Source organism: Ambystoma mexicanum, chromosome 10 (genome assembly GCF_040938575.1).
Source record: "Ambystoma mexicanum isolate Mex_15411 chromosome 10, UKY_AmexF1_1, whole genome shotgun sequence".
Taxonomy (NCBI): Eukaryota; Metazoa; Chordata; class Amphibia; order Caudata; family Ambystomatidae; genus Ambystoma; species Ambystoma mexicanum.
The window spans coordinates 1,601,007,912-1,601,584,627 of NC_090932.1; the positions used below are offsets into that span (position 1 = coordinate 1,601,007,912).

General features: G+C 48.7%; 1 protein-coding gene across 13 annotated transcripts; it reads right to left on the reverse strand.

Annotated features, from left to right (window-relative positions):
* Positions 1–131,478: 131,478 nt before the first annotated feature.
* Positions 131,479–423,431, reverse strand: YDJC (YdjC chitooligosaccharide deacetylase homolog). Of its 13 annotated transcripts, none has more exons than XM_069619967.1 (8): positions 423,252–423,431; positions 404,708–404,806; positions 404,328–404,404; positions 297,732–297,910; positions 273,436–273,595; positions 246,039–246,138; positions 135,936–136,113; positions 131,479–132,192 (listed from the first exon to the last, which is right to left on the reverse strand). In XM_069619967.1, exons 4-8 carry the CDS (start codon positions 297,893–297,895, stop codon positions 131,829–131,831), a joined length of 966 nt encoding a protein of 321 aa, XP_069476068.1. In that variant the 5' UTR covers positions 297,896–297,910; positions 404,328–404,404; positions 404,708–404,806; positions 423,252–423,431; the 3' UTR covers positions 131,479–131,828. The 13 variants fall into 13 exon arrangements, 9 of the variants coding, with proteins under 9 accessions (XP_069476068.1, XP_069476072.1, XP_069476067.1 ...); XM_069619971.1 differs by lacking the exon at positions 423,252–423,431 and adding an exon at positions 423,084–423,242 and having other exon boundaries at positions 404,328–404,401; XM_069619966.1 differs by lacking the exon at positions 423,252–423,431 and adding an exon at positions 423,084–423,242.
* Positions 423,432–576,716: the final 153,285 nt, after the last annotated feature.

Below are 576,716 nucleotides of genomic sequence, written 5' to 3' on the forward strand. Positions count from 1 at the left end.
CAAACCTGGAAACAGTTACAGGGGCTCAGATAAAGCACTGATTGGACTATTGTGATGGAATGGAAAATGCATGTTAAATAGACAAGTAAATCCACAGGAATTGGTAATGTACTTACTGCAGGTATTGGAAATCAAAAACATACCCATAAATGAAATCTTTCCGATTTCCCACATGTGGAAACATACATGCACTCTCTGCAATCATGTAATTCTGGAAGAAGTCCTTAACAAACGCGTTCCCGCAGTGTGTATGCCTAACTGTGATTCCATTCCATTTCAACGTACAAAGAAGATGGGGAAAAAAAGTAACTACAACCTTACTGCCTTCACACACGGACAGGAATCATTTGGCACCAAAGGGTCACATCAATAGCCGTAATGTACCCCACAGGCAACACAACCAGTTCAGGTCACTGTGCTTCGTACATTAGAAAGCACGTACAATCTTTGAAGAAGTTGTAAATGAATTTGTTTCCTTTCATGAAGGAGAGCCCCAAAAAAGTCCTTCCCCAAAGGCACTACAGTGCGTAAGATGGCCCTGACAACCACGTATGCACAGCCATTGCACACAGAGTCTGCCAACACACACCGTTGATTTGCAACTCACTGCACATACAAATAATAGGTAGGGGCCGTAAATGTACTTTCATATATTGGCCCTCTTTACAACACTGGCGCTAAACCATGGCGCTATTAGCACCATGGTTGGTGCCGGTGTTGTTACGAGTCCGCCATGGTGAAATGGGGAAATACCGCCCCATTCCAAGGTTGGCAGGGCGGTATTTCCCCATGGCCCTTCCCCATTCCCATTTTAGCCCCATAGGGCTCAATGGGAATGGGGAAGGCGGCAATTACGGTACCGCAAATTGCAGTACCGTAATTGCCTGGGAGGTCCCTTTGCGGGTCCCTACTTTAACGGCTGGTCCAGACCAGCCGTTCAGGTCGGGTCCCACAAAGGGACCTCGTAGTAAGGCGCTAAGTGGTTAACGGCGCTGCAGCCTTTTACGGCACCATTAACCACTTAGCGCCAGGTCGTAATGAACCCCATTGTGTCAGATGTACATTCATTGCACCATGTATAAGGTACCAACATGTCTCCATGTACGTAAAAGGAAGTTCTATGTAACTGGAGTGCTTAGCATTGGAAATGCATGATGAAATGGTAACACGTTGCCACCTGATTTTGTTTTTGTAGCCGCATGGTGGCCGGAAAGGGAAACCTGTCATACTTCTCTATCAACACAGGAAAAGGTAATTGTAAAATAGGCTTCAGTCGTACACATAAATTGAAAAACAAAATCCATATACCAATGTCACAGTGTAGGCATGCATGGCTGCGTAACATTGCAGTGGATGTCGCCAAGGCCTACCGTCTTCGGTGCATGGGCTACGGCCTTTAGCCATGCACCCAAGAGCCTAGGCCTTGGCCACACCCACTGCTACATTATGCAGCCATGCATCCGAACATGTGGCCAGGTACCAGAACCCACAAATGTAATACAGCCACCGGCACCCCTACCCAATCCCTGCACCATAATACAGCCATGCATGCAAACATGTAGGTAGTTAGTAAAATCCACAAACATAACACAGGCTCCGGCACCTCTACCCACTTCCACTCACATAGTATTTTTGTACTGCCAACCAAACCACAAACTCTTCAGAACATTGCCCTTGCTCCCAGCACTGTATGAAGTACACAGACCCAACACATCATAGTACAGTGCACTACTCTGTAATCTGAGCAATGGGCACAACCCAACCACATAAAACATGCACTGGAACCCTATGCACTTCTATACACACAGTATTCCAACACATCACCCAGTGGACATACTGCAGAACTGTTGACTCCATCAAGTGCAGCCATGGACCCAAAACTGTAGGATGGAACCCATTCAACCAACAATATATACAATGCTGGCACACCACACATACAAGACAACAATGTGAAACCTACTTGCAACTAGTGGACAAGGCAGTTGTACGTAACTGGAGTACTTCACATCGGACATGCACAATGACATAGTAACACGTTGCCACCTGATTTTGTTTTTGTAGCCGCATGGTGGCAGGAAATAGAAACCTGCCATACCTCTCTAGCAACAGGGGAAGAGCTCATTGTAAAATAGGCTTCAGTGGAATGCATGAATTGCACCAAATGTAGAGCTTCTATGCAATTGAAAAAGAAAATCCATATAGCAGTATCAGAGTGTTCGCATGCATGGCTGCATAACGTTGCAGTGGGTGTGGCCAAAGCCTAGGCTCTTGGTTGCATGGCCTACGGCCTTTGACCATGCACCCAAGAGCCTAGGCCTTGGCCACACCCACCACAACATTATTCAGCCATGCATGCAAACATGTGGCCAAGTACCAGAACCCACAAACGTAATACAGCCACCAGCATTCCTACGGCTTACGGCCTTTGGCCATGCACTCAAGCACCTAGGCATTGGCCACACCCATGTCAATGTTATGCAGCCATGCATGTGAACATGTGGCCAGGTACCAGAACCCACAAATGTAATACAGCCACCAGCATTCCTACGGCTTACGGCCTTTGGCCATGCACTCAAGCACCTAGGCATTGGCCACACCCATGTCAATGTTATGCAGCCATGCATGTGAACATGTGGCCAGGTACCAGACCCACAAATGTAATACAGCCACCGGCCATACTACCCAACCCCTGCACCATAATACATCCACACATGCAAACATATAGGTACTTGGCAAAATCCACAAACATAACACAGCCTCCAGCACATCTACCCACTTCCACTCACATAGTATTTTTCTACTGCTAACCAAAACACAAAATGTGCACAACATTGCCGCTCCTCCCAGCAGTCTATTAAGTACACAGAACCAATACATCATAGTACAGTAATCAGTCATCTGCACAATGGCCACAATCTTCAGAACATTGCCCCTGCACCCACCAGTTTATTAAGTACACAGACTCAATACATCATAGTACAGTGCAGTACTCTGTATTCTACGCAATGGCCACAACCCAACTACATACAACATCCACTGGAACCCTATGCACTTCTATACACACTGTAGTCCAACACAACATCCAGTCGACACACTGCAGGACTGTTGACTCCATCATGTCCAGGCATGGACCAAAAACTGTTGGATGGAACAACTATCACCACACCCATTCAACCAACAATATGTACAATGCTGACACACCACACACAAGGCAACAATTTGAAACCTACTTCCAACTTGTGGACAAGGAAGTTGTACGTAATTGCTTTACTTTGCAGCGAAAATGCACAAGGACATGTCCAGCTATACATCGAAGGCACTAGTTGTTTACCACTCACAAGCCTAGTGCACCCTATACGAAAATGCTCATGTCATTTGCAATCCACTCCCTATCTGCAATTGAGCCTGCCAGCACTCACCACAAAAACAGGTAGCTTCACGACATATCGTGCGTACGGAAGGCTGCCCGAAGTCACCATGCAAGCTAGTCTGAGGAGGTACCCGCAAATTGGCGGAGTACGCACAGACACACTCCCCCATGCTTTCCATCCCCTCTTCCCACCACCATATGCCGGAACGCATGTTTTCCATCCCCTTTCGGCACCGCACTATCCTCGGCTACAGCATGGCGGCGTTACTCAAAAATATTATGCTCATCACGCTTCCTTCCAGCCAACCACCGGGCGTGTCCTATGTCGGCCGACATCACGCCACACTCCAGCCCAATCAGACTTTTGACCGCCGAACGAACAGAGAAATGGGACTGCAGATCCGAGCCAGATATCACACATTTTTTGAGATGTACATTTAAAAAAGTACAGTACTGATTATCCAAAACTTACAAATTCATGCTTTCGGGACCAAGCCACCGCTCCTGTCGCAAAGTTCTTGAAATTCTGTCCAACGGTTGGCCTGTACGTGTGCCTAAAGTTTTTGTCAATTCAGTCTATGGAGAAAAAATAATGTTTGGGACTCCACCTATAACTTAGCCCCCCCCCCCCCCAGACCAAACCTCACCAAATGACCCACAACAATTCAGAGCGGCCCATATACTTTTTCTGCAAAGTTTGGTGAGGATTCGTCCACGGGGAGCGAAATTATGAGCTGTCCAAAAAGTTCTATTCCTATGAGTTGAGCAACGTAACCATAACTACACGACTGCTACCGCAGGCCATGTAATAGATATTTACATATATATAGATAGATATAGTTTAACACTAGCTATTAAGTAACAGAGCACTGTACAAAACAGGGTGGTGAATACAGGAAGAGAGAACTTGGAGGAGAGCCATGGGATGGGAGAACAATTAATATGTTTAATCTCATTTGGCCATGTACCCAAACATGTACATCTCCAGAGATTCCCTTGTAACCTATATGCATAACACAAAGAGTAGCTTCCAATGTTAGACAACCAAATATAGAGAATGCATATAGATAAAAAAATCACATGAAGGTCTTATATATCACATTGCATCATTTTCCTGCTTGATTGGTTGAAGACCTGAGCATCTGCAGAAATTGCACAAAGAAAAACAAAAGAACTGTTAAAAACCTGACTGAACCTATACATCCCAAGCACCACATGGAGTTCGAATTGTGGGGACTAACAAAATCAAGTGACCAGTGTTAATCTTGATGGGTCCATAGGGGGTGAGAATCAATTTCATCGTACTCGCAGCCCTGTAACAACCAGACTGTGTCAAATATATCTGTAGAGACAAAAAACAAAAAGCTACTGGGATTAATACTATCCCTAGTTCTCACCAAAAACATAGAGTCCTGGACAAAGGCGTGAAAGACACTCCGTAAACACAGGAGTGTGTAAAAGGACTAACCTCGTAGGAATTTAACACTAGAGGGTTCCACCCAGTCATGTTGCCATCCAGCTGCCGATCAAATGTAACTGGCAGATGTAATCCCGTACTGAATGCTCAGTAGCAGGAAAGCCCAGTTTGTGGGAAAGAAGAATAAACCCTAAATATAGAACATATGAGAAAAAGACCAAAAGAAAAAGGAAAAAACATAATGTCAGTCGCGTCTCCATGTGAACAACATCACGTATTAATTCCGCTGGAATAATAGCAAGGCGGGCGCGGGCAATGTCTAAGATGTAACCACCGTGTAAATGAAACAAATGAAGGAGTCCTCAAAATGCCTAACATGCGGTTATCAAAAAGAGAAATAAATATAATTATCTGTTCAACCCATGGGTTGATGCACTCAACTTGGCAATATAGATATAGAGCATATAAAGTAAATTGGCCAAGAAGTATTTGCTGATAAAAATGTTCAGCTGGCTGTAAGGTTGCGACACAAACATATGGATCAATGTTAAAAAACTCTAACGCTCCATTGCCGGCGTTGAGAGATCTAGTGAACATGTATTTGTTGATGCCAGAAGAGAATAAAAGATATAGGGAGACCAAAGGCACACTTACCTAACATGGTTATGGACACCAACAAAGCGGAAAAAGATACAGCTTCTGCGTTCCCGTCTGCAACGCTGCCGAATTCGAATTGCAGCACGTAATACAGATGGAAGGAGAGATATACTTTCGTTCTGCCTGAGCAACGTGAAGAGACTCGTAGATATAAAAATAGGACTAATAACAAGTGGGAGCAAGTCATTAGATATGCCCATAAATTATATATTATGGTCTCCGATGGAGGTCAAAAAACAAAATGAAATTAAAACAAGGAATGGAAAGAATTCTATAAAGAATAAGGAAGAGAATAATGATAATAAGATTAGGAAATCTATGCAAGGAATATATAGTGGGGCCAGCCCCTGGGGAAAAACAGTCTAAAAGGGCCATCATACTGGCAGAAAAAATAAGAAAAAAGAAAAGAAAAAAAGAAGAAAATAAGACAGCTACTAATAAAAAGTAATACAATTAAGATTTATTTTGTTAATACTATGATGGTGAATGCATTTCAATATAAAGAGTAAATAAATCATCCAAAGAAATCTCAGTGCAAATTCACAGGCTTGTCACCACCCCAGTAGCTCCCACTTATTGGCCATTAGATACAAGTAACTCTTGCTAACGTAAAGTTTGGCGACCCCCTGCTCTAGAGGCTCAGACCCTGCAGCCAAATAAATGCCCAGTAGTGGTCCCCTGTCATTCAACCCCAGTAACAGGTTTGAAGAGGAAGTGCCAAGTATCAGCCACCCCCCTTTGAAGTGCCAGGAACGTTCACGCCAAAATATGTGACGTATGGAGAACAGTTAAACCAGCAGAGAGCCACAGCAAGGCTCTGCCTAGTGCCTATCGGAAGAACAGCACCTATTTAAGTACTGACACCTAAGCAAACCTGGACAGCAAGGTACCCACCGAGAAATCCATACCTACAGACACGACAAAGAGAAGTTTGTCAGAATGGAATACCCGAAGAAGATACTAAAAGAAGATGACTGGTGACATCAGGATAGAGCGGACTGACACAGGATATATGAGGACCCAAGAATGCTGATAAAGAGACAAAATGCCATGGATAAGTGACATCTTGGGCCTAAGGTGAAACAGGTGATTTTAAAATAAAGAAACTTATGCCATATGCACGATGAAGAAACCGCAAGAAGCAAAGAAATGATTCCGCTTGCTTATGCTTAATAGTTAAATAGATTGCGGCAAGCGCCAACTATACATATCTACCTCAAAAGCACTTTTAGATGAGCGCAAATCCACTGCGCACATGAGCAGAATTGAATAGAGGTTTCTAAAGGCCTCAAGAGAAGAAGGCCACAGCCACAAATCAAGAAGGACAGACGGAAAGAAACCCAGCTGAAGATAACCCTGCCAAGTCATTTCAGGCTGCAACAGGCTAGTAATGCCTATAGTTAAAGAGAAGAATAACAGAGTCTCCTGTTAAGCAAGGTCGAGATAAGCCGCAGATGGTAAACGACTGACAGAACTAAATCAAATACACAAAACTGCATGAAGAAGAAGCCGATTTCACGGTGTCCTAGTCACGTGGCAAGGCGGCAGGAAGGGATGAGACTTTCACACCTACGCATGGAGCCTCGTCGTACCCATACTCCTTAACTTTCTCAGAACAAGAAGCAGACTCAAGGCCAAAATACAAAGCAGTAATTGACACACGGCCACTGAGGTGATGAATGGTTATACCATAAATTGAGGGGAAGCTGGGGTGCAGGCTTACTCCCTGCACCTGGCTAATTATTCTGCATGCTGTTAAGCACAAGTGGAAAAGAATGTGTGGGATCAATGCCAACCCAATCATAGTGGACCATGTAATCTAGGATCCTATAGAAAGTAGAGCCAATGGGACGTCGTACTTTTAGTGACGTTTACAGTAGCTAGTTCGAAGGAAGGGCTTAGTTCCTTCCTGCTGCTGCTCATCTTAAAGGGCTGTTTGGAGACCCCCCCGTCCGGCTATGGTCCATCCAGTTCTGGTTGAAAACATTGTATACCCACACACCGGAGGGGATAAGATCAGATAAGTGGGTACTAAGCACAGTAAAGTAGGGGTATTCACAAAACTGTGTGATCAACAACCCAGAACAAGGACAATACCACACAAACATCTAAACGTCCTACGAGAGGAGATCCAGGTGCTCACCATAAGCGGAGCAACAGAAGTACCAAGAAAACCGGTAAACACAGGGCTTTACTTTGTTTATTTTCTGGTTCCCAAGAAAGACAAAACTATGAGGTCAGTGCTAGACTTAAGAACCACAAACAAATATGTAAAACCACAACAATTCAGGATGAGAACCCTTCAGAAAGAAGGTCATATCGCTTTTGAAAGAGGGGATTTACATGACACTAGATCTAAAAGATGCATACTTTCATATTCCAATGTTCCAAGTTAATCGAAAGTAGCTCAGATTGAAGATACTAAACAAACACTACCAATTCAAAGTCCTACCTTTTCAAATTGCATCGGCACCTCGTGTATTCACCATAGGGCTAGCTGTGGTTGTGGCAGAGCTAAGCCGCAAGACAATAGCAGTGCACATTTACCTGGATGATTGGTTAATAACGGGAAGGGCTGCACAGCAGTGTCTGGCAACCACCCAACGCACTGTGAACCTGCTCCACAGGCTAGGCTTGTCAATCAACGAAAAGAAGTCAAGCCTTAGCCGCAAGCAAGGAAAAGGTGTTGCTAGAGGCAGTATTAAACACCCAAACTGCAACAGAATATCCAACACCACAGAGTGCAGCCTTACAACTGCTCATTTCTCTGCACAGAGCAGGCCAGATGCTGACAGTCAAGGTATGAGGCTCCTGGGTATGATGTCATGCATATTCATTATACCACCTGCACGTCTCTGAATGCAAATAATAAAGAAGTGGCTGGCAGAGCAATTAACACAAAACACAGGCCAATGGGACGATCTAGCGGTAGTCTTGCAAACTGTGGTCAGAAGTCATCTTTTGTGGTCAGTAAGTAATATGAACATAGGGGGACCCTTCATTTCTCCACTGCCACAGGTCACAATAACAAATACATCTCTAGCAGATTGGGGAGCACTTTGCCGGCACCTCGCTGTTCAAGAGAAGTGGTCAACAAAACAAAAGACCTATCACATAAATTGGTTAGAACTATTGGCAAAAAAAGATGACACTACCTTCTTTCCTTGCTGTCCTAGAGAGGAAGAGCATCCTCAGACAGACAATACAACTGCAATGTTTTATATAGGCAACAGGGTGGAACACCTTCCAAACAGCTGGCCACCCTAGCGCAAAACATTTGGCACTAGTGCATACAAAGGAACTGTAAGGAACTCATGGTGGCAACAGTAAAGGTAGGCACACGTGATCACAGTTCAAGGGTGTTTATTAAACTGTAAATGCATGGTGGAAAAATGCCTAACAGAAATCTAAGATGGAAGCAAGCTACGACCATCAAATGAAAAATAAGGCAGTCCTTGTGGTGTCTTGTCAAACATTTTGGGCCTGTGCCCCCCTGAGCAAAATTTGGGTAGGCCGCGCCCCACAAAAATGTCAAATGGACAGTATGTACAAATGGCTATGAACTATTGCGCGCCGTCACCGCACCCTACTGCCAGTATAGTCCCTGGACTCCCCCACCTGCTCCCATCACAGTCGCTGGGCTCCCTCATTCCACTCCTACTCAGTCCCTGGGCCCTCTCCATCCCATCACAGACCCTGGGCTCTCCCCAACCTGTTCCCACCACCATCCCAGTGCTCCCGCCCATCCTACTTCCACCACAGTCCCTGGGCTCCCCCGACCACTTTCCCAACACAGTCTGAGGGCCAGTGGGAGCTGGTGAATTTTTTAAGTGGAGGGCCATAAATATTTCCCCAAAAAATGCCATAGCGACCTGAGCGCAGCGAGGGAGCCGAAAGCAACTCAAGTGGAGTTTGGAGGGTTTCCCCCATGAGTTTTTTTTAAAATAGTTTGCAATTGGCGCTGGGAGGGCCATGGGAGAAAGCATGGTATTTATGACTGGCCATCTATGCTAGATATCCAGTAGAAAAAAAAAGACCATCCCTGTCCCCTGGGCTCCACAGCACATCAGAAGGACAGCTGATTTTGGTAGGGGGATTGTACAACAAAGTCTCTCTCTCTCTCTCTCTCTCTCTCTCTCTCTCTCTCTCTCTCTCTCTCTCTCTCTCCTCTCTCTCCTCTCTCTCCTCTCTCTCTCTCTCTCTCTCTCTCTCGCTCTCTCTCTCTCTCGCTCTCTCTCTCTCTCAATATCTATTTGCAACTGTGGGCCACCTTTTCATTGGTGCCTGAGACAGTTTTATGCTCCAGTCCTACCATGTGAGCCGCCCCAGCCCATGTCCTCCAACCTTAAAAAAAACAACGTTTTTTACATTTCAAAAGAGCACTATATAAATAACAAAATACAATACATATATATGTACACATCCCCACAAATTTATTTTGTTGACGTAAATTCTAACAAAGTAATTCACTCCGCTTAAACAATGGTGATACATTCTGGATGAGAAACATAATTACAAAACAATAGAATTAGCAGATACATTAAATTCATCAAGACAGTTAATACACTAAAAAAGAAAAAAAAGAGAAGCAGAAGTAAACCCAAACATGAAGTAATATATACAGTAGGACAACAAAGTAGGTAAGCACCTTACACATCAGTGCCAAAAACAGGGCCCTATTCGTTTACATTCTCGAGGCCCATAAAGACATTTTATCTTGAGAGAACAGGTCCTCTGAGACCTCCCGGTTACCCTCACCTTCGCTTTTCTCTCCACCAGGTGTCATCTGTGGCTTGAATCTGAAAAGAGCTGAAAACACTTCTAAACCAACACAATGGGTACTCACATACAGGTGCATCCTGGAGCAACCCTCATTAAAGGGCAGTTCTTTGGTAGCTAGGTAAAAGAAAAACTGCAAGCCCAAGAGCCTGCCGCAATCTACAAATGGATATTATGGCAAACATGGTAAGTCATTTTGGAGCATGGTGTCATGGGAGGTAAAGTTATGTGCAGTGTATTAAGCTTAATGTAAAGATGCCATGCTGAAAGGCACATTTCAAACTGATGCATCATTTCAAGAACACCTTGCACCCACTTGATATTGCCCCTCCTATATCCCACAGCAAACAGCATGATTATTTTGATTATATTTAACATTGAGTGATATAGACCCTTAATTGCCGGGCTATTGTCCATTTCTATGTAAATTGGATGCAAATACTCTGTCTTAGCACTTAGTGACAACCCCTTCCATCCCAGAGATCCTATAAAGCCCTGGAGCAAAATTTGATTTCTTTTGACTTCAAGTCAGCAAAACATGTCTAGCCCCTTTTGCCCCTGCTGTGCAGAGCACAATCCAAGTAAGTTTTTTGGGGTTTATTATCTTTCCCTTTGCCTCATTTCTGCGGACAACACATACTCCATTCTGCACTGGCTATTCCTCTCCTCTCCCACTCTGCCTTCATCCCCAAAGCCTGCCCCATGAGTTCCCAGAATGGTGTTCCATAGAGTGACAGAACACCTCAAACCTAGGGCAGTGAGCAAAGGGCAAGGGTGGCTCCTGTTTGCCTGGCACCCAAACCCTGACTCCACCAATCCTCAAACAGTGTCACCAAGCTGCAGGTATGAGAGACCAATGTGTTTATTATTACATGCCTGCTTAAGCTTCATAGTATAGTCACATACATTGAACTGAAATAGAAACTGCATCCCCTGCACCTGCTCCTCTGTATTACTTACCAAACCTGTAGCATAGGTACATATATTGAACTGTGATCAATCGTGTTCTCCATTGTTTACACTTGCATCTACTACTTGTAACTTTTTTTCAAGTTCAGCAGCAAGCGCAGCTATTTTGCTGTGACAGAAATTGCTCCAAATTGCACCTAATTCTTTGTTTTTCCTACTTAGTCCATAGCATAGTTATATGTTATGTTAAGTGCATTTCTAAAGCGCGCGGTCACCCTAAGGTATCGTGCCGTGCAGCAGAAAGGGCCAGCGGTCACCTATATATCTATTGCCCTGCGAGAGAAAGAGCCTCCCTTTTACATCTGGGTCTTTGTGCCACCCGCTGATTCCATAGCACAGTTATATCAATTATGCTGGTACAGAAATTGCTCCCCCTTAAAACTGATTTTGTTACGAAAATGACATGGATTAAGAAAGTATCAGTTGCGCTGTGAGAGAAATGTTTTTTCTTTGTTTTACATTTCCTTCTGCTACTGAACCCAGTTTATTTACATAAACAGAAATGCTGAAAGAATATTCTTTCTTCGTTGTATTGGTTATATTCTGAGCCCATAGATAGCCTAGTTATGTTAAAGGTATTTGTACTGCGCACGGTCACCAACGGAATTGGTCCCCAGGTGCTCTGGCGGATCTGTAAACGAGAAGGTGGGATGGGTTAGTAAGGTGAAGAGGGAGCAGGATAGTGAGAGGAGTGGTGTACTGTTGGCAGTTTCAACTCGGTAGACACCGGTTGCTGAGCTTTGGTGCGAATATTGGATCTGTTACAATGGGATACACATTGCCTCCCATGTACCTCTATGGTACCTGCTGGCCCATCCCATAGCTACATCAACTGCAGTGGGATAGAAAGTGTTCTTCATAGTTTTGCAGCTGGCTCTGTTGCTCGTGATAGGTAATGTTCCGCAGCTTTGCTACATCAGTTTGCACCATACATTTTTTTACATTTCTCAGCTGGTTTAGCATGAGAATAAGGCAAGGCAGTGTGGCATTGCTTTTGTGCCCAGAGAGGTCCCTCACAGCAGCTGCACAGTTTATGTTATGTTATGTTACTTGGCAGTCAAATAGCGCCTTATATATCACTGGTATGACCTCAAAGCGCTGGTAGGTTGAACGCCCTCGGGAACTGCAGTTCAAGTCAGTAGAGAGAGAGAGTGTTGTATGGTGCGTGGGTGCAACGGATATGTGTGCAGCTGGTGTGGTTGTTGCATGATAGCTGCTTCTTAGCAGTAGGTGTGGTGCTGAGGAGATCAGTTGGAATGTGTTCAGTCTGGAGGGTGGACACCCAGACTGAGTTCTGCCTGCATTAGCCCTGGGGAGACGCCTAAGATAGCCAGAATGTGCTCAGCTAGCTGTGTTTTATTAGGATGATGATGTGTTCATGGGGTCATGTTAGTATGAGAACAGCTAGACCGAATTTATCATGGTATACCTGTGTTCTAGTTGAATGATGGTGTATAGGAGAGAGTAAGCGTAATAGTGTGATATGGTGCTTATCAGTAAAGCGCTTGCGTCCAGGCACGAGAGCAGGACAGGGGACGTACATAGCAGCATACGTATATAAAGCGACAGGATGGATAGGGGTAAACATGTGATACAGATAACACCGGGCTACAGGTACGTAGAATATATATAAAACACAGCAACGCTATTAGGCACACTTTCTAAGTTCAGACTTTAACACACTGACGCTATTAGGCACACTCTATGTTGTTGGTCGCACTTTCTAAATGGGTGAGTGGGGGAGATCTGCGCTGCCTTCTCCGACATTTACCTCAGACATCACTTGTGTAAAAGTTGTAACTGCAAGAACACAATGCCGCAACAATAATACCCCACTAATTTCAGAGGGGCAGCCTCTCCCTCTCCCCTCTTTATCTGGGCCAGAAGTATAGCTCAGGGGCAATGTGCTTGTCTTGGTAAAAAGACAACACTGAACATCATGGGCTCGATACAGGGTCCCGTGATTAGGGGCTGCACTACGGTGTGATATATAACCCAATTTAATGTTTTCCTTTCTTCTGTAGTGGAAATAGCTGTTAATGCGTGAGGCAATAACTCCCCAGGCTCCAGTACACAAACTGCTCACTCCTTATACATATACTAATCTGTGGCAGTCCCCCCTCTACCTTTGGAAGGACAGCACTTAAAATCTAGATGTAAATAGCATGGCTGTTTGGCCCTGGTGCCATCATTTAGCTGTGGCACACAGCTTTGTTATGAAAACCCCTAATGCTCTTACCTAACCAGGACCAGAGACTGCAAACCCCAAATTACATTGCTATTGGAATGTCCATCTAATTCCCACATCAGAAATCCCTTTCTGCCACTGACAACCTACCCTTCTGAACCATTCTGCAGCCGCTGGCCTCCCCCCTCCCTTTTTTAGGCCATGGTGCTGAACATTCTGAGGAATCCACACTCAGTTTATCCATTCTCCTCCTTGTTTTCATCATGAAAAACCCCTTGCTGGGTTGCAGCATCACTCTGATACCGACGTCCTGGTGTCGCTTCAAAACCAGGCGAGTTACGGCCATTGGGAGAGGAATTTTCATTTTGTACTTTAAGATTTTGGAGCTTGTGGGAGACAGCAGGGTAGACCTTTGGAAGAAAGTAGCAAGAATTCTAGCTCTTTTATTTATTCATTTATTTATTCATATTTTTAAAGCGCACAACAGCCCTGGGGCATTGTGGTGCTGTAACAGATAAAGACATCAAGCTGGTTACAGAGGAAGGCAAATGGTTACAAGGCAATTTGCATTACAAGAGCATAATGGATACATATACTGGTATTACAGACACATATCGTTCCGGTACGGTTGAGGGTCAGGGATGGTGAGGGCAAGGGTAAGGGTTAATTGAATAGTGTGGTTTTGAGAGATTTATGAAAGGAGTACAACGAGGGTTCTGCTCTGAGTGAGTTGGGGAGAGAATTCCAGAGCTCTTGCTTCGACCAATGCCTGACCACTGCCTTCCCTGCCCTTGATGGGCAAATGTCCCAGCAGGCCACTCACCTCAGCACCTGAGCATTCTGGAGTGAGGTATCCCTCAGCTTGCAAACCAACATACAAAATGAGTTGAAATGGTTGACTGTGGCCCTTACATTTCAAACAGCCCTTCCTCTGAACCAAACAGCCTTGCCTCCCAGAACCCTTAGCATATAGTTCATCATAATATTGCAGTTTGCAAGCTGCCATTTTCCCTCATCTGCCAATTCTCATAGGATTTCTATTGTTCCTCCTGGGAGAAAACATGTCTATTTGAGACAGCTAGAGGGCAGACGAGGGGATTGACAGGTGGCATTGTGACAAATGGGACTGGTCTGCAAGTGGCCAGTGGTAGGAGTACTGGGTTGCAGGCTGCTATGCCTTGTAAAGCTTACTCGCCCTCCTTTCCCCGACTAACCAACTACCTGCTAAATTCACCTAGCACATTACACAACACACAAACACCCCCTACAGATGGCCACCACAGTCCTAGCAATTAGTACATCAATACTAATCCGAAACGCGACTAAGATCACCTCGTTAACCATATCACGCTCTAACACATCAGCGGCTAACCAGAACAAAAGCGCTATAGTACATCAGATCTTGGGTTCTTCCCTATGGATGACAGCCTTCCAATTTCTCCGCCAAACCCATAGACGGCAGATTGGCACAAAGGAACCAGGTACTTCCGCCCTGCCACTGCCTCACCCACTAATGACCCCCTATGCAACCTGCTGAACCCATAAAATAGCATAGTTCCATTCATTGCACTGGGAAAAGAAAAGGTTTCCTCACTGCATCTGCTTTTCTGTTGCATGAGGAACCAGTAGCTTAGTTACACCGATTGCCCTGGGATAGAAATTGCGTCCCATCAGCTCTGGTCATTTCTGCGGGCTGCACCCGTTGCACTGTGATAGAAATGATGCGCATTTGCTACCTGTGCCGCCTGCTGAACACATAGCATAGATACATCAACTGCATTGGGATAGAACCTGCCTGTCTCTGCAGTTACTGCCTCAGCTCCTATCAGAGCTACAGCAGCTTTCACTGTGGCAGAAAAGTTTTTTTTTTTTATTGCAGCGGCCTCTGTGCTACCGCTGAGCCCTAGCATAGATTGTGATAGAAATTGTTCCTGGCTGCAGGTTTCTTTGTATCACCTGCTGAACTCCTAGCAATGTTACATCAATTGCAAAAGAAATTGTTCTTCACTGCTAGCATGCACATTTGCTACTTGTGTTAGCTGCTTAACCCGTTGCGCCTAGATACCTGCGGGTTATGCACGCCATATCAATGCAAAAATAAATAAAATAGCTTAGCTACACTTGATAGAATTTGCTCTTCATTGCTTCTGCTTCTTGGTGCCACCTGCTGAACACTTAGCATCACTACGTTAATGGCTCAATGTTTGAAATGGTCTCCCTTGCCTCTAGTATTTGTTTGCCTGCTGATAGCACAGCATAGGTGCATGCATAATTAATTGATTGAAATAGCTCATTATTGTATCTGCTTCCCCGCCATATCGAATTGCACCGTTGCAAATTGCCTCACTCACATCTACTGTTTACATGCAGGACACGTTAGCATTGCTAAATGGATTTTGTAAGGGTGCAGAAGGAGGAGACTGACACACAGGTGGCATGCGTGTTGGCATACACTTTTATTCAGGCAAAAATAAAGTGGAATCCTATCTGTGCCTAACTCTAAGAGGGGTTTACCTGCCTCTACTAAGAGACTATGGAATCAGTAAGAATGGCCATGTAAATAAAAAGAGTCCACCGTTGTGTCAAAATGCCTACTTCTGTCCCTCACACTTATAACTAATATCGGAAAGGTAGTGGATCTTCCTGGTCCAGAAGAATGACTCACTTCTTCTGGACAATGAGCCACAGTTCCCATCATAGGGGGGAACTTCGCCCGAGAGAATGACTCCCTTCCCCAGGTCTCAGTTCCTTTCTAAGGAAACCAACGCAAGTTCCTGCTTGTGATGCTGTAGGGTTCTCAGTTCCAGTTCAAAATGTAAAGCTCAAACTCAAACATCAGTCTTATTGTCTATAGTGTACTTTAGTATTGGGTGCCTGGAGAAGTATTTTAGTTCTCAATGTTCTCACAGTGCCAGCGTAATGGCTCCCTTACCCGGGCCTTTGGATAACACCAGGAGGGTATTGCTTCCTTCTCCTGATGTCGCTTGGCTTCACGGTTCACCATCTCAGGCTTTGGTATGCAGTTCATACTGCCAGTGGGAATGCCTCCCTTTCCCTGGCATCTTTGCCATTCATGCTTTCACAGTTCAACATTACCATGGGGCATGCCTCCCTTCCCCTGGTTTGGTTTGCACCTCAAAAGATCACAGTTCACATGAGCTCCCAGTCTTATGGGTGTGGGTCCCAAGCCCGGGAATTACTCTTGTCTTTTGCATTAGCCCTGGTTCACTATCCTGCCAGGGACTGTAACTATGAAGATGACTTGGGATACTCTTCATAGCAGAGGTCGAAGTGGGCGGGAGCGGTCGGGAGCGATGCTCCTATACTTTTCTTTTTATGGTTCACTGTTCCTATACTTTTATTTTAAAAAGAAACCGTTCTGGAATGGTTTCCTTTTAAAATAAAAGTGTAGGAAGAAGTTGAAGCTTGGAATTCAATGTGTGGACTGAACCTTCCCTTAAATAGCAGGTATTTTTATTTGGGGGTTTGGATTGTATGTGGGAGAGGGCGGGTGATGGGGTTTGTGGAGAGCCGGTGCCAGCCAGCAGGGAACATAGTTCCACTACTTCTTTTCGTACACTTCGACCACTGCTTCATAGGATGAGGGTCACAGACACGTGGGATTCTCTCCTCTTGGCGCTGCAGTTCCGTTTTTCTCGGGATTCTTAGCTTTTCCGGTAGTTACAAAGGAGAGGGCACTGGAAGTACAGTGCACAGAGTGAAGCCCTGACAGGCTGGTGTATTAACACAAAGAGGGCAAGACGCAACTGTATGCGGTTTTTGGGAATGCAGTGAGGATTCCCTATGCCAGAAGGTCTCAGACAACACAGTGACCAAGGAGTTACAGGGTAAGTATTGAAGACAGAAGGATAGATAGAAGAAACTCACTATCCCTGCCAAGTCCCAAGGGGAAAAGTATCCCTAGAGAGCGCTGATGGACCGCTTATCTAAAAGGGACAGGAAAAGAGGACAAAGAGAAATCATTTTTGAAAAAACATAACAATCAGAGAATTGTTATACTCCTGTCTGTCCCAGGTGGTCACTGGTATCCTACTGGATAGATATGGGCGAGTAAGTTTTTAAAAAGAGTCAACACCTAAGGCAAACACAGGACAACCTTCTACTTTGGGTACATAATGTTTTAATATCCCGTAGACCGGCTGAACAGTGTGAGGGTAGCTCCAAGTTAAGAACTAGTAGCTCGAACCACCGACGGGGTGCTATGAAAGAGATGTAACAGGCACTCCCTATCTGGGTGAGCTTTCTAGACGAAGACAAACAAATAACGACCCACAACACCCATCTAGAAGATGCTGAGTATTAGACAGAGTGTGGGAAAGTAAAAAAACATACAAAGATTGTTCACGGTGTGGGTAGGTTTGGTTTTGACCTCCACCATATCACAACCCCTGGTACCTTTAGGGTCTCTACCAACCCGAGGGGTTGAGGGGGTTGGTTTTGGGGTTCTCTGCCCTCTGTTTCAGGCTTCTCTGGTCATCCGGCGTGCTCCGGTGTCCCCGCAGCACTTGTAGTTTTTCAGCGGGCACGTCTTTGTCTGTCTGCGCATTCCTTCTGCTTGGCTTGCCTGGACGTTCGCTGCTCTGCTTCGCCGGATGGTCATTCCTTGTTGGACCAGGTAAGAGCCTCTCCGCCTGCCCTGTAAGCTTCCGTGTAGCTGCTTCATTTCTTGGCCGAGCATTCCCCATGCTCATGGTTCCTCCTGGGAAGGCCTCTCGTCTTCCTGGTTTCCCTCTTCCATTTTGAATGGGTTCTGTCTAATCAGGTTTTGTGAAAAACTAGACTGTTCATTCAAGCTCTCATGAGTGCTCTTTATGCTTCCGGGCTTCTTCGTCCAAGTACTGATCTTGAGGTCTTTCAGTGAGTCAATGGTCTCTCCCTTGTTTCAGTACTTAAGGGATACATGTCCCTTGAGGAGTCCACACTCTTCCTAGTCCCAGTACTTCCTATATTGATGGTATGCCAAAAATATATAGGAACACAGGGGAAGTTGTTGATGAGGGGTAGGAAGGTGTATTAGGTAGGCTGTGGTGATACCACGCTCTCCCCATGTCATTACTAATCCCATAGGGGTTTTATGACTCCTCAACTACCTGGCTAGACACAACAATATATCTTGCAAATGTGGATGAAGACAAATAGACTAAAGCTCAACCCCGCCAAAACTGAGCTCATGCTTTGCAGTGTAATCCTGTCAAAAACATTCTTAATTCGCTGTAGGGTTTATGCCCAGCACCCTTCTCAACAATAAGAATCCTTGGAACAGGAATGGATGTAATCTAGAACCACAAGTCAGAGTGATCATTAGAAGCTGTTCCCAGCAATTCTGCACACTATGATGCATGTTACCATTACTCTCATTCACGCACAGGACCATAACCAATATATAGCTTGTCCTAGCAAGACTGGGTTATGCAAACTGCCTTTATCTAGGTCCCCTGGATTAGCTCATGATAAGGTTACAAAGGGCACACAATACGCTGACGAGACTACCCCTTAGCATAAAAGGGTTCAAACACATCCCCCTATGCTCTTTGCATGCTGCGCTGGCACCCTGACAAAAAAAAAGGATTCACATTTGTCCTGGAAAAATTACCACTGACGATTCTGGTGAGTTGGTGAACAATTTATTAGTAAAAGCAAACAGGACAAAAAAAAACAAACAATGGCAGTATGAGACTTGGGCTCAAGTGAGAACCTCCTTCCTCTGTGCAGTATTCTCTTATACCCAAAGGAACACAGGCCTTTTAATGGAAGGGGTGGTCCAGACAGGGCAAGGAATCATACTGAAACACTGTTGCAAGCACTGAACAAAGCACTACTATACAAGCCTTTGATACCAGCCGCATTCTTTCATGTTAGACAATGTAATCAGGGAGGACTGCATATCATGATACATTTAGTGAAGATGAATATACTCCTCAAAGACTCACACACACACGTTCTGAGGCATGCAAGAACACTTACAGTATAAGGACTTTGTCTGCTAATGCTGCTTTTCCTAAGAAAGTGAGAGATTAAAACACGCTTACATATGCCAAAAGGGAAATGCGTCAGAAGCGAGAGATGTGAAGGCGAGCATAGCTACACACTCAGCAAAGAGCCTTCATCACAAAGACATGCGCTGTAAAGCCTGAAGCCTCACCTCGCACAAGCAGGAAGCCATTGTTTAAACATGGCGGTTTGCAGTATCTCCTCACTAAAATAATGCAATAATTCGCAAGGGGGTTACATAACATTGTCAATTCCAAACATTCCCACAAAGTCCCCTCCTATGAGACCTTCACTCCAGTCTCATTACATATATCTCTAGAAGAACAAACATCGCATGCCGGCATGTCATAGCAGATTATTTCTTCAGTAGCATGACAGTAAAGCAATTGGGCAGTTTGAGAGACTTCAGAACAGGTGCTGCATAGCTGATAATAGAAACACTTACAAACCAACAACAGACATGACAGACTTAGAATTATGACTAACGCTATGAGTAACATCTGACCAATAGATGTACCCAGGGGTCCCAATTGAACTTTCATCCGAGACCCAAAGGTCCAGGAAGGCTCTGGACTGGTGGGACCTCTACCCTGCTTCCCCCCTCTGACCCTTTCCAACCCTCCCCTACATCCTATCTCTGCAGGAGTCTGTCTTGATACATTCTGGTTTCACCATCAGCGCCTTTTGCCAATGCTTGGATTTGACTTTTATGGACTTCATTGACTCACGGTGCGTCACCCTCTCTCAATTCTCATGCTGGACTTCCTTTGCATCTTGTACTCACGGTGGCCCTGAATCATGCTGTTCCCATTTTTCATCTTGAATCCTGGCTTGTAATTGCTATTCACTCGCAATATTATGTGTTACTACTGCAATTGTATTCGCTCTCCCCTCTTGCTTCTCCACTTTTTCACTGCTCACTCTCTGTTTTCTTCTCCTCTCCCTTTCTCCCTTTTCCTATCTCCTGCCCTCTTCCTCTTACTTTATTCTATGCATTTACTCTATCAGAATTGTCCATGACCTAGTATGATAGCAACCATATGTGTCTCCTCCCCGTCCCCTACTTGTTTTCTGAAACCCCTCCAACCCCTCCAGCACTATATGAAATGTCATCAGGCCTAGTACGTTAGTCGCTTGTTTTGTTCCTCCCCTCCCTTTCTACACCCCTCTCCCTCACCTTTTGTTAATCTCTGGCTCTACCAGAAATGTCGTCAGGCATAGTACGGTAGTCGCTTGTCTGTTTCCATTTCCTTCCCACTCTCCCCCTTCCTTATCCATGTCTTAGCTCTTGCACTATCTGAAATGTCGCCAGGCCGAGTACAATAGTTAATTTCACATCCTTACTGTTCATGGCCTGTAAGAATGTCATTGTATTTTCCCTTGTTCCCTCCCTTGCCTTGAAGCGCTTAGAAACACATTGTGTATAGGTGCTATATAAATAAACTATCATATCATATATATATTGTGGCAAATGTAGGTGATGAGGTCAGTAATATTACTTGAGTAACTTGGTATTGAGGTACAGCACTGGCTTTTCACAGTTGCGCAGACACCTCCTTGTGAGGCCAGAACAATGTCTAGAGCTATACGATTCTGAAGCACCATGGTTCAGGAAGCACCATGGTTCAGATGGCTACTTGTTCTCATAATAGAGTCAACAATGACTCAGTGGCATTTGCAAAAGCTTCCACTAACCATGACAATTGGGTCAGACAGTCTCTATTTATCTTAGTCCCAAGGGCTGGTATAAGATATCCCACTCCTGCAACAAAGTTTTCCCAGGCAGTTCTTCTTCTGAAATGGGACTGATCAGAAAAAATAGGAGTCTGGTGCACTGCGGGCAGAATATGCCCCATATAGCAACTCCCTCCCCAATTAAAGGTTATCGAGGGATACACATTGTCCCCACAGATGAAAGATGTTTTGGAATACGTAGCGTACCCGGACTGGAAAAATTAAAAATTCTGATCAAAGGCGAAGGTAACATTATTAATTACTACCCTGGAATTGGTGGACAGATAATAATGACACTTGCTAGTTCCCATGAACAGAGGACCTGAGTTGGTGTAAAATCCAAAACACTCTGCAATATGGCCCCGAATTGTTCTTTGATTTCTCTGGGAACTTGTACGGAGCAGGATTCAAACTGGTATCCTCTTCGTTGTCTTGCATCAAAGAAAAACGCATTGCCCCTGACCTATCCTACCGTCTTCACTGAATAGGATTCTTCCTGGATGGCAGCTTTTGTGTGTTGGTGCCTGAATGATGAGAAGCAGAGTGGCTTTGATTATGTATTGGCCTCTGCGAGCGGGTTGGAAAGGTTCAGTTGCATAAGAAAGAGGGGTGCGGCACATACAGGGTTGAGTTGGTTTCGCTTGGCTTTCCCTCAGGAATGGCAGCACAGTGGTTGCATAATTATGGACATGCTTTATAAAGGGAAGCCACCGTTTACTGCGCTCCTTGGATACAGATCTCAATGCGGGCTGATTGCAACGTTACTGTGTCGCTGAGTTTGCTATATGTGTGGTGATATCTTTCAACTGTATTAAAGTGTTCATAGCATTTCTACCTGAATGAGCAATGCTGTGAGCTTCATGAACCAGATAGGGGAGGAGAACCTTGGGTGCCACCAGGCAGTCATCTGGAGTCTACTTCCAACGTACACTCTCATTGAGTCCAGGCTACCCTTTCAGCTTCTGTGGCTTGATCTTGGAGGATTGCCAGCCTAGAAAGGAAAGGTAGTGGGGACAGTGGAACTGCAACACAATTCATTAGGAGCCAGGGGACCATGTCAGGCCGCCGAACAAGCTGCACCATCTATTAATGCATTTCGTTGGGCTGTGAATGACTTTGAGGGATCATGTCCCTTGCAGTTTATGATAGCTACAGCTGCGGGGAGTAACAATGCATTCAATAAAGCTGATGCATATTTTACATATATTATTGGGGTACCCTTGGATATTAAATATCCATGCTGCTTTCAAAGGACACCGAAATTGAGGAACACCCCGTGGGTGTACCTGGAGTGGGAACAGATCATAGCCGATCTGTCTCGGGTCAGACCGCACACATGGGTGAGAGCCACGAATATAGCGACCTGTGCTGATTTTGCTATAGGTAATTATTATGGTTATAGAACAGAATGGAGGGTGGGAGTACATACAGAATACCCAAAAACCAATTTCCCATTATATGGGACACGGATATAAAACCTGTCAACAAAAGGAATCAGGTCAGGATTCAACAAAGGTAAATCAGATAGATCAACACGGGGTGCCAAAAGTGTCTCCACGACAACCTGACAGTCATGCAGCTCCTCATGCTGCGTGGTTGGTTGCAAAGAGGCAGGATTCAGAACTGGGAACTGATTCCAAGTTGCATTGGTGGCAGAAATAAGCTACTTTCCATATTGGATGTGTCTTCCCTTGTATTTGGGGTTGTTTTACTACAGATGTCCGCATGAGAAATGTACGAACATTTATGTATAACGTAAATTTCTCATGTGGTCATTTCCGTCGCTGACATTTATGCTGCAGTAAAACAACCACAATTCATTGCAACAGTGAAGTACTTAGCTGAGATGGGAATACATGACAAAATGGTAGCCGGATTGGGTACAAACGGAAACGCCAGTAACGCAGCAGCAGTAACTGTGCGCAAATCCTGAAAAAAATAATAAATCTGCCACAAAGGACTGGGGTGCTCCTCTCCTTCTTCCTCGTCCTCACCCCACCTGGCGCGGGGCAAACCCTCCCCTTCCCTGCAGAGGTTGTAAACTCTGTATCTGCAACGACATAAGTTTGGATTCAGAAGTTTATTTTTGTCTTTCAACCTTTTCATGGAAGTGTTGTGCAGCTCATAAAACATCTACCCAAAGCCTTTCCTTTCCATCATATTAGTACTGCTTTAATTCCTTGAGATACCTTAGGCTGCAAACCCATAAAAAACAGAGCCACCATTGCTTTGAGGCGCTTTAGGCACTGCATCAACAATCCCACAATACTGTTCAAAGCATTGTTTCAAACGCTCAAGATATTCCACAGGATTGTCTCCCTTGGCTTGCTTACATGCATTAATTTGAGACCAATCAGTCTTTCAAGGACACATTTCAGTGTTTGTTTGCACCAGTCTTTCAGTAAATGTTTTCCAATTCCTCGAGTGGCCGATTCTTCAGCTGTCAATTGGTGCACACTTTAAGCAAGGTAAAAGTATCTGTGGGCAGCACTGCCCGCAACAATTAATTCTAATCAACACAAGTGGGGTAATAGCAATCTATTATGACCTTAAGTTCCTCCTAGAATTTAATGGGTTCTTCTCGTATCTTTGGAAACCTCTGAACAATATTAAACAAATCAGTAGCACTCCGGGGGGCATGTACGGTAACTGAAGTATCACCTCCTCCCGGGAGTTGTCTAAGCGGTAATGCACCAGTACTGACATTGGCTGTCAAATTTGAGAATCCTTCAAACGTGCCTGAGGAAGGCGAAAAAAGTTTAGTCTGAACTTGTATTTCTGGGGTGAACAAGCCGACCATAGGGTTTATTGGGGTGAACTGATGATAGGTCAGCAGTTGTGTAGAGTCTGGGTTAGCCGGTTCTTGATCGGGTGTAACATTTAAAATGGCAGGGTTGTAAGTGTCCAGAATATCTTTGGGACTTTCCATTAATGGGGGCTCCCCTTGAATTACGGATATATTTGCGTATACCCTGCTTTGCGGGCTGGTACCTGCAGCTTGGAGTACTTGGTTTTCATGGATTTAACTTTCTCCTGGAACCTTTCTTGGGTATCTGTCAATGCCCAGGTCTTGGATTCAGTCTGTCTCTTTGTAGCTTCAGTATAACAATCTACATAACTGTCCAATTGCTGTTGGTGTACATGTGTGCCTTTCTTTTCTAGCATCTTGCGTAAATTCATCATTCTGTCTAAGTCAAATGTGCCTTCTAGGAGGAAGTGTTTAGGTGGCTTACAAAGTGTATATTCATGCCATTTGTCCGGGTACTTACATGCTTTGGGCAAATAGTGAGTAAACACGAAGTGTGCTGGACTTCCTTTAGGAGGAAGCAGCACTTGTCTAGACTGCCCTGAAACCCATTCTCAAGGGTGTAAAACAAGGTATGACTTATTACAGATCCAGGTCTGTTCCTATCTCCGTCTGCATTGGGACACTATTGTGTCCCATGGCTGGCGACGTGGGCATGGCTCATTAACTGCCTGAAACGCCACGTCTAATCAGAGGCTCAGGTATGACCACCCAGCCTCCGTTCCTCCCCCAGTGCAAACATTGCAGTGAGACTCGCAAGTGTTGCTCAGATTTCAGATGACTTCTGGTTCACAGCCTATATTCCCCATTACACCTCCTCAGAGATATTCTTCCCTTTCTCACTTTCCCCCAGAAACTCAACGTCTCCAGAGCCCGGATTCTATCTAGGCTGGACTACTGCAACAGCCTGCATCTCAGCCTGCCTTCCTCTACCACCCCGCCTTCTGCAACTAATCCAGAACAGGACTGCAAGACTTGTCGTGGGCCTCAAGCCCACGGATTGTATCTCTCCAGCCCTGAAATCTCTCCACTGGCTCCCGGCGGCTGCAAGGATCAAGTTCAAGACCCTCTGCATTGTCCACAAGGCTGTCTGGGGCCTGTAACCCTACAGCCCCCCGCCCTTGCACTTCCCATAGCTGCTCCCTCGGCTGCACTTACTCAGAGCAATCGCTGCCATGACTGCACTGCTCTTCTCCCTCGCCCTGGCACTTCTCCTCTCCCCCCTGCACTTGCACGATCTGAATGAGACAAGGCCTAGTGAGATTGTTTGTTTCATCTCCCCTTTGTCTCCCTACCTTGTCTTGTCACACCCAGAAACACTTGTGTACAGGCGCATTATAAATGACTCATCATATCATATTATACACTACCCACAATGAAGAGCGGTTTTCAGCTCTTTCAGAGACTTAGGTAGGTAAGGGTCAAAGACAAGACAAATAATCGGTAGAAACGAATCCTGTTGCAGCTCACGTTCTAGGATAGAGGAGAGTGTAAAATATAAAGCAAGGTCACAACTGAGTTGCACATTTAGGGTTTCAAGTGTCAATGTACGGGTTGAGACAAGACAATCATGGCGCTCTCAGCCAAAATATTTTCTTCACACTCATACATAACATATTTGCTCTTGTGCCTGATCCATACTACACTACCTTGACCGGCACAGTGGTTTCATGTTCTCTTAGGTCAGTAGGGAGCATGGATGCGCTGCTTTTATATTTTTTATTCTAATCTGCGGTGGCAAACCGCTTCTACTTTTTCTTACTGAAATAAACATTTCTATAGGCAGTGTACTTTCCCTCCTGGATCCTCAGATAATCAAAACAAATTTCAGACTTCATATTCAGATTTCAGAGACATTTACCGCAACCTGTTTCAAACAATACTTTACAAGACATAACAATACACTGACACAATTACCTGTGTTCACCAACCCATGATTTCCAGACAGCTCTTTCTTCCGCACCTGATCTGTCCGCCCTCCTCAAGTCTCCAGGCACGTCCGCCCTCCTCAAGTCTCCAGGCCAGCTCGCCCCTCAGATGAAATCATCACTCCATGACCTACGGGGATCACTGGGAAGTGCGCCCAGCAGGCGCACATGTAATTCAACAAAGGGGTGGTTCAGACACAGCAATGAATCATGCAGAAACACTGTTGCAAGCAGGGAACAAGCCCCACTATACAAATCTTTGAAACTTGATACCAACTGTGTTCTTTCATGTTTGACAGTGTTATCAGGGAGGACAGCAAATCCTGATACAATTAGTGAAGGTGAATATACTCATCAAAGACTCACACACGCTTTGAGGTAGGCGAGAACCCTTACAGTATGATGACTTCCGTCTGCTAAAGCCACTTTTCCGAAGAAAGCGGGAGCGTGAAACACGTTTACATATGCCACAAGGGAAACATGTCAGAAGCGAGAGAAGTGAAGGCAAGAATAGCTACACACTAGGCGAAGAGCCTTCATCACAAAGACATGCACAGTAAAGCCTGAAGCCTCACCCCACACAAGCAAGAAACAATTGTTTAAACATGGCGGTTTGCAGTATATCCTCATTATTATAATGCAGTAATGTACAAGGGGAGTACATACAATTTTCAATTTCAAACTTTCATGCGCACTTTAAAACCATGGGCTTTGCACACTGCACTTACCATGGACAGTGTCCAGCTTTCTTCATAAACATTTTTCAACACTACAAACCCATCTTACTCTCAGGTCAAGTAACACCACTGAAGTCATTGGGCCTCATTCCGAGTTCGGAGGTAACCACGCCGCTATTTGCGGCATGGCTACCTCCGAACTCGTCCAAACTCCGGCCTGGTGAATGGAGTAATTACCGGTCCATTCCGAGGTCGGAGGGACCGGTAATTCCCCATTCACCAGGACCATTCCCCATTCCCATTTGAGCCCCCATAGGGCTCAATGGGAAGGGGGAAGGCGGCAATAACGGTACCGTAAATTACGGTACCATTATTGACCCTGGAGTCCCTTTGCGGGTCCCATCCTTAACGCCTGCTAAAAGCAGGCGTTAAGGATGGGACCCGCAAAGGGAACTCGTAGTAGGGCGGTAAGGGTTTAACGGCACCAGTCTCGTTACCGGTGACCGTTAACCCTTACCACCCTACTCGGAATGAGGCCCATTGTCCCTAATTTCAAGAGGAAAAGACATGGAGGGTCTTTCTCACTATTGGCTACCAAACCTTGGAACTACCTACATAAAGATCTGCTCATGGGAGTAAACCACCAGACATTCAAGGAACAGCTAAATACAGGATTCTTCAAATGAAACTGGGAGTATTTTACTCCCTGTCTTTTAAAGTTGGGGGTAAAATTATTTTTTACCGAGTAAAACTGCAAGTCCCATTCCCAATGAGAGTATTTTTAAGCAAGTAAAACAAATTGGAAAACTTAAATGTGTTTGTAATAATTATTTCTTTTCATGTGGTTATTCATGCGCATTAATTAACAGGTAAATGTTAACTTCTGATCGGGCAGTATTAAAAGATGTTCTTCCTGTGGGACTACATACACTACTGGTTCAAACATATCATTGAGCCGTGTGAGTGAAAGCAAGGACACATGTCTCTAGGTGTCGGTTTCCTATTTATTCTTGTGAGTATTTTTACTCCCAATTTGTATTTTGTGGGGAGTATTTGCCTATTTTTAGGGAATAAAAGTGACTGATAAAGCCCTTATCTGTAGGGCTGTTTGACAGCTTCTATAAACCTCAGTCTCCCAAAGCTTAGAGGAGCAAATATTCCCATGTTCACCGAAATTTGGAAAAAGGTGTTGAGGCTGCTGAAAAAATACCGCACACACTCCTAAACAAAGTACCAATTTCACATTTCAACCTATGCATCGCTCCTTAATTATTCACAGCCAAAGCTACCTTTTGCACCATATCCACCGTAAAGTCTACTCAACCCATCAGGTCGAGCACACTATACACAGACTCATACCTTACCAGTTCTCTATTAATGCCACGATTGCACATCCCCCCTCTGAGCACACTCTCATTCACTTCACCCTCTCTGCTCTTCCTGTCCTCTCAGTACATATGGAGCTTGATCCCTTTAACCACCTGTAGCATCGAAGATCACCTAGCCTTTAGAAAGGCTCTCAAAACATGGCTTTTCCTATCAACAGCCTTATCTCCTGGAAGAATCTCGCTTGTGTCTTAAAGGGATACCTGAGGAGTCATCAACGGGGGACACATCACCCAGTCAAGCCTTACGACATGCTCGCCAAGAACGTCTCCAAACAGGTATCAGTCTCCCTTCTATGGAACGGCAAGCACGCATCCACAACAGAGTAGATCTGCATCTGCATGCACTCAGCACACTCACCGGCAAACCTATCAATAGACTCTACTCAATGGCACACTTCCCATAAACTCGCATTATCTTATCCTATAAAATACAGCCGAGACCCATTCAAGAATTCAGACCAGCTGTTTACATAATCTGACCCTTCTGGCTAGCCCACTCCTCTCACAACTTGCCACAGCTCCCATTCTTTCACAGGATAACTATGGGTAGCTGCCAGGGACCTATCCACCCTGACCAATATTAGTGCCAGCTAAAACTGCACACACACATTTTAGAAATCCTCCTTCACCTCTTATATCTCTGACAGCCGTCTTCCAAAGGGCGTTCAAACCCACAGTGCTTTGAGGCCATACCAATGGCAGTAGGGGCTATGCAGGTGACATATAACATAACATAACTGCCCTCATCTATCATTAAGTGTAAATTCAAGCCAGACTCCATGGTCTCTTACCTCAACCTTGTCAACATCTCACTCCAAGATCCCTCTGCCCTCCACTTGCAGACCCCATTGTGCTTCGCTTTACCACTTTAAACTCAGCACAGTTAACACCCTTCAATTATCCCTACCCTGCCTACACATTCATCTCCTCAACTATAGACCCCCCCAGCCATCCAGTGGCTGAGGACAACAATGCATTGCTGCTTTCGCCATTGACACAAAGACCAATCCCCCACTCTTCACTGCCTACACAGACTCTCTACTGACCCTCACCACCACTCTCAACAAAGCCAAATCTTCCTGTTAAAATAATCTTGTTTTGTCTCACCACTTGAACCCTAGCAAGCTATCCATGATCCTGCAAGCCATGCTTCTAACTCACATCCAAGAACTGCTGTATGTCTTCCTTTGCCTCCTACTTCTCCAATATAATCAACAAAATATGGGACACCTTGTCCATCATTCTCTCCTCCTCCCATCTTCCTCATACGCTCCTCCTCATCTCATTTTCCCTCAACTCCCCAATTAACTTTTTCTATCCTCTGTGACCCTGGCAACCCATCCTGTGCTACAGTTGACCCCTTTGTATTACATATTCAGGAACTTGTGCCAGTCACCTCCGCTCACCTCTCAGCCTTATTCAACCTCTCCCTCTCTCAACTGGTGTTTTCCCAGCCTGTTAAAAACGGCAACAGGGACACCCCTCTGAAAGGAAAGCGACCAACTGCTGACCACAACAACCCCTCATTCTACAAACCTATCTCTACTTCCCTAGCACTCTAAAATCCATGAGAGGGTTGTCTCCAATCGCATAGTCAACTACCTTGAGGTACACTTTCTTGCTGACCCATCCAATCTGGCGTTTGGTCCAAACACTTCACAACTGCAGTCATTGGCATCACCAGTTCTCTTTACTACTTCCTGCCACTCTCCCTTCGCCTCCGATCCCATCTTTCTAGAACTCTCAGCTGCCGTTCAGACTGTGGATCATCCCTCCATCATTCAAACTACATCCATGGCTACAAGAACACCATATTCGACCGGGCGTCCTCCTGATTCTGTAACCACTCCTTCTCCATCTGATGGGACTTCAGCACTTCCTCCAACACCCCTTCCCATGGGTTTTCCTCAAGGATGAGTACTAGGCCCGTTTATCGCCACACTATGTACCTTCTTCCTCAGCAGACATATTTCTTGCTATAGCTTATTACCTCTTTACTGATGATTCTCTGATATTCTTCTCCGTCACTCCTGCAATCTCTGTACAGCTAGCCAAATGTCTACCTGCCATCTACCAGTGGATGGCTCTGTGCTCCCTCATGCTAATCTCTTCAAAGACGGAAGCCCTCTTCCTCCCTCCAAAGCCAACCCCATTCTTCCCGCTCTCATCTATTTCTCCCTGACCACTTCACTCATGTCCCGCAACCTTGGGGTTCTCTTTCGAACACCATCATGGCCACTGCTGCCAGACTTGAGCTCCCAACTATTAGAACAATCCACCCACATCTCATGCACCACTCAACTAAAACACTTATCTCTTTATTATTTATTATTATTAATATTATGATCATGGTATTTATTGAGAGTGGACTTAGCTTCAAGAAGCAACAGAGTGCTTTACAGAGGTATTCACTAATACAGACACATAACAGAGCGCTTTACAGAGGTATACAACAATACAGAGGCATAATGGAACGCTTTATAGAGGTATACAACAATACAGAGGCATAACAGCGCTTTTCAGAGGTAACAACAGAACTGATATACAGCGGGTGTAGGATACAGAGGGGTACAGAGGAGGGATACAGCTGTACCGGGTGGCAGGGAGGGGAGGGGCGGACATCCTCTAGCCAGTGAGGTGGTGTAAGGGGCAACATGATGGCCTCTGTGTTGTGCTCAGTGAACTAGACTAATGTGTGAGCCTATTTCCTGGTCTACACCTCTACTCTTTTGCTCCCGTCAAAGTTCTAAACTTTGCCACATGCACCCTTTTCAACAAGCCCATATCCTCGTACTGATGGCATACTAGATGGCTCGCTATGCCAAACCGCTCTAAAAATGTCTGCTGCTAGGTTATAAATCAATACAAAAAAGAAGGTTGGTGAGGCGCGCACTCCCGGTCCTGGTCAATTAAACCTGTTGCAAAAAGTAAGTAGCTGGGTCACATCCCAAAACGGACAAATATTCACAGGGTTAGATCCCTTCTGCTGCAAAACAGGTACTCAGTATTAACAGGGTTAGATCCCTCGGCTGCAGTTCTGTGGTCTGTAGTTGTTCTCCTCCTAACGCTTTCTTATCTCAAATAATCATCAGGGAGGCTGTTAAGCAGGTGTGTCTTATTAGACTCAAAGGATTCTGGTAGCTGTAGTGAAAAACTTTTTTTCTGTTCAGGTGACCAGCAACCGACACCCCTCCAAAGCACAAGTCCTTCCCAAATTTGGGGGAGGGGAGAGAACCATCTATATGATTCTCCAAAGTGGGGCACAGTCACCCCGTGGCGCTGCCTCTGGAGCCCGGGACTCCCATAACATTCAGTACAAAAAAGAAGGTGGGTGAGGCGCGCACTCCCGTTCCTGGTCAATTAAACCTGTTCCAAAAAGTAAGTAGCTGGGTCACATCCCAAAACGGACAAATATTCACAGGGTTAGATCCCTTCTGCTGCAAATCAGGTACTCAGTATTAACAGGGTTAGATCCCTCGGCTGCAGTTCTGTGGTCTGTAGTTGTTCTCCTCCTAGCGCTTTCTTATCTCAAATAATCATCAAATTTGGGAAGGACTTGTGCTTTAGAGGGGTGTCGGTTGCTGGTCACCTGAACAGAAAAAAACCTTTTCACTACAGCTACCAGAATCCTTTGAGTCTAATTAGACACACCTGCTCAACAGCCTCCCTGATGATTATTTGAGATAAGAAAGCGGTAGGAGGAGAACAACTACAGATCACAGAACTGCAGCTGAGGGATCTAACCCTGTTAATACTGAGTACCTGATTTGCAGCTAGGGATCTAACCCTGTTAATACTGAGTACCTGATTTGCAGCAGAAGGGATCTAACCCTGTGAATATTTGTCCATTTTGGGATGTGACCCAGCTACTTATTTTTTGCAACAGGTTTAATTGACCAGGACCGGGAGTGCGCGCCTCACCCACCTTCTTTTTTGTACTCGTTTATAAATCAATCCATGAATTTCCCCCGCAAATAACTCACTGATTGCCTCGCACCATACTCATGCTCTCCACTCCCATCCTCTTCACAACCTATAAATCCTCTGCTCTCCACCCATGTACTGATTTCTGCTTGTCCTCCTTTTCCCTACTTCCTCCACTGAAATGCTCCCCCAGCCATCAAAGCCATCTCTTCAGTGGAACTCTTCAAAATGAGTCTCAACCTCTACCTGCTAGCAATAGAAGGAGACCCTCAACGTTTCCATCCAAAATAATTGCCCAACCTACCTTTTCTGCATTGTGACCTCAGACTACTCTATATAAGTTGTAACTACTGGCCGTGGCACCCATTGTAGAAAATGTTGGAATCTCCTCCAGTCCTTATGCCTGGTTTATGTTCTGATTCTTAACCCTTCATCTGATATACGTCATTCAATCCAACACTGCTCTTATGTAACAGCACTATAACCTAGGACTGCCTCTGCTCTCTGTAATTGCCTACATTAAAAGTCATACCTGTTTGGAATTAAGCCTATTATTAAATAAATACAAAGATGTGAAAAGACTGAGTTTTGTGCGGACACTGCTCATGACAGTGCCAAGGTGGGTAACCCTGTGGTACCTCCTTCATGGTCCAACGAGCAATTAGTACCGAGGGTCTTGAAGGAACTATTGAAGGAGTTTCTTTGGAGGGATCTGCTAGACCAGACACCATCAGACGCAATATAAAAGAGATTGAGACACAAAAGAGGCTGACAAAACATCCAAGCCTTCTGGAAGGTTCTGACAAACATGGGCACTGTGGCAAAGTGCACAAGTCTTTGAAAGAGTCAAAGAAGGATCATGTACCAGGTGGGTTGAGGTTCATCTGGTTAAAGGTAAATGGTGGCTGCAGCGTCTACCGCCTCCAATGCAATGAAGAGAAGAAAGGTTTCCTTTGTCTTCTGAAACTTTATCAAGACTGCAAAGCCCTCGCATCACATCACCAAAACAGCTGGCGGAGAGTGTTGTAGACCCCCCAGAGTGGTTGGTTATCAATACACAGTAAGAACTTTAGGACGCTGTTTTACTCCATTAGCCAAGTCTAACATTTCTGGATTATTGGAACCAACTGTTCTTAGTGTAGCTCTGTGTGAGACATAAGGCACCACTGGATTTAAACTCCAATTGCATTTCTCAGTTAATGAGGTGTTTTTCTCATACTGTTAAGTGCAGCACAACCTTCCGTGTCTTCATTATCGAGGGTTGCTATTGTTTTGCTAACCTCCTAGAGTCCTTCCACAATTATGAGTGTGGAATCTCATTTATATCAACACTTTCTTAGAGCAAGGGTCTTCATTCTTTGGCCTTCTAGATGTTTTGGACTACAACTCCCATCAGCATTAGCCAGCGGCGAATGCTGAGATCATGGGCATTGATGGGCAAAACACCCGCAGAGCCACAGGTTGCAGTCTTCTGTCCTAGAGCATGTCCTATGTGAGATTGAAATGTGAGAACACACCTCTGTCCCACTGGTGCAATGGGCAATAGTTTCCAGAGTAAACCTATTTTAGAAATATTTGAAGTTAATTGCATCGTTCCCCCACTGTCCACCCTGTTCTTTGCTGCATTGGCTAGGGTCCCTTCCCTTGCTGTCAATGCTTTTGAGGGGGCACACCCTCTGCTGAATACATCAGCTTGTTGTTATGATGGGGGGAGGGTGGGTGGGGAAAGAAATGTAGCAAAGGTTATTGAGGGAGATTGTGTCGTGTTGTCTTTTCAAAATTAGCGTTTAGTGGCCAGAATTCTATTGTGTCTGACTAACAATGAGAGAGGAAGTGGGACAGTTTTTCTGCAACAATTGCAAGTGAAAATGAGAATGCAGTACACAAACAACATTCACATATTGTGAATAAGAATCAAGGTTGAAGTATGCTAAAACAATTGGCATAAATCATGCAGTATAAGCAACCTATACAATATTAAAACTTTAAATCATGCACCAGTACAGTGGTCTTCAAACTGTATGGCTGGCCCCCTCTGTGGTGAAGGATGTCCAAGGGCCACACGGCTCTTTAAGAAGGGATTACAGTGACTGCTTTCAATGTGAAATATAAGAAGATGTGGCATATGGGTTGGCTTTGCAACTCTGTTTGAGGGCGGGGGGGGGGGAGAGCTTGACAACAATAGTTTTACTCAAGGGGGCTCACCATTAAAAAGTCTGAATATCCCTACACTATTAGCTGCAATCTTTAAAGGGTGGAAAAGGGGGTGGTGCAAACATGGGAACGTTTGATGCAGGGGAGACCAGAGTATAATTCTGGCACACAATAGCATTCATCTTTATGTTTCCTTATTGTACAATTATGAAACGTTGTTGCAGGTGAAGGCACATTTGTTGTCAGATCTTCCGTTAAAGAGAATCACTTCATGGGGGTTATCAAGTTCATCAAGTATCAGCCAGAGCTTAGCCTTCAGCCTATGTTTTCTTTTCCGCAGTCTCTTCATGAGGGTTATCAACTTCAGCAAGTCTCAGCCACCTCTTAGCCTTCAGCCTATGTTTTCCTTTCCGCAGTCTCTTCATGAGGGTTATCAACTTCAGCAAGTATCAGCCACCTCTTAGCCTTCAGCCTATGTTTTCCTTTCCGCAGTCTCTTCATGAGGGTTATCAACTTCAGCAAGTCTCAGCCACCTCTTAGCCTTCAGCCTATGTTTTCCTTTCCGCAGTCACGCTATTACTTCCTTGGCACACCTTGATGCCCGGAGGGGCCATCTTAGTTTTTCTTTGCTCATCATCTGTAGATTGTGATTGGAACGAAGAATGGCGGTTTTGCTGCTCAGGTTTGCAGTTTCTTCCATCACCAATCCAACCCCGATGACAAAATCTCATGATGTGAACTGGGTATGACTGAGGAACAGTGCATTGCCAGCAGTTTCCATTATCCTATACCACTACTGTAAACATCTTCACATGTGTCCAAAACACCCTATGCAAGTTATCCTGTTGCACACATCTGATTCTCAAAAGTGTTGTGCCTGCCTATCGACGTTACACAAATGTTCTCCCACTCTGAAAGGGCTCCACTTGCTCACTTGTATTTTGGGGGTTTCCAGACTTGGCATGTCTGCATGCCAACATGGATTTTCCCCAAACATATTTAAGAGAGCTCCACATTCAGCCTGTGCAAAAATAGCATGTTCCGTTCCTGCCACATCTCCCTGTGTTTGTTTTGAGTCCGGGGACTCCATCAGTACCCACACTGGGTTCTTGACCCCACCAATTCTTTCCCACCAGCTGGGCAGTTGTGAAACATCGGTTTTGGTAAGTTAAAGCCAACTTTTTATCATGCCACCATATTTCCTGTATCCCCAACACCAGTATCGTTTGATCACCCCATAGTAACACAGTAAGTCTTATTGCAGCTTTGATCAGTCTCTTTCAAACTTGTTTGCATGGTCAAGGCTCGTAACTTACTTAAGATGTGTTGGAGAGCCGTCATATTAAGGCCATTCACTGCCCCTTGGAGTGAATGGTCTCTTTTTCCATCCGTCCACTACAACACCCAAGTCTTAATGAACCTGGTCAACTTGTGCACGTACTGTTTGTCAGCTATGCAGAAAATGCACTCTGTGAAATGCTGTGGCTCCTGTTTCATTGGCAACTCTTCTAGGTGTGCCCGGAAGCAGTCTCTTGATTGGGGTAGTACCATAGGTTTTTCTTGCTTGACGTTGTAGCTTGACGCTGTGCCAAAGTGTTCCAGGGCATAGAACAGCTCTGGGATTTAGTTCTGCACTTCAATTGCAAGAGCTACAACATCATCCGCGTAGCACCATTTTATGTTTGGTGCCATTGCTCTGTAACTCCTTGATGCTTATATCTGACTTAATGACCTCAGTCGAATATTATACCTCCAGAACAAAGAGGAGTGGAGAAAGAGGCTACCTCTGGGGCATTGTGTGGCTTAATGAACACAGTTAGCATCATACATCCAAGGACGTTCCTGCACAGTGTCGTGAATGAGGAATTGCCAACAGACCCTGTCAAGAGCTTTTTCGGCATGAATTGATAATTCCGCGGTAGGTTCCTATTCATCCAGATGTAACACCTGCATACTGAAGAGAAGATGGGTGTTGATCACTTACCTTGCTTTTACAAAGCCTACCTGGCTGAGTTTGAAGAGTAGCTTCATTGCCTTACGCATTTGGTAGTATATATTTGTAGAGGTTTTCATCCACATTTTGGAACTGGCTGCAAGTTGTTGCGCACCATATTGGGCTTTACCCTCTTTAACTGCGATTCTTGCATTGGTGTTGCCACCTCCCCATTTGACGCTCTCGCTCTAAGGACATTATGCATAATCCTCAACGTTTCTGAAGTGTTCATAAAACTCTTCCTTGAAACAGCCAAGCCCTTCAAGCCCCTTCTGTATCACTTTCAGGGCTGCCTCGATTCCACTCTTCTTAATTAAATCCTCCAATTCTTCAGCGAGCCCTACATCAATTTCTGCCACGTTGAGGCTATGCAGATATTTCCTCAGATCTACCACCATGGCACCACGTACACATTTTCATATAACTGGTGACATCCGGAGCACATTCAGTATTCTTTTATCCACGGTTACTAGCGAGTTCAGATGTTTCTTAGGTCTTTGTTGCCAAGTTGTAATATGCCCACATTTTAGAGGATTTTTCTCAACTCTTCGAAAATACATGACTTAGGTCTTAAGAATACTTTTCTGCTTTGTGCAGGCACCATTCATTTGTTTCCTAACTGAGTCTTAGTGGGTTTTGCAACTGATCTCTGAATCGGTAGTGTTATTTTTATTTCAGTTTCTTACTTTTTCTTATATTTTTTGCATGCTAATGGTGTCTGAATTAATCCGTTCTCTGAAGTAAGCCATAATCATGGCCCACCGAGCACTTGCAGAGGACACCAATCCCTCATCTATTAGAAGGCACCACTCCATTGTCTGAGAATCTGCTGTTGAGCACATTTCATTGTCTGTGTAATTGTATTTATTGACCAGAGGGACCATTGGAGTAGTGCATGATGGGAGATGATCATATTGTCAGTGGTACAATCGTGAAGAACTGGAAAAATAATTAGTTTACCAGGAATGCATCAATGCCAGAGAAACATTTAAGTGGGGCTGAAAAGGAGTGTGCTCTTTTGGTAGGTCATTTAATCAGCATATGGCAGGCGCACCAAGGTTTACCATTCTATGTATTGCTGCTCTGATTTGCGACCAAGGTGTTTGGCCATTTACAAATCTTTGGGAATTGGGTAAAAAGGTGCATTCAGGACACCAGCTAGTGTTGTCGCTATGCAAATCAAGCAATTCCTTGAAAGGTCATGCAAGAAACCACTGCCATATGCAGTTGGGCACCTCAATCATCAATTGTGCCATTGCAATCCTACCCGCTGCGTCGCGTGCCTGCAATTTTTATTGATCGGAAATTTATTTTCACTTTATATGGTAGTTTGGAGGACATTTCGACCAGAAATGCTGTACATAGGCTTCCGTAGAGATAGCGGAGGCAGTCCCTGTGTAGGGTGCCGTTAGAAGGTATAATGATTGCATGGTTGAGATGAAGCCGGTTGGTGAAGGAGTGATGCAAAGGAACATGGACAGGGCACATTGACTAGGGAACAAACATAAATAGGATAAACATTTAGGCTACCGGTGCAATCCATGCACACATGCATACGCATCCCTTCTGGGATAGACAGGACGGGTGGTCACATTTTTAGGGAAGCTGTGGAAGTTGAGGATGCCTTGTCGCTGGTTAGTCAGTGAAGCTTGCACGTGGTCTGGAAGAGTTCCAATGACTGTATTGCTTTGATGCCATGGGGCGACATGTCCAGAGGGGAGGGGCTAGTAGTGAGAAGGAGCAGGAGGTGGCACAGGAAACATAATACAATGATTTAAAGACAAGGAGTAGAAAATATAAGATGGAGTGATTTTGCATCTTCATCAGCGTTGTGGTGGGCGAGGACCAAGGCAAAGTTGTAGAGGGTGTGTGTAGCAGAATTGAGTCGTTGAGGCCAATAAGAGTAGATGTGAAGACCTAGGACTAGGCTACAATAGTAGTCCTTTTTGCTGAGCTCCATGGTACCAATTGGAGTGTTTGCCAAGTGGTGAGTGAGGTGTGGGCAGATCTTCATGATGTTTGTAGAATTAATCCTGGCTATGGTGGCAGCAGCTGCTGTGAAATGGCTGAGTTTAAGGTTGCTTTTAAAGAGGGTATGAAGGCTGGGAGCTCTGGGTGATGAGTCAGAAGGACAGGGGTAAGGAGATTGGGGATAAAAGAGCAGGATCGACATTGGAAGCCGAGAGAAATAGAATGTCTGTCTCTGAGGATCAGCATAGAGCCATCCAATGGGGAATGGTGGGGAAGCAGCCGGTGAAGCCTAGAGCGTAGGGAAAGGAGAGTATGATCTGGGTACGGTCAGCAAAGCGGTGGTAGTGAAAGCCAAAGGATGGAATTAGTTTACCCAGGAAGGAATTGTAAAGGTGTAGAGGAGGCAATACCTGTACACAGGCCTTGTGAAATGCGGATTTGGCTCGAGTTTCCTTTCATATGTTCAGCTGCTTTATACTGCACTGGTTGCCAGAGTGTGCACCAATAATACACTACTGGCACTCTTCTCAGTGGAGAGGGGCACCCGGCACGGATGCTGCTTGTCACTTCTCCTGTTAGCTATTGCTATAGAGCCTATGGCAGATCTTATCAGGCATTGGCACTCTCGTAGGGAAGTCAGTATAGCAGGTACCCCGGATATTCTATCTCTGTATGCCGATGATGTGGTATTATATGTTAGAGATCCACAGACTAACCTGGGCCCAATTATGCATGATGTCAATAGGTTTGGAACACTCTCTGGGCTACATGTGAACTGCAGTAAGTCGGAGATCTTCCCCCTGACTGATGCAACATCCAAACCACTAGACCTACATAGCTTTGAATGGCCCACACAACACATACAGTATTTGCAGATAGAAGTATTTAGGCAGGCCGAGGCCCTCTACAACCATAACTGCGGTGGCTATACGCCCGACTGAAAGACTGAACTCCGGCACTGGGCACAGTTGCCATTGACCATCCCAAGCAGAATCTCTTTGCTCAAAATTGTTGTTCTTCCAAAGCTACTGCACTTCTTTCATAAAGTTATATATAGCCGGGCTCTCTATTTTTTAAGGGATCGGATGTAGAGATCATTAACTTTATGTGGCACTCGGGAGCGGTGTGTCTGAGGTGGGCTACCCTTACTAAACCGTACGAGAGAGGTGGGTTTGCAGCACCCGTTCTCAGACTGTACTGGCTGTTGGCACAAGCCCAGTATGCACGCTACTGGTTCACTGATGGCCGCACTTGTCCACATGTCAAAATTGAGAAACATTCCGTCGGGAGCTGCAACATCAGATCCCTGGTAATACCCTCTGGTTACAAGGACGGATGTTTGTTTGATCCGACGAGGGCGATGATCCTGGCGTGGAGCAAACCATGAAAATTGCTGGAGGTATCCAATCCATATCATCGAGATATTCCACTCTGGAACTGTACGCTCCTTTCTCCCACTTCTGACGCAGGTGTAGTCCAAAACTGGAGGGAGTGCGGATTCCAGGCTCTATGGGATATGTATGTAAATGGTATCTTTATTGACATAAGCGAAATCCCGGCTAACCCTCAGCACGAAACCACATTATAGTTGCAATATTACAGGCTGAGGAGGGCATTTCGGATGCAATGGCCTGCTGTCCCCGCAGAGCCTGACTCCAGTCATTTACTTTTGCATATTATGAACGCAGGAGGTTGCTGTAAGGTGGTGTCCACCTTATACAAGCTGGTACTCGGCCAACAACCCAAGATATCAGTTAAAAACCAAGACAAGTGGGCCATACACTTGAATGCTTAAATACCAGAGGATATATGGCGCGCAACGTGTAGGTTGACGCGTGAGGTCTCCCTGAACTCATGTTTCAGACTCCTGCAAATGAAGATACTCAGTAGGCATCATTACACGCCAGCTCGGCTGCGAATATTTACAAAGGAGTCATGGGGGCCGGGGGGAATGATGCAGATGTGGGGAGGATAACGCTAAATGCATACACATGCTGTGGTCCTGCCCCTAACGCAGCGGTTTGTGTGGTCTGATGTATGTGCCACGCTCATAGCTATTACTAGGATTAAGATTCAGGCCGCACCACTTGTGTGTTTGTTCAGGGTCTTCGATGAGAATGTCTGGGGCGCATACAAGCTTCTCAATGTATGTTTATTGCTTGCAAAATGATGTGTATTACACAGCTGGATTCATTCAAGACCTCCAGTTGGAGAACAGTGGCTGCAAACAATTATCTGGGAAACTAACTATGGTCTTCTGTGCAGCCTGTTACTACTCACCAAGAGGACATTTGGGGTCCTTTAGAACATACTTACTTCAATCACAATAGTTAGGATGTCATAAGAGAAGAGATGTCTAACCACCTCGTGTCCCTTAGAATAATGTCAAATGTTGCATTGTTGATGTCTTTTATTACTACATCCCGGAGAGATAATGACGCTCTGCAGGTGGTAATCAGATGTACTTTCATCTAGACTGTAATGCCAAGTGTGTGAATAAATAAAGTATTAAACAAAATGTAAAGGTGAAGAGGAGTGGGCCCAGGACCAATCCACGAGGAAAACCCACTAGAAGGGTTGTGATCGAGGAGGGGTTTGAGTTACAGAGGTATGAGGGGTGGTTACAGACATGGGATGCCACTTAGTTAAAGATGATGTCCTTGAAGCGAAGGGAAGAAAACGTTTGGGGGAGGGAAGGATGGTCCACATTGACAAAGGCAGCAGAGGAATTCAACAGAATAACGATGGATTGGTGGTGAGCATTGGTAAGGAAATTAGAGAGACGGGAGGAAATGGTTTCAGTAGAGTCTGTGATCTGGAATCCAGAGCGGCAGAGTTGGGGATCACATAGCGCATGGCGATGCAGTTCAAGACAACTCTTTCAAGGAGTTGGCAGGGATGGAGCAGAACATAAAAGGACATTTTGAAAGCTAGCAGCTGTGGGCCCAGTCATCGTGTAGGCTACCTGAGACGGGGGGCCCTTATCCCTCCTTGTCAATGGGTCCAGCACTTTAAGATTTATCATCACACCTCCGAACTCGAGGGTAGCGTTTTCTTGGTATGGCGGGGCTCTTCTCTGTCTGAGAACATTGAGGACTTTTCAATGGCTGCGTTAATTGAAACTTTTCAAACTCAAGTTATCCACAAGAGTCCTGGCCCTGATGCAGTGCCTATCGCCCTTCCCAACCACACCATCGATTCCAGGGCCCCAATTCTTATTATCATCATTCGGCACACAGTCAAAATGACATTGGCCTCTAATAGTTGCCCATTCCTCCAAAGGGGGATAAATGTACCCAAGTCCCATCATCCAATGTCTTCCCTCTATGACACCTCCAACATCTGATTTACCCAAGAGTATTAGACCGGGTGGTTTCCAACTAAATTCTCTAATTCAGAAAAGGTGTCTGTACCCTGGAACAATGATTAATGTCTGGGTCTGGCCCTTGTTCTCTGGCTTCCACAGCGAGGGGATCTGGCAGGGGTAGAGCAGGGGAAAAGGGGGGGTTCTGTGTTCCATGCATCAGGACATCCACGTTGTGGTACTGTTGAACCCAGACGGCAAGTGCCCCAATTCCTTTCTGGTGATCATGAGTGAGCAACACCAGTATGGATTGGCTCCTCTCCGGTTTAACCTTTGCCCCAATGTCCTTTTTTGAAGAACCTGTGGGGAAAGGGTTGGGCGTTACAACAGCCTTTGCACTCCAATCCCTAATCAACAGATATGCTACTTTTCTACCAGACCTAGCGCTGCTTATTAATTCTGCAACGTCTACGGGCTTGCCTATGGTTGTGTGTGCCAGAAGGATCTTTGCCAGCCCCTTCTTCAATAAAAAATAACTGTAGATGAGAGAAGTTCCTTTATGGAAAGTCCCAGAGATTTCTCCATGTGAATAAACTGGCGACAACATTGTTTGCATACGTATGTAATCCAGAAACATGGAACTGTGAGAGTATGGACTGTTTCCAGATAGGGGAATGTACGGGCCAGAGAAGGATGTGCCATGCTGCAGAACATTTGCCCCAGGCGGAATGTCCTCCTACCCTCGATGTGGACATGCCATCCCCAGAAGAGGAGGACTCACTGCCTATTGGTGATGCACTGCCACGCAGCGGGCAGGAAGAGTGCAGGGATGGACGTATGCTTCATCAAGAGCTGATGGAAATATTTCTTTGAGCATAGTGATATCCACATACTACGCACCTATAAATATAGTCACGTCATGAATTAAACACATGTACACAACGATCAATGGCCGAGCATTGCTTCAAGTGAACAATTATTTAATCTTGAAATGTGCAAACACCCTCCCCTATCTCTCGTCATCCCCAACACACCCTGGCCCCACCTGCCCTTCTCCTTCCCCTTCCCACAATGCCATCCCGAACACACCCTCCTCCTCTGCCCCTTCCCCAACAAACTACCTCCAACACCCAACACCCTCCTATCCAAATCACCATCCCCAACACACCCTCCCCCCTACCTCCCTTGTGCCTAAATACACATGTACAGTCACTTGCGTGGCCTCTTGCCCTTACCACTCTCCTTCAGCACCTTGGACCAGATTGGTGCAGACCAGTGCCTTCGGGTGCTGAGCAAAGGCCCCTCTTTGGGTGTGATGGATGTCGATTGGTCAGACTCTGGCCCCTGGATACATTGGAGTGTCAAGAGCATACTAACCTGCATAGCCTCAGGCAAAGGCCGGGATGCTCTATGTCATCTCTCTCCCCCTCTGTCCAACGACAGTCAGGACAGCAGATGTAACAGCTGCCTGTCATCAGTCCCAGTCCATGTCTCTCGCTATCCTCCGTGAGGTGCCCTGAACACAGTCACAGATGGCCTGAAAGTGTTGGACTTGAGTGTCCGCAAGGGTTTCCAGCCACACCCGGCGCTGCTCTATAGCATCCAGCCTCCTCCATATGCATCCTGTGATACATGGGGTATGGGTTGAGGGCTGGTGTGGGTTGATGGCTCTATGGAGGGCTATATGGAGGGCTGGGACTGAAGCAGGGTGAGCCGTACGACCTGCCATCTTGGTCACACTCTGACTCCTGGCTATGCTTTCCATGTAGCTGGGTGTCCCTCTCAGGTAAGGGGGTATCATCAGCCAGTTGGGTGGGTGGGTGCGTGCGTGCGTGCGCTGTGACTTCTGCGCGTCTTCCAGTAGCTGGCTTCCCTGTCAGGACCACAGTGGCTGGATGTTGGCGGGTGGTTGCAGGTGCCAGGGGTCTAACTGTGTCTCCATCGCTGCCATCAAGTGCTCTTTTGGTGCTGGCATTGGCATGTGTGGTGTTGCTGGGCTCTGGCGTCGACTGTGCCCACCTCTGCGACCTTCTCACTGATGCCTGACCAGATGGCTGCCTTTCATTGCACAGATGTTTTGTGGTGCCAGGAGCCATATTGCTCCTTGGCATGGGCCACCACCTCATCAGTGAGGATGTGTAGCTCTGCCCCACTAAACATTTGATTCCTCAGCCTTTGGTCTGGCAACTTCCCCTCGGATTGTTCCTGGGACATGATTTCTCTGTCCTGTGGGTCTGGATGGCTACAGGAAGTGATGGATTCAGATCAGAATGAGGTTTTCAAAATGGCCACCGCTGTACTTCTCATTCCGGGTATGACGCGATTGCTGCCGTTGATCGTACGGCCCTAGCAGTAATTCCACATGAATACGGATGGAATTACCGTCGTGGACTCAGTTTTGGCAGTAATTTCGCCAGACAGAATTACTGTTACCACCAATGATGAGTGCACGATCCCGCCAAGTTGTAATACAGCGGTACTGCTGTATTACCGCCCAATTTATAATGAGCCCCTTTCTCTAGAAGGAGGAGCAGAGAGTAAGGCCAAGGAGTAGGCATGGGCAGTAGTCGAATTAGTTGAGCATGACTGTGAAGATTAAAGTTGTTGTAGAGTAAGACATTATCTGAATGTAAATACGAGCAGTAGAGGCAGTGGTAGTGATGAATTGTAGTACCTGGAGGTGTCTATCAAAGGGTCCTTAAAAGGTTGAGAGCCTTGGGTGAGGAGGAAAGAAGGTCAGGGAGGAAGACGAAAGAGGTGGGAAGGGGAGGTTTGGTGCTGGAAGGCAGAAGACACGTGACTTCCATTTTCGAAGTGTTCACCTGAGGCAGTAGTGAGCTATCCAGTGAATGCAGTGAGACAGTTGGTAATCTGTTCGGAGATGACTGAGGTAAAGGAGGAAAAGGAAAAAGTGAATTGAGTGTTGTCAGCAAAGAAGTGATAGGGAAAGCCAAAGGAAGAGATACGCCTACCTAGAGCAGACGCCGAAGGAACTGATCTTGGTGAGACATTGATAGGGAGAGGGGAAAGGTCGCAGGTGTGTTCAGGGTGATTTTAAAGGAGTGACCTTCCAGGTCTGAGGCAATCATGGCTACAGTATATTTGCTAAATCCAAGGCCCTGCAGAGTGAGGAGGAGAAGGAGAGGGGAGTGGTCGACAGTGGCAAAACTGGCAGAGAAGTACAAAAGGATGAGTATTGAAGAGAGTTTGGAGTGGTGAGTATTTACTATGGTAGCCAGATTGTAAGTGACTCTCAAATGTTATTGTCCTCAAGGTACTCAGTGATCCAGTTGAAAACAACCTGATCATCAACCTTTGAATAATGGAGTTGGTGATATTTTGCTAGGGCGGTTGGGCAGAAGGATTCTTCACAAGGAGTCAGACCGTTTCCAATTTGAAGGAGGCAGGGAAGCATCCAGTGGGAAGAGAGCGATTAAAGAGCTTAGAGAGATGAGGTCCATTGGTTGGGATTATGTGTGTCACTGTTCGAGGAGTAAACCCGTCGATAGGAGCATAACATAGATTGGCACTACAAAGGAGTGTTGCTAATTTGGTAAGAGAGATATGGGAGGCGTATTCAAGAGTAGAAGAGGTGGTGGGAAAATTCAAGGGCTGGGAGAGATAGAGAGAACTTTGAGATGTAATGAATTTTAAAGATTTTAGAGGAAGGAGGAGGTAATGGATATGGGGGGGAGATGGAAATGTGCAAAGGGAGGAGATTGTAAAGTATGATGATCGGGAAGAGTCCAGTGCAGAACGGAGAATAGCTAGGGAATTTTTGTAGGCTACAAGGTCTAGGATCTGTGCCAGAATCATAGGTCATTGCCCATGTTTGTTTTGTGGGTATGGATCTCACTGGTGATCCAGAACTGGAGTAGAAGGTGCGAGTGTGTGGGTAGGGATAGTGTTGGTCTAAGTGAGTCGTAATTCCATAGTTCAAGTCAGAAAAAGTATAGCCCATGGAAAAAGCATGAATAGGGAAGAGAGGTCCTCTCATCATCAAGGTAAAGGGAAAGAGAGTCATCCTTGAATTTCCTTTTGGTCATTGAAAAGGATAGCGGCGGGGTAGAGAGACTGGGATGCTAAAGTGATCAAGGGATAAGGTTGAATTGAGAGGTCAGAGGAAGATAGCCAAGTAGAAGGAAAGGCAAGGTCAAGAGAGTTTCCACCAGAGTTGTTAGACTGGGCAATGGGGCAAGTAGAGGGATTGGTCACATGGGAAGGGGGTACATCAAAAAGTGGGTGGCTGCAGAGGGCGTGGAAAATTACTTTAAGGAGGGAAATTCCTCAAGTAGAAGGTTCATATCGGGTAAGAAGGAGCTGAAAGGACCAGGTGGTCAATAGAGAGCAGAACAGTTGCGGGAGAAGGAGGGAGGCGTTGAATGGTGGCATATTCAATAGAGAACGAGGTGCCATGTGGGCAGTGGTGATGACCCTATTGATAGGTCGGGAAGAGTGGGAGAAGGTAGCAGAGTCAGTGTGGAGGGCTGCTGGTATAGTACTCATGATGGGGGGCAGGTTTCTGTGATAGCAAGAAGTGGAAGTTGAGGGTGATTACAGTCAGTGATCAGGGATGTAGGAGGACTTCTTGGAGAGATTTCTTTTATACCAGATGCTAAGTGAAAGAGTGGTAGGAGATGAAGAGAGGAGCATGTGTTGTTTGGTAAAATAGATAAGATTGGACATTATGGGATAAGGGAAACATCTGGCTTGAGGAACGCAGGTACAGGGAGGGAAGAGGAAGCGGGAAGAGTAGGTTAGAAGTTAGAGTTGTGGCTGCGCTGAAGGCTACGACAGAAGGGCGGATGCGAAGAGTCGAGTACAAGGTGGAAAGTAGTGAAGTCAAGTGCATGACATAGGGTAAAGGAAGTAGGCAAGTGAAGACTGTGGATGAAGGATGCAGCCAAAGAGGGTCAGTGAGTGAGCAGTAAAGGAAAGGTGGAAGGGCTGGCTGGGAAGGAGTGAGTGAAGTTCTGAATTGAGCTACAATGGGGCTATAGGTGTTTAAAAGGCAGTTAACAAGCCCAAAAAAGGGATTTATCTTAGAGCTGTGAACAGAGAGTCACTGGGTCGTAGGATCCCTATGTGTGTAACAGGAAACAGTCGAAGGGTGAGCTCTGTGAAGTCCTGACTTGAGCAGGGGCTCTGGCCCTTGGTGGCTCTAACAGGCCTACACAGGGCGTTGGCCTTTTTTGCTGCTTTTGGCCCAAAGCTCTGGATGCCCAGGGGAGATTCTTAAATGAGCAAGGCTAGTAGGCTTTTACAGTTTAGATTGCTCTCTTGCCTTGATCTGCTTTTTCAGCATTGTTTCTTTAACGTTAGGATGAATATGCCTGTCAATTGATGCAGTGTTATACAACCACCCAATGTTATAAATAGACCGTATCTTCATTTGCATAAAGGCAATCAATAGTATTCTCAGTACTCTCGAAGTTTACAAGATTTTAACTGTGACTGAATTTGGTAGGATGGCCAGTGGACTTTCCTAGGTTTCCAACCATAGCAATATGTGAGCAAAGGCTATTTTGGTCTCATTATAAACCATTACCTACTCAAGATGTACCCTAAAGGTAGGTGCAATAGATGGTGGACCAAGAAGGCTTTGACAGAAACTGCTTTTAATAGTTTGGAATGGGAGGGTTCATGTGCCAAATATCAGCTCCATAATGTGCAATTGCTAGCAGCTTCGCTTTAGAGATTCTTATTGTGATCAATTGGTTGTATTTTAAGTAAGCTCTAAGGCTAACTATACTTGCTACTTCCTGGGTCACAGCAGTAGCTTGTTTTAAGGTTTTTCAAGGACATTCTACGGATTGAGCGTTTAGATATTAAAAAATAACGGGGTCAACATGCAACCCTGGAATAGACCACCTATTTATCTGAAAGAATTCTGTACAATGGTCTTTTCCTTCAGACCTAACCACAACTTCTGTTTGTGAATGGAGGACAATCAATAATGTTAGCAGTCCTAATGGTATCCCCACCTGTGCAAGTATAGCTTTCTACGGTCCACCAAACCAAATGCTGTTGATAAATCCCTGAAGCTTAAAGATGGGGTGTCAACCAGCACAGAGTCAGTAAGTAAAGACACGTAGGTGGCTTTTTTTAGAGTCATGTATTTAGAAATTATAGGTTACAAATTAAGAGATTGTTTTTTCGTCTCCTTTCCCTCCTTGAACCTCAATTGGGGATCTGCCATTTGGTGAAATAATGGAATTAGTATTGCGCCCCACCCGGCCGCTGGAAGTGTACAGTTGCTGCAAGTGAAAACCAATATCATGAGTAGAGGCCACTCTTATAACAGATCACATTTAAAACTTGCTGAGTCAATCTTTGAACAGAGTCAATTTCAATGTATAAATATTAAATGTGTACCTTGTCGAAAATTGAATCTATTTTTCCAAAACATCAGTGTTTTGCTGCTAACTTTATATTTAGTTAACACCATTGATTGATGTTAGCCGTCATGTACACATTTATTTGTGCTGTTTAGGAAACTAATTTAGTCTTCAATTTTGGGCCTTATGAAGTCAAATGTATTATGCTCTAAGAAGAATGGAAGCATGTATTACACAATGCCACGACTCTATAGGATAGATGTATATACGTGTGTGTTGTGTTTTTCAAATTTTCTTATGCAATTATGTCTGAATACCATCAATGCATTTGCTAAAAGATTGCTTAGACCTTGAAGAAGCACGTGTTGGGCAAAGTGCTTAGAAACATACACCACGTCCCAATAGATTTGAATATTTTATATTGTTGGACTGGTACGTACTTGAGCCACCCAATCAAACTGTATTCAAAGTTTGTAGAAGCAGTAGGGGGAGGAGGAGCTTCATGTATGCTATCCACTCAGATTTCTGAAATTTCAATTCAGAAAGACCAGGGATCTAGGGAAGGGATGGTTACTGTGACGAATCGCTCGATATCGTCGCTTCTACCCGGGAGAGGGACTCTTCTCATGGGGCCAGGGAGGTGAGGCCACTATCTGATAGTGGCCCTGGTGGAGGTACTCAGCGGGAGGATCCCATGGGGGGGCGCCCTCTGTGGTACAGGTGAGGACCGTCAAGGGAGAACGTGGTATGTATACCATTGTGCTGCCAGACATGATTTACCCAACCGTGCAAATAGGGCTAAAACATCCCCATCCTCTTTGTCTCCTCTTCTTCTACTAACTTCCTCATATATAGCAACTATGTATATCAAGCAGGTGATACTGTGACGAGGAAGAGTGAATATGGATGACTCCAAAGGTACTGCCAAGGGGAAAAGCAGGGTGATGAACCAATGTGAAAATACTAGCTATTGGAAGCTAGAATATCAATCCGCCACAAAAGCTAATGAGGGACTCTCCTCAAGGTCAGTCCTGCCCCAGAGCAGCTTCACGCTGCGGTGCGGGGGAGCGCAGAGAGAACGTGCTGCAGACCCTGTATGCCTGGTTTAGGAAGGCGGGGCCGAGAAAGCAGAGAAGAGCCACGACCTACCTAGTTGTTGGGGAACCCGATGTCCGGTGGCAGAAGGACATCCATTTGAGTGGTCCAGGTGAGACCCGATGGAAGGGGAGAATCCAGCGTGGTGGAGCCACCGAAAGCAGAAGGAAGACCGCGAGAGCCCAGGGGAAGCCACAGAAGCTTACTGGTGCTGCAGAGGACCTGAACCCTTGCAGACCAAGTGGAAAGGTACACAGAGGGGTACTGGCAAGGCACAGGGAGACCCCAGAAGCTGTGGTTCAGAGGAAGTGCAGAACCTTCTTCCTCATCCCAGTGGGACTGAAGAGAGAGACGAGTTGAGAATGCAGGGGGTGAGAGAGTACCCCAAAGAGATTCGAAGAGAGGTCTGGCAAGATAGTGAACCGGGCGCAGTTAAGAGACATTACAAAGTTGAAAGAGGTGTCTGGGACCCGTACCTTGACAAACCAAGAGACCTGTACATGCGAGATAACGCCTGGCAGGTTAATGAACCAGATTTAAGAAATATACCCTACAGAGCTGAGAAAGGGGTCTCGGACCCACACACAAGTCACGAGAAGTCCAAGGCAAGAGATCCTTTGGCACAAGTTATGAAAAGCCTGGGGGGGGGGAGAGCAGTGGTAGACTGGCCTATAGGGAACTCTGGAGATTTCCTGGTAGGCCTCTACACCCTGGGCCTCTTTTGTGTGGTAACCTATTTTATTTCCAAATGTGGAGGGGAAACGACTTCACAATCTTGTTTTGGAACTTGGAACTTTGATAAATCATCTGAGGAGGTCTGGAGAGGACAGACCTCCTCCCCGTCTGCGGGTAACAAACAATACAGCCTAGTGACGGCTAAGGGAAGAAGGAAATTCCCCCATCATTTCTGAACTGCCTAAAACATCCTGAAGGAGGGAGTCATCCTGTTCGCAGCAGAGTGTAGTTCAGTATTTTGTAATTTTGTTTATTTGTAAAGCGCAACCAGGCTCTCAGGCAACCGGGCACATCTTTGAGAGCAGTTACCATACATACAATGTATAAAATATTTACAACACAATACAGAGGATATATACACAGTTACGGTATATTCCAAGTCAGAGCCAGATCTTGGGTGTGGGGCTTCAAGCATTCTGTAAGAACAGCCAGGATTTAGTTTTGTTCTTAAAGCTTAGGAAAGAGGGCTCCGTTCTGATGGGAGTAGGCAAGGAGTTCTAGAGCTTAGCAGCTAGGACAGGAAAGCTCACCCCACCAGCTTTTTGGAGTTTGAATCTGGGCATGATAAGGCTGTGAATATGTGGAGTTCTGGTAGGTCCCATGGGAGTATGGAGTGTGAGCCGAGAGGCTAGGTAAGGTGGTGCTTTGTTATCCAGGCATTTGTGGGTCAATGCTAGGGTTTTCAAAGCGATTTTCTGTTTTACTGGGAGCCAGCGTAAATCAGAACGGATGTTAGAAATGTGAGATCTCCTGGGGGTGTTAAGGGCGGCCCTGATTGCATTGTTCTGGACTGTTTGCAATTTGTTGAGGTTAGACTGACTAGTCCCCAGGTAGAGGGCACTGCAGTAATCGATTTTGGACATGATAAGTGTTCTTGCCAGTATAATACAATTGAGCGGGTTGAGGAAAGGTCTGCAGGCGGTGATAAGTTTGCAGGTGTAGGCTGAGGCCGACCTAACTGCATTCGTTTGCCTGTTCAGCGAGAGGGTCGAGTCCAGGTAGATGCCTAAGGTTTTAGTGTCTCCCGATACCTTGATGTCATTGCCATCGATATTGAACGACTTAAAGGATTGGTCTAATTTGCTGAGACATTGAGTTGAGGCTAGTAATAATAGCTCCATCTTTTCATCATTGAGGCATAATTCATGTTGTGCCATCTAAGCCTGGATGACCAGATAGACATCATTCAGTGATTTGGAATTGGTTATGTGGTCACCAGTGGTGTCGTCCGCGTAGTTGGTGTAGGAGACACCCAGATATTCGAGCACATCGAAAAGGGTTTTAGTGAACACATTGTAGAGGGTGGGTGATACACAGGACCCTTGAAGGACGCTGCAGTGAATTGGTGCGGGGTCTGCAGATGCTAGCGGCGAGAAGACCCGCATGGATCTATTGCTTAAGAAGGAGTGGATCCATGCATTGGCAGAGTCCGAGAAGTGTGCTGCCGATTTGAGATGTTGGCACAGTATTTGGTGATTGACCAGATCAAATGCCGCAGAGAGGTCTAGGAGAAGGAGTAGCACTAGCTTCCCATTGTCTTTTAGAATCTCCAATTGGGTTTTTAGGTCGATTAAGGCGGTTTCTGTCCCGTGTTTGGGGCGGAAACCGGATTGTCTTAATCCAAGATGGTTATTAGATTCAAGATAGTCTTGGATCTGCAGATATGCTGCACGATCAAGGATCTTGAGCGAGAAGGGGACAGTGGTGATGGGTCTGAAATTGGTATGTATGTTAGGGTCAAGTGATGGCTTTATGAGTAAAGGGATTACCCAGGCACCCTTGAGGTTGTCAGGGACATATGCCGGTTTTGAAGGAGACATTTATGAAGGCCGTGATGAAAGGGGCTAATTCATGCAAGACTTCCTTGATGATGGGAGCAGGGCAGGGATCGCCTTGACAGTGGAGGGTTTGAGATTTTTCATAATTCCTTCTACCTCCTGAGTGGTAAGAGGGGAGAATGTGAACAGTTTACAGAGTGGGTTAGTTTGGGAGGTGTTAGGCGTGGGAGCGGTCAGGAGTTGATCCGACTGCAACAAGTTTTGTTTGTTTTTAATTTTGGATTGGAGGGTTTGCAATTTTGCCCTTAAGTGCCGACTGTATGTTTGAGCACCAGGTGCTATCTTTAGTGCAGGAGTCAGGGGTGCTGCAGGAGTCTCGAGTTCCTTGAGGAATTTGAATAATTCCTTCGTATTAGATTGTGCAGTTAGGATACGATTATTGTAAGAATCTTTTTTGGCCTGAAAGATGGCTTCTTTATAGTTGAGAGTAGCAAGGAAGAGACTGTCCTTGTGTGCATCAGACAGGTGACTTTTCCACCGTGCCTCCGCAGTACGTTTCTCTTTGCGCAACACTCTAAGCTGAGGTGTGAACCACGAATTGAGGTGCGCATGCTGTTTAGGACTCCTTAGTTTAAGAGGGGCGATAGAATTTATGGCTGAGAGCACTGTCTGGTTGTAGGTATCGGCCAGGGTGGTGGGGTCTGAGCAGAGGTTAGTGACGTTGTTAAGTGCAGGAAGGATAAGGGGGAGTAGCTTTTCGGCAGTGATGTTCTTTTTGTTTCTGGTGGGGATGGCAGGGACAATGGGAGGCTTGGGCAGGTGAGCTGCTTCAATGATGAAGGCGATGATGTGGTGATCTGACCAGGCGCAAGGAACATTAGAGAGCAGGCTAATGTTGCAATTGGTGTCGCTTAGCCAGTCTAGGGATCTCCCTTTAATGTGGGTAGGTTCATGTATATGATGGGAGAAGCCTAAGTCGGTTAAGGTGTTAGCGAGGTCCGTGGCCGTGAGGTCGTTGAGGTCTTGGTAACCTAGATTGAGATCTCCAAGGATAATTGTTTGAGAATTAGTTTTATCTTTATCGAGTACTAGGGATGTGATGTCGTCCACAAATGTTGTGGGAGGACCGGGTGGTCTGTATATTAGATGTAGAGTGGCTATTTGATTGGCCTATATGGGAAGTTTGACGGAGAGGAGCTCAGCCGATTCCAGGTTTGTACTTGGAAGGGTTCTAAGTCCAAGTGAATTGTTATGGATGAATGCAATTCCGCCACCTCTAGAGGTCCGGTCACATCGCAAGATGGAATAATCAGGGGGGATAGCCAAGGATAGTGCAGGGCCAGAGGCGGGGTGCAGCCAGGTTTCTGAGATGGCAAGGAGATTAAACTCCTGAGTCTTGATGAGATTAGCTATGTCCAGTGCGTGTGCTGCAAGGGATCTTGCATTGACTAGAGCAGCCTTGATCTGTGTGGCTTTACTTAGTGGGTCTGAGACTGTCTGGGAGTTAACAGGAGTACATGAAATGGGAGATTGGTGGGACGGGCTAGGCGTTAAGCGATTGGATGGGATAGAGGGTGTATAGGATGACCCATCCTGCCCAGGAAACGCGTTCCTAATCTTTTGTTTCTTAAATGTGTGGCGCAGGGTTGGTTGGGTGTGGGTTTTTGGTGAAATGGTCTTGCCATAAAGCAGGGTCATTTAAGTAGATGTTGGGCAGCTCAGCGATCGCGAGGGCAGTCGAAGGTCTGCATGTAGGTGTCATAGTTACAGGGTGCACACTGCTGAGTGCAGCTAGGCTGGTTAATGCTAGAAGTACTATATTAGTGTAAACCCCCAGCGTGCTGTGCGATGTCCTCAGTGAAGGGAGCAGTAGCCTTGGGGAGGGGTGTAGTAGCATGATACCAGTGTAGAGGTAAGGTGAGGCGATTATCAAATGTTAGTGGTTACTGGCTAGAATTAGGTTTCTTTTGAAGTGTAAGGGATGTAAATAGGTTTGGGACACAGGACAATTGACTATTTACTTTTGACGGACATTCTGACGTTCTCCTTAGTTTTGGTTGAGGCAGGAAACCCTCTTAGTTATAGTGAATGGTCATTTGTTTACTTTCTTATCAATAAAGGTTTGCACCAACAAACATGCCACCGTTGTGTCCCGTGTCTACTTCTGCACCCTTACATTACTGACTACTTCCTAAATTCCTAAACACTGTAGCCCCAGCTATGGCTGGATCTCGCAACTCAATTGCTTTCAATTTCAGAAAAACAATATATGTCCATATCTGTCTTTCTTTTCATTTGTGTTTATTTAAAAGTTCCTTCATAATTGTTTTCTGCTTTAATACAGACAAAGAACACGATATAATGAGGAAACACACCATGTGATCTAAACCTAGCAAAAGGACACGGTCCATTTTTTTGCTTTTTTCTATTTTTTGTATTTTTATGTTTATTGAAATATTTTAGAAGTACAATTAATAGATATAAATAGCTACAGTAACATTATATGAAAAAGGAACATTTCATAACAAGGAAGTGAAATAGAATATAGCTTTTCATTTGAAAATTCATCTTAAAGTGGAAATACGTGTGACAAGACGATAAACAGTCATGAATTTCTGATAATATGCATTGCTTACCCTTGACACCTGTCATTTCTCGTCATGCAGTGTAGGAAAGGTAGGCCTTGGTGTACTTTCGGTACCTACGCTAACCTTTTGACCTTTATTGATTGGGCAGGTGTTTCTATTGATCTAATGGAGATCTGCATGATAGAAAACTAGGATTAGCAGAAAGTAATGTGTGCTTCACCCTCATGGTATCTCCATAGTTGCCAACATGACCCATTCCAATCTGTAGGTGATTATCCAGTCCTGGTTTTTACTTTGCATTCTTGGACTTGTAGTCCACATTTTTTTTATATACTTATTTATTTATTTTTTTCCAAAAGAAACAAATTGATCCAACAGTATGTAGTCCACATTTTATAATGGGAAAAGTGGAACTGAAAGTCACAGAATGCAAAGCAAAAAAAAAAATCAACAAATATGAAATATTACAGCCAGCTCACGCTATACCTGTGAAGAGGGGATAGCATGGCAAAAGAAAATACCTCCAAGTCCAGTATTCTTATCTGAAGAGGTTGCACAATGAGGCTTGCCCTACAAGGGAGTCCTTGCTTGCATCCAAACCCAAGCAATAATGACTTGCAAACGTACTAGCATTGCATATATTCAGGTAAATGGGATATTTCTTAGGTGAGCAGTAAATGCAACTTTTTCCCTTTTGGAAGAACCCATGGGTTTAACAAGGAGCAATTAATTATTGTTCTGGAGCGGAAAAGCCTGTCTGTACTATACCGTCATTTCCAAGCAGTTGTTTCTGCTGTCTTTTGTTCTCTTGAGATAGTGCCAATAGCTCTGCCGATGTCAAGAGTCTGAGAAGATCTTTCAGTAGAGATGGATGGACTAGGAAAAAAGGATGGCAGTGAAATGGTTTGGTTGATGTGAAAGTCTGAGATGACTTTCGGTAAGAATTTAGGATCGAAGGCCCGGCCTATTTTGATGAAACACTATTTAGGGCTTGCGACAGCAGAGATCCTGGTTTTCACTCACCCTTCTAGCTAAATTAATTGCCGACCAAAAAGGCGCATTCAGAGACAGACAAGTAATAAGCGTTGTACAAAGGCTTAAAAAGGTTGGCCAATCAATTGGTTAATTCCCAGAGCGATTGGAGGTGGAGATGTAATTTCTTAACATATTTTAGATCATCTTTAATCACTAGAGAGTTAAATATACAGGCGGCAAGGCAATAGTCCACCTCCCTGGCAGGTAGTTGGGGCATGGCCTTTCTGGACGCACCAGAAGTATAATCTTTTCCACTTGTCAGTGTACAGTGTTCAGGTGGGTGGCTTCCTGCTCTGCATAGAATCCACAGGCAGGTTCACATACACCTATCATATGTGCCCAGGAGGCATGTGGTTAGGTTAAGTGATGGAAGAAAATAAACACACATGCACACCTAAACCGTATATAAAGGTCACCTTTTCACAAATTTAAGTCAAGTAGCGAGGTGCAGAGGAGAATACACAACCCTGACACTGGGTTGTGAGTTTGAAAGAAACAGAGACAAGAAGGTATCCACAAGCTGTAGAACCCTCGCGTCCCCTGCACACTCGGGGTTACTGTCCTTAGACAGACAATAGTTAGAGCTTTATCAGTATGAATGTTCACAACTAAGTAAGGATAAGAGTTTAAAGCACTTCAATTTGTAGGGGTAAACAGGCGTTACACCAATGCGTTAAAGGTAAATATTATTTTTTTCATATGGTTAGAAATCACCAATTCCACTAATTTTAAACAACTGATGTTCAATGATAATTTTAAAAAAATATTTTGCCAGTGCTACTAGCCTCGTAGCTCAGACACTTTTTGATTAGAAATAAAAGCATATATTTCTGTTTATACATGTTATCACCCTATTAACTTCATAATGTGAAAAACAGGTAACTAACATTCTCTATGAAGTTTGCTACAGTTATAGCATCACTCATCGAATTTCGGGAACTAATTTCCCTTCATCAGGAGTAAATACTTGTGATTTTTCATAATATACAGTAGTTCATAAAAGTTTCTTAGCTCCTTTACAATCTTTAGTTCTTCCTGGGTCTCTCTAGAAAAAGACAACATTAAAACAGTATCGTGTGAGTATCTTATTAGGTACATCTAATCAGATTATTCATATGGTCACCAAATAGAAAAGTTGCCTACCTCCCATTGGTGCCCCCAGGTTATTCAGAATGCTGCAATTTCAGCGGAGGTAATTATCCAATTCAGATGATATATATTTCAATCTATGTGATCAGCAGGGGTGTTGCTAGGTCTGGAAAAGACCCAGGGCTATGCTAATGTTAGAACTGTAGGGACTAGGGGCTAGCTAGCCTTTTGGTTCTAGCTCCTGAGATTCTATCCGGGGCTAAAAACAAAAGACCAGGGGCTATAGCCCCCCTTAGCCACTCCCTAGCAACGCCTCTGGTGATCAGTAACCTGTGGATGTAATGTAAATCTGCTTAGTGAATGCTGCAGTAAGTGAAGAGAGTAAATCAATGTCAGTTACTAGATTTCAAGGAATAATATTCGTTGGTGCAAGCTAAGAGTAGGAGATTGCCTACCTTAAGTAGAAAAAGCTTTGTTCAAACGTAAAATTCTAAACCAGGGATAAGGACGGGTGAGATGGGATGCCTTAGCGTCCTGTGCTATCCTAGTTGTCCAGTGGATAAATCAAGGATGTCATCGCTTAAGATACACAGTTTACCTGAGAGGTAAAAAGGAGAAAGGGAGGTTTTAATGGTCCAAAAGCGTACCGTAATAAGTTAAAGGATACCCCATTTAAAAACGGGGATGCGTAACCTTATAAGGGAAATCGACATCGGGTCAGTCTCTTACCTCAGTCTCTAACAAGCAGGTACAGCTTGGAACGTGTTCGCTATGCGCAGCATTCAGCAGTAAATGAGGATGTGCGTTCCATGTTTATCGGAGCACTGAAAAAGACGTCACTGAAAGGTTCAGTGATGTCAGGGTGTGAATGTACACATTACTGTTCAGCCTGGCCTGCCAGTCCTGCTTGCACAGAGCTCCCAGGCTGGCTCTTGTCATAACAAGTACTCACTGTGAAGGTACCACCATTGGTGTGGCTGAGCTGGTGATATTGGAATCATTGTCGTTCTCCATTGCTTCAACTTGATTACAATATGTGGAGGGGAGGAATTAGGGGAAAGGCATGCAGAAACTTGTGTGACCATGTCATGCCTGCGCCATGGGCGCATAGATTAGCGATCATTATGGACCTTATTTCTCAGTTTCCAGACTTTGGTACTTTTCTATTTTTTCCAACAAACTTCAATAACCATAATGCACTTGGCTATAACCATATATTCCTGGCTATTCCTATTGGTCATCATCGGAACTACAATCCCCAGAAGCTCTAGGGATTTGCTCTTCTTCCACCAGCTCAGGAACAGAGAGGGAGATGGCCGATTGTCTGCAGGTGTGCTTAGCCAGGTGCGACCAATTAGCCTGCCTCTGTGCTGGGCTGGGCAGTATAAAAGCTGCTGCCTGCAGGGGCTCAGTCTCTTGCATTAAGAGTCCTTCCAGCACCTTTTTGCTTCGAGCTACGTATTCTTTGTATGCAGTTCCTCTGCATTGCAGCCGATCACGCTCCGCTGCTACCTTCCGTCTTTGCCTTCCAGGATCCAGCCTTGCAGCCGATCACGCTCTGCTGCTACCTTCCGTCCTTGCCTTCCAGGCTCCAGCCAAGCAGCCGGTCACGCTCTGCTGCTACCTTCCGCCATTGCCTTCCAGGCTCCAGCCAAGCAGCCGATCACTCTCCGCTGCTACCTTCCGTCTTTGCCTTCCAGGCTCCTGCCTTGCAACCGATCACGCTCCGCTGCTACCTTCCGCCATTGCCTCCCAGGCTCCTGCCTTGCAGCCGATCACGCTCTGCTGCTACCTTCTGCCATTGCCTCCCAGGCTCCTGCCTTACAGCAGATTCACTCCATTGCCTTCAATCTACAGTCTTCATCCGCTAGGCTTCCAGTCTAGCAGCCTTCTACAGTCCTCCTGCACCCTTCTACAGTCAGAGACCCTACTCCTCTGGGCTCACTCCTTGCTGCCCGGCCCTTCTGGGCTCCTTGCCGTGCAGCCTGCTTCACTCCGCTGCCCTAAGCCCTATCCCTCAGGGCTTCCTTCCTTACAGCCCTGCTCCTTTTGGGCTGGTCCATTGCTTCCCTGCTTTTCTGAGCTTTCTACCTTGTACCCTATCGTCCTCTGTTATCCACATCAGTTTACCTTCATTATTTACTTTCAGATATTACAGTACCTGTTTCCTGACTGCTGCTCCCTTGCTTTGTTACTTATTTTCAACCTTCGGTTCTTTCTCCCCATCCAATCCTGTTATACGGCTTCCCTTCATTTCCTTCTGCTAGTTTGCTATTCAACTTCCTTTTCCCTGGATTTATCTGTTAGTGTCTTCTCTTGTACTGTTTGTAAACCCCTTGTACAGAGCTTGTCTGTTGGTTTCCGTCAGACAACCTCTGCCCCTTCCCTTGTCTAGTTTTTACGTTACAGACACCCATAGCTGTTGTTCCAAGCCATGAGCAAACAGTGTGGGCCTCTGTTATAGCAAACTGTGCAGAAGGTTAGAGTTTTCCTAAGGTTCGTGGAATACTCTTTTCCTATATCTGCATACACCCCAAGAGGGAATCTATCCTGTACCTTTCCCCTTACTACATTTGTCTGCTCTTCGCACTGCTTTCTTTCCGCTGTCTGTGAACTATTCTGTCCTCTTTACTTTGGCACAACCACCCAATCCTTCCTGGGTGTCCTGTGCCACTCTTAATAGTGTGCCATCCTTGACAGAATGCAAGAGCAAAAGATTTCTTGTTCTATAGGCAGAAAAGGCGCACACAGACCAAAGATGCTTTCCTTCCGGGTTAAGAAACCTTTGCAAAAATCCATAGGTTCCCTAAAGTCAGCAAACAAGAACATTAGTCTTAAAGACAGTCTCGTCGTAATTAACAAAGATTTACAAGCACAATACTACACTCACTGGCTTGCTGACCCTTCTTCCATGTATAATTATTACGACATTTGCGACTATGATCCGCAGTCCTTATCTGTTGAAGAGCTACAGCAAGATAATGAATTCGTACAGATCTTGTTAGGCCAAACAGTGAAAGACACTCCTGCATCTTCTGACACATATTCTAACACTGCTACAGCCAAGGATATAGCACTCATTGTGGGAGTCCCTAAACCAGAGTACGTTGTTGCTAGAGTGATATGTTGAAGATCTGCTTGGCAAGCTCCCCAGTCTACTGTAAACCCTCATTTGACAGGACATGGCATTAGGTATCCTGAGGTTAGACCACCTAGTCCTGGATACAAAAGACCAATACTGACCTTCGGTTGTCTTAATACTTCCCCAGTATCTACCAACCACAATAACCTTAAGGTCAGTATTCCTATTGGTACAACCGAATTTTCTGCTTCACCAGATCTGAAGCTTTAGATCAGCCTAGTGGTACATATCTGCTTCAATAACAACTCCTAAGCCTTAGAAGACAGACCAAAGATCTCTATGATGAATTTTGTTATTTACATAGTAAAAATTTAATGAAGGGACACAATATTCCAGACCTTCTGACACTATGTCCTACACCCGATATTCTGTCTTTAAAGATCAATATGTTAAGGCCCGAAATTGCCACGCAGATAAGGATACAGACTTATACCAAGCAGATGGAAGACCTAAATTTAGCATATACATTCCTTCTAAGGTTTGACACAGCTCTTTCACCTTCCAGCCACAGAAACACAGGTTTTTGTACACCAGACCACGGTTCTAATTCTGAACAATACCCAGAACCTGTCCGGAATACAGCCTTTCCATCAGTCAATACCCCAGAGCCACTTAGAGATCTGAGCACACCAGACTTTGAAGATCACCCTTCAGAACACCTATCCTATCCTGACCCCACATCTATCATACTGCCTGTTACTGTATCTGCTAACCCAATCTCTGATGCTCCTCCTTCTAAACCTGCTACTGTTGCAGCATCTCACATCACTCTTTCTGCAATAGAAGCACCCCCTTCCTTTCGGCTTGCACGGACAGAACCGGTTGCTAAGGCAGATAACAATTTTTCTTTTAGGACTACAGCTCCGGTTGTTCCTGCTGGTGCCTCTGAAGGACTAGAACTACCAGACTCTACTCAGTCAGTCTCAGGTGCGTCACTACCCGCTGGTCCTTCTACGTCACCCACACTCTCAGTTGCTACAGCATCGGTCATATCTACAGTCATTCATGATCTCCCTGCTGTGGTGTTTTCTGAACTTCCTACTAATCATGGAGAACCCGCCACTGTGACTCCTGAAATTTCTGCGGCTAATCTTGACTTTGCCTGGTCCGATGCCTTGGAAAACCTTCCTAAAGCAACCAACTCTGCTGAACCTCTAGCTCCACCTTCCAACACCTTACTGTTGCCTTTCAAAGCAAGATTTGCCATGGAGCCTGCAACAGTCTTTCACAGTTCCTCTGAAAAAACTGTTGGGTTTTGTACTTCTAAGACCTTGTCTTTTCTGAGTTCTACCTCAACGGTTCAGAACATTGATACTGTCTCCGTCCTTCAAGACTCCCACCTAACAACCTTAATCAGTTTTTGGTGCCTCATGATGTGCCTTTTTGGAATAAGACTCTTTCACGGTGTGACAGACATTCTTCTTGTTGGTCAACCTTCAGGGAGCCTGGAGAGGGGCATACTGTCATGCCTGCGCCATGGGCGCATACATTGGCGATCATTATGGACCTTATTTCTCATTTTCGAGACTTTGGTACTTTTCTATTTTTTCCTACAAACTTCAATAACCATAATGCACTTGGCTATAACCATCTATTCCTGGCTATTCCTATTGGTCATCATTGGAGCTACAATCCCCAGAAGCTCTAGGGATTTACTCTGCTTCCACCAGCTCAGGAACAGAGAGGGAGGTGGCCGATTTTCTGCAGGTGTGCTTAGCCAGGTGCGACCAATTAGCCTGCCTCTGTGCTGGGCGGGGCAGTAGAAAAGCTGCTGCCTGCAGGGGCTCAGTCTCTTGCATTAAGAGTCCTTCCAGCACCTTTTTGCTTCGAGCTACGTATTCTTTGTATGCGGTTCCTCTGCATTGCAGCCGATCACGCTCCGCTGCTACCTTCCGTCTTTGCCTTCCAGGATCCAGCCTTGCAGCTGATCACGCTCCGCTGCTACCTTCCGTCCTTGCCTTCCAGGCTCCAGCCAAGCAGCCGGTCACGCTCCGCTGCTACCTTCCGCCATTGCCTTCCACGCTCCAGCCAAGCAGCCGATCACTCTCCGCTGCTACCTTCCGTCTTTGCCTTCCAGGATCCAGCCTTGCAGCCGATCACGCTCCGCTGCTACCTTCCGTCCTTGCCTTCCAGGCTCCAGCCAAGCAGCCGATCACGCTGCGCTGCTACCTTCCGCCATTGCCTTCCAGGCTCCAGCCGATCACTCTCTGCTGCTACCTTCCGCCCTTGCCTTTCAGGCTCCTGCCTTGCAGCCGATCACGCTCCGCTGCTACCTTCCGCCATTGCCTCCCAGGCTCCTGCCTTGCAGCTGATCACGCTCCGCTGCTACCTTCGACCATTGCCTCCCAGGCTCCTGCCTTACAGCAGATTCCTCCATTGCCTTCAATCTACAGTCTTCGTCCGCTGGGCTTCCAGTCTAGCAGCCTTCTACAGTCCTCCTGCACCCTTCTACAGTCAGCAGCCCTACTCCTCTGGGCTCACTCCTTGCTGCCCGGTCCTTCTGGGCTCCTTGCCGTGCAGCCTGCTTCACTCCGCTGCCCTAAGCCCTATCCCCTGGGGCTTCCTTCCTTACAGCCCTGCTCCTTTTGGGCTGGTCCATTGCTTCCCTGCTTTTCTGAGCTTTCTACCTTGTACCCTATCGTCCTCTGTTATCCACATCAGTTTACCTTCATTATTTACTTTCAGATATTACAGTACCTCTGTTTCCTGACTGCTGCTCCCTTGCTTTCTTACTTATTTTTAACCTTCAGTTCTTTCTCCCCATCCAATCCTGTTATACGGCTTCCCTTCATTTCCTTCTGCTAGTTTGCTATTCAACTTCCTTTTCCCTGGATTTATCTGTTATTGTCTTCTCTTGTACTGTTTGTAAACCCATTGTACAGAGCTTGTCTGTTGGTTTCCGTCAGACAACCTCTGCCCCTTCCCTTGTCTAGTTTTTACGTTACAGACACCCATAGCTGTTGTTCCAAACCATGAGCAAACAGTGTGGGCCTCTGTTATAGCAAACCCTGCAGAAGGTTAGAGTTTTCCTAAGGTTCGTGGAATACTCTTTTCCTATATCTGCATACACCCCAAGAGGGAATCTATCCTGTACCTTTCCCCTTACTACACTTGTCTGCTCTTCGCTCTCCTTTCTTTCCGCTGTATGTGAACTATTCTGTCCTCTTTACTTTGGCACAACCACCCAATCCTTCCTGGGTGTCCTGTGCCACTCTTAATAGTGTGCCATCCTTGACAGACCAGTCGATCAAAGCAACCTGCCTCTTCCATCGTGTCCCCTTGATCCCAGATTTGAAGTCTTGGCATCTGGGATTTTCTGTACTTATCGCCCAGATCTCTCTCTGGAGTTGCTCGCAAGTAGACAAGTTCTGCAAGAGCATGTGTAGTCTCTCGGCATTATATGTTGATGGTGGCCACCTGAAATCTCTGCATCCTGGCATCTGCAAAGTCCTAATTCTCAAACCACATGCCAGCAGCCAGTGCCAGATAAGCAGAAAGGTTGCTGTGATAGAGGGGGAAAAGCCCTTTGGGCTGCATGCACTGCCCCCACTCCAGCATTTTCACATGAAATATTCACTCTTTGTCAGGCCAGATTCCCTAAGTCGTGTGCTGACATGCATGCGCTCCCTGCCTTGCAGTGGAAATGCATTCTTATACTTGCATGGTGGCATATATCAGACACAATCAGCATGCACAATGTCTTCCTACAGTGGCATGCTGTCATATGTTGGGTACATATTCCAACAAAAAGAGAGATAAAGGGTATAGGGCACCAGCCTACCCTAAACATAAAGGGGTTAACCCTTAATAAATTGCAACAATCGAGCTGGTGCTCATCATCACTAAATTCTCTGTGTGGATTAAATTCTCATGCCCTTATTTCTTTCCCGGTGAATGAGGAAAACAGAATCTGCTTAGACATAGATTTGTAAAAAAATATGTATATGCATATTTTATTGTTCATTTACAAACAAATATTAAAACACGCACCCTTTAGGTGCAGGATTAAAGTGCTTTTGTCATCTCCTATATTAGGAGTATAGATATTGCATTAACAATAATGTATGCACAACACTAGATCCCTTTCCATCGGTGATTCAGTTAATATGAATTTTAAATTTTGAACCGTTAGAGTGTCTTGTGCTTTATTGTTTTAACACTTCTTAATCATTCCTTGTCTCGCACATCTCACTCGAACACATTCCATTTGCTCTTTCTATCAGTCGCTATTGCCATCTCATTCTACACACACAACTAGTGCCCGACATGTTTCTTTCCGTTTTAGTGTTTATATGATTAATACTCGGAAATTCTTCAGGGGCTTTTTTAGTAAAGGGTTAGTGAATAGTGCATCACTATTTTGTCAATGTCATAACTTAAAAACAAACATTGATTACTACAACCAGAGTCATGCCCACTATTTATATTGGAGTCTTAGTGGTATCTTCTTCTTAAGGGTTTGTAGTGCCCTTGCCTTCCACCCGTTTTGATGATTGTTAGTCCACGGCTTTTTGGCCTACGTGGGCATGTGGTGAGAGTCGTTTCGCTCATGCGGACAGGTCCGTTTTCACCTTAGGGTGAGCTCCGTTTCTATAATTTTCCGAAAAGGTGTCTGAAGACACTGTTGCCTTCTACTGGGTTTTCTGTATGGTGCTAGTTCCATCCAGCTCAGTTTTGGGGTCTTTCGATTACTTCCCAATCTGGGTGTGCTATTCATGCGCGTTGTGTTGTTTCACTTGGAGCGATCTACGGCGCCGATATGAAGTCGGAGCCACAATGTTTTCCCCGTCTTCACTCGTTATGCGGTAACCACCACTCTTGCTAATTAAGCAGGTTTGTTGTCACCGCCGTGGTTAGATGTCAATTCCGCGTTCGAGTGTAGCTGTGGCGCTGTAGTTGGATACCCGTTCCGCGTTCGAGTATAACCGGAACGTCCGCGTTCTCTCTACCGTCAAGCACTTTCGGGTTCACGTCTCATACCAATATGGACACGTGCTCCTACTGTGGCATGCTGATATACATTGGGCACATACAGCATGCTAATGCTTTAAATTGATAATACTGACATATAATGAGCATAGCATGTTGTCATATGGTGGGCACAACCAGCATGGAAATCTATTCCTACTGTGGCATGTTGATATACATTGGGCACATCCAGCATGCCAATGCTTTACATTGATAATACTGGCATATAATGAGCACAGTATGTTGTCATATGGTGGGCACAACCAGCATGGAAATCTGTTTCTACTGTGGCGTGCTGATATACATTGGGAGCATCCAGCATGCCAATGCTTTACATTGATAATACTGACATATAATGAGCACAGCATGCTGTCACATGCTTGACACAACCAGCATGGTCACGTGTTCCTACTGTGGCGTGCTGATATACATTGGGCACATCCAGCATGCCCATGCTTTACACTGGTAATACTGACATATACTGAACATAGTCTGCTCAGCATGCATATGTATATTTTATTTTGCATGATGGCATATATTGGATACAGCCAACATGAACATGTTTTAAAGTTGCAATACTGGCGTTTATTGGCAAAGCCAGTGTGAAGCTGTTTTACAGTGGCAATACTAGCATAGATTCGGGCTATTCAGGCTATTCATTTAAACTTTTGAATGCATGCTGTTTTATGGTCCAGTAGCTTTGCATGTTGAGAAACGATTGAATTAAAAATGATATGAAAGATATGGTGCATAAAAGGAATCATTTTTCGGTGTACAGCAGACCTCCCGGAATCAAGATAGCATCATTCAATTGCACAGTAACAGCTAATCGCAGCCAGTACCGATTACTGATAAGAGAGAGACATAGCCTGCCTGGCCGAGCTGCTCCATGCTGAGAGAGACCAGACAGTGACACAAAAACACGTGTGGGGTACACATGTATTTTTTTTTATTTTTATAAATGGTCATGGTGATCATTTTAATAAACATTTCAAAGAGGTTTAGGCAGTGAGTCGGTGCTAGGAGGTTTGTGATTTTGTTTCTTCAGAGGCAACCAAAGCCACACATTTTCTGCTGGCCGTTTTAAAATGAGATACACAATGATGGTTGCTGCATTGGTTCTCAAGAGAATAAAGTCGCGGGGAGTGCCTGTTGTGGTAGCCAGGCAGCGGCTGGTGCTGCCTCCTCTGTCCTTGGTGCAGAGCCCCCTTCTGCAGGGATTAGGCCAGTGAATTCTAATCGCAGTTAGAACACCCTGTGGGGGTTCTTGTTATTTTTGGTAGAATTTGTGAATACTTGGTGAAGGTAACAATCAATTACATTAAAAAAAAAAAACACGTGATGTCACAAATGTTGTTTACAACAATGATTCATGGTCACGCCAATTGTCCATGTTTCATGCCATGGACACTTCCCTAGGGCAAAGTATTTATTAAAGGGCACTCTTAGCCTCAGTCACAATTTAACGCCTGTTTCAGGTCCGTCCATTCCAAGCAGGGGTGGACTGGCCTATAGGAAACTCTGGAGATTTCTCGGTAGCCCTCTGCACCCTGGACCTCTTGTGTGATAACCTGTTTTATTTCCATATTTTCTCATAGGAAAAGGGTTGTGCTTGCCGAAACCCTGTAATACGGGGCCACTTTGAAAATTATTTCCAGGGCCTCTTTTGGTTCCAAGTCCACTCCTCTAATTACGTCTGATCATAGTTCTGACAAGTCGTCAGTGGCTGTTTCAGTGGTCCAAGTCAACATTTCACTGTCACTAAAGTGCAGAGAATCTGGAAGTTTTGGTGTTTTGTGACGGCTCATATAGTTCCGGAAGTGGCTCAAGACCTTCCTTTTCTCCTCTGCTTCCTCTCTCTCCCCCCTGCTGACCACCTGTCTGCTGCACCGACTGCTTGCTTGGTACCCTCAGAGTCTTACTGGGTACCCGGTTCCTCCATTACCAGGCTCCTCCATGATCAGTGTCCCCTGCACTGCCTCTTGGCCTACCATGCACTTAGGGGCTGTAATTGTAACCCTACAGTCCCCTGCCTCCTTGCACTTACCCAGAGTCGCGCTGCCCTGGTTCCACTTACTCAGAGCAATGCTGCCCTAATTGCACTTCCCGCTTCCCTCTCCCTGACATTTCCCCTCTCCCTTCCCCTTGCACTTGCACTTTACGTCGCAGCACTTGCACGATCTAAATGACAAGTCCTAGTAAGATCGTTTGTCTTGTCCTCCGTCCCTCCATTGTCTTGTCGTGCCTATAAACACTTGTGTACAGGCGTGTTATAAATGACATATCACATAGTGAGACGATAAACTGCAAACACTTGCATCAAAGTCTTCTGTGGATGAGTATCAAATTGGAGAGAAAGAACATGTGGAACGTGATACCCCGGAGAGTGCTGGGGTTCTATCAGACAAGAATAAACCTTTCAATGCAGATTGATGATTCAAGAATGACGTCAGCAAACACCAGCCAGTACCACGCTTGTGGAAAGCATTCCAGTGCCTTTGATTTGATCCTTTTTTTTTTGATAGGTTATTTATAACACGCTTAATACCCAGAGGTTTCTAAGCGCGGACCGGGGTTTGAACCGGTGTTCCTCCGTGTCGTCTTGCTTCCAAAGCGAGCACGTTGCCCTTGAGCTATCCTCCCGAGACAGAGTGAAGAAGCCACTGCTGCTTCTGGGTTAAAGTGAATGGCAGCAGTATCGGGTGATATCGGTCTGTCTGTATGCTACCGTATGGCCTACACAACCCACCATAAAAAAATATCCTCAGGTCGAATCTGAGCACGCTGCAGACCATTCTGACCGCAATGGTTTCTCAGGATGCCTCATAATGTTTCCAATGCCAGTTACTTCAGGGATCGAAACTAAGGTTGGATAAGTGGGAGCTAAAAGCAGCTCGTGGGTATCCAGAATTGCCCAGTGACCAGGAGCTACCACTGGGGAACAAGGAGCTAGCACACCATGTTACGCAAATCTAACTTCCTCATAATATGCAAACATATCATTTTGTCCATTATTTGTGACCCTTTATGATTTAAATGTTGTAAAGATGTTTACTTATAGATTGCCCTAAATGCAGAGTTAAAGTCACATAGGATTTTTGTTCGGCATCAGTTGGCCAGGGGAGCCAAATGTAGCTCCTGGAAGCTGTTAGTGCCAAGCTAACCAGGCTCTTCTAGGCTGCAAGCAAGAGCTAAATAGCTCCCATCTCCCCTGAATTTCAAACCTTGTACTTTCTATGTTCAAATTGCTTCCTGGGATGTTAAAAAGGTACTTTCATCAACCGGGAAAATGAAAACAAAGGAAGGCCACACCACAAGAAATCTTCTGTCCACAGGAAATAGCATAATACATGATGCAACTGTCATGAAAGGTCTCAGTGACGCACATATCAGAGAGGGTTGCACCAATCATCATTGCAACAAAACAATTGCTCAAGTTCTGCTCTTAACTGGCAAACCCCAAATTGCACAACCACAGCATTGCTGCATCTCTGATGATGGCAATCAGAGACATGTACACAAACCCTGTGGTTAATTGCAGAGCTAGGGAGCAGTGTAAAGAAGAAACTGAATGACCCAGAAATACGCACACTGGTTACAGCCTCCCCAGTCACAATACATGAACCTCTCTCAATCACGACTGTTCTGAGTAGAGAGCTTTAAAGAAGCCCATTTGCTTTCTTGCTGCTGGGATTAAAGGTCCCAGCAAAACAGAACAGCCGACTTCTGTTGAGGGATACTTCCATGAGAACACTGTGCAGAAATGGTTTCTGATTCTAGAAGGCACACAATCCCGATGCAGAATCTTTGTCCTCTCATCACTAGGCATTGATTGAAATGAATGTGTTGGACAAGGGTATGATGAGACCGACGTTTTGATTGGTCAGCATAAAGGTGTGCAGACACGGGTTCAGAAAGCAGTGCCTTGTGCACTTAGTTTTTTATGCATGAATCGCCTGCTTGATTCAGTCTCTGGGCGTAGTTTGGAATGTACATGCGGCATTTGAATGCAGGTTTTACATTTAAGAAGCCTTGTATGATTTGGAGTATGTGTTTGGGCTGAGCTGTGTTTCCAAGTGTTCAAACACAAACGTGAAAAGGGGTTGTACAGTTAAAAAATCCAAGGTTCTGCCTGCAAAGCTACCCTTCGAACACTCATGCCCCTCTTGGAAACCCAAAATGCATTGGCAGAATGGCGGCAAATGCCATTCAGCTGTTCACGGACCTCAGCTTCATTCTAGCACAGGAATCTGAAACCTGCAGCTGTCCAGATATTTTGGACTATGACTCCCATCACCCCACATCATTGACCATTTATTTATTTCAGTGCACAAAGCCCTCAGGCATCCAGGCGCTAGTTACAGAAAGTGCATGGTGCTTAATATCCGGAAGGCAGGTGACGCAGCGCGAGGCTGGCAGGTCTAACCAGGTAGATTACATTGCATAGAGAAGGCAGCTGACGCAGCGCAAGGCTGCCAGGTCTAATCAGGTAGGTTATATTGCATAGAGTAGGCAGCTGACGCAGCGCAAGGCTGCCAGGTCTAATCAGGTAGGTTATATTGCATAGAGTAGGCAGGTGACACAGCGCAAGGCTGCCAGGTCTAACCAGGTAGATTACATTGCATAGAGAAGGCAGCTGACGCAGCGCAAGGCTGCCAGGTCTAATCAGGTAGGTTATATTGCATAGAGTAGGCAGGTGACACAGCGCAAGGCTGCCAGGTCTAACCAGGTAGATTACATTGCATAGAGAAGGCAGCTGACGCAGCGCAAGGCTGCCAGGTCTAATCAGGTAGGTTTATTGCATAGAGTAGGCAGGTGACACAGCGCAAGGCTGCCAGGTCTAACCAGGTAGATTACATTGCATAGAGAAGGCAGCTGACGCAGCGCAAGACTGCCAGGTCTAATCAGGTAGGTTATATTGCATAGAGTAGGCAGGTGACACAGCGCGAGGATGCCAGGTTTAACCAGGTAGATTACATTGCATAGAGAAGGCAGCTGACGCAGCGCAAGGCTGCCAGGTCTAATCAGGTAGGTTATATTGCATAGAGTAGGCAGGTGACACAGCGCGAGGATGCCAGGTCTAACCAGGTAGATTACATTGCATAGAGAAGGCAGCTGACGCAGCGCAAGGCTGCCAGGTCTAATCAGGTAGGTTATATTGCATAGAGTAGGCAGGTGACACAGCGCGAGGATGCCAGGTCTAACCAGGTAGATTACATTGCATAGAGAAGGCAGCTGACGCAGCGCAAGGCTGCCAGGTCTAATCAGGTAGGTTATATTGCATAGAGTAGGCAGGTGACACAGCGCGAGGATGCCAGGTCTAACCAGGTAGATTACATTGCATAGAGAAGGCAGCTGACGCAGCGCAAGGCTGCCAGGTCTAATCAGGTAGATTATATTGCATAGAGTAGGCAGGTGACACAGCGCGAGGATGCCAGGTCTAACCAGGTAGATTACATTGCATAGAGAAGGCAGCTGACGCAGCGCAAGGCTGCCAGGTTTAATCAGGTAGGTTATATTGCATAGAGTAGGCAGGTGACACAGCGCGAGGATGCCAGGTCTAATCAGGTAGATTACATTGCATAGAGAAGGCAGCTGACGCAGCGCAAGGCTGCCAGGTCTAATCAGGTAGGTTATATTGCATAGAGTAGGCAGGTGACACAGCGCAAGGCTGCCAGGTCTAACCAGGTAGATTACATTGCATAGAGAAGGCAGCTGACGCAGCGCAAGGCTGCCAGGTCTAATCAGGTAGGTTATATTACATAGAGTAGGCAGGTGACAGCGCGAGGATGCCAGGTCTAACCAGGTAGATTACATTGCATAGAGAAGGCAGCTGACGCAGCGCAAGACTGCCAGGTCTAATCAGGTAGATTACATTGCATAGAGTAAGCAGGGGATGCAGCTGCCAGGTCTAATCAGGTAGGTTATATTGCATAGAGTAGGCAGGTGACACAGCGCAAGGCTGCCAGGTCTAATCAGGTAGATTACATTGCATAGAGTAAGCAGGGGATGCAGCGCAAGGCTGCCAGGTCTAATCAGGTAGGTTATATTGCATAGAGTAGGCAGGTGACACAGCGCGAGGATGCCAGGTCTAATCAGGTAGATTACATTGCATAGAGAAGGCAGCTGACGCAGCGCAAGGCTGCCAGGTCTAATCAGGTAGGTTATATTGCATAGAGTAGGCAGGTGACACAGCGCGAGGATGCCAGGTCTAACCAGGTAGATTACATTGCATAGAGAAGGCAGCTGACGCAGCGCAAGGCTGCCAGGTCTAATCAGGTAGGTTATATTGCATAGAGTAGGCAGGTGACACAGCGCGAGGATGCCAGGTCTAACCAGGTAGATTACATTGCATAGAGAAGGCAGCTGATGCAGCGCAAGGCTGCCAGGTCTAATCAGGTAGGTTATATTGCATAGAGTAGGCAGGTGACACAGCGCGAGGATGCCAGGTCTAACCAGGTAGGCTACATTGCATAGAGAAGGCAGCTGACGCAGCGCAAGGCTGCCAGGTCTAATCAGGTAGGTTATATTGCATAGAGTAGGCAGGTGACACAGCGCGAGGATGCCAGGTCTAACCAGGTAGATTACATTGCATAGAGAAGGCAGCTGACGCAGCGCAAGGCTGCCAGGTCTAATCAGGTAGGTTATATTGCATAGAGTAGGCAGGTGATACAGCGCGAGGATGCCAGGTCTAACCAGGTAGATTACATTGCATAGAGAAGGCAGCTGACGCAGCGCAAGGCTGCCAGGTCTAATCAGGTAGGTTATATTGCATACAGTAGGCAGGTGACACAGCGCGAGGATGCCAGGTCTAACCAGGTAGATTACATTGCATAGAGAAGGCAGCTGACGCAGCACAAGGCTGCCAGGTCTAACCAGATAGGTTATATTGCATAGAGTAAGCAGGGGATGCAGCGCAAGGCTGCCAGGTCTAATCAGGTAGGTTATATTGCATAGAGTAGGCAGGTGACACAGCGCAAGGCTGCCAGGTCTAATCAGGTAGGTTATATTGCATAGAGTAGGCAGGTGACACAGCGCGAAGATGCCAGGTCTAACCAGGTAGGCTACATTGCATAGAGAAGGCAGCTGACGCAGCGCAAGGCTGCCAGGTCTAACCAGGTAGGTTATATTGCATAGAGTAGGCAGGTGACACAGCGCGAGGATGCCAGGTCTAACCAGGTAGATTACATTGCATAGAGAAGGCAGCTGACGCAGCGCAAGGCTGCCAGGTCTAACCAGGTAGGTTATATTGCATAGAGTAGGCAGGTGACACAGCGCGAGGATGCCAGGTCTAACCAGGTAGATTACATTGCATAGAGAAGGCAGCTGACGCAGCGCAAGGCTGCCAGGTCTAACCAGGTAGGTTATATTGCATAGAGTAAGCAGGGGATGCAGCGCAAGGCTGCCAGGTCTAATCAGGTAGGTTATATTGCATAGAGTAGGCAGGTGACACAGCGCAAGGCTGCCAGGTCTAATCAGGTAGGTTATATTGCATAGAGTAGGCAGGTGACACAGCGCGAAGATGCCAGGTCTAACCAGGTAGGCTACATTGCATAGAGTAGGCAGCTGATGCAGTGCAATCACACCCTGCTGTGCAGTTGGTTTTGGGGTGTTGTTGTGCACCTCCCTGATATTCTGAGGCCCCTTCCCCGTCTCGTGTTCACTTACTGATCTAACACGACTTTGCAAATGGAATGTGTCCCATAAAGAGGGGGGGGGGCACGCTGCAGCCGGATTCACCATCGGTGCCCTAGTGCTATCTACCAGACCCCACCGGGACTGTGATTGTTGATTGCCCGCATGACACGGATCTAATTTATCAGTACTCCGGTCCACTTAACCATTGAGTTCCGCAGAGGCTTCTGAAGAAGAGGATTGTCCTCGAAACGCGTCAAGCCACCCAAAGTGGAATCTCTGTGAATCATGATAATGTAGACAATGTACTGTTATTCTTCATTGCTTCTGCTTCAATTACCGTTTTTGAATAAATGGGAGATCTTTCGCCTTCATTTTTTAACACCATTACCAGTAATCTCGCCTGATCTCAATAAGGAATACTATAATCTAACGTGTTACTCCACAAAAGTCTTTGATAGAACACAAACGTTTGTCTTAAACAACTACGCCTTTGCTGCGTAGCCCCAGAGAGTGCAGGGGACGGGAGGACTCCAATCTTGGGTCCTCTTCCTTTGTCCTTCGATGCAGTGCAAGGCTGCCAGGTCTAATCAGGTGGGTTACATTGCATAGAGTAGGCAGGGGACGCAGCGGGAGGCTGCCAGATCAAATCAGGCAGGTTACATTGCATAGAGTAGGCAGGGGACGCAGCGGGAGGCTGCCAGATCAAATCAGGCAGGTTACATTGCAAAGATTAGGCAGGGGAGGCAGCGCAAGGCTGCCAGGTCTAATCAGGTAGGTTACATTGCATAGAGTAGTCAGGGCATGCAGCGCAAGGCTGCCAGGTCTAATCAGGTAGGTTACATTGCATAGAGTAGTCAGGGCATGCAGCGCAAGGCTGCCAGGTCTAATCAGGTAGGTTACATTGCATAGAGTAGGCAGGTGACACAGCGCAAGGCTGCCAGGTCTAATCAGGTAGGTTACATTGCATAGAGTAGGCAGGGGGTGCAGAACGAGGCTGCCATGTCAAATCAGGTAGGTTACATTGCATAGAGTAGACAGCTGACGCAGCGCAAAGATGCCAGGTCTAATCAGGTAGTTTACATTGCATAGAGTAAGCAGGGGATACAGCGCAAGGCTGCCAGGTCAAATCATGAGCAGTAGACTGAGGGTCAACATTGGTAGGTTTCAGCGAGTTTAACACTAGGCTAAAGAGTCTAGATCAGGTGAGACGTATCATAGTGGGTGGGTAGTGGAATGCTGTGGCGGGCTGTTGAGAGCTGTATCCCAAAACATCTGGAGGGCCACAGTTTGCAGACCCTTAGTGTACTCAACAGTTTCAAGTGGGCGGTAGAAATCAACCGCGACCCGTTCCCACGGGTGATCTGGGATCGGCAGTCACTCGGAGTGGCACAGGTGGTTCTACTTTTGTGGTGCATGGGCAAGATGGCGTTTTGAGAACATATTGAAAACGACGGATGTACAAGCAATAGATCCGGACTCCACATCAGTGGTTCTGCTTATAGAGGCCGTCATAAAAGAACCTGAGGAAAACCACAATCAAGAGTTGGGTTCTGCAGTTTCCGTTCTGTCTGCATCAACAGAGCATGTCTGGGAGGAAGCAGCCCAGCTGAGCTTGAGAGGGAACAGCAATATGTGCCATGCTAATGCCAAACCACTTCAAGAAAATCTGGGATAGTAATTCCCCAACAGGGACTGGGTCATCAACCACCACTGACCAAAAAAAGATGAATTCACAAAACTCTTTTGCGTCCGTTCTGAAGAGAATAATCGCAGAACTAAAATCCTGCTTTTCAAAAGATCCTTTGCTTGTCCTGGAAGGTCCTCTGATGCTCAATCGGATTCCCCTCCAAGTGCTCAATCGGATTCCCCTCCAAGTGCTCAATCGGATTCCCCACTCAGTGCTCAATCGGATTCCCCTCTCTGTGGTCAATCGGATTCCCTTCTCAGTGTTTGGAACGTGGGCACAATCTGGATAACCTGGACACTGTAGTTTAGCATGCACTTGTAACTAGAGTCAGAATGTATCCGATGTATTTAAGTAAACACAAGGTTTACACATTTTTTGGAGTCTTATGCTCCACTCTTTGAACCGTACCAGCTGTGTAAAATTGCTCGTTTCTTGCTAGTTCATAGTACAACCCGTGAAAGAATCTTGTGCACACTCAAATTATCTATGCATGGTAATGATGGAGTAAAGGGTGTCGGGTCTTGTTAGAGGTTATTAACCTCTCAGGAAATAATGAGGCACACCAGCGCTGCGGATTACAACGTTCTTTATTCTTTAACGTAATGGAAGTGAATCCACTTCCTGCTCCTTCCTACAGACCCCCTCCACTTGGTATGTCACGTCCTGTCGTGACTCGCCCCAGAGGTGACTGTGTTACAGAGACAGTCCCTGTAACAACACCACCAGACAAATGTCCTTACAAGGTATCTAACTGAAAACATTTAACTTAATTTAGCACTCTTCCACCAGTCTTGGATGTCTCTTGATGGCCCTTTGGGGTCGTCCTCTGGATGTGAGTCACCGTCAGTCTGATCATGGGGAATCAGCTGGCGCAGAACCTGTGGTTCGAGGGCAACCCACTCTTCATCCTGTGGGTCATAGAGTTCAGGGTCCGGGTCAGCCGGTGGTGGTCTCTCTTCTTCTCCCCTCAGGACATGCTTGAACAGCGAACTGTTCCTGGTCACCTCTCTCGATTCACTGGCTGCAGTTATCATTGCCCCGTTAACGGCGATTACTTGGAGTGGCTGTGGTGCATACAGTGTATGTTTTCTTATTCATGGTTTGTAGGACCCAGACTTCATCTCCTATTTGAAACTCCTTTTCCTGGGCTCTCCTCCTCCCATATGTCTGGACCCTGGCTTTCTCTTTCCGTTCGGCGTCCCGTCTGATGACCTCCTGGTCTGATTCAGGCCGCATTGCTGGGTTGTTGACGAGACTGGTTCTGACATGGTATTTCATCATGAGTTTGGCCGGGGTTTTGTTGGTGACCTCGTGCGCGGTGTTCCGATGCTTGGTGTGGGTCGGATCCTTCCACACTTGCTCTTTGCATGGTCTTTTTAATTGAGGCCATGAACCCTTCTGCCATCCCATTGGCTTGGGGCCAGCGTGGTGTCATCTTCTGGTGTTTGGGCCATTTGCGTAGCACATGGGATTTAAACTCATAGCCGCTGAATGGCGGACCATTGTCTGATTTAATTGTATTCAGGATCCCCCATTCACTGATGACCTTGTCAAATGTGGCGGCTATAATGGCAAACACCGTGGACCTTACCTTCTTTACAATGGGGAACCTGGAGTGTTCATTAATGAACAGTAGCAAGTACTCGACAGTTTCGAGTGGGCCGTAGAAATCAACCACGACCCGTTCCCAAGGGTGATCTGGGATCGGCAGTCACCCGGAGTGGCACTGGTGGTTATACTTTTGTGGTGCATGGGCAAGATGCGCAGTTCTTCACCCACCTGTCCACCGTATAGTCCATGAACGACATCCTCTGAGTAGGGCTGTTTTGTCTTGTACCGCCAATTCGGTGTGTATCTTTGTGCAAGCCTTTCAAGTTCGTCCCTACACGTGCCAGGGTGACTCTGGACTGCTCGGCGAAAGTCTTTCCACTTGTTATTCTTGGTCAGGGATATTGCTAGAGCCATGGAGGGATCTGCTGCCGAGGCTGCTGCAATGGTGTCGATAGATAAGGCCGGGGCAGCGCGTTGGTGGTTACATAGCTCACGTATTCGACATCTCCGGTCCTCGGAATGGGTTTTCCCGTCAGGTGCCTGGACAAGTAGTCAGCAGGGTTGTTCGCACCCCCAGGTCGATGGATTATTTCGAAGTCATATTCTTGTAGGCGAATGCCCCAGCATTCAATTCTAGGGGGCATTTTTATTCTTGGGTTCCCAATGAGGGACTGCAAGGCTTGATGGTCTGTGATAAGTGTGAATCGTTTTCCAATAATGAAATTGTGAAAATGCTCACAGGCTCATACTGCTGCCAGACTTTCCTTCTCCGCCTGGGAGTACGCTGACTCTGAAGGAGCCAGCGCCCGGCCAGCATAGGCAACCACGTGTTTTGGGTGAGTGTCGGGGCCACTGGTTTGTGCAAGGATTGCTCCCAGACCCACGGGGCTGGCGTCTACCACGATTTCGGTATGCCAGTCAGGGTCAAAGTAGGCAAGTTTCCAGGCCTCCGCAAGGGCTTGTTTAATGGTGTCAAATGCTCCTTGACATGTCTCTGTCCAAGCAAAGGGGACATCCTTTTGCAGCAGGTGTCGAAGGGGCTTGGTGATTGTGGCAAAATACCGGACGCAGTAGCCAGCCATCCCTAGGAATGATCTTACGTCGGCAGCCTGTTCCGGTCTCTGCAGGTGAAAAATGGTGGAGACCTTGTCCGGATCAGGGGTCATCCCGTCCGCCGAGAGGATGTGTCCAAAGAATTTGAGTTTGGACTTGCTGAACTGGCACTTCTCCAAGTTTAGGGTCAGTCCTGCATCTTGTATAGCTGTGCAGGCGGCTCGAAGTGCCTCATCATGTTCCTTCGGAGTCTTACCGAACATGAGGATGTCGTCGCTATAGTTTAGGGTTCCTTTTACAGGTTGGATGACTTGCCTGATGGTTTCATGAAAAATTTCAGCCGCTGACGATATCCCAAAGTTTAGTCGTTTAGAACGGAATAGTCCGTCATGGGATGCGAATGTGGTGATTGGTCTTGCGTCTGGATGGAGTTCAAGCTGATGGTATCCTTGATTTAGGTACAACGTTGAGAAGAGAATTGTCTTGTTCAATTGTACAATCATGATCTTGGGTCGTGGGTGGCGTTCCCTTTGAACGGCTGTATTTGCTACCCTCATGTCAACACATAACCGCAACCTCCCACCTTCCTTTGGGACGATCACGAGTGGGGAGACCCACGGGGTCGGACCAGTGGCTGGTTCTATGATGTCGTTCTGCAGGAGTTGATTTAGTTCTTTTGTTACAGCCTCTTGAATGTGGAACCCCACTCTGCGCGGGTGTTGTGGGACTAGGCAGACCGCTCGGTCGATATGTAGTTTGACTGGTGGGTCTTTCATTTGACCTAGTCCTTGACAGAGTTGTGGAAATTCAATCAGAATGTCCTCCTTTGTGATGACCCGGCCCGTGTGCGGCATGTGACTCATGTTGATCATGTCGCATTCCAGTACATTTATATTGATGAGACATAGGGAGGAAGCTGTTTTGTAGCTCAGGAGGCATCGTCCTTTTGTTGGGCTCCTTATTACGTGAATTACGTTGGTTGTCGACTTGCCCCTGTGAATCAGTTGCCTTTTGAACGACCCAACACTGTGTAGGGGGACATCAGCGCACCATTGGAAAATTCGAGATGATGTTTGCGTCAGTGGCAGTTGGTCTTGCAGTTGAAGACATTCTTTCTTCCCCATAATGTTTACTGTAGCTCCCGAGTCAATGAGGAAGCAAAACCGTTTGTCACAGATGTCTACAGGTATTCACGGTGCTTCAAGTGCCTCTTCCTCATCCATGATGAGGTTCACAAATTCACCTTGTGCATACAAGTCAAGATGGTCGCCTTCATATTCTTGAGAATTTGGAGATATGGCATGATAGCTTGGTCTTGGCGGGGGCGGATTGTCGTATTCGTCTCAGATGTGTGTGTGTGGCTCTTGTGGCTCATAGTCCTACATCTCATCTTCAGGATACAGTTCCTCAATTATATCTTCTCGGCCCTTGTTGGTAAGGCTGATTTGATGGAGTCCTTTGATACAAACTGAATTGTGGCAAGGAGGTTGGTCATGGGGTGGGAAAAGGTCTCCCTTCTCTTCAAACGTACTGGAAGTGGCCTTCTCTGCCACAATTTCCACACTTTTGGGTGAGTGCAGGGCATGATCCTGAGTGAGGGAAAGCCATTCCACATCTGTAACATTGTCTTTGCATTCGTGGGGTCGGGCGTAGTTGGAGGTGGTAGGCCTCTCGCTCTCCCTGGTGTGAGCTGTCTGGAATGCAGCTATCAGTTCATGTTTTTCCTGTTTGAGGGTCGTTGTGCTGGTCATCTTTGTGGCTTGCTTATCAACTCTTTCGAGGATCCTAGCCATTTCGCTCACTTCCTCAATGGTGAGGGGTTTCTTAAGAAGTTGTTTTTTCAGGGTCGGCGAGAGACAGCCTTCTATCACGCGTAGGCAGATGGCTTCCTCTAGGGAAAATGCGTGAAATTGACAGTGTGCCCCTTTAATTTGAAGTCTAGTGATATATTCGTCCACTGACTTGTCACTGCGTTGGTTAAACATATATCTTTCATAGTCCCTGGTCGGTTCTATGACTAGTCTTTTGTTCAGGGCGGTTATTAAAGTGGCGAAATCAGTGTGCTCTGCTGGTGGGATAGTTTTGATTAAGGTTTTTAGTTCAGCCCCAGCCTTATTAATGAACATGCTGCGTGGGCGTGGGGAGGTTTCTTCTCCTGCAGCCGCTATGAAATTGTTAAAAGTCTTCAAGCCATTCGACCCCTGTCGCAGTCGACCTGGACACTGGTGGGGGGGTTTGTTGGGCCTGCCCAGCTTGAGCCGGGGACTTGCTCATGGTGCGTGGGTCAATGAAGAAAAAGCAGGGACCTTGTCTAGCTCCTTATGCTTTTGTTGTCCTTTCTATCCCCTTTTTTTTCTAAATGCAGCCAGCCTGATATGCTTGATTTGTGGGGTTGCACTCTAGAATGGGCATAGTGTTCTTAGACTTTCCCTCACCCATGGTGCAGTGAACTCGGGTCACTGTGGGGGAGTGAGGACACCCACCTGGTGTGTTGGGCATTTCAGGTTGCTTTGTAGCTGGTGGCTTGAGCCTTATCTGGGCCCTCTGTGCAGGCAGGCGACTGGCCTGCTGAAGCTTGTGTCTGGGGGTACTGGCGTGTCTGCAGGTGCTGGGCGCGTCTGGGTGGGTCTTTGTAGCAGGGCATGGGCCACGAGCGCTAGTCAGGGTTTCCGGATTCAGAAGGGGTTGCTGAAGGCGTGTGTTTCAAAGGTGCCCAGTGGGATCACTGGCCTTGGAGATGCAGGAGCAGTTTCAGCACGAGTGCCCAGTGGGATCACTGGCGTGGGAGGATACACGCAGCAGGATTGCCTGCATGGGTAAGCGTGGCTGCTCTGCCCGGCGCTTCGTATCCGTGGGCTCACGGATGCGGATTGGAGGAGCTTGGAGTCAGGAGGACGCTGGTGAGCCGCGTCGAACCTCATCGCCAGTTGTTAGAGGTCATTAACCTCTCAGGAAATAATGAGGCACACCAGCGATGCGGATTACAACGTGCTTTATTCTTTAACGTAATGGAAGTGAATCCACTTCCTGCAGATCCCATCCTCTTGGTGCGTCACGTCCTGTCGTGACTTGCCCCAGAGGCGACTGTCGAGACAGTCCCTGTCTGACTTGCAGCCCAAAGAAACATGGATCATTAATTTACAGGTTTACATCGATCCACAAACAATTCTGTTTAAAGTTGTATTCATAAGAATGTTTTTCTGTAGTGAAACCGTAGACATATTTTCAGCTAGAAAAAAAAGGTTTGATAATAAATTGATTTGGGAAAAACATAAGTGCTGTATCACAATTGTATGTTGTTCTGCATTTGCACAGTCCCCAAGATGAGTGTTTTTCGTGTATATAAACACTGTTGATGTGTGCATATTGAACATAAGCGGAGGGGTTACCAGCCGGCTGCTAGTGGTTAGCTCATTGCCGGTCCATTCATACCCTAAACTAACCATATTCAATTTCAGGCCTGCCAGTATAAACATCGGATCGCCAGCAAAGCTAGCAATGAACAGGCAATGACATAATCAATAACAGACTGATGCTGTGGGTCCAGCCATCAGCATCCTGTGCAATAGCTGGGCACACCGAGCTGGAGTTCAGGCTCAGCACTTAAAGCCGGCCTCACAGGTGCGTGACCTACAACACCATCTTGGATCAGGTATAAGCTTTCGGGGAAGGTAACAAAACGTGATTCGCAACTGTAAAACGATGATGTATTTGTGTCACACTGACTGTCTGTCTCAACTTTATAATAAAGACGTTTAAAAAACAAAAGCCTGCATCACTCCCACCTTGAAAAAAGAGCAATGTGTCCCTCCCGCCCCCAAATACAGACTCATTGCAAACATACCCTTTGAAGCCAAAGTAGAAAGGGTAGTTCAGTCTCAATTCAACAAGGAAAACTACCACCACCTACACAATTACCAATCATGTTTTGGACTGACTAAAGTAACCAAAACATCATTGATCAACATCACAGACAACCCTAACCAGCTAACCTCATGATGCCCAAACCATCAGTGTAATAAAACACATCGGATCATGATAGCCTGATTTACTGCCTCCATCACAGCCGGCATATCAACATGTCTCCCCTCAATTGTGGCATATACTTCCTGAAAACCCATCTGGCATGATACAACTGGGCCAATCAGATCTTCCCCATCATTTGGGGGTCCCACAAAGATCAGCCATCTCAATGTGACTCTTCAGCCATATTGTAAACCCTCTAGCACCCTCATGAACTCGTTCACGATCCTGTTCCACTTCCAATGTTCACTGCTACATGGAGGATCTTTAACTCTTCATCCATCTGGAACCCAACAACCCCCTCAGTAACTCCACTCCAACATCGACAGCAGCCTTCAGCCTAATGCAAACAAAACCTAGGTCATAATATTTGGTCACTGCAACGACGCTCCCCTACCTTTTCCCAGGCTGATTGACATGGGCGTACAACCAATAAGGCTAGAAAGCTCAGAGTCCTCTGACCATGTGTTGTCCTTTGAACTTCAAATGAACACAAATTGGAACAACAAAAAAAGCAAATTACCAGCTGAACCTATTCAAAATCATCAAACCACTTTAGGATATTCCACAGCAATCAGATGTTGTGAAATTGCGGGCCCTCCCCCATTTGGACTACTGCAATAGCATTGTAGCAGGTCCCCCCCACCACACAGAAGTTCATTAGGGCTATCCAATGTTAGGCAGAAACCTGTGCAGTTCCCTCTGGGACCACTGCAAAAGATTTAAGACTACAGGTGTTTGGCAGTAAACCCACTTGGTAGCAGGCTGTACCACCCAGATTTACCTGGTAGCTGTGGCTGAGCAGTCTCAAGAAGAGTTAGGCAGTATACAGAGCATACATAATAGGTACAGAGGCACAGTAGTACAAGCAAACACTGACCAGAGCTAGGTGTAAAAGTATATAATTATTTATTTAAAAGACACACTCATAAATTACACTAGCACAGAAAAGGTAAGTAAGTCAAAACCCAGTCACTATTACTTATATGTACATCCCTAGTTATTTGTTGGACAAGTCTAAGTTAACACCACTTATTTCCAAACAGAGGTGAGCGCTTAACATTAGATGGCACTCCAACAAGTTAGTTAAAAAGGGAGGGAAAAGGCAAAAGTAATGAAAATAGCAAGGCAAAACACTTTTCAGAGATTCACAGTGAGTCTAGAAAGGCAGTCTATTGAGGAGCAAGGAAGTTCGGTTGCCAGGCCCACTCTAGGGAAAGCCAGGCGAAAAGATGCCCAAGATCACACAATGTCACTAGTCTTTACAGGTGAGTAGAAAAGGTTTTACCAAGTTTAGAAAAGTTTAGTTAGGGTGTCCCAGGCTTACCCAGGGTCGAGAGCCGAGGGCTAAATCTACCCCGTACAATCGGTGGCAAGGGAAGCCGGGCGGAACACAGTACCTTTAAAACGGAAAGGATCCTCCAGCGGTGGCAGTTGTTCCTGGTAGTGGGTGCAAGTCGCGGCGCCGTCCAGAGGAGGAGAAGATCTCGTCGTGGAGGAAAGCTGAAGGTCGTTGCACTACCAGGGAAGAAACCAGCCATGGAGTTTTTCCGGTTAAAAGGATGTTACCCTTCTTTCGCGGTTGAGGTAAAAAATGGTATCCCGGTTGCCGGGGTGCTTGGCACAGGCAAGGCGGCCACAAGATGCTTCAGGGCGGCAAAAAGAAGGCAGAAACTGGTTGTCCCCACCAGTCAAGGGAAGGAGACTCTCCAGGCGGGAGATCTCCTCTGTCGTTGGGAAAAGTGGTGAGAAGGTTCCGCAGGGCTCCACCGGTGGTGTCGTCTTGGCAGGTCGGCTCGGCTTCTCCCTTTTCGGCTTCTTAGGTCCTGTGGCGACTTCTGAAGAACCAGTCCCAAAAACCCTGCTTTTATGCAGCAAACCCCCATTCATACAGCCTAGCTGTCACTCAAACACGCTAAGTGGTGAGCGGGGCGGCTCACCACTTGGGCCAATCACACCAGAGTGCGACATGAGTTGGCAAGGCAACTCAGTCCAGGGTGCCTAAACCCCCTCCCACACCCCCTGTGGTACCCAGACAGAATGGCACCACTTTGGAGGGCTTCTGTGCAGAAGCCCGCCAAAAGTGGAACAAAGGCTCGACTCGGGTTCAGGGTTACTGAAGTGAACCTAGACGCCATTTTGGCGGCGAGTTCTGGCAAAAAATCCCAACCGGTGAATTTATATTAAATAAATAAACCGGCGGTATCTTTAACATTGCACCAAAAAGTGGTGCATTAAAATCAATGGGAAATCCCATTGGGAAATATTCCGGTGGAATATTTCCGTGGTATCCACTGCCACCAGCCAGAAACTCGGCGAGGGGGGACGGGACAGTACCCCCTTGACAACAGACCCAGGGGCAATCTAATTGCCCCTACCAGTACTTCCACAGTATGATGGTTTGTACTGGTTAAGTTCCTAAGTTAAGACTAGTAAAGTCAATGGTGACTTTACAGACCCAGGGAGACAGTAGTCAGTCCCAGGGTGTGGAGTCTATGTTTGGGGGTCTCTATGACACCCCTGTGTTACTGCACTGAGGGTGCTGTGTAACACACATTCAAAAACCAATGATAGCCTATGGGGAAAAATACTCCCTAGCCCATAAGCACATAGCAAGTCACAGAAACACTCAAGTCATGCCCAAGAGTGAGGGTAAAAGAGTCTCACTCTTGGCAGGAGAAAAAAATAAACCCCAAAAATCCAGCAAAGCTGCTGGGGGACTCACTAGGTTAGGACATTCAGCCTAATAAACACTCGCCCCCCCCCAGACTAAGAGACAGGAGGATTTAATCCACTCCTGGATGAATCTCATACCTCTAGTCGATGACATACATCCTAGAGAGTCAATCAGCATTTTGATGGTGACACCCTGACCTGGGTTCTATGGGTACATCAAAGGTTTTCCTTTGTAAGCTATATGACCTACAAACCGTTTGAGGAACATCAGTCTTTTTAAAACTATAGGGGATCTGGTTGACCAGTCCCTCAGAAGTTGGTACAACTTATGAACCTGCTTTAGGCTTTTTCAAGGGGTCCTTATAAAGGATACCCTTAGATCTAGAGGACCCTCCAAGGTTCCTCACCACCTCTCTGTGGGGAGCAGGTTGGGTCTTAGGCCTCTTGGGAGGAGGGGTTGGAGATAAGCAAGGTACATGCTTCTCCTTCCTCTTAGATCTAACCTGACCTACTTTAGGAGATTCCCTCTTAGTATCAGGATTTTGGTTGGGGTCTTCTATAGAAGGTCCAACAGTCTGAAGGTTTTTGGCCTTAGACTTTTCTTTTCTGGTTTTCCACCAGCACTGAGAATTACCAGTTCTCTCAGGTCCAGATAGGGGCCTAGTTGGTCTATCCACCTCTTCCTCAGAAGCAGGGGGAGTCAGAGACTCTGAAACTAGGGGAACAATGATGGAGCTTGGTTGGGGCTCCCATGTTCCGAGCATACTATCCTGCAATATGCCTGCGTTAGAGGTCAACTTACTAACACCAGGGCTTGTAGTGGGGTTCTCAGTAGAGGATCCCACAGGCTTAGAAGGGTCCTTCAAGGTAGCCTCTCTAGCCAATTTGGTTAAGTTCTGCTTCTCCATACTGGGAGGCCTGGGGGTATGTGACACTACTCCTAGAGTTCTTAGGTCATTCCCCAACAGGACTTTCCCAGGTACCTCAGTCTGAACACTGACAGGGATCCTCACTGTCATGTTGTTACACTGAATGAGGGCTGGTAGAATAGGAACCATTTGGACAGGGCCTCCAGACATCTTAGTGGGACCTTTGGGTGCTTTGGCCACATCCTCAGGTTGAAAGAAGCTTTCATCCACTACTGTTCTGCTGGCCCCAGTGTCTTTCCTGGCAGGAGTATCCTGACCATTGACAAGAACACTGTCCACATAGTACACTTTAGAGTTTGCAGGTAGGGAGTTATACACTACCCTATTCTGTGACTTAACCAGATCCATGGACTCTATAGACACAGTTGCTTGAAGTCCCAAGGGATCTTCAGCAAAGAGTTCAAAGTGAGCACTAGACATCTGTACTTCATCCTCAGGAGTGAAGGCCAAGGAGACTGTGCTGATCCTTGCAGGTTTACCCTTGGACCTGGGATCTCCTTTGATATGGTCAGTACCCTGACAGATATAGCATTGTCCAAATGCTCTCTGAAAGGGTGGCTGGTTCTGACCTCCTTCTGGTTTGGGCCCAGAAGGTACACTAGCCTGACTGGGTTTCCCATGTGGCTTACCCTGGTTATTTTGTGGTTTGGGGCCCTCTTTGGGATAGGAATTATTCGAATTCTCTTTGGAGTCTTTCTTAGGCTGTTTTCCCTCATCCTTCTTCTGAGTTACCCCAGAATCCTTGTGAGTAGCCCTGTTGGCAACCCACAAGTCAGCAGCCTTAGCTAGCTTTCTAGGATCTAATTCCTGCGAATCAGCCAAGTGCTGTCTGAGCTCAGGAGAGCAGGCATCATAAATTGACTCCATCATTACAAGATTTCTCATTCCTTCATAAGTGTTCACTTTGTAACCCTTAATCCATCCCTCTAAGTTTTTCAACCCTTCACACACCCAGGTAGCCCAAGGGGTACCATCATGCTTTTTGAGGCTTCTAAACCTCCTAAGATACTGGGAAGGGGTCTTCCCAAACCTAGCTATCAAAGCTAGTTTCACACATTCATACTCTTTCCTATCCTCCTCCGCCAACTCGATTACTGCATCAGTCGCAACAGGGGGGAGCCTAGAGAACAACCAGGTGAGTAACTCATTACCTGTGATGTTCTGGAGCCCATGATTATACTCAAACATAGACAACCAATCCAACACATCCAACTTAGGCTCATACATACCAATCAATTCTTTAGGCACCCGGGGTCTTTTAGGACTGGAACTTCTAGAGGAGCCAGAGAGAGAAGCATTCTCAACAGACAATTTCTTCATTTCTAGCTCATACTTGAGCTCCATTTCTCTTAGCCTTAGTTCTTTGTCAGTTTGAGCATTAAGTTTCTTGTACTCTAATTCAAGTTTCATTTTCTCCAGTTCATAGTACTGAGGACCAAATGTGGGACCTGACAAAGGCCCAGTAGGTACAGCTGGTAGAGCAGACAGAGGCCTAGAGGGAACATCTATAATAGTTTCATCTTCCTCTTCTGGTTCTGACCCAAGATCATCAATACTTTGTTCAATAACAATATCATTGCTGTTCTCTACATTTGCTGGAGGGGTAGGTTCCTCTGAACCATCATCCAGACTTTGGTTTTCTAACAACCTTTCTATTAGCTCCATTTTCTTTCCTTTAGTCATGAGATTCTTATGCTTACAGAGAAGTCTTAAACAATCAGCAGTTTTTGTAGCAAGGGACTCTTTACTATAACTTTCCATAGCAGACAGGTTAGAAAATGACTTTTTCTTTTTGTGCTTAAGCTTTGTGGTTAGTTGCACTAAGGTATCTCAAAAGTACACTAAAGTGTATGCTCAATACAAATCCCACCGCTGTACACCAGTGTTAGGCAGAAACCTGTGCAGTTCCCTCTGGGACCACTGTAAAAGATTTAAGACTACAGGTGTTTGGCAGTAAACCCACTTGGTAGCAGTCTGTACCACCCAGATTTACCTGGTAACTGTGGCTGAGCAGTCAGACTTCCCTCAAGAAGTGTTAGGCAGTATACAGAGCATACATAATAGGTACGGAGGCACAGTAGTACAAGCAAACACTGACCAGAGCTAGGTGTAAAAGTATATAATTATTTATTTAAAAGACACACTCATAAATTACACTAGCACAGAAAAGGTAAGTAAGTCAAAACACAGTCACTATTACTTATATGTACATCCCTAGTTATTTGTTGGACAAGTCTAAGTTAACACCACTTATTTCCAAACAGAGGTGAGCGCTTAACGTTAGATGCACTCCAACAAGTTAGTTAAAAAGGGAGGGAAAAGGCAAAAGTAATGAAAATAGCAAGGCAAAACACTTTTCAGAGATTCACAGTGAGTCTAGAAAGGCAGTCTATTGAGGAGCAAGGAAGTTCGGTTGCCAGGCCCACTCTAGGGAAAGCCAGGCGAAAAGATGCCCAAGATCACACAATGTCACAAGTCTTTACAGGTGAGTAGAAAAGGTTTTACCAAGTTTAGAAAAGTTTAGTTAGGGTGTCCCAGGCTTACCCAGGGTCGAGAGCCGAGGGCTAAATCTACCCTGTACAATCGGTGGCAAGGGAAGCCGGGCGGAACACGGTACCTTTAAAATGGAAAGGATCCTCCAGCGGTGGCAGTTGTTCCTGGTAGTGGGTGCAAGTCGTGGCGTCGTCCAGAGGAGGAGACGATCTCGTCGTGGAGGAAAGCTGAAGGTCGTTGCACTTCCAGGGAAGAAACCAGCCGTTGAGTTTTTCCGGTTAAAAGGATGTTACCCTTCTTTCGCGGTTGAGGTAAAAAATGGTATCCCGGTTGCCGGGGTGCTTGGCACAGGCAAGGCGGCCACGAGATGCTTCAGGGCGGCGAAAAGAAGGCAGAAACTGGTTGTCCCCACCAGTCAAGGGAAGGAGACTCTCCAGGCGGGAGATCTCCTCTGTCGTTGGGAAAAGTGGTGAGACGGTTCCGCAGGGCTCCACCGGTGGTGTCGTCTTGGCAGGTCGGCTCGGCTTCTCCCTCTTCGGCTTCTTAGGTCCTGTGGCGACTTCTGAAGAACCAGTCCCAAAAACCCTGCTTTTATGCAGCAAACCCCCATTCATACAGCCTAGCTGTCACTCAAACATGCTAAGTGATGAGCGGGGCGGCTCACCACTTGGGCCAATCACACCAGAGTGTGACATGAGTTGGCAAGGCAACTCAGTCCAGGGTGCCTAAACCCCCTCCCACACCCCCTGTGGTACCCAGACAGAATGGCACCACTTTGGAGGGCTTCTGTGCAGAAGCCCGCCAAAAGTGGAACAAAGGCTCGACTCGGGTTCAGGGTTACTGAAGTGAACCTAGACGCCATTTTGGCGGCGAGTTCTGGCAAAAAATCCCAACCGGTGAATTTATATTAAATAAATAAACCGGCAGTATCTTTAACATTGCACCAAAAAGTGGTGCATTAAAATCAATGGGAAATCCCATTCGGAAATATTCCGGTGGAATATTTCCGTGGTATCCACTGCCACCGGCCAGAAACTCGGCGAGGGGGGACGGGACAGTACCCCCTCGACAACAGACCCAGGGGCAATCTAATTGCCCCTACCAGTACTTCCACAGTATGATGGTTTGTACTGGTTAAGTTCCTAAGTTAAGACTAGTAAAGTCAATGCTGACTTTACAGACTCAGGGAGACAGTAGTCAGTCCCAGGGTGTGGAGTCTATGTTTGGGGGTCTCTATGACACCCCTGTGTTACTGCACTGAGGGTGCTGTGTAACACACATTCAAAAACCAATGATAGCCTATGGGGAAAAATACCCCCTAGCCCATAAGCACATAGCAAGTCACAGAAACACTCTCAAGTCATGCCCAAGAGTGAGGGTAAAAGAGTCTCACTCTTGGCAGGAGAAAAAAATAAACCCCAAAAATCCAGAAAAGCTGCTGGGGAACTCACTAGGTTAGGAAATTCAGCCTAAACAGAGAATTCTCCCTAACATCCAAATATTCCAGAATCATGATGCCCGACTGATCTGGGAGTTAAAAAGACCATACAGGCTTTAGAATCTCTCCATTGGCTCCGCATGGAACACAGGATCCCCTTTCAGATACTGTGCCTCAGCCACAAGACACTACACGGATGCATCCCAAAACTTCAAACGAAACTCTTCCAACTCTGAACCCCATCAAGAAATCTGACATCTTAATAAAAAGAAAAGACACCTATGATGCTTTGTAAGTTTCGAAATATCACAAACTGGAGAGAAAACAAAAAGGATCATTCAAGATCCCAATGCAGCAGCCCCCCAGACTATCTAAGAGCACCTAAGTCACGCAAGGGGTGCAGGAATGATCTGAAATCCCACCTCTTCCTCCAAGTAGGTATCGCAATAAGGCCAAGCCTGAAATTGTTGCCTAAAGAACACATTCAGAGCAGGTACTCTGAACTACCGTGCACAAACTTATCCACTTCCTGGACCACTCCTGCTCGCCTGGCCCCAAGTGACACTCCTAAATTGTTTTATGCATATATACAAAAAACAAACAATCCGTGACCCGCACAATGCAGGAAGACCGACCATACTCCAGGGATATCCAGAACAATAGAAAATTCAGCCATTCGCAATAAGAAGAAAATATTATATATATATATATATTTCTTTAAAAAACTAGTTAAGTTGCCAAAATGTATCACAACAAAACCCCTGACATTCTCAGCACATTTGGGAAGTCATGGCCGGCTTAATTCGGCATTTTACCATTGATATCCCCCATAATGGCATGTCCCCCATAATGCCATTTTGTATGTCATAGTGAATCCCTTCTCTTATAATAGGTATGTGCTCATGGGCTTTGCAACCGGAATGCTCCGAGTTAAGCCGATCATGACTTCCGAAATGCACTGAATTTCAGGGATAAAATATGTTGTAAAATATACAGTGGACTCAGCCGAATATTTTACAATATTACCAGGCACTAGCCGTGGCCTTTGGCCGTGCCCACTGTATATTTCACAACATTGCCAAGCCACTAGCCGTGGCCTTTGGCCGTGCCCACTGTATATTTCACAACATTGCCAAGCCACTAGCCGTGGCCTTTGGCCGTGCCCACTGTATATTTCACAACACTGCCAGCCTTCACCCGCGCCCAATCTATTGTTTAAAACACTACCAGGCCACTAGCCCTGGTCTGTTTCCATGGCTAGTGTTTTTCACCACCTAACTCACTGTACCTATAAAAATAAAACTTTGTTGTGTAAGTTTTTCCCCATAACCAAGAGTATAATAGCTATGTACTACAGATATCCGCAGTTATTTAGAACTGTTATATACCAGCGGATATTGGGAAAAACGATTAAACAAAAAAACGCTTCCCTGTCCTCCCTGGCACTCACAAGTGCCCTCCTCTCCCATCTGTGCCTGCTCCCCCGACTCTCCTGAAGGCCTCCTCGCCTCCTCATGCCTCTCCCATTCCCCCAACACTCGTTTCCATGTGACGCACTTTCATTCCCGCTCACATTTTCTTATGCAGCCGCGGTTATCCTTCCGAATGACCATAGCTACGGGAAACTGTTTGTGCTCTTAACTTTGTCCCTAGCCCTCTCCAATTCCCCAATGTCATTTTACAGCCTTTTTGTTTTCGGGTAGCCATGGGTATACCCGCAGTGATCTCTTGCATCAATCAAAACAAATGGCGTTTTTTCAGTTCTGAAAAGCCTGTCTGCTGCAAGACACCATGGGAGATATACCTATTTTTTGGGGGAAAAGGGGCACTTCTAAAACAACCATTTTACCTATTTGGGTGCCGTTAGGAATTGAACAAAATGACTGAGGGCCAAAAGGCTGAGGCCCAAAACTCCAACCCCTATTTCTTTGCAGATATATATGTGGGGTGAAAGTTAATACAAATGTAGATGGGTAAGGTTGGGGGTCTCCCCCCCACATATACATTTGCAAACAAATGGAGAATTTATTTTTTTCACACTTTTGCATTCAGTCATTTCACTCAGATCCTACCGTTAACATTGCTTGGAATACTAGAGAGTCACGAGAACATATTAAGTTCAATTAACAGGACTAGACCCAAATCTAACGATTAACAGGTAATCACAGCACGTATGGCTCATGCTTCGAATAAAACGGGGTTAAGGTCTCCATTGCGAAAGCATAGCACTGTATATTTAATACATCCACCATTTAGGCACCTACAAAATGAAATGAAAGGGAATCACGACTACAAATTCTCCCAAATAATAGTATATCAGGGCCAACATTTCTAGATAACGGACCATAATTCTCTCTCTAACTCAGACATTTATGGTATGCAACCCTGAAATGTTTTTAGATCACTAATGTACCAGAATAGTCACATTGGAGCCAATAAAAGCGGACATATCGAAACTTGCTCACTAAGACACTTATGAAGCCCAATAAGCTTCATTCATTTCTAAACTTCTATAGGATCTACCCAAGAACGGGGTCATTCAAATATAGGAAGAATCCACGTTGGGTGAGCCAGCTCACTAGGTAAGATTAACTTAAGGCTACGTGGAGTATCTTTTTCAATGTAGAAAAGATTTTACACCAAAGTAAGGTTCTAACACTCTCACTCTACCTCTTTCCCTCCCACCTTCCTTCCACCCTCCCACGCCTGTCATGAATGACTTATTAAATCGCTGAATGTGAAGAATTCTATGCCAAGAATCAATTGTATGAAACTGTATGCAACTGTATGAACATGTCATTTGATGCAGTTATGTTAGGTTATTTGGCTTTTATACAGCGCTGTATAAATAATTAGGATGATCGCAAAGCACTTGTGGGTTCAACGCCCTTGGGCCCATATTTCAGGTAAGTCAATAGAGAGTAGGGTAGGGTAGAATACAATGCTTGGGTGCACCCAATATGTGCGCAGCCAGTGTGATTTGTGTAATGGTGGCTGCATCCTAACACTAGGTGAGGTCGTAGTGAGCGATCAGTTGAATGTGTGCATTCAGGTGGTTGGTCTCCGAGAATGCATTCTGGCGGCATTAGGCCTGTGTAGGACGTTGTTCTGCTTAATTTATGCTTAGTTCAAAATGGCGCGGGCGCGATGCATTCTGGGAGCGCTCAGAGCCATGTTGGATATTTACTTCACTCCGCAGTGAAAGGCTGCACACATTTTGCTGAAGTGTTAGATTCACAGTGCTGAGACAAACATGCTTTTTCAAACTTGGTATGCAGTCAAGGCCATTCCTGCTGGGAAAGCCGAACGTTGTTATGACTTGCTACTGTTCTCCGTGGAGCATGTTTTTAGAACAGGGAGGCCCTGCGTTCCTTGGGGGAGCTCTCGATTAACCCAGCTGGCAACCGACGGCTGTTCCTCAACTGCGCAGGTGCAATTCCAGAAGGTTCGAGAATTAACTCCTTTCTTTGGAGTGCCTATATATGCGGAAACCCGGAGGGGTCAGGTGAGACTTCAGCCAGAGAAGGACGCTCCGTCTGGCCTTCTTGTGAGTTGTAGCACTCTCTTCCTGGATGCCCCCCCCGGAGGCCTCCAGCCGCTTCTGGACGAGATGAGGACAAGAATTACGCTCACGGTGATGTATTTCTTTTGACTTCTTTACTTCTTCTGCGATCTATGTCCATGTTAGTTTTAGGAGTTATTTCTATGTACTTGTAAATCTTTGAATAAATAGCCGTAAAGAGCTGATTATCTTCTAAGAAGTGCGCGGCTGTGAGTTATTGTGTCTGTCTGTTTTTGGGTTGAAGTATTTGCTCTATAATTGCATTGATGATTTATGGTAGTTCCGTGCACTTGTCAGAGGAGAGCAATACAGACGTTTATGTGTGCAGCTATGCCGATTTATTCGTGGGTTATAGCTGCATTCTAAAAGGTTGTTGCGGTGTTCATGGAGAGATTGTGCATATGTGTTGTGTTCGGCTAGGCTGAAATTGATCGAGGGGTATAGCTGCGCTCTATTGTTTGCTGGTGTAAAGTGGAGCGCGAGCATAAAAAGGTAGGCAAGGCGAGTGCCAGATGTACTTTTAGGAGCACCCTGTTCGTGGTTAATTTCTGGGTCTGGATGAACTGGCAGTGATCTCCCTCAAGTTTCGCAGCAACGGTATTCTGAGGTAGATTTACAGGTTGGACCTGAGTAATTTATGATTTGCACGGTCAGAGGGTCATTGTTCTTAAGGTTGGCGTTGTGTCAGGGAGCCTATTTTCCAGTTCCCTGGTTGTGGTTTATAGTGGGTTACAGGGTAGGTCTTGGCAGGATTCTGGATATAGGCCAGGATATATCTTGCAGCAAAATATCCCTACCAAGGCAGTGGTGCTTAATAACAGACTGGACAGAAGCATTGAGGGGCTGGTCGTTTTGGTGCCTTGGGAGGGTTTGTATTTTAGGTGTGTAGTCGGGCAAGGTAGGGATTTAACGGCTATTATCAACTTGGTGGCACGAGAGGCTGCTAGACCCGCCTACTAAAATCGGGAAGTAGAGAGTCGGAAGATGTATATCCTAGAGCCTGCATGACACCAAGGCTGCCAACTGAGGCCTCACAGTTCCAAAATTCGCCATAATGTCTCATTGGTCGCTTTCTGTGGTCCCTTCTCTCTGTATCACTTGTTAGCCGGCTGTAATTACATTCCAATTTAATGTCACAGAACTCATTATTCTAGAATTATGGTGAGTTTTCAGCGGTCTCAGACGGTCCTAATCATGGTTTACGGAAAAAGACAGGTTTTTAGAGCTTTACGGAAGGCCACGTAGTCTTGGGTGTGTCAAATGTGAGGAGGAGAGTTTTCCACAGAGTTGGACCCAAGGTTGAGTAGGTGGACCCTCCAATCCGGGTTGAATTGGAGGCTGGAATCACTAGTTAGAGGGCAGTGCTTAACCATATGGAGCGTGATGGGTGGTAGGGTGTAATGTTCTCTTCTAAGTATGCTGGCCCGGCCTTGAATAATGCACGATGGGTAATGCTTAGGATTTTGAAAATTGCCCTTCGTCCAACAGGGAGCCAGTGAAGGGTGCGGAGAGCGGGGGAGAAGTGATCTCTGTGTCCCAGTGCAACGAGGAGTCTGGCGGTAGCGTTTGGGCTCTTTGGAGTTCGTTAAGTTGGTATGCCAGTGTACCCAGATATAGGGCATCAGCATAGTCCAATCTCAACATAACGGTGGACATAATAGCGGCAAGTCTGTTGGGGTAGGTGAGGGAAGGGAAAATGCGTCTTAGGTGCTCGCGGTGGTAGTGACAGGATCCCGTCCACCCTCAGCTCCTCCTCGACCCCCACCCACAGACCTCCCCCTTCAAACCCTTTTCCTTCTCTCAAAGTAGCATATCTTGCCCTTTCGATAACCGTTGCTTCAACCCCCTCCAACCCTCCCTCAGTCTCCTCTTACAGCCAAATGCACAAAATACAGAAAGGGTGGCCGGGCCTCTTCCTCGAATCTCTATACCTCGCCATTTCTTCATTGCGTGGGGTGTAGGGATGTGGGGTAGGGGGGTGTTCTCAATGGATGCCCGGGGGGTTAGAGAAGGCAGGACGGGCTGAGGTTGTGGGAGGTGTGTAGGGTGCGGGTGGTACTTGGCGTGCCACAGTGCTACTCTGATCATAGAGTTAGAGGGGGGTATGGTGATTGGGAGAGTGCGAGGGGGGTCAGACTGTTTGGATGTTCGAATGCAGAGGTCAGAGATGGCAAATTGAAGTGGCATGCAGGGAGGGGGGATTTCTTGAATGAAGTACGGAGGACCTGAGCCCGGCGGGGTGCATTATTGTTTGCCAGGAGGGGTGGAGGTGGTGCAGAGGGGGCAGGGTTGTGGGGGCAGAAAGGCAGTCTTGGTTGTCGTGGTATCTCCGCCAGGTTGGGCAAGTCAGTCATGGTTGGAGTAGTGCAGCAGGTGAGAGATGTGGGGGTCAGCGAGTAGCTGCAGATACAGAGGGTTAGGACAGAAGGTTTCAGGGTCGATGGACCCAAGAGTAAGATAGCAGCAGATGTGTGAGAGTTAATGCAATAGCACCTGGATAGAGGGAGAAAGGGGCAAACGTGGGAGGTCAACAGTAAATGGAATAACAGTAAGTGCAGCAACAGTAAATGCAATCGCGGCACCTAGATTTGGGACACCTGTACAGAATGAAAAAGGCCTAGGTTTCACAGAGTGGCAGGCAGTAATTAAATAAACCTAGATTTGAGAGACCTAGCTAACGGGAGAAAGGCCTAGGTTTCACAGAGTGGCAGGCAGTAATTAAATAAACCTAGATTTGAGAGACCTAGCTAACGGGAGAAAGGCCTAGATTTCACAGAGTGGTGGGCAATAATTAGGCACACTTAGATTTGAGACACCTAGATAACGGAAGAAAGGCCAAGGTTTCAGAGAGTGGCTGGCAGTAATTAAGAACAGCTACATTTGAGACACCTGGATAATGGGAGAAAGGCCTATGTTTCACAAAGTGGCAGGCAGTAATTAAGTACACCTAGATTTTAGAATCCTGTATAGTGGGAGAGAGGCCTACAGCTCACGATACGATGTGCTTTTTAAATAGTTTGTCTTCACAGTGAATTTGCTAGTGTCGGTGATGGGTGTGAGTGGGTGCTGTTACCTCTTTCCAGTGATAGTGTTGTATGGTGGGTTGAATGCAAAGTGGTTATTGGTACCAGTTTGATTGTGCGAGAAATTGCACCTACCTTATCCATTGGTGCTGGTTGACGTCAGTCTGTTCTTCGATTGACGCATCTGGGTATTACAGCCGGTTTCTACAGCTTTTTTGCAGGGGGATTTATGCTGTTGCAACCAACTCATTGAGTGCGGCTGGAGCAGGGAGGTGTTAGCTGTTGTTAGAGGGAATGATAGGAGTTTAACACTGCACCCTGAGGGGCTGGAGTTAAGGCCTGGGATGAGCCGGAACTCACGCGCCGGGTAAATGCAGCAAAATGTACTTTCCAAGGCCCAAAATGGGTCGGATCAATCGGGCAAAGCGCTCACCTGCACCAGTTGTTGTGAGAAGGTGCCCCTATGTAAAAAAAGGAAATGTGACCTTATACATGTAGAAAGACCTCAAAGTACTTAACCCTTGCCTATAACTGGCACCTTTCAAAACTAGAGACTCAACTAATATGTTGTAAAAATCAAAAAGCCCAGGCAAAGGCGAAACAGTAGGATGCGCCTCCTAAAAGGAGGGCACAGGTACAAACTAAAAATGCAACACCATTAAACCTCAACTAGAAACAAAATAAGAACCCTGTGACATTTCTTTAACAATCTTAGATATCGCATTATCTATTAATGATCGCATGATCTGATCTAGTAACTTCCACATCGAACTACATATTTCGAATAACTAGTGAGTATCAGTCAACAGTAGGTTCAGCTGCCAGGCACCGAATTCATTAAAATACCAAATACTAATAAATGCATGGAAGGCGCACTACCCATTGCACACAAACTCTTTGCCAAAACACAAGTATTTCAATATGATTTAGGCCCTCACATGCCCACAATATAAGTGTACCCCACTAGTGCTTCCTGTGGCCCCATACGTGCCACCCAAAATAGGGTTCCTTGTAGTGACACTAGGCATCAGAAGCCCATGCCTGTGCCGTGAATCACACAGCAGGAGTCAGTTTGCCACATCAGCTACTCCCTTTCATCCTAGAGGTTTGCCACTTCTAGAGCTGTGTGCAACCCTCAGTTCCAGCTACATCCACCACTACTGCCAACCCGGTACTCACACAGTCAGCCACAGGCTTCAGCAACTTTTCCGCTGTTCCAGTGCCACAATCAGTCCGCCGTTCTGACCTGGTTAACACGCTGGAGCCTGTCACAGACACCCACCAATCCTGTCTTGCCTGTTGCGGTGTCACAAGCCACAGGTCTTATTCAAGGCCGAGTAATCTCAAGAACATTTTTCAAATATGTTACATGACAAAGACTGATTTGTCAGTTGTTGATAGATTGTTGCTATACCAGACATGGCACAACAAATCTTTGCAGTTCAGAATTGAGGTTTGGCAGACTTGCAAGAACGTGCATTTCCCCAGCTTGATGGCAATTTACACATTTCTTGGGCCATTTTTGCCGTATAGGCACTAGAGCGAGCAGAAAGTAGATTGAAATCGCATGTCAATGGCAGGAGAAGGAGCAGACTACATCGATGAAGGGTTGGAGACACTCTTGATGACAATCACACAACAGGTCACTAAGACGAACAACACAAACCTATCTACATCTGGGGAAAGATCCACCTGTTGGGAAGTCATTGTATCACAAGGGGTGGATGCACCCATAACGAAAATAAATGATCCAATTTCTAAACTGTAGGAGTCCCTCAAGAAGGACTCAACTGTCCCTGTGCCCACCGCGATCTCTAGGTTGCGCTGATGTGTAGTCTGTCTAACAGGCATAGTGGGAGAGGTAGTTCCTAAGGCTAAACTGAACTCTAAAAGGATTAGCCTATATATCGCTAGGTAATCTTAGACTCATTAAAAAGGTACAGTCAGGCTGGGATATTTGTAAATGTTATCCTCCCCCTTCCTGAGTGTGAACCACACTTTTTTTAAAAAAATTTGTTTTAGTTGAAATAAATCAACCTTTCAAATACACATACAAAATGCATATACATACAGAACTTTATATAATAAAATTTATGCTAACATTAAAGACATAAATTCAAAGAAACCGAAAAAAGAAACAGAGGATTGTTAATCTTAAATAAAATGAACCTAAAAGAGAGAAGCAAAAATTGTCAATTAAAAAAGTATACAGATATATTGAATAATATTGAATAATCAATTAATTATTTAGTTGATTGATTACTTAGGCTCTAAATTTAGACTTAAAAGAAAATGTACAGTAGCGATCTGTAATGGCAAATAACCTGAGCCCAGGATCAAAGACCAGGTCAAGTCTTGAGATGTGAGACATAAGTAATTACAATGTTGCGCAAAATGAATTTCACGCATAGGACGAAGAGCTCTACATTCCGTGATGAGGTGCATCATGGTTTCACGAGTGTCCATCGACGTGCAAAAATTCATCGAGATACTCAACAGTCTTCTTTTGACTTGTAACTCTCTAGTGACCCACAAATTAAATCGTAATTTTAAAATGTGATTCCGATATTTGGGTGATGGACAACGAATTAAATAAGATGGCAGTGTACGCATATTCTCATGTGGAAAACAAGCTTCATCAGCATCATGATATGCAAGACATGCAGTTCGAGTAGAAATCCAGTATGTATAATATATTTTTAGTTTGGCTTTATCTGGATTTTGCATTAATAGGTCTAATGATACTTCCGCCCGGATTAGCACACGATAGACATTCGTTAACCAGGATTTAATGAACAGCTGTTTTGATGAAAAGATATACAATGAAACATATTTTAGTAGAACTTGAGATGTTGTAGACAGCAGACATTTTCTAAAGAAGGAACATTGGCGCCAATTGAAAGATGCCTGTTTTGAAATTAGACCAAGCTCATACCTTATCCAGGCAACTGGGATGCAATTCGGAAGATGTAGTATTCGGCGCCAGTATTTTGCCCCCCATTTTGCCAATTGTAGAGACGGAATTTCTTGGTAAGTTTCCAGGCCATATAATAGAGCTGGAATAGTTTTTGCGGTCCAAAAATGCCAAACTGACAATACCGAGAATTTACCAAATTTGTACATTAGAATGGTGGCTTGCGATATAAATGATGTTAACCTTGTTTCCAGATGCATTAAATGTCCTGTTGGATGTTTTAAACTCTCATACACGATGCCCAGATAGTTGTAATAAGGCACCCTATTGATCGGGGTTTGGTTGAGTGACCACACATAAGAGAGCGGGCATCGCCTTTTTGGAGAGGAGACTACGATTTAGGTTTTAGTAAAATGTATTCTTAATTCGTTAGTCTGGGTGTAATTGAAAAGGGCGTTCAACAGTCGTTGTAACCCCACTTGAGTTTTAGAGATAAGTACCAAATCATCTGCATATAAGAGGTTTTGGATTGTATGGCCATTCAATTTCGGGGAGTCTGAAATCACGGTAGACAGATCATGTCTCACATCTTGTATAAAATAGTTAAAGATGGCGGAAGCCAACAGACAACCCTGTTTGAGGCCTCGTGATGTGTGGATCTGCTTTGACAACATGCCATCTAGAGTCAAGCGAACCTTAATTGATGTGTTGGAATGAAAGGCATATATTACATCCAGTAGGGTTGCAGGACAATGATCTCTCTGCAATTTCGCCAACAGAAGAACCCGGCTCACTGAATCAAATGCTGCATTGAGATCAATGAATGCATAAAATACTTGTTGTTTTTGCTGATGGCATTGCAATTTGATTGAATTCAAAGTGAATAAATTGATTGACGTACCCATGCCTGCGACAAAACCTGTTTGATGGGGGTCGTGTAAGTGTGATTGGAGGGTCCAGGCATTGAATTCAGCAAGGATAAGTTTGGCGAATACTTTCCCAGGAGCGTCAAGAAGGGCAATCGGTCGATAGTTGGCTGGAAGGCACCGATTGCCTTTCTTGAAGATCGGGTTTATGATAGATGTTTTCCAGGAACTAGGGATTATACGAGTAAGTAGGATTTTGTTGAAGATAAGCTATAAGATGTGCGACCATTCATTTGGATGTGCCTTGAACATAGAGTTAGGGAGCCCATCGGGACCTTGCGCTCTTGATGAACTGATTTGCATTATGGTTGAGCGAATTAATGTTTCAGACAGATGTAGTTGCCAGGGGGAATTGGTGGCTGGAGTATATCTGAGGTCATCAAAAGCTGGGTCAGCATATAGGGTGGAAAAATCCATGATCCACTCTGCTTCAGAAACTCCATTAATTTGTGCGTCAGCTTGTAAATTTGTCTTGTGATTATTTAGCAACTGCCACATTAATGCCGAGTTTTTATTTGACATGGCAGCTTGCATGGAGATGCTGTCACGCTGGAACTGGAACAATTTCCTACTCCTAAGCCAAATTTTATAGCGACATTTGGCTGTATTTAGGAGTTGATAGCACGATGGATCATTCTGGGAGAGTATTTGTTTCCTACGTTTTCTGTATTCAGCTTTCATATTCCTGATTTCAGGATAAAAGATATGTGGGTGGCAGGCACGATTGTGCCGCAAAATGGTCATATTTTGCATGAAGGGGTTTTAAGAGATCTGGATATTGCACCCCATTGGAACGCCACTCATTGTCTTCCAAAATGTTTGGTAGAGTCTGAATCTTTCTAACATTCCATCTGAGACGATTTCTTGCGGCGTTTACTGTTGCCACAACATGTTGAACTTGATTGCGCGGGACGTACTCAAAACATGTGATCTGTGCAACCAAAAGACAGTGATCACTATTTGGGTGGGGACTAATGGTGAGATGTTGAACGTTTTGAAACAATTTTGGGCTCATGTAAATATAATCGAGTGCTCGTGCTGGATCCACGAAGCCAGGTGTAGTTTGATTGAGCATCACCCATAACCGAACCGTTTAACCTATATAAATTACGGTCAAACATCATGTTTGTCCCTTTCTGTGCCGATCGAGAGTGATCGGATATATCGCGACAATCCAAATTGAGATCTCCTGCGACAATAATGTGAGTGACAGACTGTCTTGAAGTGATGAGGTCTAAAATCCCATTCAAGCCATCGTAAAATTAATCGTCGCCCATGATGGAATGTTGCGATAGATATTTACCAATGCCAGTTCTTGGGAATGTCCCAAGATAAGGACTAACAATCTGGGCACCTACTGAAGCCCAGGGTGTAATGGAATCCACTGGCTCTATGGACACACACTAATAGGCCTGAGGAAGGACGACCGCTACTCGGTATTGCTGGAAGAAGCAAGATTTCATAACCATCCCAAACCGGACATTTAATAAGCCACGTTTCTTGTAAGGCTACTAGGTGATGAAAGGTGGTGAATTTGGCAATGGAAGAGTGCAAATGGGAATGACCCCTGGTGTTCCAACGTAGAAAAAGAATCGAGTCTGTATCACCTACTATTGATGGTTACTGATGATTGAAAGCTTCGCTTTGTGCCCATCAGTCTGCCTCTGTCCTCCACAATAAATGTTAGATTTATGAATTAGATGTTGGGTTTTTGGAGGCGCTTTCTCGGGTTCCTCTGCTATGAGAAAACCCATATTGAACAATTGCATTCTACATTGCCAGATGGAATCTCGAACTAGACCCGAAGGGATCCACAATCTGACAATTGAACATGATAATTCTGAGATAAATTCAATTTGCTCTATGTCATTGGACGCCAGATTTTTTAGATCAGCAATATCTCTGAATATATTTAGAACACTTTGGTGATTCAGATCGTAACAAGGGAACTTGCACTCTCTGCATTTTAAAATAAGCTGAAAAAGTTTTCACATCGGGGATTTAAATGGGGTGAAACTGCCCGAGTGTTAGCTTTCTGTGGAGCCCAATGCAAGTATGGAACTTCATTATTTGTGTTAGCATAATTGTGGGGATCTACTTCCGTCTCCACATACTGTGTGGCAGTTGATTTCGGAATGAATTGAGCATCCGAAGCCACTGCAGCTGAGGCTAGGGAATTTTGTGCTTTTGCTAAACTGGCAGCCAAATATTCATCGATTTTTTGTTTGAAATTCTCCAACTGAGACATGGTTGGGGGAGCAGCCGTGAGATCTGGCAGATTCTGTTCCCTTTGTATACTGAGTTGTTTTGCAGAGACCACCGCGACCGGAGATTGCAATTTGTCACGATGGATACTCAGTGTAACTCGGTTAGAATTGTTATTTGATTGTCCATGGCCCACTGTTACAGGTATGTGATCTTTCATAAAAAAATCTCATATGTGCAGCATTTTGTAATTTTAAGGCCGCTAGTTGTTTATCCGCCTCAATATTACGATCTATGGATAAAACCAGCTGTGACAATGGAGATAAGGGAGCACAATCACGTGTACCATTTTCCTGTATGGGTATCCTTGAAGGCATAAACGAGGGCCCAATAGGTAACTTTGAAGGGACTGGATGAAATAAGTCTTGTGTAGAACTAACTTTTGTCTTGTCATCCAAGACTTTGGAAGCCATGGGAATTAATGGACAGGGAACGAGTAGAGCGCCTTAACAGGCCTCCGTCGATAGATGACTACTCGGGGGCACGCCAGCCAGGGCTGAAGATGGCACATTTAAGGCTGAAGGGACATTTGCTGGTCCTATGGGCATGCTTTCTTTCTATTTTAAGGCAGTTGATTTGCCCAAAGCCTTGAAGAAAGAATTCAAAGTCTTTTTAGTTTGCTTAAGGTTTACCATGTTCTTTGTTTTTTTTAATGCCAAAGGTTTTTGTTGTACCACCTTTGGATTTTGAACTTTCAGGGCATCTAGATGGCTAAGTCCTTGCCCACTTTTCCTTCTTCACTGCAACTCTAATGGTGGACGTGGCACTTCGGGCTCAGATGTTTGACAAACTTGGGCTGTAGGAGCAAACTCTTTCAGCGAAGTTTCAATGTGAGGTGATTGCTCGATTGGTCGGATGATATCAGTAATCAAAGGTAATGCGCAAACCTTCGAACTGGCTACCTCAGTAGCATTAAAGAAAGGAACCTTGGACGTCACTGATTTTCGAACGACCTCTCCCTCAAAAAGCCCGTTAGTCGTTCTGGGCCCATTGGGCGATGAATCATTTTTAGAGAGAGAGGAATTGTAATGGGCCAACAACCATTTCATTAAGTCGTCAAACTGCCTGGATTGATGCGACACTTGTGTCCAATGATTCAAACAATTTGCACAGACTCATGATGGTTGTATTAATGGCTGTCAATGCTGGTTGAGTCATGATTGTGTGTTGTAAAAACAGGTCTGATTCGGTTTTCTTGGATGTTCTTGGAGTAGGTAGGGCAAATGAATGTAACATGGAATGAGAAGACTTTGGTTCCAAATAAAACATGGAGATTTTGCTGCACTGAGAGTCAGCAGTTGAGTGAACAGTCATACTCCATGGGATGGGAGACTCAGTTTGACTGGCATGAATAGATAGGATAGTTTGATCCTGCAGTAATGGGGGAAAGGAAATCGGAGTAATGGCAATACGGGATGAGGAAAGACGCGGGCAATTGCATGTAGATGCCAACATTGTGATATCCGATAAAGGGCGCAGATTAGCTCTCACACAGAGTTTTTAATGAGGAAGGGATTTCCTGTATGTTAGAGTATTCCAATTTCTTAGTAATCCCTAAATGGGAAGTTGACATTGAAGATATGGGGACTATGGATTCGTCTATATTGTCATCAAAAGTGAATTTTGGTTTTGTAGGTAACACGGTACCTGTTAAAATGCAGGAGTGAGCAGAATAGAAATCTTGTGGTAAAGCCCCGGCCTCGTCATGAGTGGGTTCAATCAAGCGACTTGTTGATGTAGTATATAAATGTGGAATATGCGGCGGCATATTTGTCGTGAGCCGATACGCCATATATAGCTGGATTAGATGCTGAGATACTAAACACTGATAAATTAATTCTCCACCAGATTGCGAAGGTATCTGAATTTGAGGTAATTGAAGTGCACGAATTACAATTCTGGGTGCTAAAATACCCTTAGTTGGTGGCAGATGAGAAGTGTCAGCCTCCCGCTCCGCGCACAGCGAACAGCAAACAGTACTCGAGGTACTCGTTCGGTGCGCAGCGCGGGTGTGCAATGGCCGTAGTTGATAAGGAGGCGGGAGGAGGCGCGGCCAATGATGGGGAGGGCACTCTGATTGAAATCCTGAAAAGTAATAAAGAGGGACAAATAGGCACAGTGGTGTGTTAATCCTGATACGTCCACCAAACGCAACGTGCAGGAGGCACCGAACGTCCCTTGCTACGTCCTCTTTACTGTACACCCATTCAAGACACTTTATGCAGGAGGCACCACACTAGTAAACACAATTTCACCACCCTCCCCAGTCCAGGCACAGCGTGCCACAACAGTCATCTTTGGTGCTTCCTGTATTGGAAGTCAGGCAGGCAAGGTGTTGCCGCAAAAGACGTCCTCCAGGCAGGATTCGAGCAGATTAGCACGAGAAGCGGGAGAGATCCGGGCAGCAGGTCCAGACAGCAAACAGTACTCGAGGTACTCGTTTGGTGCGCCACACTCTTCATTTGAAAAAAAGCCACTGGGTTGTGCCCTCAATATACCACACCCCAATTGGCTTACGCAAATTAGCGCTGTATACAGCTTACTGGTAAAAGATATCTACAGGCTGGTTGGTTGACTGGTTTCGGTGAACAGGTAAATTACCTAATGTCATGTTCTTCAGGACCCAACACAGAGATCAAATCCACTAGGAGTACGAGAGGCTCCCAATATTAAGACAGTCAAGCCTTAGGGAGGGAATAGTTTCTTACCTGTAACTCCATTTCTCCAGCATTGGTATCTTTCATGGATTCACATGCTTAGAATATTCCCCGTCGTCAGACTGGGACCCCTCGGTACACATATATAGCCTTTTCCTATAGGAAAACTTTCGACACTTTTGTGTCCTATCTACGTCCTTTTAGGACCCGCCTACGCATGCTCCATAGGCCGTCCCAGTATAAGAGGCCCGCCCCCGCGGTTCCCCTTCAGATTTCGGCCCCTCCAAAGTAGGAAGGGTTAAACTTATCAAATACATTGCATTCCGGGGAGGTTTGGCGGGCGCATGTGAATCCATGAAAGATACCAATGCTGGAGAAATGGAGTTACAGGTAAGAAACTATTCCCTTCTCCAGCATTGGATCTTTCATGGATTCACATGCTTAGAATTGATTGTATAGCAGTAACACCTGAGACGGCGGTGAGAATGTAATGTAATATACCCTCACCATACTACACAATGCATATGTACAATAGGAATAAGTTAACTCATATAACCTTACCCACATAAAGTATACTGTCATCAAAAAGGTAGAAAACAGATTCTCCACAGCGTGGAGCTTACCTTACTGAAACAGATGGCGCAGGACAGCTCTTCCCATCTGCACCTCGTCCGCATGCTGCCTGGCAAGGCAGTAGCGGCGGGTAAACATGTGGGGCACTGACCATGCCGCAGCCTGGCGTATGTCCGTCAGCGGAATTCCTGCCCATAAAGCTGCTGAGGAGGACATTGATCTTGTAGAATGGGCTCTAGGATGTCCTTGCAGTGGCCTTCCGGCCCTGGAGTGACAAAACGCAAGCGTCGATGAGACCCATCGAGCCAATCCCTGTTTAGAGATTGCTTTTCCTCTCGTCGACGGACCATATGCGATGAACAGTTGTCGAGTAGACCTGAGTTCCTGCGTACGATGTAGGTAAAATTTCAGAGCCCTCTTAACGTCCAGGGTATGAAGAGCTTTTTCTGCTGTCGATGATGGTGTCGCGAAGAAAGTAGGGAGAACAATGGACGAGTGTTTGTGATACACTGTCGGAACTTTTGGGACGAACGTAGGATTAGTTGCCAGGACCACTTTGTCCTTAAAGAATCTTAGGTATGGCGGGTCTACGACCAGCGCTTGCAGTTCCGAGATTCTCCTAGCTGATGTGATAGCAATCAAGAATGCCAACTTCCATGATATGAATTTTATGTCGGACGTGGCCATAGGCTCAAAAGGCGGTTTCATTAAGCCTGCCAACACTGTGTTGAGACTCCAAGTTGGGGGGAAACGTTTTACCGGGGGAAAAATTCGAAATAAACCCCTCATGAAGTGTTTCACAAGTCTGTCGCTAAATAGAGGAGACGACTGCCTCTTCCTCGTGAACCTTGAGATGGCCGCTAGGTGCACCTTTATCGATGTGTAGAATTTGTTCCGGCGTCACCAACAACGGTTGTAGGCCTTGTTGTCCTCGACACCATTCACAGAACCTCCGCCACTTATAGGAGTAAGATTTATTTGTAGAAGGGGCTCGAGCCACCTGCAGAATTTTTTGACAATCCTCCGCAACGTTTAAAGCACCGAACTCCGAAAAGTCAGGAGCCAGGCTGTAAGGTTGAGACTGTCCAGGTCGTGATGCCACACCGTGCCTTTGTCCCGGGATAGTAGGTTCGGAACTCTCGGAAACGCTATGGGATGTTCCAGCGACAGGTGAAGCAGGTCGGAGAACCACGGTTGCCTCGGCCAGTATGGTGCCACTAGAATTACCCGGCAATTGTATCTGCGTATCCACTGTATTGTCCTCCGTATGAGGGGGAACGGGGGAAAAGCATAAAGGAACATGTCCGTCCATGGGAAGGAGAATGCCTCCCCCATGGAACCCTCTTGAGGCCATCTGCTTGCGAATTGCTCGCATTTCTTGTTGTCTTTGGTCACGAAGGCGTCCAGAGGGGGGTGACCCCATTTCTCGAACACTTTCATCAGGTGAACTGTGTCCATTTCCCACTCGTGTATTTGGGCCAGGCTTCTGCTGAGGGAGTCTGCTTGCGAGTTCCTCACTCCCGGGAGGTGGTGAGCCACGATGGAAATTTCGTGCTTTAATGCCCAATGCCAAGTTTTCTGGGCTTCTATGGAAAGAGTTCTTGATCGCGTCCCTCCTTGTTTCCTCAGATAAAACATGGCCGTTGTATTGTCGGTCAGTACTCGTACTCGCGAACTCTTGATGTGTGGTAGGAATGCCTTCAAGGCCCATCGTACTGCTCTGAGCTCCAACACGTTTATGTGTAGGAGTGACTCCGTTGGGGTCTAAAATTGGGACGCCATTTGCCGTTCGGCTTTTTTACGACAAAGTATCTTGAGTAGACTCCTTGACCTCTCTGTGATGTTGGAACTATCACGCCCTTTGCTAACATGAGTGTTACCTCTTGTTGCAGTATCTTCAGATGGGAATGAGCGGTGAACGCAGGTGGAATGTGCGGAGGGCTGTGTTTGAATTGTAGAGAGTGTCCGTTTCTTATAGTGTCCAGCACCCTTTGATCCGTCGTAATTCGTTCCCATTCGTCGACATATGCTGACACTCTTCCCCCCAGAACGGTGTGTTGTATGTCACTGCTGATCTTTATTTTGCTGGTCTCTCGACGACGACGGATAGGATGGTCTTTTCCTGGACGTCTCGAAGTTACGGCGTCGGTTTGCCGTTTGGGAAGCATGTCTGTATCCCTGGGAGGGGTAAGCTGATCTGCCAAAGGATCTGTCTCCAGACGCAGAGAATCTGCAATTACCTGAAGCCCCTCTAAAGGGACGAAAAGACTTGTAGCTTCGGCCACTCTGGAGGGCACCCAATGAACGTGCCGTGTCCGAGTCCTCTTTCATTCCCTTTAGGGCTTTGTCCACCTTCTCACCGAATAGAAGGTCTGCCTCAAAAGGCATATCTAAAACTTTGTATTGTACCTCTGGCCTGAAGTAGGTACACTTAAGCCATGACTGTTGTCGTAATACGACCCCATTATTGACTTGCTTGAAGCCTGACTCAGCGAAGTCCACCGCAATGTTTATTGCGTGATTTGAGGCTTCCTCATCCTCTCGGACAAGTAACATCGCTGCCTTCCTATGCTCTTCCGGAAGATGATCAAGCAACGGAGCTAGCTTGTGCCACATCTCCCTGTCGTATCTGGCTATAATCGCCAGAGAGTTTGCGGCCTTTACTGTGGTTGCTCCCACGGATAGCACCTTTTTGCCAAAGGCATCCTGGCGTCTCGCTTCGTTTTCAGGCGGAGTCGTGCACTTGTGCTGGGCCTTCGCCTTTCTCGTCGCTGCCGCCGACACCACCGAGTCCGGCGTTGGTTGGGAGGATAAACACTTGGGGGTAGACTCTGGAGCCTTAAACTTTTTCTCAAGGCGTCCTTTTACTGCCGGCTCTGAAAAAGGGCGACGCATTGTCTGCAACCCCTCCTTCCACACGTGGTCTAGTATTGGTATTGAGAACACGGACCTCCTTCTCTTACCCATGTGGTCGAACAAAAAACAATCCTTTTTCTGTTCTTCCTGGGACAAACCAAATTCTTTACACGCCTTCTCCATCATAGAATGGAATGATGCAATGTCGTCCGGAGGGGACGGGTGAGCTGGGCTTCTAGGGGTTTCCAACTCTACCTCTGACTCCCAGGTTGGATCCCTGGAGGGGGATAATGAGATATCCGACATGGCTCCCCCGTCAGACTCCGAATCTGGCAGCTCACCTTCCTCTTGTGCCAGAGCTGAGATTGGCATGCGTAGGTGCGTCGGTGGACGGGACGGGCCCGGCTCGTCGACGGGTGACTGTGGCAGGTTTGCCTGAGGTAGTCTCTGGTCCAACGACTGTAGCAAGGACTGAAGCGTGGACAGAATTTCCAGCGACAAAACAGATTGAGGATTGAGAAGAGGGGCAGATACCGGTACACCGGATCCCCTCGTCGACGACTTGTCGGCCACTCGTAGCCCTAGGTCTGCTGGGCCAGCTATTCTCTCGCTCTCATCCTCCGAGGACAGAGACACAGCCTGTTCTTGTAGCAAAGTATCCGGGGGGATCGGATCAAAAACTTCCAGCCTCCAGGCCTCCTGAAGAACCCCTGTCGACGAGGCCATCGTCGCCGCGGTCGGTTAGACGGTGGATGCCACCTGCGTCAGTGGCAGGATGGGGGCCGATGACTGGACCGCCGTCGATGACGGTGACTTAGCAGGTGGTTTAGGCGGTCCCGCCTTTTCCACGCTTGGCCTGCTTTTAGTCGACTCTCGACTCGTGGTCGATGATGATCGCCCGAGGAGGATTTTGGCCTTTCCTTTTCGTGCTTTTTTGATGACGATGATTTTTTTGACGAGGATTCTCTAGCTGAGTGACTCCCAGATGACTCTTTTTCCGTCGGACGAGATTTCTTCGCCGGTGGTTCCGACGAGGTAGCGCGGTGTGATGTTTTTGCTGATTGTGTGGAGCCTACCTCCGAAGGGGGGTATGCCCCCGCTCCATCATTCAGCCATGCCACCAGGCGTCGACTCCGGTCTTTGAGGGTTTTTTGAGAAAACCCTTTGCATATGTCGCAGTTATCCGCCGAATGATGAGGGTGGAGGCAATATATACAATCCATATGTCTGTCCCCCTCGTAAACTTTTTTCAAGCCGCACGTCGCACACGGACGGAACAGCGCTTTTCCTGACATGGAGGACATTTTCTCTAGCTCCAACTTCAGGTATACAACCTTGTACGAAGTAGTAAGACAACGCGAGGAGATCCCACTACTTTGGAGACGGTTGAAATCTGAAGGGGAACCGCGGGGGCGGGCCTCTTATACAGGGACGGCCTACGGAGCATGCGTAGGCAGGTCCTAAAAGGACGTAGATAGGACACAAAAGTGTCGAAAGTTTTCCTATAGGAAAAGGCTATATATGTGTACCGAGTGGTCCCAGTCTGACGACGGGGAATATTCTAAGCATGTGAATCCATGAAAGATCCAATGCTGGAGAACTTCCTTTACAACTTTCCCTATTAGACAGGCAGCGCTTAGGGATAGCAGTGGGCACAGGGACAGTTGAGTCCTTCTTGAGGGACTGCTACAGTTTAGAGATAGGATATTTTTTTTCACATTATAGATACTCCTGATGAAACAACCCAAAGCGCAGTCAACGTTTGTTCCTCAGTTCTAGACTGTAGTCGCAAAAGAGTTCGCAATCACAGCTGAAGAGATAAAAACAATCACTCACTTGAATTGCTTCTTACTTTAAAAGGCTCCACTTAGATGCAGCACCTGTGGTCACATGACACTGGCGAATGTGGATGTTGTTTGGTGATCTGCAAGTGACAAGAATGGCTTGGTCTTCCGCACAAGCAGAGTTATTATTTACATAAATTCAGGTCACTCACTTCCCAAAAGTGGGGTTTTAAAAAGACAGCAAAGCCTAGAAAAAGACCTGTGGTCGAAACACATGTCGGCTGTGCTATTCTTATGAAATATGGATTTACTTCCTATCAACACTGCATGCACAGTGTGGCTGTGTATCTGTCGAAATTGTTGTTCCTTCGACAGAAACCCTTGGGTGTCCCTGCATAGGCTCCAGATGGTCTGGGCAGGCAGGAAGTGGGAGAGGAATTTTTCACTCCCCTGCCCTTTGTCTGTCTGATTACCTCAATAGAACCAACTCCCATTGGGAGACTGGCTGTCGTGATTTGACAGCCTCTCGCCCCTTTCTGTAAACTGCTGAGGGAGATTTCAGAGGAGGGTGTGCTGAAACTGAATAAAGATGATGTTCCGGAGGGGAAAGGCAAGTCAACCACCTGAAACTGAAGTAACCGAAGAAGACGACGACCAGAGACACCTGCAGACCCTTTGTAACACCGTGATTTGACCACTGCTGTACTGACCGTTTTCTATGTGGCATAGGAACTCCTAAGAGGACGACTCCTTCCCTTTGACTGGTGGAAACAACCAGTCCTAAGACTAACTACAACCTGAGACATCTTGCAAGGTCTTGTGACTTTCCAGAGCTGCAGACCGGGAATACCAGGAGACCACCAACCCAATCATAGTGCATCAACTTGTCAAGGCCAAATCCGTCCAAGTCTTTGCTGAGCTGAAGTGAGGTGAAGTGAGGTGAAGTGAAGCTCCAGGTGAACCTCCAGAGACACAATCCGATATATCCAAGTCCCCTCACCAGAGTGAAGGACTCCAGTAATCGAAGGAGATGGGTCACGATTTGCCTGGTCTTTCTTGGCGCTGCAGAAAAGGCACCAAAACAGCACACTGACCAGCGAAGCTGATGAAATCCATGCCAGAGGTCCTCCCTCAAAACTACTGCTGATCCCGTCCATTGTCCTGCCTTTTGTCACCAGAACAAGGAATCCAGGGGTCAGGTCCAGTGCTGCCACATCGAGGAGAATCCAGACACAAAGATTTCTTCAAACCTAAGGTACTGTTGGGGGAAATTCTCCAAACATAAGGAAAAGGTATTGCTTACCTTGATTCAAGATGTCACTCCAGAGCATTGGAGTGCACGTAGAGGTGTCCACTCTTACCTGTGACCTAAGCTCCTGCTTGTATCCCTTTTGCGAGTCCTTTCACAGGGTCTCCACCATTGTGTTATTCTTCTAGTATCCTTACCTAGAGACTGAAAGCATCCCAAGGAACCTTTGCTGTACTGCTGCTTTGAAAAACTTTGAGCCCTCTCCGAACTGCATTTTAGCTAGGGTTGCGAATTGGACTTTAAATAACTCACACTGAAACTGCCTCTAGAACTTCACCTCTGCTACTGTTTGAATAACCAACTGTTTTCCTTCCAAAAAGACTATCTTATGTGGTTTTGCTAACTAAATACAATTACTGTATATCGTTGTGTGTGCAAGAGTGCACATTATTACTGATAATACTGTAGAACTATGATTAGTAGAAAAGCTGTAACAAATGTAACTGCACGCAACTACAAACTAAGCAGTGGCCTTTGAAAAGTATCTACAAGTGATCATGTGTTCTGGTTTAACGTGCCAAATATTTTTATTAAACATCTTGTGTAAATATAAATATATATTGTACATAAATGTATTGTGTAAGTGCGTCTTTGAATTGCGTTACTAACTGGGTTCATTGTGCTTACCTACAGCTCACATCTTCCTTTTATGATAAGCCTGACCGCTCTGCCACTCTACCAAGGTTCAGCGAGTAGTAAAGACTGATACTAAGAGTTGGGTATCTATAAACCATTGTATTTGTATTTTATTTGTATTTGTATTTTATTTATTTGTAACGCGCACCCACAGGCCCGGAGGCATCAGGGCGCAATTTGTAGTTGCAGAGATACAGAGATGCATAGATACAGGCAAAGCAGTGCAAGTGTTTACAGAGACATGACATTTCAGGATATGGACAAAAACAATGTATTCACAATAAAAAACAGTCAGAGGGTAAGAGCGGGTAAAGGCAGAGGCACTGTCTTAGGACTGGTTGAGGAGCCGGGATCTGGTGTTGGCTTTGAAAGTGTGAAAAGACTCTTCCGCTCTAATTGTAACAGGGAGGGAATTCCAAAGCTTGGACGCTAGGACCGGGAAGCTTGAACCCCCTGCTTTTTGCAGTTTGAATCTAGGGATGGCTAGGCAGTGGGGCTGGGCGGTTCTTAGTGGGCGGGTGGTCGAGTGTCGCGACAGTCGACTGCCGAGATAAATGGGAGCCTTGTTGGCCAGACATTTATGCGTGATGGCAAGTGCTTTGAGTGAGATTCTTTGCTTGACAGGTAGCCACTTTAACTCTGATCTGGTTTCAGAGATATGGTGGTTGCGAGGGATGTTTAAGGCGGCACGGATGGCATTGTTTTGGGTGGTTTGCAATTTATTTAGATTTTCTTGACTAGTGCCTAGGTAAAGGGCACTGCAGTAGTCAATTCTAGCCATGGTGAGGGTTCTCGCTAGTGTGACACTGTTGGATGTGGTGAGGAAGGGTCTGCAGGCAGCAATGAGTTTACATGTGTAAGCCGCTGCCGATCTGACCGCATTCGTTTGTCTAGTTAGTGATAGCGTGGCGTCAAGGTAGAACCCTAGTGTTTTCGTATCTTTAGAGACTCGTATGCTATTGCCATCAATAGTAAAAGATTGATATGCCGGGTCGAGTCTGCTCAGGCGCTGTGCAGTGCCCAGGATAAGGAGCTCTGTCTTATCATCATTTAGGCACAGTTGGTGTTGGGCCATCCAAGCTTGGATAACTAAGTAGATATCGTTGAGGGCCTTAGTGTCGACCAGATAATTACCAGTAATGGGGATGAGTATCTGGGTGTCATCCGCATAATTAGTGTAAGAGACACCCAGATAGTCAAGCACATCAAAGAGTGGTTTTGTGAAGATGTTATAGAGTGTAGGTGACACACAAGAGCCCTGAGGTACGCCGAAGTGAATTGGGGAGGGGTCGGCAGCAGCGGATGGGGCAAAGACTCTCATAGATCTGTTGCTCAGAAAGGATTTGATCCATGCTGCTGCCGAAGATGAGAAGTTAGCAGCCGTATGGAGGTGCTTGCAGAGGATCTGGTGATTAACCAGATCAAAAGCGGCCGACAGGTCAAGTAGTAATAACATTGCTAGCTTGCCCTGATCCTTTAGAATTTCGATTTGGGTTTTAAGGTCAATTAACGCAGTCTCCGTCCCGTGTCTGGGGCGGAAACCAGATTGACGAAGACCTAGCATGTTATTAGATTCCAAATAGCTTTGAATCTGAAGGTATGCAGCACGGTCAAGAATTTTAAGCAGAAATGGAACTGTAGTAATGGGTCGGAAATTAGTAGGGATGCTGGGGTCGAGGGAAGGTTTTTTGAGCAAAGGGATCACCCAAGCATCCTTCAGGTTATCTGGGACGATACCAGTTTTGAAAGACGAGTTAATGAAGGCAGTGGTAAATGGGGCCAGCTCGTGCGCCGAGTCCTTGATAATAGGGGCTGGGCATGGATCACCTTGGCAGTTAGAAGGTTTAATTCTGAGAATTATGTTTTCTACCTCGGCGATGGTGAGCGGTGAGAATGTAAATGGAGTGGTGTTAGTAGTGTCAGCAATGGGGACCTTGGCATGGGATAGAGCGCGGTTGTCACGCTTCAAATTGTCCTGTTTATCTTTAATTTTAGTTTGTAGTGAGGAAATTTTATTTAGTAATGCTGCTTGGATGTTGGTACACCATTTACTATCTTTCAGGCAGGTATCAGGGGGGGCAACTGGGGTTTCAAGCTCTTTTAAGATTTTGAACAATTCCTTAGTGTTCGAGTCAGCTTGCATAATGCGGTTGTTAAGGGATTCCTTCTTTGCAGTGATGATGGCGTCTTTGTAGGAAAGTGAGGCAAGAAGGAAACCATCTTTGTGCTCGTCAGAGGGATAGCTTTTCCAGCGATTTTCAGCGCATCGTTTCGCTTTACGGAGTGCTCTCAGCTGTGGGGTGAACCATGAGTTGAGGTGATCTTGAACTTTAGCCTTCCTAAGTTTGATAGGTGCAATAGAATCAATAGCTGTTAGCATAGTTTGGTTGTACGTGTCTGCTAAGGACATAGGGTCAGGGCAGGTGTTGATGGCTATGTCGAGAGCTGGGAGAAGCAACGGGAGGAGTTTCTCCTTAGATATATCTTTTTTGCTTCTAGTCGGGAGTGCTGGGGCTATGGGAGTTGGGAGGTGTGGGGAGGATTCGATGTTAAAGGTTATGACGTGGTGGTCAGTCCATAGACAAGGAGTGTTGCTGAGAACTTTAATATTGCAGTTAGAGCCAGCTAACCAATCAAGAGTTCTACCTTTGATATGAGTAGGTTCTTGGGTGTACAGGATAAGGCCAAGATCCGTTAGAATGTTCTCCAAGTCAGTTGCCACAGAATCCTTTAGGTCACCAAGTCCGAGGTTGAGGTCGCCTAGGAAAATAGTTTGTGATTTGTTTTTGGTATTGTCCAGAAGTAGGGTAGAGATTTCACTTGCAAAGGATGGTGCCGGCCCTGGGGGCCTGTAAATGAGGTGCAAGGTGGCCGTTTGATTAGGGGTGAGTGCTAGTTTGACTGACAGCAGCTCAGCTGAAGCTAGTTTGGCATCAGGTATCACTCTTAGGTCAAGCGCATTTTTATGGATGATGGCTACACCTCCACCTCTAGAGTGGGCAGTAGGGCGGTCGCAACGAATAATACCATAGTCGGGCGGTAGTGCTAGAGCTAGTAGGGGGCCAGAGGCAGCATGAAGCCAGGTTTCCGATATAGCTAGGAAATCGAGGTCAGACTTAGTGATGAGGTCAGCTATGTCAAGTGCATGTGCAGTGAGGGATCTGGCGTTAATAAGGGCGCGCTTAAACATGGGCAGTTTAACCTCGGTAATTGAGGAGTTGCAAGTGGTAATGATAGGTGGTGGCCCTGGCGGGGGTAGTAAGGTTTGCTTAGAGACGTTGTTCCGGGATTGACGTAGGCGGAATCTAGTGCCTAGTCTCTTATTTCTAAGAAGGACTGGGCAGGGTTGGTTAGGTGTAGGTTTCTTAGCAAAGTGTTCAAGCCATAATGCAGGGTCATTAAGGTATAGGCTAGTCTGTCCTCTAGCAGAATCTGGCGGGCTCGTTCTGAGCGGCATCATGGGCAGAGGGGGAGCAAGACAGAGAGAGGTGCTCAGGTTTAGGATGAGATGGTGAGGTGGTTAGCTGCATGACTTGGGAAAGTCGAAAAGTTAAAGTATAGTACAGTGGGAGGAGCGCGCTGATGTACATGATAATCGTTCTGGTTACCTGCGTGTAGAGGGAGAGGGCAAGTGTACTACAATCGCAAGTAGTGCTAGGGGTCACCTAGGTATGATTTAGTAGTGAAGGCGAGAAGGCACAGCAGTGAAAATACAGGTAGGGGCACCTAGATTCAATTTAACAGTGAGAAGCAAGAGGCACAGCAATCAGAATGCAGGTAGGGGCACCTAGATTCAGTGTTCAGGGCAGTGTTTACCACCTGGCTGAGATGCATAGAACACTGTCTAGGTTCGAAGTATGACAGTGATACTAAGATACATGAGGTACCATCTAAGTTCAAGTGAGGTAGGGGGGCTGAAGTACATAGAATGTCAACTAGACTCGAATATGGCTGTGAAATAAGGCGATGAGGCTAACAATGCATGGGGCAACATCTAAATGCAAGTAAGGCAAGGAGGCTAGAAATGCATGGAGCGCCAACTTAATGCAGATGGGCAATGAAGCTAACAATGCATGAAACATCATCTAAATGCAAATAAGGCAAAGAGACTAGAAATGCATGGAGCGCCAAATTAATGCAGATGGGCAATGAAGCTAACAATGCATGGAACATTATCTAAATGCAGATAGGGCAAATTAATCATGGGTGAGCATAAATTATAGTTTGCATATGCCAACACAAAGGGGGGACAGTAATCGCAGAGGTACAGCGGATCTGTGATTAGTATGGGCACACCAGGTAAGGTTTAACATGGGCACAGTAAGGAGGCTCTGGGCCGCAACTTTCCTAATACTGAAGTTGCGGTATGAAGGAGCTTATTAAAGGTAATGCCGGCTCGAGTTAAATATCCCTTGCGTAATGGGGTGGTGGAGCCTGGTAGTGCTAAGCAGGTATTGGGGTAGTATGCAGTGACGATAGAGGTTGAGTAGAGTTCGCAGTATGTTGCGGCGTCAGCGTGCACACTGAGGCATGACCAAAAATGCGGGTTTAACAATTACTTACTTACATTGGGATAGTTTAATAAATTCTACCCACAAAGTGGACGTTAGGAAAACTCCCCCTACATCGAACCCAAATCAGAAACTTACCTCTGCACCAGCAACCCATGGGCATCCACCACAGCGACCCGTTGTGAGAGTAGTGGTCTCCAAGTGCTTAGCTTTGCCTTTTGTTGTTTCCCTCTTTGAAGTGGTTCAAAGGGCCCGAGTGTAGGTCTCCCAGACCGCATGATGGGGTGTAAAGTCCTCCTCTTCAGATACTCTTGCCTTTAGTTGTGGAACCGAAATATAGGAATCTCGTGAGGGGTGCCACAAGACACCTGAAATAGGTTGTTTCCCCCCTCCTTTCCTGAAGAACGCTATAGTACCAATTTAAGATACCGACACTTGCGCCACACTTGCCTATTCTACACTGTGGGACAAATATTCCTATTGCTTAAAATTGTCCATAACTAAGAGACTTTCTCAGGGGCTAAGCTTCACCTTAACCAGTAACGCCCAAAGGATTTCCCAGCGATTGGGAGTCTCACTTCCTAGACACCTCTCCAACAATGTGCTTCGATCTCACACATTTTCCCCACTTAGAGTCTGGCCCCTTCAGATCAGTGTCCTCCCCTTGTTTGGGCCCAACCGGATTGCTTGAACCTTCCAGCAACCTCTATCCTCTTGCTCCTGTTCATTCCAACATCTTCCGAAATCTCCTACCACCACTTCTTGGTATTTGGCAACCTCCTTTTTCCTGCTGCTTCCTCCTAATCTTTACCAATGTCCTCGTTTCCTGCACCACCACCTGCTCACTTTCCTCTACCACCTTGATCAGATGCTCCTCCACAATTCTTGTTTCTACCTCCTTAGGATCCCCAATTTCTCCACATTCTTCTTTTGATCTCCACCAAAATCCTTCCCTATGTGCTCTACCATCACCTCCTGGTTACTAACTTCAATTCTTTCTCCCAGCTGCCTCTTCCCCGCCCTTCTATTCACCAAACATCTTCTTTGTCCCTAACCTATTCCTCCTTTCTAGCTCCATCACACCAATCATCTCCAAGTTCTTGCTTGTTGCTCCTTCTCCAAACACCCACTGACTGTGTCTGACGGACAGCCTATCTAGGCATGTAAGACCTTCCCTTGTGCAGAACTCTTGGCCAGGGCCTGCCCAACTGGTGAGAGATTGGAATTGGCTTTGATCTCAAAGTTCACCTGTTTTTGCTAATTGACTGAAGGTATCCCCATATATGTAATGGTTGTGTTCTGCAGGGAGCCACAGGAGTTGTGATGTATTACGTTACCGATGCTGGAATTCAGAAATGTTGGTAAGCATGGTGGTTTAATCTCTCCCGCCTCTCTTGCTGCTATGCCCACTAAGAGAGAGGTCCTTGCACTGACAGAACAGTCAGCAATCTTTCACAAACTGGCTATGCCGAGCGCACCAGAGATTCTCATGAACGGCCAGGGCCTGTGCAAGTCTGTGGAAGGTCAGACGCTCTGAAGCACCCCAGATGTTGGAGCGGACTCCAGTGCCAATTTGTATTTCTGCCAGTTCCAATGTTTCAAAAGAGAAAGTGATGCTATGGTGGTGTCTCAAGGGGGAGGGGGTGTCAGTCCTCGGGGATACCAGTCTGCTGAAAGGGTGTGGGCTGTTGACCGGTCTTGAGCCAGGGTGCATGTTGGATGGGCATCAGTATTCATTTGACTGCTCTTTGCCCTATGGCAGTTCCAAGTAGGGTTGACCAGGGGGATACCTCCCGTACTCCCCAGGCCCCTCATACTCTAGCTCGAGAAGGTGCCCAGCCCCCTTGGTCATCCCACTAGGAGTCCTCATAATCCGGTAGTGGATTATCACAATACATAGTTACTTAAATTTTAATGCGCATTTTTTGTGCTAAATACATCATGTTTTTGAGTAGAACTGTGTGGACATCTTTTGCTTGGTCCCGTTTCGAGTGATGTACACCCGGTATTAGAGTAAGCCTCGCTGCTCAGTCACGTTTTCCAGTAAGGGTGTGGGCTGTCTTTTAGTGGGCCTGCCGAGTTTCCAAAGGTTGGTCTCCCTAAATCCCACTTACTGTGGGTTTAGGAATGTTTACAGTAAGCCACTTACACTGAATAGCTTTCTGATTAGGCATGTACTTTCCAAGCTGGTTCTAGGAACCAATCGCTCACTAAAAGTGAATGCAAAAAGGGTTTCTACAAAAATAAAAGTGAACATAACACAACTGTACAACTACAAAAGCACAACATCTTAGTCAAACACCTGCATCCACGAGATCGAAGAATTGAGTTAGTTCCCAAAGGACCGTCAGCCAAAGATGATGGAGCATACACAGATCTCACCATCGCCCAAAGGTGATGGAGCACACACAGATCTCACCATCGCCCAAAGGTGATGGAGCATACACAGATCTCACCATAGCCCAAAATTGATGCCCAAAGGTGATGGAGCACACACAGATCTCACCATCGCCCAGAGGTAATGGAGCATACACAGATCTCACCATAGCCCAAAATTGATGCCCAAAGGTGATGGAGCACACACAGATCTCACCATCGCCCAGAGGTAATGGAGCATACACAGATCTCACCATCGCCCAGAGGTAATGGAGCATACACAGATCTCACCATCGCCCAGAGGTAATGGAGCATACACAGATCTCACCATCGCTCAGAGGTAATGGAGCACACACAGATCTCACCATCGCCCAGAGGTAATGGAGCACACACAGATCGCACCATCGCCCAGAGGTAATGGAGCACACACAGATCTCACCATCGCCCAGAGGTAATGGAGCATACACAGATCTCTCAGGCCATTCCTTCCTTCATAGTAAAAGCCAGGAATTCCATGTCAAGTTTGTAGGTATGTGTACACCAAATGCACTCTTAATCCAAACAAGCATGCACTATTGTTTTGTATGCACGTATAGTAAGAAAAGGATTCTTAGAATAGGTAACTATAAATAAACAATGATAATACAGTTTTTACTAAGCTAAGTTTGTGTAAACTTAGGGGACATTGCAACACAAAGGAATTACAATTTTAAATAAATAGCACTTTTATTGCAAAGGTCTGAATAAGTGTATATATTTAAGTCAAAATAGAGGTATATAATCAGAATAAATTACAAATGCATAATAATTGTAAATGTTGGCCTTTAAAATACACCACAAGAACTTATTTAGCATTCTCATTCCTTAAAGTACATGGGTGAAGGGTAAAAGAGGAACATTGTACGAATCAACTATTTGTTAGCTTGAGGTTCTTTATCTATTGTCCATAAAGCGTGTATTAACCTCGGTCACTATACACTTCCTACAAATGTATATTCTAAATACGTGTCCCTGTTGCTTAGTTAATTAAATACATTCCACCAATGTGTACATAGACAGTGGGCCTCATTACAAGTTTGCGGGTCCAGAAACAAAACTCACCGGCTCTCTTGTTTCGGGACCGACAAACTAGGAGTCTGCCTGCCAGGGCTGATGTGCCCGACAGGTCTGAACCTGCCGGGCGCAGCGGTCACGGTAGGCAGACCGTTCATGGAAGCAACGGTGCCAGCGCATCAGAGTCCCCACTCCCATACAGTCCTGTGGGACTTTATGGGAATGAGGTCTTACATTTTACCGGCGCCTAACTTCCCGGGCCACCAGACTTGTAATCTACCGGTGGCACGGAGAAGTCAGGCAGAAGTAACATTTTACGAGTCCGTCTGCAGCCCACCAGTAGCACCGGCAGGGTTACCCCAGGACTCGTAATGAGGTCCAAGTGTACTTTCTAATGACAATCAATTGTAAATCATAGAATGATAACGTAGGAATTCATTTAACTTGCATTATTTTAAGAACTCTCCAAATATAGGTGTTTAGAGACACATGGAATAGGTTTCTAAATGGGGAGCGCATGCTGCTTCCACTGCGCCCCTTCCCTTTCCCCTGCAATTAGCACATCATCATTGGTTGAACAACACACAGTGGGACATATTCACATCTTGTGCAAGTGTAGCATCACGCATTCAATAAAAAGTTGTGCTCGCAAACAGTCCTTCAGAATTTCAATATATCTAATACATTCGTGATTTTTTTGACACAAGATGTCAATTCCACAAAATCCCTGTGTATTCGAGTTACAACTGAAAACTGCAAATAAGTGAACTGGCCACATAAAATTCACCTGTAAACTGAACTATGTATTCCTGCATGGTAGTCCTCAGGTTTGTCACAGTTAAAAACCACACATTTGTGTATTATTTTTTGCTGCAAATGGCACTAGCAGGGGGTTATGGTACATAGAAAGTGGGGAGAGGTAGATGAGGGAGGTCTCACTCCTCATTTTGCAGTTAAGAAAGGTACAAACAAATATGCATTGTTTTTACCAGGTATCAAAAATATTGTAACATAGAACCTCCTGAACAGTGTGAATTACACAGTGGGTAAAGCACAACACAGGTTATAGCATTTGGCAGTCAGACCCTTGGTGGATCAGTACAACACACAAAAAGGCAGGAAAAAAAAACACCTCCCTCTTTCACAGTATCTGAGCTGTCGGTGCTGGGAAGGAAGCTCTACAGGCAAGACAGCAACAAATAAAATAGTGAGCAGGTAGCCATGTTCACTGCTCCAGAATAAATCATAATCCTAACCCCTTCCCTTCCACTCTTCAACTCAATCATATAAACGGTGAGAGTGGAAGAAACAACGAACACTACATACTGAACGATTTGATGCAGTGTTATGAGTTCTACGTTAAATTGTTTTCCGATTGGCTCATTATGAGCCACTGGCCACACAGCTGAAATCTCAACCAACAAAGAACAGGTGCCAGCCCAAGTCAGGAATGCGACGTTGATGCAATTGCAGGACGGATCACATTGGCTGCATGCAGGGGAGACCTGCAAGACTGGTTTATCAAGTGTATGCCTCAGCCAGTTTTCCCTAGGTTGTTCAGTCACTGTATCACACGTAATCTCTCAGTGCACCCCCACAAACGGAAAGCCTGTACAGGAATAGATGGTTTGAATTTCTAAAGGGCACACTTGCCTCAAAAGCAGCAAATCTGTTCAGAAGAACAATAAGGCAAATCTTCCTAACCAGATGAGTGCAATCATACATGTAAAAGAGCTTGCTTTAACCTCATTATTGGGGCTATTCTGAGGAGAACATTGAAAGGATATCAATTAAAGCCCCAAACGGTGATTCACTCTTGGCACAGACATCAATTTATTCTGGAAGGCCCACTGGAGTGAGCGATTAGGCATCAAACAGCAAACACTATCAAAAAAGGACCTCTTTCATGGAAAGCCCAGGGGAGCAACCAAATGGGCCAGAAGCTTGCTACAGCAATTTACACTGAGCCAATTAAATCGTCTCTCTCCGCTGTGTATAAACAAAGGTTTGTGTGCTGGTAGGTGAATGATGGAGGAGGGCAGTTAAGACTTGGGGGAATACATGGATAGATTCAATGCAACCCCTGAATTTGCAAATGAATAGACTCTGAATTCCCATCTACCAGCAGCAGTTGGGACCTTCATCTACAATTTGCTGGTTTCAGCAAAGTCTTGATGAACAAATGAGTTGATGGGACCTTCCCGACGCAATGACAAGTTGAGCTAGAGTAGGAGGTAGAAGAAAGATATACATGATTTTAGGCACAGGTGGTTTATGTACAGAATCTGACCAGTTCAACATCTAGCCCAGTGCAGGTTTAAAGGAATACCCAAAATAAAGAGCATCCTGACTTTACAATTGGAGTGTCCAAGAATATAGCCCCATCTAAACATACTAAAAATGTCAACTTTGCACAAAACTCATAGGACAGCATGCATTTTAAAATGTGTACAGTGAAAACACTGCCCAGTACATCACTAATAAAGCTATTCCATAATAGCAAGATGTATATTGTCAGCCTTACACCCAAGGGCAGATAGGGAAAGTAGAGCACCCAGTAGACTAAAGAAATATATTTTGTGCAACTAACACTAGAAATGAATGCCCTTAAAATGAAGAGGATGTCCAAGAATGTTCAACAGGTAAAATAGTTTGACAGACCTTGTCAAATAAGAATGAAGATGATGTGTCAGAGTGAGACAGAAATATTAGAACAGGTTGTTGGCAGGAGATCAGAAAGCAGATTACTGCAGAATAACATTCTGCCTTCAAGATTCAAATGCGAACTATTAGACTTTATTGTAGTTCCCAATAGGAGTTATAAAGTTTCAATTCAGATCATATCGCTGCAATCTTTCATCCCTTTCTAGCACTTCCCACTCAGTGGCAGCAAAGGAACTGCCAAAAGGTGGAACAGAACAGCTACAAAATCACCCCCAACTAAACTGACTGAGGATAATGAAAAACCAAAAAGAGGCCAGCCAATCGGTAGTTTGCTAAACGTATAGGATTAGGAACCAGGTATCAATCCAATGTTCCCAGGTTATAAGGGAAGGTTTACTCCCCATAGTGACAACTGTATTCTTCCTAGTCCCCTTGCCTCTATAAATTGTGGTCCCCTCCCCATAAGACAGAATGTGTGATAGTGGGCAGATACACAGCTTCAGACCATCTACTCCAATCGTACCCCAAGCGTCTTCCTTCAGTCTTTTTGCATCTGTCTAGGTCTGTGCCTGCCTGCTGGCTACATTTCAACAGGAGAGGGTGGGTGCGCAGGCATATGGAGGAAAGGGGATTATGGACTAGGAGTACAGTAGTCACTTGAGGGAGTAGCTTTCTTACGCCTACCTCCTGCACCATTTCATCCATATTTTGTCAGATTCTGAAGCATTTAAAACCCCAGGGAGGATGGTTCGAACTTAGCTGAACACGTTCCTAAGGACCGCTTTCACAAACTGGCCATTTGCACTCAAGCTGCAATCTAGATCGAAGTGCTTGCAAACAGTTAATGTAGCCCAAATGACTGCTTTTGCAAGAACATCTCATGAGACCGGTTCTTGAAAAGCCACCAATGATACCTTTGCCCACACCACATGGGCATGGAGGCCTTTAGGAGAGGGAGACTAAACTGTGTAGCATAGGATTATGCCAGAGATAATCCGTTTTTGCGACCGATGCTTTAGAGACCTGTTCACGTTGTCAGGCATCCGAAAGGACCTCAATTAATTAGTTCTGTGTAGATATAACTTCAGAACCCTTCATATTTCTAGAGAGGTGGCACCCTTTATGGATCCTTGGACAGATTATGAAAGACTACTGGAGAGTAAACACCCAATTTAATTAAAAGTCTGAAATGAGCTTGGGCACAAAAGGAGGATACGTCCGAAGGACCACTGCCTGCAGAACTCTGTACAGGGTTTTCATGCTGAAAAGGAGTAGCACTCACTAACGGGCTGGATAGATGTAAGAGCTCCATTCTACACGTTGTCAGTCGAATATGTGTTGTAGCCATAGATTTTAAAAGGTTTGTGGAAAATCTCTGCTGTAACCATGTTAGGTTTCTATTGCGGATGATGTGGTTTACTCGGGGGAAGAACGACACAGGTCATCTAAGCGACGCTGTGCTAATGGGATGAACATCAACAACAATTATAATCTATAGCGGACTGGTAAGGACTGCAGGATTCTATCTGAAGCCTCACAAAGACAAATGAGAAATTAGGGAACAAACATCTTCCAAATAACTAAAGTGGATTCTTTGCATTTCCCCAGGCACCAATAACAGACCTTGGTTAATGTTACCTATTAAGTCACCAGTCCTTTTTTCTGTTCCTCGTCTATGTTGCACTTTGTTCTTATTCCTCAAAGTGTTTCACACTTGTTCTCATCTTTGTGTTGCAAGCACACTTCTGGGGAATGCCTACGCCTTCTGTAAATGTTTTATTGCAAATCGAAATTGACAATGCTGTTCTTCAAATTAATAGAAATAAAATACTTGGAGGGCAATCCTTCCTTATTGCCTAGATGGCACACGGCTGCTGATAACTGGAGATGTCCTAAGGGTAGCTGCTCAGGGACCAGGCCACTACTGACATCAATTGAGGGGAGAGATGGAAGATCCTTGCCCACAGGCCAAAGACCTGAACATTTCTCTTAATCTAAGCAGAGAGGAATCTGTCGGCAAGCCGATGAAAAAGTGAGGCGGTCTATACAGGACTGCTATACTGAAAGACGCAGGAAAACCGAAGAATGTTGGAGATGTGATTTGATGAATTGTATTAATTATTATCTAGATCCATTCCAAGAACTGATGACATGTTTTTAAATTTCTGATATAGCATGAAATTATTTCTAGTAAATGTTTTTTCATGTCATCATTTGAATATCTTTTTCACATCTAAAACAAACACATTTTTGTGGATGTGTCTGTTGTATGTATGAGAATGTATGTAGATGGATGAATGAATGGTCCAATGCAGTAATGTGCCTGGTTATCTGCAATGTTTTAGATTTTGCGTTTCCTGCAACCTTTATGTAATTGTGAGTGTCAAGTAATTTATGATTCACTTCTTTTTGTACATGTTGTACCCCAAGGCTCCTGTCTCTCCCCCACCCTGTACAACATCTTCACACAACCCCTCTTCCTCATCCTCGACCTATGGGCATCTCATACACCAACTACGCCGACGACACCCAGATCCTCCTCACTCTCACAGGTAACTATGACACCGACTCCCTGACCCTCAACAACCTCTACAACACCATCCAAGCCTGGATGGCTGACAACGGACTATGCCTCAACTCTGACAAGACAGAACTCCTCCTGGTAGGTTCCCCTGACACGTTAAAAAACCTAGATGTCCAATTCAGCCACTTCACCATTGACTCCATTAAAATCCCGGTCTCCAATTCTGTCAAAACTCTGGGAGTCTACCTGGACTCCAGCCTATCCATGGATAGACAAGTCAACGCAATAGCATCCGCAGCTGCATATCATGCTAAACTTATCAATGCAATCAGGCCCTTTCTATCCAAAGAGAACTGCACCAACATAGCCAGAGCCATCACCGGCTCCAGGCTAGACTACTGCAATGTACTCTTTCTAGGAACCTCCAACAAAAACTTAGAGAGACTACAAGTAATACAGAACAATGCTCTCCGGGCAGCCCAAGGCATTGTTAAAAGAGAACACATCTCTGAAGCCAGAAAAATAGCCCACTGGCTCCCAATAAAGGAAAGGATCGTATTCAAAGCCCTAACACTGACACACACGTGCATTCACTTCACTGCTCCTGCTTACCTTTCTCAAAGGATCCACCCTGTCTCCACCACCAGGCCAACCAGATCCCCGTACACCAACATGCTCTCTGTGCCACTAGTAAAAAGAGTAAAAGCGGGTGGATCCAGCTTCCCCTACCTCGCGCCCACCCACTGGAATGCCCTACCTCCCACTATCCGTGGCGAGGACTCCCTCACCACCTTCCGCAAAACACTGAAAACTACCCTCTTCACATAAGGACCGACACATCAGCACGAATACCTATCATTTATGTTTGCAATATACGACCAAATGCAATATTTGTAACATCAGTATGATTTCTTGTACTATTCATAATCTGTCAACAATCGCTATCATGTGTACCATGTAACTAAGTTATTGCAAGTAACAGCGCCTCAATGCCCCTGGGCTGCTTGCGCGCTATATAAATTTAAATAAATAAAGGCTAATAGTTAATATTTTTGATACGCTATATTAAAATAGAGTCCTCTGAACATGTTTTCAATATCTTTTGGTCTATCCAGGGCTACCATAGACAATCTGGCTGGATTCCTTCAGAGATTATCTAAACTTTGGATTGGAGATGGGAAGATTGAGACCAGGCAGCTCCCAAAAAATTTCAGCTCTTATTTTCAAGTACACAAAGCCAATCGCCAGCCACAGGAGGCCATCAGACTGAGGTGCCTCTAAAATCGCCACGCTGGCATGTAATCTCCATAGCATAACAACGAGCAAGTGGAGGCGAAGTCCCTGTATCTGTGGGAAAGACCTGGGTATAAACCGTGTTCCAGCAAAAGCAGAATTTGTGTCCTTTGAGGCCATAATGTACTACTTCATTACATTCACTGACAAGCCAAGGTCAAAAAGATCGCATTTTTCCCTGTCCACTTGTTGCGAGTACGCCCTCACCAACCAGCTGTCCAGGTAAGGGCAGACATGGATTCCTTGCAGGTAAAGACCCCCTTCATCTGCAACCACCATTTGGGTAAAGCCCTGTGATGCAGAACTCGTCTAAATGGAAGCACCTTGAATTGAAAATGGAGGTTTCCCACCGGAAAATGCAGAAAGTGTCTGTGATTTGGTCAAATGGGAAGCATGCAGGTATGTCCTTCAGATCCGCAGCACTAATCAAGTCTTGCTGCGGAACGGCACACCGAATTTATGCTGGCATGATCATCTTTAACTTTTCTTTGAAGAGGTGCAGGTTGCCAAACCGAAAGAATAAGTATGGTGGACCGGCCAGCCTGCATAGACTGGCACAACTACAAGGCAGGAATAGTAGCCCAAGCCCAAGCACCTCGCTGGAAGAGGCACTGGCTCTATGTTCCCCAACCCCCATGTAAAGCACCTTTTAGACCTCTTCCGGCAGAGACTGAGAAACAATCATGAAGATGGATAGAAGAGGGTGGAGCAGGGAACAAGGAAGACTAAACCCGACTCGCCACTGAAATAACCAATGGGTCAGATGTTATTGTCCTCCAAGCTCCTACGTGAAGGGTCATCCATCCCCAAACGTACTATGTTGGACCCAACTATATATCACTTTCGTAAGTGGTCTGTGGTTGTAAAAGTGGAGCCTAAAGCAGAGGAGGACTGGGAAAAAAGAAAACATTGTGGCAGCGCGCAACTGTTTCTTTCTATGAAGGGTAAGGGTTCTACCAGTTTGCCCGGTCATACGCTCCTGGAAGACCCAAAATGGAGCTTGAACAGATGTCCTGTCAGAGACCGCCCAGGGTAAAATTTGACGATGGGGTTATGCTCAAAATCAAAAAGCATTTGGCTGTTAGAGTATTTACTGCCATTTATTAAGCTCTTCAATAGTTGACCTGTTAAAGAGGTCTGCCCCATCAAAGGGACAGTTGAGTACCTTTTCTTGAACCTCCTTCATGAACTTGGTGGCAGGAAGACACGCTTGGCTCCACACATCAGCCCCTAGGGCAACACTACTGGCAGATATATGGTGGGATGCCAATGTGATTGCCACCTGCGTAAAATCCTTGGCAACTGCCAGTCTGCTTTAAAATGGTCCAGCCTATCAAGAGGCAAAGATTCTTAAAATTCTGCGAGCGAACGCCAGTTTCTGCTTTGTGCCAGCCAGCAGATCCTCACCATTAATCTGTCTGAGCTGAAAGCTAGAGGTAGCAAAAATGTTCTTTCCCATCATCTCAAGGGCCTTCACCTGCCTGTGTTGGACTTGGGAAGCCAATGAGCTTGAGGGTTTAATACAGCCTGGCAGATATCATGACTGCGGAAGAGGGTTGGATGCATGTGGTAATGTCCCATCTGTTCCAACTATTGAATGTTAATTTTCTAATTAGTTGCCCGAAAAGAATTAAGCTTGGTCCCCATTTCCCTAGCCTCCACAAGTAAATCTATCTTAAGAGCTATACCTGATCTTTTGGATGCCCAACTCCATTTGAGGTGAATCCCCTCAGACTAGCTCTGAATCCAGTGTGACTGTTTGACAAAGTGGAAGAGGGATGTCCAGCTGTGAGAATATTTTAGCAGACATTATAGGGGTGTGGTAAGAACTTTGCAGGAAAGTTATTAACATTTTAAGAGTTTCATGTGATATATACAGCATTCTGCAATGAAACCGAATTGTGAGCAGTCGCGCAATGCTGCCACTGAGATTGAAATTCGTGTTTATAATATGGTGTCTTGTTTCTCTCGGGTATTTCTGATCCCAGTATCCTACTAAAATGAAACTGCTCTATTGTGTGTTGTGTATAGTGGGTGAGGAGGGTGTTGATGGCTCATTGTAATGACCCTATTCTGGGAAAGCCTCTGACCCAACCTTTTTACAGACTTCGTTCCCCATACCGTCCTATCTAGCATCAAGTGTTGGTAGTTGGGGGGTGGGTGTTCCATGTACGGATGTGTGACGCCCCATCAGCTTTACTTTTGGGACAGGACTGTAGTGTGGTGTTTGGGGGTGGGGTTTCTGGCTACAAAAATTTGTTTTTGAGGATCAAGAGGCACTAAGCAAGTTGTGCCCGATCATATGGAAGAGACAATCCATCCCCTACCTGGGAGTTCACATTACAGCAAACCCAAGAGACACGTATCAGGCAAACTTCCCCAGATTATTCCGAGAACTGGAAGGGGATCTGAAGCATTGGTCCACTCAGGAAATCTCACTACTGGGGCGGATCACAGCCGCCAAAATGAACCTGCTTCTGAGATTCCTCTGCACTTGCTGCAGTGGCCATCCCAAATCCAGCTCTCCAGGACCTGCAGAAGAAAATGCTAAAGTTCATATGGAGAAGCAAGAAAGCCAGAATACCCCATAAAACATTGGTAGGCAGCTGTAGACTAGGGGGCCTGGGGGTCCACGATCTCCGGGCCTACAGGGCGGCAGCAAAGCTAGCACACATCCGGGCCTGGCAGATAATCACAGACCGCCCTAGATGGGTGGAACTGGAGCAAGCTCAACTACCGCTCCCCCTGCGATTCCTCCCGCATATCCAGCCCCCCGTGAGAGAACATTGGAAATCACTCTTGCTAACAACTAAACACACGCTAAGCTCCAGGGACTGGGCTCTGAAACAAAAGATAATCCTAAGAGGACAAAGCCCACTCTCCCCAATCTTCCATAACCCAAACCTATCACTGGGGACAGACCCTCGCAACTTCCAGGACTGGATTGATGTCGGCCTCCATACCCTGGAACAACTATACGCCAGGAACACTCCTCGCACCTTTGAACAATGTAAGGCGCGTTCCAACTACAGAAAAGGGGCAGATTCACCTACTGCCAACTCCGGCACTGGTGCTCGCACCCCCAAACCCTCCAGGCTGCCATTCGCCCCCTTAGTCCCCTTGAACTGACGCTTAAGGACCTACCATCCCGGGGCAGGATCACAACCCTATACAGACGCTTCCTGGGGGACTTCCTAAGCGTAAGAACGCGATGCATGGCCCAATGGGAGGCCGACTTGGCCCACCCGATTGACGACCAGACCTGGGTGGACATCTGGACCCGTACCCACTCCTCATCCACTTGTGTAACCAATAAAGAATGTGCATACAAGCTCATGCTGCGATGGTACTAACCCCCCCCTTCGACTACACCACATGAACCCACAGGTTGACTTGTCCTGCTGGAGAGGATGCCCCCAGCCTGGCTCCTTCTTCCACATGTGATGGGCCTGCCCAAAGATCCAGAAATTCTGGGAACGTTGCCTGGCGACGATCGAACAAATTACCGGGACGACTCTCCCCTTAGAACCCAAAACGGTCCTTCTGTGGGTCCCAACCCCCGGGATATACCCCCGCTCCGGAAACAATGCGAAACTAGTAATGCAATGCCTCCTGGCAGGCAAAACTGTGCTAGCCCGCTTCTGGAAGTCCCCGGACGGCCCATGCATGGCCCACTGGTGGGGAAAACTATGGGACATCCTGATCGCGGAAAAAGTGACTGTGGCAAGGGCGGGAGTCTTGCACCGCTTCCAGAATGTATGGGCCCCAGTACTGGAATATGACCAACGATTTCCCGCCTTAACATTTAAACTGCTCAACACTCGATGGGCCCTAAAGGATCAAGAGCCCACCTGAGCGGCAAGGGCAACGGATGATCCTACGGAATGGGGGACCTGAGGGAAAGAACCTGGGGACTAGAGGGGGGAGAGAGGGGAGGGAGGACGAACATAAGCTAAAGGGAATTATTAAAAAGGAGTAAAATCCACAATGTTGTTTGTAAATTGTCCTGCCTTGGTTTAAAATAAACATTTTTTTAAAAAATGGGAATAAAAAAATGTGTTTTTGGTTTTTATGTGAAGCCTGACCCAGGCGCAGCATCACCTCCCCACCCAAAGTCCTGCCTCGGGATTCATCCCTTAGTCCTTTTCTACACATGGTCTGGAGGCATACTGTAGTGCAGAGATTCCTCCTGCCTTTTTAATCTTTCACTTGCTTTTTCTTTTTTTTAATTTTGCACCTTTTTTCTCCCCTCACGGCAAGGTTTTTCTGAATACGGTCTCTCTCTGCTTATGCCAGTGCTAAAGGGGTTTCCTCTGCCTGTGGCTTTGGGGTCTCCAACCTCACATGCTCTGGCTTGAGTGTTTGGGACCAAACCACCTTTGGGACTCCTGTCTCTACTGTGATTTTCTTTCATTTTGAACTCTTGTTGGAAGATTCTGTCGGTGGGAAGTATTTGATCATCTGGTGCCACGTTAGTTTCAAGATTCCATCCACAAGAACAAATGCAGAGTAGTAAGTGACTTACCTTTTCACTGCACCACGGCCTGTGGACCCTTTTCTGGGATGTGCTTTCTCTGGGATGGACTTCAGGAGTCCTTAAGACACCAGAGTATCACAAGAGGTACCCCTTCAGGGGACTAATCCGATCCTAGTAGCAACCCCCCAAGGTTCCTTGTCCAGGGGCAAATGGTACTGGGGGAACCAGGCTCATTGTCAAGGGGTTAATACAAGTTTCTGGAAGGTCCATGGTTCCTTGCACAGGGTCTAATGCTAGTGGGTGCCTTGAGGATCTCCAATGGCCTAACGTTGCACAGCTAATCGTTTCCTCCCGAAAAAAAGTCCTTCCCTTACTCGAAAGTAAATGGTCCTCAGGTGCTTTAAGGCAGTTTCGATGGAATTGCAATGGATAAAATGTAACAGCAAGCCATGCCTATCAAATAAAGATGCATAAGAGGCAGCACTCAATTTCTTGTCCTCATCTAAAAATTTAAACAAAACAGTAAATGTTTGCTGCAACAAAAATCCAAGTGGAATTGAAAGCCACATTTAAATCCCTATTGCTAGAAGTTTGCTTTAACGAAGACCATGGGGCAGAGGTTTTGGGGTCATTACAAAAAGAAACCAGACACTATTATAAACAAGAATTTCAATCTCGGTGGCAGCATAATGCGCCTGCTCACAATTCTCTTTCATTGCCAAATTCTGTTTATATCCCATGAAACTCTTAAGCTGTAACCTCACTTTCCTGCAAACTTCTCTTCACACCCTTATAATGACCACTCATATATTCTCACAGCTGGACATCCCTACACCTTTGCTTCCCCTTCCAGCTTGTCAACCAGTCACAATGGATTCAGAGCTAGTCTGGGGAGGGGGAGGTGGGATTAGCATGTAAATCAGATCACATAACTCCTGTGCTTCGTGCCCTACATTTGCTACCCGTTAAGCATCCTACTTACCTAAAGTGTTCTCCTTTTTGGTACCCCCCCGCCCCGTCTCAATTCCCCGATAGCTCCTCACTTCCAGTGTAAACCCAAAGGCAGACGCTCTTGCTTTGTCCTGACCCTCAACCCATGAGCGCGGCAGTGAGAATGTCATCCCTTCCAACAGCATCAAGAACATCGCCTTTCTTGTGCTTTGTTAGAATGCCAGATGGCCGAGCTTAGAGTGGCAGTGCACAGCAGAGTTTGCATGAAGTACTTCTGGATTGCAGGCGACTGGCAACGCCACACGACTGCCAGGCATGCACCCTCACTGACGTCAACGTGGAGTGGTCTTCGTGCAGACATGCATTCGGACGATTCTGCACCCTACAAACCAATACTCTAACAATCCCCCCTCCCCTAAAATGACATGAAATTCAGGAGGTAGGCTTAGTATGTTGAAACATTGCAGCCATCCCCCTCACAATCCCTCAACTCTTCACAAAAGCACAAATAAGCACTTCAGACCGGAAGCCCTGCTGCAAGGAATATGATGGAGTCAAGCTCTGTGACGCACCGACCACAACCACCACATCCACCGCCCTCTTGCCCTACAGCAGGCACCTGGAGAAGTCAAAGCAACCACATCAAGAACCTGGCTTCATATATTGCTTTGCGCAAAGGGGTGATTGCATCCCACTCTACTCTACCTTTCACCCTGTGAATCCCGCCAAGCCAGGGCACTGTAATGGGCAGGCACCTGCTTTAGGACAGCCAAGGTGAGCTCAAGAGAATGCGACAACGTTAAACGCCTTTACATCTAATACGAGGAGGGCCGCATACTGGAAATCACTGAAGATGACATTCTCTGGTGAACCGTTGGACGCTTCACTATTATTATCATTGCACATTGGTTATTAAAGAAAGGCTTCATCTAGGCGATAAGACACTCGAGGTAGCCACCAAAAGTAGCTGTGTGGCCATCTACCTGGTTATTCTGACTTCTGAAGCATTGTGTTCCTGGGACGTGGAGCATTCCAACCCAAAGGCACTCCTAGGAAGGATGCTTGGATGGCTGCCCAGCTGCACAACCAGAGCACGCAGGCATATTATGAGCACAGGTCTTTGAGGTAGGTTTTACTATGTCATTAATATGCCTTTGTAGTAGCAATGGTTTTCAGACAGTTTGGAAAGATCTATGGAGGCAGCAGCTCGCAATCCTGTTTTATTGACGTTACCCATGGCACCCATTTTCGATTATAAAAAAATAAATAAGACGCACAACTGCTCTGATACAATGCAGACTGTAAGGCAACATTCAAGAAGCAGCGGGCCATTTTTGATACTGTTGCTGGTAAAGGGCACCACTTGAAGGCTGTTAGAAAACTTACAACCTGACTGGGGTCTCTTGTAGCAGAATTTTTTAAAAAGCAGCCATCGGCTCCCGTGTTGTCCTTTAAGCCTGTGCGCTCTCTCTACAAAAGCATAGTTTATAGCTGCGCTGGAACAGGGCCACAGGACGGGTAGACCACAATCACTCCCATATGTATACATACATACATACACACACACACCCCACCCCACCCGACACCCCAACCCCTAACTCCACACATGCTTCATTACAGCCAAGGCCTCAAATATACACTCTTTAAAAACAATTACAAAATCTGAAAATTTTGAAACTGAGGAAAGGGGGGACCCATCAGCTCATCCCCCCCACCATTGTACACTTCATTCCCCACACCTCTAGCTGTGCTATGGGCCATTGACAATGTATACTTTTGGCCCCAAAACTGCTGTTAAAAGACATTTCCTTCAAAGGAGCTGCTCCCGACGGGGTAAATCGAGACACGCATCCTAATGTACTCTCCAAGGCCTCTTCTGGATACTAGTGTTGCTCACAGAGTCTGGGTGCAATACACCAAGCACAACCGCCGACCCGCAACACCCCGCTATAAATCCTTAAAGGCACATAGCTGCACATTCCTCTCTTTATAGTAGGAGAGAAGCTGTGGGTCGGTCAGGGTCTGAAGCTCATGCTGACGCTCCCATGACTGCGAGAAGTCGTCCGGTCCCTCACCGCAGCCCCCCTCGGGAGGCACACTGGGGTAGCCTGGATGTACCATGAGTTCAATAGCCACGGTTCCATTTGGCTGGTTGTGGCTGGGGTATAGGTTGCCATGAGGATCAGTGTTGCTTATTCCTGCGGGTCCATTGGCTGAACGAGCAGCAATCGAAGCATCGATAGCACATTGTATGTGGCTGACCGACATGTTCTTCCCCATCGTAGTCAGACCAATGTAAAGATCAGGCCACCTGTAAGAGAAGAGTAGCAGAGAGGTGAGATACAATGGGAAGCAAGTGTTAAACAAGACAACTCAGAGGTATCCCATATTTAAAGCAATCGTTGAACAATGCAAATGCACCACATAGCACCAAGCGTCGGAAAGGACTCCACTGATTTTAACTCGACTGTGTAAACGTGCAGCCAGTTTTTCAAAGCATAAGCCTTTTAGCTCACCTATGATACAATCTGCTAAAAAACACAAACTAGGAGTTGGAAAGCATCCTGATGAGTGCGCAAGGCTATTGAAGGAGGATCCAACGACGCTTAATGTTAGTTATATAGTCCTCGATTAATGTTATCTTTGTAAGTCCTCGGTTTTCATATATATATATTCCAAAGATGATGTCAATAAATCTCAGGTATTCTCTTAAATGGCTTTTCCATTCATCCTTTTGCAAAATATTCAGTTTCAAAATACAACATAATATGTCCTTTCTAAAATAGATGGTTTAACACAGAACAGGGCTGAAACACAGGGCTTCTCAGAGAATGAAGCCAGGAGAATTTAGAATTTGATTAAGACAACGGAGGGAGTAGTCAGGACAAAAGAAACACCTGGAGCGATCATCAGACAGAGAAATAAACCAAAAACGACATGCGTCGACATTGGTACACTATCATAGAGAATACTGAGAGGTTAGAGGACAGCTTTAGAACCTACTTTGTGCAACGAGAACCCATAGTTTATGAAAAAGGGGAGATTAATTCTAAACAAGTATTCACTTGATCTTATCCTTTTAACCAGTGAAGAGTTATATTTTCCTTACAAAAACCGGACAGTGAAATTAATCCATTGAAGGAAAGCTTATCACAGTTAATTAGTCATGAAGATCTTTAAAAAAAACTCTAGAAGATATCAATAACATCTTTGGGATTTGGAGAGGAACAACCCCAATTGTTTGAATATGTATATTCTATACATCCAATAATTAAAGTTACAACATGTCATAGCAATGAGAGAAATCAATTTTTGAATGTAGAAATGTACAAATGTTGAGATAAATTGGAGACAACTGTTTATTTAAAATTCTTAGAGATTGAAACAGTTTACTATTGGCAAACAGTTTTCACCCAGTAAATTACTACTTTCTAACTGGTTGAGTACCGTTTATTAATGGAGAACGCAATGAAGCTGCATAGAGGGGTTAAGATATAGCCATCCCTGATGTGATGTTGACCTATAGAGTGGTTAGGCAACATATTTCCCCAGAAGTTTAAGTTATTTGGTTGACACAGTGGGTGTGACTATTAAGGGAAGAATTGAACATTAGTTAGATAAGTTCACAAGATATGTGCGTCAGATTTTGATTGACAAAGGTCTGGGAGCCCCTCTACTGAGAACGAACACGGCCAAATAATCTGTTCTATGGGAAGGTACCCACTCAAGAGTCTGCAACCATGTTTTAGCTCATTGTACCTTTCGCAGAGGAGAAATTACCATTTGCAGATCAGTCTTTGTCCCACCCACAAAGGCAGTCCAGCCCAGAAATGCTAGACAATTCTCCTCTCAACAACAGTACCAAAAGCAACCCCAGACACGTTTTTCGGCCTAGTCGGGCCTCATCAGTGAGGTGAAGCTGTGCTTATCTAAGCACAGTGAGCAAGGGGTCCATGTCTGGATTACCCTGGGTAACTTAAGGTGTAACCCCAAGTTCCTTAAAAAAAAAAAAAATAACAAAAAGGTCTGGGAGCCCTTCTACCGAGAACGAACACGGCCAAATAACCTGTTCTATGGGAAGGTGCCCACTTGGAAGGGTCTACAACCAGTTTTTGATTGATCATGGATATTGCTTGATAAGGCTTCACTGGAGAATATTTGGGTGGGAAAGTAGGAGCGTTTTTAATAAGGTGACTGCAGCGTTTACGAATGATTTCACGCAAGTGATGTCATCACTTTACATAGGATGCTTGGTGGCCATTTTGAGATGGTATGCAAGACACGTGAGGAGTAGGTTTGGTTGTCTATTTAGCTCTACGCATACACATTTGTGTAAGCCTGTATGGTAAGGATGTAGGAAAGAGGGGAGCTAATGACAGCGGTGGTAGCTGGAGCATTAGTAGTTTTACTTTCTTACATTTGTATTTTTGTCTTAATTGCCTAGTGAATTGAAATGAAGTTTGAGATTGGATATCAATAATATTACTGTGGAAGTGACTAAACTCCAGATTAAGTTTTTGAAGAGGCTCCCCGAGGGGTAAGATTGTGTACACATAATAGTGCTGAGTGAATTTACTTAAAATTATAACACATGCTTATTTTTTTAGGAAGATACATTTTAGAACGGAAGGAGAATTTTTCAGGACATAACTTCATGATGTTAGTGATATGTATCATGAGTATTTGTTTTTATATTTAACGGATAAGAATAGTAATACAGTTTTTGTAGGATTTGTCGGGAAGACAGTACAGATACTACTGAAGAAGGGATCGCAATCTCGAAACACGTAGAGCGATTCCAAAGACAATCTTGGAATAGAATCTGGACACCTGCTGAAATCAAAGAGTTGGTAATGGGAATCTGAGAAACTGAATTCTCCAATTGTGTTTTTATTCGTTCAAATGGAGTTGTCATGAATTATATGGGAGTATTATTTTGTGACCTTATATAAAGAATTGTGGTTTATATGGATCTTGTAAAAAAGATAACATTGAGGAATAGTTTGTTGGCAGATTGTATTGAAAGTGTTCACAAACTTTATTATGTTACGGGTAACAAAAATTCAAGAAAACATTTAATATATTCTTTGAGAGATTAATAAGAATTGTAATTAGAATACAAGAATGTTTTAGAGAATTACTATACAAAATGAATCTGAAGGATTAATCACCCGCGAGGAGTGCGTCTGGGATCCTCTTTTTGTTCACAAGTGGAATTTGTTTGGCCATAGATTGTTGGTACTAATTAGGCCTAATTGGTACAACCCACACACACCTGAAATTTAGCTAATGTCTCTTTACATTATTCACTTAATTTTAGGAGTCCCTTTTGAAGTCAGTGTGGACCCCCTTCAGTGGTTCTTTTCATTTAATCATGTGCCCACGCTCCATTTGCATCCACGGAAGACACTGAAATTGGTGAAATTAAATGAACAGGTGTTGCAGGAAAAGGTATGATGAGGTTGGCAGGGACGTCATTTCACCAAAATGCCAGGGGTAGCGGAAGTGACATCACATGACCCTTGACCCCCCCTGGTGACATCACAGGAAGTGATGCCATTTGACCCCCACCCCAAAGTGATATCGCGGGATGCGATGGAATGCAACCTTTCACCCGTTGACAAAACAAGAAGTGCTATCACATAGCATTGTATACTACAAAATATGGTTACGATATCGCTATAATGTGATGTACATTTCATACAAGAATGGATCACCATATGTCTTTTTTATAGAGGTCGCAAGGGAGACCTCAGAGGTCGCAGTTGCGACCTCTGGTGACCCCTAAATGACGTCCCTGGAGGATGGCTTATAGCCCTTCGGTGCAGTCATTGTACCCTGTGTGATTGTGTCCGACCCATTTATGTATGTGGAATTAATAGCACACTGAAGAGTATTCTGGTTAACTTCCCTGTCCACACTCATTCTCCCCCCCCTGCTGTGTACTGTCACAGACTGGGCCCTGGGAAACTAGGGCATGTCTTGCCCCTCAGGCCACAGCCTGCCTACGCTACTGCATTATCTCATGCAGCGTGTATTGCTCCCTGCCCTTACCTTAGCCCGTGCCTCCGGAAGACCTCTACAGTGCTGAGGGAATCCTTTTCAACGCCCAGGTAGAAGTCCATGAGTGCCTCTGGGATCCATCTGCAGCCGTGCAGCCCTTGCTCAATAGGGACTCGCGTGTAGCGGATCCCATGCTCCTCCAGTACTTTGGCAAACACGTAGCGAATTTCTGAAAATCAAAAAGGAACACATTTTGAGAAAGATTTCTTCAGGACATGGGAAACTAAATGTAGGAAACAGCTGAATATTGTCCTAAACAGGAAAGCTAGATAAGGGTTATGAGGAGGCAAGTAAACACCCCTAAAACGTAAGATAATCCATTTATTTCATGTTCCTTCTGAGGTGTTCTGGATTGGTATAATGCCAACAAGATATGAAAAAGGTCCCAGATGACATGCAATACTCACCGTAATAGCATTTTTGATGATTGTATCTGATTAGATTCACATGCTCTGCATATAGTCCGACATCTAGTGATAATCGCAGAGTATTGAATCTTTCTTTCGAAGATCGAAAGGGGACGTCGACATGGGCGTGACTAACACTATCCCTAACGTGATGTATAGTGTACCCAAAATCCTGTCACTCGAAGCAGGTTGCAGGATGCTACAAACCATTTCACGTTATATGGACATGAGAAGCTACCTGTCTGGCTTTGTATTGGGAATGTAGGGGGAACCAGTAAAAATAATGCACTTCTCTGCTCATATTAAAACTGCTTAATCAAGCAGCCGCCGCCACTAAGTGCACGTGAAATCCCACGTGCATGCAAAGATGGCCACACGGTGATATTGAACTGGGTCGCCTAGCAACCACCATAGGCCAGTTGATTTGGCCAATCTACGCCCCACAGCCTATTTCCGGCCGTTACGCGCACCGGAAGGCACCAGCCGGATCTCCCAACGACGGATCTGAACTAAGGATCCTGTCTTGCCAAGTCGTGGACGCGCCACTCTGCACCTTCGAGTGGCGCGTCCACGACTTTGCTATCCCCTTTGATGAGCTCACGGGTCAAGTCACGAAGAATACCTGTTTGGGTCACTCACTTGTACATTATCCCATTACGCACATCAGTATCTCACGCCCGTTACCCTGGGAACAGAGACTTCCCAGCATAAACATCTACTGTTTGGCACTAAACTGTATAACCCGATCACCTGCAAGTTTCCAGCCTCATACTACCGCTACACCTACCTGCCTACAAGCATTGTGTTTATTTTGCACCAGCTACTAACTGACATCCTGTTCATGTATTTGCATGCTGCTAAGTCACATTTGCATTTACTCATGTGTATTTACTGCTTGGTGCTTGCTTTTCGTTAGGCCATTCTTGTTTTGGTTTCTTACCATCCCACCCTGTACGGCACCTATACCTGTATCCCTTACGCATGTGTAATAGCCTCTGTAAACACCATATGCAACTTGCCTCTAACGCTATTAACCATCGTTACACCAAGTGAACTCACCACGAGACATTTTATGAACTCAGCATTTTTTCCTATTTAGCGATAGAATGTGCTTAACTGTGTTTATCTGTTACAGTGGTATGTTTGCCAATTCCCTGTGACAAAAATATCCACCACACCAAGTGTACAATGTTGTATTAAATGCCTAGTTACGCTCGCCATTAGAGATTCTGACCGATGTCACCTCTCTTAGGCCTTTCCTGAGGCGCGCCTTTTCTCTAACATGTACTGGGTCTATCACTTCTGTGGGGCACTTCTCCTATCCTTGAGAACAACAGCATCCACTTCTTCCACCATTAACTCTCCACTCACACTTCCACACTCTGCCCACACACAACTTCTTATTCAAATTAGACACATCAGGCATAACAATAGTGATCGCACCGGTCACTTTCTATGTGATCATAACAACATCTCGCACCGCACAGAGCCCTCTCATAATTGGATGCTAAATCACATTATGCCTAGTAGCAACCCATATCTGAATGTGCCAGAGCTATGGCTTGAACACTTTGCACGCAAACCTACACCTAATCAACCATGCTCCATCACTCTTAGGAACTACAGACTCAGCTCCAGATTCTGTAAAAAAATTCCTCCTTTGTATGCATCTAATAGTAAAACCACAATACCTACCTTTACTTCCAACAATACTGACTTTACTAACACTTCTGTCAATAGCCTCCCAGCCACCCTTCACAAACAAACGCCCACAGAAAAAACGATTCTACTCAAAGGGGCCTTGATTAACGCCAGATCCCTCCCTGCACACGCTCTAGACATTGCCGACTTCATTGTCTCAGAGGACCTTGATTTCCTAGCAGTCACTGAAACTTGGCTGCATGCAGCCTCGGGACCTTCTTTAGCCTTGGCCATACCAGAAAACTATATGATTATCAGAAATGATAGAGAGACCAACCAATCAAAAGGGAGGATTAGCCTTCATTTTCAAAACGCTTTAGAACAGACTTATTCCTAATGATCAAATTCCCTCTGTAGAACTACTATCGGTGAAGTTAGCCTTATCGCCTACCCAAACTGCTACAATGCACCTCAAATATCGACCACCTGGACCCATCTCTTCCTTCTCTGAGGATATCCCGACCTTCTCTCTGTCAATACTAAAACAAACTCAAAAACGATACTATGCGGCGATCTCAATCTTGGTTTCCAAGACCCTAAGGACACAATAGCCCCGGACCTTGCTTCTGCTTTGACCGACCTAGGCTTCAACCATCATATTCACGAGCCCACACATATCAAAGGGAGAACCCTCGATTGCCTTGCTGAATCTAATTGTTGCATCAATTTGTTATCGGTCACTCCTTGCATCTGGACTGATCACCATAAGATAACGTTCACAGTCAAAGCATCCCCCCCTAAATCTGAAACCTAGTATGGCACACCCTACTCATACCCGCAGCAAGAAGGACATTACCAAAGAGAGACTGCTACCGCTCATCCTTCCCCTGCTTAATAAAGTCAGCATCTTGCTCTGACCCTACGGTCCTGGTAGATACATACAATCAAATCATACTAAAAGCCCTAAACTCTATAGCACCATTAAAACTGCGCACACCTAAACAAAGAGCGCACCTCAACTCATGGTCCACACCGCAGTTGAAAGACCTACGCAAAACTGAAAGAAAGGCAGAGTCAAACTGGAAAAGTCTTCCAACTGATGCAAACAAAATCACTCTGATCTCTGCGTCTGTGAATTAGAAGGAAGCAATTCTTACAGCAAGAAGGGATACTTACAACAAGCGGATCCTTCAAGCAGAATCAAACACAAAAGAGCTCTTCAAGATCCTCAAAGAACTTGAGTCTCCCATAACCCCCATAGACAAGTGCATCCCCAACACTGCATGGTGCACTAGCATACAAAAAGCTCTTATGGACAAAATAACCACCCGGAGGATCAAAATCAATAACAATAAATGCAGCTTACTTACAGATCCCCTTACTACAGTTCCTAATCTCAACCACGTGGCTAGCCAGAGTCCATGCAAACCCTTTAAAAGCCCCCCCCCTTACTACCTGGGAGGTGGAGAACATTATCAAAAAATGTAAACCTTCACTGCCAAGGTGACTCTTGCCCCGCTCCTATCATCAAGTAAGCTGCCCATGATTTAGTCCCCTTCATTACCTCCCTCATCAATGTTTCATTTGAAACAGGTGTGGTCCCAGATAACCTCAAGGATGCTTGAGTCATCCCACTCATCAAAAAACCGAGCCTAGACCCCAGCAACCCAGCAAACTACAGACCAATTACTACAGTGCCCTTCCTCTTAAAAATCCTAGACCGAGCAGCTTATCTAAAAATTCAAGCATACCTTGAATCTAACAAACTCTTTGGCCTCCGGCAATCAGGCTTCCGATCGAAACATGGCACTGAGACTGCACTCATTGACCTCACTACACAAATTCATGATATTAAAGACAAAGGCAAGCTAGCTTTACTACTACTACTAGACCTCTCGGCAGCGTTCGACCTGGTCGATCATCAAATACTCTGCCACCACCTAAAAACCTCTGCTCACTTTTCAGACAAGGCCACTGCTTGGATTAAATCTTTCATTGCTAACAGAACCATGCGTGTCTTCTCGCCATCTGCCTCTTCTGAGCCCTCTCCTGTCACTTGTGGGGTACCACAGGGATTATGTGTGTCCCCTACGCTATACAACGTGTTCACCAGACCTCCATTTGATATTCTCTATTATCTGGGTGTCACCTATACTAATTACGCGGATGACACCCAGATACTCATTCCAATCACCGGTGTTTACACAACTTAAAGGTGCTTAATGGGATCTATTCAGTCATCCAAGCCTGGATAGCACTTCATGGCTTAAGTCTTAATGACGATAAGACGGAGTTACTTATCCTAGGCTCTCCCCTCAGAATCCAAGTTGACTCTTCCTTCAAAGTCTTTGTGACCTTAATGGGGATCCTGTCAATAACAAATACCACCAAAACACTGGGATTCCACCTTGACTTCACTCCCTCACTGACTAAACAAATCATCTCTGTAGTCTCTGCATCAGCCTATACGTGCAAACTTATTACGCTCTGTATTTGGGGACCAGTAAAAAGAACATCAATAAGCTTCAAGTAACACAGAACAAGGCTATTAGAGCAGCCCTCAATCTCCCCAGAAAAATGCATATCTCCGATACCAGAAGGAATCTCCGTTGGCTCCCAGTGTCACTCAGAAACTCACACAAAACCCTCGATCTCACACATAAATGTCTGGCCAAACAAGCACCAGAGTACATGGTAAATCGCCTCACAGCACACACCACAACTAGACCACTAAGATCGGCACAAGCTCACTTACTGACTACTCCAAGATTCAAATTACAAAGTGCAGAAGGGGCTCGCTTCCCAGTTCTTGCATCTAAACTGTGGAATACACTCCCAAACCCGCTCAGAACTGAAGGCCGCTTCTCTTCATTTAAGAATGGAGCCAAATCTTGGCTAACGGAGCAAGATATGCCCACATCCTTCGTCCGCTTGTAAATATCATTTCACCTTATTGCCTCACTGATCAGACTTGTATAATGGGACTACGTTATAAATTATGTTTGTAGCTATCCCACTTTTATGCTAATACTCTGTACTGTACATTACAATTTGTGCAACTTTTGATTGTTAACTTGTACATTTTAACCTGTAAATATTTAAGGAAATGCGCCCAGATGCCCCTGGGCAGGGTGCGCTATATAAATAAACAAACAAATGTGCAGAAATTAGGAACGTAAAAGGAGGTCAACCACCGTGTAAAATATTTTTTTTTAAACGAACAAGGCCTTTTCTTTTTTAAATCATTCACTAAACATGGTAATTAAAAGACCACCGCTTCTGTCCTGAAGCAATAGGACAAAGGGCTGTTGATGCGGGTTGGAAGGGTGCTTGGGGTGACCCAGCCATGTTGTAAGTATTCCTTCATGCATGGATATATGTAAGTGCCAAGCAAGGGTCGCGGATGAATAAGCAGGAGAGGAGTTCCCTCGTGCGTCGAAATCTATAAGAAATTAAGTACAATTAAGCAGCGACCTTGTAATTATGGTTAAGTTGCACTTTCCAGGGTCAATCACTTTTTCAGATGTTATAACTTTGGTGCCGTTCAACCAATCAACACCAAAATCAATTTAGCCCAGAACGAAGTGGTTTTGTGAGGTTCTGTCACAGGAGGGTAAGGTTATAAAGGGGTGAGGTGGGTGGGGGGCGGGGAGGAGTCCCAAAACTTCTGTTGCCTGTACGAGTCCTTATAGGGCAAAATTTGCTGTCGCCAACAGCCCAAACCACTGGACGGATCTGCATCAAACTTTACAAGTAACAGCTATCTAGTCCGAAAGTGGGCTTTCATTTGTGAAAATGTTCCAGTAGCAGAAGTGTTGATGGGGGTTGGGAGGGTACTGTTCACTTACAAGCAGAGGTGGCGGAAGCATTAACCAGTGCCAGCATAGCTTCGGAGTTCAGGCCGCCATTACTAGAGGCCCAGAGGCTGGTCGCTCTGTGTATCGCTTAAACGCGCTGGCTGCAGAAGAGCAGTTGGACGTTCACAAAATCTGGACCCAGAGATGACCTTGCCTACAGTGATCAGGTGAAGGCCGTGGGTGTATTCTTTGGCTTAGTAATACATTGGTGACTAGGCCAGTTTCTAGGGGCAGGCAAACCAGGCCATGGGCCAGGGCACAGATGGAGGCGAGGGGCGCAGCAGGAAGCCTGTTAAATCTCCCAACTGACAAAACGGAGTACTTTGCATTTAACATCGTTGAGCACTACACGGACAGAGGCATGGGACAAAATCCATATCCATCTTCCTCCCGTGATGCAGCCAATGGCTGAATTCTCTTGCTCCGGGGTTTTCTTTAGAAGCCTTCCACCTCCTAAATCATCATCACCTTGTGAAAGGTATGCTTTAACGAGTTCATAATTTCTGCATAGCACTGGCATGCCAAAATTGAGGGTTAGGCATTTATGGTGGACTACTAAAAGGGCGGATTTATTTTGGGGAAGCTTAATCAAAAAGGGCAGAGATAGCTTGTAGGAGCAGGTGGATTGGGGGCAGGAATGGTGGGTTGGGGGACCATGGCAAGAAGGCATAATATGAGGGCAGACATGTGCATCAATGTATGGTCTTTTAGCAGGTGGCGAGGCTCTGCTCATGTTGCTTTAGGGCAATCTGGTGTGTTTATCCATTTGAAACAAAATACTACAACTCCCAGAATGCATTACTCAATTACACAAAAGCCCAGGACTGGAAACACGTCGTCGAGTGTCATGGAGTCACCTTTGCGAACTATGCTTTTTACTGCGAGGCATGAATAGTTTGAGTAAGAATGGAGAACAAAAAAAGCTATATTTGTACATATTGCTTGTTCTTTAAGTTTCAGCAAAGGGGTCAGGAGTTGGAAAAATGGAAGGGATGAAGGCTGAGGGGACTGCACTTAAGGGTATCACTACGTTTGCTTGGTGGCGTGTGGGGGTGTTTTTTATTACTGTGAAGAATCCCTGCACAAAGCTAGAAAACTATTATTGTAGCAACAATTAGGAACAAAGCCAATAGTTGTGTCATGGGTGTAGTGAAACGCTTTTCTTTATCGCTACGGTTGGGATGGAGGTCAAATGCTGATGTCCCTTTACGATTTTCCTAGCGCTACAATTGCATTTCCAAGTTATAATTTCCTAGGTTCTGCCAGGATACCTCTATTGAAAGGTCTTAGAGTTAGGAGCTCGCATCGTTGCCAGGCATTCACACGAACGTTGAGCTTTAGCCAGCAGGCAACTGCAACTAGCGCAATGTCCTAGGCACTTCAATATGTTGCCATTGCACTTGCACACTATATATAGTTCTAATTTAGGTATTTTGATAGCGCTTCCTGCAGAATGACCACTTCAGCTCTGCAATGATCCGTGCTACCCTTCTGCTGGTAGTCGTATAGCATTGCACCATTCCCAAAACCAGCCCTTTGCACACGAGCTATCCATCCGGCATGGCGCTGTTCATGGCCAGGGCCCGTCGCATTAGGTTGATTTGACATCACATGCCCAAGTACTCATGACGATATTTTTTTAAAGATATTCCCATTGCATACCATATACCAGGTGTTCCCTTTAAATGCTCGTGCTTTCACCCCATTTGGCAGGCACTGCTATTACTGGGTACGCAGATCATATGGCAACATGAGGGCTTCACCCCAGCCTCCCTACTTCTCTAATCTTACCCTACAGTGGTTACCCGGCATCCTCTATACAGTAACGTTACTTAATAGAAATGGGAAAAGCCCCCTTTCCACCGCCGCGCCCCAACTCTTTCCTTTATTTCACGCGAATCTTCCATCGAGTGCTTGGACCGGCGTCTGGGCGCTGCGCTCGCCCACTAAGAAGCGCTATGGGCTCATCTTCCATCGAGTGTTTGGAGCGGCGTCTGGGCGCTGCGCTCGCCCACTAAGAAGCGCTATGGGCTCATCTTCCATCGAGTGCTTGGAGCGGCGTCTGGGCGCTGCGCTCACCCACTAAGAAGCGCTATGGACTCATCTTCCATCGAGTGCTTGGAGCGGCGTCTGGGCGCTGCGCTCACCCACTAAGGAGCGCAATGGTCTCATCGCGCACTTTAATGTTGGAATAAGCGGACGTGTTTGAGGCAGCCGCATCTGGGGCAGCGCCCTTTATTTAGAGAACCAGCAAAAACGAGATGGAAAATGAATTCCCGTTTATAAATACTGTCGCATACGCTGTTTACCTAATCTTAAATACGCGCCAGTAACACGGCACATTGCAAACGATACATTATTTTGGAGACGGAGTGCAGAGTAGAGTAGCAGGGGGAGGGGCGAGGGGGGAGATAATCTAGTGTTTCTAGGAACTGCCCCGTCGCTGATATTACAGACTCCACGACCTACGGAGACTTGGGCAATACCCTCGGAGGGAGGTGTGCGTGAGGGGGGGGGGGCACTTTCCAAAGCTCCCAACCATACATTCGTAGAACAGCGCAGAGGGGGGGGGGGGGGGGGGGGGCTGCTGAGTACCTGTTATCAAAACGGGAATTGCCACCATATGCTCGGGTATGGAAATTAACATGTGAAATCAAGTAACCCAGAACTAACCTTGTATACGTCACTCCTCGCAGGTCCCGCGTTTGCTCAGGTCTTCGCAACATCATCTTATCTTCACCCCCCTCCCCCCGCCCCCATTATTATTACACCAGCACATTCTACTGTAAGTCTGTAAGACACGGATGGCAGGAAGGTCCCGGCTGCATAGAACTACGCGAATGCTTCTCATGGAAATAACCACAGTTCAATGTAACAGGGGCCGCCTGAAACCAACCCTCCTTTGAATGAAAAGGAGGACCGTGCGCTCCAACTATTCCCGAGTGAACCACAAGATGGCAGCAGTAGGCCAAGCATGTGCGCCCGTAACGCATGCCAAGTATTCCAGAAGTGAAGCCCGCAGCTTCACTCCCGTGGCCTTGCACCGGTCCTCACAGAGAAGTGAAGCCCGCAGCTTCACTCCCGTGGCCTTGCTTCACGCCCGTGGCCTTGCACCGGTCCTCACAGAGAAGTGAAGCCCGCAGCTTCACTCCCGTGGCCTTGCACCGGTCCTCACAGAGAAGTGAAGCCCGCAGCTTCACTCCCGTGGCCTTGCTTCACGCCCGTGGCCTTGCACCGGTCCTCACAGAGAAGTGAAGCCCGCAGCTTCACTCCCGTGGCCTTGCACCGGTCCTCACAGAGAAGTGAAGCCCGCAGCTTCACTCCCGTGGCCTTGCTTCACACCCGTGGCCTTGCACAGGTCCTCACAGAGAAGTGAAGCCCGCAGCTTCACTCCCGTGGCCTTGAACCGGTCCTCACAGAGAAGTGAAGCCCGCAGCTTCACTCCCGTGGACTTGCACCGGTCCTCACAGAGATTCACGTGGCCTTGCACCGGTCCTCACAGAGAAGTGAAGCCCGCAGCTTCACTCCCGTGGCCTTGCACCGGTCCTCACAGAGAAGTGAAGCCTGCAGCTTCACTCCCATGGCCTTGCACCGGTCCTCACAGAGAAGTGAAGCCCGCAGCTTCACTCCCGTGGCCTTGCACCAGTCCTCACAGAGATTCACGTGGCCTTGCACCGGTCATCACAGAGAAGTGAAGCCCGCAGCTTCACTCCCGTGGCCTTGCACCGGTCCTCACAGAGAAGTGAAGCCCGCAGCTTCACTCCCGTGGCCTTGCACCTGTCCTCACAGAGAAGTGAAGCCCGCAGCTTCACTCCCGTGGCCTTGCACCGGTCCTCACAGAGAAGTGAAGCCCGCAGCTTCACTCCCGTGGCCTTGCACCGGTCCTTACAGAGAAGTGAAGCCCGCAGCTTCACTCCCGTGGCCTTGCTTCACACCCGTGGCCTTGCACCGGTCCTCACAGAGAAGTGAAGCCCGCAGCTTCACTCCCGTGGCCTTGCACCGGTCCTCACAGAGAAGTGAAGCCCGCAGCTTCACTCCCGTGGCCTTGCACCGGTCCTCACAGAGAAGTGAAGCCCGCAGCTTCACTCCCGTGGCCTTGCACCGGTCCTCACAGAGAAGTGAAGCCCACAGCTTCACTCCCGTGGCCTTGCTTCACACCCGTGGCCTTGCACCGGTCCTCACAGAGAAGTGAAGCCCGCAGCTTCACTCCCCTGGCCTTGCACCAGTCCTCACAGAGAAGTGAAGCCCGCAGCTTCACTCCCGTGGCCTTGCTTCACACCCGTGGCCTTGCACCGGTCCTCACAGAGAAGTGAAGCCCGCAGCTTCACTCCCGTGGCCTTGCACCGGTCCTCACAGAGAAGTGAAGCCCGCAGCTTCACTCCCGTGGCCTTGCTTCACACCCGTGGCCTTGCACCGGTCCTCACAGAGAAGTGAAGCCCGCAGCTTCACTCCTGTGGCCTTGCACCAGTCCTCACAGAGATTCACGTGGCCTTGCACCGGTCCTCACAGAGAAGTGAAGCCCGCAGCTTCACTCCCGTGGCCTTGCACCTGTCCTCACAGAGAAGTGAAGCCCGCAGCTTCACTCCCGTGGCCTTGCACCGGTCCTCACAGAGAAGTGAAGCCCGCAGCTTCACTCCTGTGGCCTTGCACCGGTCCTTACAGAGAAGTGAAGCCCGCAGCTTCACTCCCGTGGCCTTGCTTCACACCCGTGGCCTTGCACCGGTCCTCACAGAGAAGTGAAGCCCGCAGCTTCACTCCCGTGGCCTTGCACCGGTCCTCACAGAGAAGTGAAGCCCGCAGCTTCACTCCCGTGGCCTTGCACCGGTCCTCACAGAGAAGTGAAGCCCGCAGCTTCACTCCCGTGGCCTTGCACCGGTCCTTACATAGAAGTGAAGCCCGCAGCTTCACTCCCGTGGCCTTGCACCGGTCCTTACATAGAAGTGAAGCCCGCAGCTTCACTCCCGTGGCCTTGCTTCACAGCCGTGACCTTGCACCGGTCCTCACAGAGAAGTGAAGCCCGCAGCTTCACTCCTGTGGCCTTGCACCGGTCCTCTCAGAGAAGTGAAGCCCGCAGCTTCACTCCTGTGGCCTTGCACCGGTCCTCTCAGAGAAGTGAAGCCCGCAGCTTCACTCCCGTGGCCTTGCACCTGTCCTCACAGAGAAGTGAAGCCCGCAGCTTCACTCCCGTGGCCTTGCACCTGTCCTCACAGAGAAGTGAAGCCCGCAGCTTCACTCCCGTGGCCTTGCACCGGTCCTCACAGAGAAGTGAAGCCCGCAGCTTCACTCCCGTGGCCTTGCTTCACACCCGTGGCCTTGCACCGGTCCTCACAGAGAAGTGAAGCCCGCAGCTTCACTCCCGTGGCCTTGCACCTGTCCTCACAGAGAAGTGAAGCCCGCAGCTTCACTCCCGTGGCCTTGCACCTGTCCTCACAGAGAAGTGAAGCCCGCAGCTTCACTCCCGTGGCCTTGCACCGGTCCTCACAGAGAAGTGAAGCCCGCAGCTTCACTCCCGTGGCCTTGCTTCACACCCGTGGCCTTGCACCGGTCCTCACAGAGAAGTGAAGCCCGCAGCTTCACTCCCGTGGCCTTGCACCGGTCCTCACAGAGAAGTGAAGACCGCAGCTTCACTCCCGTGGCCTTGCTTCACACCCGTGGCCTTGCACCGGTCCTCACAGAGAAGTGAAGCCCGCAGCTTCACTCCCGTGGCCTTGCACCGGTCCTCACAGAGAAGTGAAGCCTGCAGCTTCACTCCCGTGGCCTTGCACCTTTCCTCACAGAGAAGTGAAGCCCGCAGCTTCACTCCCGTGGCCTTGCACCAGTCCTCACAGAGAAGTGAAGCCCGCAGCTTCACTCCCGTGGCCTTGCACCGGTCCTTACAGAGAAGTGAAGCCCGCAGCTTCACTCCCGTGGCCTTGCTTCACACCCGTGGCCTTGCACCGGTCCTCACAGAGAAGTGAAGCCCGCAGCTTCACTCCCGTGGCCTTGCACCGGTCCTCACAGAGAAGTGAAGCCCGCAGCTTCACTCCCGTGGCCTTGCACCGGTCCTTACAGAGAAGTGAAGCCCGCAGCTTCACTCCCGTGGCCTTGCACCAGTCCTTACAGAGAAGTGAAGCTGCTTCACGCCCGTGGCCTTGCACCGGTCCTCACAGAGAAGTGAAGCCCGCAGCTTCACTCCCGTGGCCTTGCACCGGTCCTTACAGAGAAGTGAAGCCCGCAGCTTCACTCCCGTGGCCTTGCACCGGTCCTTACAGAGAAGTGAAGCCCGCAGCTTCACTCCCGTGGCCTTGCTTCACACCCGTGGCCTTGCACCGGTCCTCACAGAGAAGTGAAGCCCGCAGCTTCACTCCCGTGGCCTTGCACCGGTCCTCACAGAGAAGTGAAGCCCGCAGCTTCACTCCCGTGGCCTTGCACCGGTCCTCACAGAGAAGTGAAGCCCGCAGCTTCACTCCCGTGGCCTTGCACCGGTCCTCACAGAGAAGTGAAGCCCGCAGCTTCACTCCCGTGGCCTTGCACCGGTCCTCACAGAGAAGTGAAGCCCGCAGCTTCACTCCCGTGGCCTTGCTTCACACCCGTGGCCTTGCACTGGTCCTCACAGAGAAGTGAAGCCCGCAGCTTCACTCCCGTGGCCTTGCTCCTGTCCTCACAGAGAAGTGAAGCTCGCAGCTTCACTCCCGTGGCCTTGCACCGGTCCTCACAGAGAAGTGAAGCCCACAGCTTCACTCCCGTGGCCTTGCACCGGTCCTCACAGAGAAGTGAAGCCCGCAGCTTCACTCCCGTGGCATTGCACCGGTCCTCACAGAGAAGTGAAGCCCGCAGCTTCACTCCCGTGGCCTTGCACCAGTCCTTACAGAGAAGTGAAGCTGCTTCACGCCCGTGGCCTTGCACCGGTCCTCACAGAGAAGTGAAGCCCGCAGCTTCACTCCCGTGGCCTTGCACCGGTCCTTACAGAGAAGTGAAGCCCGCAGCTTCACTCCCGTGGCCTTGCACCGGTCCTTACAGAGAAGTGAAGCCCGCAGCTTCACTCCTGTGGCCTTGCTTCACACCCGTGGCCTTGCCCCGGTCCTCACAGAGAAGTGAGGCCCGCAGCTTCACTCCCGTGGCCTTGCACCGGTCCTTACAGAGAAGTGAAGCCCGCAGCTTCACTCCCGTGGCCTTGCACCGGTCCTTACATAGAAGTGAAGCCCGCAGCTTCACTCCCGTGGCCTTGCACCGGTCCTTACATAGAAGTGAAGCCCGCAGCTTCACTCCCGTGGCCTTGCTTCACAGCCGTGGCCTTGCACCGGTCCTCACAGAGAAGTGAAGCCCGCAGCTTCACTCCTGTGGCCTTGCACCGGTCCTCACAGAGAAGTGAAGCCCACAGCTTCACTCCCGTGGCCTTGCACCTGTCCTCACAGAGAAGTGAAGCCCGCAGCTTCACTCCCGTGGCCTTGCACCTGTCCTCACAGAGAAGTGAAGCCCGCAGCTTCACTCCTGTGGCCTTGCACCGGTCCTCACAGAGAAGTGAAGCCCGCAGCTTCACTCCCGTGGCCTTGCTTCACACCCGTGGCCTTGCACCGGTCCTCACAGAGAAGTGAAGCCCGCAGCTTAACTCCTGTGGCCTTGCACCGGTCCTCACAGAGAAGTGAAGCCCGCAGCTTCACTCCCGTGGCCTTGCTTCACACCCGTGGCCTTGCACCGGTCCTCACAGAGAAGTGAAGGCCGCAGCTTCACCCCTGTGGCCTTGCACCGGTCCTCACAGAGAAGTGAAGCCCGCAGCTTCACTCCCGTGGCCTTGCACCGGTCCTCACAGAGAAGTGAAGCCCGCAGCTTCACTCCCGTGGCCTTGCTTCACACCCGTGGCCTTGCACCGGTCCTCACAGAGAAGTGAAGCCCGCAGCTTCACTCCCGTGGCCTTGCACTAGTCCTCAGAGAGATTCACGTGGCCTTGCACCGGTCCTCACAGAGAAGTGAAGCCCGCAGCTTCACTCCCGTGGCCTTGCACCGGTCCTCACAGAGAAGTGAAGCCCGCAGCTTCACTCCCGTGGCCTTGCACCTGTCCTCACAGAGAAGTGAAGCCCGCAGCTTCACTCCCGTGGCCTTGCACCGGTCCTCACAGAGAAGTGAAGCCCGCAGCTTCACTCCCGTGGCCTTGCTTCACACCCGTGGCCTTGCACCGGTCCTCACAGAGAAGTGAAGCCCGCAGCTTCACTCCCGTGGCCTTGCACCTGTCCTCACAGAGAAGTGAAGCCCGCAGCTTCACTCCCGTGGCCTTGCACCTGTCCTCACAGAGAAGTGAAGCCCGCAGCTTCACTCCCGTGGCCTTGCACCGGTCCTCACAGAGAAGTGAAGCCCGCAGCTTCACTCCCGTGGCCTTGCTTCACACCCGTGGCCTTGCACCGGTCCTCACAGAGAAGTGAAGCCCGCAGCTTCACTCCCGTGGCCTTGCACCGGTCCTCACAGAGAAGTGAAGACCGCAGCTTCACTCCCGTGGCCTTGCTTCACACCCGTGGCCTTGCACCGGTCCTCACAGAGAAGTGAAGCCCGCAGCTTCACTCCCGTGGCCTTGCACCGGTCCTCACAGAGAAGTGAAGCCTGCAGCTTCACTCCCGTGGCCTTGCACCGGTCCTCACAGAGAAGTGAAGCCCGCAGCTTCACTCCCGTGGCCTTGCACCTTTCCTCACAGAGAAGTGAAGCCCGCAGCTTCACTCCCGTGGCCTTGCACCAGTCCTCACAGAGAAGTGAAGCCCGCAGCTTCACTCCCGTGGCCTTGCACCGGTCCTTACAGAGAAGTGAAGCCCGCAGCTTCACTCCCGTGGCCTTGCTTCACACCCGTGGCCTTGCACCGGTCCTCACAGAGAAGTGAAGCCCGCAGCTTCACTCCCGTGGCCTTGCACCGGTCCTCACAGAGAAGTGAAGCCCGCAGCTTCACTCCCGTGGCCTTGCACCGGTCCTTACAGAGAAGTGAAGCCCGCAGCTTCACTCCCGTGGCCTTGCACCAGTCCTTACAGAGAAGTGAAGCTGCTTCACGCCCGTGGCCTTGCACCGGTCCTCACAGAGAAGTGAAGCCCGCAGCTTCACTCCCGTGGCCTTGCACCGGTCCTTACAGAGAAGTGAAGCCCGCAGCTTCACTCCCGTGGCCTTGCACCGGTCCTTACAGAGAAGTGAAGCCCGCAGCGTCACTCCCGTGGCCTTGCTTCACACCCGTGGGCTTGCACCGGTCCTCACAGAGAAGTGAAGCCCGCCGCAGCTTCACTCCCGTGGCCTTGCACCGGTCCTCACAGAGAAGTGAAGCCCGCAGCTTCACTCCCGTGGCCTTGCACCGGTCCTTACAGAGAAGTGAAGCCCGCAGCTTCACTCCCGTGGCCTTGCTTCACACCCGTGGCCTTGCACCGGTCCTCACAGAGAAGTGAAGCCCGCAGCTTCACTCCCGTGGCCTTGCTTCACACCCGTGGCCTTGCACTGGTCCTCACAGAGAAGTGAAGCCCGCAGCTTCACTCCCGTGGCCTTGCTCCTGTCCTCACAGAGAAGTGAAGCTCGCAGCTTCACTCCCGTGGCCTTGCACCGGTCCTCACAGAGAAGTGAAGCCCACAGCTTCACTCCCGTGGCCTTGCACCGGTCCTCACAGAGAAGTGAAGCCCGCAGCTTCACTCCCGTGGCATTGCACCGGTCCTCACAGAGAAGTGAAGCCCGCAGCTTCACTCCCGTGGCCTTGCACCAGTCCTTACAGAGAAGTGAAGCTGCTTCACGCCCGTGGCCTTGCACCGGTCCTCACAGAGAAGTGAAGCCCGCAGCTTCACTCCCGTGGCCTTGCACCGGTCCTTACAGAGAAGTGAAGCCCGCAGCTTCACTCCCGTGGCCTTGCACCGGTCCTTACAGAGAAGTGAAGCCCGCAGCTTCACTCCTGTGGCCTTGCTTCACACCCGTGGCCTTGCCCCGGTCCTCACAGAGAAGTGAAGCCCGCAGCTTCACTCCCGTGGCCTTGCACCGGTCCTTACAGAGAAGTGAAGCCCGCAGCTTCACTCCCGTGGCCTTGCACCGGTCCTTACATAGAAGTGAAGCCCGCAGCTTCACTCCCGTGGCCTTGCTTCACAGCCGTGGCCTTGCACCGGTCCTCACAGAGAAGTGAAGCCCGCAGCTTCACTCCTGTGGCCTTGCACCGGTCCTCACAGAGAAGTGAAGCCCACAGCTTCACTCCCGTGGCCTTGCACCTGTCCTCACAGAGAAGTGAAGCCCGCAGCTTCACTCCCGTGGCCTTGCACCTGTCCTCACAGAGAAGTGAAGCCCGCAGCTTCACTCCTGTGGCCTTGCACCGGTCCTCACAGAGAAGTGAAGCCCGCAGCTTCACTCCCGTGGCCTTGCTTCACACCCGTGGCCTTGCACCGGTCCTCACAGAGAAGTGAAGCCCGCAGCTTAACTCCCGTGGCCTTGCACCGGTCCTCACAGAGAAGTGAAGCCCGCAGCTTCACTCCCGTGGCCTTGCTTCACACCCGTGGCCTTGCACCGGTCCTCACAGAGAAGTGAAGGCCGCAGCTTCACCCCCGTGGCCTTGCACCGGTCCTCACAGAGAAGTGAAGCCCGCAGCTTCACTCCCGTGGCCTTGCACCGGTCCTCACAGAGAAGTGAAGCCCGCAGCTTCACTCCCGTGGCCTTGCTTCACACCCGTGGCCTTGCACCGGTCCTCACAGAGAAGTGAAGCCCGCAGCTTCACTCCCGTGGCCTTGCACTAGTCCTCAGAGAGATTCACGTGGCCTTGCACCGGTCCTCACAGAGAAGTGAAGCCCGCAGCTTCACTCCCGTGGCCTTGCACCGGTCCTCACAGAGAAGTGAAGCCCACAGCTTCACTCCCGTGGCCTTGCACCTGTCCTCACAGAGAAGTGAAGCCCGCAGCTTCACTCCCGTGGCCTTGCACCGGTCCTTACAGAGAAGTGAAGCCTGCAGCTTCACTCCCGTGGCCTTGCTTCACACCCGTGGCCTTGCACTGGTCCTCACAGAGAAGTGAAGCCCGCAGCTTCACTCCCGTGGCCTTGCTTCACACCCGTGGCCTTGCACCGGTCCTCACAGAGAAGTGAAGCCCGCAGCTTCACTCCCGTGGCCTTGCTTCACACCCGTGGCCTTGCACTGGTCCTCACAGAGAAGTGAAGCCCGCAGCTTCACTCCCGTGGCCTTGCTCCTGTCCTCACAGAGAAGTGAAGCTCGCAGCTTCACTCCCGTGGCCTTGCACCGGTCCTCACAGAGAAGTGAAGCCCACAGCTTCACTCCCGTGGCCTTGCACCGGTCCTCACAGAGAAGTGAAGCCCGCAGCTTCACTCCCGTGGCATTGCACCGGTCCTCACAGAGAAGTGAAGCCCGCAGCTTCACTCCCGTGGCCTTGCACCAGTCCTTACAGAGAAGTGAAGCTGCTTCACGCCCGTGGCCTTGCACCGGTCCTCACAGAGAAGTGAAGCCCGCAGCTTCACTCCCGTGGCCTTGCACCGGTCCTTACAGAGAAGTGAAGCCCGCAGCTTCACTCCCGTGGCCTTGCACCGGTCCTTACAGAGAAGTGAAGCCCGCAGCTTCACTCCTGTGGCCTTGCTTCACACCCGTGGCCTTGCCCCGGTCCTCACAGAGAAGTGAAGCCCGCAGCTTCACTCCCGTGGCCTTGCACCGGTCCTTACAGAGAAGTGAAGCCCGCAGCTTCACTCCCGTGGCCTTGCACCGGTCCTTACATAGAAGTGAAGCCCGCAGCTTCACTCCCGTGGCCTTGCACCGGTCCTTACATAGAAGTGAAGCCCGCAGCTTCACTCCCGTGGCCTTGCTTCACAGCCGTGGCCTTGCACCGGTCCTCACAGAGAAGTGAAGCCCGCAGCTTCACTCCTGTGGCCTTGCACCGGTCCTCACAGAGAAGTGAAGCCCACAGCTTCACTCCCGTGGCCTTGCACCTGTCCTCACAGAGAAGTGAAGCCCGCAGCTTCACTCCCGTGGCCTTGCACCTGTCCTCACAGAGAAGTGAAGCCCGCAGCTTCACTCCCGTGGCCTTGCACCGGTCCTCACAGAGAAGTGAAGCCCGCAGCTTCACTCCCGTGGCCTTGCTTCACACCCGTGGCCTTGCACCGGTCCTCACAGAGAAGTGAAGCCCGCAGCTTAACTCCCGTGGCCTTGCACCGGTCCTCACAGAGAAGTGAAGCCCGCAGCTTCACTCCCGTGGCCTTGCACCGGTCCTCACAGAGAAGTGAAGGCCGCAGCTTCACCCCCGTGGCCTTGCACCGGTCCTCACAGAGAAGTGAAGCCTGCAGCTTCACTCCCGTGGCCTTGCACCGGTCCTCACAGAGAAGTGAAGCCCGCAGCTTCACTCCCGTGGCCTTGCTTCACACCCGTGGCCTTGCACCGGTCCTCACAGAGAAGTGAAGCCCGCAGCTTCACTCCCGTGGCCTTGCACTAGTCCTCAGAGAGATTCACGTGGCCTTGCACCGGTCCTCACAGAGAAGTGAAGCCCGCAGCTTCACTCCCGTGGCCTTGCACCGGTCCTCACAGAGAAGTGAAGCCCGCAGCTTCACTCCCGTGGCCTTGCACCTGTCCTCACAGAGAAGTGAAGCCCGCAGCTTCACTCCCGTGGCCTTGCACCGGTCCTTACAGAGAAGTGAAGCCCGCAGCTTCACTCCCGTGGCCTTGCTTCACACCCGTGGCCTTGCACTGGTCCTCACAGAGAAGTGAAGCCCGCAGCTTTACTCCCGTGGCCTTGCATCGGTCCTCACAGAGAAGTGAAGCCCGCAGCTTTACTCCCGTGGCCTTGCACCGGTCCTCACAGAGAAGTGAAGCCCGCAGCTTCACTCCCGTGGCCTTGCACCGGTCCTCACAGAGAAGTGAAGCCCGCAGCTTCACTCCCGTGGCCTTGCACCGGTCCTTACAGAGAAGTGAAGCCCGCAGCTTCACTCCCGTGGCCTTGCACCGGTCCTCACAGAGAAGTGAAGCCCGCAGCTTCACTCCCGTGGCCTTGCACCAGTCCTTACAGAGAAGTGAAGCTGCTTCACGCCCGTGGCCTTGCACCGGTCCTCACAGAGAAGTGAAGCCCGCAGCTTCACTCCCGTGGCCTTGCACCGGTCCTTACAGAGAAGTGAAGCCCGCAGCTTCACTCCCGTGGCCTTGCACCGGTCCTTACAGAGAAGTGAAGCCCGCAGCTTCACTCCCGTGGCCTTGCTTCACACCCGTGGCCTTGCCCCGGTCCTCACAGAGAAGTGAAGCCCGCAGCTTCACTCCCGTGGCCTTGCACCGGTCCTTACAGAGAAGTGAAGCCCGCAGGTTCACTCCCGTGGCCTTGCACCGGTCCTTACATAGAAGTGAAGCCCGCAGCTTCATTCCCCTGGCCTTGCACCGGTCCTTACATAGAAGTGAAGCCCGCAGCTTCACTCCCGTGGCCTTGCTTCACAGCCGTGGCCTTGCACCGGTCCTCACAGAGAAGTGAAGCCCGCAGCTTCACTCCTGTGGCCTTGCACCGGTCCTCACAGAGAAGTGAAGCCAGCTTCACTCCCGTGGCCTTGCACCTGTCCTCACAGAGAAGTGAAGCCCGCAGCTTCACTCCCGTGGCCTTGCACCTGTCCTCACAGAGAAGTGAAGCCCGCAGCTTCACTCCCGTGGCCTTGCACCGGTCCTCACAGAGAAGTGAAGCCCGCAGCTTCACTCCCGTGGCCTTGCTTCACACCCGTGGCCTTGCACCGGTCCTCACAGAGAAGTGAAGCCCGCAGCTTCACTCCCGTGGCCTTGCACCGGTCCTCACAGAGAAGTGAAGCTGCACTCCCGTGGCCTTGCACCGGTCCTCACAGAGAAGTGAAGCCCGCAGCTTCACTCCCGTGGCCTTGCACCGGTCCTCACAGAGAAGTGAAGCCCGCAGCTTCACTCCTGTGGCCTTGCACCAGTCCTCACAGAGATTCACGTGGCCTTGCACCGGTCCTTACAGAGAAGTGAAGCCCGCAGCTTCACTCCCGTGGCCTTGCACCGGTCCTTACATAGAAGTGAAGCCCGCAGCTTCACTCCCGTGGCCTTGCTTCACAGCCGTGGCCTTGCACCGGTCCTCACAGAGAAGTGAAGCCCGCAGCTTCACTCCTGTGGCCTTGCACCGGTCCTCACAGAGAAGTGAAGCCCACAGCTTCACTCCCGTGGCCTTGCACCTGTCCTCACAGAGAAGTGAAGCCCGCAGCTTCACTCCCGTGGCCTTGCACCTGTCCTCACAGAGAAGTGAAGCCCGCAGCTTCACTCCTGTGGCCTTGCACCGGTCCTCACAGAGAAGTGAAGCCCGCAGCTTCACTCCCGTGGCCTTGCTTCACACCCGTGGCCTTGCACCGGTCCTCACAGAGAAGTGAAGCCCGCAGCTTAACTCCCGTGGCCTTGCACCGGTCCTCACAGAGAAGTGAAGCCCGCAGCTTCACTCCCGTGGCCTTGCTTCACACCCGTGGCCTTGCACCGGTCCTCACAGAGAAGTGAAGGCCGCAGCTTCACCCCCGTGGCCTTGCACCGGTCCTCACAGAGAAGTGAAGCCCGCAGCTTCACTCCCGTGGCCTTGCACCGGTCCTCACAGAGAAGTGAAGCCCGCAGCTTCACTCCCGTGGCCTTGCTTCACACCCGTGGCCTTGCACCGGTCCTCACAGAGAAGTGAAGCCCGCAGCTTCACTCCCGTGGCCTTGCACTAGTCCTCAGAGAGATTCACGTGGCCTTGCACCGGTCCTCACAGAGAAGTGAAGCCCGCAGCTTCACTCCCGTGGCCTTGCACCGGTCCTCACAGAGAAGTGAAGCCCACAGCTTCACTCCCGTGGCCTTGCACCTGTCCTCACAGAGAAGTGAAGCCCGCAGCTTCACTCCCGTGGCCTTGCACCGGTCCTTACAGAGAAGTGAAGCCTGCAGCTTCACTCCCGTGGCCTTGCTTCACACCCGTGGCCTTGCACTGGTCCTCACAGAGAAGTGAAGCCCGCAGCTTCACTCCCGTGGCCTTGCTTCACACCCGTGGCCTTGCACCGGTCCTCACAGAGAAGTGAAGCCCGCAGCTTCACTCCCGTGGCCTTGCTTCACACCCGTGGCCTTGCACTGGTCCTCACAGAGAAGTGAAGCCCGCAGCTTCACTCCCGTGGCCTTGCTCCTGTCCTCACAGAGAAGTGAAGCTCGCAGCTTCACTCCCGTGGCCTTGCACCGGTCCTCACAGAGAAGTGAAGCCCACAGCTTCACTCCCGTGGCCTTGCACCGGTCCTCACAGAGAAGTGAAGCCCGCAGCTTCACTCCCGTGGCATTGCACCGGTCCTCACAGAGAAGTGAAGCCCGCAGCTTCACTCCCGTGGCCTTGCACCAGTCCTTACAGAGAAGTGAAGCTGCTTCACGCCCGTGGCCTTGCACCGGTCCTCACAGAGAAGTGAAGCCCGCAGCTTCACTCCCGTGGCCTTGCACCGGTCCTTACAGAGAAGTGAAGCCCGCAGCTTCACTCCCGTGGCCTTGCACCGGTCCTTACAGAGAAGTGAAGCCCGCAGCTTCACTCCTGTGGCCTTGCTTCACACCCGTGGCCTTGCCCCGGTCCTCACAGAGAAGTGAAGCCCGCAGCTTCACTCCCGTGGCCTTGCACCGGTCCTTACAGAGAAGTGAAGCCCGCAGCTTCACTCCCGTGGCCTTGCACCGGTCCTTACATAGAAGTGAAGCCCGCAGCTTCACTCCCGTGGCCTTGCACCGGTCCTTACATAGAAGTGAAGCCCGCAGCTTCACTCCCGTGGCCTTGCTTCACAGCCGTGGCCTTGCACCGGTCCTCACAGAGAAGTGAAGCCCGCAGCTTCACTCCTGTGGCCTTGCACCGGTCCTCACAGAGAAGTGAAGCCCACAGCTTCACTCCCGTGGCCTTGCACCTGTCCTCACAGAGAAGTGAAGCCCGCAGCTTCACTCCCGTGGCCTTGCACCTGTCCTCACAGAGAAGTGAAGCCCGCAGCTTCACTCCCGTGGCCTTGCACCGGTCCTCACAGAGAAGTGAAGCCCGCAGCTTCACTCCCGTGGCCTTGCTTCACACCCGTGGCCTTGCACCGGTCCTCACAGAGAAGTGAAGCCCGCAGCTTAACTCCCGTGGCCTTGCACCGGTCCTCACAGAGAAGTGAAGCCCGCAGCTTCACTCCCGTGGCCTTGCACCGGTCCTCACAGAGAAGTGAAGGCCGCAGCTTCACCCCCGTGGCCTTGCACCGGTCCTCACAGAGAAGTGAAGCCTGCAGCTTCACTCCCGTGGCCTTGCACCGGTCCTCACAGAGAAGTGAAGCCCGCAGCTTCACTCCCGTGGCCTTGCTTCACACCCGTGGCCTTGCACCGGTCCTCACAGAGAAGTGAAGCCCGCAGCTTCACTCCCGTGGCCTTGCACTAGTCCTCAGAGAGATTCACGTGGCCTTGCACCGGTCCTCACAGAGAAGTGAAGCCCGCAGCTTCACTCCCGTGGCCTTGCACCGGTCCTCACAGAGAAGTGAAGCCCGCAGCTTCACTCCCGTGGCCTTGCACCTGTCCTCACAGAGAAGTGAAGCCCGCAGCTTCACTCCCGTGGCCTTGCACCGGTCCTTACAGAGAAGTGAAGCCCGCAGCTTCACTCCCGTGGCCTTGCTTCACACCCGTGGCCTTGCACTGGTCCTCACAGAGAAGTGAAGCCCGCAGCTTTACTCCCGTGGCCTTGCATCGGTCCTCACAGAGAAGTGAAGCCCGCAGCTTTACTCCCGTGGCCTTGCACCGGTCCTCACAGAGAAGTGAAGCCCGCAGCTTCACTCCCGTGGCCTTGCACCGGTCCTCACAGAGAAGTGAAGCCCGCAGCTTCACTCCCGTGGCCTTGCACCGGTCCTTACAGAGAAGTGAAGCCCGCAGCTTCACTCCCGTGGCCTTGCACCGGTCCTCACAGAGAAGTGAAGCCCGCAGCTTCACTCCCGTGGCCTTGCACCAGTCCTTACAGAGAAGTGAAGCTGCTTCACGCCCGTGGCCTTGCACCGGTCCTCACAGAGAAGTGAAGCCCGCAGCTTCACTCCCGTGGCCTTGCACCGGTCCTTACAGAGAAGTGAAGCCCGCAGCTTCACTCCCGTGGCCTTGCACCGGTCCTTACAGAGAAGTGAAGCCCGCAGCTTCACTCCCGTGGCCTTGCTTCACACCCGTGGCCTTGCCCCGGTCCTCACAGAGAAGTGAAGCCCGCAGCTTCACTCCCGTGGCCTTGCACCGGTCCTTACAGAGAAGTGAAGCCCGCAGGTTCACTCCCGTGGCCTTGCACCGGTCCTTACATAGAAGTGAAGCCCGCAGCTTCATTCCCCTGGCCTTGCACCGGTCCTTACATAGAAGTGAAGCCCGCAGCTTCACTCCCGTGGCCTTGCTTCACAGCCGTGGCCTTGCACCGGTCCTCACAGAGAAGTGAAGCCCGCAGCTTCACTCCTGTGGCCTTGCACCGGTCCTCACAGAGAAGTGAAGCCAGCTTCACTCCCGTGGCCTTGCACCTGTCCTCACAGAGAAGTGAAGCCCGCAGCTTCACTCCCGTGGCCTTGCACCTGTCCTCACAGAGAAGTGAAGCCCGCAGCTTCACTCCCGTGGCCTTGCACCGGTCCTCACAGAGAAGTGAAGCCCGCAGCTTCACTCCCGTGGCCTTGCTTCACACCCGTGGCCTTGCACCGGTCCTCACAGAGAAGTGAAGCCCGCAGCTTCACTCCCGTGGCCTTGCACCGGTCCTCACAGAGAAGTGAAGCTGCACTCCCGTGGCCTTGCACCGGTCCTCACAGAGAAGTGAAGCCCGCAGCTTCACTCCCGTGGCTTTGCACCGGTCCTCACAGAGAAGTGAAGCCCGCAGCTTCACTCCTGTGGCCTTGCACCAGTCCTCACAGAGATTCACGTGGCCTTGCACCGGTCCTCACAGAGAAGTGAAGCCCGCAGCTTCACTCCCGTGGCCTTGCACCTGTCCTCACAGAGAAGTGAAGCCCGCAGCTTCACTCCCGTGGCCTTGCACCGGTCCTCACAGAGAAGTGAAGCCCGCAGCTTCACTCCTGTGGCCTTGCACCGGTCCTTACAGAGAAGTGAAGCCCGCAGCTTCACTCCCGTGGCCTTGCTTCACACCCGTGGCCTTGCACCGGTCCTCACAGAGAAGTGAAGCCCGCAGCTTCACTCCCGTGGCCTTGCACCGGTCCTCACAGAGAAGTGAAGCCCGCAGCTTCACTCCCGTGGCCTTGCACCGGTCCTCACAGAGAAGTGAAGCCCGCAGCTTCACTCCCGTGGCCTTGCACCGGTCCTTACATAGAAGTGAAGCCCGCAGCTTCACTCCCGTGGCCTTGCACCGGTCCTTACATAGAAGTGAAGCCCGCAGCTTCACTCCCGTGGCCTTGCTTCACAGCCGTGACCTTGCACCGGTCCTCACAGAGAAGTGAAGCCCGCAGCTTCACTCCTGTGGCCTTGCACCGGTCCTCTCAGAGAAGTGAAGCCCGCAGCTTCACTCCTGTGGCCTTGCACCGGTCCTCTCAGAGAAGTGAAGCCCGCAGCTTCACTCCCGTGGCCTTGCACCTGTCCTCACAGAGAAGTGAAGCCCGCAGCTTCACTCCCGTGGCCTTGCACCTGTCCTCACAGAGAAGTGAAGCCCGCAGCTTCACTCCCGTGGCCTTGCACCGGTCCTCACAGAGAAGTGAAGCCCGCAGCTTCACTCCCGTGGCCTTGCTTCACACCCGTGGCCTTGCACCAGTCCTCACAGAGAAGTGAAGCCCGCAGCTTCACTCCCGTGGCCTTGCACCTGTCCTCACAGAGAAGTGAAGCCCGCAGCTTCACTCCCGTGGCCTTGCACCTGTCCTCACAGAGAAGTGAAGCCCGCAGCTTCACTCCCGTGGCCTTGCACCGGTCCTCACAGAGAAGTGAAGCCCGCAGCTTCACTCCCGTGGCCTTGCTTCACACCCGTGGCCTTGCACCGGTCCTCACAGAGAAGTGAAGCCCGCAGCTTCACTCCCGTGGCCTTGCACCGGTCCTCACAGAGAAGTGAAGACCGCAGCTTCACTCCCGTGGCCTTGCTTCACACCCGTGGCCTTGCACCGGTCCTCACAGAGAAGTGAAGCCCGCAGCTTCACTCCCGTGGCCTTGCACCGGTCCTCACAGAGAAGTGAAGCCTGCAGCTTCACTCCCGTGGCCTTGCACCGGTCCTCACAGAGAAGTGAAGCCCGCAGCTTCACTCCCGTGGCCTTGCACCTTTCCTCACAGAGAAGTGAAGCCCGCAGCTTCACTCCCGTGGCCTTGCACCAGTCCTCACAGAGAAGTGAAGCCCGCAGCTTCACTCCCGTGGCCTTGCACCGGTCCTTACAGAGAAGTGAAGCCCGCAGCTTCACTCCCGTGGCCTTGCTTCACACCCGTGGCCTTGCACCGGTCCTCACAGAGAAGTGAAGCCCGCAGCTTCACTCCCGTGGCCTTGCACCGGTCCTCACAGAGAAGTGAAGCCCGCAGCTTCACTCCCGTGGCCTTGCACCGGTCCTTACAGAGAAGTGAAGCCCGCAGCTTCACTCCCGTGGCCTTGCACCAGTCCTTACAGAGAAGTGAAGCTGCTTCACGCCCGTGGCCTTGCACCGGTCCTCACAGAGAAGTGAAGCCCACAGCTTCACTCCCGTGGCCTTGCACCGGTCCTCACAGAGAAGTGAAGCCCGCAGCTTCACTCCCGTGGCCTTGCACCGGTCCTCACAGAGAAGTGAAGCCCGCAGCTTCACTCCCGTGGCCTTGCACCGGTCCTTACAGAGAAGTGAAGCCCGCAGCTTCACTCCCGTGGCCTTGCTTCACACCCGTGGCCTTGCACCGGTCCTCACAGAGAAGTGAAGCCCGCAGCTTCACTCCCGTGGCCTTGCTTCACACCCGTGGCCTTGCACTGGTCCTCACAGAGAAGTGAAGCCCGCAGCTTCACTCCCGTGGCCTTGCTCCTGTCCTCACAGAGAAGTGAAGCTCGCAGCTTCACTCCCGTGGCCTTGCACCGGTCCTCACAGAGAAGTGAAGCCCACAGCTTCACTCCCGTGGCCTTGCACCGGTCCTCACAGAGAAGTGAAGCCCGCAGCTTCACTCCCGTGGCATTGCACCGGTCCTCACAGAGAAGTGAAGCCCGCAGCTTCACTCCCGTGGCCTTGCACCAGTCCTTACAGAGAAGTGAAGCTGCTTCACGCCCGTGGCCTTGCACCGGTCCTCACAGAGAAGTGAAGCCCGCAGCTTCACTCCCGTGGCCTTGCACCGGTCCTTACAGAGAAGTGAAGCCCGCAGCTTCACTCCCGTGGCCTTGCACCGGTCCTTACAGAGAAGTGAAGCCCGCAGCTTCACTCCTGTGGCCTTGCTTCACACCCGTGGCCTTGCCCCGGTCCTCACAGAGAAGTGAAGCCCGCAGCTTAACTCCCGTGGCCTTGCACCGGTCCTTACAGAGAAGTGAAGCCCGCAGCTTCACTCCCGTGGCCTTGCACCGGTCCTTACATAGAAGTGAAGCCCGCAGCTTCACTCCCGTGGCCTTGCACCGGTCCTTACATAGAAGTGAAGCCCGCAGCTTCACTCCCGTGGCCTTGCTTCACAGCCGTGGCCTTGCACCGGTCCTCACAGAGAAGTGAAGCCCGCAGCTTCACTCCTGTGGCCTTGCACCGGTCCTCACAGAGAAGTGAAGCCCACAGCTTCACTCCCGTGGCCTTGCACCTGTCCTCACAGAGAAGTGAAGCCCGCAGCTTCACTCCCGTGGCCTTGCACCTGTCCTCACAGAGAAGTGAAGCCCGCAGCTTCACTCCTGTGGCCTTGCACCGGTCCTCACAGAGAAGTGAAGCCCGCAGCTTCACTCCCGTGGCCTTGCTTCACACCCGTGGCCTTGCACCGGTCCTCACAGAGAAGTGAAGCCCGCAGCTTAACTCCCGTGGCCTTGCACCGGTCCTCACAGAGAAGTGAAGCCCGCAGCTTCACTCCCGTGGCCTTGCTTCACACCCGTGGCCTTGCACCGGTCCTCACAGAGAAGTGAAGGCCGCAGCTTCACCCCTGTGGCCTTGCACCGGTCCTCACAGAGAAGTGAAGCCCGCAGCTTCACTCCCGTGGCCTTGCACCGGTCCTCACAGAGAAGTGAAGCCCGCAGCTTCACTCCCGTGGCCTTGCTTCACACCCGTGGCCTTGCACCGGTCCTCACAGAGAAGTGAAGCCCGCAGCTTCACTCCCGTGGCCTTGCACTAGTCCTCAGAGAGATTCACGTGGCCTTGCACCGGTCCTCACAGAGAAGTGAAGCCCGCAGCTTCACTCCCGTGGCCTTGCACCGGTCCTCACAGAGAAGTGAAGCCCGCAGCTTCACTCCCGTGGCCTTGCACCTGTCCTCACAGAGAAGTGAAGCCCGCAGCTTCACTCCCGTGGCCTTGCACCGGTCCTCACAGAGAAGTGAAGCCCGCAGCTTCACTCCCGTGGCCTTGCTTCACACCCGTGGCCTTGCACCGGTCCTCACAGAGAAGTGAAGCCCGCAGCTTCACTCCCGTGGCCTTGCACCTGTCCTCACAGAGAAGTGAAGCCCGCAGCTTCACTCCCGTGGCCTTGCACCTGTCCTCACAGAGAAGTGAAGCCCGCAGCTTCACTCCCGTGGCCTTGCACCGGTCCTCACAGAGAAGTGAAGCCCGCAGCTTCACTCCCGTGGCCTTGCTTCACACCCGTGGCCTTGCACCGGTCCTCACAGAGAAGTGAAGCCCGCAGCTTCACTCCCGTGGCCTTGCACCGGTCCTCACAGAGAAGTGAAGACCGCAGCTTCACTCCCGTGGCCTTGCTTCACACCCGTGGCCTTGCACCGGTCCTCACAGAGAAGTGAAGCCCGCAGCTTCACTCCCGTGGCCTTGCACCGGTCCTCACAGAGAAGTGAAGCCTGCAGCTTCACTCCCGTGGCCTTGCACCGGTCCTCACAGAGAAGTGAAGCCCGCAGCTTCACTCCCGTGGCCTTGCACCTTTCCTCACAGAGAAGTGAAGCCCGCAGCTTCACTCCCGTGGCCTTGCACCAGTCCTCACAGAGAAGTGAAGCCCGCAGCTTCACTCCCGTGGCCTTGCACCGGTCCTTACAGAGAAGTGAAGCCCGCAGCTTCACTCCCGTGGCCTTGCTTCACACCCGTGGCCTTGCACCGGTCCTCACAGAGAAGTGAAGCCCGCAGCTTCACTCCCGTGGCCTTGCACCGGTCCTCACAGAGAAGTGAAGCCCGCAGCTTCACTCCCGTGGCCTTGCACCGGTCCTTACAGAGAAGTGAAGCCCGCAGCTTCACTCCCGTGGCCTTGCACCAGTCCTTACAGAGAAGTGAAGCTGCTTCACGCCCGTGGCCTTGCACCGGTCCTCACAGAGAAGTGAAGCCCGCAGCTTCACTCCCGTGGCCTTGCACCGGTCCTTACAGAGAAGTGAAGCCCGCAGCTTCACTCCCGTGGCCTTGCACCGGTCCTTACAGAGAAGTGAAGCCCGCAGCGTCACTCCCGTGGCCTTGCTTCACACCCGTGGGCTTGCACCGGTCCTCACAGAGAAGTGAAGCCCGCCGCAGCTTCACTCCCGTGGCCTTGCACCGGTCCTCACAGAGAAGTGAAGCCCGCAGCTTCACTCCCGTGGCCTTGCACCGGTCCTTACAGAGAAGTGAAGCCCGCAGCTTCACTCCCGTGGCCTTGCTTCACACCCGTGGCCTTGCACCGGTCCTCACAGAGAAGTGAAGCCCGCAGCTTCACTCCCGTGGCCTTGCTTCACACCCGTGGCCTTGCACTGGTCCTCACAGAGAAGTGAAGCCCGCAGCTTCACTCCCGTGGCCTTGCACCGGTCCTCACAGAGAAGTGAAGCCCACAGCTTCACTCCCGTGGCCTTGCACCGGTCCTCACAGAGAAGTGAAGCCCGCAGCTTCACTCCCGTGGCATTGCACCGGTCCTCACAGAGAAGTGAAGCCCGCAGCTTCACTCCCGTGGCCTTGCACCAGTCCTTACAGAGAAGTGAAGCTGCTTCACGCCTGTGGCCTTGCACCGGTCCTCACAGAGAAGTGAAGCCCGCAGCTTCACTCCCGTGGCCTTGCACCGGTCCTTACAGAGAAGTGAAGCCCGCAGCTTCACTCCCGTGGCCTTGCACCGGTCCTTACAGAGAAGTGAAGCCCGCAGCTTCACTCCTGTGGCCTTGCTTCACACCCGTGGCCTTGCCCCGGTCCTCACAGAGAAGTGAAGCCCGCAGCTTCACTCCCGTGGCCTTGCACCGGTCCTTACAGAGAAGTGAAGCCCGCAGCTTCACTCCCGTGGCCTTGCACCGGTCCTTACATAGAAGTGAAGCCCGCAGCTTCACTCCCGTGGCCTTGCACCGGTCCTTACATAGAAGTGAAGCCCGCAGCTTCACTCCCGTGGCCTTGCTTCACAGCCGTGGCCTTGCACCGGTCCTCACAGAGAAGTGAAGCCCGCAGCTTCACTCCTGTGGCCTTGCACCGGTCCTCACAGAGAAGTGAAGCCCACAGCTTCACTCCCGTGGCCTTGCACCTGTCCTCACAGAGAAGTGAAGCCCGCAGCTTCACTCCCGTGGCCTTGCACCTGTCCTCACAGAGAAGTGAAGCCCGCAGCTTCACTCCTGTGGCCTTGCACCGGTCCTCACAGAGAAGTGAAGCCCGCAGCTTCACTCCCGTGGCCTTGCTTCACACCCGTGGCCTTGCACCGGTCCTCACAGAGAAGTGAAGCCCGCAGCTTAACTCCCGTGGCCTTGCACCGGTCCTCACAGAGAAGTGAAGCCCGCAGCTTCACTCCCGTGGCCTTGCTTCACACCCGTGGCCTTGCACCGGTCCTCACAGAGAAGTGAAGGCCGCAGCTTCACCCCCGTGGCCTTGCACCGGTCCTCACAGAGAAGTGAAGCCCGCAGCTTCACTCCCGTGGCCTTGCACCGGTCCTCACAGAGAAGTGAAGCCCGCAGCTTCACTCCCGTGGCCTTGCTTCACACCCGTGGCCTTGCACCGGTCCTCACAGAGAAGTGAAGCCCGCAGCTTCACTCCCGTGGCCTTGCACTAGTCCTCAGAGAGATTCACGTGGCCTTGCACCGGTCCTCACAGAGAAGTGAAGCCCGCAGCTTCACTCCCGTGGCCTTGCACCGGTCCTCACAGAGAAGTGAAGCCCACAGCTTCACTCCCGTGGCCTTGCACCTGTCCTCACAGAGAAGTGAAGCCCGCAGCTTCACTCCCGTGGCCTTGCACCGGTCCTTACAGAGAAGTGAAGCCTGCAGCTTCACTCCCGTGGCCTTGCTTCACACCCGTGGCCTTGCACTGGTCCTCACAGAGAAGTGAAGCCCGCAGCTTCACTCCCGTGGCCTTGCTTCACACCCGTGGCCTTGCACCGGTCCTCACAGAGAAGTGAAGCCCGCAGCTTCACTCCCGTGGCCTTGCTTCACACCCGTGGCCTTGCACTGGTCCTCACAGAGAAGTGAAGCCCGCAGCTTCACTCCCGTGGCCTTGCTCCTGTCCTCACAGAGAAGTGAAGCTCGCAGCTTCACTCCCGTGGCCTTGCACCGGTCCTCACAGAGAAGTGAAGCCCACAGCTTCACTCCCGTGGCCTTGCACCGGTCCTCACAGAGAAGTGAAGCCCGCAGCTTCACTCCCGTGGCATTGCACCGGTCCTCACAGAGAAGTGAAGCCCGCAGCTTCACTCCCGTGGCCTTGCACCAGTCCTTACAGAGAAGTGAAGCTGCTTCACGCCTGTGGCCTTGCACCGGTCCTCACAGAGAAGTGAAGCCCGCAGCTTCACTCCCGTGGCCTTGCACCGGTCCTTACAGAGAAGTGAAGCCCGCAGCTTCACTCCCGTGGCCTTGCACCGGTCCTTACAGAGAAGTGAAGCCCGCAGCTTCACTCCTGTGGCCTTGCTTCACACCCGTGGCCTTGCCCCGGTCCTCACAGAGAAGTGAAGCCCGCAGCTTCACTCCCGTGGCCTTGCACCGGTCCTCACAGAGAAGTGAAGCCCGCAGCTTCACTCCCGTGGCCTTGCACCGGTCCTTACATAGAAGTGAAGCCCGCAGCTTCACTCCCGTGGCCTTGCACCGGTCCTTACATAGAAGTGAAGCCCGCAGCTTCACTCCCGTGGCCTTGCTTCACAGCCGTGGCCTTGCACCGGTCCTCACAGAGAAGTGAAGCCCGCAGCTTCACTCCTGTGGCCTTGCACCGGTCCTCACAGAGAAGTGAAGCCCACAGCTTCACTCCCGTGGCCTTGCACCTGTCCTCACAGAGAAGTGAAGCCCGCAGCTTCACTCCCGTGGCCTTGCACCTGTCCTCACAGAGAAGTGAAGCCCGCAGCTTCACTCCCGTGGCCTTGCACCGGTCCTCACAGAGAAGTGAAGCCCGCAGCTTCACTCCCGTGGCCTTGCTTCACACCCGTGGCCTTGCACCGGTCCTCACAGAGAAGTGAAGCCCGCAGCTTAACTCCCGTGGCCTTGCACCGGTCCTCACAGAGAAGTGAAGCCCGCAGCTTCACTCCCGTGGCCTTGCACCGGTCCTCACAGAGAAGTGAAGCCTGCAGCTTCACTCCCGTGGCCTTGCACCGGTCCTCACAGAGAAGTGAAGCCTGCAGCTTCACTCCCGTGGCCTTGCACCGGTCCTCACAGAGAAGTGAAGCCCGCAGCTTCACTCCCGTGGCCTTGCTTCACACCCGTGGCCTTGCACCGGTCCTCACAGAGAAGTGAAGCCCGCAGCTTCACTCCCGTGGCCTTGCACTAGTCCTCAGAGAGATTCACGTGGCCTTGCACCGGTCCTCACAGAGAAGTGAAGCCCGCAGCTTCACTCCCGTGGCCTTGCACCGGTCCTCACAGAGAAGTGAAGCCCGCAGCTTCACTCCCGTGGCCTTGCACCTGTCCTCACAGAGAAGTGAAGCCCGCAGCTTCACTCCCGTGGCCTTGCACCGGTCCTTACAGAGAAGTGAAGCCCGCAGCTTCACTCCCGTGGCCTTGCTTCACACCCGTGGCCTTGCACTGGTCCTCACAGAGAAGTGAAGCCCGCAGCTTTACTCCCGTGGCCTTGCACTGGTCCTCACAGAGAAGTGAAGCCCGCAGCTTTACTCCCGTGGCCTTGCACCGGTCCTCACAGAGAAGTGAAGCCCGCAGCTTCACTCCCGTGGCCTTGCACCGGTCCTCACAGAGAAGTGAAGCCCGCAGCTTCACTCCCGTGGCCTTGCACCGGTCCTTACAGAGAAGTGAAGCCCGCAGCTTCACTCCCGTGGCCTTGCACCGGTCCTCACAGAGAAGTGAAGCCCGCAGCTTCACTCCCGTGGCCTTGCACCAGTCCTTACAGAGAAGTGAAGCTGCTTCACGCCCGTGGCCTTGCACCGGTCCTCACAGAGAAGTGAAGCCCGCAGCTTCACTCCCGTGGCCTTGCACCGGTCCTTACAGAGAAGTGAAGCCCGCAGCTTCACTCCCGTGGCCTTGCACCGGTCCTTACAGAGAAGTGAAGCCCGCAGCTTCACTCCCGTGGCCTTGCTTCACACCCGTGGCCTTGCCCCGGTCCTCACAGAGAAGTGAAGCCCGCAGCTTCACTCCCGTGGCCTTGCACCGGTCCTTACAGAGAAGTGAAGCCCGCAGGTTCACTCCCGTGGCCTTGCACCGGTCCTTACATAGAAGTGAAGCCCGCAGCTTCATTCCCCTGGCCTTGCACCGGTCCTTACATAGAAGTGAAGCCCGCAGCTTCACTCCCGTGGCCTTGCTTCACAGCCGTGGCCTTGCACCGGTCCTCACAGAGAAGTGAAGCCCGCAGCTTCACTCCTGTGGCCTTGCACCGGTCCTCACAGAGAAGTGAAGCCAGCTTCACTCCCGTGGCCTTGCACCTGTCCTCACAGAGAAGTGAAGCCCGCAGCTTCACTCCCGTGGCCTTGCACCTGTCCTCACAGAGAAGTGAAGCCCGCAGCTTCACTCCCGTGGCCTTGCACCGGTCCTCACAGAGAAGTGAAGCCCGCAGCTTCACTCCCGTGGCCTTGCTTCACACCCGTGGCCTTGCACCGGTCCTCACAGAGAAGTGAAGCCCGCAGCTTCACTCCCGTGGCCTTGCACCGGTCCTCACAGAGAAGTGAAGCTGCACTCCCGTGGCCTTGCACCGGTCCTCACAGAGAAGTGAAGCCCGCAGCTTCACTCCCGTGGCCTTGCACCTGTCCTCACAGAGAAGTGAAGCCCGCAGCTTCTATCCCGTGGCCTTGCACCGGTCCTCACAGAGAAGTGAAGCCCACAGCTTCACTCCCGTGGCCTTGCACCCGTCCTCACAGAGAAGTGAAGCCCGCAGCTTCACTCCTGTGGCCTTGCACCGGTCCTCACAAGAGAAGTGAAGCCCGCAGCTTCACTCCCGTGGCCTTGCACCTGTCCTTACAGAGAAGTGAAGCCCGCAGCTTCACTCCCGTGGCCTTTTGCTCATTTTCTTATGGGGAAACTGATCAGTCCATCAGACTATCAGTACTGGGAAAATGTTTCCCTTTTGTCCGTTTACTCTACCTGTTTTGGTAACTTCTCTAAGAGTGCACAATGCAGTGCAGTGGGGATACTTTTGGATCACCCTTGTCTTTTACACTTGGGAATTTTGTATTACTTTTCTATGTGCCTAAAGACAAGCTGGTGGCAGCAATTACATTTTTATCATTTTTGCATTATTTTTAGTGTGTATATTTGTGTTTACCGCATATGGCTACTAAACGTGGCTAGCCCTAAAATGGCCGTGCCACAAGATTTTTCACGTGTCCTTTGGCCATGTTGTTTCTTGGCCTTGTTCCTGCCATCTCAGGTCTGGAAATTCCTAATATGGCCATGCATTTGCACGGGAAAGTTACGCATTTTCACAGGCAATTGCATGCCATTTGTGTGTGGACCCAGGAAGTGGGTGGGGACCGTCTAGTCCCATTCCACAATTATGGGGCCAGAAAGTCTGGTGTGCATGCATGACCGAAACCCGTTGCTGGCTGAGAAAGTGGTGCCAATCCTTACCATGGGTGGGCTGGATTTTGCCATGAGCCTGGATTTGGGATAAGAAGAGGATGCCTGCAGCTATTCCAGGGATGTCAACTTGGGGTTCAACGACCTAAACGACCCTCAGGCAAGTAGAGTGGCTAACCTACTCTCTAAACTAGGCTTCTCACAAAGAGTGCTTCACCATACCCAGAACAAAGGCAGGATACTCGATTGGGTGGCAGACCACAATGGCAACGCCTCCATCCTATCGATTTCCCCCCAAATCTGGACAGACCACCACCTTATAACATTTGCTCTAGAAACCAATAGACCTGTGCCCACTCTCGCCAGCTAGCACCGCCCATCCCGACAAGGAATAAGAAAAACATCACCCCAAACAATTTACTCCCACTTATCCTTCCCACACTTAATTCACTACCAGACAACCTGGACCCTGAAACTCTAGTGAATGAGTACAACAAAATGATGTCCTCTGCACTGGACTCAATTGCACCACTTAAAATGAGACAAAGCAAACCCAAAGCCCACCTCAATTCATGGTACACCCCCCCACCTAAAAAGGCAATGTGAAGTTGCATGGAAACTACAACCCTCAGAAGAAAATAAGTATGTTAAGGGATATATCTATCCTCTATAAAAAAGGAAATACTGTTGGCTAAACGGGAAACCTACAACGCTAGAATAGCCCAAGCCAACTCTATCATGAAGGAACTCTTCATTATCTTAAAGGAAATAGAATCTCCCATCCCAGTGCCAGACAACTGTGTCAAAGACAAACTATGGTGCACCAATATTCAGCAAGCCCCAGCTAACTAAGTGACAACTCTCCAATCCAAAATTGCAAAGAAGAAATCCTCCCTTAGTCTGGATACCATGCCCAAAATAGCTATCACCCCTCCAAAAAACAACATTGACACTCCTCGTTTCAAGTTCTCTAAAGTATCCATTATTAAGACTGAAAAAAATTATACTGTCACTCAAACCATCAAATTGCCAGGGAGACCAATGCCCAGCCCAACCCATAAAGGACGGGAGACCTGGCTCCCTTCATCTTAAAACCTATCAACGCCTCATTCGCAACAGGGTCTATACCAAGTAACCTAAAAGAACCATGGGTACTCCCACTGCTTAAAAAACAGACCCTAGACCCAGCCATACCCACAAATTACCGCCTCATCACCACCGTGCCATTCCTCATAAAAATCATGAAGTGGCGTACTCACAAATACCGAAACACTAGATAGAGGTTGTCGGAGGCGGCTGCCAGTAAATCCTAGTCACTGGAGGCAGTGCAGCTTGACGATCCTTACTGTGCACTTGGTGGTATTCACCAGAACGCTGGGTCCTTTACTCTAACTCGCAACGAACGCTGAACGCCGAACGACGAGCATGCTAGTGGGAGCTAGCGGGAGCTGGGCGCCGCTGGAGCTCGTGTCTGGAGCGGCGCCTTCTAGGAGTTATTTATTGCGAAGTTGCCGGTGATATCAGCTGTGATCCCCCCCTCAGCCGAGTGACGTGGGGGGGGGGATCAGGAAACTTGGCACATTGAATACACTGGACACGAAGAGTCTCTGTGCCTTTTGGTGAGTCCTGGTCAGGTGTTGCTACTAAAAGTTGTTCAGAATGAAATTGGTCAGTGGTGAGCTGGAATACCAGGGGGTTTAACCATTGGCTTGTTGGGGGCAGCGCACAAGAAGTATTGTTTTCTCATGAAATTTTTGTACTTCAAGAGACCTGGATCACATTTGAGGTTGAATTTGATGGATATGTGACTTTCCAAGCAGAGGCTACTAAGGGGGGGGGAGTGTGGTCGCCCTAAGGGCGGCCTGTTAATAGGTATAAAGTCAACATATAGTCCAAGACTGGTAAATGACCGTTTGCCCGGTAGTAATGTGTTAGCTGTGGCTGTGACTATAAGGGAGAAAGACCTGTTAATTATTGATATTTACGATCCTCCGGGTACTTCGAAGACTGAGTCTATCCTCGGGCAACTGGATACCATATTAATGAATTGGGATGCCGATCATGAAAGTAACCCGATCATTTTATGTGGGGATCTGAATGCGAGATGTGTGGACTTAGAAGGTTGTGGTAAATATGACAATGTATCTGGTTTTAGCCAAATGCCACAAGCAACCTCCAATTCCAAAGGCAAGGCATGGGTTGATTACTTAAATGAATGGAGGTGTACAATCTTGAATGGTCGCATAACCGGTGATTATTCCCGGCCAATCTACCTGGCATACGGGCACAAAGAGTGCAGTATTGGACTACATGGTGGTTTCCGAAGGTGTCTTGGGTACTGTCACGGGTATTCACATTGCCCCCAACACTTATAGTGACCATACACCAGTTGTTTTGACCTTAAGTGGTGGTGGGGGAAAAAGCTTTGGGAATGTTTGTAGCGATGTGACTACAACAAATAAGGGAATCGGATATGCTGGTCCAAGACTAATATTGATAGAATGAGGTCCTTGATTTTCCCTGAGGGCTGTTGTGTGAAGAGTGAATTAAGGGAGAAATCCCCAGAGGAGATAGAGGCATGGATACAATCTCTCACTCAGTCCCTGTCCAAGTATACTCGGGTACCTAAAATGAAATGGAAAGCTGTTGAAAGGGGTAAGTTTGATATTAAGATTCGAGATCGTAAAAGGTTAATGAGACGAGAAATTCGAGCTTGTAGACTCACCTCTATTAACACCAGTAACCCGCTGGAGAGGCGGACTGTGATTAAACATATAAAGCGGCAGTATCGTATATGGCTCTACCATTACCGTAAGTTACAACAACGTGAAAAATGGGAGGGCTTCATTCAGACCTTAATGAGTAGAAATACTCGCCGCATTTGGCAATTATTAGGTGAGGCAGGAGGGGACCAGGGATTAAGAATAGTTAATCCTATTGGTGAGGAACAGTGGGTAGCACATATTAAGCTTAAGTTCTTTAATGCAAACATTCCCGCCTCTACCATGGTATTAAACACATCCCCTTGGACCTTGCCTTTAAGCCACAATGCAATAAAGCAGGTTATTTTAGCCCTCAAATCCTCCGAATCCCCTGGCCCGAATGGGCTGGCAAATGTGGTATTAAAACCTGATCCGGACAACTGGGCACACGTACTTCTAACACTCTTCGCACATATCTGTAGAACGGCTTTAATACCATCCTCATGGAAAAGGGCTGTGTTTATTCCAGTGTATAAAAAGGGAGATCGAGGTAATGCTGGCAATTACCGCCTTCTCTCCATGTTGGATGTAACTAGTAAAGTCTTCATGACGCTTGTCCTTAAGGAACTTCTTGGGTCACTAGTAATAACATCTTGAATTATGCTCAGACAGGGTTTAGACCTGGTTCCAGGACAGCCCACAATATCAGGGTTCTGGACCTATTGATCAACAATACCTTGAGCAATAAAAACGCTACCTTGTACATGCTTTTTGTTGATTTCTGTAGTGTATTTGACCAAGTTAAGAGGGAGACCCTGTGGGACAAATTAAGGAACTTGAAGTGCCCTGGTTGGATACTTCATGCTCTGATGAGCTTACATGGTGACAACAGTGCCAGAGTCAGGCTCAACAATAAGGGAGAAGCCACCGACCCCATTAGTATCAACATGGGAGTAAAACAGGGTTGTGTGGATGCACCTATGTGCTATAATTTGTGTATAGCCGACCTGTTACTACGGATGGCAGCTAAAGCAAATTGCCCCCCAACATTGAGGGAAACCCCTATTGTAGGGATGTTATATGCGGATGATTTAATATTGTTTGACCGAACACTGACTGGAGTAAGGAGCATGCTGGAGGAGCGGTCTCTTTATTCAGCGGGATTGGGATTTACCATTAATCTAAGGAAAACTAAGATAATGGTAATCGGTAAAAGTGGCCCTTGTCGGTCAGAAATTATTACAAGCCTAGGGAGTATAAGTATTGATCAATCCTATCCATACTTGGGACTTGAATTTGACACTCAACCCAACTATAATTTGATCATCTCGCAAAAAAAGAGACGGGCGAAGTCCTTACACTGCAGGCTTGTAAATTTGCCAAAGGAACAGCTGGGTTCAGTATTGCGTGGATTATTAGACTCTACCAACAATGCTTTGTCCCCGCTATCTTGTATGGCTTGGAGGCTTTAGCTATACAAGACATGAACTGGCTTAATATACTTGAGGGCCAGTATTGGCGAGCAGTCTTGGGTTTGGGCCCAGCTTGTTCTGTCCAGTATCTTAGGTTGGAATTGGGCTTGACATTCTTGAAAGACATGGCATTGCGAGCTCGTGGCGTGTTCTATTTGAAAGCTATTTCCTCCTCTTCCTGCAAATTGCTTAGTTTAGCCGGTACCAACTTTGATAACGAAAGGTCACCCCTAGGAATAAGCTATAAACAGTTAAATGAATCTCTCTTTACTGATATAGACTGGTCCCATGATAAGAAGCGGGTAATGCCTTTTATCCATAAAAAAAAATCTTTTATACAAAAAATTAATAGATGGGACTGGACCCAAAACTACATACATCTGTCAACTTTGAAGGGGTACGAAGCTGTATCTCATGTAATCCACAGATACAGAAAACCCCAACAATACTTGTTACTTTGCCCAGATCCGGAGGTACGACAATTTATGTTAAGATTGCGGACAAACCAGTTACAGGTATTAGCGGTTATTGGGCCATGATTATGTAGTCTACCGAAGGACAGGAGCTGTCGTATTTGTGAGAAGGGAGAACATTTAGAAATTACTAGGCATGTCCTGACTATGTGCCCTCTTTTGGGCTCACTGTATACCTGCATGCTAGGAAAGCTGGTAAACAACTATGAGACCATTAAGGGATACTCCTTTTGGGATTATTGTTTAAATTCCGATTCAATTAGGACTCAACTGGCACTATACAGAGTATGGGTTAAAGTCAAAAGTTTATTACCCAACCATCCGGTATCAGCAGAATCGTGCAGGGCGCCTTTGGAACCTTAGGAATCAGTCCTTATGTTCAAACTCAGAAGTTTGAAGTTGGATTATTATTATGATGATCATTAGGATCGATTCCCGGTACTTAGTTGTATGTACCCTTCTGTGCCAGGTATCCTGTGTGTAGAGTTGTATATGGTATGTTTGGGACTGTGTCATACTTACCTTTTATATTCTACTTTTGCAATGTATTGTATTAATTTAGTATTGCATTGTGTTTGTTTATGTATATATGTATATTTATTTTAAAAATGTATTTAATGTATTGATTGTAATACGTTTGTTTTAAGTCATTTTATGTACTTGTATATTTTGTGTAAAGTTCAAATTTGAACTATGTCACAATAAATGTATTATTAGAATACCGAAACACTTAGAAACTAACCACCTGCTAGGAGTACGGCAGTCTGGCTTCCGTCCTCAGCACGGGACTGAAACAGCCCCCTTAGACCTAAAGGCACAAATCGATGAGCTGAGGGATCAGGGGAAACCTGCCTTACTCCTCCTCATGGACCTATCAGCTGCATTCGACCTTGTAGACCACAAGGTCCTTTGTAGGAATGTGGACATGGCTGCGCACTTCTCTGAAGAAGCCACAGCATGGATCCAATCCTTCCTCAATAACAGGACCATGAGAGTCTTCTCCTCCTCAGCAGCAGTAGACTCCATCCCCATCACATGCGGCGTGCCCCAGGGATCTTGCGTTTCCCCCACACTCTACAACATCTTCACAAAGCCCCTTTTCGATGATCTGGACCTTCTTGGTATCACCTACACTAATTATGCAGATGATACTTAGATTCTCCTCCCACTTTCGGGGGATTACGCTGAGGATTTGGCATTGGTGAATAAAGTGCATCTCATCATCCAGGCATGGATGGCCACTCACGGACTATGCCTGAATGACGACAAAACTGAAATCATTATCCTTGGCACACCCTCTACCCTAAAAAAAACTGGGCCCCAACTATTCCTCTTTCAACATTGATAACAATCAAATCACCTCCGCTCACGCGGTCAAAACTCTGGGTTTCTATTTGGACTCTATTTTTCAACGAGCAGGTCAACGCGATGGCTTCTGCCACTGCTTACACCTGTAAACTGATAAGGGCAGGCAAACCCTTCCTATCCAACAATAGCTGCATCACACTTGCTAGAGCTCTCGTTTTATCGAAGTTGGACTATTGCAACTTGCTCTACATTGGGGCCAATAAGGAAGTTATCAAAAGAATTCAAATCTTGCAGAACAATGCGCTTAGAGCAGCATTAGGTATTCCCAGAAGAGCCCACATCACCGAATTCAGAAAAGCCAATAACTGGCTTTCAACTCATGAGAAAATCCAGCTAAAAGTAGCCTCACTTGTCTACAAATGCCTAAACAATGCCGCACTTCGATACCTTTCTACGAGATTCACGAAAATAAATCCTACAAGACTCACCAGGGCCTCAAACTCTAACAACATCTCAACACCTAGATTTAAACTATCCAGAGTTGGTGGCTGGAGCTTCCAGGTCAAAGCAGCTCAACTATGGAACTCCCTACCATCCACCTTGCAAACAGATCAACCATACCCCTCTTTCCGACACAACCTTACAAGGTGGATCAAAGACGTGGACAAATAATAGACTACTAACTGCCCTGACCTATTCCGCATGTCCTTCCACTGTTTGTATTTTTGCACACACCTACCTCTCAGCATTTACCGCCTGTCTGAGTAGGACTGTAAATACTTGTACCATTATTTTCTGCCTTGTATATATTTTTGTCTCCATATGTGCCTTGCGTTTCTGTAACTAAGCTGTAAGTTGTCATATGCAATGCGCCCGGTTACCCCTCGGTCTGGTGCGCAAATTAAGTAATAAAATAAACAAACAAACAAGCAGATCAGCGTTCGAGCCAAGTATCCTGTGTAGCCATTCAGACAAACTAATGACCTGTAGACGACTCCTGAAGAACACTGGCGCCCTTTCCTGCAATTTCTCAGGTGAAGCCCTGTTGGATTACCTGATCTGAGAAGGCCTCTGCAGTGACCAGTCTCCAAGTCTTCTCACACTCCTGAGCCCTCAGAATCATCCCACCCAGAGAAATGACCAGCTCTAAATTGGGCTACTGCACCAGAATTGTTGCCGTTCGGCGTTTTCGCCCAGAACGTTGGTGGCCGCCCATGTGCAGGGACTGTTGCTGGACCCAGCTTTCTACCGTCTAGTAGAGTATCCTGAAGAGGCCAAGCATCAGTGCCTGCTGCATTTCTTCTTTGGCTAGGGTTGCACTCGGCTCCTGGGTTTGACCAGAATCTTTCTTGGACCTGCAGCTCCTGGGCAGCTTCTACTGGATCCAACGGTGGAAAAACCTTCCTCCAGCGACTCCCAGTCAACCTGTCTAGTCAACTGAGAAAATCGTAGTAAGGGTGGCGAGTAATCGCAATATTTTACAGCCACCCCTGACCCCCTATAATAAACCTTAGAATAAAAAAATGTGTTTGTTCCATTCTCTAGCTTTTTAAGTGTTTGTTCTAAAAGATAGAAACGGCATCCTACCTGTAATAATCTTGAGAAGTCTTCTGGACCAATTTTCACCACCACAAGAACCTTTCCTACCTTTGTCCCCTCTCCTGAGAAAGAGTTTTGTGACCTTTGGGCAAAAAGGCCACATTCAACACAAGGATTGGAAAGTTAGGGCGTCATTCTTGTGAACTGGTTTTCCGTACTGCATCATTACCTACCTTCCTTTGAGGTGTTTTAAGTGAATTGTATGCATTTCTGCAGACCAAAGGAGACTGTATATATATTGTATATGTTTGATAACCGAGTGTTGTGCGATAATATTACCTGCTTGTTTTATTTTTCTAGTGTGTTTTGGGCCTCTAATAAATACAGTATTTTTGTACTTCTGTCTAAGCAGAATTATTGTGTGCTTCACTGTGTGGACTCGTGGTAGACCCCTGACCTCACTCACTCACTCCTGAAACTAAGCATTGACTACTCTCCACGCTTAACTGGATAGGATTTGGCTAACCTCTCAGAGATCACCATTATAAACTAGGCTGGCCTCCTGAAATCTATCCACCAGGTCCAATTTTATTAATCCATCTTAACATGACCCAACAGTGCCGGCCCTGTTTTTCGGTCTTATTGCCCAAGTTGACTGGAAGAGTTTAATGCTTGAACGCAGCGCTGGCCATTGGACCCGATTTTCCTGGATCAGAGATCCTGCAAAAAAAGGTCTCGCCGATCTTGTATCCAAGAAATCGATTTGTGCCCATTAAAGTAAAGTAATCGGTCTGCTTTGGATGCCAAAACCGGAATTCGAACTCTGTTCATCAAGACCAAAGTTAAGTGATTTACCCACTACTGGAACCTCTGGCTAGACATAGATCTCAACTCACCCACCTTGCAATCAGCAGACTCGGCCACCACCACCCTATACGCCCATTCACTTCAATGGGCTCTCACACTCCAAAGGGGGAAAAGAAAAAAAACAATCGGCTGTTTTCACCCGCCTTGTTAACACAAAAGGTTGGGAGCTATGGGTTAGAGCACTTGTGAATATTCCTATCAGGATTGCACTCCGCAGAAAAGATGTGCACCTTTTCTAATTTGAGCGCAACGGTATAGGAAACGATCTGCCTTTCTTTTAATTGTTTATGAATTAATCTCCTGAAATGTAAAGGTTTATTTATGGGGTGGCGGGGCTGAAGAAAATCACCAGAGTTTCACCCTCCCCTTAATTTACAACCCCCATCCCTCTCCATCTCTGCTTGTGGCTGGTGGGATCCCACAGTTAATTCCCATTTCCAGCACTGCTTGGACGGACAACAGGATTATGGTATTTAGCAAATGTTTTTAAAGAGAGCAGAACTAGACCCTTAGCAGCAGTCAAGGTGAAGTGGGTACAAGACCCAACCTTACCCTCACCCCTGGATGGGCAGGGGCAGCAACTCCTAAGAAGCAGTCCATCGACACAGCAGTGGGGAGTGCAGCGTTACACGCCTTGAATTCTTATCCGAGAGGTGAGCATTGTACTCCCTTATTGTTGGCCAAAAGAGTTTTTGGGCACTAAAAACATAGTTTAAAAATTGTTTTAATAAAAGGAAAAAAAAGTGTTCCTTGCTATCCAAAAGTGCGTTATAGCTAGCCATCCACTTGAAAAGAAAAAGAAAAATAATATTCGGCCAAGTCTCTGAATTCTTGCCACCGAAAGAAATAGCCAACCCTCTCATAAACGATTACCTGGGAGTACAAGTCCTTATGGAAATTAAAGTCAAGGTGTCCCAAATGAAGCCTCCTTAGAGAGTCTAATAAACTCTTCTTCCCATCACCCTTTTTTCCACTGTCACTCCCCCTCACCCAACACTCCATTCCCTCAGAAATCTAGGACCCTCAGATGGGGGCCATTTTGTGATGCTTGGAAGATGGAGCATGATGAGAAGATTTTGACTAAGTAGAGGTAGCATTTTTTTTGACTCTTTGGCAAAGGCTGTTCCATTCGTGTAGCTCTAGAAGGAATCGGGAGCAAGAGGACGTGTACACTGGCGCGGAGGATACAGAGGAGCAGTATGTTTGAGAAAAGGGTGCGCGTAGAAGAACATTTCTGCTAGGTAGGGGTGCAAAGCCATACAGGGATTTAAAGACTAGCAGTAAGAATTGGAAGAGGGGCCAGTAATTCACGAACAGCCACTCGGCAAGGTGTTGGAAGGTGGGATACTAGCAGGGAATATTATAGAGGCTGCGGCCAGTACAGTTGAGAACTTTGTTAAACAGGGATAAGGAGCAAAGAGGGAGGCCAGGGAGGATGCTGGCACAGTAATTAGGTGACCCTGATAACTAGGATCAGGACGCTGCACTGAATCCTGGCCGTCATCAATGAAGAGGTAAAGTAATGAAGGTTAAGGTTATTGTTAAAGAGGATCCTAAAGTTGTATGCTTTAGGGAAGAGAGACCGTTTATCAGGAGAGAAGGCGATTGGAGAAAGAGGAAGGATATTAGAAACATGGAGATTAACTCCTTTAAGACTTAAGTGATGTAAAACAAGGCAGCAAGTGCCATCCAGTGGTGGATTGCAGATAAAAGTCATATATGGGGGTGGAAAGGTCAGGATTGAAGGTAGGGAAGAGGATTAGCATGTCCTCATCACAGAGGAAGTTGGAGAATCCATAAGAAGAATGTAATTGACCAGGGGAAGCAAAAAGGGTGAATTACAGGGGTCCAAAGATAGAACATTGTGAAACATCAACGGGCAGGAGTCGGATCAGAGGTACCAGTCGTCCAAAAGATGAGAGCAGGACCAGTAAGACTGATAAGAGGCAAATCATTTGACTGAATGCTAATGTTGGCAAGGGTGAGATGGTAGGGGCAGGTTTCAACTGTAACAAAAGCAGATAAGGGCTCAAATAGTATAAGATGGAGGATAGTTTACAGTTGTTAGCTGAGGTTAGAAGGTTAGAAACATGAATATGCTCCGAGTCAGTAGAATGGTGGCTACTAAAAAGGGGGCGAGCATTCTACGTTTTGGCTGCAGCGACAGAAAATGAGTGGCCACCCGTCCAAAAAAGTCAGAATCGGGGCATAGCAAGAAAACAAGCATCACTTGAACGTAGAGAGCGGACAGGCACATATGGCTGGAACCTCTCCTGTAGATACTTTGCTCCTAGGCCATAATAGGCCAGTGGACAATGCACAAGCATTTAAAGATAAACCACTTTTGAACAGGTAGCCAGTGAAGTGCACCCAAAACAGGTAGAGTACCATAGGGAGTGTTAGTAGCAATATGAGCCGCAAGGTTTCGCAATAGCTGGAGACGAGGGAGAAGATAAAGAGGATGGACCAGAAAAAGCAATTTGCAATAATCTAAATGGCTGAAGATGAGAGATGAAACCACAAGGGGGCGGAGACTAGCAGGAAGGAAGGGCAGAACCTTTCGAAGGACCCTTAGATGAAAATGGCCATCTTTGCAGAAAGAGCTGACCTGGGATGCAGCCAGCAGTGACTTGGAGAACATGTACCCCAGGTTCCTCACCTGAGAAGCGGGTGAGGGGCACGGACCAAACTCCGGAGGCCACCAGGCGGGCGACAACAGTGAGGAGAAAGTTGTGGGGCTTGAACTGGGGCTAGGTGAGGGACCCACCACCAAGACCCCAGTCCTGTCCCCATTCAGATTAAGCCAATTGCTGCCCACTGCTGCCAAGCAACCCCTCAGTTGAGACGATGTGTCCAGCTGGGCAAGGACTAGCCGGATGATGATTTGAGTGTATTCGGCTTAGGAGTAGAAGTAAAACCTGTGGGAGTGGATGGGCAGCGAAAGATGCTGAATACAGATGTTAAATAGAGCTGGGGACAAGGCAGTGCCCTGAGGGACACCACAGGAAAGTGGGCTAGAGGAGGAAGAGAAAGAATCTTGGTCCTATCCTTCATAAAAAACGAAAACCAGGATAGTGCCTGTCCAGAGAGGCCGGCCAGGGAGAGGCAGTGCAGCAGCAACGTATAGTCCCCTGTTTCAAACGCTAGTGAAAGATCTAAAAGAATCAATGCACCAACACCCCCCCACAGGTCTACCAGACGGGCAGGTCATCCAAGACAGAAAGAGGTACACTTTCCGTGCCTCGGCTTGGTCGGGATCAGGATCCAGCAATCCACAGTGCTCAAGAAAAGATGTGTGAAGAGAGGTGACCAAGGAGTTTCATAGCGAAAGGGCGACAGGGCGGAGGTTAGCAAGGACAGAGGGGTCAAGAAAAGGTTTCTTTAAGAGAGTGATGAAACAGGACTGCTTTAGCTCAGAAAGGATGGAGCCCAAAGAACAAAACAGGTTAACCAAGATTAGAACACCCTAGCGGGTGTTTAGCAATGTTGATTGGTCAATCTGCAGGCTATACGAACTGGTACAGCCCGCAGATTGATTACAGCCCGCAAATCGGGTTGTAATTACTTAAGTTTTTCTGACGAAGCTGCCGGCACTGGTGTATATGAACACTTTCGCATACACCAATGCAAGCAGCTTCAACATTGTATTGTGGAACGTTGCAGCTACTTACTTTGGTGTGTATGAGTGTTTATATACATCCTGTTCTCCGCAGCATTTTTGTAAAACAACATGTTAGTTTACAAAAATGCTTCTGGGATTTCAGGACTGCGCTTGTTATGACAAAAACAGGTGCAATCCCTTAGGTGCACTGTCGTGCACTACGAGGACGACCAGGCCCACTTGAAAATACTGGTGGAGCCTGGGCGTCCTGATTTGGCGCAATGAATCCTGCTCTTTAGCACATTCACTGCGCCAAGTTCAGAATTGGGCCCTGAGGGTATTCTAATCGCTTTATAGATCTGCAGCGAGGGCCGTACCGAGCGTAATGGACCCTCATTCCTCATTAAATTAACTCTGTCTACAGAGCCCATAACGCCCAGTACGGCCTTCGCTGCAGGTCTATAAAGCTATATTATAAAAGGGAGCAAACAGCCTGGTAAAAATCAGAGAAAGGGTGGCCAATGGATAAAGCAGGAGCAGCAGAGGTGATTAGGGAGGACCAGACATCTGCTACCTGAGGGATTAAGGAGTCAGGATTTAATTAGTTTGGAGATGGTAGTGATAAGAGAGGGAAGGAGTAAGGAGGGCAGAGTACCACTGAAGTGGAGCATAGAGTGGTCTCAGCGGGAGGGGTCAACAGCGAGACCAAGCATGGAGAGTGGGAAAGACAAGGTCAAAAGAGTTGCCTTGGGAGTGAGTGGGACGATTGTGCAGTGAGGTGGTGATCAGAGAGCAGAGACTCTTGTTTGTGTTGGAAGGGAAGGAGGTCTTTTTAGGAGGTTAAGGTTGCCCACAAGAGCAAGGGGCATCTCGGTGGGAAGAGGCCAGGAGAACAGCCAGGGAAGAAGTTGCTGAGAGGGGTTGAGAGTTAAGGAGGATGGAGATGGGGCGAGTAGGACAACTTTGGTGGCAATTAATTCAAAGGAGAGTGGTACAAAATCAGAAGGAGGTGTGAGGGGTGACAGGGCCGGTCTTTGTGTCAGGCAGCCCAGGCAGCTGCCTGATGTCAGTCAGCCTCTAGGGGGCGCTGAACCAGCAGTCCACAGTGCCAGTGCTAGAATACACATGTAACACGTTTGTTTCCTAACATTATAAAAATTAATGTGCCTGTTCATTTTTATAATGTTACGAAACAAATGTGTTACACGTGTATTCTACCACTGGCACTGCTGCAAGCTTTGGCCTCGGCCAGGGCAGTTTCTAGTCCATTTGGTGCCCAGGGCGAAACACTAGGAATGCGCCCCCCCCGCACCAAATTCCATGTGCCACTCCCACCGCACCCCGTGCTCCACTCCCGTCGCACCCCGCGCCCTGCGCGCCATTCCCAAACTACACCGTTAAGGAACTCCTACCCAAAGTCAAACAGTCCGCCACACAAGGAATGAATTGCCATTTGCAACGGTGGGCCACTTTTTCACTGGTGCCCAAGACAATTTTATGCCCCAGTCCCACTCAGGCTGCAGATAATGAGGACTGGGCACACCAACCAAGAGACCATGAATATGGCACAGGATGCAGTATATACAACCAACAAAGAACACAAGATGCTGAAGGGGATTTGGAGGCAACCTAAGCCAAAATGGCAATGATAAGGAGACACCTGAACCCAATAAACAATCACTTTAACATTCTGTGAATGGGAATCAAGTGTATGCTTTGATACAGTAAAGACTTGACTGTTGTAAGGATACATGGGCCAGGATTATTTATTTATTCATGCAATGTTTGTCGAGTACCTGCATATTTATTTATTTATGCTATGTGTGTCGGATACAAGTATCCGACAAACATTGCATAAATAAATTATCCCTCGCCATTTACCCGACAAACATTGCATAAATAAATAAACCGGTTCGTAGCTTAAATTATATTTACTCAGCAACACTGGTCAAAACTATTATCCACATAGTGAAGTAACTCATCACCAGTGCCATGGAAGTGGTTTAAAGTGTAATTGATATATAATAATAATAATAATAATAATAATAATAATAATAATAATAATAATAATTAGGCTTTTATATAGCGCTACAAACCCTCAGGTATCTGAGCGCTGCTTATTATTACCCACGGTGTGTGGTGCTCATTTATCGACCTCGGAAGGATGAAAGGCTGAGTTTGGCCCCGCCGGGATTCGAACCTGCGTTAACAGGCTCTGCACGGGTGTCAAAGCGGGCGCTCTACTCGCTGTGCCACTTGACCGGCTATAGTTTGGAAAAGAAGCGGCATGAAAGAAACTGCGCTGTTTTAAACTATTATTTTGGCCTTTTTCTGGGCTTGCAGGGACGCATCATGGGCCCAAACGGGTCTGCGATTGTACCGTGTCGGGGCACACGGTGCGTCCCTGCAAGGCACGGCCACCCCTCACAGCCCACTGCACCTCCCCTCCCATCTCATTGCCAGCACGAAACCATTTAGTGACTAATGGGCCACCATTAGCAGTTTCCTGCCGGCATTGTGATGGAAGGGGCTGGTTTTAGCTGCAGGGGGGCCTAAAGTGTTTTTATTGGTGTGCTTATGCCCCCCCACCCCAAGTGGCGCGAAAGTGGTCAGAGGGAGCCTCTGACTTCTGTAATGTCACGCAGTACTTTTGAACTACGTGACATTACAGTCGGAAGGGGCAGTGCCAGCACCTGACCTGCGGAACTTTCCCCACGTCAATGCGCCGCCCCACACACTGGGAAATTCCATCCCTTCCAGAGGCTCCAGGGACCGGGGCAATTGCGCCCCCCGGGGCTATTGTGCCCCGGGCAGTTGCCCGCCTCGCCCGGGCCAAGAAACGGGCCTGGCCTCGGCCCTCAGGCAGGGCAAGGAAATTGGCAAATAAATTAGCAACATTTGTTGCTTTATTACCTTCCCCCAGCCCCAGGTAGGGGCGACTCTGCTGGCGCCAGCCAGGCCCATGGGCGCACGTGCGGTGTGCCCTCCTCCAGGCTATGGGCACGCACTGACACTGAAGTGTGGTTCGATTGGGGCTGGCTGGTGGTGGACTCTCCTCAGGAGATCAAAAGGCTGGTTCTTGGAAGACCTGGGCAGAGTGTCACCGTTAGCAGATCTTAGACAGTTGCACGTTCCAGCGAGGTTGGATTGGTCGGTCTGTTGGCCGGGCCAAAATCACTTCGAGGGTGGGGCCCTGGGGGCCGGTCCCACGTTTGGGCCAGTTTGGGGTCACTACGCCCCCCTAGTTCCCGCTCCCGAGCAGATTGTTCGTCGTTCCCTCTTTCCTGGGCATGCACTGCTGACTTTAATTTAGTGCACGAGTTTCATACGTTTCACTGTTCGCTCAGACTTGTCTTATTCTCTTCTTTGTCGTTGTGCTTCTTTTGTTTGGAATAGCAATCACGCTAGTCTAACGAGATAAAGAAACACCTACAAGAACGCGCCTTTTGAATGATGGTGTGAAGGATGGATGCAGGCGCCGGACCAAAAGCTTAGCGAAGTCTGCTCAGCAGCTGGCTTGGGAAAGCGACTCAGCAACTGCAGTCGAAACCGTCTCTGTGGACGGTTGGCCCGTCTTCCGTATAATGCAAATACCCAGACTTGCAGGATGCATGCTTCACTTTCTTTGTTCCATTGGGGGCGACATGCTGTAGCATCAATTCATGGCCTTTAAAATACCCTGCACAGTGCAGCTTCTGATCTCCTTTAACACAAACGCTGGGAAATGGCCATGACTAGCTAACGCCACATTAATCAAAGCCAGGTCTCTAAAAAATGGTTCAAGTGTTGGGGAATCACCTGCTCACACTTTGTCATGTGACCAACCAGTGCGCAAAAGATGTTTCAGAGCGTGGGGTTCTTGATGCCACCCATTTCTGCATTTGATACACGAGCAGCTAAACACACCCTGGGGAGGCATCGCCTTCATCATAGTCCATTTCTTTCCCATGCTCGGGACAATGTTCTTTACCATAATGGAGAATGTGAAAAAGCGCAGGGCTGTAAGGCTGGGGGGTGAGGGCGGAGGACAAAGCGCACTACATTTGGGGTACACTGGAGATGCTTCCCGCAGTACTCCAAGTCCCTTGAAATGAAATTTGTCTATACACTGCACAATGTGCAAGGGCCGCTGTTATTCAAGCAGCACGCGACTAGTAATTTGTAAAAAGTAAATTTAACGAGTTCCAAGAAAAGGTAATCTTCCACCCTTTAAGAATTTGATTGTTTTTGTTTTTATGTTGGGATGGGAGACATCGTTTTTCTTTGCGATTTTACTGTTTCATGGTGCTGTCGGGAGCTAAAATGAGTGATCACAAAGGAAACATTTAAGAATTTTGAGAGTTCATAAGCGAAAAAATACTCGAACTGCCATTTCTCTGCCGCGGTAATGCACTGCAGTATGTTTCAATGTAAAGTCCACATTGTAATGTCATAATTTTAGAAAGCCACCTCTCCAACATTTACATTGGGAGCTATGTTGAATTCTACATGCATGTCAACTCTCTGCATATGTTTAAAGTAGACTTTACCACTCACATGGAGTAGTGATATTGTTTACGTGTGTCCCTCCTAAATATATTTAACTTCTCGTGAAATATTTGATGCAATACATATTGCATAAATGCATGTATTTTAATGCTGAGATAGACGGGCTTGTGCAGCTATCGGTGGGTATGTTGCTGGTGCTTGTTCTTGGAGGTTTGAGTAACACTGTTCAAGACCAGTTCATCACCTTTTAAGAGTGGCTAAATGTTTGAGGTCATACGAATGACAGTGTAGATCTGAAATTGTCGATTCTCTGACCTGAGTCACAGCAGCAAACTGGTCATTGTTACTAAAAATGAAGAGCAAAAGCATACTAACATAACCAGGCCTGTTTGGGTTTGACCCTCTTATTGCTGTTTTCTGAGGTTCATGAAATTCAGCAGATGCCAGCATTGACAATTTTGTTAACTCATAGTCCCCACTCCCGCTGCTCAGCCCATGACACATGCATGAGATCACAGGTCGGGCCAGGGAGGTGCCAACGATGCTTCCCGCCTGGGGTGCAATCTGTTGTAAGACCGGCCCTGGGGGTGAGGGGTGAGCTTTGCTAATCATTAGGGTAACTGCACAGCCACATTTTGAAGGACGAGTAAGAGAAGATAGCAGAACCAGTATGGAGAGCAGTAGGGGTAGAGCTGAGGGGTGCAATGCAGGTTTCTGTGATACTAATGACTGCCAGAGAGGCAGTGAGAATGTATCAGTAAGGAAGGCTGATTAGTTGCAAATGAATAGAACATTCATAATCTCCAATGTCCGTACTAGAAGGTTGGCAAGGGGCCGGAGGCATGAGGAGGGTAGATGGTCAATTGAGAGGCACAAAAGGGATGGTGGTCCCAAGGATGGGAACCAGTCCGCCAAGTGCATTTAAAGGCTAGGAGCGGGCATGGTAAGTGAGCGGGGGCAGGAGGAAGAAGGGAAAAGCAAATGGATGTCACACTTCAGAGAGATTTTATTATGGAGCAGTGAATAAAGGCATTAGCTGAAAGGGAGAAGTTATAGCTGAGGCAGGGGAAGAGGAGTTCGGGCCACATATTCTGTGACTTCTTTGAAATAGAATAAAAGTTGGTCGTTTTCATACTCTGACTTCTGTCCAATTCCTACAATTATTCATCTTCAAATACCTCTGTACACTTCTCCAGAGAAGGTATCAATTGGTTTGAGGCATCGTTCATGGCCCAGGCAGAGTTCTGGAGTTGTTTAGCCTGTTCGAGCTCGCCCAAGACATAATGGATGCCCGAGCAATGAATAAGTGTCATCTTTAAAAGATACACGTAGGTAGATTTCTTTTGGGTTACATTTAATTCAACCTTTAACAACATACCAAAAAGATTCACATCAATTACATAATTAGTCAATAAATAAATAAAATACCATTTAAATGTACAAAAGAATCCTCCCAAAGCAAGTGAATCAAGAACTACTCAACAAAAATCAACATTCCAGTTCAATCATTGCTGAATCAATAAAAGACACGACTGCGTTTACAATCGAAGTGGTAGATCCTGACATACAGTGGTTGCACATCATTTCTAAGGTGACCTTATTTCTAAGTTTATAAAACGCTTTATCGCGTAGCTGTTAAGGCATCGCAGGCTAACGATACATGCTTAGTTTCCCTCACAGACTCGATTTTACAGGCTATGCAAAAAAGCTGCAGCCTCAGTAACCAGACTATATCTTAACAATGTATCCTTAGACCTCGTAAAGTTGAAACGAAATCGGAGCAAAGTGGATTGCACGACCTTGCTAGAGTAAATTGAGAGATAATGGGCAAAACACCCTTGCTTTATAATCTTCCTTGAGAGAATTTAAGACGGGGTGTGTATGCAATTCTGTTACCATATTGGCCCAGTCTGTTGAAAAAAGCCCTTCTTGACTTTATCTGGGTTGCCCTTGAGATCACTTTCTGTGCACCCCATTTCTGCCAATGACCGGCAGGGTAGCCCCCTAAGATCGGCGAGAGCTTGTTATCCTCCCAGCTCACATGCTGCGCCAAAATCCTACATCAGGGAATTTTGCTGATGGTGAGCGTATTTTCCTATAGAAGGTTAGATATTGCCAGAGCACTCTGGCCTTCAAGGAGGTAGTACCCAGTTCATAACGGATAATTGCGTGCGGCACAGAAGGTGGAAGACGAAGGACTGTTCTCCATATCAGGGCTTCCAGACATGTTAGGTAATCCATCAAGGCTGGTTTATATATCTCAATCCCTTAAAGTAACTTTGGGACAATCTTGCCCTCAAAAGTAACGCAAACAGGACAGGAGAGAAAAGTTGCTGGATTAGGAATCCACCCCTTCTAGTCGATTCGCTAGTAGAACTGCCTTAGTGGGCAGCCAAGAGCGAATAGAAGTAAGAGCGGGTTGAGTTGCTCAAAGTCCAGATATACAAAAGAATCAATCCTCTCCACCGGGTGAGGGGGGGCGTGGCTAGCATGCGAGCCGAGAGGACGCAAGTCCACAGGAGCTCCTGCAGCCGCCACAGAAATCCTGTAATATCCTGGTTCTGTGGCTGTGTGTCGGAACGAAACATACCCAGCTGCTTCTAAAGGCAAACACTACCGCGACAAGGAGTGAAAGAGGAGAATCGTGTCTCCTACCGGTTGTAATCAGGAGGCGGAAAGAGCGCTCCCTTGGCGTGAACATCCCTTCCAAGATGGCCGACGCTTGATGCCTGCTTACCCACCCACCCACCTGGTGAAACAGCCTCGGCTGTGAGGAGGACGCTGTCGGCAGCGGCCCGACTGCGGTTGAGGCACTGGCACCGCCCCCCCCGCGGCACCTTGGTGTGCGATCATATCCCATTAGGCGATGGACGCTGAGTGGGGAAAGCGCGCCCCGCCTGTGCACACTGGTACGTGACCTGAGGAGGTGCCTGTGGCGGCTCTGTCTCAGAGGACGGCGAGGGGCCACTGCAAACTGCATACAGAGGAGCTGTACTTGACAGCGCCCCCCTTTCTGGCGGTGGCGCAGAATACGGGTGCCTGGAGGGGTGTGCGCCGGTTGGGCGCATCCGAGAGGAGCCACATCGTGGGGACCGTGTGAAGATCCCTGTCCCCTGTGTCGCCACGAAACTGGCAGCAACAACGTGCTGAGAGAGCCACCAGAAAACGAAGACCTGCCTGGGGGCGAGTGCAGGGGAATGATGGGTGCGCACCCCTATACGGCACCGCTCATATTGTGTGTAAGGGCGGGGGCAGCATAGGCCCACAGGGACACCCGCTGACTCGCCGTGGCACGGATGGACCTTGGAGGAATCGGCAACAACCGGCCGCAGCAGCTTTGAACATCCTACCAGTGCTCGGACGGTGACAGGTACCCTCCCCTACTGGTTGATTGCCCTCCCTTCCTGCCGGAACAATAGAAATTATCACCTGGCCCACCACCCAACCTCCCATGAGGGACAACAGCACAGCCAACACAAGAAGTTGGGGCTTGATGGAGTGAGGGGATACCTGTAGACCATCGCCACACTGCTGCACGCACTCCCACCAACCCCGGGTGCCTACCTGCTCCTAAATATCGAAACCCACAGCGGTGCCAGGGGGAGGATCTGAAAACCTCCAACTTGACTGTCTTGCAGGACTCGCGACGCCCCAGCCACGGTAAGGACACACCGGAGAGTGACTGCCATCGGGCTCGCCCGTCCCCTGCAGACATCAACTGATAGCTTACACAACAGCGTCACCAAAGCCTTGGTGGAAATGAACACGCGCTGCACCTGCTAAGCTTGAGATGGCAACCGTTTAGGACCCCACTTGCATTTTGACAGCGGAGAGTCAGGATCAATCTACATGAATATTGGGGCGTAGGCGCGATATGGGGGAGGACGAGACCCTGCACACCACACTCTCAACCGGTGCTGCACTATATAGATGAGAGCAAGATAAAACGTGGGACGCTGGCTCCCCGCAAGCATACCCCCCCCGGCTTCGTATAACTCCCCACCAGCGGAACGGCCGACCAGTCTCCCCGCTCCGAAGATGGGCAAAGATAAACTGAAAAAGGCGACAACACAAAGTAAGATGGACCAGTTCACAGTAGCAAGTGCTCAGGCACCAGTGGGCCACACACCGCAACCAACCTCCCCCAGTGATGAGGACGCCCTCCCCTTGAGAGATGCGATGTCTGCCATTGCTAATTCCTGCTCCTCAATGGAGATGAAAATGGACAGCATAGCGGCGGACGTCTCCTTTCTCTTCCACGACCTACAGAAGCTCACTGCCCACACGGGGGAGGCGGAACAACGCATCTCGGAAACTGAAGATCAATCAACAGCTTTCACAAGCTCTGAACCAATTGAAGACACTGGAAACCCGGGTGGACGAGGGAGAAGGTAGATTGTGCCGTAACAACGTGCACATCCTTGGCCTTCTGGAAGGAGAGGAGGGACCAAGCATGGAGCTGTTCTTGGAACAATGGCTGGTTGGCATCTTTGCACCCCACTCCTTCTCTAAGTTCTTCTCAGTGGAGAGAGCTCACAGAATGCCGTCAGGCAGGCCTATACCAGGCGCACCACCCAGAACAGTAATAGCTAAATTACTTAACTACCGAGACAGGGATGCGCTCCTCCAGGTGGCTCGCTCCGAAGGGACAATCCCCCATAATGGCTCCAGGATCGAGACAGTCCTTTGAATCGCCGAAGAGACAACTAACCCGCATGAATGTGAAATACGGACTGATGTTTCGGGCCCAGCTCAAAATTTACCATAAAGGAACTACAGTTCACTTCACTGACCCAAATGAGGCTTGGACATGGGCGGAAACGCACATTGACGGGGACTGGACAGCAAGACCAACGGACCGAGGTGGGAGGTCACGGCCTAGACTGGCCCGCGCCCCCACTGGGAGACAGCCGGAAGCTCAGGAACCAGCGATCCTGGAACAGGTGGCAGACCCTGCCGAGTGAATGACGACGACCTAGCCAGCAGATAACGCAGCCGAGGATCGAAATGTTAGGGGCAACTGACACCCCTTGCAAACTTAAAGGACCACGGAATGATTAGAAGGTTGTCAGGGAATCCTCTCTTACTCCCTTCCCCCGCTTTTGTTTGTCGGCTGATCTAATCGGCTGTGATTGTTGGATGTTCGGGCGACAGATGCTTCAGGTTGGGTGGAGTATAGGGTGGGGGATGGGAAGTTTAGTTATTTGTGTTTTTGTTAAGAAATGGGTCCAGAAGTCAACTCATACATATCCAATAAGAGCACCACACACCATACCACAAACAGCACCACACCCACATGTGCAACATAACGCACTGCTAATTGTTCTCTGCCGCTTACTGTATGGCCTCCACTAACGCTGATGTCAGAGCCCTGCGGCTCCTGGCGTGGAATGTCAACGGGATGGGCGGAGGGATCAAGAGACAGCTCGTAACAGAGCTTTTGAACAGACACACACCAGATGTGGTTTTCCTAACCGAGACACACCACATGCAACCTGTTAGAACGCACCAATTACAGATTGGCAATACACGCTGGTTTCACCACTGGTTCCTGAGGAGTACTCATACTAATACACAAAAAGGTGCCCTTGACCCATGTGAGTGTTACACAGGATACTAGTGGTATATCTATTACATTACAGGGGCACTCTGGAACCAAACCATTGTAATGCTGGTGGTGTACTCGCCCCCAGCACTGATAACATTAATACAGGATATCACGCCGTAATCTCTGGGGACAAGTCAGACCTGTTGATAATTGGGGGTAGACTTCAATGAAGTAATGGATGTGGGGATGGACCGCTCACACTTACGAGGGATAAACACTGCCACCTGCACCAAATTTGCCATATTCACTACTGCACTGGGCTTGCGGGATGTGTGGCGTAACTTACATTCCGACATAAGAGAATACTCGTATCACTCTGGAGTGCATGCCTCACTATCGCGCTTGGATTACTTCTTTCTCCCAGCAATAGATGTCCACAGGGCCTCCATGGCAACCCTGCTGGTCCGCGGTATATCGGACCACTCCCCCCTGCTTATTGAGCTAAACACAACCAGACCGAGACCCCCTCCTTCGTGGCGCCTGAACAATTACTACCTGGGCTTCCCAGAACTCTTGGAAAAGGTACAGTTAGCGACAACAACATACTTTGAGCTAAATACGGGCTCGGTAGACGACCCGGGAGTGCTGTGGGAGGCTTACAAGCCGGTGCTGCGAGGTGAGATCATCTCATGGTCCGCTGCACACAAGAAAAAAAACACCAGCAGAAATTGGTTGAGGCCGAGCAACAGGTAACCCAGGCTGAGACGAACCACCTAACCTAGACCAGCCAGAAACACATTGCTCACTGGTGCTGGTGCAAAAACACCTACAAAATGTTGCACTAGACTGTGCTCAACAGGCCCACAGAACGATGAGAGCCAGAGTATATGAAACTGGTGATAAAGCGGGTAAAATGCTGGCATGCGGGAAGGGACCCGCTACTGACCGATCAAGACATAGCTAAAGGTTTTGCATCCTACCATGTAGATCTATATAAACCACCCGCGTCACCCATTGATAGCTCCATATCAAATTAAATTGCCCTCCCCGTCCCCAGTGCAGGCCAGCAAGCCCTGTTGGAAAGAGATATTACAGAAGAGGAACTGACAACAGCAATGTCGGAACTCCAGACAGGGAAAACACTGGGGCCGAATGGTTTCCCGATTGAGATGTGGCATAAAATAGGAACAAACGTGATTGCGCCCTACTTGCTGCGAATGTTCCAACAGTCTACGAAGTAGGGCTGCTTAGCAGCAGATCTGCGGAAAGCCACGATAATAGTGATTCCCAAGGCAGACAAGCACTCAGATCGCTGCAGCTCATACAGACCGATCTCCCTTATCAACAGCGAGACCAAGATACTGGCAAAGGTTCTCACCAACCGACTACAACAGGTTACAACAACACTAATACACCCTGACCAGTGCGGATTCATGCCACAGCGGCCCACCCGCATGAACATACACAGACTCCAAACATACGAGGTCCCCTAGCAGTGTTGGCAGTAGACTTTGAAAAAGCTTTTGATTCTGCATACTGGGAGGTAATCTGGGACGTAATGCGATATATGGGGTTTGGTCCCCATTACATTGGCTGGGTGCAACTCCTGTATGAATCCCCCGAGGCACAAATGAGAGTAAACGAGTGGCCCTCCAGACCCTTTATATTGGGAAAAAGGAACCAGGCAGGTGTGCCCCCCGACGGCCACAATCTTTGCACTAGCCATAGAACCATTGGCTGTATTGCTAAGAGCATCGCCAGCATGGAGCGGCTTCCGCTGGGCAGACGGACGGGAGGATAGAGTCTCCCTATATGCGGATGACCTGTTACTTTACCTGCAAGACCCGCACAACTCCTGCCCTATGGTAACAAGCCTGCTGAACAGATACAGAGCCTTTAGCGGACTGTGTGTAAACTGGTCCATATCAATATTATTCCCAGTAGGCAACACAAGGCTGTTGGGACTAGAAAACAGTCCATTCCGAATCGTAACGGGTCAGTTCAAACACCTCGACATACAAATCACTAATGACCTGAACGATTACATGGTTAACAATCTACACCCAATCACAGCAAGGTTCACAGAGAATGTCCGCCACTGAGTCTCTCTCTCTCCCACTGACTCTACTGGGTAGAGCGGCACTATTCAAGATATTGGCTCTTCCCGCTTCCTGTACATTTCACAAAACGCCCCGTTACACGTTCCGCCGAACGAATTTAAAAAGATTGATAGCGCACTTAGAAAACTTCTGTGGTGTGGGGGACGCTCACGCATCATGCTGAGTACCCTCCAACACTCCATATGGGAAGGGGGAATTGGACTTCCACGCCTACAGTCCTATTACTGGGCTAGCCAAATGGCTGTGGTCAATGATATATTACATGGATATGGAACGCTGCCACACATTAGAATAGAGAATATCTGGAGACATAACAGGCCTCAGATCGAGCACCTTTATAGGACAACACACCACTTAACTCCCCAGACCATGCTTTCACACACCTCCCTGATCTGGAAAGAAACACAAATACATAGGGTGGGATAAAAGAATCAGCCCAATACAGCAATTATGGGACAATGGGAACCTGCATAAAGTGAACAAACTCCCGAGATAAAGACATTTGGTGACATTATTGAAAGTGGCAAACTAGTGTCCTTTGAATCTCTAGAATCCTGCTTTCACCATGGGAAACAAGGCCATCACCTGTTTCTGCCTGTTGAGCAGTCCCACATCCCATCCGAGGAGCAGGATCTCCACCAAGTAGGTCCCGACCCTGCAGGAGCAGCGGGCCTACAGAGGAAAGCTTCCCTGAGCAGCCAACAATTAATGGTAAGCGCTGCCACCTTCACGCTATTTTTTGCAAAATTGCCATCCAAGGCCTTACATTATTGCACACGTGAGATCGACGAAGTTTAGCAAAGAAAATTCTGATATCTGCACAATTTTGTCTGAAAGAGCACTTATTGTGCCCTTCACCACCACCAAGGTACACAAGGTACCAAACACATTCTAAGATGGCCGACCGCTTCTTGCCTCCAGCCTCTATCTGCCTAACCAGGCCCCCAGCAGACACTGCTGTCCACCAATTGGCTACCTGGACTACTTCCACTCCCATTGGACGCCGGCAGGCGAAGCAGGCCCACTCCCTCCGAGGCCCAAGGGAAACAAGGCCATCGCCTGTTTCTGCCTGTTTATGCCGTTTCTGCTGTCTGCCAGACCTCCTGGCTCATGCGCCCTGGATCCTCTAAAGGTAACATTGCTACTCCATTTCAGTCGCCACATTCCTCTAGGTGACCACCTCTGATGCCCATGTGTCCTCAAGTTCATATGCCCCACACGTGTTATTGCCTGACCTTAGGCTGTATAATCTGCTGCATGGCATATATACTGCGCTTGATTGTCACCAGAACTAGCATTGTCCTGTTTGCTTGCTCCTACCCAGCTTCAAGCAATGCGCTCCACCTCCCCTACCACGATCATACAACACGGCCCCACTCATTTCTAAACGTACGCGCACTGCTCCCTTTACACTCCTCTCCAGTGGTCCAGTACTCATAAACCCATAAGCACCTCCCCGCAATCTGCCTGTACGATTACACGGCCCTTCGCTACGAACCACCACCGCCTAGAAAGGAACATTAATTCCCCTCTTGCCTTGCACCTACCAGCCAATTCAATACAACTTGCTCTTAGGTTGTAAATTACTAAGCAGCCTTTCTCCCATTACATTGTTGCTCTTACTGTCTGCTATTGTGATGATTATGTCTGTGTGAAAAAGTGTTTTAATAATTTGCTAATGCTAACCATTTCTAGCCTACTGCAGCAAAGTTGCATCTAGACTGTGTGATAAACTGCTCTAGTAACTTGACACTAACATTCTATTTTAGCCTACAATAGCATAGCCGCTTTTTATCTGTGTGAAAAATTGCTTCCATAACCTGCTACTGCTAACCATTTCTAGCCTACTGCAGCAAAGTCGCATCTAGACTGTGTGAAAAAATTGTTTTAGCAACGGTCACTGACATTCTATTTTAGCCCACACTAACTAAGTCGCTCTTAGATTGTGCGGAAAATTGCTTCAGTAGCTTGCCACTGCCAACTTATACTAGCCTACAGTAGTAAAATCGTTCTCTGACTGCACAAGAAATTGTTAACGCACATGTCAGCCTATGTCTTTAGTATCTGGTATCCGCTTTCACAGTTTGTTCTGATTGTCATGTCTAGCCTTATCCAGCATGCTCAGCTATGATCAGACTTGCCTGTCCTGAATAGGTCTAGCCCCACTTAGCCTTGACCAGCTTGGCCTTGCTTGCCGACCTGTCCTGGAAGACATTATCATACGCACCCTACCCTTCCACCACAAACTAACTACGCGCATGCAATGTGAGCAGGTGCCATACTACAGGACCCACTTATTGCATGGTAACTGTGTTCAACCCTCTCAACAAGTTACCCAATATCACCACCCCACGCATACACATAACCGCCCTAGTCTGACGCCCTTTATCACTCAAGCTCACTATACGCATATGCCCTCACGAACACACTATGCATCTGCCAACACTCTATACTCTTCTACAGAACCATCCTCTACTTGATCACCTTTCAAGACACTAACAAGTCCCAGTCCACGGCTCTATTTACGCATGTACACAAACCTCCTAAGCAGCCTGGCATGACCACTAAACCCGGTAGCCTCCAACAAAGAAACCTTAAACTACGTGCCAGACTCCCAAGAATTTATGATCCACTAACCAATGCCCACTTCACCACTAATCGCCCAATGTATGCTCAGCCCACACCTAACATCTCACCCCACAAAGATACCAATGGCCAACACCCACTTCAGCTTAACTGCCTACTCTTCAGAGGCCCTACACCTCCCCTCTGAACCGCCAACACAAAACCCAGCCATTATCTGCTCATCTCACTCAAACTGGCATAAAAGGTGTATTAATACAGCGGCTGGAAGCAGGTGAGTGAGCCCTGCTAGAGCCCCCTGGGCCCCAAAAATGGGCCAAAATGATCACCTTGGGCACGCTCCGTCGAGCCAGCAGCCCCTTTGTCCCCCGGTTTCCCTTCCCTGTGTCCGCTTCCTCTTTCTCCCTCCTCCCGCCTCCCAGCCCGCCCCCGCAACGTGATTGGTCCGTTGCTCCTCCACCACCGAAGGCCTACGGCCCGCGCTGCTCCGCGCCTCCACTATCCTTACAGCGGCTGGAAGCAGGTGAGTTAGCCCTGCTAGAGCCCCCTGGGCCCCAAAAATGGGCCAAAATGATCACCTTGGGCGCGCTCCATCGAGCCAGCAGCCCCTTTGTCCCCCGGTTTCCCTTCCCTGTGTCCGCTTCCTCTTTCTCCCTCCTCCCGCCTCCCAGCCCGCCCCCGCAACGTGATTGGTCCGTTGCTCCTCCACCACCGAAGGCCTACGGCCCGCGCTGCTCCGCGCCTCCACTATCCTTACAGCGGCTGGAAGCAGGTGAGTGAGCCCTGCTAGAGCCCCCTGGGCCCCAAAAATGGGCCAAATTGATCACCTTGGGCGCGCTCCGTCGAGCCAGCAGCCCCTTTGTCCCCCGGTTTCCCTTCCCTGTGTCCGCTTCCTCTTTCTCCCTCCTCCCGCCTCCCAGCCCGCCCCCGCAACGTGATTGGTCCGTTGCTCCTCCAGCACCGAAGGCCTACGGCCCGTGCTGCTCCGCGCCTCCACTATCCTTACAGCGGCTGGAAGCAGGTGAGTGAGCCCTGCTAGAGCCCCCTGGGCCCCAAAAATGGGCCAAAATGATCACCTTGGGCGCGCTCCGTCGAGCCAGCAGCCCCTTTGTCCCCCGGTTTCCCTTCCCTGTGTCCGCTTCCTCTTTCTCCCTCCTCCCGCCTCCCAGCCCGCCCCCGCAATGTGATTGGTCCCTTGCTCCTCCACCACCGAAGGCCTACGGCCCGCGCTGCTCCGCGCCTCCACTATCCTTACAGCGGCTGGAAGCAGGTGAGTGAGCCCTGCTAGAGCCCCCTGGGCCCCAAAAAATGGGCCAAAATGATCACCTTGGGCGCGCTCCGTCGAGCCAGCAGCCCCTTTGTCCCCCGGTTTCCCTTCCCTGTGTCCGCTTCCTCTTTCTCCCTCCTCCCGCCTCCCAGCCCGCCCCCACAACGTGATTGGTCCGTTGCTCCTCCACCACCGAAGGCCTACGGCCCGCGCTGCTCCGCGCCTCCACTATCCTTACAGCGGCTGGAAGCAGGTGAGTGAGCCCTGCTAGAGCCCCCTGGGCCCCAAAAATGGGCCAAAATGATCACCTTGGGCGCGCTCCGTCGAGCCAGCAGCCCCTTTGTCCCCCGGTTTCCCTTCCCTGTGTCCGCTTCCTCTTTCTCCCTCCTCACGCCTCCCAGCCCGCCCCCGCAACGTGATTGGTCCGTTGCTCCTCCACCACCGAAGGCCTACGGCCCGCGCTGCTCCGCGCCTCCACTATCCTTACAGCGGCTGGAAGCAGGTGAGTGAGCCCTGCTAGAGCCCCCTGGGCCCCAAAATGGGCCAAAATGATCACCTTGGGCGCGCTCCGTCGAGCCAGCAGCCCCTTTGTCCCCCGGTTTCCCTTCCCTGTGTCCGCTTCCTCTTTCTCCCTCCTCCCGCCTCCCAGCCCGCCCCCGCAACGTGATTGGTCCGTTGCTCCTCCACCACCGAAGGCCTACGGCCCGTGCTGCTCCGCACCTCCACTATCCTTACAGCGGCTGGAAGCAGGTGAGTGAGCCCTGCTAGAGCCCCCTGGGCCCCAAAAATGGGCCAAAATGATCACCTTGGGCGCGCTCCGTCGAGCCAGCAGCCCCTTTGTCCCCCGGTTTCCCTTCCCTGTGTCCGCTTCCTCTTTCTCCCTCCTCCCGCCTCCCAGCCCACCCCCTCTTCCCTATTGGTCCGACCACTGCCCATTACCGACCCTTCCGGGGCAGCCCTCTGCCCGGCAGCCCCCAGTGGCTAAGGGCCCCATGGCCAAGGGCGGCTCCAACAGAGGCGGCTCCAAGAAGTGTCAGCAGGTGTCCGCAGGGGAAGCCAATGAAGCCAGCAACTAACAGACACCACCAAAACCGTGAGTGTGGTATGGGTAGGGGAGTAGAGCAATCACTCTATGCCTCAATGCCATGCCACTCTATCTTACCTCCAAATAACATAGATTGCCATAATGTTAGCATGTCCACTCCTAGACGGAATTGTGAAAGTTAGCATACCCACACTTAGATAGAACTATGAAAGTTAGCATGTCCACTCCTAGACGGAATTGTGAAAGTTAGCATGTCCACTCCTAGACGGAATTGTGAAAGTTAGCATACCCACACTTAGATAGAACTATGAAAGTTAGCATGTCCACTCCTAGACGGAATTGTGAAAGTTAGCATGTCCACTCCTAGACGGAATTGTGAAAGTTAGCATGTCCACTCCTAGACGGAATTGTGAAAGTTAGCATGCCCACACTTAGATAGAACTATGAAAGTTAGCATGTCCACTCCTAGACGGAATTGTGAAAGTTAGCATGTCCACTCCTAGACGGAATTGTGAAAGTTAGCATGTCCACTCCTAGATCGAATTATGAAAGTTAGCAAGTCCACTCCTAGACGGAATTGTGAAAGTTAGCATGCCCACTCTTAGATAGAACTGTGAAAGTTAGCATGTCCACTCTAGAACTGTGAAAGTTAGCACGTCCACTCCTAGACGGAATTGTGAAAGTTAGCATGCCCACACTTAGATAGAACTGTGAAAGTTAGCAAGTCCACTCCTAGACGGAATTGTGAAAGTTAGCATGCCCACTCTTAGATAGAACTGTGAAAGTTAGCATGTCCACTCTAGAACTGTGAAAGTTAGCACGTCCACTCCTAGACGGAATTGTGAAAGTTAGCATGTCCACTCCTAGATCGAATTATGAAAGTTAGCAAGTCCACTCCTAGACGGAATTGTGAAAGTTAGCATGCCCACTCTTAGATAGAACTGTGAAAGTTAGCATGTCCACTCTAGAACTGTGAAAGTTAGCACGTCCACTCCTAGACGGAATTGTGAAAGTTAGCATGCCCACACTTAGATAGAACTGTGAAAGTTAGCATGTCCACTCCTAGATCGAATTATGAAAGTTAGCATGTCCACTCCTAGATCGAATTATGAAAGTTAGCAAGTCCACTCCAAGACGGAATTGTGAAAGTTAGCATGCCCACTCTTAGATAGAACTGTGAAAGTTAGCATGTCCACTCTAGAACTGTGAAAGTTAGCACGTCCACTCCTAGACGGAATTGTGAAAGTTAGCATGCCCACACTTAGATAGAACTGTGAAAGTTAGCATGTCCACTCCTAGACGGAATTGTGAAAGTTAGCATGTCCACTCCTAGATCGAATTATGAAAGTTAGCAAGTCCACTCCTAGACGGAATTGTGAAAGTTAGCATGCCCACTCTTAGATAGAACTGTGAAAGTTAGCATGTCCACTCTAGAACTGTGAAAGTTAGCACGTCCACTCCTAGACGGAATTGTGAAAGTTAGCATGCCCACTCTTAGATAGAACTGTGAAAGTTAGCATGTCCACTCTAGAACTGTGAAAGTTAGCATGTCCACTCCTAGACGGAATTGTGAAAGTTAGCATGTCCACTCTTAGACGGAACTGTGGAAATTAGCATGTCCACTCTAGAACTGTGAAAGTTAGCATGTCCACTCCTAGACCGAATTGTGAAAGTTAGCATGTCCACTCCTAGACGGAATTGTGAAAGTTAGCATGCCCACTCTTAGATAGAACTGTGAAAGTTAGCATGTCCACTCTAGAACTGTGAAAGTTAGCACGTCCACTCCTAGATGGAATTGTGAATGTTAGCATGCCCACACTTAGATAGAACTGTGAAAGTTAGCATGTCCACTCCTAGACGGAATTGTGAAAGTTAGCATGCCCACACTTAGATAGAACTGTGAAAGTTAGCATGTCCACTCCTCGACGGAATTGTGAAAGTTAGCATGTCCACTCCTAGATGGAATTATGAAAGTTAGCATGTCCACTCCTCGACGGAATTGTGAAAGTTAGCATGTCCACTCCTAGACGGAATTGTGAAAGTTAGCATGTCCACTCCTAGATGGAATTATGAAAGTTAGCATGTCCACTCCTCGACGGAATTGTGAAAGTTAGCATGTCCACTCCTAGACGGAATTGTGAAAGATAGCATGTCCACTCTAGAACTGTGAAAGTTAGCATGTCCACTCCTAGACGGAATTGTGAAAGTTAGCATGTCCACTCTTAGATGGAATTGTGAAAGTTAGCATGTGAAAGTTGCATTTAGAAAGTGTGCCCTACAGCCTCTCCGTCAAGCTTAGAAATGTGCCCAATAGCCTCTCTGGTAAATTGAATTTAGATGTGTGCCCAAGATCCTCTGTGAAAGATGCATTTAGAAGTGTGCCCAATAGCCACTCTGTGAAAATTGCATTTAGTAGTGTGCCCAATAGACACTCTGGAAAGCTGCATTTAGAAATGTACCCAATAGACACTCTGGAAAGTTCCATTAGAAGTGTGCCCAATAACCTCGCTGTGAATATAGTAGTGTTCCCATTAACCACTCTGTGAAAGTTGCTTTTAGAAGTGTGCCCAACAACCCCTCTGTGAAATTTAGAGGTGTACCCATTAGCCGCAATGAGAGTTACATTTAGAAGTGTGCCCAATAGCCTCTCTGGTAAATTGAATTTAGAAATGTTCCTAATAGCCTCGCTGGAAAACTGAATTTGGAATTATTCCCAATAACCTCGCTGGAAAATGGATTTTAATAGTGCGCCCAGTAGCCACTACGTGGAAAATTGAATTTAGATATGGGCCCAATATCCTCTGTGAAAGCTGCATTTAGAAGTGCTACCAATAGCATCTGTGAAAGTTGATTATAGAAGTGTATCCAATAGACACCCTGGAAAGTCGCAATTAGAAGTTTGCCCAATAGCCTCTCTGGAAAATTGAATTTAGAATTGTGCCCAGTAGACGCTCTGTGAAAATTTGCATCTAGAAGTGTACCCAATAGCCTCCGCGAGAGTTACACCTAGAAGTGTACCAAGTAGCCTCGCTGATAAACTGAATTTAGACATGTTCCCAATAGCCTCTGTATGGAAAATTGTACTTAGAAATTCGCCCGGTAGCCTCTCTGGGAAAGTTGATTTTAGAAGTTTGCACATTGAAAGAGCATATAACCATTCTTACCACACCCCACGCTTACTCTCTCCTTTACATCACCACTCAACTAGAACACAGAGATACTATGACACCATTCGGTATAACTGTTCTCATACGAACATCCACCGCTTACTCCACATCATTCTATGTAATCACTGCTGGTCTCACAACCCCAGCCAGGCGTCTTCCTCAGGCCTAACGCAGCCACATCCGTTCCGGATAAATCCTGCCAGAACGAACACATTCTCCTGATCTCTCAACCACCACACCTACCAATAAGAATCAGCTATTACACGTATACCGCACGAGCTGGACACATATCCGGTGCACACACGCACCTTTTGACTCTCCCTACTCTCTCTACTGATCTGAACTTCGGTTCCCAAGGGCGTTCAACCTACCAGCGCCTTCAGACCATACCAATGGTATATAAGGCGCTATATAAGTGCAAAATAACAATAACAATAATAAATGCCCGCTCTATGGAGGCCCACGCCACAGATATAGCAGACCTAATCCATAACTAAAACATTGACCTCCTGGCCATCACGGAATCCTGGCTTCACCCTGCAGCAGGTCCCGCAATTATGCTAGCTATTCCGGACAACTATAATTTTATAAGACTGGATAGTACCGGAGGTCTTGCTATAATTGTTAAGAGCAATCTAATGCTAAGACTCTCCACACCCCACAATACAAACTCCTGCGAATCGCTCACTGCCATATTTACCATCCCCAACACTCAAACCATTACCATTAACTTGGTATACCGTCCACGAGGCCCTCTGGGTTCCTTTGAGGAAGACCTCTCGAACATACTATCCGATAACCTTAAAAACTCATCACCGAGGGGCCTCATCTCCAACATTTATAAGATTTTGATTTGCTCTAGGGCGGGGGCACAATGGGCCTACATGCAGGAGTGGGAGAGGTCCTTGGAGTACGAGATCAGCAGAATAGACTGGGAGAAGCTGTGGAGGAGGATCCCTAAACTGGTCAAGGCCCCCTATCTACTAGAGGCATGGTATAAGATCACGTTCGGGTGGCATTATACTCCTGCCCGACTTCATAGGATTTATCCTACACTGTCTGGGCTCTGCTGGAGGGGCTGTGGGATGGGAGGTTCCGCGGAGCATATTTGGTGGAATTTCCCAAGACTTGCCTCGTTTTGGGGGGAAATATGGGAGGCTCAGGGGCAGGCCTTCGGGCTGGAAGACAAAAGGACTCCGGCACAAATCCTCTTGGGTGTCCGGGAGGGTCGGGTTGCAGGAGAACCTAGAGGAAGGGAAAAGGCCAAAGTTATAATGACTCTTGCTGCTATGTTGTTAATAGCCCAGAGGTGGAAGGGCCCGGAGGTCCCTACGATTCAAGACTGGTTCTGTAAAATGTGGGAGATAGTGGCCTTGGAATAGGCGACCTACGCCATGGACGATAAGATCCAGCGCTTTGCGGCAGACTGGGGGGAATTATTATATGTTCTCAAAGATGACTTTAAGGTGATGTGGTGCCCACAGCGATTGAGACTGTTGGATTTGCACTGACTGTAATCTCTTAGCCCGTTTGGAAGATGGATAAAGGGGTCATGCCTGTTGCCGGTGGGGAGGGGGGAGGTGGGTGAGTGGGGTAGGGAATGTTTACTTGTTATCCGGTGAAATCAATAAAACGAGTTTTCAAAAACAAAACTTTTCACAATGCCTCCACTTAGGAGACTTCAACCTCTGATTCAGTGACCCACTAGATCCTAACGCTTCACATATTAATAATTCCCTAGAGAAACTTGGATTTACCCAAAAGATAACAGAACCCACTCACACTAAAGGAAGGACCCTTGATTGGATTGCCGAACACAATTGCCCAACTATTATCACTTCTATATTGCCTCTGACATGGTCCGACCACTACATGATATCCTTCACGCTAGAGTTCACATCTCCTACAACTACTAGTAGCATAGCATCCGCCGTTCCTACCAGAAATAAAAGAAATATTACCCCTGAAAATCTCATCCCCCTGATCCTTCCTACACTGAATTCCATCCCAGACCAGACTGACCCATCCACCATGGTAGAAATGTACAACAAAGTGATGCTTGCAACTCTAGACGTCATTGCTCCATTGAAGATTAGAAAGAGCAAACCCTGCCAACATTTAAACACATGGTTCTCGCCTCACCTAAAAGCAATCAGACAAGAGAAACCTCTAAGAGAAAAAACGTGGAGATCAGACCCTTCAGACCTCAATAAGAATAACCTGAATAAACTAGCCGCTCGTTTCAAAAAAGAAATTATCTTATCTAAACAAACCTCCTACAACTCTCGAATCTCCCAAGCTAAATCTACTACCAAAGAACTGTTCGCCATCCTTAAAGAGGTAGAATCACCTATTCAAGCTCCCGACTCCTGTCTTAAGGATAAAAATTGGTGTACGAGCATTCAAAATGCCTTGGCCAACAAGATGATAATTCTCCAAGTGAAAATCAACAATAAAAAAGACACTCTTACTGCCTCCAAGATTGGTACCATTGCAACTATCTCCAAGACTGGTACGAACGTCATACCTCCACCTCAGACCACTCCAACTCCACCTATACAACTGACCCCCTGTTTCGAATTTCACAAAGTATCTATTAAAGAAGTCGAAAAAGTTATCCTTACCCTCAATCCGTCTAACTGCCATGGTGACCCATGTTCAGCCCAAATCATAAAGGATGCTGCCCGTGAACTTTCCCCCTTCATCACTAAACTCAAATGCCTCACTCTCATCAGGCACTATACCTAGCAACCTGAAACACTCCTGGGTCCTCCCCTTCTGAAAAAACAATCCCTCGACCCAGCCATCCCCACCAACTACCGCCCCGTAACCACAGTGCCATTCCTGCTTAAAAGTTTGGATGAAATAGCATACCTACAAATCCAGCATCACCTGGAACAAAACCACTTACTAGGAGTTCGACAGTCTGGCTTTAGACCTCAACACGGTACTGAGACTGCGCTCATAGACCTCAAGGCACAAATAGATGCACTGAGAGATGAAGATAAGACGGCACTCCTGCTACTCCTCGATCTCTCAGCCGCGTTTGACTTGGTAGACCACTCGATACTTTGCAACCACCTGGTCTCTGCAGCCCACTTCTCTCAGGAGGCAGTCGCCTGGATCCAGTCCTTTCTTGGCAATAGGACAATGCAGGTTTTCTCTCCTATAGCAGCCGCGGACCCGACACCCATATCGTGTTGTGTACCTTAGGGCTCCTGCGTTTCTTCTACTCTGTACAACATCTTCACAAAGCCCCTTTTCGATGATCTAGATGGTCTAGTTATCACCTACACGAACTACGCAGATGATTCCCGTTGACGGGAGATTATGACAAGGATTTGGCCTTTGTGAACAGAGTATACCTCATCATCCAGGCATGGATGGCATCTCACGGTCTATGCCTGAATGATGATAAAACAGAACTTCTCTTTCTAGGGACCCCATCTAACATCAAAAAATTAGGACCGCTCTACTCATCCCTCATAATTGACAACAACATTACTGTGGCCAAGATAATTAAAACCCTTGGATTCTACATAGATTCCACGCTTACCTTCGATAAAGTGGTAAATGCTCTGGCCTCAGCCACCTCCTACACCTGTAAGCTAATCAGAGCAGCCAAGCCCTTCCTTTCACCCAACAACTGCATCACTTTAGCGAGAGCCCTCATCCTATCCAAATTGGATTATTGCAATGCCCTCTATATAGGTAGCAACAAATACATCACGTCCAAAATTCATACCCTTCAAAACGATGCTTTAAGAGCTGCCCTAAGCCTCCCCAAAAATGCCCATATATCTGACCTCAGGAGATCAGGACAAGAGCCTCCTCAAAACTGCATCTTTGACACATAAATGTCTCAACCAATCAGCCCCACAATACCTCATAACTAGATTCACTAGACAAACAGCCTCTCGCCCCCTAAGAAAAATCAATTCCAACCTTCTACTAGTACCCAGATTTAAGCGTACTAAATCCGATGGGAGTAGATTCCCTGTTAAAGCAGCACAATACTGGAACTCCCTCTCCCTTGCCTTAAGGGAAGATCTACCCTACCTACAATTTAGATCCTGTCTCATTCACCGGCTAAAGGAACATGTCGTCTGACCTCTCCTCTCATGCAACCCCCTAATTTTTATTGTATATGTGATCTCAATGTTCTTATGAGACATGTGTCTCACACTTACTCTTTGTATATACCTACCTGCCTTGCCTGTCATTGATGCATACAGCACTGTAACCATAGCTGTATTTGTTATACTGTTTACTATGTAACCTAAGCTTAACAACCCTCTTTATGCCTTCGCACCCGTATACCTTTAGGTCTGGTCCGCAATATAAATAATAAAACAAACAAACCTCCCAATCACTGAACAATACCACTATACACAGATGCAACATGCAATACAAGCTCACCTCCCAGGACTAGAAAACATGGCTGAAAGCACCCCTCTTGAAAGGAACATAGTGCAGGCAAACATAGATACTAAAACCACATCCACTATGTATAGCGTAATAACCTCCTTTGCCACGGCTGAGTTAACCCGTTTGAAGTCCAAACGGGAGAGGGACGTCGGGGCTATACAATTGGAAGACTGGACGACTGCCCTCATGTTTCCCCGTGAGGTAGCCATTTCAGCCAGACTACGACTTACACAGTTCAAAATACTGCAGAGGATATACTATCCAAGAGTGGCATTGTTCCGATGGGGGAAAACTACGGACCCACACGGACTACGCTGTAAAGGGGAAGAGGGAACTTTCTTTCATATACTGTGGGAATGTGATTGTATTCAACAATACTGGCATTAATGCTGCAACGAGCTTTCACGAGTGCTGGGGAGAGCAATACACAGGGATCCAAAACTGATGTTACTTGAGGTGGAGGAGGAGGGAGAACTGTCCAGATACGAGAAACTGTTCTCATCAACAACCACTGCCTTAATCAAAAGGAACATTGCAAAACTGTGGGGCTCTGAAATGACTCCACAATATGAACAATGGATCACGGATGTGAACATTTGTATTGTAATGGAACGAAGAGTATACACGGCTAGGGGATGCCCCAGGAAAGCTGATAAGATCTGGAACAGATGGGAAGAGGCGCAGTAACCACCTTAAATTACACAAAGTAAGAGAAATGTGTGATGTGCAGACGAAACTCAGATAGTCATACTGCGAGAAGTATAGTGGACATCTTAAGACCCTAATTTCTTTTGTATGAGTGAGAGTTATTTGAATGGTCATGTTGGCCCATGTGTTACCTTGATTGATGCAATGCTTGATTTTTAAAAAGACAAAACAATATGTTGTATATAAAAAAAAAATCCTCTCCACCGTGTCCAATTGAACGTGCCACTTGAATAGAACCCGTTTACGCTTGGTTGAAAGTTGCATTACCTTTGTCTTTGCAGGGTTGACATGCAGTGAATTTGAATTCACAAAGGCAGAGAAGGTGTTCAAGATACGTTGGAGGCCTATCAAAAACCAAAAAGTCATCCGCATAACCAGTCCATAAAGTAGAGTAGACATTTTTGGATTTGCCATGGCAGCTGGCTGCAAATAATTATCTAAGTCTGTCATGTACAAGTTGCAGAGACAGGGGGCCAAAAACATTCCCCTGCCTCACACCTCTGTAGGATTTTATTGGGCATGACAACATGCCTTGCTGATCCAGGCTTACTTTTATAAAGGACTGGCTTTGAAGGGTAAATAACTGTCTCAAAAGGCCTATTGGAATGCCCCATCTCAGCTGCTTACACCACAGCAATGCCTGGTCCACTGTGTCAAACGCTGCCACAAGGTCAATTGAAGCAAGAAAAACCGGGTTGCTCCCGTTTTGCACTTCAGTAGCATACCGTTCAATTGAGTACCCATCCCCTTCCTGAAGCCTGTTGCAAGCCCAAGATTCCAGATGTTCAAAGAGGAGACAGGAGAAGATGTTTGAGTGTGTCAAGACTCGCAATCGGGCGATAGTGGCCTGGGTGTTTGTTCTTTTGTTCTCTCTCTCTCTCTCTCTCTTGCTCTCCCTCTCCCTGTCCCTCTCCCTCTCCCTTTTCTCCCCCATACCCCCAGTACCCAATTATTTCGATTAGTTTCGACTGAGGACTGAGATAAAGTTATCTCAGACTGGGCCCCCTGAGAGGCGTAATTCACCAAAGTAAAGGTGTCCGATTTTGGAGGTAATGCAGTAGTGTGTTTCAAAATGGTGAACACAGGCATCGCTGCCGTGTGGACCAGCCTACCCACGGTAAAATTACCTGTGGCATTAATTCAAGACGAAAAGGACCTAAGAGTCCCTTTGGACCAGGGCAGGAAGCATAGTTTCCGCATCCTGTTGCGGATGGGCAGCTCTAGATGAACGGAGCCAATTTCTGTGTGCGTTGTCCTCATCTTAGCGTTTCTACTCTGATCAGTTTGTGAGGGATCAGTTTTAATTTGTCTTAAAAGAAGTCTTGCTTCTCTTCTTTTATTAACCACATTACTATGTGTGTGGGCAGATGAACAAGGCTTCCTGGTGCCAGGTCTCGGGGCAATACGGGAAATTACACTTGCCACGAAACACTTGAAGGTCTCCACAGAGTACGACCACATGTCAAACATGGACATGGATGCGGTCCTTTCCAAGATTGTCCGGTTGACTTTAGCTAGCATGTGCGGTGTCCAGTGCAGGCCATTGCCATGGATATTGGGAGACACAGCCCTCCAACCAGGATCTATGACCGTGTGTTCTCAAGCGATCAACAAGGAATACAAAGACGCTACCAAGAGAGCAACCTCTAACAAAGGGAAGAGTTTAACCAGAGTCAGAAGGTCCCCAAAAGGATGACCACTGTCGCCCTGTCGGGCTGCCTGGTGACAGCCCTATAACTGCCAAAAGCCAACAATGACTTAAGCCATGTTCCCTTCAGATTAATAACTGTACATTTCCTGAATAAGCTAGATAGTGAAATGCTATTGAAAAGGTGAGTGCACCCTCTTGAGGCAAATGACGCCACTGAGAAGCAGTCCATCCATCCCGCTATACTGGCCTCCTTGCCGCTTTGGACATAAATGAGTGGTTCTTTATCTATTGCGTGGTAGGTTGATGTGTGCATTGTCAGTATATGAAAGCAAGTGCAGGCTGTGATAGTGCACCTGATTGATCGTCCCACACCTTGTTCAAGGTCAGACTGGAATGGAGAGAACTTGACCATGTTGAAATTAGAATAAACTGTTGGAGAATAGCCTAGTGGTCCACATCATTTGATTTCATTGTTAGATGACATTTGTTTGGCTCCGAAAAGATCTTTTGGAGTTGAAAGGAAGTTGTACAAGTTGTGTTTAACAAACAGAAAATGTCCATGACAGCATACCAAGCAACCAAACAAACTGGCAGGAGAGGGTCCAGGAGGCATTCATCACATGTCTACAAATCTGACAGTCCTCCAGAACACATGAGCCTCCTTCAGAAGAAAAACTCTGATGAGTAACAAGAGGGAAAACCCACAAGGAAGAGAAGGGGGCAGCCTCAGGAATGAACAGTCACGGCAACACACTCCTTAATATCGGGGGGGGGGGGAAAAGAGTCAATTCAAGGTGGCTTACTGGTAGAGGATAGACCTGAACGACACCCATCCCGTGCCCTGCCAAGGCTTCCCATCATGTTATCATATTTGGAGGGTGGAAAGTATGGGAGGGCAAGGGGCTCTGATTGGACCGATTACACAACAATCCTGATCACTCAGGGTCACTCTGGCTGGGGGTGGGGGGGGGTTTACTTATTAGCTCCTTATCCTACTTTCTCATGTAACATTTTTTTGTTACCTTCACTACTTTAAATGGCTGGTGGCAGAGGTTTAATATTTACTACCAGTGTGCATTTTTACCGCAGGCTGAACCCTCAGCTGCAGTATAGCACCCATGGGTGTCCATTTTGTCAAAATGGGCTGAGTCTTCTTTTTTCACCATTTTCTGTTTGTGAGGTCTTTCTTGGCTTTTACTCTCTGCGTTGACAGAATTGAGCCCTTTATGTTTTTTGCCTTTGGCGGGCTTCAGCCCTGAAGCCCACCCCTAGCTCCAGTGTGTCTGGAAGGGCAGGAAGTGAGGGAGGTTCCCGAATCTACCCCGTCCTTTGTCTCGAGGAGGGTCTGAACAAAACCAGTCCTGATTGGCTGTCTGTCCTGGAAGGACAGCCATCCTGCTGTACGATTGACAGCCTAAGCTGTGAATGAATGGGAAACTTGCTTAAAAGGAGAGGGTTTTGGGACTAGAGGCAGAGTCGACCACTGGAAGAAACATCCGAAGAAAAAAACATGAAGAGAAGCCCACTGCAACCTCCTGGACCTTGATTTGCCTGGTGAAGCCCTGCTGCTGTGCTGACCTCCTTTTTTCACCTTGACAGATAAGCTCCGGACGGAACGACTTCTCCCCTTGGGTTAGTGGGACCAACTAACCCTGAGACAAACTCCACTTAGGCATAATCCCCAACTTGCTGTGCCTCTCTGTTACTCCAGAAGCAGGGAATCCCGATCCAGAGTCCCCTCGCTAGAGTCCAGGATCGAAGGAGCAAGGAAAGACCAACCTGAGATATTCGATCTGCATCAGTGCAGTTTGCAAGGCGATGAAACCGCGAAGTGCCGCTGAATCGAAGCGAGCCTGTATCTGCTGAGGTCATTCTAGAGTACTGACGCAGGAGCCCTCGAGACAGCCTCTCTCTTGTCTCCACGACTCAGGCTCAGAACCCAGGGCCTGCTTGACTGTAGGAAGACGACATCCAGCAGGACCACTTTTCTTCCAACCAGAGGTACTTTTTGGGACTTGGGGTACTTACCTTCTCACCTTAAGTCGTGCTTTCTCACTTGAGATTTGCACTTGCTTAACTTTCTGAGTTTCAACTCCCCTTGCACAGGCTCAACAGCTTGTGTCGCATCAGTGATTCTATTTGCACTGAACTATCTAACTTTGTGAAAGACTTATCCAAGAAGTGCATCAGAATTATAAACTTTGTCCAATTAACGTTGTCTGTCCTGGATCCCTAAAGGCACCTTTCTGAATGCATTGACTTTGGCATTGCTTGTGCTTCATAGATTGTAATTTGTTGAACACTTACTGCTGGTAAAGGCTTACTTAGATTTCATTGGAGGATTCCAACTGTCTTACTCTTATAAGAAAGTAAGTTCTAACCTTTCTATTTTCCTTTAACCCTTCCTTCCTAAAACTCAGTCTAAAAAGTATTTTAGCGTTAAATATAAATGCAACACCATCTTTGTTATTGAAGTCACTTCAGGGTGTAGGAGAAATGTATTGGCATGACCAAAGAGTATTCACCAACTTTATAGACTGTTGAAAAGTTATTCCAAAGGTTGCTTGACTGTTACAAACAATTGCCTTTTAAAAGAATTCTCAACTACAACTTGATGTGTAAATAAATGACAATGCATTACTTACCGTAAAAGCATTTCTGATGGTTGTATCTGCTTAGATTCACATGCTGTGCATAGGTCCGACATCCAGTGGTCACTGCGGGGTATTGCATTTTGTTTTTCGTAGTCGAAAAGGGACGTCGACAAGGCGTGTCTGAAACACTATCCCTATAGTGACATGCGTTGTACCCACAATCCCTCACGCGTCGAGGTCCCTCTGTTTGTATTTTTCTGCCCTGAGGGAGCCTTCTAGACGTGAGTGAGTACAGAAAAGAGAGAGAGATATAAAGGAAGTCTATGTTCCTTCCATCCGAGCGGGGAGGAAGGGTGGGCGCATGTGAATCTAAGCAGATACAACCATCAGAAATGCTTTTACGGTAAGTAATGCATTGTCTTCTGATGTTTGTTAATCTGCTTAGAATCACATGCTGTGCATAGACTAGCGAGCAGTACCCGGAGTTGGCGGTGGGTTATGAGAAGGAACAGTAGAGAAAAGGTGTCGTAATACTGCCTGTCCCACCTGGGAGTCAGATCTAGAGTGTGCATCTAGACAGTAGTGTTTTGTAAAGATGTGCACAGAACTCCAGGTAGCCGCTTTGCAGATGGACTCAAGGGGAACATTTGCAATGAATGCTATGGATGCCCCCGTGCCTCGAGTAGATTGTGCTCTTGGCCTAAAGGGCAGTTCTCTCTTAGCAAGAGTATAGCAGAGAGTGATGCATTGAACAATCCATCTAGAAATAGTGGACTTTGAAATCGCATCTCCTTCTCTTCCTGCTGCCACCGAGACGAAGAACTGATTAGTCTTCCTCAGTGGTCTGGTTCTTTCCATGTAGAACATGACCGCTCTGCGTACATCTAGTGTGTGCAGAGTCCTTTCTCCCAAATTGGAAGGATTTTGAAAGAACGTTGGTAGTTCTATAGATTGGTTTACGTGGAATTTAGAAATACATTTCGGGGCAAACCTAGGGTGAGTGCGTAGAACCACCTTATCTCTGTGAACTGTAACGAAGGGGTCTAGAATAGAAAGAGCCTGAAGTTCACTTACTCTCCTGATGGAGGTGATAGCTATTAAAAAAGCAGTTTTAAGAGTGAGGTGTTTAAGAGATGCTTTGTGCATGGGTTCGAATGGAGAGCCCATGAGTCTGGTAAGTACCACATTAAGGTCCCATCTGGGAGCTGGGTCAGCTATCGGGGGGTGTATTCTTTTTACTCCCTCCATGAAGGCTTTTATAACAGGGATCCTCCACCACGACACCTTGAGTTGGGAAGTGGTGTATGCAGAAAGTGCCGCTAGGTGGACTTTAATGGAGTTAAACACTAGACCTGAATCCAAAAGGTGGGTCGGGTATAGGACAACATGTGTGGGAGAGCAGTCAATAGGGTTGATGCTTTTATTCCTGCACCAGATGACAAATCTTTTTCACTTGCTAGAATAGCAGTGGCGAGTGTTAGGTTTTCTGGCTTCCCTGAGGATGTCCATGCATTTTTGCGGGAGCTGTAGATGTCCGAACTCTATGATTTCAGGAGCCAAGCTGCTAAGTTCATGTTCTGGGGGCATGGATGCAGAGTCCTGCCCTTGTCCTGAGACAGCATGTTGTACGGGCAGGGGAGTCTCACTGGGGGAGATAGAGACATCTCCATCAAGTGAGCGAACCATGGTTGACGGGCCCACATTGGGGCCACTAGTATCATGGTTACTTGTTCCTGGTGCATCTTGTGCACCACCTTGTTGAGAAGGGGAGTCGGGGGGAAAAGCGTAAACAAATTTCCCTGACCATTGCATCGACAGACCGTTCCCCTTGGATTGGTTCTGGGGGTACCTGGAGGCGTAACTTGGGCATTGTGAGTTTTCCAGGGTTGCAAACAGGTCTATTTCTGGGAATCCCCATTGTGTGAAGACGTCGAAGACGATGTCTTCGTGCAGGCGCCATTCGTACTCTTCGGGCAGGGGGAAATCTCTGCTGAGTCTGTCTGCCAGCAGATTGAGTTCCCCGGGTACATGTAGTGATAGTAGGAACATGTCCTGTTTGAGAGCCCACTTCCATATATTTTGGGCCAGCTTGGACAGGCCTGGAGAGTGGGTGCCCCCCTGCTTGTTGATGTAGTACATGGCTGTGGTGCTGTCTGTAAGGACCATTACTGTTTTGCCTTGTAGGTGTTCCTGGAAGGCTCTTAGCGCCTTGAACACAGCTAGTAGCTCCAGTAGATTTATGTGTTTGGATGCTACGTTCGGAGTCCACACTCCGTGAGCAGTCTGATGGGATAGGTGCGCCCCCCATCCTGTGAGGGATGCGTCTGTGGTTAGAGTGGCTTCCGCCGTGGGTGTGGCAAAGGGTTTCCCTTTTTCCATGTTTTCCTTTGTCCACCACCGTAGCGAGAGAACCAAGGCTTGCGAGACCACCACTAGATCCTCCCATAGTCCGCTGGCCTGACACCACTGGCTGTTGAGCCACTCTTGCATTGGGCGCAGGCGCGCGTGAGGTACCAAATAAATACACGACGCCATCATTCCTAGCAAGCGCATTGCTTTGCGTACCATCACCTCTCGACCGGTCACATATTGAGGGATCTGAAACAGCATGTTTTGGACCCTCTCTTTGGAGGGGAAGACGAGGCCGTCCTTTGTTTGAATTAGAGCCCCTAGGAATTGCTTGATTTGACTGGGGTCTAGACTGGACTTCTTTTCGTTGATGGAGAAGCCCAACTGGAACAAAAGGTCTACCGTCTTTTGGGTATTGGAGAAGCATGTTTCGTAAGAGTCCCCTGTTATGAGCCAGTCGTCGAGGTAAGGGTAAACTGGGATGGACAACCTGCGCAGGTGGGCCGCTGCCACCGCCAGCACCTTCGTGAATACCCTTGGTGCTGATGCTATGCCGAAGGGTAGCACTTTGAACTGGTAGTGTTTGCCCTCTATCATGAACCTGAGGTATTTTCTGTGCGCTGGCAACATTAAAATATGAAAGTATGCATCTTTCATGTCCAATGTTGTCATGTAATCTCCCTGAGAAAGCAGTGGGATCACTTCCTGTAAGGTTACCATACGAAACTTTTGGGGTTTGATAAACTTGTTCGCTGGGCGCAGATCTAATACAGGGCGCATGGTTAGATCCTTTTTGGGTACAAGGAAGTACACTGAATAAATACCTTCCGTTACCTGAGATAGAGGCACGACCTCTATGGCTCCTTTTTCCAGCAGTTGTTGTACTTCTTGGAGAAGGATGGCAAGATGTTCCGGTGTCATGTGACGTCCCCTCGGGGGTCTGTAGGATGGGGAACTGTTGAATTCAATACAGTATCCGTGGGCTACGGTGGAAAGTACCCATCGGTCTGACGTTATCTCCTCCCATGCAGGAAGAAAGGATGTTATCCGGCCCCCGACCGGTGTTGCATGGGAGGGGACGCGAATCTTCGCGTCACTTGGAGTTGTTGGGGGCTTGGGAGACTCTGGGGGTGGATCCCCGACCTCTCCCTTTACCCCGGCGTTGGCCTCTTTGGCTGTACTGCCCACTATTGGTCTGGTAATTGGTGGCAGGGTATTGTTGATGCTGACTTTGTTGTTGTTGTTGGCGTTGGCCACGAAAAAAGCGTTTGTTGCCATAGCCGCGTCTGGTAGTGGGCTTAGAGATTTGGTCAAGAGTCTTGATAGTATCGAACTCTTTTTTAGCCATCTCTAGAGCTTCATCCACCGCTTTCCCGAAGAGGTTAGAGTCTTCCACAGGTTTATTTATTAAAGACGCCTGTGTCTCCGGTTTAAACCCTGAGTTGCGCAGCCATACATGGCGTTTTAGGAGTATTCCCTGCACCAGGGAACGTCCCGCTGTTTCTGCCGCGTCCAGAGAGTTTTTTACAATGCTCTGGTTCACCTGGGTTCCTTCGCCAATAGTTGAAAGTAGGCGTGTACGTAAAGGCTCCGGTGCTTCCTCGGCGTCCTTGCGCAGTTTGGCCCACTGCGCGTCTGCATAGCTAGCAAGCAAAGAATTGTTGTTCGCAATTCTTGCTGAGAAGGCAGCCGAGGAAGTTACTCTTTTTGCAAGGGCATATAGCCTTTTGCCCTCCTTGTCAGGGGGTGCCTCACTGGTGGAAAGTGGTATCCCTGCCCTCTTTCTAGTATTAGATACTACTAGGGAATCCGGAATGGAATGTCCCCTAATGTAGAGCGGGTCTGAGGGAGAAGGAGTGAAAAGTTTTTCAATTCTCGGATTGACCCCTCTGATCAATGCGGGAGTGGCCAGCAAAGGGATGATTCTTCTCTTCACTGAAGCTAGGAGGGGAATGGTCTGGCTGACCGGGGGTTCCTCTTTAATTACTCTTTCCACAAAGTCTAATTCTGGAGAGGGCTCCCCAGTGTCCAGTTCGAAATGTGCTGCTGCTCTGCGCAACAGTGCATTGAAAGTGGGCTGATCGTCAATTGGAGACGTGTTCCTAACCGGTGAATTGTCAGGAGGATTTAGGTTTAGGACATCAGTGTCGGAATATACTGATGGGGATTGCCAGGGGTGCGAAGGTCCTTCTTCTGTGTTTTCTCCGAAGCCTTCTTCTATAATGTCTGGCCTGTCTTCCAGACATTCCTCCTGGTTCTGTCCTTCTTCATCGTCCATGAAATCATCCTCCTCCTCCAAGTATTGTTCCTCCCCAGTGAGGTCGTATACATTATGGAAGTCTGTGGCTGTGTCCACCTGGGGATCGACTAGCCTCGGATTTTTGGCCCTGGGGTCCTCCTGAGGCCCTTCTCTAGTCCTCTTGGGAGTTTGAGAGGTCTGGGTATTCATAAACCCTTCCATCCTCTCCATACAGAGGTGGAGTCTTTCCATGGTTTCATGGGGTACCCCAGAGCGGTCTGGCGGGGGAAAAATAGAGTCATCTTGTTGGAAATGGCTCGACCTCTCCCAAAGCGTCGAGGAAAGTGTCCCGTCGCCCTCCGAAAAGCCTTCAGGTGTGCTGGGTGACCCCCCGACTGAAGGGGGTAGTCCCTGCCTTCCTTCGGGCTTTTTCGGCGTGTCTTTCGACTTGTGCGTAGCGCTCGACGTGAGTTTCGGCGTACGCTTTTGGGCGTCGGCTACAGCGATCCTCGCCAAGCTCTTGGCGACTTGTTTGTCGGCGACTCGTTTGTCGGCGGAAGCTAGCGTTTTTGACGCTACGGGTGTCGATCGCTCTACGGCGGTATGCGCCTTTTGTTGATGCGCGCCGGCCGATGGTTTGGGGGCGGCGCCCTTATTTGCCGAAAGCCCAGTCGCTGGTCGCGGCTGCGAGAGGGGCTTCGAACCTGAATGGTCCGAGGAGGCCGCCGGTGGAATCTGCGTCTCCTTGGGCGCCGAAGCTCTCTTCGTCTTAGACGAAGAAGAGGCGTGGGTTGTGTGCTTAAGTGTGTTTTTGTGTGCGTCAATGTCGCCGGGGTGTTCATCCCCATAAGCAGGGCGTGAGCCGAGCCCGTCGGGGCCGGGGACAGACGACGAAGCGCGCGAGCGCTCCTTAGAGGGGTTTTCGACTTCCGTAGCGGAGGTCGTGTTATCGCGTTCCTCGTCACTGTCGGTGGTAGCAGCGGCGGGTGAACCTTCGGCCTTCGACATCGCATAGGCCGCCCACCTTTTAACCCTACGGTCTTTTAGAGTTTTAGGCTTAAGAAGCCGACAAGCCGCGCAACCTTCCTCCTTGTGATCGAGGGGCAAGCAGCGGTTACACCGTGAATGCTTGTCCTTCCAAGTAAATTTGCCTTTGCAAAGCGGGCAAAATCTAAAGTGTGTCCTCTCCATAGCCGAGGTAATAAATCGTGATAACCACCCCAAGGGAAAGGAAGGGGAAAGGGAAAGGCATTCTCAGAAAAGAACCAGAGATGTCCCACGAACCCACTCTCCCTACTGTATATGGCCCGCGAGGCCAGGTCACGTGTTCGGCAACGCCGAAGGATCTCCTCCGCTCGACCCTCCGTCGAAGATCTTGCTCGGCGGAGAACAGCTTCACAACTGCGTCGAGGGAGGGAGTATGTGATTAATATTAATGAGAAACGACCAAAGGTCGAGGAGATGAAATTTGCAATGTCTCTCGAGGAGCTCCGCGTAAAGGCGACCAGTAGCTGGGCGGAAAAAAACAATCTGAGGGACCTCGACGCGTGAGGGATTGTGGGTACAACGCACGTCACTATAGGGATAGTGTTTCAGACACGCCTTGTCGACGTCCCTTTTCGACTACGAAAAACAAAATGCAATACTCCGCAGTGACCACTGGATGTCGGACCTATGCACAGCATGTGATTCTAAGCAGATTAACAAACATCAGAAATATATTTATAACTGACACCATGAGAGTGTAAGTGTTACTTGTAGTGACTGATTTCATTTGTACAGCTCTACAGCTCACATTTACCCCTCTTGAGATGGGCCTGGCTACTCAGTCACACAACCAACCTGTGTAGTACAGACCTATACCAAAGGTGGGTTACCCAATACCAAGCAGATACTGTTTGTGTAGCCTCACAGTGTGACTGCACCAATTCCTACCTAACACCCACCAGTCTCCAAGATCTGCTCCCATGACAGGCCTCCCTCTGTTACCCACAAGAGGCCCTTCAGGAGACTCCCATAAGCGAGACAGAGTTATTTACAAGCTCTGTGCAGGAACAGCCAAAGCCTCACACCCATAGAGATGCTGCCCAAATGAGTAAACATCTCTTGTGGTTTACAAACATTTTACTGTTACTGCGAGTATTGGAACAAATGAAAAGAGCAGAGTTCCCAGTTTGCCTTATTTGCTCAGAAGAGCTTCATCCTTGAATCAATAGAGACATTTCAAATATCAATTATGTGGTCATTCTCATGATCCCATCATGCTCTTTGCTTGCATGCAAAATGTCAGGACTCGGTCCCTCCCTATTGGCCAGACCCGGATCACTCAATCTTTGGCATCAGCCCCCCCCCTCCACTTGCTCAGCTGAACTTGATTTGGTTCCTTGAAGAGATGGTGCTGCTCGATCTGGGCTGGGGCCTTTGCCGTCAAGCCCCGCCAAATCTCTGTAGCAACCCCTCCTCTCTCACATAAGGAGGGATAGTGCGATTCCAAGAAGAAATGTTGTCCATTTCCAGCATTCGTCCCTCCCGCCCGAAATACAACTTCAGTGTTAATTATCAGCATTTGCTACCAATGTAATTTTCCATTTCATTAAATCCATGCCTTTGATGTAGCTCCCTTGACTGGATTCAAATTTGAAAGTATGGAGTAAAGAAATTACTGATTCAGAAAATCCACGCGCGCACGAAAAGGCAGAGGCTATCCCTTGCTCCCTCTCGCGGTGCCACTGGGTTTTTCCTTATAACCTAGTAATAGAATTAAACTGAAGCCAGCAGTGCTCCAGCAGGTTGCAGAAGGCCTCTGGGAGTTGAAGATCGCGTTGGCACAGCAGCACAGCCTCATGGGGAGCGGCACAGTGACAAATGCAGCACAAGTGCAGAGTTAGCTCTTTGTACAACTGCCATGTCTAGGGCTCCACTTCATTAGATTTACCCGTGATTTATAATGTTAGTTACCAGTGTCATTGTCTCCCAGCCAAGGTTTGTTCATGCGTGGGTCTGCAAAGGTGTAAAGGGAAAATAGGAGAAGGGAGTGAATAAAGAAGCTGTTTGCCTAGAGGGCAGGAATTTCATGACAATAGCAAGGAAGAGTATCTTTTCCAAGAAGGCTGTGAAGGCCAACAGCTCATCGGCAGACTCACTAGTCTCAGGGTATGCCCCCTTCATGTGGAAAACTACACACAAAAAATACCATTAAATCGCAGAAGCGGATTTATCCAAATTTCATGACTCCACTCCATTTGGACTGGTTGTATGAAACAAAAAACTGAGTGGCCCTGCCCAAACGACCAATGAAGTTAATGGAAACATGTATTGCCTAGACATTAATCTATTTACGCTTTCCTCCTCACTAAATCTTATCCTCTTCCTAAATTATGTGCATTTCAGAAGGAAGCCAAGCATGTGCTCTTTAAGGTCGGGCAGTTGTACAACCTGAGAGCAAATTTAGCACTTGTGGTGCGTTGAATTGTTGCTGTGCAGCTGAACTACAAGAGGGGTAGATGTTGGTACCAACGGGCCTGAACATTTATAGGGAGCACAGAGCGAGCTGCAGCAGGTGCAATATTAAAAGTTGGGAGACTGAGGAGTGATAGTCTTAGATTTCCCAAGGTTTAAATACCTTCTCTTGAATAAACTACTGTTTCCAAGAGCAGTGAAATGAAATGGACTTTACTTACATTTGTAACTTTTTACTTACCTTCAAGAAGTGCTTCAGCTCACCTAGACCTTTGCTAAAGTAACTGGCTCCCTGAAAGACTCTTCTAACCTCCGACTTTGTGCTTTAACTATCCCTCCAAAAAGTCACACATTCTATAACTTGTGAAGCTGGGAAAGGGTCGCTTTACTTTGCATGGGGAGGTCAAAAGTACTTACCTGCTTAAGAATATTTGTTAACTATTGTTTTATTCCTTAAACCTTTGCCGTTTGGCACCAAACCCAGTATTGCTCTAAATTTAACAGTGATATATTACTGTCCACAGTGTCCTAGTTGTTCAAGTCACCTGAGGGTGCAGGAAGTGTATGTGTGCCATCCCAAATGGGTATCTACTGATTTATTGAAACAGAGTGTGTATTTATGAAGTATGTTTTAAAGATTTACATATTTGCTCCCTTCTAAAGAAGGCTTATTCAACTGACTTAAATTCATAAATAACTGTTTAATCAAGAAACCTTGAGTGCAAGTGTTTATTAGGGTACTTGTCACTGTGAAACTTTACAACCCTACAGCTCACATTGACCCCTCTTGAGATAAGCCTGGCTGCTCAGTCAAGTGTTTATTAGGGTACTTGTCACTGTGAAACTTTACAACCCTACAGCTCACATTGACCCCTCTTGAGATAAGCCTGGCTGCTCAGTCACTCTAGCAACTTATGTATTACATGCTTTTACCAAAGATTGGGTTAGCTATTGCCAAGAGGACAAGGCTGGTGCAGTCTCGCACAGGGTACTGCATGCAATCTTGCCTCACAGGAAAGAAAAACTGCCTGTGGCAGCAAGCTATTACATACTCTGCCATCACTGGCATTTCCTCCTTTGAGGAAGACAAATACTGCATCCCTCCCAATGGAGCCCTCCCGTCCCCCCAGGATCCTTCTCCTCCCAAGTGATAATCCCAGCTAATACCTCCCCCAGAGTCAGGATCAGGTGCGGCTGCCTTCCCCTGGCCACTTGGGAGGAGACTTTTAGGTCGGGTCTTTGTGAGGTCTCTGCAGGATTCATCACAACAGTGTATGTGTAAGGCTATAGGAGCCTCCAAACGACGCCGATCAAAGTTGTTCCGGCAGGATCGGGGCTCGAAGCTGCAGGGGAGCAACCTGTGGCATACCGACACGAGAGACACAGCAAAGAATGGGAGAAATATGCTTCCAAAAACAGCCACCAGTTAAACAAATATTGAGGCATGCAGCAACAAAAGAGTGATGTGGCTGGGAGAGCTGTGCGGAGAGCCCGGGCCGGCGGGGGAACCCTGCCCCACGAAACAGGCAGTGGGCAGAACACCGCTCTATATCAGCAGCAGTAATGCAGGACTTGCGCGCAAAAGAGGTGAGCGCCTCCCCGCACAGGCACGAAGATCAGCCGGTGCTAGCCACAGAGGGGCAGGAGAAGGGTCCACACAAGACTCCCATCCAGTTGTCTCGAGGAAGTGGCCTCCATACTCCCTCAGGGTGTCCAGAAATCACAGCCAAAGAGATAAGGCACGGTGGAAGCAGGGCATATGGTGGACGACACCATACAACTATTGCGGTCATCCCAGTGAAGAAGGGAAAAGTGCACCCTTCAGGCAAGAGACAGCTGGCACCAGACCGGTAACATCTAGCCCAGAAGTAAGGGCAGCATGGGAGCTCAGGTACTAGCAACAGGGAAACCCGCAAGGAGGCCCCAAGAAAGACACTGCAGACCCGCTGGGGACCCACAGTACGGCAGGGAAGTTGCAAAGGGCCTTCAGCGCTGGCACAGCTTTTCCCCCTTGACAGGAGAGGAGTGGGGGGGGGAGCAAGGGAAGGTACAGAAGGGAATGCAAGGGACCGTCTGAAGGGAGAGCTGCCTGGAAGGTGCTGGACACTGAGCTGCCCTGCGGGGAAAGCGGTGAGTGCAGGGGCATGAAGATGACAAGAGATGGTGAAGGAGAAAGGGAAGAAAATTCCCGTCCAGGCGAGGATGGGCGTATTTACCCTGTCCCCAAAGGACCCCCTGTGTTGGAGAAGGAGGGAAAGATCCAGGAATCCATATCCTCGCTGGAGGACAAGGTGGATGCAGTGGCGAGCTTTTGAGGCATAATCTCCAAAAGATATCGGCGAGAGCAGGAGAGGCAGAACACAGGATATTGGAGGTGGAGGATGCGATGCAGCGGATGAACATCCAAGAATTGAAAAGCAGAGCAAAACTCCTGGAAGAGCTTGTGGAGTATGCGGAAGGGAGGGCACGACAACAATAAGGATGCTGGGGCTCCTGCAGAAAATACAAGGCCCTTCCATGGAGCTATACCTTGAAAGTTGGCTGGCAGACAGGATTGGGCCAATGGGGCTGTCTTTTCGGTAGAGAGCCCACATGGATTTCACAAGGGCAGTGCAAAAGACTAGACACTGGTTTGAAGAGGTCAAAAAGCATGGGACTGGTCCGAAAGTGAAGGATTCGGATGACGGAAGCATATACGGGAGACGGACAGAAAGTTGCATGGCTGAACGAGGAAGCGTCTGGGGCTCGAGATGGGTAACGAGGAAACACAACTTTTGGTAAAATGGATAAGATTATGGTAGTCCGAGAATGACTTGGATATAAACAGTCAGAGCTGGCGAGTAGTGACAAGCACACCTCCCTGATCGCCCATCTGTGGGCTGGATGATCACGGTTTGATGTTTGTTAAAGGCTACAGATGCTTCAGGTAGGGAGGTGGGGGCCGGGGGGCGTGACGAGGGGAAGGAGATGTTGAGCAACTGTTTAGGTTTGTTCAGCCTTTTCTCATTGCAACCGTACGGGAAGGGGTGGTGGGGGTGGGGGAGAGGGAGCGCGCACACACACCAGGCAAAGCGGGTAGGGGCTTCGCCCAAGGATGAGAACATAGTATGCATTGCAGGAATGGCCGACATGTATAATCCAAGAAACAGGTCCTTCAGTTACAGATCATGGAATGTCAACGGGCTCCTGTATAAGATTAAGCAAAGCCCGATAGCTAAATTCCAGGCATCCCACCAGGCAGATATAGTGTTATTGCAAGAGACTCACATGCTTTGGATTGCATACAACTTCCTGGGGACAGCTAGATACTCAGTGGTGGAGCATGCCACGCTCACCAGGGTATCAAGGGGGGGGGGGCAATTTTGATCAAGAAATCACTACGACTGGAGGTTCAACACGTGGAAAGAGACCAGGGTAGGAGAAAAATTCTCTTGAGGGGAACCTTCTGGGGAGAAACACTATGCATTATTAAGGTTTATGCCCCTCCGTTGCCCAAGCATGGGGGGGCATCACATTGGTGGGTTGGGGATTTTAACGATACATCACGGCCAACGATAGATAGGGCACCATATTGGGGTAGCAGGACACACCCTCCAACGCAGCTTCGCTCTTTATAGAGGCCATGGGTCTGAGGGACATCTGGGAAGAGAGAGAGATGCACCCTGGGGAAAGGGGCTTAGTCTTCAATGCGCACTCATCCTTTTCAAGGATTGATCATATATTTCTCCCGCGCACCACGGCGGGTAGGGTGACCATGGCCACATTTCTACCCAGAGCCCTGCGCACCAGCTCTCCAGCATCTACTAAGTGGCCTGATGGTCCCCTGCGCTCTCTATGGCTTTGTTGCAGTTACTACGTCCATGTAACGTCGCAGTCCTTTTTATTGAGGCATTTAGGGTACAACTTCATGCTCCTGATTTTTTTAGCTCTCCCCGGTCATGCTCTCAGCTTCCTCAAATCGCAATAACGCAGGTTCCCATGGCGCCAAGAAGTAATCCTTTGTGTTGTAACAATATGACAATAGCACATTTTAGAGGGGCTCATTGTTTTGGGCAGGGTGGCACAGTCACCCGCGCAGCGAGGGCACGGGCAGTGTCTATTGTTTTGCAGGCAGTCAAAGGATCACTCTGTAGCAGCACACCAATAGTTAACTGAAAAAAAAAAATATATATATATATATATATATATATATATATATATATGAAATAAATAATTCAGACATGCTGCCAGAAGGAATGGAGCAACCAGGCGCAGGGGCGCGGTTCAGGCTGCGCACATTTTGTTTGTAAGAGCTGCCAAACACCTATAGATTTGCATTTACATGCTGGCGGGGCCCCAGAGCTTTTGCCCCGCCAGCATAATTATTGTGTAAACAATAACGTAAGGTTAATCAGACTTTTTAATTTTCTCGTGTGTGTGACTGTTAGTCGCACAGATACGATCTATTGGCTGTTGAACAGCCAGTAACTTTTAAAGGCTTCAGGGGGAGGCAGCCTGTTTTGAGCTGCATATCAGCGTTAGGCGGGGTACAGTCAACTTGCCTTGACTGAAGAGCAGGTAGCCAGTCCAGCTGAACCATGTGTGCGTCAAGGAGCAGGCCCTACCCTTCAGGTAAGTTGGTAAACCTAATGTTACTTAGTGGGTGAACTAAAACCTTTGTTTGGTAGTTAACTCACTTAGTAACGTTAGTGAGACACAATGGAAAGCCGGGTTAAGGGGCCCTAAGGGCTATGAGGGAAGGGCATTGAAATGGGACTAGGGAATGTAATTCGGCAAAAGACGGGAATTGCTGTGGGGTCCTCACCCCACCCCTTTGCACTTCTCCCCTCGCCCGCCCTGCGCTTGCACGATCTGAATGACATACCTAGTAAGATAGTTTTTTTGTCCTCCCTTTGTCCCCCCACCCCCTTGTCGTGCCTAGAAACACTTGTGTGCAGGCACGTTATAAACACCATATCACATATTCCTGTGCTGCATTCTGTGTGAGCAGTCTGGGCTGTGTGTGGGCATTGTGCAATGAGCACAATGTTTTACTGAGGACAATCCTAAAAAGCAGAATGTTAACGAGTTGGGGTGGAAGTTTCCCCTTCAGTACAGCTATAGCTGCACGAAACAATATTGCTCTACGGTGCCTTTTTTTCCCCCCTTCTGAATGATCTGCTAGGCTTAGGGAGAGAGGCAGCTGGCATTCTCTCCTCTGTGCTTTTCCAGCTGGTCCATACGTTACCTGTGGGTTTAGTTTCCAACAGGTATGTGTCCATACAAGGGTTTTTGTCTGTCGGTGCAGGTCAGTGGGAGTTTGTTGTGCTGGGTGGTGAAACGGGCATCTGATTTGGGGAAGCGGGGCGAGAGGCTAAATGTTGTGCAGCGACAGTCTATCTGGATAGGTCTTCTCAATGGCAAGGCATTCGTGTTTGGACTATCAAGCGTGAAACCATCAAGAGTGTTCGCACATGGCTCACTGGACTAAATTAGTGTAACCAATCTAGAAATATTCTTACTGTGGCATTGGATTTTTTTCTGCCAAAGCTAAGAATGTGTTCTTACGTGGGGATATCTGCAAATATTGGAAGAAACAGCATGGACATATTTTCTTATAGGATCATTCCTGGGCAGGGCAAAGCAAACGTGACTTAGTTCTTGTATGAGAATACTAGTATATATTAGTGTAGCCACTTCAGACAGTTATGGGAAAAGTCACCATGAAAATGCTGTTGTGCACTTGTTGGTGACTTGCAACGATTTACATTTTCTTTTTTTTTCTTTTTTTTTTTAATGGGTACCTTAAAAAACTAATTGCGAACTGTGTGGCTTTTTGCCTAATTTTTTCACAGAAAGTCTGCTGTAAAAAGGCACCATTTTAAACACATTATTTTTAAAATGTTCTTGGTTTGTTCAGGCTCCCTCGCTGCGCTCAGTCAATTCCATGTATTTGTGAGAAACATTTACGACCCAACAATGCAAAAATTCCCCAGCCGTCACATGTTTTCATGACAGCTCTTCTATACCAAATATATGTCTGGTGCGATATCCGCTTGGCGCCACGAGTAGGGCTCTGAAGCAGCCGTACCATACTCTGTGCAGGAGAGTGCAGTGTCTCCTCAGCACTGGAGGTAGTTACTGGTGTAGCGGGCCCACAACACCAGGTCTGAGAGGGCCCTGACCCAATCCGGACCCATCAGGGTGAAGGATGGACTGGGGCTTGCAGCGCGCGAAGGAAGCGCTCAGTAGGGGTTGGAGCTGCCCATGACTTGTGGCACATGCCATGTTCAGAAGCCAACCCCTTCTCCACCAGCTTCCTCGCGGCTCATATGCAGGAACCAGAAAGCCCTCCCAGCTTCCTGGTTCCTGTTTGTAAGCAGCATGGAGTAGAGGGTGGCCTGGAGTAATGGACCGAAGCTGGAAAAACAGGTAGGAACTAGTTACTTACCTGTAACTATTGTTCTCCAGCATGGCTCTGGCATGGATTCACATGCTCATTAATATTCCCTGTCAGGCCGGGAATCCTCGGTAAAAGAAAAAACAGTTTCACTTTCAAACAGTCTTTCTCCTCTAGACCAATCACTGAGCTCTGGGTCATACTGCCCCTGGCCAATGACTGCCCTCCCCTAAGACCTCCCTCTGGCAGCCATCTTCAGATTTGGTAGCACGTAAAGTGGCAGTATGACCAAGAAGAGCTGCAGAGGGGCAGGAAGGAGGGGTTTGCATGTGAATCCATGTGTAAAGACCGGAGGGGGGTGTCTGTACTCCTGCTCTCTATATGGTAGAGGAGAGGTACAGAGGACCCCAGCCAAGATTCTCCATTACGGTAGCATTGGACGAGCAATAAAGGCCTAGCTTCTCAGGAGGTGATGCGGGCTGGTTCTTCTACAGCAAAGATCAGCTGGTGCACAATGGTCCTTCGTAGCTCGGGGAGAGGTCTCCTAGCCAGGTCCTCTCTTGGATCAGTTCTTGAAGACACAGCAGCTTTCAGATTACACGGATGGGAACAACGGTTCACCATCTTCTTCCGGCTCGGCTTCGAGAAAAAGCATCATATCAATTTCACCTTCTGAACGATTTCTAGCAGTGAGAGGCCCCCAGATATACTGTTGATCTCCCATTCACTCTGCTGAGTCACACTCAGGCAACCAATCACTCAGAAGGGAATTCAGGCAGTCAGTCAGCCAATCAGGCACAGAGTGCATTCAGGCCATTCTTCTCCATCCACTCACAACACAGAATGTGGATTTGGACAAGCACTCTGCCATTCAGCACTACCCACTGCATTCATACCAGTTTCGGGCAGGGCTGTCTCCATCATTGTGTCAAACACCAGATACTAGACACCCACAACACAGAAATATATTTGTCACACACCCCATTCACCCAGGTCCCACCCCCGGGCATACCCACCACATACGGTCATTGGGAAGGCTCCAGCCAGTCTGGTCGGCACTTCCCCACACTACCATATATGGAACTTCCACCCAACAGCCAGTCAGGGGGAAGGGACAGAGTCAGGGCTTCCCAGGACTTCGGGAAAGGTAACAGGCAATAGAAAGCAAGAGGCCAGATTGGCCATCTTGTTTCCGATCAGGAATCCACTGATTCCAATGACAGGGCCCGGGCATCTCAAAATGGAGGATGCTCAGGGCATCTGTCAATTCAGCATGGAGCGGCCACCAGCCCATACCCTGCTCTGTGGGCCACACACAGGGTGCCCACAAACATACACTAGGAGTACAGGGTCGTTCTCCCACCCATGGGTGCCATAAGGTTATACCAAGGGTCTGTTCACCAAACCAAATACAGGAAGAGCTGCACCGTCAGGAGTCCCACGTGATAAAAGAAAACATGATAAAAAGCAATAAAGGACAAGGATTCAGAGGCCCTGTCCCTCTGATGCATTTCCAGCATCACACCATGCCAGACTCATGCTGGAGAACAATAGTTACAGGTAAGTAACGTGTTCCTTCTCCAGCATGGGGTCTGGCATGGATTCACATGCTCATGAATAAAGAATACATAGCAGTACAACATTACACAACCACAGGAGGTTGCAAGGCTCAACAGAAGCAAATACTCTTACCTCCGGAACAGGCTCACCTTCAAGCGTACAGGTTGTGTAGCAATGCTTGGCCGACTCTGGACTCCTCTCGGGAATCCCTGCCGACACAGTAGAATCTTTTGAAGGTGTGTGTGGAGCTCCATGTAGCAGCCCCGCAGATGTCCAGCAGGGGCACCCCAGACAGGAATGCGTCGTCACAGCGATCGCTCTGGTGGAATGGACTCCGACGGCCGGGCAGCGGTCGGTTTGACAACCGGTGACAGTGTGTGATGCAGCCCGAGAGCCACCTGTAGATGGAAACCTTGGACAAGGCCTTCCCATGGTTCACAGGACTAAAGTTCACAAATAGTTGAGATGTCTTCTGGAAACTCTCTGTGCGTGCCACATAGAACTTGAGTGCACGCGCCACATCCAGCGAGTGCAAAGTCCTTTCAGACGGTGACAAAGGTTTTGGAAAAAACACAGGGAACGCCAAAGGCTTGTTGAGGTGGAATTCCAATGGAACCTTTGGCATGAAGGAGAGGTGCGTTCAAAGCAACACCCTTGTGTCGTGAAAAGTAAGGCTGTTTGCAGGAAAGGGCCTGGATCTCACCTAGCCACCTGGCAGAGGTGATGGCCACAAGAAATGCAGTCTTCCACGAAAGAAATGAGAGGGGCCTATGTATAGGCTTGAAGGGAGCCCCCATGAGACTTGTCAGCACCACGTTGAGTTCCCACACCGGGGCAGGGTCCTTCACTGGCGTGAACAATCAAAACAGTCCTTTGAGGAACTCCTTGACTAGACAGTGGGACCAAAGAGAAGATCGTCCTGGAGACCTGGTTTTGCGGGAGATAGCCAGCAGATGCACTTTGATAGAGGTGTGCACCAGCCCCGTCTTGGCCAAGGACAACAAGTTCTGAAGAATCTGCAGAGCCGAGACCCTCAGAGGGTTGACTTCTGCGTCCGGCACCACGTTGCTAAACGTTTCCACTTGTGCCCGTAGCACTGAAGAGTCGACAACTCTATGGCCCTGGCAAGGACCTCCCTGCAGTCTGCCGGCAGCTCGTACCCTCCTAACTCTAAGGCTGTAGGAGCCAAGCCTTCAGGTTCAGCGATCCTGGGTCCTGATGTAGGATTGCGCCTCCTTCTCTGGTGAGCAGATCCACAACCACAGGCAGCTTGACCGGGTGCGACGCGGACGGGCTGAGAAGATCGGGTACCAAATCTGCAATGGCCATGCCGGGCGGCTAGGATCATCCTGCATCAGCACTGTTTGAGTTGATTGATGACTTGCAGCAGAAGAGGCAACAGAGGTGGGGGGGGTGGAAAAAGCATACAGGAACAGGCCTTCCCACAGGAAGGAAAACTTGTCCCCCCGTGCTCCACAGCTGGTGGAACCTGCTGTCGTACCTTGATATCTGCACTGTGGCGGTCTTCAGTGCCAACAGCCGATGCACCTTGCCCAGGATGACCGCTATCCTCTCTTCCGAGGGGGCTGCCAGACAGGAGACTGTGTTGAACCTGGCACCAGGAAGAGCACATTTTGCGATGGTATCGTGCAGGATTTTGGATAGTTGACGGAGAACCACAGATCAGTCAGCAGCCGGACGGTCCGCTCCATGTGTAACGGCTACTTGTGTGTTTGTTTTATTATTTATAATGCGCAAATGTACCCAAGGGTATCAGGGCGCAGCATTTACAAGAATATGCAAAGCTTAGTTACAGATACAAATTGTACATAATGACTATGGGGATATATACAAGCAATTGGGCAATATATACAGGAGTACAAGTAGACGCACGTAGTTACAATGTGTGTTGATGGCATGAAGGGATAGCCTTGAGACTTCGCTATCTTGGTAGTCCTTCGATTTCAACCATGAGACTACCTTGGATCGGAAATTCAGGTATGGTATGTCTACTCTAAGGTTGGGCGGCAAGCAGTTCCACAGTTTTGCTGCTTTTACTGCGAAGCTCTTACCTCCTATGGTGGCAAGTTTGAAGTTTGGGACAGAGGGGCAGTCTTTGTATGCAGTTCTGAGGGGTCTCGTATAGGCTTGTCTATGGAATCTGTTAATCAGGTAGATCGGGGCGGCATTGTTGAGAGATTTGTAGGTAAGAGATGCCGTTTATAGTAGAATTTTATCTCTAGTGGAGAGTCAGTTGTTCTGTTGGCTAAAACCTGAGATGTGCTCTCTTCTGGAGATGCCTAGGGCTGCTCTCAGGGCGTTATTCTGGAGAGTTTGTAGCTTGCTGGTGGTGACCTTGGAGGTTCCTAGGTAAAGGGCATTACAATAATCAAGGCGGGATAGTATGAGGGCTCTAGCGAGTGTGAGGCAACTAGTGTCTGACAGAAATGGTTTGGCTGTGCGGATTAATTTGCACGTGTATGCAGATGAGGATGCCAGGGAGCTCAGTTGTCTTTTGAAGGAGAGGTTAGAATCCAAGTAGAATCCTAGTGTTTTGACCTCCTGCACCAACTTTGATGTTGTTCCCATCTATCAGTTTCTTTAAACTGGGCGTGGTACCCAGGATGATCTCCGTTTTCTCATCATTCAGGCATAGTCCGCGAGTGGCCATCCATGCCTGAATGATGATATACAACCTATTTAGCAAGACCAAATTCTTTCCATAATCTCCAGAAAGCGGAAGGAGGATCTGGGTATCATCTGCGTAATTAGTGTAGGTGAGACCAAGATGATCCAGATCATCGAAAAGGGGCTTGGTAAATATGTTGTACAGTGTGGGGGAGACGCAGGAGCCCTGTGGGACACCACAAGTGATGGGTATGGGGTCTGCTGCAGCAGTAGAAGAAAAGACCCTCATAGTTCTTCCGTTGAGGAATGAGGTAATCCAGGTAATGGCCTCAGGAGAGAAATGTGCTGCTGTGTGGAGGTGTGAGCATAAGACGGAATGGTCGACCAAATCGCAGGCTGCAGATAGGTCAAGGAGGAGGAGTAAGGCAGCTTGCCCCTTGTCCCCGAGTGTATCAATCTGGGCTTTCAGATTGATGAGTGCAGTTTCAGTCCCGTGTTGAGGACGGAACCCTGATTGTCTGGATCCTAAGAGGTGGTGTTCTTCCAGGTGCTTCTGTATTTGTACATAAGCAACCTTGTCTAGGATTTTTAGTAGGAAGGGAACAGTCGCTATAGGTCGGTAATTTGTGGGTATGGCTGGGTCAAGAGTGTTTTTTTTATAGTAATGGGAGTACCCAGGATTGTTTTAGATTGGTGGGGATGGAGCCAGTGGTGAAGGAGGCATTGATCAGTTTAGTGATGAAGGGTGAGATGTCGCGATCGGCGTCTTTGATAAGCTGTGCTGGGCATAGATCTCCCTGGCAATTGGATGGTTTCAAGGACAGGATAATTTTTTCTACGTCAAGAGTATTGACTTTAGAGAATTTGTAGCGGATGGGATCTGTGGCCGTGATCTTGTCTGGTGTTTTGGAAGGAAGAGTGTCTTTTAAGGTGGCTTTTTTGCTAGAGATTTTGCTTTGAAGGGTCACAATCTTATTTGCCAAGGCATTTTGAATATATGAGCACCAGTTTTTATCTTTGGTGCCGGTATCAGGGGGTTTCTACTTCTTTAAGTATTGAGAAGAGTTCTTTCATATTAGATTTAGCTTGGGATATGCGAGAGTCAAAAGGAGGTTCGTTTGGCCAGGTAGATTTCTTTTTTGTAAAGTGCGGCTAGTTTGGAAAGTTTGAATTTGTTTGCGGCTGAGGGGGATTTTTTCCAAGTGGCCTCACAGTTTCTTTTTTGCTGCCTTAGGTTTTTGAGGAATGGTGTGTACCATTTGTTGAGGTGCGTTTTAGGTTTACTAGGTCTGAGTTTGGGTGAGGCAATGAGGTCCAACGAGGTAGCCATGACCTGGTTGTATTCTTCGACCAGGATCTCTGTGTCCAGGTTATCGGGGAGTGTGTTGAGTGTGGGGAGTAGATTCGGGATGAGTCTTTCTGGTGTAATTTTCTTCTGGTTTCTGGTGAGAGTAGGAGGGGCCGTAGTGATGGGCAGGGGTAGGGGTCGGTCAGTAGACAACAGGAACGAGACCAGGTGGTGGTCGGTCCAAACTAGTGGTGAGATATTTGTGATGTTCGGTAGGCAGTTATGGTCGGCCACCCAGTCAAGTATTCTACCTTTCGAATGAGTGGGTGCCGTACTTCTTTGCGCAAAGCCTAGTTCAGTGAGAGTGTTAACTATAATGCTGGCTGTTTGATCTGCCGGGTCATTGGAGCCCATGTTAAAGTCTCCCAAGGTGAGAACCTGGGACGAGCTTTTGAGATTGCTGGATAGAATGGCGTTGAGGTCTTCATCAAAAGTGGGCATCAAAAGTGGGCAGGGGTAGGGGTCGGTCAGTAGACAACAGGAACGAGACCAGGTGGTGGTCGGTCCAAACTAGTGGTGAGATATTTGTGATGTTCGCTAGGCAGTTATGGTCGGCCACCCAGTCAAGTATTCTACCTTTCGAATGAGTGGGTGCCGTACTTCTTTGCGCAAAGCCTAGTTCAGTGAGAGTGTTAACTATAATGCTGGCTGTTTGATCTGCCGGGTCATTGGAGCCCATGTTAAAGTCTCCCAAGGTGAGAACCTGGAACGAGCTTTTGAGATTGCTGGATAGAATGGCGTTGAGGTCTTCATCAAAAGTGCCAATGGGGCCTGGCGGGCGGTAAATCAGGTGGATATTGAGGGTTTCGGTATTAGTGAGTGGGACTTTGACTGATAGTGTTTCGCATGAGAGGACATTGGTAGAAGTTGCTAGCCTCATGGTCAGACTGCATTTGTGTATAATGGCGACACCCCCTCCTCTGGAACTTCCTTGGGCTTGGCGCGGATGAGCCAGTCGTCGAGGTATGGGTACACATGTATCCTTTGTTGACGCTGATGGGCCGTCACTGGCACCAGGCACTTCGTGAACACCCTGGGCACCTACTTCAGTCCAAAGGGAAGGCCTTGAATTGGTAGTGCCTTCCCTGCACCACAAAGCGCAGGAACATCCAATGCTTCTAGTGAATTGAGACATGGAAGTATGAAGCCTTCAGACCCTGCAGCAACAAGAGGTCTCCTTTCTCCAGTTGGCTGAGCACTTGCTGCAACGTGACCATCCTGAATTATTGGGAGTGGAGGCATTTGTTGAGGCACCGCAGGTCTAGAATGGGCATCCAGCCCCTGGTTGTCTTCCTTACCAAGAGAGCCCTGGAGTCGCTTTGGAACCAGCTCCATCACCCCCCCTTTTTAGCCTGGCTCGTTCGTACTTCCTGGCGATGGTATCCGTGGACACTTCTGTGTCCGTGGGCGAGAGCGTCGAACAGACATCGGTCGGTAGAGATCTTTTCCCACTCGCTGACAAAGCCCACCAGCCGGCCTTCCACTGGGGTGCAAGCCAGATGTTCCAGCCAGCATCTTGCTTTGGGTCCTGTGTGCTGCCTTCAGAGCAAGGACGAAGTTCGCCACATCCGAAAGCCTTGGAACGGCCCCTGTAGGCCTCCTGGGACGTGGAACGGGAGGGCTGGTGGTATGAAGATGATCCCCCACCAAAACCCTTCGATGACCTGCCGGATTTCCCTCCTGAGGCACAACGAAAAGAAGGACAATGTTGCTGAAGCGTGCCAAGGGCATGGGCCATCTCCGTGCCGGTCTTGATGGCTTGCAACGAATCATTGATGGCCTTACCGAAGAGGTTGTCCCCAGCAAAGGGCATGTCCAGAACCCTCCACTGGATTTCCTGCCCAAAGTTGGTGGCTTTCAACCAGCCACGACGACTGAGGCAGACACCATTCCGCAATGTCCATGGCCACGGTGATAGCATGGTCCAATGCCACCTCGCCCTCCTGGAGGATCTCAAGCGCCTCAACCAGTTTGTCGTCTGGGAGAAATTCCAGCAGCGGGGCCATTTTATACCACAGCTTCCTGTCGTATCTGGCTAGGAGCCCAAGTGCATTCACTGCCTTGACTGTCGTCGCTGCTGAGTAGATCCATTTTCCTACCCACAGAGTCCAACTTCTTCCCCTCGCTGTCCGGGGGAACAGAAGCTGAAGATGAGGGTTTAGAAAGCTTCTTCCTTGCAGCCACCGAGACCACTGAATCCGGAGAGGGCTGCAACCGTAGGCACTTGGGTACGGACTCCGGCCCCAGTACTTCTTTTCCAGCCTGTGTCTCTTCGCCAGGGCTGAGGCTGGGTTTCTCATCAGCGCCAGGTCCTCATCCCAAACGTCGTCTAGGAGAGGCACCACCAGGACGGTCTTCCTCTTGGCCTCAGGTCGTTGGTAAAGGAAACCTTCCTTCTTGGTCTCTTCTGGCGTCAGCTGAAAGACCTCAGATGTGCGGGCCACCATGGCGAATGACCCCACGTCGTCCGGGGTATAGGCCCTCTGGGGCGGAGAAACGCCGCCATTGACGTCTGTAGTCACTGTGTCGGTCCCTGTATCCCTAGGGCGGAGGGCATGCGTGGCAGTTGATGGGGCAGCGTAGGGTGTCATTTTCTCTTCTTTGCCGGTGGCAGGCCCAAAGCAACCAGGGCCGTTGCTAGGGGTGCCGTCGGCATCCTCTTCTGGATCTCCAACACCAGTATGTGGATAGTTGAAAGGATGTCCATCGATATGTTCCTGGGAGGTGTTGGGGCGGGGGGGGGGCAGAGATGGGGCACGGGGTAGGCTTGCTGGGCCCAGCACCCACGTCGTCATCAGCATTCCCGCCTTCGGTGTTGTCCCCCCCTCAGCGTCTCTGCCGTCATCCTCCTCAGCGTTTTCCACATCCTCCGGGACCGTGTGAACAGCACCATGGCCTCCTCGTCCGAGGAAGAAATATCCGTGCCCTCAAGCACGGTTGAGGCATGGCAGCATGGCTCAATGCCAAGGCCTCTACCCTATGCGGTAAGCAGGGGCATGCCTCACCCAAGACCGGCTGGTCCGAGGAGCGGGATTCTAAGTTCTTTGAGGGCGCTCCATCCGTGGAGGTCCAAAACAAGGCCAAGCACTGCAAGTCTGTTTCCATTGGGGTCACCGCGCAAGCAGGTCCCACAACAGGCAGGGCGTGCTCATCTTCACTGTCTGCCTCCATCTCCAGTCATAGCTCCATCTCCTCCTCAAAGAGGAAATTGGCTAACCCAGGGAAGCTGCGGGGGGAAGTCGGAGAAGACCAAAGAACAGGGAAAGGTGTCCGACCTGCCCCTGAAGGTCCAGGTGGTCCAGGCGAAGTCATCCTTGATGGTGGAGCTGGTGGCAGCCCTCCTCTCAAAGGCAAAAGTGGCTGACCCGGTCCAGGGGACCCCGACGGCACCCAGAGTGGACCGAGGCTGGAGGCCTCGGCCAAACCGTTGGAGAAACCGTTCACGATGCAAAAAAGGGGGTCATGAGGGGGAGTGGAGAACCGTGCTCCAACAAAGACATGAAGAGGCGCCAGCAACACCCTCCTGGACCGCAATATGCCCGGTGAAGCCCTGCAACTGTGCCGACCCGTTTCTGTTTCGACTGGGAAGACCCACATGCAAAAACGTCCTTCCTTGGTTTGGTGAGACCAACTAGTCTTAAGACAAGCTTCATATTGGCGCAACCCTCGACTTGCTGTGACCTTGACCATCATGGAGTGCATTGTCTTCCGAAGTGTGAATCCAGCCAAACCTTTGTGGGCAACCAGAGGAGCCTACAGAATGAGGAAATCTTCATCCCGAGTCCCCTCACCAGAGTCTAGGACAGAGGCGTCAAGTAACTTCTAACCAGAGCTGTTTGTTATTCTTTGACATTGAGAAAAAAAAGGTACCGAAACCAGAAAGAGCTGCTGAACCAAGGAGAATCCATTGCTGCCGAGTCACTCTCTCGAGTGCTGCCGCAGGAGCTCGCCAGACATCCTCCCTTTCGTTACCACAACCAAGGACCAGGAACAAGGGTCTACTGTATTACACCCAGAAGGCATCCAGCTGGAACAAATTCTTCAGTTCACAGGTACTGTGGGGCTTCATGTACATCTACCTTTTGCTAATTGTGGTGCTTCCTACCTTGGGGAGTGCTATGTTATCCTATTCTGAGTTGACCGCAACTCACTTGCAATGGCCTGCCAGTGTGTGCTTCTTCAAGGTGAATCCTCTAGAGTTACTGTGATTTTCTATTTGAACTACCGACTTTGCTAAACCATTTTCTAAGAAGAGAGCATCAGAACCTTGAACTAGGCCATTGACTGTGGCTTTCCTAGCTCCCTAAAGCACCCCTTCTGAATCCATTGGCTTTGGCAGTGCTTGTTCCCTTAGAGGTTTTAATTGTTGAACACTGTTATTGCTGGGATAAAAGATTGCCTATATCGCTGTTTGTCTAAGTACAAAGTGTATTCTAATCCAGCTATAACGTTCCCTCCTTATAACACAATATTGCAATGGTGATCACAAATAAGTGTTATTACTGAGCTAAAATGACATCACTGTATGTGCTGGAAAATGTATAACATATGAAAGGTTATTTGCCTGCCTTACTGCTTCTGTTACAAATGTAATCCTAATTTTGGGATTAATGTTACTATTAGTTGCTGCTTTTTAAGGAATGCTTTAAATATCTTTGTGTAGATACACACACTTATATTATAAATATTTATTTATAAGTGTTTACTTGGATACCTGTATTCACGGATTTCATTGTACAGCTCTAAAGCTCACATTCCCCCTGGCTGCTCACTGTAAGGAAGACATGGTATCAATGTGATCACATTTCAAGGGTGTTTAATTCAACTGCAAAAGCGTAAGATAAACTCCTAATCTAAACCTACATCTAAGATCGAAGCAAGCTACGACCATCAAACAATAATAAGGCAATCCTAGTGGAATCTAGTCAAATAAAAAGGGACCTATACTAAAAAACCTATTGCCAATCCTTACCGCTATGCTACAAAACTGTGTGGGATGATGTTCACAAGAAAATAATGAGTTCACAAAATGATAAGTCAGGATGTTATGGCTGGGTTCTCTCTTCCACACGTTTTTAAAACGGGAGAAGGGGGGACTCTTGAGCACAGCACACTCCTGGGCTTCTCCAGCACAAGTTTACAGTTCCTTTACCTCAATATCAGGGACTTCTGTGCCCAAGTCTCTTTCATGCAAAGTCTCTTGCCCCAGAGGGCCTGGTCTATCAAACACAACAAAACAAGCTAGAGTCTTTCGAATGAGCACACACGTTGACACCGGACCACTCTATTGCTGGCACCACTTTCACTCACAAAAGACCTCCGTCTATTATCTTCTTTCTTCACATACAATGTTGCCACTGCAACCTTGAGCCTAACACAGTCCGGTCCACTATCAGTTTCTTCCGAGTCACCAACTGTGCTGAACTCTTTTGAAGTTTCCTTTGCCGCTGGAGTCAAGGATGGTACCACAATGGCAACGGCTTCTCCCCGCCCTGGCAATCAGTGCGGGAGCATTCCATGTACCGCTGACATCCGACACCACTCGCCAGCTGCGATTCCTGGTCTTAAGTTTTCTTTTTATGAGGTTTCACAGGTTTGGTTTTAAAAGGGCAAGATTTCCTCCTGGTCGTCCTTTCAGATTTCTCCTCCTTTCTCCTCACTTTAAACTGCTGTCCTGGAATGGCTGCTTCCTCGTGCGTTCGGCCTAGCTCAAACTGTGCTCTTGTGCTCCACCTTTTATTCCTGCGGGGAAGGGAAAGGGCAGTCAGGTTTGTGTAATCAGCAATTGTCCGACTCTTGCGTTGGGACATGTCAGGTAAACTGTGTTAGTCTGTTGTCTTTCTCGGTGTGAGAAAGTGTTTGTGTTGGAAAAGGGGGGGCAGAGCTTCTACATAACCTATGGGGTAGGATGGGGGAAAGGTGTTATAAGGAAGGGGATACTGTGTCTCACCATTCGGTGTCCCACTTCCACTCCCCGAAGACCCCCCCCCCCATCCAGGTGATCCTCCCGCACTGGTCTACCCTCAAGAACTGGATCCAATAGCGGTGGCCGTGTCCTAGCCACCTGCATGACATATCCTTGGGCACTAGCGGATGAGACACCTTCAGGTTTCTCAAATCAGTCACACTACCAACCTGTGTAGTACAGGCCTATATTAAAAGGTGGGTTAACTAATACCAAGAGATAAGTCTTGTGTAGTTCCACACCAGTTTGACTGCATCAATTCTTACCCAACTCTCTGGCACCCCTTAGACGTGTCCTTCATGCTGCAGCCACTCAAACGATTGTGCAAATTTGACCGCATCACCCTGACCCTCATTGAACTACACTGGCTTGTGATGCAAGCCCATACCATCATAAAATCATGCTGCACCATTCTACAAAGCTGTCACCCGGAAGTCCCCAAGAGGATCTACATGATTTGCTCGAGAATAGGTCTTCAAAGCCCATTTCATCACATTTTATTGCAAATCAATGCGGGGCGGGAGAGGGGCTTTCCCCCTACAGCCCCTCCCCTACCTTAATACGCCAATCCCCCCCCGCCTACATTGCGCCAAAATGTGTTAAACAAAATTCAATGTAATGGGCTTCGAAGAAATGATCCTACGATGTAATGGTGGAATACCCCCCAAGTTACCTCACGGAGAAACTCTGTATCTCTGGAGGCCTACAATCCACCAGAAGTAAAACAAGGGCAGTGGGGGCGTGGCTTTGAGCGCCACCGATGTGGCTGCTCCTCTGATGCCAGCCGTAAGAAGCCCGCTGTAACATCATAAAGTTGCGGCTTCCCGTGATCCTGCCGGGGCTCTAACAACACCCAGGGCCGTCGGAACTCCTGGGGCACTGAAGGGCCAAAGTTGAGAGCATAACGCTCTTCGTAGACCCAGCAATCCCGCCGGTTTCCTGCAGCCCCAGACGGCCCCGAAAATCCAAGATGGCGGGCGCCCTCACTTCTCGAATCCAGGGACAGCGTTGAGGGTCCCTGGGGTGACCCCAGCACTTAAGGACCCCCAAGACAGCCGCCCAGCTCCAGCGATCCCGATCCAGGGACCCGGAACCTCTGAGGAACACGCAGCGACTGCCTCGGACCGGCACCGAGGGGGAGGCGCCCACGCATCATCCTGCACAGCTCCTGCGGCAACCCGACCTCCGGCGTGGTGCTCGGTGGGGGCCGCGGTGCCCCCCTGGGCTGGGGAGACCCCGACAGTTCCTCCCAGCCGGGCCTGTGGCCCCCGCGGGGCACGGCTCCTTCTTGGAGCGAAGAACCAGCACCAGCTCCAATGCCTGCATGGGAGGCGGCGCGGGGCACGGCCCCTCTCTTGGAGGAAGATCCAGCCCCTGCATTGGAGGCAGCGCAGAGGGCACACATCCAGGTGGGTCCCGCTGGGGGGTGGGGGCCGAAGCACTCTCTGCCTGAGCCCCCGTGGGGATCTCAGACCTCTCCCCAGCGGTGGAGCAACGGGTGGAGGAACCGGCTCCTTCCAGCTCCCCCCCACTCCCCACCCACTCAGGTGGCCCTTGGAATCTTCCTCGAACTCTGCTGCAAGCCGTACCGCACTGGAAAGGGCCATACTGCACATAGCCTGCAGGCACAACTCCGGGGCGCCCCGGCCCATCTCCCTCCTGGCTCCTCTCCCCTGGCTAAAGGAGCAGAGGAACCACAGCTCTCCCTCTCCTCGCTGATCCACGCCAGTAGGTGCTAGCTCAACCCAAGGCCTGCACCTCCATCTCCGGGGGCGCCCAGGCCCACTCTCCCAGCCAGTGCCTCTTCCCCAAACAAAGAAGCGGAGGATCTGCCTTCCCTCCTTCCCCCACCGGATTTGGGGATCCCATTCCGCCATCACCACATTCTATGGTGCCTCCCTCTGGGCGGCAGTGGGGACCCTGCTGCACCCTCCTGGAAGACCAAACCCCTCCAACCAGCGCCTTTACTTTGGCAGAAACTCACAGCCACCCTGCGCCAAACGCAAACGGAGCCACCAGGCGGTTGCTCTAGCCCCTCAGGCCCTCCAGGCCATTAGCGGAGCTCTCAATCCCTAGCCCAGGCGGTTTGTGCACCAAGGCTAGAAACAGCACTTCCCTCGGACCCTCACTTCCTGGGGCGCCCAGGCCCACCTCCTCTCTCAAATTCCATCTCTGACTCCTGAGAGACCCTCGCTATCGGACTCCAGAACCAACACACCCCAGCTTAAAGCAGCACCTCCAAGTCAGAACACAAACTCGCCGCCCTAACATAGCCCTTACCCCACAAACTGGCACCATGTCCAAACAAACAAAAGCGAGCAAAAACGCGGACATATCTACCATACTAACACCCCCATACAGGGGAAAAAAACCTGACCCTGCCGGGCCCACCTCGCAAGACCATCAAAAGGAGGGCGATCCCCCAGCCACCAGAGGGGACTTACTAGCATTCATGGCAGACATTAAGGCCGAATTCAGGTCCTGCAAGACAGAACTCTCCACCAAACTAGAACAAACTGACAACAGAGTAACTGAGATGGAACAGAGGCTGGGGGAGATCGAAGACCACTCCCAGGACCAAGCAACCACGCTGGGCGACATCCAACAAACAGTCAGGGCCCTTCAGGATAAGTGCAAAATCCTGGAGTTCAAGCAAGAAGACTTGGAAAATAGGGCCCGCCGCAACAACGTCCGGATCCGAGGTATTCCTTCCTCAGTCCCAGACAAACAACTCGCGGAATACGTGGGGGACTTCTTCCAAGCCCTTCTCCCACAAATGGAAAAATCCCCATTATTGCTAGACCGCACCCACAGACTGCGCCCGCGTCGCGGGGTAGAATCGACCTCCCTCCAGATGTCATCACCAGGGTCCATTTTTTCTCCACAACAGAGGCCATCTCCGCCATCAGCCGCTCACAAGATGAGCTCACTTTTCAGGGCTCGCCTCTCCAGATCTACCAAGATCTCTCGCTCTTAACTCCCCAGAGGAGAAAAGCACTCCGACCCTTAGCCCTCTTCCTTCAAGAACGTCAGCTCCGGTATAGATGGCTTTTTCCAACAGCCCTGCAATTCTCATATAACGGTACCCTGCGGAGGATTAGCCATCTGGAGGATGCCAGCAAAATCATGCACCCATCCTCCCCCAAAGAGGCCACCTCGGCGGTCTTTGAAGCGACAGCGAACCGGGAATCCGCCCCCTCCCCACAGCCTAGACGGTCCTCATGGTCGAGAGCTTCCCAAAACAACAGGAGGAGGTAAATGGCACCCAGGCCACACCACATGAACCATTGCCGCACAGTCAAACTGGGCGCCCTGCCTTCCTTTACAACGATTCACTACTTCCGACACAGCCGAAGATTATTACTGCTCAACACGGCGGGCTTCACCCATGGCCCATGTCCATTCCAAGGTACGTTCCACCTCTATGTCCTTGGAAAACCAATTTAATCTAATGACTCAATTGGCCCAGTTGGCCAGGGGTTTGGCCGCACTCACAAAGCCGACCACCCCGCCAGTTAAAAAGTTGGCCTCTCGTTGGGGGCCCCTGTTAAAACCCCAAGAGCAGGACAACACACACTTAACCTTCACCTATGATGGTGACTAACTATCTCTCCTCCAGCCCCCTCCCGTCGGAACTCGACCCAACTGGGTCCGGGGCCCATGAGCATCAGACACTACAGTGCCTTTCACTAAATGTTAACGGGCTGAATTCCCCCTCTAAACGCAAATCGATCATACAAAAACTACACGATGAAGAAGCCGGGGTGGCAATGCTCCAAGAAACTCATCTCCTCCCAGGAGACTTTGGGCGCCTACGATCCCGTCTTTATCCACATCAATTCCTCGCCTCAGAAGGATCTAAGAAGGGGGCACGGCGATCCTCTTTAGGAAAGACCTAAATCCCCAGATCCTGGACTCAATAGCATGCCCAGAGGGACGCTTCGTGGCAGTTAAATGCCTCTTACTGGGAGAGCTATACACCTTTGTTTCAGTATACGCGCCCAACTCGGGACAAGCAAGCTTCTATGATTCTCTGGGCCCCTCCCTCTCGGGCTTCATGGAAGGCCAGACAATAATGGGGGGGGGGGGCTTCAATGGAATGCCGGACCCCACCAAAGATAAATCTCACCCCCCCTCCCCGGGAGATTTCACGCAAGCCCTTAGCCGCTTACGCCTATTCAGAACTCTGGAGGTGGTGGACTTGTAGCGGGTGCTCCACCCTACCGAGACGGACTTCTCCTTTTTCTCCCATGTCCATCGAACCTTCGAGGATTGACCTCCTAACCTCGCCCCAAACCCTCGCTTACACCAACGAAGTCTCCATCGGCCCAATAATCTTATCGGACCACACACCAATAATCATGGAGCTCCGAACCCAGGACCCCAGAGCCAACCCCACACGCAGATGGTCGCTCTACGACCCGATCCTCAATGACATGCTGGTTAGAGACAGGATCGCAACCACTATTAAAAATGTCCTTGAGGAAAACCCGGCCACAGACACTTTCCCTGCAAACAATTGGGATGCAATGAAAGCAGTGATCAGAGGAGCCCTGATAGCACAAGGGGTGGCATTCCACCGGAACCGCCGACAAACCCGGCAAGCCCTCGAAGAGGTACTACAAACAGCAGAGGATGCCCAAAAAAAGAAGGGGTGGTCTCCCAGGACTCAACGAGCCATCCGCACAGCCAGAAAGAAACTAGAGGCCCACTACGCCGAACATACTGCGCATCTAACGGCCAAGACTAGGCAATTCTACTATGCCAAGAACAACAAAGCTAACAAGTTATTATTAGTAGCCAAACTGGCCAAAACAAGACGAACCAACACCATCACAGGGCTCCGCGACCCACAAGGGAGGATGCATTACTCTGAGTCAGAGAAACAACGGTTGGCAAGGGACCACCTAACCCAAGTAATGACTGCACCTTCACGGGACCGATCCACACAGGAGGAATACCTACGGGTGGCATCCCTGCCACGCCTGCCCGCCGCAACGAGAGAGAGCCTAGAAGCACCGATCACGGACAAGGAGGTCGACAAAGCTATTAAAGCCCTCAAAACAGACGGCTTCTCCTCGAGATTTTACAAAGTATTCAAATCCCAACTGAAGCCCCCCATGGTGACACTCTTCAACTCATTCAAGGAAACAGGCTCGGTGACCCCCTTAATGCAGGAGTCTACAACAATCCTCCTCCCTAAACCAGGGAAAGACCCGAGAGACCCAGCCTCATACAAGCCAATTGCCCTGTTGAATACAGACGCTAACCTTTATTCCAAGATCTTGGCCAACCAGCTCTCGCACATCCTTCCGGCCTTAATCCACCCCGATCAAACAGGATTTAACCTGAACAGAGCGGCAGGGGACAGTATCAGGAAAACCCTGAACCTGGTAGACATCTCCCACCGAAACTCCCAGGGCCTTGCACTGATGGCCCTAGATGCTACCAAAGCATTCGACAGGGTAGACTGGTTATTCATGAAGCTCACCCTAGAGGCCTTTTGCTTTGGTCCAATCTTCCAATCTATGATAATGGCCAACTATAAATTCCCTAAGACCCTCCTAAGGATCAATGGCTCCTTATCAACCCCGAGTCCCATGACCTGTGGGACAAGGCAGGGCTGCCCACTATCACCCTTTCTCTTCGTGCTAACAATGGAGACTTTTGCCCAAAGAGTCAGACGGAACAAGCTCCTCAAGGGTCCCAAAGTAGGGCCATCCCAACACAAAATTGCATTATACGCCGACAACGTTCTTCTGACGCTCTCAGAACCCAACTCCTCAGCTAAACACACCCTGGCAGAAATAGCTAACTTCGGGATGGACACTGGCTTCGCCATCAACTTTTCTAAGTCAGTGGGCCAGGGCGTTGGCCTCCACCGGGAGGAACAAGAGGCACTAGCCAGGCTATGCCCGATCATATGGAAGAGACAAGCCATCCCCTACTTGGGAGTCCATTTACAGCAAACCCAAGAGACACATATCAGGCAAACTTCCCCAGATTATTCCGAGAACTGGAAGGAGACCTGAAGCGCTGGTCCACTCAGGAAATTTCATTAATGGGACGGATCACAGCCACCAAAATGAACCTGCTTCCGCGATTCCTCTACACTTGCTCCTCCCTCGCAGTGGCCATCCCAAAGCCGGCTATCCAGGATCTGCAGAAAAAAAATGCTGAAGTTCATATGGAGAGGCAAGAAAGCCAGAATCCCCCACAAAACTCTGCTTGGCAACTCGAAACTGGGGGGACTGGGGGTCCCCGATCTCCGGGCCTATAGGGCAGCAGCACAGCTGGCATACATCCATGCTTGGCAGATCATCACAGACTGCCCTAGATGGGTGGAACTGGAGCAAGTTCAACTACCACTCCCCCTGCGATTCCTCCCACATATCCAGCCCCCCCTGAGAGAACACTGGAAGACTCTCCTGCTAACTACCAAACACACGCTAAGCTCATGGGACTGGGCCCTGAAACAAAAAGGAATCCCAAGGGGACAAAGCCCACTCTCCCTAATCTTCCATAACCCAAACTTCTCCCCGGGGACGAACCCCCGAAACTTCCACAACTGGATCGACGGCGGCCTCGAGACCCTGGAACAGCTATACGCCGGGAACACACCCCGCACCTTTGAACAATGTAAGGCGGTGTTCCAACAACAGGAAAGTTACAGATTTACTTACTGCCAACTCCGGCACTGGTGCTCACACCCCCAGACCCTCCAAGCTGCCACTCGCCCCCTTAGTCCCCTTGAACTGACGCTGAAGGACCTACCATCACGGAGCAGGATCTCAACCCTGTACAGACGCTTCCTGGGGGACTTCCTAAGTGCAAGAACGCGATGCATAGCCCAATGGGAGGCCGACTTGGGTCACCCGATTGATGACCAGACCTTGGTGGACATCTGGACACGTACCCACTCCTCATCTACCTGTGTGACCAACAAAGAATGTGCATACAAGCCCATGCTGCGATGGTACTACCCCCCGCCCCCTTAGACTACACCACATGAACCCATGGGTGGGCCCTTCCTGCTGGTGAGGATGCCCCCAACCTGGCTCTTTTTTCCACATGTGGTGGTCTTGCCCAAAGATCCAGCAATTCTGGGAACAGTGCCTGGCGACTATCGAACAAATTACCGGGATGACACTCCCCCTGGAACCTGAAACGGTTCTTCTGGGGGTCCCGACCTCTGGGGTATACCCCCCCCTCTGGAAACAGAGCGAAACTAGTAAAGCAATGCCTCCTCGCCAGCAAAACTGTGCTAGCCCGCTTGTGGAAGTCCCCGGACGGCCCATGCATGGCCCACTGTTGGGAATAATTTGGGACATCCTGATCGCGGAAAAAGTGACCGCGGCTAGGGCGGGAGTCCTGCATCGCTTCCACAATGTCTGGGCCCCAGTGCTGGACTACGACCAGCGATTCCCCACCTTAACATTTAAACCGCTCAACAGTCGATGGGCCCTGAATGATCAAGAGCCCGCCTGAGTGGCGAGGGTGGCAGACGGTCACGCGGAATGGGGGAACAGAGGGAGGGAGGAAGAATATAAGCTAAAGGGAATTGTCAAAAAGGTGTAAAATCCTTATGCAATGTTTGCAAACTGTCCTGCCTTGGTTTAAAATAAACATATTTTAAAAAAAAAAAAAAAGAAGGGCAGTTCATCTCCACGGGTGCATGAAGAAAAGAAGCAGAAGATAGGCCTTCTCCATTTTGCCTCAAGACTCTAGAATCACCTCCCCATCACCATCAAACTCACCCCCACGCTTCTACAGTTCCGGAAGGAACTCAGGACCCACACACCGCCCGCCCCACCCCTTACCCAAGACTGGATGATCTGCCTCCTGCTGTTTGCTCCACAGATTGCTTGTAGATCCCTTGCTACCAAACGTCCCACCTTCCCCCGATAGCTCCCTTGTTTCTCTGCTTCCCTCACCATGTTCTCCCCCCTACGATTGTAAAGTGCTCAGTTGCCTTCCGAAACTAGTTCATGCTCAATAAATAAAATAATAACAATGTCAAAACTTTAGTCCCCTTTACTTGATTATGTGCCACATGTGTTCAAGAATTATTCTGCAATTAGATGGGATTGAGTGGTAAGTGAGGACCAGAGCATCAAAGACATGCCACATTGCCTGTAGGTCTGGGGGATGGCGAGGGAAGGCGGTAGAGGGCAGTACACAATATTAGAATACAATAATAGACCACTGAGCGGACCATCAGAGCTGACTGTTACAGAGAACAGGGTTCCCTGGAGTTCACTGCACAACAAGGGAAGGTATTCCACACCACAAAGAGGCAACTGATGTGTTACAATAGACTTCATCGTGGTATAAATTATCCCCCAAGTGCCTTTGACGATCTCTTAGGAGAACTTGCCACCACATGTGAATTTACAAAAAGGCAGCAACAGTGAAGTAGCATGGTTGCAAGGGGATTAAAAGGTTGCAATAAAGTATAAGCACATACTGCTGAGCTCTGCCATTGAAAGATTTAAGTAACAGGAAGGTTAATTCAGATTTCAAGATTCCAAACACAGTAAACAGGCTACCATTAAATTGGGTAGTTGCAACACCAATTACTTATTGCACTATGAATAGTCAAAAACAGACTAGCAAGCGCTATATGAAATCAAGATCTGACTGCTCACTTTAAAGGTGTGACCTATTGAAACAATAGATTCTCCAGTTAGGTGCTTGACATTACACAACAGACTAAGCACGGGTCAACATCTTTAGTTGAAAGCTACTAGTCTGGCCTAAAGCCACCTGCCCCATCAATTCTACACTTTCTCGCAAAGAGTCAACTATCGCTAGCCAATGGCTAGTGCTAGCCTCAATGTGTAGTTACCACGGATCATGGGGCAGCTGTGGGCAGCTCACCTACCTGGGAGGACATGGATGTGCTGGTGACCGTCCATGTGGTCTGGCAGGCGTCCAGTCAGCTGGCGGAACAGGTTCACCTGGGCGCAGAGTTCCTGTTTTATCTGTAGTTAGATGATAAAGATCAGAGTCTAAGAAAGCAAAGTACTAGAAACATGCAGCATGCCCAGAACATTATCCAAGGTCTAGCTAACACAGAGGAGGGCCTTGCAAAGTGAACAAAAGGCATGTGCAGCAGCTTGTCATTGAAATATGGATTGAAGTTTATTTTAGTGTGTGTAATTCTCATGATTGATACATTTTACCAACTTGATGCTGCGCTACTGTGCATAAACTGGTAAAAACAAATGGTTACTTTCGGATTACATTCAGTAATTCAAGGGTAGTAGACCCTACCAGTGGTACCGTGACGCTCAGCAACCAATCATCCAGTCATATCAACTGGGCAATATACCTTTATGATAACAATTCGCATTTATATAGCGCCACAAACCTCAGGCATCTGAGCGCTTCTTATTATTACCCATGGTGTGTGGTGTTATTTCGAACCTGCATCGACAGGCTCTGCATGGATGTCAAAGCGAGTGCTTTACTCACTGTGCTATACGATCTAGTGAAACACAGATACTAGGAACAGTATAAACCTATAACTCTGATTCAGGATAACACAAGTTATTCTAGGGGAGTTGGACCTTGGGGTGTAATATTCAATTAGTGTTGCTTTTCAGTTCATAGACTAAGGGAAGCAATAGGATAACACAGTTATACTCAAAGTAACTAAAACCTATACACTTTTTTTTACCGGAGCTACAAGCAACTTAAATGCAGGTATAAACCTAAGACTCTTTTTGTGTCTGTCTAAAACAGACCAGGGAAAGCAAAACCCAATGTTACACGTTATGAATGATTCAAAGTTAATCTAGGTAGGAAAAACCCTAATGCAGACTTATTCTGGACAGGTTAACAGCAAGTCAGGGGAAGCAAGCCCCATTTGGGGACACTCATACAATTATCCTAACAGGAATAATAAAGTGAAACCAACAGCATTACTTTTGAGAAGAGGCAATACGAAATCACAGATAAGTAATATACCATTACAGCTACTTTCTGTTAGAACGACGAAACAGTTTCTAAGGAAGTAAAGATGTTACATATACTTTTCAGAATAGTGCAACACACATTCAAGTTAAGTAAGAACTTTTGTAACTGTTCACTCACAGAATTACAGTTACCAACCAACTTCTTTTGCAAGTAAGTAACTTGTAAACATGTATTCTCTTTTCTAGGCAAGAGGCCCAATCCTTTAAAAGTCTTTCCCCTATGCTGAGTGTTCACAGTGGCAGGAGAGGGTGGGGGGGGCAGGGCTTTCACTAGGGTCTAGTGTCAAACAGGCAGTGTCAGGAAAGGTTCTTAAGTAGCAAAAGTCGGAGTTCCTATGGAAGACTGTTCAAACAGGTGAGTATTTTACTTTAGTGTTAGTTGAGGGCCCAGGGGTTTCACAGAAGACACCCTAGGAGGATTCCAGCAGGGAGCCTGGGTGAACTGGACGAGAGGCCTCCCAATCACAGAAAAAGAAAGAACTACACAGGAATCACAAGAGACTTAAGGTAAGTAACTGCTCAATACCCAAGCTAGCACAGAAGAAGATTTTGCAGCAGGAGGACTTCAGGATCTGCAGCCAAAAACCCGGTCAGTGGATTCCTTGTCGTAGTGACTGGAAACAGGACCTTGGAAGGGATTTTGCAGGAAGGATCTAGGCAAGGTTTTTCTCGTGGCTGGTTGCGGCCGTGTAGATTTGGCGCCTTTATCAGGAGCACAGAACAAGACCGAATATTGCTGGTTGGATTATTGTCGTTACAAAGGCCCAGGACTCTGGTGAGGGCATTTTTCAGACTTGATTTGTGTCTCTGGAGATCCAGCAGGATGTCCACGAAGTTTCAGCAAGATTTGGAAGACTGTGCACCTTACAATGGCCGGAGGTCCCATGGTATTGGGGTATTGCAGCCCTTCAAGGTCGCAGCACGGTGTGGGATGACTCAAAATGCAGGTCTTCTTGAGTCTAATGGGTCTTGCCAGGCTCTGGTCACGGTCATCGTTCCCCGAGTCCTCGGGTCGATTCGAAGAAAGGGCTGCAGCAGGCTTGGGTTATACAGCAGGCTCTCCGGTCTCTGGAAATCATCTCAGCCACTTTTCCTTCATCATCCTCTTTGGTTTTGGTTCCAGTGGTTGCCTGATCTTCAGCTTCCTGGTTTGGAGTATTTAACATGAATTACAGCAGAACTACTGCATTCTCTCCCTGCATTTTACAACAAGGGTGGTCTGGTTGTCCAATCAGGACAGCCAGCCACCCACTAGGATTTGTCTCCATTCAGGCAAGGAGGAAAGGGCTGTGGGGGTTTGGACTCTTCCCTTGCTTCCTGCCTTCAAAGACAGACTGGAGCCTGGGCGGGGAGTCCAGAGGACTCCCGCCAAAGATATAAGAAGATATAAATTGCACAAAGGAATTTCCCACCCTGATTGTCAAGGGAAGGAAGATTAAGAAACACTAAAATGGTGAAAAAACAAGACAGTGGCCATTTTGGTAAAGTGAGCGCACTTGGGTGCCTTTACTGCAGCTGTAACACAGCCCGCGGTAAGGCGCACCAAATTAGTAAGAGGAATCACTGCCACCAGCCATTGAAGGCAAGCTTGTCCCTGAATTGTTACAGTTTTAGTGTGAAAGGGGATAAATTAAATCTCCCCAGCGCTCCACATAAGGTGGGGTCTGCTGGTTTCACCAAATAAAATGCAAAAGGGATCCAAAGATCCTTTCAACCCTTGGGAACTGTAGTTCTCGCAAGGTTAGCCAGAGAAAGTTAAAAGGGGAGCCCCTAGGGCAACCCAGCAACAACAGGCACTTATTAAGTTGTCAATGAGGATAACTTTAAAAAGACACTATGGAGAGTCTAAAAAATGACACCCATAAAAAGAGTAAAAGATACCTTGAGTGTGGATAAAGGGGTACAACGTTCTTTCATCGCGGGACGTTTTTTCGAGTTTTTTTTTATACCTCATATTTTTTAATGAAAAAAACCCATTGAAATTGCTTTTGGGGGCGGGGGAGATATATATATATATATATAATACACGGCCACGGTAGTGGCCGTGTAGTTATGGTTAAGTTGCTGTTTCCATAGGAAGAGCACTTTTTGGGCCAAATTTTGCAAAAAAAAGTATATGGGCTACTCCGAATTGTTGTGCAAAATTTGGTGATGTTTGGTCCAGGGGAGGGATTCCAAAACGTCTTTTTTTCCCATAGACTGAATGGGGGAAAATATGGCGCACGGCTACAGGGCAAACCGCTGGACAGATTTGCACTAAATTTGTGCCAGTGGCAGCGGCTTGGGCGCAAAACCGTGCTTTTGTAAATTTTGTGACAATCCATTCAGTGCTTCCCTGAAAAACCAAGTATGTCTGTAAAAATTAGTGATATCTATGTACGCTCCGTGGACAGACTTCCCTATTCGCTCCGTGGACAAGATTGCAATTGGTTATTCCGTGGCGTGCTGGCCGCGACCATGTTGCGCTTTCACTGATTGGTTGTGGCACAGCGTGAAGTGCATCGTAATCTTTCCATACGACCGCCATGTTTACTTCGTTTTCTGTTCAACGCAAACATCGGCTCTAACAAACCTAACCGAAGAAAACACCAATGCACTTGTTGCACTTATGGAACTCTGTTTGGAAAGGTGAGCATTAAAGAGACGTGGTAGTAGAAAAACAAACATGGAAGAATTATTGATACCACTGTCATCCGGTACGGTGCTCCTTACTACTCATTGTACGAAATGAACTTACTGCGTTCATTGTACAACACATACACATCATTACTGCGGTCAGGCTGGCATCCTACTGTTTGAAATCTGAGACTGCCACCTGCACTATTTCGTACACACAGCCCTTCTGCACGTGCAGAAGATAAGCCGTTCTCATGAATAGCCGCTGATATGTTGTTGCAAAACTGCAAATGTATTTGCATTTAGAGTGAAGGCCACTGCATTTTCTGTTTTCAATATGCGCTCAGTACGGCTGCATATTTGTCGACACCCATAAGGGTCCCTTGTTTTTTAACTTTGACGTACAGGGAAAGAGTAGAAAGAATGTAGGGAGTAATAGTTTGAAAAACATATCACTTGATAAGGTTATGCTTCAAAAGCATGTGCTCCGACCATGCAAAATTAGTTCCCGGAGAGCCACTGATCTCCATACACTACTTTACGCCTGCAGCGCCGGCAATGGAGGCCGTCCAAATTATGTTAAGTGTTTTTCTGCCGACTACATACTACTTTGATGTTATTTCATCACTTTGCCCATATAAAAAAAAAGTTTCCCTAATGATTTACAAGATTAATGCTCAGGTGCTATTTTTTTGCCCATTATGGACATTGCACATTGTCACCGTTTGTACGATAACACTATTTTCCCAAATTATAATAATATTTCAATTTAAAAAAAATTTGTTTTGTAAAAAGTTTGGGTGGTGAAACACGTTTTGTTTGCCATTCCATCGCGCTGCTACCTCCAAACAATTTTATTATTAATAAGGACATTCCAGCTTTCAGTGCTGTTCCATTTTCTAACCCACATAAGGTCATTGTACATTGTCGCCTTCCATAGGTTCCCACTGCATTTCGTCCTATTGAATTAAATTTTGAATAAAAAAGTTATGTGTCACAACTTTGTTTATCCAAAGGTTGCGTATTCATGCATCTTTTTTTCCCATTTTCCCCGTCAGATATTTTCTTCCCTATTGTCATTGTCACGGATTACAGCTACCGAGTGACAGATTTTGCAATCGTCAACTCCAATTGCTTATCTTTGGAATTTTGAGCGTCATAATTCACTGGTATGATCGCGTCGGCCCTCTGTGTCCATACGCTTATGTCGTTCTAAGAAGTAACATTCCTTCCTTTCCGCTGGTGTAGATCAGAACGGTTGACGTCTTGCACATCAATGCGGGAGGAAAACGACTACTTTGGCAGCACCGCTTACTTTCTGTGTCTGAAAAAACAAAGTGGCTTTTCAAATTTTCATCGTCACCCAAAGAGACAACCTTTCCACTTGTATGGAAATGTGAATAGGGCGATCATTTTGCACAGGTCATTGTGCAACCAAACAACTTTACAAATTGCATAGGGCGATGATTTCGCTCAGTGTATTGTGAAATAAAACGTATGCACCAATTCTTACATGTTCGTGTGTTCTTTACAAATTTACTCTCTGTTTTTACAATATAGAATGCTAAGTTGAAGGACGTAATGTGTTGTTTTACAGTTGCTACATCACGACACGTCCATCCACATGGACGCATTTGTTTAAGCAGCCAAGGAGCATTATTGAGAAAGGTACTGCGCACCACTAACATTGGGTGCAGGAGGGTCAAGCCCACCTCATATGCTTTAGTGCCGTCCGCCCATTTTCTGTGACCATCAGGCCAATTTCTGTCACGCAGATGCCCTATGGCCAGAAATATTTGTGAAAAAATACATGGTTACCCCCTCCAAACAGATGTATCTGCACACCTTTCGACTTGTTCCACTTACGAAATTATATGTGGAAAGGTGAGTGGTAATGGTGTTGCTGCCAGTATTTCTGACGTCATTATGCTTCACATCAGAGTTTCTTTGGGACTTTATGTTAACTTAAGTACAGTACTACTTTGTGTTTTTTACACTCCTTTTTATAGAAAAAGAATGACTACATGTACAACACATGTCTGTAATGGTCATTGACAACGACCGAAAAGCTTCGTATTGTGCATGTGATTGTGTTCTCATTCTTAACAAGTGTCATCATGTACATAACAAATCAACGGTACAGCTTCCGTCTCTGAGGGGGAGCCTCTATGTATGGTTAATGGCCACAATGTCGGGGATGTGGCTACTGGTCTTTACTGGAAGGGACAAAACATGGCATTCAGGTCGTCATGTCCACCAGGCACTGTCTTTGTGCTAACGATCATGCTCATAACCACAAATTTGTCAAGGAACACAAATGTGGTGCTCCCATTAAGGGCACACCGTTTAATTTTTGCTTACTGCAGCCTGCAATGGAAAGCAAAGTAGGCTTTCCATCCTACACCCCTTTTCCCTTTCTATGGTGGCCATCTTGACAAAGGATTTCTTTTCTTCAGCTGGGAACGCCGGAGGCATTCTGGTTGAAGAGAAAAAAATCCTCTTTTTTGATATCACGCATTACTGCTGCAAAATCTTGATTGCTAATGGCATTCATTCTGCACTCTTTGGAAGGGAATGGGGTTTAATGATCTAGATACGTCGGTATGCACTCGTGGTTGTATTGTGTTCAACACTTGCATTGTGGAATTCTGCGCCAGAAAATTTGGGATTACAAGTTCCAGCCACAACACCCAATGTACTTTCCCACTATCAACCATTTACCCTCGTCATTGTGAAGTGTGTATGATTTTTCGAACACGCCCCCATGCGGTGCGCCAGCATAGGATAATGTACATTTCTTTGCAAGGTGGCCAGTTACTTCAAATATTCCTATACAGTACTATGCTTATGTGTTACTATTAGAAGTCTGATAAGTGTAGTACAAAATGTTTGTTAAAGTACTATTAGGACGCATTTACACTACTAAAAACGTATGGCATTCAGTTAAAAAAAACTTTGCTACAGGGATGTTATGATTACATTGCCCTCCCAAAAACCTGTAAAATTCACTACCAAAAAAAAAACTTTGTTGAGGGGAGGTTATGGTTAAGTTGCTGTACCAAATACCTGTGCACTTCAGTACAAAAAAATAAAAAATAAAACAAAAATGTTCGCCCTCCCCTTTATGCTTCACATTAAAAACGAAAAACCCCTGAAATTCGCCAGTTATGGCAGACTGAGGCCCCTTACTTACCAACACCACTGTGCACTGCTAACTTTAACACCCAGAACATGAAAGATGTCATCTCAAATGTCACTCATGACATCACTGACGGCATTACATGTTTAGCCCCTTTGTTTTTGTTCCCTGCCTTATACAATTATGTACATTCTGTAAAAAACTTTGTTAAAGGGATGTTATACTTCACAGTGACACCAAACAACACTGCACATTCCCCCATTATGTTAAGCTCAGCAACCATAACTCCTACCATCTACATGCATTGCTAAAACTAACACCCAGGACATCAAAACATGACATCACAAATATCATTGATGACATCAATAATGAGGTACGGCAACTTAACCATAACGTCCCCTCAACAATGTTTTTTTTATAGTGATATATATTATATATGGTGGGTGTTTGCGAATAGATACAAACTGAAATGGTCGGTTGGGGGGAATCCCCCCTTAAAAAAAGTCTATGGATTTTTTTGTTAAAAAATTCACAGTAAAAAACCCACGACAAAACATCCCGTGATGAAATGACATGGAACCGGATAAAGGTTCCCACTCACAGAGGTATAAGGAAAAATAATCCACCAGTAAAGCAAACAGTGCAGGGGTTGACACAGGTCAGGAACATTTACCATTACTATGAAAACCTTACCTAACAGGAGGTTGTAATGGTGTAGGACTTTTAGTGAAAGGCTACATGTAAGTGGCATGCGCAGAGCTCCTTTCAGAACATTAAGCAACCATCTATGTGCTTGGCTGAGGGATTTCCAGGTTTTAGGAATTGGTTTTGGAGAATAGATTTACTCCCCCCCCCCCCCCCAAGTCACGAAGGTGCAACCTATCCCACCTGAATGAAACCAGATGAATATCAAACGCTTTAATTACTGAACATCAAACTACCACAGCTGTGCTCTGCAATGGAGGAAAAAGAGACAGGAAAGGGGAGCAGCACTGCCTTTCACCACACAAGAGCAGTATTAGGTTCACTCTCCAATCAGTAAAACTTACATTAGCAAAGGCTTTGGTCTAGGCATGGGATAGGCATTTGCCAGTCAATCCACAATCCACTACATTGCCATAGTTAGAAATAAGTGCTAGTACTGAGCATATTATAGCATTGTCTGACACATGCCCATCTAATGCCTAGAAGAGTCAAAACAGTTGGCTTTGCCAGTGCTCGATTTTGACAGTAATGGACTGCAACAAACAGAGGCATGGGCACACATATTTCTTCTAGATCTAGTGCCTGTATTGTAGCGACTTTGGCTAGATCAGTCCATTCATAAAGATTGCCTCTCAAATGATATTAATGAAAAACTCAAAAAATGAGAATGGTAAATGTGCCGCGTTACGTTATGATAGGTTATTTAGACGCACTTAAAACCCAGAGGTTTCTAGTGCGGACCCGATGATCGAACCTGTGGGGCTCTGTCATCTTGCTACCAAGACGAGCACGTTGCCCGTGAGCTATCCTCCCGAGACAATTTAAACATGAAGTCATGTATTTAAGTTACATGACTTAAATATGAACTTCTACAGATAACTAGATCCTGAAACCCACCCCGATATCAAGCATTCTCGAATGAACCCGTAGCTCATTATGAAGAGCCCCTCTGCAGTTTTTGAAATTCATGCAAGTCTCAAATGACTAGAGCCAAAAGGTTGAGCTTCCATGCCCAGGTGCTAAACAAAAGAAATTCGCTGAGGGGGCACGGCTATGTACAGGGGTTATCGGACATGGGGTTACAATGTCCACCAAAAGCCCGTTTGATCTGCCAATCTACATCCTCTGGCAAAACCCACCCCAATGGGAGGTAATATTTTTAAATAAAGAAAACTGGTTCATACATGATGGTCAAGAAATAACATTTCAGTAAAACTTGGTCTACTGAAAAATGGCTGCCACCAGAGGAGAAAGGCAGTGATGCTCAAAAGGAGAAGGACTGAAGGAGCAGAAGCTGCCAAGAGTACGTGGGGGCCACTGTGCAGCAATACTAGAAGGGGAGGACCTTCCAAATACCCTGTGGAGCTGATGCTGAGGAGATCTCATTGGAAGGAAATTGGTTGTGTAGGGATAAATAAGCATAGTGTACCAAAGAGGGTGGGCTAATACGAGATCGTCTGCAAGGGAGGCACAAATGACCCCCAGTAGGAGGGACTTGATAGTACAGAGAGGCCCCCAGCCCTGTAGAAGCATAGAGGGAGGCAGACATGTCTGTGTCGCCTGTAATTGGGCATTGAAGACCATCCTCCCGAACCTAGATTCATTGAGGAAGCAGAAAATTAACAGCCACTGCCCGGACCATCACAGAGGAGCCCCCTGAAACAGGTCTGCTCAAGTCTACAGGACCCTGTCCACTATCATTCCCAGAGTAGGTAAGATCCGAGGGGGAAAGAGAATGGGATGTACAAATGCCACTGTAAAGATAAGGGGACAGAAGACTAGCAAAGAAGGGTGCGGCTGCACCCCATTCCAATGGGGCACAGGACCATTAATGGTCCCTGGATTGCGAGTGCCCTGACGGGGCCAAGTGCTCACACTGAAGGCCATTATAGGTTACTTCACACTGGACATACTGACAAGATGACTGCTACATGCGATAGGCATGGCCAAACGCTACCGGAGAAACAATAAGAAGCTAACTGCATCAACACCCACAAACAGCAGTAACCTAAAACCAGGCCCAAAAGAGAGCAAACCTTCCATGGCACAGATGACATAACTGGCTTCCTTACCAGGGAGGCCCTACCAGGCCATTGGCCCTATTGGAAACAGGAAATAAAAGGGAGACCTCATGCATGGATGAGGACTGGCCAAAGGGAAACAGCAGACAGATTTACCGAATGCGGAATAGGAGACCTTTCCTTCTAGAATGAATCTGACATGACGATTTGTTTTTCTTTTTTTTAACCGCAACTGAAATGTCTGTGATGGAAATGGCCGGATGAGAAATGTACGTTATACAAAATTGTTTGTACATTTCCCATGCGGACATCCGTGGTAACCCCAAATCCATACAAACACTAACCCCCGCCCACACCCACACCCTACTTACCTTTCATCGCGACACGATGTGTCCCTACAATGCTGATTCCCTTTCCTTCCGTGATCGTGAACCGGCACCGCAGGGTCCTTTTCTTTTTTGGTCGGGTCAGCTGCGGGGGTGTCCCCCACAACCCCTGCCTACTGTACTGTATAGTATAGTGAGCGGGATGTTGCAGGGGATACCCCCCCACAGCTTTTTTTTTTGTTTACCTACACCACCAAATAGATACTACAAAATGTCCTACGAACATTTAGTCTGTAGGACATTTAGTGGTATCTATTTTTGAACTTTTTTTTGGTATAGGTCAATTGGATTTAGTCATTTTGGCCGACATGGCGGCCCTGGTGGGGACCAAGGTGTAAGGATTTCCAGGACAGGTTGAGAAGTGCAAAGATATGGGTTGCGGAACTGTATGAGAATATGAAGAAAGCATAGAATAAACCAGGGCTCGAAATTAAGGTTCAATGGGCAGGAGCTAAAACCAGCTCATGGTTGTCAGGCATCACCCAGTAAGCAGGAGCTACGGCTAGGTAACAAGGAGCAAGCGCACAGCGCACCACAAATCTAACTTCGACATGAGATGCAGTTACATTTTGGCTATCATGTATGATCCATTAGGTTTACATGTGTCCTAGATGTGTTCTAGTTCTTCTTTATTAACATTTTCAAGCACTCAAAGTTAATGTCACATTTACATGTTTGTTAGGTACCACTTGGACTGGGGAGAAAAAAGTAATTCCTTGCAGCTGTTTCAAGGTACGCAGGCTCTCGTAGTGTAGAGGTAGGAACTAAATAGCTCCCAGTTATTGACAACTTTGTAAACACAAAAATGGTGCCAATTTTTCCAGAAGACACAGGAACCTTCCGTTAGGACAAAGTACACAGTAAAATGTTTCTCATTGGGCCATTCATTTATAATGCTGATTATGCTGGTTAAACCCTACACCCATTAAGAACATGAGGGTCAACCGTAGATCACTGCATGTCAATCTACCCTGAACATACTGACGGGGAAAGATCGGAAGGGAAATCTCCTGGTTGATGTTAAAGTCAGAGCAAATACAAGGTGCATACCTAGCACCCGTTTGTTCTTGTGGAATATGGTGAAATGATATGTGAGAGAATGGGGAGCATGATATCGAGACCCCCAAATAGGGTTAGGAGCCTCAACAGAGGGAAGCAGGTGCTTGGGGCCCTTAAAATGATGTTTCATCACTTCAGTTGAGGGGGGGAGAATGAGTCCCCTTCATTATAATCTTTCACTGCCAAGACTCAACAGAAACTAACAAGGTACAACATGCAAGTCAAGGGGTTGAACTAAGAATAAAGCAAAATGCATACCTTTGAATGAACTTTGAACATTATTGATCACTAAACTTATCAAGATCACCTTATCAGAATTGTTGGCTGTGCGCGAATTACTTCACACAAACTTTCAACTTTCAATATTTAGGGGTGGTTAGGAGTCTACTACCCAGTGGAAGTAACGCTGCCAGCCTAACAGATTTTAGGGGTTAAGCACACCCATCCTATGGTGATACCCTTTTCCATGGTTTACTTCTTTAAAAAGGGGAAGCTATTTAACAATCACAAAATACTTTTCAGAAACAGCACAAGTTAGTGGATACTTTTTGGATATGCTTCTTACACAATTCCTCCACCCGGATGAGATTTCATTCACAAGGACAGTAATGGCATTCATATATCATTAGTTATACTTTGCAGATTCTGAAGTTGCAGAAAGGAAAGGTCAAATGAAGGGGAAAAAGGTTAAACAGGTTCTCAGGTCATGTGAGTATATATATAAATCTTCCAATGAAGTCTAGACAAGCCTTTCCCGGCAATAACAGTCCAAAACAAGTTACCACCTTTTTTTTTTTTTAAACATATTTTTTATTATTTTGTAAGTGATACAAAAGGTAAACAATCCCTCAACTCCCCGTCCCCCCCCCCACCCCACCCCCCTCTTCCGGAAGCATTGTCATTGATCCAAAGCACTCGTGGCCAAATACTAATTGAAAAAGTCCGAAATTTTTATAGAGTGCGGGCACCACTGTGCCATGTAGTCTGACTGGAGATATTCTAGCACTCCACCCCATTCTTTTATGAAGGTGTCATGTGTTCCATGGAGATTATGTGTGATTTTTTCCATGGTCATTTGGGACCAGACCTTGTGTAGCCAGGTGAACAGCATCGGTGGGTCCCTGTTTTTCCATCCCTGTGCGATTGTTGCCCAGGCCGCAATGAGTAGGCTCATGAAACTTTTTCGCTGCGCCTTGGTGAGTGTGTTGACATCGTGATCTATGAATCCACAGAGCCAGGTTTTCTCTGAGTACCGGTCCGCTTCTGGGAAGATCTTCTTCAGTTCGGCTATGACTCCTGTCCAGAAGAGCTTAACCTTAGGGCAGTCCCACCAGATGTGTCTCCACGAGCCAGCATCTGTACAGCCTCTCCAGCAGCGGTTAGGTGTAAGTGGATACATACTATTTAGCCTCTCCGGGGTGTAGTGCCATTGCGTGACGATCTTGATCCACATTTCTTTGGTTTGAACTGCTCTGGTCAGTTTGTGGATATCGGACCACAACGACAACCACTGCTGTGCGGTGATGACGAACCCCAGCGTTTTTTCCCATCTTTTCATGTATGCCCACTTGATGTGCTCTCCCTGGGTATTCATGAACCTGTAGAGATTGGAGACTAGTTTTCTGTCACCTGAGTTGGTGAGGAGAAATTTTTCAAAAGCGGTAAGTTCTCTTGTCGCCGCTTGGGTAATCTCAGGCGTGTTCAGCCAGTGTCTAAGCTGCTCATACTTGTATCTGTCCGCATTTGTGAGGTTCCAAGTTGATTTGCAGTTGGCAAAAGATCTCAGCTCCCCGTCCACGAACATCTCCCCTATTTTCCTGCAACCGGCTTCCTCCCAGTTCCCATAAGCCCCTTGCTCGGTCCCAGGGGGGAACTGCCGGTTTCTACAGATTGGGGTGAACGGGGCCGTGGTCGTGGTAATGTTCCCTCTCCGTGTCTGCTCGTCCCATGCGTTCAGCGTGGTCTTCATGATCTCGCTGATGCGAAGATTCGGGTGCCTGTGTTGCTTAGGAGTCCATAATAAGTCTTCTAGTGGTATTCTGGCGACCGCCCTGTCCTGTGTTACCCATATCGTTCTTTGATTATCTCCTAGCCATTCTCTCAGGATCCTGAGCTGGGCAGCTTGGTAGTAGTTCTTAAAGTGTGGGAGCGCTAGGCCCCCTTCCCTGATGTTGGATGTGAGGTTTGTTCTGGATATTCTGGGGGGTTTTCTGCTCCAGATGAAGGACGAGACCGACTTGGCCAGGGCTCTGAAAAAGGAGTCTGGGACCCCAACCGGGAGGGATTGGAAGTAGTACAGTACTTTAGGGAGAATGTTCATTTTTATCGACTGAATCCTCCCCCACCAGGAAATATTTAGGGGGTTCCATCTCTCTAGATCTCTTTGAATCTTGGCTAGTAGTGGGGGATAGTTCTTGATATACAGAGTCTCTACCTTGTGAGTCAGTGTTATCCCCAAGTATTTTATGCCCTCTTCCGCGACCTTTATGTCTAAGTGGTCTGCCTCTCTACCCTGTGGTACGCTGCTCCCTGCCAATATTAGCATTTCTGATTTTCTTTTATTTATTCTTAAGCCAGAAATGCTCCCGAATAGCTCCAGCAGGTGGAACGCCGCAAGGGCCGAGCGGGTGGGGTCCTCTAGTGCCAAAAGCATGTCATCCGCATAGGCTATAACCTTGTGTTGTCTCCCCGCCATTTCAATCCCTTTAATTTGTTCTGTTTCCCTTATTTTAATAAGTAGGGGTTCTAGGAATAGCGCATACAAGAGTGGCGAAAGTGGGCAACCCTGTTTCGTTCCCCTGGATATTTCCACCCTCTCTGTTTTTTCTCCATTTACCGCTATCCTGGCTGAGGGGGAGGAGTAATTGGCTTTGATCATATTAATATATTGATTCCCAAATCCCATGTGCACCAGGGTTTTAAAGAGCATTGACCATTCTACACGGTCGAACGCCTTTTCTGCATCTAGAGAAAGTAGTACTGCTGGGGTGCGGGAGAATTTTATCTTCTCTATAAGGTGGACTAGTCTTCTGGTGTTGTCATGTGTCTGTCTTCCCGGAATGAAGCCCGATTGATCTGGGTTGATTAAGGAGGGGAGCAGTGGGGAGAGTCTGGCCGCCAGGATTTTGGTGTAAATTTTAGCGTCTAGGTTAATTAGGGCTATAGGTCTGTATGAGCCCGGGAGGGAGGGATCCTTCCCTTGTTTATAAAAAACCAGAATTTTTGCCTCGTTCATAGTTGGAGTGATATTCCCACTATCTTTGAAGGTGTTTAGAAGTCTAGTGAGGAATGGGGCGAGGATGTCTACATATTTTCTATAGAATGGGGCTGTGAAACCATCCGGGCCGGGTGCTTTGTTGAGCGGGAGGCTCATTATCGCCTTCTTCACTTCACTTTCGGTTATCTGGGCCTCTAGGTCTGCTCTGGTTTCTTCTGAAATTTTTTGAAAGGGGATCGATGCCAGAAAACTGTTTTGTTCAGCTTCATTTGGGTTCTCTGTGGAGTATAGGTTCTGATAGAATTCCCTGAATGTGTTCCCTATATCCTCGGAGCTCGTTAGCGTATCCCCATGTGCATTTTTGACTTTCTTGATGGTCGTTGCGTTCCGCTTCGACGAGAGCAGTCGGGCGAGAAGTCGGTCTGCCTTGTTGGCTTTGATGTAGTATTTCTGTTTGAGGTATAGGAGAGATCTCTGGGCTCGTTTGCTTCGGAGATGTTCGAGTTGACCCTCTGTGTGTTTGAGTGTCCGTTTTAGGTCTCTTGTGGGGTTTGACAACAATTCTTCCCGGATATCCGCCAGCTTCTTTTCCAGTTCTGATTCCCACTGCCGTGTTTGTTTATCCCTGGTCGCTTTGAGGGCTATTAGATGGCCTCTGATTACAGCTTTGGACGCCTCCCATACGGTGCTCAAGGGGACCTCCCCCGTGTCATTATATTCAAAGAATTCTTCCATTTTTTCCCTTATGGATTCTCCCATCACTGGGTCGGATAGTATTTCTTGTGGGAGTGTCCACCTCCAAATTCTCCTTTCGTTCCCCGGAGTCGACAGTTCTAGCCAGATAGGTGCATGGTCCGACAGTGAAATAGGGCCCAGCTCCATGTCCTGTATTTTACCCAGGACCCCCACTGACACCCAGAAGTAGTCTATTCTAGACATTGTATTATGGACGTGTGAAAAGTAGGTGTAACCCTTGGTTTGACCTTTATGTTCCCTCCATGCATCCCACAGGGCCATTCCTTCCATCTGTTTTCTCAGACGCTGAGAGGGGGCGCTCTGGTGGAGGGGTCCGCTCGCACTACGGTCTGATTGGGGGTGCCATGCCATATTTAGATCTCCACCTATTATCAATTCTCCCTTCGCGAACCCCTCCAGCCTCCCCATCGTGTTCCTCAGAAAGCCGTCTTGGCCCGAGTTGGGGGCGTAGATGGATGCCAGTGTCAGGGGGGTATTGTGTAGTTTGATATTGGCAAAGACATACCTTCCGTCCTTGTCTGAGGTTTTGTCAATCACCTTTACTTCTATATTTCCTTTCACAGCGATCAGGACTCCCGCCTTTTTATCGGCTGCGTTGGATTGCGCAATTATCTCGTATCCTCTCAGGCGAATTTTCCCCCTATCTTGAGCTTTAATGTGGGTCTCCTGGAATAATAGTACATCCGCCTTTTCTCTTCTTAACATGATCTCCACTTTTTTCCGCTTCACCGGGGAGTTCAGGCCCCTTACATTTAATGTTACTAGTCGAATCTTCCCCATTTCAAATAGTCTGATTGTACAAGTGTAGAGTTCGAGTTGTGTTTCCCCTTCTTGCCTCCGGAAGATCTACCCCCCCCCCCCTCAAACAATAAACAATTCCCCCAACCAAAAACTTTGTTCCAACTATACACCCGAGGAGGGCGCGGGTACCTAAGGTAGCTCTGGCGTTCCGCCTGTCGCTCCCCGCCCTCTGTAGGCTCGAGGTTAACTTGTTGGGGAGTCCTAAACCCCTCATCGTTCCTTGTCCTTTATGTGGGTTGTTCCAGCTCCGAGCCGGGCCAACTAAGACTGTCGTTTGCGACTTCCATCATTGGGGGCCGTTCTATGTGGTGTCTCCAGTTATTGGGCCCCGGGTCTTTGTTCTTTCATCTTTGCATCCGCTAATTTGTTTCGATAGTCCCGCCCCTGCCTCCTCCGCGCCTTTTTCTTTTCTGTCGGACCATTTCCCATCCCCCCGGCCTGTTGTGTGGTTCCCCCATTTTCCTGTCTTTTCTGGCCGAGGGTTCCCCTGGCTGGATGTTCAATATGGATAGCCCCTCTTCCATGGTGGTCACCCTCCTTTGTTTCCCTTCCCAGTCGAACAACAGACCGAAAGGGAATGTCCAATTATATTTTACCTCTCTTGCGACCAGTTCCCTCGTGAGAGGGGCCATCTCTCTTCTCTTTAGGAGTGTAGCGGCTGATAAGTCCTGAAACAGCTGAATGTCTGCCCCATTCATCCTAATTTGATCCAACTGCCGTGCTCTACGTAGAATAAGCTCTTTTTGTGGGTAGGAGGACAAAGCCGCCAGGACGTCCCGGGGTCTCTCTCCCGGTGCCCCCGTGCGTCTCGGGCCTACTCGATGTATGCGATCGATCCCCACTGTCTCCGGGTCCTGAGCTTCGATGATGTCCCCGAAGACCTCCTGAACAGCCTTCTTTAGGTCCCCGTCCAGGACCGATTCTGGCATATTTTTGATGCGAATATTCGATCTGCGGGACCTATTCTCGAGGTCTTCGCACTGTATTTGTAGATTATGGGTCAGGCGCACCAGGTGTTCTTGTGTTTCGGCGCGATGAAGGGCCTCTTCCTCTACGTTTTGCACTATCTTTTCTAGGGTGTCCGTCCTTTCCTCCAGGTTGACAATGTCATGTTGCACTCCTTGAATTGCCTGTTGCATATCCTGTTTAATAGCTGCAAACTGGTCTTGGACCGTTGACATTAATTTTTCTTGTAGTTCTTTAAACCAGGAGTGCATATCGTCTTTTGTCGGAGGTTGGGAGCCGGGGGCCAAGTCCCTCGTCTCGGTCGAGTTTGCGGCCTGTTGAGAAGAGTCCTCCTGTATCCTGCTCCTGGTCGACACTGGGGTGTCCCCTGCCCACATTTGTATCAGGTTGGAGTCTTGTTTGGGGGGCTGCTGTGTCTGTAGGGATCCCCCCCCCCTGCCCTTCGCTTTAGACATGTCTTCCTTTAGATGTTCTTGTATTGGAGTCCCCCCGGACGAGGCCGTCCTCTCCCTGTTTCTTTGGTCGATGAGATGCCTCTTGTTAGGTGGGCCTTGGCGCGTCCTGCTGATTCCGTGTCCCTTCTTGAGTTATCTATTGTTGTGGGGGGTAGCTTCGGGGGGCTACTAGAGGGGAAGGGGGGAGTTTAGTCCTCTTGGCTGTGGCGCCTGTTGTAAAAGCCCCACGTGTGTTGCAGAGTTGGGGCTCCAGTTAGCGCAGCCCTCGGAGATTGCGCCGCTCTCTGTTTACCCTGGGTGGGTCTGTCTGTGGTGCTCCGGTTTGTGGCCTCCTCCACTTATCCCTCAGCTGTGGGGTGGGGGGGGGCCTTCGTGTAGCTTCGCCACCAGTGGGGCAGGCCCTCCAAATTCACGGAGTCCAGGGGGGGCGCGGGGTGCACCAGGGGGGGGCGCCTCACCTTGTGGTCCACCGGACTGGGGACCGCCGCTGGAGTCCGACGTCCCGGGGCGGTGTGGGAGATCTGCGCAAGGCTCCGTCCCGCTCTTCCTGCGGTGATCGCTGCTGCCGAGGGTCGCCGAGCCCGTTCTTCGGAGCCGCCGGATGTCTGTCCGACCCCCGGGCGCCTCGACACTGGGGCTCCGTTCCGAGGGGCCTCCCCGATCCTCGCCTCCCTCTCCGACGGCCTCCGCCTCGCGTCCTCTGGGGGAGCCTGTGATGGTGATTCTCGGCGGTGCGCGGGCCGCTCCCTGTCCCGATGGGGGAGGGGGATCACCGTTCCTCGGCGCGGGCGGGGGCCGACGTGACCTCTCCCCGCGGCCCGTGGCAGGAGTCGTACCCAGAGCTGAATGTGCGGTACGGCCGCCCTCCGGTTCGCAGCTTCTAAGGTGCTGATGAGTGGCCCGGCGGGAGCGAGACTTACTCGCGTCTTCTCGCTCCGGCGGCCATCTTGGCATGACAAGTTACCACCTTTGAGGGACATAAATATCAAAGTCAATGGACTAGATGAGTCTGCAGGGAGCCAGGACAGCCAAAGTCAATTGGAACACAGTCTATGAAGCTGAAGCACTTCTTAGATAGTACAAGTCTTGCACAAAGTTAGAGAGTTTTGTAAAAATCACTTGTAGGTTGAAAAGCAGAGTTAGAACCAACTCTACAAAGTAAGCCAATGTACCACTCAACTAAGAAATGCACATCTGAAAAGACACTGAGGTAAGTACCCAAAGTCTAAACAGTATTTCTGTTTTGAAAAAGAGTGGTCCAGCTGGATTTTGTCCTGTTGCAGTGGTGCAGACCCTGGGTTCCTGAGCCTCAGTCATGGGGACAACAGGGAGGACGTCTGGAGGGCTGTTGCGGCAGAAATTTGGAGATCGTTGGCAGCTACTGGCTCTTTTTGGATCACCAGCACTTTGTGGTTTCATCGCTGGGTAAACACCACCACTGTGGATTTCGGATACCCTTTGGGCTTCCTTCACTCCTTGGGTCGTGCACTCTGGTGAAGAGACTTGAGCTCGGGTCGTCTTACTTCCAGAGGGGCCTTAGGAGACTCCTGGAGCTTCTGGCCAGATTTCATACGTTGCACTCGACTACGGATTTCTCGACTCCTGGCACTCGGTTCTTGCAGCAGCGAAGTACAGCCAGTCAGGGAAGGTGGTCTAGTGGAGTTAGTCTTGGGGTTAGTTGGTCCTATTAACTCAAGGGAAGAATTCGTCCCTTCCTGAGCTTCTCTTGTCGATTAGAAAAAGGAGTTTCAGCACAGCAGCAGGGCTTCACCAGGCTATTGAAAGGTCCAGGAGGATGCAGCCAACTTCATTCACGGTTTATTTGTGGGTGTTTCTACCGGTGATTGACTCGGGCACTAGTCCCAATACTCGCCTTTTGAGCAGGTTTCTCCAATTCATGCACAGCCTAGGCTGTCAATCACACAGCGGCATGGCTGCCCTGAAATGACAGCCAGCCAGTCAGTCGGGACTGGTTGCGTTCAAGCATTCCTAGAGACAAAGGACAGGGGAGTTTCATGAACCGCACTCACACCCTGCCTTTCCAGACACAGTGGAGCCAGAGATGGGCTTCCAGGCTGAAGCCTGCCAAAGGCAAAACGAAGAAAGGGCTCAGACCTGTCTCAACACGCAGAATAAAACCGAAGAAAGACCACACAAACAGAGAATGGGCAAAAAGGAAGACCAGGGCCGTTTTGACAAAATGGTCACCCATGAGTGCTATACTGCAGCGGAGATTCAGCTTGTGGTAGAAAAGCACAATGGTAGACAAATTAAACCACTGTCACCAGCCATTTAACGTAGTGAGGGCAACATAACAAATATTACATGATGAGAGTGTAAGATATGGGGCTACTAGGTAACCCCCCAGAACTCCACATAAGATGGTGTGTGCTGGACCTACGAAGAGAAAAGGTAAGTAAAGTCAATTTCACTTCACTGTTCTTGGAAACGGGAGTTCACACAAGAAAGGCATTTAAACCTTCAGAGAAATCTAAAGGAGTTCTCTGTGACACTGCACTGAAGGTGCTGTCTGTCACCATACAAAATGTAGATGCCTATGGAGTTTATCAGACTCCAAAAACATAGGAAACACAGAGTCCAAATCAGGTCAAAACACCTGAGGCAGTGCGAAAAAAGGCTCACTCTCTCCAGGGTGAGAATTAAGTACTAAAGTCCAACAAAAGAGCTGGGGATCTCTAAGGTTGAAGGGAATTAGCACAGAAATTAGAATCCTCCCCAACAACCACATCGGCACTTGTGTAATCATCTTGAATCATTCCAGAGGCAAGAAGGTATTGAACGAGGACAGGAACAGAAAGATGCCAGGCTCACGTGCTTGTTCTTCTGCACCGTGAACACCATGGCGGAATATCCTGTCCTCTTCGGGATGCTAGGGCCTCCTCCAGTAGCTGGATGTCCAGCAGCTTCTGAACCTTGGAAACTGAAGAGTGTTTTCAGTGGAGGCAGAGGAAGGCAATACCCCACCCCAGCTACTACAATGACTCACAAGTCCAAGGAAAGAGCCCTCCACCACATGGAATAAGAATCCCCACACCCACCAGAAAAGAAAGAGGGTGAAAAAGCCAGTGGTTTGGACTTTGGTTTGGAGGAAGAGGGAAAATGCCCTTGTAGGAAGTCCCAAGGAGAAGGGGCGGGTGGGTGCCTTATTGCTTTTGCCTATGCTGTGAGGGAGAGATGAGGGTTGGGACCGCCAGCTTGCTTAGCCCACCTCCCCTTATGACCATAGAAGCCCCTACATATGCAAGATCTACCAAACAAGGCTCTTTGGTCCCAGTGAAAAGGTCTTTTCTTTCTAAAACAAATAAAAGAGATTTAGAAATACCACAGAGCGAAATCCAACTGTCATGCCCCTGCCACACACGAGCAGGGGTCGACAGATACGGCCGAGCCAGGGAAGATGAATGTGACAGGCTTGAGACTAAGTGTTTCTTTGTGTTTATGATGAGGGGGAATGTTTGTAGTGCAGAGGGGCGGGGGAGAAGGTAAGTGTTTGTGTGTGGGTCAAGGAGGACCATTTGAGGCGTTTGAGGGGGCAGGTAAGCGAGTAAGTGTGCGTGTCTGTGTGCACCTTTGAGGGGAGGGTGGGTTTGTGTATGAAGGTTTATGGCATGAAAGCAAAAGCAGGTTTGGGGGTGGTGGAAACCCTGATCTAAAGGGTGAGGTTGGGCGGGGGAATCACTTTCAAGGGAGGTTGGCCTACAACACCCTCATCCCCCAAAACTGTATATTTTTGAATATTGAAGGCTGCACAAATTCATCCAGCAAAGACCTGCCTTTTTGGTGTGCTGCGTTCCAGATTTGAAAATATCACATACGACCGGCTCTTTGGCATGAGTAAAAAGGCATTTGTGCTCGTTTTGCCATCAACACAAAGGAATTGGCAGTTTGGGTCCTTGACGTATTTTGAAGTTGACCTGTAAAAGTAAGAAAAAAAAAAATTCTGTGCTTGTGCTCACAAAGGGAGATCCATGGAGATCCAAGGACCTCAGAGACACATTTGATTGCATGTACATGAGCCTGCCTCCTCTCATCCGCTCCTACAGCCAAACCCCTGGCTAATAAATAGGTGTGAGCACAAAAGAGATGGGTAGCCCCCATCACTGACAAGGGGGGAAAGAACTGGCACAAAATGCATGTCAAGCTGAACTCCACAACAAATAAATGAATATTAAACAGACTTCAAATGAACAGCTGGAGGAAAGCAAAATCAGAGCAAAACTAGAAACATATATTCAATATAACAAATTTCATTAATATCGGTGAATAAAAACCTTAAATCTGCAAATTCAACCCATAATTCATGTCGGGCTTTCATGATTGAGATAGAGCACAGATGGATAAAGTGTGTATGTACACCTCATGTGGACCCGAAATCTGGCCAACACTAGGTAACAGGAACCGAAGGGACAGAACTTCCTCCAAGTGAAGGGGGAATCACGTGGGGGAAGGCTGCCGCTCCCAATTCCGCCACAAGTTAAACTTCACAAACAGTTAAGGATAATATACAGTCAATTGTTCATGATCTCAGGCATAGCTAAACAGCATAAAGACTAAATATCATGTAAGAGTGGGGTGCAATTAGTCAACTACAAATTCTAGGGACAACAATGGTAAATGTGCAAGGTGTCAACCCAATAGAACTTTTTTGAAGATGGTAGTTTCGATGAAGTGATGCATATAACTGGGAACCAGCTGATGCCCGTCTTCTTCAGGACAAAGCCCTCTGATATATTCAGGGCCATAGAACTCATATAGAGCGTGGCCAATTCCACTCATTTGCGGCTCATTTCTAACGAACATCATTTTTAAATTTAGTAACACTAACTCGCAGCACGTTCCTGGCAGAAATTCAGTAAAATATATGGCGGTAGGGAGAACAATAAACACCATGTTCTCAACCTGTGTGTGGGACTTAGTCATGCTTCTAATGTCGAATCAAAACCACAGCGAACAGACCTAAATAAATTAGTCTGGGGAGACAAAACAAGGACAAGGGGTGAACTGGGGCAAAGCCCTCGAATTCAAATTGTGAGACAGTCAGCCAATCCACTAGCGGCGCGAGCCTAAAATAACCTGATTGAGGGCAATAAATGCAGTCTGAGGCTCACCTGTCTGAGTGGGCCGAGCAGCTCTCAATCTTTCAAAGAGGCAGTGTAATCCATAATGAACTTTATGGATGGAGAATTGTGCATTTCAAATTCAATTTCAAGGGACGCAACAAACGCCAGCACGTCGCGCCATTTATACAGGCTGCAGAAAGACAAAGTAAAGAATCCCAAAGAATGTGAATTAGGGAAAGACAGCCGTGATAAATGCAGTGAATGTTGACAATGTACGCTGGAGAGGTCCTGCACTCTTCTCATAACGCTGTGGGAATAAGAGCGTTTCTGCCGCAAACAATTTCAAAGAGAATGTAATGCGCAACATATGCACCCATCCTAAATGTTAGTCCGGAAACTTTAGTCCGGTAGGAAAACATGAGCAGACATGCCACTCCCCATACACATGAATGTTCCACTGTGCTGCGGGAATCGGAACAAAATGGATCCGGCATATCACTAAGAATGAAAAAACAGCATCCCTTGCCGTGATCTCAGCCAAGTAGTCAAAAAGGAAATAGAACTACGCTACTTAAAACTAACCGGCCCTGATTTTTCCCCGACCGTGGACACCGCTAGCTAAAAATCGGGGCCGACATGGTTTTCCTCAGATGTCCTTCCTCTTGTCCCCACCACGGCTGAGGCTCAGGAACAGCGAGATCTGCAGAAACTAGCTGCATCTTTTTGCTTCACATTAAGGTACTGTACCATCCAGTTGAGAGATCCTAACTCTTGCGGTGAAAGTTCGTGAAACTTTCCCAACTTGCGGACTTGTGACCCAGCAGAAAATTCTTTTTTGTCTAAACTACTTCTGAGAACTTTTACAAAGACTTCTCCATTTGTTACCAGAACTAATCGGTCTTTGGCCTGGCCTATTGAATTGAACAGACCCTCCTGGTAGACTGAACCTTTGCATTGCCTAGCAGAAGTGTTTTCTAATCCATTGTACAAACGTATGTCTTTCTATTGCCATAGAAAGTAATAGAAGTGCCATTTGGCTCCTTCTTCAGGGGAACGTAAACTGTCCCTACAACTTAGTTTGTTACAGTAGTGTACTGGTGTTTCATATTAAGTTGATTTCTAGTAGTGAATGTTTCCTAAATGATTGTGTAAATAAATGTATAAGTATTTTTTACCAAGAAACCTTGAGTGTAAGTGACTACTTGTACCACTGTGATTGTGATACTTCTGTGTAACTTCAACTACTGCTCACATTCCCTCTTGGGATAAGCCTGGCTGCTCAGCTCGCTACCAAAAAGTGTGTGCTACCGACTTTTACCAAAGGTTGGTTTTTGCTTACAGCTGAAGTCTTAATTGAGTGTGGTGTTCGTGGTGTTCCCAGAGGGAACTGCATGCAATTCTGCCTAACCGTGGAGCGTCTCACACATGGCCTCTGACTAGAATGGGAGAACAATGACCCAACGTTGCTGAGGCAACCGAAATGCTATATCCATGCTGGATGCAAAAACCTAAAACGGACTAGGACGTAATGGTCAAAGAAGAGCGAGCCACAAAACCTGAGCATATCCGCTATTTTTGATAAAAGCCATTTGTGAAGGAGGACGCCATGGTTCGCGAGAAGCCAGACAATGCTGCCAAGCACTGGCTCTTGCCGTGAGTCAATGTAGCAAGAAAGGGTTGGGACAAAACACTCCATAAAGCCAAACGGCTTATATAGATTAAACAAATAGGCAATATGCCAATCAATTGAAAAAAACTGTTAAAGCACCATAGGTCATAAGAAAACAGTGAGGGAAAAGGCGGGTGACAATACAATGCAAAGAGGTGTGATGTATTTACGCGAAGAATCACATCAGAAGCATGACAGCCATTCTTCCTGAAGATTGAGTACCATGTGGTAACTCTTTATACTATAAATCCACCATTGTGCGAGCTGCGATAACCTGTTAGCAGTGGAATAGGAATCTACGCCTTTAACAAATTCAAGCACTCACCATCCTAGTTCCTCGGAACTATGATTATTTTCAATGCAGTGGGAGACCAAAGGTAATGTATGGTTTTTGGTCCTAATCTTGGACTTGTGTTCCGCGATTCTGGACTTACCAGCCTAGATGTTTTATCTATTCATGATTTAGAGCATGGATAAATGATGACAAATCACATTCTTAGAATTGCAGGTCGTATGATCTTTAAGAGTCCAAAGTCTCTTATTGATGGTGACTGTGCTGCATGCTGTAGTGGGCTCAAATTGGCAACAATAGCCACATGGAAAGTGTCCACAAATCTTTTTCGAGCCCCAGAGGCCGGGAATGGTTTTAGGCCCGGCCCTTGTTTACCTCGTGCTCTATCAGCTTGAGATAACAAGTTTTTAAGTTTTTTGCCTTTTTTTAAAGCATAAATGGGAGGTTCCAAGGTGGAATTATTCAATTGCAACAATGGCCAGTGTTTACCAATGGCTTTTCTGATGGCATGATGGTTTGTGCTGAAAGTCATAGCACATATAAGCCGTGAATCGGGTACATTGTCCTTGGGATTCTTAGTCAGTAAAATTTACGTTGTTGGTTCCTGGCCCTCTTTCGGGAGGAAGTGGGGTGGATACCCTCTGTTGCGTAATCTACTCTGTATTAGGTCAGCTTGAAGAGAAAATCCTCCATGTCAGTGCAGTTCCATCTGGCTCTCCGGAATTGGCCATAAGGAATACTAACACGTAAAGACTGGACGAAAACTATCAAAGTGGAAAATGATGTTCCCGTCGTTTACCTTGCGATAAAGGTCTACGGCAATGTACCCCTCTTTAGCTTTGACTAGGAGATCTAGAAAAAGGTATTGACTGGTTATTGGCTGCCATAGTGAACCGTAAAAGGACATTCAAGGCATTAATCCATGTCAGAAATTCCTCATGGTTGCCTTTGGCTTTATCCCAAAAGATGATGAATATCGTCTATGTACCTTTTGTAGAATATGATGGATTACTTAAAGGGGTTGGAATCATCCAAGATGAACGTTTTTCCGAAGGACCACATGTACAGAGTTGCATAGTCCGGGGTAAAAGCCGCACACATGGCAGTGCCCTTAATTTGTAAGAAAAAAAAGATTCCTTAAAACAAAATTGTTCTTAGTTAGTGCCATTTCCAGGAGTTCGATGAGGAATTCACTGGGAATCAATTGTGGATCACACCTTGAATCTAAGAATGCTTTCATAATGGGATGGCACACCAACTGCGGGATGTTAGAATACAAAGATTCAACGTCCAGTGTAATAAGCAAGTTGGTAGCAGAATTGAATGGTAGACCTTCCAGATGTAAAATAGCATCCGTGCTATCAGCTAAATAAGTAGCCTTAGAGGCTGCCAATGGTTTGAGGAAAAAGTCCAAAAACTGGCCGATGGGCTCCAAAATAGATCCGCAGAGAGAAACAATGGGCCTGCCTGGCGGGTTACGGCTGTCCTTGTGCACCTTGGGGAGAATATATATGAGTGGGGTCCTTCTACCCTTGATGGTGAGGGACAGGAATTCGTTCTCACTTATTATGCCAATGTCACGGGCCTGTGTGGCTAATGCCAGAATTTCATTCCCGATACTGTCTGTGGGATCACCCCTAAGTTTAAGGTAAAAGGAAGAATTGTCTAGCTGTCTCATCACCTCTTTATCATAGTAGACCGAATCACAGACTACTACGCCTTCACCCTTATTGGCTTGTTTAATGATTATGGAACTATTTTCCTTTAGATTAGCGACAGTCCCATTCTTTCTTGGAAAAGTTGCAGGACCTTTTATGTTTAGATTCCATAGAAGATGAATAGATGGAATTAAAGTCCCTCAAGAGTGCCCGTTCAAAGGTGACCATCTCGTTCGAGATCATAGGTGTGATCGTCGCCGATTGCTAGAGGTCCTCGCTGACCTGTCTTGCCTCTCTGAGCCCCGAGTTGAATGTCTCCTCCTTGTCCTGGCAGGCATTTCTGGAATTTGGCTAGTTCCCGCCGCAGACTTTTGAATAGCCGTAGGCTAGGGCGACTGGTCTACCAGAGCTGCAAGTCAGAGTTTTGGTAGTCCTCACACCCACTCGAGGAGCTTGTCCTGCTTCCCCGAAACCAACTAGTCATGGACTTAGATTGGAGTGTAGTCGGAACTACCACTGAGAAGGGCTCAGCAAGGAAGGCCAGGAAAGAGAGCAAATACCTAAAAATCAAATATTAACAAATGAAATACATAGTACTCTTTAGCACAGGAACCAGTTACCTAGTCTTCCAGGTCTCGTTCACAGGTACCCGACAAAGCTGCTTTAAAGTTTAAGTATACACAAAGTCACTTAAACGGTTGGGAAAAAATACATATACCCACTAAAGGGAGTGGACATGGAATACTGTACATTTCAAGGAATGAGCAGCAGTCTCGCAGAGTGACTGGAAGCCCCCTGTTTGTGTAACCAAAGCATCTCAGAATGAAAGGAAAAGCAAGGAAGCTGCATTTCGTCTACCCACTTTACTAAGTTTGGTGGAGTCACACCCCTCCACTTGATGAGCGGTCCAGTGAACGCCAATAACCCAGTTTATGAAAATGCCACATTTTTGACGAACTGTAAATGGTTTAGTTTGACACCGGGTTGAGGTGGGGCAGTTAGAATGCACACACAAATATATGCTGCAGATCAGCCGGCTCAGCGATTTTAACATTCAGGTTTACCTGCAGGAACACCAGTTCCTATTTCTTGCAGGACAGCAATTCCTATTTCGTAAACAGAACTTTCTGGATGGAAAGCAGAGCAAAGACAGACACTTTGTATTAATTTCTAAAAATGATCAGAGAGCAGCCAAACATTTGTAGAAATGTCCAGTACTTGGCAGCCTGAGGTGACTGCGCCAGAGGAATGCCCAGCTATCAGGATAAGAAACATGCATGGAGATTCCCCTTTAGCAGTTGGATGGTCATCATGACCATGGTCTCGGGAGGATAGCTCAGGGGCAACGTGCTCACCGTGGAAGCTAGACGACACGGAGCAACACAGGTTCGATCCTCGGGTCCACGCTTAGAAACCTCTGGGTATTGGGTATTAAGCACGTTATAAATAACATATATCATAACAGGAATTTCAGTCCTACCTCTGACATCTCAAGACGTCCCTCTGCCAAAGCTTTCCTGATGCCCATCTTGCCGTGGAAGAACCCGTCTTCATTCAGCAGAGAGGATTTCCTCTGGAGAGCTTCACACACTGGGGACCCCTCCGACAGATTGGCATGGAGTCCGATTGGGATGTCATGTCTTCAATAAAAAAAGAAAAATGAAACATGGGTGTAAACAATGATGGAGAACAGAGGTGCCTCTACATAGGAGAATTATTTTATTAAATTACTTCTACCACGTGGTGAAGAGTAAGAATAGGAACTTAAGCCATGGACAGGAGGACATTACATCATGTTTAACAATGGGAGACTGAGGCCAATATGTTCATGGAGTAGTAAAAGGGCAGAATGCAGGGGAAATGGGAAGGGCAGTTAGTTTGGATAGATGGGTAGAGGGCGTTAGAGGGTTCCATCCATTGCTAAAAGGTTGTTGATAGAAGGTTGAGATGGAGCCTTGTTTTGACAATATGGATTTAAATAAGTCAATGTAATGGGTTTAGTAGGAAAAAGGCACAGGTGGAGCAGGCGACTGATCATTTGTGATGAGCCGAGGAGCAAAGAAGAAGAGTACAGCGAGATGCCTTCAGTCCGGTAATGTGAAGCAAGACTGATACCTTTATAAAACTATGGATGTTATGTTATTTTGCATTTATATTGCGCCTTATATACCATTGGTATGGTCTGAAGGCGCTGGTAGGTTGAACGCCCTTGGGAACCGAAGTTCAGATCAGTAGAGGGAGTAGGGAGAGTCAAAGGTGCGTGTTGGCACCAGGTATGTGTGCAGCTTGTGCGTGTAATAGCTGCTTCTTAGCGATAGGTGTGGTGATTGAGGGGTCAGGAATATGTTTTCGTTCTGGCAGGATTTATCCAGACCGGATGTGGCTGCGTTAGGCCTGAGGAGTACGCCTGGCTGGGGGTGTGAAACCAGCAGTGTTTACATAGAGTGATGTGGAGTATGTGGCGGTTGGTGGTATGGAACAGTTATACCGAATGGTGTCATAGTATCTCTGTGTTCTAGTTGAGTGGTGGTGTAAAGGAGGGAGTATGCATATGGTGGGTTATGTGGTCATTCGAACGTTTTCTGCATTCCAAACTATACTATGTACTTCACAACATCCGTTCTATGCACTCCTATCCACTCCATGCACCCAGTCTGTTCCCTACATTCCGGTCCGCTCCACGCACTCATGCTTTCCGATTCCAGTCCTTCCCGCGCGCTCCAGTCGGCCCCGCGTGCACGAGTCTGAACCACGCATGCTCTACGTCATCATCCGTTCTACGCAACTCGTCTGCTCTACGCAGAATATCCGTTTGTTCCAGGCACTCCTTTGCTCCTGGCACGGCACTCCTTCGCTCCAGGCACTTCATCGCATTATGCCCTTACACGCACTACGCGTTCATCCCCTCTGTGCGCCCATCCCCTTTAGGCACTCGTCCCTTCTATGTACCCTTATTTTCATATGCAGTCATTCGCTTATTTGCACTTGTCTGTTTTATATTTCTGCCGGCCTTACCCACTGGTCTGTTCTATGCAGTCCTTCATTCTACACATTCTTCCGGTCAGCTCATTCATCCCGCTCCGCTCATCAATCTGTTCCTCGCACTTTGCATGCATTCGGCATTCATCCGTTCTACCTGCTTATCCGTTCTATGCACTCACCCGGTCTGCGTAACTCATCCGCTCTAGGCATTTGTCGATTTTGACCCATCGCGTGTACTACACCTTCATCTGCTCTATGCATTCACCCACCCTACGCAATCATCTGCTCCCTGCACTCGCCCGTTCCCTGAACTCATCAGCTCCCAGCGCACATACGCTCTCCACCCTCATCCGATCTCCGCACTCACCCGCCCCCCGCATTCATCAGCTCTATGCATCTAACCATCCGTTCCCTGTGCTCATCTGCTCCCCGTGCTCATCCGCTCCCTGTGCTCATCCGCTCCCCGTGCTATTCTGCTCCCCGCGCTCATCAGCTTTATGCACTCATCACTTTCCACGCATTTAACAGCAATATCCTGTTCTACATATTCATCTCTACACTCATCCACTCTATACACTCATCCTGTTTGCACATTCATCTTCTCAGCGTTCTACACATTCTTCCGCAGTCACTCAGTCTACACACTCATCTGCTCTACGCACTTCTGCATTCTACGCACATCTCTGTACTTACGCACTTATTTCCTCTACACATTCATCCATTCTGCACATCCAGCCGCTCTACACACTCATCCGTTCGACATATTCGTCCGTTCTATACACTCCTCATATCTACACACGAATCTGATTTACACACTCATCTGCTCACCGCATTCATTCGTTTCACATGTTTCATCGGTTCTAACGATTCCATTCACTCCATTCATTCATCATGCATTATATCCGTTTCATTGATTTAAATCTGTTTTTGTACGATTTATTCTTATTATTCATTTTACTGCTTTGCTCTACTTTACTCGTTCTATTCCGTTTGTCTTTTCAGTTTATATTAGTGGTTATTAGATGTCAATTTCTCACATCTGGTCGTTTGTTAGATTGGTGTCATTGAGGTGCTTTTATTCTGTTTGGGTCATTTCGCGTATGGGTCGGTTCTAGGGGAAGAGCCAGGATTTCAGCAGTTTGCGGAAAGACATTAGATCCTCAGTAAGGCGGATGTGGGGTGGGAGTGCGTTCCACAGTGTGGGGGGCCAAGGCTGAGAATGATGATCCACCTAACCTGAGTTTGTCTTAGGGATGACTAGGAGGCCGGCTGAGCTTGATCTTAGAGTGTGTTGAGGGTGATAGGGTTTTAGCTTGTTTTGAAGATATTGAGGTCCGGTTTTATGCACTGCTCGATGGGAGATGCATAAGGTTTTGAAAGTCACCCTTCGGGCCACTGGAAGCCAGTCCAGAGTCTTAAAGGCCGGGGAGATGTGGTCTCTTGGGCCGAGCGCAAGTAGCAGTTTGGCTGCGGCGTTTTGTGCCCTTTGAAGTTTATTCAGTTGGTATGCGTGGAGCCCGAGGTAGAGTCGAGTCTTGATATAACAATTGATTGAACCGCGGAGAGTCTGCTGGGAAAGGAGAGATAGGGAAAGATGCGCCTAAGGGTTTTAAGGTGGTAGTGGCATGACTGAGACGTTGTTGACTTGGCGCGAGAGTGATGGGTCGGAGTCAAGCGTGCATCCAAGGTTTTTTACTGCGTTAGAGGGGGTCGGTGAGTTGCCCATGGCAGATGGCCAGGGTAGTGGGTGTGGAAGAAGTTCATGATTTCAGTTTTGGAGGGGTTTAACAAGAGGTGGCTTTGGGTCATCGAGAGCTCTATGCCAAGGAGGCAGGAGGTGAGGTCAGGTCGGGGGTCGGGAGTTGGGTTTTGAGTTCAGGAGTTTTAGAATTAGTTGAGTGTCATCAGCGTAGTTGTAACACAGGATGTTGTGTGGGCGAATTATTGGTGGGATGGTGATCAAGTAGAGATTGAACAGGAGGGCAGATAGGCATGCACCTTGTGGGACTCCCGTGTCCACTGGTCGAGCTTGGGAGGAATAGGTGGAGAGCATTGTTATTTGGTACCTATCTTTGAGGAATGAAGCTATCCATCTAAGAACGGTTCCACAAATTCCTAGGGAGTGGAGGCGGTCAAGGAGGATTGAGTGATTGATCATGTCGAAGGCGGCGGATAGGTCAAGAAGGATTAATGCGACACATCCCGCAGAGTCAGCTGTTATTTGAAGGTCATCCCAGATTGAGGTTGGGTGGTTTCGGTTCCATGACGGGCTCTGAAACCCGATTGTGCAGGGTCTAGGAGATTGTTGGCCTCGACAAAGGCATTTAGTTGGGAGTAGGCGGTTTGGTCAATGAGTTTGGCAAGGAACCTCGTGTTTGAGATGGGGCAGTAGTTTTTGGGCTCAAGGGGGTCGAGAGAAGGTTTTTTTAATAGAGGTTTGACATGAACCGTTTTGAATGCATCGGGAAAGATACCCGAGGAAAGGGAGTCATTTGAGGGCTGTGGCCAGGCAAGGGTGTAGGGGAGAACCGGATGGTTTGCGGGCAGATAGAAGTTTGAGAAATTAGTCTGGTGATATTGGACTAAAGGATTTGAACGTTGGTTGCGTAGTGGTCGCATGTGGTGGGTTGGCCGGGATGGGAGGAGGGTTGCCTGGTGGATGTAGGAGAGCCAGTTTGGTGGTTAGAGCATTTGTTCTTTCCAGAGCCGTTGTGTAAAAGTGGAGCGAGAGTGAGTCGCACAGTGATTGAGAGGGGGTCGGGACGGTCGTAGTGCATGCTGGTTTGGTGAATTCGGATATGATTTAGTGAAGTTCTTTGCTGGGGTTTTTGCAGTTTAGGATTCGGCAGTTGCAGTGGGCTTTTTTTGCTTTCTGGATTTCGGCCTTGTACTGATGAAGGTGTCGGGCCAAGTTGGTACCGTTCTCCTGAGATTTGTCTTTCTGCCATTTGCGTTCTAGGTATTTATATAGTTGTTTAGTGGTTTTAAGCTCAGGTGTGAACCATCTATGGAACAAGCAACGGCGGGCTGATGGTTTACAAGAGGGTGTGAGCAGCATTAGTGAGGAGTTGAGCCATGAGTCAAAGGCGTCGGGGGTTAGTTGTTTATTGAGTTGGCCGGTGGATGGTGGAGATTGGAGGAGTGCGTTGGCTAGGTCAGGAACGATTGTTAGTTTTTTCCAGCATTTGCGTAGCTTCGGAGGTTCGGATTCACGTACGGGAAGGGGGTCGGGTGAGAGAATGGCGAAGGAAACAATGAAATGATCGGACCAGATGATAGGGGTGGGGGGGTTTAGATGTATCTGGTTGTGGGAGCTAAAGATGGCATGAAGAGTGTGTCCTTTATAGTTAGTCGGGCCGTTTATGTGGGGTTGGAGGTTAATTGCGTCTAGACCATCAACCAGAGAGTGTGTCATAGGGTTGGTGGGGATTTCGAGCCATATGTTGAAGTCTCCAAGAAGGGTGAGGTTGGGATGGTTTAGTTGAAGGGTGGCAATAGAGTCGCAGAGGTTGTTTGAGAATTGTCTATCACAGCCAGGGGGTCTGTAGATCATTAGGAAGCTGTGTGAGACCGACGGGGAAAGGGATAGTTTAACGAGGAGTGATTCGCAGGCAGGAATGTAGGGTTGGTTGTCAGTGATTGAGGCGTGGAGGTGAGACTTGAAGACAAATGCTATTCCTCCACCTCTAGAGGGACGGTTAAGTGGGATGAGGGAGTAGTCAGGGGGAAGGCTTCATTGGCGATCGGAGCAAAGTCGTCAGAGAACCAAGTTTCGGTGATGAAAACCAGATCTGGTTTGTCAGAGGCGAGGAGGTCAAAGATGCAGTGTCTGTTTTCTGCTACAGATCGGGCATTAAATAGGATGCAGTTCACTTCGGTAGGTGAGGTTGGTGTCGGTGTTGGAGCGCAAGGGGAATGGGGGGGGGGAAGAGGGTGGAAACTGGAGTAGGGAAGAGAGAGGGGAAGGGTGGTTGATGATTGATGGAAAAAGTGAGCGAGCAGAAAGGTTGGCGGGTTTCGGGTGGGAGTAGGTGGGTGCGTGTGTTAAGATGATAGGGTTTGGACCGGGAAGTTTGAAGGTGGGGTGCGGGCGGTTAGGGGTTTCAGTTGTAGTTGGTGAGAAATCGAGGGAGAGGGGTTTCAGGAAAGGTGAAGCGAGGGGGGAAGGTGGTGAATGGGGGAAGAGGTGGTGGGTCGAGACAGGGGTGGCTAAGAGTGCTGAGAGATTGAGGGGGACCAGGTACGTTTCCTTTTTAGTGACTTCGTTGTGATTGGCGTGGGAGAGAGGGTTGGGGGGTCAGAGGGGGAGAGGGCTGAGGCTTCTATTCTTGCTAGTGCTAGGAGTGCTGTTTTTAGGGAGGGGAAAGGGTGTGGTCGGGAGAGGAAGATGGTGGGGGTTTGTGGTAAAGGTGGAGGGGGGATGGTTGAAGGGCGGGGTGTGCCTGGAATGACCGTGAGGGGAGCGGGCATGATCAATGTCGGCTGGTGGGTGATGTGGTTCGGGTGAGCAGTGGTCTTGGGGTGGTTGGCTCGCCATCATGCCGCCTCTCGCTTGTTGTTTGGATAGAGAAGGGTATGGGATGGGAGGGAGGGTGGGATGATTTGGGAAGGCGGGGCGGGCGGCGAGGCGGACAGGAGAGTGGAGGTGGTCCATGGTGGTTGTTTCCAGCAAACCCTGGTGGAGCGGGTGCACTCATGGTTAGCACGGGCTATTGGGGTAGTTTCAGGTGAAGCTTACACTTTATTGGACTTTATAAGCTCGACTATCACTGGGTGAGATTGGTCTTGGTTTCAGTGAATTCTGATTAGGAGGCCTATTTAGTTGGAACTATAGCACAGTTACGCTGATTGGTAGGCTCTCTTCTAGTAAGCTGGAATACAGGTAAGCTATTAGGGAGAAATTGAATGTAGTAACACCCCAGGTATGGTTTTAGGTCGACTTTTAAGTGCAGTTTAGGAGGGCTTTCTAATTTTAGTTCTAGATTCAATGGGTACACTATTAGGCACACTTCTAGATTCAAGCTAGGGGCACTATTGGACCCACTTCTAAATTTAGGTGTTGTACAGATAGGATATTGGGGGTGTTTCAGTATTCAGCTAATAACTCAATGATACTGGGCACACTATTGCACAGGGAGTGATGTTATGTAGACGGAGAGGATATTAGGCACGCTTCAGAGTTCAATTTGCGCTGAGAGGGTATTAGGGATAGTTCTGAGTTCAGCTAGGGCAACTATTAGTCATACTTCTAAATTCGGGCTAGGTGCGTTATTAGGTCCACTTCTAAATTAAGCTTTGCGGGTATTCAGAGCGGGTATTTAGGGATATGCTTTTAGGCACACTTCTAGGTTCGGTTTTACACAGAGATGATGTTGATCTATTAGATAGACTTCTAAATTCCGAATTCCGCTGTACACAGGGATGGTGTTGGACTGTTAGACTTCTAAATTCAACTGTACAACAGAGATGGTATTAGGCCTACTTCAGGTAGGTAATTAGACAGATCTTCTGAGTTAAACTTTTCACAGTTCTAGGGTCAGCTTTGCACGGGGGGTATTGGGTATATTTGGGTTCGGGTTTGCACAGGAAGGGTATTATGTGCAAGGTTTGCACAGAATGGGTATTAGGTGCACTTCTATTTCTAATTTACATAGAAATGAAGTTGGGCACACTTTTAAATTCAGCTTTAACAAAGAGGCTATTGGGGACACTTCTAAATTCAACTTTTCACAGAGGCTATTGGGCACACTTCTAGAGTCAGCTTTCGCAAAGAGGCTATTGGGCACGCTTCTAAATTCAACCTTTCACAGAGTCTATTGGGCACACTTATAAATTCAACTTTCACAGAGGCTTATTGGGCATACTTCTATGGTCAGTTTTCGCAAAGAGGCTGTTGGGCACACTTCTAAATTTTAATTTCCCAGAGAGGCTATTGGAAAACTTCTACATTCTACTTTCACATAGAGGCTATTGGGGGCACTTCTAAATTCAACTTTTCACAGAGAGCCTATTGGGCACACTTCTAAATTCTACTTTCACAGAGAGGCTATTGGGCACACTTCTAAATTCTACTTTCACAGAGAGGCTATTGGGGACCCTTCTAGGTTCAACTTTCACTTAGAGGCTATTGAGGACACTTCTAGGTTCAACTTTGACAAAGAGGCTATTGAGCACACTTCTAGGTTCAACTTTGACAAAGAAGCTATTGGGGACACTTCTGAATTCAACTTTTCACAGAGAGGCTATTGGGCACACTTTTGAATTCAACTTTTCACAGAGAGGCTATTGGGCACACTTCTAACTTCAGCTTTGGCGAAGAGGCTATTGGGGACACTTCTAAATGTAATGCTACTACAATATGAAGATTTTATAATGACTTAGTTACTGGGTTGAGTGGTAGGGTAGTATGGTGGGAAGTAATTGCTTCTGACCCTGCCCTTGCCACACTTACTTTTTGTCGGCTTCTTGCTTCTCCTGCCGATACCTGCAGATACAACCTGGAGCCGTCACTGAGGGAGCCGCCGTCCTTTGCCTTGGGTCCTTAGCCGATGGGCTGCCGGGCAGAGGGCTGCCCTGGAAGGACTGGTAATGAAACGGGGACCTTTTCATCTAGACCAATCGGAGCGAGGGAGGGCGGGCTGGAAGGCGGGAGGAGGGGTGCTCGGGAAATCAGGAAGTACTCGACACACGGGGCCTGGGAAACGCTGCTTTTGGGGGAGGCACGCAAGTTGGCACAAGAATGGGGTCGCTGGGGGCTTTTTCACTCACCTGCTCCGGACAGAAATGGAGTCAGGGGCAGCTTATGGGTCGCTAGACCTTAAACAACGCAAAAAAGATTCAGCCAATCGGAACGAGGTAGGGCGGGCTGGGAGGCGGGAGGAGGGGAGCTTGGGAAATCAGGAAGTGCTTGACACAAGGGGCCTGGGAAACGCTGTTTTTGGGGGAGACCCACAAGTTGGCACAAGAATGGGGTCGCTGGGGGCTTTTTCCACTCACCTGCTCCGGACAGAAATGGAGTCAGGGGCAGCTTACCGGTCGCTAGACCCTAAACAACAAAAAAAAGATTCAGCCAATCGGAACGTGACAGAATACCATTTTTGGAGGCTCTGCAGGCACATTTTTAGGTCCCCTAAACATTTTGCTCACCACCCCCCCTTTAGGTTTGTAGATGGATGACTTATTTTGGTGGGCAAAAGGGCTTCTACTGAAGTCTCTCTGCCACTACAACACATTTTTAGCAAACCATGTTTGCCCATAAAGCTCCAAACACAGGAGCACTTTAAGCACATCATTTCGGCCATGTGTGATTAGCTCATCCAAGACTGGTTTTGTGGAGTAGGCTGGTGGCAACAGTAATTTAGTTTTAGCTTCACCAGCGGTGCATGCCGATTTAACATATTGGTGGCCCAATGCACCTTAATGGTAGCCATTGTGGTTCCAAAGTGTAATTCAAGTCTTAACCTTTGCCATTTTGTTTCTTGTGCTTCCTTTGTTTAGGAAAATTAGGTGGCAGAAGATTTCTGCAGCGGTTCTTCGATCGTGCTTCACCATTAAATCACATTGGGGATGAATCCTGCTTGGGTGCATATCGTCCTGGGGATGCAAGAGTCTTAAACCTGGCCCTGTATATCTTCAAGGGGTCCCTTGGTGAGGTTTGCCACCATCTCTGCACTTGTGGGGAAGCTGGAACTACTTTTTCTTCCCCAGAACCATAGAACTGCCTACTGATTTTGTCCTGCAATCCTTGGGAACAAAAGAAGTATAGTAAACTCTTCCGCGAGTGTCTAAAAGTGTATGTCAAGTGGCACAGCGAGTAGAGTGCTCGCTTTGACATCCGGGCAGAGCTTGCTAACTGTTACGCTCACCTGGCTCCCACAGAGGCGTCGATCTGAGCTGGACAGCTGCGGTCTCCACCAATGTGACGCGTAGGGCCCAGATGACGGACTGAACTGGCCCACCTAGCTTTGTTTGCTTGGCCCGTAGAAATATTCTTCTGATGGTTTGAAAAGATGAGCTCTCCATCCTGCATTGAGCGCAGGGGCGCGTTGATAACCAGTTGCTTCACTGGTTCGAAGAAATCAGTGAGTTCCAGAACAATATTGACCCCGAAAAAAATATGTAGTTCGTAAGAGCTCACATGTCTGACTTTCATGTTGTCCGATTCCTTGCAGTTTACAGCTTGACCCCAGCGAAGAGTTCCTCGTGGTAGCTGACGAAGTTCAGGTAAGGATTTGGCTCATCCTACACAGTTCAATAAAATAAGGCCAGCATGTAAGCTGCTTGTTCCCTTATTCAGGTGTGGCGAGAAAATATGAAGCTCGGGGAATTATGCCTCCGGCGGTAAAATTAGGTAAGTCTATTGCGGTGAGAAGAGTTCCCCTTATTTGTCCCGTTGTCTCACCTTGTCGTCCTTTTGTTCCCCTTAAGGGCCGGGGTGCAGCGAGGATGCAATGGAGACTGCGCCGACCCGTGAAGAGGAATAGTACCCCCGGCGGTAATCAGGTAAGTCTATGGGGGTAATTACTATTGCCTCTGTTTATTTCCTTGGCACACCTTTGCTGTTCTCGTTTTCCAGAATGCCAGAATGCGGTGGGAACGTGCAGAAGGATGCGGTGGATTGTGAGGATGCTGCGAAGGCCGGCGAGTTCAGTGCGGCGCTGCAGCAGCCGAGGCTGCGCGCGTAAATGCTTCCTTCTTCCAGCTCGAAGGTGCGGTGGATCCGGAATTCAGGTAAGGATCGAAGGTTTGCTCTTATTCTAACCTTTCTCCTTCTGTTCTTCCCTTTTTCTAGGAGCTGCAGACTCGAGGCGGGCATGGCAGAAGACTAGATGCAGGCTTGCAGACACGGTGAGCGTTACGCTGCTGGATGCAGAATAACACAAAGCGTGTGCTGCTCTTCGGGCGTGGTTTAAATAGCCTCCAAAGTAGTCCCAGGTAAGTATTCTTCCCCAGCCCCACCCGAGTAAAAAAAATAGTCCCTAGGTAAAATAGTCCCTTCCAAGCCTCATTTGGCTTGGAGCTCTGCAGCATGGTCTGCATCAGGTAAGTTCTACTCTATGAGCCTGGCACCATAGGCGCCAGGACCACACCCAAACAGCCCCTAGCTCAAAACAACTTGATGCCTGCTTCCGGGGTTGCTGGACTTGGTCTGGTTTCCTGGGGGTAGGCATCATGACACTAACGCAGGTTCGAATCCCGGCAGGGCCAAACTCAGCCTTTCATTATTCCGAGGTTGATAAATGAGCACCACACACCGTGGGGTAATATTAAGCAGCGCTCAGATACCTGAGGGTTCGTAGCGCTATATAAATGCCAAATTATTATTATTATAAAAGTACGTGCCTGGACAGTGCAATTTTTTCTGGGTTTGCTCTATGTCTCCCTAGAATTTAGGAACAAAGATTAGAATTTTAGCTGGTGCTCCTGATTTTCTCTGCATGTCTGAAGTCCTGAATTAGATTTTTGTGCAACGAAATGCCTTGTTACACTGTTCTGTGGTTACCAGTGTGGTCTGCCTAAAAGAATGTAACTAGTGCTAGTGATTAGCACTACCGGTTTAATTTAACTGGCCCTCCAGAGTTAATCTGCCCTTTGGGAAGTCCTATCTTGCACTACTACTAATCCTAAAATGCTGTACTGTGTCTCACTTGGGGCTGCAATGACATCTCTGGCATTTTCCAGGTGTGTAAATAGTCCCTTGGCACTTGATGCAAGCCTAAACTCATATTTTCTCTTTGGTCTTGTGTTTTAAACTAACCCTCCCAACTTTGTAATATAGAGTGTACATTTTGATCATTCATGTCTGTAGGTGCTAGAGGGTTAGGAATACTCTACTATTACAACAGGGTTCAAAATTGATGGGAGCAGGGAGACATGTAGCTCCTGCTTGTAGACGAGAAGAGCCTGGTTAGCCTGACACCAACAGCTACTAGGTGCTACTTTTGGCTCCCCGGGCCCGGGCCAACTGATGCAAAACAAACACACCCATGTCCTGCTCCAGCAAGGTGAGTGCAGCTCCCATCCTTGACCCATTTGGCCCAATATTATTATTTTAAAGATCCATGAAAATGGAAACATGCTCCGCTGGCCCAACAATCCCCTCGAGTCTCTTCCGTTGCTCCCTCCACGTCCCACCTCCCTTCCCGCCCCCACCACCCGTGATTGGCTGAGGCCCACCTGTGTTTGGGTCTAGCGACCCATCAAAGCGTGCACACCACCATTTCCTGCTCCAGCAAGGTGAGTGCAGCGCCCATCCTCGACCCATTTGGCCCAATATTATTATTTTAAAGATCCATGAAAATGGAAACATGTTCCGCCGGCCCCTGAATCCCCTTAAAACTCTTCTGTTACTCCTTACACGTCCCGCTTGAATGCTAGCATGTGGCACTATTAGAATTGTAAACATTAGCCTGCGTCGCATCTAGATAAGATTGTGAAGGTCAGCAAGTGCTACACTTAGACAAAACTGTGAATGTTAGTATGCTAAAGGTCTGGTAACCCACTAACCAATATAAGCTCAAACTCTCTGCATACTTATGTCACTCAGAAAACTCACACAACATCTCTCGCACAACAAGCCGCATGCACTTCACAACACTGCAACAGCACATAAGCCAGACCAACAGCACATGCGTACTGACACCGAGCTGATACCCGCACCAAAGCACAGCACACTGTGTATACAGAGTTGAAGCTGCCAACAGAACACCACTCCTCTCACTATCCTACTCCCTCTTCACCGTACTAACCCATCCCACCTTATCGTTTACAGATACGCCAGTGCGCCTGGGGACCAATTCCGTTGGTGACGGTGCACGGTACAAATACCTTTAACATGTGAATTTAACAATTTATAAATATTAGGAAACCTCAATGCAACATTTAGAGCAAAGTTAGTTTTGCGGAATGCTATGTACTAGATCCTAGTCCCGCCATGGTAGCTCCTGGTCACTGGTTTTCAGTACATTTTTGATCATCGCTGATACAAATATTAATGTTGTGGCAACTGAGGTGCTCTTAATGACTTTTTGGATGCAAGGTCTCTAGAGTTCCCTAATCTCGCCTACCCTATCTTGACCTATGCCTACAGTGCCTATCACTGGGTAGTAGGCCTATAGGTTAGTATGTCTTCATTGGCATCTCCCGTTATTTATAAATACACTAGTTCCATCTTTTGATGTGTGTGCCTTTATAATAATTGTTCTTTTATGAACTTGCTAAATACCGGCAAGTTGTTGCTAAGCAGGGAATCAGGATTCAAACCTGTGTTGAGCTGCTTTGTCTTGCTTCCAAGACAAGTGGGTTACCCCCCGATCTATCTTTCCTCCCCTTAAGTACTGCTCATGTTAAGTCTCACTGCACTTGTTACCTTTAGAGGGGGTTGGGCTTCTCTTTTGGTAGGATTTGCTGTACTGGAATTAGGCAAGATGGTTGTATAAAAACCTCCTCAATGAGAAATAGTAGGAATTTAACAAGCTGTTTTGCAGGGAGGAATAGCCGGATTACCGAGATATTACCGAATTAGAAATGTTCGAAGGAGAAAAAAAACAAAAGTAATTTCAAAGAAAATTACTTTCAGTTTTCACTCCCCTGAACATTTCTACCAATCCTCTCCCCCACCCTCTTACTTACCTCTTGGCAGAACACCTCCTTGTGTGCCGCAGTGTCTTGTATCGCTCGGCAACGCCGGTTCCCTTCACTTGCGTGATTGGGAGCCAGCGCCGCAGGGTTCACTTCTTTTTTAAAATCTTTATTGAATAGGCTGTTCACTATAATGACATGAAATCAGGGATTTGTTCAACATTTGTGACTGTAGCAATTTTTTGGCCAGCTGATTTTTGAATAAATGTCCCAATCGTTTTTTTGTTTTGTTATTCTTAATAATGTATGGATTCCCGGATATCCAGCATTGTGGCAGTAGGCAGGTGGAAGTGAGCCGATCGGGGTAGGTTCTAAAGAGTGCATGTGCCAAAGTCTGGGACTTTGTTGAGGGAAGGAAAGAGTAGAGGGATAGAGCAAGAAGTAGGTTTGTGCAGTAATGAAGTTTACTAAGCACAAGAGCAGAAATGAAGGTTTTAGGTGAGTGAGGTTTTGATGTATTTTTCTAACTTTTAGGAGGTTGAGTCTTGTAGCGGTGGCAGTGGGTGTGAGGAATTGGTGGTGTTTTAGGTTTCTGTCAAAGAGAACCTCAAGTTTGTGAGCCCACAGTGAGGAGCTGAGGTGGTCGTGGGGGAGGGTTGCGAGATGATGGAAGGGAGAGTGGGGTTGGCAATGGAAGGCAGGGAGAATAACCAACACTTCTGGTAATGTTCTTTCTACTGGATGTTCCTCCCACGGATTCCTCATCTTTTATATATCAATATCCTGCTTTGCTGTCTGACATTTTTCGACAGCAAAGGGCACTGTGCGGCATTGAGTCAATGGCCCTAGCCTGTTACCATTCCCGAATCCGGACGGGACATCGATGGCAGTATAAATAGCACGCACTGCACCCATTGCGTCAGTTCCTAGATCCCCCCCCCCCTCTTTCTGCTCAGCCATCTTGAGCATAAGACGCATGGGCGTTAAAAGAGAAGTATATTTAAAACAGTTGCATACAGTAAGAGAGATAGGCTAGGAGGGCAATGAGGAATATACAGTAGAAAGAAAATTACCAGGCAAGTCATTTGTTCTCCTAATGGATTGTGTCCTCCCACAGATTCCTCATCTTAGATAGACTCCCATATCAGTTTTGTAGATGGAGGTGGGAGGAGTGGAATCATGTACTATGTTCTGATTGTTGATTGATATTGTGCAGAACAGCTCTTCCAAATTGAGCGTCCTGGTCAGACAGAGTGTCCAAGCAGTGAGGACCAAGTTGCGGCATTGCAAATGTCCTGCACTGAAACACCTCTTTGGAGAGCCAAAGTGTTTACCACTCCTCTGGTGAAATGGGCTCTCAGGGACATATTTTCCTGCAATGGAGTAGCACTCCGAAATGCATAGGGTGATCCAATGCGATAAAGTTGGTTTTGTCACGGCTTGGCCTAGCCTGCGAAAAGTATAACCAATAAATAGGTGGTCATATTGCCTGACATTTGCCACCCTAGAAATGTAGAAACTAAGAGCCCCATTTGGGTCCATCTTGTGTAACCTCCCTTCATCCTTAGAAGGGTGATGAGGTGGATAAAAAGTTGCTAACGTTATTTTCTGTGTTAGATGGAATTCAGACACTACCTTGGGAAGGAAGGAGACAGGGACGAGCCCTCAAAACTGCCTTCTCCTCAGAGAATAGTAAATGGTGGTTTGCATGACAAAGTTTTTAGCTCACTCACTCTGCGAGCAGAAGTGATGGCTACCAAAAAGGTAGTTTTCAAGGTTAATAACCTGAGAGAACAAGAATGGAGAGGTTCAAATGGAGCTCCCATTAAAAAAAGATGAGTCCAAAGACCTACTGCTACTAATGACGTTACCTCTAGATATATCAAAAGAAATATTTTAGTTATATCGTGCTCGTACATAAGTGTTTCAGAGTGCGAGAAGGTAATATGGGGAGCGTGAGTACCAAAACACAAGAAGGGACTCATAACGGAACTCGTACCAGTACTAAATGGGAAAGGAATTGAAATTAAGCCAATGCATCAGAAATGCGTTTTTGAGATGAAGAGAAACACTATAACCAGAGAGAGGTAAGAAAGATAGAACTGGGATCTTAATACACTGGGAAAGGGGATGGTAAACCCATATCCAGAGGACAAAATACCAAAGAGGAAAAAAAGATGTCGGAGGGTCTTTAGCCCTATAAATGGAGAGAGAACGAACTTGAACAAAACAAAAATAAACCCTAAGAGTAAAGAGAAAGTCCCTGAAGAAAACTACAAAACCTAAACCAGAGGATAACAAGAGACGATCTACATATGTTCTATTGGCGGGAATTGAATAATTAAGAAAACTCCAGTGACAAAACACAGGTATCAGGAGAAGGGAGTCATTCTCCTGACATTTGCTAGTTATAATAGTTGTAGGGCTGGTAAGTTGACCGTTAGGGAGAATTCTCATTTCTGTGTTAATTCCCTTATACCTTAGAGACCCACCCAACCCCCCCAGATCTTTTGCTGGACTTTGGATCTTTTAATTTCTATCCTGGGGTGAGTGAGACCTTGTTCTCACTCTCTCATGTAATTTTGATCTGATTTGCACTCCGTTTCTTTTGGTTGTGGAGTCTGACAAACTCCATAGGCATCACCTTTTGTATTGTGTCACACGGCACCTTCAGTGCAGTGTTACAGAGCAATCCTTTGGATTTCTCATAAGGGTTAAACACCTTCTCTTGGGTAAACTACTGTTCCCAAGAGTAGTAAAGTGACTTTACTTACCTGTTTTCCTGTGTAGTTCCAGTACACCCCATTTTATGGGGAAGTACTGGGGGGTTACTTAGTAGCCCCTTTTCCTACTTACTCATGTAGCATTTTTTATGTTACCCTCACTACATTTAATTGGCTGTTGGCAGTGGTTTAAATGCTCCTTCCATTGTGCCTCCGGCTCCACTGTGTCTGGCAGGCAGGAAGCAAGGGAGGTGCCCGAAACTCCCTGTACTTAGTCTCCTTGGTTACCTGAATGCACCCAGTGTCGATTGGCTGGCTGGCTGCCCTTTGAGGACAGCCACCCTGCTTTGTGAGCGACAGCCAGGCTGCAAATTAATGGGAGAAACCTGCATAAAAGGTGAGGTCTCTTGAACAGAAAGCAGAGTCGACCACTGGAAGAAACATCCGACTAAATAAGAGGTGTGCTGTACCCTCCTGGACTGTTGAACTGCCTGGTGAAGCCCTGCTGCAGTGCTGAATCTCCAACTTCGTATCAACTAGAGAAGCCCAGACTACTTCTTCCATTGGGTTGGTAGGACCAACTGACCCCAAGACGAACTTTGCTGGAACCCCTCGCCCTGCTGGCTGTACTGCCTTGCTGCTGCTGGAATCGAGTGCCAGGGGCCAGGAACACCAGAAACAAGTGCATCACCTTTAAGCCGGACCCAAGCTCCAGGAAGATCCTGAGGACCCTCCCGAAGCAGGACGACCCAAGACTGAGCAACCTCAACAGAGTGCTGGACCCCAGAAGCAAGGGGAGCCCATAAGGTGTCCAAGATCCACAGTGGTGCTATTGACCGGTAGCTGAAACCGCGAAGTGCCGCTGATTTGGAAAAAAGTCCATTGCCGCCACCCTTCGAATAGCAGTGCAGGAGTCCTCCAGACATCCTCCCTCTGGTCTCCATGACTGAGGCCCAGGAACCCAGGAACTGCAAGACTGCAACATGAACAGAAGCCAGCTGGATCCTCTTCTTCCAACCTAAGGTACTGTCTGGACTGAAGGGGTACTTCTCTCTTGCAGCTTGCTTGTTTTCACTTGAGACTTGCAGTAGCTGCCTTTTGCAGAGTTGCTTTCATCTTTGCCCTTCACAAGCCTAACAGCTTGTGGTCCAACAGTGAATATTTTGCTACAAACGCTATAAATAACACTGTTCAAGACTTTTGTGCTATCTGAAGAAGAGAGGGAGAGAGAGAGAGAGAAAGAGAGAAAGAGAGAAAGAGAAAGAGAAAGAGAGAAAGAGAGAAAGAGAGAAAGAGAGAGAGAGAGAGAGAGAGAGAGAGAGAGAGAGAGAGAGAGAGAGAAAGAGAGAGAAAGAGAGAGAAAGAGAGAGAAAGAGAGAGAAAGAGAGAGAAAGAGAGGAAGAGATTTTTATTGTTGCATATTGCCCTTTATAAAGAAGGCTCATTTAAAACCAATAATTATTTTGCTTCAAAACCTTGAGTAGAAGTGTTGTTTGAATACTTGCAATTGTGAATCTATGCTATTACCAAGAGGACAAGGCTGGTGTAGTCTTCCACAGGGTTACTACATACAATCTTGCCTAACACGGACAGTGGGCAGACTTTCTTTGGACATTCACTCTGACTGACAAGCACCATAGTAAAGTAGGCAGTGAACAACCCATAGCAATGGGGAAAGTTAGGCTCTCTTTTTAAACTATCTGGTAAAAATGACCTCTCAGCATACACATCTTAATCCTCCACACCTCTCAGAAACCATCTGTGAAGGCTCGGAGTTCTGATTCCTGGGTGAGCCTCCCTCTTGTGGGAGTAGGCCCTCTCTCTGAGGGAGATGGAATGGAGGGCAGATGGACATGTCTAGAAGGTCGGGGTACCATGTCCTCCTGGCCCAATCAAGAGCAATCCAGATCATGGTTTTCCCGAATGTCCTCAACCGCCTGATGACATGAGGAATGACGGGACTGCTGGGAACGCGTACAGGAGCAGAAATTCCCGGTGCATTATGAACACGTCCCCCAGAGCTCCTCTCAGAGGAAATTTCCTGGAGCAGAACAGGTCGTATTTCCTGTTGATAACAGACACAAACAGATCCACCCAAGGGGTTTCCCCAAAGGGCGAAGATCTGTAGAAGGACTTCCTGAGCCAACTCCCACTCGTGGGAGATTGTGCTCTGCTTGCTCATAGCGTCCAGCGTCTTATTCTCTTCTCCGGCTAGGTGAACAGCCGTAAGAGATCTGTTTTGTAAAGCCCAAAACCAGAGCTGCATTGCCTCCCTGCACAGGGATTCTGACCCTACACCTCCTCTTTTGAGGCAATGCATGGCCACAATGTTGTCTGTCATTATCAGGATGTTCTTCCCCTGTATGGAGGGCTTTAAGGCTGTCAGCCCCAGTCTGATCACCCTGAGCTCGAACAGGTTTAATGTGTAGTCTTGATTCTGATGGGACCAAAGTCCCCATCCAGTGAGTGAAGCATCTGTGACTACCAGTTATCTACAGCCAGGGTTGTCAAAAAGATTTCCCCATCATCACCATCTCTCCTACGACCCACAGCAGATCATGTGTGACCTTGCTTGGGACCTGAAGAAGGTCCGTCATCCTGCCTGACAAATGTGACCATTGGGATCTGAGGGCCCACCGGAGGGACCACCCTAGGCGGACCTCCGGCATCAAAAATGCAGGATACCATGTGTCCCAGCAACCTCAGAAAGTCTAATGCTGGTAGATAGTGGGGGTTCTGAAATGTTACATCTGCAAGATATGATTAGCCCTCAACTTGGGAGGCGAAACCTTCCCAGGGGAAGAGTCCAGGACTGCTCCAAGAATTACAGCTTTTGTGAAGGGGTCACCTGGAAATTCTTGAAGTTGAGGGAGAAGCCGAGTTTTTGTTGAGAAAGTGGCAGATGCTGTAGAGATGTTCCAAAGCCTGTTCAGGAGAACAAGCTCTGATAAGTCAATTGTCTAGGTAGGGAAAGATGTGAATCCCTCCCCTCCTTATCGCTGCCACGGCCGTCAGGAACCTGGTGAAGACCCTCGGGGCAGAGGCGAGCCTGTAAGGCAGTACTCAAAACTGATAGCGAGAACTGCTATTGGCGAACCTCTGGTTGTTTCTGTGCTTGGGATGTGAAGGCACATAAAAATAAGCATCCTGGAGATCGAGTGACACCATCCAATCCTAGAGCTGAAGGGCCTGGAGGATCTGTGAAAGAATGACCATCTTGAATCGGTCCTTCCTGAGGAACTTGTTGAAGCGTCTCGGGTTCAAGATGGGTCGCAGTCCTCAGTCTTTCTTGGGAACCAGAAAATAGATTGTTTACCAACAATGGTATTGTTCCGCTACAGGTACCCTGTCCACTGCACCTTCCTCCATCTTTGTTAAGTTGAGCAGTAGGCAGCATTTAGCAAATGGCAGAGAGATATTTAGAACCTGCAAGTGTAAAGGGGTAAAGTATTTCCCGTAGAAGGAACAAATCTGGTTCCCGAAGAGATTGTTCGCTTGGGGGACAATCTACGGTCCTTTGTAGAAATGGGAGACAGTACCCTTGGGCACTGTCTGTAGTGCACATGCATCTGAAGTAATTCTTGCAGATGCTGGGTCAACCTGCCTCCTACCGGGGTCCTGGGAGCAAAGTGCCCAGAACGCTGTGGGGCTGTGGCAGAGGGCAGCAAGGAGGTGGTTGCTTGAGCAGTTTTTCCTTCACGGCCTCAGGGGGCACTTGAGAACCTCCTTGGTCCTCTGTGGGTAGCCTGACCTCTTCCACTGTTGCCAAAAGAGGAGTAGTACAGAAAGGAGTACCCTCTCCAAGCCTGTGTAGACGGGTGTTGTTGCAGCTGACAAATGGCATCCCCTAAGGATTTTGCTGCAACGTTTGAAGCCTGTAACTTTTCTAGGCTTTCTGTCTTTAGTCCAAGAAGGTTGGACCCATCAAAGGGACCCATCAGATGTCTGGGCAAAGCCAGACATGCATAACCACACAAATCTCCACACAAATCTCCCGATCACTGCACTTGAGCCCATACAATCGGCCGATGCGGTCTAACACATGAAGGACTGTTTGAAGGGACTAGCAGGAAGCATCCTTCCCATCATTGATGTAATTATTAAAGCCATCTCTCATCTCCCATTTGGGAATATTTTCGGCCACCTGGGAAATGACATTCCAGAATGTATACGTGTATTTCACCAGAGCACAAGAAGCATTGGCTTAGAGCAGAGAATAGCTTTTTTGCCAGTGCGTCGTATTTCTTATTGTTCCTTTCCACGGGATAAGCTACGGCCTTAGAGGTGGAACTAGCAGCCTGCACCACCAAACTCTTTGGTGAAGGGTGCCTGGAAAGGAAGCAAGGGTCAACAGAAGGTCTGTACTTCTTTACAAACTCCTTGTTCACAGCAGGAGTGATGTCAGGTTTTTGCCAGTTTTCCGGAAAAGGGTTCTTTAGTGCTGCATGGAAGGGCAGCACAAGCTCCTTTAGGAGGACCCTTATCCAAAATGTCTGTACGGTCATCCTGGATAATGTCCTTAGCAGGACGTTCCCCAACCCAAATACTCAATCATCCTATTCTCATGACCGTTCTGTAGGCCGCATTAGAGAGAGTATGTGTGATGTGTCAAATTCAACCTCAGGAGAGGTATCCAGACCACTGGCTTCTTTCAGACAAGTGGCTAGGTCTTCAAGCTGGGAGTGGTCCAAGACCAATTCATCTGAAACATTGGGAGTGCCCAAACATTCATACTCGGAGGGTATGAAGTCATCTCCTTCAAAGATGGACGAAGAATCTGAATAAAATCGGTCTTTGATTTGGTTTTAAAACTTGAAGCCGTCTCCGATGTCTAAGGGACCTTTGACTCCTTCGAGGAGGAAGTCGCAGGTGCTTTCTGCTTCGATGAAGTCTCTGATCTACGAGACAACAGCCCGGAAGTCTTCAGACTGGGTCTTTTAGGATCGTGGGTCAAAGCCTTGCTGGATTTCCTGCTGGTATTTGAAGATGCAGCGAGTTGACCTGTTCCGAGAGCATGCCGTGCACGCAGAAAAACAGATCTGAGACAACGGGCGCAGTGCGTGCTATGTCATGTCCAGACGCAGGAACATTAATTTTCGAGGGACATCGACTTGATGCTGCACAGCGCCCGCTGCTGTCGAAAAATGTCAGAGACTACAAAGCAAAATATAGATATATCTAATATGAGGAATCCAAGGGAGGACCCAATCCATGAGAGAGAGGACTTCCATCTTTGAGTGTTGAGCAGGAGACAACATTGAGGAATTCAGTGGCAAATAGCAGTGAGATATTTAGAAACTTCAAGGTTAAAGAGGAAGGGAGAACAAGAATACCCAGAGTATCATCAGTGAACAGGTGATGGTTAAAGAAAATGGGAGAAATTAGTTTGCCGTGGAAGAAGGTACATATGCTGAAGAAAAGTGAGGCCAGGACTCATCACTGATGGACAAGCCTGGTGTGGGGTTGGTGGGGAGCAGGTGCTGGTATCCCAGAGGTAGAGAAGGACAAGTTAGAGGAATAGGAGGACCCCAAATCGAGTATGGTGTTCTTGAAGCAGAGGAGGAAAAGAGTTTGAAGGAGGGAAGGAAGATCCACAGTGTCAAATGCAGATGATAGCTCTAGAAGAATAACAATAGGAGGGAGAAGTGACAGTGTGGATAAGCACACTAATTGGAGCGTTTGGACAGGAATCCAGATTAGAGGGGAGATCAGCAGGCGGGTGTACCTCAAGGTAGTTGGCTATGCGGTTGATAACTCAAGAATTTCAGAGTGGAAGTGAAGGAGAAAGTCAAGTCTGTAGAATGTGGAGATGTTGGAGTCAACAGTTGTTTCTTTAGGAGGGGAATGACTGTGGCTGTTTTGTAACAGTCTGGGAAGATATAATTTGAGAGCGAGAAGGGGAGGAGAGCCAAAGTGACAGTTGCAGGTTCCTTCATTTTGGTGCAAACGGGTCAATTGGAGTGCAGAATGGGTTGACGGAGCAAACGATGGGTATACATTTAGTCGGGAAGATGAGGGAGAAGCAAGATAGAGAAAAGCATTGGGAAGATGGAAGGAGGGGAGAATGATTAAGGGGCGTTGACAATAGATAAGGGTGGACATGGCGTCTTGTATGTTGGCGATTTCAGTGGATAAGAGCCAGTCATCAGCTGAGAGAGGAGGAAATGATGTTGTTCTTTGTGGGGAGCATGGTCTGGAAGGTAATGGATAGTTTGCAATGGTGAAGAGGAAACTAGATACGTTTAATGGAAATATAAGAGAGTGTCAAAAGTTGTGTATCAGGGTCAGTAGAGAGTCTTTGTAGGCAGTTAAGTGACATGGGGAATCTGCCTTTCCGTCAACAGCGTAAACAGCAACACTTGTCCTCAGCAGTTGGATGGCAGCGGATCCCTGGATGTGGATGCATGCGAGAAGACGTGAACAAGCGCGCAAGTTGATGATCATTGATTGGGATAGACCTGGTTGAGTGAATTCTGTAAATGCAAATTCAATGGTTTGATCAAGTGGAAAAGTGAGAAATACAGAGATGTTGTCTTGGACGGGATAAGGGACAATGAAATCTGGCTTGAATTTACATTGGATGATAGATGGGGGTGTGATGGAGCATGAGGAGAGAGAGTAAAGTAAAAAAAGAGTGGTCAGAGGCGGATGGTCAATTGTGGGAGCAGAGGCTACCAGAGTGGAAGATAAAAAGAGGAGATCAGGAGAGTGGCCTGGGGCTTGGGGTGGAAGGTTATGCAGCTTAACTTGACTATTGAGCCGTAGAGTCAGGTTGGAGCGTATTCATATTGGAGAGGTTGAGGTCACCTATTATGACAGCAGGGACATCATCTGCCAGTTTCCATTATTAAGCTTTTAATGAGAAACACAGTGCAATTTAGATACAAGTTTTATTCTATGCCAGGTACTGACGGCAGGGGAAAAGCACCTGTTGTATGCCCCCATTCAATTGTTGGCAGGGACCAAACCTTAGCAGGCAACTGAGTGACATTACAACTGCCAAGGCTTGGTGGACCACTGTGGCCTGGAGCACATGTACTAACCAATGCTGCCTGCAGTTGTGCCCTAGTGTGAACCAGCAGCGCCGCTTGCGCCTAAAGAGACTTCACCAGAGAAATCTGAATGAGTGACTCAGCTCTGGCAAAACTGCAGAGTCCATGGCGGATGAAACTGTGTGAAACACTCAGGTCACAGGCCACATCTCATGCCAGCAGTGTCTCCCGTGCCAAAGAATGCCCACCGGGTAAAACCCACCGCCGTGCCCAGGGCACAGGAACAGTCACAACAGGGAGCAAAGAATTCCCTCACACATTCCACCCCGTTGGCAGCAAGCGCTCCTGAGATGCTAATGTGCTAAGGGCGCCAGGCCAAGGAACAGCATCTCAGAGGGCTGGCAAGCGAGAGAGCTTTCTGTGCCAGCACTAGTGAAGGTGGCAGCTCACCAGACAGAATAATTGCATAGTACATATTGTTATTGATTTAGCCATGCTCCGTAACCACAGCAAGAGGAGACGGCATATCGAGGAGATCACCGCCTAAAGCCAGTCGAGCAGGGTGCAAGAATTCTTCTCATGTAGGGAAGGACTAGGAAGCTGTGGGCGAAGCACTGCCCTTACAGTGCAGTGAAGCTCACCTTGAAGCGAGCAGCAATTAGAACCGTTCATTGTTATGGGGGTAGGGTGGGCAGGCCACGGAGGGTTGGAGGTCGAGCTCACCTTAAGATGGCACAGAACCATTGGAGAGAACCAGTGACAAGATTGGTATTGAAACGCTGGTTGTATACCAATTGACCTTTTCACAATTGACGTCGGGAGAATTGACCTAATTTAAAAAAAGGTCAATTAGGACATATATGCAGGGGGAACCGCAATCCCACACCCAATCTAAAAAATAAAAAACTTTTTTTTTTTTTAAAACAAAACGTAAAACCAACCTTATACATATATAAAATAAAGGTCAATTGTGCAGAAGGTCAATTAGAAGCACTATAATTAAGTCAATTAGGACAAAAGGGCAGTTGTAAAAGGTCAATTTGGGCAATACCAAAAAGCTAACCTTCGCGGATGGCACACTGCCAGATAAGCAATCCAATGAAGGTGGCATGGAGCAGCTATTAGCTCGCCACAAGGTGGTACAGGGTGGGGAGTAGTTCACTTTTAGGTGGCAAAGAATGGGGCATGAATTGGCTACAGAATGATTCTCGCAACTCAAGGACTAGCTTTTGGTGGGCGATTGTGTTCTTGTGGTGGATTACCTACCTTACAGTAGCACATGGTGGAGACTGGGTTGTGCTGAGGTGGGTGAATAGTCAGTAACCCACCCACTCACTATACAAATGGCACCGTGAGCCAAAGGCAGCCAACCCAAGTGTGACAAGAGGAGCCAATAACCCAACTGAGGCGACACGCTGCCTGGTGAACATTTTGCAACAAGGGGTTCGTTCACATTGTATCCTACAGAGCCCTGGCACAGTCAATAAATAATGACCCACCTTCGCGCCAGGAGCGCTGCATCAGAGGCTGCCTGGCCATTCACCAGAAGAGAGACATTGGACACGGCCCCAGCGAGGAAACAATCTACGATGCCCCGGTTCCTCCGCGGACAATAGCCGAAGTCGTCACCTGTTACTATCAATTTCACTTTGGCAGGGTGCATTGTGGGGAGTAGGGTCTGCAGAGAGAAATGGGATACACGAGTCAGGCAACAGTGGAGCCCACAACTACGTCAGGGCAGATTGCGAGAAGTGAAGGGAAAAAAAAGAACACTTTTAAAAAAGGATAAAGAAAGCGAAAACGAAAGGTTTATCAACTACATTCTTGCAAATATCACAATTATTCGGCAACAGTGATTACAACGAATAAAAAATAAAGAATGAATTTTTTACGAAAAAATACAGAGTTTATAAAAAATATATATATATGGGTGGTGGGGTAAGGGGTTAAATCTGGTGGGGAGGGGTTTTGGATGGGGTGTTAAACATGGGGAAATTGTGGGCTTGGGGACCACCACACCAACAAAAAAAGTATTGCATATTTTTGTTGTTTTGGGTGTAGTAAAAAATAATTATTTATTTATTCATTAAAATCACATCGAACCAATTATTCATGATCAGCTCTAATGTGTGTGCCCAAAAGTGGAACTCAGAGGTCTTGCTCACATCTCACCGAAGACGATGCGACCTGTGTGGACTGAAAAGAGAATGCACACAACCACCATTGTACCCAGTCAATTGGTCTAATAGGAAAACACCTCTTCCTGCAACGTGAAGAACCAAGTATTGTCCTGGCACAGTGGCGAGGAAGGCGTCAGTATCTTGGATGAACCAATGATTCTCCTAGCACAGTGGCAAGGAAGGCGTCAGTATCTTAGATGAACCAATGATTCTCCTAGCACAGTGGCAAGGAAGGCGTCAGTATCTTAGATGAACCAATGATTCTCCTAGCACAGTGGGAAGGAAGGTGAGTCAAGATCTTGGAAGAACCAATTATTGTCCTAGCACAGTGGGAAGCAGAGGCGTTGCTAGGGGTTAGGGGGGCTTAAGTGGGCTATAGCCCCGGGTCTTTTGGTTGTAGCCACGGACAGAAATTCGGGGGTACAACCAAAAGGCTAGCTAGCCCCGAGTCCTGACAGTGCTGACATTAGCATAGCCCCAGATCTTTTCCAAACCTAACAACACCCCTGGTGGCAATGAAGATGTAAATATGTTTAAATGAATGGGTCTTCAGAGCACATCAAACGGGGAAAAGTATTGCAGTGGAGCCCAGAAGCCAGAACCTCCCTAGCCACGTCCTAAACCTTGGGCAGAGTGTGTGGGTGACTTGCATCCCTCAACTACAAGCCCATGCCCTACTCTCACACTCCCAAGAAGAAACATCTATGAAGGGGTCCAGCAAGGATAGCGCACCCAAAGACTTGTGCAGACATCGGGCGCCTGGCAATCCACTCGCCAGAAACATTCCCATGTAGCATAACCTTGGTAGCCAAAGTGTCTAGTTGTATTGGTCCCAGACTGTCAGTCCTCAGAAAGAGGTTACTGCTTCATTTGAGCTATTAGTAGATAAATCAGCTTAGGGGGTTAGACAAGAAACTAGAGGCAAATTCAACCACAGAGGCACAATGTAAATCAATCCTACAACCTTTGATCAAGGTGGGTCCGTCACAAGAGGAACAGGGCATCTCAGGAGGATAGCTCAGCGGCAACGTGCTCGCCGTGGAAGCAAGATGACATGGAGCAACACAGGTTCGATCCCCGGGTCCGCGCTTAGAAACCTCTGGATATCCTAAATCATATGTGGGGTTTTGGGAGGAAATCCCTTGATACAGACTGGATTACGCCACGTATCGTGAACGAGGTGCTTCACCGACCCCAATCAGAAACAAGCCTTCCTGAGACCAAAGCGGGAGAAACAAGCACCTTAAAACTGGGCCAGCAGCTGCACTTGCAGAAGACCATGCTAACCCCAAGTAAGAAGGGCGGCACCTGCTCGACATTACACCATCCACATGATCCCATTGCACTGTTATAGTCATTAATAAGCACTTTTTCCCCGAACTAACGTGCTTCTCTAGGAAATAAGACAGCGCCGAGCACCATGGGTTTGATTCCCGTTTTTGGTCCTACACTTTGAAGGGTGCTATAAAAAAAATATTTTGTTTTACATTTTTAACTAAGCAGTTCATTGCAATCACACCACAGCCATCAGACAGCCAAGACACACCCAGCAGCTCTGCCGCTCACAGCCTGATCGGCTTGAACGTCTCATCACTGTGCATGTTACATCCCCATATCTACGCATGCGCACATGCTGAACCTCCTTAGCATGGGAAAGAGTGGCGCGCATGGACTCCTGTACCAACTCACCTAGAAGTTCAGCAGCACACAGGCAGAAGGTGCTTTCGAATCCGCAGACATCACAGTAGGATTTGCACCCAGCCTCCCCCCAGCTCCTGTTAAAGGATAGTTCCGGGACTTTTTTTTTTATTGTTCCTACGGTTCGGCCATGTGTTTTTAAGCATAAATCGGTAGATTGTAGAAAACTTTCCTATGGACCTTACCCGACTTTTCGTCCATTAACGCACTCGAAATCAGCTGCCATTTTCTGATAATCCTATCATTTCCCCCCCATCGCCCTGGCTCACCTGCTTTTGCGGCACTAAATCAAATCCCCCGCCCCTGAAACAGACTTGATCAAAACATTCATATTCCCCGCCTCTATCCGTGACGTGACTGAGCTGCGTAGGCAAACGCGCCCAGGCGTCTTCTACGCGACTCCTCACAGAACCAGGAAATCAACACAGATGAGCTCACACAACACAGCGCGCCACAATTGGGAATATGAAACTGTACTTTTAAATTAAACCGCAAGATTGTAAATTTGGTAAAGTACATTTATTTGACATCAAATGTTTTGAGAATATTCAGCGATTTGCATTTTTATTTGCTCACGTTCCAAAAAGTTTGTTTTGAGGCACGCGATGTTCCTTTGCTGTACACAGGGTCTTAGATCATCTCACAATACAGCGCCACAATTCGGAATATGAAACTGTGGTTTAAAAGCAAACGGCAACATTGTACATTTGGCAAAGTACATTTATTTGACATCAAATGTTTTGAGAATATTCAGCGATTTGCATTTTTATTTGCTCTCGATCCAAAATAGTTCGTCTTGAGGCAAGCGATGTTCGTGTGCAGTAAACAGGGTGTTGGTTTACGATAAAATAAGCTCTTCGGTCGCACTGATAATCGCATGGCTGTTCCAACAACGAGGCACTAGGCCACCACAACGGTCTGTATGTTGCATCTAGCCGTTAGTACCGCGTAAGGGCATACTTGTACTTGGCGATCGTCCCATAAAATGGTCAGGGTGGTAACGTTGTTCACGCGGAGAAGCAACTGGCGGTTAAAAAACCCATCCGCCGGTGTCTGGTACTCCCGACACATGCAATAATGGATGATGTACCTGTTTGAAAAACATAAAAAATGAAATTAGTCTCACCATCAGATCTTTATTAAAATTATTCATTTTATATATTAGGTCGGGAAATTATTTCAAAGCTAGGACAGTGCAACTGGGTATTATACGTCAAGGGGGGGCTGTAGGATACTGAGACAGTCCCCCAGTGCAGGGGTTGACAGGGAGGCAGTGCAGGTGGAGAGTGGAAGGGCCCAGGACCGAGGTCGCAGACAGTGGACCAGTTGTAGCAGGGGAGAGGGAGAGAGAAAGCAGAAGCAAAGAGGAAGGTTTTGAGGTGCTTCCGTAAAAGGAGATGGTTCTCCTCAAGATAGTGCGTGGTACAAAACAATATGCCACATAGAACGAACAAGTACAACTTAACCCGTCTTTAAAGCTACTGTATAGTAATTAAATTGTGGTATAAACTCATCTAAAGAGTTACTTACATTATATTTGCATTTTCCATTGTGTCTGTGCGTAGGGCAGCCCCGAAATACCACTCCTTCTATGCCGACGTTATTTCTTCTAATGAACGAACATGAAATGGCTTTCGTTTCTGAAATTATATTCATTATCGTTTCTTACGTTATTGCCCCACACCCCCAAAAATAAGTCTTTCGGGATGGTCCCGGCCTGTCAAGGTCAAATAACAATAGAACCTTATACTGGGTCTGGAGGTAGACATGGGAACAACAACCCATGCTCCATAGACCTCTTTGAAGTGTACATGGTCTTTGGCACCTCTTGGCCTTTATCGCTCCCTGACAGCTCCACTTGGCAGCGCAAGTACCCCGGTGCGAACTGCCTTTGATAGGGCGGGGGGGTGTGGATTAGGGCGCTGGTCGTGCAGACAAGACTCGTTTGCCGCAGGGCCTCACCAAGGAGAGGCCATCTAACTGCATGTAAGAGGCAGGCTGAAGGATCTAGTACATGGAAGGCAGGGGGGTGAGTTTATAAATACCTCAGCTTCCCAGGAGAATATATGGGTGCAGTTCACCCTGGAGACCCTGGATGCCTAGGCAGTTAGTCAGCAGCAGGCTGGCCTGTGGTGGCAAGGCGGCACGGGCCAGAGGGGGTCATCTCTGTACCCGGTGCCCAAAAGGATGATTTATTATGATCAACCATATTGATTATTTACCTATAACCATGTTTTGTATCAATAAAATCCAACGGCCTTCCTTTTATTGCCAACGCTTGAACAAAGTGGTGTGGTAAGTATTTTTGGGGGAGGAGGCAAGGCCGGGAGGCTTGATGCCAACCCGCAAAATAACATATGTATGTCTGCTGCATATGGGTTCAACGGTTATGTGGATTGAAGGTGGGCGGCCAGCGTGAGGGAGGATGCTGGCCGGAGACATGTGGTGTGACAAGACAAGGCACAGGAAGACTATTCAATGGAGACACACTAGATTCATTTAAAAAATCAAAACAACCATTGTTAAAATATATGTTGGGTTTTATTTTAGATCTTAATTTCAATTGAACATAAATAATAAACATTACACATTGTAAAGTTCCGGTTGCAGCACATCCAGGGAAAATCTGCGGTATTGTCCACTGTCGCTGGGGAAATGTTGTCTAATGGCAAGTACCGCACAGGCAGGTATTACTCTCCGAACGCGGTGTCCGAGCCTCCCGTGAAGCCACCAAGTGAAGCAACGATAGGCCACCAGCCTGTACCACCTGTGAAAATGAAAGATGCAAACTGTATTAAAATGACAAAACTTTCTTATCACTGTCGATTCAGGTAAAAAATGTCATTCTGCTTTGAAAAAAATTCTATCTAGAAAATGCACAATATGGAACCAATTTACATCCATTCGAATGATATGTAGATGTAATTTTATATGTGGGAGACGACCATGACATAGTAGTGGCATCACTGACATCACAACCAGAGTATACTTACTCGTTACTCGGATTACGCGGACGAACAGTGCCGAGAAGTTCGTGCATAAGCACCATCATCATCCTCAACACGGTCCGTGAGAGGCAGGCTTCCCTGAACTCTGGCAGCTCGGTGATGCATTGCGGACTTGGCTCGCCTTCCGAAATGTAGGCCAAGCACCCGGAATTTTCACGGCAGCAGCAGTTCTCCTCCTCAGTTGGCATTAGCTTGCACCGATTGCACGTGCACCAGGTGGAGACGCCGTCCATGCGACATGGTCCAGGCTCTTCATCCGTTGACTGGTCCTCCCAACTGCCGTCCGAATCCCCATCGTTTTCGCGTGCTTGCCTTTCCAGTAGTTCCTCCTCGGTGTACTCGGGCTGGTACATATACGGCATTATTGTAGCCATTGTGTGGTAAAGAAAGTAAAATAATTTACAGAGATGGTACAGGTGTTCACAAGGCCTAGAAGCGGCGAAGGTAGCGGACCAGAGCACAGAAACGAGTCACAGAATACTCAAAGTAACACAGAGAGAGGAATGGAATCGAAAAAATCTGCTGCTGTGTGTTGTGAAACGGTGTGTTTATACTTATTGAGGAAAGAGGCGTCCTGCCATTTCCATGGCGACACTTCATTAGCTGAGGCGCAGCGATTGTTGACACGAAACGTGCTTTGGCGTTGGGAAATGGGCGGTACGCGTCTGCTGATGTCAGGCTCAGGGGCGGGGGATTTGATTTAGTGCCGCAAAAGCAGGTGAGCCAGGGCGATGGGGGGAAAGGATAGGATTATCAGAAAATGGCGGCTGATTTCGAGTGCGTTAATGGACGAAAAGTCGGGTAAGGTCCATAGGAAAGTTTTCTACGATCTACCGATTTATGCTTAAAAACACATGGCCGAACCGTAGGAACAATAAAAAAAAAGTCCCGGAACTATCCTTTAATCACCCCACCTTTCCGCTAGAAGCCAACGCTTGCCAGGTCAAGGTACACATTATGCAGGCTGTAGGAGCATAAAACAAACTCATACCAAAGTCGGAGGGTCTGGATCTGGTGCTCTGCCCGACAGGGGAGGTGGGGCCAAGGGCCCTAGGGGGCTTGGAAACTGAAAGAACGTGCCTAGTCTCCGAGGGTCTCTCTGCGGTGGTGGTGTCCTTAATTCAGCGGGACCGGCCTCCTTTCACATTAAAAGGCCTACTAGTGTCACTGGGGGGCACTTTATGTCCTGGTGCCTGGCTCGGGACTGTTCCACTACCTTGGGTTCTGGGGCTCCAGTCCTGCAGTTTCTGTAGGCCGGCTTCAACATGGGTCTCCCTCGGTATCCACCCGGTGTGAGTGAGCTGGTCTTTTGGGGGTCCTGATGTGGGTGGATACTCTTTGGTGCGGAGGCTTCTCAGGAGTTTCACTTAGGACAGGCCTGTCTTTGCTTCTGGGTTGGCCATCTGGGATATCCCCTTGGTTCTGCTGGCTCTGCAGTCGTCTCCTTTTGAGCCATTGGAAGAGGGGAGTCTTAAGATCTGACCATTAAGACTGTTTTCCTGGTGGCTATCATCTCGGCACAGAGATTGGGTGGGATTGGCGCCCTCTCCTGGGTGGGATTGGTGCCCTCTCCCATGAGGCACCCTATTTGGTTGTCTCTCCTGAAGCCTTGTTCCTTAGGTGTCACCCTCCTCCCTTCCTAAGGTGGTTTCCAAATTTCACATCTCGCAGGAGATTGTCAGTCTTTCCTATTTTTCCCCTCTCCTCCCCCTCCCCGGAGGATGTCCGCTGGTCTACTCTGGATGTCAAACGGGCTGTTCTGGTTTATTTGGAACACAGTAGGATTATTGGTCCTCCTCCAGCCTGTTTGTCACGTTTGGTGGCGCTGCCCCTGGGAAGAAGGAGTCTGTTCCCACAATCAGTCGCTGGCTGCGGGGTGCCATCTCCTTGGCTTATTCTTCTGTGGGTTCTCCCGTCTGAAGTCCAGGGTAGGTTTGCAAGGGGGATGGCTTCCTCTTGGGTGAGGCACTTGGGGTTCATATTCAGGACATTTATGATATGATAGGTTATTTCCTAATACCCAGAGGTTTCCAAGCGCAGACCCGGGGATCCAACCGGTGTTGCTCCATGTCGTCTTTCTGCCAAGGCGAGCACGTTGCCCCCGAGCTATCCTCATCGCCCTGCCACTGGGTCTGACCCGGACACGTTTGTTCGCCACTACCGCTTCAACCTCCACCATAGGGAAGCTGCGGCTTTTGGGGCTGGGGTCTTGAGTGTGGCACTTCTGTGACTTGCTTTTGTTGGTAATGTCTTGGACTGTATGCTTCAATACATTGGTGTTGGTTGGGTTGCATATCCCAGTTGGTCTGTGATGTTTGTGATCTTGGCTCATTCTCTCTGGAGTAGGCCGTAATGCTTGGATTACTTACCGAAAATCTTCATTACTCCTAGTCCTACTCTTCCTCATGCCAGTATGAGTTTCCCGCCTCCCCCTCCCCGTTGTCGAATGGGCCTTTCGGGTAGTGTCATTTACTGTTGTGGCGTGGGGGGGGGTGGGCTATTATGCCCAGAGGCGGGGCTAAGGGGGGGGTGTTGCCAGGGGAAATAAAAATGGAAAAGGGGTTCCTGTGGGAGGTGGGCATCCACACGCATATCTGGTGCACCCACACACCCTACAACACGATCTCCATCTACTGACCAGAACTACGGTTCCTGAGGGCGTTCAAACTACCAGTGCTTTGAGGTCATACCAATGATATATAGAGCACTATATAAACGCCAAGTAACATAACATGTTTGAATACTGGGACGAGGAAGAGTAGGACTAAGAGTAAGTAATCCAAGCATTATGCAGGCGGCATGAGCAAATAGCAAACTCAAACCAAAACGTGGTGTCCTTATGGCTACACTGTTAATGTCAGAGTTAATGTGCTCGTGAGCACTGCAGGTTTTTACCAAGGAACGGAGATGAAAAGAAATATGCCCAGGGTAACACAGTTCTATCAACGCAGGGTAAGCCAAGATGAGACCTCAAGCCTCATGGTTTCTGAGTGGCCAACGTAATCACTAACTTTTTTAAATGTATTGTGCATTTCAGTAACATTTAAACTTTTTGTGCACAGTATTAAGACAATACAGAAGGTTCACAGTCAAATACAATATTAAATAAACATACAATTAATATTAATAAAATAATACATCGGTAATCAAAAGAATACACGTGTACACACCCAATCTTTCTGTGGAATAGGTCCATTGTGTCCTTCCACTCTCATTTGTTCACAAACAGGTAACTGCTCATCCCATAAGGTATTATACCAACTAGATTGTGTACCCCCGGGGCCATCAAGTAGCTCATGCAAAAGCAGACTTCTCATGATGTGTAACGTCGTTTCCAGCGGTACCAGGGCTCATTCCAAGCGGATGGCCTCAGCTGCAGACGGATCCCCAGTGCACATCGCCAGAGCCTTCCTTCCAAGGTCTTAGGCCTTTGGGTCTCGTGGTCCATACGAATCGATATGCACACCCACCACACAGGTCTCCCCTGCGCCCCGAAATGACTGCCCATCGCACAGGGAAATAACGGGATTTGAAGTCACAGTGCGCCGTGTTCAGGGGGTGTCTATTGCGCGAAACCATCGCCTTCTGCGGGAACTAAGTGCATTAAAGAGCCGTCAGGCTGTCGTGGTCCTCGGCCCTCCTGCAGTAACGAGTACAGAAGCCTTGGGCAACCAGCCGGCCAGTGTCGTGCGCTCGGACGTGGCACGGGCAACCCCTTGGCAGTCAGAGGATTACGCAACGCTGCCAGGCAGCGGATAGTCAGTCAGTTGGCGCAGAACTCGCCCTGCAGCTCTGCCAAGCCATGCCTGCCCTGGCAGGAGTCCCGGCCAAGGGTTCTCCGCGAAGTTCTGCAGGGCGCTTAGCAAAGCAGCAGTCTTGCCTGGCGGTGGTCCAATGCGGAGGATGACGCCCAGCAGGCGGGCCACCAGCCTTCTGGGCGCTCGGTAGCCACGGGGTGGGACGCCCACACTTGCGTTATTAGCTGGACCTGCAGGTGACTGGCCTGGTGTTGGACTCCGGACCACATGGCGCTGGTGCTCTGGACAGCTTGTAAGGAGGGAGGCTGGAGGTCGCACGGAGCATGACATGTGCCGACATAGAAGCGCAGCATGCAAACACACACGGGGGTGGACAAGCCCCCCATCTAGGAAAGGCATAGGGAGGAGCCCCGTCTGAACAGGGCACAACTTTTCGAAAGGCTATTTTTGGAAGCGCGCCCTTAGTTTTTACTGAAGCTAAAAATCGTAACGAAATGTCACGTCATTTCATACGGTATTCACACGTGTACTTTTCCCACATGAAGTATTGTGCACAGGGATCTGCTTCTGTAGCAGGTAATACATACCAAATCCGACCCAACCCAGAATGAGTGGCAGTAAAGCAGGCAAGAATGTTCTATGCATCCAAACAGCAATCCCCATCAAAAGGGGGTGTGCAGTGGGTAACTCTAGGACATACACCTCTCGGTATGGGGGTATGGGCGAGTCCCAGAGCCGTCCAGTAAGACAGACACCTGCACCCGGACCCGGCAGTGCAAGGCAATGCACAGGAGGTGCTCATCTTCAAACCTGTTCAGGTGATCCCTTTAATCACAGAGCGGCACACTTCTGGATGCCAGTCCCAGGCCTTTTGGTCGCTGGTCACCCAGAAGGATTTTGTGAAGGGGAAAGCTGGGTCTTCTATGGACTGCCAGGTGGTTATCTCAGCTTAGTTACATCTAGCACTGGGGAAAGCTGGGTCATCTACTGACCGCCAGGTGGTTATTTCTGCTTAGTTTCATCTAGCGCTGCTAGATGACTTCCTTAAAAGCAGCATGTATTATTGGAGTCTGTTGTGCAGGGGAAAGCTGGGTCTTCTATTGAGGGCCAAGTGGTTATTTCAGTTTAGTTACATCTAGCACTGGGGAAAGCTGGGTCATCTACTGACCGCCAGGTGGTTATCTCAGCTTAGTTACATCTAGTACCAGGGAAAGCAGGGTCATCTACTGACCACCAGGTGGTTATCTCAGCTCAGTTATATCTAGCACTGGGGAAAGCTGGGTCGTCTACTGACCGCCAGGTGGTTATCTCAGCTTAGTTACATCTAGCACTGGGGAAAGCTGGGTCATCTGCTGACCGCCCGGTGGTTATCTCAGTTTTGTTACATCTAGCACTGGGGAAACCTGGGTCATCTACTGACCACCCGGTGGTTATCTCAGCTTAGTTACATCTAGCACTGGGGAAAGCTGGGTCATCTACTGATGCCAGGTGGTTATCTCAGCTTAGTTACATCTAGCACTGGGGAAAGCTGGGTCATCTACTGACCACCAGGTGGTTATCTCAGCTCAGTTACATCTAGCACTGGGGAAAGCTGGGTCGTCTACTGACCGCCAGGTGGTTATCTCAGCTTAGTTACATCTAGCACTGGGGAAAGCTGGGTCATCTACTGACCGCCCGGTGGTTATCTCAGTTTTGTTACATCTAGCACTGGGGAAACCTGGGTCATCTACTGACCGCCCGGTGGTTATCTCAGCTTAGTTACATCTAGCACTGGGGAAAGCTGGGTCATCTACTGACGCCAGGTGGTTATCTCAGCTTAGTTACATCTAGCACTGGGGAAAGCTGGGTCATCTACTGACCACCAGGTGGTTATCTCAGCTCAGTTACATCTAGCACTGGGGAAAGCTGGGTCGTCTACTGACCGCCAGGTGGTTATCTCAGCTTAGTTACATCTAGCACTGGGGAAAGCTGGGTCATCTACTGACCGCCCGGTGGTTATCTCAGTTTTGTTACATCTAGCACTGGGGAAACCTGGGTCATCTACTGACCACCCGGTGGTTATCTCAGCTTAGTTACATCTAGCACTGGGGAAAGCTGGGTCATCTACTGACGCCAGGTGGTTATCTCAGCTTAGTTACATCTAGCACTGGGGAAAGCTGGGTCATCTAATGACCGCCAGGTGGTCATCTCAGCTTAGTTACATCTAGCACTGCTAGATTTTCGAACCTGCTTACTTTCTCAAAGGGTGAGTGGTTGACAAGAGCAATTACAAGCTGCCCAGCTTAAGCAGTGCTTAAAACAAATCCTTCCAGGTGAAGAAAGTCGATGCTGCGCCCAAGTCCTATGGTAGTAGTGCGCACGTTACACTCTCAGCCCAACGCGCTATGCCCTGGCAATGCCAAGGAGAGTGGAATAGACCCACCCCATAAGCTTGTAAATCAGTCAGAAAGGCCCACGCGCAACATAAGTTAATGCTGTTCGAATGACTATGTAGGTCTTAGGTTTGCAGACATTGTACTGTTAGGGCGAGTTGTTCGTGACCAATGAAGTGAGCAGAGACGCCACTTGCATTCATTAGAAGACTTTAAAGCTTGAATCGCTATCACAGACCATTCAAATTATCTGGCCATTCATAAATTCCGCTTTTATTTTATGCTAAATCGTCAGGAAACAACATCGGTGCCATTTGTCCCGCTCTACTTTTTCATCAGGGGCTTATTTATTTTTTAGAAATGACAAGACGAGGGCGATGTACCGACCAATTGGTGTATATCCTAAGTGAGAAATGACTATATGGTGTGCGGACTGGCTACAAACAATGCTCAGTGACCCAAGTAACATGTCTGAGGGTCACATGCTGTATTGTCCGGTCAAGGGGAGCTCCTTTCTACCACACCCAACGTTCAGGCCATACCCACCCCACCCCACCCCCTTCTTAGAGCCTTCCTTCCTTCTGCAACCCGCTTAAATCCCTTTTCAGAGGGCTCACCAAAATACCTCCCAACATTTGGGAACTAAAGTGGGACATTTTACTGGAGAAAGGGGCAGGTTCCCATTCGCGCATTGGCACGACCCGCTACTGGAGAGGGCGCATTGGCACGACCCGCCACTGGAGAGGGCCCATTGGCACGCTGCTCCTCCACGGGAGAGGGCCCCATTGGCACGCTGCTCCGCCACGGGAGAGGGCCCCATTGGCACGCTGCTCTGCCACTGGAGAGGGCCCCATTGGCACGCTGCTCCGCCACGAGAGAGGGCCCCATTGGCACGCTGCTCCGCCACGGGAGAGGGCCCCATTGGCACGCTGCTCCGCCACGGGAGAGGGCCCCATTGGCACGCTCCGCCACGCTGCTCCGCCACGGGAGAGGGCGCATTGGCACGCAGCTCCTCCATTGGAGACGGCCCATTGGCACGCTCCTCCACTGGAGAGGGCCCCATTGGCACGCTGCTCCTCTACGGGAGAGGGCCCATTGGCACGCTCCGCGACTGGAGAGGGCGCATTGGCACGCTGCTCCGCCACGGGAGAGGGCCCTGGGCACGCTCCGCTGCCACTGGAGAGGGCGCATTGGCACGCTGCTCCTCCACGGGAGAGGGCCCATTGGCACGCTCCGCGACTGGAGAGGGCGCATTGGCACGCTGCTCCGCAACGGGAGAGGGCCCTGGGCACGCTCCACTGCCACTGGAGAGGGCGCATTGGCACGCTGGTCCGCCACTGGAGAGGGCCCATTGGCACGCTGCTCTTCCACGGGAGAGGGCCCATTGGCACGCTGCTCCGCCACGGGAGAGGGCGCATTGGCACGCTCCGCAACTGGGGAGGGCGCATTGGCACGCTGCTCCGCCACGGGAGAGGGCGCATTGGCACGCTGCTCCTCCACGGGAGAGGGCGCACTGGCACGCTGCTCCGCCACGGGAGAGGGCGCATTGGCACGCTGCTCCTCCACTGGAGAGGGTGCATTGGCACTCTGCTCCGCCGCGGGAGAGGGCGCATTGGCACGCTGCTCCGCCACGGGAGAGGGCGCATTGGCACGCTGCTCCGCCACGGGAGAGGGCGCATTGGCACGCTGCTCCGCCACAGGAGAGGGCGCATTGGCACGCTGCTCCGCCACTGGAGAGGGCGCATTGGCACGCTGCTCCTCCACTGGAGAGGGCGCATTGGCACGCTGCTCCTCCACTGGAGAGGGCGCACTGGCACGCTGCTCCGCCACGGGAGAGGGCGCACTGGCACGCTGTTCCTCCACTGGAGAGGGCGCATTGGCACGCTCCGCCACTGGAGAGGGCGCATGGGCCCATTGGCACACTGCTCCGCGACTGGAGAGGGCGCATTGGCACGCTGCTCCTCCACTGGAGAGGGCGCATTGGCACTCTCCGCCACTGGAGAGGGCCCATTGGCACGCAGCTCCTCCATTGGAGACGGCCCATTGGCACGCTCCTCCACTGGAGAGGGCGCATTGGCACGCTGCTCCGCCACTGGAGAGGGCGCATTGGCACGCTGCTCTGCCACGGGAGAGGGCCCTGAGCACGCTGCGCTGCCACCGGAGAGGGCGCATTGGCACGCTGCTCCTCCACGCTGCTCTGCCACGGGAGAGGGCGCATTGGCACGCTCCGCCACTGGAGAGGCCCCATTGGCACGCTGCTCCTCCACGGGAGAGGGCCCATTGGCACGCTTCTCCGCCACGGGAGAGGGCGCATTGGCACGCTCCGCGACTGGTGAGGGCGCATTGGCACGCTGCTCCGCCACGGGAGAGGGCCCTGGGCACGCTCCGCTGCCACTGGAGAGGGCGCATTTGCACGCTGCTCCTCCACTGGAGAGGGCACCTTGGCACGCTGCTCCGCCACGGGAGAGGGCGCATTGGCATGCTGCTCCGCCACGGGAGAGGGTGCACTGGCACGCTGCTCCGCCACGGGAGAGGGCGCATTGGCACGCTGCTCCGCCACGGGAGAGGGCGCATTGGCACGCTGCTCCGCCACTGGAGAGGGCGCACTGGCACGCTGCTCCGCCACGGTAGAGGGCGCATTGGCACGCTGCTCCGCCACGGGAGAGGGCGCACTGGCACGCTGCTCCGCCACGGGAGAGGGCGCACTGGCACGCTGCTCCGCCACTGGAGAGGGCGCACTGGCACGCTGCTCCTCCACTGGAGAGGGCCCATTGGCACGCTGCTCCTCCACTGGAGAGGGCGCATTGGCACGCTCCGCCACTGGAGAGGGCGCATGGGCCCATTGGCACACTGCTCCGCGACTGGAGAGGGCGCATTGGCACGCTGCTCCTCCACTGGAGAGGGCGCATTGGCACACTGCTCCGCCACTGGAGAGGGCGCATTGGCACGCTGCTCCGCAACTGGAGAGGGCCCATTGGCACGCTGCTCCGCAACTGGAGAGGGCCCATTGGCACGCTGCTCCACTGGAGAGGGCGCATTGGCACGCTGCTCTGCCACGGGAGCGGGCGCATTGGCACGCTGCTCCGCCACTGGAGAGGGCGCATTGGCACGCTGCTCCGCCACTGGAGAGGGCGCATTGGCACGCTCCGCTGCCACTGGAGAGGGCGCATTGGCACGCTGCTCCGCCACGGGAGCGGGCGCATTGGCACGCTGCTCAGCCACTGGAGAAGGTGCATTGGCACGCTGCTCCGCCACGGGAGAGGGCCCTGGGCACGCTGCTCCTCCACGCTGCTCCGCCACGGGAGAGGGCGCATTGGCACGCTCCGCCACTGGAGAGGGCCCATTGGCACGCTGCTCCTCCACGGGAGAGGGCCCATTGGCACGCTGCTCCTCCATTGGAGACGGCCCATTGGCACGCTCCTCCACTGGAGAGGGCGCATTGGCACGCTGCTCCGCCACGGGAGCGGGCGCATTGGCACGCTGCTCAGCCACTGGAGAAGGTGCATTGGCACGCTGCTCCGCCACGGGAGAGGGCCCTGGGCACGCTGCTCCTCCACGCTGCTCCGCCACGGGAGAGGGCGCATTGGCACGCTCCGCCACTGGAGAGGGCCCATTGGCACGCTGCTCCTCCACGGGAGAGGGCCCATTGGCACGCTGCTCCACCACGGGAGAGGGCGCATTGGCACGCTGCTCCGCCACAGGAGAGGGCCCTGGGCACGCTCCGCTGCCACTGGAGAGGGCGCATTGGCACGCTGCTCCGCCACGGGAGAGGGCGCATTGGCACGCTGCTCCTCCACGCTGCTCCGCCACGGGAGAGGGCGCATTGGCACGCTGCTCTGCCACTGGAGAGGGCCCTGGGCACACTCCGCTGCCACTGGAGAGGGCGCATTGGCACGCTGCTCCGCCACGGGAGAGGGCCCTGGGCACGCTCCGCTGCCACTGGAGAGGGCGCATTGGCACGCTGCGCCTCCACTGGAGAGGGCGCATTGGCACGCTGCTCCGCCACTGGAGAGGGCCCTGGGCACGCTCCGCTGCCACTGGAGAGGGCGCATTGGAACGCTGCTCCGACACGGGAGAGGGCGCATTGGCACGCTGCTCCGCCACTGGAGAGGGCGCACTGGCACGCTGCTCCGCCACGGGAGAGGGCGCATTGGTACGCTGCTCCGCCACTGGAGAGGGCCCATTGGCACGCTGCTCCACACGGGAGAGGGCCCCATTGGCACGCTGCTCCGCCACTGGAGAGGGCGCACTGGCACGCTGCTCCGCCACGGGAGCGGGCGCATTGGCACGCTGCTCCGCCACTGGAGCGGGCGCACTGGCACGCTGCTCCGCCACTGGAGCGGGCGCACTGGCACGCTGCTCCGCCACGGGAGCGGGCGCACTGGCACGCTGCTCCGCCACTGGAGAGGTGGAAAGCAGATATAGGCTTCATTTGGGCTTTCCCGCCCAGGGTGAGCACTAAAAACACGGGCCGACATGCATTGGGTGTGGGAGGCTAGTGTGTGCCAGAAGGCTTTAATGCAGGGCCAGCGGCTGACGGAGCTCTGTCTGTATTTAGCAAGCACCCCACGCAGTGGCGCAGCAAAGCCTACATTTCAGGGGAAGAGGGGGGGTGAACCGGTGATGGGAGGGGGCACTTCAGAAATTCCCCTCTATTCAATCCCATAGGTTGTCCGGCGCGGGGGCCCAATTAAGCGCAATGTCAGTGAGAATAACCAGGTGATTGGAGTTAAAGATAACGTAACATTTATCAAAGCAACTAAATGTGTATCTAAAGCCCATCACATTAAAAAAAAAGCGACCACCATGGCACCAGACGGCAGTACAGTGTGCCACCACACCCTCGGCCTAGCATTACACAGAAGCCCGTGCACACACATTTACACAACATTCACTCACTCCATTCACTCGTGCCCCTATTCACCCATTCCCATTTCATCTGGCACCCCTTCACACACTCACTCACTACACAAAACATATACACACTCCTCGCACACATGCATATTGAGCCAACATACCCCAATGCTTCCCTCCCCGCGGGGAGGGGGCTGATGCGTGCATGTGATTTTTGTTAGGCCCAGAGGTGAGGGAAGCCATTCTTGAAACTAGGAGCTTTAAAGTTTTGCTGTGGTTGTGCAAATACACTTTTCTGCAGCAACGCTTCAAAGCCGCCAGTTTCAGGAAAGACTCCCCTCCCCCCCCAACCCCCCCAACCCCCCCAACTCTCTGCTTAACAAGAAGCAAGTGCACGCACCAGCAGCCCCCCTCCCCACGGATACGGTCCAACATATAACAATGTGATGTGTTCTTTCACATTCGAGGGGAGGGGCTGATGGGCACACTTGCTTTTGAGGTGGGGGTGCCTTGAATGCTGCACGTTTCAGGAGAGGCTTCCCCTCCCTCACTCGCTGCGTAACAAAAAGCAAGTGTGGAACCCCCGCCCCTCAACTCACATTCGGTTGGGGGAAGGGGGGGATCCCGATTAGCTGAATGGCGTTGGCCCACTGACCCCATGCATGCGTTAATCTCGCCACTGCTTCCACACGGCCCGGCAGGCACGTGCAGCCGCACACCTGGGAGCAGGTATTCAGGCCCCGCGGGCCCCATGAAGCGGCATTTAAACCAGTAAAACAATCAAAAAGTCGGGCTCAGGCGAAGGCGAACAGCTCTGGTCATTGGGCCGGATTTTTCTGGATTCGGCATAAGAGGTCTTTCTGGCTCCCGGAAATCCATGTGCACACTGGAGTGGACGGGTTTCAGCTTTTACTGTGGAAGATGGGGTTCCAACTACGATGGCAGGGGGCCAATGTCGAGAGACATAACCACAAGTCCCCTTCAGCGTCTAGGTAGGGTCACATAAGACTATATGTCTGCTGGGAATGTACTCTACAGAACAGACTGGAGTACAACGTTGTAGGTTTAAAAGGTGTGCACCTTTTATATTAAGATTGCGACATTATAGGAAACCCCTATTTATAATTGGGGTGCTGAGAAAAAAAAACGACTGCGCCCCCATTCCCCTCCCACAGCGCCCCGAGCCCTTACCCCTCCCACACTGCCTGAAAGGATAGGAACGAGCGAGCCGACGCCAGAGATTGAGAGAAAGGGCTCATGACCTGGAAGCGCGTCTGCACGCTGCTGGCTCACGCTGCTGCCGCTGCTGCGGTGGGCGCACAAGCACACCCGCCATCCACTTCCGCGCACCGTCCACCCGTCGTCGCCCTTTCGGCTTCCCCGGTCAGTGCTCCCGCATCTGAGTGGCAGATGCTACGCTTCAGCTCTGAGGATCCCAGCGGCACGCAGGGGCGGTCCGGCCCCCTCCCTTCCTTCCTTCCCTGCTCTCATCGCTCTGTTTGCATGAGTTACACAAGCTCTTTCCACTGCACCCACCGGCAGTCGCAGCTCATTGGCCACTGGCAGCAGGTGGGGCACGCCCCCCGCCTGCCACTCCTCTTTCTGAATGTGAACAGCTGACTCGCACTGTGTACAGGAACCACCCACACAGCACAAGCAGAGGCGCATCAGTGGCCCCGGACATGGGCTTTATAAGCCATCACCACAGCCTAAGCGAGACCCGTCCGAGTGAGGCATGCAAACAGCCAGAGCAAGAGGCTTGGGGACCCTAGCTATAGCGAATGCCTCATCCCAAAGAAGCCATCCCCCACAAACAGCCAAAGCAAGCGGCATAGGGAGCCTAGCCACAGCGAATGCCTCATCCCAAGGAAGCTATCCCCCACAAACAGCCAAAGCAAGAGGCATGGGGAGCCTAGCCACAGCGAATGCCTTCTCAGGAAGCCATCCCCCACAAACAGCCAAAGCAAGAGGCATGGGGAGCCTAGCCACAGCGAATGCCTCATCCCAGGGAAGCCATCCCACACAAACATCCAAAGCAAGCGGCATGGGGAGCCTAGCCGCAGCGAATGCCTCATCCCAAAGAAGCCATCCCCCAAAAACAGCCAAAGCAAGCGGCATGGGGAGCCTAGCCGCAGCGAATGCCTCATCCCAAAGAAGCCATCCCCCACAAACAGCCAAAGCAAGAGGCATGGGGAGCCTAGCCGCAGCGAATGCCTCATCCCAAAGAAGCCATCCCCCACAAACAGCCAAAGCAAGCGGCATGGGGAGCCTAGCCACAGCGAATGCCTCATCCCAAAGAAGCCATCCCCCACAAACAGCCAAAGAAAGCGGCATGGGGAGCCTAGCCACAGCGAATGCCTCATCCCAAAGAAGCCATCCCCCACAAACAGCCAAAGCAAGAGGCATAGGGAGCCTAGCCACAGCGAATGCCTCATCCCAAAGAAGCCATCCCCCACAAACAGCCAAAGCAAGCGGCATAGGGAGCTTAGCCACAGCGAATGCCTCATTCCAAAGAAGCCATCCCCCACAAACAGCCAAAGCAAGAGGCATGGGGAGCCTAGCCACAGCGAATGCCTCATCCCAAAGAAGCCATCCCCCCACAAACAGCCAAAGCAAGAGGCATGGGGAGCCTAGCCACAGCGAATGCCTCATCCCAAAGAAGCCATCCCCACAAACAGCCAAAGCAAGAGGCATGGGGAGCCTAGCCACAGCGAATGCCTCATTCCAAAGAAGCCATCCCACACAAACAGCCAAAGCAAGAGGCATGGGGACCCTAGCCACAGCGAATGCCTCATCCCAGGGAAGCCATCCCCCACAAACAGCCAAAGCAAGCGGCATGGGGAGCCTAGCCACCGCGAATGCCTCATCCCAAAGAAGCCATCCCCCACAAACAGCCAAAGCAAGAGGCATGGGGAGCCTAGCCACAGCGAATGCCTCATCCCAAAGAAGCCCTCCTCCACAAACAGCCAAAGCAAGAGGCATGGGGAGCCTAGCCACAGCGAATGCCTCATCCCAAAGAAGCCATCCCCCCACAAACAGCCAAAGCAAGAGGCATGGGGAGCCTAGCCACAGCGAATGTCTCATCCCAAAGAAGCCATCCCCCACAAACAGCCATAGGGAGCCTAGCCACAGCGAATGCCTCATCCCAAAGAAGCCATCCCCACAAACAGCCAAAGCAAGAGGCATGGGGAGCCTAGCCACAGCGAATGCCTCATTCCAAAGAAGCCATCCCCCACAAACAGCCAAAGCAAGAGGCATGGGGACCCTAGCCACAGCGAATGCCTCATCCCAGGGAAGCCATCCCACACAAACATCCAAAGCAAGCGGCATGGGGAGCCTAGCCACAGCGAATGCCTCATCCCAAAGAAGCCCCCCCCCCACAAACAGCCAAAGCAAGCAGCATAGGGTGCCTAGCCACAGCGAATGCCTCATCTCAAGGAAGCCATCCCACACAAACAGCCAAAGCAAGCACATAGGGAGCCTAGCCACAGCGAATGCCTCATCCCAAGGAAGCCCCCCCCACAAGCAGTCAGAGCAAATGGCATGGGGAGCCTAGCCATAGCGAATGCCTCATCCCAAAGAAGCCATCCCCCACAAACAGCCAAAGCAAGAGGCATGGGGAGCCTAGCCATAGCGAATGCCTCATCCCAAAGAAGCCATCCCCCACAAACAGCCAAAGCAAGCGGCATAGAGAGCCTAGCCATAGTGAATGCCTCATCCCAAAGAAGCCATCCCCCACAAACAGCCAAAGCAAGCGGCATAGAGAGCCTAGCCATAGCGAATGCCTCATCCCAAAGAAGCCATCCCCCACAAATAGCCAAAGCAAGCGGCATAGGGAGCCTAGCCACAGCGAATGCCTCATCCCAGGAAAGCCATCCCACACAAACAGCCAAAGCAAGTACATAGGGAGCCTAGCCACAGCGAATGCCTCATCCCAAAGAAGCCATCCCCCACAAACAGCCAAAGCAAGCGGCATAGGGAGCCTAGCCACAGCGAATGACTCCTCAGGAAGCCATGCCCCACAAACAGCCAGAGCAAATGGCATGGGGAGCCTAGCCATAACGAATGACTCCTCGGGCAGCCATCCCTCGCACATAGCCAGAGCGAATGCCTCATCCCAAGGAAGCCATCCCCCACAAACAGCCAGAGCAAGCGGCATAGGGAGCCTAGCCACAGCGAATGACTCCTCCTCAGGAAGCCATCCCTCACACATAGCCAGAGCGAATGCCTCATCCCAAGGAAGCCATCCCCCACAAACAGCCAGAGCAAGCGGCATAGGGAGCCTAGCCATAGCAAATGCCTCATCCCAAAGAAGCCATCCCCCACAAACAGCCAGGGCAACGTCACCCACAAGCAACTACAGCAAGCAGCATTGGGAGCCTAGCTATAGGGAATGCCTCATCCCAAGGAAGTCGTCCCCCACTAACAGCCAGAGCAAACATAGGGAGCCTAGCCATAGCGAATGCCTCATCCCAAGGAAGTCATCCCCCCACAAACAGCCAGATGAAGCGGCACAAGGAGCCTAGCCATAGGCAATGCCTCATCACAAGGACATCATCTCCCACAAACAGACAGAGCAAGCAGCACAGGGAGCCTTGCCAGAGCGAATGCCTCATCCCAAGGTAGCGAGCCCTCACAAACAGCCAGTGCAAGCGGCATAGGGAGCCTAGCCATAGGCAATGCCTCATCCCAAGGTAGCCAGCCCTCACAAACAGCCAGAGCAAGCAGCATAGGGAGCCTAGCCACAGCAAATGCTTCATCCTTCACAAGCAACTAGAACAAGTGTCATTGGGAGCCTAGCTATAGGGAATGCCACATCCCAAGGAAGTCATCCCCCCACAAACAACCAGATGAAGCGGCATAAGGAGCATAGCCATAGGCAATGCCTCATCCCAAGGAAGCCATCCTCCCCAAACAGCCATAGCAAGCAGCATAGGGAGCCTAGCCATAGCGAATGCCTCATCCAAAGGTAGCCAGCCCTCACAAATAGCCAGAGCAAGCAGCATAGGGAGCCTAGCCACAGCAAATGCTTCATCCTTCACAAGCAACTAGAACAAGTGTCATTGGGAGCCTAGCCATAGGGAATGCCACATCCCAAGGAAGTCATCCCCTCACAAACAACCAGATGAAGCGGCATAAGAAGCCTAGCCATAGCAAATACCTCATCCCAAGGAAGTCATCCCGCTCAAACAGCCATAGCAAGCGGCATAGGGAGCCTTGCCATAGCGACTGCCTCATCCAAAGGTAGCCAGCCCTCACAAACAGCCAGAGCAAGTGGCATAGGGAGCCTAGCCATAGCGAATGCCTCATACCAAGGAAGCCATACTCCGACAAAAAGCCAGAGCAAGCGACAGGGGGAGCCTAACCATTGCGGAAGCCCCATCCCGGGAAGCCATTCCCCCACAAACAGCCAGAGCAAGCGGCATAGGGAGCCTAACCATTGCGAAAGCCCCATCCCAAGGAAGCCATTCCCCCACAAACAGCCAGAGCAAGCGGCATAGGGAGCCTAGCCATAGAGAATGCATCATCCCAAAAAAGCCATCTCCACAGTCAGAGCAAGTGGCACAGGAAGTGTAGTGATAGCAAGAGCCTCATCCAGACAAAGCCACCCACACAAGCCCTAGAAGCATCATTAGGAGAGCAGCCATACCGAATGCCGCGTCCCACAAAAGCCATCCCCCACAAGCAGCATGGAAAGCACAGCCAAAGCAAATGTCTCATCCTAAGCAAGCCACTCCCAACATGCCCTGGAAGCGGCATAGAGAATCCAGCCATAGCAAAACATCAAGAGCAAGCCAACCCCCTCCCACACAAGCAACTAGAGCAAGCAGCATAGGAAGCTATAGCAAATGGCTCATCCCAAGCAAGCAACCTCCCGCTCCACAAGCCGTACACATTGTCAAAGCATGTGGTATAGGGAGTGCAGCCATTGCCAGAGAATGCTTCATGCTGAGCAAGCCTTCCCCCACAAGCAACTAGAGCAAGTAGCATGGGAAGATCAGCCACACAAAAGGTCCCCTCCGGAGCAAGCCACCCTCCCAAAACCCTGGATACAGCATAGGGAGTGCAGCCATAGCAAATTCCTCACCCTGAGCAAGTCACCTCCTACCCCCCACAAGCCCTGAAAGCAGGCAAAGCAAGTAGCATATGGAGTGCACCCACAGTGAAAGCTTCACCCTGAGCGATGCGCTGCATGCAAGCAGGCATAGCAAATGCCTTATCCCAAGGAAGCCAACCCACCGCTCCTCCTTAAACCCTCGCCACAACATGCACCGGGAAGGTAGCGGAAGCAGAAAGACATCCAGAGCAAACTAGTACAGGAGCATAACAGAATAACATGCTCCATGGCAGTGTTCGCCAGGAAACGGTGGGACTGGTTTTGTACCATTAGAAACTAGCTATAGAGGGGCTGGTACAAGAGGCTTGCCATCCCTAGACTAGTAGGGGGTTCAAAGCCGTTATTGTTGGGTAATTGTTGGTTAGATCATTTGGAGACAATTATTTTTTTATTTAATTTTATTCAGTTTATTACAAACTTTTAAAATGCATTTACTTTCCCCCTCCTAATCATTAAAATCACATTTCATCAAATGTCATTATTTGGAGACAATTGTTTTCGGGAGGATAGCTCAGAGGCAACGTGCTCGCCTTGGAAGCAAGACAACACGGAGCAACACAGGTTCGAACCCCGGGTCCGCGCTTAGAAACCTCTGGGTATTAAGTGCGTCATAAATAACCTATCATATCACATCATATATCATGTGAGATTGCACTTGTGAAGATTCATATGCTAATGAAGATTTAGTTGGGGGGGGGGGAGAAACTAGCTATAAATAAATGCTTTCCACTGTAACACCATAGTCTGTGTGGCAGGTAGTGTTGATGCCATGCCAACGAAGCACATACAATCTTCAATATCTGTTATTTATGGACGGATTTTACTTTCTCAGGTCTTAGTTGAAATAGATTTTCAGGCCTAAAACAGTGGCCCCAACACCGTTTAGTCTAAAGTCAAAAGTGTCCACCTACAGAGTAGATATATGCAATTATAGAGCTAGTGTTTATACGTTCAGTTCTTAATTGGTCTCCAATGATTCGTTTTTATTATCCCTTTCAGGCACAGTCATTTGACTGAAGTTTTGGAATGTGTAATACGGGTAGATCAATCACCGTCAGCCAAAAGCAAACACCTTCCAAAACACTTTGAAAATGCAACAGCAGCACAAATAAACCAATGTAATGCAATGCGACATCTGTCCCATTACAAGAAGCATGCCCACAAAGGTACATCTGATAAGACTAGAGGCCAGATACAAAAAACAACTGGCAGACATGAATGAAGATGCGGTGAGAGCTCAGAGAGCATAAAAGAGCTTTCTGTCCAAGATGCCAAAGTACTTTTAGGCAACTATAAGGAAAATGTCTGCTTCTTCTGCAATATACCTGAGCTCAAGATCAGAAGCCCATGCAGGACAAGCTCATGAACAGGACAAAGTGTAATGACTGAAGCTGGAGTCGTGCAAAATTAGCAATTAACAAGTGGAGCCAATCGAGGGAAGAGAGAGTTCCAGAGCTGATCCGTTTTCAAATTACTTGGATGTGAATTTAATTCTGCATAGAAAAAAAAAAAAATTACATTCATTTGAAAATATCACTGAAATTATGAAGAGTTTATCGCAATTCATGTCCATGATGCGGACCGCCGTCTCTTCCGGGCCACATGACTACCATTTTGGCCTGTGAAGTCTTTTTTCGCGCATCAAAAGACTGTGTATAGGCGCATTATAAATGCCATATCATATACTGGAAAAACTGCAAGCCCACAATGAAGAGGGTCAATGACCAGATCACTAATCACGGCCAACTATTCCAATCTCCCATCAGCAATGGGGGGCTGAGAAATAGCTTCCCGTCTCTTGGATACGCCATGCGTTTCAGACTCCATTCTGCAGATGAGAAGATGTTCGTTTTTGAAGAAAAGATGCAGTTCACCATTCAAATATTTAGCAAACAATCTTCTGCGTATAGATTTGTGAGTGTCGAGGAAACCATGAACATGCGATAACTGTACCAACTAGGCTGACTGTGAACATGATTTTGGCAAACAAGACATGGATCGTAATTAGGACCTTCTAAAGGACGCTATATACAATTAGCTTATCTCAACAGTCTTCCTATTTAATCATGTCACAAGTCGCACATTAATAGGTTTTGTTTCCGGTGGACATCCAATTGAGGGTAAGATTGAGTTTTCATAATTTCAATGCAGAGATTTTGGAGACCCTTAAAATGTTATCAGGACCATTTTTTTATGCGAGGACATCTCTTTCAAATGAGACTGTAGGAAAAATAAATAAAACTAAAATCGGTCCAGAAATGTGGGACGTAGTGAATGTTTTATGATCTTCGTTGTCAGCTAACTTGATGAAGGCATCAATCCCATATAAAATGCTCAAATCAATGACACTATTTCAATTATACATATATTGGTATTTTCTGATGACACAAGACCACTTCCACCATTTCCGAACTGAAGCCGCTACTAACTTACAAATGCTGCCCTAATAAACCCTGCCGCCAGCCTGAGCAAGTGCCATATTATGTGTAGCCACTGCGAGTGAAACATCCTGAGGGAGCCTCAAAGCCTGAGGGCGCAAGGCACAGAGAAAAACCACCCCAGTATGCAATTAAACTAGAGAAAGCATCGCATTGTAACTTACAATGCCCGTGTCTGTAAATAAGGAATAGGCTGAACACCCACGCAAGACGCACAGCGGGTGCAACTCAAGTGAGACCCACAGCCTGAATGATGCAGCAACCGCGAGCAAGCACGACAGGCACAAGGGTGGTACTCGAAGCCAGTGTGAAATTCCATCTAAGCTCCACTGCCTGAGCAAGAAGTGCTAGGCGCGTAGCTGCAGGGAACACTAGAGCTGGAGCAAACAGCAAAGCAACAGTGAGAGAGAGAGTCGCAGTGAATTGCAGAGAAAGGAAATGCCAGGCGGACGCGACATCAGGATGGCAAATGGCGGGCGCCGCCCTTAGAGGGGACACCCACCCAGCTGAGCAAGGAGTGGAAAGGAAAGCAAGGAGGAACAATAATACGGCCCCCCACCCATGGGGGAGGGGGCGATGGAGGGGAACAGGTCCGGGATGGGGGGGGGGGGCTATATAAGGCCCCTTGGCCTCTAGGTGCACCCTCTTGGTCCTGCTTCACCTCCCCAGCTCAGAGGAACCCGCCCACCCTTCCCACTGCTGAGGCATGGCCATGTTACTGTCTTGAAAGGTGTTGTTGTTTTCTCTTCCAGAGTGGCCCAGAGGATTTTACATGGTGATCCCAATAAAAGTGCCGACATCCCAAAGGGGACTGCGCAGCCAATAGCTTAGAAGTACAGCGCCCAGGAATACTAGACTCAAGGGAGGTCCTGGGAAAGGGGAGGGGCTAGGGGGCTTGGCAGACCTTCCAACTCCAATGCGGGGGGAGAGTAATGGGAGAACGGAAACTGGTGGAAAGGGAGGGGAAGTAGAGTGGGGACGGGCAGAATTTGGTTACAGGAAGGATTGGGTAAAGGCATGAAGGATTTGAGGATTGGATAAGGAGGGGGTAAGGAAGGGGTTGGGTAAGGAAAGCATTGGGGGAATGGGAAGCATCTGGCGGAATGGGAAGAGTGGGGGACGGAAAGGCATCTGGGGGGGAGTTAGGATTTTTAGCTCTTGAATGAATTAGGGGTTGGCATAGACTTGCTGGGGCATGGTGGTACTGGAAGAGCCGGGGGGGGGGTGAAGAATGAGGGGGCTGGGGGATGGAATCAACTAGCAATAGAAGGCGTTAGGGGGGCAGGCAGAGCATTTGGGGAACTAGGAGATGGGGCCTAGGAAGAACTTGCGGGGTTGGGGAATGTTTAGGCAATTTGGGAAATAGAAAGAACTGAGTAAGGAAAACCAGGGACGGCAATCATTTGGACAAAACCAAAAGGGGGGTGAAAGCTCTGGGGGAGGAAGAAGAAACTCTGGAATGACGGAAGGGGGATGGGTTGGATGGGGGAAGGGCTACTAAGTGGGGAAAGAAAGAAAAGGGGTAATAGAAAGAGAAGTAAGAAGCTTAGAATGTGAAGAAAGAAAGAAACTGAGCAATAGAATTATGGAATGTGAAGAAAGAACGAATGATTAGAAAGTTAGAATGGAACGGAAATTTTATGAAAAGAAGAAATGAAAATAACAAAATGAAAAAGTAAAGTAAATAAAAATGGCCATGGGTAGAGTGGGAATGAGTAGGGAGGGTGTCCGGTCAAATGTTCGAAAACGAAGGGTCGAATGACCTTTTGTTCGAACGTAAAAGGATCAAAAATGAGGTTCGACTTTTTTTTAATTTATTTATATATTTTTTTAGTTTAGAATGTAAAAAAAGTTTTTTATAAAAAAGAAAACAGAGGGCTGGGGGAACCCCCCCCCCTAAAAAAAAAAAAAATTCGAACCTTTTTTCGGTCCTTTGACTGTCGAGAAAAAGGCATTCGAGCCTTTTGTTTTCGAAACTTTGACTGTTAACCAGTAGGGATTGGTGTATAAACGGATCACCAGTGACATAACTCCTGGCTTGATGCTTCAATAAATCTTGTTGCAGCATTTGTGACTTCCACCTTTGAAAAATGGTCCTGCCTCTTTATTTCGGGGAATCCTCAAGAGGTCAAGGCCAGAGTCAACCCTATCAGAGCGCTTAACGTGTTTTTACCACGGCTATTTTAAATGTGGGCATTTTCCCCACGGCCGTTTAGCAGTTCTTTTATATAATGTGCTGTATGTTTGGGATAAAAGATGGGGGTGGGGGGAGGAAGAGAGAAAGGAGGGAAGGTGGCAGAGAGAGGTGGGTTAAATGGCAAACACGGCCTCAGTGAAAACACCCACGTTTAAAATAGCGGCAGTGAAAAGTCATGAAGCCTATCACAGGGTTCAAGCGTCCAGTGCTGGCTGTCCCCATGTCTGAGGCAAGCGCTACTCGTGAAAAAAGGACCTCTGAAAGGATTATGGCCAAGATAAACAAAAGGAGGAAAGCAAGAGCAAGGAGTGAGCTCAAAAAGGCGACTTTGGTGAACCAAAAATGCAATCTATGGTTCTAGCAAGACTTGGGGCGAAACAGTGCCAACTCCCAGAAGTAGAATTATAGGCACCTGCAAGTAAAACTAAGAAAAGCAAAAGGAAAAAGGCTAGTGGCAAGAGCACATTTTGTGCCACGACAGGCATTTTATACCTGCGCAACACATAGTTACCAGTACTTGTGTGATCCCATGTCTGCAGGAATTGTCACTACTGGCCACAGTCCATGCACTCCCTTGAGAAGCATTGCCCTGGCCGCTGTGCACCACTCATGGAGTCCAACCCCAGTAGATGACGCAAGAGCAAAGCGGCTGCCTTCAGCCACGACAGCTTTCCTCCTCAGCTAAGACCACCATCGAAGTCCTGTGAAACATTTCTTTACATAAAGTGTGCTTTTTTAATGGGTGGGCTGCTGATGTTGCTCTGCCACAAAACAGGAGGCTACACCACCCTTGTCGTCTTGGTATTAGGTAACCCACCTATTGGTATAGGTCTGTACTATACAAGTTGGTAGTGTGCCTGAGCAGCCAGACTTACCTCAAGAGGGGTAAATGTGAGCTGTAGCATCGAAATCCACAAATACAAGTATCCAAATAACACTTAAACTCAAGGTTTTCTAGTACAATAATTATTTAACGGTCAGTTTTAAATAAGCATTCTTTAAAAAGGGCAATGTACAATAATAAAAATACAGTTCAAAATACTTTCTCAGAATCAAGGTAAAGTAAGTAGATACTCTTTAGAAATGCTTCATACACACTTCCTACACCGTCAGGTGACTTCACTAACTAGGACAGTAATGGCATTTATGCATCACTTTTTCACTTTGTAAATTCTGAGGTTGGTCCAAAAAGGAAAGGTTATAGGAAGGAAAAAGGTTAACAGGTTCTCAGAGCATGTGAGCACTTTTTAAATCTCTCAAAGAAGTCTAGATAAAACCTTTCCCAGCAATATTAGTTACAACCCAATGTATCACCTGTGAGGGACAGTTAGAATCACAGTCAATGGACTAGAAGAGTCTGCAGGGAGCCAGGACACCCAAAGTCAATTGGAGCAAAGTCTATGGAGCTGAGGCACTTCTTGAGGTCCTGCTTCGGGAGGGTCTGCAGGAGACTCCTGGAGCTTTTGGCCATCTTACAGACGTTGCACTCAACTACAGATTTCTCTACCCCTGGCAATCGGTTCCAGCAGCAGCAAAGAAGTTCAGTCATTTGGGGAAGGTCTTCCAGCAAAGTTCGTCTCGGGTTTAGTTGGTCCCACTAACCCAAGGGAAGAAGTCGTTCTTTCCGGAGCTTCTCTAGTCGATTCGGAAAAAGAGTTTCCGCGCAGCAGCAGGGCTTCACCAGGCAGTTCAATGGTCCAGGAGGATGCATAAAGCTTCTCTTCACGATTGCTTCGTCGGATGTTTTGTCCAGTGCTCAACTCTGTCTTACGTCCAAGACGCCTTGCCTTTTATGCAGGATTCTCCCATTCATGCACAGCCTAGCTGTCACTCACACAGCAGGGTGGTGCATTCAGGTAACCAAGGACATGATAGGGGAGTTTCAGGCACTTCCCGCCCTGCCAGACACAATGGTGCCAGGGGCGGGTTTCAGTACTGAAGCCTGCCAAAGGCAAAATGAACAAAGGGCTTACACCTGGTTTGGCGGGCAGAGTAAAACCCAAGAAAGACCTCACAAACAAGAAAAGGAGAAAAAAAGCAGACCGAGGCAATTTTGACACAATGGTCACCCATGGGTGCTATACTGCATCTGAGGATTCAGCCTGCGGTAGAAAAGCACACTTGTAAGAAATTTAAACCACTGCCACCAGCCATTTAAAGTAGTGAGGGCAACATACAAAATGTTACATGAGTAAGTAGAAAAAAGGGGCTATTAAGTAACCCCCAGCACTCAAAATAAGATGGGGTCTGTAGGATCTACAGAGAGAAAAGGTAAGTAAAGTCAATTGCACTTTATTATTCTTGGGAACAGTAGTTCCCACAAGAAAAGGGATTTAAACCTTCAGAGAAATCTAAAGGATTTCTCTGCGACACTGCACTGAAGGTGCTGTGGGTCACCGAACAAAAATGAGATGCCTATGGAGTTTATCAGTCTCAAAACAAAGGAAACGTCCAAATCAGGTCAAAACACCCGAGAGAGTGAGAAAAAGGGCTCATTAAAACGAGGGACGATTAAAAAATCCTAAGTCCAGCAAAAGAGCTGTAGGTCTCTAAGGTTGAAGAGAATTAGCACAGAAATGAGAATTCTCCCTAACAGACAGCACCCAAGACATCCTGCCCCTATAGTAATATGCACTTGCTCTGTGGCCAGTGGGGCAGCCTAATATGTGGGTGCTCCTCAGTCAGAGTGAACAGCACAGTCCAAGAAAGTGTCACAGAGCGAGGCATGGGAGTGCTGCCAAAGCAAGTAACACATGCAAATGAAGATGCAGAGTGCAGCCAGAGCAAGGACAATCCGAGCGAAGGCCACAGTCTGTCTGCACCTATTTATTGAGAACAATCGGGCTCAACAAAAAACATAGTATCCTGGGGCCATCCCACAGCCCTACAAAAGATCTCGCACAATGGAAAATGAACCAGGTGATGTCGGGAGGGAGTACATGAACTGGGAACCACACAGACAGGAGACAAGAAAGGAATATCTATTGGAGGGCTGGGATTGTGGGTGATGTTGGGGTAGGAGATTGGTGGATTTACAATGATTGCATAAGGGTATGATATTAGGGGATTGGAGAGCGGAGATGTGCAAGGAGTCTTGAAGGAGATTGATCTTGAGGGCCGTCTTACATGTATGTAAATTGGAGGTTTTTCATTTCAGGTTGTAGGGACTTCCAGTGATGAGGTGCAAGGTGGGAGAAGATGCAGAATGAAGAGGATACACAGGGAGGTGACTAGAGATGCATAGAGAGGCTTCAAGCACGGACGTGGTGGGGAGAGCAGGGGGGGCTGTAGGGAATATGGGCTGCAAAACAGTGGAGGAAGAAGGGCCAAGAGGAGGTTTGAACAGTACAGATTAGAGATGAAAGTTTTAAGGGCATGATAGGTGAAAGGAGCATATCTTCCCAATAGTCAGCAGGTGTTAAGACGGATTTCTGAACTCTGACTTGGTGGGCAGAGGTTCAGAAGGCCAGCCTAGTTTCTTGGAACAGGGTAACCGTCTGGACAAGGTAGCTATGGCGGCTGTCAAGACTAGGACTCAGGAGGGTGACTGAAAGACCTCAATGAGCACACAGATCGAAGGACACTTACAAATCACTGCGAGTCAGATGTAGATACATTAAAAATACAAATACATTTATTTCAAGGCCTTTGAGTTTCAACACACAAATAAAATCACAGTAATACCTTTAAGTCAACACAATCCTATCTAAATACACATATACAAGACCAAGTGGGTTTAAAGGGTTAATGCACAAAATGGGTCCACAACCTTAAAGGGGAAGGAAACAGGCAGTGCAAATAGTGTTTAGTTCCTTCTGCATCCGACACACTACTAATTAAGAGGCAGTCCAATCCCTAAGAAGAGTGGAGCCTAATGCTCAAATGTACTTGCACTGCTGGCGAACGCGGTAGCTCGAATGGGCAAAACAGAGTCTCTTCAAGGGTCTGTAACAGCTCAGGAAGGTGGGTGAGGTGATGAAGAATAGATTCCCACTATTCGAGGAGGGCTGCCATTTGAGGGCAGAATCGCTTCCAAGAGTTGGGAATAGTTCGCTAGTTCGCACTAGCAGTGGAAAGGAGAGGGGCCCTCAGGGGCCACTCATGCGTAAAAATGGATGGATGCACTAGGGGCTACCGGTTAGGGTTGCGATTACTCACCAAGCCCCGGCACACTCCGGACCTACCTTCGACAGTCGAGTCCACTTCGGCTGCAGGTTCAAATACGGCAATCTCGCGGCTCTGAGCGACGAAGTTATAGCGTTGATTCCCCTATGGGACAGTGGCGATTTCTCCGCTCCTGGTCGATGGATCAGGCTAGTTCCGCTGTAGCAGGCTTCAGAGCAAAGAGGACCACAGCTGCAATGAACTTGCAAAGTTCGTCACCACGGCTGGGCGACACAGCAACCGCGTAAACTCTGGTTCGGGCACACAATTGGTAAGGGTGCACGCTATGGAAAAGCCACGGCTTATGGTACGGGGCTACATCAGGTGTACAGGTAAGCATGATGCAGACAGGCAAGATTGCAAGCATAGCGCAGGGCAGGAAAACGTCAATTCCGTAGTTACCGATAGGTTAAATGCAGCATAGCATGGGCTGAGAGATGTATATTAAATGCAGCGCAGGTCCGAATGGAAGGCACACCTCATGTTTACAGTACTTGCTGGACGGGGGAAGGTCAGAGGGAAAGGACAAGCAAGGGCAGTAATATAGGTGGGGGAAGTACTGGACCAGGAGATAAAATACTTCAGGCTTAGAGGAGCTTAGCATAGCACAGAGAAATGTCATCCTGTGGCAGATGGGCAAGAGAGAGAACTGCGAGGTGCGGTCAGGGATGAAGGCAGCAAAAGAGAAGTGTGTCATCCACAAAGAAGTGGGCGGAAACCCCAAAAGGGAAAGAGGAGATTACTGAGGGAGGGGGCACAGACGGTGAAGAGCATTGAGCCGAGATCAGAACCTTGGGGAACATCAACAAATGGTGGCATCCGCGGCTGCTACGTTGCATGAGATGGAGCCGGTCCATTCAGAGGTAATGGGAATTCTGGCTGAGTGTAGGGGCCCAGATAGCGATGTAAGAGAGAGGGGTGATCCACAATGTTAAATACCGCAGAGGGATCAAAGAGGAGAACATAGAAGAAGAGAGTTTGGAGGTGGCAGTAGTGAGAAAGGATGAGACAAGGGATTGTGCTGTTTGTAGCACACCATCTGCAAAACCCAGACAGAAGCGCGTTCTACAGTCCATTTGTTTCCAAGTAACTGGTTATCCTATTGAAGATGACAAACTTCAGGATTTTAGAGCAACAGGGGAGACGAGGGACCCGGCTAAATTAGCCTGACTATTTTTCACAGCCGAGGGCTTTTTGAGAAAGGGTAAAACAGTGGGAACCTTAAAGCAAACCGTGATGTCTCCAGTAGTGAGGCAAAGGTTAAGCATGCAGGGATAGGAGCAGGCTATAGTATGGGTGCATAGTCACTGATGGTTTTTGGAACGAAGTAGACCACTGGAGTGTTTGATGGGTTGGCTGTCTAGAGAATGAGATCTAGCTCAGCAGGTGAGGTTAGGGAGAAGGAGTGGGGTTAGGAAAGAGCAGAGCTGTGATACAGTGAGGTGAAGCACCAGGCAAAATGGAGGTGGTGGGGCAGTGAGGGTGTCAGGGGTCTTGGTGAGCTTGAAGGAGAAGCAGTGAAGCATAGCCATTCCCAAAGAGGAGGGGAGGGGGCTACATCAAGGACAGCCAGCAGAGCGTTGATGGTATAGAAGAGCTTGTGGGGGTGAGAGTGGAAGGAGGGAGCAAGGTAGGTTAATTTAAGTGCCCACACCCTTAAGACATAGGTAATAATTGAAAGTTGCAAGCTACGAGCCAGCTATAAAAAGCCACTCATCACCTCAATTTTACATATTCACAGAGCACACCATTTCTTATTGAGCAAGTCTATTACTAGCCAAGGGCTAGTGGCTGGTGCACATTTTGAGCCCGGATTTAAAGCATCCTTGTAGGTAGTAGAGGTTAGTTGGTATGAGGGGTATTTGTGGCAGCAGCACAGGGGTAGGTGTATGCTGGTCTTAAGCTGGTGAATCTCAGAGCTGTGGGCAAGGGCTAGAGAGGTGGGGATGGGGGTAGCATTACTGGCTGGGTAGTCATCAAATGGGGAGCGGAGAGCCGGGTTAAACTCATTAAAGGCCTGCTCTAGAGAGGAGGCCTGAGATATAGACAGAACTAGGGGGCAGACTCAGGTTTTAACATTCAATGGGAAGGAGGCAGGGATAGGGAGAGGAGGCACAGACACATTGAAGTGGAGCAGCTGTGGCTAGATGACAGAGGGGTGATAGTAAGGCTAGTTGTGGTAAGGGAGGAGGATAGAAAGAGGTCAATAGAGTTACCTTGAGTGCAAGAATGCAGTTGATGGAGGGAGGCTGGCAAGGGGTCAGACAGAAGAATGGGGTGGTTGTTGGTCAGAGAAAGATCTTCAGAAGGTTGAAACCTATCAGAGCAATAGAACATTGAATGGAAAAGAGCCAAGAAGGAGGTGGTTGTGGTCAAGAAATAAAGAATTAAGGGGCAAGTGGTGCTGTAGAGGAGGATAATGGGAAGGCTCAAGCAGTAGTTTAGCAGAGTGCTCAAAGGAGGGTGGGGGGGGGAGGGAGTCTGATGGGGCAGAGACCTGGGCCTGACTGACAATTACACCTGCCCCACCTTCTTTCTGCGACACCCTGTCAGATATAATTATGGGCCCTGATAATACATGGAGTGCCCCCCCCGAACCCTAATCAAAAAGTGCCAAACCAAGATTTATGTTCTATCTAGCCCTGACTGTGACTCGTATAGAACCAGTGAATCTCTCCCCCTTTACCAATGTTAAGCCAAGAACTAGGCTGGTATACAGAAAGAATATATTTGCATTAATTATTTTGGAAATGTTAATATTTACACTACTTCACATGACGCGCCACATTCTCTGTACCACCAAACCAAAAATAATTCAGCTTTTGGGGATAAACAGTAACAGTTTTTGCTTTCAGTCTCCAGTAAATACAATACAGGTCAAATTAATATTTCAACACTTTCATCACACACAAACATCCCTGAATGCCAAAAAGATGCAGCTCCTTAAACCATAACAAAATTATGTAACTACAACATAGACTTTACTATTGGCATTGGATGACATGCACAGCATTATTTATTTGAATCTCCCTGTGCACCTTCCAATGCTCACAATGTTATAGCACACATTTCAAAACAAACACTTTCATTAATGTTTGTAGAAAACCTTTTTATCTCTATCTGCAATGCAAAATCTCCCTTCTCTCAGGGAACACATTCCCACTCTCTCTAGAAAGTGAGCTTTTGTAATCGGGGACTTTATTCTGTTGAACTTTTGGGAAGACCCCTTTTCTGTCCCAGCACAAAAAGCCAGTTATTCAGTTAATTATATGGGACCCCTCTGCCTTAATGCAGGGCTCAGGGGAATCAGAAAGCAGTAGGGATTTTCGTTTGTATGCACCCCTTCTTTTAATGAGTTTTGGGGTTGGCAAAAACAATAGGAATACCCGATTACTTTAGACTATACTTTTTTTATTCACACTTGAAGCAATGTTGATTTCTAACTTCAACAAAATTACTCTGTATAATTGGCCTATATGGGAATTAATAAAATTGTTTAATGAAATTGCTATGGCCTACTACCCGCCCCCCACCTACAAATTAAGGGAAATGTATGGACTCACGCAGATACCCACAAGACCAGGTTTAGTTGGACAAGTTGGTTGAACAAGTTAACTTGCACTATCATCTCTGGGCTTGCGCATAGGAAAGGACAGCCAGGTCATATTACAGGAAGAGACCAGAAATCTGGTAAAAAATCCAACATCAATCATGGATATTCTCAAGTCTCTCTTCCTTCTCCTACCTCCTTTGGTCAAAGATCCCCTCCATTCTCTGTCCCTTTTTGTGGTTAGCAGTTCCACCCAGATGATTTCAGTCAATCCTTCTCATTAATTTCCCAGGCAGTTCTCCTCGAGTTCCCTTGTGCGTCGCCTTATGAATCTTTTACCACACCCTTAAAAAGGTCTAAATTATCATATGCCAGCTTATTGGTCATCAGTTTTGATTGGACAATATTTCCCATCCCAGCATAATATTGAAATGACTAAAATAGTCTGCCCATGTCGGTTCTTATAAAAAGTGAATCAGTTCAGCACAATGTTGCACGTTCAAATGTTTTTCCCCCGTGATTAATAAAAAAATTATAGCAATTATCAACATGCAATTATACAGACATCCAGTTTATTAAACTATCACCCCCATGAATCTGCTCTTTTTAAAAATATATTTTCTGGGAAGGCTGTAACTCTGTTCCCATGGTCGAATTATTAGGAGTTAAATCAACTGGTAGGCCTGTTCATTAGCTTTTTAATGATACTTGAACCCTTACTGAGCAACTTATGTTTCTTATGAAAATGAACAAAGTTTGATTCTTAATACAACTCTATGGTAAACTCTAACCATATATGCATATTCCGACTTAGATGTCACATTAGGTTTCATTTCCTCACTCAACATGAGCTCTGGACATCTGCTTCCTGTGTTTACTCTGCCGGCCTTAAAAAGCCCATCAACATTTTTGCATAGTCAAAGGCCAGGATTAATAGATGCTGAAGCAATCTTATCTTTCTGGCCAGACCGACCTCTAGCATCATGTGACAGTCTTTATTGCAGGCCATCCTTCCAGTAAGCCCAGAGAAGGACCGGACATTAGCTGGAATCTTAGGTTTCTTACAAAGTTCAACCCGTTACAAGCTGCCGGTATTTACCCAGATGTCATGACTCCACCCCAATAAAATCCTCGGTTCAGTACAAGTTGGCTCTGCAGAAACTACAAAGAGATTTTCAGATAACGGAGGAAGGCAGGGCTTGCCCTTTACACCTGATGGGGCAGGACACTTTTTGGGTGTTCTGAACATAAACCGATGATTTTAAATGTAGATTTCTTCACACATGAGGCCTTTTATATCTCACATCATGGCATCAAAGTGCAGTCTTCAATATGATACATATTTTATATGAATCAGGCGATGAAGATTAATTTTCCCATGTGTTCATTGTTCTTATGCTGCAAATGTACTCCTTTCCATGTTAACTGTTTATGTGCTTTCAGAGTTACCCTTTATTCTTAGCCCTCTGTGTCAGCAAGATTATACTTAAAACATGCCATCGCCTATAATGGAAAGTAGGCCTCTGGTTTTGAGCTTTGACAATTGCATGCAAGTACCATTTTGTACTGATCTTCAAAGTACACAGCATTCTGAGGTGTGCCAGCTGCAAGTGAAATGCTGCCATTTGTCTATCAGCCAACAATGTGCCTTTACAATTCGCTTTTGCAGCCTGGTTTCATTTTTCCATATTCCTTGCTTCAATTGCAGTAGTACCTACATTTGAATTCACTAGGCACATTGGCAGTGTTGACATTTTTTTTTTTTAAAACTTTGATTTTTATTAGCATTTTGTAAAACATAAAGACAGAAAACGGGGCCTAACTGAGGCACCCCTCCCCCCGCCTTTCATGACCCTCCCCCTCCCTCCCCCTCACCATGTCCAAACCAAACATAACAGCAGAAAAGAGACCAAACTTTCACATTTTTCCTAGGTCTTTGGAGCGCCGCAACATGTGACCCATTCAGTTACTGGCTAGAAGCCGACGTCGCCCCAGGTCATGGGGACCCCCCATTTGGGTATGGTCCTTCACAGCGGTGGTCGCGCCCCGGCCAACCGGGGGCACGATTTCGGGACTAGTGGACATCCCATCCCCATGTCTGCTGGACCCCATACCATTCAGCGAGGAATTAGCATGAGTCATTGTTCACCAATGCAGTCAGTTTGTCCATCAAGAACATGTTCTTAAGTTTTTTGGTCCAGTCGTCTTTGGAAGGTGTTTCCGGGCTCTTCCACCTCTGGGCCAGGGCCACTCTGCCTGCTCTCAACATAGTTTCCCACATCCTTGGGTACCAGTGTATTTCTGCTTCCTCCAGGGGGAGGCCCAGCAGCATGGTCAGCGGGTTGAGGGTTAGAGGGTCCTCCGTTACCTCCGCTATCCAATCTCTCACCGCTTCCCAATAGGTCTGTACCTTCGGACATAGCCACCACATATGACTTCTAGTCCCTAACTGGCCGCAGCCCCTCGGGCATTCAGGTGATACCCCTGTGAACATTTTCGAGAGTTTTACTGGGTCCCTGGGCCACCCCTGCAGGATTTTAAAGTTGTGTTCCATATCCAAGGTGAAAAGATTGCCATGAAACGATATCTTGAAAATGCGAGCCCAGGCGTCCTCTGATATCTCCTCCCCCGCCAGATCACTCCAAAAACCACGGAAACCTCGCTTAGCCTGGAGGTCATGGGTGTTTAGGACAGTGTACATACGGGAGACCGCTCCCTTTCTAGAGGTTGCTGAGTCAAGGAGTTTCTCGAAGGGAGTTTGTTGTCTCCGCAGGTTAGGGACCCACGCGGGGCCGTTGAGGATGCCCTTGAGACGGAGGTATTCGAAGATGGAGAGGGTCCCGCCTCCCAGTCCCTCCCAGAGGTCCTCATAACTCAAGAATTCTCCCTTCCTGAACAGCTGGCCCGCCCATTCCAGTCCCGCATCTGACCAACTCTGGGATTGTCTAAACCCTCTGCTGCCCAATTTCACGGGGGGGGGGGCCCCACAAGGAAGTCATGGGGGACGGCCATGAAGAAAGATGTGCTGTCCGGGGGCATTCCCTCCAAATGTCCCAGAAAACACCCAGGGTCGGGTGGGATAGAACTTGTTTCGGGATAGACCTGCGAGGAGCCCACAGGAGGTCACAGACTTTTAGAGGGTGGACATCCATGTCCTCTAGGTATGCGCAATATGTCCGTAAACCTTCCTTAATGTGTTCTAGAAGGACCCGTAGTTGCGCTGCGTGATAGTACAGTTGGAAATCTGGGAGACCAAAACCCCCCTCCTCCCTTGGAAGCGTCAAGGTGGCCCTACCAATCCGCGGGGTTTTCCCCTGCCAAATGAAGTCTCGGACCCCCTTGTGTAAGTCTATAAATGTTTGAGCGGGTACCCTGGTAGGGAGGGCTGTAAAAAGGTATAAAAGCCGAGGCAGTATGTTCATAGTGTTGACATTTTTAATGCTGGTTTTTCTGTCTGCCAGTGTGCCATCCCATGAAAGTAGGTCTTCTGCACATTTTGGGCCCAACATGGCCTTTCAGTTCATTTGATCCAGGAGCTGCCATTAAACCCCACATCCAAGGGAGAATGAAAGTACAGGGTCTGTGTGAGGGGCAGTGAGCATAGCAGTGTCAGGGAAGGGAGAACAATCAAGATTTCTGTGATATTCATAACATCCAGTTAGGGGTTGCAGGTGTCAACGTGGTCAGAGATGAAGGATGTTTTTCTGCAAATGGATCTGGCATGCTATATCGCAAGAGTAAGATTAGGAGTAAGCAAAGGACAGGGGAGACAAGGTAACATAGATGAGGTTGGGGATGCATGGTCAAAGTACAGGTTACAGAGTCATCATCAACTGGTCACCAAAGTGGGTGGGAAGCTGCTCAGCCCAAGCAAGGGCAGGGCATCGGAAGTGCAAGTAAGCCCCAAGCGGAGGGTGCATGCCAAGCAAGCACTAAATTAAGCTTGAGGCACTTGGAGAACAGCTTGAGCCTCAAAGTCCATAGACAAGGAATGCAGGAGGAAGGGAGGGCATCAAACCACATGGTGGCTAAAGACTGAGGAAGCATCCACAGCTAAATGAACAGAATAAATACAGGCTGAGGGGTGCAGACACGGCGTGCAGCAGCCAGAAGGAGTATTGCAGCCAGAATGAGAGCACAACAGTGATCAGCATTGGTAAGCCTGGCCCAAGCAAGCTTAATAACCGGAGCGAGAGCCAAGGTTTGAGAAAAGGCCACTACCCAGGTGATAGGCACAAAATGCAGTTAGACAAGTGCCACAATCAGAATAAGCACCAAGAACACAGCTTGAGAGGTACAAAGAATTCAGAATGTTATAACTGCAAGTAGCCTCTGCAGACTGAGCGAGAGGCACAGCCTGAGCAAATAAGAGACTGAACACCACAGCTAAAGATGCAACAAGAACCGATTGAACCGAGTAAGCACTTTACCTTGATCATGCAACACAGCCATAATAGACACCATAAGCCTGAAAGAGCACCACAAACCAAATAAGCGCTACAGCCTGAGTAAGTGCTAAATTAAGTTCCACACTTGGTAACCATATTTTTAGAGAAAACATTATCTCTTGGTCCAACCGCTGAAAATTCTATGCCTGTTTGCATCACCCCCCATTATGGGCCTTAAGATGTTCAGTGAGAGGTGGTTGGGTGTGCATCCTTCCTTCAGATGTATGTCTTTACCTTGCCTGTATTCACCTCACCATACATTCATTCATTCATTCATTCATTCATTCATCCATTTTACGTCTCCTGGCTTTCACTTTGTCATTACAGGGGGAGATGCTCTGTAAACAACCTTCTTGCCGTACCCCATATTTTACCCCCCTTTTACCCCAACCTAATCTTAAGCTAACTTTAACCACATCAATTGCCACCGTCACAATATGAAGGTATAGACAAAGTAAAGGCAGGAAGAAGTAAAGACATGACAAACTAAATGTCTGGTGAAGTGAATGTAGACAACGTATGTAGACAGTTTGTTGGCACGTAAAGGGGGATACCCCTCCCTTTACTCTTAAGCAGGTAGGAATCCTTGAGGGGTTTGAAGAGGCTCTGCAAAGTCCATTTGTGGGGGTCCAGGGTGGACGTCAGGCCTGAAGCAGGTATCTGCAGGGTAAGAGGATTTGGGAAATCTTTGGTAGTGTATGGGAGTGTTTGCATTTTGGGTTGCCGAGTGGCTCTGCAAGGGGAATAGGTGTGGGTGCTCAGGGTTGTGAACTTTACTGGGCTGTGGAAGGGCTCTCTATGAGTTTTGGAGTTGTTTGGGGTGGGGGGTATCGAAGGTCATCTGTGAGGGGACCTTATGGGCCTTGGGAAAGCATTTGCAGGGTGCAAGCGCCACTCTGGATTAAAAGTGTAGTGGGGGACAGTTCTGAGACCCTTTGGGTTATACAGATGCTTGTATTTGGTACTGTTAGAAAAGATTATTCTTGAAGCAACTTTTCCTCCATAGTCCATGGACTCCCAAACCTTTTGCATTTGTTTTAGTATTCGGACCTGACTTTTTACAGTAGGACACTGCCTTCAGTTGCTCTTTCACTCATAGTTAGGGGGAAACTGACACTCCTTCAGGCTGTCGGTACTGAGAAATGTTGTTGCTCTTAGTCTTTCGACTTTGTTGCCACTTGTCGGTAACATTTTATCATTGCGCAGTACCTTACAGTACAACTCAATGGGGCCTTTGTTTTTTATGGCCCTAAACACCCTCAAAGGAATTTCTGGTGATTGTACAACGTGCCTTCGGACAAACTGGCGGCAGTAGTAGGTTTTTCTTGTATTTGTGTAACTTTTTACCAAGCCGTACGGTGTTTAGCACGCGTGGCTCTCGACTGTGTCTTGTATAAATCATGGCCATGCCACTAGGTCTTTTGTTTGTCCCTTTGGACATGTTGTCCCTTTGCCTTCTCCCTGCCTTTCCAGGTCCAAGATTACCTTTTTTGGACAAGCATTTCCCCATGAAAGCTGCTTCTTTCGTGGGCCTCGATCGATCACACGTGTGGGTACACAGGAAGTGGGCTGTGACTAGTCCTAATCCACACTACTGGTGCCAGAGTGTACGGTGTGCATGTGAGCATGAGGACCCTAGTGGTCCCTGATTGGACCACTGCTGGAGTGCATGCCTAGAGAATATCCTGCCATTGGTGGGCTGGGTGCAAGTACTCACCTGACTGTGGATAAGAGGAACGGTTCTGCATTCATGCCAGCAGATCTGAAGAAGGAGCCAAGTATCCTGAGGAGCCTAGCAAAACACAGGACAATCCTGAGATGCACTTAACTAGGTCCATCAACCAAATCCATGGTGGCCCGGTGCAGCCCTGCTTTGCGCCTGATCTCAGAAAAACTGTGAAGGTGCTTTGAACCCTTTGAGTGGTGGGAAGAACAATTACTCACACCATCTCCTGGTAACACTTCAACTGTCCCTGGGCCATGCAGTGGGCTGTCAAGCTCAAACCTTGGTGCCGTGCAGGAGCATCGCGACCCGAGACTTTATGTATTCCCAGCTTGTCCAACAAAGCAACCTTCTGCCGAATTTCATTGACCCAGCACCTCTGGGGTGCGAGATATAAGGCTCCATCATACCGCGAGAGTTGGGTCCCCTTGCGTCACTGTGCTACAGTGAAGGTCTCTGAAGACGGGTTTTGCGAATTCCGTGCAGTGCTCCGAGACCTGCTGCATCAGTGTTTTCTTCTTTTCTTGCCTGAATCGAGAGTAGCAGCTCCTGTGTCATACTGGACCTGTAGCCGCAGTGCAGCGCCTCCTGGAAGCCGAACGGAGGGCGGGAACTTGCTAAGGGCTGTGAATAGTTAAGTCAGTTACTAGTGGCCCTTTGTTCATACAAACGCATTCATTTCTAGAGGGCTACATTTGGGTCCTCCTGTTGGCTTGCATAGTATTTGCCCCCTAGAGCCCTCCGAAAGTCAGAACAGCTTTGTTCATCATAGCAGATCCTCACCCGACTCTTGGAACCAGTTTCACCCCTTCAGAATTCTACCCCTAACTTTTTGCTGCTCTCTAAAAAGTACTTGTGAACTTTCAGCACAACTGTGCACTTTACGAGCGCATTGAACATTGAGCACAAAGCTCCACTGATCTTAGGGCTGGACTTATAAAGTTAGGGTTGCCATCTCTGAAGACTGTTATTCACCCTTTTCCTTTGCATGTATTGGTGGAGTTATTAACTTGCTCGCAGTGAGTGTACAAATGTTGCATAGTGCGATGCTTGTGTGGTATGTTACTAGTGCATTTCATTATTAATTGTGTTGTTATTGGGCCTCTAATAGTGTATTTTGGGATACTACTGTCACTGGCTGCTCATTTGAGAACCCCTGATCACCCGCACTGCTCCTGGTATTTAGCCTGGACTGCTCTCCGAGCTACCATGAATTGATCTGGCTATCTTCCCAGAGGTTTCACCTGCTCATCTAACAAGGGGTGCCTCCCGGACATCTGCACACCAGGCCAGTAATTTTACCGGCACCGTTGTTTCCGGACCGGCACGCTTGTAATGAGGGCCGATGTTGGATTTGTCTCAGGCCCCCGGTCCCCATCAACACGCCTCATAACCTGCATAGAGGCAGATCATCACATCCAAGCGGTGCCTTCGGGCAGTATTTTTTCATTGTCCCTCAAAGCAGGGACAGGTGAGGCGTGCAGCACCCATGCGCATCACCTGCCTCTTTGCGCGCTCTAGGGCTACGCCTTTTTCTCAACGTGGATGTCACCTGGCAGTCCTTCTCTCCTTTCTCCTGCAGGTGCATTTCACACAGAAAATATCTGGATTTTGAAGAGGGTCACGTGAATTACTACCTCTAATCTCTAGACAGTCTTTCATGAAGAGCCAGTCCAGGATTACTCGGATGTGGACCTGGCTCTTCGTTTCAAGAGTGCTCTGGGGAAATCATGGGATCCAACACTGCATCAGTCTCCAACAGATAAAAGAAAAACAGTACAGAAGAGGCTTACATCGACAGCCCTTGGCCAATGCACCTTCTGATGGAGTAATAGTTCCAAGAGCCGAACAATGGGGCAGATCAACAGCCCAGAGAGACACAACTTTCTACCCCATATCCTAGGTCAATACTGACTAGGTGTTTTGGATTGGCATCTATTTTTAAGGACAGCAGCAGATCCAGTGCGGTAATACTTTAAAGGGGACACAGACCCTTCGTATTTTCTTGACTTTACACAACCCTAGCTACTATTGAAGCCTAAGGGGTTGTTAGTTTGATTTATGTCCTGCATGGTTACATTATTGCTCGAACCCCATTTGTTTCTGGATCATTGCATTGCTTTCTTTGTGGTTTCATTTGCTCTTCTTCTGGCTTTTCTTCTCCGCTAATTCCTGTCATCATAGAACGTAATGTACCGTCTCACTAATTATTGTAAAGCGCTTCTGCTTGAAGTAAAATAAACAACTACTATGAGGGCAATCTCCCCCCCGCACCCTCAAGACCAAGACTGCCTTCATTCCAAGGCAAATTATACCAGGTCTTATAACCTCAGCAACAGAGCCCTCATTACAGATGCAACACACTCCTCGCATCAAAGGCCTCTCAAAGCATCTGCTGAGAAGAGGTCTACTTCAGAAAAGAAGAGGGGGGGCTCTCAGAGTGGCATGAAGGACCCTATGTGCAGGGTGATCTCCCTCAAAAAGAGATGCTTGGTCCTGCAGAGGTTCATCCCCACCACTCTTCGGAATGGTTTTCTACACCCAGAGTTGTGGGACTACATCTGTACAAGTCAATGGTCAGAGATTAGGTGCAAGTGTAACACTTGCGTTATTTGTGCGCTGACCCACTGGTATTGCCAACTCCACAAGGCCAGTGGGGGACCACTCCATGTTCTCCTCCCCCACAGTCCAGCTGCAATGGAAGTGGCGGTAGGCAACTTGCAAAACAGAGGTTATACCAAACTAACACAAGGGATGGACTACCACTCGAGTTCCTATACTCAATGTGGATGACACTACAAAAACAAGACATTAGGGTATACTATAGCCCCCAAAGGGCTCTCTATACAGCCAGTCCCTTTCAATAGTCAAATCCCGTTTACCTTCTTCAAAAATCTATCCATGACCCCCTAGGCTATCATTTTCTCCCTTTAAGAACCACTCAATGTCGTCCTCCTTTTCCACTGAGGAATTTGCCTCCCACTTCACAAAAAATATGGGACACCTTGTCCACCCTTCCATCTCTCCCACTGTCTCTCTTATTCTCCCCTCCCACTCACACTTTTCTCTCTCACATATCCCCCCCACTGAACCTTTGCCGGTATCAGGTATTAATATCGCCACATATATGGTCGCCGTAAATAATATCGCCGCGAAAATGTTGTGGCGATATTATTTGGGTGACCATATATGTGGCAATAGCGGCAAAAAAAGAAATTTTAAAAAAATAATAAAATTTGGGGGTTGCGGGGGTGTCCCCCGCATGTTCCATGCAATAATGTCGCCACAAGAAACGACAATTTTTCGGCGATATTTTTGTGGTGACATTATTACATGGAACCCCTTTGCCCATCCTTCCCTCTGAAAACCCATCATGTGCTACAACTGACCTCTTTGCACTACAAACTGTTAAGGAATGTGCAACTCTGCTGACCTTTCTGCCTTATTCAATCTCTCTTTCAAGTGGAATCTTCCCAGGTTACTACAAACAGCAACAGCCCAACCTCTCCTAAACAAACCAAGTGCGGACTCAAACACCTCATTGTACAAGCCTGTCTCTTTCCTTCCGTACCACTCTATAATTATGGAGATGGCTGCCTTGAACCAAAGTCATTTATTTCAGAGCCATGTTGGCCCCCTCCATCTGGATTCTGGTCCAAATATTCCGCTGACATTGTACTGATTCACACTATCAGTTCTCTTACTAGTGTCCACTGCTTTCCCCTGTTCTCCATTCTCATCCTATTGGGCTTTTTTTCTACCTTCTTCCGTCACTCCTCTTCACCATATACATCCCCATTGGGACACTCATTTCCTCCTTTAGCTTAACTATTGCCTCTTGGCTGGCGTGACTCATATTCTTCTCCTTCCTCTCCCATACTCCTGTAATTTCTCAGCGCGCAGCCGACTGCCTAACCACTTATGCTAATGGATGGCTCTACACTGCCTCATGACAAACTTTCTCCTGCCCTGCAACACCAACTCCAGGCTCGCCTCTCCCATCTTATGCCCTGACGCCCTCACCCGCTGCACCCATGGCTCGCAACCTTGATGTTCTCTTTGACAATGACCTGAAATACTACCAGGTCATCGGGCCACTGCCACCAAAGCCGGAGTCAACATCCTAAACAGAAGAACAATCCACCCACATCTTGTGCATCACTCAAACAAAACCCTTGTCAGTGCTCAAATTGCAATAACTACGAAAGCACACTTCTTGATCCATCCCCCTACTCTATAGCTCCCCTAAAAATACAAAAGTCCTCAAATTTGCAATCCGTATTCTTTTAAACCAACCAGATCCTCTCCAAGCCCCTCCACCACCACCTCTACCTACTGACACCATACTGAACGGCTATCCACGCAAAAATGTTCCCTTTAAATTCCTTCTACTTCGAGTCTATAAATGCATAGGAGTCTTTAACTCGCCACTCCTCGTCGCTTGACAATTTATCACTCCCCTGCTCTATGTGCCTCCTCTCTCCTTTTCCCTACTTGCCCCACTCTGCTGCAATGCCCAGCTAGCTGGCCATCAAAGTCATCTCTTCAGTGGAACCTGGAAGTAATGGAAACAGAAGAAACATCAGTCATTCCTGAAAAGCCCCCTCCCCAACCTTCCTATCTAAACTAACCATCCAACCCACCTCTCCTGCATTCTGACCTCAGCACTATGTGAATACAGGCCTCAGGTTCTCTGTTAACAATATTATGTCCTCTATTCCATATCACTAATATATGTTCCCACGCTTACCGATTCAAACACCCGGCATAGGATATTTAATCCAGCAACACTCATCTAAAGGCAACATTCCCAAGGGCTGCCTCTCCTCTCTGCTACAGCCCACCTCAGGGGCCTGCAAACTTTGGCACTTGATATGTTTGGACTGCAGCTCTCAGCAGCCTTTGCAAGCATAGTTAACGCTGCAGAATTTTGGGTGTTGAAGTCCAAAACATCTCGAGAGCCATAGGTTGCAGACCCGTAGACTACTTTGCAGGTCATTTCTATTTGAAATGACACCACGTTCTTTAATAAAGTACACATGCATTCACTGATCCAGCCTCTGCTTAGGTGCTCCTGGACTCTGACCTGCCACTGTTCTTGCTGACAGTTGATAGGCTGGTTTATAGCTTGATAGACATTTGGCAAGATAGGGTTTGGGGGAGGGATTAGGCGCTCTGTAGAAGATGTGCGCATCAATTTAAGGGGCTATAAGTGGATGATATATAATCTCTCCCAACGGCTTGAGTTCACTCCCTATACCCACTCCCTTATTTCTATTCTCCGTTCCCGTATTTTCTCCCTCTTAGGTTCTATACAATGGTGGCTGGGCCAGGGTGCATGGTAGGCAAGTGCAGGTTTTGCAATCTTCCTTACATTGGTGTATTGTATATTTGGGACAACCTAACAAAAAGATTCTAATACACATCACCAGAATGGTATGTGTTTGTGGTGTCAGTCTATTACTCAAGGGCATCCAAGGGAAGTTACATTACAGGAAATTGCTATGAGTAAGCCAAGATGCAATCATTTTGTGAAGGGCACTATATGAATGGTCACTTATTTATAGCGCAATTCCCCAAGTGAGGCTTTTATGGACTAGAGTACAATGTTAACTGAGTGGTTTTATGCCGCCAGTACCTTGTCTGAGAATTGGCATATTGTACCCCCAATCAGGGTATCCAGAAATAGCCTATGGAAGAAGAGAAAAGCGAGGGGTAGGGAGAAGGAGGAATAGGAAAGTGATGCACAAAACAAAACAATTGGGAAGTACCATGTGTTGGAGGTAAAGGGAATGTGGTTGTATATGTACGGGTGCAAAGGTATCAAACCAATCACGAAAGTAAGCAATCCCGTGGTCCCAAGAAACTTTCCAGTGATGGCCATTTATAGTTACTACCCTGCTAGAAGTACTAGAATTAGTGGATGGATGCTGGTGTGATGGCCTCGAGATGTGCACAGGAAGCCATTGAAGTGTGACAGCCAGAATTTCCAGGTAGCATTTTCTTTGTGGCACCTTCTACAAACCCTAGAGTTCTAAACTGGCACTGCCAGGACAACTGTCAGTAGTGATAGAGGCAAGGATTAGCTGTGTGAAGAAAAATAAATGGAGAAGATGAAAATACTGCTGAATCAGTTGTAAAGACTTCTAATATTGGCAGATAAGGACCAGTAAAACGAAAACATTTACCCAGAACACACACACTTATTGAGGTCATGATTTGGGTCCAGCCTACTAATTTGCAAATTGCTCTCACATGTTTGCACCTCTAGTTTGGGAAACATATATATGTTTCTGGCTTTCAAGAAAACGGTTTCATTGACTTAAATTACATAAACAACCACGAGAAGTATATAAATCCTTGTAGAAGAAAGTTAATTAAAAAGTGTATTATAATAATTATGCCCCCACCTTTTGAATGGAAGACTGTGGGAGGATTTAGCATCATTGGGAATTAAAAAGGGAGCACACTTCTTTCTCTATCATTAAATGCCCTACACACATCAAAGATTGCACACTACACTGGTTGGTGGACCTGAATTGCGACACCTACATTGAGGCTAACAACCCAGGCCCCTGGTCCTACCATAAAGTTATCTCGTTTACCATCCCTAAAGACAACCAAATCTGCAATATGCAGCAACTGGCGTCAGCCACACTATCAAGAAATGCCTGCAAAATCACGAATGCAAACATGCTCCCATTATTGCAACCCATACTGAACACCCAGCAATCCATCAATGACCCTAAATCTGTGGTAGAAATATACAACCATACACTCCTACTAGCCATCGATAAGATTGCCTTGTTAAGGACACGTAAACCCTAAACAAAGAGCCCACCTAAACTGATGATACACCCAAATCTCGAAGCCTTACGATCAATCAAGAAAGCTGCTGAGACTATGTGGAAATAAATCACTGTGAGACACCAACAAAGAACATTTCATATCCTCAGCTAAATCCTTCAAACAAGCTTTCCTCTTAGCCAAAGGTTCACCCTACAATGAGCAAATACAAAAGGCCAACTTAGGCCCAAGACAGCTCTTCACCATCCTGCGAGAGCTTGAATCGCCAAGACACTACATAGTGTTACAATATTCAAAAGACACTATTGGACAAAATCACCCTACTCCAAACTAAAATTGAGACAAAAAAAAGAAATATGTATCACTGACATATCACTGCCCTCCAGCCCTCCACCTCCACAACCCCGGAATCTTTTCAAATTCAACCCAGTCTCCACTGAAGAAGTCACGAAAATCATCAAAGGCCTCAAGCCATCCAGATGCCAAGGGGACATTTGCCCAGCAACCTTTATTAAAGACTCCTGCCGACTGCCCCCACACCCCCTTCTTTGCATCGCTTATCAACAAGTCCATTGCCTCTGGCAACATCTCCAACAACTTAAAGGATGTTTGGGTCCTTCCTCTACTAAAAAGGCCTACTCTAGACCCTAAGATCCCCACTAATTACCACCCCATTACACCAGTGCCCTTCCTCAAAGTACTGGGCAGAGCCGCGTACCTCCAAATACAAAATTATCTGAAACCAAACCTCCTGAGCTTACACCAATCAGGCTTCCGACCAGGTCATGGAACTGAATCAGCATTATTGGGCTTAAAAATCCGAATGGATGAAATCATAGACAATGGGAATCTGGCCATCCTACTCGTACTGGACCTCTCAGCAGCCTTTGATTTAGTGAACCACAAAATCCTTTGCAAACACCTCAACCTGGCAGCTTACTTCTCGGCCAAAGTCACTACCTGGATAGAATCCATCTTGTTCAACAGAACAAACAATGAGGGTCTCCTCCAATATTGCAGCCACCAAACTAAACAAAATATACCAAATCATTCAAGTTTCGATGGCGCAACACAGCCTTTTCTTAAATGATGAAAAAAAAGACATACTTCTTGTGGGAACTCAAACAAGACTAAATAAGCTAAAGGAGAGTTATGTATTATTTGTCGTAGACGGGAACACCAGCTTAGTCGTTGTTGGGTAAGAATTGATGCAGTCACATTGTGTGATACTACACAACACCTATCTGCTTGCTATTAGGTAACCCACCTTTTGGTATAGATCTGTACTACACAAGTTGGTAGTGGCAGCCAAGCCTATCTCAAGAAGGGTAAATGTGAGCTGTACAAATGAAATCCATAAATACAAGTATCCAAATAACACTTACACTCAGGGTTTCAGATACAAATAATTATTTAATTAACATCAATTTTCAAATAAGCATCTTTAAAAAAAAAGGCAATTCTTTGTAACAATGTAAATATACTTTAAAATGACTTTTCAGAATGAAAACAATTTAGTGGATAATCTTTGGCAACGTTTCTTACACGACTCCTACACTCTGAGGTGACTTCAATCACTAGGACAGTAATGGCATTTAAATTGCAGATTCCGAGGTTGCAGAAAGGAACAGAAAGAAAAACATTAAACAGTTTCTCAGCAGATGTGAGGACAACTAAATCTTCCAATGAAATCTAGATAAGCCTTTCCAATCAGTAACAGTTTACCCTAAACTTACACCTATGAGGGACAAACAATATCAAACTCAATGGACTATAAGGATCTTCAGGGAGCCAGGGCAGACAAAGTCAATTGGAACACATTCTATAGATCTGTTGCACTTCTTAGATCAAAGTCTTGCACAAAGTTAGAGTTTGTAGAAAAATCACTTGTAGGGTCACAAGCTGTTAAACCTGTGCAAAGGGAGTTGGAATCAACTCTAAAAAAGGTAAGCCACTGCAATTCCCAACTGAGAGAAGCACAGCTTAAAGACAAGGTAAGCACCCCAAGCCAAAACAGTACCTCTGGTTTGAAGAACAGTGGTCCAGCTGAATTATGTCTTGCTACAGCGGTGCAGACCCTGTGTTCCTGAGCCTCAGTGATGGGGACAAGAGGGAGGACGCCTAGAGGGCTCCTGCAGCGGTGCTTGGGAGGTCAGTCGATAGTGCAAAGTGCTGCTGAGCCGAAAGAGCCCCTATCAGCGCTTAGCAAACAGCACCGTTGCGGATCTCGGACACCAGTTGGACTTCCCGAGTCCCCTCACCAGAGTGCAGGACCCAAGGAGTGAAGGATCTGGTTGTCCTGCTTCTGGAGGGTCCATAGGAGACTCCTGGAGCTTCTAGCCGGATTCGTTACCGCTTCAGACGTTTCACTCGACTACGGATACACAGCCCCTAGCATTGGGCTTCCGAAGCAACGGGGAGGCACAGCAAGTCGGGGCTGATGGTCCAGTGGATTTCATCTCAGGGTTTGTTGGTCCCACTAACTCAAGGGGAGAAGCCATTCCATCCAGAGATTCTCTGTCAAGGTGAAAGGAGTTTGGCACAGCAGCAGGGCTTCACCGGGCAATTCAAAGGTCCAGGAGGATGCAGCAAGCTTTGTTCACGGTTGCTTGGTCGGGTGTTTCTCCTAGTGGTTGACTCTCCTGTAGTCCCAAAATCCTTGCCTTTTAAGCAGGGTTCTTCCATTCATGCAGAGCCTAGGCTGTCAATCACACAGCAGGGGGCCAGCCAATCAGGACTAATTGCATTCAGGCATTCCTAGAGACAAAGGACAGGTGAGTTTCGGGAACCTCCCTCACATCCTGCCCTTCCAGACATGCTGAAGCCTGCCAGAGGCAAGACAAACAAAAGGCTCAAGAAAGACCTCACAAACAGAAAATGGCAAAAAAAAGAAGACAGGGGCCATTTTGACAAAATGGTCACCCATGGGTGCTGTATTGCAGCTGAGGGTTCAGTCTGCGGTAGAAAAGCACAATGGTAGGAAACATTAAACCACTGCCATCAGCCATTTAAAGTAGTGAGGGTAAGAGGCTACTAGCTAACCCCCTCAGCACTTCACATAAGATGGTGTGTGCTGGACCTACAAAGAGAAAAGGTAAGTAAAGTCAATTTCACTTTACTTTTTTTGGAAACTGTAGTTCACACAAGAAAAGGTATTTAAACTTTATGAGAAATCTAAAGGAGTTCTCATGACACTGCACTGAAGGTGCTGGGTGTCACCATACAAAAAGGAGAGGCCAATGGAGTTTTCAGACTCCAAAAAACAGTGAAAACTCAAAATCCAAATGAGGTAAAAAACACATGAGAGTGAGAAAAAGGTCTCACTCACTTCCGGGTTAAAAGTAAAAAGTCCTAAATCCAGCAAAAGAGAGGGGAGTCTCTAAGGTGGGAGGAATTGAGCACTAAAATGAAAATTCTTCCCAAGAGTCGCCAAAGGGTCTACCTAGACTCCTCGCTCTCTCTAACCTAACAAGACCAGTGAATGCAATCACTTCTGTAGCAGCATACACAACCAAACTCATAAATGCCTGCAGACCATTCCTTACAACTGAAAGCTGTATCACAATAGCCAGAGCGCTGATCTTTTACAGGATAGACTACTGTAATGGCCTGTTTGCAGGCTCAGATGCTCTTAACATCCAAAACCCCCAGGTAATCCAAACAATGCCCTAAAAGCAGCCTTAAACATTCAGAAAAAAAGAACATGTCTCGACTGCTAGAAGACATGCCCACATGAGCTTCATGTTCAAATCTCTCTCACTAACGCATAAATGCCTGGCAAACACCGCCACGCCTTACCGATCAAGCAAATTCACCAAGCCAAAATCTACTAGCCCTAAACAAGCTGCCTACTCACACCTCCTCTCAGTCTGTAGATTGAAGAGAAAAAAAAACAAAACAAGGGAGCTGCAGCTTACAGCCAAACACTGGAACACACGCTCGCCTTATGATCCGACACTTTCCCTCTGGTGCTTTTTCAGGAGACTATTCACCAAGATCATTGATTTAAGGGCCTCACCCTGACCAGCCATGCATGCAAATCAGCTTCCTCTGTATATATACTCACGGTCGAGGTCTTGCAACTATGCAACCAGCAACCCAACCATAGGGCTATCTACATTACTGTGTTGTTCATCGTCCTGTCTACTATGTAACCAGCGCCCATGTGCCTATGGGTTTGGAGCGCTCTACAAATGTTAAATAAAATACCAAAAGGTGGCAACTGAGGAAATTGTGGATGGGGACACATGGAGTCCACAATGCAATAAAAAGTAATATTGTCTAAAAGTGACAGATAAATTGCTTCAACCGGAGTATAGCTGCAGATCCACCAACAAATTAATCAAAACTGATGCGGCCTTTGACTCCCTATCCCCTCACTCCACGCCCATCCAAGTGTACCATTAATAGCCTATCCTTTCAAAAGGTAACCATATTATTGTACAGCATTAATGGATTCCCTTGTTGCACAGTGCTCTTTTTGCTTCACTGGTAGGGTCACGCTATAGAAAACGCAGAACATAGGAGTATAAAAGTACCAGAATGAAAAGTAACGTGAGCCTAAGAAATCTCCTCTGGTTTTTGCAAACGTGCTTTCAAGATTAAAGATGTATAACAAGAGGGATTCCAAGATGGTCGGCTGTGGCGAGGAGACGCGCGTAGAGGTCTCTCCGCCGGGCCGCGTCAGAAAAGCACTACAGAGCAGCATTGAGAGTGCAGAGGTGGAGCGGCTCGACCACCCTACGGTCCCTGGAGGTGGTGATCGTGCCGCCGGGATTGAGAGAAGCGTCTGATGCAGGGCGGCACGGCTGAGCACGCAACTTGGAAGGGCGGAGACATCATAAGCTGCGGCACAGGCCCCAAGGCGGGACAGTAGTGCCTGGTGGGTGCAGCAGGAGACAGCGGGGAGGGGCTGGGTGGAGGCCGCCCCATGTGGAGTGCCCCCCGGAGGACGGGCGCCACATCGATTCCCAGCTTTGCCCGGCCCCCGGCGGCGAGCCTACCGGGGGCGAGCGGGGTGGTGAGCGCCCATCCAGCTGAGTTGAGGAGCTCTGTCTGGTGGGTGGGTGGGGGGGGGTTGCCATCCGGGGGATCCCGGCGAAAGGCAAGCGACCCGACGGAGGTGGAGCGAAACCTGCAGCCACACAGAGGTGCTGCTTCAGCGGGGCTGCAGAGAAGGCCAGCACAGTTGGAGAGAGAAGCCTGGAGGAGCGTGCAGGCAGGCACCCCGGAGAGATGTCCGCAGCGGCCCTGGCCGCCTCATACCTAGCTGAGGAGACAAGCTTGGAGGAGACAGGCTATGGGCGGGTAGCCCCTTCAGCAAGGTCCCAGACAGGGGGATCAGACAAATCACGCCTCCCACTACTCTGCGTCGGACCCCGGGTCTCCTAACCCGGGACTGAGGAGGTGAGACCACAGGCTACCGGCTAGGGCAGAAACAGCTTGCGAGCATAGAGCATTTGGAGGGCGGAGGCCCCAGTGGTGAATTGCCAGTAATGGGGTGCGGTCTGGAGACCCCACTGATTAAGTGTGGGTCTCTGTGGAGGAGGGGAAGGCCCGGCTGGTGGACGTGCCCAGAGCGGGAGGCGAAGACATAGAGCAAGTGGGGCCTGCCGCGGTTCCCCCGTGGTAGGGGCTTTTCAGAACTGGGCTGAAGACAGGAGAGAATAGCAGACTGCCCGGGCGAGCAGAGAATTGCGGGAGCATTCACACGAAAAGAGCCCACCAACAGGAGAGCCTTACTTTGGAGGTGGCCGTAGGAATAATCAGCAGGAACCCCAATGTCCAAGAACAAAGGGAAGGGGGGGGCCCTCGGGGCAACAGACTCTCTCTGCCAAACAGGATGCGAACTTAGTCCAGATGTGGTCAGCTGAAACTGCAAGTAACACCAAAGGGAGACTGCTGGTGGACGCTCCCGAGGCTCGGACCCAGCCCCCTCCCCCCCCCGCAGGGAGAGCATATCTCGGAGGAGGACATGCAGGTATGGTTCAAGGACCTGCAAGACAAATTCATGTCCATGGTACAGGATCAATTCGCTAACATGAGAGGATATGAAGCAAGCGGTCCAGGAACTCCGACTGGACGTTTCAAAGCTGGAGGAACGGACCGATACTTTGGAGAAGATTGTGCAGAATGTTTGTGTGTTTGTTTTATTCACTTTTTATGCGCACAAGACCCGTGGGTAACAGGGCGCAGCAATAAGAAGATACAAGGCTTACAATGTGGAAGATGAAGCGCAGCAGTACAGCGAAACGCAGGAACAACTGGTGCGCCTAACACATAATCTAGAGCTCCAGTGCGAGGACCTTGAAAATATGTCCCACAGATCGAATATTCGAATTAAGAAATGGTGGAGTCGGTGGAAGAGAAAGACTTAAAAAAAAAAGCGGTGCAAGAGGTTTTCAGGGACATTCTGGCAGAGAATGATGACGACATTGTTAAAATTGACAGAGTACATCGTGTGGGTCCCAAGAGGATGGGCACGCCGGGGGGAACGGCTCAGAGATGTGTTGGTGACGATGTCCTCATATCCACAGAAAGAGGAAATTCTGAGAAAAGCCATGGGAATGGACCACATAAAGATGAATGGGGTGGAAATTCAACTGGATCAGGATCTGGCTCAAGTGACCCTTCAGAAGAGGAGGGCGATGGCTCCTGTGGTTAGGGAGCTGGTGACGAGGAAGATGCGTTATAAATGGACCTTTCTGTTTGCGCTGTTATTTACCTGGGAGGAAAACCAAAAAGGGTGACCTCTTGTAACGAGGGGCTACAGGTGATGGGCATCCAGGAGGATGAAGGAGTCGAAAACCGCCAACGGCTCAGGGCGGAACCCCGCAGGAAACAATGGGAATGGAAAGAGGCACATCGGAAGAGGAAGTAGGTGGGGGGCGGGAGGCCTTGACGGCGGCAGGAGCTAGGCGGTTGCGGGGCATGCGGCCCCCTAGAAAGGACAGAGACATCAAGCGTTCCAATGATCTTAAGGAACGCGGCCCGGCGAGGGAATCACCGCCGGAATCATACGAGACAGAAGGTAATGTGGGGTTTAGGACTCCCCAGGGTGTTATTCCCGAGTATTCTGAGGGTCAGGTGCGACGGACTGTGCGTCCTAGCAACCATAGGTTCCTGGACCTTCCTCGGGCCAGTTATGGGGCTGTTGGGGGGAGTTGAGTTCAGGGGGGGGAAGGTGGGGGCGGGAGCTGCGGGGGGAGAGGGGGCTTGGAGGGCAACTGGTACGTGGAGATCAAAGGGGCATAGTGCATTGTGGGGGGGGACAGCCAATGGGGAAGCTGAGAATTTTAACGTATAATGTCTGAGGCCTAAATGCCCCCGTGAAGAGGAAGATAGTGGAAGATATGCTGAGAAGGGAGAGAGGGGACATCCTGTTGCTAGAGGAAACGCATATTAGACTCCAGGATAAAGCAAAGCTGTGTCTAAGGGGGTTCAAGCGGATAGTGCAATCCAATGCGGCAGACAAAAAAGTTGGGGTCTTGATCGCATTACACAATGGGATGAATATACAGCTTCACAATACCCAGGCGGACAAAGAGGGGCGCTTTGTATTTGCCAATGTCACAACAGAAGGGCGGAGATTCACGTTAGCTTTGGTTTATGCTCCAAATACGGGGCAAGATGGCTTTTTTTAGAGGGATGGTGGGGAAGTTGGAGGCCTTTGCAGAGAGGGGAGATAAACCTGGGGGGTGGGTGGGAGACTTGAATCTGGCGTGGTTTCCCGCAGTGGACAGGAGCACTGGGAGTCATCAAGGTCCAGGCGCTCCGTCAAAACGCCTCCACCAAAAAAATGAACCAACTCGCGCTGTGTGATGTATGGCGGGAAACGGGCATCACAGGGGTTTCACATATTACTCCCATGTACACAATTCAATGTCTAGGATTGATTACTTCTGGGTTACGGTGGGGCTACTGGGGGAGGTTCAAGGGATGGATGTAGGCCCCATTTCCCTATCTGATCACGCGCCGCTTTGGTTGGAAATAAAAACTCTGGAGAGGAGGCCAGGACTCTCGAGATGGAGGCTCCCCCAGGGAATTCTCCAGGATCCGGAGATAGGAAACTCCCTTAGGGAATTGATAGAGGAATACTGGGCATTGAATGATACGGGAGATGTTAGTAAGGGAACTGTGTGGGAAGCCTTTAAGGCTGTGGTGAGGGGGCACCTGATAGCCCTGAAGGTGTCTAAAGATAAGCAGCGGTACGCGTGGGAGAGGGAGATAGAATTGAAGATGGCAGACATTCGAGGGGAACTCTTAAGGAACCCCACCCTCCGTCTGAAAATAGCGTTAAGACACAGAGGGTCAACTAGATGTACTATGCCCAAAAAAAGCAGAGAGGAACCTTCTATATTTCCGTCACTATTACTACATGAAGGCGAATAAAGCCAATAATTTCTGGCTAGGCAGTTGAGAGCGAAGCAGCAGGACCTATCGATTAAAAGACTAAGGAATGCTCAGGGGGTGACGAAGTTCGGAAGGCAAGAGAACTCCGGGTAAATAAGGCTCTGGGCCTGGATGGGTTTACGGCGGCCTTCTGCAAGAAATATGCGGACATTCTATCGCCCTTTTAGCAAAATTATATAACACCTTCAATGAAATGGGGAATGTGACACAGTCGATGAATGAGGCCAAAGTTCTGGTCTTTCATAAAGCGGGAAAAGACCCATTGCTTCCGAGTTCATACCGCCCTATAGCCCTAATCAATTTAGACTCCAAAATCTACACAAAAATATTAGCGGCAAGGCTGACCCAGTTTCTCCCCAAACTGATGGGTGGGGAACAGTCGGGCTTTATCCCAGGTCATCAAACCCAGGATAACATTAGGCGAACAATTCATCTGGTAGAAAAGATAGGGATTAAGCAAACTCCGGCAGCCCTCTTGGCACTAGATGCCGAAAAAGCATTTGACCGGGTTGAATGGTCCATGCTGTTTAAGACACTTAGGGGTATGGGATTTGGTGAACAATTTGTGAAAATGATTAAAGCCAACTATAACACTCCCATAATTAGGATAGCTTTGAACGGGGAAGTCACGGACAGGGTGGAATTGTCTAGGAGCACCAAACAGGGATGCCAGCTATCGCCTCTTCTATATGCTGCTTTCCTAGAGCCACTGCTGATAAGGATCAGAGAACTACCCTTGATTGAAGGGATAGAGATGGCAGGCATGCAACATAGGGTGGTGGCGTACGCAGACAATATGGTAGTTACTTTGTCAGGCCGGGCTCAATCCCTCCCAGTGGTCTGTCAGGAACTTGAAAGGTTTGGGGCGCTTTCAGACCTAAAGTTAAACAGGAGTAAATTGGAGTATTAACTTTGGCAGGTGATGACGAAAGATGAAACAGGTGGCGATCACGTTAAACTTGAAAGTAGCGGCCACTGGGATAAAATATTTGGGCGTATCCCTTACGGGCAGGATGGAGGGCCTCTATGGGGAGAACTACACGGGTCTGTTGGCAAAAGTTAAGAGGGATTTGGAGCACTGTAACCCATTGGCAATTACCTGGTGGGAGCGCATGGTCTCGGTTAAGATGTCCGTCCTTCCAAAGTTGCTATAACATTTTCAGGCTCTCCGGATTAGAGTTCCCAACTCGTTTTCCAGAGCACTAACTAAGATAATCTCTTCCTTTGTTTGGAATAAGAAACCACCCAGGGTGCCTAGAGGAGTGCTATCAGCACAGCACCAGGATGGGGGTCTAGCACTCCCGGAGGTATTACCAGGCGGCACAACTGTGGGTCTTAAAGGAATGGATGGGAGGAGGGCAAAAAATACGGGCAGAACAAGATAGAGCGGTAGCAAGATCCCCATTAGAGGAGCTTTTATGTAAAGGAAAGCATGGTAGACACCCGAATTTAGGCATTAGTAAAGTCATGGGAGCTACTCTCGAGGCATGGGATGACCAAACGCGGAAGAGCGTCATGACAGAAGTGCCAGGCCCGTTTACTCCCATGTTTGGGAACCCGGATTTTCCCCCAGGGATGGAGCAAGGGGCGTTCAAGGAATGGGAGCATGCAGGGTGGACGAAAATAGGAGAAATGTATCAAGACCAAGAGGGGTCAAATAAATTAGTGTTGATGCTGTATAAATTTATAAATGTGCAGACGGAGGATATCAGATGGAAATACATGTTAAAATGGGAAGGGACACTGGGAGAATCCACCAGTAAACCTCAGTGGGGAGAGCTGTGGGGGAGTATCCCTAAATTGATCCGATCTCTCCAAACAAGGGAAATGTGGGTTAAGATTGTACTGCATGGCACTACACGCCCGAACGCTTAAAATCAGATGTATCCGCAATCAACCAAATTATGCTGGCGGGGCTGTGGGAGGGAGGGCAGCTGGAGGCATATTTGGTGGGACTGTAAAGGGATTCAGGCTTTTTGGACCAGAGTTAAGTTTGTGTTTCGAATAAGCATAAATTATGAAATTAAGGCAATCAGTTGAATAAAGGGCTTTTTTGCTACTCAGATGAATTGCCTTTAAAACACACATTTGGGTACTTACTGGACATATGCATGGGTTTATAAATGTTTTTTATGACCCAAACGTTTTCTGGTAGACTTGTAGAAAACATTAATTAGTTGAATGATTCATAAATGTAAATGTTCTGCTGATGAAAAAAGGAATAAAGGATATTTAAATCTTCAGTGGGAGGCCCTGCCAAACTTCCTGGCAAGTGGTGCATATTTACCCATCACAAGCTTCCTCTCATCACAAGTCTGGTGGCAAATGAAGACTGCAATGCTCGCATGAGGCCCTATGCCATTGCACAGACCACCCATTCCTGCGCTAGGTGTGGATGTGCTGTGCTCGGACTGTGGAAAGCTGTGGCAAGGCTTGCAGGGGGTGTCGAGGCTCTGTGTGGCTTACAGGGAGGGTGATCAGCATGGGAAACAATGCACAGGTGCTGATGGGCCATCTGCATTATCGAGGGTCCATGCATGGTTGGGGAGGATCTGTCAAATCTATAGAGAAGCTAAACTTGGGTGCTTTGAAATGGCTCTTTGGTGATGCTGGGGTGCAGCATAGGGCCTTTGCATGGGTGCTGTGGATTTCATGGGTCCCCCAGAAGTAACTATGGGGGCATCTGTATGGGTGCTGGGCAGTTTTCGTGGCTGTGGAGTGGCTTTGCTTAAGCTACGTAGAGGGTGTCCATGGATGCTCGGAGGGCTCTTCGTGGGGGGCTGAGCAGGGGCTTAGCATGGAGGACTGTGCGTAGGTGCACAGGGGCACTTCAGGTCATGATTACTCGATTGCAATGCAAGTCAAAAGGGAAAAAGCAAACCTGTCTTCCTAATGCAAAACTTCCCAATCAGTGGCAGAGCCAACTCCGGCTGGGGAGAAAGCCAACACCATACGTCCCAACCTTTTTCGTCTCCTAAAGACTAATTTTGGGTGGGTGAGAGAACATTGAAGTAAATGGACGTGTACAGCGGTGCATGGCGAGCGACACCCCACCAAAACACCTAGACTGTGCGAGTGGAAATCTATGGGCTAAAGCCCTCCCAAATTGCAGATGTTGCAGGCACAAGGCAGCACTATGCAATGATGCAAAATCCACGGCACAGATGGGAAAAAGGGGCTACAGCAACAGCCTGTCACATTTCTCACTTGTGAGATAATCATGAACCGGCAGCAGCATGCATGAGCACAGAAGCCTGGACTGCTCATTTGAAACTACCCCCCCACAATGAAGCCACCAGGCCTGGCTTCAGCGGCGGCAGCAAAAGCATCAGCGTCCCTTTTATTATTAAATGGCCCCTGCTCCCGAGAGCGGGACACATTTAATTTCAATAGGGTGCCTGCTGCGCCATCTCCCACCATGCCAGCTATGGGTAGACCTTGAAGAAAGAAAAAAAAAATGGTCCTCTCCCTCCCGAGCTGGTGTGGAGTGGGGGGGGGCTAATGGCACCCCTGGCAGTCACTCAGGCGGCCCTGTAAGCCACAAACTTCACTGCTCCGCTTTTATATTGTTCATACCTTCCAATGATTAGCATCCCTTTGTGGAAGTAAATATCCTCAAAATGGGGTGGTAGATGGTTTGGAACAAAGGTAGACATAACAGATGAGGAAGGGACAAAAGAAAGAAAGTGTCTAAGTGAAATCTCATCAGACCACCCGTTGGGTTGAAGCACCTGCTGCAGGGAACACATTAAATCTAAGGTCAGATACGGATACAGGTTTGATTGCTATGCCGGGACCCTTAGTTACCTTTGAAAGTGTGTCCCGATTGATTCCCAGCACTAGCAACTCATCAACACTGACCTCAGTCTTTCACTTTCGCTCCCTGGGTCATTTGGCAGCAGAGCGACAGCTTATGTTTGACAGGGGTCACCATGGCCCCATTTGCTACAAACTTGTAAAACCAAACCCCACGCCCAGAATCCCCTAAAAAAGGAAGGGGGTGGCCCAATATCTGCCCAGATTTAGAAGTTATTGAATTTTGGATGGCGAGGCTCTGCATAGCCAAGGGTTTGTGGAGAGGAGAAGTACAGTAGGTTGCGAGGGGCACTGTCCAGAGATCTACATGGGTAGGCAATGCATGGGTCCATCCTGAAAGAACGCTGCAAGGGTAAGTAATGGGAGTAAGGGGAGGCGTTATTCGCGCTCTGGTGGGTGACTGCAAGACACAGGGACGTTAGAGAGTTCCTGGTGAGGCGCAGCTCTTACCCCTCATGGTGTCAGAGGCATGCTCTCGGTACCTCGCAGCAGGATTGCCAGATCAATGGGCCTCTGGTGGAGATGCTGGCCTCCCGCCCTGGTTCTTCCCATGGGCAGACACCATCTGCCGGTCGCTCTCAGTACTGCATGCGTTTCCCACAGGCAGATGCAACCTACAGGCTATTGCTGGTACTAATAGCGTCACACAGCCGTTCTACAGGTACCATCTTATTTTCTTTGGCCATACCTCAGTCTGTATAGTATCTGTAACAACATCACAAGGACTACTAGACGCTATGAAGGACCTCGCTCCTCAGGCTGCTTGTTAAAATACTTTCCTAGGCTGAATTATATTTACAACAATGAAGGTGCCATAAACAAGCAATTATTGTAATTGCAAGTATTCAGCAAAATGGCATTTGAAGCAAGTTTATATTTACATACCGTGTTTTACATTGAAATATATATTCAGATATATGTTTATCAATCGTTTTGGGATTTTAAAAAACGTGAATTGCTAAAAGCAGATTTTAAATTTCTCTCCTTAAGCCAAGGTTAGTGGGTAAAGCACCACTTAAACATGGCTGCCGCTGGGGAGCGTGGCTAGGAGCCATGGAGGTCGGACTGGCTCTGTGAGAGCTCCCAGCCAACGCCACGCAGCTGAAGAAAACGTGCCAGTGAAAACGAATTTCTGCTGAAAATGTTCGATGATTGTGAGACCCGAAGTGGTAGGGCGTAGGGTGTCCGATGCTCACCGCCCCGGAATGCGAGGAACCCAGGATTTGAGGAGAGCCGCAGTGGAGCGGGGAGTTCGCCCCGGCAACAAAACAGCAGACGAGTCAACGGCTGAACCGGCAGGCAGGGACTGCCGCGCAGAGGCTTGAACAGCCCCAGAGGTGGACCTCCCCACTAAAAGGAATGATTGCCTGGTCCAGGCGGCGACAAAGCTCTGCCCCACTCTCCTCGTCGAAGGTACAGGAGACGGTGAGGGGAGCAGGCCGGGGTCCGGTTGGGCTCCCTGGGAGAGCTTACCCGGAGCGGCATCTGCCCAAGCTTCCATCCCGCCCGCTATGCCGAAGCGGGCGGGATTTATTGGAAGGGGCGGACTCTCTCCCGGGGGCGGGCGGAGGATCGGCCCGGGGAGGCAGCTGCCCCTGAGCTGAAGTCTGGCTGGGCGGACCCGAGCACGGCGAGGACCTGCATGACCGAGCCTAGACACCGGAGGACACCCTACGACACAGAAAGGCACGGACAGCGTTGTGTCACTGCATAGCCCGACCTGGACAGCAGTAACTGCCAGGGGATCTGGAGCGCTCCCGCACCATCGATAGCTGCCTACACCTGTCGAGCAGTGATCTGGGTCCCTGACAGCTGTACTCGGTGGCCGGGGGGAGCTACCATAGGAGAGCGCATCCTCTGCTGCCTGGGGGTCTCTAGCTAGCCGACTGAGTCGAAGTCTCTACCGCGCTGATCTGAATAATAGACGCACCACTGGGACCGCAGAGACGGAACCCCTCCCCCCCCAGGAAGCATGCGCCCGCTCAGGAAAGACGGTCATCTGGGTCTCTGAGCTGGAGGAAGCGACTGGAAGAGAGCAGAAAACCCTGGAACCTGGGCCGCAGCACGAATAGACTTGAAGCCGCCACGCCCAGGGGGCGAGGCGGCTTGCGGTGGGTCTCTCCGGACATCGGAGGAGGGCCCCTGCAAGCTGAGACCTGCTCCAGCCTCTACAGGAGGCCGCTGTCCCTGCTGCCTGTGGGGCCTCTAGCCAGCCGACGGAGTCCTAGTCTTTGTGCGGGGCCCTGCTGATCTGGCAGGTAGGCAGGCCCCCATTCTGAACACAAAGTGCCCTCACCTCCGGCGAAGTTAAGGCGGCACCTGCCGCTCCGGCAGCGGTGAACACACACCGGCAAAACATTGCGCTGCCTCTTGGAACCCCCCCCCCTTCGCCGGCCCTCTACACGGCATGAGTGGCACCCCGCTCGATGCAGACTTTGCCCCTCACGCTGCTCGCCGGAATCTCCACCTTGTGCCACAACTGCAACGCAGACCAAAGGAAACTCACTGCCCAGCAAGGGACCAGCTCAACAACACAGCGAGCAGCGGAAACTAATTTACCCGGAGGGACACGGGCTGGGGGGGGGGGGGGGGTCACTGCAGGAGCAGCTACACCGCAGCTCCCTGATTGCACAATCCATAGGCTGGAAGCAATAGACACGTGCTAATCCACGGCTCACCCATAATACAGAGCTGCTGCAGCAGTGGGGTATACCTGGAGAGGACATAAGGGATCGTCCAGCAACCTGTGCATAAACAGTGGGGGCCCAGAGCAACCGGCCCCCCTCTCCAGGCACGCAGACAGTAAGACAGTATCCCCGCCGGAGGCGGAGGCCCAACATCACCAGCGGAACCACAGCGCCACCCGCCGTACAGTACCACCCGGAACCCTGTCGCTGTGGTTCTCCCCCGCTGAGGGCACCGAAGGCAGAGTGGGACAATTCCTAAGGGGGACACCTAAGACTCACCGGGTACGCACCAGCAAGGCAGCCCCCTCCCTCAAGCACCATACACCCCTGAAAGAGACACCCTACGAGCAGCCACAGCTAAGCCCCAGGGCCAGGGGCTGAAACAGCACAAGACACAAGACGAGCCATCGGGAACTCCAACCTCGCGGCCGCTGGGTGCTCCCCGCCCGCAGGGGTCCTCTTATAAACAACGGTCAGACAGCTCTACAACCGCGAACCATAGAACACCCCTATCCGAGCCAGACCAAGACCAGTCACGACCCACTAAAGCAAAAGCAGACCCTCCCCCAAGGCACCTTAAGAGCACGCACCCTCCCCAACATGGCGAAGGCACCTAAAGCCACAAAACAGACAGACATCTCTACCCTGCTGGCGACCCCGAGCACAGATGAGCCTAAGAACGGGAGACCGACCTGAGGCGATAGCTGCAAACACACATGCGGAAGTGGACCCTGCCTCCATGGCACAGACCGTGACCAAATCGGATCTGCAAGAGCTGCTACAGGCCCTCACAAAAGAATACCAGAAAGGCACAGGAGAGGTCATAAAAAAGATCACAGTCTTGGACAAAAGGATGGGAGAAGTAGAGGCAAGAACCGAGGAGGTGGAGACGACCCTGTGCGAACACGGCCGTGAGAGCAGGGTAGGCTCGAACAGAATGACAGCACTTGAGGCCAGATGTGAAGCAATGGAGCTGAGGCAGGAAGATGCCGAAAACCGCTCTCGTCGGAACCACATCCGCCTGAGAGGAATCCCTAGGACAATCTCGAACGCAGACCTGACCCCCTATGTCAATAACCTGTTTAGCTTCATTCTGACCCTCCCGGATGAGGCCCCTCTGGAACTGGACAGATGCACCGAACAAGAGCCAGAGCAAATACAGCCACCCCGCCCGACGTCCTGACCAGAGTTAATTTCTATAAAAGTTAAGGAGGAAATTATGCAGGAAGCCGGGGATTCCCCTTGCATTCTCTTCCGGGACGCCTCCATCTCCCTATATCGGGACCTAGCCACCATAACACTTGCGAAGAGAAAAGCCCTACGACCCATTACGGATTGGCTCAGGGAAAAGAAGTCCACCCTACCACTGGGCATTCCCCACGGCCCTGGCCTTCACCTGGGTGGGAAAACCCCACCTAATCTGCACTCTACAAGAGGGGGTGATGCTCTTAAACCCGCCCCAGAAGACGACAACCACGGCCAGGACACATCCGCCCGGACAGCTCGGGCAGGGAACACTGATCCCTCCTGAACCCGAGTGGAAAGACGCCGCAGGCTCCACGGACCACCGCTCAAGAGCAAGCCGAATGGCTAGAACTGAGCGCACCTCCCGCTGAAGAGCCCAAGATATGAGGATCGAGTAGAAGCCCACGACAAGGACCACACCCCAAGCTAGTGCAGATCATACAACCCTGGGAACTGCAGGCTGGGGTCCTGGAACGTCGGAAGGCCGCTGTTTCACCAAACATCAGTTGACGCTCCCAGTTACTCGGCTGCGTTGGCCCAGCCGGATGCCCCGTTGGCTGAAGGCTGACTTTAAAGACTTGGACTGTCTGGGGAGCTGGGGGGGGGAGAGGGGAACGAGGACGGGGGATAATGATCAGAAACTTAGCAATCAACAGGGGAGTCGGCTTACCAGAGGAGTTTCAGCATGGACAATCTAAGGAACATATAAACAACTGAAAAAATATGAAACACCACCCCGAAGTATGGAGACCACTAAAGAACCAACCATGGTAACGTGGAATGTGCAGGGGCTAAATTCACTCAGAAAACAGAGGTCCATGAAACATAGACTGAACCACCTAGAAGCGGACATCGTGTGCCTTCAAGAAACACACCTCTTGCAATCGGATGGGAAGAGAGTAAACTTCCGACAATACCCTACGAAACTCTTTGCCCCGTCGGGCCCAAAAAAAAGGGGAGTGGCTATATTTCTCAGCCGGGCGGTACCGCTAATCCAAATCTCGGTCAAACGAGACCCGGCGGGGAGATACCTGCTGCTCAAGGGGCTCTTGATAGACCTCCCGATCACCATAGCTGCGATATACGCCCCGAACACCGGACACCGCTTTCTCAGCAACATCCTCCCCACGATCGTCTCCTTCACGGAAGGGCGCCTCCTAAACGGAGGAGACTTCAATCTCACCCCAGACCCTAACATGGACAAAACTCTTCCGCCCTCCAGGGAGGACTTTTCCTGGGCGCTGGGAATGGCAGAATTTCTGAGGGACACAGGCACCATTGACACCTGGAGAGTGGCTCACCAGGGAGAACGAGACTACACATTCTACTCCCATGTACACAGAGGATACTCAAGGATAGACCTTCTGCTGGCGACAAGCGCACTCTTCCCCTGCATCGAAGACATACAAATTGGCCAGAGTCATATCTGACCATGCCCCAGTCATAGCCCGCCTACAAGTCGAACGACTCCCAGAACCCCTGCAGAGATCCTGGAAGCTCCAAGACTACATCCTAGCAGATATAGCATCCAGAACCGAGCTCCAGGACTCCCACTCGAACTATTTTGCAAAGAACTTAGCTAAAGGCACCTCGGAAGCCATGGTCTGGGATGCAATGAAGCTAATCATCAGAGGTGTGGCAATCAACTGCACAGCAGCACATAATAAGATGCACCAACTCCAACTCTCCAAGCTGGAGGCGGAAGTGGGAGAAGTAGAAGCACGAGACAAAACACGCCCATCCATGAAGGTAGGCAAACAATTTAAAAAAGCGAAGGTAAAACTCGAAATGCATCTGGCAGATCGGACGGCCCGGGCCCTAGCCTACACAAAACAATATTACTATATAAACAGCAACAAGGCCAACCGTCTGCTGGTGCACAAGCTGAAGAAGCTACATTCCCGGAACAAGATACTAACGCTTCAAGACCAAGGGGGCAAGCCCTGCTGCACAGAAGCAGAGAAGCTGGAAATCATCACCGAGTACCAGTGGAACTAGTGATTAATACACCCCCTAAGGATCTTCGACTGAAAAAATATGAAATGCCAAAAATTAGCGACTCCTCCCTGAGTAGCTTTGTTCTTGATTCTAGAAACTTCATAATAACTAATGTAGCGAAACCAAGCAATCACGAGACAAGGGAGGCCTTAAAGAATAAAATCCAAGCTTGGCTTAATATAAAAGTGGTTCCCAATTGTGTTAGACCAGCTGACTTTAGGGTTCTACGACGAATTCATATTTATGATTGGTGTAGTGAGCGTAACACTGATTGTATTGTAGTGGGATGTGGATCAAGTAGTCTACAGTTGTTTCTACAGAGTCTCCATAATCTGAATCACCTACTATCAACATCAAAGATGAACATTGTCTTGAACTGATCGCTAAATTACTACCATATTGTATAGGTTATTTTCACTAATGATGTATCTACCTTGCTTGGATAGTTATAGCACCACTCCCATGTTATTTGTTATTTATGTTTTTATGTATTGTGTGTCTTGTTGCGCCATGACGCCTTCGGGTCTATTGTGCGCGGTATAAATTAAATAAAATAAATAAATAAATAAGGGGATCATGTCCGGTCCTGCCATGAGCAAGGAAGCACAACCCCAATGCCTGCGATCAGTCCGACAGGACCCCCTGCTCCCGCAGCTCGACGCCCTAGAACTCCCCATCAGCGCGGAAGAAGTAGCAGACAAAATCCGGTCTCTGAAAAACCCAGCCCCAGGCCCCGAAAGGCTGACCGCCCAATTCTACAAAAAGTTCTCCCACATCCTGACCCCTCACCTCGCTTTGCTGTACAATACCTTCCTAGACTCCGGCTCCGTCACCCCCTCAATGGAGTACTCCCTGACAGTACTGATATTGAAACCAGGGAGAAATATAGAGCTCTGCTCCTCGTACAGACCAATCACGCTACTGAACGACGACGCAAAAATCTTCTCCAAAATCCTGGCAAGCAGACTGGCGAAATTCCTCCCAGAATTGATCCACCCAGACCAGACAGGATTCACCCCAGGTCGCAGCACCTTCAACAACACCAGGCGCACCCTAAACATCATCGAATCCACAGGCAGGACAGGCGAACAGATGACAGTTCCGTCACTAGATGCGAATAAAGCATTCGACATGTTGGACTGGGGATACATAGAGGAATCCCTAAAACCCCTAGGCATCAGCCCAAGGTTCCGGAAATGGACCCTGGCCAACTACCAGCACCCAACCACGGCGCTGAGGATAAACGGAACCAAATCACCCAGAATCCATATTACCAGAGGCACACGACAGGGCTGTCCGCTATCTCTGCTCATTTTCGCACTGTCCTTGGAGCCGTTCGCCTGTACAATTCGCCAAAACCCCTTTATAAGCGGACTAACAGTGAGGTGGGAAGCATACAAAATAGCACTGTACGCAGATGACGTCGTACTAACCCTGACCAAGCCCAAGTCATCCCTGGAGGCGCTGTGGAGCAAACTGGCCAGCTTCGGAGCGGCCTCTGGGTTCTCTATTAAACTAAAAAATCCACGGCCCTTGAGATGAACACCCCAGAAGGCATGATAGAAACACTAGCTGCCAGCCACCCCACCCAGTGGGTCAGCTCACACTTTACCTACCTGGGGGTAAATATACCATGCAAAATGGAGAAAGTGTACAAGTTAAACTTCCCCCCCACTGTTCAAGGAGCTGCAGTCAGACCTATTAAGATGGCAAAAGCAAGAAGTGTCATGGATGGAAAGAATAACAGCAGTAAAAATGAACATGGTGCCAAGAGTGCTCTACCACTGCCAGGCCCTCCCAATCTCCATCCCTAGGAAGGACCTACAGAAGCGCCAAACAAATATCATGAAATTCATCTGGGAGGGAAAGAAGCCGCAAATAGCCAGAAAGGTGATGATGAGGAGCAAGGGATCAGGAGGCCTGGGGGCCCCAGAAATAGACACATACTGTCTGGCGGCCCAACTCTCACCGGCCTTCGCATGGAAACTAACAACCAACAGGCCTCGCTGGGCGAAACTAGAGGAGGGCTGGTGCCGAGGCCCCCCAGAAGCGATCCCGCGCATCATCAGACCCATTGACCCCCCCCAAAGAGGGGCCCCTAACCGTAACCAGGAACACAGTGGAAAGCTGGAGGAAGGCAGCCAGGCGATGGAACTATGGGAGCACAATAGGCCCCCTATCCCTGATCTGAGACAACCTGGACTTCACCCCCCGGAATGACGCCCAATAACTTCGGCTGCTGAAAAGCGGGAGGGTTGAAACATGTGGTAGACTTCTATGCGGAGGGATCCCCGCTAATGTTTGAAGAATGCAAGGGGAAATTTGGGGTGCCGGAAACAGAAAGATTTCGCTACTCGCAGATCCGACACTGGCTCTCGCACGAGCCCATGAAATCACAGGACTGTAGAGAACTAACAGTGCTGGAACAAACGCTCACAACACTTCCCCTCAGAGGGAAAATATCGGCCTTGTACAGACTACTGGACAGAGGAGACCCCAACAAAAAGGAGGCTTACATGGAAAAATGGGAAAGGGACATTGGCAGAGCAATTGAGATACACATCAGGACCAGAATAAAGAAGAGCTCGAAATGCGTCACCAATAAGGAAGGGGCGATCAAAACTTGCTACAGATGGTACTTAACCCCAGAGACCCTGAACAAGAGTAACCCATAAATCTCCCCACGGTGCTGGAGAGGATGCACAGACACAGGCACGCTGTTCCACTTGCTCTGGACCTGCCCAATGTCCACAGAGTACTGGAAGGAGATTCTGGACCTCATTAAGCAGATCACAGGCCTGACGATTCCGTGAGTCCCAGGAATAGTCCTGCTGGGCAGCACAGGGGATGGCCAAATCCCGCTGACCGGCAACTTGCCAAGCCTATGCACTCAACTTCTCACAGCGGCAAAGATAGCTGTAGCAAAACTATGGAAACATCCAGAGGGCCCTGCAGTGAACCTGTGGTGGGCCAAATGCTGGGACATCGCAGTTGCGGAAAAAATAACCGCCATCCGCCTGGGAAATAGGAACAAATTCTTCAACATCTGGGCCCCCTTCCTAGACTACGCGGAGCAGTTCCCCGGAATGGCAAGAAAATCACCGTCTCTCTGCTGGCTATCTAAATATGACTAATGTAATCCGAAACCAGACCCGAGGCCTACACTGAACTCACCCCCAGCCCCCCTCCCCCGAATGCTGTTAACTCAGAATCAGGAGCAGCGGGGTGCAAGGCGAACCCCCCGAGGCGCCCCACCTCAGACAATGAGTAGCCAGACCTCCCAGCGAAAGACAACCGTCCAAAACAGGACCCCCAAGACCTACAGCACCCCCGATTGCCACTATCCCCCTATTCCCATCTGGTTATGCTTTTGATTTGTTATGTTTCATCTCTGTACGAATCATCCAATAATTGAATTGATGCTCTTGATATGTTTGTTTACTATTAAAATCAAATAAAAAGATTGGTTGAAAAGAAAATGGCTGCCACTGTCATCCTTGAGGTGTATGCTTTAATAATGTAGAGGGCATTTTCAAAACGCAACGTTGCAACATTTATTCAGCCAGGCGTATATTCAGGCACCAGTAAACGGGGCATGACACGGAGTCTATTCTGTGGCGTTATTACTGTTAGCCATTTATGCAGTTGCATTTCTGAATATAATGGAGCCCGAACTATAAGGTCATGTGTTTAATTAACACATACCACAAAACCTCCAGTTGAACGACCGTCCACTCTGTCCTTCTTGCCTCACTCTGTGATTTCTTGTTTTTTCAATCATTTGATCATGCCCCAACTCCTCAAAGAATTTGCTGTAGAGGCCCTACATCACTCAACAGATGACACAGACGTTGCAACAAAGAAGAAAGACCCTGTGCTCGTTGGCACACCCCTATCTACTGTATGAAAATTGTAATATGGGTACATTTATCTTGTTCATTGCGTTTTGCCGGCAGCGCGTGCAGATGGTCCATGGTAACGGCTACGCCGCACACCGTAATGCGCAATCAGCATAGTGACAACACCCAAGTCAAAAAGGAAGATCTTCCTGGATTAATTCTGGAGACATGCGGTGACTCCATCCTAGAGTCATCCATGGCTAGTTCACGGAGATCATCGAAAACGATTCTGAAGTATGTGCATAGGCCAAAATATTTAAATGAGACTACAGTATCACAGAACTACTCCAGGATGAGTTCCGATTATTTCTAGTGTTCAGGATGGGTGGGGATTACTTCAGGATGACCCCCATGACAACTTCAGGATGGGTGGGGATTACTTCACGATGACCCCCATGACAACTTCAGGATGGGTGGGGATTACTTCACGATGACCCCCATGACAACTTCAGGATGGGTAGGGATTTCTCCAGGATGACCCCATGACAACTTTAGGATGGGTGGGGGGTTTCTCCAGGATGATCCCATGACAACGTTAGGATGGGTTTGGAATTGTGAATGATTATTGTAGACAACTTCAGGAGGAGTTATTTCATGATACTTACAAAAGATTCAGAAAAGGAGTTTTGATTACCCCCAGGATGTATCCTTTCTGTGTGAGACAGGGGGTATTAATATAGGGCGAGTCTAGTTAGACTTATGGATGGTGTACTGCAAAACCTCAAGGGAATTTGCAGCCGTCACTTTTCATCTTTGCCTTCTATGTTAGAGCACTCAAATGTCATTAAGTTTGCCGATTTAGTATACAAAACTACAAATCCACCCCACACTGTCACGGACCAACCTGTAAACTCCCTAATTTCAGTTCTCACCTTTAGCTAACATGGCATCACACCCAATAAATACCCACAATTACAAAGCTCTGCACTAAAATACACACTTTCAGTAACCTAAACAGAATCAGTTACCGGCATGACAGACCACCGACAGTCACTTCACAAATATCATTATGAGCAGCTAACAATTAGTTTGACCATTCACCACACCCAATAAAACACTCGCTGACCCTCCCAGAAATCATAGACAATAGCACAAAAACATGTACCATATACAAGTTGGCAACAACCTATCAGATGAACTATATTGTTCTACACACAAGAGCACTTGCATCTTCAGTTTCACATAGCAGAATGTGAGCTACAGTTACGTTGTTGATTAGTAGCAGGGGCTCACGTAGCAACCAAACTCGGTTGTTCCAATTCAATTGTTATTAAAGACCGCAATCTGAATAACTGAGCAGGTGTGTGGACCCCTGTAGGTGTCACTTCATTGTCTAAACAGGCATGACCGTCATACTGTAACAAGGACACACTGGTGAGAAGGCGAGGTGATAGAGTTCAGCTTGGCAAATTAGATCTGTCCGAAAAAGCCTTTGTAGCAGACAATTGACTGTTACTTGATAGTCCAATATTTTGTAATTGTTGCGGAGCTACATCTTTGGGAACTGCAACATTACATCGAGACATCTGCCCAATTACTGCTGTCTCTTTCAATTGTCCAGGTAAAGTAACAGAGGCGGGTTCTGAGACAGGAATGTGGGAGGAATGAAGAATACTAGCCATCCCTGCCAAAAGATATAGGTTTTCCAGCGTTTGTGACCATAACCGTGAACAGCCATTACTAAGTTTGGGAATAGTCGGTTTCCACCCATCAACTTTTACAATATAATTTGCGTTTTTTTCTTTTGTGTTTTTCACTGCATCTTCTTCGTGTAGTTCACACCACGCTTCCCATATGCTGCCTTTTCTCCTCCGCCTTCTCTTTTTGAAGCCTGAATTAGTCCCTCTGTATCACAGTAGATTTGAAATATTTAATCAAATGTTTTCTGTGTTTTAATACACCGTTTCTTGGCTGCGGGTATGAAAAAGGCAAATTAAAACTTCAAAATGTGACTATCAATACAAGAATACTTTTTGCTTGAGCTGTACACTGGGGTAAGTGACTCCCCTTAAGCGCAATCCTATCCATCCCCTTGGTTTCATTTCTGCTTATTCTTGCGCTGCTTGGCACTTTCCCTCCCTCCGCATGCAGCTACCCACAACTCAGTCTAGCTGCACACATACTCAGACCTGGACTATACTCCCTGAGGGTGTTAAACACATAGCGCTTTAAGATCATGCCAGTGGTAAAAGGCGCTCTACAAATGCCCAATAATAAATGAAATCACGTAGAACGTCTATACTTTTGAGAGTTACTCTAGAGGAAAGAGATGCTGTAAAAGAGTGGTGGGCATTGTGCAGCACTCATCTGTATGTGTGGAAAAAAAGGGAATGTTTACACATAGGGACGTCAGATGTACCCTTCTCCCCCAAACATCAAATAGATGGACAACAAAAAAAAAAAAGTTATACATTGCTTACCTGCTGACTGGACAAGCACTATTGCTTTAAAATCCTTTTCTTCACGTATTTCTCTTATACTTTCATCAAGTCCCTCTATCAGCCATTTACAATTAACTTCACCAGGAATTGCCAAAGGCTCAAATTCCCCCATCCTTTCAAACACAAAGAGAACTGTCAGAATGAAAGAAAAGCACATTAAAGAGTGCCATGATTTGAAGTATTGCCTACAAGAAGAATAGAAAATTGTACATTTAGTATGCTCCAAGTATCCATCCAAAACCATGAATTTATAGTACGCTTGCTATTTGTAAGAGGATTTAATCCCGCACTACAGCTAAGTCAATGCCTAGTCCAGAATACTGAATGAAAACCCTTATTGATATATCTTTATGTCCAGTTCATGCGTTCTGGATGACTACCCCTATATAACACCCCTCTCTTGGAATCCCCCTGACCCCACTGAGCCAAGAAGTAGTTCTGTTTTGCAAGTTAAAAGGTTTATTTGATAATTTAAACAATAGATAGATATATCACACTTTATAATAAATTAATAATTGAATATCACACTTAATCTGATATGATAAATATTAACAACGGAGAATCTGGCACTAACACGCTTCTCTATAATCAATAAGGAGTTGACATGAAATGGATAAGGTAGCACACAGGTGAATAGGAACAAAAGAAGAAGGTGGTACAGAATGCTTTATGTAAGCTCAGGTGGATGCAATATTCAATGAATGCAGTACAGAAAATACTCAATATGACTTCAACCAAACAATGTAATCACTTTTCTCTGGCTATTCACTCCCCCCCTCTTTATGCAATGCAAGGAAATGGAAGGAAAACACACAGTTCTCAGAAATGCAATCAAATGTGATTCAGTTCACCCCAGCAAGCTTAGACTACAGAAGTTTGAAAACACAGGCAAAATGCTTTGATATGTGCTGGCAATTCAGTGAAAAGTATGCTAAAATGCTTTTGATTCCCTCTAGAGGTTCAGGGTGAGTGGTATCTAGTTAATATTAGCTCAGGCTCACTCTTGCAATGATTCAGGAATGATTAGCAGGTTAAACGAATTTCTGGCAAATGGAAGGCAAGCAGCAGCTGTTTTTACACGTGGAGAAATTTGCAAATCGCGGTAAAATTCGCGGATGCGCCGAGCGCTATTACAGAGGAACCGCAAGGACTATCACTATCGTTTTGGGGTCCTAGGAAAGCCTAGGATCTCAGCTTCCAAATGAAAGTTACTGCAAGTCTCTAAGACAAACGGTCGCGGAGATATGAGCGATTTTGTGAAGGTCGTTTTTGGTTTTGCAACTTTTAAACGCAACACTTTTTCAGCTTTAAAAATGATGGCAGAATAACACAATTGCTAAGCTGCAGTTCTACTTAGATTAAAAATGGATTGAATTATATGATTTTAACTAAGAGATGTGTTCTGAGTTTTGCTGAGTACTCACAAGAGATTTTGAACCGGAAAGCGACTTGGTCACGGACTTCAGTCTGGTCAGGTCTTCCCGGGTTCCGCTCACAGCGCCTGGCCTCTGGAACTGCTCACAGCATCGGGGTCAGCACTCTGGATACAATGGCCTGGTCTCTGCTAGGCACCGGTTCTCTGGGTCGGGTCCTGCCTTCTCTTTGGATATTTCTGTCACCGGGTTCTTGCAAAAGTTCTTGGCAAAATTCAGACGGCGTCAGCCGGCTGTCTGAAGAGTTCAGTTGCAAAAAGATTTTTAGGCCTGTTGACAAATACTCTTGCTGGCAGTGGCCTTTTGGTTAAGGTTCTGTAGTCTCTGTTTATCTTGGAGTCCAAGTGTTGGCTCTTTGAAGTTTGATGGAGGTAGAGTATGGATTTTCCGGCAGAACTTCCAGCGGCAGATGGAATTGAAGGTCCCTATCTGTCCTGTCTGTCTGCTTTTATGTGTTTTGAGAGTGGGTGTGTATGCAGCATCACTAGACCCTACCCCTCTCCACTTGCCGTTGGTCAAGCTTCCATTTCTCACTTGATTGGCGAAGCTAAGTTGTGTCAGAGTGATGTCATTTTATGGCTTGCAGAGAGGACACTCCCCTGTCAGATTGCACACATTCTATATTTGATAACAAAAGACATATTTCACAGTTACACAGTTGCTTGAAATTACATATACATGGGGTGGCTGAATTTAGCCATGTCTCTGTCCAAATCTGCTCTTTCTAGGAGCTTGCATTCAAAAATGGCAACTTTTAGCACGTTTTGGTAGTGTTCCCCATATCAGATTGTTCTCCAAATTTGTACAATTGTACACAGCCTGTCCATACATATCTCAGTAAATTCCCATATCCGTAGCTTTCACACAGAGTCTGTGGTGCAAACAATAGCGGGGTTTTGCCCCAGGACATCACACCAGATCCCAAAACCTCTTAAAACATAGACAGAAAAATCACACCAATTATGGTATCAATTAAATTATTTTGACAAGTCCACATTGTGAGTTATTCATCTTTTTCTAAAACCAGATTCTGGCTACAGAGGTGTGTCTTCCCAGGTCACATGGTGGAAATACTGGTTTTCCCACTCCCCCCAAGCCAGCTTCTGTCTCCAGTTTCTCCCCCTCCCAGTTTCTGCCAAGAGTAAGCCACTTTTACGACCCCTGCAATATAAGATTTGCTTGGGTCCGGAAAGGCCCATTGTTCAAGAGGAAGCCATTTATGATCCTCTCAATAAACCCTCTGCCTGGGTGAAGGGAGTTGCATTGTTCAATCTCCTGCAGAGCACAGGTAATTCAATTATCAGATAGATGGTATATCCTTAGTGTGGCCAGCAAAAGGCAGATAGGCCTGGGAACACAGCTGTGACTCAAGTTTCACTCCTGATGGGGGTAGCTGTCAAGCAAAATCAAGTTCCTTAAGCCAGACTTTCAGCTAACTGTCATGTTTTTTTTTGTTGCTTTTTAAATTAACTTGCAATTTTACACATGCAGCTAGAATGCTGATTCTAAGTGCAAAACTATGACATTTCAACAGTTACAAAGGCATGTGACACCAAACATAGGTCACTCATTTAATCTAAACATTTCGATTTTAGTGTCTTTAAATCCAGTGCAACTTAAACTGCTGACTCCATAGCAGTTTTGTTATAAGCATTGTTTTGGGCTCTTCATTTCCCAGATTTTGTAAGCACACAAAACTCCATTCTGCCAAATGTCTGCTGGTGTTCAGTGAATATTTTGCACATGTTGCAATGTTTGAAAATAGGCATTTTGAGCCTGCCTTCAGAGAAACACAGGGTGGTTTTAAAACGCCGGCTTTTGGATAGTGGTGAGTACTGGTACTGCACCCATTTTTGGGATTTAAGAAATGAATTCCCCACAATTCTAGGTTGCATTTGGCAATCAGCATTGCCATTCCCAATGGTTTCAGACTACTGTGCGGGTAGTCCAATGGTGGTTTTAGGCAGTGCCCTTCTGTGCCCATAACATCGGCAAAAATGGGTGGCAGCCTATTCTTCATGCATTTCCCTGGGCATTTTCTGGGAAACTCTGGCCATCATGATGTTTTCCATATCAATACTGCACAGTTTTGAGGTAGGGCTCGAATGCATGGGTAAATACATCCCACAAGCCCCCCTCTTGCAATGGACATTCAGTTTCACTGATGGGACTCGCAAGATCTGGGATGTAGTTCTCATCTTCTTCCGGTAGATGGCACAGTTCAGCATCTTTTCCTCCATCCGGTCGGATCGATCGGTTCTCCTCGCCGGTCCTGATGGGAGTATTGGGCGGTACCCCGGGCCCGTTGCGTCTCTGCTCGCGGTCTCCGGATCGTCCTCCTTGGTCATTCTCCATGGTTTCATCTCTCCTAGGATGATAAAGCAAAAGCGGCAATACCTACTCATAGACGTTTTTCCACCACTGTTGAGATAGTGGGGCAGCATATGCATTTCATCATAACAAAACATTACATTCTTATTTTGGAAAAAAAAAACAGTATAACTAAGAGACAGTTTCATGCAAATCACAATATTTTAGAGACTAGATGTGGTATGTTTTATGGTTGGAACTGAATTAGTCTGAGACAGTACCCGCTAGGATTCCAGAGGATTCCTCCAGTTGTTGCAGAGCGTGCCTGGGATGGCAACATTTCAACTGGTTTATGTGGACCCACTTGTCTTCCCCCGCTGCCAAAGGACCTTTGGGGATGTGGATTTTGTAGGCCACAGGGGAGATCTTGTCGATGATCTCAAATGGTCCCTTCCCTGTAGGCAAAAATTTGCGCTGCTTGGCCTGGTTCCTTTGGAAGTTGTATAGATAGACCCGGTCTCCCACCTGATATTCCTTCCTGGAAATTTTCAGGTCATAATGGGTCTTCATGCTATCAGCTGATCTTTCTAGATTCCGCTGAGCATAAGCAAAAGCATGTTGGAGGTGTTTCCTTAAATTCTCCACATACTCATGAGTAGTGGAGGCATTTATCAGTGTCTGCTCTTGGGTCCTGTAGAGCAAATGCTGAGGAAGCACCATCTTGCGCCCAGTCATCAACTCAAATGGTGACATTTTGGTTGCAGATGAAGGGGTAGATCTGATAGCCATTAGGGCCAGAGGTAATCGGATATCCCAACTTGGCCCAGAATCTGCCACAAACTTCTTTAATATGCTCACAATGGTTCGGTTATACCTCTCTACTGCCCCAGAAGAAGCTGGTCTATAAGCAATATGCAGCTTTCTCTTGACCCCCAGTATCTCCCACATCTTTGTCATTACTTCACTGGTGAAGTGGCTACCTCTGTCTGACTCAATCCTTTGAGGTAGACCAAAACGGGAAAAGATGTGGTTAATCATCAAGGCAGCTGCAGTTTCTGCCTTGCAATTTGGGGCTGGGAGACATTCCACCCACTTGGTAAACAAGCATGTCACAGTCAACATGTACTTATTCCCCCTAGCCGAGCGAATCACAGGGCCTACAAAGTCGATTTGTAAATCTGACCATGGCAGTGTCATTCCCCTCTTTTGTAAAGGCGCGCGGTGCGTGAGGGATGATGGCTGAAATTGTGCACACACAAGACACCCCTTCAAGTATTGGTCGAGGTCCTGCCCCATGTGTGGCCAGTATGCAACCTCTCTTAAGATTTCCAATGTTGTGTGAAACCCCCTATGACCGGCGGTGGCCGCATCATGGGCGTGACTTAACATCAGGCTTCGGAATGAGGTAGGAACCACCCACTGATCGTGGCCAGCTTTGGATTTCCTTACCAACAAACCGTCTTGGATCCGGAACATTTTTGGACATTTCATCAACACTCTTAGGTCCTCTTTCCCAATGTAATCGATATCCGTCAGGGGAAAGTTCTCAGGATCCTCAAGGTGCTGGTAAAATTTACCGATTATTGGATCCCCCTTCTGAGCAGTAATCAAATCAGCATCAGGGGTCTCCTTACTCCATTGTGCAATTGAAAGGTCGTTGTGAGCATTTGTCTGGGACCTAGTGATGGCAGTGACCTGGATTTCCCCCAACAGGGACTCAATCTCAATTAGATCCCCTTGGATGGCCCCGGTTTTGGCCAGCTGATCAGCTAAGTCATTTCCAGTTTTGTCTGGTCCCTCTACTTTGGAATGACCCTTAATCTTCTTCCAATAGATGGTCATCCCATTCGATGTGACCAGATCATCAATGTTTTGGATCAACTTCCCATGTTTCAAGGGTTTGTTGTTAGCACATAACATGCCTCTGGTTTTCCAATTAACCAGGTGCTCCACGAACCCGTTCCGTACATAATCCGAATCTGTGATTATGACCAGTTTGTGGAGTTGATGCTGGACAGCAGTGAGGATGGCCTGATGCACAGCCATCAATTCTGCCACCTGACTACTTCGGGGACCAATTTTGTATCCAGCGGAGGGTTCTGGGGACTCATTCACCCATGCATTCCCTACGCCGGCCACCAATTCTTTCTCCCCGTTGTTGTCAACATGGTAAGAGCATCCATCCACATAGATAGTGGGCATTCCCTCACACTTGTCTTCTTCAAAGACTTTGTGGGGGGAATTAAGGTATGTCTCGATGTTGTCCTTTATTTTTAGACTTTCGTCCTCGAGACAGTTTTCTCTGGCACAATCATGCAAGTCAGCCAGACCTTGCGCGAGGGGACTCTTCTTGTTTTGGCCATATCGGACCTCCACAGGAAAGCCTTGCATTGACAGAATCCAGGAAGTAATTCGGGAATTACTCACATTTCCGGCCCGGATTCTGTCACTTTGGAGATATTGCAGAGGCTGGTGTGGAGTCTCCACTATGATGTGTTCCCCCTGGATAAACGGGCGGTAATTCTTCAATGCCCACACCGTTGCCAGGAGTGCCTTCTCACAATCGTTGAATTTCTCCTCCACAGAGGATAAAGTTTTGCTCGCATAGGAGATTACTTTATTGACCTGGTCATGCTTTTGGTATAATACTGCCGTCAAGCACGTATTAGAGAACCCCGTCTCCAGGAAGAACTCCTTGTTTCTGACAGGGTAAGCTAGGCAAGGCGCTTGTGAGAGGCTTCTCTTGAGTTGTTTTACTGCCTCGGCTTGTTCTGGACCCCATTCCCACTTGACCCCCCCTTCAGGAGATGAATCAGGGGTCTGGTGATCTCTGCGTAGCCCTCAATGAACTTCCTGCTGTAATTAGTCAGTCCAAGGAGGCTCCTTAGTTCTCGCAGAGTTGTGGGGTCTTTCAGTTTCTGAAGTGCTTCCACTTTCTTTTCCTGGGGACAGAGACCCTGAGGAGTAATCTCATGCCCCAAGAAATTGACACGGGTTCTACACCACTGTGCTTTCTGAAAGGAATGTTTTGATACGGCGGCCCTCAACTATGTCAGAACATAACGGATCTCCGCTATGTGTTCCTCCACAGTTGAGCTTTTGATGAGGACATCATCTACATAAGCCAGGTTACCCCTCGCACCCAGGTCGGGCATGGCCTTATGTAGGAAAATATTGAACTCATTACCGGAGTTGAGGTATCCGAAAGGAGTCCGGGTCCATGTGTACTGCTGGCCCCCAAAGGTAAAAGCCAGTTTGTATTGGTCCTCCCTACTGACAGGCACGGTCCAGTATCCATTGGTCAGGTCTATTGCAGTGAATACCTGTGACCCCTGGATCTGGGCCAGCCCTTGGTCAATGTAGGGCAGAGGCCATCGGGAAGTATGGACCCGTTTGTTTAGCTCCCTGAGGTCGGCGCAGAGTCTCCACTGGCCGTTTGGCTTCAATATTCCCAGCACCGGATTATTGAAGGTGCTGTGGACTGGACGGATTATTCCCCGGGACTCAAGGTTCTTAATTATTTCAGTAAGGGACTCCATTGATGCGAGAGGCAAGCGATATTGCTTCACAAACACAGGAGTCATGCCAGGGTCCGTGGGGATTGTGGTTGTGTGGATGTCGGTGCGACCACAGTCATATGAGTCTACCGCAAAGAGATCTTGGAAATCCAAGAAAACCTGTTTCAACTTTTGCTTTTGTTCCAGAGTCACACAGGCATCAGCTAGGTTGACTCTCTCTTCCACCATCTGCCTGAAGCCTGTAAAGACTTCTGGTTTGGCTATTTCAGCGGCCTCCTCCAGCTGGGTGGAGAAGTCCCTGGTCAGAGTGCTGATTTGGACCGGAGGCTTCAGGTGGGAAAGGCAGCCTTCATGAACCTGGAAAATCACCTCATCCCTCCTGAAGTCACACGTCACATCTTCCTTACCATACGGCCAGGAAGTGTACACCAGGAAGTTCCCCCCCATGCCGGGTAAAAATACTGTCAAGTTGCGTTGTCATCACTGTCACTGTCAAAACAGTCCTTGGGGATTGGTCCTGACAGTTCATTTCTAAGATCAATGGAGAAATGTCGGTCATCAACCGCCATTCCAATAATGGTGCCTGCGGCTAGAGTAATACTCTTTAAGTCGCTGTTATCCACCTCTATTGGAATGGTGTCATGTTCTATGTTGACTAATGGTGTTGGGTTTACCCCCAACCCTTGCTGTTGGAGAGAAGCATTTAGATGTATGTAAGCATCAGGGTTTTTCAACTCTTGTCCCCTTTTAACTTTCACTTCCAGGGAGAATTGTCGGGTCCTTTCTGGGATGGTGACTTCCTTTTTAGTCTGAATTTCAACTGCATAAGGTAGCAATTGAGCGGACCTAAATGTTTTTTCTGGATCATCAAAGCCCATGGGATTATCCGCTAATCGGGACCAAGCTTTGAAGTTTATTAGGTCCAAACTAATGGCGAAGCGATTGAGAATGTCACTGCCTAAGTAAAAGGCGGCAGGGACGTCTCGCACGACCCAACAATTATGGACTATGCTCTTGTTGCCAATGGAGATTTTGAGCATACACCTGCTTGGCAGGAGATGTTTGAAATTAGGTGCTTCCAGGTCCATTTCCCATTTGTCTATCAGTTTGAAGGTGGGAATGGCTGGATCCTTTGGGAGTTGGCGAAACATGGCTTCGCTGATGAAGCTCTTACCGTTGTTCACACACACTCGAGCGAGAACAGAGTCCTTCCCATCATTTAACTGAACAGGGATGAACAACTGCTCTCCAATTTGCTGAATATCAGCCAGGCTCTGAGCTGATTTCACATCTTTCTGGACTATAGGAGTGGGAGTTTCTGATTGTGGATTAGTATAGAATTTCAGAGTGTTTCCTTCCAGCGTGGAATACCACTTTAGACTGGAAGGAAGGTTGATTTTCAGAAATAGAGAGGACCCCCCATCACCAGTCTGTTGTCCTACTGCTATTACTGTCACGTCTGGAATCTGGTTGTTCTGGAAGTGAAATTCTACTTGGTCAGATTTTTGTTCAACCATGTGGCAGGTGCCGTTTAAACTAACATGGTTGACACTCTGTTTTAATTTTATTGGCCGGCTAGTCTGGGTCCAGAGGACCTTGTTTACGCAATCTATTAGGGGTGACAACCTTCTCAGGAGGTCATTCCCTAGTAAACAAGGGGTGCCCTCTGGGGTCACAACTATGACCGGGTGTTTCAACTTGTGTCGCCCGATCTTAATGTCCAAGTCTGCAGTCCCCTCAACGGGAATTTCCTTCCCGTCAAAGTTCTGCAGTTGTCCAGGAAGAGAGGTGAGAGGAATTTGGTAATTCTCTCCCCTTCCTGCATTCAGTTCGTCAAAGGCCCTTCTGGACAGAAGGGTAGCTTGAGATCCAGTGTCCACCAGTGCCGAGATTGTACCCTGCCCCTGTACTTGTACCGGGGCATAATATCTTCCCTCCTTCTCCTCAAGGGGGCACAGATAATGTACATTTTTGGACAACTGGTGGGCTAATTTTCTGGTTTTGGACATCGCGAGAGAAGAATTTTGGGCAGAATTCTGTGGAGAGCCTTGGGAATCTGAAAGAAAAAGTTGGCAACTGGAGATCAGAGCCACTGTGGGTTCCCCTGGTTCCGGTTCTGGGCCGCCCCCCCCTTTTTGGAGGCAGTCACCAGGATGGGTTTGAACCAGGGGGTTTTCTTGCTGTTGGTTCTGGGATGAGATGGTGGCCGGCGGTAGCTCAGTCTCCACATCTCCCCAGTCTGGATTTGCATCCCTAGGAACCCATTTTTCTTTGGGAGGAGTTCCCCCCTCTCTGAAGGAGAAGATCCTTTTCCCAGGATCCTCTGAGGATCCCTCTCCCTCAAATTGGAAGATCTGTAACTCCTCCTCAAACTGAGTCTGTTTGGGTCTTTTGTTTCTCCTACCCCCCCCTCTGCTCCTTAGGAGGCAGACTTTCAGGGGCAAGAGATTTTGTTTCCGGTTCCTGGGTTTCCAGGGGCTGTTTACAAGTGAGGAAGGAAGCTTCCTCCAAGGCTTTACACCCCCCTTCCCTTTGTGCCTCCTCCCTGGGAACCGGTGAGTTATCGGGGTGCTGCCCCCGTCATTGTTCTGGAGCACCAGGTCCAGAGTTGGGTGCGTTCTGCGCCGGCACGCCCATCTGAGGGTTCTGCTGAGCCCTCAGTATGTGACCCAGATCCCGCGCCATGTTTTGAACCTGGCGCTCTAACTGGGAAACCCGCTCAGGCTGATACGGGGCCCTGTTTTCTTCCCTGGGCTGATCCCGGGAAGGGTAGCTGTCCCTCCTTTGGTAATACCCCGGGTTGGGAAGATTTGGGTACCCCTCCACCCTTGGCCTCCCCTCTCCCGGATTCAGTGGTCTGGGCTCAGGGAATTGGGGAAAGAAGGATGGATGGTTTTGGGGCTGAAAGTCGGCTGGATACCTGGGGAAAAAGTTCTGCCCAGGGTTTGGTAAATTTCTGCCCTCCTGTGGGAAGTTTGGAGGGAAGTTCCCTGGGTTCGGTGCTCGGTTGGATCCCCCCCCTTGGGCTGGGGGAGTCCACACATAACCCAGGATTGGACTGTTACCTTTGTAGCGAGAACTTACATAGTCAGGAGAGCGAGGGACCCCATTGGGGCTGCCTCCCTGGCTCCCTGTCTGTGACTGGCCCGAGGACCTTCTGGGCCTAGCATTATTAGGTGCAGGTAGGTTTTTAGGCCCCCCCCCCCATCTCCAAATCCAAAACGGGGGTGACCTTTACCTCTGCCACCTTGGCAGCAGCAGGGGTGCTGTTGGCTTTGGGGTTTTTCTGGGCATTACTTTTGCTATCTACCGGTTTCTGCACCTCATAGATCCGGGTAGCCTGTTCAATGACCCAGTCTAAAGATCTTTTCTCGTGAAAATCCCTCACGAGCTGGGTCATGATATATTTGGGCAAGGCATGGAAAAACGTATTAATAAATTCTCTGCTATCCGTGCGCACCCTTCTTGTGGTCTGTGCAAAAGCACGCTTTAACTCCTGCACAAATTCTTGTGGGGCCTGATCCTCCCCACATTGCAAATTGTAGGCTGCCTTGCGAGCCTCTTGAGGATTTCTGTGAACAGAAAAATGTTTCAGGATGGCCGCCTTATAGGTGGACCATCTTAAATGATTTTGGTCCTCCAGCCCCGCAAAGAAACTGGAGTATTCCGGGGAGAAGGTCCACTTTACATATTGAATACAGCTTTGGCTGTCCTTCAAATGGAAAGTCTCCATCATTTGCTCAAACAGCTCTAAGTGCTCCCAAACAGAATACTTAGCGTTCTTATGGTAAGGCGTGATGACGCTCCTGATTGCCTTAATCTGTTTTAAGGGGTCCTTTAGCAAGGCCCTTTTTGCCTTATTGGCCTTTTTAGTTCGGGTAACCCTTGTCCATTCGTCCTCGGACTCAGAGGCACTGCTCCCGGAGGTTCCCGTCTGTTCTTCCAGGTTTTCCCGGATTCTGCGAGCCTGGGAATGGCTGGCAGAATGTGGGGACCTGGTCTCCTGTGTCCTGCGCAGTTCAGAGGAGTCTTCAGATTCCTCCTTGCTGCCAGGATTTGATGGGTACCCCCTCCACTGACCTAACTGGGCAGAGGTTTTCAGGATGCCCTTAATGGGCCTACTGAACTGTACTGTACTTGGGTGCCCATACCCGGATGCCCACCCCTCCATTCCTGGGTGGTACTGGCCTATGAGCCCCATGCTTCTGGCTGATAGTAATCTGCCATCCCTGTGGTCCTGTGCTCACGTGCGCCAGGGGACATGGGGGTGGCAGAGTCCAGGGACTGAGAGGTATGAGTGCCTCTGGTACTAGGGCTCCTGAGGTTATGCTCCGGAGTTTCCATTTCCCAGCGAACCTCATCTCTATCCGCCCCTGCTCCCTGTTGCAATGCAAGAGCCTGCATTTGTGCCTTCAGTTCCTCAGTTAAGGCCTTACTGGACTCTATCAGTCTCTCCTGCATCGCTACCTGTTGCTGGAGCCTCTCATTGTGCTGGCAGAGAGCCTCATTTTCCCTCTGTGCTTCCTGGTTGGTCCTGGAGAACTGGGCCAGTCTTTGCTGCAGGAGGGTTACCTCCTGAGCTGTGTCCCTATTGGCCTGCTCCTTTCTTGCTAGAGCATCCTCCACCCTCCTGGTGTGCTCTAACAAGTTCTGGTGTTCTTTTTGGAGGTCACCCAGTCCCTGGTGGGCCAGGTGATTTTCTTCCATTTTCCTTTTTAAGTGGCAGACTTCCTGGCCTAAAGTGTCTCTTTCCTGACTAAGAGCCTGCATCTGCGCCGCCAGGTCGTCCCTTTGCCTTTGGAAGGCGCCGGCTTTCTGGCGCTCCTGATCAAACTCTGCCTGGGTATCCAGGTCTTTCAGGATCAGTTTATTGCTCTCCTCTTTCTCTCGGTCTAGTTGGATTTGCAGGGTGGCTACCTGCTCTGTGCATGCCCTGTTGAAATTGATCTGTTGCTCCAGCTTTTTCTGGCTCCGCAGTAGGGAGTTCAAACTGTCTTGGTGCTCCTTCTGCAAGGCCAGAAATCTGGTATCCTGGTCTGTCTTTTCCTGTTGTAGGATGCCCATATCCTCTTTTATTTTAATGATATATTGCCTACTATCATTTTCTGACTCCTGGCTCCTCTGCAGCCTCTGCTCAGAAGAGGCCAGATCAGATTGGACCTTCTCTAACGCCATCTGTTGCCGATTTGCCAGATTTTGGCTTTCAGCACATCTATCCTGCATGTCTCCCATATATAGGTACAGGTATGCCGCTATCCTAACAATCTTGTCGTGTTCATCTTTGGCCTTAGGGGCCATGTATAGTTCACTCAGGGCCACATGTAATGGACCCTGATCTCTATATATATCTGACCCTGTTTCAGTGACCTGTTGCGTGATGGCCTGCAACCAGACTGTTTGGTCCTGGTGAGTCCACTCACCTCTCACAAATAACTTATGTAAGAAGTGCTCTCTGGCTATTTTCATGTCTACTAAGGTCGTCATTCTAGAGATTGGTCTCTGTCCTGACTTACAGAAGTTAGTATTTTATTTTTGCAGAACAGAGCTTTTCTTGGAGTGTCCCTTTAAGGAGTGCTTTACAGCGTAACACAGCGTGGTGATCCGACCGGATATGTGTATCTGGTCAGCTGGCACGCTGTATTAATCTGCACAAGTGGTAGATCTAACCCAAACGTCCGGCTACGAGCCCCCAATTTGTAAGAGGATTCAATCCCGCACTACAGCTAAGTCAATGCCTAGTCCAGAATACTGAATGAAAACCCTTATTGATATATCTTTATGTCCAGTTCATGCGTTCTGGATGACTACCCCTATATAACACCCCTCTCTTGGAATCCCCCTGACCCCACTGAGCCAAGAAGTAGTTCTGTTTTGCAAGTTAAAAGGTTTATTTGATAATTTAAACAATAGATAGATATATCACACTTTATAATAAATTAATAATTGAATATCACACTTAATCTGATATGATAAATATTAACAACGGAGAATCTGGCACTAACACACTTCTCTATAATCAATAAGGAGTTGACATGAAATGGATAAGGTAGCACACAGGTGAATAGGAACAAAAGAAGAAGGTGGTACAGAATGCTTTATGTAAGCTCAGGTGGATGCAATATTCAATGAATGCAGTACAGAAAATACTCAATAGGACTTCAACCAAACAATGTAATCACTTTTCTCTGGCTATTCACTCCCCCCCTCTTTATGCAATGCAAGGAAATGGAAGGAAAACACACAGTTCTCAGAAATGCAATCAAATGTGATTCAGTTCACCCCAGCAAGCTTAGACTACAGAAGTTTGAAAACACAGGCAAAATGCTTTGATATGTGCTGGCAATTCAGTGAAAAGTATGCTAAAATGCTTTTGATTCCCTCTAGAGGTTCAGGGTGAGTGGTATCTAGTTAATATTAGCTCAGGCTCACTCTTGCAATGATTCAGGAATGATTAGCAGGTTAAACGAATTTCTGGCAAATGGAAGGCAAGCAGCAGCTGTTTTTACACGTGGAGAAATTTGCAAATCGCGGTAAAATTTGCGGATGCGCCGAGCGCTATTACAGAGGAACCGCAAGGACTATCACTATCGTTTTGGGGTCCTAGGAAAGCCTAGGATCTCAGCTTCCAAATGAAAGTTACTGCAAGTCTCTAAGACAAACGGTCGCGGAGATATGAGCGATTTTGTGAAGGTCGTTTTTGGTTTTGCAACTTTTAAACGCAACACTTTTTCAGCTTTAAAAATGATGGCAGAATAACACAATTGCTAAGCTGCAGTTCTACTTAGATTAAAAATGGATTGAATTATATGATTTTAACTAAGAGATGTGTTCTGAGTTTTGCTGAGTACTCACAAGAGATTTTGAACCGGAAAGCGACTTGGTCACGGACTTCAGTCTGGTCAGGTCTTCCCGGGTTCCGCTCACAGCGCCTGGCCTCTGGAACTGCTCACAGCATCGGGGTCAGCACTCTGGATACAATGGCCTGGTCTCTGCTAGGCACCGGTTCTCTGGGTCGGGTCCTGCCTTCTCTTTGGATTTTTCTGTCACCGGGTTCTTGCAAAAGTTCTTGGCAAAATTCAGACGGCGTCAGCCGGCTGTCTGAAGAGTTCAGTTGCAAAAAGATTTTTAGGCCTGTTGACAAATACTCTTGCTGGCAGTGGCCTTTTGGTTAAGGTTCTGTAGTCTCTGTTTATCTTGGAGTCTAAGTGTTGGCTCTTTGAAGTTTGATGGAGGTAGAGTATGGATTTTCCGGCAGAGCTTCCAGCGGCAGATGGAATTGAAGGTCCCTATCTGTCCTGTCTGTCTGCTTTTATGTGTTTTGAGAGTGGGTGTGTATGCAGCATCACTAGACCCTACCCCTCTCCACTTGCCATTGGTCAAGCTTCCATTTCTCACTTGATTGGCGAAGCTAAGTTGTGTCAGAGTGATGTCATTTTATGGCTTGCAGAGAGGACACTCCCCTGTCAGATTGCACACATTCTATATTTGATAACAAAAGACATATTTCACAGTTGCTTGAAATTACATATACATGGGGTGGCTGAATTTAGCCATGTCTCTGTCCAAATCTGCTCTTTCTAGGAGCTTGCATTCAAAAATGGCAACTTTTAGCACGTTTTGGTAGTGTTCCCCATATCAGATTGTTCTCCAAATTTGTACAATTGTACACAGCCTGTCCATACATATCTCAGTAAATTCCCATATCCGTAGCTTTCACACAGAGTCTGTGGTGCAAACAATAGCGGGGTTTTGCCCCAGGACATCACACCGGATCCCAAAACCTCTTAAAACATAGACAGAAAAATCACACGAATTATGGTATCAATTAAATTATTTTGACAAGTCCACATTGTGAGTTATTCATCTTTTTCTAAAACCAGATTCTGGCTACAGAGGTGTGTCTTCCCAGGTCACATGGTGGAAATACTGGTTTTCCCACTCCCCCCAAGCCAGCTTCTGTCTCCAGTTTCTCCCCCTCCCAGTTTCTGCCAAGAGTAAGCCACTTTTACGACCCCTGCAATATAAGATTTGCTTGGGTCCGGAAAGGCCCATTGTTCAAGAGGAAGCCATTTATGATCCTCTCAATAAACCCTCTGCCTGGGTGAAGGGAGTTGCATTGTTCAATCTCCTGCAGAGCACAGGTAATTCAATTATCAGATAGATGGTATATCCTTAGTGTGGCCAGCAAAAGGCAGATAGGCCTGGGAACACAGCTGTGACTCAAGTTTCACTCCTGATGGGGGTAGCTGTCAAGCAAAATCAAGTTCCTTAAGCCAGACTTTCAGCTAACTGTCATGTTTTTTTTTGTTGCTTTTTAAATTAACTTGCAATTTTACACATGCAGCTAGAATGCTGATTCTAAGTGCAAAACTATGACATTTCAACAGTTACAAAGGCATGTGACACCAAACATAGGTCACTCATTTAATCTAAACATTTCGATTTTAGTGTCTTTAAATCCAGTGCAACTTAAACTGCTGACTCCATAGCAGTTTTGTTATAAGCATTGTTTTGGGCTCTTCATTTCCCAGATTTTGTAAGCACACAAAACTCCATTCTGCCAAATGTCTGCTGGTGTTCAGTGAATATTTTGCACATGTTGCAATGTTTGAAAATAGGCATTTTGAGCCTGCCTTCAGAGAAACACAGGGTGGTTTTAAAACGCCGGCTTTTGGATAGTGGCGAGTACTGGTACTGCACCCATTTTTGGGATTTAAGAAATGAATTCCCCACAATTCTAGGTTGCATTTGGCAATCAGCATTGCCATTCCCAATGGTTTCAGACTACTGTGCGGGTAGTCCAATGGTGGTTTTAGGCAGTGCCCTTCTGTGCCCATAACATCGGCAAAAATGGGTGGCAGCCTATTCTTCATGCATTTCCCTGGGCATTTTCTGGGAAACTCTGGCCATCATGATGTTTTCCATATCAATACTGCACAGTTTTGAGGTAGGGCTCGAATGCATGGGTAAATACATCCCACACTATGCATGTTCCTGTGTGAGGTGTCCTTATTTGTGAGTGAAGAATCCATTGGTGCTTGGTAACTTCCTTCAAGACTTTCACCCATTGTGGCTTCAACTAGTTGCGTATGCTCACTAATAAAATTAGTGGTGGGTGTTCTGGAGAGGCAATACGTTCTCATCTGCAGAGCTCTTGCACCTAAAATGCTGCAGTCATTTTGTGTGTGTCCTGTAAAAAGACAAGGACCTGTTTCAGTTTCTTAAATGTAAATATCAACCTTAGAGAGAGTCCCAGCTTATGGACAGCAACGTGTGCATGAAATTATAGGGACCGAAAAAAAGGAGGGTATGCCGGGACAGAACCCTTGACCAAAATGATCTTTACTGGGGGAGACAAAAAGTAAAAAAAAATACACCTTAGCAGGCAGGCCTTTGCCAATATGAGCCAGGCACTACCCTCCGGAAGCCCACCCCCATAAACATCAATACTGTGCCACACATTATGCACTACAGCTGAAATAGTGCTGCACTCATGAGCAGTGGAAAAATCTTGCAAAAAGTAAACCAAGCCATGGGTAAAGATTGCAGAGGCATAGTTTCTCACACATGCGCCAAAGCCTGATACACGTAAATAGGTGCACCCGAATCTCTAGTAATAAGCTATCAGAGGAAGGCATGGACCTATTCATGTGGAACGTTAATATTGATAATTTATTTCTATCGCGCTCGTACACAAGTGTTTGAGTGCACGACAAGGCAAGGGAGGGGAACAGGGGAGAACAAAACAGCGCTCTTACTAGGCCCAGTGACATTGAGAATACGCAAGTGCATGGGAGGGGAAAAGTGCATGGAAGGGGGAGAAGTGGAAAGTGCGAAGCAAAGGAGAAATAGATAAATAATAAATAAATAAAAAATAAAGGCAACAAATAGTGGCAGAGCAGCCAGCAATTTGCAAGTGCTAGGTTTAAGGCAGCAGACAGGGTAGGTCTGTATGGGTACAGATGGGTACAGATCTATGGGTACAGATACAGACCCCAGTGCAAGGGGTGGCCCGGAGGCAGCCAGGGGGGGGTGGCAGGGTGAGCAGGTACATGGGCCCGGAGGACAGAGGGTGACCAGGTGCACAGTGCCGAGAACATATCAGCAGGGGAGACGGGGAGCGAAGGCAGAAGAAAAGAGGAAGGTCTTGAGGTGCTCCTCAAGTTTTAGACTGGCAGGGAGGCTGTTCCACAGGGAGGCCTCAGCCGAAGACAGAGATCTACCCCAGCTTGTTTCTTCGAAAAATGACTGACCCTGAGGGATTTGGAGGTAGAGGAGCGAAGAGCTCGAGAGGGGAGGTATTGGCAGAGGGATAGCTGAAGGTATTTTGAACCCGGTCCCCAGAAAGCCTTGTGGACAATGAAGAGGGTTTTGAACGTAATCCTTGCATCCACTGGAAGCCAATGGAGAGATTTCAGAGCTGGAGAGATACGATCCCAGCCCTTGAGGCCAAGGACAAGTCTTGCAGTCCTGTTCTGGATTAGTAGCAGAGGGCGGAGAGTAGAGGCAGGTAGACTTAGAAAGAGGCTGTTACGATAGTCCAACCTAGAGAGAACCAGAGCTTGGGATACCATGAGCTTCTGAGGGAAGGAGAGGAAAGGCAGAGTACCTCAGAGGCGGTGCAGTAGGCAGTTTCACTTTTTAGAGACCTCAGATGTGGGCGGAGAAGGAAAGGGCGGAGTCAAAGATGACCCTGAGGTTCCTAGCCTCGCAGGTGGGGGTAGGAGGAGGGCCAAGGGAAGGCGACCAGAGAGTGAGGGGAAAGGATGGTGAAGGTCTGCCGATGAGGAGGATCTCTGTCTTGCTGGCATTCAGACAAAGATCATTGGCGGCACACCAATCTTGAATGGCAGTTAGGCAATCAGAGATGAGAGAGGGAGAGGAGGTGGCTGAGGGCAGCCTGAAAATGTGTTGAGTGTCATCAGCGTAGGACTGGAAATTTGAGCAGAAAATGGCAAAGCCAGGGCGAGTGGTTAGACCCTAGGGGAACACCACAGGTGGAGAGGAAGATAGATGATAGGAAGGACCCAAGTTGGACTTGGGAGGGTCAATCAGAGAGGAAAGAGGTCAGCCAGGCCAGAGCCTGATCAGTGATACCCAGGTTTTCACAGAGACGGTTGAGAAGGATGGTATGATTGACCGTGTCGAAGGCAGAAGAGAGATCGAGGAGGATGAGGACAGAGGGAATGTTAGAGTCAAGGTTGGAGAGCAGATCTTCACGGATGTTCAGGAGAGCAGTTTCCGTGCTTCTGGCAACTCTGAAGCCAGACTGGTGGTCATGGAGACAGCCAACAGAAATGTAATGAGGGCTATGCTGAGAGATGGCCAACTTTTCCAGGAGTTTGCCCAGAAAGGGAGTAATGGATATTGGGTGATATTTAGCTGGACAAGAAGGATCGGTTGTGAGTTTCATGAGAAGAGGATGCACAGGGGAGTGCTTCAGAGGGGAGGGGAAGGATCCTGAGGCAAAGGAGTGGTTGCAAAAATCGTCAAGGGCCGGGGCAAAGGTGTCAATATGGTCCTTGATGGTTTTAGAGGAACAGGGATGAACCTGTTTTGACAAGGCTGTCATAGATCGGACTTGTCTAGTGACCTTGTCAGGGGAGACAAGAGGAAAGGACGAGAAGGATGGTGGGGGGGTGGCTAAAGGAGGGTCAGCAAGCACAGATGGAGAGGGGGACAGGAGGGGTGGGGGTGCAAAGGGGGACAGGATGTCCTGGGTTTTTTAAATGACGTGAGAGGCAAGGGCATTGCAAAGGGCCTGGGAGGCAACAGGAGGGGTAGAGACTGCAGCAGGGTTGGCCAGCTCCTTGCAGATTTTAAAGAGTTCGGCCGAGTTGTTACATGCCACAGAAACACAAGCTTGAATGTGGGCTCTCTTCTTGGTGAAGACAGAGAGTCGTTATTGCCTTTGTAGCAGACGACAGGCTAGTTTGTAAGAGGATGAACAGGAAGCCCTCCATTTCCTCTCAGCCGCCCCACACTTGCGTTTAAGTGTAGCTGAACATTGTCGGGGCATTGGAGCAGTAACAGCATTAAAGCTAGAGAGGGGCAGCCAGTAGGTGCATTTATCACCCAATTGGCAAGGTTCTGAAAGCAATCAGACTGATAAGTAGAACAGTCATTGTGTGGAACTGGGAAAGAACCGCCCAACCCATGAAATGGGGGCCTCTGGATGCTGAACAGGTAGGGTGCCTTAAGGCAGTGGTCTTCAAACTGTGGGGCCCGAAGCATGCCTAAGGAGTGGGGGCACACAGCTCTTTAAAACAGCATCATGGTGACTGTTTTTAATAGGAAATGCGCATTTAACAGAAAATATAAGTATTTGGAGGGGGAAACTATAACTTTACTGAAAGGGGTGGGACACAGCATATACATGTTTGAAGACCACTGCCTTAAGGGAATAAAGTGACCTCCCACTTTCAAATAGCAAAGAAATTAACAGCACGCCTTTCACACCCAGGTCACAAAACTCCTGCTACCAAGCCAGTCCTGTTACACAAGGCTGCCGAAAAAACGGAAAAGCAAGAAAATAGCTCCAAGCTCCACAACATCGAACGAGAATGAACTGGCCCCATCATTAGAGGCAAAACAAAAAACAACCATCATAAAAAGCATCCACCCCAGATCATCATAAACAATGATCAAAAAATATATTTTCAAATTAATGATATAGTGATCACTAGACCTGCCAAGCATTCAATAAAAGTTAAACTTTACAGCGCAAGCTATCTTCAATTAACTGCTGAGGTGCAATGGTTGGAATTGAAGGGGCAATAAAAAACCTCCAGGAACCTCCTCAACCTATATAGAGAATGGGACATAGATCTAGAACATGCAGTAATCCCGAGCCCCTGAAATGTACATTTGTATATATTCCATCTTCATTCCCCCTTGAGGGTTCCTATGGCCCTGTGACAACTCCTCATGAAGCACTGCCAACCTCGTTCACGAACCTCCGGCCGATGAAACGAGGGTCAGCTGCTGCCTTCTCTTCCACCTTGCTCACCCAACACTGACTCTACCACCGATTCTGCCCTCAGCAACCTCTATCTGTCGATTACCAATACCCTTGCCCCAGTCAAGAGGATCCGCCTAAAACCTGCCTCCAAGCTTAACACCTGGTACGACTCCGAACATGTAGACCAAAAACATAAGTGCAGGGCTGCTGAACAGAAGTGGCACTCTACAGGCTCATCCTCCAACAAGCTGGCCTGCCGACTGACCCAGAGACGCTACAGACTCTCCATCCGTGCCAAAAAAAAAAAAAGCAGCCCACATTCAGGCACGAGTGTCCAACAACATGATTGCACTCTTCAGAATCTGCAGGGATCTTGCCAGCCTGTCCACAGCATCTTCTGCCCCCACCCCTTCCCAGGCCCTTTGCAATGCACTTGCCTCTCACTTCATTTCCAAACTCCAGGACATACTGAACAGCCTTCTCACTCACTCTTCTGACCCAACCCCGACCCCTCTCCCCCACCACTCACCCTCCTCCTTCACTCCTGTCTCCCCTGAAGAAGTCAGAGTTGTCAACTCCATGAAGGTCTAGAAACATCAAGGGCATCTCCTCTCTCGCCCCTGTTCTTTTTGATCTCTGCAACCATTCCTTTACTACTGGTTCTTTTCCATCCTCTCTAAAGTACTCCCTTGTGCCCATCCCCTTAAAGGTCCCTCTGCAGACCCTTCCTGCCGAGACAACTACCGTCCCATTTCAATCATCCCCTTCCTGGGGAAACTACTTGAGAAGATGGCGCTCCTCCAACTCACCTCCCATACCAAACTTGTTGGCGGTCTTCATGACCACCAGACTGGATTTCAAGCATCCAGAGGCATGGAAACTGCTCTTCTGAGCACCCGTGAAGAACTGCTTGCATCCCTTGACTCCAACTCCCCTGCAGTCCTCATCCTCCTTGATCTCTCTTCTGCATTTGACACAGTGAACCATTCCATCCTCATAAAAAGGCTCCATGATACCCTTGGTTTCTTGGAGCGAGCAATTGACAGGCTTATCTCCTTCCTAACTGACTGTTCCTCCAAAAACATTCTGGCCCCTTCTCCTCCCCCACTTCCTTCTCCACCTGTGGCGTCCCCCAGGGCTCCATTCCTTCAACTTGGCTCTTTAACATATACCTTTCTCTGCTGGCACGCTGCATTTCCTCCTTCTCCCCCAGCTTCCAGTACTATGCTGATGACAAACAACTCTTCTCAAACTTCCTATTGACGCCCTTGCACCTTCCTTCATCCCGACTGCCTCTCTGCCATCCAGGCCTGGCGTACTGCTAATGACCTCTGCCTCAATGCCAGCAAAACATAGATTTTCCCCATTGGGATCCCTGCACCCCACTTCTTCCCTTCACTCTGGCCTTCCTCCATGGGCTCCCCTCTGCCCCTTCGTCTGAAGCCAGGAATCTCTGGGCCATCTTCGATGACTCCCTTTCCTTCATCCCTCATATTCAGGACATCGTCAAGAAGTCCCACTTTCAGCTCTTCCTTCTCAAAGGAACTCTATCCTTCCTCACCTTCCCCAGATACTCAACGTTACCCGTGCTCTGGTTCTCTCCAGGCAAGATTATTTCAATAGCCTCCTCCTCAACCTTCTTTCGTCCATTCTGCAACACCTCCCACTAACCCAGAATAGGGCAGCAAGACTTATCCTTGGCCTTAAACCCAGGGACCGCACCTCTCCTGCCCTACAAAGCCTTCACTGGCTCCCGGTCTCAGCACAGATTAAATTCAAATCCCTCTGTATGATCCACAAGGCTATCTGGGGCAGGGGATCACTCAATCTTCAACGCTTCCTGACTAAATACTCCCCTTCTAGACTCCAGCGTTCTTCTGGCACCAACTCCCTGCGTGTGAAGGGGTTTGCTAAACAGAGAGCTGGTGGTCAATCACTTTCCTTGGCGGGGTCCCTCCTGTGGAATGGCCTCCCTCTCCGTCCGCCTCTGCATCTTGAGCAGGACCTCCTTAAATTTCTCAAGACCTTTCTCTTTACCTCCTCCTTCTCCTTTCTTTCCTGCTAATCATACAGTAGCCTGACTGATGTTCAGGGCCCTTATTTATCCTCTGTCCCTGACCCACTCTCCCTTACCCTCCCCCACATCTCTCATCCCAGCTGCTGTCTATTTATTGTACTTACTTAGGCTCACCCTCCCCTCGGGGGGTTGCACTTACTTTCTCTTAGCACTTCACCCCGAGCGCTTGTCCATGAGCACCCAAACACCTTTCCCTTAACCCCCTCCCCTCTGCACTTGCATGTTCTGAATACTCACAAGGCATAGTAGGTTTGTCTCCCCTCCCTGTTATTTTCATTATTTGTTTGTACTATTAATTCAATTATTTATCTTGTTTATGGTCTTTCTTCCTCTTTCCCCACCCTGTTGCCCTGTGGGTGCTTCGAAACAGTTGTTGCCAGTTCTTTAAGCGCCTAGCAAATAACCAATAAATAAAGAAATATAATCATCTAGCTATTTCCCCAAAGTGTTGAACATAAACGAAAATCAATGGAGGAGAGCACGAGTCATGGAGGAAATTAGAACAGTGTCCCATGCCCAGAGGCTAGCACTACTTCGCCCTACTGTGAACTAAAAGTTCAACGAAAAAAAAATCAACTGGGGTAAACAAGCTCTCTATATGTTCTTTAAAATAAAATGGCATAAAAACAATGCAACGGGTATAGCAACCGTAACTTCCAGCAGTGAAAAAATAAATTTTCAAAAGTATTACAATACGTCTTTGAATGCCAGACAGTTCGCCCTTATGAAGGTGTGGGACAGCTTTACAGAACCTCTTTAGGGGTACTATGACCTTGAACGTAACTTGAGAACAGAGTACCTGTCCTGTACATTTTTCACATTATACAAATCTCTAACGGATGCATATACTGTAAACAATCTTCCCCAGCTTGAACGAGTTGGCTGGTGTGAAAGCAAGGAAGTGAAAGCAATGATCAGGCCAGGGGCAATGTTAAGAAAAATAAATAGACGGGGGGCATCTGTCCACTGTTGGTTAGAGAAGCCTTTTTTTTTTAAACCTTCTTAATGAGAGATTGGATGGCTCTATCTGCAACCATTCTCTGTGCACAGAATCACAACAGCACATCTTATTTGTAGCTTTTGTAAAGTAAAGGCCAAAGTGCCCTGTGCCACCAGAAGCAGAAATCAAAGAACGTATTCATCAGGGCATTTCAACCATCCCCAGTCTGAGACTACACCTCGTGGTGTGTGCAGCACACCTCATACCACACAGCGGCTCAAACAGCCTGCCACACACTTCCAAACAAAACTGTGCCCCTTGGCACTTTGCTTCAAAATTAAGCAATATTGAAGATGTTGTGAAAGTAGCACACGCGTCCCACATCAACAATCCTCACACAAGGGAAATCTATGCCAGCTGGCATCTGTGCACCGGCATGCAGCTGTCTGGGCAACTTATTCAAAAATGACAATCATAGCGCCATTGTGCCCTTTATATACAATAGACACATTCTCACAGGGGCTAGGCGACACTGCAGTGTTCTTAAGCAGAGTGAGTCAAATCTTCAGTATCGCTGGGCCTGTGAGACTCTTTCCTTCACAGTAAAGCACTGGAATGATTTGCTTGTACCCACTGAAGGTGCAGTCATGTGTACGAGTTGTATATGTACTGTACCGTACAGGGCACCACAAGAACGTGGATAATGGACCACTTTAAAAAGTAAAAAAGCAACCAGAGATTTTGCAAAGGTTTGTTTAGCACATTAAGCTTCCCGCGTTCAAGCCTGCACATGCACTGTCCCCTAGGGCCCAGGGAGGGTCCAAGTGCTCTTCCAAACTAGCAATAAAAATGTATGTTAACATACCGGTGCCAGCAAGATTGCAATTAGGTTGTTTTTTTTTTATACAAAAAAAGGTACAAAACGTTTTCTTGATAAGATAGTCACTACAGCAGTGGTGGTGGTCTTCAAACCTTTTTGATCCAAGCCACCCCCTCCTCCCCCACGAAAAATGTACCTGCTTGGGTCCCCCTAAACACATGGACTCCAAAATGTTTATCAGTTGCAAACGGTTTTAACACAAGCTGGTATGGAATGGTGCCCCAAATGGCGGTCTGGGTGTCAAACACTAAATTCTTTCAAAATCACTGCTTGCAATAACTCAAATTAGATTATAGGACACATTTTTGTAAACACAGTATTCTGAATGTTTTTGCTACAATACAGAGGACTTTGACTAAAAGTAGTGTTGGGTATTTATCTCCTACAAAAGAAAACATACAATATTGCTGTCCTACAGTAACATTTGACATGCAACTGAGTAACAATTTGTTTCTTAAGTACAACAACTTAGAGATTATTTTCAATGCATTCACTTGCAAGTTGGACAGTGGCATATTGCAAAAATAGTGTGATGGGTGGCCCCGTCTTTCAGCAGCCATCCGGTCACTATTGGGTTCCAACCACAGGCCCACCTCCAGCTTTAACCAATATATATTGTTTTAAATATATATATTTTCTTTTTATACAGTTTATAGTAAACTTTTAAAAAGAGGAAAGAGAACAATATCAAATCACACTAAATCAATCACATACACACATTGCTAAGCTTAACTCTTCACATACATCATACCACTTATCCCTTAGAACTCAAAGTTACAACGAGCCTCCTCTTTTTCCAAGAGCAAGCCATTCATTTTGTCCAAAAAGTTCATTAAAGCATACAACACCTTTCCCTTTAAGTTTGAAAAACTCTCCCACCAAGCATCACCACATAGCAGTGGACTCTGAGTTATGAACATTCCTAGGTGTTTAGTTGTTAACATCCTAAGAGTTGGGCAGTATAGAGTCAAATGCTTTAAGGTTTCATTTCTGCTTTTACAGAACCGACATCTTCGATTCGGATCATCTTCTCTGTGTCTTAACCTTAAACTCTCTTTTGTGTCAAATAGATTAAGCCGAAATTACATGTATGTGGTTCTGTATTTCATGCTTGGAGATTTCTCCAAGTATTGCGGTAAGATGTTCCAGTTTTTACCTTCTTTAGCGGCATCTTGCATCAGCCTATATTCATTCCATGTGGTGACTGTGTTTGCCCAGTCTAGTTCCCACATCTTTTTTTTTAACTAAGTTTGGTTTGTTTTTCAATGTCTCACTGTCAGTATTTAAGTCTGCCAGATGTTTTTCACATAATGACATCCAATTGCTCGGAACAGAATCTTTACTGCCTCTTCCCAAATCTGCAAGGATATCAAACTGCGGTGCACGATTGTCCACAATGATCTTCCTGTGCATGGATAACATGTTCCACGCTACTCTTGCGTTGATTGACACCAGTACTAGTTCATATCGGAGGCAGGCTATCGGTAATCCTTTTCGGAGTTTTAAGACTCTGCTTTAGTACGTGTTCTCCAATTGTGACCATAGTGTAGAAGATGATCCTAAGGCGCAGTCCGTGCCATGTATTAAGTCAGGCACCACCTTTTGATTATAGTGTGTCACCATCGGTTTTAAAGAGAATTTCCCATATTTCATATTGATGATTGAGTCTTGACAAGCAAGTTGTTTGCATTTTTGCTTCAAGCTTTGTGTCCAGGGGCCCATCGTTGAGGCTACGGTTAACCCACATACCAAGATATTTTATTTTGTTCACACAATTCAGGGGTTCATTATTCAAATGCCACACAAACATTTTTTTGCTATTTTATTCCCAACAAGGTCTTGCAATATGAGAATTTCGGACTTAGCTGGATTTATTTTAAAGTTCATTGGTGGCAACATTTTTCCAAAGCGGTCAATGTCTGTTTTAGCCCAATTGGAGTCAAATCCAACAGTACTATGTCGTCTGCAAAGAGCAACCAGCCAATCTCGTGGCCATTGATTTTTGGAGAGATTGAGTTTACAACTCCCAGTGTTTCCCCAATGTCAGAGAAACAAACCGAATAAAGTCGCTGCAAGAGGACAACCTTGTTTTACTCTTCTCTGGGTCTTAATTGGTGCAGTCAAGGTTCCGGCGCAGTCAAGTCTTATCTTGATTTCTGTTTCAGAGTGGCAATCTCTAATGGCACAAAGCAAACTAGCTGGACATTGCCATTTGACTAATTTGGTCCACAGCATTTCTCGATTTACAATGTCGAAGCCGTGCGATAAGTCAATAAATGCCAAATAGCTTTTTCTTTGGCGAATCGCTTCCATCTTCAACTGGTTTATTATTGTGAGATTCAGACTGCAACCCACACCTGTCACAAATCCAGATTGCTGTGGGTCATATCTGGCCGACGATTTGATCCATTTTAGCAAGTGGGACTGGAGATGTGTCGCAAATGTTTTTCCTACCACATCGAGGAGCGCAATTGGGCGATAGTTCTTTGGTTCCACTTGTAGCCCTTTTTTAAATATTGGCACCACGATTGCGCTCCTCCAAGGGTCCGGTATCTTACAGTTTCGTAATATTGAGTCAAACAGCAAGAAACAGAATTCAGCCCAATGTCCTGGGTGCTGTTTGATAATCTAGTTTGTTAGCCCGTCGGTGCCCGGGGATCTCGAAGAGCTAATTCTCTTAATGTTTTGCACAATGTCGTCTTTTTCAATTTTAATCGCCAATTGGCTCACTTTGGGTAGATTTACATCTGATGTTTCTCCCTCTTTGAGAACATAGCTGTGTAATGTTCAGTCCATTGTTTTTCTGAGACCATGTTGCTGGTTAATGCCACTTGCGGCGCTGTCGTTTCATTTAACTAGTTCCAAAAAGCACTCTTATTTCTATTTGCAAGTGTAGACATCATTAACTCATCATCACGTTGTTGGAAGATGGTTTTATGATCAATTAGCCAATTATTATAGCTTTGCTTAGCTTTTCTAATGCTGACAACTCGATAGCATAGCGGCTCCTTCTTACAGTTTCTAATTAATTTGCATAGTTCTTTTTTATTTTGGGCCAATTCAGGATCCCATTCATGAAGTTTTTTGAAGTTGGTTTTGCCACTGGGCACAACTACTTCTCTGTACTGGTCTCGGAGCGTGCAATAGTTTACTCGTTCCTGATCGTGATTTTTTTTATATAGAGCTTACCAGGTTGTTTACTTTACCAGTATGTAACCCAAGTCTGTTGCAGGAGCAACGTTAATGCTCTGCTGCTCCGTTTTGCCCCGTAGATGTTTTTGATCTTTAGCTAAATGATGCTTGATCAAATTGTGGTCACTATGTTTCATTTGTGTGACTCAGACTTTTAATTTGCTTCGTAATGCGCTCAGATGCGAAGACGTAATCTATTGTGGATGCTTGTTGGTTTCTCTGCCGCGTCGGTTTATGGGGGACATCTCCTGTGGTGTTACCATTCAGCATGGCTAGATCCCAAACTTCCATTTCTTTAACCACATTTCAGCCGCTCGAGTGTTGACTTTGGATCTTTTTATATTTTCCTTGCTGACTTCAGCTTGCAGACAATCTATGTTTAGATCTCCGCAAATCAAGATATTGGCAGTTGGTTCGTTGTCCTTGATGTTATTTATGATATTCAAGATTAACTCAAAAAATTGCCAATAGATGTTTTTTAAGTGCAATTCTTTGCCAATGCTCTTAATTTGGCCAGATAGTTTAAGCAAAGCAGCCTGTAGGTATGCCGTGTAATTCTCGGTATGAATCACCTGTAATCCACTTTCTTTTTTAACCATTAAAAGTAACCCTGACATCGGGCGCCCTTTCTTGCCTTTTACTGAAGGATTAATAGCAATCTCGTACGCCTCCATTATAAGGGCTTCCATAAGCCATGTTTCCTGGAAACACAAAATGTCCATATTTTTCAGCTCATCTGGTTCAAAACCAATATTTAGTCTTTAGGGCTGCAAGTGCTGAGAATCCAATCTCGCAAAGGTACAAGGTGCTGAAAGGTAACAGCACATTGGCTGCACATTTGGATAAAGTTGGAAACTCTTCAGACACTTTTTGCCAAAATCCACCCAAAGAATCTTTTGAATTGGCTCTCCAGTAGGCAGTCACTTTGAAGCTTCATTAGTGTAACGCTCACCTGGTATCCACGGGGACGTCACTCAGCCTGTTCTGACCTCTTACGACCTCGAACCCTTCCCTGGAGTCTACTCGACTAGAGACTGGGCCTTGTTTTCTTGGAAAGTGTGCTCTCCGTCCTGCTTTCAGCACAGGGGCGCGTTGATTGATGCAGGCTCGTTGCTGCCTAGTTACTTCACTGGCAAGAGTCTGACAGGTAAGTATAATAAGGCTTTTGAACAGTTCTCTAACTTCGTTCCTTTCCTTCCTTAGATGATGGCCGGCGTCCGGAAATGGTGACGTGCTGCGCTGCTGAGATGAGTAGCGCTAAAGGTGAGAGAGAGCGCGATGCAACCCTTTCGTATTTGTATTGAACCGAGTTCTTTTTCTGTGTCTTTCAGGTGCTGCAACGTTTTCAGCGTGGATGCCGGTAATGAAGAAGAAATGCTAGATGTTTCCACGCTAACCTGGAGTGTCTTTTCCCTCTTGCAGATGGATGAGAAGTTCTGGAGACAGAGTTCCCTCAGAGCGGCTGGGATTCAGGTAAGCGTTTGAAGCTCGTACAGTCTTTAAAAATAAGCAAAGATTTGCTGAATGCTTACTAATGCCTTTTCTGTTCTTTTCCCTATTCCTTAGGAAGCGGCGTACCGGGATGGGAATGACACCGCCAAAGATGCCCGCAGAACAGAAGAAGCGAAGAATGATGGGCAGAAGCGCCGCAAGATAAGGCTGTTCCTAACGGTGTTCTTGTTCTTGCAGGAGTTAAGCGCAGAAGAAAGATGCAGGCCTACTGGAGACCGATCCGAACATGGTGAGTGTCACGCTGCAGGTGCAGAAAACACAAAGGATGTTTCTCAGCCTGGGCGTGGCTTAAATAGTCTCTGGGTATCCCAGGTGTCTCTGGGCTGAACCACACCCAAAAGACAAGACTGCACATGCAGTTCTGGGAACCAGAATATGTGGGGGCATCCATCTTGTCCCCATCAATGCACTACAAGTCGAATCCCCAATGTTATCTTATGGGAGTGAGTGAGTCTGGTGCCGCAAGCGCCAAGTGTGACTCCAAGTGGGTCTTTGGAGAGATGGAGAGGCCCTTGAGGGCCATGTAGGTAATCGTGGCCTGGCTCCAGCCTGACATCTTGGAGGGTTGGGGACACGAGGGGCAGGAATCATGACAGCACTTCCCCCCCCCCCCACACCCCCCAAGGCCCCTCTCAAGGTGGCTCTTCTGTCTGGTCCTTGTTTGTTTGGATAGTTTTGATGAAATCGTCTAAGCAAGCGAGGTGCATGGATGTACTCACAAGGCTCCCATGTACTGTCTTGTGGACCATACCTCTTCCAGTCTACTAAGTAGTATAATTTGGATCCGACGTACTTTGAATCCAGGATGTCCTTGACTTCGAATTCTGGCTCCCCAGCGACTACTACTGGCTGCGGTGGCATTGCTACCCGGGTCCCATGATGAACAGGTTCAAGGAGAAACACAGGATGAATCTGCATGTTTGACGGCAAAGCTAGTCTGACCGCCACAGGATTTATCATGGAGGTGGCGGTGAATGGACCCAGGTATCTTGGACGGAAAGTTCGGGTTCCTTTAATGGACACGTGTTTAGACGCCAGCCAGACTTGGTAGTTGGGGGCCTTTGCTCGGTGTTGATCAGCTCTTTTGGCGATTCTTAGCTTGAAGTAGGTGTTCAGATGCCCTTTTAAAGGTTTGAGAAATGGTTGTGTGCAAGGTTTTGACTGCTGGCATTTCCAGGGTTGTAGGAACGTCCAACTCACAAGTACGTGGGTGCCTGCCATACATGGTGTAAAAGGGTGTCTGCCCAGTGCTGGTGTGTAGGGAATTATTAGAAGCATATCCAGCTATCCATAATAGGTCGAACCAGCTTCCTTCAGCTTGGTGTAACATGCAACGCAGATACTGCTCGAGCGTCTGATTTGTCCTCTCAGTTTGACCATCAGTGCGTTCTTTGGCTACTATCAGCTCTCTCCTCAGGGTGTTGGTCTCCTGCCTGGCTGCATGTACTTCTGAACGTAGCTGCCCCAACATGTGGGCTAACTGGTCGGTTTCTGACGTTTCCATGACGCCCAGGTGGATTTTGATGTGAGGCTTTGTGTTCTGTAACGCTCGCCTGGTATCCACGGGGACGTCACTCAGCCTGTTCTGACCTCTTATGACCTCAAACCCTTCCCTGGAGTCTACTCGACTGGAGACTGGGCCTTGTTTTCTTGGAAAGTGTGCGCTCCGTCCTGCTATCAGTGCAGGGGCGCGTTGATTGATGCGGGCTCGTTGCTGCCTAGTTACTTCACTGGCAAGAGTCCGACAGGTAAGTATAATGAGTCTTTTGAACAGTTCTCTAACTTCGTTCCTTTCCTTCCTTAGATGATGGCCGGCGTCCGGGGATGGCGACGTGCTGCTGAGATGAGTAGCACTGAAGGTGAGAGAGCGCGATGCAACCTTTTTGTATTTGTATTGAACTGAGTTCTTTTTCTGTGTCTTTTAGGTGCCGCAACGCTTTCTGCGGGGATGCCGGTTATGAAGAAGAAATGCGGTGAGTAAGCACGGTATGCAGCGCCTCTAGATGTTTCCACGCTAACCTAGAATGCCTTTTCCCTCTTGCAGATGGATGAGAAGTTCCGGAGAAAGAGTTCCCTCAGAGCGGCTGGAATTCAGGTAAGCGTTTGAAGCTCATGCAGTCTTTAAAAATAAGCAAAGATTTGCTGAATGCTTACTAATGCCTTTTTTTCTGTTCTTTTCCCTTTCCCTTAGGAAGCAGCGTGCAAGGATGGGAATGACACCGCCGAAGATGCCCACAGAACAGAAGAAGCGATGAATGATGGGCAGAAGCGCCGCAAGGTAAGGCTGTTCCTAACAGTGTTCTTGTTCTTGCAGGAGCTGAGCGCAGAAGAAAGATGCAGGCCTACTGGAGACCGATCCGAACACGGTGAGTGTCACGCTGCAGGTGCAGAAAACACAAAGCATGTTTCTCATTCTGGGCGTGGCTTAAATAGTCTCTGGGTATCCCAGGTGTCTCTGGGCTGAACCACACCCAAAGGACTAGACTGCACATGCAGTTCTGGGAACCGAAATATGTGGGGGCATCCATCTTGTCCCCATCAATGCACTACAAATCCAATCCCCAATGTTATCCTATGGGAGTGAGTGAGTCTGGTGCCACAAGCGCCAAGTCTGACTCCAAGTGGGTCTTTGGAGGGATGGAGAAGCCCTTGAGGGCCATGTAGGTGATTGTGGCCTGGCTCCAGCCTGACATCTTTGAGGGCTGGGGACATGAGGGGCAGGAATCATGGCAATTAGTTTCTCCTGGAGGTATATTGGGCTGGTGGGCCCCTACGTCGGCTAGGAAAGGAGTCATTGACGTTACAATTGTTGTCTGGAAATTACTTTGAGGCTAGTTCCGAGATGGCATCCTATTAGTTGAGCAACACACGAAAGATCATACTCTGTCTCCTCAAGAGCATCTACTAATAATGGAAATGCATTGGTAATGACAACATCAACGCTTCTCCTCCAAAGCTTCAGCTTCTTCTTGAATGCAGATATTTTTGTATTCATAGCAAATCATGTGGTTTCTGTGCCTTGCAGGGCGAGGTTTAGAACATTTTGCTTTTCAAACATGTTGCCATGGTAAGCTAACAGTACAAGCCAGCGCGAATCACTCAGATGATCTTCTTTCATCTGGTCTAAACCCAGGTGAAAGTGTCTCACTTCGTTCCCAAGTTCATAAATACAATTTAAAACCTTTCCCCTGTAGAGCCACCTGACCTCCGTGTGAAACAAAGCATCATGTTCAGCTCCCATTTCTGCACATAATGTGGCAAACAGACGTTCTCTTGTGGGGTGCATCTTAATAAAATTTACAATATTTACAACAGAAGTCAGCACCTCCGAGTTCATTCCCCATATTGCGCACAGTCAAAACTTCCTGGTGTATCATGCATTGTGTCCACAATATATGTGGAGCTACTGTCAACACTTTTGCTTTTAACCCAGCTCTAGCGCAACACATTGAAGGAGCACCATCTGTGCAAACACCAACACACACCTCCCACTTTAGGCAGTGGGAACTTAGGAAGCTGTTAACAATGTCAAAGACTTCAGATGCAGTTGATCTACCCTGATATGGTTTACAAAATAAATCCTCCAATATTTATTTTCCATGGCAGTACCTCACGTAAGCAATCAAATGAGCTTCTTCTGAAATGTCAGTGGCCTTATCAAACGTAGGGCAAACTGTATCAAGATGAATATCAATTCCGTACTGATATCAGGGGACAGGTCAGTGATGCGGCAGGAAATTGTGGTGCCAGATATAGGGATACTTTTGCATTTTTCCGCTGCACCGTCACCAATCATTACAGCGCGAATTGTTGGCAGAATCACTTTCTCTAAAAGGCTTTTTGTTTTTGCCCAGATTCAGAGTATGTGGTAAGAAGCTTCCAAAGTATTTGCAGGTACAGAGGCCACATTTGGAACTGTGTCTTTTTGCTTTGTTATGCCTTGCAGCTGCTGTACAAAGATATATATCCCTTAGCTTTTTTGCTAAATCAGCATGTGTTGCTTCCAAATGCCGGCTTCATTTTGTTGGCTTCAGGCCGTCATTTGCTAATGTAGCGCAACAAACCACACACTGAGATCCGTGTGAACCCTAAGTCCAAATAAGAGACATCATATTTCCCTGTTTTTGCATTTCTTTTGGCTGTTTCTACCTCTCCTTCCGCTTTTCGGTGGAGATTCCTACCATCTTTGAGCACTAGGAAACTACCTGGTTCTGTGGCATTACCACATTATAAAGTCCAAACACAAAAACCACCAATTTGTTTCGCCCGTTTTTCTGTTGGCTTTAAAATGCAGAAATATCACACACCTCCCCACTCCTGCCCCACCCTCTCCTGCTCATTCCAATCTGGGGGATTTAACCCCACAGCCCCCATTCCCCCCCCCCACATCAACACACGCATCCTCCCCACACAGACATATACATTCCAAAACTCACCTCTGCCTCCTGCGACGACTCCGCAGGGACTCAAAGAGTCTGTCAGTCCCTGCGCGCACTTGTGTGCGGCAGGAGTTTGACAAGTATGGCAGTTCGATTTAGAAAAAATGCTGCGTACGGTCACGGAGTGGTCTTTCTAAATCGACCATTTTCCCTCCCATCGATACATGACTTTTCACTTGGTACCAATGATCCATCTAAAAAAGGAGCCTGAATCTGTGAAAACATAACAACCCTATGTCATGTTCGTTTTTTTTTTTAATTTGTTTTTTATTGACAATATACATATAAGGATGGGCCGGACAGTCGACCCAACCAGCAAAACAATCAAAATTAACCAGATTGTCAATGATATTTTCTCTTTTTTTTACAATAACTCCCTTCCCCATTTCCCTCCACCCACCCCACCCCCCGCAATAGATCAACATGCCAAGTTTTGAGGTGTTGCAAACTTATTGAAACTTAGGGGAGAACACTTGCATACCACATGATTGTTAGATCACGTTCGTTTTTAATAACCATTTCAGGTTTTCAAACATGTTTAACGCCTAAGAAGTTACAACAAAAAAAAACATTTAAAATGGCAAACACCACATGCAAAGATTCAAATTGCATGTGCAATGTTCAATTGCTCACATTGTTATTTGTTGTTATTACTCTGCATTTTGTTGTTCCATTGTACAGCGCCTTGCGGTAAAGCGCTCTATAAATAAATAGATCAATCAATCAAAAGGAACCATGTGAAAAGCTTCGGGGGGGAAGCCCCTCGCAAAAATGGGTCAGAAATACTGGTTGGAATATAAAAATTCATTAATTAATTAAAAAAACACACCACACTGATACCAGTCTCAGAAGACTCCTTGTTCAAATCGCAAAGTTTAAAGATCTAATTATTTTTGAGAAGTGTGGTCCTGGACTAGGTCACAGATTGGCGGTGAAAACCACACCTTGATGTACATTGCACAGGGCCGATTTAAACCTTCACCACTTCTGCTCAACCAAATAGGGAAAATAAATCCTTACCTGTCAGTGCTTCACTGGATTTTCCTTGCTGGGACACAGATGGTTAGAGTAATACACCATCAGTTGGAGCGATGCTGCTGCGATGAAAATAAACAGTAGTCAAGGACACAGGGGTCTACTTGAGACTTCAAATTAAGATTAGATAAGCAGGGGCTAAAACTAGCTCTTGGGTGTTAGGCCTCAGCTAGTAAGCAGGACCGAATGCTGGGAAACCAGGAGAGAGTACACAGTGCACTATACCGCCCCAAACTGGACATGAGAAAGGAACAGCCTCAAACATAGGTTTGAAATCCCAGATTGTGACACCTAACTATACCTTTAAAAATTGCCCCACCTTCACACACAGCAAAATAGTTGTTTAAAAAAAAAGGCATCCTTACCTACGGCAAGTCCTACTACAGATGTCAGGATTTTTGATGGTGCCACTGGTGCTGGGGACTTTGCTCTCCTGGATAGGAAGATAGAGTCAATTTGTGTTCCTGCAATTGAAAAAGTACAATAATTGTTTTTTTTTTAATTTTAGACCTACCAGATTGACCTTACCAATATTTGCGGACTACAGTTAACACCCATCGCACAGAAAAGGGACCTAGGGTGCAGAGCACGACCAGGAAATCTCCCAAGTTGCCTATAAGCCAGTCCACCGCAGCTGGCAGAGATGACAGAGAGCAGTCAGTGCACATACCTGAAAACATGACTTGTACTCCATCACAGAGACACAAGATGATACAGCATCAGCTTGTTATATTTTACCCCTTCTATTCCCTGTCTAAAAGAGTTGAGAAGGCAAGCATGCTGGCATTCCAATCATTCATCTACATATCTTACATACAATCTGACAAGGTAGTGCTTAATACACCTAGATAACTCGGAAACATTGAGTAATAACCATTTGGCTTTTACAGCAGTTTGGTGACAGCGCTGAAGTAGCAGCAGACTCTGCTGCACCAGATATAAGGACCCCTGGCTTCTCTGCAACATATGGTGCCTCATGCAGGCGAAGGCCTGGCACCCACAGCAGGAAGATATAGGAATTCCACTTTAAAATACTTCTATGGCAGTGGTGCACCCAAAGTACTGTTGGTAATGCAATGATTTTTAGTACATCAAGGGAGGCATAGACTTGCTCTATAGTAGATGGCTACTGTGGTAGACATTACATATGCAAAACTTGATAATCGAATGACTTTTTTCAATTACTTATGAAAAAAAAAAAGAAGTGCTATAAAATGTGTTTGGCCAGGGGATGGGTTGGGGTATAGTGGGGTATAGCCTCTATAGAGAAAATCAAAAGTTGGCACCCAGAACCCCAGTTTAATTTCCTAATAACTGCTGTCAGCACAACAGAGGCATTTATTTGTGATTAACCAGTTTGACAAACATAACATCTTTATAAATATAACCTGTAATAAAAACACAAAGCAAGAGGCACACAATTGTTGTGGTGCTCGACAAAAAATTAAAAAAAAATTAAAAAAAATAAAATGATATATATATACATACCACATACTTCAAAGAAAACTATTGAACACAAGTTCCAGCAGCGTTTTTTAGTTTGAAAATAACTTTTTTCCTATGAACGTGTAAAATGCACATTTGAATAACAATAATGTGCCCAGCATGTAAACGGCCTGCTTTCAACAGTGATGCCCCACCTCCCCACCCCAGTGATGTTCATGGCCCATTCATTCCCGTGGTGTCTCTTTCAGGACAGAAGAAAACAAGAAAACAAACGGGATGAGCAAGCAAAGCCAGGAAATGAGCAAGTGCCGGCTGGGGGAAAAGGAGCGCTGCGAAGATTAGGTCACCGAGCCCCCAGCTTCCCTCAGCGAAGCTGGGGGCTTGGTAAAGCCTGGTATGGGCTGAGGCAAGCTGGGTCCCGCGATCCGGCCACACATCTGATGCCGGATCTTGGTGCCCCGCAGAGCCGGCCCATGGATCAGAGGCCTGACAAGGCAGAGAGGCAACCAATGCAGGGGTGGGGGGCATAGTTGTACGATATCTGGCTCCCCCACTGCGCATTGCTGGAGCCCAGCAATCTGCCGTGCGGAGCCGGGTATCATGCAACACCGGCAATGCACGCTTCGGTCCCCGCTCGCCTCCCCTGTGGCTCCCAAAGTGGGAGCACAGAGGGAGAGGGGTGCAGGGGGGACCAGCATTGCAGTGATCCGGCACCCCTGCTCGCCTCCTCTCCCCATGCATTCACTTTGGTGGGTCCACATGGAGAAAGGGGAGCAAAGGAACTGGGAAAGGCCTGAACCGCTCGCTTCTCGGTACCCCCTCCAACTGTGGTGTGGGTGGAGGGGTGAGCCAAGAAGCAGCATCCCTTACCGGGCAAGAAGAGGCTGGCGGCACCAGCAGGAAGCAACAACGCAGCCTGGACGCACAATCCAACTGCAAGAAAGCGCATGTCCAGGTTGCGTTTATTTCCTGTTTCGTGGACAGCCCCCCCCCCCACATCATGTTGCACTGACTGAGCATGTGCATGGGGGACCAGTGGCTCACCATTCAGTTAAGTGAGGCCAACCCCTCCGCCCCCCAAAAAAAGTACTGTTACTCTTTTCTTGCCGTCCTGGATCACACGCCCACCCAGGCATGTGGCGGCACCCCACAGATTGAAGACTTCTGCCTACAGTATGGCTAGTTTTAAAGGCAAAAAAACTCAATTGTTGTCCTCCTGCTGGTAAGAGTACATAGGAGTCTGCATTTTCACTGTATACTAACATAGAATACATGAACATGCAGGCATCTAGTCGGTGAGATGACACAGGGAAATGAAGGAACTCTGTCCTATATAGACAAACAGCGGAAAAAATGCTGGGTTGGGGAGAAATCAAGGAAGACATCTTGTGATACAGACAGACTCTAGCCGGTACAGCTAAATGTACTGCCTGGCAGCACTGAGCAGTAAAGTTAGGCACATCTCTCTGCAATGTTCAAAACAGACCCCCTCACCCAGTAACGACAGTAAAGTTATAGAACTCATCCCAAGGGAACTTCATGCCGTAGTGATCCCACCACCCGCCATCGCGGCTGCTGCTCTTCTTCCAGAGCCCCAGGCTGCTGCTGCACTCGTCCCCCGCTACGGTTGCGGCATATATCACCCCCGACCGATTTAGGCGGTAGGCTACTGCTTTTTATGCTATCCTACTGCCTACAGATTTCATGTACAGATCTTACCACTATTTATAGAGTCTGCCAGGATGAGTGGCTGCTTTATGGGGCTCTGACCAGGCCTGGCTCCCTGTCAGCCTGGTCCTCAGACAGCCAGCAGAAATCAATTCTGTTTTTTCAGGGGATGGAGGGCGGACTAATTAATTTGATTAATGAGGCTCATGACTTGACGTGCAAGTGCATGATGCCGCACAGAATCCACGCCTCAGCTACCTGCCCGAACTTTGCTCTCTGTTTTTTTTTCTGCTATGAGTGCACTGCATCAATGTGCTTCCCGTCTGCAGCGTCATCCCCTTGTTTTCTGCTAGATCTCACTTTCCTGCTTGCATTTATTTGCAGTATAGTCTGGGGAAATTACAATCTTTGCTCATGGCAGTAACCGTACATGATTTTCAAAGAGTGTGGCAAACAACTGACCCTTCCCAGACAGTTTGTTCTGTGGGATACAATACTTCTGATCGTGATGCTAAGCTAGGTGTCAACTCAGAATCACATTAAGAATACATTTCATATCCAAAGTAGTTGGCACAATATTAATTCTAAAGTCCACCAAAGCTAGAAATTATAAGCATAGCCACTGCCCACTTATTTCATCTTGGATCAGTACCTTATTCATACCTTTCGACATAAGAAGCATGCAGAAATACCTTGGCAAGTGATTTTGCATTGCTGTTCAGATTATGAATGCTGGACTAGAAGTACCAGAATGCAACATGATAGGAGACTATGCCCCACTACCCGCGGCCAATCACTGCGAAGATCCTGTGGGACCATCACTACTGTGACGAGACCACACAGACCAAGAAGAACCCTAACCCACGACTATATACTGAACCCGAGAAGATGGAGTAATGAGGCTCAAGCCTCGGTATCCAAAAACAGATCTGATGGATTAAATCGAACAGCAAAACGAACGGCCGGATAGGAGACTAAATGTTGGGTATCATAATTTTACATCTGCATTTGACAACTAAAGAGCTCTTACACGGTCCTTAAGGTCGTGCTAGTTTAAAGCATTAATTGCAAACATGATCCATTCCTGTCTATAGGCGATTATCCAGTCCTGGCTTTTCTTTGAATTCTGGGACTTTTAATATGGGTTTTATAATGGGAAAACCGGAACTACAAGTCCTAGAATGCAAAAGAAATAACTAGGACAGGATAAGCACCTACAGATTTGAATGGATCATGTTGGAAACTGTTAAGGGCGTAGACATTCCCCAGAAGAGCCGGTCTGATAAATTCATGTGCTTGTAAGACACAATTTGATAGAGCATGCATTTAATTTTATATATAACATGCAGAACATGTGCATAACAAACAATCCTCATTATCATGTAGCCAGGTTGGAAACCTTTGTTAGGGAAGCAACCCTTACAACCAGTGTTTGTTGCAGCTGTTAATTAAACTGCTGCTCATTACCAAAAAGTTACTGTAGAAATAGATTATTGTTACTGGTATGTTTTAAGATGAAAATATAGTGTGGTAAAAGCTGGGCATAGTGCGCACACATTACTCACGAGTGTTATTACATGCTAGACTGTCCTTCGTTGGTGCAGTCAGTCTGAGCATGTTCTCTCATTGTGGCATAGCAGTTTCACTGTCTAAACCAATATGACGAGTGTTTGGGGTAACCAGGAAGAAGTGGGCTGAGGCTGTGATAATTAATTAAGCATACAACAAATTCCTTGATAGCTGCAGTCTATGGAAATGTAGGCCCCCCCTGCCCAGAGTGACAGTAAAGAAATTAAATGTGTTCCATGTACATGTGCTGGCATAAAGACATTATAATAAGACGAAATCAAGCTCTATGATCACAGTATTTATTCCAAGATCGATACTAAGGTTGCCGAGACGTGTTTCGTGCACATCAGTCTTTTTCAAGGCACAGTATCTGATCCGATATTATGGATGTTCTTGACTAATAGTTCACAATGAGTATTGGGCCTGTTACACCTTATTGATGTCTGGTCCTGTTGCAAGTCACGTAACTTCTGATATTGTATATGGGCTTGCTTGTCTTATTAATTAAGAGTCACCCAGTTTTCCACAGTTCAATTCGTTTTACCTTTAGTCATGTCGGGTCCGCTTGTGCATGGGTCCCAGCCTTGGAATTTTTCCATGCATTAACCTAATCACCTGATTTGAAAGCTGTGTGGCTTTTTACTCATTTTTTTTTATTGAAAGTGTGCTGTAAAATGCACCATTTCGACCCATTATTTTAAAACATTGAAAGAATTATAGAATACACCTACCAACCCGCCCCCCCAAACCTAACTCCCAATTCCTTGGTACAGGCTCACTCATTATGCTCAAGACTCCCGTATATATTTGTTTGAAACATTAACTTATTCTAGCTAAAAATATATGTATATCACAAGCAGCTATTGCTCATTTAGCCCATCTGATTTCCAATGATGTTATGTTATTTTGCATTTGTATAGCGCCTTATGTATCATTGGTATGATCTCAAAGCGCTGGTAGGTTGAACGCCCTCGGGAACCGCAGTTCAAGTCAGTTGAGAGAGAGTCGTAAAGTGCGTGGGCGCACCAGGTATGTGTGCAACTGGTGTGGTTGTTGCATGATAGCTGCTTCTTAGCGGTAGGTGTGGTGCTGAGGAGATCAGCTGAATGTGTTCAGTCGGAGGGTTAACATCCAGACTGAGTTATGGCTGCGTTAGGCCTGAGGAGACGCCTAAGCTAGGCGGTGTGTGCTAGCTAGATGTGTTGAATTAGGATGATGGGTGGTTTGATGAGTCATGTTAGTATGAAAACAGCTTTACCGAATGTGTCATAGTACTGCTGTGCTCTAGCTGAATGATGGTGTATAGGAGAGAATAAGTGTAGTAGTGTGATATTGTGGTAATCAGTAAAGTGTATGCGATCAGGCACAATCAATGATGTTGGGAATACCTTCTAAATTCAACTTTTAACACAGTGACGCTATTAGGGCACGCTTTCTAAGTTCAGCTTTAAAACAGTGACGTTATTAGGGCACACTTTCTAGATTCACCTATAAGATAATGACGCTATTAGGGCACACTCAATGATGTTGGGAATACCATCGTTATTCAGCTGTAACACAGTGACGCTATTAGGGAACGCTTTCCAAGTTCACCATTAACACAATGAAGCTATTCGGGCATGCTTTCTAAGTTCAACTTTAACACAGTGACGATCTTAGGGTACACTTATTAGATTCAACTTTAACACATTGACGCTAGTAGGGCACATGCTATATTGTCCAAGTGTGGCACATGCTATCATTCACAATTCTAACTAAGAGTGGGACATGCTGTCATTCATAATGCACCTACGTGAGGGATATGTTACCAGTCACAATTCTAACTAAGTGAGAGAGGTATGCTACCAACCATAATTCTATCTAGGAGAGGCACATGCCAATATTCACAATTCCATCTAAGTGTGATGCATACTATCATTCACAATTCAAGCTAAGAGTGGGACATGCTAACATTGTTACACCAGTCTCAATGTGAGGCTGGCTAATTATCACCATTTTCTCAGGAGTGGCAATAGTTAGTAATGCAAGTACGTTAGAATGTTATGCAGGACATTTACAGTCAAGCCTTGAATTAGGTTGGTGCTCGAATCTCTCTAGGTGTGCATGGTGTAAGTATTTGTTACTCTGCGTTATGGAAAGGTAAGGTAGAGTGGCAGGGGCTTTCTGGAGTAGAGTAATTGCTCTACACCCCACCTATTCCACACTTACAGTTTTGGTGGTGTCTGATCACTGCTGGCTTCCCTTGCTGACACCTGCAGACACTTTGTCGAGCCACTACTGTAGGAGCTGCCCTTTACTTTGGGCCCTTAGCCGCAGGGCCTGCCCTGTGAGGGTCAGTTATGATGTGGAACAGTAGCCAATCAGGGGGAGGCGGGAGGGAAGGGGAAACAGGAAGAGGGCGCGGGGTGGGAGCAGGCTGCGAGGGCCTGGTAGGGGCTTTTAGAGGACCTCTGGGCCAAGAAAATAACAAAACAGGCTCACCGAGTGGGTCTTGGACTCAACGAGCTCCGCTGCAAATGGACAAAACAATAGCTTACAAGTCTAGGATAGACCAAGCCCAACACTCATTTACTGTAATTTGTTATGGACCATTTGTAAAGTTATGTTATTTCCTGTGATGTCATGAGGTAAGAGGTCATGTGATGTAATTTCCTTTGATGTCATTAAGCTGATCATTATTTTTGAACCTTCAGGAATCCATCTGATTTTTGGACACAGAATGTTGGCAAATATGCCAAGCCCGCGCGAGTCTGTGCAGTAGTGCAGAAGAAGAAACAAACAGGTGGCAAAAAAGGGCTTAATTTCCAAATGGGAGAGTTCATTTCTGTTCAAACAGTGAAAGCCTTGTTGCGCAGATAAGGGTGAAGAAGCCGGAAAATACAGCAAAAAAGCCACTGCCATTTGGAAGTGGAAAACATGCAAGTACGCTTACGCAAACAATAAATATCGGTATCCAGTGATTGCATTGAATGCCAAAGCATTGAAAAAAAGCATTGAATGCATTTTTTTCATGGGTAAAGGTTTTATTTAAATTATAATGGGTTGTAAGGGGTAAAAAAACAGGGGTTGGTGGGAACCCCCATTGACATTTTTTTTTAAAAATGCATTCGATGATTTTTTTTAGTTGCTTTTTTTAGATGCTAAGGCATTCGATGCTATCACAAATAAACCTAAATATCCGCTAAACAACCCATCAGGTCATTACGAACCAATGAGACCGCGCTACAGTTTGGGAAATGTTGGCGGTAGACGTTTTGAAATTCAGGCATCCAGGGAATGGTACTCACTCCCGATGAATATATTAGTTTCTTCTTCTCTGATGAGCTTTAAGCAATCATTGAAAACCCTTCTTTTTAATGTTGTCTAACCCTTCCTTCCTTTATGAATCTGTCCCTCCTACCCTGCTCTATTTTGGTGCTCTGAGGCCAATGGGCGTTTAGCACAAAATTGAAATAAATAAATCTGACTTGCTGGCAGACTAATTTGGGAAAAAACATCTGCCCTGAAATTCCCTCTGTGTGCGGGGCACTGTCATAAATCACTTTGGCTAGGGGTCGAGGGGGGGGGGACCAGGGTTGGGTATAATACTTATCAGCAGTGCTTTAAGTGGGTCGGGGCCAGCCTGGAATGGGCCCCAGCAGTCTCCTAAAAGTGGATGTGAGCCAGGGCTCCCCCGGCCCACCCAAACATTGGCGGTACACATTATCCAGCCGCAGACGCAGCCGCGACATGAGATGCGTCCGCAAGTCCGACAAGCTGACAGAAGTGCCAGCAAGCGTCAGCATCGCTGTGACTGGCTGACACTTCTGTCAGTCACTGTGTTACTGTCCTTTTGTTTCACCCTCACCAGGCCACTGAGGGGTCTTTTACCCTCAGCGAACCTGGGGACGGCGTAACATATGTTGAGGTTTATAAAAGATAGCTTGGAAAGTATCCAATTCAAGCCATCTTTGAGAAAGCTTTGCCGACGGACAAAGACACCTTAGGCTTTGTCCATCGGTAAAGCTTTATATGGATTGGATCATGTACTTTTCAAGCCATCTTTTAGAAACATAGAAATGTTTTAAAAGGATGGCTTGAAAAGTATGCAAACCATAAGGTTATATATTTGTGTGCGTACCTTACTATGGGTTGTGTACATTTCAAGCCATCTTGAAGTACACAAAACATAGTAAGGCAGGCTAACAAATATATAAATGCAAGCACTTATATATTTATGTGCATACCTTGCTATGGTTTGTGTACTTTTCAAGCTCTGCTTGCATATGACACAAACCACAGTAAGGTACTGCATACAAATATAAAAATCTTACATGCATTTATGTATTTGTGTGCAGTACCTTACTGTGGTTTGTGTACTTTAAGGCCACGCCCATCCCACAAGCCACACCCCCAAATGAGCCCCGCCCCTCTCGATTTCTTACCCCACTTAAAGCCCTGATTACCAGCCAAGAAGACACACAAAGATTCGATGTTACTGCAATCAAAATAGGAAAAACCAACACACCGGCACCTAAATACACCTGACGCTTGGAAACACTTCCGAGATGTAGAAGCGCATTATAAATACCCAATAAAATAGCAATACCTGCACTTGCACAGCGTGGAACCTCCCAATAAAATAGCAATACCTGCACTTGCACAGCGTGGAACCTCCCAATAAAATAGCAATACCTGCACTTGCACAGCATGGAACCCTCCTTCCTCCATGATTCGCTCGATAAACGCGTAGACGTCCTACTACGTGAAAACGTCATATGACGTAAATATTAGAACGTTATGGGATTCTAAAGGCATTTCGGAAAGTGTCGGCAAACTTTTAAACCAACACACATGCTATGGGTCTCATAGGGACTTTAAATGTTTTTCAATTGATAATGACAGCAACATAAGATCTCCCTTAACGAAATGCTCATTTTTAGTTTCAGGTGAAGGCGTGCCATCCAGTTCCTATAGTGACGTATATATGTGCATTTCTTTTACCATCCATTGACTTACATCGTTTTCATCCCAATGTTGGTAAGAGGAGCGCATTTGCAACCTCTGCAAATGCACGTTGAAGTCCGAGGCTGCAGCTGAAGCTGTCACTCGTTGTATTGCACTCCACACAAGTTGAACTTAAACATTGTAGGTGCGTGACTTTGTTGTTGGGCTTGTAGACACAGTAGCTGCCCCGAAGCTCATTTGCGGTACAGTGCAGGCCCTGGAATGCTCGCAGACGCAGTAACTGCTGTGCAGCTGCTGCACAGCCCGTGGTCTGGTGTCAGTGACTGTATCTGCGCCGGCGGCTTGTGAGTGCAGACGTGTCCTGTCTCCAGTTCCTACTCTGAAAGTAATGCTTCCCCAGGGCTAATGGCTGCAGATCCGGTACTTCCTCTGGGGCTAATGACCCTTGTGTGGATAGCAACTGCAGGCACAGAGTCTGTTCTAGGTCTAATGGCTGCAGACACAGAAACAACTCCCTGATGAATAGCTGCAGACACAATACCTGCTGTGGGGCTAATGCTCTGATTACTTATCGGTAATCTTCATTACTCCTAGTCCTACTCTTCCTCGTCACAGTACTTACTTCATGAGGCACCTGCCTCCGACAAAGGACCTTCTTCTATTTCTTTAAATCTCTATAACTCCTCCCCCACATCCATGTCACCCAGTTTCATATTACCAAGCCGGAGCATGGGACCTTCCCTGGAGGGAGGGTGAGGAGGGTCGTCGGTACTGTGACGAGGAAGAGTAGGACTAGGAGTAATGAAGATTACCGGTAAGTAATCAGAGCATTACCTCCACGTCCACTCTTCCTCGTCCCAGTACTTACTTCATGAGGTATACCAAAGCAGCAACAGGGAAAAGGTCCCAATGAGACACAGAGCCAAAAACAGTGTAGCAAAACACACCCACAATAACTCTTAAATCACATCACCGCAGACAAAACTCCAACCACGAAGGAACCAACCCCCGAGTGGGAGAAACTCAACCCATAGCGGTTGATGAAAATGCCTAGACCAGCCAAGGCGGCAGCCATACAAATCTCTTGCAGAGAAAAACCCTCCTTGCATCGGCCCAGGAAGCTGCCAAACCCCTGGCAGACCGCCCCTGATTGTGCGCAGGCACAGGCAGGCCAGAAGCCACATAGGCCCTAGAGATCACAACCCGGAACCACCGGAAAATGGGAACCACAGATGCGTTATGCCCAGCCCCAGCCGGACCACAAGCAATCAGAAGACTATCAGATTGGTGGAAAAAGCAAACCAAGCCAAATACTCCAACGCGTCCCGCCGGACATCAATGTTAAGCCGAGCCACCTCCTCAGGCGTCTTGGATCATGAAAGAAGTCAGGGAGAACCAGACCCTGAGAGGTGTGAAAACCGAGAGACAACTGAAGGGAGAAACATCGGATCACACCCCGGCACCACCGAGTCTGGCAGCACCCTCAGGAAAGGAGCGTGACATAAGAGAGCCCCAATCTCCCCAAGCCTACGGGCAGAAGTGAGGGCAATAAGAAAAGCAGATTTCAGTGTAAGAAGTTTGATATCAATCTCGGAAATGTGCTCAAAAGGAGGCCCGTGAAGGAACCGTAATACAAGAGGGAGATCCCAAGAGGAAAGCCCTTTATCAGCACAAGGACGGGAAGAAGAAAAACCCTGGATCAATTTCCCCACCAACACCTCCCCATCCAAGTGACCGTCAGAGTCCCCCAAAAGTAATTTCATGGAGGCCCACTGAGAGCGAAGCCTGGAAAAACTGCCAGGCCCCTGTCAAAACCCCTCCTGGAGGAACCGAAGGATACCAGAGGCCAGAACGCAGGGGAGGGATCCCAGACCGCCCATACCAGTCTCGGAAATGGCCCCAGTGTCTGCCTAACACCTTCAGAGTGGAGGGTCTAAGAGCATCCATTTGGACCCAACTACAGGATCTGAGAACCCCTGAGATATCAACCTAGACTGAGCAATAGCCACACCGCCCATTGCATCTGGTGGAATTCCAACCGCAGATCCCCTTGAAGGGGACACGGCCACCTCGGAATCAGCCAAGGTTCCTAGGACCGAAGCTCCAACAGAGAGGGGAGCCAACTCCGGCGGGACCAGAACGGAGCTAACAACAACACAGTCACCCTGGACACTCTGATGCGCCAAACCACCCGGGGCAGAAGGGGAATAGGCAGAAAGGCATAAAGGAAAACCCCAAGGCCACTGTACAGAGAGGGCGTCCATCCCCCAATCCCCTCAGCCTGAAACCTAGAGCAGAAGAGGGGAACTTCTGCTGAGTCCGGGGATGCAAACAGGTCTAGAACCAGGGACCCTAATCTGACACAGGTCACCGCAAAGACCTGGGCCAACAGGACCAGTTCCGCAGAGGAGTGAAAACCGGCGTCTGAGAAGATCCGCTTGAACATTGTCCACCCTTCTGATACGTGAGGCCACCAGAGACACCAGATGAGAGTCCTCCCGGGTGCCTATCAGCGCTGCCAGAGCATTCAAGGAGTGGCCGGAAGCCCTTTTGCAGTTGACATATGCCAAGGCCGTCGTATTGTCCGATCGGACCAAAAACCGCCGACCGTCCAGCAACTCCTCAAAGTACACCAGAGCTTGGACAATGGCACAACTCTGGATGATCGCCGGCTCTCCCCAGATCTCACAACCCTTGAGCTGAGAGGACCCCCAATGTAGACCCTTTCTGCTGGTGTTGGTAGTAGGAGAGGCCACAGGAGGAAGGACCATGCACACCTCAGCCTGTAGACCTGAAACCCCCCGCCACCATAGCAGGGACACTCGCAGCGCTGGGGACACTGAAAACAAAACTACGAAAGCTGAGATGTCGGGAGCCAGTGGGAGAGAGTATAAGACACCAGGAGACGTAACCGAAGACGGGCTCAAGGAACTGGAAAACATGCAAGACGCCACGTGCCCCGTAACTTCAGCAACAGGCGAGACGAGATATACTGCCTTCTGAGAACCCAGCCCAGAACAGCCAGCAAGCGCCCCCCCTGCACAACATCCAGAGTACGCTCTCCCCAGACGTCCGGACAAGCAGTGCAGGGTCTTGAGACCCATAAGCAGGTGACACATCCTAGAAGGCATAGGGACCAGGAACACCCGCAAGTAGAAAACTTGACCCTGAACAGGGAGAGGAACGGGCAAGACGGTAACCCACAACAACCGTTCGGAGAGAACGGATCCCATGGCCAACTACTTGGAGCGTGAGCTGGGTACCAAAGTCCTAACCATGCAAACCTGGACAGGAGGAGACAGGAACGGCAACTGATACCCCCTCCAGAAGGAGCCCATTACCCAGGAAGCTTAACCCCACCGGTCCCATACACCTCCGAGAAGATAGAGACGAGGAGCCAGGGAAAACCGCCAGTCACTGCACTTGCACCAGAAGGAAATCACAGGACGTTGAAACAGGCCTGCGCCACAATATAACAGCATGCTTGTCAGCCCACAAAAAGATCTGACCTATCAAAAGGAAGATACTGGACAGCCCAGAAGTCCAGCAGACTATGGCCCCCTCAGCTGACAGAGGAGCCACCAGGCTGGCGTCAAAAGGGCAGAGTACTGTCACAAAGCGGGGCAAAGCAATCCATCCCGGATAGCCGACATCAAAGGCAACCCCCTACCTGAGGTATGCCTATACTGGAAAACCCACTGAAGTGACATCCCCCTCCACCGGCACCAGGGGCTCTGAGAACCCCTCTAGGCACAGACATGTGCCACCATGTGCCCTATCACTTCCCACAAGTCTGAGAGGAGGTGTGAAAGCAACACGTCGGCACCGGAGGACCTAGGCCCTAAAAGAAGAGACACTGGGAACCCCATGCATGGCTGTTACTTCCATGATGCATTTTCCATAATCCCATGCCGGACAAGGGAAAAGCAAATCAACTCCTTCGACTTTCCCTCGCGCAGTTTAGAGGAAGAGGACAGGACAAGGAGTCTGTGTCCATAGCTAGCACAGACCCAAACACACCACTAATACGCCACATGACTGAGAGGTGGCTTGAGCCCTGTATCCAGTAGCTGGTAGCCCCATGCTCTAGATCGTTCCAATGCGTCGGTCTAGGAAGGTTGAAGGACCGAGTCAGCACCGCTGATACTCGAACCCGAAGTGTAGACTATGCCAGGCCGGTACCCTTCCGGCCGCTTGCAGACGTGTCCAAATCTGCACGGTATTCACAGGCAGCACGCAAGGAATGCAGCCAACATCCGGTGCATCCTGGGCTGTGTGAGTCTGAGGAGCGGGTGATATGTGACATGCCTGTGACAGTCCAGAGCCCCCACACTTTCAAATACTCTGTCACAGACACCCCACGACAAGAAGCAGAGAGGCCTCACAACAAAAGGGAAGGCTTAGCCCATACTGCCAAGTGCTTGCCATCATTTCCAATAAAGATGTGTACACAAAGCACGAGGAAAACGGCCTTTCGAAGGAGTCAAGATGGCCATACCAGCAAGAGAGGGGAAAACATCAAGCACAGTCCTCCCCTCTCCTTACCTTCCCCCAGATAATTCAGCTAACATCCGGTGCATCCTGGGCCGTGTGTCTCTGAGGAGCGGGTGGTATGTGACATGCCTGTGACAGTACAGAGCCCCCACACTTTCAAATACTCTGTCACAGACACCCCACGACAAGAAGCAGAGAGGCCTCACAACGAAAGGGAAGGCTTAGCCCATACTGCCAAGTGCTTGCCATCATTTCCAATAAAGATGTGCACACAAAGCACGAGGAAAACGGCATGTTGAAGGAGTCAAGATGGCCATACCAGCAGGAGAGGGGAAAAATATCAAGCACAGTCCTCCCCTCTCCTTACCTTCCCCCAGATAATGCAGCTAACATCCGGTGCATCCAGGGCCGTGTGTCTCTGAGGAGCAGGTGGTATGTGACATGCCTGCGACAGAACAGAGCCCCCGCACTCCCAAAGACTCTCTGCCACTGTCACCCCACGACAAGAAGCAGAGAGGCCTCACAACAAAAAGGGAAGGCTAGCCCATACTGCCAAGTCGAATCAAGACGGCCAAAACAGGAGGAGAGGGGAAAAACATCAAGCCCAGTCCTCCCCTCTCCTTACCTTCCCGGGGCCGTGCAGGACCCGGGACACAATGCTCACGCTGCGGTCCGGAGCCCAGCAAAGAACCGAGCGAGGCAATCCAGCTCAACTGTGACCCCAAGCCCCGCAGGGGGCCCAGGAGCAGCGCCGCACCTGAGGGAGCCGAGGGCCCCGCCACACAGCCCCCCCCAGGGGGCCAGCAATCGGTGCTCCCTGGTGCCCCGCACCGGGAAGAAAAAGTCCAACCTGCCGGAGGCAGGACAAATTAAACTGAGTGACATGGATGTGGGGGAGGAGTTATAGAGATTTAAAGAAATAGAAGAAGGTCCTGTGTCGGAGGCAGGTGCCTCATGAAGTAAGTACTGGGACGAGGAAGAGTGGACATGGAGGTAATGACCCTTCTGTGGATAGCAACTGCAGACACAGAGTCTGTTCTAGGTCTAATGGCTGCAGACACAGAAACAACTCCCTGATGAATAGCAGCAGACACAATACCTGCTCTGGGGCTAATGACCCTTGTGTGGATAGCAACTGCAGGCACTGTGTCTGTTCTAGGTCTAATGGCTGCAGACACAGAAACAACTCCACGATGAATAGCAGCAGACACAATACCTGCTCTGGAGCTAATGACCCTTGTGTGGATAGCAACTGCAGGCACAGTGTCTGTTCTTAGTCTAATGGCTGCAGACACAGAAACAACTCCCTGATGAATAGCTGCAGACACAATACCTGCTGTGGGGCTAATGACCCTTCTGTGGATAGCAACTGCAGACACAGTGTCTGTTCTTAGACTAATGGCTGCAGACACAGAAACAACTCCCTGATGAATAGCTGCAGACACAATACCTGCTCTGGGGCTAATGACTTCCATACAGTAAGTACCTGTTCACCAGCTACTTCTGACAATACCTGCCCTGGGCTGAACAATTACAGACACAGTAACGGATCTGGAATACTGATTCCAGACACAGTACCTGCCCTGGAACGGTTCCATGTAATAAAGTTGCGGTGAAAATGACCGTTTAAAAAGGCTGTGGTGTGGGCCCTGCAATCCATGTAATGGATGCGCGGGACACACCCGCAACTCCTGCTCCCCTTGTGTGGTAAAATGGAAACACTTTTACTGGTTTACACCACAGCCTTTTTTCCCACGATTGTTTGTAAAAATGACAATTTTTCAGCCATCATATTACTAGATACACCCTGGAACTAATGACATTTGATACAGTACCTTGTAATCCATTACACATGACAGAATATCTGAATGATGGCATGCACAGTACGTACTCTGGGGCTAAAGATTTCAGTCACAATATCTGCTCTGTAGCTAATGGTATTTAACACAATATCTGCTCATTAGCATTAACTGTAGAAACAGTAAAAACCCCATGCACCCTTTCCTTCTCATGTGTCCTTTCCCATTCCTAATCCCCCTCTGACACTTTGAACCACACTCTCTGAATTGAACGTACAGCATAAAAAAGTGATCAGTAGATATAAACCATCGTGCCACGATTTTCAAATCATGTTTGGTGCAACTGATGGGATGCTCTTTCATTTCACTTGGGCCAAAAAGGTGGTGAACCATACACATTGACATTTAAATGTGTCCATCATAGTTGTGCACATTGAGGTGCTCTTTTCCCACCAAATGAACAACTGTGCAAAAGTGCACTTTTCAAAGCACAGGGAAAAAACACATTTTCCTGTGCCTATTTGGACAGGTGCACGGGAATATAAAATGTATGGGAAGGTCACTTCTGATCCTCTCATGTAATGAGTGATGAATGCAGTGTGTGAATAAGCAAGTGCATGTTGAGTCAAAAAATATGTGTGTGTGTGTGCTGGTCCAGGGAGCTAATTTTGGATGGTGTGGGCAGCACAATAACAAGGCACTTTTTATTTTTTAAAGTTTTATTAGCATTTTCAACAGTAAGAACACATGTAACCCACCTCCCCACCCTCGATCCCGACACATGCAACCAACAACGCACCCATTCCTTTTCCCTTCCACCCCCAAGTCCATAAGCTCTCTAGATGGCTCCTGGTCCCAAGTTTATGTGAGTGGTCAGCTCTCTCACCAGCCTTTTGTACAGCCTTTGCACCTTTTGTGAACCCCCCCACCCATAGTCCTCGGCTCCCCTTGAAACTTCAGCCATATATCCTCCCAGCTTCCTGTACCAAGTGGAACAAGTACTCACACCAGCCCCAGCAATCTGATTTTACTCGGGCACCATGCGGCCTGCAAGTCCCGCTACAGGTGATGCAGGACAATGTCCCAGTCTGAGAGAAACCTTTGGTGATCCCCTTGAATCGAATAGGTCACCGACTCCAGTGCCACAAAGATCCAGATTTTACTAACCCATTTCTGTTCTGTGGGGGCAGCTTATTGTTTCCATTTGTGTGCCACCACAAGCATTGCCACCACTATCAGGATGACATATGTATTTCTTTGAGCTTTCGAGGGTCGATTTTCCAGAATCCCACTCGTTCCCAGGATGACATCCCTATGTTGTTTGGCATCTGACTCCCAAAAATATCATTCATTGCTGCACGGATCATGTCCCAATAAGGCTGTATGACTGGGCATTCCCACCAGATGTGCTTCCACAATCCCAGTTCCCCACATCCCCTCCAGCAGAGCGCTGACGCAGTTGGGTAGAATTTATGTCGTTTTTCTGTGGTGAGATGCCATTGGACCATTATCTTAATCCACATTTCCTGAATGTGGATGGCCTGCGTGAGCTTGGGGATATCTGCCCATAACGGAGTCCGAAGTTCCCCCTCCAGTGGCTGTACCACTTCAGTTTCCCACTGCTCCATATAGTGCCATTTCTGGCTCATTGCCTCTTCTGCTATAATCCCATATAACGCTCCTACCAACTGCCTTTCCCTGTGTCCATTGTTACGAACCATTCAAAGGGCGTGAGATCCCTGGTGGCCACTGACCATACCGTTGGGTTTGTAAGCCCAGTGCCTCAGTTGAGAGTAGCGATACCTCTCCCCCTCATCTAGCCCAAAGTCCTGCTTGCGCTGTGCAAAGGATTTAATGTCCTGACCAGAGAACATTCCATGTAGTTTGTGGCACCCTTTTTCCTCCCACCCATTGAAGGCACTCCTTTACATATTGGGTGTGAAAGGGGGATTCCTAAACAGCGATGTCAGCAGGGAGGGGAAGGTGGTCAGCTTCACCCTCTGAACCAGCTCAACCCATGAGTCCCCCACTAGGGCCCCTATTCTGCTACGGTATATGTTTGCCGGTCTATCCCCCTTGGGTCGCCACAACACCTCGTCCAGCGGCGAGCCCACGACCACTTTGTTGAGTCAACACCATCCCTACCGGCAATCACCCCTGAACCAATCCCAGATCACTCTGATTTGAGCCGCAAGGAAATGGAGGCGGAAGTTTGGCGCTCACAGCCCTGCCTTGCTTCTGGGAGACATTAGCAACTGCATAGCTACCCTGGGTCTCTTGCGGTTCAAATAAATGATCCCACATGTTTTTGAAGGGTCCTGAAGAAACCTTGGGGAACCCCCACTGGCAGGGCCGTGAAATAGGAGGTTTGGCAAAATCACAATGTTAAGGGCATTTATCCTCCCCATCCAAGCTATTGATAAAGGCACCCATTGTTATGCTTGATACCGGATAGGAGCCACAATTCCTTTTACATACATTGCCAGTCTGTCGTAATACTGAGAGTCACCTACCTGTGTCTGCAGGCCACACTGCAGAAATGAGTGGTTCACCTGGTGACCCCCGGTGCTCCAGCGTGACGCTAGACCAGAGTGAGGCCCCCAGGGAAACCCTCTTGGGGGAGAAAACCCTGGGCTGAGTTGCTAGGGTGCGCCGATTCCGGTCTTCACCGATAATACCTGGAAGTCCGGAGATGGTTCCAAACTCTTATGCCAGGGCCTGCAGTGATCTTTAGTAGAGGAGCGGTTACAGTTGAGTGAGGGTTTATACAGACTCCTGGGAACCCCCTAAGGTATTGTGACGGAGTCCAAGAGCTTACCCTATTGAATAGATTGGGGCGTGACTTCAAAAGAGAAGGCAGCGTCCCTGTTGAGCGCTGGTCTGATTCTGAGAAAATAGAGGGAAAGGAAGGGAGAGTGGCCAGTCTGTAGGAAATAGGGGGAAAGGATAAGAAGTGACGAGAGGACCCCCGAGCCCAGGGACGTACCGTGGGAAGAAGGATTCTGTGCAGAACGATGCCAGCGAACTGAGGGCTGCTGGGAAACGTAGTTCCAAGAAACCTATGAAGCAGATGCCTTGCCGCCTGATGAAACAGATACTAGTCAGAAGGATAATACACTGTGTTACGAGTGATTGCGAGTGAGTGACCCGCTACGAGATAAGCACCGCCTACCTGGCGAATGACGGAAATGACCCGCTTGTGTCTGCAAGCGGAAGGCAGTATGAACAATGATGAGGTTACAAGCAATGGAAGGAGAAAACTGATGGGAGAGAGAAGGTAGCACAGGTTACAAGATGACTAATGAGGAACAGAAGGCGGGTGCAAAGGGAAATGAGGATTTGGGAACGGATTCGGGAATGCACAAACTTGCGCAGTGTAATGACCCTCTAAGGAGAGTAGCAACACGAAGCTGTACAGCCGTGGAGGCTGGAAATAGTATTTCCTGTAGCTGGGGCGTGGGCTGACCCGGAAGGATGGTAGAGCTGCAGATGGATGGACCGCTACTGCTTGAAACAGACGCCACTATGTTGGCGGAACACCCTGTACTCAGTGCTGCAAACCAGCGCCCAGGTTTCCAAGCCTGGAGGTGTCGGCGAATCGGACACCCCATCACACCCATTCTGCCAGCAGCCAGTGCAGCTTTTCCGCTAAAGGCGGGTAGTTAGTTCGGTAAACCCTGCCACCTCCCCAAAGAGAACAAGTTCCCGCGAGATCCTTGGACATGAGGTTTCTGGTTCTGTGATAAAGAGAAGCATGTCATCAGCAAACACTGCGACTATGCTCCTCACTTCCAAAGGGAATCCCCCTAATATCCGGGAAGGCCCTAATGCTGGGCAAGAGCGGCTCCAGGTGGATGGCGTATAAGAGGGGGCCACCCTGCTTAGTGCCTCGTGAGACGGTGATCCTCTGGGAAAGTTGCACATTGATTGCCAGGTGCAAGGAGGGGGGGTTCGGTAGTTAGCTCTTACCATTGTAAGGAATTTAGAACTGAATCCCATAATCTCCATGGTATGGAAGAGGAATGGCCATTCATCCCGGTCAAATGCCTTCTCGGCATCCAACGCTAGTATAAGTGCAGGGGTTCTAGATTTATTTACTTCTTCAATCAGATGACATACCCGCCGAGTGTTATCCAAGGTCTGCCTAAGCCTAGTAAGACTGGTCAGGATCAATCAGTTTGGGGAGGAGCTTATCCAGGCGTGATGCCAGAACCTTGGTTTAGATCTTTGTGTCTAGATTAATGTGGGCAATCGGCCAGTACGAACCACATAGAGTGACATCCTTACCTGGCTTTGAGAGCAGCACAACCTTGGCTTCTTCCATTGTCTGGGTGATACACTGCCCCCTTCACCCCCACAAGAGTTGAAGAGCTGGACTAAGCGTAGTATCAGTGCCTCTCTAAAGGTTTTCTAGAAACATGCTGGAAAGCCGTCCAGGCCGGGTTCTTTCCTGGTGGCAAGACAGCTACATCCACCCTTACTTCTTTGGGAGTAATGTCTCCCTCAAGTTCTTCTCATTCTGGAGGAGTAATCTTAGGGAAATGGCACCGGGACATGTATTCCCTTTATCCTCCTCAGGGGAATCTGGTGTACAGGATATTCTGTGAAGACTGAAATTATGTCAGGTAGAGCAGTCCTTTCTTGCCCCCTGCCTGACAGGTGATCTGCCTTATTGCCTTTGACATAATGCCTCTGTTACTGTCAGGACCCTGGCAAGTGTTGGGGTGGTGGCAGGGAAAAGGGTCCCTATGTGGGGTTATGGAGGGAGGAGGGGGCCTCTGTGGCGCCCAACAGGCTTCTCAAGACGTGTTCTCCACCCCTTTAGCAGGTCCTATGGCCAGGGGTGGAGAACAGCCAAAAGACTACATTTCCCAGCGACCCCGGCGGCAGGACACATGGGAACCGCGCCCACGCGAGAGCGCATGCGCGAGCCGCGCCCCACGAGCGCTGCTCGCAATACTGACCAGCAACCTGAGCAGACGTGCATCTGATGAGCTCCGGTCGGCAAGCATCAGCGGGGCACCTGCCCGCCTGAAAACACACCCCAGGCCCCGCGTCACAATCAAGAGATAAGTAGCGCATGGTCCTGCACGCAGCGGCTAACTGCATGGAAGAGATTTCTCGTAAAACTAACTCGAAAACCACGAAAACCAAATCGCGTACAAAACGAAACTAACTGGGCACAAATTATTAACCTTGCATGGGTAGTGCTTGCATAACTACCGCATGCACCTTGGGGGGCATTGCATGGTCCTGACTACTAAGACCCGTGTGGAAAGACTCGGGCCGCTCGATCTCAGAACAATTAACCCTCTAGGGTAGAGCTAGCGCACGCATCCGTTCTGACATTCCTTGTTTGTTTCTAGTGGAAGACGACTCCGCAGAACGGTGCGTGGATAGAAAAGACGGCAGTCGCCGCAGATCACCTGAAAACGAAGCTAAGTTCAAGTTTATGTTTTGTGTGCTTTTACTGACAGAGTGAGCCTAGTGAGTCACGTATAGCAGAATTGCCCTCACATGAAGCAATGTGGGGAATGCTATTTCTACATGCAGGAATGTGGGAATCTCGCATGCAATAATCTGGGAAATGTTTTGTAGTTGTTTGTGAATGACATTGGTATCCTCACAGGCTCTGCAGAAGCAGTTGGCCAAACTGGTTGGGGCTCCAGCACAAAGGCTCCCGAGTTCACTAGAGGTGGTAAGAGCATTGGAGTGACAGGTTACGACTCCATCGAATGGAAGCAGGAGCCAAGGAGCATGTTACCCTAATTCTCCCATTCCTATCCACAACTCCTTCCTCTACCTCTTTCCGGTGATCCTAAAAACCCTCAACCCATCCATTCCACGGACCCTAACCCTCTTTCCCCGAAGGGTCGCGGAAGCCTGCGATGGTGTAATCTCCAGGCCCCAAGACCTAACGGGAAGGGAGGCGTTTGTGCTGCCTCTGCGCCAGGAGAAGAAGACTGAAGGCTCTGACAGAATTGCGAGCCCACGTGCAAATCAGGCGCCCAGGCAGTACAACCATGGATGTGGTTACACTCCTTCAGGAACTGAAAGCGGAATTGACCGCAACCAGACAGGACTACCAGAATCTGGCGGGTCAGGTCCATACTTTGACAATCCAAATCCAGGCCCAAGCTACGCCACTGCCAACCCCTAGAGTGTCATCCCCTATCCCAATACAGGTGCAAGTGTCCACAGAACCACCCATACCCCTAGCAGCCCCAGAGAGGTACCATGGAGAACCTCAGAACTTTAATCAGTTTATAATGCAATGTCAACTGCATTTCTTAACCAAACCAGCAGTTTTTCGGACAGCCCAAGCGCGCACCGCGTTTGTAATTTCCTACCTTACGGGCGATGCGGCCTCATGGGCCACCCCCTTGGTCCGAAAGGACGACGGTTTGCTTTACGATTGGGAATTGTTCCTCGAAGAATTTGGCAAAATATTCAATCGTAGGGCTGCAACTTTAGTGAAGGATCGAGAACTGTTGACACTAAAACAAGGCAACAGAGAACTGGTTACTTATGTCACGGCCTTCAATCGACTGGCTATGGAAACCGATTGGCCCCAGGAAAAGAGGATGGCTTTATTCTATCAAGGGCTAAGGGAGGATTTAAAAGACCTAGTAGCACAGGTTGACCCACAACCAGAGACCTGTTCAACAATGATCGACTTAGCTCTTAGATTGGACCAAAGACAAAGTGAGCGGCAACAAGACCGGCGCAGGTGGGCGAACAAGCCTCTAGTTAGGCTCGATCAACAAAAGGCCCCAAAAACATCGGAAAGAGGAACTGACGAACCAATGCAGATCGGGACTGTGCGTGGGCCCCTGTCTAAAGAGGAGAAAGAGAAGAGGCGAAGAGAGAAACTGTGTCTATATTGTGGCAAGGCCGGGCACTTTGTGCGGGAATGTACGAACAAGCCTGTCAAGGGAAGTCCTTCGGGAAACGAGACCGCTCGCCCATGAGGGTGGCAAGGACGAGCAAAGTTGAAGACACCCCCGAAATCTTAGCGAATGTGCAACATAGCCAGGCAGGTCATGTTTTGATAACAGGTCACCTCAGGTGGGAAGAAAAGCAGACTTCAGTGTCATTAATGGTAGATTCTGGAGCCACAGGGAGTTTCGTGGATCGTCAGGTGGCCTTAAAACTGGGTATTCCGTTGTGTGACAAATCCCGTCCAGAAGAAGTCAAATCGGTGGATGGTTCGCAGTTGGTTTCAGGACCGATTACACAGCAAACGCTACCTTTGCGCTTGAGTTGTGGAGTAACACATCAGGAAACGATCCGCTTTGACGTAATAGCAGCTCCCCAGTTCGGGTTTATTTTGGGGTTAACTTGGCTGCGGCGGCACAACCCAACCATAGATTGGAGCACCGGGGTACTGGAATTTAATTCCACTCACTGTCGCGCGAACTGTGGAGCATCTGAGAAGGTAACTCATTGTGTAGGAGGAAGTTCAGAAACCGACCTGCCTATGGAATATGAAGCATATCGGGACGTCTTCAGCAAAGCCGCGGCCGAGACCCTACCCCCACACCGACCTTTTGACTGCCGAATCGATCTAATGGAAGGAGCAGTATTACCCTGCAGTCGAATATACGCACTTACGGAAGCAGAAGACAAACATCTGAAAGAATATATCGAAAAGAACTTGGCTAATGGGTTTATTAGACATTCCAAGTCTCCAGTTTCCTCACCCCTGTTTTTCGTGCCTAAGAAAACAGGGGATCTAAGAACGTGTATTGACTACAGGGCAATTAACAAGATAACCATCAAAAATCGTTACCCCCTGCCTTTGATACCTGTGTTACTAGATCAGGTACGCGGATCCACAATTTACACCAAGCTAGATCTCCGTGGGGCATATCACCTGGTACGGGTAAAACAAGGCGACGAGTGGAAAACAGCATTCCGCACGAAGTTTGGCCTGTATGAATATCAGGTAATGCCCTTCGGGCTCTGCAATGCACCAGCAGCGTTTCAACATTTTCTAGATGAAGTTTTGCATGATTACATCGACGTATTCGCAGCAGTGTACATCGACGATATACTAATCTACTCACGAGACCCAAAAGAACACCAGAGTCATGTTAAGGCCATTCTGCAAAGGCTACGGGAACATCATTTGTACGCCAAATTAGAAAAATGTGAATTCCATCAAAAAACAGTAGAATTCCTGGGGTTTATTTTGTCACCTCAAGGGGTCACCATGGATGAAAAGAAGGTGCAATCCATTCTAAACTGGCCCTCCCCTGGTTCAGTGAAAGACATTCAAACTGTCTTAGGATTTGCCAACTTCTATCGCCGTTTTATCGATGGCTTTGCTAAGAAGGTGCAGCCCATGACACGACTACTACGGAAAGGAGTTCCATTCCAGTGGGACGAGAAGGCAGAGGGAGGTTTTCAAGCTCTGAAGGCAGCATTCACCACTGCGCCAGTTCTGCGACATCCGGATCCAGCCAAGCCGTACATTGTGGAAACCGACGCTTCCAGTTATGCTGTTGGATCAATATTATCACAAAGAGATGAAGACGGTCAGTTGCATCCAGTTGCCTTTTACTCCCGGATGTTGTTGCCAGCTGAACAAAACTATGCCATAGCAGACAAGGAGCTACTGGCTATCAAAACAGCCTTCGACGAATGGCGCCATTACTTAATGGGGGCTCGACACACTGTCACGATATATACAGACCACCGAAACTTACAATTTTTGAAATCAGCCAAAGCATTGAGTCCAAGACAGCTTCGGTGGGCAACGCAATTTTCGGAATACGATTTTGTGGTGACATACCGTCCGGGTATAGAAAATCGGAAAGCTGACATACTGTCACGGTACCCTGAACCTAGTCCGGATTCCAGTCAATCAGAACTCGTGCCAAAGACAATTTTGGACCCAAGTCGTGTCATAGGTAGCATAGCTGTGGACACTATCTTTGAAGATATCAGAAAGGCTATGTCAGCACAGGAATTAGTGCGTTGGACAGCCGGAGACAAAAACAAAACCGTGAAAGACGGGCTACCTTTCTTTAAATCAGCGTTGTATCTCCCAACAGTACCTCTTCGTCAACAGGCCATGCGATGGTGCCATGACTCACCCTTCGTGGGACATCCAGGGAAGAAGAAGACTGTAGAATTACTTCTCCGGCATTTCTGGTGGCCAGGGTTAAATCAGGAAGTTCAACAACACATCGCCAAATGTGAAACCTGCTTGAGAAATAAGTCGGAGCATCAGAAACCGGCAGGGGTTTTACAACCACTCCCAACACCACCTACCCCATGGCATACCGTGTCTATGGATCTGATAGTGGAGCTACCACAAAGTCACGGCTACAATGCCATCTTGGTTGTAGTGGACTATCTCACCAAAATGGCACACTTCATTCCTTGCCAAGGAACCCCCTCGGCTAGCACAGTGGCAGACTTGTTTCTACAACATATAATCCGTTTACATGGCATACCCTATAATGTGATTTCGGATCGAGGACCACAGTTCACATCAAGGTTCTGGCAGGCCTTTTGCAAATCAGTGGGAATGGAAATAAGGCTCTCAACCAGCTATCACCCGGAGACAGATGGTCAAACTGAACGCTTGAACCAATCTTTAGAACAATACCTTCGTTGTTTAACACAAGGTTTAGAGAACAATTGGGCAAAGGTGATATGGCTGGCTGAACTGGCGTATAATAACGCATTTCACACATCAACGAAAACTTCGCCCTTCTATAGTATGTATGGGCATCATCCTCGCTTTCAGCCGGTGCCTCAGTACGAGTACCCAGAGGTACCAGCAGCGGTGACAAAGAAGAAGCAGCTAGAGGTAATCTGGCAGCAGGTACGAGAAAATTTGGATAAAGCCAAACAGGAATACAAACTACAGGCAGACAAGAAAAGGCGTCCCAGCCCGCAATACCGGATTGGGGACAGGGTTTGGCTGTCAACACGGAATCTTCGGTTACAGGGGTCGCCTAAGTTCAAACCTCGATTCATTGGCCCATTTAAAGTCACAGCTCTGATTGGACCAGTAGCAGCAAAACTGGACCTACCGGCAAACATGAAAGTGCACCCAGTATTTCACGTTGCTTTGCTCAAACCAGCTCCATCTTTCATTCCGCCCACGAAGCCTCCACCTGTCCTGATCGATGGGTACCCTGAATTCGAGGTCCAGGCTATCCTAGATTCACGAGTAAGGCGAGATGCACTGTGGTATTTGGTGGATTGGGTGGGATATGGCCCTGAGGATAGGTCCTGGGAACCAGCGTCTAATATTCATGCTCCTCGGCTCCTCCGCCAATTCCATCGACGAAATCCCTCTAAACCTGGGCCCACCGGAGGGAGGGGAGGTACTGTCAGGACCCTGGCAAGTGTTGGGGTGGTGGCAGGGAAAAGGGTCCCTATGTGGGGTTATGGAGGGAGGAGGGGGCCTCTGTGGCGCCCAACAGGCTTCTCAAGACGTGTTCTCCACCCCTTTAGCAGGTCCTATGGCCAGGGGTGGAGAACAGCCAAAAGACTACATTTCCCAGCGACCCCGGCGGCAGGACACATGGGAACCGCGCCCACGCGAGAGCGCATGCGCGAGCCGCGCCCCACGAGCGCTGTTCGCAATACTGACCAGCAACCTGAGCAGACGTGCATCTGATGAGCTCCGGTCGGCAAGCATCAGCGGGGCACCTGCCCGCCTGAAAACACACCCCAGGCCCCGCGTCACAATCAAGAGATAAGTAGCGCATGGTCCTGCACGCAGCGGCTAACTGCATGGAAGAGATTTCTCGTAAAACTAACTCGAAAACCACGAAAACCAAATCGCGTACAAAACGAAACTAACTGGGCACAAATTATTAACCTTGCATGGGTAGTGCTTGCATAACTACCGCATGCACCTTGGGGGGCATTGCATGGTCCTGACTACTAAGACCCGTGTGGAAAGACTCGGGCCGCTCGATCTCAGAACAATTAACCCTCTAGGGTAGAGCTAGCGCACGCATCCGTTCTGACATTCCTTGTTTGTTTCTAGTGGAAGACGACTCCGCAGAACGGTGCGTGGATAGAAAAGACGGCAGTCGCCGCAGATCACCTGAAAACGAAGCTAAGTTCAAGTTTATGTTTTGTGTGCTTTTACTGACAGAGTGAGCCTAGTGAGTCACGTATAGCAGAATTGCCCTCACATGAAGCAATGTGGGGAATGCTATTTCTACATGCAGGAATGTGGGAATCTCGCATGCAATAATCTGGGAAATGTTTTGTAGTTGTTTGTGAATGACATTGGTATCCTCACAGGCTCTGCAGAAGCAGTTGGCCAAACTGGTTGGGGCTCCAGCACAAAGGCTCCCGAGTTCACTAGAGGTGGTAAGAGCATTGGAGTGACAGGTTACGACTCCATCGAATGGAAGCAGGAGCCAAGGAGCATGTTACCCTAATTCTCCCATTCCTATCCACAACTCCTTCCTCTACCTCTTTCCGGTGATCCTAAAAACCCTCAACCCATCCATTCCACGGACCCTAACCCTCTTTCCCCGAAGGGTCGCGGAAGCCTGCGATGGTGTAATCTCCAGGCCCCAAGACCTAACGGGAAGGGAGGCGTTTGTGCTGCCTCTGCGCCAGGAGAAGAAGACTGAAGGCTCTGACAGTTACTGTTATATAACTCATACGGTGCAACTTGCCCACATGCCTCAGTGCGCAGCAAGACAGAGGAGATTCAGAGCCAGAGAGACATCAGGGAGAAGAGAAATTTAATCATTTGTATTAAAAAGAAACGTTTTAAAAGATCTTTTAAAGATTCCAAGATGGCCGCTGGGGTGACGAGCCACATCTAAGCCACGCTCTCCCTGGGCCGCCGAAATAAGCACATTTTTGCAGCAGAACATGTGCGGTCGGTGAGCGGATCGGCCCCCCCACGCCTCCCGAGGTCTCCGGTCCGGCAGTACGACCAGTGGGGCGCTGTGAACGCAGAGGAAGCGAGAGCAGCAGCGACCGCCCCTCCCCCATTGGGAGATCCCTGCCGCCGTGCCGGCAACTACACCGGAGCGGATCAGGCGGGCACGCCGCGTACAGAAGGCGAGGAAAAAGGAGTCGCAGTGACAGGGGCGAATCCCCCCCCCGGCGCTCCGCCAAGGCATCTCTGCCCAAAGGAATCGGATCGTAAGCGGCTAAGACCAAAGGCGGTGGAGCGGGCGTACCGGCCTCTCCTCCACCCCCCATCGAAGACGCCCGGTGCCTGGACACTCGGGGTGCTGGGCCCCCTGCACAGCGAATGGTGAAGAGAAGCATGAGAAGCCCAAGGAACGTGGGACCGCGAACGCCCACGCTCTCACCGAGGGAAGTGTGCACCTGGCGCTGAAGGTTGGTGGGCGGCTCCCGCATTGTGAGGGGACCAACGATTGCAGCGATATCGGAGAGACGAACGCCCGGCTTGAAATAGCCCCCTTGAGGTGAGCGGAGTGGAGCACCTGAGGGGAAACAGGGCCTGAATCAAGTGATCTCCCCCGGCTTCCCCTTATTTCACAACCGGAGCAATATATATCCCATAAGGAAGGGGCACAGAGACGGTAATCTGTAGCGGGGCAAGAGGAGGAGCCCACCGGCTGCAGTAAAGGTGCCCAAGGGGACACAACCAGAGGGCAGAGTGGACACCGCAATCGGGAGAAGGGAGAGCCCGCCAGAAAGACGTGACCTGCGCGGGGTGCCCCTGCTGCCTAGATAGGATACCTGGACCTGGAAGGGAAACTCATTCAAATAGGAAAGGGCCCACCCAAGTAGGCCCTAACCGCCACAGACTTTACGAACGGGTGCGACTCTGGGTGATCCAAGACGACAGCTCCAAGGGAACCCCAGGGGGCACATCCCTCAGCTCAGAGGGGTAAAACAGAGCCCACGCACACCCCAGGAAATCAAACGGAACATGTCAAGGGCAAAAAGCAAAAATAACGCTTCTCAACAGACCCCGCAGTCCTCAAGGCAAGACGCAAACATCCTACAAATGTGGTCAACGGACATTACGTCGCAAGCTAAAGGGAAGCCCCAGGACAACCAACAAGGCGAAGGCATGTCACAGACGAACCCCCATCATCCACCCTCTAGGGATGACATGCAATCATGGTTCCAGGATCTGCAAGAAAAATTCATGTCTTCAGTACAGGAGCAGTTCATGACGATGTAAAACGACATGAAACAGGCGGTTCAGGACCTCAGGTTCGACGTAGCTAAACTGGAGGAGAGAACAGACATATTGGAAAGAACAGTCCAGGGGGTAGAGGAGGAAACACAACAGGCTAGCGAAACTCAGGAACACTTGGTGAGACTCACCCATAACCTGGAGATACAATGTGAGGATTTGGAGAACCGCTCCAGACGATCTAACATTCGCATCAAAAACATGGCGGAAACAGTACTGGACAAAGACCTTTTGACAGCTGTGAAGGCGGTGTTCAGAGATATTCTAGATGCATCTGAGACAGATACAATCGGAGTGGATAGGGTCCACCGGGTCGGACCAAAAAGATCTGGCGCACCAGGGGAAAGTCCACGGGACGTTCTGGTGGTGCTCTCCTCGTACCCACAAAAAGAGCAGATACTGAGGAAGGCCAGAGTATTGGATCTCATCAGAATGAACAGACAAGAAATTCAACTCTACCAAGACCTGGCCCTGGTCACATTGCAAAAAAGAAGAGCGATGGCCCCACTGGTCAAGGCACTGGTGGCAAAAGAAATTCGATATAAGTGGACCTTCCCTTTTGGGCTGACCTTCACATGGGAGGGGAAACAGAGAAGAGCGACCACATGGGAAGAGGGCATCAACATAATGGGGCTCCAAGACGACAGCGAGGAAGCGGATAAAGAAACCTCTAGTAGGGAGCAAAGGAGGAAACCAAAAGGCTGGGAAACGATCATACAAAAAAGGCCAAACACAGGAAGAGAAGGCTGTAGGAAGCTGCCATAATCGGAGAAAGAGAAAAGGAACGCCATGGGCACCCTGGCGGCAGCCACACAAGGCACCAGTGAAGGGGGACGGTGAGAACAAGAACCGCTGCATGAGAGGCAGAAACGGCGGCCCGGGAGGGACCCATCGGCTAGGAATCCGGTAAGGACAGACAGTAATGTGGGGTTTAGGGTCCCCCACAAAAATTCCCCCCGAGAGGATGGAGGGCAGGGAGCTGTGGGCTCAACGCCTTGGCATCAGTAGGAACCCTCGCCCTGCTCGGGGGCTACTTGTTTGGTTTTTGGTTATTGGTTGGGGGGGTGAGTTCTGGGGGAAGGGAAATGGGGACAGGGACACAAAAACTAGAGCAGCGGCAAAGAAGGGGACAATGAACATGTGCCTTACTAAATGGGGAAGGTCCGCATTGTAACATTTAATATTAGGGGGATGAATCATCCCACGAAAAGGGTGAAGCTGAAGAAACTACTCAAAAGGGAAGGTGCGGACCTCCTGCTCCTCCAAGAAACTCATATCAGAGCAAAGGACAAACAGAAAACCCGTGTAAGGGGATATAAAATTTGGGCCCAGGCGAATACAACAGAAAAAAGATCGGGGGTCCTGATAGCAGTGAGGGATGGAAGGGACGCCATACTGGAGGACGCCATCACAGATAAGGAGGGAAGGTATGCGTTCGCCAACGTGGTGTTGGAAGGGCAGCGGATCACTCTAGCGTCAGTATACGCGCCCAATGTGGGGCAGGATGGCTTTCTGAGAGACACCCTGGGAAAACTAGAAACCTTCGCAAGGGCGGAGGTGATTTTGGGGGGAGACTTGAATATGGCATGGGACCTACAACTGGACAGAAGCACAGGGAGTGTACAACAAATGGACCAATTAGCCCTAAATGATGTGTGGAGGGAACTGAAGGGGGAGCAAAGAGGGTTTACATACTTTTCACATGTGCATAACTCCATGTCAAGAATTGACTACTTTTGGGCATCAGTGGGGCTCATGGGCAAGATCCAGGGATGGGGGCAATTGCACTATCAGACCATGCACCCCTGTGGCTCGATCTGAAACTTCCGGGGAAATCTAATGGTCTATGGAGGTGGAGGTTACCGGAGGACATAATCCAAGACCCGGTTACGGGGGAATTCATAAGGGAAATTATAGAAGAATACTTCACACAAAATGACACAGGGGAAGTATCTATGAGCACAGTCTGGGAGGCGTTTACAGCGGTAATTCTTGGGAAGATAATGGCACTGAAAATCACAAAGGAGAAACAGAGGTATATGTGGGAAAAGGAACTGGAAAGGTCCATAACAGAACTACAAGGGCAAATCGTGACACAACCCACTAGAGCACTAAAGAAGACGCTTAGACACACTCAGGGTCAACTAGTGTTGCTACGCACAAAAGGAGCGGAAAGGAGTCTGCTGTACCTAAGACAAAGATACTACATAAAAGCAAACAAGGCAGATAGGCTACTAGCGAGACAACTCCACGCAAAACAGAAAGACATTACGATAAAAAGCATCAGAGACACGAAAGGGGAACATCTCACGCGTACACAAGACATAGGGGAAGTGTTCAGAGAATACTACCAAAAACTTTACTCCACCGACCACCTGGAGGTAGACACACAGGACACATATCTGAAAACCCTCACCTTCCCGCAAATCTCAGAAGTAGACAGGCAGGCCTTAGAGGACCCTATTAAGGAAGAGGAAGTTAAAAAAGCAATAAATGATCTCCCATTAAATAAAGCTCCAGGTCCAGATGGCTACACGGCCCCATTTTCTAAGAAATATGCGGATCTGCTAATCCCGGTCCTAACCAGGCTCCTAAACTCATTTAAAGATTGTGGCAGGTCCTAGTATTTCACAAACCAGGGCAGGACCCTTCATACCCAGCTTCATACAGACCAATCTCCCTAATAAATATTGATGCCAAAATATACACTAAGATATTAGCAGCAAGACTTTCCCCTCTTCTCCCAAATCTAATACATCTAGATCAATCGGGCTTTATCCCAGGAAGACAAACCCACGACAACCTTAGAAGGATCATCCACTTGGTGGAAAAAATAGGCATAAAGCAAACCCCGGCTATTCTACTTGCAGTAGATGCAGAGAAAGCCTTCGACCGGGTTGAATGGTCCATGCTATTTAAGACCCTGCAATTCATGGGATTTGGGGAGCACTTTATTGCAAGAATAAAAGGGAACTATAACGCCCCAACTTGCAGAGTGGCCATCAATGGGGAGGTTACTGAAAAGGTATTTATATCCCGTGGAACAAAACAGGGATGTCCGCTCTCCCCATTATTATACGCTATCTTTCTAGAACCCCTACTAATGAAATTAAGAGATGCCACACATATTAAAGGGATAGACATGGCAGGCATTCAACACAAAGTAACCGCATATGCGGACGATATGTTGTTAGCACTAGAGGAGCCGGGCCGAACATTGGCGGCAGCGGTTTGGGAACTGGAAGACTTCGGGGTCCTCTCGGGTCTAAAAATTAATAGGAACAAATCGGAAATACTAATTCTGGTGGGAGACAGGGGGGGGATAGAAAGAGAAGCAAAAGCACTTAACCTCAAGATAGCTGCGGAAGGCTTTAAATACCTGGGAATAACACTAACACACAGGGTGGAGCAGCTCTATGGTAAAAACTACCCGCAGATTCTTACAAGGGTCCGTAGAGATTTGGAAAGATGGAATCCACTTTTGATCTCTTGGTGGGGCAGGATTCAAGCAGTAAAGATGACCATCCTCCCAAAGATACTATACTACATTCAAGACCTCCCGGTAGGGGTACCCAGATCATTTTTAAAAACACTGTCGAAGGTAATCACAACCTTTGTGTGGAAGGGGAAAACGCCAGGACTGGCCAGGGCAATCTTGACCACACCTACCAGGGAGGGTGGGCTGGCGCTACCTCACTTCCAGAAATATTACCAAGCTGCCCAGTTAAAAGTGCTACGGGAGTGGCTGGGCGACGATCCACAACCGATCTGGGCAGCACAAGACAGAGCAGTGGCAAGAACCCCGCTAGTGGAACTACTCTGGAAACAGAAACAACACAGACACCCCAACAAAGGGATTAGCGAAATAATGAAAACAACGATGGAGGCGTGGGACATCCAAACACGAAAGGGTGTAATGACCACCACGCTAGGCCCATTTACCCCCATATGTAGGAATCCGCAGTTTCCACCGGTGATGGAGCAGGGGGCATATGAAAGCTGGGAGGAGGCGGGAATAACGAAAATTGGGGAAATGTTTATCAACAATGAAATTAGATCATACAAATCCCGCCTCCCATGCTCTTCACTCTCCACACGGGATAAATATAGACATGAACAACTCAAACACTGGTTAAAATCCCCGGACATAGCGAAGGCAGCAACGAGAACCCTCACTCCGTTTGAGAAATACATTACAACCAACTCAGGGGCAAAGAAATGGGTATCGACTCTATATTCCTTCATAAATACACAGATGAGGAAATTAAGGTGTCGATTCATGGAATTAATGTGCGCCGAAAATTCCCGCGCAGAGGTGCCAAAACGTGCGAATCGCAGTAAAAGTGCGAAAATCGCAGTGCAAGTGCGAAAATCGCAGGGAAACCAGCGCACATCGATTCATGGAAGTCCGTGCGCGAGAAAAACATTGGATGTGCGCTGAAAAAGTGCGCCGCGCACACCAGCGCACAGGTCATCCAACAGCATGCGCCACGGCCACTGCGAAATCGCACATAGCGCGGCGCACATCACAAGAGTAGGCGGAACACGGGGCGTAACACTCGGAATGGGGAACAACTCGTGAAAATATGGGCGTCACGGGGGAAGTACAGGAGGCAAGTGCGTGGAACGCCCACACGCTTGCCTACAACCCGTATTCATGGAATCGAATAGGGCAAACCAGCGCGCGGTGAAAGACGTGCACAGGGCCAAACAAGTACGCCACAAGAAAGCAGGCGGTAGCGTCCCTGCACCTGAAATAAATGTGCACCAAAATGTGCGCTAACAAAAAGCACCCATATACAGCCATGATGAATGGTCCATACAGTGGCCCTCTAGGACAAATGAGGTGCAAAGGGGTACCGACAAACACTGACACCCGCTGTGTGAAAAATAGCGTGTGCGTGTGTTTCTGGGTGCGCGGGAAGTTCCACACACGATTGGCCTGGGTACGTGTACTTCGCGGTGCGCGGGAAGTTCCACACGCGATTAGCGTGGGTACGTGTACTTCGGGTGCGCATGAAGTTCCACACGCGATTAGCCTGGGTACGTGTGTTTCGGGGTGCGCGGGAAGTTCCACACGCGATTGGCCTGGGTACGTGTACTTCGGGGTGCGCGGGAAGTTCCACACGCGATTTGCCTGGGTACGTGTACTTCAGGGTGCGCGGGAAGTTCCACACGCGATTGGCCTGGGTACGTGTGTTTCGGGATGCGCGGGAAGTTCCACACGCGATTGGCCTGGGTACGTGTACTTCTGGGTGCTCGGGAAGTCCCACACGCGATTTCAGCAGGGTACGTGTATTCCGAGGTGCGCGGGAAGATTCACACGCGATTCCAGCAGGGTACGTGTATTTCGGTGGTGCCAGGGAATGCTACACGTGATTTGGCCGTGTGGGTCCTCCCAGGTGTTCCCTCTACACCCTCCACAGCCCTTGCAGGCAGCCCACACTACAGGGGACTACCCTAAACCCCTGCTCATGTCCCACAGGCAACCCATCCACCATGGCCATGCCCCCCAGCCAACCCACATGTCACCTTGCACTACTGATCACCAACACATGTCTCCCAGCACCCCCACCCCCCAGCACTGTGGGGCACCCTCCACCAGGCCCCCACTCATGTCCAACTCATGTGTCCCATCACCCCCAGCATCCAGGGGCACCCTCCACCAGGCCCCCACTCATGTCTCCCATCACCCCCACCCCCCAGCAGTGCAGGGCACCCTCCACCAGACATCCAACTTATGTCTCCCATCACCCCCACTCCCCAGCATCTAGGGGCACCCTCCACCAGGCCCCCACTCATGTCCCCCTGCACCCCCACCCCCCAGCATCCAGGGGCAACCTCCACCAGGCCCCCACTCATGTCTCCCACCACCCCCACCCCCCAGCAGTGCAGGGCACCCTCCACCAGGCCCCCACTCATGTCCCCCTGCACCCCCACCCCCAGCATCCAGGGGCACCCTCCACCAGGCCCCCACTCATGTCCAACTCATGTCTCCCATCACCCCCACCCCCCAGCATCTAGGGGCACCCTCCACCAGGCCCCCACTCATGTCTCCCATCACCCCCACCCCCCACCAGTCAGGGGCACCCTCCACCAGGCCCCCACTCATGTCTCCCATCACCCCCACTCCCCACCAGTCAGGGGCACCCTCCACAAGGCCCCCACTCATGTCTCCCATCACCCCCAACCCCCAGCAGTGCAGGGCACCCTCCACCAGGCCCCCACACATGTCCCCCTGCACCCCCACCCCCCAGCATCCAGGGGCACCCTCCACCACGCCCCCACTCATGTCTCCCATCACCCCCACCCCCCAGCATCCAGGGGCACCCTCCACCAGGCCCCCACTCATGTCTCCCATCACCCCCACCCCCCAGCAGTGCAGGGCACCCTCCACCAGGCCCCCACTCATGTCCAACTCATGTCTCCCATCACCCCCACCCCCCAGCATCTAGGGGCACCCTCCACCAGGCCCCCACTCATGTCTCCTTGCACCCCCACCCCCCACCAGTCAGGGGCACCCTCCACCAGGCCCCCACTCATGTCCCCCTGCACCCCCACCCCCCAGCATCCAGGGGCACCCTCCACCAGGCCCCCACTCATGTCTCCCACCACCCCCACCCCCCAGCAGTGCAGGGCACCCTCCAGCAGGCCCCCACTCATGTCCCCCTGCACCCCCACCCCCCAGCATCCAGGGGCACCCTCCACCAGGCACCCACTCATGTCTCCCATCACCCCCACCCCCCAGCAGTGCAGGGCACCCTCCACCAGGCCCCCACTCATGTCCAACTCATGTCTCTCATCACCCCCACCCCCCAGCATCTAGGGGCACCCTCCACCAGGCCCCCACCCATGTCTCCCATCACCCCCACCCCCCAGCAGTCAGGGGCACCCTCCATCAGGCCCCCACTCATGTCTCCCACCACCCCCACCCCCCAGCAGTGCAGGGCACCCTCCACCAGGCCTCCACTCATGTCCCCCTGCACCCCCAGCCCCCAGCAGTCAGGGGCACCCTCCACCAGGCCCCCACTCATGTCTCCCATCACCCCCACCCCCCAGCAGTGCAGGGCACCCTCCACCAGGCCCCCACTCATGTCCAACTCATGTCTCCCATCACCCCCACCCCCCAGCATCTAGGGGCACCCTCCACCAGGCCCCCACTCATGTCTCCCACCACCCCCACCCCCCAGCAGTGCAGGGCACCCTCCACCAGGCCCCCACTCATGTCCCCCTGCACCCCCACCCCCCAGCCTCCAGGGGCACCCTCCACCAGGCCCCCACTCATGTCTACCATCACCCCCACCCCCCAGCAGTGCAGGGCACCCTCCACCAGGCCCCCACTCATGTCCAACTCATGTCTCCCATCACCCCCACCATCTAGGGGCACCCTCCACCAGGCCCCCACTCATGTCTCCCATCACCCCCACCCCCCAGCAGTGCAGGGCACCCTCCACCAGGCCCCCACACATGTTCCCCTGCACCCCCACCCCCAAGCATCCAGGGGCACCCTCCACCAGGTCCCCACTCATGTCTCCCATCACCCCCACCCTCCAGCATCCAGGGGCACCCTCCACCAGGCCCCCACTCATGTCTCCCATCACCCCCAACCCCCAGCAGTGCAGGGCACCCTCCACCAGGCCCCCACCCATGTCCAACTCATGTCTCCCATCACCCCCACCCCCCAGCATCTAGGGGCACCCTCCACCAGGCCCCCACTCATGTCTCCCTGCACCCCCACCCCCCACCAGTCAGGGGCACCCTCCACCAGACCCCCACTCATGTCCCCCTGCACCCCCAGCATCCAGGGGAACCCTCCACCAGGCCCCCACTCATGTCTCCCTGCACCCCCACCCCCCACCAGTCAGGGGCACCCTCCACCAGACCTGCACTCATGTCCCCCTGCACCCCCACCCCTCAGCATCCAGGGGAACCCTCCACCAGGCCCCCACTCATGTCTCCCACCACCCCCACCCCCCAGCAGTGCAGGGCACCCTCCACCAGGCCCCCACTCATGTCCCCCTGCACCCGCACCCCCCAGCATCCAGGGGCACCCTCCACCAGGCCCCCACTCATGTCTCCCATCACCCCCACCCCCAGCAGTGCAGGGCACCCTCCACCAGGCCCCCACTCATGTCCAACTCATGGCTCCCATCACCCCTGCCCCCCAGCATCTAGGGGCACCCTCCACAAGGCCCCCACTCATGTCTCCCATCACCCCCACCCCCCAGCAGTGCAGGGCACCCTCCACCAGGCCCCCACACATGTCCAACTCATGTCTCCCATCACCCCACCCCCCAGCATCTAGGGGAACCCTCCACCAGGCCCCCACTCATGTCTCCCTGCACCCCCACCCCCCACCAGTCAGGGGCACCCTCCACCAGGCCCCCACTCATGTCCCCCTGCACCCCCACGCCCCAGCATCCAGGGGAACCCTCCACCAGGCCCCCACCCATGTCTCCCACCACTCCCACCCCCCAGCAGTGCAGGGCACCCTCCACCAGGCTCCCACTCATGTCCCCCTGCACCCCCACCCCCCAGCATCCAGGGGCAACCTCCACCAGGCCCCCACTCATGTCTCCCATCACCCCCACACCCAGCAGTGCAGGGCACCCTCCACCAGGCCCCCACTCATGTCCAACTCATGTCTCCCATCACCCCCACCCCCCAGCGTCTAGGGGCACCCTCCACCAGGCCCCCACTCATGTCTCCCTGCACCCCCACCCCCACCAGTCAGGGGCACCCTCCACCAGGCCCCCACTCATGTCCCCCTGCACCCCCACCCCCCAGCATCCAGGGGCACCCTCCACCAGGCCCCCACTCATGTCTCCCACCACCCCCACCCCCCAGCAGTGCAGGGCACCCTCCACCAGCCCCCCACTCATGTCCAACTCATGTCTCCCATCACCCCCACCCCCGAGCATCTAGGGGCACCCTCCACCAGGCCCCCACTCATGTCTCCCTGCACCCCCACCCCCCACCAGTCAGGGGCACCCTCCACCAGGCCCCCACTCATGTCTCCCTGCACCCCCACCCCCCAGCATCCAGGGGAACCCTTCACCAGGCCCCCACTCATGTCTCCCACCACCCCCACTCCCCAGCAGTGCAGGGCACCCTCCACCAGGCCCCCACTCATGTCCCCCTGCACCCCCACGCCCCAGCATCCAGGGGCACCCTCCACCAGGCCCCCACTCCCAGCAGTGCAGGGCACCCTCCACCAGGCCCCCACTCATGTCCAACTCATGTCTCCCATCACCCCCACCCCCCAGCATCTAGGGGCACCCTCCACCAGGCCCCCACTCATGTCTTCCATCACCCCCACCCCCCAGCAGTCAGGGGCACCCTCCACCAGGCCCCCACGCATGTCTCCCATCACCCCCACCCCCCAGCAGTGCAGGGCCCCCTCCACCAGGCCCCCACTCATGTCCAACTCATGTCTCCCATCACCCCCACCCCCCAGCATCTAGGGGCACCCTCCCCCAGGCCCCCACTCATGTCTCCCACCACCCCCCCAGCAGTGCAGAGCACCCTCCACCAGGCCCCCACTCATGTCCCCCTGGACCCCCACCCCCCAGCAGTGCAGGGCACCCTCCACCAGGCCCCCACTCATGTCCCCCTGCACCCCCACCCCCCAGCAGTCAGGGGCACCCTCCACCAGGCCCCCACTCATGTCTCCCACCACCCCCACCCCCACCATCTAGGGGCACCCTCCACCAGGCCCCCACTCATGTCTCCCATCACCCCCACCCCCCAGCAGTCAGGGGCACCCTCCACCAGGCCCCCACTCATGTCTCCCATCACCCCCACCCCCCAGCAGTGCAGGGCACCCTCCACCAGGCCCCCACTCACGTCCAACTCATGTCTCCCATCACCCCCACCCCTCAGTATCTAGGGGCACCCTCCACCAGGCCCCCACTCATGTCTCCCATCACCCCCACCCCCCAGCAGTCAGGGGCACCCTCCACCAGGCCCCCACTCATGTCTCCTATCACCCCCACCCCCCCAGCAGTGCAGGGCACCCTCCACCAGGCCCCAACTCATGTCCAACTCATGTCTTCCATCACCCCCACCCCCCAGCATCTAGGGGCACCCTCCACCAGGCCTCCACTCATGTCTCCCACCCCCCACCCCCCAGCAGTGCAGGGCACCCTCCACCAGGCCCCCACTCATGTCCCCCTGCACCCCCACCCCCCAACAGTGCAGGGCACCCTCCACCAGGCCCCCACTCATGTCCAACTCATGTCTCCCATCACCCCACCCCCCAGCATCTAGGGGAACCCTCCACCAGGCCCCCACTCATGTCTCCCTGCACCCCCACCCCCCACCAGTCAGGGGCACCCTCCACCAGGCCCCCACTCATGTCCCCCTGCACCCCCACCCCCCAGCATCCAGGGGAACCCTCCACCAGGCCCCCACCCATGTCTCCCACCACTCCCACCCCCCAGCAGTGCAGGGCACCCTCCACCAGGCTCCCACTCATGTCCCCCTGCACCCCCACCCCCCAGCATCCAGGGGCAACCTCCACCAGGCCCCCACTCATGTCTCCCATCACCCCCACACCCAGCAGTGCAGGGCACCCTCCACCAGGCCCCCACTCATGTCCAACTCATGTCTCCCATCACCCCCACCCCCCAGCGTCTAGGAGCACCCTCCACCAGGCCCCCACTCATGTCTCCCTGCACCCCCACCCCCACCAGTCAGGGGCACCCTCCACCAGGCCCCCACTCATGTCCCCCTGCACCCCCACCCCCCAGCATCCAGGGGCACCCTCCACCAGGCCCCCACTCATGTCTCCCACCACCCCCACCCCCCAGCAGTGCAGGGCACCCTCCACCAGCCCCCCACTCATGTCCAACTCATGTCTCCCATCACCCCCACCCCCGAGCATCTAGGGGCACCCTCCACCAGGCCCCCACTCATGTCCCCCTGCACCCCCACCCCCCAGCAGTCAGGGGCACCCTCCACCAGGCCCCCACGCATGTCTCCCATCACCCCCACCCCCCAGCAGTGCAGGGCCCCCTCCACCAGGCCCCCACTCATGTCCAACTCATGTCTCCCATCACCCCCACCCCCCAGCATCTAGGGGCACCCTCCACCAGGCCCCCACTCATGTCTCCCACCCCCCCCAGCAGTGCAGAGCACCCTCCACCAGGCCCCCACTCATGTCACCCTGGACCCCCACCACCCAGCAGTGCAGGGCACCCTCCACCAGGCCCCCACTCATGTCCCCCTGCACCCCCACCCCCCAGCAGTCAGGGGCACCCTCCACCAGGCCCCCACTCATGTCTCCCACCACCCCCACCCCCAGCATCTAGGGGCACCCTCCACCAGGCCCCCACTCATGTCTCCCATCACCCCCACCCCCCAGCAGTCAGGGGCACCCTCCACCAGGCCCCCACTCATGTCTCCCATCACCCCCACCCCCCAGCAGTGCAGGGCACCCTCCACCAGGCCCCCACTCACGTCCAACTCATGTCTCCCATCACCCCCACCCCTCAGTATCTAGGGGCACCCTCCACCAGGCCCCCACTCATGTCTCCCATCACCCCCACCCCCCAGCAGTCAGGGGCACCCTCCACCAGGCCCCCACTCATGTCTCCTATCACCCCCACCCCCCAGCAGTGCAGGGCACCCTCCACCAGGCCCCCACTCATGTCCAACTCATGTCTTCCATCACCCCCACCCCCCAGCATCTAGGGGCACCCTCCACCAGGCCTCCACTCATGTCTCCCACCCCCCACCCCCCACCCCCCCAGCAGTGCAGGGCACCCTCCACCAGGCCCCCACTCATGTCCCCCTGCACCCCCACCCCCCAGCAGTGCAGGGCACCCTCCACCAGGCCCCCACTCATGTCCCCCTGCACCCCCACCCCCCAGCAGTCAGGGGCACCCTCCACCAGGCCCCCACTCATGTCTCCCATCACCCCCACCCCCCAGCAGTGCAGGGCACCCTCCACGAGGCCCCCACTCATGTCCAACTCATGTCTCCCATCACCCCCACCCCCCAGCATCTAGGGGGACCCTCCACCCACTCATGTCCCCCTGCATCCCCACCCCCCAGCAGTGCAGGGCACCCTCCACCAGGCCCCCACTCATGTCCCCCTGCACCCCCACCCCCCAGCATCCAGGGGCACCCTCCACCAGGCCCCCACTCATGTCTCCCATCACCCCCACCCCCCAGCAGTCAGGGGCACCCTCCACCAGGCCCCCACTCATGTCCAACTCATGTCTCCCACCACCCCCACCCCCCAGCATCTAGGGGCACCCTCCACCAGGCCCCCACTCATGTCCCCCTGCACCCCCACCCCCCAGCAGTCAGGGGCACCCTCCACCAGGCCCCCACTCATGTCTCCCATCACCCCCACCCCCCAGCAGTGCAGGGCACCCTCCACCAGGCCCCCACTCATGTCCCCCTGCACCCCCACCCCCCAGCTCTCAGGGGCACCCTCCACCAGGCCCCCACTCATGTCTCCCATCACCCCCACCCCCCAGCAGTGCAGGGCACCCTCCACCCGGCCCCCACTCACGTCCAACTCATGTCTCCCATCACCCCCACCCCTCAGCTTCTAGGGGCACCCTCCACCAGGCCCCCACTCATGTCTCCCATCACCCCCACCCCCCAGCAGTCAGGGGCACCCTCCACCAGGCCCCCACTCATGTCTCCCACCACCCTCACCCCCCAGCAGTGCAGGGCACCCTCCACCAGGCCCCCACTCATGTCCCCCTGCACCCCCACCCCCAGCAGTCAGGGGCATCCTCCACCAGGCCCCCACTCATGTCTCATGTCCAACTCATGTCTCCCATCACCCCCACCCCCCAGCATCTAGGGGCACCCTCTACCAGGCCCCCACTCATGTCTCCCACCACCCCCACCCCCCAGCCGTGCGATTTGCCTGGGTACGTGTATTCCTGGGGTGCGCGGGTCGTCTCACATGCGACACCATCAGGGTACGTGTATTATGGGTCCGCGTGAACTTCCACACGCGATACCAGCAGGCTACGTGTATTACGGGGTTCGCGGGAAGTTCCACACGTGATTGCCCTGGGTACGTGTATTTCGGGGTGCGTGTGAAGTTTCACACGCGATTTTGCAGGGTACGTGTATTTCGGTGTGCGTGTGAAGTTCCACACGCGACTGGGCCTGTGAGAGTGGGGTACGTGTACTCCAGGGGTGGGCGGGAATATTTACTCGCGACTGGGCCTGGGAGAGCGTGTTACGTGTATTCCTGGGGTGGGCGGGAAGATTCACACAGTCGTCTACAACGCGCCGAAAAATAAATGGTTCAATCCTGAAACACATACGCCAGCATGAATCAGGCGTACGTCGACCCGCGCAGCATAAAAGTGCGCGCAAGCAACAAACAAGCTCAGACGCCAGGATGAATATACCGTTCCTAGCAGCAGTGGCCGTGGGTTACCAAAGGAGGAGGAGGAGGATAGTGAGGGCCCGAATTTTCACTCCCAGAACCAGCCTTTTTGGGATGCCTGATGACCAGGTGTATGGGAGGTACAGGTTTCCACCACACATAATTCTGGACCTGGTCGGGCGTGGCTACGAGGGCCATGTAGGAGGACGCGTTCTGGAGGAGCTCCCGAGATCCTGCAATGATCCGGGCAAAAAAGTGCGTGAAGCCAGGCCGTCGACCGCTGAAAATACACATGCCGGTGTGTGAATGATTGGGCTACGTGTGGTGAACTTCTGGATAGTGCAGGAGCGACGGCGACAGAGATCGGTGCGGAAGAGATAAGGAACACCGGAGACGAAAGACGACACAAAATGGCCGACCAGGGTCCAGAACAAAGGAGCAGGCCGCACGGTGACCCAGCGAGAGCAGTGCACTGAGTGCACATTTGTCACTTGAGCAAACTATAGGTCCCCTGGGTCATGTCGAGCAGAACGGTGAGGCCGAAGGCGAAACAGCCCACCCTAGACGACTTCACTAAGACGTCCCCGGGTCAAGACATTACGAAGAGCAGGGACAAGCTGGCTGCGAGCGGCATGGCGACTTCGGGCGCTAACCAAGAAATTCTGGCTGCGATTGCGGACCTAAGGGCGGCCTGGGAATCTAAGCTCGAACTAGCCGTCACTGAACTAAAAACGACATTGGACCTCAAGGTCGGAGAGGTGCAGGAGGACGTTAATCTACTCCGACAGGATGTCAGGGCCTTGGCGGAGCGCACGGAGTCCCTTGAGAAGGAAGTCGGCCCGAATACTGCGGATTGCGCCTCCCATAAAGCCGAACTGCACGCCCTGATACAAAGAGTGGGCAACCTGGAGAGCAGAGCGGAGGAGGCAGAAGGACGAGCCCGACGAAACAACATCCGCATCGTGGGCCTGCCGGAGGGATTGGAGGGCCACGATCCCACGGAATTCATTGAATCCATGTTATTGCAAGAGATACCCGGAGGAGCCCTATCCCAAGGATTTGCAGTGGAAAGGGCACACAGAACCCTAACAAGGAGGCTGCCACCGGGGAACCCGCCTAGGCCTGTGATCGCCAAAATTCTTAATTACCGTGACCGGGCGAGAATACTGGAACACTTTCGTAAGGGAGGAACGATCACACGAGGAGCGGCAAACATCACGGCTTGTCTGTGCAGCGTAGCCGCATGAACGTTGGGACAGTAAAACGGAGATTGAGAGAGGCGGGCCACAAATATATGTTACTTTATCCAGCAAAATTGAAAGTTATTCATAAACATAAAACTTTGTTTTTTGAAACCCCGGAGGATGCCATGGGATGGCTCGATGCGCAAGGATGTCCCCAGGAGTCAGAAGTTCGTACGGAGAAAGAGCTCGGAAGAGATAAGTGATGCATGAAGAAGGTGCCGCAAGATGGCGTGGCACGTGGGACTTGAATATAGTCGCTTGCGCAGCCTTCGGTAGAGAAGGTCAGACTATTGCACTATTTGTTATAAGCACTGTGGTTAATGTTGACTTAACGGGAGCCTTACGGAGCGATTCTCTCTACCCCACAACAGTTTTAGTTAAGTGGCCATTAGGGCGACTTCACCCTACTGAGCTCTGTGCATCGTTCGGTGCCTGCAGGGCTAGATGTGGGGGTGCCTGAGCTCCGAGAATGGAGCTGGGCAGCAGTTGGGGTATGTGATGTTGGGGAAGGGACGGGTGAGGGGAGGGGAGGGAAGTTTGGGTTTTGTTGTGTACATAGTTATGGGGAGTTTGAGCTGGTACGAGAAGCTACAAGTAAACAAGGAGGGCTGTATCTGTGTCACGTGGGCAAAGGGGAGTCGCTACATGGGAGGCAGGAAGACACTTGTGAGCCATGGGAGACCTTAAGATCGTAACATGGAATGTCAGGGGACTTAACAGCTACTTAAAAAGGAACAAAGTCATGATGTACCTAAAAAGACAGAGGATTGATATTGCGCTGTTGCAGGAAACACATCTGACCCAGCAAAAACTGGAACTGGTGGAGAGGCACTGTAGTGGGCTCTCCGTACTCTGCCTATGCTAGGGGAGTGCTTGTCTGGGTGGCACCGCACGTTCCGCTCCAACTCACACAAGAGGTGGTGGACACGGAGGGCAGGTTGGTCATATTGAAGGCCTTGATAGAGAATAGAGAGGTGTGCATTATAAACACATATGCCCCCAACCAAAACACTGCTACGTATTTTAGAACCATATGCACTCATCTGGGCGCGTGTGTGGAGGGAGCGGTTATTTGGGGAGGGGAGTTTAACTGTGTGCTCGACCCAAAAGCAGACAGATCTGATGGGAAGATTGATCGCCCACCCCGGCGGCCAGGGTATTACAGACATTACTCGAGGACTTTGGGCTGGCGGATGTTTGGAGACTGAAACACCCTAATGAAACACAATACTCTCACTACTCAGCTCCGCAGTACTTGCACACGAGGCTGGATTATTTTTTTGCCACGCCAGATGTGATGATAGAGACCACCCAAATAGGATATAGAGCGAGGGTCCTGTCGGACCACTCGCCCCTGGTACTGACCTGGCAGCACTGTCGACCCAGGGCACGGATACCGACGTGGCGCCTCCGGGCGGAGGCGCTCAGAGACCCTGTCTTCAGGGAGGACATCAGGGATGCGATCTCACAGTACTTTGAGGTGAACACAGGCAGCGTAGATTCAGCGTGTACACTCTGGGAGGCCTTTAAGGTTGTGTTGCGGGTGCTGCTATTGCTAAGTCAAAAGGCCTGCAGGGTGGGGTCCTAACAGAACTAGAGGAAGCGGAAAAGAAACTGGAGCGCGAAAGCGACAGGGCAGGAGGGGACGCAGAACTTGTACTCGAGTTGCAGCAGAGGTGCGCGGAGCTTTGGGAAAGGCTCTGCAACCTTAACTACAAAAAGTATGTCGAAAGGCAACATGCAGGTGGGGATAAAACTGGCCGCTTGTTGGCGTGGTTATATAAGAGCGAAACCCCCAGGCCCCGATTAGAACAATAACTAGGGAGGACGGGGAGGTGGTTGACACCCAGGAAGGAGTCAACGAGGCATTCCTGGACTATTATAAAACATTATATGAGGACAGAGGAGGGGACAATCAGGAGGAGATTAGAGAAACACTAGAAGACATGGAATTACCTAAGATTAGTGATGAAGAAAGGGAGGAACTAGACGCACCGATTACCCTGGAGGAATTAGAGGAGGTGGTAAAACAGCTGCCCACCTGCAAGACCCCGGGTACGGACGGATTCCCGGGTGAGTTTTACAAAACATATAAAGCAGAAGTACTCCCCCTATGCTAGAGATGTTTAATGAGTCTTTTGAGAAGGGTCGGCTACCGGATACGCTAAGAGAAGCACTAATCGTGCCGCTCCCCAAGCCCAACAGGCCAGGGCATTGCTGCGGCTCCTATAGGCCGTTGTCAATGCTGAACCAGGACAGTAAGATCTTGACGGCGGTCCTGGCTAATAGGCTACGGAGGGTCATAAGTAAACTGATACACCAGGATCAGACAGGCTATGTCCCCAATAGAAACATAACCCATAACCACAAGCGACTCCACCGGGTGATTGAAGAGGGGAACAGAAGCGATGGGGAAATGGCGGTGGTGTCCCTAGATGCAGTCAAGGCTTTTGATTCAGTGAGGTGGCCATGGTTGCTGGCGGCCCTGGAGGAATACGGGATGGGGCCGGGTTATGTCAGGTGGGCGAAATTGTTGTACAGTGAACCACTGGCCAGAGTGCGCACAGGATCGGTGATATCTGAGAGGTGGCAGCTCAGTAGAGGCACCAGACAAGGGTGCCCTTGGTCCCCGATGTTATATATTCTGGCTCTAGAGCCCCTGGCAATGTACCTCAGACAACAATATGACATGGTCGGTATTGAAGCAGGGGGAGAGAAACACCTAATATCCCTATATGCTGACGATTTGTTACTGTATTTGAAATACCCGGAGGAAAATCTTCAGTATATTCTAGAGGTCATGGAAAGGTATGCAGAACTGTCCGGCATAGCGGTGAACCCCCAAAAATCGAGCATGTTCCCATTGGGGAGCCACATAGGAGCCCCTCTGGAACGATTGCCAGTGTTGTCCGTACCTTGGGCGGCTGATTCTTTCCGCTAGCTCGGAATAGATGTGTATCATACTGTAGAGGGGGAACACTTGCATAACACCGAGGTGGCGGTGAGGAAAATCCGCACAAATATGAAATTTTGGGAGAAGCTGCCGCTGGCGATGATGGGGCGGGGGGCAATGCTCAAAATGGTGGTCCTGCCTAGGCTGTTACATTTCTTCAGTAATATACCATACCTGATACCCAGGAAGTTTTTTGTCAAACTGAACAGCATGTGTAGGGACTTCCTGTGGCACGGTACCCGCAATAGAGTGGCGCTATGGAAGCTACAGAACTTCCATGATAGAGGGGGCATTAAGCTGCCGAACTTTGAGGCCTATTATGTAGCCAGTCAGTTGCAATATGTAGCCAAATGGCTCTCTGATGAAGAAACTCCTGAATCTAGGCTGCTTGGGCAGGACTGCACCCCGTTTTACCTAAAAGAGATCATCTGGGTTCCTAGACTTGAAATGAATGAACGCCCGGGTATGTTGATGCTTGTGTGGAAGATGTGGCACAGAGTATGCCAACTGATGGAGAACCCGTGCCCGTGTTCCCCACAGGTGCCGCTGGTTGCCTTGGCTAGGGGAGACAACCAGCTCAGGATGATAATCAGGACCTATTGGGAATCGGTTGGGCTGGCCACATTGGGAGACATATGGCAAGAAGGGGCTATTAAAGATTTCGAAGACCTGGGAGAAGAGACAGGCTTGCATGGAGGCCAATATGTCACGTATCTTAGGCTAGTGCAGACTATTCGCAAAACCTGGCCGGAGACTGTACTGGCGGAAGAATCAGACACTCTAATGGGAACAATATATGACATATCGGAGGGAGGGCACGAGATCTCTAGACTATATGAGATGGTGATGACCCGGGTGGGGAAGGATTTGACTGATCTGAGGCTGGACTGGGAAGCGGAGGTGGGGGCACAGATGACCGATGGAATGTGGGAACGTGCCATAGGATACCACAAGAAAGTGTCCAGAAATGCTAGATTGCAGCAGATACAGTTATACATAACGCATAGAGCCTATATGACCCCAAAGAGAATATCTAAGTTTGCAAACGCAGGAAGACAAGCATGCCCAAAATGCAATGAGGAAGACGCTGATCGACACACATGTTCTGGTCTTGCCCAGTGATTGAAGCTTTTTGGGGGGAAGTGGCACGGAAACTAGCAGATAAAGGGGTCCCGCTCAACATAGATACGGCCTGGGCCTGCCTGTTGGGGGGGTTTCCCAGACCACGGAACACTAAACACCTTGGGAAACTGAGGGACCTGGCATATGTGCTTGCTAAAAGAAGGATAGCCATGGGCTGGAAGCAATGCCACAAGCCACGAGTAGAGGTATGGTGGCGGGACTTGCAAAAATGGGCAGAGGCTGAAACGGTGGTGTGGCAGGAGGCATGTAGCAATTGCGGGGAGGAAGATGTAGGTAACCTGATGGCTTGGAGAATGTTAATAACAGGCCTGTTTGGCACAGTAGTGGATCCTGCAGCTTCGGAAGGAAGCGATACCCAGCCACACGCAGCGGATACAGAACCGGAAATGCAAATAAGCTCTTGAGAAGGGGGGGATTTTGGGGAGCAGTAATGAGTGTTAATTGATATTCACGAGTTTATTGTAAATAATGCTGCAAGTTTGGTTTGTATTGTTTACTTTTCAAAATAAAATTAAAAAAAAAATATATATATAGAATACTGGACCTGGTCATTGAGTGGGAGGATGACCTCACATCACCCACCCTGTGCTCCCAAGCACTCAGCCCCCTGGAGAAGGTCCTTAATATACTGCACTTCTTGGCCACTGGATCATTTCAGCGGACAAGTGTCATAGTGGGTGGGGTGTCACAGGCCACGCAGTCACGCTGCCTACACCAGGTCTTGAACATCATCACTGCACGCCCATCAATCCGCAGGCACATATACCTGCCCAGGACACCTGCAGAAAGGCAGGCTGCCGCCCTGGATTTCTATGCTGTGGCACAATTCCCCAAAGTACTAGGTGCCAATGACTGCACCCATGTGGCACTACGTCCCCCCAGGGCATCTGAGCACATCTATAGGAACCGCAAGCACTGACATTCCATCAACGGGCAGGTAGTATGTAATGCCAAGGGAATCAGCACCTCAGTATATGCCAACTATCAAGGGTCCACCCACGACAGCCTCATTTACCAAATGTCTACCCTAAGCCGGGACCTAGAAGCTGGGCGGCATGGCGATACATGGCTGCTTGGTGAGTATGAATGCCACTGCACATGCATGCATGTCAGATGCAGAGTTATGTCACTACCCCACTAATGATACCCATCACCTCCTCACCAGGGGACAGTGCCTACCCTCTGAGCACCCACATGATGACGCCAATTCGGAACCCCATCACGCCTCCCGAGGTAAGATACAACACAGCCCATATTGCAACCCGAGGCATAGTGGAGCACACATTCGGAGTGCTCAAGTCACGCTTTCGCTCCCTTGACCGTTCTGGCGGGCAGCTCTTATATGCGCCCCCAGTAGTGTGCAGGATCATAGTATCAGCATGTGTCCTGAACACTGTTGCAACACGCCGGGGCCTGGCTGTGGACATGGTGGTGCGCCCACATGCACGCCCGCTGCGCATGGGAGGGGAAGGGCACGGGGTGAGGCAGCTCGTACGCAGCTGGTGGCTAATTACTTCACATAGAAATCACACCCCTGCGGAGTGCACACAGACCTGGCACATAGCATCTGATAAGCAATGATGACTCGACCTGACAATTATGACGAACAAAGGGACAGTCAACTGTCAGAACCATAGCAGCCTGAGATTGTTCATGTGGAAGTGTCAGAATGTGTGCATCCCTACCTACACAAACACCACCAATGCAGTATCATCAAAAAACACACTTCAATGCTGCAGAAATGAATACCCACTTGCAAAATACTACATGAGAACAGTGCCATGTCACCCAACCCCTCCCCGGCACGGCCACACAACACACCATGGCATGTCATGCAATGTGAGAGCAAACAAATTAATCCCCACAACATGCCCCACGTGTCACCAACTACAGTGTCCCTAATGGAAACTGGCCACACATGAAATGCTCACAGTAATGCAGGACCTACAACACACATTACCAAATACTTACCAAGAATAAAAATCATCTACACAACCTCCAACCTACCTTAAACATGACATTGCAGACTTAAAGATTTGGTAGCCTCACTACCTGATAATGCCAGCACTTCGAACACTTCCAAGTATACAGTGTTAGCGCCACGCAAGAGTGTAGGTGCAGTGCTTACAACATGGACTCCAGTTCTAAGGTAGACCGCCTTGTGAAGACATTAGAAATGGACCTGCAAATTAGGAGGATGAGATGGATGCAGAGGCACATATCAATACACCATGCAGTGTACAATACAAGAACAATATGCACTATGAATGTATACACAGTATTGACTACAGACTGCCCACACATCAAATGGGAGTGCAACGTCACCATGTACGTCAATGTCACTTGGGCACACCCTTTGCAAGCCCATGGAAACGGGAAGCAGGAGGGGTGTGTGTCACACAAACCCAAGCATCTGAACCAAATTCATGACAAGCCTGCATGTGCCCAGCCACAATACAGCGTATGCCCACAGGAGACACACAAGGCAACACACTGCCCAAAAAGACATTTTTTTAAAACAAATTTAAAAAAATCAAAAATGGCCATTAATGGGCCTGGGGGGGTGGGGGAGGCCACCCAGGAGGTCCGAGGACAGGGTGCACACCAAAACCCACCTGTGTGGATCTTGCGAAAAAAAACACCTCCATGGGCTCATGGCCTGCACGGCTACCCTATTGTGAGAGAATCACTGCTGTCGCTCTCCTCATCCTCTACAGCTCCATCAGGAGGTGGTGGCACTATGGGAGGAAGCCCACGCAAAGCCCTAGTCTGGTCCTCCATGGCAGCAAGCATGCAGGTGTGGAAGGTCTCGTTCTGGAGGATAATTGTGCGTAGGTCCCTGTAACGCTCACCTGATTCCCACGGAGGCGCTGATCCCGGCTGGGCTGCTATCGTTTCTTCAATTGAGAAGCGTAGAGCTCGGACAACTCTCAGGACTGGGCTTCCTCTTATTGAATGTCTGACTTGCAGGGTAAGTTTTCTGCAGGTGATAGAAAAAGGGTTAATCACCGTTTGATGGGATTCCTTCTCCCACCAATCACCAGTTTCTCCCACAGCCTAGCTTTCTACTTGTCTCGGCGAGCTCTCACCTTAGGCGTATAAATGCTGAGCTCTCCATCCTGCGTCTGGTGCAGGGGTGCGTGGATTCCAGTTACGTCACTGGATGAGTTCAGTGTTGAGGCTCAAGTCTTTTGCGGCCTTAGTTGTGGCACTGGTGCTGGGATGCCGAAGAGCGATGCCACCGTTACTGCACGAGCGGATGCCTGTAAGTATGCTGTAGTCTTTAGGCTTTAAAAGATGGGCACCTCAATAATGTCCCTTTTCCTTTGTTTCAGGCCTCGGGATGCTGTGGGCGTAGTTTTCCGTTGCCGCTGCATGTGCCGATGCACGTAAGTATAATGTTCGTTGGCCGCTTTTAATGGCACCTCTAATAATGTCCTTTTTCTAGTTTTCAGGTGCCGGGATGCTGCGGGCTTTATATCCGTTGCCACTGCACGTGCCGATGCACATAAGTATAATGATCGTTGGCCGCTTTTAATGGCACCTCTAATAATGTCCTTTTTCTAGTTTTCAGGTGCCGGGATGCTGCGGTTGATGCGGCCGCTTCTGCGCGTGCAAAAACTGGTAAGTTAAGATGAATGCGACTGCCTTCACCCGAACCCCTTTTTAATTATGTCCTTTGCCTTTCAGGTGCAGAGAAGCTGCCGAAGAGAAGGCCGCGGTTAGCTCCGTTGCAATCACGGATGGATCAGGTAAGCGGGCGCGGCTGCGAGCGAGTTGCACTTTTCTAACCTTATGTTTATTCTTTGCAGGTTTTGCCGGTGACTGGATTCCGGGATCTGGTAAGTATTGTTCTGTGTCTTTCTTCATCCACAGGTTGCTGCGCGGAAGCTGAAGATGACTCTGGACCTGGAATGCAGGAGCCGACTCGGTGAGCGTCCTGCTGCTGCTGCAGAATAACGCGAAGCACGTGTTTTCCATCGGGCGTGGTTTAAATAGCAGAGAAGTGCTTCCACTGTGTGTTCTTCCACCGGTTCCACCCAGGTAAGAAAAGAGTTCCTGAATGGAGGGAATAGTTCCTCCCAGCCCTGATGGCTGGGGACTTCAACCAGACTGGATTGTTCTTGTAACGCTCACCTGATTCCCGTAGAGGCGCCGGTCTTGACTGGGCGTATACCGTATCTTCAAAGGTGATGTGTAATACACGGCTGGCTCTTTGGGCTGGACCTCTGTGCACTGTATGTCTGGCTCGAAGGGTAAGATGCCTTAGGTAAGTGAACGCCGTGCTCTCCATCTGCCTCGAGGCAGGGTGCTGTAACCAGTTTCTTCACTGGATAAGGGGAGCAGGCCTCTTGACTTCAGAGGACTGCTGTCCGTCGTTTACTGCACGAACGGTAAGTTTCGAGTAATTCTAATGTCTTTAAAGTCTTTGGTAATGATGTCTCTTGTTTTGCAGGGTTCCAGCGATGGCGGATGGCGGGCTGAAGTGAGTTGAAGATGGAGCCCGTGTGATGAATAGAAGCGCCTGGAAGCACGTAAGTAAGCGCTTGTTGCCTGCTTCACGATGCACTCTAACTGTCTTTTTATTTTGCAGGTACAAGTTCGGGGCGGCTGCAGGGTGCCGGAATACCCACTGGGTTAGATGTGGAAAGGAGTAATGGCACGTGAGTATTAAAGTTCCCCAATGTCTTTAAACGCACCTTGTTTTGTCTTTCAGATGCGGGATGCAGCGCCGAAGGCCTCCGGAGCGTGCAAAGAGTTGGTAAGCTTTTGTCTTTCAGATGCCGGAATGCAGTGTGAAGACCTCCGGAGCGCACGAAGAGTAGGTAAGCCTTTGTCTTTCAGATGCCGGAATGCAGCGCGAGGCGTTGGTGACAGCCGATGGACCAGGTAAGTGAAGAGCTGTCACTGAAGACCGTAATGCTAACCTGTTCTTTCTTGTCTTTATAGGTGTTGCTGAAGACTGGATTCAGAATGGTAAGCCTTTTTCCTTAGGCCCAGGATCAGATGCAGAAGACACGATGAGCGTTCTGCTGCTGAGGATGCAGAATAACGCAAAGCAAGATTCATCCATCGGGTGTGGTTTAAATAGCCTCCTGTAGTGCTTAGGTGTCTCCTTCCACAGCCACGCCTAAGAAAAGAGTTCCTGCTTTCCAGAAGAGTTCCAGTGTTCTGAATCTAGGGAGTGGCTCCTGCCCCACCCAACAGGAAAAGTAGTTCCAAACAGAAGAGGATCAGAGACTCAACTGGCAGGCAAGTAAGCAGCATGGTCTGCTGCAGGTAAGTCCACCCAAGCATTATGAGCCCGGCGCTTCCAGCGCTGGGACTGGGCATATTTATGAGCCTGGTGCCACTGGCGCCAGGACTGGGTCCAAAAGGTCCCAATTGGGACTGGTTGGCACTCGGAACCTGGGTTATGGATCTGCTTCCAAGGGAGTTGGGAAAACCCTGACCTTTTGGAAGCAGAGATCATGACAGTTCTGGGTAAATATGCAGCATGGTCTGCCTCAGGTAAGTCCACCCAAGCATTATTACACTGTTTATCAATATGAGCCCGGCGCCTATGGCGCCGAGACTGAAACCCTTCATGAGCCTGGCGCCAAAGGCGCCAGGACACGGTCCAAAGGGCCCCTGTAGGGGTCTGCTGGGTCTGGAGTAGTGGAAGACGGGTCTGCTTCCGAGGGCGCTGGGCCAGTCCTGGCCCCTCGGGAGTAGCACCAATGACAGCACCCCCCCTCAAGGCCCCTCCCAAACTTGTCCTCCCCGGGGGTTTTGGTTTATCGGGAAAGGTTCGGTGAAATTTCTGGACTAGACGAGGAGCATGGACGTGGTCATAGGGTTCCCATGACCTTTCCTGAGGTCCGTAGCCTTTCCAGTCGATTAGGTAGAATAGCTTCGATCTGATGATTTTAGAGTCCAAAATGTCTTTTACTTCAAATTCGGGCTCCCATTCACTTGAATGGGCTCTGGAGGATTGGTCAATCTGGTTCCAGGTTGCATGGGTTTCAAAAGAGATACGTGAAATACAGGATGTATTCTCATATGGGTTGGCAATTCTAATTTAACGGCCACTGGATTAATTATGGCCGTAATTGGATATGGTCCCAGGTATTTGGGGTTGAAGGTGCGAGGCCCTTTAAGCGATAAATGTTTGGTGGACAGCCAGACTTGATCCCCAACCTGGTATTGAGGGGCATTGCTTCGGTGTTAATCTGCTCCTTTTTTGTACTTCTCTTTAGCTTGTTGTAGATGTGCAGTCACTTCCTTAAAAGCTTGGGTAATAACGGTGTGCAATTGATCCACGGCGGGTGTTCCAAGATCTTGAGGTGGATCAAGGTTGGAGGTTCGAGGATGAATCCCATACAAGATGTAGAAGGGACTCTTCCCGGTACCCGAATGAACTGAATTGTTGTAAGCATATTCAGCTATCCAAAGGATGTCCTTCCAGTTACTCTCCGACTGTTGTAGCATGCATCATAAATATTGCTCGAGAGTCTGGTTTGTTCTCTCGGTTTGCCCGTCGGTCTGGGGATGATGGCTGGTCGAAAGTCTTACATCGATTTGAGCTAATCGACAACAGCTACGCCAAAAGTGGGAAATAAACTGGCTCCCCCTATCTGAGATTAGTACTGACGGGAAGCCGTGTAGCCGGACGATGTTTTCAAGAAATACTTTGGCTAGGACTGATGCTGAAGGTAAGCCTTTTAGCGGAATGAAGTGGGCCATTTTAGAAAACAGGTCCACAATAACAAGAATGGTGTTGTACCCGGAACAGGAGGGTAAGTCTGTGATGAAGTCCATGGAAAGGGTATGCCAGGGACACGGTGGGATGTCTAATGGTTGCAGAAGACCAGCCGGCCTCTTCTTCTGATCCTTGTTTTGAGCGCACACACCGCAGGACACCACGAATTCCTTTATGTCTTTTCTCCACGAAGGCCACCAGAAGTGTCTCTTCACCTTTTCTGTGGTTTTGGCAATGCCAGGGTGACCCTCAATTAATGAATCATGATAGCAGGAGATTACCTGTCTTTGTAAATCGGCGTGTGGTAGGAACAATCGTCCTTGGAAATAAGGCAAGTCATTGCTTACGGTGAAATCTTTTCCTTTTTGTAACCAGTTCAGTAAGTCTGGTGAGGTTACAAGTTGTTTCGTTTTTTCTTCAATATCCTCAATGGATTGTGAAGAAATCAGACCCACAATCCTTTGTTCAGGAATTATTGGTACAGGTTCTGGATTGGCAACGTTATCTCCCATTCCAATTCGGGAAAGAGCATACGCTTTGCCGTTCTTGTTGCCGGGGCGATAAGTGATCACGAAGTCAAATTCAGCAAAGAATAGAGCCCAGCGAAGCTGTCTGGAGGATTGAGCCTTGGCGGTTTTCAGATACTGCAGATTTCGATGATCGGTGATCACTGTGACAGTGTGTCTGGCCCCGAGGAGATAATGCCGCCATGCCTTAAAGGCTGATTTAATCGCTAGAAGCTCTTTGTCTGTGATGGTGCAGTTGATCTCAGGCGCCGAGAACTTCCGAGATCAGAATGCCACAGGATGCAGTTGGTTAGTCTCTGGATCTCTTTGTGATAGGACTGCTCCCATTGCTAAGCTGGAGGCGTCGGTTTCAACGATGTAAGGGAGGTCCGGCCGTGGGTGTTTCAGTATTGGCGCCGAGGTGAATTTAGCCTTTAGCTCTTGGAAGGCTTGTTCTGCTTCTGCGGACCATTCAAAGCATTTATTTTTTCTTAAGAGGGCGGTGATGGGTTATACCACTCGTGAAAACTCTGGAATAAATCTACGGTAAAAATTGGCAAAGCCTAGCATGCTTTGAACGCCTTTCACGGAAGTAGGAGACGGCCATTTGAGGATAGCGTCTACTTTTCTCGAGTCCATGTGGACTCCTTTGGGTGTCAGAATAAATCCCAAAAATTCGACCTCAGTGACATGAAAAACAAATTTTTCGAGCTTGGCAAAACGTTTATGTTGGCGAAGTTTTTCAAGGACCGCCCTAACATGATTTCGATGGTCAGCTTCTGAAGATGAGTAGACAAGAATGTCATCTATGTAGACGACAACGCAGACATCAATGAGCTCTCTGAGGACATCATTCATAAAATATTGGAAGGCGGCCGGTGCATTGCATAGTCCAAAGGGCATCACTTGGTATTCAAATAGCCCATACTTAGTGCGAAAGGCCGTCTTCCATTCATCTCCTTCGTTGACCCGTACCAAGTGATAAGCTCCCCGGAGATCAAGCTTAGTATAAATACAGGCATTTTACCTGGTCAAGGAGTTCCGGGATCAGAGGTAAGGGGTACCGGTTTTTTACTGTTATCTGGTTCAGAGCACGATAATCTATACAGGTTCTGAGGTCACCTTCTTTTTTTGGTACGAAGAACAGAGCCGAGGATGCAGGGGACTTCGACGGACGGATAAAGCCATTGGCCCGGTACTGGTCTAAATACTGTCGCAGATGAAGGTTCTCAGGCTCGCTAAGGGCGTAAATCCTACTGCAAGGGGGAGTTGCACCGGGTAGCAAATCTATCTGACAATAGTATGATCTGTGGGGTGGCAAGGTGTTAGCCTGTTCCTTTTGAAAAACATCTTGGAACTCTCGATACTCTAGAGGTAATTGTGGACCGTCAGCAGTTACTGACGCTAGGCCAATGTTGGGTCGTGGATAACAAGTTGGTGTGCACTCTGGGAACTTTATTGCCTTTGCTCGCCAATCAATCTGAGGATTGTGTTTCTCCAACCAAGGAATCCCTAGAATTACTTGGAATTGAGGAGCCTTGATCACGTCGAACACAATTACCTCCTGATGCCCGTCTTGGCCTAGTATCGTCACTTCAGTAGTGGTATGGGTCACCGGTCCGGAGGCGATTTCCGTCCCATCCACCGTGGTAATGACGTCTTTAACCACCTTTGGACAAAGAGGTAAGTTCATCCTGGAAGCCAATTCGCGGTCCACATAATTTCCAACTGCTCCGCTATCAATGCATGCCTTAATTGCATGCAAACGATCCGGTTGCTCTGGGTTTACGAGGACCATTGGCATTATGAAGTGCGAGGTCAAAGAACTGGTTTTTACGCTCGGCAAGCGGACCTCTACACTTGTCGGGCGAGGTCGTTTCCCGGCTCAGGCTTTTCAGAACTCTTATCAGAAGCTCCCACTGTCTTCCTAGGTGGTTTCACCGGGCAATCTCGAAGAAAATGTCCTGAATTTCCACAATAGAGACATAGTTGCATTTGTCGTCTCCTGTCGCGTTCTTTCTGGGTTAGGGGACCCTTTACAACCCCAATTTGCATAGGTTTGACGGCTTCAACTCCTTTGGTGTGACTTTGAGGCTTAGGGAACACTTGTGTTTCAAACCTGGATCGATCCGCCTTTCTGTTTTGTAGTCTGTGATCCAATTGGACCACCAAATCAATGTACTCTGAACAATCCTGAGGAGGATTCACTACCTGAGCAAGGACGTCTTTGAGTTCGCCACGCAAACCCCTGTGAAAAAGCGTGATTCTTTTGTCCTCAGGCCATCTGGTTTCCACGATTAGCCTATTGAATGATGCAATGTAGGCCAAAAGATCTTGATTGCCCTGTCGTAGGGAAAGGAGTTCGTTGTCCAGGGCCTGCCCCTGGGAATGCCTTGCAAAAAGTCTTTCCATATTTGCCTGGAAGGTCGGGAAATCACGAAGGATCGGGTCATCCTGTGTAACCAGAGGGATCGACCAATCAGCGGCACTGCCGCTAAGATACGAAAGCACAAAGGCTACCTTAGTCTGGTCAGTCGGAAAGGCTGCAGGTCTACAAAGAAAGTGCAATCGGCATTGATTTATAAACACCGCAAACCTTTTAGGGTCACCAGAGAAGCGTTCAGGCGGTGCCAATGGCACATTTCCAGGTAGGTTGATTTGAACAGGATTGACTGACCCGCTGGGATATAGCTCCCTCCTGAATAAGGTAGCAGGGTTTGCCCCGCTTGTGTCTGTAATAACTGTCTGGCAAGATCATCAGTTCGTTCTTTTGATATTATCAATTCCCTCCTAAGGGCATTCGTTTCCTGGCGGGCAGCATGAACTTCAGCTCTTAATTCCCCTAATAACTGGGCCAGTTGGTCTGTGTCGGAAGTTTCCATAGCGCCTGGGTAGGAGGTTATTGGTGGTCTTCGCGTTCTGTAACGCTCACCTGATTCCCACGGAGGCGCTGATCCCGGCTGGGCTGCTATCGTTTCTTCAATTGAGAAGCGTAGAGCTCGGACGACTCTCAGGACTGGGCTTCCTCTTATCGAATGTCTGACTTGCACGGTAAGTTTTCTGCAGGTGGAAGAAAAAGGGTTAATCACCGTTTGATGGGATTCCTTCTCCCACCAATCGCCAGTTTCTCCCACAGCCTAGCTTTCTACTTGTCTCGGCGAGCTCTCACCTTAGGCGTATAAATGCTGAGCTCTCCATCCTGCGTCTGGTGCAGGGGTGCGTGGATTCCAGTTACGTCACTGGATGAGTTCAGTGTTGAGGCTCAAGTCTTTTGCGGCCTTAGTTGTGGCACTGGTGCTGGGATGCCGAAGAGCGATGCCGCCGTTACTGCACGAGCGGATGCCTGTAAGTATACTGTAGTCTTTAGGCTTTAAAAGATGGGCACCTCAATAATGTCCCTTTTCCTTTGTTTCAGGCCTCGGGATGCTATGGGCGTAGTTTTCCGTTGCCGCTGCACGTGCCGATGCACGTTAGTATAATGTTCGTTGGCCGCTTTTAATGGCACCTCTAATAATGTCCTTTTTCTAGTTTTCAGGTGCCGGGATGCTGCGGGCTTTATATCCGTTGCCACTGCACGTGCCGATGCACGTAAGTATAATGATCGTTGGCCGCTTTTAATGGCACCTCTAATAATGTCCTTTTTCTAGTTTTCAGGTGCCGGGATGCTGCGGTTGATGCGGCCGCTTCTGCACGTGCAAAAACTGGTAAGTTAAGATGAATGCGACTGCCTTCACCCGAACCCCTTTTTAATTATGTCCTTTGCCTGCAGGTGCAGAGAAGCTGCCGAAGAGAAGGCCGCGGTTAGCTCCGTTGCAATCACGTATGGATCAGGTAAGCGGGCGCGGCTGCGAGCGAGTTGCACTTTTCTAACATTATGTTTATTCTTTGCAGGTTTTGCCGGTGACTGGATTCCGGGATCTGGTAAGTATTGTTCTGTGTCTTTCTTCATCCACAGGTTGCTGCGCGGAAGCTGAAGATGACTCTGGACCTGGAATGCAGGAGCCGACTCGGTGAGCGTCCTGCTGCTGCTGCAGAATAACGTGAAGCACGTGTTTTCCATCGGGCGTGGTTTTAATAGCAGAGAAGTGCTTCCAAACTGTGTTCTTCCGCCGGTTCCACCCAGGTAAGAAAAGAGTTCCTGAATGGAGGGAATAGTTCCTCCCAGCCCTGATGGCAGGGGACTTCAACCAGACTGGATTGTTCTGGGTAAATATGCAGCATGGTCTGCCTCAGGTAAGTCCACCCAAGCATTATTACACTGTTTATCAATATGAGCCCGGCACCTATGGCGCCGGGACTGAAACCCTTCATGAGCCTGGCGCCAAAGGCGCCAGGACACGGTCCAAAGGGCCCCTGTAGGGGTCTGCTGGGTCCGGAGTAGTAGAAAACGGGTCTGCTTCCGAAGGCGCTGGGCCAGTCCTGGCCCCTCGGGAGTAGCGCCCATGACAGTCCCCATGCAACAACTCACGTGATGCCCGGACCTCCGCCCTAGTTGCCTGCATCTCAGCTGAGAGCGTACTTGTGAGACGCTCCAGCTGCTGTTCTGTCCTTCTGTTTGTTGAAGCCTCAAGCCCAACAAGAGTCGTCCTGAGGTGAAGGAGTTCCACCCTCAGGGCTTCCCTGTGGCCCTGGGACTCTATGGAAATGGCTTCCCGCAGAGTCGCCAGTGCCGCCCGCCTGTCCCTGTCGGACGCCAACATGTCCTCCCTGTGTGACTGGCAGATGGAGTCTGTTGCCTGCTGTAGTCGCTCCATCAGCCTTTCGGGGGAGACAATGGAAGTGGCCACCCTATCCATGGCCTGAGCCATCATCTCTGATGATGCTGCCTGTTGGGTTGCCATACCGTATATGGATTGCTCCCATGCGTATTGCCAGGTGGCGTACGGCCACCACGTCGGCGGGCACCACACCTGTCTAGGGCAAGGCGAACTGCGCCTTGCTGTGCCGGCACTGCCTGAGGCTGCAGGACTGCATTCCCCCCTCTGATCTGCTGGCCCAGGAACAGGATCAGATGTTGCGGAGTGTGACCCTGCATCCGTAACCACCAAAGGCGTACCTGCCAACACTGACATCCCCATTGAGGGTTCTAACCCTAGTGCAGGTGGGTCGGACAGAACAGAATCCCTTCCAGGAACACTCACCTGCGACAGCACATAGGTCTCATCATCCGAATCGACACCTGAATACAGCTCGGGGGAGGTGCAGCCAGAGACACCCCTTGAGAGCACGACCTGCAGCAGTTGTGGGTTCTCACCCACCACCACACCACGTCCCTCACTGGTGGTCGGTCGGGCCTGAGACCCCTCCTGGGTCTGCACCATCTCCACAACCCCAGCAGTATCAAGTGCGTCATCCCCTGCAAAGACATAAAAGAAAACAAATGGAAACAGGCATTAGCACTATGGCACACAATTAGGGCTGAGAAGCTACAGAAACAGTACTTGATTGACACATGTCCCATCCCATCGAAAGAAAGAGTAACTTGTTCTACTTTTTAGACCCAGAAGGCTTTTGCAGAGAAATGCACACTGCTTCCACAAAACCTGTGAGTACATAGATGGAAGACCAAGTTCATTATGTAAAATAGCAATAGGGACACTATTTGGCAAGTATAATATCTCTTTCCAATACAACGCCTCTAGCACATCCCAATAGTTCCTTTTTTTGGCATAAAACCTTCCGCCCCATATGCATTATTGGGATCACCTTCATTTTGTAAAACAATACTATGTTTTAAGGAGAATTTCCCATATTTATTAGCACCCGTGATTGCGAGATAAGGTGCAGAAGTTTATTCCTTACAGCAAGTCTCTCCACCTTCTTGTTTATCACCTCATTAATGGATACCCCCAGGTCTTTATAATGGGTTACACTTAGTATATGAGTATCTTGTCAGTTCCATGTATAACTCGAGCTCTTTCCAATAGTCTTGCTTCTAAATCTCATAATTTGGGATTTTGCAGTGTTAATTTCAAGTTTAGTTTGTACATACGTCCCCAACTGGACAAGCATTCGTTGGAGGCCTTGTGGTGTTTGTGATAGCAGTACAAGGTCATCTGCATAAAGCAGATACTGTATTTTCTGGTCTCGGCGGATCCCCCATACAATTACTGAAAACCTCACCCCAATCCAATATAAAAAAATTAAACACAAAGGCTGCTAAAGCACAACTTTGTTTTATACCACAATGTGTCTCAATATGGGGTGACAGCTTCCCATCCATGGTAATATGTACTCACATTGATGTATTTGTATGAAACAGAATTATTAGCGACGAGAGATTCGGGGCATTCATATTGCTTTAATTTCTTGACTAATAAGGTCCTATCTACAGAGTAGCATGTCCACTCCTAGACGGAATTGTGAAAGTTAGCATGCCCACACTTAGATAGAACTGTGAAAGTTAGCATGCCCACACTTAGATAGAACTATGAAAGTTAGCATGTCCACTCCTAGACGGAATTGTGAAAGTTAGCATGTCCACTCCTAGACGGAATTGTGAAAGTTAGCATGTCCACTCTTAGATAGAACTGTGAAAGTTAGCATGTCCACCTAGAACTGTGAACGTTAGCATGTCCACTCCTAGACGGAATTGTGGAAATTAGCATGTCCACTCTAGAACTGTGAAAGTTAGCATGTCCACTCCTAGACGGAATTGTGAAAGTTAGCATGTCCACTCCTAGACGGAATTGTGAAAGTTAGCATGTCCACTCTTAGATAGAACTGTGAAAGTTAGCATGTCCACCTAGAACTGTGAAAGTTAGCACGTCCACTCCTAGACGGAATTGTGAATGTTAGCATGCCCACACTTAGATAGAACTATGAAAGTTAGCATGTCCACTCCTAGACGGAATTGTGAAAGTTAGCATGCCCACACTTAGATAGAACTGTGAAAGTTAGCATGCTCACACTTAGATAGAACTATGAAAGTTAGCATGTCCACTCCTAGACGGAATTGTGAAAGTTAGCATGTCCACTCTTAGACGGAATTGTGAAAGTTAGCATGTCCACTCTTAGATAGAACTGTGAAAGTTAGCATGTCCACTCTAGAACTGTGAAAGTTAGCACGTCCACTCCTAGACGGAATTGTGAATGTTAGCATGCCCACACTTAGATAGAACTGTGAAAGTTAGCATGCCCACACTTAGATAGAACTATGAAAGTTAGCATGCCCACACTTAGATAGAACTGTGAAAGTTAGCATGCCCACACTTAGATAGAACTATGAAAGTTAGCATGTCCACTCCTAGACGGAATTGTGAAAGTTAGCATGTCCACTCTTAGACGGAATTGTGGAAATTAGCATGTCCACTCTAGAACTATGAAAGTTAGCATGTCCACTCCTAGACGGAATTGTGAAAGTTAGCATGTCCACTCTTAGACGGAATTGTGGAAATTAGCATGTCCACTCTAGAACTGTGAAAGTTAGCATGTCCACTCCTAGACGGAATTGTGAAAGTTAGCATGTCCACTCCTAGACGGAATTGTGAAAGTTAGCATGTCCACTCTTAGATAGAACTGTGAAAGTTAGCATGTCCACTCTAGAACTGTGAAAGTTAGCATGTCCACTCCTAGACGGAATTGTGAAAGTTAGCATGTCCACTCTTAGATGGAATTGTGAAAGTTAGCATGTGAAAGTTGCATTTAGAAAGTGTGCCCAACAGCCTCTCCGTCAAGCTTAGAAATGTGCCCAATAGCCTCTCTGGTAAATTGAATTTAGATGTGTGCCCAAGATCCTCTGTGAAAGATGCATTTAGAAGTGTGCCCAATAGCCACTCTGTGAAAATTGCATTTAGTACTGTGCCCAATAGACACTCTGGAAAGCTGCATTTAGAAATGTACCCAATAGACACTCTGGAAAGTTCCATTAGAAGTGTGCCCAATAACCTCGCTGTGAATATAGTAGTGTCCCCAATAACCACTCTTTGAAAGTTGCTTTTAGAAGTGTGCCCAACAACCCCTCTGTGAAATTTAGAGGTGTACCCATTAGCCGCAATGAGAGTTACATTTAGAGGTGTGCCCAATAGCCTCTCTGGTAAATTGAATTTAGAAATGTTCCTAATAGCCTTGCTGGAAAACTGAATTTGGAATTATTCCCAATAACCTCGCTGGAAAATGGATTTTAATAGTGCGCCCAGTAGCCACTCCGTGGAAAATTGAATTTAGATATGGGCCCAATATCCTCTGTGAAAGCTGCATTTAGAAGTGCTACCAATAGCATCTGTGAAAGTTGATTATAGAAGTGTATCCAATAGACACCCTGGAAAGTCGCAATTAGAAGTTTGCCCAATAGCCTCTCTGGAAAATTGAATTTAGAATTGTGCCCAGTAGACGCTCTGTGAAAATTTGCATCTAGAAGTGTACCCAATAGCCTCCGCGAGAGTTACACCTAGAAGTGTACCAAGTAGCCTCGCTGATAAACTGAATTTAGACATGTTCCCAATAGCCTCTGTATGGAAAATTGTACTTAGAAATTCGCCCGGTAGCCTCTCTGGGAAAGTTGATTTTAGAAGTTTGCACATTGAAAGAGCATATAACCATTCTTACCACACCCCACGCTTACTCTCTCCTTTACATCACCACTCAACTAGAACACAGAGATACTATGACACCATTCGGTATAACTGTTCTCATACGAACATCCACCGCTTACTCCACATCATTCTATGTAATCACTGCTGGTCTCACAACCCCAGCCAGGCGTCTTCCTCAGGCCTAACGCAGCCACATCCGTTCCGGATAAATCCTGCCAGAACGAACACATTCTCCTGATCTCTCAACCACCACACCTACCAATAAGAATCAGCTATTACACGTATACCGCACGAGCTGCACACATATCCGGTGCACACACGCACCTTTTGACTCTCCCTACTCTCTCTACTGATCTGAACTTCGGTTCCCAAGGGCGTTCAACCTACCAGCGCCTTCAGACCATACCAATGGTATATAAGGCGCTATATAAGTGCAAAATAACAATAACAATAACAACAATAACAATGACTAAAACCCTCCCATGCATGCACCGTCACTGCGTGTGAAGGGGAGGCAGATGGCACACATTGATGACACCAAGATGGAAGATGAACACATTTGCTGCATGCTTCCTAGCAGTGGCATCACACATTGGCCTGTGATTGGCAGGTCAAATACACATGCCATCACACAGATGGCATGTACCCTAGCCATAAAGTGAAGAGGGAGAGGAGGGCACCAATTGTTCATTCAGTCTAGCTTGCTCATGAAATTGATTTTTTCATTGAAATGGTCCAAATGTTTAACCTGGAGCTGCCAGTCCAAAATGGTCCTATAGCACAGGGACATGTCTAAACAAATCATATCCAGGAAACAAAGCCAGTCCACTGTACCATAGCCATGTCAGACATGTGACAATAGGACTGAGAAATGCCTAGTAAAAGTGGTGGTATGCAAACAATCTGCCTGAATAAACAGAGGAAAATAATCAACAATGTTGTGGCAAGATGACACTTCAAGGGCAACTGGCGTGGTGTTGGGCTAGATGTCTAATGTTGGCAGAAGGGATACTGCTATACCCAAATGCTGCTGCGCAGAATGTATTGGATGAGGCACATGGGTGACCCAAACCACTCAGGCACACACACCCTCACCTGGCACCCAAACAGAAGCCCTCACACACACACCATGCACATGGATGACACACACATGCATGTGCACTCACCGGACAATGCCTCATAATCTGCCAGTTCTCCCACGCCTTGGATCTGTTCCTCCGTGACATAGGTCCCAGCAACATGCTCATGTGGAGTGAGTTCTATGTCCTCTGCTGGAGACCCACCTCCAGTCACTAGAGTAGTGGCATGACTTGAGGCCAGCTTATTCTTTGCCCTGCGCTTCAGGTCATTCCAGCGCTTGTAGCATTCATTAGCTGTGCGCCTCACGATTCTAAGGGCACTTATGATGTCCACGATGGTCTGCCAGTGTGCCAGACGTTGTGCAGGTGTGGTCTTGGATCCTGCGACTATCACCATTTCACGGTCATGTGCGGACACATACTCTACAAGTGCATTCAGTTCGGCCTCATTGAAGCTGGGCTTCCTTGACGGGCCGGACTGTGTAGCCGTGTCTGGGGCATCAGCCTCTACTGGACGAGCACTCTTCCTCTTCCGCTTGGAAGGTGGTGGGGATCCCGAGTGTCCTACGCCGCTCTGGACACTAGGGGCAGGAGCCCCGGTGGACTCTGTACTAGGAGTGTGGGATTGCGCACTCAGCATGGGAGTTGGTGCAGGCATTAGCTCAAGTGTGATGGTGTCAGGGGGAATGTCAGCAGGATGGACTTGGACCGACACTGTCCTGGCTGGGTGTGTGAGAGGTGGGGTGGATGGAGCCGCAACTGCCCCTGCAGCCTCCCCAGCCTGCCTACGCGGGGCAGCAGATGACCTAGCTGACCCTAATCCACGTGGCCTGATGACACCAACGTGCACCGGCGCACGTGGCCTAGACCTGCTGACCTGGAAGTCAGCCATGGAGTCACCCTGTGCCAGGTCTGGTTCCACAGTGGGCTGGTCCAACAAGGGCTGAGCATGGATGGTGTCAGCCACGTTACCCTCAACCAGGGGGGGGGGGCATGGGTGTCCCTGACTGCTCCTCTACACATGGGGGGCTAGGGGCACCCTGCAAGTCACGGCCATGTCCCCTACCGGATCCACCACGGCCACCACTTGGGGCTCGGCCACCTTTGCCACCCTTACGGCTTGTTCCCCTCCCAGCCATGGCACTGATGTTATTGTGCGTATGGGAGTCGCTGTGAACTATTGTCCTGGGCAATTGGGGGTCAAAGGAGTTGGGTACCAGATGGTAATCATACCCTAGTGCTCTAGCAAGGCTGTATGTCACTCCTGGGGAAAGATGACGGGTCACGCAACGCACAGGCACCCCAAAAAAGGGAAGTAAGGTGCATGCAACCCCTCCTAGACCACGTGTGTGGAAAAATAAACCTGCACTACGCTGTGGCACCCAGAAACACAACAATGAACGTATGCGTGTCACACGCAGCCTAGAATGACCTCTGAAGGGGTATGCGACACACGGGGCAAGCACAGATGTTAAATACGTGCGCGACTCACCGTCTGCCAGGAACAAAAGCGTGAAAAACATGCGTGTGTGCGCGTTGGCAACACCCCCGCCAAAAGAAGAATTGTACGCTGTCTGAGGAGACAGGACAACAGTAGAAGGGAACGCTGTTTGAGGAAACAGGCCCAGGAAAAAGAAGAAAAGAGAAAAAGCTGTCAGAGGTAACAGGGAGTACGAACTTGAAACGCCGTGAAGTAAATCGTGTGTGAACCGACAAGAAGTACAGATTTCACCCACTCGCTCTCCACGAAAAGCACGTACAAGGAAATGACGTTCTACACGTACCTTTTATACACACGTCACAGACGCGCCTACGCGATGAGGCCATTTCCACCAATTACACGCTTTGACACTCGGACGTGTATCTTTTTTTTTTACACGCGCCATTCTCTACGGCCATGCGCGTGACATCATAGCTGCGCATGGGGGCCTTTGGGCCAATGAAATCGCGTATGCGTGCAGACGCGCTTACGCACAAAGGGCCTTTCCTCGAATTACACGCCGACGTGCATGATTTTCACGTGCCAAATCACTCCGTATCAAGCTGGCCATGTGTAAGCACGTGGAAGACCACACTCCTGCCCAGAAAGACGATTTACTGCCCCCCACAGCCCCGAGCACGCTCCCACCTGCCATCTGCTGCTGCCTGACTGCCTGACTGCCTGCTGCCCACGTGCCCGGCCATTTGCTGCCTGCACATCAGCCAGGGGTGCTGTTGCTGTGACCACCCGTGCTGGAACCGAAGACTCCCGACTGGGATTCCATCGCTCCACAGCCCAGCACCCAGGACCCAGTTGCCCACCCACTCCTGCCTCTGGGGTTGTCATGTCGGGCACTGCAACATCTGGCACCACTGACAACCCCCGGCCAGAGAGGCAGAGGGGCACCAGCTTCAGTGCCAGGGAAGTTGGTGTCCTGGTGGAGCAAGTCCTGGGGCAGTATGATGCCCTCTTCGGAAGTGTGCACACCGACAAGGAAGGACGGACTCGGATCTGGACGGACATCGTGACTGCCATCAACGTGGAGGGGGTGGCAGTCCGCGACTTCCAACATGTCAAGAAGCGCTGGGAGGACTTCAGGTCCCGGACCCTCAACAAGGCCCGGCGCCTCTTGAAGGCAGCGGATGCTAAGGGGCGCCAGGGCCACTTGTCGGAAGATCAGATAAGGGTCCTGGAACGCATATCCCCAGTGCTCCACGTCCAGGTCCTTGAGAGGCAGACTCGTCTGGAGTCGAGCGGTAAGTGTACAAGCATCATGATTGTAAGCTGTGCGTGTGGTGATGTGCCAGTAGTGTGCAGGTTGCACATCTGTTTGTATGGGGCCGAGTATGGGTGGGGTTGTACAGGGCCATGAGGCTAACACATGCTAGGGCTGTCATGTGTGAGACATGGATGGTGCTTGTGTGTGTGGGCTTGCATGCCAAATGCAGTTGTGTGGGCACACGTTTGGATGAATGTGTATGTAAGTAGGCATGTTTGTGATGTCACGCATGTATGTTGTTTTCAGCTGCATGTATCAGTACTGTGTACATGTGCATGTGTGTGTATTTGACAAGGGTGCAACAGTGATGCAACATGGATGCATGTGACAGCGGGATGTGGAAGCCTGATTGGCAGGTTGTGATCTCGTCGGGGAGTGAGGAGTCCGGTGCCGCGTCCCAGGCCGCAGTTGCTGGGGGGAGGTCCAAGAGGCGGAGGTCGGAGTTGGACTCCTCGGCAGCAGAAGGGGCAGCTGGGACACCACAGGGCCCAACGGGGGTAGAGGGCACGGAGTCATCCAGGTTGGTGGGGGGTTTGGTGGAAGAGGAGGCCATGCAAGCAACAGAGACGGGGTCTGGAGGTGGGGATTCCACTGGTGCTAGTGGTGCAGTGCAGGACCAGGGACAGGAGGCAGCACAGGTCGCCGCGTAGGTGCCTGTGTGCAATCCTGTCCCTGATCCTGTCACTGCATCATCTTGCACCAGCAGGGATGCCTACGTCCAGACCCGTTTTCAGGCAGGGGATGAGCTCATGACAACTGGCCTTCCTCTGCCTGCGGACGTGGCTATCCGGGTCTGGGTTGAGCCTGTCCTGACTGGTGTGGCGTTGCGTCAACGGGCCATGCGACGTGACCTGCAGTCTTTTCATGAGGAGACTGCACGTCATCTCGAATGGCTCGTTGACCGCGTCGGCCTACTGGGACAGGTCACCCAGGCCAGATTCCTCCATTTGATGGGGCTTGCTCAGACCCCCTCCTCAACTGAACCCCCTATGCGCCAATCATCCTCCGTGCCATCTTCCCACCCATTAGTCACCTGGGTGCCCTGTGGAGCTGCCTCTGACGGTGCGGCCAGGCTGGTGGAGGAGGCATCCCTGCCACAGTCGGGAGTCGGACGTCCAGCAGGGGTGGCCACATCAACGACTGCACCCCAGCCAGCGGAGGATGTGCAGGCAGCAGGAGGCAGTGCACGGGCAGAGGCACAGCAGCAGCAGCAACGTGGTGGGAGCCATGATGGCTCGGGGCCTTCGACATCGGAGGGGCATGCATCGGCCGGAGGGCAGGAGGACCCAGGACGGGAAGTGTCTTCCGTGTGGCAGCGGTTGGGCCACGCCATACATGCGGAGCGGCAGCGGGCGGAAGAGGCACGGCTCACGATGGTCAGGGCGGAGAACTCCATGCGGAGGGCCCTGAGGCGGGCCGAGTGCCTCGAGGCAATCCGCAGGGCGTTGGGGGTGAACATGTCGACGGCCCTGCGGACCCTCGGGGCCATGGAGGAGGACCGTCTCCAGGACATTGAGCAGGAGTTCGATGATGCCCTGGCCCGGAACATCCCGAAGTGAGCCGTCGGACTAGCCCGCTGCCCTTGTAAATAGTTCTGTAGTTAGTGTTAGGTTTCCTTTGGTTTTGCATTTTTTTTTTACCTTTTGGACAATGGGCCACATTTTTGTATTTAGTTTTTTTTTTTAGGTAGTGTTATTAGATAGGTTTCATTTCTTCTGTTGGGATCATGGACCCTGGATTGTTTATCTGTATATAGTTGACTTTTGGATTTTCAATTTTTTTTATTATTTACCCATGGAGCAATATTTTTCGATTTTAATTTTCCATTGGATTTACTTTTGTGGACTGTGACTTTGGACACCTTTCCTTTGGATTATGATTTGTGGTTTTGCATTATTTCACAGACATGCTGGTTTATTTTTTTGAAATTTCCATTATTGTTTGTTTATTTTTGATTCAATTTATGTTGCTTTCAATACATATTTTTTCTTCAAACTTCAATGTGTAGTATCATCTCATTGGTTTCATGCATATCATGATATGGGTTTTGACATTCACTGACACCCATTGGGTGTATGTGAGGGACATGTGTTAATTTCCAAACTTGCAATTGGGGTTCTATCATGTTATTGCCATTTCTAAGTGGGTGGATGCAATACTCGGGTGGGTGTTTGGCATTTGGAGGCTGACCATAAGGGCCAGGGATCTAGATTGTGATGACATGTTGGCTGGGGGACATGAGTGGGGGCCTGGTGGAGGGTGCCCCTGACTGCTGGGGGGTGGGGGTGATGGGAGACATGAGTGGGGGCCTGGTGGAGGGTACCCTGCACTGCTGAGGGGTGGGGGTGGTGGGAGACATGAGTTGGACATGAGTGGGGGCCTGGTGGAGGGTGCCCTGCACTGCTGGGGGGTGGGGGTGATGGGAGACATGAGTGGGGGCCTGGTGGAGGGTGCCCCTAGATGCTGGGGGGTGGGGGTGATGGGAGACATGAGTGGGGGCCTGGTGGAGGGTGCCCCTAGATGCTGGGGGGCGGGGGTGATGGGAGACATGAGTGGGGGCCTGGTGGAGGGTGCCCCTGCACTGCTGGGGGGTGGGGGTGGTGGGAGACATGAGTGGGGGCCAGGTGGAGGGTGCCCCTGGATGGTGGGGGTGGTGGGAGACATGAGTGGGGGCCTGGTGGAGGGTGCCCCTGGATGCTGGGGGTGGGGGTGCTGGGAGACATGAGTGGGGGCCTGGTGGAGGGTGCCCCTAGATGCTGGGGGGTGGGGGTGATGGGAGACATGAGTGGGGGCCTGGTGGAGGGTGCCCCTGGATGCTAGGGGTGGGGGTGCTGGGAGACATGAGTGGGGGCCTGGTGGAGGGTGCCTCTAGATGCTGGGGGGTGGGGGTGATGGGAGACATGAGCGGGGGCCTGGTGGAGGGTGCCCCTGCACTGCTGGGGGGGTGGGGGTGGTGGGAGACATGAGTTGGACATGAGTGGGGGCCTGGTGGAGGGTGCCCTGCACTGCTGGGGGGTGGGGGTGATGGGAGACATGAGTGGGGGCCTGGTGGAGGGTGCCCCTAGATGCTGGGGGGTGGGGGTGATGGGAGACATGAGCGGGGGCCTGGTGGAGGGTGCCCCTGCACTGCTGGGGGGTGCGGGGGGTGGGAGACATGAGTGGGGGCCTGGTGGAGGGTGCCCCTGGATGCTGGGGGGTGGGGGTGCTGGGAGACATGAGTGGGGGCCTGGTGGAGGGTGCCCCTAGATGCTGGGGGGTGGGGGTGATGGGAGACATGAGCGGGGGCCTGGTGGAGGGTGCCCCTGCACTGCTGGGGGATGGGGGTGGTGGGAGACATGAGTGGGGGCCTGGTGGAGGGTGCCCCTGGATGCTGTGGGGTGGGGGTGCTGGGAGACATTTGTGGGGGCCTGGTGGAGGGTGCCCTGCACTGCTGGGGGGGTGGGGGTGGTGGGAGACATGAGTTGGACATGAGTGGGGGCCTGGTGGAGGGTGCCCTGCACTGCTGGGGGGTGGGGGTGATGGGAGACATGAGTGGGGGCCTGGTGGAGGGTGCCCCTGCACTGCTGGGGGGTGGGAGTGGTGGGAGACATGAGTGGGGGCCTGGTGGAGGGTGCCCCTGGATGCTGGGGGGTGGGGGCGATGGGAGACATGAGTGGGGGCCTGGTGGAGGGTGCCCCTGGATGCTGGGGGGTGGGGGTGATGGGAGACATGAGTGGGGGCCTGGTGGAGGGTGCCCCTGCACTGCTGGGGGGTGGGGGTGGTGGGAGACATGAGTGGGGGCCTGGTGGAGGGTGCCCCTAGATGCTGGGGGGTGGGGTGATGGGAGACATGAGTGGGGGCCTGGTGGAGGGTGCCCCTGCACTGCTGGGGGGTGGGGGTGGTGGGAGACATGAGTGGGGGCCTGGTGGAGGGTGCCCCTAGATGCTGGGGGGTGGGGGTGATGGGAGACATGAGTGGGGGCCTGGCGGAGGGTGCCCCTGGATGCTGGGGGGTGGGGGTGATGGGAGACATGAGTGGGGGCCTGGTGGAGGGTGCCCCTAGATGCTGGGGGGTGGGGGTGATGGGAGACATGAGTTGGACATGAGTGGGGGCCTGGTGGAGGGTGCCCTGCACTGCTGGGGGGTGGGGGCGGTGGGAGACATGAGTGGGGGCCTGGTGGAGGGTGCCCTGCACTGCTGGGGGGTGGGGGTGGTGGGAAACATAAGTGGGGGCCTGGTGGAGGGTGCCCCTGGATGCTGGGAGGTGGGGGTGATGGGAGACATGAGTGGGGGCCTGGTGGAGGGTGCCCCTGCACTGCTGGGGGTGGGGGTGGTGGGAGACATGAGTGGGGGCATGGTGGAGGGTGCCCTGCACTGCTGGGGGGTGGGGGTGATGGGAGACATGAGTGGGGACCTGGTGGAGGGTGCCCCTGCACTGCTGGGGGGTGGGGGTGGTGGGAGACATGAGTGGGGGCCTGGTGGAGGGTGCCCTGCACTGCTGGGGGTGCTGGGAGACATGAGTTGGACATGAGTGGGGGCCTGGTGGAGGGTGACCCTGGATGCTGGGGGCTGGGGGTGCAGGGGGACATGCGTTGGTGGGCAGTAGTTCAAGGTGACATGTGGGTTGGCTGGGGGGCATGGGCATGGTGGATGGGCTGCCTGCGGGACATGTGCAGGGTAGGCCCCTGTGGTGTGGGCCGCCTGCAGTGGCCGTGGAGAGTGTAGAGGGTACACCTGGGAGGACCCACACGTGCAATTCACGTGTGGTGCTCCCGGCGCACCCCTGGAATACACGTACCATGATGGAATCGCGTGTGATACTTCCCGCGCACCCCTGGAATACACGTACCCTGCTGCTTTTGCATGTGATACTTCCCGCGCACCCCTGGAATACACGTACCCTGCTGCTTTTGCGTGTGATACTTCCTGCGCACCCCTGAAATGCATGTACCATGGCTGTTTTTGCGTGTGATACTTCCCGCGCAACCCTGGAATACACGTGCCTTGATGGAATCGCGTGTGTTACTTCCCACGCACCCCTGATGTAAACGTACACAGGACAATCGCGTGTGAAACTTCCCGAGAACCACTGAAATACACGTTCCCCGCTTGGCGTTTGCTGTTTGGCAGCCCTGTGAACTGGTCCAGGGTTAGCGCAGCCCTTTGCGATGATTTGGGAATTTTGAAGGCTTTTCCTTGCGCGAGGGCATTCTTGGGGGCGTAACTGGCGCTGCTGCAGGGTCGCTGTGCCACTCTGCCCCACGGCTGGTTTCAGAGGCTAAAATCCATGAATTCACTGTGCGATGAAAAGGATTTTTTCGCACGCGGCTGGCGCAGTGTATCGCACGGGGACACTGTGCGCCAGCCACGAGCGCCACTTTTGTGCGAATTTCTATGAATTACCCTGTAAGTGGTCATACATGATCAAATGGAGCAGAACTCTGGGGGAGGAACCGACAAGAAAACAGTGGGAGGACCTTTGGACTCTGCTCCCCAAAATGACCAGATCAGCACAAATAAGAGAAATGTGGATTACAATTGTGACACAGTGGCACTACACCCCAGAGAGGCTTCACACAATGTTCCCAAAAACATCAAACCTATGCTGGAGGGAATGCGGAGAGGTGGGGATGTGGAAACACACCTGGTGGGCCTGCAAAAGAATAGTGCTGTTTTGGGAAGAAGTTAAGGGAGAAATGGGTAAAATATTTCCAGATGTTGGACAACTGGGAGAGAGCGTTTGGTTGTGTGGAATAAGAGATGACACAGCAAGAAGATACAAAAAAGCACAATGGAGAAGCTTTATGGGACTTCTCATTGCGGCATGGACAACAACAGCCCAGAATTGGAAAAAGAAAGACACCCCTCTGATTTTTACGTGGCTTCAAAAAGTCTGGGCGCAGCTGGCAATGGAAAAAGTCACTCACACAATCCAAGAAACGAGGGACAGGTTTGCTAAGGAATGGGGAGGAGTCCTAGAGTATCTCCAGTCAGACTTTATGGAACAATGGTGCCCACACAACATCAAGGTCACGGACATTTTTAATGCATAATGTAATCCCCGAATCAAAAACGTGTGTCCCGGGGGGTGTGGTTTAGGTGCGAGTCTGGGGGGGGGCAGTTGTTACAATGTTTGATGAATGTTGATATTTGGAAAATAATAAAGACAATTTAAAAAAAAAAGATCTTTTAAATAAGGGGTTTTCAGAGCAGAGACGAAGAGAGATGGGAAGACGATTCCATAAGCACGAGGCAACAGAATCAAAACTGATGCCACCAAAACGCTTCAGCTTGTATTTGGGAGACTCAAGGCTACTTGTATTATTCGAGCGAAGTGGAACATGAATGCTTAATCCGTTCCTTTAGATAGACTGGTGCTTTATCGTTAAGGCATTTGTGAGTGAGAAGCAGAACCTTGTAGGTGAGGCGTTGTTTGATTGGAAGCCAATGCAGGGACATACATGCCTCAGTCACATGATTCCTTCTTGAGAGATCACATATAGCATTGGACCACGTTGTTTTGAGCAACTTGGAGCATATCCAAGTTGGATTTGGAAGTGCCTGCCAACAAGCTGTTACTATAGTGACGTTTAGAGTTGACCAGGGCAACAGCAAGGGAGGGAGTATTGGATTCAGATCAAAAGGGTTTTATTTGCCTGTTAAGGCATGTAGTATAGACACAGGATGCCTTCACCTGACTGGCATGTTTCTTCATATTATTTGAAGAGTCGAAGTAGACTCCCAGGGTCTTAACCCAAGGACTAGTGTTAATGGAGGAACCAGGGATATCAGAGGTAGAGCAATGAACGCTCTGCAGCTCTAGTCTGCAAAACATCTAATTGCCCCCTAATCAGCCGATATTCCCTTTGCAGTCTACTCCCTGTGTTATTTTCCATTTCAGCCATTATTTATTTAAGTTTAGCTCCCAATTCCTCCTGTAAGAGACCTAGTTGTTTGTCCCTCTGGCACTGTATCGCAATGAGCTTCCCCATCAATGGAGCCTTAAACGCGTCCCACACAACCTGGTTGCATACACAATCTGTTGCGGTAAGTGCAAAGTAATCCAAGAATTCAAGGCTGTGACTAGTGTAAGGGAGGCATGGTATCAAAAGTAAGACACTGACTCAAAAGGTAGTTTGTAAAACCTTTATTCAATTTTCGTGGTTTTTGAAAAAATCCTACTTTGCCCTATAACTAATATGGGAGTAATTTCTACCATCAAATAATAAAGAAAACACAGTCCTAGTCAGTCTCTATCAATAAAAATGGCCTATACTAACAACACCTAATGCCTGCCCTATCTCTAATACAAAAAGTGTGCAAAGCCAAACAAAGGCAAAGGAAAATCAGTGTTAGAATATAAAGAATCAAAGTGGCTGAGTCAGCTCTCCTCCCTACGTTGGACAGCACATAGTAAGGCAGTACACGTAGACAGGATTACACACTGTGGCTCAGATTCTCAAAACAAAGCAGTTCAAAACGTGGATCGAGGCCTGCCTGGCCTTCCCCGTTAAAGTCACTTTTTCAGCATTCCAAAAGTTCCTTACATTTAAACAAAAGGGTTCACAGTTCAACATACAAAAAAGGTGTGTGCCTCTCAAAGTAAATGTTCACGTAGGTCTCCCTCTGTCGGGCTCGGACCTCTGAAAGTATAAACAAAAGTAAACATACCTCTCCCTCTGTCTGGCTCGGACCTCTCAATCACAGCACTTTTAGGGGTTATTTTCCCCAAGCTTTATACACATTCGTTAGGGGTTCCCTTTCCCTGATTTATCACACTTCCGTTCTCCCTAAGTCGGGCTCAGACCTTTTCCTAATGTCTAAGACTTTCGAATGTGTGAGGCTTTTACTATAGACCTCCGCAGGACCACTTCAAACTTTCCTTCAACTTACACTCTTGTGTTATTTGCCCCAGCGTTTCTTGGTCTATGTAGTTCAATATCATAAACACAAGAGTTCAATGTTCACTTTCCACTTCTTTTTTGCCGGGGTCAATCTTGATCATCACGCTTTTTAAAGTTCATTCACTTTGTGGCTTTATAACAAAAATGTCACCTTTCGCAGAGACTTTCGAGTAGGCTACTTCTTTTCGCCCGACCACTCTGCTACTCTGTATCACCGGCTTCACAGTTATCAGTAATTGTAAAGTTCACCACAGGTCTGCCTTTCTTCACGTCTCATCCACACGCGTGCAGCCTTCAATTATAAGATATATTGTTGCCACTTCAATCTTTCCTTAGTACACACCCGTCTTTCATCTTGCTCACCCACTCACTGGCTGTGTGCATTACTTTCTTGTCTTTGCTGTTTTAATTCACAACTCAAGGTTAATGCCACAGACTTGGCTTTGCCTCCCCAACTCTGTCGATCACCCGGAAGGGTCGCAAGTGTGTCTCTGTGTTCCGCCTTTTATCCGTGTGGGGAGAGCTAATGGGTATCCAATGTATGTAATTAAAGTCAAGTGCCTGACTTTGCCTGACCCAGTTAGCGGGACATGTCCATTGAGATATGTAAGGGTTAGTCTTTTTGCTCTCAGTCGCCCTCTTCTTCTGGCCAGTGTTTGTGTAGAAAAGGGGGGGAGTTGGGACATCGGAGAATCCTATGAAATAGGAGGCGTCATGGATACGGGAAAGGGGGAATACCGTGTCTCACTATCGGTCACCTCACCTCACTCCCCAAAGACCCCTCACCCAGGTGATCCTCCCGCACTGGTCGAACCCCATAGTCTGGATCCAAAGGCGATGATCGTGCCCTGGCCACCTGAGAGAGAGATCCCTGGGGACTAGCAGGTGAGACACCGTTTGGTTTCCCACACTAGGGAACCTCCACCGCTATAGGCCTGGTTCGTTCAGCCCCATATTTACGGTAATTGTTTTGGGCACATGGTCTGACAGGGCGATCACTCCTAGCTCTATCCCCACGACCCTACCCAATAGTGACCTTGAAATCCAGAAGTAATCTATCCTTGAGAAGGATCTATGAACGTGGGAATAAAATGTGTAGATCCCCTATCAGTTCCCTCCAGCCATCTACCAACGCAAAGTGGGCCATTTGTTTGTTCAAGCAGGCAGATGGCGCCACCTGGTAGTAGAACACCCTTGCGGTCCTGTGTTTTCTTGGGTCGCACACAAGATTAAAGTCACCTACCAATATTATCTGCCCTTTGGCAAAAGTCTCCAATTTGCTCAGTGTCGCCCGCAAGCACCCATCTTGCCCCGTATTGGGGGGCGTAGATTGCTGTCACTGTATATGTCCCCCTCTCCCATTGGAAAGAGGCCACCAGATACCTACCCTCTGTGTCCCCCTCTGTAGCTATGACCTGGAAGCCTGGGATGTCCCGAATAGCGATTAACAACCTCCCATCTTCCCTGGCCTGTTGGATTGGACAGATGGCTGTACCCCTTGATTTTCAGCTTATGCCTGTCTCACCTCCGAACGTGCGTCTCCTGGAGGGCTACAATTCCCGACGTCCCCGCCCTACAAACTGTTCCATCATCCTTCTCTTAACCAGGGAATTAAGCCCCCTGGCGTTTAGGGAGGTCACCTGAAGCACTTCCCCTTTTCCCATGGTCGTTTTACCGTGCAGCTCGCTCTAATGATGAGTGGCTGCCGTTGGGATCTCCCCCCGTCTGGGCGACTCAACCAGCCTCCAGCTCCCCCCGACCCATCATCTCTGGAATTGAGCTCTTATAACAACCCAGAGTAAACCTGTGCGGGTCCCGCTAGACACATGTAGATAAACCAAGACGTGCTGTACCGCCCACCTCTCCCCGGTACCTTTCCCCTAACTACCTCCCCCAGGCAGGCTACAGCATTCCTTCCTGTAACCCCCTGTTTCCCTCAGTGTGGCACTACAGTGCCGATGGGCGTGTGGGCACCTTCCACTCCTGCCCCCTCGTTGGGTGGGGGAGCGGGTTAAACTGGGCCCCTTAGGCCTTGTTTATTTTAGCCCCTTGTCAAAAACATCCCACATTTACCTCTTGAGCGGTTCTCTCGCTGGTATTCTTGCCTTGGTGACCCTTCGTCCTTAATCTTCAGTACCCTTGTACCTTCGTCGCAGGTGGTGACCCGATGATGTTTCCCTTCCCATTCGAACAGAAGTCCAAAGGGAAAGGTCCATTTATAGTGTACGTCCGCTCGCATTAGGGCGCGCACCACCAGGCCCATCATCCTACGCTTCACCACAGTGGTCTGGGCTAGGTCCTGGAATAGCTGAAGTTCCTCCTCTTCTCTCTGATATCTTGTTACACCCTTCAGACCTCTTCTGACCACTTTTTCAGGGCGTAGGAACCCCCTCTCTCCAACGATTTGTTGGTCCGCCCTTGACTGTCAGGGGTGTGGGGGTCGGTGGAACTCCCCTATAACTGTGTGCAGGTGAGCCACTGTTTATCCTCCTCAGGTTTCAAATGACCCTCCTCCTGGCCTTGGTGCCACGATCACTCTGCCCTGAGCCAGACCAGTTGGCCTCTCCCTTATTCTTCCTTGCCCTCCACAGATGTAGAGGGACTCTTTAGCCCTTTAGCCCTCTATTTGGCCTCAGGATTGGCCAGGGCCCCACCGGTCACTGTCTCCTATGCATGGTTTGCCTCTCGCTCCCTTGACTCCCTTGCTGTGCTTCTGGAAGGGGGTGCGCTGTCATTTTGGATTTTGGAGCTGCATATAGTGCTCCAAAATGTACTTCAAATGGGCCTCCAGCCGCCCCGGCTATCACACCACAGGGCCTCCCCTGGTCTTCTCTGCAAAGTGCTGGCTTCAAAGCTTGGGCAGGGGCCTTCAAAGCTTGGGCAGGGGCCCTCCCGCCGCTCACCCCCCACTCCTCAACATCACTCTGCTCAAAGCTGGTGATCACTGCCTGCCGATCACTGCCTGCACTGGCCAGCCTCTGCCTGCTTGCACCGTTTCTTTGGTGCAGGGCGCACGCTGACCTATGATGGCTCTCCCCAAAGGGGTGGGGGGTCAAACCCCCCAGGGTCACTGCCTTCATGCCTCTTGACTTTCGCTGTGCAGCCCCTCTTGGACTTCTTGGCTGCTCCGGCTGCTATTCTCCGCTGCACAGATCTCAGCAGTGGGCTATGGATATGAGCCCTCAGGTTCCTTCTGATCTCCCCGATGAGATGCTGCTTCTCTGGCGCAGGGCGGCGCGGTCCCGCCTCGATCTTCCCACTGGTTTTCGCCAGCAGGGGAGGCCCAGCTACAGGAATCCAGCCCCGGTGGGCCTCCAATATCGCAGGCAGCTCCTTCTGACGCGCTCCTCTGCCATCTGACAGCGGCTGCTTTCCGCCACCCCGCCTTGAAGCCTCACTGGGTCCTTGGCCACCCCGGGTCTCTTCGAGTGGTTCTTCTTGCTCGTGGTCTGCAAACATGCCTCGGGTCGGCTGCACCGGCCGCAGGCACATTGCCTCCGCACCTCAGACACCGCAGAGACGAAGGCTGCACACCCACCTCTGCCTACGTCACCCAGAAATCCGGCTGCTGCACTCTATCACTGCAGCCTACATCGATAAATCCCTACCTGGGGAAGGCTCTTATAATCTATCTTTATTGTCTTTGGCCCCGGGGTGATGATAGCACCACGATCACGCTGCTCTCCCCTCGACGGCCATCTTGGAAGCCCAATCACTATACTTTTTAAAATCGGTATCCATCATAGATGCCAGTTTCTTTATTTTAGAAGGGATGATATGTGCTTTTATATGGCTGCACTGGCATTTTGGGGCACCCTGTCTAGCCATTCTTTGCTGTGGCATGACATTTTCTTTTTACTGGGATTCTATGACAAAGCAAGCATGATGAGTGTTATTATGTGTCTAGACTAGCATTTCGGGCAGCCAGTCAAGCCATTTCTTGCTCTGGCGTGGCTTTTTTCACTGGGCATCAATGGTAAAGCAAACAGCATAAGCATTGTTACGTATCTAGACTCGCCTGCATTGTGCAGCCAATTTGGACATGTTTTCTTGTCGTGACAAGATATTTTTAAAGGAAAAGCCATTGTGAGCATGTTTTCCTATAGTATCATTACTGGTCTTATGTTATGTTATGTTAAGTTGGTTTGTACTGTGCACCGCTACCATCCAGGAGTAGTCTCCAGGCATTCGCGTGGCTCTGCAAAAAAGGTGGGTGGTGGGCTAGTGTGGAAAAGGGTGAGAGGATAGGTTCAGAACCAGGAGGAACTGGCATCTATGAGTGTTGTTTTGCATGTGGCCATTTGTGGGCAGCCTTGCGCATTATAACTGTATGGGTAAGATTCCATGCCTCGGGTGTGTGGTAGTGTTTTGTGTTGGTGTTAGTGGTGTGTGGTTATGATGGGTTGGTCGTGTGCACTGGTTAGATAGTGTCCATAAGGGATTCAGAGTCACAAGTGGTCGTAGCTGTAAGGTAGTCCAGCATCTTGGTGTGTTGTGGAATTTTAGATTATATTGGGCTATGTGGGTAGTTCACTCTGGATGTCGGCATAGTGATGGTTCTCTGTATGTTTATGAGTGTGACTAGTCCAAGATCTGTTGTAGAGGCGTCAGTTATGTAGGAGGAGCAGGAAGGGAAGAGGATTAGTAAAGTCGGTCAGTTCATTGTGGTCTCTCTCTGGGGTGGCCCTTTGGATTCCCCATGACGTTATCTAGCCAGGTTCTTGTTTGTGGCTCTTTGGCCCCTCTCGTCTCCTCTCTAGTTGTTTGTGCTGTTGTTGTTGCCGGTGTCCCTTCTGTGTTAACACTGTCTGCTGAATATCCAGGTTTTGAGCAGTTTCCTGAAGGTGATGTGGTCTTCTGTGGTTCTAATTACCTTGGGCATGTTGTTCCAGGTGTTAGCAATTAGACATAAGAACGCTATACCGCCAAATTTCTTTTTTTCATAGTTTTTGCCTCTATTTGTAGGTCGTTGCTCAATCTTAGTTCCCTTCCTGGGCCATTGCGATGCTGGAAATGCATTGGAGGGACAGAGCCTCCCTGTCCTTGTCCTGTACTCCGTTTTCATGCGTGTTCTGTTTTGTTTTCTGCACAGGAGTCCATGTGGATCTCCTGGCAGTGCAGCCCTTCCTCTTTTTAGTCATGGTGAACAGATCCTTGGAATACCCTTATGGCACCCATGGGTGGGGTACAACCCTGTACCCCTAGTGTATGTTTTTAGGCACCAGTGTGTGGCCCACAGAGCAGGGTATGGGCTGGTGGCAGCTCCATGCTGAATTTTACAGGTGCTCTGAGTATCCTCTATTTTGGGATAACCAGGCCCTGCCATTGGAATCAGTTGATTCCTGATAGGAGACCAGATGGCCCCTGTGGCCTCTTGCTTTCTATTGCCCGTTACCTTGTTTTCCCAAAGTCCTTGGAACCCCTGACTCTGTACCTTCCCCTGACTGGCTCTTGCGTGGACGTTCCATATATGGTATTGTGGGGAAGTCCAGGCCAGACTGGCTGGAGCCTTCCCAGTGACTGTATGTTGTGGGTACAACCTTGAGGTGGGACTTGGGTGAGTGGAGCATGTGGCCAATATACATTTCATGTTATGGGTGTCTGGTTGGTGGTATATGACACAATGAATGAGACAGCCCTGCCCGAAACTGGTATGAATGCAGTGTGAAGTGCTTAATGGCTGGGTGCTTGTCCCAATCCACATTCATTGTTGTGAGTGTCTGGATGAAGAAAAATGGCCTGAATGCACTGTGGGCCCGATTGGCTGCCTGCCTGCTGAATGCCCTTCTGAATGATTGTCTGCCTGAGCTTGGCTCAGCAGTGTGAATGAGAGACAGAACAGTATATCTTGGGACCTCTCACTTACTGGAGTTGTTCAGAGGCTGAAGTCGAAACTTGATGCTTACCTTGAAGCCCACCTTGAAGAAGAAGGCTTTGCTGCTGCTTTCCTTCTACACAATCCGAAAGCTGTCGTTTCTCCAAGACCTGATCCGAGAGAGGACCTGGCTAAGAGACCTCTTCCCGAGCTACGAGGGAACATCGTGGGCCCGCTAACCTTCAGCAAGGCTCCCTGGAAGTCTGTCCTAGAAAGGTTGCCGACCGGAGATGGGGACCGCCGAGGAATCTGAAGTGAAGCGCCAGGATGTCGAGGCCTTCAACAACCGAGATTCGGAGGACCCATGTAACCTCGTCGACCGGAGCCGCAATGCTCCATTGCCTAAGACACTTTGACATCAAGGACTCCCTTGCTCATCACCGTCGACGCTTTGTCCCTACTGGAGAAAGTCAAGGTCGCCGACGAACCGAGGAGAATCTGCTGGTGGGTTTCCTGCCACCTGAAGTCCAGAAAGACACAGACGAAGATCCAAAGCCAGCCGTGATTGAGTCCCGATCGCTGACACCAACCGCAGACGACCCGATGCCCTTGGTGGGCCTACGTTCTTCATTGACTCTTTGCGGCAATGAACTCTCGTCATTGAGGTGCATCGCACGCCACATCCTTGCAGGATGTCCATGAGCGAATGCCGACGAGCACCGCAAGGACTGAAGCTGCTGCTTCGACAACATTGTTCTCCTTTTCTTCAAGGAATCTTGACGATCCGTGGCTCCTGCCTTATAGGGAGTTCACACAAGAAGGATCCGGCGACGACCCGTCGAAGAACTCTGCTAAACCAGGGTCATAGGCGTAGTAGAATCTTTTTAGAAGGACCCAAGACTATTTTAAACATGAATGGACTGGGCTTGTTGATACACTTTAATTACAGGTTGCCCAGGTGGGGGTGATCCTCACACAGAACTGTGTCTTGGGTAGGGACAACGTATTATGCCATTTGTTTAACCCAACTTGTCTTCCTTCCTATGTCTATGGGTGATTCACTTTACTAATTCATTTGTATGCCATTGGAAACTGCCAGCAGTTGGTGCATTTTAAAGGAGTCAAGAGTTAACCGTGGTACCACATAGACGTTGTACATATTTACCATATTAGTATTGCCAAAGCACAAAGTGTGTTATTGATTGTGTATATATATGTATTGTACCATATTTATATAAGGAACTGTGTTATCACTAACATAGTGTGTGGACATTCCTTTGTGTGTGCGTGGTGACTACACTGTATTTAAGAACTAGCCTGCATCACCTCCTGAGAGCTACGCCTTGATTGCTCGTCCATTGCTACCAATCAATAGAGAATCTTGGCTGGGTTGCTCTGTGCTTCTACTCTGCCATATAGAGGGCAGGAGGACAGATAACCCCCCTCCAGTCATTACAGTGTTACCGGTTAATCTTGTCTTGGAGGAATTTGCTCCATGCTTTAAATTTGATGCACTTTTTTACTGGTCACCAGTGTTGGCTTTTCAGTGCTGTAGTGATGTGGTCTCTTCTGTTTAGTCTTAGTAGGATACTGGCTACTGTATTTTGCATCCTTTGGGTTTTTTTGGTGAGTCTTTTTGGCATTTCTATGTAGGGGCTGTTTGCGTAGAGTGAGAAACCAGAAGGTGTCTCACCCACAAGTCCCCAGGGATCTGTATCCAGGTGGCCAGGACACGGCCATCACTTTTGGATCCAGTTCCTGGGAGTGGACCAGTGCAGGAGGATCACCTGGGTGAGGAGTCTTTGGGGAGTTGGATTGGGACACGGGATGGTGAGAAACAGTATTGCCTTCCCTGTAACACCTTTACCCCATCCTACCAGGTAGGATACTTACAAACTCAACACCCCCACCCCATTTCACAACACAAACACTTTCTCACAGACAACCTGCTATGAGAGAAGAGGGACTAACACCCAAGCCGTATACCTTACGTGTGCCAATACAATGGTCAGGCAGGGTTAGGCAATTACTGGCCACCACGCACAGTTGACGTCCATTACACTTCCCCACACAGATAAAAGGTGGAGCACGAGAGCACACTCTGAGCAAGGCAAAACACGCGGAAACAGCAGTTAGAAGATGGCAGTTTAACACGAGGAGAAAGACGGCGAAACCTAAGGGGATCACAAGGAGGGAAGTTGCCTTGACCTTTTCGACAAAGAACCGTTACTTTCATGAAGCCTCAAGAATAGAAAGCGTAAGACCAGGAAACCAGGCTGACAAATCTTGTATTGTGTGTCGAAGATACCCGTGGCCCTTCTGCGTTGATAATCAAGGCGGGAAGAATCGCCAGCTGCTGTGGTACTGTCCTTGGCTCCAACAACAAAGCAGTGTCAGTGAAATCAACACAGCCGGTGAGTTGGGGAGACTGATACAAGACCAATCTGTGTTGAAGCCAAGGTTGCAATCAGCAACATTGTATGGCGAGTGCTGGAACGAACATTGTATGAAACGCATGTGATAACCAACGCAAGTAAAGTTTAACTGCAGATGAGTGATTGAACCTTGAAACCAAGATATGCAATACCTTTGACAGAGTGGTCTGGCACTGCGTGTGTGCTCAATCGAAGGTCTCTGTAAGGTGTCCAGCTGAGTGTTGCAAAAAGTGAAAGAGTGGCAAATGATTGTGAATTGAAGTGGTCCTGCAACAGGTCAAGCCAAATCCTGTGCACAATCAAAAGTTTTCGATCTTGATACAGTGAAGAAAGTTGATGGCAAAGTAGATAAAGTTGGTCCGAGCCCCACGGAGGGCGATAAATTGAAGCTTTGTGTTAAAGCAAGTTGGTTTTACAATAGATACATTGGTCTGAGCCAGGCAGAGGGAGACTGATTGGGTGAACCGTGAATCACCCGAGAAATTGGATATGTGGAAATCCTAAGAAATGTGTGTATAGTTGAATCCTGAAAGTGTTAAAGTGGATCTGGGCCCGGCAACGAGGGATCTGAGGTGAATAGTGAATCACCTGAGAAAAGTGTGTATAGTTGAATCCTGAAAAGAAAGGAACTTTATTATATGTTTGGTATATCAGACCCTCTGAAAGAATAGACTTTGAACGGCAAAGATACTTTGACACAGAAGGCCATGATGTTGGAGTCTTGAACTGCACCCTTGTGCTAGAGAAGCAAGAGACTGTGCTAAACTCGAGTGTGCCGCCTTATCCTGTGCTGAAAACACGGGGAAGGGAAGCCAATGGCTTGAATATCCTGACATATCATTTCTTGAACACTTTTCCTTTGCATAACATTGTTTCCCACACTATTTGTATTTAGAGGGAAGGATTGGCAATAGGTTTATTAGTATAGGCCCTTTTATTTTGACAAGGCACCAATAGGACTGTGTTGTTCTTATTTGATGGTCGTAGCTTGCTCCCATCTTTAGATTTAGGATTAGATAGGCGTTTTTCAAACCCAATTGAAGTTCAATAAACACCCTTGACCTGTGGTCACTTGTGTCTGTCTTACTGTTGATACCATGCCTTCCTTACAGTAGGTTATCCTTGTGAGTATCAGGGATATGATTGTGAGGGTCATGTGGGGGAAGGAACGGTAGTGAGTAATCCTCTGAGTAGTTGTAGGAGGAAGAAGGATTTTTTTGGTTATTGCATTGAGTTGCGGTTCCAGTGATAGTCCATTGTCCATGAGTATTCCTACATTGGTAGTCTCTGGTTGCGTTCCCATGCTGATTGACCAGTCCAGTTGTGGGCTTCCTCTGTTGAATCCTGCAGATGAGAGCATTTTTTCCGTTTTTGCCAGGTTCTGTTTGTTTTTGTTCGTTATGATCCAGTTGTATATGTCTGTGTTAGGGAGAATTCTCTCTTTAGGCTGTATTTCCTAACCTAGTGAGTCCCCCAGCAGCTTTGCTGGATTTCTGGAGTTTGTTTTTTTCCTCCTGCCAAGAGTGAGACTCTTTTTCTCCCACTCTTGGACATGATTTATGGTGTTCCTTTGACTGTTAATGGGCCTCATTACGACCCTGGCGCTAAGTGAAAAACGATGGCGGTAAATGGTTACCGCCATCGTTTTCCGCCAGGTCCGATCATGACCCGTGACCGTTAACTACGATGCCATTAGCGGCATCGTAGTTAACGCTGCCGCTAACTGCGCCAAGGGTGCACGCACGCGACCGCCCACACCGTACTTAGCGCCATGGCGGAAAGGTACGCAAATGCCGACCCAAGCGGACCCAAGCGGACATGCACCTAACGCCATCACCCAGCCCGTTAAGTACCTTACCGCCATGGTGCTAATAACGCCATCGCGAACCAACCGTAAAGGGCCATGTTAAGTGAATGCAGCTGCCACAGGTGCACAGAAACGGTCTTCTCGGTAGGTCACTAAAACCGGACCTGCTTAACTGCAGTTGTGTCCGGCTACAGTGGGGAAACCGAAATATATTCCAGCGCTTCACCAATCTGTTGAGCTTTACTTATGGATCCGCACTTCCTGAGTCGTATCCTTGGACAAAAGATAAAAGTCACCCTAGAACTTGGCTCCTTTCAGGGAGTTTTGCAGCATATGGACCCCAACAAAGCCATCCTTTTATGCAAAGTTAAAGACTTGAAGTCCGGTCTGAATCTTCCCGGTGTCAGATTATTCTTTGGGCATGAAATTGTGAATGTTTTGAGTATCACTAAGATGGAGAAGTATCTCATCGTTGTGAATTACGGAAGATCTACATGAAGATAAATGTCTGCATGGAAGAATTTTAAAACTATTTCCATATTGCCTGTAACCAAGTGCTTTGTGCCTTGAGATATGTGAAGAAATGAAATGTTTAAATTGTATTACTAAATTGACTATCATGGTCAGATTGGAGACAAGTATTGCTTCTGTTCTATTAAGCTACGACGCGACTATACTTGTCTGTTTCCCATAACAATTTATTGGATTGAATAGGGGAAAACTTTTTTACCTCGCAGGAGATACTGAGTGTTCAGTCTTGCCTGGATGAGTGCCCTTGTTTTTCTGTTTTTTCTTTTTCTTTTTGGTTTTTTCTTTTTGAATATTTTTTCCTTTTTGTTTTTTCTAGTTAATTCAAACTACCATTATAATTTTCCCAGTGTATTTATTCCAATATGTTAGGAATACTATCAAGCTAATATGCACTTTAATAGGAAATGTGGAGTATTGATGGTATGTTTTTATGCTGCTTTTATTGTAATTTCAGCACTATGTAATATATTATTGAATGTGTGTCTATTAAAGATTGATGAAATTCTACTTTCCTTGACCTGATCTATCCCCCGACTTGACTCCTGTGCTTGTTGTAGTTTATCCCGGCGATTTGTTCTCCGGTTGCATACATGTGAACCCCTCTTCCCTCTTGGTACATATTATACAGGTGCACAGAAACAGCACAGGTGAAGGCAATACAGACTCAGGAAGTACAAAAAGAGCACACCCCACCCCTTCCCACACCCAGTCACACTCCACAATGATACCAATACGACTAGCAATGTTGGGGCTGGAGGACCTGATAGCAATGCATGTGCTACAACAGCAACAACAACAACAGGCAGCACAGAGGAGACGCAGGAGGAGAAGGAGGGCAAGGCAGGCCCAGCAAGCCCCACCAGCACAGCCAGTGCCACCACGCAGGCAGCCCCCAATCCCACGCATCAGAGCCAATCCATTCAACCTCACTGCTGAGCAGATCCACACCCTGTACCGTTTGGACCGGGACACCATCACCGCCATCGTAGACATGACACACAACGACATCGTCAGCATGATAGAAACTCCAACCGCCATCCCCCCCCCTACTGAAGGTAGTGTCTGTACTCCACTTCCTGGCCACAGGCACCTACCAGCACACAGTGGGGCACCTGCATGGCATTTCACAACCATTATTCTCACGAACACTCATCCAAGTGCTCGATGCCCTCCTCAAGCACACAGACGACCACATCTCATTACCACGGACTGGCCAGGAGATTGCAAACACCAAAGTGGGTTTCCATGCACTAGCCGGCATACTCGGTTGCATTGGTGCCATCGACTGCACCCATGTGGAATTGGTGGTTCCACGTGCCATGGAGGTACCGTACCGCAACCGGAAACAGTTCCACTCAATCAACGTGCGAATGGTCTGTGACTCCAACAAGATCATCACACATTGTTGTGCCCGATTCCCCGGATCAACCCATGATTCTATGGTCCTGAGGAACTCCACAATACCACGCTACATGGACCGACATGCAGGGCCAAGATCCTGGCTACTCGGTGAGTCCAATGTCATGGAAGTGGGCAGGTGAATGACGTACCGATGCATACTCCACCTGGCTGAAAGGGGGGGGATGCATACTCCACCTGGCTGAAAGGGGGGGGGATGCATACTCCACCTGGCTGAAAGGGGGGGGGGATGCATACCCCACCTGGCTGAAAGGGGGGGATGCATACACCACCTGGCTGAAAGGGGGGATGCATACCCCACCTGGCTGAAAGGGGGGGGGGATGCATACTCCACCTGGCTGAAAGGGGGGGATGCATACTCCACCTGGCTGAAAGGGGGGGGATGCATACCCCACCTGGCTGAAAGGGGGGGGGATGCATACTCCACCTGGCTGAAAGGGGGGGGGATGCATACCCCACCTGGCTGAAAGGGGGGGATGCATACTCCACCTGGCTGAAAGGGGGGGATGCATACTCCACCTGGCTGAAAGGGGGGGGGATGCATACCCCACCTGGCTGAAAGGGGGGTATGCATACTCCACCTGGCTGAAAGGGGGGGGTGATGCATACTCCACCTGGCTGAAAGGGGGGGGGATGCATACGCCACCTGGCTGTGAGTAACACAGAGAACGGAGACAGAGGATGGGCACTCACAATGCACACAACCCCTCTGCATACATTGGGTGATGGCATGCAAAACAGGCCATGGGAGCCATGAGCATATACTGGTTGCATTGTGTGAATCAATTAGTGCATGTAGAAGTGAGCCAAAGTAACAGTTGGATGCAAGCCATGGTGGAACATCATGTTCTTGATCAGACAACATGACTGACACATACATTCTCGTCTACATACAGGTGATGCAGGCTATCCCCTGAAGAGGAGGCTCCTTACACCAGTCCGGAACCCACAGAACCAGCACGAGGAGGACTTCAACCGTGCACATACACGTACTCGTGTGGTCATAGAGCAGACATTCGGCCTATTGAAGGCACGGTTCCGAAGCCTCAGCAGGTCTGGTGGGGCACTCCTGTATGGCCATGAGAAGGTGGCAAAGATCGTCATGGCATTTGTCATGCTACACAATATGTGCGTCAGACGGAATGTGCCCCTGCCCCCTGACGCAGAAGTGCAACCACCTGACGATGAGGATGAGGAGGGTGCAGATGGGGCGGCACCCCATGGAGGAGGCGATGCACAGGAGGGGCGTGCAATGCGCTAAAGTATCATCGACCACTGCTTCTAGCACACACGGCTGGTGTGTATCACATGGTGACTGCACTTGGGGCACTGTGTGGCTCTGGGACATGCACACTGTGGACTGTACAACAATAAAGCACACATATGCAATGAAAATGTCCACACAATTCTTTTTCGGAAAGAAAAAAGTGTATTCAAACTATGAAACGTCGTGACACACCCCCTCCCACCTCCCCCCTGCACACCCCAACACACCCCCCCACCTCCCCCCTGCACACCCCAACACACACCCCCACCTCCCCCCTGCACACCCCAACACACCCCCCCACCTCCCCCCTGCACACCCCAACACACACCCCCACCTCCCCCTGCACACCCCAACACACCCCCCCACCACCCCTCTGCACACCCCAACACACCCCCCCACCTGCCCCCTGCACACCCCAACACACCCCCCCACCTCCCCCCTGCACACACCAACACACCCCATGTAGGTGTCAACAGATGCCTGTGACAGTGGCCACAGGCTGTTACAAGCCCCCTCTCCCGGTCCCCGGGGCACCCCTGGCTGTGGAGCGCAGGTTACGCCCGGAACGTCGCACAGGGCTGCTCTGTGCAGAACTGGCAGTGGAGGATGTCCCTGCCTGCCCCCGTGCATGCACGTCCTGTAGGGTGTGGGTGTGCTCAGTGAGCGCACGACGCAAGCCGGCAAGTTCAGCACAGATGTCCCTGGACATGGCCTGCATGGCATCCCTCAGGGTGGCAGTGCTCTGCGCTACTTCGGCCCTTAGGGTCTCCGTGGCCTGTTCAATGGTTGCCCTAGCCCCCACACATTCCGCGGCATGCTCAGTCAGCATCGTGGACAGTTGTTGCTGCCGTTCTGTGATGTCCTCGAGGGACTGCTGCCCCTGCTGGCCCATGGCCAGTGCTGGTGGCGTGATGGAGGGGCTGCTCCCCTCCTGTGGAGTGAGGACTGGGCATGGGGTGGAAGGCCACTCCTCTACCTCTGTGTGCCCCTGTGTGTGATCCTCATGGGGGCTGGCGTCTGAGAAACAGGGGGAATGTAGTAGGTCAGTGGGGCTTCTGACCTCGTGCTCCATGTCTGAGTCTGAACATGCAGCTATTGCAGCTGTCTCACCGATGTTGCTGCTGGCCGCTGACCCGGTGCCTTCTGTGGCAGGCAATGTCGGTAGAGGTGGAGCAGCTGCTGCTGGCCTGCTGCCTACAGGGGTGCTTGCCGGTGGGACGTCCGGTATGCTCACAGTGGGTCCTGCTTGTTGTGGGGTCTGCCTCACTGCAGCTGAGGTTGAGGGTGCGGGGACGGTATTGATGGCCTTCTTGGCTCTCTTCGTCGCAGGGGTGTCCTGGTCCTCGGGGTGTGAATCTGTGCCTGTGGTGGAGCAAAGGAGGGAGGGCGTTATTGATGGGTCTGCGGACTTTGGAATGACAATGATTGACATTATTCTGGTCAGTAGATGAGGCAGATTTCAGGCAGGGCCATGCAGGTTGTCTCCTTTTAGTGTGGAATGTGGATGCAGGTATGCGGGTGCCAGCAGTGTATACAGGGTGGTGCTCGCATGTGGCTATGGGCAGTGTTGAAATGTGTTGCATTTACACTGTAGGGCAACCTTGTGCTACACATGAATGGACTGCAGTGACTATGGCATGTCTTGTTTGAGGCACCTACCTTCATCGCCTGATGTCGGAGCTCCCCTTTCCATCCCTCCGACGCCTTCAATGGATTCCATGCCAATCGTGGTTGCACAGATCTCCTCCCACGGTTGGAGTTTTAGTGGGGATTCCGACCCTCCACCGGTACCCAGGGCAAGGTTGCGGTTTGCAGAGATGACGGCTCTGACCCGTATGCGTAGGTCATCCCAGCGCTTCCTGCACTGCTGTGGGGTGCGGGGTACGGTCCCCACCGCGCTGACGCGCTCGGCCACCAGGGCCCAGATGGCCTTCTTCTTCGCTATCGCTGTCCTGGTCATTTCCGGGGAGAATACGACACCTGCGTTGTCTTGCAGGGTCTCCGCAAGCATGCAGAGTTCCTCCCGGCTGAATCTCTCCTGGCGCTGGCGGTCACATGCCTTCTTTACAACTTTAGGCATTTTCGGGTACTTGGATGGGTGGGTGATTGGTTGGGACAGGTGTCAGGGTTGGATCTGGTGTTGTTCGGTAGGATGGCAATGGATTGTGTTTTTAAAGATGGCCGACGTGCTGTTTCCCGTTCCGGCGCGATGACGCTATTTCCGGTTCAGCTTTTTACGGCCACCGCAAATTACGGCCACCGCAAATTACGGTGACCGCTAATTACGGTGGCCGCTAATTACGGTGGTGGAAGTGCACCTTGCTCGCTTTACGATGCCGGTAGGGGCCTTTTCCGCCATGGCGTTAATTACATTACCGCCATGGCGTAATGCTCGTGCGCGATGGGTCGTAATGTGGTGCTCTTTACGCCATCGGCCCACGGCATAAACGCTCATTACGCCATGGCGGTAATGACGGGAGATTACCGCCTGGGTCGTAATGAGGCCCAATGTGTTTAATGGGCTATGGGGTCCTTTACTCCATAGGGTCTCATGTGTTTTTATTATGTGTGTTACACAGCACCCTCCGTGCAGTAACACAGGGGTGTCATAGTGACCCCCCACCATAGACTCCATACCCTGGGACTGACTACTGTCTCCCAGGGCATGTAAAGTCACCATTGGCTTTACTAGTCCCAAATTATTAACAGAAACCAGTACAAACCATCATATTGTGGACGTACTGGTCGGGCAATTCGATTGCCCCGGGGTCTGTTAGCCGAGGGGGCACGTCTCCGTCCACCCTGATCGAGTTTTGGCTGGTGGCAGTGGAAACTATTTTTATATTCGACCGCAAATATTTTCCTATGGGATTTTCCCATTGTTCGAGGCTACCAACTTTAACTATTTAATTCTCATAGCCTCGAACATACCGCCGGTTTATTTATTTAATATTAATTCGCCGGTTGGTATTTTTTGCCAGCACTCGATTCTAAAATGGCGTCTGTGTTCTGTTCTGTGACTCCAACCCAAGTCGAGTCCTTTGTTCCACTTCTTGGCGGGCTTCTCCACAGAAGCCTCCAAAAGTGGTGCCACTCTGTCTGGGTACCACAGGGGGTGTGGGAGGGGATTTAGGCACCCTGGACTGAGTTACCTTGGTAACTCAAGTCGCACTCTTGTATGATTGGCCCAAGTGGTGAGCCGGCCGGCTCACCACTTAGCATGTTTGATTGAGAGCTAGGCTGAGTGAATGGGGGTATGCTGCATAAAAGCAGGGCTTTGGGGACTGGAACTTCAGAAGTCACCACAGGACCTGAGAATCCGACGAGGGAGAAGCTGAGCCGACCTACCACGACGACACCACCGGTGGAGCCCTGCGGAACCGACTCACCACTTCCCGACGACAGAGAAGATCTCCCGGCTGGAGAGGCTTCTTCCCCTTACTGGTGGGCACAACCAGTTTTTACCTCCTTCTTTGCACCCCAGACCGGTTTGTGGTCAAACTGCATGTGCCAAGCACCCCGGCGGCCGGATAGCCACTCACCACTGAACCGCGAATCAACGGACCTCTCCTTGTACCTAAGAAACTCTGCGGCTGGTTTCTTCCCTGGCAGTGCAACGGACTCCAGTCTTCCTCCACGACGAGATCCTCTCTTCCCCCCGGACGAAGCACCGACTTGCATCCACTGCCAGGAACAACTGCCCCCGCTGGTGTGTTCTCACCACTTTAAGGTACCGTGTCCGCCAGACCTCCCTTTCTAAAGATTGCTCCTTAACCTTCTGGACTGGGCTGGCCGCCTTGACCCTCTAACTGGTCCCTTTCTTTGGTCCAACTCCTTTTTGAATCGTTACAAAACTTTTGTGCATTGCAACCGTGTGACCTTGGACACATTTCGTTTGATCCTCTTAAAGTGGATCTGGCCTATTGAACTCTAACTTCATGGTTTTACTTTGCCTTCCTCTCTTGTTATGTTCTTGTAAAAGTGTTGGGATCTGTTTCGACTTGTTCTCTGCTTTTCTCTCCCTTTTAAAAACGAACTATTAGAGTGCCATCTACGTTAAGCGCTCACCGCTGTCTGAAAATAAGTGGGGCTTTACTTAAGACTTGTCTAATATTCTTTTAAGGGAGTGTATATCTTTTAGTGACCGTGTTTTTGAATTGCTTACTATTAGTGCCTATGTGTTTTTCTAGATGTGGTTTTTAAATAAATAATTATATCTCTTTTACACCAAGCCCTGGTCAGTGTTTACGTGTTCTATTGTGTTCTCTTGACCTATTGTGAATACTCTGTATACTGCCTAACTCTTCTTGAGGGAAGTCTGACTGCTCAGCCACAGCTACCAAGTGAATCTGTGTGGTACAGACTGCTACCAAGTGGGTTTACTGCCAAACACCTGTAGTCTTAAACCTTTTGCAGTGGTCCCAGAGGGAACTGCACAGGTTACTGCCTAACACTGGTGTACAGCGGTGGGATTTGTATTGAGTATACACTTTAGAGTGCTTGTTGAACACTTTAGGACAACTAACCACAGAGCTTAGCACTAAAAAGCTGATTTTCTAACTATGTCAGCTATGGAGAGAGTTATACTCTAGAATCATTGTCTGCCAAAACTGCTGATTGCTTAAAAGTATTGTGTAGACATAAGAATCTCTCTGAGAAGGGCAAGAAAATTGAACTTATAGAAAGATTTTTAGAAAACCAAAGTCTGGGTAGTACAGAGGAATCTACCTCCCCAGCAAATGTAGAAAACAGTGATGGTATTGATCTGAATCAAAGTCTTGATAATGAGTCAGAAGAGGAAAGTGAACCTAATGAAGGTAGCCACTCTGAGCATCTGTCTGCCTTCCCTGATGCTTGAATTAGAGTACAAACGTTTTATTGCTCAATCTGAAAGAAACCAAGAGCTAGAGTTCAGAAGAATGAATGCCCAGGCTGAGCAGAAGCAAGCTGAATTAAGACTCAGGGAAATAGAGCTTAATCATGAACTAGAAATAAAAAAGTTGTCTGTGGAAAATGCTTCTCTCTCCTCTGTTTCTTCTAGGAGTTCCAGTCCCAAAAGACCCCGGATGCCTAAGGAATTAGTGGGTATGTATGAACCTAGATTGGATGTGTTGGATTGGTTGAAAATGTTTGAGTATAATCATGGGCTCCAGGACATCACAGGGAATGAGTTACTTCCCTGGTTGTTCTCTAGGCTTCCCCCTGTTGCAACTGATGTGGTAATGGAGTTGGGGGAGGTGGATAAGAAGGATTATGAATGTGTGAAACTAGCTTTGATAGCTAGATTTGGGAAGACCCCTTCCCAGTACCTTAAGAGGTTTAGGACCCTCAAAATGCATGATGGTACCCCTTGGGCTACCTGGGTGAGTGAAAGTTTGAAAAACTTATAGGGATGGATTAAGGGTTACAGGGTTAACACTTATGAAGGAATGAAGAATCTTGTAATGTTGGAGTCAATTTATGATGCCTGCTCTCCTGAGCTCAGACAGCACTTGGCTGATTCAAAGGAATTAGATTGCAGGAAGTTAGCTAAGGCTGCTGACTTGTGGGTTGCCAACAGGGCCACTCACAAGGGTTCTGGGGCTACTCAGAAAAAGGATGAGGGAAAACAGCCGAAAAAGGACTCCAAAGAGAATTCTAATAATTCCAATTCCAAAGAGGGCCCAAACAAAACCAAAAGGGTAAGCCACCAGGGAAACCAAATCAGGCTAGTGTACCTCCTGGTGCCAAACCAGAAGGAGGTCAGAACAAGCCACCATTCCAGAAAGCATTTGGTAAATGCTTTGTTTGTGGCTCTACTGACCATGTGAAAGGAGATCCCAGATGTAAGGGTAAACCTTCAGGGGTCCAGCTTGTCTCCTTAGCCTTCGCTCCAGAGGAGGAAGTCCAAATGGCAAGTGGAAACTTTCTATTACTGGCTGACAAACCCATTGGAGTCTCAGCTAGTGTTTCTTTAGTGTCTCTGGGTCTGTGGGAACAACAGAACTTAGATGTCTATAATTCTATCCCAGATATTACTAAAGAGTATTATAAGGACAGTGTCTAGGTGAATGGTCAGGAGACTCCTGCCATTAGGGACGTGGTGGACAAATCGTTTTTTCAGGCTGAGGACGTTGCTAAGGCACCCAAACGCCTCACCAAGTTAGCTGGAGGGCCTGTGCAGATGCTTCCCCAATTACCAGTTCTCATCCAGTGTAATGACATGACTGTGAAGATACCTGTCAGCATACAAAGTGAGGTGCCAGGAAGGGTTCTGCTGGGTAATGACTTGAAAACTCTTGGAGTAGTGTCACACACCCCCAGACCTCCTAGTAAAAGGTTACAGGAGCTCACCAGACCTGCAAGGGAGAGAACCATGAGAGGTACTCCCAGGGAGATGATGAAGAAAGAGATCACTCTGCTCCACTGGAGATGTCAGCTGCTGTCTCTAAGAAACTAGAAGAAAAAGGGAAACCTAAAACTTCTAAAAAGAACCTCACAGCCAGCACTCCATTGCAGCCAACAAGGACTTCCCCTAGGTTGTCCAAAGTTACACCAGTAACTCCACCTCCAGCTGAGGCTGAGAGGGAGGTACAACCCTGTGTGGTTGAACTAGACTCTGAAGAAGAGCTAGTGGAAGGCCAGGAACTCATAGGAGATCTGGATCCTGTTGACCATCCTGAGCTGCAGTCTTTACTGGCAGAAGGTGGACCCAACAGGGCAGACTTCAGTAAGGGACAGAGAGAATATCCAACTCTGGAAGGTCTTCGCCACCAGGCAGATGCTCAGGCTGAAGGGCAAGAGCCTGGAAAATATAGGTTACACTGGGAACATGGCCTCTTCTACAGTGAACCAACCGAGTCTGCACCTGGGTACAACAAATGACTTGTAGTACCCCAAGAAAACAGACCACAGTTCTTGCAGTTAGCCCATGAGATTCCTTTGGCTGGTCACTTAAGTTTCAAGAAGACTAAGGAAAGGCTCTCACTCTACTTTTATTGGCCAAAGATGAGGGCTGACGTAGATAAATACTACAGGAGGTGCCACACCTGCCAGACTTCTGGTAAGGTTGGCTCCAAGAACGTGGCACCTTTAGTGCCTCTCGCTGTAGTGGGAGTCCCATTTGAGAGAGTAGGGATTGACATTGTTGGTCCCCTTGATCCTGCAACTTCCTCAGGCAACAGGTTTATACTTGTTGTAGTAGACCATGCTACTAGATACCCTGAGGCAATTCCTATGAGGACTGTTACAGCTCCGGCTGTGGCTAAGGCCCTCCTTGGTATTTTTACCAGGGTTGGGTTTCCTAAGGATATAATCTCTAGCAGGGGGTCAAATTTTATGTCCCACTACATGAAAGCCATGTGGAAAACCTGCAGAGTTACTTACAAGTTCTCAACCGCATACCACCCTCAGACAAATGGACTGGTTGAAAGGTTCAACAGAACCATGAAGAGCATGATAGGTGCTTTAGAGGACCCCCTTAAAAGAAAGTGGGACCTTCTACTGCCATGCCTTCTCTTTGCTTATAGAGAAGTCCCTCAGGAGGGAGTAGGTTATTCTCCCTTTGAACTTCTCTATGGTCATCCGGTCAGAGGTCCATTGGCCCTGAACAAGGAGGGGTTGGAGAGTGCTCCTTCCCCCAAGCCAGTCAGAGTGACTGACTACGTGATAGGTCTCCGAAGGAGAATGTCACAAATGATGGCAGAAGCAAGTGATAACTTGAAAGCTTGACAAGCATTGGTCAAGCACTGGCATGACCAAAAGGCTAACATGGTTGAGTTTCTCGTTATGATTCCAACAAGGCAGAGGGCCTTGCAAGACAAATGGATGGGACCCTTCAAAGTTGTGGGTAAACTTGGAGAGGTCAACTATCTGGTGGACTTGGGCAACCCCAAGGAGGCTCCAACAGTCTTCCACACCAACAGACTAAAAGCGTATGTCTCCAGACCTAATGTAGGAGCTTTGCTTCTAGCATCATCAGAGGAAGAAGAAGAGAGTGAAGCTCTTCCTGATCTCCTCAGAGGCTTACCTTTAGACGAAAAGATTGAAGGAGTAAATCTCTCTTCAAATCTGACACCTGAGCAACAGGAAAAGTGCAAATCTATGTTAAATCAGTTTGCCTCTCTGTTCTCACTTTCACCAGGCTTGACCCCTTGGGGACAGCATGACATACTCACTGGTGACTGTCTGCCAGTCAAAAGCAGAGGATATCGAATGTCAGAAAATGTAAGAACACACATCAAAGGTAAGGTCAACAAGATGCTTGATCTCGGGGTAATAGAGCCCTCTACTAGTCCATGGTCTAGCCCAGTTGTGTTAGTACCAAAGGCAGGATCTAAAGAACTTAGATTCCGTGTGGATTACATAGCTCTTAATGCAGTCACTAAGACTGATGCCCACCCTTTGCCAAGGACAGATGAGTTGGTGGATAGACCTGGCGCAGCCAAGTTCCTCAGCACATCTGACTTGACGTCAGGCTATTGGCAAATAGCCCTGACAGACCATGCCAAGGAGAAAACTGCATTTTCTACCCCAGTTGGCTTATACCAGTTTAAGGTTATGCCTTATGGATTGAAAAATGCACCTGCTATGTTTCAAAGGATGGTAAACCAGATTCTGAATGGGATGGAGGACTTCTGCATGGCATACTTGGATGACATAGCAGTGTTCAGCAATTCCTGGGAAGAACATGTGGACCACCTGAGATATGTTTTGCAGGCTCTTGGAAAGGTCAATCTGACCATAAAGGCAAGTAAATGCCAGATTGGACAGAGTAAAGTGGTCTACCTTGGACATGAGGTAGGAGGTGGAGAAATAAGGCCTTTGCCCAGTGAGATTGAAGCTGTGCAAAATTGGACAACACCTACTACTCAGACCCAGCTGAGAGCCTTCTTAGGTCTCACTGGCTATTACAGGAATTTCATTGAGAACTTTGGGTCCATAGCTTCTCCACTAAATGTCATCTCCTCTCCTAAATTCCCTAAAAAGGTTAGGTGGAATGAGGAATGCAATCAGGCCTTTCAAACCCTGAAAAAGGCTCTTTGCCAAGCCCCAGTACTCAAAGCTCCTGACTATCACCAAACTTTCATTGTGCAAACAGATGCTTCAAATGTAGGAATAGGTGCAGTCCTCAGTCAACTGGATGGGAAAGGTAGGGAGCACCCCATTTGCTTCATCAGTAGAAAACTGAAGGATCCTGAAACAAGGTGGGCAACCATTGAACGAGAGTGTTTTGCTATTGTGTGGGCTCTGAAGAAGTTTAGACCATACTTTTATGGTTCTACTTTTGTCATTCAGACTGACCACCAACCCTTGAGATGGTTAATGCAAATGAAAGGGGAAAACCCAAAACTATTGAGATGGTCAATCTGCCTGCAAGGGTTTGATTTCACCATTGAGCACAGGTCAGGGTGTCACCACCAAAATGCTGATGGTCTCTCTAGGATGTATGTCATCGACTAGAGGTATGAGATTCATCCAGGAGTGGATTAAATGATATGATATGATATGATATGGCATTTGTAACGCGCCTATACACAAGTGTTTCAATCCTCCTGTCCCTTAGTCTGGTGGCGGGGGGCGAGTGTTAGGGAGAGTTCTCTCTTTAGGCTGAATTTCCTAACCTAGTGAGTCCCCCAGCAGCTTTGCTGGATTTCTGGAGTTTGTTTTTTTCCTCCTGCCAAGAGTGAGACTCTTTTACTCCCACTTTTGGACATGATTTATGGTGTTCCTTTGACTGTTAATGTGTTTTATGGGCTATGGGGTCCTTTACTCCATAGGGTCTCATGTGTTTTTATTATGTGTGTTACACAGCACCCTCCGTGCAGTAACACAGGGGTGTCATAGTGACCCCCCACCATAGACTCCATACCCTGGGACTGACTACTGTCTCCCAGGGCATGTAAAGTCACCATTGGCTTTACTAGTCCCAAATTATTAACAGAAACCAGTACAAACCATCATATTGTGGACGTACTGGTCGGGGCAATTCGATTGCCCCGGGGTCTGTTAGTCGAGGGGGCACGTCTCCGTCCCCCCTGATCGAGTTTTGGCTGGTGGCAGTGGAAACTATTTTTTCTATTCGACCGTGAATATTTTTCTATGGGATTTTCCCATTGTTCGAGGCTACCAACTTTAATTATTTAATTCTCATAGCCTCGAACATACCGCCTGTTTATTTATTTAATATTAATTCGCCGGTTGGTATTTTTTGCCAGGACTCGATTCTAAAATGGCGTCTGTGTTCTCTTCTGTGACTCCAACCCAAGTCGAGCCCTTTGTTCCACTTTTTGGCGGGCTTCTCCACAGAAGCCTCCAAAAGTGGTGCCACTCTGTCTGGGTACCACAGGGTGTGTGGGAGGGGGTTTAGGTACCCTGGACTGAGTTACCTTGGTAACTCAAGTCGCACTCTTGTGTGATTGGCCCAAGTGTTGAGCCGGCCGGCTCACCACTTAGCATGTTTGATTGAGAGCTAGGCTGAGTGAATGGGGGTATGCTGCATAAAAGCAGGGCTTTGGGGACTGGAACTTCAGAAGTCACCACAGGACCTGAGAATCCGACGTGGGAGAAGCTGAGCCGACCTACCACGACGACACCACCGGTGGAGCCCTGCGGAACCGACTCATCACTTACCGACGACAGAGAAGATCTCCCGGCTGGAGAGGCTTCTGCCCCTGACTGGTGGGCACAACCAGTTTTTACCTTCCTTCTTCGCACCCCAGACCGGTTTGTGGTCGAACTGCCTGTGCCAAGCACCCCGGCGGCCGGATAGCCACTCACCACTGAACCGCGAATCAACGGACTGCTCCTTGTACCTGAGAAACTCCGCGGCTGGTTTCTTCCCTGGCAGTGCAACGGACTCCTGTCTTCCTCCACGACGAGATCCTCTCTTCCCCCGGATGAAGCACCGACTTGCATCCGCTGCCAGGAACAACTGCCCCCGCTGGAGTGTTCTCACCACTTTAAGGTACCGTGTCCGCCAGGCCTCCCTTTCTAAAGATTGCTACAGGGTAATAATAACTCCTTAACTTTCTGGACTGGGCTGGCCGCCTTGACCCTCTAACCGGTCTCTTTCTTTAGTCCAACTCCTTTTTGAACCGTTACAAGACTTTTGTGCATTGCAACCGTGTGACCTTGGACATATTTCGTTTGATCCTCTTAAAGTGGATCTGGCCTATTGAACTCTAACTTCACGGTTTTACTTTGCCTTCCTCTCTTGTTACGTTCTTGTAAAAGTGTTGGGATCTGTTTCGACTTGTTCTCTGCTTTTCTCTCCCTTTTAAAAAGGAACTATTAGAGTGCCATCTACGTTAAGCGCTCACCGCTGTCTGAAAATAAGTGGGCCTTTACTTAAGATTTGTCTAATATTCTTTTAAGGGAGTGTATATCTTTTAGTGACCGTGTTTTTGAATTGCTTACTATTAGTGCCTGTGTGTTTTTATAGATGTGGTTTTTAAATAAATAATTATATCTCTTTTACACCAAGCCCTGGTCAGTGTTTACTTGTTCTATTGTGTTCTCTTGACCTATTGTGAATACTCTGTATACTGCCTAACTCTTCTTGAGGGAAGTCTGACTGCTCAGCCACAGCTACCAAGTGAATCTGTGTGGTACAGACTGCTACCAAGTGGGTTTACTGCCAAACACCTGTAGTCTTCAATCTTTTGCAGTGGTTCCAGAGGGAACTGCACAGGTTTCTGCCTAACAGTCTGTGGGGCAGTTGTTCAGGTTATTTTGTTCCTGTGTTCTGTTTGTTTTCACAATCAGTTCGGTCGTCTGCATAGTTGTAGGTGATAAGTCTGTGGGATCGAATGATTTTCATCAGTGGGCACATGGAGATGTTGAAAAGTAGTGGGGAGAGGCTGGAACCCTGTGGGACTCCGGAGGATATATTTTTGGTGTTTGAGGTGAAAGGTGGTAGGTAGGTTCTTTCGGTTCGGTTTGTTAGGAATGAGGTAAGCGAATTTAGTGCGTATTCCTGTATGCCACATTCCAACAATCTTTTTATTAGTGTTTTCCGTGTCTGATTGTGTCAAAATCTGCTAATATGTCCAATAGAAGGAGGGCCGATTGGGTGTCATCGTCTGTGTTTATTTTCAGGTTGTCCCATATCAATAGAAGTTCTGATTCTGTTCCTCTTATCGGTCTGCAGCCAACTTGTAATTGGCTGAGTATTCTGTTTGTTTCGACGTGTTTAAGATGGATTTTGTATAGGTGGTTCTCCAGGATCTTTGCTGGGTAGGGTAGGTTGGATATCAGTCTGTAGTTGCTTGGGTATTCTGCGATTTCTGACCTTTTTTTATCAGTGTTTTGATGTATGCTGATTTGAAGGAGGACGGTCTGTTGCTCTTTTGAGTCATAGATTCATTAGGTTTCGGAAGCGTGTTGCTGGTGTTCTGTGGTTGATGATTCCTTTGAAGATGTTGTGAGGGCTGGGGTCCCTTAGAGATCCTTCAAGGTTGGTGTCCTTGATCATTGTGGCAAAGGTTTCCTCTGTGATTGGTTCTAGGCAGATGAGTTTTGCTGTAATCTGTGTTTCGTCTGGTGTCTGTGGTCCAGTGTTCGCGGTTGTATTTGCCCCGGCTAGGTTGATGGCCTCCTGTATTGTGTCTATTTTTGCTCTCAGACGGTTGGTGACTTTGTCACAAAGTATTTGTGTAGAGGTGATGGAACTTTTGCAGGAAAAGTTTTTTTAAAAATATCTTTGATGATTTTGAAGAGTTATTTCTGTGGATTGATTGCCGATTCTTTTCTCGTGGCGTACTAGAGTTTTTTTTGTTGCTTTGAGGACTGTTGCTTTGTTTCAGTTAGAGTTGTCTTTGGTATTTTATTTTGTCTTGTCTGGTGTATTGTTCTCTCCATTTTGTTTCCATTTTGCGGTTGTTTTTTGGAAGTTATTTCAGTTCTTCTGTGAACCATTTTGCTGCCAGTTCTTTTGGTGTTGCGTTGAATGTTTTAGCTGTGCTAATTGGTCAGGGGCTTTGGTGATCCAATTATTGGGTGTGTCTTCTGTTGTATCTATGTTTGTATCGGTGGGATCACTTTTGTTTGGGACGGTTGTGTCTAGAAGGTTTGTTAGGGCCTCTAGGCCCAAGTTCTTCCAGTTTCTTTTCTTGCTGGTGTGAAAGACATCCTCCTCGGCCGGTAGGCGGGTTTGGGGTGTGATGTAGAATGGTATCAAGTAGTGGTCACTTGTATTGCCTGCCAAAACATGCGCGGACAGATATATATCTTTTTATCACCAGTACACTGAAGGGCAAACCTTGGACACAGGTAGACAATGCAATGATTCACCCCTACACACGCAGTTAGAATATAAGTTAGCTGGGGGCGCTGTTGAGCAGCCAGACAAGATGGCCATCTAAACAGCAAGCTCCGTTCCCACTATTAATTCTGTAATAAATCATCCATTGCTGAATGCAGATAGGCGAATCCGAAGGACTGGAAAAACGCAGCAAGCTGTTGAGCATCTGCCCTCCAAAAATCTTTAAAAACCATGACCCGCAACAGTAAATCCAGCACTGGTAAGCAGAGCCGGGCCGCCGCCGTAGGAACGTGCACACAGCCCAGCCATGGGAGGAGCCTGCAGCCGGCTAAGAATATTGCTTGGCCGGAGGAAGTACACGCTGGAGACCGAGGCCATCCCAACTACAGACAGGTCCCTCACATCAGCGTGTGAGCTGGAGTCAGGGCGATCCCTACGACACCTGCAGTGGTGGTATTATACTCTAACCACCACTCGGGCGGAGCCGACTCCCACCGAGTCACCTGTGTGATGCCACCAACGGACGTCACCATCGCCTGACAACACCTCCCTGAGAGGAATACGCCTTCGGGGTTGACGATCCCACCAGGCTGTGAATGCGGTGGAAGACGAACTCCTGCAAACACCCACAACGGAAGACATCATCCCACGTGGCAGTGGCTATTGTGGGCACCGCGGCTGGGCGTGACCACACCGCCACACGAGACACCTCCAGATCGAGAAGTCCCACTAGAAGGAAGCACGACAGCATCGAGAAAACACTGTGAATAGGCGGTAAGTCAGAGCGCCCGCCGATACCTGCGGCTTAAAATCTGCAGTCCCAACTTAAAAATCTACTCAACATACACCAGCTAAGAGCCCGCAGTGTGCGGACTCTATTACAGGCTGCAGCCGGGTGCTCCAAGTGATTTCCGCCGTACTAATTCACAGCCTACAACCTCATAACGATCGCCCTGTGAGTTCAGCCTGGCGGAAGACTGCCTATTCCCCCGCTCAGGGCCTAATGCTCACTGCAGCAACACAATAACCAAAATCCTGTGAACAGAGCCCACTGCTACTGGGACTCTTGCCCGGCAAGTGTATAAACAAGCAATTGCACCACGAGACTGCCATTGCTGCCCACAATGGGGGCAACAACTGAAACTTACTGCATCAGGCAAGCCCTCGCCTACACCCCTCATGGTCCTACCACATAGCGAGCATTGCGGAAGTCGGGCTCCGGAATGAACAGCAACAACTCTCACTGAGGTGAATACTACATGCACAATGGCCAAGTGTGCATATAGCACAATGTAGGACCCCCCAAAACGAGATGCCCGGCTGGGAGGATAGCTCAGGAGCAACGTGCTCGCCTTGGAAGCAAGACGACACAGAGCAACACAGGTTTGATCCGCATGTCTGCGCTTAGAAACCTCTGGGTATTAAGCGCGTTATAAATATTATATCATGTATAAGACACAACAATGACTAGCAACAGGCGGGGGACCTGCGCCCTACATAGCTCCGATAGACATACACACTTGCATCAAAGGAAGGTGACAGATCAGGGCGCCCACTGACACCCGTGGCGTAAATCCATAGCCTCACTATTAATACACCCAACAAACGTCTCTGGCCCCGCACTGTCACTTGGTCGGATCAGACCTACGGCTTGAAGAGGGCGCGCCCAGGAGTCTCCAACAAGCACATCCTAGCTCCGAAACCCTACAAGGGGAATAAAGAACGCCTTTTGTGAGACTTGTGGCGGGGGCAATACGGGTACTCTAGCTCAAAAGCCCCAGGCCCACTGCAACAGCACAGTCGGTCAACATACTGTGAAGGGAGACCACTGCCCTCGAGGATCCGGACTCCACAGGTATATAAGCAAGATACTGACATGAGACCCCAGATGCATACCAGAACAGGGTGACGCCACCGAAATATCCTACAACACGTGAGTCCTTATCCATAGTCCGTGCGACCTGAAAGGCCCAAACGAGATAAACAAGGACAGATCCTGCAGCTGTGACAAAGAATCTCCGTACTGGAAAATGCAGAATAAACATAATCGTGCTAGAACCCACACCAAAGACTGACAGAGGTCAACCCGATGGGCCTTACATAAAGCCCGGCTAATCCTACAGTGCACACAATACAGGTCGCACTGCATTCAGTTACAAATACATCTAGACAACAACAAACATAATCAACAGACACTTGTGGGGGAAAGAAATTGAACAACCCTGTTATAACCACACGAAGGGAGACCAACACCATGACGAAAGGTGCGAATAAGAAAAAGGGCCCCATGGACTCGTTCACGGGCCCTAGATCTTCCACACCTGAAACCCCCCGCCTATAAACACTCCAAAACCACAGGAGGGAGAAGACATGTCATGTGACGATCATCTGCTTCAAAAGATGGAAAAATGGCTTCATGGCCATCAACGTCAAATTAGACCATATTGTATGCACAATTGGATCCCTCAAAGCGAAGATTGAGAAAGAGAGTGGACGTATCACTGAACCATGAATCAGTACGAACGAAGACACATTGACTCGCCACGATCGTGAATTAGCTACTGTTCAAACAGAACTAAAGAAGATGATGAACAAATGCAAGGACCTCAAATCGCGATCAAGGCGCAATAGTATCCGCATAGGAGGAATCCCTGAGTCAGCATGTAAGGGTCCTATGGAACTATATATTGAGACCTCTTGAAAACAATATTCGACCCCTCCAAATTATCCTCGCTGTTCCTGGTTGCACGGGCACACTGGACACTTGCTCCTCCCCTACGCCCGGGTGTCCCCCCCCAAGGACCATAATCACGAGATTATTCAACTACAGGGACAGAGACACAATCCTTCGGCTATCCAGAGAAACAGGAACGCTACGCTTCGAATTAAACAATATACATGTCTACCCAGACTTTGCAGCCGGTGTGCAAGCACAAAGGAGAGCATACGATTCAGTTAAGCGCCTCCTTCGGGCTCGGAAAGTACCGTACTCCTTAATGTTCCCTGCCAAACTAAGGATTCAACACGGTGGCAGGGCCCACTTCTTCGACAACCCTACACAAGTATTATCCTATGTTGAAGCATCAATACCTGCTCCCCACGACAACCAAATTTAGAACCAAACAGACCACGGAACGACAAAGCGGATCACAAAGACGATAATGATTGAAAGTGACAAACAAGGGCAACATGTAACCAGCTAGATCCTCAACATCCCACAATTCTGGCGACATCCAGAAATGAGACTTTGGGGAACGTTGAGCTGGACAGGCGGTAAAGGCTGTCAACAGGGCACCCCGAGGTATATCACACGTTCATGGTTGATACATCAAGTTGGGTCAGATGGTGTGGGAGGGGAGTGGAGGGGTAACGGGGGAAGTGCGCCCCAGGGTAACTCCATATCTTCCAGAAAATTACATCATCAAGTTTGGAGAGATGATGAGGGAAGGGGGGGAAGTGAGGGAGAGCATGGGGTACACAGGTGTTAAATGTTCAAACACTCTGGAGCTCTAGCAGCCTGGAAACTAGGAAGAGAAAAATTGGAAAACATAGTGGAAATTGGCAAACAAGGCAGGTTAAATGTAACCCGGACAAGAGTATGCTAGTAATAGATCCTATGTTTGAAAAATGCTGTAATGTTACGGAATGGTTGATTGCCTAAAATTGATCTCATGTATCGTAAGGGCCTAAATAACCCGATAAAACTAAGAAAGATACTTAGAACGTCACACACCAAATATAGTAATGCTGCAAGAGACACATGCATTGGAAATGACACATAGACAGATGGCACAGAGATGGGGTACGAATAGATTCTACACGAACTACTCATCACACGCGAGAGTGGTGATTACACTTATACATAAAAACATTGATTTTAGGGCCAGCTCAATTCACACAGACCCTGAGGGCAGATATGTGATTGTTTCTGGCACTATTAATAATGTGGCGATCACCCTAGTTAACATATATGGCCCCAACACCGATGACCCGGATTACTATGCAAAAGTAGCAACGCTATTGGGCCAAACCCCTGATACCTTAATATTGTGGGGTGGGGACTTTAACATGACCCTTGACCTCTCCAGCGATAGATCAAGCACCAGACAGAGAAACCTGACCAATGCTGCCCTTACTATAAAACAGTTCATGGTTCAATAGAACCTGATTGACATATGGAGAACAGAACACCCCAATACAGCAGAGTATACATATTATTCCTCACTGAATGACACCCACTCCAGGATTGATATATGGCTAATTTCAGAACCATGGACGGAAAATACGTGCAAGGCCACAATATCACCACGCATGTTATCAGACCACTCACCAGTGGTACTGAAAGTAAGACAATGGCCCGGAACTAGGCCCAAAACACTGTGGAGGATGGCACCATCGGCACTACTAGACTCCTCACTAGTTGAAACACCTAGAGTAGATATTGAAGCATTCTTTAAGGAAAATGAGGGTCAGTGGGGAGCTTCTCCACAATATGGGAAACATTCAAGGTTTAGTTTAGGGCATAATGATGATGTCAAAATCCACAAGAAAACAAATGAATACACGTGAATACACTTGAGGGCGATTTGAGAGATCTTGAAAACGAGTATGGTAAAACACAAGACAGAGCATTGCTAGGACTCATTAGGGGCAATAGACAAAAGTTGTGTGACCTGGCGGAACGAGAAACCGGCTTCATGGCCAGAATTGTACAAGCCAGATGGTATGGTGAAGAAGACCGGCCAGGCCGCCTATTGGCAAGTATAATTAAAAAAGAACGCGAGACTAACCACATTAACGGGATTATGAAACCTGACGGAACTACCATTATTAACCCAATGGAAATAAACAACATGTTTAGGGAATATTAACGAAACCTCTATGCCAGTAACGACACAGTAACAATGAAGGAGGTGGAGAACTATCTGGAGGGGACTAAAATGCCTACACTAGACCGTGGAACTAGCGACAAAATATGTAACCCATTGACAGTTGAGGAGATAACTGAAGCATTAACCTCACTAGCATCAAGTAAAGCCCCGGCCCGAGCGGGTAATGCATTGAACTGTATAAAGTGTACAAGGATATAATGGGCCCAAACCTGTTTAATGTGTGGGAAGAAGCGTGCGTCACAGGCACACTCCCCCCTCCCTAACTGTACCTATCATCATGGTCCTAGCAAAACCAGGTGGACCCCTGAACGAACTGACGTCATATCGCCCGCTCTCCCTAATTAATGTGGATGCGAAGATCTTCGCCAAAGCCCTAGCAAATAGATTATTACCCTACATGCCTGAACTGCTACACCCGGATCAGGTAGGCTTCATACCAGGCTGGTCAACAGCCCTAAACTTGAGGAGACTGTTTGCACAATGGCACAGATAGACCCAAAGATACCTGCAATCGCAATGGTTCTTGATGCAGAAAAAGCGTTTGATTCTGTGTTTTGGAATTTCCTTTTTGGGGTCCTAAAACGCATGGGACCAGGGGAAGGATTTAGTAAATTTGTGAAATTACTGTATAACAGCCCTAAGGCCAAAATACAAACACATGGAAACTACTCCAATACTATTGAACTGGCCTCAGGAACCAGACAAGGTTGCCCATTTGCCCCCCTGCTCTTTGCATTGACCATGGAGCCATTCGACAAGCAGGATCCGAGAATTTCATAACCACAGAGGAATACATATATGTTGGCCTACCACAAATAATACCCCTATACGCAGATGATACCCTTATATATCTCAAACATCCCACTGAAAATATTGCACCGATCCTAGCCGAAGTTCAAAAATGTATGCTACATTCAGGAAATAAGATCAATACAACACAATCAGAACTTTTCCCCTTAAATGATAACACAAGCAAGCCATCACAATTACTTGGGATGAAATGGGCGGAGGAAACAGTTAAATACCTGGGTGTTAGGGTGGCACGCTCGCACAAACAATTATATGATATCATCTATGTGGAATACCTAAATACACTTGAAAACAAACTGAACCTCTAGGTAAAACTCCCGATATCACTACAAGGTACAATCGCAATTTTGAAAATGACTGTAGTCCCCCAACTACTATACTTTTTTAATAACATTCCAATATGGCCCGGGCGGCAGCTCTTCAATACACTTCGGAAATTAGCTGTGGGATTTATATGGGGTGGCAACACGGCGTGTATGAGATGGTAATCCCTAACCAAACCAAATGACAAAGTGGGCCTGGCTGCTACTGATTTCAAACTTTACTATCTGTCAGGCTAAACACACTATGCTGGATATTGTTATAGTCCGGACAATAAATATTCTCATATAGACCTGGAGAGACGCTTCACAGCACCTAATGATATTAAATCTACCCTAATATGCAATTGCACGACAGATCCCTGCCCATTCGACCCACTGTGGTCCACACTGGAAGCCTGGGGACGCATAATGACCAGATTGAATATAACTAATCGATATAGCATACATGTCCCTTTGTGGAACACCCAGATCTTTCCCCCACACTTGATGTAGACGTCCAGTGAATGAGGGACCCTGACAGAATCATGAAGCTAGGAGATATGTTTTTCCCGAAGGCAGATTCGTCACAAGTGATGAATTTAAAGATAAACTAGGGAACAACCCAGTGAATATTTTCCAATACTACCGGATGAGAGCAGCCTTCAAACAGAAATGGCCATCGTTTCCCCAGGAGCCAAACCCAAATGACTGTATTGAACTGGTGGTACAGTGTGAAAATAGGAAAACACTGCTGTCCAGATTGTACGTAAAGATACAAGACGGCACGCCCCAGACGGACACACTAAGAAATAAATGGGAGGACGATACGGGGAATGCGATAGACTAAATTAAATGGCAAAGAGTGTGTGGTCTCACTTAAGAAGTATCATTTAATGCACGACTGAGGTTAATACAGTTCTAAATACTTAACAGACTCCACTACACCCCTAAACACATTACCAGATTTAATCCCCAGAATGAGCAGCTATGCCCGAAATGCAGAAGTGCAGAAGCTGGCACAATCCACATGTTCTGGCATTGCCCTCCAATTACAAGCTTCTGGCAGCAAATGGCAGACCTACTGTATGAAATGACTAGAGTGCATCCAACGCTTCATCCTCTGAAATACGTGATAGGCAATATTGGCAAAACAAAAATTACATCTTGTAGACTTTTTAATATGGGCTATATACTCGCCAAAAAATGTATATTACTTAAATGGAAAGCAAGGGAGGCGCCGACAATACAACAATGGCTCAGGGAACTGTCAAGGGTTAATGACTGTGAGGAGGGATATGTACAAATTGTTACAGCGACATCAAAACTAAAAGACATATGGGCCCCATACCGCTTATATGTTGAAACCGCAATGTGATCCTGAAAACATGTGAACATTCTGAAGTGAAAATGATCAGCGCCTTGGTGTAAAGCGCTCTATAAATAAATCAATCAATCAATCAATCAATCAATTTGGTCTACTTGAATGATTAGTAAATTGATGCTGATCCATGATGAATGCAACAGTAAAATTGTGTAACATGTTAAAACAGCAACTATGATGTGAAAACTGTTGACCCACTTGTGAACCCTTGCCAACTTGATAAATAAAGTAAAAAATAAAAAAGAACATAAGTTAGCTCTTGTACAGCTATTTATTTATCGAGAGCATACATAAGTGAATAAACTGCCACAGAAATGAATCACAGAAAATACAGTAATCTAAAGAGAATACATCACCGTTGGTGCAACTTCATTCTTCATCTTTCCAGAAGTGGCTGGAAAGTTTCGGAACACAGCCAAGCACAGAGCGAAGCAACCACAGGCTCGGAGCGAAGCATCCCCCTTCCGACTGAAGCCATTGCTTTCTGCCTGACCTTTCCAGAGCTCTGCATTATAAGCACTCCACAAAGGTGGGGTGGCATTTTCTCAAACCGTCTGGCATGAGCGTCTGCGCATTGGAGGTTGACCACTTGTCTCCGGCCGTAGTGACCTACAGCAACCCCAAAGGGCAGAGCTCTTCCCTTTCTCAAAACAGCAAAGAAAACAACTCAGTCACTCATCCTCAAATTTGACAGTGTCGACAACCTTATTAAGTACCAGCCTGCACCTGCGGATCGCCGTCTTTGCGAGCACCATGCCCTTGGATGAGCCATTCAAACCAACATAAGCAATGAATAACGTTGAAAACATGTTGTTCCAGTAACATACTGGTAACGATGCACAGTTCACAGCAAGTGCAGCTTTCACTGAGGCATGGAGCAAATATCCATTATGGCGCTGAGCGCACTAGAATGCACTGTGGGTGCCATATTTTAGCTCATGCATTACAATCTACCCTTGAATATTTGATTACCATAGCCCAGTGGCATTGGAGTCGGTTTCCGAAACCGAAGAAGCATCATAACTGAGTTGGGAATGCATTGAATACAACAGCAACCAACAATTATAATAGCTATTATTACACAAATGCAACCAAAGGCGTAACGCAGGGTACCCCCAATATCAGGAATCCTTGAAAATAGCCAGTTCCACCAATTCCCTGTATGACCTTGAGACACTTGGGATATCAAGTCTTTCAAACCTTGAACATGGCTTTGAATAGATTGTGAATGATCGCTCAGATTAAAACAACACAAACACATAGCTTCAACTGTGTTTACAACCCAGGTTATGTTTCAGCAACAAATAATCAATGGTAGCACAGTTTTGCAAAGCTGCCTTTCTAATAATTTATCTATCTAGAAGCAACTCCTCTAATGCCTGAGAAGTGTGATTGAGTCCTTTCACTATTGAACACGCTAATTTGATTAAAGATGTATGGTCCCCAGCAGCTAAATTCCAAACTCCCACTAATGAATAGGCCACTGCTAATACCTTGGCCTCTAATAACAAATGCAATTTGGGGATAGTCCTACAGATACGAAAGTTGATCTTTTGCTTCGATATACTACTGGGTGTAAAGGAAACATCATTAATCCTAATTGGCTTGAGGCACTTGGACCACCAGAAATGTTAGCTGGAATGTATGTGTATGTGATGTTGCCACACGAAAAAAGCCATCCTGTTGGAAGATTCACATGATTCAGATGACTTGCAACCACCACTGTGTAATTACAGGTCATGGTGTTATTTACATGTGCTTGGAACCCGTGCACACCATTTCTTCTCAAACGCAGTCTGATTTTTCTGTTTAGTTAAGTCCAGCTGTAGGCATTTGCCAATTTATTTTGGTTCACAGGTCATACAATAGCAAACATCGCCTTGAGTCACATAATGTTCTGACTTGAGTGTCGTGTAGACCGTTGAGACCTCCGTCCCCAAGTGACGCACAGGGGAATCAAAAGAACCCCGCTGTGCGACCTTTGGAGCCACAGGTGGGAGATGTTACTTCCCGGATCCACGGAACCTCTGGAACACCGATGCTGCTGAAAGAAAGCGGGGTTAAGTACCAGGCAAATACAATGGAATACAAGAATCACAGGATCAGAATAATCTTACCTATCCGGTGATTGGAAAACCCGGGAGACCTAGTGAGGGAGGTTCGAGACTCAGATGAGAGGCGATCCCCAGAACAACAGGGACCGGAGTCACACGTGGACACAGGACAGCCCACCTGAAAGTAGAGCTGGAGGCGTAGTGTGAGTCCCCAAAGGGCAATGGCGTAGAAGTCCAACAAAGTTCCAAGGAAAGATCCAAAGGCAGGTAAGGGAGGGGCCGAGGTTCAGCAATGAGTAAACAGTTCCAAGCAAAGGTACAAAAGGATAATCCGAGGGAGTCCGGGTGCGTGATCCAAAGTCAAGGTAACCAGCAGAGTAAGTTTAAACGTAGCGCCAAACAGAGTCGAAAGACAGCTGAGAAGCGGTGAGCGGTTCATGCATCAAGCGTTATATACTGTGCGCTTCCGAGTCAAGTGACGCCCTCCATCGTCACGTGGAAAACGCCGCTCTGAATCAGAGAGCGGATGAATGATCGAAGCGGAAGCGTTCCGCCGCCCCTTCTGCTGTATGCTCTCCATGACAACTGCCAATGCAGGAAGGGCTGCAACCGGGCACGTACATTGTACCCGGTACAGAGTTTTCGGTCCTTTGGGGTAACCACATCACGTGAGTCTCAAAACCTGGAGGGAGTAGTGTGGGAATCCAGGGAAGGTGTTGTGGAGATGTTAGCAGTGTTCTGGTGTGCAGAGGAGCGTCTAACACATAATAGGTTATCATTTGTATCTGGTTTCTCCATTTGCGATTTGTTTCTTGGCAAAACTTGCAATACTCGTAGACGGAAAAGGACTGCCGTACATCGGAATCCTGTACTGCAGAATTATTGTGCATGACCCCGAAAGTTTTCCACAGGATCAGAGCAGGCGTTGGCACTGCTACTAAACAGGTAATCAGCAAAGCTTCTGCATGATGCAAGTCAGTAAGGCCGAAATGTGAAATGTTTAAAACTTGCGATGCTAGATATGTCCACATGTTCTCCGTTTGGGCAATCATCAGTGAATATCTTCGGCGCTCTAAGGACATCTCTTGCACAGCCGACATCAATGTTTGTGCTCATACCTGACGTGTTTTTTGCATTCCACGAATCCCGTTCTTTGGTCTGGCTGGTTTTTGGCATCGGCATTGGGCTGCTTTTGGACATCATTTCTCATCATCATCAGATTCCCATGGATCACTGGCACAGATGTGACATTTCTCATTGGTTGCAGCAAGTCGGTTGACTCTCCCAAACGGAGTCCATTTAGTCGCACAATTACATCAGCCAGATACAGGATCTACAAAGCAAACCTAGAAAAGAGATATCAGTGTTGATCACTCTCTTAAGTAACATTTGTCTGCAGGCACATAATGCCATTTTTCCTTGCCAGGTTCCATCACTAAGACTACTTGGTCCTTGCCTGACGCAGTAACATTTGTGGGTCCGGCGGGCCACTTGGTCTTTCGGCCCACACTTTTGCACCAGTACCATGCTATTTGAAGAGCCAAAAACCACGATCCCCACGAATAGTTAACACTGTGGGGAGATCCCTTTTTTTATCATGGATAACTTAACTGGCCCAATAATCAATTGGGCTACTCGAGCTCCTTTATGAATTGTTAACACTTGGTCGCCACTGTTCATTCAAATTACTTTGATTTTTCCTTGGTAATCTGCATCTAAGACCCCTCCTATCACCTGAATGCCTTTCAATGCTAATCCAAATCTAGGGGCAATCCATCCATATGTTCTGGTGGAATCTGTATCCAATCCCTGTTTCAATCACAATTATCCCTCTTAGTTCTAACATGCTCTCTTCATGAGAATGCAAGTCTACCCCGGCTGATTCTGGGGTTGTTCAGTAGGGAGCTAAAGAACCTGGTATGATTTCCCAGTACATTAAAGTCTCTCTAGCTGAATTGGTTTGAACCTGTAAAGCAGGAGTCATTATTCGCAGAAATGGGGTCTGAGGTTATTTACTGGTCTATTATTCAACACCTGTACTGCAACAACCCCTTCATTCTCTCAATCAAACCTGATGCCTCTGGGTGGTAAGGAAACTGGTTCACCCACTCAATGCTCTTTTCCTGACAATATTCCTGAATCAATTTGCGTGTCACCCGTTGTCACTCTGCAATACAGCTTAATCTGATCTAACAACTTAATGGTGTTCAGTTATGTAGCATGTTTACACAGCAATACCATCAAATATCTGGAGTATGTATCCACAATGGTGCATGCATATTGGCAGCCCTTGCTGATTGGCATAGGACCGATATATTCGATCTGCCAGATTTGACCTGGTAACTTTCCTTTTCGCAACATACCCTGGATAATTTGAGGAATGGATCTATGCTGTTGGACATTGCAAAACTATGCTGTTGGACATTGCAAAATTATTGTTTTCACTACCTCTAAAGGGATACTGATCTCTCAAGCTAGTGCCCACCTGATAGTAGCCTTCTATACAAGGTGTCCACATTTCTGGTGAGCCCACTTTACCAGACCCTCCAAATTGTCCTCCTGAGCCTCTGCGTCCCCAGATTAAATCTTGGTGTGTTCATCTGCAACAGAATGAAACCAACATTCTAATGAATCTGTTGTACAATGTGCATCTACATGATACACAGTGACATCACGTTGTGATAACATGTCCACAATATCTTGCAACAGTTCCTTTCCCCACAATTCTTTTGAATGAATTTTCCATCCATTCTTTTGCCATATTGGCAGTCACACCGCAAACCTATCCGCCACCGACCATGAATCTGTGTACAAATAACATTGACCAGGGGTCTCTTGTTTCAACGCTTGGTGAACTGCTCTTTCCTTTCCCTGATGTTGTCAAAATCCTTTTTGTTTTGGGATTGTATGACACCACTTTCCAGTATCACTCCGTTCCCACATAGCGAGCCGAGCCATCCGTAAACCAGGCATGCTCTGTGTGCTCTACTGTCAGATCGCCATAAGGTACTCCCCATTTCACAGGAGACTCACATATTTCAGTCACTTCCTGTGGTATGTAATCCATGAGTGGTATGTTGGCCACTTGCTCATGTAATTTTGCAAATCCACCCTTTCCTGATTTGGCTCTGTCTTGAATGTACCATTTCCACTTGATTATACTGGCTTCTTGAGCGTGACCTATTTTATGGGGGTCATTACGAGTTAGGAGGTAACCATACCGCTATTAGCGGCATGGCTACCCCCTTACTGGGTACCAGGTCCGGGTTCCTTAAATGAGGAATTACCGGGCCATTCTAACCTTGGAGGGCCCTGTAATTCCTCATTCAAGGAACCCGGACCCGGTACATCCCCATTCTAATTCGAGCCCCAATAGGGCTCAATGGGGAGCATGCTAACAACGGGCCCATTAATAACGGGCTCGTTGTTAGCATACTGGGCTGCTCGCGGGACCCGCTAAGGCCGCCTGGTAAAACCAGGTAAAACCAGGCGGCCTTAGCGGGTCCTGCGAGCAGGCCTCTTAATAGGGCGGTTAGGGGTTAACGGCTCCGGCACCTTTACCGGTGCCGTTAACCCCTTAGCGCCCTCCTCGTAATGAGGCCCTACGTGTCTTAGGAGAGCTTAACACCCATTGCATAATCGGGATTTCGGGTCTCATCAATACATCATGCCCCACTGTCATTTGCTCAGTATCCACAAGAGCCCAATAACATGGCAGCAATCTCCTTCTGAAATGGAGTGTATGTGTTACCAGCCTCGGGCAACTTACGACTCCAGAATCCCAATTGAACACGTTTTCTGTCCTGTTTCTGCCACACACTCCAGTTAGCATAATTGTTGTGTACAGCCACATCTAACTCCACTTCGCCTTCCTTCAATGGCCACAAATCAAGCACCTGCTGCACTGTCTTTTGCCAAATCAAATGCTCTTTGCTGCTCCTCCCCCCCACTGAAATTCATATTTCTTTCATGTCACTTGGTAAAGGGGGGCCAATATCTATCCTACATGCGGTATGTACTGTCTCCAAAACCCAAACAGCCCTATGAACTGCTGAGCTTCTGGGGGGCGTTGCCAGCACGCATGCCGTGAGGACAGGCTTCCACAGAGCTCCATCCGTGATCCTTTTGGAACGAGTTAATACTGCTAAAAACTGGTCTGCAGAACGAAACAAACACATATTAGCGAAGGGGAACCGACTGCCGGCACTCAACAGTGTTCCTGGGCCAAATCGGAGAGCAGAAGGCCTAAAACGGGAAGCCCGAAGCCGAGCCCCTGGGACACACAAGATGGCAGCACGTGCCGCGGAGCAAAGCTGAAACGGCCACGGACCTAGGCCACCCCGCGGGCTGCTGCGGCTGAGGGCGCTCTCCCCCGCACTGCTCTTGGCGGGCCGACCGCTTGTATCCTCGGCTGCATACCGGCTCCTGCGGACGAGTGACGGAGACGGGGGGATCGGGGCTGGAGCCCTGCTGCAGCCGAGGCACTCTGAAGAGGACCTGACGTGCGGGCACAGAGCGGACGAAGACTTGCCCGTCGCGGCGGGTGGAGCAGGGGACAAGGAACTACGCTTGCGGCGCCGAGCTGCCCGCACACAGGTGAGGCTGGTCAGCGCCACGGTCGAGCGGAGCTGCTGGGAGCACTGCTGGAGCCGCGGAAGCGGCGGGCTCCTTCACAACGCAGTACGCGGGGCGAGGATCCCCCTGCATCACCCCCCAACTGGAGCACCCGAGCCCACTCTGCACGGCCACCCGACGGGCGGGGGGGAGGCCGCCCTCATCTTGGCCCCCGGACAGCAGGTTGGCCCCAACGGCACGGGGGGCCCACAATCAGCACGGCTGCCTCTAAAGAGGTGGGTGCAGCCCAATTGAGCAGCTACAACTGCACCACCAAAGCCACTAGAAAGGCCCGGAATGGTCCGTTAACTCCCGAAAGACTGAACCGAAAGCGGCGGAGGATCGCCAATTCACCTGGAGCCCAGCGCTCTTCCAGCCATACCATGAAACTCATTGGCAGGCGAATGCCCCCATCGGGATGATGTGTAACGCTCACCTGATTCTCGCAGAGGCGCCGGTCTTGACTGGGCGACTACCGTATCTTCAAAGGTGATGTGTAGCACCCGGTTGGCTCTTTGGACTGGACCTCTGTGCACTGTATGCCTGACTTCAAGAGTAAGATGTCTTAGGTAAGTGAATGCCGAGCTCTCCATCTGCCTCGGGGCAGGGTGCTGTAACCAGTTTCTTCACTGGATCGGTAGCGCAGGCCTCTTGACTTCAGAGGACTGCTGTCCGTCGTTTACTGCACGAACGGTAAGTTTCGAGTAATTCTATTGTCTTTAAAGTCTTTAGCAATGATGTCTCTTGTTTTGCAGGTTCCGGCGATGGCGGATGACGGGCTGAAGTGAGTTGAAGATGGAGTCCGTATGATGAATAGAAGCGCCTGGAAGCACGTAAGTAAGCGCTTGTTGCCTGCTTCACGATGCGCTCTAACTGACTTTTATTTTGCAGGTACGAGTTCGGAGCGGCTGCAGGGTGCCGGAATACCCACTGGGGTTGATGTGGAAAGGAGTAATGGCACGTGAGTATCAAAGTTCCCCAATGTCTTTAAACGCACCTTGTTTTGTCTTTCAGATGCAGGATGCAGCGCCGAAGGCCTCCGGAGCGTGCGAAGAGTCGGTAAGCTTTTGTCTTTCAGATGCCGGAATGCAGTGTGAAGACCTCCGGAGCGCACGAAGAGTAGGTAAGCCTTTGTCTTTCAGATGCCGGAATGCTAACCTGTTCTTTCTTGTCTTTATAGGTGTTGCTGAAGACTGGATTCAGGATGGTAAGCCTTTTTCCTTAGGCCCAGGATCCGATGCAGAAGACACGATGAGCGTTCTGCTGCAGAGGATGCAGAATAACGCAAAGCAAGATTCATCCACCGGGTGTGGTTTAAATAGCCTCCTGTAGTGCTTAGGTGTCTCCTTCCACAGCCACGCCTAGGTAAGAAAAGAGTTCCTGCTTTCCAGAAGAGTTCCAGTGTTCTGAATCTAGGGAGTGGCTCCTGCCCCACCCAACAGGAAAAGTAGTTCCAAACAGAAGAGGATCAGAGGCTCAGCTGGCAGGCAAGTAAGCAGCATGGTCTGCTGCAGGTAAGTCCACCCAAGCATTATGAGCCCGGCGCTTCCAGCGCTGGGACTGGGCACATTTATGAGCCTGGTGCCACTGGCGCCAGGACTGGGTCCAAAAGGTCCCAATTGGGACTGGTTGGCCCTCGGAACCTGGCTTATGGATCTGCTTCCAAGGGAGTTGGGAAAACCCTAACCTTTTGGAAGCAGAGATCATGACAGTACTCCCCCTCAAGGCCCCTCCCAAACCGGGCTTCTCCGGTGGTTTTGGCTTGTCAGGAAATGTTCGGTGAAATCTTTTGATTAGGCGAGGAGCGTGGACATATTCAGCAGGTTCCCAGGATCTCTCTTGGGGGCCGTAGCCTTTCCAGTCAAATAGGTAAAATAGTTTAGATTTGGAGATCTTGGAGTCCAGAATGCTTTTGACTTCAAACTCGTGTTCTCCATCAACTAGGATGGGTTTTGGAGATTTAGTTAGTCGGGTTTGAGGTTGCACGGGTTTTAATAGAGAGACGTGGAAGACCGGATGTATCTTCATGTGAGGGGGCAAGTCCAACTTGACCGCTACTGGGTTTACTATGGTAGTGATGGAATAGGGACCAAGGTATCTTGGGTTGAATGTGCGTGGCCCTTTTAGAGGTAGATATTTGGTGGATAACCAGACTTGGTCCCCTACTTGATATTGAGGGGCTTCCTTCCGATGTTGATCTGCTCCTTTCTTGTATTGTTCTTTAGCCCTTTGAAGGTGAGAAACAGCTTCCTTAAAGGCTTGGGTGATTGTAGAATGCAGGTAGTCTACTGCTGGTGTTTCAAGATCTTGGAGGGGATCCAACTCCGAGGTTCGAGGGTGACTGCCGTACAAAAGAAAAAACGGTGTTTTCCCAGTTCCCGAATGGACAGAGTTATTGTAGGCATATTCGGCTATCCAAAGGATGTCTTTCCAAGTTTTTTCAGTTTGTTGCAGCATGCAGCGTAAATACTGTTCCAGAGTTTGATTGGTCCTCTCGGTTTGTCCGTCGGTCTGAGGGTGGTGACTGGTCGATAGTCTCACATCAATTTGAGCCGACCGACACCAACTTCGCCAAAAATGAGAAATAAATTGACTACCTCGATCCGAAATTAGAACCGAAGGAAAACCGTGTAGTCGGACGATGTTTTCGAGAAATTCTCGGGCCAGAGTTGCTGCTGTTGGCAAGCCTTTGAGCGGAATGAAATGCGCCATCTTGGAGAATAAGTCCACGATTACTAGAATCGTATTGTATCCGGAGCATGGAGGTAGATCGGTGATGAAGTCCATAGAAAGCGTATGCCAAGGGCGAGGTGGGATGTCAATAGGGCGTAAGAGGCCTGCTGGTCTTTCCTTTTGACTCTTGTTTTGGGCGCATACTCCACAAGACATTATAAAGTCTCTGATATCTTTTTTCCAAGACGGCCACCAGAAGTAGCGCTTGATCTTTTCTGAGGTTTTGGCCATACCGGGATGACCTTCCATTAAAGAATCGTGATAACAGGAGATTACTTTTTTCTGTAAATCTGTGCTGGGTAGGTATAATCGTTCTTGGAAATACAATAAGTTGTCCTTTACTGCAAAGTCCTTTCCCTGCAGATGCCAATTCTGTACGTCTGCTGGAGTTACAAGTTGCCTGGCTTTATCCTTAACTTCCTCTATGGATTCTGTGGCGATTACACCCAGAATTCTTTGTTCGGGAATGATTGGTACAGGTTTAGGGTTGATCAAGTGTTCTTCCATTCCCATCCGAGAAAGGGCATCAGCTTTACCGTTCTTTGTACCAGGTCGATAGGTAATTATGAAGTCAAACTCGGCAAAGAATAATGCCCAACGGAGTTGTCTAGAGGATTGGGCTTTTGCGGTTTTCAAATATTGCAGGTTTCGGTGATCCGTAATCACAGTAACGGTGTGTCGGGCCCCCAGCAGATAATGCCGCCAAGCCTTAAAGGCAGACTTGATAGCCAGAAGTTCCTTGTCAGTAATCGTGTAATTGATTTCAGGAGGCGAGAATTTGCGGGACCAAAATGCCACGGGATGCAACTGATTGGTTACCGGGTCCTTTTGTGATAGAACTGCCCCCATGGCAAGGCTTGAAGCATCAGTTTCCACGATGTAGGGGAGGTCGGGGCGAGGGTGTTTTAAGATTGGTGCAGAGATAAATTTAGTCTTCAAATCCTGGAAAGCTTGTTCCGCCTCGGTAGACCATTCAAAACGTTTGTTTTTCTTTAACAAGGCAGTGATGGGCTGGACTATTCGAGAGAATTCGGGGATAAACCTGCGGTAAAAGTTAGCGAAGCCTAACATGCTTTGTACACCTTTTACGGAGGATGGTGATGGCCATTTGAGAACTGCATCGACCTTCTTTGAATCCATACGTACTCCGCCAGGTGATAATATGAATCCCAAGAATTCAACTTCAGTCACGTTGAAAACACATTTTTCCAACTTAGCGAAAAGTTTGTGTTGACGCAATCTTTCGAGGACCATTTTCACGTGTTTCCGATGTTCAGATTCCGATGAAGAATAAACGAGGATGTCGTCAATGTAAACAACAACACACACATCTATGAGCTCTCTGAGGACATCGTTCATAAAATATTGAAAGGCGGCCGGGGCATTGCAAAGTCCGAAGGGCATGACCTGATATTCAAATAGCCCATACTTGGTGCGGAAGGCAGTCTTCCATTCATCGCCCTCTTTTACTCGTACCAAGTGGTAAGCTCCTCTAAGATCCAGCTTTGTATACATGCATGCTTTTCTGACTTGGTCCAGGAGTTCAGGGATCAAAGGTAACGGATATCTATTCTTAACGGTGATCTGGTTCAGGGAGCGATAATCGATACAAGTTCTAAGGTCTCCTTCCTTTTTTGGAACGAAGAACAAAGCTGAAGAAGCAGGGAACTTGGAAGGACGAATAAACCCATTCGCCAGGTATTGATCCAGGTATTGTCGAAGGTGAAGGTTCTCAGGCTCGGTGAGGGCATACATTCTACTACAAGGAGGAGTAGATCCAGGTATCAGGTCTATCTGGCAGTCATAAGACCTATGAGGAGGTAGAGTGTTAGCCTGATCCTTCCGGAAAACATCTTGGTATTCAAGGTATTCGGGAGGTAACTGGGGAGTCTCTGAAGAAATTGCTGCCAGTGCAACACCAGGTGGAGGGTGACAAGTAGAGACACATTCTGGAAACTGGACCGTTCTTGCTCGCCAATCGATCAGAGGATTGTGTTTCTCTAACCAAGGTATTCCTAGAATAATCTGAAACTGAGGGGCCTTGATCACATCGAACACGATCTTCTCATGGTGTCCATCTTGACTTACTAGCGTCACCTCTTGAGTGGTATGCGTTACTGGCCCGGAGGCTATCTCCGTACCATCCACTGTAGTAATGACGTCCTTTACAGCCTTGGGACAAAGAGTTAGATTCATCCTCAAAACCATTTCATGATCCACATAATTGCCGATGGCACCGCTGTCGATGTAAGCTTCAATTGCATGTAATCGATCCGGATTATCAGGGCTAATGAGGACCATAGGTATCACGAAATGCGAGGTCACGGAACTGGTTTTCACACTCGGCAAGAGGACCTCTATTCTTGTCGGGCGAGATCGTTTCCCTGCTCAGAGTTTGTAACTTTGGTAACTGCAGCTCCTACTGCCTTCTTGGCAGGTTTCACCGGACAGTCTCGAAGAAAGTGCCCTGAGTTTCCGCAATATAGGCATAATTGCAACTGTTTTCTCCTTTCCCGCTCCTTTTGTGTTAGAGGACCTTTCAGACCCCCGATTTGCATGGGTTCCCCGGAGTCTACTCCTTTGGAAGGAGTTGGCGGTTTGGAAAATACTCGAGCATCAAACTTGGAACGGTCGGCCTTCCTGTTCTGCAGTCTATGATCTATTTGAACGACCAAGTCTATATAATCCGAACAGTCTTGTGGGGGATTCACTACTTGGGCTAAAATGTCTTTGAGCTCTCCACGTAGACCTCTGTAAAACAGCGTAATCCTTTTGTCCTCAGGCCATTGAGTTTCCACTATTAGTCTATTGAAAGATGCAATATAAGCCAAAAGGTCTTGATTACCCTGTCGCAACGAAAGAAGCTCATTGTCCAAGGCCTGCCCCTGTGAATGTCTTGCGAACAGTTTTTCCATACTAAGCTGAAAGGCTTGAAAATCATGGAGAACCGGATCATCTTGATTAACTAGAGGGATCGACCAGTCTGCCGCATTGCCACTAAGGTACGAAAGTACAAAAGCTACTTTAGCTTGATCAGTTGGAAAAGCTGCTGGCCGGCATAAGAAGTGCAACCGGCACTGATTGATAAATACTGCAAACCTCTTTGGGTCACCAGAAAATCGTTCGGGCGGAGCCAGAGGTACATTCCCAGGTAGGTTTATCTGCACTGGATTCATAGAGGATGTTGAAGGAAGATTTGCCCCTGATGCGGGTAACGGGGTTTGTCCGGCTTGTGACTGTAGCAATTGTCTAGCAAGACCGTCTGTTCTCTCCTTGGAAATAATTAGTTCCCTTCTTAGAGCATTCGTTTCCTGACGAGCTGCATGCACTTCTGCCCTTAGTTCCCCAAGTAACCGGGCTAGGTGGTCAGTATCCGAGGTTTCCATAGCGCCTGGGCGAGAGTTTTGCGGTAGGCTTTGCGTTCTGTAACGCTCACCTGATTCTCGCAGAGGCGCCGGTCTTGACTGGGCGACTACCGTATCTTCAAAGGTGATGTGTAGCACCCGGTTGGCTCTTTGGACTGGACCTCTGTGCACTGTATGCCTGACTTCAAGAGTAAGATGTCTTAGGTAAGTGAATGCCGAGCTCTCCATCTGCCTCGGGGCAGAGTGCTGTAACCAGTTTCTTCACTGGATCGGTAGCGCAGGCCTCTTGACTTCAGAGGACTGCTGTCCGTCGTTTACTGCACGAACGGTAAGTTTCGAGTAATTCTATTGTCTTTAAAGTCTTTAGCAATGATGTCTCTTGTTTTGCAGGTTCCGGCGATGGCGGATGACGGGCTGAAGTGAGTTGAAGATGGAGTCCGTATGATGAATAGAAGCGCCTGGAAGCACGTAAGTAAGCGCTTGTTGCCTGCTTCACGATGCGCTCTAACTGACTTTTATTTTGCAGGTACGAGTTCGGAGCGGCTGCAGGGTGCCGGAATACCCACTGGGGTTGATGTGGAAAGGAGTATTGGCACGTGAGTATCAAAGTTCCCCAATGTCTTTAAACGCACCTTGTTTTGTCTTTCAGATGCAGGATGCAGCGCCGAAGGCCTCCGGAGCGTGCGAAGAGTCGGTAAGCTTTTGTCTTTCAGATGCCGGAATGCAGTGTGAAGACCTCCGGAGCGCACGAAGAGTAGGTAAGCCTTTGTCTTTCAGATGCCGGAATGCTAACCTGTTCTTTCTTGTCTTTATAGGTGTTGCTGAAGACTGGATTCAGGATGGTAAGCCTTTTTCCTTAGGCCCAGGATCCGATGCAGAAGACACGATGAGCGTTCTGCTGCAGAGGATGCAGAATAACGCAAAGCAAGATTCATCCACCGGGTGTGGTTTAAATAGCCTCCTGTAGTGCTTAGGTGTCTCCTTCCACAGCCACGCCTAGGTAAGAAAAGAGTTCCTGCTTTCCAGAAGAGTTCCAGTGTTCTGAATCTAGGGAGTGGCTCCTGCCCCACCCAACAGGAAAAGTAGTTCCAAACAGAAGAGGATCAGAGGCTCAGCTGGCAGGCAAGTAAGCAGCATGGTCTGCTGCAGGTAAGTCCACCCAAGCATTATGAGCCCGGCGCTTCCAGCGCTGGGACTGGGCACATTTATGAGTCTGGTGCCACTGGCGCCAGGACTGGGTCCAAAAGGTCCCAATTGGGACTGGTTGGCCCTCGGAACCTGGGTTATGGATCTGCTTCCAAGGGAGTTGGGAAAACCCTGACCTTTTGGAAGCAGAGATCATGACAGTATGCTAGCAGCATAACAGGCAAAGGGGCAACAATTACTACCCGACGGTTGGCCTCAGGGTTATTCGTTGCTTGAACAAGTTTCAACGACAACATAAGATACTCGTGGCCGGGGCACTGCGGAAGGTTGAGCCCACCCAAAACTAGCCGGAGAACCAGCCTGAGCTACACTCCATTCGCATAAACCAACAGGTTAAGAAAGTGAGGTTGAGAGGTTCACATTACATTTTAAGCAGCTGGACACTGGCCTGATAGAGGGCCCTGCCTGGGGGACCTCATCGGGTAACACCAGACCTGTAACATCGACAAAGGGCTGGAAGAAAGGCCCACACTACTTGCGGCACAGGACCTGGAACAGGCAACCGAAGGACCTTAGAAGGGCGATGTCGCCCCTCAAAAGCAAACCGAAACTGGTTACAATGGATTCCTTCACGACGGTCAGACCCCAGAGACAATCACAACAGGCCCAAGAAACCTTAGAGGAGCCCCCTCAGCAGGAAGAAGACCTTAAACACGCGCAGGTCCTACAGGCAATAGCGGCCCTCCGCACATCAGTGGAAGGGAAGATAGACGAGGTGAAATCGGACATACAGCTCATGCGTCAGGATGCTCGCAACCTCACTGAAAGGATGACGGTGGCAGAAAATACCCTACAAGACACTGGCCCTCATTACGACCCTGGCGGAAAGCAACTGACCTGACCGCCATAGCGTAAATAGCGTTTCCGCCATTGCACGACAGAGTAAAGTGCGGCTAATTCGGACCCATCGGGCACGAGCACTACGCCTTGGCGGAAGTGCAAAGTCCGCGATGGCGGAAATGTCCCCAAAACGCCCCTCACCGCCGTCGTACGGCGACCTAGGTGCAATTCCGCCACCGGACATAGCGGTCACCGTAATGAGCGGCAATCGGAAAATACGGTGACCGTAAATATACGGAAACGGAAGCAAAAACATGGTCCCGGAACGGGAAACAGCACGCCATACACCTATAAAATCAGAATATTCACACAACCATTAAAAATACTACCCTGAGAGACATCCCAACCCGTCATCCACCCTAGTGAAACCAAAACAATGGGAAAAGTAGCGAAAAAAGCGTGCGACCGCAAGCGGCAGGTCCACTTCTCACTTGAGGAACTCACGGTGCTCACAGAGACGCTCCAGGAGAATGCTGGCGTCGTCTTCTCGACGCAAATGACCAGGACGGCACTTGCGAACAAGAAGGCCATATGGGCCCTGGTGGCACAGCGGGTAAGTGCGGTGGGGACCGCACCCCGCAACCCACAGCAATGCAGAAAGCGATGGGACGACTTGCGGATACGCGTACGGAGCATACTATCCGCCAACCGTAACATTGCCACAGCTACCGGGGGAGGATCGGAATCACCCATCAAGTTGACCCCCTGGGAAGAAATCTGTGCCTCCACCATTGGAATGGAGACCATAGAGGGAGTCGGAGGGATGGAGAAAGGAGTGCAGACATCCGAAGAATCAGGTAGGTGGGCCAAATAAAACTATGCTAAAACCACAATGTCCAATCATGTGAAGTACCATGTGTCCACATAGTGCAACAGAAACACATGTCCAGGAGAACGTCCACTTACATTGGCCTGATAGCGGACATTAAAAGTCAAATTAAATAAATAAATAATTAAAATTCCTAAAAACACCCTCTACACGTGCAGCAGGCACCCCCTAACTGCAGGCTGCAATACAACTGCACCCTCAATCCACACAAAAATGAAACCACCTCCAAGGCCCTGACCCAAATCACCCTCAGGTACCACCCCAATGCATGTGATACATTGCCATTCCAATTTCCACAGACCCATTAATAACGCTCGCCCTCCTTTACTCCACCACAGGGTCCGATTCAAACGACGAGCTCCAGGACACCCCTACCAGTACACCTGCAAAGAGGGCCAAGACCAACGGCCAAAGACCCTCCACCTCAGCTGCACGGATCAAGACACGGCAGCAGCACAAATCAAGTGGCAGCACACAGGAGGGGACTTCAACAGGCACCCCAGCAGCCAGCATGGCCACAACACCACCACCACCACAGGCCCCCCCAATGGATGCCACAGAAGGCACTGCTTCTGGTGGCAGCAGCACCATAGGTGACACTGCATTAATGGCAGCATGCTCCGACACAGAAAACGGTGATGTCGATGTACGATCCATCCATGACCTGTCTCAATCCCCCTGTTTGTTTCATCCCGTACACCATGAGGATACCACGCAGGGGCACTCACAAGACGACGACTGGCCATCCCCCACAAGCCCTGTGTCAAGGCAACATGAGGTGATCAGCCCCTCTGTGACACCACCGCAAATGGCCATGGCCCAGCAGAGGCAACAGTCCCTCGACCAGGTGATCGTGCAACAGCAGCAACTGGCCACGCTCCTCAAGGACCATGCTGATGAATGTGGGGGTACCAAGGCAGCCATAGAAACATGTACAGGGACACTAAGGGCAGAAATGGAGAGAAGCACCGAGAGCCTGAGAGTACAAATGGAGAGAAGCACCGAGAGCCTGAGAGTACAAATGGAGAGAAACACCGAGAGCCTGAGAGTACAAATGGAGAGAAGCACCGAGAGCCTGAGGAGGGAACTGCATGCGACGTCCAAAGACGTATGTGCTGAACTTGCCGCTGTGCGCCGTGTGCTCACTGAGCTCTCACAAACCCTTAGGGACATGCATGGACGTGAGCAGGCAGAGACATCATCCGTTGCAAGTTCCGTCCAGGGCAGCCCCCAACGTAGATCTGGGAGGAACCTGCGCTCCACAGGCAGGGGTGCCCCTGATACCCGGAGAGGGGGCTTGCAATAGCGTCTGCCCACTGACAATGAGCATCCTTGGACACTGGTGTTCGGGGGGGAGGTAGGAGGGTGGAGGGGGTGTGTTGGGCTTACTTGGGTGGCGGGTCGATGGGGTGTGTAACACAATTTCACATATGCTATAAACATTTCACAATCATCCAATGAGATGTGTGGACATTGATCTTTGTGTACGAGGCCATCATAGGCGTACAGTCCATATTGTGCATGTTCCAGACACACACAGTGCCACAAGTCCCGTGTCCATGTATCAGCCACCAGGCGTGAGTGCTAGAAGCATGAATCTATGATAATCTGACGAATTTCACGGCCCTCCTGTGCCTCGCGGACTCCTTGAGGTACTGCCACATCCCCACCCACATCATGACCATATTCAGGTGCTTGCAGTTCTGCGTCAGGGGCATGGGCACATTTCTACGTATGCACATGTTGTGTAGCATGACACATGCCATGACCATCTTTGCAACCTTCTCATGGCGGTACAGGAGTGCCCTGCCAGACCTGCTGAGGCAGCGGAAACGACCCTTCAGTAGGCCGAATGCCTGTTCTATGACTACACGGGTACGTGAGTGGGCATGGTTGTAGTCCTCCTCATGCTGGTTCTGTGGGTTCCGGAGTGGTGTAAGGAGCCATCTCTTCAGTGGATACCCGGCATCACCTGTATGTGGACAATAAAGGATGTTTGAGGAATGACATTGCTACGTAAGCACCCCCCCCCCTTCCTGCCAGGTCATTGCCGCATCACATACCCCACATTATCATGCATGAAATGAGACTCACCGAGTAGCCAGGATCTGTTCCCTGCATGTCGCTCCATGTAGCGTGGTATTGTAGAGTTCCGTAAGACCATGGAATCATGGGTTGATCCAGGAAATCGGGCACAACAATGTGTAATGATCCTGTTTGAGTCACACACCATTTGTACATTAAGAGAATGATATTGTTTTCGGTTGCGGTAATGGGCCTCCATGGCATGTGGGACAACCAATTCCACATGGGTGCAGTCGATGGCACCAATGCAACCCGGTATGCTGGCAAGTGCATGGAATCCCACTTTTGTGTTCGTAATTTCCTGCTCCGAGTGTGGTAGAGAGATGTAGTCTTCTGCGTGCTTCAGGAGGGCATCAAGCACTTGCAATAGTGTCCGTGACAACAGTGGCTGTGAAATGCCATGCAACTGTCCGACTGTGTGCTGGTAGGTGCCTGTGGCCAGGAAGTGGAGTACAGACACCACCTTCAGTAGGGGTGGGATGGCGGTTGGGCTATCTATCATGCTGACAAGGTCAGCGTGTGTCATGTCCACAATGGCGGTTATGGTGTCCCGGTGCAAACGGTAGAGGGTGTGGATCTGCTCATCAGTGAGGTTGAACGGATGTGCTCGGAGGCGTGGGAATGCGGGCTGCTTGCGTGGTGGTAGTGGCTGTGCTGGTGGGCCTTGCTGGCCCTGCCTTGCCCTCCTCCTCCTCCTGCGTCTCCTCTGTGCGGCCGGTTGTTGTAGTAGTTGGTGTTCGTCTTCTTCTTGAAGTTGGAGTACTTGCAGTGCTATCAGGTCCCCCAGGGCCAACATCGCTAGTCCTGCCGGTAGCATTTTGGAGTGGGTGTGGTTGTGGGAGGGGGTTGGGTGTGCAATGTATGTGTTTTCAAGCTGTATAGCCTCCACCTGTGGTGATTCATTCCACCTGTGCAAGCTGCAATCCCCTTTGGGCGAGCACGTCCCGCACACAACGCTGCAAATCGACGCATGGCATCTTGCTATTACAATCATGTATTTCATCCCGATGGCAGTGAGATATTGCTTCATATGTTAATTCTGCTATGGTCCCATTGTTTCACATACTATCTTTGCAGTCGGGAACAAACTTGTGAAGGGTCAGTGGAATGTAGTACTCAATTAACGGTGGACCCTCATGCAGCGCTGTACCGCGGTTCACCGACGGGCGGGGCGTCCCATTTGTGAGTGAAGCCAGTTGCCATTTTCACACACTGCCGCACTAAATGGATGGATTTGTGATTTCAAGCGGTCACAGATGCCTTTTCGACGTGATGTTGCAAATGAGGAATTCGAAGGACAGCGCTTTCGGTTTCCAGCTAGCGGCGAGGAGACGCCCACAGGTCTGACTGCAGATAGAAAGTTCTATTGTTTAATGTCCTTGGGACAGGGGCCATGCCGAGAATGCAATGATTGATATGAATAGTATGGGATGCGCAATAGCGTAGTGGAGGATAAGGCAGGACGTTCCTAAATACATGTTACTTCACAACACTAGAATTCCGGCCTGGAGCACAGTGGATTTTGCAGACTGCATTAAGCACAGATTCAATGGAAATTTCAAATGTTATGTGAGTAAATAATCAGGCGTTTTTATACCGGGATGAGGGAATGATGTATGGATGCATGGACAGATGATTTAATAGAGAGTCTGCCATGTACATGGCTTTTTGGAATCTATCAACTTCCTCTGCGCTATGTGATGCAGGGCTGCCACAGTGGGACCATCGTCTATCTGCCCTTGTTGAACCCTCCCTGTCTCGACGCGCCTTCAAACACTTGTGTCTATGCACGTTACTAATCCCATCTAATGGATTCTGTTTTAACAGACGCATGCACACAAACACTCGTTTGTAATAGTGTTTTCACCTCGATTTATATAGTTATGATTCGCAAGTGATTTTTGGGTGCGAATAATCCTTTTGAGTGGGCTAGCATGCATATGGCTGTGGATTTAGTGTGATCTTTGAAGTGAGTAATTCAAATGGAGTTCAGATGCCCATACTATTCTTTTTCGTTTCATTTGGGTGACAGGTATCTCCTCCCCTTTTGCCGCTGCCATCTGTATGCCACTCCTGCAGATGGCTTTTACTCCCGACACCTGCTGCTTCGTGTTAATCAGTGGAGCACCATTACGATCTTATGGGACGATCGCCAATGGCCCACATGCCCTTACGCAGTACTAGTGGCTAGGAGCAACATTTCGAGCTTTCAGCTGGACTAGTGCCTACCTAATGGGACGGCCCTGCGGTTCTAGGCGCTTCCATGTTGCCTTTTTGAACGTGAATGTAGCCCCTGTGTACCATGGAGGAACAGGGCGTCACACAAGAAGAAGCTGGTCATTTATTGCGGATGCAGCCCACAATTATGAGATATGATTTGGAGTTCATGACCTAATAGCTGTATGGCCCGGGTGATTTTGTTGTACATTAAATTTTGATTATGATATTGACCGTGTAGCGTTATTCTTTGCAAGTAATGTAGCATATTCCTATTTGTGGAGCGATGTATTGTGAGGAGATCTGCTTTGGGTTCGGCCTTCTGAGTATAGTTGCGTGGTACTGTACTGGGCGCGTTTGCCTACGAAGGCCAGTAAGGTCAGGGATAGGGGATGCAATTATGTCTGTTTTGATGATGTCATGCTCATGGGAGGGGGATTAGCTTTTGTGTAACAGATGCCGGTCAGCCAGGTGGATTGGTGGAATGATGTGATTTTCAGAATATTGCTGGTCACAGGTGGCTGTGTTTGCGTGCGTTTCTTGGAGGGAGACTGAGGTCATGTCCATTGGCATAGCTTCTGTATTCGTGCCATCTGTGCCCTGCTGCTCCCATTGGCCCCTCTTGAGATGTGCCTGGCTGCTCAGTCACTCTGCCAACTTGTGTGGTACATGCTTATGCTGATGGTTGGTTTGTTTACTGGCAGGAGTACAGGGCTGGTGCAGTCTCACTCAGGATACTGCTTTGTATGTTGCCTTACACTGGTGTCAAGCGATGGGGGGCCTGTTTTTGTTTGTCTCAGTTTTCAGTTCATGTTGCTGTACTTGAAGCTTCACATGCCTGTGCTGCATCAGTACGGCAATGGTGCCATGGCTAATATGGATGGCCACTCACAAGGCACTTGGAGCCCCTACATTCATTTGTTCGTTGGCATGCATGGGTGACTTGTACATTTCACTGGTTGCATTGTGTGACTTCATTGCACCTACGAGGAGTTGTGCAATGTGGCCCGGGAGTGGTGTACAGGCACTCAGTAGGGCCTTTTACGGTTGGTTTGCGATGCCGTACTTCTCACCATGGCGGAATGGTACTTTCCGCCATGCTTGATGGCGTTAGGTACATGTCCGCTAGGGTCAGAATTCCCGGACCGTTGCGCCATGGTGGTAATTACGGTTTCGCAGTGCGCGCGTGCGCGTACTTGGTGCAGTTAGCGTTGGCGTTCACTACGGTGTCGCTAATGGCATCGTACTTTACGGTGACGGGTCATAATCGCACCGAGCGGTATTCGATGGCGGTATTGCATTTCCGCCATCGTTTTTCGATTTACGCCAGGGTCGTAATGAGGGCCACTGTGGAGGATACCCAGGAACTAAAGACGAAAGTCCAGGAACTGGAGCAAAAGGTGGCGAGGCTGGAGGCGCGCTCTGAGGATGGCGAGGGTCGAGCCTGGCGAAATAACATTTGCATACTAGGAGTTCCCAAGGACTTGGAGGGCCCAGACCCGACTGAATTTATCGAGACATTGCTACTACAGGAAATAGGCCCAGGGAATCTCTCTCAGGGGTTCTCCGTGGAAAGAGCCCACAGATCCCTCCAGAAACGTCGACCGCCAGGCTCTCACCCACGCCCAATTATAGCTAAAATTCTAAATTTTTGCGACCGTGAAACCATACTGCGATACTCCAGAGAAGGAGGAGAGATCAAACGGAAAGACTCGACAATAGTCATATATCCGGACTATACCCCTACTGTGCAACGAGCAAGGAACTCCTTCATTCCAATAAAAGCACAATTACGAAAACTCAACTTAAAATACATGTTGCTTTACCCATCACGCCTCAAGATCCTCGATAAAGGAAGAGCGATATTTTTGGAGACCCCAGCCGCAGCAAATATGTGGCTAGAACATAACAATCTGGCCAATGACAAGGAAGACCCACCGAGGTCAGAAATGGGATGAACACCTACCCGCCGCGACAAGAAGAAGAACAAGACCTCCCCATGCGAGGTCACAAAAGCAGACACTAAGACTACGACTGAATCCAACTGTGATGAAAGCTAGATCGGACGAGAGCTCAAAGGATCACACGAGCACAAGAAAAGCGACCCACCCCTTTGGAAACTGTGTAGGCAATTTACCTACACGCTTCCCGATCCAGAAGGCCAGGAGTGGCCTGGAAGGCTCGGGACCCCCTGAGCGCTGCAATTTGGAAGCAAATGCTGGGGGCAGTTCAAAGTTGCACTGTTTGCTGTTTTCATTCACTAGAATGAACGTTACTACTGTTGGTAAGTTTCCAAAGGAAAAAAAGGGGAGGAGAGGGGCTGAATTGAGGGAAGGGGAAACCTGTACCTCGTCCCATACAGGGAAGGGGCCTTCAGCACCAGTACCACGTCCACGGACGCTTAAGAGGGAGAAGCAGTACGAACAATATGCCCATTTTAAACCACCATGACCACAACGGCAATTAAAATATTGACATGGAATGTGAGGGGCCTGGGGACATATCTCCGCAGAAACAGAGTCAAGACCTATCTACATAGAAAAGGGGTGATGATTGCACTACTACAGGAGACCCACTGCACGGCGGACTCAGTTGCCAAACTCCAAACACACTGGGGAGGGCCGGGATTTGGCACCGCCTACTCCAAATATGCCAGAGGAGTGTATACCTGGATACACCCGCAGCTCCCTTTCCGCCTGGCCAAATCAGAAATAGACCCGGAAGGAAGATTTGTAATGCTATGGGGACACATAGAGCAGACAGAAATATGCATAATGAACTCCTACTTTCCCAATAGCAACATACCGGCCCACCTGAACGCACTATATCCCAAAATTGCGCAACATAGGGATGGCCTGCTCATCTGGGAGGGCGATCTTAGCTGCATATGCGATCCGATACTAGATAGATCCATCCCCCACTCGAAAGGCCCATCAGCAGCAACAACAGCTCAGACCGCAATGATAGACAGGCTGGACCTGGCAGATGTATGGCGGGAAACACACCCAGCAATGAGAGGATATTCATACTACTCGTCCCCGCATAACTTACACACGAGACTGGACCATATCCTTATAGGCAGGGAACGCCTACCCAAGGTGGAAGGAGCGCAATACTTAGGGAGAACCATATCTGATCACTCCCCACTCTTAGTAACATGGAACCCCAATGGCCCCAGACCCCCGATCCCCATGTGGAAAATGTCGGCAGAAGCCCTTAAAGACCCAGCCTTTAGAGAAGAACTACAAGACTCCATCGATAGCTATATAGAAATTAACGTGGGAAGTGTGGAACACAGTAGCACGGTATGGGACGCCCTAAAAATGGTGATAAGAGGGGAAACCATTGTGAAGGCCGGGGGAATCAGGAAACGGCTCAGGAAGGATTTAGATCAGTTGGAGAGGGAGATAGAAAAGCTGGAAGCAGCCCCCACAGGCACCGGAAAAGGGAAACAGAACTTTGGAAACTCAGGGGGGAAAATGCAATAGTGTGGAGCAGGCTAGAAAAATTCGACTACACGGCCAAAACGAACAGAGCACATACAGAGGCGGATAGACCAAGCAGGCTACTGCACTGGCTATGCCGCAGGGAACACCCTAGACACTACACCACTTCACTGCGAGATGAGGAAGGGAACATACACCACACGCAGCAGAACATAAATGACACCTTTAAATGTTTCTATGCACGCCTCTATTCACATGAAGATCAGGTCCCCCAAGAACAGATTACGGACACTCTGGATGAGATAGGGTTCCATAGAATACCCCCCGAACAAGCCTTGACATTAGACGCTGAAATTACGCTTGAAGACATAACAGAAGCCATCAGGTCCCTGGCCACGTGCAAGGCGCCTGGCACGGATGGTCTGCCCTCAGAGTTCTATAAAGCGTACAAGCCCTCTCTTACACCCCTACTACATAAAGTATACCAAGAGGCATATGAGAGGGGGATATTGCCTGAAAGCATGAGAGAAACACTTGTGGTCCCGATCCTTAAACCAAACAAACCGGCAGATCTGTGCGATTCCTACCGCCCACTAGCAATGCTAAATTATGACGTGAAAATCTTAACTACGATATTAGCCAAGCGGCTGTCCAGAATAATAGGGGACATAATACACACCGACCAGTGCGGCTTTATACCGGGCCGCAACACATCAATGAACCTGCGCAGGCTGCAACACATTATAGCGCAAACTAATGAAGACAAGGGCTCATATGCACTACTATCCCTAGATGCCATAAAGGCGTTTGACTCCATCTATTGGGAGTGGCTTGTGGCTGTGCTCAAGGAATTTGGCTTCGGACCTGGGTTCATTAGATGGGTTCAGATATTATACTCCAGACCTAGGCAAGAGTGAAGTCCGGGAAATATGTATCAGAAGCCTGGGACATACAAAAAGGGACCAGACAAGGCTGCCCGCTATCCCCAATGCTGTACATACTGGGGCTGGAACCCATAGCCATCTATTTTCGGAAGCAGTTCTTTGACGCTGGCATAAGACTAGGAGGGGTAGATCACACCATTTCGCTTTACGCGGACGACGTCCTTATATATGTCAGAGACCCACACCTCAATGTGCCCACCATGCTGGAAGTCCTGGATAATTACTCCAGAGTATCTGGGATCCAATTCAGCAAGTCCAAATCCTGCCTGTTCCCCCTAGCGGCCCTGAAGCATGAGGACATGGAGGCACTCCCGGTGGCGGGGATAAGATGGCAGACCACCACATTCCGATACCTAGGAGTCCAGATAATGCACACCCCTACACTGATGCATGAACACAAAACAAAGGCAGCACTCCCGGCTCTGCGCAGGTCCATGAACTTCTGGTCGCGACTTCCCCTGTCGATGATGGGGAGGGCCTCAATAGTTAAAATGATTGTCTTACCGCGATTCCTATATGGGTTCCAAAATGTACATTGCTATATCAACAAACCCTTTTTTTCGACTGCTAGAGACGCTAATAAAAGAGTTCATATGGGGGAAAAACAGGCACAAAATAGCGCTGTCGACATTAACCCTACCATACACTCAGGGCGGCATTCAGCTCCCAAATTTAGAAAAATACTATTTAGCAGCCCAGCTCAGCTTTGTAACTAAATGGTTTTCCGACGAACCCACTGATGAAACACCCCTGCTACAGAACACAAGCCTCCCACTCAATTTGAAAGAACTGGTCTGGGTACCCTCGAAACTGCTGGGAGAAACACCCCTCATAGTCACTTTGGAGAGGGAAATCTGGCGCAGAGCGAGAACACTTACCCACACGCAGAATGCTTACGCACCAGAAGTTCCATTGATCGCAGACCTATACACAACGGTCACTGACCGGAAACAAATCAGATCATGGGAAAGGGAAGGGGTCTACACTTGGGGAGATCTATATGAGGAGGGCACCTTTAAAGAGTTTGCCACATTTCAGGACAGAGAAGGCATTCACACGGGTCAGTTCCTCTGGTACCAGAGGGTCCGCGCCACAGCACGATGCAAATGGGAAACATGGTCTGAAGAACCGGACACAGAACCATTATTAATGCTGCTATACAACATGGGGGAGGGCAGTAGACCAATATCCCAAATATATAGACATCTGAGGCGATATACCTAACTTCCGGAGCATGGAGATGAAAAGTAAATGGGAAACAGATATAGGCAGAGAATTGACAGAGGGGGAGTGGAATAGAGCGCTCATATTCCCCAAAGAGGTGTCAAGAAACCACAGATTCCGACAAATACAGATGAATGTACTGCACTGAACCTACCTAACCCCGAAACGAATAGCCAAATTTAGCAAACAAGCGCAGTCAAACTGCACCTGATGCATGAGGGAGGAAGCAGACCTAATCCATATGATGTCGGAATGTCCTAAAACAAAGACACTGTGGGACAAGGTGAAACAGACATGCGAGAAAGCAGGCATGACCAAATACAAATGGACACCCGAGGAGTGCTTGCTGGGAACCTATCCCAGACTAGCCAAACTAAAGCACACAGTTAGACTTATGGACATAACGTGCATATTGGCCAAAAGAACTACAGCCATGTCCTAGAAAAAAACTGCAGGACCACAATATAAAGCATGGCACAGAGAAACAGAGCGATGGTTGCTGGCTGAGACCAAGGCCTGGGAGGAATGTGTGGCCAGATCTACTGATGAGTCCAGCAGAGCCCTCGAGGCATGGAAAGAACTTACTAGACACATGTTTTTCCCTCGGACGACAAACTCCCTTGAGTCAACAAACTGAAACGAATATACCTGCAAGCCAGGCAAGGTGACCCTATGAGAACTAATAGGAGACACTGCGGGTCCCAGGAAGGCACCCCCCTACACCCCCCTGAGCAATCTGAATGCCCCTTCCCCCACACCCCCTCTCCTTGGGACAAGAGACGCTGAAACATCCGAACATAGCAAGGAGACAATTATTGTTGTTTGTTATAATGTTAAGGTTTAATGGAAATGCACTGTAATTGAACATGCGTAAGGCACATTTGAAAGACATGTAATCAATATTACTGAAAATGCCAATAAACAAATAAAAAAAAGAAAAGAAAATGAACTGCTGAGCTTGTTTTTTGTTCATCGGAGTGGTGAACTCAAGGATTTTCTGTCGCCCTTCTGCACCATCTCTCGATGCCCATTATGCCACTGAATTCCTAAGAATACCACTGTCTGAGCTGGCCCTTGTATTTTGTTAGGGTTAATCTCCCACCCTTCCTTCTTCAACCCTTCCATGATGACTTCTAACTGAGTACGCACACTTTTCTAATCTTTCCCTTGAATCAAAATATCATCAATGTAGTGAGAGATTTGTATGTCAGGTTTACATGGTATCTGGTCTAAGTGTTCTGCCACCAGCTGGTGACAGATGGTTGGGCTATGTATGTACCCCATAGGTAATCTTGGGAAGGTGTACTGACGCCCATTCCAAGAAAATGCGGACTGCTCTTGGCATTCCCCAGCAATTGGCACAGAGATAAAATGCAGTGGCTATGTCTACCACTGCATACCAGGTTCCCTCAAACTTTTAGACATTCTCAATTAAAGTAATGGCGTCTGGAACTGCAGGCACTAAAGGAGTAGTGTGTTTATTCAACTCGAGATAATCGACAGTCAACCTCCAGCATCCATCGCCCTTTTTCAAAGCCCAAAGCGGATTGTTCCACTCTGTAGTAACAGGGCGTAACACTCCTGCCTTTTTACATACTCTTTTATGGTGTCTGAAATTTCCTTATGCCCCCCGGAAATGCGGTATTGCTTCATTGCTACCCGCTTGGTTGCTTAGATTTTCGAGGTATCCTACGGGGTAGGATGGGGAAAGGTGTTGTAAGAAAGGGGGTGGTTGGTTAACTCGGAAAAAGTATTTTTGTAGGGTTTGTGGATTGAATAGGGGAGATTGTGGGAAGGATAGTGTTTTGTCACAACAGATTGGGTTTCGGGAAATAATAATCAGAGGGACGGAGAGGATAATGACTGGAAGTATTCGGGTAGGACACAGGAAAATAGGGATTTTAGGAGAGATAGTTTCTGAGTGCAACAGGGTTTGGGTTCCTAGGGGATTTGTCATATATGGAGGGGTTGTTGGATCTGGGCAAGAGAGATTCATCTTCCTCTCCTTCTTCCCAGTATAATACCGCATCTCACCTGGGGAATTTCCCCGAGCACAACCCTGGGTTCCCCTACCCAGGTGATCCTCCCTCGCTCGTCCGCACCCAGGGTTCAGATCTGAGAGTCCCAGCCCTTCCCTGGTCACCTGAATAAGGGATTCTCGAGGTCTGTTTGGGAGAATACCCTCAGGTATCTCACACCACAGAATGAACGGATTCCGTTTTCAACTTCTGGGTATCGGCACCATTGGTCCACCATGACTAGGAAGTGTGACTTCTGCTGCGTTGAGCCAAAATCCATGTGGACACAGTTGTAGGGTTCCTCACTCCTTGGTATGCATTGGATTGAAGGTTCTTTGTGTATCGGGCAGTTGCCTGGCACCATACACAGCTCTTGATGAATTCATCTACTTTTTTTTTCTAAGGTGGGAAACCACACTTTCAGCCCCAGCAACTCTTCGTCTTTGCTGTTCCTTGATGGCCATGGTAAGATATACCGACCACCTTCTGAACAAGTGCCGGCAACCTTTAAGAACTGGAAACAGCTGTTGCTCGCAGATGCTTCTTTCAGCTTGTCTATTTCCATGGAGTTGGGTATTGTTCCAGCGGAAACTAGCCTCACAAATTCTTCAGTCCCTGAGGCATTGTCTTGGCCACCATCCATCCCTCTGTTTGGATGCCTGGACAGGTAGTCAGCAGCATTGTTCCCCCCGGCCTGTATGTTAGGTTTACTCCATACTCCTGCAATGCTAACAGCCACCTTTCTAGGCATGGTGGGGGATTTGCCAAGCCACCAGTCATTATTGAAAGTAATGGTTTATGATCAGTTACGACCTGGACTGGCTTTCCATATATGTACAAATGGTAATGGCGGCATCCCCAGAGTACCGCTAGGGCTTCTCTCTCAATGTGAGAGCATCTATGTTCGGTTGGGGACAGAGCATGACTGGCATATGGGACTGCCCTTCGATTTCCATCCTGGTCTGCTTGTGTGAGCACAGCTCCTAATCCAAAAGGACTGGCATATACAATGATTTTGGTGCTTCTGCCGGGTTTGAAGAATGCCAACGTGCAGTCGTCAGATAGGGCGGCCTTGATGTAATTGAATGATTTCTGCTCTAGCGGTGGCCATTGCCACATTGTAGATTGTTTTGTGAGGTTTCTCAGTGGTTCCAAAAAGGTTGCTGGATCTTTTATAACCCGGCCACAGTAAGTAACCATGCCCAGGAAACCTCTTACCTCAGAGATTGTTTCTGGCGCCTTGGCCTCTCGGATGTCTCTAACCTTGGGTGAGTCTGCCGATATTCCACCTTCTTGGAATATAAACCCAAAAAACTCTATTAATTTATTTAGGAACTCACATTTTTCGCAGTGAAGGGTGTGCCCCAGCAACCTGATCCTTTCCAGTACTGCTCGCAGGCGTTCCAGGATTTCAGCTTCTGATCTCGCGAAAACGAGGATGTCGCCGCTTACATTTAGTGTCCCTTGTAGCTCTGCTACGGCCCCGCGGATGGTGTTCTGAAACATTGTGGCTGCCGACGAAATTCCAAAGTTGAGCTGTTTGTACCGGAATAGGCCGATATGGGTTGTGAATGTCGTTATGTATCTGGCTTCTTGGTGTAGCACGAGCTGGTGATACCCCGCTCTTAGACCCATCTTAGAAAAAAAACTAGCCCCTTCCAAGTCTGCCACAATTTCATCGATTATTGGGGTTATATGGCGCTCCCTTTTAATGGCTTTATTTGGAAGCCTCATGTCGACACATATCCTTACACTGTCGGGTTGCAATCTTCTTTGTTTCAGCGCCACGGGTTGGACAGTTTCAACTATGTGGAGAAGTATGGGTTCCCCTGTCATATATCCAATGCCTATAAAGACATCCTTGAACCGTTCAACTAGCGCTTCCTCATCTTCTACGAAGACTCTGTGCACAAATTGAATCAACTTGAGGGCCTCTGCCGCTGGACACCCTAGTAGGGTTTGGACATCCACTTTAGACATGAAGAATCGTGCCTTCATTGTTTTGTCCTCGTACTGTACCATGATCACAAATGCTCCTTCAAGAGATAGTTGAGTCTGGCTCCCACATGTGAATATTCGCACCCCTGTGTTCTGGCGGGGCATCGCATAGTTTCTGGTTATGGTTTTCTCCCATTAAGCTTACTGATGCCCTGCTGTCTCGGAGTACTGGGATGGTGATGTTCCGTATTTTCACTGAGCACTTGGGCTGATTTTTCCTTTTCCTGCTGATGCACAGCACTGCTGATATGAAGAATATGTCTTCATCTTCATCGCCAACCAATTGGGTTTCTCTGCGGATGCAGCATTTGCGCTTTGTGGTACTTTGTCTGGCGTTGGTCCCCTGGGCTGTTCTTTCCCCCGGGGCAATAGGGCTGGTGCTGGTGCCCTGAAGACCCAGGCAAAGTGCGTTTGAGTGCTGCATCTGGTGCATGTGTACCGGACGGTCCTTGCTATGGGGAAGGTCATAGCCACATTGTGGTACTACTATGTTGTTTTCTGTGTTGCCAGGCCCCTTCTGCCACCAGAGTTTTTTGCTGGGCTTTTTTCTATTTCGCGCACCTCCTCCAGCTTGATGGACTTCAGTGGCGACTCCATCTTGGATGCCCTGACGTCAGCCAATTTGTGGGAGCATCCCATCTCTAGGATTCTGGGCACTGTGATATAGGGCTCACAGAGGATCTGTCGGCATAGTTTGACCGAAGAGCACCCAATAATTATTTGCAGTCTTACCTCCTCCTCTTCGTTAGTCACGCACAGGTAGATATGAGCTGCCCTAGGTGGCTGTAGTATGCATCCAGACTCTTGTCACCTTTTTGCAACATAGTTCTCATTACGAACTTCTCATAGTCTGTGTTGACCATTGGCGCAAGTACACCGACAAGGCCACCACTGCAGCTCCATATGATCCATCCGTTGGGCTCAACGTCTTGACTATCTTGTGGATAGCGGGGCCAGCTGAGCAGATTAGTGTGGACTTTTTGGCTTTGTCGTCGCACTCACCAGTGGCGTCAAAATACATTTCTAGGCGTTCCCGCCAAAGTTCCCAGCACAGGATTAAACTGGCTGGGGCCACATCGATGTCAAATTCACAGAGTAGGGCCAAGAAGTCCTGCTGACAGGATGATCTCTGAAACGCCACTCTGTATACCCCCTGCTGGTGGGCCCACAAGCACTCCAGGGGCTAGCTGCAACGCTTCTGCACGAGTTGTGGTTGTCAGGTGTGTCTCCAGATGGTGTCCCTGTGCGAGGCAGCGCAGAAGCACTCTTGTGAGAGAGCTGCAACCCAAAGCTGCACTACGTGGGGTGGGTGGGTTGTTTCTGCACCCAGTACTGATGACAAGTGGGCCAGCGTGGGGTGCCAGCGGTAGGAAATCCAGCATGCAGATTTTGAGAGGTTCAAAAATTGAGGTGGGGCACCTCTAACAAGTGTGGAAAAGCGTGACCGTGAGGGTGGTCTGGGGGGCTCTTAGCGGCAGGAGGATACCGTTGAATGGACGGTTTCACGAGCGTGAGCATTCCGATGCCTGCTTGATAATATGGAAATCAGCGGGTCTCACTCGGGTTCCCCTCATCACCATTTGTTGTGTCTTGCCGGCCGCGCATGTAGCTGGTGCTTGTGAACGGCTAGGCCAAACCCTGCGGTGCGCATTCAGTTCCGTTATCATCGGTACCCTGCTTGCAAGTGCCTTTACATTTAGCGTGGGGCTGTTTTAATTGGGGCACGCAGTGACGTGCTGCATCACTGCGTGTCTTTACGCAGCCTCACACTTACTTTGGTTGAATGGATTTATTGGTGATGGGCTTGTTGTTATGTCTGGACCTGTGAGCACACAGGCCAGACAGACCCTCGCTGCGCACACCCAGCATCCTCAATTCACAGGACAGTTGCAGGCTGGCTCACGGGCCAGCCTGAGGGTTCGCGTGGGGCACCCAGCCGACACTTCCAGCAACAGGGATCACCCTGTGGGCCGTGGTCACACGGACTTATGTGTCAGTCATGGTCACACAGCAAAAACAAGGAGGTGATGGCTGGAAAGTTTAGAACAAATCTTAACTGCTAGAGACCCAAGCTACTCCTCACTGATGAGGCCAACAAGGCCGAAACATGTTGCTTGTGGTCTCGTGCAGAAGGGATCTGACCTAGCAGTTCGGGCTGGACTCTCTCTCCCTTTTGGGGTGGGACCAAGCCTGATTTGTATGTGATCTTTCCCCTTCTGTAATGGCTTGGCAGGCGAAGAACGATGGTATGGAGGGTTGCCCAGAGCAATGCCAGTGGTTAAGACTCATTCTAAACCTTCCAGCCATCACCTTGTTTTTGCTTAGTCATGGTCACACGACTGGCCACAGCCTGGTGGCACCCATGCCACTCACTGACAGTTGCCACGCAGAGGGTCTGCAACATGGGACAAGGAGACACTGGGCATGGTTGCCACACAGGGACCCTGTCATCATAAAGGGTTCTGCAGGGCAGACCTTCTGCCTTGAAGGCCGTGCTGGTATAGCGCAGCAAGTACACACAGCAGGCAGGGGTCTGGTGGCATGACTAACGAGCAGGAAACTGCTTGTGCATTTTGTTATGTGCATAAAATGGTGTCCAGACATGTGACACCACACGAGCCCTTAGCAGGGACTGATCACTGCTTAAAGGGGCAACACCACAGGGATTAAGACAATACAGTGAGACATGTACATTTTCTTAGATAGATGTTTAGGAAAATAGTCATTTCAATAAAAACGACAGAGACAAAGAATGAATTAAACGGTTGACTCAAAGAACGGGAAAAAACACTTAACAAACTTGATCGTAGTTGGTTGTGAACATCATTGGCAGACCTGCCAAGTGTCTAGTGGGGCACTCATTTTTATGCACTCTATCACGTTACAGCAAGCCAAGGAAATTCCACACATAGGAGAGATGCCTGAGCAGAGGCAATAGTATAGCTGGATGTGTAGCTCAGGCTGAAAGTATCTGCTGTTTATCAGTAATACTGTCTTCTATCTACAGAATGTCCTTCCATAGCCCTTATCTGTAATCTGGTGGTCTTGCTGCTTCTTTCCCGTGTCCCCAGGGGTGTTGCTAGGTCTGGAAAAGATCCGGGGCTACACTAATGTCGGGACTCGAGGCTAACTAGTCTTTTGGTTGTAGACCCTGAGCTTCTATCCAGGGCTATAACCAAAAGACTTATAGCCCCCTCAACCCTCCACCCCCTTAGCCCCCTAATTTCCTGCCAGGACGCATGCCGTGGAAGGGCATTTCTGTTTAAAGGCATGGTCTAGTAAAATTTTTTATTGTCCCTACGGGTCGGCCATGTTTTTTTAAGCCTAAGTGGCTCGATTTTAGAAACCTTTCCTATGGACCTTACCCGAGTTTTCGTCCACTAAACGCACAAGGGAGCCGCCATTTTCTGATAATCCTATCTTTTCCCGATCGCCCTGGCTGACCTGCTTTTGCGGCACTAAATCAATTCCCCCGCCCCTGAGCCTGACATTATCAAAACATTCATATTCCCCGCCTCTCCCCGTGACGTTACTGTGCTGCATAGGCAAACGCGCCCAGTCGTCTTCTGCGCGACTCCACACAGAACCCGGAAACCAACACAGATCAACTCACAACACAGCGCGCCACAATTCCGAATATGAAACTGTACTTTAAAATGAAACAGCAACACGGTACATTTGGTAAAGTACATTTATTTGACATTAAATGTTTAGAGAATATTCAGCAATTGCCATATGAACTCCGGAAGCCATTTATTTTCTTTTATCTGTATCCGCAATAACTGTTCCGTTTCATCTTGAGTCACGCGCTGTTCCTTTATGGTACACATGGTGTTCATTTTCGTACAAAGAATCACTTTTGAAGCACGGTGAACCGCAAGGCTGTTCCATCAACTAGGCACTAGGCCAGCCTAAAGGTTGATATGTTCCTTCTAGCCACTAGTACAGCGTAAGGACATGTGGGCCCTTGGCGATCGTCTCATAATATGGTGATCGTGCTCCAGTTGTTGACACGAAGCTGCAGGTGTCTGCTGAAGAATCCATCCGCCGGTGTCTCAAACAGATGGCAGTGGCAGAAAAGGATCAAATACCTGTTATGAAAACAAAAAAATGATAATTAGTCTCGCTAGCCTAACTTCATTAATATTACTCATTTTATTTATTACGGCCGATCAGAAACTATTTGCTTGCAAGAATAGTTCAATGGAGTATGTTCGTCTCTAAAATCAATGCGAAAAGTAACGAGATAAATCGAGGCCAACACACAATGATAAACGACAGTTAGTCTACATGCGTGAGGAATGATATGATATATGATATGGCATTTGTAACGCGCCTATACTCAAGTGTTTCTAGGCGTGACGAGGCAGGTGGGGAACAAGGGCAGACAGACAACGATCCTACTAGGCCATGTGTCTTTCTGATCGCGCATGGGGAAGGGCTGTACATGGTTAGTTGAATACAAATTAAATAATAGGGCCAGCTGGTGGCAAGTGCAAGGTAAATGCCGGGAGAAGGGGCTGAAGGATACAGAGACAGTCCCGTAGTGCAGGGAAAAGTGGCTGGGCCAAGGACCGAGATCGGTGAGACCAGTGGACCTGCATGCCCATGTGCCCACTACAAACAGTTTTACTTGCTTTTCCTAGCTCCTCATTCATTCATTTATTCATGCATCCATTCATTAAATCTTCATTCCGGTATAAAAGCGTGTAAAGATTTACTTACATTATATTTGAAATTTCCATTGTGTCTCTTCGTAATGCAGTCTGTAAAACGGACCGTGCTCTTGACAATGATTTTTCGTATACTGACCTAAAACTGAAACTCGGTCTAATTTTCTGCCTTATCGTCTCTTACGTTATTGCTCACTCCCTTCAAATGTAGTTCTTTCGGCATGGTCCCTGTCTCAAGGTCAAAAAACAATAGACCCTTATACTTCCAGTGCGACTTGTGGGCCTCATCTGGGCGCTGTCCTTCGCATTCTTTATTTGCAACATCACGTAGTATAGGCATCTGTGAGAACTTGAAGTTTAGAATCCGTCTATGTAGTGCGCCTCAATGTGCAAATGCGAACTGGCTTCTCTCCCAAATGCCACGGCCCGCTTGGCTGGCGTGTTCTAAGTGCCCCAATTTTGTCCCCGTTGTCTGCAAGCTTTGCAGCCCAAATTGAGACATTTAATTTTTGGCGGAAGGTCAGGGAAAGTATAAAGTACCACAGGAGTTGAGTTAAAAGTGAGATTTATTGTTTGTTTGTTTGTTTTATTATTTGCAATACGCAAGCCTCCCCTCCGTTAACAGTGCGCAGCATTTACATTTACATGAGATGAGACATGAGAAAAATATATACATACACATATGTGAGGTGAATAGAGAGAATTCAAAGATGACACCCAGCTTGTTCGCCACCCATGATGGTGAAGGTAGGGGTTAGGTTTACAGGTACACTGTACAATAACATTTATTTACAAAAAGACAATCGTATTGCAATTATTTAAACCGGGATTTGTACTTCACAATCAGCTGTGCTTCGGGAGGGCATGGCACAAACGCAATGTTCGGTGGCAATGGATCACTGCTCTGCACAGAAACGTCCAAAATTCCATATCTGTGCTTCTCTAACACAGCAACAATAAGGCCTTTAACAAAGTCGAACTGCATTTCATCATAAACTGGTTTGATCACCCATTGCTTACTTCGTTTTGAAAACACCTTAGTGTAGCGAGGCATCCTTACTTTACCCCTAGTCCTAGATTGTTCACGTCCGACATTGCTGTTATGGGCCAAGACCGCTAGTAGAGTGCGATGTTTCATGCCCCAAAAGCTAAAATGCAAGCGCTTTGGCCTGTACTTTAGGCACATATTGTGGAACACCTCCAAATCTCCGTGTGACAGAATTCTGTCAGTCCTCTCAAATCTCTTGATAGAGTTTTGTTGAAAACAATCTTCTCAATGGCTTTGTGTGTCGGTGAAGATGGATTCAACCACTTCCTCTTCCGTGCCTCCTCTGGGCACAAAGGGCCATGTTCACATTGGTGGAAATGTTCATTTGCTGTCCAGCGGTGAACGTTGGTACAGTGGTGCATCAGTGACCGCCATTTTTCAAGTAGTATTTCCACTGACCCCTCACAAGTTTTTGAGCTCCACCAAAGATGGTTGGTGATAGAATGTGACCACTGCAAAATACTTTCAAAACCTTTTTTTTTCCCTGCAGCCGAGATTTTCTTATTGATTGATTTAGCAAGATGCCATACGTCAAATTGATGTTTAATATGTGGGAACTGCTCTCTCATTGTCTTGGCAATTGAAACGTGTCTATCCGTCGCTATGAGGTCGATGTGCATTCCCCTCGATTGTAGATATTCCACTGATTTTATAAAACCTAGTTTCTCCATGGCCACTGAGGATGTACATTGTGTTACCTGCACGACCACCAAACTCACAATTTCCTTACTATCCATGTCCTGAAAGTGGTAGGTGCAGTACTTGGCAGAAAATCCAGGGCTGTCGCACTGTCCATCGCCGGCTAGCCTGAATCGTTTGCCTTCGAATGTACTTGCTAGAGACAATTGTTCAATTTTCCAAGCATCACTAATGGCCGGAAACAGATATAGTACAGCGCTTTAGAAATGAAATGGAGTCCCACAAACTGAAAGAAAGCCTCTAACTTTCTAAAACTGGAGCCACTAAAAAGTGATGCAGCTGCACACGGTAGATTGCCTGCTGGCAGTTTCCCCAGCATCGCTTGTGCAGACCATGAGAACCTATGATTTAATCTACAGGTGGCATTTATTTTGACGTTACTGCCTTTTATTTGACGAGTCACATTAATTAATGGCTTCCCACATACTTTCCCTCTAATGGAATGCACACATTTCAGCATACTTATAATTTCCATCAAACAACTGTCGAATACAATGTATTTGCTCTCTTTCATTAGACTGTCATCCTGCGTCAACGTTGTTTCGGCCTGTGAAATTGTTGAGATTTCAACACATTGGAAAGTAATATCGCTGATATCAAGTTCTGATACGTATATGGATGCTGCGGCTGGTTCATTCTCTGTCATTTCGACATCTATTACTTCAACATTGATGGGAGAACACAACAATGTTGACAGGTTTTTTGGTGGCACATTTTTGGTGGGTGTAGATTGTGTAAATTGATCTGCAACTACTTCAGAGCTATCTTCAATACATTCAATAACATCTTCTTGTGGTGGTGCGGTCGCACTGTAGCTATGGTCCAATGCAACTTTGCTGTAGTCTCCAAACACAGTTAATTCATGTTCTGGCCATTGGACATGAGCATCTCGAGCCTGAACACGCCTCGCCTCAATTAATAAGTCCTCCATAGTGTACACGGTCTGGCAAGCCACATCTCTCATTCGCTTCACTGTCTGTGTGTGTATAGTTCTGACACCCACAGGTAACTGGAGGAGAGATTGGAAAAGGGATGTTCAGTTTAAACATAAGATGGAGTGTAGTAGAATTGACTGGAAAATAACATAAAATAGTCCCCAGCACAAACATTTTTTTTAAAGTTATGAACTGTTTGTAACTAACCTTTTTTTGTTTTTTTTTCTTTGCAACTTTTTTGACTCGACCTTCAACATCTGCACGCTGTAGCTTCGATTCGTTTCCTCATGTCCTCCCTTCCTCTTGCGCTGCAACGACTATATTTTCTGTATCCGCATAGACAGCACGGAATGAGGCTCCATCGTCTCCCTGAAACATAGTACTTTCATTACTATGTATCAAAATATTGTTAGCATAAAACACACGTGAGGACGTCCACACAGGTACATCTCAATAGCCAAACACGATTTAAACATTGTGTGCAACAATCAAACGACAAGTACTCGACCAGTGATGATCTATTTCGATGGAACTGTCAGTATCCATACCTCTGGCTCTGCATGGACTGCCATGAATGGTAGTATTGGAGAGGAGGCATCCGCATCTCCCTGAAACACAGTACTTGCATTAGTATGCTTTTCAATATTGGAAACACAACACACACTTGGGGTCGACGGCACAGGTACATATAAAGAGATAACCACAAATGATGCATTGTCCAAAAGAATCAAGGAAAATCCAAATATGATCACATTTCATCGACTTATTTCAACGATTCCTTTACATCTGCATCATCTAAATGAGATGTTGTGATTGTGGTGGAAGCTCCGTCGTCTCCCTGAAACACAGTACTTGGATTAGTATGGTTTTCAATATTGGAAACATAACACACACTTGGGGTCGAACGCACAGGTACATATAAAGAGATAACCGCAAATGATGCATTGTCCAAAAGAATCAAGGAAAATCTAAATATGATCACATTTCATCGACTTATTTCTCCGATGTATTTACATCTGCATTATCTAAATTGGATGTTGTGATTGTAGTGGAAGCTTCGTCGTCTCCCTGAAACACAGCACTTGCGTTAATAGGGAAGAAAGTATAGCAAATGGAATCACGTTATATGATCACGCATGATGGAGCTGTCATTATCCATACCTCGTGCTGCTGAAGAATATCTATGGATGTTGCAAATGTAGTGCGCTCTTCCGAAAGCTGTTGCGCCGATTCGTATACGCATGGTCCCGCTTCCACTTCCCCTGGAATTATTTGAATGTCAGGCTCTGCATCAAGTGCAGGGGTTGACGCTCCATCAACTGCCTGAAACATAGTACTTGCATTAGTGAGGATTACAATAGTGAAAACATAACACACACCTGGGGTCGACAGCACAGGTACATATCAACGGCTAACCACGAATGAAACATTGTGTAGAACAATCAAACGACAAGAATTCCAGCTCTGATGATGACGCTCGATGGAGTTGTCAGTATCCATACCTCCTGCTGTTGAAGAACATCTAGAAATGTTGTAGATGTGGCGGACGCTTCAGCATCTCCCTGAAAGACAGTACTTGCATTAGTATGGATAACACTAATTCTAACCGAAAACAAACACCAGTGGACGATAACTAAGGTGTATATCACTTGGAAAGCACTAACTAAACATTCGGTAAAATGATTACACGATTAAATAAAAATATTACTTGACATGCATAAAACAGGTCTCTAGCGGATTAGCCTAGTAAGATTACCTGATACGCGCTAGAAGTGGTTGATAACTGCGACCACGTCAAGGATGTAGAATGTTCTTGCTTCAAATTCAAGGGATAGTCAAGAAGTTGTAAAGGTAAATTAATGATTGATAATGAAATGCCAATATTAAAAATAGCCATGTAAGGTGACAGAATACTTGTAAAATGCTCAATACAGCACAGTTCCCTGTTCCCATATATATACATTGCGTTTGTGGGTTATGAAATCGAAAAAGAATATTTTGGTAAATGTCATTATTAAAAAAACTATACAATCATATCAATATCGAAATTATTACAAGGGATAGAACACCTACAATATCAATTAATCCGTTCGGATACCTACACACTACCGCAAGGCCTAAAGCTAAATCCGGACACTTGACTCCCCAATGGCGGAATGTGGACGAATAGAGTGGGAATAGCGTTTTCGAGCAATTTCCGTGTCGTTCGCCGTTTATTCTTCTTTGTTACCCAAGATGTTGTGTACATGTCCAAGGAAAAGTGCCGGCTGCAGATGCAGTATCGATCACCCCTCTTGTCCTGTAAGACTTGTTGGACTCTACTTTCCAGCTCATCCAGTGGATATCCGCAATGTCTGACCCATTCTCTTATTCGATCAACAGTTTTCGGGAATACATGCATTGTAGTGCCTTCAGATTTAGCATGGGTCTTCGAAGGGCAACCGCTAATCGAACAGGCAGGCATTGTTGATACATCTGAAAAGTAAATATCGACATTATTATACAATCTTCAAGAATAAAGATTTGATACAAAAGTAAATGAATCATACAATGATCAATGCAAGGTTTGTTTTGGTCGCAGGAACTATACCAGTTCATTATGTGCGGCTTAGTATTTGCATAAATTGCAGAAATGTATAAATGATGTGACTAAAAACTGAACATGTGACTCATCCCTTGGATGTTCTGTATTGCACGAGAAGGAAACATGCTTACATCATAGACTGGACCCCCGAAGGATGCAATTCGATGACAATTGACACAGATGAAAATAAATAGATCTATTGATAGCATAGCAATGGAAATTCAAGTCAATAGCAATGAGACCAATGAACATAGCACTATTGGGTACTCTACTCGCAAATAGATAGAAATTTAAAAATCTACGAAATATGACCAGGATACATGGCCTTACCTTGACCAACAAACAGTTGGATTCAGCAAGCAGAGCAGTATGTTGCGGGAGAATAGGTGGATGGCCACAGGTAGCGCACTGATGGGTATGCTCGAAGCGGTCACAGAAGTTCACGGATAGCACGACGACGAGCAGATTAGCATAGATCTCAGTGGTTCCCAGGTAGCACGTTCAGGAGTTGACTTGCAAAACACAAAGATGTTCTCATGAGACATATCGAGTGGTTTTTAAAGTATTAGAAACTGGGGTGTGTTTGTGAATGAATGACGTATGTGTCATGATCTCTGCTTCCAAAAGTTCAGGGTTTTCCCAACTCCCTTGGAAGCAGATCCATAACCCAGGTTCCGAGTGCCAACCAGTCCCAATTGGGACCTTTTGGACCCAGTCCTGGCGCCAGTGGCACCAGGCTCATAAATATACCCAGTCCCAGCGCTGGAAGCGCCGGGCTCATAATGCTTGGGTGGACTTACCTGCAGCAGACCATGCTGCTTACTTGCCTGCCAGTTGAGTCTCTGATCCTCTTCTGTTTGGAACTACTTTTCCTGTTGGGTGGGGCAGGAGCCACTCCCTAGATTCAGAACACTGGAACTCTTCTGGAAAGCAGGAACTCTTTTCTTAGGCGTGGCTGTGGAAGGAGACACCTAAGCACTACAGGAGGCTATTTAAACCACACCCGATGGATGAATCTTGCTTTGCGTTATTCTGCATCCTCAGCAGCAGAACGCTCATCGTGTCTTCTGCATCTGATCCTGGGCCTAAGGAAAAAGGCTTACCATTCTGAATCCAGTCTTCAGCAACACCTATAAAGACAAGAAAGAACAGGTTAGCATTACGGTCTTCAGTGACAGCTCTTCACTTACCTGGTCCATCGGCTGTCACCAACGCCTCGCGCTGCATTCCGGCATCTGAAAGACAAAGTCTTACCTACTCTTCGTGCGCTCCGGAGGTCTTCACACTGCATTCCGGCATCTGAAAGACAAAAGCTTACCAACTCTTTGCACGCTCCGGAGGCCTTCGGCGCTGCATCCCGCATCTGAAAGACAAAACAAGGTGCGTTTAAAGACATTGGGGAACTTTAATACTCACGTGTCATTGCTCCTTTCCACATCTAACCCAGTGGGTATTCCGGCACCCTGCAGCCGACCCGAACTTGTACCTGCAAAATAAAAAGACAGTTAGAGCGCATCATGAAGCAGGCAACAAGCGCTTACTTACGTGCTTCCAGGCGCTTCTATTCATCACACGGGCTCCATCTTCAACTCACTTCAACCCGCCATCCGCCATCGCCGGAACCCTGCAAAACAAGAGACATCATTACTAAAGACCTTAAAGACATTAGAATTACTCGAAACTTACCGTTCGTGCAGTAAACGACGGACAGCAGTCCTCTGAAGTCAAGAGGCCTGCTCCCCTTATCCAGTGAAGAAACTGGTTACAGCACCCTGCCTCGAGGCAGATGGAGAGCACGGCGTTCACTTACCTAAGGTGAGAGCGTTAACCTTTGGGGTTCTACAGGAGAAGAGAAAGGGAAGAAGAGAGAGACATTCAATAACCCAGTTCATTAATCCCACATTTTCTATCTGCAGACATCTTACCCATCAAACCAGACATACAGTGCTCAGAGGTCCAGCCCAAAGAGCCAGCCGTGTGTTACACATCACCTTTGAAGATACGGTATACGCCCAGTCAAGACCGGCGCCTCTACGGGAATCAGGTGAGCGTTACAGAACGCAAAGCCTACCACAAAACTCCCGTCCAGGCGCTATGGAAACCTCGGATACCGACCAGCTAGCCCAGTTACTTGGGGAACTAAGGGCAGAAGTGCATGCAGCCCGTCAGGAAACGAACGCTCTAAGAAGGGAACTGATTATTTCCAAGGAGCGAACAGATGATCTCGCTAGACAATTGCTACAGTCACAAGCCGGACAGACCCCGTTACCCGCATCTGGGGGAAATCTTCCTTCTACATCCTCTATGAATCCAGTGCAGATCAACCTACCTGGGAATGTACCTCTGGCTCCGCCCGAACGATTTTCTGGTGACCCAAAGAGGTTTGCAGTATTTATCAATCAGTGCCGGTTGCATTTCTTATGCCGGCCAGCAGCCTTTCCAACTGATCAAGCTAAAGTAGCTTTCGTGCTTTCGTACCTTAGTGGCAATGCGGCAGACTGGTCGATCCCTCTAGTAAATCAAGATGATCCGGTCCTCCATGATTTTCAAGCTTTTCAGCTGAGTATGGAAAAACTGTTCGCAAGACATTCACAGGTGCAGGCCTTGGACAATGAGCTTCTTTCGTTGCGACAAGGTAATCAAGACCTTTTGGCTTATATTGCGTCTTTCAACAGACTGATAGTGGAAACTCACTGGCCTGAGGACAAAAGGATTACGCTGTTTTATAGAGGTCTACGCGGAGAGCTCAAAGATGTGTTAGCCCAAGTAGTGAATCCCCCACAAGATTGTTCGGACTATATAGACTTAGTCGTTCAAATAGATCACAGACTGCAGAACAGGAAGGCCGATCGTTCCAAGTTTGATGCTCGAGTATTTTCCAAACCGGCAACTCCTTCCAAAGGAGTAGACTCCGGGGAACCCATGCAAAAAGCGGGTCTGAAAGGTCCTCTAACACAAAAGGAGCGGGAAAGGAGAAAACAGTTGCAATTATGCCTCTATTGCGGAAACTCAGGGCACTTTCTTCGAGACTGTCCGGTGAAACCTGCCAAGAAGGCAGTAGGAGCTGCAGTTACCAAAGTTACAAACTCTGAGCAGGGAAACGACCTCGCCCGACAAGAATAGAGGTCCTCTTGCCGAGCGTGAAAACCAGTTCCGTGACCTCGCATTTCGTGATACCTATGGTCCTCATTAGCCCTGATAATCCGGATCGATTGCATGCAATTGAAGCTTACGTCGACAGCGGTGCCATCGGCAATTATGTGGATCATGAAATGGTTTTGAGGATGAATCTAACTCTTTGTCCCAAGGCTGTAAAGGACGTCATTACTACGGTGGATGGTACGGAGATAGCCTCCGCGCCAGTACCGCATACCACTCAAGAAGTGATGCTAGTAAGTCAAGATGGACACCATGAGAAGATCGTGTTCGATGTGATCAAGGCCCCTCAGTTTCAGATTATTCTAGGAATACCTTGGTTAGAGAAACACAATCCTCTGATCGATTGGCGAGCAAGAACGGTCCAGTTTCCAGAATGTGTCTCTACTTGTCACCCTCCACCTGGTGTTGCACTGGCAGCAATTTCTTCAGAGACTCCCCAGTTACCTCCCGAATACCTAGAATACCAAGATGTTTTCCGGAAGGATCAGGCTAACTCTCTACCTCCTCATAGGTCTTATGACTGCCAGATCGACCTGATACCTGGATCTACTCCTCCTTGTAGTAGAATTTATGCCCTCACCGAGCCTGAGAACCTTCACCTTCGACAATACCTGGATCAATACCTGGCAAATGGGTTTATTCGTCCTTCCAAGTCCCCTGCTTCTTCAGCTTTGTTCTTCGTTCCAAAAAAGGAAGGAGACCTTAGAACTTGTATAGATTATCGCTCCCTAAACCAGATCACCGTTAAGAATAGATATCCGTTACCTTTGATCCCTGAACTCCTGGACCAAGTCAGAAAAGCATGCATATATACAAAGCTGGATCTTAGAGGAGCTTACCACTTGGTACGAGTAAAAGAGGGCGATGAATGGAAGACGGCCTTCCGCACCAAGTATGGGCTATTTGAATATCAGGTCATGCCCTTCGGACTTTGTAATGCCCCGGCCGCCTTTCAATATTTTATGAACGATGTCCTCAGAGAGCTCATAGATGTGTGTGTTGTTGTTTACATTGACGACATCCTCGTTTATTCTTCATCGGAATCTGAACATCGGAAACACGTGAAAATGGTCCTCGAAAGATTGCGTCAACACAAACTTTTCGCTAAGTTGGAAAAATGTGTTTTCAACGTGACTGAAGTTGAATTCTTGGGATTCATATTATCACCTGGCGGAGTGCGTATGGATTCAAAGAAGGTCGATGCAGTTCTCAAATGGCCATCACCATCTTCCGTAAAAGGTGTGCAAAGCATGTTAGGCTTCGCTAACTTTTACCGCAGGTTTATCCCTGAATTCTCTCGAATAGTCCAGCCCATCACTGCCTTGTTAAAGAAAAACAAACGTTTTGAATGGTCTACCGAGGCGGAACAAGCTTTCCAGGATTTGAAGACTAAATTTATCTCTGCACCAATCTTAAAACACCCTCGCCCCGAACTCCCCTACATCGTGGAAACTGATGCTTCAAGCCTTGCCATGGGGGCAGTTCTATCACAAAAGGACCCGGTAACTAATGTAACGCTCACCTGATTCCCGTAGAGGCGCCGGTCTTGACTGGGCGTATACCGTATCTTCTAAGGTGATGTGTAACACACGGCTGGCTCTTTGGGCTGGACCCCTGTGCACTGTATGATAGACTTGAAGGGTAAGGTGTCTGCAGATAGAAAATATGGGATTAATGAACTGGGTTATTGAATGTCTCTCTCTTCTTCCCTTTCTTTTCTCCTGTAGGACCCCAAAGGTTAACGCGCTCACCTTAGGTAAGTGAACGCTGTGCTCTCCATCTGCTTCGGAGCAGGGTGCTGAAACCAGTTTCCTCACTGGATAAGGGAAGCAGGCCTCTTGACTTCAGAGGACTGCTGTCCGTCGTTTTCTTCACGCACGGTAAGTTTCGAGTAATTCAAATGTCTTTAAAAGTCTTTAGTACTGTTGTATCTTGTTTTTTGCAGGGTCCGGCGATGGCGAAGATGGAGCCCGTGTGATGAATAGAAGCGCCTTGAAGCACGTAAGTAAGCGCTTGCTGCCTGCTTCACGGCGCGCTCTAACTGTCTTTTTCCTTTGCAGGTATAAGTTCGGAGTGGCTGCAGGGTGCCGGAATACCCACTGGGTTAGATGTGAAAGGAGTAATGGCTCGTGAGTATTTAAGTTCCCCAAAGTCTTTAAACGCACCTTGTTTTATCTTTCAGATGCGGGATGCAGCGCCGAAGGCCTCCGGAGCGTGCGCAGAATTGGTAAGCTTTTGTCTTTCAGATGCCGGAATGCAGCACGAGGCGTTGATGACAGCCGATGGATCAGGTAAAAGGAGCGCTGTCACTGAAGACTGTAATGCTAACCTGTTCTTTCTTGTCTTTCTAGGTGTTGCTGAAGACTGGATTCAGGATGGTAAGCCTTTTTCCTTAGGCCCAGGATCAGATGCAGAAGACACGATGAGCGTTCTGCTGCAGAGGATGCAGAATAACGCAAAGCAAGATTCATCCATTGGGTGGGGTTTAAATAGCCTCCTGTAGTGCTTAGGTGTCTCCTTCCACAGCCACGCCTAGGAAAGAAAAGAGTCCCTGCTTTCCAGAAGAGTTCCAGGGTTCTGAACCTAGGGAGTGGCTCCTGCCCCACCCAACAGGAAAAGTAGTCCCGAACAGAAGAGGATCAGAGGCTCAACTGGCAGGTAAGTAAGCAGCATGGTCTGCCGCAGGTAAGTCCACCCAATCATTATGAGCTCGGCGCTTCCAGCGCTGGGACTGGGCACATTTATGAGCCTGGCGCCACCGGCGCCAGGACAGAGTCCAAAAGGTCCCAACCTGGGTTATGGGTCTGCTTCCAAGGGAGTTGGGCAAGTCCTGACCTCTTGGAAGCAGAGATCATGACAACTAATCAGTTGCATCCCGTGGCATTTTGGTCCCGCAAATTCTCGCCTCCTGAAATCAATTACACGATTACTGACAAGGAACTTCTGGCTATCAAGTCTGCCTTTAAGGCTTGGCGGCATTATCTGCTGGGGGCCCGACACACCGTTACTGTGATTACGGATCACCGAAACCTGCAATATTTGAAAACCGCAAAAGCCCAATCCTCTAGACAACTCCGTTGGGCATTATTCTTTGCCGAGTTTGACTTCATAATTACCTATCGACCTGGTACAAAAAACGGTAAAGCTGATGCCCTTTCTCGGATGGGAGTGGAAGAACACTTGATCAACCCTAAACCTGTACCAATCATTCCCAAACAAAGAATTCTGGGTGTAATCGCCACTGAATCCATAGAGGAAGTTAAGGATAAAGCCAGGCAACTTGTAACTCCAGCAGACATACAGAATTGGCATCTGCAGGGAAAGGACTTTGCAGTAAAGGACAACTTATTGTATTTCCAAGAACGATTATACCTACCCAGCACAGATTTACAGAAAAAAGTAATCTCTTGTTATCACGATTCTTTAATGGAAGGACATCCCGGTATAGCCAAGACCTCAGAAAAGATCAAGCGCTGCTTCTGGTGGCCGTCTTGGAAAAAAGATATCAGAGACTTTATAATGTCCTGTGGAGTATGCGCCCAAAACAAGAGTCAAAAGGAAAGACCAGCAGGCCTCTTACGCCCTATTGACATCCCACCTCGCCCTTGGCATACGCTTTCTATGGACTTCATCACCGATCTACCTCCATGCTCCGGATACAATACGATTCTAGTAATCGTGGACTTATTCTCCAAGATGGCGCATTTCATTCCGCTCAAAGGCTTGCCAACAGCAGCAACTCTGGCCCAAAAATTTCTCGAAAACATCGTCCGACTGCACGGTTTTCCTTCAGTTCTAATTTCGGATCGAGGTAGTCAATTTATTTCTCATTTTTGGCGAAGTTGCTGTCGGTCGGCTCAAATTGATGTGAGACTATCGACCAGTCAATACCCTCAGACCGACGGACAAACCGAGAGGACCAATCAAACTCTGGAACAGTATTTACGCTGCATGCTGCAACAAACTGAAAAAACTTGGAAAGACGTCCTTTGGATAGCCGAATATGCCTACAATAACTCTGTCCATTCGGGAACTGGGAAAACCCCGTTTTTTCTTTTGTACGGCAGTCACCCTCGAACCTCAGAGTTGGATCCCCTCCAAGATCTTGAAACACCAGCAGTAGACTACCTGCATTCTACAATCACCCAAGCCTTTAAGGAAGCTGTTTCTCACCTTCAAAGGGCTAAAGAACAATACAAGAAAGGAGCAGATCAACATCGGAAGGAAGCCCCTCAATATCAAGTAGGGGATCAAGTCTGGTTATCCACCAAATATCTACCTCTAAAAGGGCCACGCACATTCAACCCAAGATACCTTGGTCCCTATTCCATCACTACCATAGTAAACCCAGTACCGGTCAAGTTGGACTTGCCCCCGCACATGAAGATACATCCGGTCTTCCACGTCTCTCTATTAAAACCTGTGCAACCTCAAACCCGACTAACCAAATCTCCAAGACCTATCCTAGTTGATGGAGAACTCGAGTTTGAAGTCAAAAGCATTCTGGACTCCAAGATCTCCAAATCTAAACTATTCTACCTAATTGACTGGAAAGGCTACGGCCCCCAAGAGAGATCCTGGGAACCTGCTGAATATGTCCACGCTCCTCGCCTAATCAAAAGATTTCACCGAACATTTCCTGACAAGCCAAAACCCCCGGAGAAGCCCGGTTTGGGAGGGGCCTTGAGGGGGGGTACTGTCATGATCTCTGCTTCCAAAAGGTCAGGGTTTTCCCAACTCCCTTGGAAGCAGATCCATAACCCAGGTTCCGAGTGCCAACCAGTCCCAATTGGGACCTTTTGGACCCAGTCCTGGCGCCAGTGGCACCAGGCTCATAAATATGCCCAGTCCCAGCGCTGGAAGCGCCGGGCTCATAATGCTTGGGTGGACTTACCTGCAGCAGACCATGCTGCTTACTTGCCTGCCAGTTGAGTCTCTGATCCTCTTCTGTTTGGAACTACTTTTCCTGTTGGGTGGGGCAGTAGCCACTCCCTAGATTCAGAACACTGGAACTCTTCTGGAAAGCAGGAACTCTTTTCTTAGGCGTGGCTGTGGAAGGAGACACCTAAGCACTACAGGAGGCTATTTAAACCACACCTAATGGATGAATCTTGCTTTGCGTTATTCTGCATCCTCAGCAGCAGAACGCTCATCGTGTCTTCTGCATCTGATCCTGGGCCTAAGGAAAAAGGCTTACCATTCTGAATCCAGTCTTCAGCAACACCTATAAAGGCAAGAAAGAACAGGTTAGCATTACGGTCTTCAGTGACAGCTCTTCACTTACCTGGTCCATCGGCTGTCACCAACGCCTCGCGCTGCATTCCGGCATCTGAAAGACAAAGGCTTACCTACTCTTCGTGCGCTCCGGAGGTCTTCACACTGCATTCCGGCATCTGAAAGACAAAAGCTTACCAACTCTTCGCACGCTGCGGAGGCCTTCGGCGCTGCATCCCGCATCTGAAAGACAAAACAAGGTGCGTTTAAAGACATTGGGGAACTTTAATACTCACGTGCCATTGCTCCTTTCCACATCTAACCCAGTGGGTATTCCGGCACCCTGCAGCCGCCCCGAACTTGTACCTGCAAAATAAAAAGACAGTTAGAGCGCATCGTGAAGCAGGCAACAAGCGATTACTTACGTGCTTCCAGGCGCTTCTATTCATCACACGGGCTCCATCTTCAACTCACTTCAGCCCGCCATCCGCCATCGCCGGAACCCTGCAAAACAAGAGACATCATTACTAAAGACTTTAAAGACATTAGAATTACTCGAAACTTACCGTTCGTGCAGTAAACGACGGACAGCAGTCCTCTGAAGTCAAGAGGCCTGCTCCCCTTATCCAGTGAAGAAACTGGTTACAGCACCCTGCCTCGAGGCAGATGGAGAGCACGGCGTTCACTTACCTAAGGTGAGAGCGTTAACCTTTGGGGTTCTACAGGAGAAGAGAAAGGGAAGAAGAGAGAGACATTCAATAACCCAGTTCATTAATCCCACATTTTCTATCTGCAGACATCTTACCCTTCAAGCCAGACATACAGTGCACAGAGGTCCAGCCCAAAGAGCCAGCCGTGTGTTACACATCACCTTTGAAGATACAGTATACGCCCAGTCAAGACCGGCGCCTCTACGGGAATCAGGTGAGCGTTACAGTATGTATGTCGTGGTATTAGGGGGGCGGCCTGCTTGAAGGGGAGGCCTGCATGGAGACACGGGGTCTGAGGAGGCCATGTGACCGATGGCCCCTTGGCGTGGGACACCTTTTGAAGTGTACATGTAGTTTGGCACCTTGGCCGTTTGCGCCCGTCACAGCCCCCCATGCCAGCGCGCATCCACCGGCGCGAACCGCCTTTGATACAGGGGAGTGGGATGGATGGCCCTGGGGCGTGCAGATAAGACACAGGTAGACTGCTGAATGGAGACACACTTATGTGGATTGCAGGGGGGCGGCCTGCTTCAAGGGGAGGCCTGGCTGGAGACACGGGGTCTGAGGAGGCCATGTGACCGATGGCCCCTTGGCGTGGGACACCTTTTGAAGTGTACATGTAGTTTGGCACCTTGGCCTTTCGCGCCCCTGACAGCCCCCCATGCCAGCGCTCATCCACCGGCGCGAACCGCCTTTGATACAGGGGAGTGGGATGGATGGCCCTGGGGCATGCAGATAAGGCACAGGTAGACTGCTGAATGGAGACACACTTATGTGGATTGCAGGGGGGCGGCCTGCTTCAAGGGGAGACACGGGGTCTGAGGAGGCCATGTGACCGATGGCCCCTTGGCGTGGGACACCTTTTGAAGTGTACATGTAGTTTGGCACCTTGGTCTTTCGCGCCCCTGACAGCCCCCCATGCCAGCGCTCATCCACTGGCGCGAACCGCCTTTGATACAGGGGAGTGGGATGGATGGCCCTGGGGCGTGCAGATAAGGCACAGGAAGACTGCTGAATGGAGACACACTTATGTGGATTGCAGGGGGGCGGCCTGCTTCAAGAGGAGGCCTGGCTGGAGACACGGGGTCTGAGGAGGCCATGTGACCGATGGCCCCTTGGCGTGGGACACCTTTTGAAGTGTACATGTAGTTTGGCACCTTGGCCGTTTGCGCCCGTCACAGCCCACCATGCAAGCGCGCATCCACCGGCGCGAACCGCCTTTGATACAGGGGGGTGGGATGGATGGCCCTGGGGCGTGCAGATAAGGCACAGGAAGACTGCTGAATGGAGACACACTTATGTGGATTGCAGGGGGGCGGCCTGCTTCAAGGGGAGGCCTGGCTGGAGACACGCGGTCTGAGGAGGCCATGTGACCGATGGCCCCTTGGCGTGGGACACCTTTTGAAGTGTACATGTAGTTTGGCACCTTGGCCTTTCGCGCCCCTGACAGCCCCCCATGCCAGCGCTCATCCACTGGCGCGAACCGCCTTTGATACAGGGGGGTGGGATGGATGGCCGTGGGGTGTGCAGATAAGGCACAGGAAGACTGCTGAATGGAGACACACTTATGTGGATTGCAGGGGGGCGGCCTGCTTCAAGAGGAGGCCTGGCTGGAGACACGGGGTCTGAGGAGGCCATGTGACCGATGGCCCCTTGGCGTGGGACACCTTTTGAAGTGTACATGTAGTTTGGCACCTTGGCCTTTCGCGCCCCTGACAGCCCCCCATGCCAGCGCGCATCCACCGGCGCGAACCGCCTTTGATACAGGGGGGTGGGATGGATGGCCGTGGGGCGTGCAGATATGGCACAGGAAGACTGCTGAATGGAGACACACTTATGTGGATTGCAGGGGGGCGGCCTGCTTCAAGAGGAGGCCTGGCTGGAGACACGGGGTCTGAGGAGGCCATGTGACCGATGGCCCCTTGGCGTGGGACACCTTTTGAAGTGTACATGTAGTTTGGCACCTTGGCCTTTCGCGCCCCTGACAGCCCCCCATGCCAGCGCTCATCCACTGGCGCGAACCGCCTTTATATCAATATATAGTATATCGCCTTTATATCAATGATAGTATATCGTTGCTTATCAATAACAAATGCCACATACCGGAGATTCTTGTGAGCACAGACCCACACTTCAACCGGTGTATTATAGTGGTCAAGACCCTAAGGCCTGTATAATCCAATGGTAATTGTTAGTATAGATATATGTGTGACTTTTATAGAGACATAACCTACTGAAAGACTTTGAACAAGTGTTATTTAGTGCATGCATTATCAAGAATATGTTATGTTAGCTTAGATAGATAGTGATCACCCTGCTTCACAGCGACCAGACCTTCACCCATTCGGAGCACAGATGTCTGACGTCCATCCTTGAATGGAGACACACTTGATTCATTTAAAAAATCGAAACAAACGTTGTTAAAATATATGTGGTGTTTTATTTTGTATCTTATTTTCATGACACAAAAATACAAGACTTTAAAGATTATAGAGGTCAGGTTGCAGCACAGCGAGAGAAAATCCCCTGTACTGACCGCTGTCACTCGGGAACGTTTCTCTAATGGCACGAACGGCACAGGGGGGTATCACTCTTCGAATGCGGTGTCCAAGCCTCCCGTGGAGCCACCATTTAAAGGAACGATAGGCCACCAGCCTGTACCACCTGTGAAAAGGAATGAAACAAACTGTTTTTAAATGACCAAGATAAGTTTAATAAACGTTTGTTGTCAATGACAATTCTTGTAACTAATGGCATTCTGCACGGACAAATGCTATCTAGACAATGCACACTATTGAACGACTTACATGCGTTACAATGATATGTAGAAGTAATTTTGGATATAGTAGAAGAACATGAAATAGGAGTGGCATGACAAGCAGAGTATACTTACTCGTTACTCGGATTACGAGGACGAACAGTTGCGCGAAGTTCGTGCATAAGCACCATCATTATTCTCAACACGGCCCGTGTGAGGCAGGCTGCCCTGAAGTCTGGCAGCTCGGTGATGCATTGCGGTCGTGGCTCGCCTTCCGAAATGTAAGCCAGGCATCCCGAGTTTTCTCGGCAGCAGCAGTTCTCGTCCTCAGTTGGCATTAGCTTGCACCGATTGCATGTGCACCAGGTGGAGACGCCGTCCATTCGACTAGGCCCAGGCTCTTCATCTGTTGATTCGTCCTGCCAACTGCCGTCCGAATCCCCATCGTTTTCACGTGCTTCCCTTTCCAGTAGTTCCTCCTCGGTATACTCGGGCTCGTACATGTAGGGCATTATTGTAGCCATTGTGTGTTAAACAAACTAAAATAATTTATAGCAGTGGTACTGGTATCTGTTCACACGGGCTACAAGCGGCGAAGGTAGCTGACCAGAGCACTGAAACGAGTCACAGAATACTCAAAGTAACACAGAGAGAGGAATGGAATCGAAAATCTGCTGCTGTGTGTTGTGAAACGGTCTGTTCATACTTATTGAGGAAAGAGGCGTCCTGCCATTTCCATGGCGACACGTCATTAGCTGAAGCGCAGCAAATGTTGACACGAGACGTGCTTTGGCGTTGGGAAATGGGCAGTACGAGTCTGCTGATGACAGGCTCAGGGGCGGGGGAATTGATTTAGTGCCGCAAAAGCAGGTCAGCCAGGGCGCTCGGGGAAAAGATAGGATTATCAGAAAATGGCGGCTCCCTGGTGCTTGTTTTCGCGTGCGTTTCATGGACGAAAACTCGGGTAAGGGCCATAGGAATGTTTTCTAAAATCGAGCCACTTAGGCTTAAAAAAACATGGCCGACCCGTAGGGACAATAACATTTTTTACTAGACCATGCCTTTAATTAGTTGCCAAGTTTCTCCGAAAATCCAACTTCTGTGAGCCCATACCCAATGATTGGTCACGATTTTTCAGAGTCCGCCTTGGTCACCTGAAAGACGTTGGGCCCTTACTGGGTGGTCCTTCTCAGCATGTGTCTGTCATTTAATGAGGTCCAGAGAATGCCCTCTTTCTGCCACTATAGAGCAGACTTGGCTGATCTTGAGATGATTGAGGGGCACAAGGAAAGGTGGCAAGGTGCTCCTCATCCTAGCCCAGAACCTTCAGTTGCACACACCTAGTGCGACGCACAAGCATTTGAATGCTTTCTGCCCCATTCCAGCAAAGGAAGGACAATACCACACATGGAAAAGGTGCCAGAGCAGGGGTGCAATGCATTAATGTAATGCTCGAGAGAGCTGCTGTTCATCAGTAACCATTAATCTCCAATAGGTCCTTTTACAGTCCTTATCTGCATCCCGGAGGTCAGCTTATCACGTTCACTGCCACAAACCCTGCAAACTAGCACCTCTCCCTCATTCTCTTCAGGTTGCGGATATCAGGGTGCTACTGCTCAAGCACCTTTAAGTTTCAAACAAAAAAATGTGATATGTTACACAAAAGTCTTTTTCAAGCATGTAAATGTCACACATACACACACTGAAAACGTGGCAGCTCTGCATTAGCAGTGGGTAAATATCTGGTGTGCCGCAGCCAGCCAGTTCCTCTAGTTTGCCCCCAGAGCACCAACTAGGGTGACCACCTGTCCAAATTAATCACGGACTGTCCAGAAAAAGCAGAAAAAGAAACCCTTTGTCAGTGACCTTTTAAATGTCCTTAATGGACACTGGCCCTCATTACGACCCTGGCGGAAATCGAAAAACGATGGCGGAAATGCAATACCGCCATCGAATAGCGCTCGGTGCGACTATGACCCGTCACCGCAAAGTACGAAGCCATTAGCGACACCGTAGTGAACGCCAACGCTAACTGCACCAAGCACGCGCGCGCGCGCCATGCCAAACCGCAAACACCACCATGGTGCAACGGTACGCCAATTCCGACCCTAGCGGACATGTACCTAACGCCATCAGGCATGGCGTAATGTACCATTCCGCCATGGCGAGAAGTACGGCATCGCGAATCAACCGTAAACGGCCCCACTGAGTGCCTGTACACCGCTCCCTGCCAACAAAGTACAACTCCCCGTAGGTGCAATGAAGCCACAATGCAACCATTGAAATGTACAAGTCACCCATGCATGCCAACGAACAAAAGAAACACAACAGGGGCCAATGGGAGCTGCAGGGCACAGATGGCACGAATACAGAAGCCCTCCCAATGGACATGACCACAGTCCCCCACCAAGAAACGCACGCAAACACAGGCACCTGTGACCAGCAATATTCCGAAAATCACATCATTCCACCAGTCCACCTGGCTGACCGGCATCTGTCACACAAAACCCAATCCCCCGCCCCTGAGCATGACAACATTCAAACTGTCATATTGGCAGCCCCCATCCCTGACCTCACTGGGCTTCGTAGGCAAACGCGGCCAGTACAGTACCACGCAACTAAACCCCGAAGCCGGAACCCGATGCAGATCTCCTCACAATACATCGCCCCCCAAATTGGCATATGCCACATCACTTGCAAAGAAAAACGCTACACGGGCCAAATCCGAATAGAAATTTAATGCACATCAAAATCACCAAGCCCATACAGCCATCAGGCCATGAACTCCAAAACACCAATCACCATTGTGGGCTGCTTCCGCAAGAAATGACCAGCCACTACCTGTGTGTCGCCCTGTTCCCCCATGGTACACAGAGCCACAATCACGTACGAAAAGGCAACATGGAAGCGCACAGAACCGCAGGCCCGTCCCAATGGGGAGGCACTAGTCCAGCTGAAAGGCCGAAATGTTGCTCCGAGCCACCAGTACTGCGTAAGGGCATGTGGCCCATTGGCGATCGTCCCATAAGATCATAATGCTGCTCCACTGATTAACACGAAGCAGCAGGTGTCGGGAGTAAAATCCATCTGCAGGAGTGGCATACAGATGGCAGTGGCAAAAGGGGAGGAGATACCTGTCAACCAAAAGAAAAGAAAAAGAACAGAATGGCCATCAGAACTACATTCCAACTACTCACTTCAATGATCACACGAAATCCACAGCCATATGCATGCTAGCCCAACCAAAAGGATCATCACCACCCCAAAACCACTTGCGACTCATAACCATCTATATCGAGGTGCAAACACCATCACAAACGAGTGTACCTGTGCATGCGTCTGTCAAAACAGATTCCATCAGATGGGAATGTTAACGTGCATGGACACAAGTGTCTGAGGGCGCCTCGAGACAGGGAGGGCTCAACAAGGCCAGATGGACGATGGTCCCACAATGGCAGCCCTGCATCACATAGCGTAGGGGAGGCGGATAGATCCCAAGAAGCCCTGTACATGGCAAACTCTGTATCAAATCACCTGCCCATGCATCCATCCATCATTCCCTCATCCCGGGATCAAAATGCCTGAATAATTACTCACATAACATTAGAAACATCCATTGAGTCCGTGCGTTATGCAGCCTGCTAAATCCACAGTGCCCCAGCCCGTAATTCCAGTGTTGTGAAGTAACATGTTTTTGGGAACGGACGGCCTCATCGCCCACGTAGCTATTGCGCATCCCAAACTATTCATATCAATCATTGCTCCCTCGCCATGGGCCCTGTCTCAAGGACATAGAACAATAGAACGTTACATTTGCAGTCAGACCTGTGGGCATCTCCTCGCCGCTAGCTGGAAACCGAAAGCGCCGCCCCTCGAATTCCTCATTTGCAACATCACGTCGAAAAGGCATCTGTGGCCGTTTGAAATCACTAATTATTCCATCGAGTGCGGCTGTGTGTGAAAATGGCAACTGCCTTCACCCACGAATGGGACGCCCCGCCCGTCGTTGAACCTCGGTGCAGTGATGCATGAGGGTCCACCGTTACTCGAGTACTACGTTCCACTGACCCCTCACAAGTCAGTTCGCGACTGCACAGATAGTATGTGAAACAATGGGACCACAGCAGAATGAACATATCAACCAATCTTACACGGCCATCGGGTACAAATACATGATTGCAATAGCAAGATACAATTCCCCGAATTGCAGCGTTGTGCGCGGGACGTGCTCGGCCAAAGGGGAGAGCAGTTTGCCCAGGTGGAATCAATCACCACAGGTGGAGGCCATACAGCCTGAAAACACATAAATTGCACAGCCAGTCTCCTCCCACAACCACACCGAAATGCTACCGGCAGGACTCGCGATGTTGGCCCTGGGGGACCTGATAGCACTGCAAGCGCTCCGACTCCAAGAAGAAGACGAACACCAACTACAACCAGCCGCACGGAGGAGACGCAGGAGGAGGAGGAGGCCAAGGCAGGGCCAGCAAGGGCTGCCAGCACAGCCACTACCACCACGCAGGCAGCCCGCAATCCCACGCCTCCGAGCACATCCGTTCAACCTCACTGATGAGCAGATCCACACCCTCTACCGTCTGGACCGGGACACCATAACCGCCATTGTGGACATGACACAGGCTGACCTTGTCAGCATGATAGATAGCCCAACCGCCATCCCACCCCTACTGAAGGTGGTGTCTGTACTCCACTTCCTGGCCACAGGCACCTACCAGCACACAGTCGGACAGTTGCATGGCATTTCTCAGCCACTGTTCTCACGGACACTATTGCAAGTGCTCGATGCCCTCCTGCAGCACGCAGACGACTACATCTCCCTACCACGCTCGGAGCAGGAAATTACCAACACAAAAGTGGGATTACATGCACTTGCCGGCATACCGGGTTGCATTGGTGCCATCGACTGCACCCATGTGGAATTGGTCGTCCCACATGCCATGGAGGCCCAGTACCGCAACCGAAAACAATTTCATTCCCTGAATGTACAGATGGTGTGTGACTCCAACAGGATCATTACACATTGTTGTGCCCGATTCCCTGGATCAACCCATGATTCGATGGTCTTGAGGAACTCTACAATACCACGCTACATGGAGCGACACGCAGGGAACAGATCCTGGCTACTCGGTGAGTCTCATTACATGCATGATGATGTGGGGTATGTGAATTGGCATTGACCTGCCAGGAAGGGGGGGGGGGTGTGCGTACGTATCAATGGCATTCCACATCATACGTTTCTCGTCCACATACAGGTGATGCTGGATATCCACTGAAGAGATGGCTCCTCACACCAGTCCGGAACCCACGGGACCAGCATGAGGAGGACTACAACCATGCCCACTCACGTACCCGTGTAGTCATTGAACAGGCATTCGGCCTACTGAAGACCCGTTTCCGCTGCCTCAGCAGGTCTGGCGGGGCACTCCTGTACCGCCATGAGAAGGTTGCAAAGATGGTGATGGCATGTGTCATGCTCCACAACATGTGCGTACGTAGAAATGTGCCCATGCCCCCTGACGCAGAACTGCAAGCACCTGATGATGGTCATGATGAGGGTGGGGATGTGGCAGCACCTCATGGAGTCTGCGAGGCACCGGAGGCCCGTGACATTCGTCAGCATCTCATTGATGTATGCTTCTAGCACTCACGCCTGGTGGCTGATACATGGACACGGGACTCGTGGCACTGCGTGTGTCTGGGACATGCACAATATGGACTGTACGCCTATGATGGCCTAGTACACAAAGATCAATGTCCACACTTCTCATTGGTTGATCGTGCACTTTTTATGGCATATGTGATATCATGTTGAACACCCTATCGACCCGCCACCCAAGTGAGCCCAACACACCCCCTCCACCCTCCTACCTCCCCCCCGAACACCAGTGTCCAAAGATGCTCATTGTAAGTGGGCTGTCGCTATTGCATGCCCCCTCTGCGGGTATCAGGGGCACCCCTGCCTGTGGAGCGCAGGTTCCTCCCAGATCTACGTTGGGGGCTGCCCTGGACGGAACTTGCAACGGATGATGTGTCTGCCTGCTCACGTCCATGCATGTCCCTAAGGGTTTGCGAGAGCTCAGTGAGCACACGGCGCACTGCGGCAAGTTCGGCACATACGTCTTTGGACGTCGCATGCAGTTCCCCCCTCAGGCTCTCGGTGCTTCTCTCAATTTGTGCCCTTAGCGTCTCTGTACCTCTCTCCATTTCTGCCCTAAGTGTCTCAGTTGATGTTTCTATGTCTGCCTTAGTGCCCCCACATTCATCGGCATGGTCCTTGAGGAGTGTGGCCAGTTGCTGCTGTTGTTCGATCAACTGGTCGAGGGACTGTTGCCTCTGCTGGGCCATGGCCATTTGCGGGGGTGTCACAGAGGGGCTGTTGTCCTCATGTTGCCTTGCCACAGGGCCTGTGGGGGATGGCCAGTCGTCGTCTGGTGGGTGCCCCTGCGTGGTATCCTCATGTTGTACGGGATGGAACAGACAGGGGGATTGGGACAGGTCATGGATGGATCTGACTTCGGCATCCCCGTTTTCTGTGTCCGAGCATGCTGCCATCAATGGGGTGTCACCTATGGTGCTGCTGCCACCAGAGGCAGTGCCTTCTGTGGCATCCATTGGGGGGACCTGTGGTGGTGGTGTTGTGGGCATGCTGGCTGCTGGGGTGCCTGTTGATGTTCCCTCCTCTGTGCTGCCACCTGATTTGTGCTGCTGCCGTGTCTTGATGCGTGCAGCTGAGGTGGAGGGTCTCTGGCCGTTGGTCTTGGCCCTCTTTGCAGGTGTGCTGGTAGGGGTGTCCTGTAGCTCGTCGTTTGGATCGGACCCTGTGGTGGAGTAAAGGAGGGCGAGGGTTATTGATGGGTCTGTGGGAATTGGAATGGCATTGTATCACATGCATTGGGGTGGTACCTGAGGGTGATTTGGGTCGGGGCCTTGGAGGTGCTTTGATTTGTGTGTGGAGTGAGGGTGCAGTTGTCTGGCAGCCTGCAGTTAGGGTGTGCCTGCTGCACGTGTAGTGCGTGTATTAGGGGTTTTTAATTATTTATGTATTTATTGTGGGTTTTAACGTGCGCTTGCAGGCCGATGTGTGTGGACGTTCTCCTGGACATGTGTTTCTGTTGCACTATGTGGACGCATGGTACTTCACATGGATGGACTGTGTGGATTTGGCATTGTTTTATCTGGCCCACCTACCTGAATCTTCGGATGTCTGCACTCCTTTCTCCATCCCTCCGACTCCCTCTATGCTCTCCATTCCAATGGTGGAGGCACAGATTTCTTCCCAGGGGGTCAACTTGATGGGTGATTCAGGACCTCCCCCGGTGGCTGTGGCAATGTTGCGGTTGGCAGAGAGTATGCTGCGGACGCGTATCCGCAGGTCGTCCCATCGCTTGCGGCATTGCTGTGGGGTGCGGGGTGCGGTCCCCACCGCACTTACCCGCTGTGCCACCAGAGCCCATATGGCCTTCTTGTTTGCAAGTGCCGTCCTGGTCATTTGCGTGCAGAAGACGACGGCAGCATTCTCCTGGAGGGTCTCTGTTAGCACGGTGAGTTCCTCACGGGAGAAGTGGACCTGCCGCTTGCGGTCGCACGCTTTCTTCGCTACTTTTCCCATTTTTCTTGGTTTCGCTAGGGTGGTTGACGGGTTGGGGTGTGTTTCAGGGTAGTGATTTTAGTGGTTGTGTGGTTTTAGTGTATTTATAGGTGTACGCCGGGATGTTTCCCGTTCCGGGCCCATGTTTTAACTTCCGTTTCCGTATATTTCCGGCCACCGTACTTTCCGGTAGGCGCACACTGCGGTGACCGCTAAGAGGGGTGGCGGTATTGCACCTAGGGCGCCGTACGGCGGCGGTGTGGGCCGTTTTGGGGTCATTTCCGCCATCGCGGACTTTGCACTTCCGCCATGCCGTGGTGCTCGTGCCCGATGGGTCGGAATGGGCCGCACTTTGCTCCTTCGTGCAATGGCGGAAACGCTATTTACGCTGTGGCGCTCCGGTCAGTCGCTTTCCGCCAGGGTCGTAATGAGGGCCACTGTCTATAATGATGGAGTTATCAGTCCGTTCACATGCTTGCTACAATTAAAGGGTTCAATGTGTTAAAATCGCTGCAAAAATGGCAGTTTACACAAACATCGCAACAAAAAAGCTGTGGTTTTGGCGCTGCAATCCGTGTAAAGGATGCGTGCGACACCTCTGCAACCCCAAAACCCATTATACCATTTAAGGGGAGCAGGGGACACCCCTGCAACCCCCGCTCCCCTTAATTGGTATAATGGGGTACACGTTTACCTGAAGGCGATATTTTTGCCGCAATTTTATTACTGCATACCAATTAAAGGCACACAGCTGGGCCATCAAATTAACCTCCTCCCAAAGCAGAATGTCAAGGACCACTTGTTATGTTCTGGAGAGGGTTATTTGTTCTGCTGCCATGCTCATGCCTGAAGTCCAACCTCATCAGCTTGCCACGAAGAGGGACGGGTGCCTTGCCCCTCAGCGTGCAGGTATGTATGGAGCATGCAGCCAGGTCCTGCTGTGTGAAACACAGGAGCAGTGTCCTGCAATTAGCGAGGTTCCTTTATTCCATTCATCACCGTTGCCTTGTCCCTGTGCTGCTGGTTCTCTCGATTCCATTTGGCAGATTTTAAGTGATGATAGCACCAAAAGCAAAGGAGCCGGGATGGGAAGTTGGGTGGGGCAGAGACACAGGGAATACAACTTTCAGGATCTGTGATTCCTCTTTCTCGGAGGTCACTGCTGAGTTCGGTGTTATGTGTCAACTCTTGCCCCCCTCGAAGTCTGGGCACAGTGTGGACTGTCCATGGGCAAGCTGTAACCATGATTTCCTTGGAGGAGTAGCCTCTCGATTTCCCTGTGCGTTTTGCTCCATCTTTGTTCAATTTGTCATGATATCTAAATTACACTATGTGGTCAGCCCTACAGATCTCCCAGATTCCTGTTGTATAATTCCTGTTAATAACTTTTGAGGTATGTTTTCTGTATTACCAAAAATACCAACACTGTTAACCAACAACGATGCCATCATTGATCTGTTCTTGATTCTCCTCTGACCCTCTTTCCTCCCCACTAGCCTCACCTGATCGAAGTCTTCAGATAGAAGGTGGCGATGGGCCAGATAGTCCTTCTCCCTTTTGTGTGAGGTGTGCCTGCAACGAGAGGAAGCCACAGTGAATGCTTATAAAATAGCAGTCCTGAGGCTCCTTACCCGTGATCAGGCCGTTAGAAGAGAAAAAGCCAAACAAGGCGGAAAAAACCCTTCTGCCGAGTTGAGAGTCGAATAAATCAACATCCGCTGTTGGAGCTGGCCAGGACTGTCCGGGGGTGATCAGGTACCAGGTAGCAAGGCGGGCCGGAAGGAGCAATTCGGAGAGGGTGTGCCTGCGTACTGAGAACCGATGCACGGAGACAACCCAGGGAGCCACTTGGAACGAAAGCCAGGTAAGAGACAAAGTGAGACAGAGAGAAGGCACTCGCCACGGCAGAGAGGCGCCGGGCAAGTTAGACAAAAAGGAAAGGAGCCGGATGCAGGGGGCGCTGGCAGCAAGAGGAAGAGAGAGAGAGTGTCGGAACGCAAGAATTGTGATCCAAGGAGACAGGAGCGGCTGCAAGGCAAGCCAAGAAGTATGAGCACTAGCATCTTAACCCAAAGGGAGCACTGCCACCATATGAGGGGTCACCATATTGAAAACATCTAGACCCGTACCCATACGTAGAAGGAAGCGTAATGGAACTATCGGTTCCATCTTCCGTAATGAAGCCGCTAACGCGGAAGTAACCGCCAAGCACCTCGGCGGATGACAATCATACAAACGTGAATGATTTTTTGGGAAAGAAAATGGTAAACCTGTTATACAAATGTTTATACAAATGTTTGTGTTTATGAATGTATATATTTTCTGAAATTGATTATATCAGATTATTGTGCAATATAAATATATAAATTATGAGGTTTCGGGTTTTTTCTTTTGTTTTCTCTCCCCCTTATACCTTCACTTCCCTTTCTTCCTAGAATTTGGGTTTGGTCTTTATGGTGAATTGTTCAACTGGGGGGGAGGTTTTAGTTTACTTGCTGTTTGAATTTTGATTTATGTTTATTAAGTTGATGATATTGTATGTTTATGGTTTGATTTCTTGTTTGAAAATCGAATAAAATCAGTTATAAAAACAAATGATTTATCAAGTCATCCATACCTTTGAAAAAGCCCTCGTCTAGAGGGTCTCTTTTTTTAATGAATTTTCTATATTAGAAATGTTGAATAGTGCAAAATAAATCTCCCTCTGTCCATTTTACATTGCTTTATAATCCTTACACATAACACAATGGATTAATGCGTAGGATGTAATGTCCTACCTCCATTGGATGTAATGTCCTACCTCCATTGCCATCACCTGCAGAGGAATAGTCCTCTATCTATGACAGTAGAAGTGGCCTGCGTCCCACTTGGTACTAGAGGCGGGGTTTACCGCCTCGGGGGGCAGTCAAGAGAAATAAAGAAAGCTATCAGACGTATATTGCCTCCGCTCCTGTTTTATTACCTGCGCCTACCCATAGTGAGTTATTGATTCATTCTTGATATTAGTCATACCTGGTTTCACTCCTAACAATGGCGACGAGGATGGGATATCCTACTCCACTCTCTAGGACCTGTGGTACGTGACATTGTTTTCGAAATGCCTGAATCCACCACAGACACCTTCCAAGGTATCATCGATGCTTTGAATGCCTACTTCGCACCCCTGCGAAATGTCGACTATGAACGTCATATTTTCCACACCTCCACACAGGACAGCAGTGAAAACTTGGACAGTTTTGTAATGCGTCTTAGAAAAAGAGCGAAATATTGTGATTTCGATAGATACTCAACGGAAGAAGCAATAAAGTCTCAAACCATTGCCGGCTGTGCATCTCAAGAATTCAGGAAGAAATTATTGCAAAAGAGCAGGACATTAGAAGAGATACTACAACTTGCTCGAGCGGACGCTGCTCTCATGCAGCAGACTGAATCACTAGACAACATCAAAATCACCCAGTCTGCCTCCACGGCATCGATATGCCCCATCAGAACATCCAAAGAAGCACTACGTCTCACTGAACAAAAGAAGTGCTATAGGTGCGGTTTCAAATATCCTCGCGTCGGCCCATGTCCTGCCATAGGACACAACTGTGACAAGTGCAGAGGTGAAAACCATTTCCAATCCGTATGCAGAAACATAAATTTCTTTCCGTCCACCAAAGTGCACCGGGATACGAGGAGGTCAGACCGATCTCCAGCTAAAGAAAGCCCGAGATCTCGCAGGAGACAATCACCCACCAGATCCAGACACCCATCGCAAAGCTCATCCCGTGACACGCCACGGGAGGGGAGAAGGCGGGAGGAGAGAAGAGAATACGCAAGCAGGAGACATTCCAGACAAAAGATTAGACACCTAGAAAGTTCGCCTCTCAGAAGGCGAGACTCATACTCATCCTCATCCAGTGGGGACAGGAAAAGGGGATATGTGCACGCAATTGGAAACAGCATAGCCACGGAATACAGTCCCACGCTGCTACTACAACTAAACGGACAAAACAGAGAATTCCTGATCGACACAGGGGCAACAGTTAATGTCATAAATGATGAGACCTACACAAGACTCAACCACAAGAAGTCACTAAAGGAATCAGACACATTGATATACTCTTATGGCTCAAACACACCTCTCAATTGCCAAGGAATGTTCACGGCACACTGTCAGTACAAAGACAAGAGTCATAAAATCAAAATATACGTCATAAAAGGAGACG

What these genes read in the sequence shown, in the direction of transcription:
- YDJC (XM_069619967.1), bottom strand. Translation starts at nt 297,895, where the DNA reads ATGCACCCTGCCAAAGTGAAATTGATAGTAACAGGTGACGACTTCGGC. An exon ending in GCAGCGCTCCTGGCGCGAAG is followed by an intron (nt 273,596 to 297,731) that starts GTGGGTCATTAT and finishes TTTTTATTGAAG; the next exon opens with ACATGACATCCCAATCGGAC. An exon ending in GACGTCTTGAGATGTCAGAG is followed by an intron (nt 246,139 to 273,435) that starts GTAGGACTGAAA and finishes ATCTAACTACAG; the next exon opens with ATAAAACAGGAACTCTGCGC.